This window comes from Moschus berezovskii, chromosome 8 (genome assembly GCF_049115385.1).
Source record: "Moschus berezovskii isolate FMDL1 chromosome 8, NW_MosBer_1.0, whole genome shotgun sequence".
In the NCBI taxonomy this organism is placed as follows: Eukaryota; Metazoa; Chordata; class Mammalia; order Artiodactyla; family Moschidae; genus Moschus; species Moschus berezovskii.
The window spans coordinates 2,297,359-2,874,074 of record NC_142467.1 but is presented as its reverse complement, the minus strand read 5'-3'; the positions used below and the strand labels follow the sequence as shown (position 1 = coordinate 2,874,074).

Genomic DNA, 576,716 nt, shown 5'->3' with positions numbered 1-576,716 from the left:
GAAATCATCTTCAGGCCGATAAATTACTAGTGCAGTCCTCTCGTTTATAAAGGGCCATGCTCATGGACTGTTCAGGACCTGCACTTTCTTGCATTCAGGCATTCATTCAGCAAATATGTACTGAGAAGTTACTCTGCCAGAAACTGCTAGGTATGGGGAGACGGAAGTCCCCTCCCTTAGAGGCCGATAGTCCAGGCTGAAAGGCAGACGTGCATTAAACACAAGTGCATTTCCATGTCGTGACTGCTACACTACAACCGCTGTACCATACAATACGGTCATTTAGCACAGTGGTTAACTGACACACTGCCAGGGGAGGTTTCTCACTTCTGGTACTTCTGAAAAATGACTTCACCTCTCTGAGCTTCAGTTTCCTCCTTAAGCTGTAAATAAAAATTAGTTTTTATGGCATACGTTGTTAGGAAGGTTAGCTGAGATAAAACATGGAAACATGACTGGCATATTGTAGGTGCTCTGTTAGCCGTTGTCACTGCCCTTTCTATAGTAGAAATGAAGAACCTGTTTTACTTGGCTTGTGAAGGTCTAAAGATGCTTTCCATCACTTCATGGCACATAGATGGGGAAACAGTGGAAACAGTGACAGACTTTATGTTTTTGGGCTCCAGAATCACTGCAGATAGTGACTGTAGCCATGAAATTAAAAGACTCTTGCTCCTTGGAAGAAAAGCTATGACCAACCTAGACAGCATATTAACAAGCAGAGATATTACTTTGTCAACAAAGGTCTGTCTAGTCAAAGCTATGGTTTTTCCAGTAGTCATGTATGGATGTGAGAGTTGGACTGTGAAGAAAGCTGAGCACCAAAGAATTGATGCTTTTGAACTGTGGTGTTGGAGAAGACTCTTGAGAGTCCCTTGGACTGCAAGGAGATCCAACCAGTCCATCCTAAAGGAGATAGTCCTGAACATTCATTGGAAGGACTGATGCTGAAGCTGAAACTCCAATACTTTGACCACCTGATGCGAAGAACTGACTCGTTTGAAAAGACCTTGATGCTGGGAAAGACTGAAGGCAGAAGAAGTGGACCACAGAGGACGAGATGGTTGGATGGCATCACCCACTCAATGGACATGACTTAGCAAACTCCGGGAGTTGGTGATGGACAGGGAGGCCTGGAGTGCTGCGGTCCATGGGGTCGCAAAGAGACACGACTGAGCGACTGAACTGAACTGAAAGATGCTTCATGGAAAGGCTTTCCTCTAGCTGAGTCTTGAAAATAAATTAAATTTCTGCCAGGTAATTGTGGGGAGGAATAGATTTTGGTAAAAGTCATATGAGTAGAGTGCTAATAGTGGGGCAGAGCCTGACACACTGGAGAACCCCCTGGCCACAGGGAGTAGTCAGTGTTCAGGACGCAGGATTGGCTGTCCCCACACAGGGCCCAGACAGGGACAGGGGCCCAAATGTTCTGAGGACTTAGTTCTGTCCTCCTCTCCCTCCCCTGGGCCAGCCAGTCCTTTGCCTTGGCCTTAAGTTTCTTATTTGGAAATTAAAATGATAAACGTAAATGATTGCTACCGTCGCTCCTAGCTCCAAAATGGTAAGGTTTTGTCTTAGGATCTAATAAAGTCAAACCAGAAGATTTATGTTGCATACTGGCCAAAACCAAGTGAGTGTTCTGAGTTGGGGGCTGCTTAAAAAAGATATGGGTACTTCTGTTACCAAACTAAACTTGGGTCTATTTGCCTGATGTGCAGCAAAGTCAATTGACTGACATCTGTTTTTGATGAAAGAAAGAACAGTATTTAGTGCAAGTTGTCCAAAGTGGGACCAAGCAAGGAGAACGAACAGCTCATGCGCAATCATGAACCCTCTGTGATGGCTTTTACAAGCACGCATGCTAAGTTGCTTCAGTCATGTCTGACTCTTTGTGACTCCATAGACTGTAGCCCACAAGGCTCCTCCAGGGGATCTTCCCGACCCAGGGATCGAACCCATGTCTTTGGCATCTCCTGCATTGGTAGGCAAGTGTTTTGTTTTTTTTTTTTTAACATTAGCACCACCTGAGAAGCCCGATGGCTTTGGGGGAATGGTTTTTAAAGACAAAGTGAGGGAGAGGGTCACAGCTTGATCAGTTTATGCATGATTCTCTGACTGATTGACGGTGAGGTCTCAGTCCCATCATTATCAGTTCTCAGGTGCCAGCTGGTCTGGGGGCTGCGTGCTCATGGTCATTACACAGTTAGCTTCTTCCACCTGGTGGGGGGTTTAGTGTCTACAAAACACCTTGAGGATATGGCTCAGGACATTATCTATAGTCCTTGAGGAGGAACCAGAGATCCTTGACTTCGTCTTTTGTCTTCGGTTCAGTTGCTCAGCCGTGTCCGACTCTTTGCAGCCCCATGGACTGCAGCACGCTAGGCCTCCCTGTCCACCACCTACTCCTGGAGCTTGCTCAAACTCATGTCCATCGACTTGGTGATGCCATCCAACCATCTCATCCTCTGTCATCCCCTTCTCCTCCCGCCTTCAATCTTTCCTACCAACAGGGTCCTTTCAAATGAGTCAGTCAGTTCTTTGCATCAAGTGGCCAAAGTATTGGAGCTTCAGCTTCAACATCAGTCCTTCCAATGAATATTCAGGACTGATATCCTTTAGGATGGACTGGTTGGATCTCCTTGCAGTCCAAGGGACTCTCAAGAGTCTTCTCCAGCACCACAGTTCAAAAGCATCAATTCTTTAGTGCTCAGCTTTCTTTATGGTCCAACTCTCACATCCATACATGACCACTGGAAGAACCATAGCCTTGACTAGACGGAACTTTGTTGGCAAAGTAATATCTCTGCTTTTTAATATGCTGTCTAGGTTGGTCATGATTTTTTTCCAAGGAGTAAGCGTCTTTTAATTTCATGGCTGCAATCATCATCTGCAGTGATTCTGGAGTCCAAAAAAATAAAGTCTGACACTGTTTCCACTGTTTCCCCATCTATTTCCCATGAAGTGATGGGACCAGATGCCATGATCTTTGTTTTCTGAATGTTGAGCTTCAAGCCAACCTTTTTACTCTCCTCTTTCAGTTTCATCAAGAGGCTCTTTAGTTCCTCTTCACTTTCTGCCATAAGGGTGGTGTCATCTGCATATCTGAGGTTATTGATATTTCTCCCAGCAATCTTGGTTCCAGCTTGTGCTTCCTCCAGCCCAGGATTTCTCATGATGTACTCTGCATCTAAGTTAAATAAGCAGGGTGACTATTATTATTTTTTGTCTTGATTGGCTGTTTCCCTCTGTTTCTGCATTTTCTCACTTCTCTGATTAAATTTGCTCTCTGGCACTTGGGGAAGGCCTAGGAGGCTAGATGAGGGAGTCTGTCTCCAGGAAGGTGCCTCAGGAAGCTGCTCGGTTTCTTCTCAGGGAAGTTTGTGCGGGGATGCGGGTGATAGTGGAAAAGGGCGGCACAGACTCCTGAGCAGCCGCTGAAGGAGAGGATCAGCTCCCGGAAAGTGGGGGCTGACAAAAGCGAGGGCTGACACAACTCAAGGACGGGGCACTGCCACCCTTTGGACTTGTGAACTCGTTCAGTTTCCACTGCAAGGTATACACATGCTTCTGCTTTTGTCATTATGTAATTTCTCAGTCAATGGATAAGAAAGATCTGCTATTATAACGTGGGGATCAGGAAACATGTTTAATCTGTTAAGGATCTTAAGTGTGAAAACCCTGAGAATCACTAGACCCTGCTAAGTTGCTATGAATTGACTTTTAGCTAAAAGCTAATCCACACAACCTGAAACATTATATAAATATATATATATAAAGAAAGTAAAATGATGTCGAGGCAAATACGATGATATTAAGGGAAAGTGAAATAAGACAGAAAGGGAGAAATCCTCTGAAGAATGAATGCAGTCTTTCCTGGAGCTTTTCTGTATCAGAAATCTGGTACTGAAGATACTGATAATGTGGGAGGGATCATGGACTTTCTGTAACCAACCCCCAACTCCCCTGAGTTTGAAAGTTCCCAACAAGAGAGTATACGTAAAAGATATCTGCATGGCAGAAACCACCACCAGACCAGGTTAGTCCTCACTGGTGCTGACTGGTGTGTTGGTGAGAGCTTTCCATGTTTTCAAAAGCCCAGATGAGCTCCATGTTTGAAGCCAGGGTTCATTCATCATGGAAGCTACCCCAGGAAGGGTGTTAGACATAGCCAAAGACAGTTCTCCACTCTGATGCAGGGGTATTGTCTCCTGTCCATTAGGCACATCTCAGAATATTCGCATCGATGGTGTTTTAGGAAGTTGAGGCTCCAACCTAAGGGAATGTTCCACTAAGTTCCACAGTGCAGTAGTGTGGAACTGGGGTCTGGAAGGGACAAATGTGTGAAACTTCTTACAGCTGTAGCTGGCACGGAGATCACACGCACCCTTCAGTCTATCCGTAGGGTTCAAACCATTACTTGATATGTGGTCTGTATTTACAAAGGGCATGGTCCTCCCCCAACACTCTTGCTCATCACTGCTCCTCTCACAGGTCCCTTCAACACTCTCAAGGTTAAGTCAATAGAAACTTTCTCACTTCTACTTGTATGAATAATTCAAGAGCTCTTATTTAAAAAAAATTTTTTGGTCTTTTTTGGTTTTCCTTTCTTAGAAGAATCTTCCATTTATGTTAGGAGCACTGGGGAAAGCTAATTGTTTATGGTTCTGGCTGTATCAAAATCCTAAACCAAAAATTTGGTGGTGTTCTTCCCTTGAAGTTGTCACAGCTTCCATATTTGGTTATCTACAGCGTCTCAGAAACAAATTTTGCCTTATTTTTAATGTCACTTAGATGCTTCAAGGGTAACAGGAAGCAAGTGGATGCAAAGTCTGTTGCCTTGTGGACTTTGTACTTGCTAAGATGAAAAGACAGCAAAGGTGAGATGAGAGAGAAAAGCAGAGCTCCCTACGATGACCAGCACTATTACATATAATACTGCAATACAAGGTCGCTGCACCACTACCCTCCAGAGTCCTGGAGAAAATGTTCCAGAAAAAAGGAGATGGGCCCATGTAGGACACACACAATTTGCATATATTATTTCGTTTAATCTTCACAGTAACCCCCACTGATTTGTAAATGAGAAATCTTGTGTTTCAAGAGATGAAGCAACTTGTTCAAAGAGCTAAGAAGTGACAGTGCCAAGATTAAAATCTTGCTATAATTTCAGGCTCAGAAGAGAGGACTTATTGAGAGTAAAAATTTATTACCCTTGCTGGTACAGGAAGTTTTGTTGTTAAAATTAATTTTGTGCAGTGGTTTTCCAAATACATTCTTAGAAAAACTACTGCTCTGAAGTTTTAGTGGTTCTTCAGTGGTTCTAGAATATTTTAACTTCATTCATGAAATAGAGTTCTATTTTAGTAAAATACATGTGTTATATACCAACACCTAGGAAACCATGAAATTATTCATTTGAATTCTTATTGGTTAACTTCATAAGTGAATGTTACAAATTAGGACTTGCAAAAACAAGGGGATTCTATTAAGAAAAAAATTGTTTTTCTACAGTTGGAATTTTGTCACCATCCCATTTCTCTGTTTCTCTTTTCAGCAATATCTATTGAAAGAATTACTATTTGTTCTTACATCTCCTAAACCTCCATGTTCCCTTCAACCCACTCCAGTTTGGGTTCAATCCCATCCACTTGACAGACGCCTACCCTAGCCTGTGCCAACACTGCCTTGGCCAAATTAAGCCAGACAAATTTGGGGTCTTTTTTTTTTTTTAACTCTGATTTTATGTGACCGCTCAGAAACATTCAATATAGATGACAGCTCCATTCTCCAAACCTCTTCCACCTTCCCTCATGTCTTCCAGGATGCCACATTTGTCTGGTTTCCCTTCTTCCCTGACATCCCTCACCATGCCCAGCACTGCATCTTCTACCTTAATTTGGCCTCTAAATATTGGGGAGATCAGCACTCTACCCTCTGCCCCTCCCAGTAACCCTCTCTTCTTAGGCTATCTAATCCACTCTCAAGGGTTTACATACTACCTACATGCTGGTAACCATTAACTGGCAGCACAAGCTGGAATCAAGACTGCCAGGAGAAATATCAACAACCTCAGATATGCAGATGACTCCACCCTTGTGGCAGAAAGCAAAGAAGAACTAAAGAGCCTCTTGATGAAAGTGAAAGAGGAGAGTGAAAAAGTTGGCTTAAAACTCAACTTTAAAAAAACTAAGATTATGGCATCTGGTCCCATCACTTCATGGCAAATAGATGGGAAACAATGGAAACAGTGACCGACTGTATTTTCTTGGGCTTCAGCGTCACTGCAAATGGTGATTGCAGCCATGAAATTAAAATATGCTTGCTCCTTGGAAGAAAAGCTATGACCAACCTAGACAGCATATTAAAAAGCAGAGACATTACTTTGTCAACAAACGTCCATCTAGTCAAAGCTATGGTTCCACTAGTCATGTATGGATGTGAGAGTTGGACTATAAAGAAAGCTGAGCACCGAAGAATTGATGCCTTTGAACTGTGGTGCTGGAGAAGACTCTTGAGAGTCACTTGGACTGCAAGGAGATCCAACCAGTCCATCCTAAAGGAACTCAGTCCTGCATATTCATTGGAAGGACTGATGCTGAAGTTGAAACTCCGATACTTTGGCCACCTGATGCGAAGAACTGACTCATTGGAAAATACCTTGATGCTGGGAAAGACTGAAGGCAGGAGGAGAAGGGGATGACAGAGGATGAGATGGTTGGATGGCATCACCGACTCAATGGACATGAGTTTGAGTAAACTCCGGAAGTTGGTGATGAACAGGGAGGCCTGGCGTGCTGCAGTTCATGGGGTCACAAAGAGTCGGACACAAATGAGCAACTGAACTGAACTGTTAACTAGTTTCACTTTGCCAAAGCCCTGACATGCTGAAATTTGCAGCAAAGAGAGGATATATTTGCAAGGCGGTCAAGGAAGGGGAGTGGAGAGGTCTCAGATCTGCTTCTCCAAAAGCAATGGGCTGAGAGTAATTACAGGATAAAGAATAAAGAAGCAGGCGTGGGGAACATGGGGGAAAGGTGATTGGAAAAGGCGTGGTGATTATCCTGCACAGGCATAACTAGCTCCAGGTCTCTGCAGGCACTCAGCACGCTCTGAGGGTGGAGCTTTGGCCCTCTGACGTCACAAAAACCACCGGGTGGACACTTGCAGACCTAGTTGGAGCATTGGCGGTTCTAACTGGTCTTAACCAGCTCAGCTGGAACGAGACACAGCTGACTACAAATACCTTATTGTTTAGTTACCTGCAGCTTGGGGGACATGCAAGTCTTTTGAAGACAACCTTGATTAGTGAAGTCAGGGGAAATGGATTTGACTAATGATCACCCGTGACCTCATTCCTAACCCTGACATTGCGTTTCAGATTCACATTCAGTTGCTCACGCCATCTCTCCACGGTCTAACAGACATCACATTTAAGATGTCCAGAGCAGAACTCTTGAACTTTCCCTTCTCAATCTAGTTCTGATCTATTCTTCCCCACCTTGGAAAATGACTTCACCATCTATCCGGTTGCTCAGACTAGAAACGGGGGAGTCACCCTTGACTCCCTTCCTTAACGTGCTGCAGCCAACTTATCCAGCTTACCCTGAATCCCTCCACCTCTCCAGCTTTGTTGCTGCCATTGTAGTCCAAATAGCTGTCATTTCTCCTGGGTTCCTGCCCCAGCCTTCTACTTCCACCCTTCCCTCCTTCCTAAAATATCACATCTTTATACCAAAGCTCAGAGTTTCTCCACTAGAGCAGTACTGACACTTTAGGCTGTCGGTGTGTTTGTTGTGGGGCTATCCCAGGTGCCACAGGGTGTTTAGCGGTACCCCTGGCCTCTGCCCACTGGGTGTCAGTAGCACTTTCCAGTTGTGACAACCAGGAATGCCTCCAGACCGTGATAAAGGTCCCCTGGGGGGCAAAATCGTCCCCTGTTAAGAATTACTGCCATAGCCAAAGCAATTTTTATTAAAAACAAAAACGAAGCACAGATAATGATAAGATAAAATAAAAAACAATGTCACCTCCCTACTTCAAACCCTCCGGTCACTCCCCAAGTCTTCCGCACGTCCAGGAAGGCTCTGCATAATCTAGCTCTGCCAATTTCTCTCACTCTGAAGCTCCCAGTGGCTTTACTGCTATTCCTCCTATAGATTAAGCTCATTCTCACACAGAACACTGCCCTTGGTATTCTTTCTGTTTAGGCTACTTCCCCCCTAACTTCCTGACTTCTGCATGACTTCTTTCTGCACATAATGGACCTAGGTTCTCTGCACTTATCCCACTCTGCTGCCTTCCTGTCCAGCTTTACGTTTCCATATCGCCTTTCTTCACAGCATCTCCAGGCACCTGAAATTACCTTCTGTCCATGTTTGCTTGTCTGTCTCGGTGAAGGGAGAGCCCCTAGTCTGTGACACAGCGTCACCGCATCTCCAGTGCCTGGAATAGCACTGGGCACACAGTAGACGCTTGAGAAATATTCATTGATTTTTAAAAGCCCTCCTGTCTTGACTTCACATCCTGAAAAGATTACACGTGAAACTTCACAGTGTAAACATTAAAAAAAAAAAAAGGTGTTTTTTTTTTTTTACTAGACCAGGATATCCATCACACAGAGCTCAAATGAATTCCTGTGTCAATGCCATGTGTTTTAGGTGACAAACGTGGGAAATGCCCCTTTTGTAAGGAAAGGCTGCTAGCGTGATCAGATTGTGACTGGAGCCCTAGTGCCAATAAACAAAGTTTGGCAAAGTCCACACCGCGAAACTCTTCCTCAGTGACCTAAGCTGTGCGGAAACTGTCCCCAGAGGTGAAGTCCTAATGAATCTATCTCCTGTGCCAAAGAACCTTCTGCTTGGTATAAGCCTTGTCAGGGGAATGAGGTCTTCACATTTTAATGTCTGCGGACTATGGTAATGTGCTTAACTATATCGATCTGTTCAGCAGTCTGTACTTGCTTTGGCCACCAGCCAAGAAACTCCAAGAGAAGGAAGTGTCCAGATGGTCATAACACAGGCTGTGAAAAGGGATCAAAGCAGCAGCACGTCAGTGTTATTCATAAAACGTTAGACACCACATTCTGACACCTCACTTAAGCCGCAAGCCTAATGGGAAGGTGCTTCACAGGCTGCATTAATCGCGCCGCTGGCAGAAACCGGGTATGTGACCTGAAGGAGCACTCCTCAGCTGGCCTGCCGTCTGGAGGGACGGAGCAGTGGCTCTCCATGGGGGAGCCCTTGGACTCGGCCATCCGGGCAAGGACCTCAGAAGTAGTGCAGGTGGGGGTCACACAGATGGGGGAGCAGAGAACCCTCGGGGTCCGGGAAGGGCTGGCCGAAGGCCCAGAGCAAAAAGCAGTGGAGTGGGGAGCACTCGGGCTGGGAAGCTGGGTGGTTGGGGCTCAGTGCCCGCTCTGCTGCTTACTGGTAAATCTTCCTGTGTATGCCTGCCTGCGGGTTACTTTATTTCCCTATGTTGTTATTTTTTCACCTCTAAAATGAGGAGAAGAACGTTTCTCCTCTCATAAGATGGAAAGAGCGTAAAACGTGCTAATGTAAACTCCCTGCGCCTGGAAGGGCGAGTCAGAATTCCTCCTCCTCCATCCTTCCAGGCTCGGCGCATCTCCTCTGATCCAGACTCCACGTGCCTTCACTACCTGACCTTGAAACCAGCAAAGCCCTTCAAAGACAAGCCCACACTCACCCTCTGTTCTCAACGGCTTCTGCCAGCTGCCTCGGAGGAAAGATGAGCCTGTGTGAGCTGCTGACATTGAGCCGCCCTCTCTTCTGTGAAGGTGATCGAAGACTTGGCAGGATGGAGCACTTGGGGGAGTGTCTGCGCCCACCACCCCAAATTGCCAGCCAGCAGGGGACAGCAGACCCCTGTCCTGCTAGGCTGCTCGTCACAGAAGCCCCTGACACTTCATAGCTATTAGGATAAAAGCGGAGTCTGCCAGCCCTGGCTTCATACGATGGGGGAATAAACAATAGCTTGCAGATTAAATAGCATAGGATATTTTATATTCGAGTTTGAGAGTTTAGCAGAACTGAGAGCATGATAAATAAAAGGGACTGTGCTCGCCTTTAATAAAGCAAACAGACCAAGGAGCCATTCATTTACCGTGTGAAGGATTTGTTTTCCAGGGCAATCATGCAAAAAGGCTTAGCCTATCTTGCAGATGAAAAACTGGCCTGACCCTATCCTGCCCAGCTGACTGAACTTTGCAAACAGGGTTTTCAAAGTGCTCTTTTTCAATTAATGTTTTAATATTTTGAGGCTTTTCATGGAAATTATAGCTCTAGCTGTTCAAGATGACTTCAGCGACTGCCTGATTTACAAATGCACCCAAGCAATGCCAATGGCCTTTGCAAATTAGATTTTTTAAATAATTCACACGGTGGCTTTTTAATGTACTCAAGTGCTTCCCATATGCCGCCTTCTAGCCTCATTCTGAAGCACAGAGATTTCAGAGCATAGTGCACATTTCAACTCTTTTTCATACCTTTCCCTTTTAGATGGCTTCAACGCTGCTTTCATTTATCAGAATAATGAGAAGAGAACCACAGGGCTCAAGATGAGATGTCAGTCATCAAGGCTGCTTTCATGTTGAGTCCCAGACCGTCAGCAGACCGTCAACCCTCTCTTACCCTCCAGCGTCTGTTTAGTTGCCACACCTCCTTGCTGTTTTGATCCACTCCATACATGTGGCCAAGGTCTTCTTAAGACATTGCTCTTATCACTTTATTCCCTGCTCAAGAAATAAAAGCACCTTGCTGCCTCCAGTCGAAACTTTCCATTCCCCATACTGACTTTTTGGCCCCCATTTTAAACAAAACAGACTTTCTTTTTAGAGTACTTTTTAAGATCAGAGCAAAGCTGAGCAGACAATGAAGAGTTCCCAAATATTCCTTCCCCCGACGCCACCCTAAGACACACAGCTTCCCTCATTATCAGCCTCCTGGACTAGAGTGGTACGTTTGTTACAATCGCTGGGCCTGCACTGATACACCACTATATCCAAAGTCCTTAGCTTACGTTAGGCTTAACTCTTGGTGTGCTATGTTGGGTTTTGACAGATGTACAATGGCCTGTCGCCACCCCTGTGGTCCATGCAGAATGGTTTCACTCGTCTAACTCCTCTGTGCTCTGCCTGTCCATCCCTCTTTCTTCTCTAACCCCTGGCAGCCATCGATCTTGCTGTCTCCATAGTTTTGCCTGTTCCAGAATGCCATATCGCTGGATTCATACATTACACAGCCATTTCAGATGTGCCTTTTTCACCTAGTAATATACATTTAAGATTCCTCCGTGGCTGTCCATTCTCCTTAGCATTGAACACTATCCCACTGTCTGGATGTACCAAAGTTTGTTTTTCTCTGCACCTACTGAAGGGATTCCCATTTGCTTCCAGGTTTCAGCAATTATGAAGAAAGCTGCAATAAACATTAGAGTGCAGGCTTTTGTCTGGACACAATCGTCATCTCATTTGGGTAAATCCCAAGAAGTGCAATTGGATTGTATGGTAAGAATATATTTAATTTTGTAAGAAGCTGCTGAATTATCTTCCAAAGTGGCAGTTCCTTTTCGCATTCCCACTAGCAACGAATCAGAGTTCCTATTGCTTCACTTGCTTGCCAGCATTTGGTGTCACCAGCGTTTTGGATTTTTGCCATTTTATAAGTGCTGCGGGAGAAGGAAATGGCAACCCACTCCAGTATTCTTGCTTGGAGAATCCTGTGGACAGAGGAGCCTGGAGGGCTGCTGTCCATAGGGTCGCATAGAGTCGGACACGACTGAAGCGACCTAGCATGCATGCATGCATGCATAAGTGCTGCAGCCTGACTTTTAAATCCTGATTCTATTTACCTTGTCTCTTCAAATGTGTTTGCTGTTTTTTCAAACAAGAGCATCCTACTGTTGTCCAGCTTGTGTTCCAGCTGAGCCCCCACCAGCCTTGGTTCCAGGTCTGTGCCCTTGTTTTTCCTCACATGAAAGCCTGCCACCTTCTGGGTCAAACCATGCTGTTCTCTTCTCCGCGGGATCTTCTTGACTATACCAGACATCATGTCTCTTCTCTTGCTATGAATGTCTCTAAAGACATGCTTGGCAACCCAAGAGATACTGCAGACTAGGTCCCATCCCTAGAGATTCTGACATTACTGAACTATGAGCAAGGATCTTTAAAAGTCCTCCCAATGACTCTAGATGTGCTCCCAAGGTCAAGAATCAAACACTAGGACTTATAGTCTTCACCAGATGATACAGTACCTTGTATGATCAGGGTCTCTGGAGGAAGGACTCAGCACCAGTAATTTTTAAAGCTCCCCAAGTGATTATAACGTAGAGTTCAGACTGAGCACCACTGGCATTCTACCTTAAACTTGCTCCACATGTATTTTATCTACTCAACTAGATCCCCAGTTAATATTTGGGGTTTCAAAGACTCCCATTAATATTTGGGGTTTCTACTTTAAGATTGCTGATCCCAACCCACCCCCTATTCCTAAAATACATCATAATATAGAATAAACAACAGAAATTCAGTTCAGTTCAATCGCTCAGTCATGTCTAGCTCTTTGAGACCTCATGGACTGCAGAACGCCAGGCCTCCCTGTCCATCACCAACTCCCAGAGCTTACTCAAACTCATGTCTATTGAGTCGGTAATGCCATCCAACCGTCTCATCCTCTGTCGTCCCCTTCTCCTCCCGCCTTCAATCTATCCTAGCATCAGTGTCTTTTCCAATAAGTCAGTTCTTTGCATGAGGTGGCCAAAGTATTGGAGTTTCAGCTTCAGCATCAGTCCTTCCAATGAATATTCAGGACTGATTTCCTTTAGGATGGACTGGTTGGATCTTCTTGCAGTCCAAGGGATCCTCAAGAGTCTTCTCCAACACCACAGTTCAAAAGCATCAATTCTTCAGCACTCAGTTTTCTTTATGGTCCAACTCTCACATCCATACATGACTACTCGAGAACCATAGCTTTGACTAGACAGACCTTTGTCGGCAAAGCAATGTCTCTGCTTTTAATGTGCTGTCTAGGTTTGTCATAGCTTTTCTTCCAAGAAGCAAGCATCTTTTAATTTCATGGCTGCAACAAAAGTTATAGTAAGTAAATATCTAAGTAGGTAAATAAATAAGTCTAGGCAGCCTGTTTGATTTTATCAGTTGTTTAAGTCCAAGGATTATAGACTAGATCATATGTTTCAATATCAAATAGGTTATTTATGAAATTACTATCCCTTGACCAAAGGCTAAAATTGTACCCTTCGCTAAGTGCTTGCTAAACATACCATCTATTAGAGCACAGATAAGCTGAGTGAGTGTTGAGATTTATCCCAACAGTGGACAGTCTGTCACACCATTGAGGAAAAAAAATTGTCAATAAAAAATGAGGAAAAGAAGCATTTACTACAGATCTTTTGTGCAGAGAATTTTGCTGATTCTTGTTTCATGGTTTTTGTATGAGGTCATCATTACCACTTGCTGACTTAAAAAAAAAAAAGACTGTCAACCAGACAACAAACGTTACTTGTTGGCCCATCTGAGTTGAGCCTCTAGATTTTTCTTACCAACTTCATTGCATCCTAAAAATAAGATTCAGACCTTGAGAAATTAGTTTTCTTCATTTCTTTCCCAGGCACAAAGCATATCAGGAAAAACCCACTGATGGTCTGTCATTGCAAAGTTCCCATGGGATGAGTCCCTCCCAGACAATGATGTTCATAATTAGTCCATCGACTCAGTTGTTGGCTGGAGTGGTTGAACTTTGCCTTCCCTAAAATTCACCTCTTTTAATGTTTTCTGCTCACTATAATACTACTGTAATAAGTAAACAAGAATGTTTACAATATGTTGCTTTTAAGGATGCAAATGATGTTAAAGTGAACCCAATCACTTCATGGGAAATAGATGGGAAAACAGTGGAAACAGTGTCAGACTTTATTTTTTGGGCTCCAAAATCACTGCGGATGCTGATTGCCACCATGAAATTAAAAGACGCTTACTCCTTGGAAGGAAAGTTATGACCAACCTAGATAGTATATTAAAAAGCAGAGACATTACTTTGCCAACCAAGGTCCGTCTAGTCAAGACTATGGTTTTTCAGTGGTCATGAATGGATGTGAGAGTTGGACTGTGAAGAAAGCTGAGTGCCGAAGAATTGATGCTTTTGAACTGTGGTGTTGGAGAAGACTCTTGAGAGTCCCTTGGACTGCAAGGGGATCCAACCAGTCCATTCTAAAGGAGATCAATCCTGGTGTTCATTGGAAGGACTGATGCTAAAGCTGAAACTCCAATACCTTGGCCACCTCATGCGACGAGTTGACTCACTGATAAAGACTCTGATGCTGGGAAGGATTGGGGGTGGGAGGAGACGGGGACGACCGAGAAGGAGATGGCTGGATGGCATCACCGACTCAATGGACATGAGTTTGAGTGAACTCCGGGAGTTGGTGACGGACAGGGAGGCCTGGCGTGCTGTGATTCATGGGGTCGCGAAGAGTCGGTCACTCCTGAGCTACTGAACTGAACTGAACTGACTGAAGCCCATCAAAATGCAGAAGCCAGGTTCTGGTTCAGAAAGTTGACTGAAAACCTGTGTTTATTTTTTCCTCCTCCATATCCCAAAGAAATGACAGTCAGGATGCCCAAAGAGGGATACATAATGGTAATATGTGACACTCCTCCTTTCTTTTACCCTTTCAAAAATTTTCCTTCAAGTAGCCTTTAAACAGTTTTCTTAAATGTGTTGATAATGTCCCCTGATACTATAAGGATGTGGAAATCCTTTATTGTTTATATGCTCTTCTAGGCAATGTAGCCAGATGCATCAGTGATAAATTATGAGCTGCCTCGTCTTGGATGGGCCAAGCTTGGGAATATCTGCCATGCCCACAGCTCTTTTCAGAAGCGATCTTTCCCAAAATCTCACTGCTGCATGTGGTCTCCAGCCCAATTTAGGAGAGCCAACAGGTGAGTTTCCCCTAGAAAGACCCCTCTCAAGGGTTCTGAATTTAAGGCGTTAGAATGAACCATCCGTTTGGGGAGTTAAGTGAAATACCCAAGGAGAGAAAGTAAGACATCAAAGTCATGAACGATCAGGAGTAGTGAGCGACAATAAAGAGAAGCCGTGTGAAAGAGGGGAAGTTGGTGGGAAAGAGCAGGAGTAGGAAAAGCAGAAATAATAAGTATATGAAGGCCAGTAGACTCAGATAGGGCCTTGGGGAACCCTTTTTGAGGAGGACAGCCTTGGTCAGCATGCTTTTCTGGCTTTTAACCTTTCAGGAAAATAACAGCCCCATACACTAAAAATATCAGTGCAGGAAGGTGGGGAAAAAGCATAGACTACCTGAAGTTCCTTTTCTAAGCTACTTACTAAGGAAAACACAACCTCCCTGATTTCTTTTCTGCTAAGCTATAAAGAAGCTCTTCAAGTATATGTAGCCTATGGCAGTGAAGAAATACAGGGGGGGAAAGGTCTGGATTTCAGCCCTGGGAGTCCTTTTGAATTCAATGTCTGATTCCATAGGTTGTGTTTATATGACATCAAAGTAACTATTTTAACTTGCGGGGTGAAAAGGGAGTCTTTGACACCACATAGACAAGAGACTCAAGGATTTTTCTTGTTTAAGCTCTTCGGTTGGCATTTATAGAAAGAGCCCCTCTTCTGCCAGACTGTAGTGTCATTATTTTCCTCTTCCATAGAGGAGCCATAAATCACTTAGAGGATAAACTGGCAGGTGTTATATAAACACTGAATACAACTGAACATTCCTTTCAAATAGTGTCATGGTAAAACCCACAAGGCTCAAAGAATTTGCAGTACTCTGAAGAAGAAAGCAATACAATAGCCTCAGAAATACTGACATTGCTAGTGAAGTAAATCTACAGTATTGACTTTGAGAAGGAAAAAACCCAAACACTAAAGCACCAACAAAACAACAACAAAGTCTGTATTTAAAAGGAAGCAGCCAATATCAAAGTAAATAAAATGTCTTCTTGTAGCCAGAAGTACTGCTGCTTCCCACAGGTTTAAAGGGCTTTTGTGCTGCAAAATTATAGTTTACTGTCACTTGTGTGATTAAGGAAGTACAGTGGAAATGCCTAAGTATCTTCTGGAATAGGTAAGAAGTAGAAAGGATAAAGGTTCTTTCCTGTTGTTTTTCTTAGGACTTCAAGTCCGCTCTCTGCAACAGTGTTGGCTTCATTTTTACATGGGAAACCCTTCATTTTCCTGTTCTCTCTGGTCCAAGTCACACTAGTTTATTGAGCATCTAGTATGGGCCACTGGTGAAAGATGCCGAATCCTTAATGACAGAGAAGCCTCAGTGTGGAGAGTGGGATTCAAACGGGGGCAAGAGTCTATGTGGCCACAGGGCAGAAAAGACACGACATGGGAAGTAACATCCGAAACAGACCTGAAAAGACTGGGCGGGTGGAGATGGCAACAGGCTGTGTTCTGTGTTGAAAGAACAGCACGAGTCTGAGCATACAAGATCATTAGGCTCTGAGACAAGAGCAAATAGTCTGGCGTAATCGTACAGGGGTAGGAGGAGACATTTGAAAGGATAGATGAAGGCTATATTAGCATTCTTTAGGTTCAGGATTCTTTAAGCTCAGAAATACAAGAATTGGCCCACTTCACTGCAAAGTCAAGGGGAGCTCTGGCTGCAATCAAAGCTGGATCCAGGGACTCCCACCTTGCCCTGTAAATGTCACCTCTTTTCTCCCTGTTGGTTTCATTATCACGTTTTACTTGTTAACTCCTGGCAGCTTCAGTCTCTTAGACCAATTCTAGCAGTCTCAACAGAAAATGAGCTTCTTTTTCTCAACTGCTCAGCCAAGACTCAGAATAGAGATTCTTTGATCTGATTTAAGTCATTTCTGCCTCTCCCTGAACCAATTACTGTGTCTTATGTCCACTCCTGGAGCCAAGAAGAGGGATCAGTACCAGTCAACTCATATGGACGAGGGAATGAGTCCCCATAAGGAATCTTAAAGACACTACCACAACAAAAGCTGGCTTCTGGGATGGAAAAACAGCAGGTGTCCCCACAAGGGGCCATACTTTGGGGGCTCTGAAACCAAGCTGAAGAATATGCACTTGATTCGGCCGTGGAGACTCATCAAACATTTTAATGCAGAGAAGCAGAATGATGGAAGCTATTCCAGAATGACCTGGCCCCAAGATGAAGGAAAAAATAAGAGAGTTGAGAGAAAAGAGGCTCTCTTATCAATAATCATTTCTGAAAAAGAAAATGAGGGTCCAAACTAGAATTGTAGTCCTAAAGTGAAGGTGATGGATTAGAGGTGGAAGTTGCATCAACTTGGTTATCAGCTGAATTCTGTGGAAGAGAAAATGAGTCATCAAAGATGATTGTTGTTTGCAAACCTGGTCAACTGGAGAAACAGGGAGTTAGGAGGAGTAGTTTGGGGGTGAAATTAATTGAGCTTGGCAGTAGTGAGTTTGAGGATAGGTGATAGTCCCAGCAGAGATTTTCATCAGGCAGCTGGAAAGGGAAGTCAGTGCAATCCAGAAGCAGAGCCAGGTGCATGCAGGTAAAAGGGAAACATCAAGGTCATCCCAGGAGACAGTAACGTAGGCACAGGGCAAGAGTGATCCTGGGGCGGAGAATGACCGTTCGAGCTGGTTTCTATGTTCACACCCACTGGTTGTATGATGGTCCCAGGAGGTACTGAAGAGCAGTCAAGAGCCTGGGGTTTCGCCCAGGTGGTCTCAGTGGATAGGTACCAGAGGTAAGGACAGCGCACAGGGCAGATGGGGTAATCAGATGATTTTTTTCTTGATCTCTTCCCTAATAATTGAAGGCCCGCATTTCTTCCTTCCACTGTATTCTCGTTCCTCATGTATACTCTGACTCTCCAAAGCTGTTAGCAGTTCCGCACAATCTTTCTATTCCAAAGTCTCTAGTTAACTGTTCTCAAAATAACTCCTCTGTGGATCATCAGCTCCTCTCATCTCTGTCACATCCATTCCAACAGTTCTTGTGAAAGCAGCCATTCCAGCGCAGGACTAAGATCTTTGCTCTGGAGCAGAGTCACTGTGTGACTGGGGTCAAAGTATTGATCTTCTGAAACCTCCATTTCCTCACCTGAAAAAAAAAGTAACCGTACCTACTTTATAGGGTTGCTGTGAAGATAAGTGACATACGTGTGGTGCAGAAGCAATAACGGTGTGTTTAACATACCCAGCTGTATGTCCTAGTGAAAAGTAATTTGTGAGGCAGGAGTTTTAATCTGGACAAGAACTCCATCGTCCTGCTCTTGAACTGTTTTACTCCACTCCTCACCGTGCCCTCCTCCGTGCTCCCCTTCCAGAAGCACACAGGCAAGTTCAGTCTGAGACCCCCGCAGACAGCCCTCAGCTGCACGGGTCACAGAACCTCAACAGATGGAGGACGGTGACCCCCTTCACCTTTGCCAAGAGCACGGTGAGGCTGCTGGCATGGCAGAGACGCTCACGGCCCTGGGTGTGCAGGGGCAGGGGAAGGAAGGGAGCTTCCACGCCTCTGAGCTGCAGTCTCCTCCTTCACAAGCAAACCAGAACACTGCTGACATTTGTTCCAACCCAAGTGAGGGCCTGGGGTGAGCGGGATGTGGAGGTGTGTTGTCACCAGAGACGGTCGGCGAGAGGCTGGCACGTTCCAGTAAAGCGGAAAGGAGCAGGACGGAGTTAGAGCACTGACCGGCAGGTGAGCTGGGGAGACAGGTGATGAGAAGGCAATGGGGCCGTACGAGAGAGAGACGCAAAAGGCAAGGCAGGGTTGCCAAAGCCAAGGGTCGTGCTCTTCTCTGCGTGCCTGAGGCCAGCCTCCAACCTCTTACTGTGCAGAGGGTGGGAAAGAATCTCAAGGGTTAAGAAGCCCAGGAATAGCTAGTTTAGAAAACTAGCTTTGCGAGAGTTTCTCCTTTGTTCATTTGCTATCGATTAGAGTCAGGAGCCTGGACTTCCCTGGTGGCTCAGTGGTAATGCAGGAGACACGGGTTCGATCCCTGATCCAGGAAGATCCCACCTGCCATGGAGCAGCAAAGCCCATGTACCACAACCCTTGAGCTCTAGAGCCTGGGAACTGCAATTACTGAGCCCACCTGCCCTAGAGCCGTGCTCATCAACAACAGAAGCCATGGTGACGCGAAGCCTGGGCACTGCAGGTAGAGAGCAGCCCCCAGTCTGCAACTAGGGCAAAGCTGATGTGCGACAGTGAAGACCCAGCGCAGCGACAATCAATTTTAAAATAAATGCAATAATTTTTAAAAAGAGCCTCAGTTCAGTTCAGTCGCTCAGTCGTGTCTGACTCTTTGCAACCCCACGGTCTGCAGCACACCAGGTCGCCCTATCCATTGCCAACTCCTGGAGTTTACCCAAACTCATGTCCACTGAGTTGGTGATGCCATCCAACCATCTCATCCTCTGTCGTCCCCTTCTCCTCCTGCCTTCAATCCCTCCCAGTATCAGGGTCTTTTCAAATGAGTCAGCTCTTCACATCAGGTGGCCAAAGTATTGGAATTTTAACTTCAGCCTTAGTCCTTCCAATGAACACCCAGGACTGATCTGCTTTAGGATGGACTGGTTGGATCTCCTTGCAGTCCAGGGGACTCTCAAGAGTCTTCTCCAACACCACAGTTCAAAAGCATCAATTCTTCGGTGCTCAGCTTTCTTTATAGTCCAACTGTCACATCCATACATGACCACTGGAAAAACCATAGCCTTGACTAGATGGACCTTTGTTGACAAAGTAACGTCTCCACTTTTTAACATACACTTTCCTTATCTTTATGTATTGTGGTATCCCACCGAAAGAGTGCAGCAGGGGGACATGGAGAGCCGGTGCAGGTGGCCGCGGAGGGGACAGGAGGCCTGTGTGTGCTGCAGGCGGGGCCGTGTGTAGCACCGTGGACCCCTCGCTCCCACAGAGGGACTGGGCCTGCACCAAGAGCATATGTAGGAACGACCCTTTCATGAATCGTGCTATTTTGAAAGGGCCCTTCATCCATCAGCTGACCCAAAATAAATGCAACCGTCACATTCGGAAGCCTTGAAGAAAGCCCTTCTCTTTGGCACTAGGATTGCAGCTGGAGCTGACACGGCACGGAATGCAATGATTTATGCAGCAGGAAGATGACTGGCTCTGGGGCAACAGGGAGATTTTCTTCTGCAAGAATTTCTGTCGTGGCCTTTCCTGACCCTTCACTCTGGTGATTGAAATTTAAAAGTAAAATGAATGCCTTTTCCATGAGTTATTGAGTTTTCCTCTCCTGCACTTAGCATAACTTGCTACTTGGGGGGAAGGAAAGGATAAAGGGCTCTGTTCAGTCGAATGTCTGAATTAATGATCTCCCTGAGCATCTCGGATTTAAATGGTAGGTTTGAGGGTGCAGATAACCTGGGTGTTTCCAGTGAGACATACAGCTTTATTAGGGCTTGTAATAGAAAGAGAAGCTAATCAGCAAAATGGTGATGAAATCCCAAGGAGGATGATGGCCTCAGTTTAGAAGTGATTTTAAGCTGTTCCAGTGAACGCCAGAGGGCCTTGGTTTCTAAGCCCTCTCCGCTCATGTTGACCTGGTTTCAGGAAACTGATTCACACAAACACGAGCCCTGACCTTACAAAAGGGGAGTGGTAAGAAAGAGGGTGAAGTGTGTTTACTTTAGATCTGCCAAAATAGGTTTGGTGATTTAACTAAAAAAGAATGAGTATCAGTTAGAGCTGGGGGCAGGGAAGGCCCAAAGGAACCATGTGACGGATCTCTATTTCCCTGAAATTGCTTTAACATTTAAATCAAAAGTTTTCAAGGTATTTTTACAATAGTGTTTGACACTCCAGAAAGTCAGGGAGGAAGGATGTCTGTTGTACTACAGTGGACAAAGCGCCAGCGCCAGCCTGTGGGTTGTTGTTGTTTCCTTCCAGACAGACGTGTCCCCTAAAGGCATCAGCATCTGTAACCAGACAGCTGTGGGAGAGTGAGGCTGGAACACAGATGTCCATGTTGAACAGCTGAGACAAGCAGCGTGATGCAGAGAAACCGCCTCTGATTGGACCCAGGAACACCTTCACCCTGGCTGGCTGCTGAGATGCCCTGCACCACAGCAACCTCACGGGGAAGGACAGGAGAGGTTCTGAGAGGGAGGCCTCCTGAACGCCTTCCACCCACCAAGCCTGCCTGTCAAGGGTCAACTGCCCGGGGACTGAACACAGAGACGAGGCACTTGGCATTGGACGCATGAGAAAAACCTGCATGATGCAAAAATGCAGTGTCACACACGTGCAGAAATCTCAGTCAGCTTTCTGACAATCTCTGGGACCCACTGGGCCTATGAGGAGCTGCCTGGCAAGTCAAGATGAGGCTCCAGTATCCAACAAGCACTGATTTAGCAGCGCCCACACCCCAGGGCAGGGGGCTTTGTCTGTGCAGTACACTGCTGTCACTGTTCCGGCCGCAACAACACTAGCAGCTACACAAGCACCGTGGCGCCAAGTTCCATATATGAGCTCATCAACCTAATGAAATCGATAATATCATTCCCATTTCATGGCTGAGCAAATGGCGACTTAGAGTGGAAAACCGACTTGACTAAAGCCTGGCAGAGCGAAAGGACAGGGAAGCAAAGATGAGGCTGAAGCCAGTAGGAGGAGGACATGGGGGTGAGAAATGCAGAAACTCAAAAGCAGACAGTCAGATGAAGGGCAGAGCGAGAGGACAGGGAAGCAAAGATGACCCTGAAGCCAGTAGGAGGAGGGCATGGGGGTGACAAGGGGGCGGTGACGGTCAGATGAAAGTCAGACCGCAAGCCAGGGACTGGCAGCCGGTGACATCTGTGCCCGGGCACCGCAGACACTGACCGCTCCCGCTCGACAGCGCTGGGCCCAGGGGCTTCTCACACTTCAGTGTGTCTGTGAATCACCCGGGGATCATGCTCAAACTGCAGACTGATTCAGCCAGTCCCGAGATGCGGCAATTCTGACGGATTTCCAGGTGACGTGATGCTCCTGGTCTAAGCTCAGTTTGAGTAGTAAGAATCTAGATGGGCCCGTATGCTGGTCTAAGAACCAAGGCTCAAGGGTCTATAAGGTCCACAAAGCTCAGTGAAAACAATAAAGGTGATGGACTGAGTTTTGTCGTTTTTTTTCCGATTTACTAGACTGCTGGTTCACTATAAAAGGATGCCACTCGAAAGAGCCAGATGGAAGAGGCCCTGTCAGGACACGGTGTGGGAGAAGGGGTGCAGCTTCCAGCACCCCAATCCAGACACTCTTCAGACTCCAACTGGTGAGTGTTTGTGTAGCTAACTTCATTCAGCTTTTTGTGTTGTTCTAGTTCACTTTATTTGCAACACAGTCCTATTACAATAGACCAATTATATGAGCACCAAATTTCATCATAGACTAAAATGTCGGAAACCCTATGTCAGTCTCCACATTTATTTTTTCAAAACAGCTAAACTGCGGAAGTGACCCAACCTTTCAGTTTATAGATGGGGAGACTGAAGCCTGGAGTGGAGAAGTGCTTTACCAGTTACTAGAAGATGCAAGCTGAGCATCTCTTGGCCCTGAAAGGTAAAGATTAAGGCTACAGAGGTAGGTAGATTAGAATATGCTGCAGAGAGCATTACTTGTCACATTGAGAAACCTAGATTTTATCATACAGGCAAAGGCAAATTTTGAATATTCTGATAAGGAAAAGTGTTGAAAATTCTGAGTTAGGGTAACGAATCTGGCAAAAGAGCATAGCATTAAGTGCTGGAGGCTGGGAGATCAATTCAGAATCTAATCCCTTATTAGCTTGATGTATAGAACGTAAGATGCCATCAGTTATAAGAAGCACTTATGTTCCTCAAAGAAAGAAAATTTTCTGTCAATACAAGTATGATGAAATGATTTATCACTTTGGCGTGCTTATTTTATATGTATTGAATTGGTCTCATATACTTACTTAGACATTACTTTTTTATTATGTATTACCCTTATGCATTCATAAAAGTAAACCATGAGCCAAATGGATTGGTTAAGGTCATGGTTCCCAAAATATGCACCAGGCCACCTCAAGGAGCCAGGGAACTAATGGGGGTACAGCGGAATGGTTTGTATTTTCAGGGGAACACAATAATGTTTGACATATGTTAGACATGGTGCCAACTATGAGCTCCAAGTTATTCATAAATTCAATGTGGGGTCAGACTGCACTTCGATGATGCTATATTTTGTCAAGTTGGGTTATTGGCAATTGCCGTGGCAAAAGAAAGCCAGTGCTGAAAAAACAATGTGGGTTGGGAAGGGAAGGTGCCAGTGTCCAAGTTGATTCCATGGTTTGAAAAGTTGTATAGCGCCCCAAAGGCACACCCACTCAATTAGTGAGTATTCTAGTCCTCTAAGAGGAAAATTAAAAGAGTTTTTTTTTTAGAGCTTATTTCTTTATTTGTTTATTTCTATTTTTGGCTGTTCTGGATCTTGTTGCTGCATGTGGACCTTCTCTAGCTGTGAGTGGGGCTCCCCTCAGTCACGGGGCGCGGGCGTCTCATTGCGGTGGCCTCTCTAGTTGCAGAGCACAGGCTGTAGGCTGCACGGGCTTCCGCAGCCGCGGCACGAAGGCTCGGCTCAGGGGTTGGGGCTCGCGGGCCCTAGAACACTGACACAGCAACTGTGGTGCCTGGGCTTAGTTGTTCTGTGCGTGTGGAATCTTCTCGGACCAGGGATCAAACCGGGGTCCCCGCTCTGCAAGGTGGATTCCATCCCCTGCACCACCAGGGAGACCCTCAAAGCTATTTTCACAAATGGCTATTAAGTTGTTGGATCAAAGGATTTCAAAAATGAAACTGTTGGATATTTCTTTTAGCCTAGATGTGCTATGAAAAAGAACTCAGGCCCTAGAAATGTCACGAACCAATAGTTTGAGAATCTCCGGGTATCCCTGAAGTTTCTTCACATTCATAAGGCACCTTTCCTGGGTCCCTCTCAGTTTCAAAGCAGTCTGCACCCACGTTTCATCTGTTCAGAAACACCCTTTGCGCCACGGATGCCCTGGTGACGTGCCATGTTTTAAAGAACGCTGCACTACTGTTTCTGCAATTTTAAAGCCCCTTTCATTCTGAAAATATTGTTGCTGGAAAATATCCCAGTTTGTTCAATAGAAGGTTTTAAGGCAATAACCAAGACTCATATTCCTTCCTCGAATAGTCTGTTAGGAGCTAGCAGTTGATAACAATGAAGTCCATTTGTTTCACCAGGAAAAATATGTCAGACTGAGCTAGCATAGGCAATGACAAATACACCACTACTGATGCCTTCCTGTTAATACGGCACCGCTACTACATGGACAGCAAGTGTAAGTGGCCGTTGAGAATGAAACTTATTACAGTTTCAAAGACGTTACAATGCGAAAAAGGTTTATGTATCAAGAAACCAACAAAATACAATATCTATCTCACAATGCCGTGAGAGTCGAGGTAATAACGTGAAAAGATGTGTCGGAAGCAATATTGTTCTGATTAATGACCAGGAGATAAGGGCCTAACGACAATATTGAAAGAGGCCATAGAAAAAGGGCCGCGGCGTTAGGAGGCACTGAAGTAGAATCAACAGGGTGTCAAAGCTGGAGCATGAACGTGCGTCGTCAGCAGCTCTCAGCGGGTGAAGGTTGTGCAGAAGTGCTTGGTGAGGCACGTGCACCTCCGTGAGGACCTCCCAGGAAACGCACAGCCCACCCGGCAAGGCCCTGGCCCTCTGCCTGTCTTGTTCCAAAGTCGCAGCCCAGACAAGCCGTGTGCTCTTGACATATAGTCAGTGGTTGATTCAGAGAGAGCCCTGGTCAAGCGAAGAAATGTCCTGCATATTTACAGAAAATCACATATTGTTTCATTCTTGAAAAGAAGTATAGTTTGATGAAAGTGACAGTCACTGAGTCATGTCCGACTCTTTGTGACCCCGTGGACTTTAGAGTCCAGGGGATTCTCCAGGCCAGAATACTGGAGTGGGTAGACTTTCCCTTCTCCAGAGGATCTTCCCAACCCAGGGAGCCCAGGTCTCCCGCATTGCAGGCGGATTCTTTACCAGCTGAGCCACAAGGGAAGCCCCATATTTTGGTAGCTAGATTTTAAAACTTCTTTTGGTAGAAACAGTCCTAGATTATAGGTTCTAACTATACCTTTTAGCCTTAATTGAAGTGCAGTTTACTTACAATATTAAATTAGTTTTGGGTGTGCCACACAGTGATTTGATATTTTTATAGATGATACACCACACAGTGAAGTGAAAGTCGCTCAGTTGTGTCCGACTCTTTGGGACCCCATGGGGTCTACAGTCCATGGAATTCTCCAGGCCAGAATGCTGGGGTGGGTAGCCTTTCCCTTCTCCAGGGGATCTTCCCAACCCAGGGATGGAACCCAGGTCTCCCGCAGTGCAGGCAGATCCTTTACCAGCTGGGCCACGACACCTACAAGGTTATCATAAAGTCCCGACTGTGCTCCCTGTGCCGAACTTGCTGGTGGTGGTGCTCTGTCGTGTCTGACTCTGCGACCTCATGGACTGCAGCCCACCAGGTTCCTCCGCCTACGGGATTCCCCAGGCAAGAATACTGGAGTGGGTTGCCATTTCCTCCTCCTCCAGGGGATCGTCCGGATCCAGGGATCTCCTGCAGGGCAGGCGGATTCTTTCTGCGTGTACTTTCTGGCCGCTGTACAGAGAGCCGGAAGCAGCTCTTTGCCATCTCTAGCCTTTCCTGGCACTAAGCAGAACCTTCTATCAGTCCCATGAAGTGATCATTCTTTTTCAGACTTTCAAGGAAGCCAGCCCAGAGTGGTGAGGCAGTCACAAAGCATTTCTTGGAGTCAGAAAAATGTGCTACATTTGTAGCATAAGATCTCAGATCCACCAGCCCACTTCATGCCCAGTTCATGGGCTCAGGACTGGGGATGAGACAGAGGAGGCAGCTTGTATCCTCTCCGCTGGTCTGGCATGAACTTTTGTTGCACGAACTGTGCATATAGACATTCAGTGAAAGTGACCAATGTCATTTTTTATATTTCAGGCAAGAATGTCTTGCAAATACAACAGGCCTGCAGGTCAGTGGGGTCCTGGAGGTAAAATGCCTGGACTCCATCAGCCACCCATCTGGGGTGGTCTTCAGAACCGCTGCAGTGCCAGCTGGGAGGAAGCATTGCGCCTGGTACAGGGAGGCGTTAATGTTTTCTGGGTATCCCCTGATATGTCCATTCACAGCAGCTCGTACAGATTCTGAAGCCAGATTTTTTTCTGGGTGTGTTGAGATTGTACTCGGTGCTTGTGAGATAGTCAAGGGTGTGGTGCGTAACCGGGATACTGTTCAGACTTGTCTGGTGCAGGAATCATGCACAACTCCCCTTGGTGGAGTAGGACCCTGCTGGAACTGGTATCAGGACCCAGCCATCTAGGGAGAGAGCCAGCAGCTGCAGGTTACAGCACTGTGGCTTTATTGGATAACTGGGAGTTTGTGCCTCTTCACCCCTTCATTTATCTCACCCCTCCCCCAACCCGTCTCGCTTCTGATCACCACGCGTTTGTTCTCTGTATCTGCAGCTCTTGTTTCTGCTTTGTTATACTTGTTTGTTTTTTAGAGTCCACGTGTAAGTGAAAGCATACAATATTTGTCTTTCTCTGACTTAGGGCTTCCCCGGTGGCTCAGCTGGTAAAGAAAGAATCCACCTGCAATGCAGGAGACCCCGGTTCGATCCCTGGGTTGGGAAGATCCCCTGGAGGAGGGAAAGGCTACCCACTCCAATATTCCAGCCTGGAGAATTCTCCACGGGGTCACAAAGAGTTGGACATGACTGAGCAAATTTCACTTTCAGGTCCATTCAAGTTATCACAAATGGCAAGATTCCTTATTTTCTATGACTGGTATTTCAGTGTGTGTGTGTGCGTGTGTGTGTGTGTATACACACCCTATCTTCATTATTTTCTATGACTGGTATTTCAGTGTGTGTGTGTGTGTGTGTGTGTGTGTATACACCCTATCTTCTTTATCTGTTGGTAGACACTTAGATTTCTTTTGTATCTAGGCTATTGTTAACAATGCTGCTATAAGCATTGGGGTGCATATATATTTTCTAACTAGTGTTTTTACTTTCTTTGTATAAGTACCCAGGAATGGAATTGCTGGAGCGTATGATAGTGTTAGTTTTAATTTGGAGGGAAACCGCCATACTGTTTTCCATGGTGCCTGCACGAATTTACATTCCAAAAGGCTTTACCAAAAGGCTTCCCTTTTCTCCACATCCTTGCCAACACTTACAATTATGTTGGCTTTTTTATGATAGCCATTCTGACAGGTCTGAGGTGATACTGTAGCTTTGATTTACAGTTCCCTGATAATTAGTGATGTTGAACATCTCTCCATGTGCCTATTGGCCATCTGAATGTTTTCTTTGGAAAAATGCCTGTTTTTCAAATTATACTGTTTGTTAACTATATGCCCATTTAAAAATTGTACTGTTTGTTAACTATACTGTCTATTAGCTGTGTGACCTTGGGTCTCTGAGCCTCAGTTTGCTCATATCATAAAGTAGAAATAACTGTAATATCTCCTTCTTAGAACTGAAATGATTAAATAAGATAAGGCATAAACCACAGATCGTGACTTAGATTTAGTGTTTAAATGTCAAAAAGGCTAAGGCAGTCTAGTTCCTTTGCCACGTCTTTGACAGATTACATTAGTTTCTCATGGGAGTTTGTTCTCCTGCCTAAAATTTCATTTGGAAAAGTTTCACGAGCAGCTAATAAACAGGTGCGAATCGTCCACAGGGTATTTTCCCTCGTCCCGTCTTTGCTAGTGTTTCCCTGGTCTGTGCCACCATCGTGTTTTTCCTGATGGAGAACTGCACCTTCTCATTAGAAACCTCGCGACCACTCTCAGCGCCCTGGGATCTGTTCTCTGCACACATTTCTAGATGTTCTTTGGAGTCTGTCACTGCTCAGGTTAAAATCCCCCGGCAGCTTCCCACTGCACTGAGTAAAGTCCAAACCCAGCACCTAGACCTCCCGTCTGCTGTGTCAGCCCACCCCCACCGTCCACTATCTCCTCTCTCCACCCACGGTGACCTGCCTTCCGTTCTTGCAGCACACCGACCCCAGTCCCACTGTAGAGATTTTAATGCTCCCCTATGCTTATCACATTTCACTCTGATATTTTTCTTGTTCATTAATTTATTTGACAACCATATTTTCTCCACCTACCCCCAGCCCCAGCCTTCAGAAGCTAAACTCTGTGAGAGCAGACATTATTTTGCTCTTTGCTATTTTCCCAGTGCCTGAAGCACTACCTGGCATTTATGAGGTATCCTATAAATAATTGCCTCATCATAAATAAATACAGACTCATCAGATATCAGCAAAATACCATTACCGGTGTACCCTTCTGGGTACACACTTCTTGGGAGACTGTATCCTGTAAGCATATAGTAGAATCCATATCTGACAGTGAAGACTGAGAATCTTGTCGGTCAGTACAAAGGTGCTGACAGACAGTTTGCACAAAGCCAAGGAAATGATGTTTCATTGTCACCTCCCTTTGTCTGAAACTGTTTTGTAACCGAAAGCTCACTGTAGGATTTTTTTCCTCTTGTATCTAGGAAGTCTTCGGGTTCTGGCTCCTGAAAGATTTTCTTGTCAGTCTTTACAGACAATACATCTCAAAGATTGACGTTCTATAGCAATCTGAACACTTGCAATTATTTGATTCTCCTAGCATATAACATGGAGAAGGAAATGGCAACCCACTCCAGTGTTCTTGCCTGGAGAATCCCAGGGACGGGGGAGCCTGGTGGGCTTCCATCTATGGGGTCACACAGAGTCGGACACGACTGCAGTGACTTAGCAGCAGCAGCAGCAGCATATAACAAGTAAGCTATTCCAAAATTCCAGGCTAGGCTATGAATAGCTACCAAAGGAGGAAACTTTATCTCCTCATGTTCATAAACACATAGGAATCTCCCTTTCTCTCCCTCTCATTATCTCTATGTTATTGGTGGACAAAATGTCAATTTACAGTTGAGATTTATTTCTTGAAATTCTTTACTCATGAATCGGGCACAAACTGCAAGCCAAACACATTTATTCCATTCTGAAGGACTAGTCTCTTTTAAGCCATCAGCAATAACAGCATATAAATCTGTCAGCATAATAGTAGTTGTTCAAGGCAAATCTGTGACTTAATTACCAAGAAGGTGCAACAGAAGAAAATGGTCCTCAGACTCTGAATCGATGTAGAAAAGGTTGTTCAATTTATTTAAATTAAAATGTTCACTGAGCAACCACTGTTACTCTCCAAGTACAATGCAGTCAGCAAGCTGGACACTCGAAGGAAGAGCTTTGGGAACAACGTATGAAATGTCAAGTGCAAGGCTAGGCACACAGAAGGTGCTCAGCAAACACTGGATTTCCCCTAAGTATCTTGATTTCTCCTGTGAATCTGGGCATGTGTCTTCAAAAATACCACGACTCAACTCAACTCAGATATGTCCCCAAACAGGCCACACAGAGGGGAGCAGCCCAACTTGACAGCCTGGTCTGTGCCTTGCATGGCGCAGAGCTCTCGTGTACAGAAAATCTCCTTTCTGTCTCCATAGGTTGGTCTTTTGTTCCCGTTTGCCAAAATAGGAAACGGGAGCACTCAGAGATTAAATAAATTGCTCAATAATGTGTGATACATACAGAATGCAAATTAAGTTGTGTTCATCCATAGCCATATTCATCTCATTCAGAACACATTTATTGATCACCTGGAATCCCTGAGGCTGAGGATTCAAACAGGACGTGCTCCAAATACCCAAAGAGCTTTCACTTAATGTGGGATGATACATATAAAACAAGGACCTTTTTGAAAGTGGAAATATCATCGTGGAGGTACACTTGGTAGGCCTCCTGAGTGGTTCATACTGTAAAGAATCTGCCTGCAATGTAGGAGACCCAGGTTCAATCCCTGGGTTGGGAAGATATCCTGGAGGAGGGCATGGCTACCCACTCCAGTTTTCTTGCCTGGACAGAATCCCATGGACAGAGAAGCCTGGTGGGCTACAGTCCACGGGGTTGCAAAGAGTCGGGCACGACTGAGCGAGTAACACTTTTACTTTTCACTTTTCTCACACTTGGTAGGACAGAAGAGAAAATGGCTCATTCTACCAACGTGGGATAGTGAAGACTTTACCAGAAGGAAAATTATGACCAATCTAGATAACATATTAAAAAGCAGAGACATTATTTTGCCAACAGAGGTCCGTCTAGTCAAGGCTATGGTTTTTCTAGTAGTCATGTATGGATGTGAGAGTTGGACTGTGAAGGAAGCTGATTGCCAAAGAATTGATGCTTTCGAACTGTGGTGCTGGAGAAGACTCTTGAGAGTCCCTTGGACTGCAAGGAGATCCAACCAGTCTATCCTAAAGGAACTCAGTCCTGCATATTCATTGGAAGGACTGATGCTGAAGCTGAAACTCCAATACTTTGGCCACCTCATGTGAAGAGTTGACTCATTGGAAAAGACCCTGATGCTGGGAGGGATTGGGGGCAGGAGGAGATGGGGACGACAGAGGGTGAGATGGCTGGATGACATCACCGACTCGATGGACATGAGTTTGGGTAAACTCCGGGAGTTGGTGATGGACAGGGAGGCCTGGCGTGCTGCGGTTCATGGGGTCTCAAAGAGCTAGACACGACTGAGCGGCTGAACTGAACTGAGTAATAGATGAGTTCTGAAACAATTAGTAGGAGCTCACGGGGCCATCTATGGAGGAAGAGAGAGAGAGACGGGGGTGGTATGGGAGTGCTGTGGTGTGGGTGTGGGGACTGCAAACACCAGGTCCCCGGGACTCGAGGAACAGCAAGTCGTTCGGTTGGCCTGGGACGTGGGTGGTGTGACGAGGGCGGCAGTAACTGACCCTGGGGGAGGGTGCAGAGGGGCCAGCAGGAGGGGGTGTCAGACTAAAGAGTTCAGGCTTGACCCGAAGGTCATAGGGACCCAGCAACCGGTTTTAAGCAAGAGGATGACATCCTTAGAAAGGTATAGTCTAAAGTCCCTCACTGGTGGTTTGGGAAAAGGTTAGAGAGAGACTTATTCAAGGCAGGAAGCCCTGAGAAGGGGCTTCTCCACCAGTCCTGGCAAGAAAGGCCCAGATTCACGCAGGGACTCAGAAACACCCCCTGAAGCAGCTCCGTGCCCCTAGCGTTGAGAACTGACTTCAGGGAGCAGGAGAGCCCTGCTCTCAGCCTCACGCTCCTGTTCAGCCCTCTGGCTGGATTTTGTGAAAGCTGGCGTTCCAGTGATGCTGACCTTGCAAGGGCCCTGAAATGAGCCCATCAGTCACTCCTTTGCATCAAGTTAAGGAGATCCCTATTAAAGTGAACGGCAGTCACCCCAGGAGGAATGCAGCATTACCAGCCACTGATGCCCTGCCCTTAATTGCTTCACCAGATTAATTAGGTGGCTCCCCAGCAAGGCCCTAATCAAATGGGGACAGAACAGGTTAATGTTGACGTGGTGAGGGAATAAACGAGATTCAAAGCACTGGGCACAGCCTGGGAAAAATGGGGCTCCGGAATCTGGGCAGAAATGGGGCCCCGACTACAAAGGAGAAGAGTCAGGAGAGAAGGCGGGGCAAGGAGCTTTAACGACCAGAGGAGGCCCGCAGGCTTGTCAGGCCCGCAGGCCGCCTGGAAGATGCCGTTCACCACCTGAGACAGGTCTCTGTCCCAGAGAGATCCTCACCTGGGACGGGAATGGGGACCAATCAGTGTCACCTTTGCATCCAGCCACGCCTGTAGCGCTCTAAGCAGAGCAGTGGACGCTTTCCATGCATTCCTGTCAACCCACACGACCATGCTATGAGATACACTTACAGTTTCCAGGTTTCCCAGGAGACTGAGGCTCAGAGAGCTTGGGTAAAGTGCCCACAGCCATACCACTGAGCCGCGGAGTCAGGGTTTGAGTGTAGACCCGTTTGGCTCCTGTATCTTAACTAAGTCAGCCTCGCACCTCTCAGCACCCACTCCAGCAGTCACTGCCTTGACTCTTCTGACTGGTGTAGGGTTCCCATGGCCTGCGGAGGTGGTTTGACATTTAGAAATCCTTGGATGCGTTTAAAACATGCCAGCCCAGCTCCATTTGCACCCCACATGGGCAGACTTTACTGCACCCTCACCATTGCCTGGAGCTGCACTCTGCAGTGCACCAGGAGACTCATCCTCCCCGCTGTCTGAGCACCAGCAGAGAGTTACTTACCAGGCAAAAGCTGCTGGATTCTTGCAGCAGGAAGTGATAAAACTGGAATTACAACCCAAGTCTGTTTGACCTTAAAGCAAAAGAATGTCTACTCCATGACCTTCTCAGATGATGCTTGATCTGAATTTGACCGATGGGTCAGAGAGGTGCAGACAAATGGAAACTGTAGGCAGAGGTAATACCACAGGCAAAGTCGTGTAGTGTAGGCACTACGTGGCAAAAACAAAAATGCCTAGAGAATGGTGAGGAACTTAATATGCTGGTGGGAGAAGAGGGATGGCAGGAGATGAGACTGGAAAAGGAGTTTGGAATGATTTGGGAAAGCGATGATCTGGGAGGCATCCGGGGAGGGACATGCCCTCATGGTTGATGGGATGATGATCTGGGAGGCATCCGGGGAGGGACATGCCCTCATGGTTGATGGGATGATGATCTGGGAGGCATCCGGGGAGGGACATGCCCTCATGGTTGATGAGATGATGATCTGGGAGGCATCCGGGGAGGGACATGCCCTCATGGTTGATGGGATGATGATCTGGGAGGCATCCAGGGGAGGGACATGCCCTCATGGTTGATGAGATGATGATCTGGGAGGCATCCGGGGAGGGACATGCCCTCATGGTTGATGAGATGATGATCTGGGAGGCATCCGGGGAGGGACATGCCCTCATGGTTGATGAGATGATGATCTGGGAGGCATCCGGGGAGGGACATGCCCTCATGGTTGATGGGATGATGCAGGCATCTGAGCACTATGCGGAGAACACGGCCTGCGGTGTTGTTGGCTGGTTGCTACGAAGTTACACTGAAGCCTCACAGAGGGATAATCAGAAACCAAGGCTCAAGGTGAGCGCGTAGCTGGTTTACAAAGAGGCCCTTATGGCCTGCAGAGGGAGAGCATCAAGATCTGGTTGCTGACGTTGCTGAACATGAGTGATATTTAAGTATTCAACCAAAGGAGGTCTGTGTGATAAGAGAAGGACTGGAACTGGGGAAACCTGGGACATGGAAATGGGGAATGGGAAAGTCTGGCTGGTGCTGCTTTGCGGAGCCCCCTGAATTACCAGAGCTTGGAGAAGTGGCGCGCCTCCCTGGAGGAAGAACTCGCAGCTCCAAGAAGGAAGATTCTGCTGAGTTCTTTTTCCCACAAAGCACCAGATAACCCCCTCAGGAACTAATTCTACCTGCATGTCTGACTGCCAAGCTAATTACTAGGATTAACCCCACATAACCTGACTGAAGACTTGCTGTACCTGAGAAGGAAGGAAACCGATTTCCGTTGAAGAAGCTGCAAGAATTAGCATTTGTTATATTAATACATGAACTGGAGATTGCCTCTGGGATTGAATTCTGGGGATATAGCACTTGATCAAGGGAGTTACAAAATAAAACTGGATAAGAAAAAATTCAGTAACCTGAGACAACTTTCTCAGGACATGGGATTTACTACCCTGGCAAGGACCCAAGGGGATGGGACAAACCTTCAGCTATGATGGCTCTTAGAAACCTGGAAAAAAACAATGTCCTAGGCTGAACAAAGTGGAAATGCCCAAGTTACCCTTCATACAATATGCTGCTGCTGCTGAGTCACTTCAGTCGTGTCCGACTCTGTGTGACCCCATAGACGGAAGCCCACCAGGCTCCCCCTTCCCTGGGATTCTCCAGGCAAGAACACTGGAGTGGGTTGCCATTTCCTTCTCCAATGTGTGAAAGTGAAAAGTGAGTGAAGTCGCTCAGTCGTGTCCGACCCTTAGCGACCCCACGGACTGCAGCCTACCAGGCTCCTCCATCCATGGGATTTTCTAGGCAAGAGTCCTGGAGTGGCTTGCCAGATGCTGGAGTAGCTGTATTATTGAAGCTAGGAGGCCTCCTGCGGGATTATATATTCCATGAGGGGCCCAGAAGATTTCAAAGCCACTGGGAATGTGCTGGTGAGAGGGGCACAGGCAACACTCAGGAGTTCAGGGGTGGGCTTGTCTGCAGGCCAGGCAGTTCACAGAACTGCACTCAGGATGGGAAGTAAGAGAGGTGGGTCGGTGGAGCTCAGCCACTAACAGCCAGAAGGCCACAGCTGTCATAACAACCAGCAAGGACACGGCGGCGGCCAAGGATGCTTGACCCAGGAAGTTGTAGAGAAAATTAAGAGAGTATGGTATCCCAAGGGGCAAAATTGACCAGTGCTGCTTAACCTTCATAAGAAAGACCAGAGGGCATGAATCAGCTTCATGAACAGTTAGCCTAGTCCTCAACCACAGGTGTACCAAAACCTTTGTCCCAGATCACATCTATGACTATCTGTGGGGCCCTTTATGACCAGCTATAGGAGGAAAAAAACACCTAAGCTTGGTGTGCCTATGGATCAGGTCAATACGTGGGTGGAAACTAAACGTGGATGCTAAGTGTATATAGCTATATTCAGAAATGGCCTTGTAACACAGTGGAGAGCAGAAATCTCCCCAAAGAGCAAGTGATGTGTCTCATCATTAATTTTGTGTGTAACAAAAAGAGACCCTAGGCAAGAATATATATATAGGTCCCTGGGCAGTGACTGATGAGCTACCCAGGCCATTAACCAGGAACCTAGAAGGTAAATCACTGGAAGATTAGGGACAAGAAGTTCTGGGATAGAAGCAAATAGATAGCAAGTTGTTATGGGCACAAAATATGAGGATTTTTTATTTTCCACAGTATGCCCGGTAGAAAGTATCTACTGTGGAAGAGACAGTGAACAATCAAGTCAACAAAAATGACAGTTGACGTGAGCCAGCTTCCATTACTGTCACGGCAGAGTGGAAATACTGCCCCGGGGCGGAGATGAGCGCTGCACGTGAACCTACGACGTGCGCCTCTGTCCGCTGAGGCCGGTCTACTGCCGCTGCCTCTGAACGTTTAGCCTGTGAGCCACAGACACAAACTGGTGTTGATGCCATGCCCTGGCATCACTCATTGAGCAAACCAAGCCGTCTGCTTGGCGGCAGGCAAACAACACTGAGCCCCTTCTACTTTAGAAGGGCCGGTAGTCTGCCCTCGGAGGAACAATCCCTATTCTGGATACGCATTTGCCTTTCCTTTTCACAGATGCTCAGGCAGTGTCCCTGTCTGGAGTCTTACAGAATGCTTGAGCCCCAGGACAGAGTCCATGTAACATGGCGTCCAATCAGGGGAACCACTTCCTGGCCAAGAACACAGGTGGTATCACCCACTGCCCCCTCCAGAGTTGGCCAGCCTCACAGAATACTGGGACAACCTACTGAAGACACATCTGAAGCACCATCTTTAGGCCCAGCAGGCCACCAGCAATGGGCTGGCATCAGAGGACCTCTAAATGTCTCAGTAGGAAGAGTACGTGGGGCTTCCCAGGTGGCGCTTGTGGTAAAGAACCTGCCTGCTGATGCAGGAGATGTAAGAAATATGGGTTCAACCCCCCTGGGTCAGAAAGATCCCCTGGAGGAGGGCACGGTAACCCACTGCACTATTCCTGCCTGGAGAACCCCATGGACAAAGGAGGCTGCTTGGCTGCAGTCCATGGGGGTCACAGAAAGTCAGACACGACTGAGGCACGCACCACGCAGGAAGAGTGTGTACACCTGGGAACCAGGAGTAGGCACAGAAGTAGCCCCACTTATCACCACTCTCAGTGACCTCTCGGGGCGCTCCGGGCATCTCCTTCCTTCAGTTCTGGACTCTGCAGGGCAGGGGGGCCTGGTCAACGGGGTCACACTCTTGTGTGGAAGGATGGCAAGAGTCCCTTGAACTACAAGCTAGGAGTGCTGCCCAACCACTCGGACCCCTCCAATCCAAGGGCCAGCAAGTGAGAAGGAGTCGGCATCTTGGCAGAGATCGTTTGCCCCAACCAACAGAAGGAAGGAGGGGCCGTCTGGACAAGACGAGGGCAGGAGAGAAGGCCGGACAGTTGGGTGCTCCTTGGCACTCCTTACCCAGCCGTAACTGTGAATGGATGCACACAGCAACCCTGGCCTGAGAAGGCTGTGATTTCCAACGTGTCAGACCCCTCGGGTAGGAGGTTTGGGTTATACCGCTAGGTAAGCCAGCAAAGGAGGTGTCTGGGAGTGAGCAGAACCGAGAGTGCAAGGAGGCCGTGAGACCGAAGGTAGCCACGGGAGGCACAGTTCACCCCACACACCTCCCTCCTCCAAGCTTCCCGCCAGGAACAAAGGCACGTGGTCCCCTGCCGCTCGGAGGAGTACTGAGACACGCTTCCCTCAGGCTGCTTGCCCTCACTGGCTGAGCGCAGCGCGGGTGGGAGAGACATCCAGCCCTGCTCCACGGTTTCTCCAACAGGAAACCTCTGCTCGGTGAGGTCCCATCAACGCAGCTGAGATTTTCTCGGGGCTTCGCTCCAGCCTGTGACTTCTCCCATCCAACCCTTCCTTCCTCTTCTCTGATGCTGTTCAGGAGCTCTCCCCGCCTATGCCAGCTCCTGACCCTGCACGGGCACTTCCCCCAAGGGATCTCTTGCGTGTCTAATCCTGTCTCGGCGACCATTTTTTCAGAAGTCCTAAAAGATGCACCCACCATACTTTATCTTCCACGAAGGCGGGAATCATACCTGCCTTGTTTGCTACTGTATCCCTGGTAACCTGCACCATTCCTAGGAACTGAGTTAGTCAGTGCACTCCTTAATCACAGCAGCAGCGACAGCACGGTAGGAGTGGAACCCAGACTGGATGGAAGAGAAGACAGTAAGGCCGGGATCCTCTTTCCGAAATGCTGACAGTGAAAGAGAAATATTAGCAAGGTCGGGGGGTGAAGGCAACTTAGGGGAAAGCACGACCGACAGCAGTTCTTTTGGAGCTGGAGAGGCCTGGCCACGTTTACATGCTGAGGAGAAGTCAATGAAGAGGGCAAGACTGAAGGTACTCGACGTGGAAGAGCGTTAGAGAAGTGAGGGGCAGAGCCTGGGCGGAGGCTCGGAGGAGGAGCCGAGGCACTGAGCGCTGCCTTGGAGTCTCTCAGGGTTAGTGTCATGGGAGGAAAGGCCGACTGCCGAGAGAGAGCGGGTGGTGAGGGATGGGAGAGACCATGAGGGCAGTGAGGGAGCTGGCCCCGTGGTGAACGGACGCAGAGCACGGTGGGCCGGGCGCAAGGCTGACAGGAGGGATTGTCCTGAGGCCACGACAAGGCGTCTGGAATTCCAGCCAGGGGATGTCTTCAGCCTCCCTGAGGAGGCCCTGTGAAGAACTGGAGACGTTAGACCGCTGTGGTGATACAGAAGGGGAAAGCAGTCTCTGAGGAGCGCTGTGGGGCGGAAGCCAGTGAGTGAGAGGAGGCAGCCATGACCAATTTTAAACAGCGATACCAAGGCCAGGCTTGGAGGAAGGAACTCACACTGTATACTTCCTGTATCTTGCCTAATTCTCCCACAGGAAAGTATTTTCTGCCCACAGATGAAGTCCTGGAGGCTCAGAGAGGTTTGTAGAACATGCCCAATATTTTCCCTCAAAGTTCTGTGTATTGAAAACCTCACCCAAGATGTGGACTTGACTAGGTCAAGAAGATATCTCTTCAACGGAGTGGAGATAATTGCACTGGCTGTGTTCAAAATGGGCTCTGGCAAGAATTTTAAGAAGTTGTGCAAATGAGGTGGCTTGTAAAAACTTGTTCACTCATTATGAGGCCCCCTCATCCATTATCTGATAAAGATAATTTGAGTCAAGTAAAGAGTGAAGTTCAAAATGAAAGCAATAAAGGATTTATTTTCAGATCTGGTGATGACTATCTTCCCATAAGCATTCTAGTGAATTTAGATTTATGGGCATATATGACTCTGCAATGGGTCTTAAAATTATAGTGCATTCCCCACGGTGCCATCTTTGACAGCTGGTCCCATGCAAATATGAGACTGGACTATTAACCACACAACATCACAGATGAATGTGGGGAAATGGTTCAGGCTGTCATTTGGTTTAATTTTTTTAAGGAATTAAGTAGAAGAAACATGAAAAGATTCATTATATACAGAAGGGGAAATGAAATTATTTTCCTGGTGTTTTCTTACTGGAGCTGAAAGAGATAATGCACTGAATTATGTATAGTGTATAACCACTTCATTAAGGAGAAATTTTATTAAAATAGTATTTTAAAAATCCAAAATGAATCAGATCTTTGGAAAGTTTATGAATTGTTTAAAAACAACAACAAAAACAAAAAGTCAGTAGGAGTGCCAGAAAGAATCTGTGCTACAAGTTGATTCCGAATCACTGTTAATGTGCTAAGACCCTTGCTCATTGCAAGTAATACCCAGATTACAATGGATTTGTTTCTAATTTTTCATAAGTGAGTAGTTCAGAGCTTGAGACATCTTGCTAAAGAAATAAAAAATACTGCTACAGAACCAATATGGGTCAGACTCATATCATGGTAGGGAGTTTTAGATACCCAATCCTTTAGACAGCTGATCCAGCAAGGCTGTTCATTCCATAAATGAAAGAATGGAGGCCCAGAGGTAACCCGCGTGGAGCTAGTCTACCCTGGCAGTGTCAGTCTGTGCTCTGCATCGTGTGAGGGGGCCATGGCATTTGAGAGGAAAGACACAAAGCTTAGAGAAAGTGAAAGTCGCTCAGTCGTGTCCGACTGTTTGTGACCCCATGGACTATACAGTCCATGGAATTCTCCAGGCCAGAATACTGGAGTGGGTAGCTGTTCCCTTCTCCAGGGGATCTTCCCAACTCAGGGGTCAATAACCCAGGTCTCCCACATTGCAGGCAGATTTTTACCAGCTGAGCCACAAGGAAAGCCCAAGAATACTGGAGTAGGTAGCCTATCCCTTTCCAGGGCATCTTCCCGACCCGAGAATCAAACTGGGGTCACCTGCATTGTAGGCGGATTCTTTACCAACTGAGCTATGAGGGAAGAGGCTTAGAGAAATTCTACGTAACTCTTAGTTACAGAGCAGGGCAATGAAGAGCGCAAGTGCTCAAAAGAGTAATATCCTGATGGTCTAGAGCCTTACTTGCCCAGGGGAAGGTTAATGACTTTTTATTTCAAAGTCTTGATTTTTTAACAGCAAGTTTGTATAGAGTGTGAGGCCTCTGCTAATTGAATAAGAGGGGGAGAACCAGCTCTAAGTACTGAATACAGTTGCCTTCTGGAACCTATAAGAAGTGGAGAGGCGGTGGGGTTGGCAGTTGTGCCCAATGGCTGACTTGGGTGCAGAGGCAGTGGTTACAAGGATCAGCAGAAAACCAGATAATCACAAATCGTGAGTATCTCAGTTCAATTCGGATGAGCTCAGCACCAGGCCCATCAGAATTCTTGCCATTCTGGCCACCTGGGATCTTACATAGTACCAGAGAGACTCAGTTGCTCAGTCATGTCCAACTCTTTGCAACCCCATGAACCGTAGTCTACCAGGCTCCTCGGCCCATGGGATTTCCCAGACAAGAATACTGGAGTGGTTCAATCCAGGGGTTGAACCCAAGGTTCCTACACTGCAGGCAGATTCTTTACCATCTGAGCCCCCATGGAAGCCCATACCAGAGAGGAAGGTCTCCTAAACAGGACTTATACTTAATTTCCTCGCATGCAATACGGTTTTGAAATTTAAACAAAATACCCTTTCTTGTCCCAAAGATTTTTTAAAGCATTGTACTCTTGCCTAGAAAATCCCATGGATGGAGGAGCCTGGTAGGCTGCAGTCCGTGGGGTCGCTAAAGGTCGGACACGACTGAGCGACTTCCCTTTCACTTTTCACTTTCACACATTGGAGAAGGAAATGGCAACCCACTCCAGTGTTCTTGCCTGGAGAATCCCAGGGACGGGGGAGCCTGGTGGGCTTCCGTCTATGGGGTCACACAGAGTCGGACACGACTGAAGTGACTTAGCAGCAGCAGCAGCAGCAGCAGCAGCAGCACCCAGTTACATACAGACATTTCTGAATGACAGATATTACACTAACTATCCCAGAGGTGTTTGTGATCCTTATAAGAGGCTTTGATATTAGTTAATCAAATTAGTTTCTCACTGATGAGAATTGAAAGCAATGCAAAACAATCAAACTGTGAGGAAAAAGTCCTGGGCTCTGGGTGGTCTGTTCAGCTGCACTTTCTCCTGAGCATACCCCCAACTCCTCCATTTCTGAAGTGACACCTTTTGAAGTTCCAAGATGGTTTCAGCTCTCAAAGTTCCAAGGTGATGTTGGGTTGTTTATTTCTGCTCTCTGGTGGAGCTGTCAAACAGAGAAGTTAGTGTAATAGAAAATGCCCAGTGCACAGAGCCACTGAAGTATGTAAAGTGAAAGTCGCTCAGTCATGTCCATCTCTTTGCGAGTCCATGGACTCTACAGTCCATGGGATTCTCCAGGCCAGAATACTTGAGTGGGTAGCCTTTCCCTTCTCCAGGGGATCTTCCCAACCCAGGGATCGAACCCAGGTCTCCTGTGTCTCCTGTATTGGCAGGCGGATTTTTTACCAGCTGAGCTACCAGGGAATCCCTACATATAGCTATTGCTATGAATCAAATACTCTCTATACAAGGGAAGATCTCTCAAACCACTCTCATTTTATTTCTGAGTAGCCTTTAAAATAACCAAATGAGATCAGTCATTTGTGCTTGGAGACCCAGAAACTGATTGCTGGAAGCATTTAATCTTTAACGTTTCCTCACCCAAATAAACCAGTCATTTGTCTCTGTCCATGAAATAAAATTATATTGACTGAAGTCTCTTCTCATTATTTTTTTTCCACTCCTAAGTATGTGGTGTTGGAGAAGACTCTTGAAAGTCCCTTGTACCGCAAGGAGATCCAACCAGTCCATTCTAAAAGAGATCGATCCTGGGTGTTCATTGGAAGGACTGATGCTAAAGTTGAAACTGCAATACTTTGGCCACCTCATGCGACGAGTTGACTCACTGGAAAAGACTCTGATGCTGGGAAAGGTTGGGGGCGGGAGGAGAAGGGGACGACCGAGGATGAGATGGCTGGATGGCATCACCGACTCTGTGGACATGAGTTTGAGTGAACTCCGGGGGTTGGTGATGGACAGGGAGGCCTGGCGTGCTGTGATTCATGGGGTCGCGGAGAGTTGGACACGACTGAGCGACTGAACTGAAGTATGTATTACACTTGATCAGAGCAATTAGCTGTGATCCAATTCAGGTAGGAAGGCATTTTCAAAGGCATGACAACCAATCTGAATTCCAAATCCATTGCCAGAATGTCTTCAGTGTGTACAAATGTGTGCCCTGTTCAGAATCAAGGAGAAAAAGGATGAAGTTCTCTTAAAGGTGGCCCGAGATGACGGCACCGATACTCCTGCTCCTGAGAACCGCTGCTGAGTTCTTTTAGGGGGAGGTGTGCCCTGGCATGCAGACGGGACGTGAAGGTGTCACAGGAACTGGTGAGCAAACAGAAGGTGTGCCCAGACCTCCTGTTCGATGATCTCAGAGCAGTAGAAAGAAATCAACTCCAACTCTTTTTTTATAGATGCCAAGGTGGCTTTTTAAAGATAAGCATTCTAAATGCCAAATTGTTAATGAAGGTCAGGCAGGCAACTTTCATAATTTGTCATTATGAGTTTAGCTGTGTGCCTTTATTAGGAATTGATGGATAACTTCCTACTTGGCAATATTTTAGGGAGTATTCTTCCTGTAATATGAAAGTATATAGCATAAATGCCACTTAAAATTCTTTTTTAAAAAACAGAGCTAAGAAGGCAAATGAATTGCTTAATACCATATTTGCGCAGCCAGATGAGATTACTTGCTTGCTTTTCTTTCACCTGGAGGAGTCTTTGTGCATCTGAATCACATTTTTACTGACTTTTGAGTTCAAGAACCAAAGCTGAGGAGGATAAAGCCGAAAAAACTGCTGTTATAAAGGCCTTTGCAGTACAGATTTCAGAGGCTAGAGGGCATGATTGCTATAGCTGATCCAAAGCAAGGAAAAGCAAAATCTATTCATCTGTTTCTCACACAAGGACCTAGAGGCTTTAAATTTTGGATCATGAGTGCAGGGTTGTTTCTCATTAAAAATCCAAGTCAGTATCTGCAAGAAGGAGCAACAGAATAAAATGTGCATTTTCTGTGGTTGGTGTAGGTGTTTTTTGCAGAGGTCTTGGGCTTGTGAGAAAAGTGGAACAGACTCCAAGGGGGCCTTTGGTTCTCCATATTTTCCTGTCTTAGGTTTATCAAGCTATCTGCTTGATCTCCACTTGGACTTTTTGTCCCCTAAACAGGAGTCCTCCTATCAAAGAATATGTATATATGTATGCATGCATGTATATATAAGGTACTTGTGAAGGATCTCGATGCATTTCATTAGTAATGCATTATCATTAGGAAATGACAAGGTTAATTCCAGGTAGTGAGGTTTGACTCACATGAAAATGGTTTCTTTTTAAACTGTGCGAATTTGATCATTTTCTTCCAAAGTGGTTAGCTGATCAGTGATGTGTGGGCCTGGTGCTGTTTCTCCCTTTATCTGGCCTCTTCCTATTCAGGACTTCCTGGGTCTTCTTCCCATTTTCCCGTCTTTACTATGACTAACTTCCTTCCCTCATCACGTGTTGTATGTGAGCTCAAGGCTGAGATCACCTTCCTCTTCATTTATTCTACTCTTGTTTATGCCACCATACCCATGTGGAAGAACAGTGGAGAAAGTAACTTCCACACTCGTCAATTCTTAATTTCATGCTGTCTTTGCCTCACAAACCGCAATTCTTATGACCACATTCAATTTTTTCTTGAATGAGAGTGGTCTTTTCCCTGTTTTTGCACATAGAAAGCCCTCAGACAGGATATTTGTAGACTAATGAATGCCAGGTACTCAAGGAAATGATGGGGGCTTTTAAGAAGTTTCTAAAGAAGGGGTAAATGTCTCATGAGATAAAATAGGAAATATTTTTTGAAGCACATCTTTTCACCTGCACCTCCAAAATATATTCCAGACTCATCTATGGTGGGCAGAATTTTGGTCCCCTTGATCTTTACTTTGTGACGTCTCTCCTGTGGATATGTTACTTTACATGGTGGAATGAACTTGGCAGGTATAATTAAGGTCACTAATCAGATGACTTTAGAATAGGAAGATTACTCTGGATTATCCTGGTAGGCCCAATGAGCTCTTTAAGGAGGAGAAATGTCTCTAGCTCTTAGCAGAAGATGAAGGCAGATAGTCAAAGCATCAGAAGGATTTGACCACTGTTGACTTAAAGATGGAGGAGGCCATATCAAGGAAATGGAAGCTCAGTCCTGTAAAGCCCCAAAGAACTGAATTCTGCCAACAATCTGAGTGAGACTGAAAGCAGGATCTTCCCCAGAGTGTCCAGATAAGAGCCCAACACAGCTGATACCTTGATTTCTTGATTTCAGTTTGGGAAGGCCCTCAGTAGCAGACCCTGTTGAGAGAGGCTGTGCGCAGACTTATAGCCCATGGAACTGTGTTTGTGGTCATTATTTACAGCAGCAGTAAAACTATTAGAGCTGTCCTTCTTGTTATGTGGGATTTAAAACCTTTGTTATTTATGGCTGAAAAAAAAAAATTATATCTGCTTCTCAAGCTGTGAAAATAAATCTTGAGATTAGGACTTTCCCTTCTTGACTAAGGGACTGTTTTATGTACTGGGCTTCCCAGGTGGCGCCCCCTGCCTGCCAGTGCGGGACACACAGGAGACGCGGGTTTGATCCCTGGATTGGAAAGATCCTCTGGAGGAGGGCATGGGAACCTACTCCAGTATTCTTGCCAGGAGAACCCGATGGACAGAAGAGACTGGCGGGCTATGGTCCGTAGGGTCACAAAGAGCTGGACACAACTGAAGCAACTTACATGCGTTGTATGTATTGGCCTTTTGATGAAAGGACACAACTCTCTTTGCATTGGCGGAATGTCTATTAGGGACAAGGCTATTTAGTTTACAGATCCTACTTCCAATCTTGAGGATAACTTTTATGTTCCAGAAAAGAATATAAATGATCAAATTGGGGAAGAAATAGTAACCACCTTTGGTGGTAAGAGGAATAGGCAACATCATTCCAAAAAGGAAGCAGGTATATAAGGAAAGAGTTCATTTTTTAATCTGACTCCAATATACAAAATAACCAGGCTTTCAGCCAGCTACAGAGCAGAAATGTTTCTATTTTTAAGTCTTATGACACAAACTGAACGTACAATAAATAAAATTTAAAAATTTTTATATGACAGCTTAATTATTTACTTCTGAGTCCTATAAAAGGAATATTGTGCCAGACTAGTAAAATAGTCAGGGAAAACTTTATTCAAGATGATTGCAATAGGGGAGAGAAATTGAATTCAGTTCCACTGAAATGAAAAGTGGGAGGATTTTTAAATGCTGAGATGAGCTCGTGGAAAATCATGGGAGCGGTCTGTCAGTGTGATTAGGCTATCCATATTTACTAATTGTCAGTTACCGAAGCTAGGTTCCTAATTTCTGCCAGAGCCTAGGAGACAGGGCCTCTATCTTTCTTGATGATTAAATTTCAAAAGGATGGCTCCCTTTGTCCCGAGAAAAACATTTCTGGGCTGTATAAAATTTACATTTCAAAGAGAACAATAATTTACAACTGCAGATTTTCTAAAGTAAGTGCTCCAAGAAAGAGATGGTCAGGAGCCTATCGTCAAGGATTCTTTGCGAGCCCGTGGACTGCAGCCCGCCAGGCTCCTCTGTCCGTGGGGTTTTCCAGGCAAGAAGGCTGGAGTGGGTTGCCTTTTCTTCTCCACGGGATCTTCCCAACCTCACGTCTCCTGCCTTGCCTGCATTGGCAGGTAGATTCTTTATCTATCACTGCACCGCCTTGGAAGCCCATGGTCAAGAACAATTTCCTCTAAAGCTTTGTCAAGCTGAGGGAAATATTTAGGCCATCTTGGTCAGCCCCCATTTTGCTTACCTTCAAAAAATGTAAACATGGTCTCTTTGGAGAGCTTTTACCCCAATTCCAGGATTCGTTCCAGCCCTGGCGGCCCCTCATCAGTTGGGCTGTGGTTCCAGACAGCTCTCGGAACGTCGGTTGTCCACGAGCCCAGTTTATGGTCTGTGCTGTGCAGCACAGCTCCTGCAAGACCAGCAGCTCTCTGCTGCTCCCATACAGCCTTTGGAGCACAAGAATCGTACTTGGAAGTGGCACGTGAGCAGTCTGCCTAGACAGCCAGGACAGTTCACTCTCTGCCCCATTCCCCTTCTGATTGAAATCATACATAGCCTGATGGAGAGAAAGGCAGGAGAAGAAATGAAAAGAAAGATAATAGTTAATTTCTCAAACATACTTTCCTGCTGAGAGAGTGAAGTCGCTCAGTCGTGTCCGACTCTTTGTGACCCTGTGGACTGTAGCCCACCAGGCTCCTCCATCCATGGGATTCTCCAGGCAGGAATACTGGAGTGGGTTGTCATTTCTGCACATCCTAAATAGGCTGATTCAGTCAACAGACACGAAAGCATTAAGATGCTAATATCGTGCCTTCACATGCTAATTCAGGAAAACAAAGAAAATGCATCTCATTAGCCTAAAGTCTTTAGAGTGAGTTGAATCATGCTTTCAGTGTAGTTTCTCTAGTATTCAAAGAATTTGTCAAGATTGGAGCAGTAAATTTAAATATTAAATATATACATTTTCTTCAATAGCACCCAGTATTGGAAAACATAGCAATCATTTCTTTTAAAATGTGTTTTACTCTCATATTTTTGAAAGTTTTTGGTTGTGTGCTTTTGTTAGCTATATAAGGATTTTCACATTTTAAGATTTTTTTCTTCTTTTTTTGACCTTTCTGATAATCATATTTAGTGAAAGAAGTACAGGACAGTGTATAACATACAACACGAATGCATCTATTTGTATAATTCTGCAAAAATAAGGTGTCATTTTATACATAATCTCTGTGTATGAGAATGAAGCCTGTGATAAAATCCTCAGAGACTGTTTATGTGTTGAACATGGATCTGTTGTTCACATCAGGAAGACGCATCATAAGTCCACAGAAAGATTCCTGAAGAGACTGAGAGATAAAATATGAAGACTTTCATTTTTAGAAAACCTTGCAGTTTTAAATAGCATAGCAGACATGGACAAGCATTCAGGTTGAACTACTCAGTTCATGATGTTGCCATGACAACAGATCTCAAGAAAATGAAAAGTGAGAATAAAGTTGAATGAAAATTTGGGTTGCAGATATCATTTGATTATGATCAAATCTTTAATTTTTTAAAAAGAAATTTTCCAATGGAAGGGCTCCTACAAGAATCCCTGGGCAATTGCACTTATCCCTTTGTCTTCTAAAGGTTTTTTGATGCTGCGACTGCACCCAGCCTCCTGAGTCTTTCTGCTTCCTTTGATTGGAGGTTGAAAAGTGGCACACACACAAAAAACTCCATTACTTGGTACTGCAACAGAAACAGTTTGGAATACTCCAAAAGAGAGTTTGATAAGAAAACAGAAAAGAAAAAAAAGCAATATGAAATCTCCCCAAATTATTTTTCAACAATTCCAAGGTGTGCCTGGAACTTTTCCCCAGACCTGATTGGTCTGAGAATAATACAACTTTCTTTCCCAGTGATAGGTTCAGAAATGGTATATGGCTACTTCTAGCCAGTAAGATGTGAAGGGAAGTTCTGATGGAGAGATTTGAGGAAGTTTTCTTACATCTAAGACAGAGTCACAAGAAGTAATAGACTCTCTTCTTGAGGCCGTTGTGAATTGTGGATGGACAACCATCTTACTTTCTTCCAGCTCTGAAGGCTGCAGAAGAGATTAATGAAACCTAGTTTTCCGATGACATTTATGAACCACTGAATCACAACCCTGAAACCTACCTTGTATATGAGATACATTTCTCTTTTATTCAAGTAAGCTTATATCAGGGTTTCTGGTACTTGCAGTTAAAATTATTCTGACAAAAAGTATTTTATAAATTTTGCCGTTACAGCAAACTTGGTGTATAATCTTTGTCTGTCCCTCAGATTATTTCCTAGAATAGAATCTCTGAAGAGAAAATCCTAGGTCAAAAGGTAGAGACATGTTTGCTATTCTTCATATGTATTGCCAAATTTATTCTGAGAAAGGCCGCATCATTTTACACTCCCAGCAGCAATGTATGAGTGACTATTTCAGTGTACCTTTACTAGCATCCCCTGGAGGAGGAAATGGCAACCCACTCGAGTATTCTTGCCTGGGAACCCCTTGGACAGAGGAGCCTGGCGGGCTACAGTCCGTGGAACCGCAGAGAGTCAGACGCGACTGAGCGACTGAACACTTACAGGTATCAAATACCACCTTTTAAAAGCTTTTGTCGCCGTGATGGAAAATAACAGTGCCATGTTGTGACATCAGTCTGAGTCTTTGTTGGAGGGCGGACGTATTTTCACACGAGCAGTCTTAGTCACCCATGCTTAGCATCTGTCCCTTGTCTACCTTGTCTGCGGCTGCTTTTTCTGTGTTCTTAATTGAAGTTTGAGGACAAGCGGTCATTTTAAACATTGGTTATAAATACTTTTTGCGTGATTATCATTCTAGTTTGGATGGAAAGGCATATTAATATAGGGAAGAAACTGATTTTGGCTGGTTAGTTCATAAAACGAAAAAAAAAAACCCTCAAACTCACTAGAGACACAAAAAGCATTTCTTCTTTAAAATATGTTCATGTCTATGGGGTGTGGGTAAATTCATTAACTAGTTTAATTTTTTTAACCCAATTTCACATGGAATTAAATCTTTTAACTTTCTCTAATCAGTACTCAGACTATCTAACTACTCGTTTTAAAGCTTCATTATGACCCGTTTAGCAATGTTTAGGTTTCCCTCTACTGTTTAATAATCCATTATGACTTTCCTCATGCAGTTGCTTTCTGTCGGCGTTTAGCAAACGTGTGATCAGCTGGGGAGAAACACGGGTATGTAGAAGCAAAAATGAGCTGATACATATTCAAGACATGAGAGCCAACGCGCGTCCATTTTCACTCGGGAAGCGCCGGTCTTCAGTGTGTCTGCAACCCTGGAAAATCACGTAACGCAGTCTCCTTACTGACGTGTTCGGTCACACCTTTCTTATAGGCCAGCATTAGCTAGGTGCTCTCTTGGGAGGAAAGGGGAGATGTGATAAACGATACGCACTTCCTCACCGCCAAACTCCTCCCGTGATTTTTCCTGGATCGGAAAGAAGAATGTCGCCAAGTAGGGCGGCCTGCTTTGCCCAGGCGCTTTGTCAGGAGGAGAAGCTCCGTCAGCCCTGGGTCTGGCCTTGTGTGTATGTCGGTGTGCAGGGAGAAGGGTAGCTCCTCAGTGCACAGTCGTGGGGCTGTCCTTATCGTTAAGGGTGTTTCACCCCCTCACCCTCAAGGACCCTACAAACAACACAGCTGCATGGCTCTCATCTGGGCTGACTCTGTAACTCACTTTTTGACCAGTGGGATGCACTAGAAATGGAACTGCATAACTTCTAAGCCTAGGCAATAGAATACCTGGTAGCTTCTTCCTGGGTCCCTGAAACGACCCAGTCTTGAGAGGGCCAGACTTCATATAAAAATTCTGACTACCCTGCGACTACTATGCTGTGAGGAAGCCAAGCTAGCCAAGTGAAGGGGACACACGGAGAAAGAGACAAATGTCTGACTGGCCTCCTCACGGTTCCAACCATCCCCATCTCGGCTGAGGCAGAAGAAAATGATACTGGATGGAAATTTGAACAGAGGTAAAGAAATAAAGAGCAGTAGAAACAGTAAACATGTGCAGAAAAAAATAATATTTTTTCTTATTAAAAAAATCCTCAAGATAATTGACATTAAGCAAAAATAGTAACTGTGTTATGGAGGTTATAGAATGCACAGGAAACATTTTTGACAATATGACAATAATAGTACAAAGGAAGAGAGGAGCAAAACTGGAAAAGGACTGCAGCATCGTTCTAAAAGAACTGGCGCAATAGTATTTACAGGTATATTGTGGTAAGTTCAAGATGTATGTTGTAAACCCTAGAGCAGGCGTTAGCAAACTGTAGCCTGTGAGCCAAATCTGACCTGCCGTGCTTTATAAATAAAGTTTTATTGGACCACAGCCAAGCCCGTTTATTTTCATATCTGTGTGGTCCACAGAGCCTAACAGATTTACTCTCTGGACCTAGAGAGTAAAATCTGTCAAGCTTGCCTTAGAATAACCACTGGAAAACCAACAAAACAAGGGAGTACAGCTAATAAATCAATAGTGGAGATAAAACAGAAGCATGAAAAAATGTACTTAATTCAAAGGAAGCCAGACAAAGGGAAATAAAGTAGCGGTGCATCTGCTCCAGCTCGTGTAACCGAGCTCCTCCTGACTCTCCCCGGCCCTCCGACTGATCCTTCTCAGTCTCCTCCCCGGGTCTCTCTCCCTCTTAGACGCTGGTCCTCTCTGCCTCACTAGCTTCTCTGCCACATGCATTCTTCCTCCTCCGCAGACGCGCAGAACCAGCTACCCTCCTGAACGCTCTGGGCTGGGTCTTCGGCCAAGACTTCCCGTCTGCATGGCCCTCCTCGCTCCTTTCGTCCCTCGGTCCCTTCACAGGCTACTGCCCTCTGCCCAGGCCTCTGCTTGACTCTCGTTCAAGTGTGCGGATTTAACTTAGACAGGATCTCGTCCAGCCCCAAAGCCATCCCTCCTCCCACCCCGCCCAGGCCCAGCCTTCTTTCTGCTCTGAAGGCTCTTACTGCACCGAACGGTAATCATATGTTTACTTGGTTTTCTTCTCCATGGGACCCTAGGATCCTTAAAGCCAGTGATAATGTCTTACTTGAATATTTTTATCCCCCATACCTACACGAAGTAAGGTGTTAAATAAATAATTGTTAAATACATAAGAGTTAAATGAATACTTACAAAGATATTATAAAGTTAACTTGAATAATTATGCCAAGCACTGTCTAATGTGCTTTACATGCATTAACTTATTTGATTTTCTAGTAATCCCTATTAAAGTGAAAAGTGAAAGTGAAGTCGCTCAGTCATGTTCGACTCTTTGCGACCCTATGGATTGTAGCCTACCAGTCTTTTCCATCCATGGGATTTTCCAAGCAAGAGTACTGGAGTGGGGTGCCATTTCCTTCTCCAGGGCATCTTCCCGACCCAGGGATCAAACCCAGGTCTCCTGCATTGTAGGCAGACGCTTTACCGTCTGAGCCACCAGGGGAGTCCTGATGGACTTAGTACTAATCCATCTTGCTGCTGCTGCTAAGTTGCTTTAGTCGTGCCCAACTCTGTGCGACCACATAGATGGCAGCCCACCAGGCTCCCCCGTCCCTGGGATTCTCCAGGCAAGAGCACTGGAGTAGGTTGCCATTTCCTTCTCCAATGAATGAAAGGAAACGTGAAAGTGAAAGTGAAGTCGCTCTTAGGCAGGTATTATTATCCTCATTAATTGATAGGTTAAGTGATTTTCCTGTGGTGGTAAAGAAATATCCCAGGATTCAAACCTGGGCATTCTGATCCCACAGCCAAAGTACAGATGTTAGAATTAAAAGAAACCCTGTAGACTGTGTGTGCTACCCACTTCACTTCAGAGATGCGGAAACAGGTTCACGGGGCTGGTGTGTCTTGATCTTCAAGAGGATAACTGAACATTCAGCAACATTTGTAAATTTGTCATCTTATTTAATTTATGAACTAAGTATCTTCAAACTGTAAGCACCTCCAGAAAGTGGTGTTGTGCAATTCCAGTTGGGTTACAGGGCAGCGAGCAGTTCTCCTAGCAACCACTGTCTTAATGAACGAGTGGAGTGTGCAGAATTTAATAAACATTTTGAAATCCTTGGAAGAGAGAGAGATGCTGCTAAAGATAGAGGAAGATGGTTAATTCAAAGAGAATGTATGGACTAAAACAGGAACAAAAATATTTGTACTTAAAATTGAAAATGAAGAGCGATAACAGAAGACAGGAATACAGTAATTTTGTTATCTATAAATAGGCACTCATGGTGGGCACTGTGTGACTTTATTTGTGCTTGTGTTTGTGAAAATGTAATATCCAGAAGTCTATATGCTCAGGTTATTTTTCCATTAATATAGACATAGTACAATAAGAAATGAAGTCCTGCATTCCCACCCAGTCCATGGTAGTCAGGTTTTGTTTTCTCATTTTTGAAAACAATTAAGAAAATCTGAGACCAGCTGTTTTTACTACACTAGCATATCGTGTCTTCAGTTCAGTTCAGTCGCTCAGTCATGTCCGACTCTTTGCATCCCCATGAATCGCAGCACGCCAGGCCTCCCTGTCCATCACCAACTCCTGGAGTCCACCCAAACCCATGTCCATTGAGTCGGTGATGCCATCCAACCATCTCATCCTCTGTTGTCCCCTTCTCCTCCTGCTCTCAATCTTCCCCACCATCAGGGTCTTTTCAAATGAGTCAGTTCTTCACATCCGGTAGTCAAAGTATTGGAGTTTCAGCTTCAACATCAGTCCTTCCAATGAACACCCAGGACTGATTTCATTTAGGATGGACTGGTTGGATCTCCTTGCAGTCCAAGGGACTCTCAAGAGTCTTCTCCAACACCACAGTTCAAAAGCATCAATTCTTTGGTGCTCAGCTTTCTTTATAGTCCAACTCTCACATCCATACATGACTACTGGAAAAACCAATAGCCTTGACTAGACGGACTTTGGTTGGCAAAGTAATGTCTCTGCTTTTTAATATGCTGTCTAGTTTGGCCATAACTTTCCTTCCAAGGAGTAAGCATCTTTTAATTTCATGGCTGCAATCACCATCTGCAGTGATAAAATATTATCACTGTCTTAGAAGTGGTTATATTTTATCATTTCAAGTAAATTTTTTTTAACCTCAAATATTTATCTGTATCTGTGAGCAGATATCAATAACTAAATAATCCCATATAATAATTCTAATGGTAAGACTGGTGACAGCAGTTGCAAAGGACAGGTAATATATGTTCTGTATTCCTGGTATCCTAACACAAGTAAATTATCAATGTAAATTACAACTGAGACCTGAGAAATCATTGCAGACAAAGCAAACAGACTGAGAATTTTACAAGGGTAACTTCGTATTCATAGAGTACAAGGTCTGGCAGTTTTAGATTAAGTTTTTGCCTGCTAAACTGTAGTAAAAAAAAAATCTCCAAATTCCCAAGTTTGGCCACCTGTGAAAGTCACTCAGTCGTGTCCAACTCTTTGTGACTCCATGGAATCCATCGAATTCTCCAGGCCAGAATACTGGAGTGGGCAGCCTTTCCCTTCTCCGGGGGATCTTCCCAACACAGGGATTGAACCCAGGTCTCCTGCATTGCAGGCGGATTCTTTACCATCTGAGCCACAGGGGAAGTCCAAGAATACTGCAGTGGGTAGCCTGTCCCTTCTCCAGGGGATCTTTCCAACCTAGGGATTGAACCCAGGTCTCCCACATTGCAGGCAGATTCTTTACCAGCTTAGCCACCTAGATGGGTTTGAATACCAAATGTTAAATTAGAAATAAGACTTTGATTATGATGGAAATCATTTCATTTTTAAGTTGTTATTCGGTCTAATTATCCTTTGAAACACTTTTCTAGATTTAAAGAAAATATTGATGGTAATAGCCACATATTAAATATATTAAATAAATATAATCCCAAGCCACACTTGTATTTTTCTGCCACGCTTTATTAGAAGACCAAAAAAATTTTTTTAGAATGAATATATGTTTCCCATCAGCAAGTTTTCAGCTTTTCAAACTCCGGGGACATTGAATCCTCTGTGACCCACCTCTGGATTTTTATCAGTCTCGCTCCCTCTCTCCTTGAGGAGATGAGTTGTGGGTGCTTTCTTCCTATGAGGCAATAACTGCAGCCTCCACTAAATAAACTCAGTGGCTGAGGTATTTATAGGAAATAAACTCAAAGCTAAAAACTAGAGGGTTTTTTAGCCTAGGATTTGATGATAATTGAGTATTTCCAGGAGTACACCCTCAAGTTAGCTCTATTACAGTGAATTGGCATCTCTCTCCCCCTTTCCATTTTTCTTCAAGAACTTCTTCACTGACTCCCTCCACATTTAGAGGGTAAATCTAAAAATTCTGTAATTAATTTCTCATTTCTTCGTAACAAATGCTTTATTTTTAAACTGCCAGTGTTTAACCTTCCTGCAAACTCATCAATTACAAAGTCAACACACAGCAATCGAAATTTTAAAAGAAAACTGTTTGGGCCTCCTCTTCCTCTACTATGAGAGGCATAGGAAAAGCATTTATTGGCACTTATGATTTAGAACCAATTAAAGCAAGGAGATCCAACCAGTCCATTCTAAAGGAGATCAATCCTGGGTGTTCATTGGAAGGACTGATGCTAAAGCTGAAACTCTAATACTTTGGCCACCTCATGTGACGAGTTGACTCACTGGAAAAGACTCTGATGCTGGGAGGGATTGGGGGTGGAGGAGACGTGGACGACAGAGAATGAGATGTCTGGATGGCATCACCGACTCGATGGACGTGAGTTTGAGTGAACTCCGGGAGTTGGTGATGGACAGGAAGGCCTGGTGTGCTGTGATACATGGGGTTGCAAAGTGTCGGACACGACTGAGCGACTGAATTGAACTGAACTGAACTGATGGTCTTGGAAATGAATATCATTTACTTACTTTGTTTTTATATTACAAAACTTTCTTAAACTGAGAATTAAAGCTGAAAGTTAGTTTATTTTGTTACAATTTGACTGAAGCAGAAATTCACTTATTTATGAAGTAAGCTGTTCTAATACAATTAGTAAAATTTCTGGTGATTGTTCTGAATTAATTCATGTCCTGTAGCAGATGCTGTCAACGTCCCACTCATATCTCATGGGCCTCACCCAAAGGTCTCCCGTCTTTCACTGGTGGTTCCCACGTACACCAAAGACATCCTTGCTTAAACACCTGCACCTCTGGCTCAGCACGCGTATGCTGCAGACCGGAAATGCCTGGAAATTCATCCCTTTAGGAACCCCAGTCAGTCAATAAAGGATGAGAATTGGCAGGTAAATATGCCAGCATCCTTCCTCCTTGGTCAATCCATTTTGAGCTGTGTTCTACAGTGTCTCAAAGTTCCCAAGGGAACCGACCCCACACAGAAATGTGTTTGTTAATGCATCCTTCATCAGCCGCCCTCCTTTCTCTGCCTGACCTCCTCACCCTGGGCCTCCCGAGATCCCCTCTCAGATGACCTCACATAGATTCAAAGCCTAGTCTCAAATTCCCTCAGAGGGGAATCCAAGCTAAGATAAATTTAAAGAATTAGCAATTCCTTATTTTGGTGGCCCTATTTTTTTTTTCTTTTTTACATCTAATTAAGAGGTTGTATATTGTCACCCTGTTTATTTAACTTATATGCAGAGTACATCATGAGGAACGCTGGGCTGGAAGAAGCACAAGCTGGAATCAAGATTGCTGGGAGAAATATCAATAACTTCAGATATGCAGATGACACCACCCTTATGGCAGAAAGTGAAGAGGAACTCAAAAGCCTCTTGATGAAAGTGAAAGAGGAGAGTGAAAAGGTTGGCTTGAAGCTCAACATTCAGAAAACAAAGATCATGGCATCTGGTCCCATCACTTTATGGGAAATAGATGGGAAAACAGTGGAAACAGTGTCAGATTTTATTTTTTTGGGCTCCAAAATCACTGCAGATGCTGATTGCAGCCAGGAAATTAAAAGACGCTTACTCCTTGGAAGGAAAGTTATGACCAACCTAGATAGGATATTAAAAAGCAGAGACATTACTTTGCCAACCAAGGTCCGTCTAGTCAAGGCTATGGTTTTTCCCGTGGTCATGTATGGATGTGAGAGTTGGACTGTGAAGAAAGATGATCGCCGAAGAATTGATGCTTTTGAACTGTGGTGCTGGAGAAGACTCTTGAGAGTCCCTTGGACTGCAAGGAGATCCAACCAGTCCATTCTAAAGGAGATCAATCCTGGGTGTTCATTGGAAGGACTGATGCTAAAGCTGAAGCTGCAATACTTTGGCCACCGCATGCGACGAGTTGACTCACTGGAAAAGACTCTGATGCTGGGAGGAATTGGGGGCAGGAGGAGACGGGGACGACAGAGAATGAGATGGCTGGATGGCATCACTGACTCGATGGACATGAGTTTGAGTGAACTCCGGGAGTTGGTGATGGACTGGGAGGCCTGGCGTGCTGTGATTCTTGGGGTCGCAAAGAGTCAGACACGACTGAGCGACTGAACTGAACTGAAGAGGTTAAAATCACATGCTTTTCCACCAAGCAGGCCTAGATTTAAATCCTGACTTCTCCTCTAATTAGCTGGGTAATTTGGACAAGCTGCTTAACATTTGTGAGCTTCAGTCTTCTGTATCTATGCGTGCTAAGTCGCTTCAGTCATGTCCTACTCTTTGCGATCCCATGGACTGTAGCCCACCAGGCTCTTCTGTCCTTGGGATTCTCCAGCCGAGAATACTGGTGTGGGTTGCCATGCCCTTCTCCAGGGGACTTTCCCCACCCAGGGATCGAACCTGCTTCTCTTATGTCTCCTGCATTGGCAGGCAGGTTCTTTACCATTAGCACCACCCGGGAAGCCCTCTGTATCTATAGGGAATCAATAACTAACAGCACCTATTTTAAAGTATTGTGTCTTATGTCTATGGAATTAAATAATACTCTGTTTGTAGTGTAATACATATAGTGCCTAATGTAGACATACCTCGGAGACATTGCAGGTTTGGTTCTAGCCCAACACAATAATCCAGATAGTGCAATCAAACAGGTCACAAGAATTGGGGGGCTTCCCAGTATATAAGAGTTATGTTTATATAATACTGTATATTAAGTACGCAATAGCATTATGCCTAGAAAACAATGTACCTACCTTATTTGAAAAATATTTTATGGCTAAAAAGTGCTAAACATCAACTGAGGCTTCAGTGAGCTGTAACCTTCTCTGGTAGAAGGTCTCGCCTTGATACTGATGGCTGCTAACTGATCAGGGGGTTGGCTGCTGAAGGCTGGAGTGGTTGCAGTAATTCCTTAAGATAAGACAGCAATTAAGTTAGCCTCATCTAGGCAATTTTCCTTTAGCAGTTTCTCTGTAGCATGCACTGCTGTTTGATAGCATCTTACCCACAGTAGAACTTCCACATTTGGAGTCAATCCGCTCAAACCCTGCTGCTGTTTTATCAACTAGGTTTATGTAACATAATCCTTTGTTGCCACTTCAGCAGTCTTCACAGCATGTTTACCAGGAGTAGATTACATCTCAAGAAACTCCTTCCATAAGAAGGAAGCTCTCGTTCATTCAAGTTTTATCATAAGCTTACAGCGAGTCATTTGTAGCTTCAGGATCCACTTTTAATTCTAGTTTTCATGCTATTTCTATCACATTTGAAGTTACTTCTTCCACTGAAATCTTGAACCCTTCAATGTCATCCGAGAGGGTTGGAACTGACTTCTTCCAAACTCCTGTTAATATTGATATTTTGACCTCTTCCCAGGAATCACAAATGTTTTTCATGGCATGTAAAATGGTAAATTCTTTCCAGAAGGTTTTCAGTTTAATTTCTTAGATCCGTAAGAAGAATCACTGTTGATGGCAGCTGTCCCTTATGAAACATATTTCTTAAATAATAAGACTTGAAATTCAGAATTACTCCCTGATTCACGGGCCTCAGAATGGAAGTTGTGTTAGCAGGCATGAAAACAGAAAAAAACCTCACTGTGCATCTCCATCAGAGCTCTTGGGTGACCAGGTGACCATTGTCCACAGGCAGTCCTACTTTGAAAATAATTTTTTTTTCTGAGCAGTAGATCTCAAGTGTGGGGTTAAAATATTCAGGAAACCGCACTGTCTGCAGAGGTCTTGTCATTCAGCATTCCCGCCGCCACCGCCCCCGCCCAATTTATGGAGCACAGGCAGAGTAGCTTTAGCATAATTCTTAAGGACTCTAGAATTTGGGGAATGTAAAATGAGCATTGTCTTCAACTGCAAGTCATCAGCTGCTGTCACCCCTAATAAGAGAGTCAGCCTATCCTTGAAAACTTTGAAGTTGGGCATTAACTTCTCTCCTCTCCAACTATGAAAGCCCGAGATGGCATCTTCCTCCAAGAAAATGCTGTTTTGTCTACATGGAAAACCTATTGTTTAGTGTAGACACTTTGATTTGTTATCTTGGGCAGATCTTCTGAAGAGCCAGCTTCTGCCACCTTCAAACTTGCCTTCTGCAGCCTCCTCACCTCTGTCAGCCTTCCCGGAATGAAGACTCAGGATCTTGCTCTGGATCAGGTTTTGGCTTACAGGAATGTGGTGGTGGTTTTGATCTTCCACCCAGACCACTAAAATTTGCTCCACATCAACAATAAGACTGATTTGCTGTTTTTTGTGCCTGCCCCCCCCCCCAATACACACACATCATTTTTGTGTTTACTGGAGTAGCACTTTTCATTTCTATCAAGAATTTTTCCTTTGCATTCACAACTTGGCTAACTGCTTGGTGTCAGAGGCCTAGTTTTGAACCTATCTTGCCCTTTGACGTACCTTCCTCATCAAGCTTAACCATTTATCTGTTTTGATTTAAAGTGAAAGAGGTAGGACTCTTTCTTTCACTTGAGCACCTAGAGGCCACTGTTGGCTTCTTAATTAGCCTAATTTCAACTTATTGTGTCTTAAGGAATAGGGAGGCCCATGGAGAAGGCGAGAGATGCAGAAACAGCCCGTCAGTGGAGAAGTACGAACACATACTACAATGACAGCTAAGTTCACCGTTGTATATGGCTGCAGTTTGTGGCGCCCCAAAGCAATCACAACAGTGACATCAAAGATCAGAAGTCACCATAACAAATATAATAATAACAAAAACCTTTGAAATATTGCGAGAATTACCAAAATGGGACACAGAGAAGCAACGTGAGCAAATACTATTGAAAAAATGAACTTCTTCAAACTGGTGTTGCCAGAACCTTCCATCTGTAAAAGATGCAGTGTCTGCAAAGTGCAGTAAAGTGAAACACAATAAAATGGGCCTGCCCATACACACGATATGCGCATTCTCCGTCTCTGTCATGTCTGACTTATTGTGACCCCACGGACTCTAGCCCTCCAGGCTCCTCTGTCTGTGGGGTTCCCAGGCAAGAATACTGGAGTGGGTTGCCATTTTCATCTCCAGGGACTCTCCCTGACCCAGGGATCAAATCCTGCATTGGCAGGAGGATTCCTTAGCCAGTGAGTCAGCTGGGAAGCCTGTATATACAATATAGTATTTAATAATATAGTATAATATAGTGCCTAATACATATTTAGTAAGTATTAGTTATGGTTACTTAGTTTAATAACGTCTTGTTCTGTTACTAGAAACATATAACCTATAGGTATTTATTGAACAAAAAATAAATGTATTTTGAAAATCACAACCTTGGATGCCTAGACTGACTGACCAAAGACAACCCTTCCAGAGTCCTACTGTAGAAAGGGCTCTTACAGATTCCTTGTCCTCCTCACTGTAAAGGGTGAGTGATAAACTTAGGCTTTAAAAGGTCACACAGCAGGTGGCGAAAGGAGGGGCCCAAGCTGCCTCTGGCAGGTCTTTGAGTGCCACCTGCTTTTAAAGTAAGCAGCAGGCTGGAGTATTCTTGCCCCTGGTGTCGATAACAGAGGCCCCAGCGTGCTCTTTCAGCACCACCACCCACTACCACCTGTGTGCACACTCAATGCCCTCAAGCTCCTGCCCCAAGTTCCCCAGCCTCTTATTCCTCTGTATTCCTGATGGCAAAAAGCAACTACCGATTCTATCTGATTTAGACTGAAAGCAAACAAAATGAAGTTACTGTCAGGTTACTGGGTAGCCAGCGCATTGAGCGGGAATGTGGACTCAACAGTGGACAGGAGCCAGCAGGCCAACCCACAGTCAGAATTACACCCCAGTGATAGTCTGTGACCGGAGGATGGGTGCTCATGCCATTCTGCCAGGCTCCACCTCCGGCAGGATGGCATGAGTGCTGGCTGCCATGAAGTATCCACCACAGGCTATGCCCTGACCCTCACCCACAAAGACACAGCCAGTTGGCCAAGACTGGTTGTATACACACACACCTTCCCTCTCCAAGTGCCTTAACTGATGAGAGAGGGACTATTTGCTACTCTTCAGGTTCAGTCATAGGAGGCAAGCCTTTTCTTTCTTTCTTTTTTTTTTTTAATGATTTCTATGGGAAGTTTTTACTAATACATCTCAATAAAATCATTGACTTTGGTAGAAATTAGAACTAGGATTAAAAATACATGTAATTTCCTACTCTTGGATTGGAAGAATTAATATTATTCAAATGGCCATACTACCCAAAGCAATCTATAGATTTAATGTAATCCATATCAAAATACTCATGACGTTTTTCATAGAATTAGATCAAATAATCCTAAAATGTATATGGAACCACAAAAGATGCAGAATCGCCAAAGCAATCATGAGGAAAAAGAAAAAATTTGAGCCCAGAGTCCAGACAATACTGAGGTACAGTAATCAAAACAGAGTGGTATTGGCACGAAAACAGCCAGATGGGTCACGGGACAGAACAGAGTCCAGAAATTAACCTGCACGTTTATGGTCAATCAGTCTTCAACAAAGGAGACGAGAATATACAATAGAGAAATGCCATTCTCTTCAGCGAGTGATGTTGGGAATGCTAGAAAGCTACATGTAAATTGCTGAAGTTAGAACACTCCACACCATACACAAAAATTAACTCAAAATGGGTTAAAGTCCTAAATACAAGACAGGACACCATAACACTCTTGGAAGAGAACATAGGCAAAATGTTCTCTGCCATATATCATAGCAATACTTTCTTGGACCAGTATCCCAAGGAAAGAAAAGGAAAACTAAACAAGGGGACCCAATTAAACTTAGAAGATTTTGCACAGCAAAGGAAACCATAAACAACACAAAAAGACAACCTGTGGAATGGAAGAGAATATTTGTAAACAATCCAACTGATAAGGAGTTAATATCCAAAATTGGAACGACTGGTGCTAACACTGAAGCGCCAATACTTTGGCCACCTGATGCAAAAAGCTGACTCATTGGAAAAGATCCTGATACTGGGAAAGACTGAGGGCAGGAGGAGAAGGAGACGACAGGGGATGAGATGGTTGGATGGCATCACCTACTCAATGGACATGGGTTTGAGCAAGCTCCGGGAGACAGTGAAGGACAGGGAGGCCTGAAGCCTGGTGTGCTGCTGTTCGAGGGGTAGCAAAGAGTCAGACACTACGGAGTGACTGAACAACAGCAATCCAAAATACACGAACAGCTCATACAACTTAATATAGAAAAAGCAACCCAATCAAAGCACTGGCAGAAGACCTAAATAGACATTTCTCCTAAGAAGACATACAGATAGCCAACAGGCACATGAAAAGATTCTCAACATTGCTAACAAGTAGAGAAATGCAAATCAAAACCACAGTGAAGTATCTATCATCTTACTCCAGTCAGAGTGGCTGTCACCAAAACATCCACAAATAATAAACGCCAGAGAGTGTGGAGAAAAGTGAACCCTCCTACACTGTTGGTGGGAATAGAAATTGGTTCTGTCACCATGGAGAACGGAATGAAGGTTTCTTGAAAAACTAGACATTAACCATAGAACCCAGCAATCGCACTCCTGGGTACTTATCAGGAAAAGATGAAGAAAACTCTAATTTGAAAACATACCTGCACCACAGTGTTCATAGAAGCACCATTCGCAGTAGCCAAGACATGGAAACAAACTAAATGCCCGTCAATAGAGGAACGGATAAAGAAGATGTTGTACGCATATAGAATGGAATATTACTCAGCCATAAAAAGGGACAATAAGGTATTGCCATTTGCAGCAACATTGATGGACACGGAGAATATCATACTAAGTGAAGTAAGCTAGACAAAGGCAAATATAATACCACTTATATGTGAAGTCTAAACATTAATACAAATGTATACACAAACCAGAAACAGACTCACAGACCCAGAAAACAAATTTATAGTTACCGAAGGGAAAGGGGAGCGTGGAGGAATAACAGATACAAACTACTATACATAAAATAGATAAGCAACAAGGATTTACTAACACAGGGAACTGTATTCAGTATCTTGTAATGATATATAATGGAAAATAATTCAAAAAATGTTTATATATATATAAATATATAAATGAATCACTTTGCTGTACACCTGAAATTAACACAATATTGTAAATCAACTAGAATAAAATAAGTAAATAAAAATCTCCAGCGCCCCCCCGAAAAGTCCATGTAATTCTCATGGAGTTGGACACTGACGGGAGAAATGACGGACTGCTAAAGTTACTGCAGCTGTGTTGAAACCTTAACATATTCAGTTAGAGCCCTTAAGAGGTTTCTTTCCCTTTCGCATAACCCACAGTGGTAGGTTAATAAAGCTACAGCTGTGATTTTGATAGGATTGTATGATAGGAGCGAACTATATTTAAGATATAAACTTAAAGTATAAAATTTTTTTAATTTCTTAAGGCCGCTACAAAGATACTGTGTTGTCTTGAACTCTACTTGTTATTCCCATGTTTGGTATGTATTTATCTATTCTAATCACCAAAGTGATTGTAAATTCCTCGAGGGCATAAGGCAGCTGTACCTTGTCTTATTTTCTTGGCCCCACAGACCTCCGGTATTCTGTAAATAGCAGACAGTTAACGAAGGAATCGCTGGCTGATGGACTAAATTAATATATACATGCACTATGCATTGCTTTTCCAGTAGTAGATTTATTTTAATTTGCAGTCACTTTCTTGCTCATCATCGTAATAAGAACCGCTGGCATGAGGTGGAGTCTGCGGCTGTAGAACCCTTTGTGGGTTTTCCTGAGACTGGGATTCTACATCTTGTTTGGCTACACCGAATATTAGTTCCTTTGCCTCTGCCAGACTCATATGTCAGGAATTCCTGCTTAGTCATGAACCACAGAACAAATTCACACCCCAGGAGGGTGGCAGGGCAGCCTCTGACCTTGAGCAAGTTCTTCTACTCCTCTAAGGATCATCCTAGGAATTGAAAGAAGGAACCGTGGTCTCTGGCAAGCACTCCAAGAATGCGAGTTGTTGTTCCTTCTGCCTGTGTGTGGCGGACACACTAGTGCACTCTCGGTTCCCTCCCTGGTGGCCCGCTGGTCAGCCACACCCATTCCTGTGCTGACCTCAGGGCAGGATTGGTAAACACGGTGAATTCACTGGGGCTGGAGATTTGGTGAGAAGCAGGAACCTAGAAACCCAGCTCCACTGCAGGTTTTAAGCCGGGGGAATGACGGGGTTTCATTCATATCACAGAGTAGGAGAACAAGTGGAGGTGTGGGCTGTTCTTCTGTATGATTAAAATGTCACACGATTAGCATTTTTAAAAAATTTAGTCTATCTTTGGGGTCACAATCGAGCTGCTAATGTCATTTGTATTTCAGGCAGTGTGGAGTGAGTATTTTCCCATCTCACCACGTAGAGATGTGTACAATTTTTTCATCAGCTTTTATCGATGAAATAAAAGTTTGCAGTCTAAGGCAAAGAAAATTTAAACATGAACATTTCCCCTGCCTTTGATCTCCTCTCTCCCTTCTGCGGTGCATTGTGTAGCCTCATCATTCACTGACCAAACCTACCCACCCACAGAAATAGCTGCTCAGCCATTACGAGCAACATTCTCCTAGCATCAGCGAGGTAATTCCTTAGGAGATAACCTTTCCGCTTAATCTTGGAAGGGTCCACAGCAACACGTGACCCGCCACGTGGTTTGTACACTTAGATCGGGACTGTGCCAAATGCTGATCATACGTCATTTAGTGTACAGCCTTCTGTCTCAAAAACTCATGTGTAAGTGTGCTTTGAATTTTAACTAGCAGAACAGTTCTTAGAGCTTTCTGAGAGGCTGTTCCCAGGTTATAATCCTCAATTTGTGTTGAATGAAAATTTCAATTTCTTTCTTAGATTGACTGATTATTAGGTTTTTTTTTAAATCAACAAACCAAAGGTGGCACCGCCTATTTTAATTCTTAGAATTTACTGCAGAGTTTAGAATTAAATTCTTAAAATTTATTCTTAGAATTTCAAAGGTGCTCAGAGATATATTTAGAGTGACCTGTATTGATGCCTCGTTTGTGATAGCAGAATGCTGTGTGAACCCTACGTATCATACACACAGAACACGCACAGCTGAGGACTGGTTAGGTAATTTGCAGCGGATGGCTACCGGGGAACACTGTGCGGCTTATGGTCAGTTAGCATTTAGCATTCATTCTTGTCCAGAAGAAGAAATTATTTTTCTCAAACTCTCTTGTGGCTAGGGTTCTCAAGGAGAATTTGCTTCCACCGAGCAGTGTGTGTGTGTAAGATTTGGAAGCTGGAAGTTAGAGGAAGGCCTCCCTTGTAATGAGCTGCCAGCTCATTAGTGTTTGCAGCCAGTCTCAACATTCCAAAGTCTCGTTATCAGTCTTGTCATTATCCAGAGGCCGAAGCCCAGATGCGGCAGTCAGAGCCTGGTCACCAGCCTCAGGGGGATCTGAGGCCGCTGTGGGCTATAGCAGTAAAAAAACAGCAGCAATCGGCCGACCCCTGCCCTTGAAATTGGTATTTGGTAACACATTGCTGTCTTCTGCTCCTTGAACCAGCCTACAACTGCGTAAGTACCATATTTAAATCCCTTTCTATCTGAAGTACTTGGATTGATTTCTGTTTCATGCACTGAATCCTGACAGATAAAAATACGATATGGATGTCAAGAAGAATTAAAATCTCTATGGGCTGTAGAACAATATTCAAATTATAGCATTAGACTAAATAATAAAAGTCGAGAATAATATGTAAAGTGTATTTTCATTCATGTAAAAACTACACGTGTGTAGTTTTAATTATATTGTTGACCTGAAACAAATAGCCATATATTTCTCCAGCAAGGATGGGTTTATTTGGGGTCAGAGAGAATCACAGTTGGGTGTCTGCAACCATGGCAAGCCACTGCCTGGTAGGGGGAAAAGAAGCCTTTTACAGAGCGGGAAAGGAAGTTGGGAGGGCTGTAGTAAAAGAGAGGCCGTGGCTTTTCATTGGCCGAGTCCCCGCTGGGAGAGAAGCGTCTGCTTCCTTTTGAACTCTGTTACCTCACGAGGCGAGGTGAGAGAGCTCCCCATTCTGGTCTCCAACTCTATGTAATTTCTGTTTATTACATATTCTGTTTATTAATATTTTTTACAACATATACATATATGTTTGTTCATACATAGGGAAATTTGAGAAGTTCATATAAGAAAATGAAATCAGTAATTGCTTCTGGGAAGACATAAGTGGAGTCTGGGATCAGAAAGAGCTTTATATTTGCTTTATATATACCCCTTAACCTGTTGACTTTTTAAAATTCTTGCTATGTTCATTAGATACATTTTTTTCAATTAAAAACATTTTTTAATTATAAGAAAGTGGCAAGTTTTGTAACAGTTTTTAAACAGCAAGAAAAAAAATACTAATTAACCTGCCAACCTATTATGTTTTCTTGTGTACATTTTCTCTAAATTCATCTTTATTAAATTTTTGCAGCAAAATATACACATATACTAGTTTATAGTCTGGTTTTATTTTTGTTTGCTTGTTTTTTGTTTTGATTTTGTTTTTCTTATTATATGTAACTCAGGAAATAAATACTTTTCATATGATTAGAAATTTCCTCAAATCATATTTCATTGGAATTAAAGTGTTATTGATTTAAGATGAATCATTACCTTATATATAATTAAGGAAGAACTTTGAAAAACTGCCTGCTAAATTATTACACAAACAACACATGGACTTTCCCCTTCAAATGAACTGGGTATCTCTGGAAGTTAGGCAGCTTCTATCTAAAGGCAGTAAGACATTTCTGACACACTGATTCTACCACTCTGATGATGGTTCTACAGAAGGCATGAGTTGGTCAGAGCAACCTCTCATTACTTCGAGATTTCTTTCATCAACTTCAAGCTATTTCATGGTTTCTCTTGCCCTCTGTGGCACTGGTTGGTATAGGACAAGCTCATCTCACAGCGACAAAACATGACACAGCCTCCTCTTCAAGGCTGCATTGCATGACTATGTGGAATTGCAGTCTTTCCTTTCAGTTCAGTTCAGTTCAGTCACTCAGTCATGCCCACCTCTTTGTGACCCCATGGACTGCAGCACACCGGGCTTCCCTGTCCATCACCAACTCCCAGAGTTCACTCAAACTCATGTCCATCGAGTCGGTGATGCCATCCAGCCATCTCATCCTCTGTCGTCCCCTTCTTCTCCCGCCTTCAATCTTTCCAGCATCAGGGTCTTTTCCAGTGAGTCAGCTCTTCGCATCAGGTGGCCAAAGTAGTGGCGTTTCAGCTTCAGCATCAGTCCTTCCAGTGGATATTCAGGACCGATTTCCTTTAGGGACAAATATTTGTTTGCTGGCATCACATGTAAGTCCTGCTCTATTACTCCGCCTCGTCCATACACAATAGCTTTCATTTCCATGTTGATCATAGTGTGATTATAAGGGACTTAAAATGGCAATTAAATTCAAATTGTGTGCTACTACAATGTACGTAGTTCAGCTGCTATAACAATCATGTGAACACTGATGGCCTGGTTTACATGTGTAAGCAACAGCAACTCTGTGATTGTAAGACACCTTCACCTGTAAGTCACAGTCCAATATTACAGATGTGTGAAAAATATTCTCCTTAGAATAGATGAAGCGTTATCCCTTTGATTCTCAGAAAAGCTTTAAGTCAATTCTATTATTCCTCAACTAAGAAAGCTGGGAATCAAAAAGGTTATCAAGATATTTAGCTATTAAAAAGCAGGTGTTTTTAAAATGTACTCAATCTGGTTCAGATGCCCACTGTTTTAATCAGTAAGCCATGCTGTCTTCTTCTTCTAAAACTTTTCCTTTGTTCTTACATAATATTCATAATATGGCTGCTTAATATTTCTTCAAAAGGACAAATCAGAGTTTAATAATTATCAAATATTAGATAATTCAATTCAGTTCAGTCTCTCAGTCATGTCCGAATCTTAGCAACTCCATGGACTGTAGCCCGCCAGGCTCTTCTGTCCATGGGATTCTCCAGACAAGAACACTGGAGTGGGTTGCCACGCTGTCCTCCAGGGGATCTTCCCAACCCAGGGATCAAACCCAGGTCTCTTAATAAAGATTATAAAGTGCATGTTATACATTTGTGCAGATTAGAGATGGCATATTTTTAAAAATATTGCACAGCTAAATTATTTTAGACAGCAGATTCACCTTACAGAGAATAAGCTGGTGAGTGGACAACCAGCGACCTTGTGTATTATTTGGATGCCACCGAGCTTCATTAGCAGCACCCTGTGCTGCCTTAACACAGATGCTATTTCGCATCAACAATGAAAAGCAGTCAAACGCTTGGTGAAATATTCCCACTTGGAGGCATATATTCTCTTCCCGCTCCCGTCCCCACTGTGAAAGCACAGGCCCCTTGAGCGAGGCACGATTGTGCAGGGCACACTGAAGAGCACGTGTACAGCTTCCCCGAGGCTCGGACAGCGTCAGTGCAGGAGACCTGGGTTCGATCCCCGGGTCCGAAGATCCCCTGGAGAAAGGAACGGCTACCCCACTCCAGAATTCTTGCCTGGAGAACCCCATGGACACAGGAGCCTGGCGGGCTACCGTCCACGGGGCCACAGAGAGCTGGGTTCATCCCCGGGTTCATCCCCGGGTCAGAAGATCCCCTGGAGAAAGGAACGGTTCCCCACTCCAGAATTCTTGCCTGGAGAACCCCATGGACACAGGAGCCTGGCGGGCTACCGTCCACGGGGCCACAGAGAGCTGGGTTCATCCCCGGGTCAGAAGATCCCCTGGAGAAAGGAACGGCTACCCCACTCCAGCATTCTCGCCTGGAGAACCCCATGGACACAGGAGCCTGGCGGATTCTTGCCTGGAGAGTCCCATGGACACAGGAGCCTGGCGGGCTACCGTCCACGGGGCCACAGAGAGCTGGGTTCATCCCCGGGTCAGAAGATCCCCTGGAGAAAGGAACGGTTCCCCACTCCAGAATTCTTGCCTGGAGAACCCCATGGACACAGGAGCCTGGCGGGCTACCGTCCACGGGGCCACAGAGAGCTGGGTTCATCCCCGGGTTCATCCCCGGGTCAGAAGATCCCCTGGAGAAAGGAACGGCTACCCCACTCCAGCATTCTCGCCTGGAGAGCCCCATGGACACAGGAGCCTGGCGGATTCTCGCCTGGAGAGCCCCATGGACACAGGAGCCTGGCGGGCTGCCGTCCACGGGGCCACAGGAGCTGGAGCAACTGAGCGGCACACTTTCACTCTCCCCCTTTTCTACTTCAGCAGATGAGGTGAGTGACCCCTGACCCACAGCACACAGCTGACGTCCCTCGAGCAGCACAGCCTAATGAGCTCTAGTAATTAGTGGGCCAGCCCACAGTGCTTCAGCACTGGTGGCTCTGAAACCAGGGTGATCTTAAGATGACTTGTCAATAGAGATTTAGGTTATTCTTTCTCTTATTATAAAATGAAATTATAATCCTGTTATAGTAAAGGTCTTTGGATTTATTTAAGTTATTGTGTGTTGCTTTAAATTTACAAAACGCTGTAGCATTTTTAAGTGTCTATGAAATGGCGCAGTGGTAAAGAATCTGCCTGCCCGTGCAGGAGACGCAGGAGAGCTGGGTCCTATCCCTGGGTTGCGATGATCCCCTGAGTAGGAAATGCGACTCCCTCCAGCGTTCTTGCCCGGAAAATTCCGTAGACAGAGGAGCCTGGTGAGCTGCAGAGCGTGGGGTCACGAAGCCAGGCACGACTGAGGGACCGAGCGCCTGCACCCGGCTCTCTCGGGAAGCAAACCAAGAAGCTCTTCGGCGAGAAGAAACCCCTGAGGACCTTGACGGCCGCCGGGGTCACGGGCTTCCTGAGGAACGGTGGGGACGGAGCTTCAGAAACGAGAGATCACTGCCTCGGAGTCGTGAGCTTTGAGGGGCAGAACTACTGTCATGTGTTCATTCCTTCCACAGCACTGTACGGCTGGGCCAGAGTCAGCGCTCCACAAATGTTTGTTGATCGACTTATGCGGAGAAGCGGTGTTTTCCATCGCGGTGGGGCACCGCTCTTTACGGAGAGCTTCGCACACAGCCTGCTGAAGCAGTGATCTTCCAGTACTTGCCTCTCTGTTCACCGGTCCGCTTCCTTCGTCCTCTCCTTGTGTGACACTGGTTCACCAGACAAACAGGGAAGCACACGAAACTGATAATTAACCTTTCCTGCTGACATGTAATTAGCTAGGATTTATAAGATGCCAAAGGCTGTGATGGCTGAGGACGGGAGCATTTATAGGGCTGGTTGCGCTTTACTAAGCTTGGAATAATAGTCATTTATTTTCATTGATTCATTATGTATCTGATATATTTTTATTTCAAAACGGCTGATGATCTTCTAAAAACTTAGATGTATTATTCTACTCCTATTCTGGAATAGCGATCTGATTTCAACTTTTTTCCCACCATAATTTTGGGGATCATACCAGTTGAAGTTCACATGAAGTTTTACAAAGTATGGATTTACTTTCCTCTTTATTTTGTTGAGATAATTTTACTATCGTGCTACTATTCAAAATTATACTGTCAAAAGAATAACATTTTAAATGAACTAAATGAATCTTATACAAAATATATATTAAACTTTATATTAAACTAGAACTTAAAACTATTTGTACTGCTTTACAATGCATTGCAAGCAAACTTTTATCAAATAATAGTTATTTTGCATAAGATGGAATTTGATTTTTAAGATTACCTCTCCTTTATATAGGAAGAAATATTTTCCCACTAAATTTAGTAGGCTACCTTTGAGAGCAAAAACTGCCTATGGTAAGGAAATAGATTACAAAGTAACTAATTTTTCAGTTATTTGGAAAAAAATCTAATTGACTTACCAAATGAAATATGAGAGATTTTTAAGTTTTCTTCTAAACTTAAAAGTGTCTCTCAATTTCTGTGTTACAAAGAACATAGACATCCAACCTCTCCCTGAACTGTCTCCTGTCTTATACTTCTTGGGCTTCTGTGCCTTGTGAAAAACCTAGCAGCATTTAGATCAGATATTTTCCTGAAGTCCTATATTTTATCATGTAAGCCAGTTAAGGTTAAAATGAGCATCTGGAACTCTTATTCAAAGCGTCACTTTTCCTCATCTGTACTGTAGTAAAGCACTCTTTTTCTACCTTTTTAATTCACTCTCTAAAGTTTAAACCAGAAATAGTAGATATTTGCTCCATACTTAGCAATTTTCCTTGACTTCCAGTTTAATTAAGTTTTCAAATTGAAGCTTTACCTGTAATTATCATCATTATTAATGCTATTGTTAGTCTTTTGTAAGTACAGCTTGTGTTGGGCTGACCCCCTTCCCTCCAGGCTAGTTAGATGGATTTGATCTTTGACTAAGAGGATTGTGCTGTAGCCTTTACCACCTTCTTTCCCACATTTACTTGACCTAATTATTTGAAGAGCATTTATTGTGTTCTATGATATAGTAATGGTGAGTTTTATAATAAAGGGTTTTTTAAGAAACACACTTTAATAGCATAAAATATGTGAGTTGACGGAAGTAAAAAGGCAATATGAAAGACATGTGAAAAGAAGCAAAGTTTAAGTTAGCTGAACGGTGGGTGGTCTTCTGTTTAGGAAATTCCATATCTTTCTTATGAGACCTGAGATAAATCTTCTTGATTTTTGCTTATGATGGGGAGGAAAAATGGCTTTTAGTTACCTATTCCATTACCTATTCACCAGGAATCTGGGCATTAGTTTTCATTCTATATTTTCACTACTATCCTCAGAGAAATTCTTTTGTTTCCAGTGATTGCAATGGTCCCTGTCTTTGGAGAGTTGCTGATCCAAGGTTAAACTTTACATTCCCTCAACCTTCTTACAAATGTTTTATTAAATGGCACCTGTCTGTGCTTAAATAATAGGTAGCAAAGCTATTAGGAAGAAAAGCTAGGAGGATAGCAGACATAAATATCTTTCTCTGTGCTGTGGAGACAAGGTGACCTGGAAGATAGTCACAGGCTTGTTAATGAGGATAAACAAGCCCTACAGGAAGACTCAGACTGTAGAACCCAGATCACAATGTTTGGTTCAAAGCGCACCGGGCTTTGTGGTCGGAATGCAGAAACAAATGAGACGCTTTGCTTGCGAAACTTGTCTAAGAGCCTTTTTCCTGTGAGGACAGGAAAGGCCTCTGGAATCGAGGCGTCACCACTGGAGTAATGTAGTGGACGCACCTCATAATGAGAAAGGTCAGACTGTGAGACACAGGAAACAATAAAACAAAAATTTATCCATCAGTACTACTCATCTCCAAGCTGGTACTGCTAGACTTATCAAATAGCTGGTATGCCACTGCCATCTTTATATCCTTTTATATATATATCCTCTATATCCTTTATATATATATCCTATATATCCTTTATATCTTTATATCCTTGCCTCGACATCATCCAGCTTCATCACTCCTCTGAAACTATAATACATTCTGATCTCTTAACTGAAACTACATTCTAAGAGGATGTAATCTGATTGTTCATGGTAAAATATTGACAGAACAGCCAGGGAGTTAGCACAATGAGCTTTGAAATCAGTGTTAGCTGCTCATTCATGTCCCACTCTTTGAGACCCCATGGACTGTAGCCCACCAGGCTCCTCTGTTCATGGGATTCTCCAGGCAAGAATAATGGAGTGGGTTGCAGTTCTCCTCTTTAGGGGATCTTCCCAAAACAGGGATTGAACCCAGGTCTACCTGCATTGCAGGAAGATTCTTTACCATCTGGACCACCAGGGAAGCCATGTAAACTACATTCTAAGAGAACATAATTCCCTGATTGTTAATTTAATGGTAAAATGTAGACAGAATAGCATGGCAGTTAGTAGGATGAGCTTTGAAGTCAGAAAACCTGGATTAAACTTCTGATTCCATTGCATACTAACTAGGCCTGTGACTTTGAGGAAGCCTTTTTTAGAACATTATCTGAGAAATCAGGATAATAAAATTTATCTCATAAGATTACCACAAGGATTGAGAGAAAATGTCTAAAGAACCTATCATAGGCAAAACACAGAAGTGATACTCAACACCCTCATGATTATTTTTTTAAAGGCTTTTTACACTGTTTCACCTGACGTTTCTATTTGCTGTTGTTCAGTCACTAAGTCGTGTCTGACTCTTTGTGACCCCATGAACTATATAGCATGTCAGGCTTCCCTGTCCTTCACTATCTCCCAGAGTTTGCTAAAACTCATGTCTGTTGAGTCAGTGATGCCAACCAGCCATCTCATCCTCTGTCGTCCCCTTCTCTTCCTGCTTTCAATCCTTCCCAGCATCAGGGTCTTTTCCAATGAGTCAGCTCTTTGAATCAGGTGGCCAAAGTACTTAGCATCAGCATCAGTCCTTTCAATGAATATTCAGGGTTTCCAAGGGACTCTCAAGAGTCTCCTCCAACACCACAGTTCAAAAGCATCAATTCTTTGGTGCTCGCTCAGCCTTTTTTATTGTCCAGCTCTCACATCCTTACATGACTACTGGAAAAACCATAGCTTTGATTATATGGACCTTTGTTGGCAAAGTAATGTCTCTGCTTTTTAATATCCTTTCTAGGCTTGTCATAGCTTTTCTTCCAAAGAGCAAGCTTTTTTTTTTTTTTTTTATTTCATGGCTGCAGTCATTTTCTGCAGTGATTTTGGAGCCCAAAAAGATAAAATCTGTCACTGTTTCCACTTTTTCCCCTTGTATTTGCCATGAAAGTGATGGGACTGGATACCATGATCTTAGTTTTCTGAATGTTGAGCTTTAAGCCAACTTTTTCACTTTCCTCTTTCACTTTCATCCAGAGGCTGTTTAGTTCTTCTTCACTTTCTCCCATAAAGGTGGTGTCATCTGCATATCTGAGGCTATTGATATTTCTCCCGGCAATCTTGATTCCAGCTTGTGCTTCATCCATCCTTGCATTCCTCATGATGTACTCTGCATACAAATTAAATAAGCAGGTGACAATATACAGCCTTGATGTACTCTTTTCCCAATTTGGAAGCAGTCTGTTGTTCCATGTCCAGTTCTAACTTTGCTGTGATCCACACAGGCAAAAGCTTTAGCATAATCAATGAAGCAGATGTCTTTCTGGAATTCTCTTGCTTTCTCTATGATCCAATAGATGTTGGCAATTTGTTCTCTGGTTCCTGTGCCTTTTCTAAATCCAGCTTGTACATCTAGAAGTTCTCATACTGCTGAAGCCTAGCTTGAAGGATTTTGAGCATGACTTTACTAGCGTGTGAGATGAGTGCAATTGTGTGGTAGTTTGAGCATTCTTTGGCATTGCCTTTCTTTGGGATTGGAATGAAGACTGACCTTTTCCAGTCCTGTGGCCACTGCCGAGTTTCCAGATTCGCTGGCATATTGAGTGTAGCACTTTCACAGTATCATCTTTCAGGATTTGAAATAGCACAGCTGGAGTTCTATCACCTCCACTAGCTTTGTATGTAGTGATGCTTCCTAAGGCCCACTTGACTTAACAGTCCAGGATGTCTGGCTCTAGGTGAGTGATCACACCATCATGGTTATCCTACATACTAAAAATGTTTTCTTTCTTCTTCTAGGGCACAAACCTTATACAGTCCTTAATGTTTAATCCTTGTGGTATTCTTTATTCCGTAAGAAGCTATTATCACTCTTTACCCAAAGGGATGCAGGGAGTGGCTTGTAAAGAGCGTGTACCACTATGAGAAAAGAAGTAACTCTCAGCCAACCCAGGACAACCTTGCAGTAGCTAGAGTGGTCGATATCACCCTGCTCCCACTCTCCTCCTTCTCCCTGATCTTCTGCTGGGCCCCTTATTGACTAAGAGAGCCTGAAATCATGGGAAGCCATGGATGTAGTGTGTCTAGTCCATACTTCAACATACATTCCATAGGAATACTGACAAGTTTTCAAATTGGTTTGATGCAAATTAATTATTCTACTGAGGCTGTCTTTGATATGTTCTGTGGGAAACACAGCTTTGATTTTCTGAGTGCCTGAGCCTTGTACACAGAACATATGCAATTAGAAAAAAGTACAGCTAGAACGAATGAATGATCACATTAAAGAATCTGTTATTTTACAAAATCTCACTCTTCTATTTCTCACTGATGAAGTTTGTTGGATATATACATTCCCAGGCTTGTGCACAAACAGGCCTGGTTTTGCCCACAAGGGACATTTGGCACCATCTGGGGATGTGTTTATTTGCCGTGTGGGTGGATGAGGTGGGTGCTACAGCAGTGAGTGTGTTTGATGCTCAGAGAAGCCCAGGCTGTCTCTAAACAGCCCACAGTGCACAGGTCCTGCCCCACAGTGAAGAATGACCTGACCCCGGACCAAACAATTAATAGTACCAGGGCTGAGATACTCCTCTAGGGGAAACTGAAGATACCAACAGCTCTAATGACCCTACTAAAGGCTTTCGTCTCTATACGTTTAGTATATGAAAAAAGGTAAATGCTTCCTTTAAAACATACATATGGATATAATTTATACTGAATATACACATATGACACATGCTTATAAAGTAATGAAACCACTCTGATAGCATGTGAAATTAATCACCAACATTTCAACAATGATTTACCATTTACAAAATTCTTTCTCAGCGCCCTCTCCCTGGCAGTATTATCTATTCCCACAGCCTCAAGTTTAATCTCTATTATCATGACTTTCAAATATTTATCTCTAGCTCAGGCTGCAATATGTTCCCGCATCCTGACTTTCTGTCCTCAGTATCTCCTCTGTCACTCTCACTGCCCTCAGACCACTGCATTAATTTGGCCTTATCCTTGTTTCCCGGATTACTATGTGACCTCATTGTCCAAGATCACACCATCCTGAGGCTATAGAAGAAGGAAATACCTTTTTCTTAGTACACAAACTGTAATAGTCTAAATTCTGACTCACCCCCAGAAATCATCTCGCCAAATTATCTGACAGCTGCTTCTGAGACCTCCCAGGGTTCTGCCCTGTGGTCTCCTGAGCAGGTCCACAGAATTCTCACCCTTGCTAAGGTTTGAATGCTGCTGTGTCTTCCTTAAAATCACACTGATGACTCGGTTGGGCATGGCTTACTGCAGACTGGTCTCAAGGAGGAGGTATACTGTTCACCCCTTTGGGTCTCTTTCTGTGGCACTGGAAGAGCATTTCCTGAATCCCCCATGGTGTAAAGTCCAGACTGTCAGTTTTGACAAATTTTTATGCATACTTAGGGATTTTAAAAAGGACATAGAATGAGGTAGTTACAAGTTGCTCAGGGCCAGAATTGCTTTCAATTCAATTAAATCAGTCCATTCCAAACTGATTCGGCTACCAGGAAAAGGATAGTTTTCCCCTCATTTGAATTTAAATTCCTTCTAGACAAAACTTCACCACACCCCTTACATGGAAGGATATGACCCAGTCCCCCAAAATAATACTATCAGAATAGTGCAATTTCAGTCCATTTGTCAGAGCCTGGATAATTCAATCGTAAAATAATCTCTCATGGGCCCTCATCAGCCCAGTGAAGTTCTTTAGCTGCACCACCCTTATTCTAGTTGATTTCCAGTCTCATGAAACATTTAAAATCTCGAAATCAGTCTCATGAAGAATCACCTGATTATGACCAAGATGACTTTCCAGCTAATCTCCTTCTTCTGGCCCAGTCTCACTGAGTTCCCTCCTTCCCTGCTGCCTGTGTTCCTCAGAAATGCAGATCTGGTCGCGTCTCCACCTGAGACGCCATAGTGACCCCACACAGGCCTCAGGACTCCCTCTGCTTGTCTCCGCAGCTAGCTCCATCCCTTCTCCTTTCCCCACCTAACTGCTAAGCTCGAGTTTGGACATTCAGAGCTCCTACAAATCCCTGACCTTGGGTTCTCTCTCGGGCCTCTGCCTTTGCTGTTTTCTGGGCCAGGAATGCTTTGCACCCCGTCATCAGGAGGCCCTATCTTATTCATCCTCCATGAAGCAACCCAGTTGCCACTCTTCCAGGAATCCTCTCTTTGCCCCATCCCCAGGTGTGGAGCGCACTGTTCTGTCTGACATAGCTCTCATCGCACTGTACTGAAATGGTTTGTGTCTCCCATAGACATGGAGTGCCCTAAAGGCAGGGGAGACAGGGCTGCCGTCTGTATTTTCAGGCGCCTGGCACAGGGCATGTAAACCCTCAGTTAAGTTTAATGGCTGTTGACTCAGTATTTTCACTTGATCTTCTTAACAAGACTGGGGAGCTAGTAATATTTCCAACAGTGCTGGAGGAAAGCAGTGAATCCATTTAATTTAAGATGAAAACAACCATGACAACTACGGTTACGGAATATAATGAAAAGTTCATGAATTGTGACAATGTAGAAATAATACAATTAAAAAAGAGCAAAGGAGAAGTGGGTGTACAGATGGGATGTGTGTAAGCTGTTGATCTGCTGTGTTACAGATGAAGTTGTAAAGACAGGTTTTAAAGCTGACAGATTAAGTAATCATTGTACAACCACATTTCAAGATATAAAAGCAAACGTTAGGAAAAATAATGCAGTTAATTGAAATTAGGTTTTAGAGGGTAGGAAGTAGAAACTGGATACTATTCATGGTGGTGATATAAATATATATATATATATTTTAAAAGTTTTTATTATGTATATTAATATCTATTTTTTAAAAAGAAATAGAGAATAAAGTATGTTGTATAAAGTTATGGTAACTTTGAGCTTAAAGCAACTGAGAGTACTAATTTTTTTTACATATTCAGGAAAAACACATGTACAAAATATAAAATACAAATATAAAATATATGGAACATATTAGTAAAAAATAAGAGCTAGTAAACAGAAGGGATATCTATCATATCAATAAATTTACCTATGAAAACAAAATGACTCTCAAAACAATTGTAAAACAAAATCAATTAAAGGCTATACATGATATATCCCTAATACAAGCTATCTTAAAATATTAAGCATTAAAAAGCACAGAAGCAAGCCACAGAGTGGAACATAAATAAGACAGAGAAAGCGCTTGCCATAAAACATTACAGAGAAGACCGAAGGGAAACCGTAGACGGGCAGGCCGGAAGCTTGAGCAGACCGGGAGAGCTCACATTTCTCCTGAACACATGGAGAGGTGCTCTGCCTCGCTGCGGCTCAGGAATGAAAGCTGCTGAGGGAGGCGGCAGCGGGTTATCAGGATACAGGATAGAGTTCCCTGCGCTGTATGGTAGGTCCTTGTTAATCCATTTTGTGTATAGCAGTGTGTATCTGTTAGTCTCAAAGTCCTAATTTATCCCTCCCTCACCTTTCTGTTTTTTAACCATAAGTTTATTTACTGTGTCTGTTTTATAAATAAGTTTATTTGTATCATTTTTTAAAGAATCCACATGTAAATGATATTTGTAATATTTGGCTTTGTCTGACTTACTTCAAGAAATGTGATATTCTTCAAGTAAAAAAAAGAAAAGAAATTAATACTGCAAATGGCAACCCACTCCAGTACTCTTGCCTGGAAAATCCTATGGACGGAGAAGCCTGGTGGGTACAGTTCATGGGGTCGCAAAGAGTCGGACAGGACTTCACAAACCCACGAGAATGGCTAAATATTAAAAAGACTAAAAAAAACCCAAGTGTCAGCGAGGATATAAAGAATTGGGAAGTCTCATACACTGCTGGTGGGGGTACAAACTGATAGAACTACTTTGGAAGACAACTTGTTATGCCATTAGGTTGAAGAATGTGTTCTCATGAAGCAGCCATTCAATTTCTAGATATATACTCATTAGAAATGTGGACATACATGTTCCAGCAGACATGTATAAGAATGCTCATTGGCCAAAACCCAAAAACAATTAAATGTTTGTCAAGGGTAATGATAAATTTACACCGTGTAAAACAATACAGCCACTCCAGTACTCTTGCCTAGAAAATCCCATGAATGGAGGAGCCTGGTAGGCTGCAGTCCGTGGGGTCGCTAAGGGTCGGACACGACTGAGCGACTTCACTTTCACTTTTCACTTTCACACATTGGAGAAGGAAATGGCAACCCACTCCAGTGTTCTTGCCTGGAGAATCCCAGGGACAGGGGAGCCTGGTGGGCTTCCATCTATGGGGTCACACAGAGTCGGACACGACTGAAGTGACTTAGCAGCAGCAGCAGCAGCAAAACAATACACAATGCAAATAAATGCATTATAGTGTAAGCAATGACACAGATATATCTCATGAATATAACGCCGTTCTAAAAAGGCTACACACTGAAGGATTCCTGTGTGTTTATGTAACTTCAAAAACAAGCAAAGCTAAACTCTAATGCAAACAAATTCATACTTACATAGTAAAAGAGTGACAAGAAGTAACTTTCCGTGATGCTTCCATAAAAATCAGGAACAGACTACTCTTAAGGAGAGGAAGCTGGCTGGGAATGGGCATGGAAGTTGGGATGCTCCTTGAGTTTTGCAAGTGATCTGTCTCTTTACCTGAATTGATTACACAATGTTCAAATTGTAGTCATTCATTAAACTGTATGTTTATATTTTATGCAATGTTCTATATATGCTTAACAATAACAAACTTTTAAACTATGTAACAGATTACTAAACTTCCCTTGAATTTTTTAAATTTTCTTTGAGAGATGTTAATAAATTTTTAGTGTAAGAATGCTTTTATTTTAAAAATCTTTTGAAAAGGAAAATTATAGGAGGTTACAATGACAATAATGATCAAATGCATTATATCTGTGCATGAAAACTTTATCAAGATCACTCATTTGGCAATTCATTCCTCTCAAAGGCTATTAAGTTCTAATGCTTTTCTCACAATGCTACTATAGCTTTGCTTTGAGATAACTTTGGCTTTAGTCATTCAAAGTCACCTTTTAAATTTTGAACAATAACAAACTTGAGAGTTATAAAGAAGGCATATTTTAAGATGAGAAAAAATTCCTGAGTCTGGTGGCGTTACTGCAGAGTTTAATAAAGAATTAAAAACATCTAATGCATTACTTTGCCAACCAAGGTCCGTCTAGTCAAGGCTATGGTTTTTCCAGTGGTCATGTATGGATGTGAGAGTTGGACTGTGAAGAAAGCTGATCGCCGAAGAATTGATGCTTTCGAACTGTGGTGTTGGAGAAGACTCTTGAGAGATCCCTGGAGATCCAACCAGTCCATTCTAAAGGAGATCAGTCCTGGGTGTTCATTGGAAGGACTGATGCTAAAGTTGAAACTCCAATACTTTGGCCAACTCATGCGAAGAGTTGACTCACTGGAAAAGACTCTGATGCTGGGAGGGATTAGGGGCAGGAGAAGGGGACGACAGAGGATGAGATGGCTGGATGGCATCACCAACTCCATGGACATGAGTGTGAGTGAACTCCGGGAGTTGGTGATGGACAGGGAGGCCTGGCATGCTGAGATTCATGGGGTTGCAAAGAGTCGGACAGGACTGAGCGACTGAACTGAACTGAATGTTTTAAAAATTTCTAGTATTCATTTGATGTTAACTATTTCTAAAGCAAACTATAAAAAGCAAAAAGAAAAGCATTTATAGGAATTTCCTGGTGGTCCAGTGGTTAGGACTTAGGGCTTTCACTGTCGGAGCCTGGGTTCAATCCCTGGGCAGGGAATTAAGATCCCCTCAAGCCATAAGGTCCAGGAAAAAAAAAATTGAAAAGTATTTACTATTGATTTCTAATAGTTGGTAGACAGGTGTAAAGAAAAATGATTAACATTATATTATATGCTATAACATATAATTTTATAAATTAACTGATTTTGTCCCCCTAGGGATATGTGGCGGTGTCTGGAGACATTTTTGCTAGTCACGCCAAAGTGAGAAACGGTACTAAAGGCATCTAGTGGGTAAAAGTGATGCTCCAATACCTTAAAATAGAGAAGCCCTGCCTTCCCTTCTCTCCCCAAACAAAGAATTACCTGGCCTAAGCATCAATAACTCTGAGGCTGAAAAACACCCTTGAAAAAGTGAACCAAGAGAAAAAAGCTATCACATATTGTTAAGCAAAAAGGAAGACTACAAAAGGCTAAACTTGTGTGATTCCATTTTTATTAAGAAAAAGGGTGATCGTCTCTGTGTATGTAACGTGTGTGCAGTATATTTACATGGTGCATAAAACTGTCGGCCCTGAATGATGAAATCATGGATGAATTTTATTTCCTTCTGCTTTGTTTTGCTTTGCATACCTGGAGTTTCTAATTTTTTCTATTGGTCATTATACTTGAACAAGAAGAAAAATACAAATTTTGGTTTCTACCAAAGAAAGACTCAGTCTCTTTGTCAGTAGAGAAGTTTAATTAGTGAGTGGAGAATAATACAAAAACTAGTCATAATGTGATAATCCTGTCTTGGACATATTCACTGGATACTGTGGAAACAAAGAGGAGGAACAGTTAGCTACTATAGCTTATACCACCTAGTATTAACATCCTATAGTATTATGACTATGCTATCTTACGGTTAGATCTCTTTTAGTCCACAAATAAAACAATAAATTTTCTAGTATCAACAGAAAAGACCAAAAAAAGCAATGGTTATGACCACCGAGAAGATACCTAAAGTAGAATTATGGTACTGTGAGCAGCAATAAGCAAATGAAATTAAAGAATAAGTGTATACACAACATCCAGTGAGGCTGGAACGTAGATGGTGGGATGAGGTGAGTCAGCCTCCGTCATGGAAGTCTCACATGGTTCTGGAACTCCTGGCTGGCCTCTGGGGTGGAGGACTTGGAGGTGAAAGGTTCCAGAATGGGGAAAAAAGTAATCCAGGCACAGTGAACAATTTATATGTTGGACTTGGATAGAATTCTTACATATAAAGTGTGCCTACATTCAATAATTGCAACTATATAAAATAGTATTGTTCTATTGTGCTTGCAAACAGTGGTTAAAGGATAAACATTTTCTGGAGTTAAGGCAAGATTTCAGATACCAGGAATCAGTGTCCTAATAAGAACACAACTGCTTCATAGTGTGCCATGCTTTGAACAGCTTTGAGATTAGAAAAATTTGAGATAGAGACTCGACTCCAAAAAGAAGTCAACATCAAGTAAACAGTGAAAGATGAAGCAGGGCAAAAGTTGGAATTGAAAGGGTTCTTTTAACACAGAATTAGGTAAGCACGTTGGCTGATGGAATTTGACTTTGAAGGCAATGAGAAACCACAGATGATAGGATACTGTTTTATTTAGCTTTTCAAAAACATCTTGATCCAACAGGAGACAGAAACCGCGTGGTGCTTTAGTATAAGTAAAAACCGATCAGGACCAAAATTAGCTGCCAGCGTCACCGTCTTTTACCACGGGGAGGGGAAAGGCATAGAGGAGGAAGTGAAAACAGGAGAAGAGCCCACTGTTGGTGCTTTGCAAGTCCTTCCAGCGTCAGTCCTCACGGGTACTCGTCCCTCGGCGTGCAATACTAGCAGAATCGGGCTGATTCTTCCTCATCTTTCAGGTCTCTTCCCCATCTCCACCTCCTTCCCATAGGAATCTCCCTATGAAGCCTCAACGCTGTAATTAAAATTGTGTTTTGGGGGTTAATTATTTAGAATCTGTTTCCGTTTCCTCTTTCATATGGAGAAGGGCACGGCAACCCGCTCCAGTATTCTTGCCTGGAGAACTTCATGGACAGAGGAGCCTTGTGGGCTACAGTCCACAGGGTCGCAGAGTTGGGACACGACTGAGTGACTAACACACTTCCTCTTTCATATTCCAACCAACCGCTCATCTTCAAATACGCTTCAGAAGGGCGCGGGCGCTGACAGTTTTCCTCACCAAGGGGAGCGTGTGCTCACCTCGCAGCACTGCAGGCGCCTCGCAGTAGTGGCTGCTGCACAGCGCGCAATCGCCAAGCATTCACTCAAAGAAGTGCGTTTCCGTGTTTCTGTTCAGTTCAGTCGCTCAGTCGTGTCCGACTCTCCGCGACCCCATGAATCACAGCACGCCAGGCCTCCCTGTCCATCACCAGCTCCCGGAGTTCACTCATCATGTCCATCGAGTCGGTGATGCCATCCAGCCATCTCATCCTCTGTCGTCCCCTTCTCCTCCCGCCCGCGATCCCTCCCAGCATCAGACTCGTTTCCAGTGAGTCAACTCGACGCATGAGGTGGCCAAAGTATCGGAGCTTCAGCTTCGGCATCAGTCCTTCCAATGAACACCCAGGACCGAGCTCCTTTAGGATGGACTGGTTGGTTAACAACACCAGGCCCACAGGAGGCGCTCGAGAAATAAACAGCACCGACTCACGTCCACATCTATTCTCTCAGTTCTTTTTCACAGAGCCCGCTAAGTATGGAACCCCGTACTGAGGGGTCTAGAAAGCTCGAGAAGCTCAGCAGGCCGCCCGAAGTCAGGCGACACGAGCGGGAGCGCGCCCGGCCCGGGCGCCCGCCCTCCCGGGGCCTCGGTTACGCGCGCGGCGGCGCACAGGCGCGCCCTCCGCCCGCCGCAAACAGGCTCGTCTCCGCGCCCTGCGGAGGCTCGAGGCGGAGGCCGTGGGGGCCTAGCAGGCGGAACCCGACTCCTCAGAGGGCGCCTCCCCGCCCGGGCGTCGCCACCTGACGAGGGGACTCGGGGCCAGCGCCCCCGAGCGGAAGCCGGCCGGCGTCCTCCAGGACCGGAAGCGGGCGGCGCCGCTCGGGACCCGCGAGACTAGCCCCAGGGCCCCGGCCCAGCGACGGCGGCCCGCGGCCGCTCTAGGACGCCGGAGGCGCCGCCTCTCTGTGGTTGGGGCCGGGCCGGCCCTCGCCGGGACCGCCCACTTTCGGGCGTGTGCCGACCCGGGTCGTGCGTGAGACGCAGGCCCGGGGCCAATGCTCCTGAGATTGCGCGGGGATAGGAATTGGAGGAAGGCTGAAAGAGCGGAAGGCCCCGGCCAGTGCTCTGCTTCCACGGGCTGGCTGTCTCTGGAAAATCTCTGATTTCTAAACATCTCAGAGAACAACCGTGGTCAATTTTAGCCCAAATTCCACCTCTCTCTGCTGCGTGGGGGAAAAAAATCCTAGTGTTTCTTAGCTTGTCTTTATTACTTTCAAATGACTTCTTGTGCACTTCTTAGTTTCTAATTCTGCTAAAGAAGCGGATGAAAGGAGCCCCTCACAGCGGTAGCCTAAGCATCGGGCAGAGAATGGCATCAGGACTTTCCCCCGCCCGCCCCCCCCATAGAACTAACAACGTTCTTTGTTATAAGTACCAAGGAAAGTGGAGGGAGGAATGATATTATTAGACCCTCAAACATTAAAGATGAGACGTTCACAGAGCCGAAAGTACTGAAAGCGTGCCTTAGATCCCATTTGAAACTTGGCTTACTCTGTATGAGATAAAAGGAAAAAGGGGAAATGAAGTGGTTGGTATATGTATTTATAAATGTAGGCTTATCAACCAAAAATAAGTCTTTTATGCCGGCTTGTTGAAGAAACATGCACCAATTTCTAAATATTCTGCAATTAGAAGACTTTCTACCTTATGAAGGCAGTTTAGAGGATTATAGCAAGATGGTGTGGAGAAGGCAATGGCACCCCACTCCAGTACTCTTGCCTGGAAAATCCCATGGACGGAGGATCCTGGTGGGCTGCAGTTCATGGGGTCGCTAAGAGTCGGACACGACTGAGCGACTTCACTTTCCCTTTTCACTTTCATGCATTGGAGAAGGAAATGGCAACCCACTCCAGTGTTCTTGCCTGGAGAATCCCAGGGATGGGGGAGCCTGGTGGGCTTCCGTCTGTGGGGTCGCACAGATTCGGACACGACTGAAGCGACTTAGCAGCAGCAGCAGCAGCAAGATGGTGAGGAGTGACTCCTTTCATACCCTTATTCTTCATTCAAAAGGCTTTTGTCAGTAACCCAGGTCTTTAAAAATAAGCCTAATTCCACTTATTTTCACATGAGTACTCTAATAAATACCAATCCCGAAGAAAAATGTTTCTTCATGTTTAGATACATACAGGTAGATACATTCTTACCTGGATCAGCAAAAAGGTATAGATGATTTAACTAAACAGAAAAAAATAACAATAAAGTTGATTCCTTTGACTAGTTAAGAACTCTAAGGAATTCAGTTTCATTTGGAAAATCTTAGAGCTTTTCAGAATACTTATTAACGAGCTTATTGTAGTATCCATTTTAAGAAACTGTCTTGGTAATCTTTTATTTTTAGTGGCTCCCTCTGATAACCTCATTTTATTGCTGTGTGCATAATGATGTTCTTTAGTATATCCAAGAGAGTTTTTGATGTTGGAATATACAATGACTCAAGTTTCACTCTAGCAGCTTGAAAGAGTGATAATGAGGTGATCTCTTTTTTTACATTTGTACTCCCCTTCCAGGTGTATAATTTCATTTAAAAGTTGATATTGTCCTTCTAGATTTTTGATTCAGTAATGAAATGCAAAGCAATGATTGTTCCCCTAAGAACAACTTTAAGTTTTCTGAGAATTATGATAAGGACTTTGCTGTGAACTCTGAAGGTACCATTTGGGAATTTAACACAATATGCTTCAAAGCCAGATAAAAAGGAAGGTTCTGCATTAAAATGTGTGGATGAAAATCTATAATCTGGCACTAAATCAGTTGAGACATAGTGGGTGGCAAATAAAATTGCAAGAAGAAAGTGAAGATTCTGATTGCCTGGAGCTTTTATGGGTAGGGGTCAACTCCTGCTTAAATTGTAAGAAGAATGACTCAGACTACAAAGACAGAAGGAAAAGGGGTGTTTGAAGATGAGAAACTCAAGTAAGTAAAATACTGAAAATAACAGTACCAGTAGCTAACAGTTGTAAAGCATTTATTAAATACCAGGCGCCATGATAAACATTTTATGTGTGTAATGCCATTTAATCCTCACAACAATACTGTGAAGTTGGCCCTATTGCTGTCCTCATTTTGACAAGTGAGAGAATTAGGTTTAGGTAAATAATTTACCTAAGGCCACAAAGCTGGGAAATAATGGAGCAGGTTCTCAAACTTAGGTTTATTGTGCTTTTAGAGCAATAAAGAGATTTTTAAAAAAATTTTATTTTGTGTTGGGTTATAGCTGATTAACAAACAATGTTGAGATAGTTTCAAGTGAAGAGTGAAGGGGCTCAGCTCTACATATACATGTATCCATTGTCCCCCCAAAGTCTTCTCCCATCCAGGCTGCCACGTAACCTGGAGCACAGTTCCATGTGTATACAGAAAGTCATTGTTGGTTATCCATTTTAAATAAGGCAGTATGTATGTGTCCATCCCAAATTCTCTGACTATTCCTTTCCCCCAAACTACCCGCCCCCCAGCAACCATAAGCTTGTTTCTGAAGACTTTGATCTCTTTCTGTTTGTTAATTTCTTTTTAGACTCCACATTTAAGGGGTGTCATAAGATATTTCTCCTTCTCTGAATTTCTTCACTCAATATGACACTCTCCAGGTCCATCCATATTGCTGAAATCCCATTATTTCATTCTTTTTCATGGCCGAGTAATATTCCATTGTATATATGTACCACTTCTTTATCCATTACCCTGTTGATGGACATTTAGATTGCTTCCATGTCTTGGCTATTGTAAACAGTGCTACTATGAACATTGAAGTGCATGTATCTTTACAGATCATGTTTTTCTCCAGATACATGCCCAGGAATATGGCTTTCCTGATGGCTCAGATGGCAAAGAATCTACCTGCAATGCAGGACACCCAGGTTTGATCTGTGGGTTGAGAGGATTCCCTGGAAAAGGGAATGGCTACCTACTCCACTATTCTTGCCTGCAGAATCCCATACACAGGGAACCCTGGCAGACTGGGGGTCTGAAAGAGTCAGACACAACTGAGAGACTAATTTACTTTTCATGCCCAGACGTGGAATTGCAGGGTCATATGGTAGCTCTATTTTTAGATTTTTAAGGAAGCTCCATACTGCTCTCCATAGTGACTGTACCAGTTTACATTCCTACCAACCATGTAGGAGAGTTTGCTTCTCTCAGCACCTTCTCCAGCATTTATTGTTTGTGGAATTTTTGATGATAGCCATTCTGGCTGATGTAAGGTGATAACTTATTGTAACTTTGATTTGCGTTTCTCTAATAATTAGTGACGTTAAACATCTTTTCATGTTCTTATTTGCCATCCATATGTCTTTTTTGGAGAACTGTCTATTTAGGTCTTCTGCCCATTTTTTTTAGTGTGGGTCATTTGTTTTGATGCTGTTAAATGTCATGAGCTATTTGTAAGTTTTGGAGACTAATCCCTTATTTGGCTTCCCTGGTAGCTCAGCTGGTAAAGAATCCTCCCGCAATGCAGGAGACCCCGATTTGATTCCCTGGAGAAGCGTAGGGATAGGCTACCCATTCCAGGATTCTTGGGCTTCCCTGGTGGTTCAGTTGGTAAAGAATCCACCTGCAATGTGGGGGACCCAGGTTCGATCCCTAAATTGGAAAGATCCCCTGGAGAAGGGCATGGCAACCCACTCCAGTATTCTTGCCTGGAAAATCCCATGAACAGAGGAGACTGGTGCTCTACAGCCCATGGGGTCACAAAGAGTCAGATATGACTGAGCAACTAACACACACACACGTTTTTCTCAAGGAGTTTTATAGTGTTCAGTGTCACATTTAACTCTTTAATCCACTTGGAGCTTATTTTTGTGTATGGAGTGAAAGAATGATCTAATTTCAGTTTTTTACTTGTATCTGTCCAGTTTTTCCAACACCACTTATTAAAAAGACTGTCTTTTCAACATTGTGTAATCTTGCCTCCTTTGTCATAGATTAATTTACCATGGGTGCATGGGCTTATTTTTTGGTTTTCTATCCTGTTCCATTGGTCAATATTTCTATTTTTGTGCCAGTACCATACTCTTTTGATCACTGTAGCTTTGTAGTATAGTCTGAAGTCAGGAAACCTGATTTCTCTAGCTCTGTTTTTTCTTTATCAAGATTGCTTTGGCTATTCGAGGTCTTTTGTGTCTGTCTCCATTCAAATTTTGAGAACTTTTTGTTCTAGTTCTGTGAAAAATGCCATTGATAATATGATAGCAATTGCATTGAATTTGTAGACTACCTTATAGTTAGTAGTATAGTTATTCTGACAATACTGATTCTTCCAGTCCATGAACATGGTATATTTTCCCACCTGTTTTATGCCTTCTTCGATTTCTTTCATCAGCATCCTATAGCTTTCAGAGTACAGGTCTTTTGTCTCCTTATGTAGGTTTATTCCTAGGTATTTTATTTAAAGAGATTTTCATATTAGCTGTGCTATTAAAAAAATAGCATGCTATTTAAAAATCTGATCTCCCCTACCATTGTGCCATTTTGCTTGGATGTTGATCATCCTTCTTTACTCTCAAAATCACTGCCCCACTTCTGAATCAATAGACTTGACTGGCAAAGCAGCATAGAGAACAGTTAAATGGCTCTTGCATCAGGTTTTCTGGATTCAAATCACAGTATCTATACTAACAAGTTGTGAGACTACTGCTAAGTCACTTCAGTCGTGTCCGACTCTGTGTGACCCCATAGACGGAAGCCCACCAAGCTCCCCTGTCCCTGGGATTCTCCAGGCAAGAACACTGGAGTGGGTTGCCATTTCCTTCTCCAATGTGTGAAAGTGAAGTCGCTCAGTCATGTCCGACCCCTAGCGACCCCATGGACTGCAGCCTACCAGGCTCCTCCATCCATGGGACCTTCTAGGCAATAGTACTGGAGTGGCTTGCCATTGCCTTCTCCGAGTTGTGAGACTACAAATCATATATTTAACTCTCTTTTCTTCTTCTTTTTTTAGCCTCTGAAATTGGGATAATATTAGTGCCTATCCCATGGGGTTTTTATAAAACTTAAGATGATACAATGAGTATAAAAGCACTTGGTACATATCTAAGCATATAACAAATACTCAGTTTGTTATTTTTATTGGAACCCAATACTGCATCCAAAAACATTCTCTAACCTTATGATTATACAGTGGAAGTGACAAATAGATTCAAGGCATTAGATCTCATAGACAGAGTGCCTGAAGAAGTATGGACGGAGGTTCATGACATTATATAGGAGGCAGTGATCAAAACCACCCCCAAGAAAAATAAATGAAAAATGGTTGTCTGAGGAGGTCTTACAAATGGCTGAGAAAATAAGAGAAGTGAAAGGCAAAGGAGAAAAGGAAAAATACACCCATCTGAATGCAGAGTTCCAAGGAATAGCAAGGAGAGAGAAGAAAGCCTTCCTCAGCGACCAGTGCAAAGATGTAGACTAAAACAATAGAATGGGAAAGACTAGAGATCTCGTCAAGAAAATTGGAGATACCAAGGGAACATTTCATGCAAAGATGGGCTTGATAAAGGACAGAAATGGTATGGACCTAACAGAAGCAGAAGAGATTAAGAAGAGGTGGCAAGAATACACAGGAGAACTGTACAAAAAAGATCTTCAGTACCTGGATATTCACGATGATGTGATCACTCCTCTAGAGCCAGACATCCTGGAATGTGAAGTCAAGTGGGCTTTAGGAAGCATCACTAGGAACAAAGCTAGTGGAGGTGATGAAATTGCAGCTCAGCTGTTTGAAATCCTAAAAGGTGATGCTGTGAACATGCTGCACTCTATATGCCAGCAAATTTGGAAAACGCAGCAGTGGCCACAGGACTGGAAAAGTTCAGTTTTCATTCCAGTCTCAGGACTTCCCTTGTGGCTCAGCTAGTAAAGAATCCACCTGCAATGCGGGAGACCTGGGTTCAATCCCTGGGTTGGGAAGATCCCCTGGAGAAGGGAAAGGATACCAACTCCAGTATTCTGGCCTAGAGAATTCCAGACTGTATAGTCCATGGGTTCACAAAGAGTTAGACACGACTGAGCGACTTAAAATCATTCCAATTTCAAAGAAGGACAATACCAATGTTGTTAATAGTATGAACTATGAATGTTCATCAGTTCAGTTCAGTTCAGTTCAGTCGCTCAGTCGTGTCCAGCTCTTTGCAACCCCATGAATCACAGCACGCCAGGCCTCCCTGTCCATCACCAACTCCCGGAGTTCACTCAAACTCATGTCCATCGAGTCGGTGATGCCATCCAGCCATCTCATCCTCTGTTGTCCCCTTCTCCTCCCGGCCCCAATCCTTCCCAGCATCAGGCTCTTTTCCAGTGAGTCAACTCATCGCATGAGGTGGCCAAAGTATTGGAGTTTCAGCTTTAGCATCAGTCCTTCCAATGAACACCCAGGATTGATCTCCTTTAGAATGGACTGGTTGGATTTCCTTGCAGTCCAAGGGACTCTCAAGAGTCTTCTCCAGCACCACAGCTCAAAAGCATCAATTCTTCGGCGATCAGCTTTCTTCATGTTCATGCTGCTGCTGCTAAGTCACTTCAGTCGTGTCCGACTCTATGTGACGCCACAGATGGAAGCCCACCAGGCTCCCCTTTCCCTGGGATTCTCCAGGCAAGAACACTGGAGTGGGTCTTCATGTTCATAGTACTGTACAATTGCACTCATTTCACATGCTAGCAAGGTAATGCTCAAAATCCTTCAAGTTAGGCTTCAGCAATATGAGAACAGCAGAACTTCCAGATGTTCAAGCTGGATTTAGAAAAGGCAGAGGAACCAGAGATCAAATTGCCAACAGTTGTTGGATCATCGAAAAAGCAAGAGAGTTCCAGAAAAACATCTACTTCTGCTTGATTGACTTCACTAGAGCCTTTGACTGTGGATCACAACACACTGGAAAATTCTGAAAGGGAGGGGAATACCAGACCACCTGACCTGCCTCTTGAGAAACCTGTATGCAGGTCAAGAAGCAACAGTTAGAACTGGACATGGAACAACAGACTGGTTCCAAATCGGGAAAAGAGTACATCAAGGCTGTATATTGTCCTCCTGCTTATTTAACTTATATGCAGAGTACATCATCAAAATGCTGGGCTGGATGAAGCACAAGCTGAAATCAAGATTGCCGGAGAAATATCAATAACCTCAGATGTGCAGATGACACCACTTTTATGGCAGAAAATGAAGAAGAACTAAAGAGCCTCTGGATGAAAGTGAAAGAGGAGAGTGAAAAAGTTGGCCTAAAGCTCAACACATGGCATGTGGTCCCATCAGTTCATGCCAAATAGATGGGGAAAGAAGGGAAACAGTGAAAGACTTTATTTTTGGGGGCTCCAGAATCACTGCAGATGGTGACTGCAGCCATGAAATTAAAAGACACTGCTCTTTGGAAGGAAAGCTATGACAAACCCAGGCAGTGTATTAAAAAGCAGAGACATTACTTTGTTGATAAAGGTCCATCTAGTCAAGGCTATGCTTTTTCCAGTAGTCATGTACGGATGTGAGAGCTGGACAGTAAAAAAAGGCTGAGCAGTGAAGAACTGATGATTTTGAACTGTGGTGTTGGAGAAGACTCTTGAGAGTCCCTTGGACTGCAAGGAAATCAAAGCCGTCAATCCTAAAGGAGTCAACCCTGACTATTCATTGGAAGGACTGATGCTGAAGCTGATGCTCCAATACTTTGGCCACCTGATGAGAAGAGCTGATTCATTGGAAAAGACCCTGATGCTGGAAAGATTGAAGGCAGGAGGAGAAGGGGACAACATAGGACAAGATGATTGTATGGCATCAGTGACTCAACGGACGTGAGTTTGAGCAAACTTTGGGAAATAGTAGACAGGGAAACCTGGTGTGCTGCAGTCCATGGGGTCGCAAAGAGTTGGACCGAGTGACTGAACAACAACATTTGATATTCAGAGGCCCAGCTGATAGAAGAGGACAGTAAAACCTTTACCTTTAGGCCCCTTTGGGCTTGTAAGTAGTTCACTCAGGGTTGGGGAAAAGGAGATGGAATATAGATTTATCAGTGAGTAAATGCAATCTATAACTGCTACAAGAAAAACAATTTCTGTGTATTTTGTGCTACTGGTAATGGACTAAGTATTAAAGAGTTCTTACTAAATTTGGACATTGATTAATATCATTAAATAGGCAACAAACTCTCAGGCTCACTCTGCAAGGAAAGGCTTTTTTTAAGAATACCTTTTTATATCAATCAAACTGCTCATTAAAGCAGGGAAGAAATGTTAAAGGTGCTAAAATAGAAGGCTTTTCCCCACCTTTCTTCTGCAGCCTCTTTTTCTTTCTCTGTCTCTATTGAGATAGGATTTTTATTTGCCACTAGATAGAATCTTTAATTTTAAATTATTTTACCATTCATGTTTCTATGATGTGTCAGCAATTTTAAATGCAAATATAAGAGTATTTAACTTGTATAATCACCAAAAACTACAGAATTCATATTACATAGTTCATATATGAGTATGTATTTCATTCTTACCAGAACAGTGTAAACTACACAAAACTCAGTTTTTTTTCTAACTCAGGTTTTAAAAGTTCACTTTTTGATGTTTGCACATCTATCGACTCTCTCTCGCTTTAGCTTACGAATGAGTAAGAAAGGACAAAAAGGAAACCTGTCCTCACGTTATGCCATCTGTTCTCACGTAGCATGTGTCCTCGTAAGCCATCATTTTAATGTGAGTGGTTGGCCAATACAGGCAGGCGCACAAATAAGAAAGCATATGATAGGATTCCTTACAGGTTCACGTTTCCGAGGATGCCATTGCCTTCCTCCTATGTTGGAAGCATGTTCTGATTTGGATGGAAAGCTCAGCCTGTCAGGGTTGTCGGCGGCCCTGGGAGCTCAGTCAGAGACGGAACACCCTGAGCTTGTGCACACTTCGGGCTGGCGGAACCCTCCTGCACCGTGGGTCCCAGGGAGGCGGGACGCCCGAGGCACTGGGAATACCACTGAGGACAGCGGCGAGGAACAGTATCTTCTCTGTTCACGTGCACACGCCGTTGTTCCTTCAGACTCGACTTACAAAGTCAAAGTGAAGGTGCTCAGTCGTGTCCGACTCTTTGCGACCCCGTGGACTGTAGCCCACCAGGCTTCTCTGTCCATGGCATTCTCCAGGCAAGAGTACTGGAGTGGGTTGCCATTTCCTTCTCCAGGGGATCTTACCAACCCAGGGATTGAACCCGGGTCTCCCCCATTGTAGGCAGATGCTTTACTGTCTGAGCCACCAGGGAAGTCAAAGTCGACTTACAAAGCACAAGTTCAAAGATAAAATTACTAAGCATTCCAAGACTGCCACAGGGGAGCATTCAATGAAGGACAGGGTCTCCCGAGTGTGGGCACCTGTGCCAGCATTCACCTGTGTTCTCTTTGCTGGATGTGCCCACCCTTCCCTTAATTACTATATATTTGGAAAGCCCTGTTTATCATAAGCCTCTGGTCTTAAAATATTTGCGGGAAATATCAACTCTATGTACTTTTCTGGATTCCTAGGATAGTGCTGCCTGGGATACTAATTTGTTTTGGGCTCCTTGTTTGGTTCTTAGCACTAATTCTAGGCCTAGCAAAGAGGCTGAATTTACATTTAGCAAATCATGACCTTTTGACAAATGCAGTTAGGCTACATGGCCTCTAAAAGAGACCAAAGCTTCTGATTTTTAAAGAAAATAATAATACAGCAGTATATTTGGCAAAAACCAAAACTGAAGGGAATTGCTATTTCAACAAAATAGATAATATATATAACTTAGAGTTTTTCCACTTTCTTAACTTTCTGTAACTATATAGACAAATACATATTCACGAATCCATGTAAGACTATATATACTTACAGAATATACTTTGCCAGACCTGCCATCCTTAGATATAACCTCCCTAAGGCTAATATATACTGTGACCAATCTGAATTCTGTAAGATGATGCCATCCATCCATCATAGTACTTGTTATTTCAGTCAATAAAGTTTCATTTCATTCCATGGAAACATATTTCAGTATATCAAGTGTCTGGCAAATACATTTAAAAAGAGACCAGAATATAAAAGTATATTTAATACTGTATACTGTTTTACAGAAAAGTAATAATGGCTGAGAAATGTTCATTCATTCATCCACTAGTGGTCCAGACATATGAATTCTAGTTCATCTGGTCTTTGAATTTTTCACAGAGATGAGATTTGAGTTGCGCCTGAAAAAATGAAAAGCATTTCTTTAAAATCAGAGAGTTACATGCTGCCTACATGCCCTTCATCAGATGTGTGATTTGAAAATACTCTCTGTGGCTTGTCTTTTCATTCTCCTGCCCATAGCTTTCATAGATCAGTTTTTCCCTAATTTTAATCAAGCCCAACTTACCAGTTTTTTCCTTCCACGTGTAGTGCTTTTGGTGTTTTATCGAAACACTCTTTTCTTAACTGATGATTTTCTCCTGCTTTTTTTTTTGTTTTTCATTTTATATTTAGGTCTTTGGTTCATTTTGAGTTAGTTTTTTGTGTAAGATGAGAGATATGGGTAAAAATAAGCCATCAGAAAAACTCCTGCAGGTCAGTGTCCAAGTGTTTCAGCTTTTCTTGTTGAAAAGACAATCCTTTCTCTACTGAATTGTCTTTGCATGTTTGCCAGTGGTCAGCTAATCATATTTACATGGATATATTTTTGGTTTCTTTATCCATTCCATTGATCTGTATATCTGTGTTTTCACTGATACCTCACTCTCTTGTTTATAATAAGTCTTACAGTCAGGTCATAATAGTCCTTTGACTTTGTTTTTTCTTTTCAAAACAACAATCCAGTTTCAAATGGGCAAAAGCTTTGAACAGATACTTCACCAAGGAAGATATGTGGATGGCAAATAAGCACATGAAAAGATGCTCAACATTATTAGTCCACAGGGAAATGTAAATTAAATCCACAAGATACCACTATAGACCTGTCAGCATGAGAAAACAAACCACCTCATCCCCCTCTTCAAAAAAACACTTGACAATACCAAGTGAGGGTGGAGATGAGGAAAAAGTGGAACTGTCGTGCATTACCGGTGGGAATGTAAATCCGTGTGGCCAGATTGGAAAAAGTCTGGCAGTTTTCTGCACTTGGCACAGGGCACAGCAATCTCGCTCTTATCTATTCTCCCAAGTGAAATAAATCTTTGTGTTCACACCGTAAAACCTCTATGTGAATGTTTATGGAAACTTTTTTCATAATAGCTGAAAACTGCAAAACAAACCCCAAATATCCCTCAACTGGGAAACTGATGAACAATGTCACACCACGCTGCAATAGAATGGAAAACGCTCCAGAGGCATGCTGTAACACAGATGGTTCTCAAGTGCATTGTTCCGAGGGAAGATGCCGGACTCAAATGCTGCATGTTCTTCGACTGCAGTTAAGTGACATTTCGGAAAAGGCGAAACTATAGAGATGGAGACCAGATGAGGGGCTGTGTGAGGCAGAAGACTGCCCAGGGGTGACATAAAGAGACTGTGTGGTGGGGTGGGTGCGAGGGCAGGAGAGGTTCGGAGCTGCTCCGCGTCTTGATCCAGGCAGAGGTTCCATGGCTGTGCCATGCTCAGAACTCAGGGACTGTGCACCAAAACAGTGACTATAACTGCACATAAGTTAAAACAAATTAAGCTACATGTGGAGGCCTGACGCATCCTATGGTGGAGGTGAATGGGGAGAGCCAACAGTGAGGTGGAGAGGTGTGGGTAGTCACGTTGCTTGTAGGTTTGCCAAGGCTGGAGTCGAGGTCGGGAGACCAGATCTGCGTGCAAGCTAAAGCATTTGAAAGTGGAAGCATCAAAATGAAAAGGATGGTTAGGTGGCTTAATCTGCTGACACTGTGTGCTGGAGAACACTAGGGAAGCAGACCGAGAAACCAATTAAGAACTGATAAGGGCTCTCCAAGGGTAAAAAAACTTACATCTGAATAGGAATTTATTTATTGAAAATCCATTCATTTACTCCGTCTCAATTATCATAAGAATCAGTGAAGACAGAATTACTATGTGCAATCAATAGGTATAGAAATGGAGGCTCGGAATGGCTAAGGATTTTGTTTGCATTCAGAGTATACTGTGAAGTATAGATCTGAAGCTAAGACCGAATCTTAGCTGTTTCTTTCCAGTTCTCTTTGTTTTCTCACGTTTTATTCATTCCCTTCCTAGCCTTATCTCTTTAGATGGTCTGCAGGTTTTCTGGCTTATTGTCTGTATCTCCGACTTGCATTCAGGTGAAGAGGCTTGTCCCTGCAGTTTCCTGTCATATCCTCAGAGCTTCTCACAGGGTGTGACGTGCTAGGTGCTCAGGAAATATCTGAGTGAATAGCCATCTGAGTTAGAAAGCAGATTATGTCTGGCATGATTCTTTTAACTATGTCTGCTATATGCAGCGGAGAAGGCAATGGCACCCCACTCCAGTACTCTTGCCTGGAAAATCCCATGGACGGAGGAGCCTGGTAGGCTGCAGTCCATGGGGTCGCTGAGAGTCAGACACGACTGAGCGACTTCACTTTCACTTTTCACTTCCATGCATTGGAGAAGGACATGGCAGCCCACTCCAGTGTTCTTGCCTGGAGAATCCCACGGATGGGGGAGCCTGGTGGGCTGCTGTCTATGGGGTTGCACAGAGAGGGTCAGACACTACTGAAGCGACTTAGCCGCAGCAGCAGCTATATGCAGTGATAGAGACAGGTGTTCCTTGTCCTGTTCTTTATCCTGAAAGTGTTTCTCCCTCACTCATGTCCGACTCTTTGTGACTCCAAAGACTGTAGCCCACCAGGCTCCTCTGTTCATGGGATTCTCCAGGCAATAATACTGGAGTTGCCATTCCCTTCTCTAGGGGATCTTCCCGACCCAGGGATCGAACCCGAGTCTCCCGCATTACAGACAGATTCTTTACTATCTGAGCTAGCAGTTCTTCATCCTAGTAGTTCTTAAACCTGGCTGTGCGACAGATTCACCGACATATTCTTCTTAATGTTTATGTTTATCAAAGCAATGCAAGTGAAACGATGGCCCAAGATTCATAACATAAAGGAGACTCTGTCCCTGACCACTGTTACTCTTCAGTTCCCATCCTTATCCCCATACCTGAACTCTGCTTCTTAACACTGGACTTTATCCTTGCAAGCGTGAGGCAGACTTTCAATACCCCGTCCTGATTTTTCATAATTAGCAAATATATGCTGACTTCCTACTATTAAAGAAGATTTAGTTCTCTCAAATTATTTCCACTCCAGAGTTTCCTTCACTCTATTCCTACAGTATTGTAGGAATTACAATATTGTAATTTTTTGTTAAATCAGCATTCAGTGTTTAGAGTAGGATGCTTATGTAGTTATCTTTTTAGGCTGAGTCACATGTACACTGTGGTTACGTTTTTTAACATAAAGTTTTTTAATAAAGTTATGTTCCTGGGGCTCATAATCGCTTCATTTTTCATTTGCTTCGTATCTTATACGCCGACTCTTTAAGTCGTCTCCAAATTGCGTCATTGTGCTAGTACGTCTCTTCTCGCAGGAAAGCGCACCACGTTCTGCACTGACCGCGTCCTTGTCCCCGTCTGGAGACACCCGTTCCCGAGACTTCCATTCTCTGCCTCGGCCTGTACTGGGTGCTGCTTGGGCCTCTCATACGGTTATTATCCGGGAAATTTCCTCATCATTATTCTGGGAGTTTTCTTTTTCTTTCTCCAGTATTGATTCACGTTTTCCTCTCTTTTTCAGTCCCTCTTTCTGGAGGAAAACAGTTTCAAGTGTCTTCCTAATAAAACATTCCTTTCGAAGAAAACTTTCTGAGATCATGCATATCTGAGGATGCCTTTATTATGTTCTTACACGTGACGATTGAGTTTACAGGAAATTGTAAGTTGTAAGTAAGGGCCCTTTGGAATCTGAAGAGATTGCTCTATTTTCTTCTAGCTTCCAGTTTTATTGCTGAAAAGCCCAAAGTCATCCTCTATTATCATGTCTGATCTTTTGTCTGCAATCTGTTTGTTATTCTATTTGAAGCATTTGGGGAATTCTCTTTATCTCTGCTGTCCTCATATTTTCGGATGAAGTGCTTTTCTATTAATCTTTTTCATTTATTTTTCAGGCACTCAGTAGACCCGTTTCAATTTGGAAACATACTTCGTTTAGTTCGGGGAAATGCCTTTCTTTGATAATCCCACACTTCCTGCTCCCCTTCTCTTTTTGTAACTGCTACCGTTTACCCACACAACTTCCTGGATTTTCTCTTATCTCATATTTTCCGAAGGTCTTTTTGCTTTTCTCTTGAAACTTCTCAACTTCATTTTATCACTTACTACAAAATTAAGGCTTTTTATTTCTTAAATTTCCAGAAGTTCATTTCTCTCCTCTGAATATTTCTGTTTAAAAAAGCACCCTCTTTTTATTCATGGAATTTCTTTCTTTAATGGTATTGCTCATAGTTCTGAAACTTTCTTCTGTACTTACCTTTGGTTTTGTTCAAATCCTCCTCGCCTCTTCTGGTAATTTTTTTTGTCTTAGTGTCTTATTTTCATGACTGTGGTTTCCTCAAAAGTGTGGTAATTCCCAACGTCTCCTCATATTTAAGAGTGAGAGAGGTTAATTGCATTACCGGAAATTGTGGGTTGACAGACTTCACTTTTGGTGTGATTAGGCAATGAATCAGAGTGCTGGAAGATTCTCCCCTCCCTAGAGTATTCTGTAAAAGTATTTCTCCATGGACAAGTCAGTTTCCCTAGAAAGTGTTGACTTAAAAAACAAAACAGCCAGCTATATTACTAGCAAAATAAGTTTATTTGGGAATAGTTGTGGTGGTGGTTTAGCTGCTAAGTCATGTTTGACTCTTGCAATCCCATGGACTCTAACCCTCTGAGGAGGCTCCTCTGTCCATGGGATTTCCTAGGCAAGAATACTGTACTGGGTTGCCATTCCCTTCTCCAGGGCACCTTCCCAACCTAGAGATATAACCCGAGTCTCCTGCTTGCAGGCAGATTCCTTATCACCGAGCCCCCTAGGAAGCACCTATTTGGGAATAGTGAGAGAGTGCTCAATCGCTCAGTCACTTCTGACTCTTTTGCACCCCCATGGACTGGAGCATGCCAGGCTTCGCTCGGCTTCACTATCTCCCAGAGTTTGCTCAAATTAATGTCCATTGAGTCAGTGATGCTATCTGACCATCTCATTCTCTGCTGCCTGCTTCTCCTTTTGCCTTCAATCTTTCCCAGCATCAGAGTTTTTTCCAATGACTTGGCTCCTTGCATCAGATCGTCAAAGTATTGGAGCTTCAGCTTCAGCATCAGTCCTTCCAATGAATATCGAGTGTTGATTTCCTTTGGGATTAACTGCTTTGATCTCCTGGCAGTCCAAGGGACTCAGAAGAGTCTTCTCCAGCACCACAACTGAAAAGTATCAATTCTTTGGCGCTCAGACTTCTTCATGGTCCAGTTCTCACAGCATACATGATTGCTTTGTCTATATGGACCTTTGTCAACAAAATGATGTCTCTGCTTTTTAATATGCCATCTAGGTTGGTCATAACTTTCCTTCCAAGGAGCAAGAGTCTTTTAATTTCACGAGTGCAGTCAACATCCAGAGTGATTTTTGAGCCCAAGGGCAGAACAATCTCACTGCTTCCACTTTTTCCCCTTCTATTTGTCATGAAGTGATGGGACCAGATACCAAGATCTTTGTTCTTTTTTTACTGTTGAGTTTCAAGCCAGCTTTTGCACTCTCCTCTTTCACCCTCATCAAGAGGCTCTTTAGTTCTTCATTTTCTGCCATTAGGATGGTGTCACCTGCATGTCTGAGGTTATTGATTTTCCTCCTGGCAATCTAGAGTCCAGCTTGTGCTTCAGCCCAGCATTTATCATGATGTACTCTGCATATAAGTTAAATAAGCAGGGTGACAATATACAGCCTTGACATATTCCTTTCCTGATTTGGAACCAGTCCGTTGAACCAGTCTGTCTAGTTCTAGCTGTTGCTTCTTGACTTGCATACACGTTTCTCAGGAGGCAGGTAAGGTAGTCTGGTATTCCTATCCCCTTTAGAATTTTCCACAGTTTCTTGTCATCTATACAAAGGCTTTAGCATAGCCAGTGAAGCAGATGTTTTTCTGAAACTCCCTTGCTTTCTCCATGACCCAACAAATATTGGCAATTTGATCTCTGCTTCCTCTGCCTCTCTGAAACCCAGCTTGCATATCTAGTTCTTGGTTCACATACTGCTGAACTCTGCTTGAAGGATTTTGAGCATTACCCTCCTAGTATTTGAGATGAGCACAATTGTAAGGCAGTTAGAACATTCTTTGGTATTGTCCTTCTTTGGGATTGGAATGAAAACTGACCTTTTCCAGTCCTGTGGCCACTGCTGAGTTTTCTGACTTTGCTGACATATTGAATGTAATGCTTTAACAACATGATCTTTTTGGATTTTAAATAGCTCAACTGGAATTCTGTCAGTTCCACCAGCTTTGTTTGTAGTGATGCTTCCTAAGGCCCACTTGACACTCCAGACTGTCTGGCTCTAGGTGAGTGACCACACCATGGTTATTATCTGGGTCATTAAGACCTTTTTTGTATAGTTGTTCTGTGCATTCTTGCCACCTCTCCTGCTTCTATTAGGTCCTTGCTGTTTCTATCCTTTATCATGCTTATGCTTGCATGAAATGGTCCCTTGGTACCTCAGATTTTCTGAAGAGATCTCTAGTTTTTCCCATTCTATTGTTTTCCTCTATTTCTTTGCACTGTTCATTGAAGAAGGCCTTCTTTCTCTCTTTCCTGTTCTCTGGAACTCTGCTTTCAGTTGGGTATATCTTCCCTTTTCTCCCTTGCCTTTCACTTCTCTTCTTTTCTCAGCTATTTTGTAAAACCTCCTCGGACATCCACTTTGCCTTCTTGCATCTCTTTCTGTTTGGGATAATTTTGGTCACTGCCTCGTGTACAATGTTACAAACTTCTGTCCATAGCTCTTCAGGCGCTCTGTCTACCAGATCTTATCCCTTGAATTTATTCGTTACCTCCAATACATAGGAGATTTGACTTAGGCCATACCTGAATGGCCTACTGGTTTTCCCTACTTTCTTCAGTTTAAGCCTGAATTTTGCAACGAGGAGATCAGGATCTCAGCCACATTCAGCTCCAGGCCTTATTTTTGCTGTCTGTATAGAGCGTCTCCATCTTTGGCTGCAAAGAACACTGCTGTTATTGTTGTTTTTCAGTCGCTCAGTCATGTCAAACTCTTTGCAACCCCATGGACTGCAGCACGCCAGGTTCTCTTGTCATTCACCATCTCCCAGAGCCTGCTCAAACTCATGTCCATCAAGTCGGTGATGACATGCAACCATCTCATCCTCTGTCATCCCCTTCTCCTCCCGCCTTCAATCTTACCCAGCATCAGGGTCTTTTCCAATGAGTCAGTTCTTCACATCAGGTGGCCAAAGTATTGGAACTTCAACTTTAGCATCACTCCTTCCAATGAACACCCAGGACTGATTTCCTTTAGGATGGACTGGTTGGATCTCCTTGCAGTCCAAGGGACTCTCAAGAGTCTTCTCCAGCACCACAGTTCAAAAGCATCAATTCTTTGGTGATCAGCTTTCTTTATAGTCCAACTGTCACATCCATACATGACCACTGGAAAAACCATAGCCTTGACTAGATGGACCTTTGTCAGCAAAGTAGTGGCTCTGCTTTTTAATATGCTGTCTGGGTTGGTCATAGCTTTCCTTCCAAGGAGCAAGCATCTTTTAATTTCATGGCTGCAGTCACCATCGGCAGTGAATTTGGAGCCCCCAAAATAAAGTCTGTCAGTATTTCCATTGTTTCCCCATGTATTTTCGTGAAGTGATGGGGCTGGATGCCATGATCTTCATTTTTTGAATGTTGAGTTTTAAGCCAACTTTTTCACTCTCCTCTTTCACTTTCATGAAGAGGCTCTTCAGTTCTCTTCACTTTCTGCCAAAAAGGTGATGTCATCTGCATATCTGAGGTTATTGATATTTGTCCTGGCAACCTCAATTCCAGCTTCTGCTTCATCCAGCCTAGCATTTCACACTGAGAAAACATAGTCCACTGGAGAAGGGAATGGCAAACCACTTCAGTATTCTTGCCTTGAGAACCCCATGAACAATATGAAACGGCAAAAAGATACGGCATGAAAGATGAACTCCCCAAGTTGGTTGGTGCCCAGTATGCTACTGGAGAAGAGTGAAGAAATAGCTCCAGCAGGAATGAAGAGGCTGAACTAAAGTGGAAACAACACCCAGTTGTGGATGTGACTGGTGATAGAAGCAAGGTCTGATGCTGGAAAGAGCAATATTGTGTAGGAACCTGGAATGTTAGGTCCATGAATCCAGGTAAATTGGAAGTGGTCAAAGAGGAGATGGCAAGAGTGAACATCGACATTCTAGGAATCAGTGAACTAAAATGGTCTGGAACAGATGAATTTAATTCAGATGGCCACTATATCTACTACTGTGGGCAAGAATCCCTTAGAAGAAATGGACTAGCCATCATAGTCAACAAAAGAGTCAGGCTAGATGAAACAAAGAAAATAATCAATCTGATTTTCGTAATGAGCATCCGGTGATTTCTATGTTGAGTCTGTCATCTCTTTGGTTGTTTGAAAGGGATGTTTACTGTAATCAGCTTGCTTTCTTGACAGAACTGTTAAACTTTGCCCTGCTTCATTTTGTACTCCAAGGTAAAACTTTCCTGTTATTCTGGGTATCTCTTGACTTCCTACTTTTACATTCCAATCCTTTGTGAGGAAGAGGAGATCTTTTTCGGTGTGAGTTCTAGAATGTGTTTAGGTCTTCACAGAACCGGTCAACTTCAGCTTCTTCAGCTTAGTGGTTGGGGTATAGACTTGGATTACTCTGAGGTTAAATGGTTTGCCTTGGAAATGAACTGAGATCTTTCTGTCATTTTTGAGGTTGCACCCAAGTACTGCATTTTGGACTCTTTTGTTGACTATGAAGGCTACTCCATTTCTTCTAAGGGATTCTTGCCCACAGTAGTAGGTATAATGGTTATTTGAATTAAATTCTCCCATTCCCATCCATTTTATTTTACTGATCCTTAAGTTGTTGATGTTCAATTTTTCCATCTCCTGGAAGATTATTCCATCTCCTCTCCACATCCAATTTACCTTGGTTCATAGACCTAACATTCCAGGTTCCTATACGACGTTTTTATAGCATTGGACTTTTCTTTCACCACCAGACACCTCCACAACTGAGGGTTGTTTCTGCTCTGGCCCAATCACTTCCTTCTTTCTGGAGCTATTAGTAATTGCCCTCTGCTCTTCCCCAGTAGCATGTTGTACACCTTCTGACCTAGGGTGCTAATCCTCCGGTGTAATATCTTTTTGCCTTTTCATACTGTTCATGGGGTTTTCATGGTAGATTTGTAAAACAAAACCACATAGACATTTTAAAAGAAACTGAAATTTAGAAAGCAAAAACAAAAATAAAAAATATTAAAAGAAAGTGTCACAGAGACATGACCTGTTGTGATAGTATTCGTTCAAGAGAGCAATTGAAAAATCAAAGAAATTCATATGCACTGAAAACAGACACTGAATCACGTATAGCATAAAGGTAGGTGTGAGTTCCTTGTTTCATGCCTCAGTCTCTTCATTTCAGGAGTGGTACGCGCAAGCTCTTCGGTATGAATTGTGGATTACAGAAAGTGCAAAGCAAAGGAGCTGGTGAACAGGAGGAAAGGAGGAGGTGTAGACTCGGGGAAAAGAGGGAAGGATAGACGTGGAGGCCACCGAAGTAAGATGACACAGGGCTAAGAGTTCTCTTAAAGGCTGTTATGAGAAACGATCACACAAGCAAATGGGAGTCGGGGAGAGGCGACACAGGGTGAGGAAAAAAATTTAAATCATTTTTTACTACCTAAGGTTCAACCTCAATGTTATTGTATTCATTTGTTCAGGTAAGTAATGTTACTAGAACGGTAAAAAATTAGTACTTGGGAAAATGGACTATACAGCAAAAACTTACCTATAGCTAGGAAAGACTGTGGCATTTCTAAAGGCACTGGAGTACCTGGTGTCAGGGAAGGCAATGGCAACCCACTCCAGTACTCTTGCCTGGAGAATCCCATGGACGGAGGAGCCTGGTGGGCTATAGTCCATGGGGTCAAAAAGAGTCGGACACGACTGAGCGACTTCCCTTTCTTTCTTTCTATAATTTATTTTGGAGAAGGCAATGGCAACCCACTCCAGTGTTCTTGCCTGGAGAATCCCATGAACAGAGGGGCCTGGTGAGCTGCGGTCTATGGAAAGAAGAAAAGAAAGTGTTAATTGCTCAATTGCATCCTACTCTTAGTAACTCCATGGACTGTAGCCTGCCAGGTTCCTCTGTTTATGGAATTCTTTAGGCACGAATACTGGAATGGGTAGCCAGGTTGATTAATATAATCATCTGTTGTTAAGGTACTTAGGTTGTTGCCATGCCTGGTATTTTGACAAACTTTTAATTTCAACAGTACTTATGTTTCATTATGTCAGATTTAAGATAAAATCAAGACCTTTAGGTACTTTAAAACCTTGTACTGTTAGTAATTTGTGCTGATTATATTAAGAAGATGTGGTATATAGGGGCTTCCCTGGTGGCTCAGACAATAAGAATCTGCCTGCAATGCAGGAGACATGGGTTCGATCCCTGGGTTGGAAAGATCCTCTGGAGAAGGGAATGGCCACCCATTATTCATTTTATGTCTAGAAGTTTGTACCTTTTGACCACTTTCACACATTTCACCCACCTCTCACCCCTTGCCTCTGCCAACCACCCATTCTGTCCTCTGTATCTGTGATCTATGAGTTATTTTACTTTTTAACTCCGCGTGTAAGGGGGATAACATGGCTTTTGTACTTCTCTGTCTGACTTATTTCACTAAGCATAATGCCCTCAAGGGCTGTCCGTGTTGTTGAAATGGCAAGATTTCATTTTTTTAGGCTGAATAATATTCTATCCTGTATATGTATGTATACCACAACATCTTTACCCATTCATGGGCACTGTTTTTATCGATATTTGCATTTCAAAGAGACAGTTCCCCGGTCCTAAGAAAGACATTTCTGGGATATAAAGCTAACAAAACAAAATGACTAAGACCTATCCAGTCTTCAAAATAATTTGTATACTTTTCAAAGTGATGAAAAAGCATGCAACAACTACCAATTTTCTAAGGCAAATACTCTAAGAAAGGGAAATACCTTCTAGCTTCAGTAGCGTGAATTAAGCTACTTTTTAAAAGTTTCTGTCTTCACATTTTGATTCTAATTGATTAATTATATGTGTGGCCTTTGTAATTTTGCTTAACCTTTCTCAAATATAGAATAATTTATGAATAAAAGCCTTTTTAGTCTTAAAAAAATACAAATAAACAAAACCCCCAAGACAATAGGGAAAAAAATTTTTTTTTTTGTCTTCATAGCACATTTTGGTTTCTTAACAGAATACACATGTAAAGTCTAAAATTTGTTTTTCTATGTGTTGGGTTGTTTATTACAGTAAAATAAGGAACTATTTAGAAGTGATCAACTATGAATCAATTATTCACTGTTTTCTGGTTCCCATGAAATACACAAAGTTTGGAGGGGGAGGTGGAGTCTGGGTTGACCTTAAATTTTGCTCCAGAAAAAGAATGTGGTTCAGCCAATGCAGTGTACTATACAATGCCTTAAAGAGTCGGTTACAGAAACACAGCCCGGAACGGTGACTAATGACAACTCCCACACAGTTACAGATCACCCAGCTGTCTTTGTTCAGCTTCAGTTACGCATTTTTCACCAAGTTCTTTAGGGGAAGGGTGTCTCAGAGGTGGAGCAAACCAGCTTCAGTTCTTCCCTCATTCCAGATTCTGGAAGAGGTGAGAACTTACCAAATGGAACTACTCACAGAACTGCTGTACGCTTGTTAACAGCATCCATCACATTCACTATCACAGTAATCCAAGTCTATGCCCTGACCAGTGTGCTGAAGAAGCTGAGGTTGAACGGGTCTGTGAAGACCTTCTAGATCTACCACCCAAAAAAGATGTCATTTTCATTATAGGGGACTGGATTGCAAAAGTAGGAAGTCAAGAGTTAACCTGGAGTAACAGGGAAATTTGGCCTTAGAGTACAGAATGAAGCAGGGCAAAGGCTAACAGAGTTTTGCCAAGAGATCGCACTGGTCATAGTAAACACCCTCTTCCAACAACACAAGAGAAGACTCTACACATGGACATCACCAGATGGTCAACACCAAAATCAGATTGATTATATTCTTTGCAGCCAAAGATGGAGAAGCTCTATATAGTCAGTAAAAACAAGACCAGGAGCTGACTGTGGCTCAGATCATGAACTCCTTATTGCCAAATTCAGACTTAAATTGAAGAAAGTAGGGAAAACCACTAGACCATTCAGGTATGACCTAAATCAAATCCCTTATGATTATATAGTGGAAGTGAGAAATAGATTTAAAGGACTAGATCTGATAGATAGAGTGCCTGATGAACTATGGTGGGAGGTTCATGACATTGAACAGGAGGCAGGGACCAAGACCATCCCCAAGAAAAAGAAATGCAAAAAAGCAAAATGGCTGTCTGAGGAGGCCTTAAAAATAGCTATGAAAAGAAGAGAAGTGGAAGGCAAAGGAGAAAAGGAAAGATATACCCATCTGAATGCAGAGTTCCAAAGAATAGCAAGGAGAGATAAGAAAGCCTTTCTCAGCGATCAGTGCAAAGAAATAAGAGGAAAAAATACAATGGGGAAGACTAGAGATCTTTTCTGGAGAAGGCAATGGCACCCCACTCCAGTACTCTTGCCTGGAAAATCCCATGGACGGAGGAGCCTGCAAGGCTGCAGTCCATGGGGTCGCGAAGAGTTGGACAAGACTGAGCGACTTCACTTTCCACTTTTCACTTTCATGCATTGGGGAAGGAAATGGCAACCCACTCCACTGTTCTTGCCTGGAGAATCCCAGGGACGGAGGAGCCTGGTGGGCTGCCATCTATGGGGTTGCACAGAGTCGGACACGACTGAAGTGACTTAGCAGCAGCAGCAGCAGAGATCTCTTCAAGAAAATTAGAGATACCAAGGGAACTTTTGATGCAAAGAACTAGGCTCGATAAAGGCCAGAAATGGTATGGACCTAACAGAAGCAGAAGATATTAAGAAGAGGTGATAAGGATACACAAAAGAACTATACAAAAAAGGTCTTTACAACCCAGATAATCACAATGGTGTGATCACTTACCTAGAGCCAGACATCCTGGAATGTGAGGTCAAGTGGGCCTTAGAAAGCATAACTACGAACAAAGCTAGTGGAGGTGATGGAATCCAGTTGAGGTATTTCAAATCCTAAAAGATGATGCTGTGAAAGTGCTGCACTCAGTATGCCAGCAAATTTGGAAAACTCAGCAGTGGCCACAGGACTGGAAAAGGTCAGTTTTCATTCCAATCTCAAGGAAATGCAATGCCAAAGAATGCTCAAACTACCGCACAATTTCAGTCATCTCACATGTTAGCAAAGTAATGCTCAAGATCTCCAGGCCAGGCCTCAACAGTACATGAACAGTGAAATTTCAGATGTTCAAACTGGATTTAGAAAAGGCAGAGGAACCAGAGATCAAATTGCCAACATCCACTGGACTATACAAAAAGCGAGAGAGTTCCAGAAAAACATCTCTTTCGGCTTTATTGACTATGCCACAGCCTTTGAATGTGTGCATCACAACTGTGGAAAATTCTTCAAGAGATGGGAATACTAGACCACCTGACCTGCCTCCTGACAAATCTGTATGCAGGTCAAGAAGCAACAGTTAGAACTGGACGCGGCACAACAGACTGGCTCCAAATTGGGAAAGGAGTACCTCAAGGCTGTATTTTGTTACCCTGCTTATTTAACTTATATGCGGAGTATATCATGCGAAATTCTGGGCTGGATGAAGCACAAACTGGAATCAAGATTGTCAGGAGAAATACCAATAACCTCAGATATGCAGATGACACCACCCTATGGCAGAAAGTGAAGAACTAAAGAGCCTCTTGATGAAAGTGAAAGTGGAGAGTGAAAAAGTTGGCTTAAAGCTCAATATTCAGAAAACTAAGATCATGGCATCTGGTCCCATCACTGCATGGCAAATAGATGGGGAAAGAGTGGAAACAGTGGCTGACTTTATTTTTCTGGGCTCCAAAATCACTGCATATGGTGATTGCAGCCATGAATTAAAAGATGCTTGCTCCTTGGAAGAAAAGTTATGACCAACCTAGATGGCATATTAGAAAGCAGAGACATTACTTTGCCAACAAAGGTCCATCTAGTCAAGGCTGCGGTTTTTCCAGTGGTCATGTATGGATGTGAGAGTTGGACCGTGAAGAAAGCTGAGCCCGCAAGAATGGATGCTTTTGAACTGTGGTGTTGGAGAAGACTCTTGAGAGTCCCTTTGCCTGCAAGGAGATCCAACCAGTCCATCCTAAAGGAGACCAGTCCTGGGTGTTCATTGGAAGGACTGATGTTGAAGCTGAAGCTCCAGTCCTTTGGCCACCTGATGGGAAGAGTTGACTCACTGGAAAAGACCCTGATGCTGGGAAAGATTAAAGGCGGGAGGAGAAGGGGACAACAGAGGATGAGATGGTTGGATGGCAACACCGACTCAATGCCTTGAGTTTGGGTAAACTCTGGGAGTTGATGGACAGGGCGGCCTGGCGTGCTGCTGTTCACGGGGTCGTAAAGAGTCGCACACGACTGAGCGACTGAACTGAGCTGAACTGACTGAATCGAACTGATCACAACTATAGCACCTCGTGTCTTGCCTTTTTAAAAAGAGGTGTCAGGTCCTGGGAATTACAGGAGTGAGAAGCTCCCGTCTTTGTGGCAATTCCAGCCGAAAACTAGTTGAAGAGAAAGAAGTCTACAACAGCTGCAAGATACACGAAGAAATGAAGGAGTGCTGCGCGCGCACTGCGGGTGGAGGGTCCGCGCCCCCACAGCAGCCTTCGGCCCCCGGCGTCGCCCGCGGGCGCGCTTAGCGTTTTAGTCAGGGCCGCCCCCCCACGCCCCGAATTCCCGCCCGGCCCCCGAGCCGTCGGGGAGGCCCTGCCAGGCGGCCCCGGCTTATCGCCCCGGCCCTGCCGCTTCCGGGCCGCAGGCGGGCGAGCCTCCCAAGCTTCCTGTGACGACTCCGCCGCCGGCCGCCGTCCGCAGATGGCCGGGCGCGCCCGCAGCCCAGGCCGCGCCCCGCCCCCCGGGAGCTGGTGGGGGAGGGCCGGGTCCGGCGGCAGCGCCCGCCCCCGCCCGGCGCCCATTGGCCGGCCGCTCGCGGGCGCCCGGAGACCGGAGCGCCGCCGGATTGGCCGCGAGGGCCCGTGACGGCGGCGCCCATTGGCTGGGGCGGCCCCGTGACGCGGGGCGGTGCCGGGCTCCCGCGTCCGAGGGGCTCCCGCTTGTCAGGTTCTAGGTAGGTGAGTTCCGCGCCGCCCGCGGCGGGCGCTGTTGCCCAGGGCAACGCGGGGCGGTGGCGGGGAGCTGGGGAGGCCGGCCGAGAGCCTGGGCCACGCTCCGCGCCCGCCGAGCGGCGCCCGGGGCTCCGTCCCCGCCCTCAGCCGGCGCCGCCTGCTCCCGCTCCCGCGGCGGGGTCTCCGCGGCGTCCTGCGCCCGCGGCGGCGCGCCCTGCTCGGGGCTCGGGCCGGCCGGCCGCCTGACTGGGCGCGGCCCGCGCTCCTCCCCGCCCGCGTCTGGACGCTGAGGGGCGCGCCGGCGCCGCGGGGCTGAGGCGGGCCCGCCCGCGCGCGGTGCGGGCTGCCGGGTGCGGGGCGGGGCCGGGCCGCGCGGCGCCCGCTCCCCCTGCTCTCCGCGGAGCCCTCGGCCCGTCCTGGCGCCGCGGCCTCTGCCCCGGCGCGCCCCTGCCGCCCCTGAGCCCCAGCGTCCCCGCCCCTCGCGCCGCGGCCCGCGGTGACCCTCGAGGGGGCGAGCAGTGAAGCTGGCTCCGCGGCTCTGCTCCCTGCTTGCCGTCTAAGGCCGGCGAGGTGTCTGGAGGCGCCTCGGGGCCCCCTGAATGTCTCCCACATTCAGGATCCACCTTCCGAAACCCACTACCTGCGTGGGTGTTGGTAGGGTGGTACGTTTTGCACAAATCAACTGTGAAGTCGTCGCTTTTAACTTTTGTGCGTTTATGATTTTGATAGGCAGTGCAGTGCAGCCCACCGTGTATTAGTTTCATAAGGGTGGCACTTTCATTTTCGTTTACCTTGGGGTTAAAAAGCCTTAATCTTGTAAATTCGTAAGCCACTGTATATATATTCGTAGCAGTCCCACTCTCAGTTTGACATCAATTACTCTAAAGGTGTGGTGCTGTTTTTTTTTTCTCCTCCAGATGTTTCAAAACACTAAATTGTCAAATGGAGTCAGCGATGTAAAAAGTCTAATAGAAAACTCAGTAAGAATAGACCAAAACTGTTTCAGTGATTAAATACTAGAAAGTATGTTTCAGCTTATGGAATGGGCACTTTAATTTTGCCAAGTGTAATTCTTGCACTGAGCAGTGTTGTAGTCCTGCTGTATCTACCTATGTGGGCTTTAGGAAAACATACATGTGAAGGGCCAAGCGTTTTGTCAGTCAATGCAAAGGAAGACTCTGTGTGTTTTGTCATCTGGGTAGTCTTTTCTGTTAGTTCTCGAGCCAAGAGAACCTTTTTCAAAGGGAGTACATAGACATACTTGGAAACCTTTTTCCAGTTTCTTCCATGAAAGACCTTTGGAGAAGATTTGTTTCTCTTCATTAAATATATACCATGTAAAATTATTTAGGGTCGGGTTAATGCAGCTTCTGCACTATTTCAGAGTTTGATGACAGTAGTTGAAATAAGTCAGGCCTTTTGGTAGACCTGTCCTTTTCATCTTCAGCTATAAATGTAGCTATAACTCTGGTCTGAACATTTCACATTTGCCTTTTTCCCCCTCCAGTATTTCACGGTGAAAAATTTCAAACAGTACAGGCAAGTTCAGTTGCTGGTGAATACTCACCACTTACACAGCAATAATAGGAACAGCTGTTACATGGTATATACGAAGGAACAGAAGAACTGCAATGATCAACTTTGAAAACCAGAATAAATATGTATTATACCAAAATAACGGAGAGGGCAATGGCAGCCCACTCCAGTACTCTTGCCTGGAGAATCCCATGGACAGAGGAGCCTGGTAGGCTGCAGTCCATGGGGTCGCTAAGAGTCGGACACGACTGAGCGACTTCAGTTTCACTTTTCACTTTCATGCATTGGAGAAGGAAATGGCAACCCACTCCAGTGTTCTTGCCTGGAGAATCCCAGGGATGGGGAAGCCTGGTGGGCTTCCGTCTATGGGATCACACAGAGTCGGACACGACTGAAGTGACTTAGCAGCAGTAGCAGCATACCAAAATATTGTAAAGTGCTTATGTTCGTTTGTAGATGGAGATAGTGTTTATAAAAAGTATAGTAATTGAATTCCGTGAGACTATTATAAAGCAGTCATCATCTTTGTAAATGAAGGCCTTAAGTTAACTGTGTTTTGGTAATCAGAAAAAAAAGGAAATCTAATGAACTTGTTATACAAATAAAAGCTTTGTTTTGAAATTGGACTTGTGTTAATAGATTATACTTTTGTACTTGATTTTTAAATGAGCATGTTTTGCAGACGAGTCGAAGGGACTATCAATTATGCGCTGTTTTGGTAACATAATAAATTGAATCAGCCTTATGTATGTTGTTTTGGAATAAGAATGTTTTTGTAGTGGAAAACGCTTACAAACATGAACTTTTTTAATGTAACTTTTCCATGGAAAAGAAAGTAATTTAGAGAGATTGAAGTTAATTTTGGTAGGACTCAAAGCTATCTTGTGTGTTATTTCGTGGTGTTGCTAAAGGAATATTTTAATACAAAACTTCAATTTATGGTAAGAAATGGGTATAAATTCACATATGTGTATATTATATCTATAATTTCCCATACTTAGGAAATTCCTGCCCTTCTTTAAGTATGTGAATCCTGTTTTCAGTTTTTGTTGTTAAGTCACTGAGTCGCGCCTGACCCCTCTTTTGACCCCAAGAACTGCAGCACACCAGGCTTTCCTGTCCCTCACTGTCTCCTGGAGTTTGCTGAAGTTTGTGATCATTGAATTGGTGATGCTAACCAGACATCTCATCCTCTGCAACCTTCTCCTTTTGCCTTCAGTCTTTCCCAGCAACAGGGTCTTTTCCAGTGACTCAGCTGTTCACATCATATGGCTGGAGTATTTCAATTTTAGTATGCCCAAAATCTGTTTTTCATACTTACAATATTTCATTCTTAAATATTGAAATTGAGCTGTGCCTCAGAATGTATAGATCTTTAGATTGCCTCATTATTATTTTTCCATATCTCATTTGACTTTGGCATGCTTATGTATGGTTAATTTTCCATGCCATGCCATTGGGAAATGAAAGGGAACAAGCAGGTCATAGTTATGGAACTTTGGAAAGAATAAAATATTGAGATGTGTTTTAATCAAAGCTCCAAGTTTTCCCTTCCATCTCCCTCAACTATTTTTTTATTACAAAAGTTAAATGCTTTAAAATCAATTCAGAAAACTACAGGAGAAAAGTAGTTCCATGATAGTTAATGTTTTGGAAAATAACTGAAGCTCTTGTTTCTTCTGTAACACTCTACCAGTCTTTGCAGTCTTATGGTCTTCATTGCAGTGTATCAGCACTTACGTCTAAACTTGGAGGAGTTCCTAAACTTGAGACTCAGTTAGCCTAAATTAGAAGAGGACTCCAAGATCTGGAGGAAAAAGGGAAAAGAATCAATAGAGAACAGAATAGAGTCAGAACAAAAGAATCAGACCCAAGCAGTTACCCACTTTTTCTTTTTTCTTAAATATATAGTCCTAGTTAACCATATGCTGCTGCTGCTGCTGCTAAGTCACTTCAGTCGTGTCCGACTCTGTGTGACCCCATAGATGGAAGCCCACCAGGCTCCCCTGTCCCTGGGATTCTCCAGGCAAGAACACTGGAGTGGGTTGCCATTTCCTTCTCCAATGTGTGAAAGTGAAAAGTGAAAGTGAAGTCGCTCAGTCGGGTCCAACCCTTAGCGACCCCATGGACTGCAGCCTACCAGGCTCCTCCATCCATGGGATTTTCTAGGCAAGAGTACTGGAGTGGCTTGCCATTGCCTTCTCCGAGTTAACCATATGAGACTGCTGTATAACTGACAAAATATGAAGCCTTTCAAGTTTTCTCTCTGGAATTCAGAATGTCTAAGAAAGATGATGTTTACTTACTGCCTGTCTACAGAAATTTTTGAATTTTTCTATTTTGGAGAGATACTTCATGTTCAGCTTTAAAGAATTTAATGTCATACTTAACTTGGAATTATTTCCTAAATATTAATTTATACTTATCAAACTATGACTAATTTTTAGCCTTGTAAGTTACCACTGCTCACTATAAGCTTAATATTGCCTCCTCCTCCCAAAGGTTTTGATGAAAACACTGTAGAGTTCAATGTATGTGTTTCTTGTGAGATTGCAGGGTATAGTGAAAAGAAAATTCTTTTTATTTTGGAGTCAGATAATCTGGGTTTCAGTCAGAAATTAGGATATTCTTTTGTGGGATCTTGAGCAAGTTTTTAAAAATCTCTAAACCAGAGTTTCTTTCTTTTTATTTTTTAAAACATTTTAGTTTTGTTTTGGGATATAGCTGATCAACAGTGTTGTAATAGTTTCAAGTGAACCTGGAGGAACTCAGCCATGTATGTACATGTATCCATTCTCCCCCAAACTCCCCTTCCATCTAGGCTGTGCTTAACAGTGAACAGAGTTCCATGTACTATACAATACGTCCTTGTTGTAAATCATAGTTTCTCCATCTGTAAAATGGGGATGATATTAATAAAATTGCCTCATAAGGTTGCTATGAAGAAGAAATGAGACAATCGAGGTAAAATGCCTAAATTTAGGGAGCACTCGGCTTTTACATTCAGTTTCTTTCATGGCAGTTTTATTTTATCTCTTCAGGTATTACTGTGTTTATTGACCATCCTAAAAGGCTGTAAGTTTTAGACTTTGGAAATTAAAATAATGTACATTAAATTGATTGAAATTGAAAGACATTTACATTTGTACCAACCAAAAAATAGAAGTATCTCAGATTAGCTGTTTGGTTTTTTTTTGTAATAGTTCTTGGCTTATTGTATCTCAGTAGTGATAATCGGAAATTGACCTTAAATGATTTTTACCTCAAAATATGTCCAGTTCGTCTGAATTCCTGAATTATTTTTCTTTCACATTAGATTATCATCTGTTGTTGGATGGTTTCCCTACATTCCTTTCAACCACAAATATTTGCCTAAAAGTGGTACAGAAAAACTAAATGTTACCTTCTTAAATCTCTAACTAATGCACCCCACCACTTTAAACTACGTTTACTTAATCTGTTTAAAACTACTCTTGTTTTCTGTCTCCTACAGAAATGTTTCCTCCAATCTCCTATAGTATTATTTTTTAGGGAGCAATATTTTACAGGTACCCCTGTATCAAAATGTGTGTTCAAAGTGTGGGATTTTGATTCTTAAAGAATGCAATTATAATTAAATACACTGAACATCCTGTATTTTTTGGGTGTTGTGACAAACTCTGAATTGAGTAGAGAGATAAGATTGGAACTGAATAGTCCTTACTGCCTCATCAGCAGGAAAGCAAAGATTTTGTGATTTAAGTCAGTGATTCTCAGTGTTTCCCCCACCCCAGTATAAGATATGCACATGTGTGACATAGTCTAACATGTAGTTTGCTAGTACGCGCTCTGCAATTCCATCCTGCGATTGAGAATGACACTGCTATTGGGAGAAACTTGACTCTACTCTTACTGAGGAAAGCGGGTCATTAAAAAAGCTAAATAGCTGTTATTAGTAACAAATAATATCAGTCTTTAATGCTGCAGAAGAAGAGATTACTAAGTTTATATAATTGATACTGAAGAGCCTTACATTTATTTTTAAGAGTGACTGATGATGGACATTAAAAAATATATGACTAATAGCACCATGGTCTTTATAGTAAATAATATTACTGCAGAAAAAATTGAAATTAGTTTTCCAGGATAAGTTATTTTGCTTACAGAAAATGTATTTCCATAGTGGGACAAATGGTTTTAGGAAAAGGGGAAACTCTTAATAATAGAATATTTATATTCTAGGCGTTTAGTATAAATGATGTTCTTTACATTCGCTTAATCAGAAAAAATTTCTTTAGAATTACATTTTGTGAATGAAATTGCTCTTAAATAGTTCATCGTACATAGAAGTGTATGTATAATATATAAGTTGAAGTAAAGATTTAGAAAAATTATATTCATTAGACCCTTGGCATTAGCAAGTGGTATTTGTTGAAATCTTTGCGGACCTAGGATATAATTACCTTCATAAAATGCAGTCAGGTTTAATTGAAAGATTCAGGTGATCCCTTCAGACCCTTAATAATTCTGTAAATAGAACTCCAGTCCTCAAAGTCGTTAAACAGTTTCTTTTTGCTTTTAAAATGAAGGCTGGATGACTTTACACTGCGTTATTAGTGTACATGCAAAGTTTCTTCTGCTTGGCTCTTTTCGTCTGTGGGTGTGCTTCTGGCCGAATCGCAAAGCTTGCTGCACTGTCACAGAGTTGAAGAGCTCGTCCTCGGTCAGTGTAGTGCTTGCTGCTGTTTCTTGGTGGTATTTGACAGCAGTCAGACCCTCAGGAGTCTGTGCCCCTTCTACTCTCTGAGTGTCTTCAGCTTGGGAGGGTTTCCCGAGCTTGTCTCGTCAGGCGTTCAGGCTTTTTGCTAATTTCACATTCTGCAAACAAAAATGCTTTTGACTCTTCTACCAATATTCAGTTTTGGCAACAGATGTGTTGGTAGCCACCCTAGCAGCCACACTATTACTTCATGAGAATGTTTATACAGTATTCTGACTTTCTCTTGAATTATATTTCCTTCAGAATCACATGCTTTCTGTATACATGCTTATACAGATTAGCCAGCATTTTAACTTTCATTGATGATTGAAAATTTTGCTTTGGTAGGAGCAAAAGAAGCATTTTAAGCATTACATTTTTGTCTGTTTTAGTGTAGAGTTTGTGGTGTCTGGTGGAATTTCTAATGATTCTAATCCAGTAACTGTTGTGTTTTTTTTAATCCATTCTGAATTTGTTCCAAATTCATATATTCTGACTAAGTACCATCACTTTGTCAAGCCTCTTTGCTTTCTATATATTGAATAAATTGGCAGTAGAAGGGTAAAGGGAACTGAAAATGCAGTCGTCTCAGATAATTTTTAATGATAAATAACTTGATAAATCATTATCCCAGTTATTTGTAAATGATTATGTTAGACAAAGTATAGGAATTGTCATCTAGACTTACATATAATATAGCTTTTTACAAAGCAGGAGGCTGATTTCTTTCTATTACCAATAGTTATGTACATGTATGTATGTATATATATGTATGTATGTGGGCTTCCCAGGTGGCTCAGTGGGTAAAGAATCTGCCTGCAATGCAGGAGATGCAGGAGACATGAGTTTGATCTCTGGGTCAGGAAGATCCCCTAGAAGAGGAAATGGCAGCCCACTCTGTTATTCCTGCCTGGAGTATTCTTTCCTTGTTCATGGACCAAGGAGCCTGCCTGGTGGGCTACAGTCCATAGGGTTATGAAGAGTTGGACATGACTGAAGCAACTGAGTATGCATGCACGCACATATATATTGTATTATAATTATTTTTATGCGTAACCTTTTATCCCCTCCTCAACATTTTAACCTCAAAGTAAGAAGCAATTTCTGTCTGTAAAAGTTTTGGAGTACATTGCATGGATTCAGATATTGTTGTGAGCGAGGGGGATTGGCATTTCTTTAGTACTTGCTAAGAATGTTAGACTTTCCTATGCACTTGTTTTGATTTTCATCACAACCTTGTAGATTGGATAACTTGTATTTTCATTTTGTGATCTGGAACCAATCTTAGGTCATATCCAAGGAGAATTTGCAATATGATACCTGGGATTTGAAATTAGGTCTTTTATATAAATGATAAAAGTAAAAATGTAGTGAACCATTAGCAGTCCTGGATTTAACAGCAATTTCATCCACTTGGGAGTGACTCAGAGTTCATGTTGAAATAGCTGAAGTGTTACTGAAATAATTTCCTCTTATTGGAAGTGAGATCCTGAGATATGCGTGATCCCACACAGCTGCCCAGTGTCCACATGTCACCTTGACTGTGTTCTCAGTTTGAAGTTATCCTGTATAATAACTTTTGTCAAGTGATAGAATGTTGCTTCTTTGTAAAAAAATTTATTGAAAAGGAAAGCAACTGCTAGGAGTGAAGGAAAAGTAGAGGCATAAGAAAGTGGTAGATCACAGCCAGAGAACAGACATTTTCCAGTATGTTTAAAAACGGATTGGTGAATCCAGTGAATCTGGATGTGAATCAGTGTACTTCTAGGGAAACAAACGTTGACGTGCGAAACACCATTATTTAATGTTCCAGCTCTGTCAAAGATTCTCATAGTTTTTAGATTTTTTGAAAATGTCAGGGGTCTTATATTCATAAAGTCTATCCCATTTTCTTCTCTCTCACACTCAACATTAATATTGAAAGAGATTTGACTAAGTAGCTGCTCCTTTTTACTAGTTAATGTCGTTCTGACAAATATCTTAAAATACTAACATAAATAATAATATTCTCAGTTATAAGATGATTTGGGTGTCCTTTTCTGAGTTTTATAATTAATTATAACAGAATAGTCACTAGTCTGTGGTGATGGCCTTTTTCTAAGGTTCTGATGTTCTGTTATTATTTTGGATCTGATTTACCCTAAGATTGAAGTGGCTTTTCTTAGAGACACTTGCTATTACATGTCCTTACAGTAGCGTACATTATAAAAATAATGCAGAAATGTTCTAAATTATTCAGGAGGCAAGTTGTTGCAAGAATGGGACAGAAAGCAGGAAGTTGTGGGATTCTTCCTTTTTTAGTTGTTTAACAAATGCTATATTCACTTCAGGTAAGGTCTTACTTTTTGGCTACAGGGGATTTTAAAGCACAGACAAGTTTCACACTGTTTTCTTAAGGAAGAGTAGATGTTGTGCAAAGAGCATTTAGAGCTAGACCCACTGAGGGTTGAATCTGTGCTACCAGTGATTAGTTGTATGAATTTAGGGAAATAATTTTAATTCTTGGACAGCAAGGAGATCCAACCAGTCCATCCTAAAGGAAATCAATCCTGAATATTCATTGGAAGGACTGATGCTGAAGCTGAAGCTCCAGTCCTTTGGCCACCTGATGCGAAGAGTTGACTCACTGGAAAAGACCCTGATGCTGGGAAAGATTGAAGGCAGGAGGAGAAGGGGACGACAGAGGATGAGATGGTTGAATGGCATCACCGACTCAATGGACATGAGTTTGAGTAAACTCTGGGAGTTGGTGATGGACAGGGAGGCCTGACGTGCTGCCGTCCATGGGGTCCAAAAGAGTCGGACACGACTGAGCGACTGAACTGAACTGAATTTAATTCATATCGCTTCAGGTTGTTTTATTTTTGGTTTGGAAACTAACACTACTTTTATCTGATAACTGGCAACTGATATTAGATTTTTTAATACCTTTCAGTTGCATGAGACCGAAACCCCATTCACAGTATCTCAGGGTGCTGGGACCCAGGGCGGTGCACTCTTCTCGGGTATGGATGGACTGAGGGGCTCAGACGATGACCTCAGCGGACTTGGTGGCTCTCTCTCGTGTTAGATATGTTTTCGGGTAGAATATTTCTTTGTGGCGCTCCCTGTTGGCTTAACACTGTTTCAGTTTAGCAAGCCCAGCCTAGACAGCCCTTTTCCTACTCGTAATTTTACAAAGGCCCTGGGATTGCATTTCGTTGAGGAGTTGGGTCATTTTTTCATCCTTGATCTGTGGTCCAGGCAATTAGCATGTGATGATAGCCCAGATCTGAATCAGGTATGAACTGCTGGAGCTGAGACTAGGAAGCGTGCTCAGTCCCGTGGTGGGAGCCAGGTGGGTGGAGAGTCCAGGTGGGAGGTTCACTGAAGCAGGAGAAAGGTCCTGTGACGGTGGGGAGAGGGAGTGGATGCTAGACCAGCGTGATGAAAAGGCTTTCACCGCAATCTTCGCAGCGCGCCTCTGTGTCCTCCCTTACATAGAAACCCTTCAAAAAATGCCCTCCCCTAACGAGATGCATCTTTTTTTTGGGTGTTAGTTCTAAAAGGTCTTGTAGATCTTCATAGAACCGTTCAACTTCGGCTTCTTCAGCGTTACTGGTTGGGGCATAGGCCTGGATTACTGTAATATTGAATGGTTTGCCTTGGAAACGAACAGAAATCATTCTGTTGTTTTTAAGATTGCATCCAAGTACTGCATTTCGGACTCTCTTGTTGACCATGATGGCTACTCCATTTCTTCTAAGGGATTCCTGCCCACAGTATAGATATAATGGTCATCTGAGTTAAATTCACCTATTCCAGTCCATTTTAATTCACTGATTCCTAGAATGTCTATGTTCACTCTTGCCATCTCCTGTTTGACCACTTCCAATTTGCCTTGATTCATGGACCTAACATTCCAGGTTCCTATGCAATATTGCTCTTTACAGCACCGGACCTTGCCTCTATCACTGGTCACATCCACCACTGGGTATTGGTTTTGCTTTTGCTCCATCCCTTCATTCCTTCTAGAGTTACTTCTCCACTGAGCTCCAGTAGCATACTGGGCACCTACCGACCTGGGGAATTCCTCATTCAGTATCCTATCATTTTGCCCTTTGTTACTGTTCATGGGGTTCTCAAGGCAAGTATACTGAAGTGGTTTGCCATTCCCTTCTCCAGTGGACCACATTCGGCTGTGGTCCATGTGATCAGATCAACTAGTTTCCTGTGATTATGATTTCAGTGTGTCTGCCCTCTGATGCCCCCTCCCAATACCTACCGTCTTATTTGGGTTTCTCTTACCTTGGTCGTGGAAAATCTCTTCACAGCCGCTCCAGCAAAGTGCAGCCACTGTACCTTACCTTGGACGAGGGGTATCTCCTCAAGGCCGCCCCTCCTGGGAGAAATATCAATAATCTCAGAAATGCTGATGACACTACCCTTATGGCAGAAAGTGAAGAGGAACTCAAAAGCCTCTTGATGAACGTGAAAGAGGAGACTGAAAAGGTTGGCTTGAAGTTCAACATTCAGAAAACAAAGATCATGGCATCTGGTCCCATCACTTCATGGGAAATAGATGGAAAAACAGTGGAAACAGTGTCAGACTTTATTTTTTTGGGCTCCAAAATCACTGATTGCAGCCATGAAATTAAAAGACACTTACTCCTTGGAAGGAAAGTTATGACCAACCTTGATAATATATTAAAAAGCAGAGACATTACTTTGCCAACAAAGGTCCATCTAGTCAAGGCTATGGTTTTTCCCGTGGTCATGTATGGATGTGAGAGTTGGACTGTGAAGAAAGCTGATCACCTAAGAATTGATGCTTTTGAACTGTGGTGCTGGAGAAGACTCTTGAGAGTCCCTTGTACCGCAAGGAGATCGAACCAGTCCATTCTAAAGGAGATCAATCCTGTGTGTTCATTGGAAGGACTGATGCTAAAGCTGAAACTGCAATACTTTGGCCACCTCATGCGACGAGTTGACTCACTGGAAAAGACTCTGATGCTGGGAAAGGTTGGGGGCGGGAGGAGAAGGGGACGACCGAGAATGAGATGGCTGGATGGCATCACCGACTCTGTGGACATGAGTTTGAGTGAACTCCGGGAGTTGGTGATGGACAGAGAGGCCTGGCGTGCTGTGATTGATGGGGTCGCGGAGAGTCGGACACGACTGAGCGACTGAACTGAACTGAACGAGATGCAGTGTTTCACTTACAACTTCCAAAGCGTCTACCACTTGAGCCCCAACAGAGGAAGACAGCTCAAAGACTTGTTTAATTACTGCGTAAGTCTAGGATCACTGGGATTTCTCTCAATTCTGTTTGAAAAGACAGCCTTATGGTCAAGGAACTTATGGTTAAGTCATAATATAGCTGATTATAATAAAGCCAGCGTTCAGTGATAGAAGAAGAATAACGTAAGGACAAGAACAACTCTGAATCGGAAAAGAGAAAAAGGTGAAGTAACCCACAGAGATTTTCCAGTTCATGCTGTGTACATATTTCGTTGGTCAGGGGTGGCACGAACTCTGCCTTGGCAATGGAATAAGATTTTTGGTTAGCCGATGTGTCTGTCCGTTTTTCTCCCCCCGCCCCGGGAAGGTTGTTGTCTCGTTTCCTCCTAGTCATGGCCAAGATAGGTGTTGAGAAGAATGCCCTTACTGGGGACTGCGTGACCTCAGGAGCCATTTCGCTGTTGGTGAGAGGTTGGAGTCCAGGGAGACATTTTGAGGGTTGGGCAGCAACAAATCTTTTTTGGGAGTTTCTTTGGCAATGCAGCTTTATTATGAACTTAGTAAGTTTTTGATTTATTTGTATTTGATCAACTTCTCCCAAGTTCCCAAAGCCCGAATCCTGGTCTTTGGATCAAACTGTTGCCTAGTACGTCTTTGAACAACTTTGCCATCCTAACCCAGTGAATGGGTCTCCAAAAGGTGGCCTTTTTTTTTTTTTTAACCCTCCAAGGACCTTTAGCGCCTGCAGACATTATTGTCACAATAAGGGGTTGTGGGGTGAGTAGGCAGGTATTGCTGGTGTGGAGAGGTAGTGCCCCAGGGTATTGATAAACATCCTGCAATGCATAGAACGGCTTCCCACAACAAATAATTTTCCAGTTCAGTATGTCAACAGTAATGAGATTTGAAATCGAACAAATCCTAGGCGTCTCAATCTTCTTGGCCTCGATCTCTAGGCCATTCTGAGCAACTTCTTGAAATAACAGTGCACAACTCATTTGTCCCTGCTCCCAGGTTGTTCGCATATCTTTCGCTAGGATGCTTGGGGAACACGAGTTTTAGCTTAGGGATATTTGATTTTCAGCATTGTACACTGCAGGATTATCAGCCATCTTGGATTTGCGATGAAAGACTGAGAAGGTTTTCCTTTTATTAAGACTTCACTCAAAGTGCGCTGCGTTTTAGAAGGGCCTTACTGAAGACTTGGCATAGTAGGTGATCTACCAGCACCCTGGCATTTTTACTAAGTGTCCTCTGCTCCGTCCTCAGTAGGCAAGCAGTCTGATTTTCACAAGCTGTGAGTTTCCTAGGTGTTTTGCTGATTATGGATCAGTCACTACTTACCCTGTGTTAGAGGGGTACCCCTCTGTTTTCTGTGTGTGTGTAGAAAAATGCATGACACACAGCTTAGGAGCCTCCCAGAAAATATTTGTTGAATAAAATGATAAGTAAGCCTTGTAGCTCAGTTGGTAAAGAATCTGCCTACAATGAAGGAGAAGGAAATGGCCACCCACTCCAGTTTTCTTGCCTGGAGAATCCCATGGACTGTAGCCTGCCAGGCTCCTCAGTCCATGGGGTCGCAAGAGTCAGACACGACTTAGCGACTCAACCACCAGAAGTAGGTTATTACCTTGTGTTACTAAGTGTAAAACACTCATGGGGCTGAGAACACCCTGCAGATTGAGAGAGATTACTCGCTGAGCAGATCTGTAGGGCAGAGAGGGAAAGTGTCTTCAGATTTATTAACCTAGAATATTGGTCAGTAGGAGTAAAAAATATGATGTAGCATAAGAAATATGTTAAGAAAAGAATGTAAGTAAATGTCTTCCAGGGAAGAGAAGGAAAGGGCTTTATTTCTCTAAAGCTCGTTGGAGGTCCCTATCTTTAGGGAGTTACTATTTCTATTTCTGAGTCTATCTGTTATGCAGGTATCCTTGTACTATTTCAAGTGGAAAATATGACTTTTTCATGGAATAATATTGAATTTTTATTGAATAATAAAGATTATAGAAAAGAGTTGAGAGAGTGATGCATAAGTAACAAACGGGTACTTACGCTAACTTCCTTAAGCAAGACGTTTGCCTCTTCACAATGTCAGATATGAAGTCCCAGTTGAATAGTTGTCTTTCGCATTCTTAGGTCTTTGAAAGTCATATTTCTTTATCACAGTTAGAGACTAGAATATGGAACTCTAGACAGTTCTCAAGTTCCTTTGCTGATCGAGAAGCGGAAAAAATTTTAAAATTAAATGAATTGTCCAGTAATTTTGAAGTCTGTGTTTGAAGTGGAGTTAGATGACATAAGTGATGGTACACATTCACTACAGTTTTGTTTCTTGGAAATCTATAAGTAATACTGTTTACTATAATATTGAAGGTTAGACTGAAGATACTCTATTGAAAGCAGTTTAAGAGAGAAGTCATGATTAAAATTTTTATACTTAAATACCATTTTAATCAATACCAAGTATTGATTTTATCATTTAATGTTACAAGTCTTGTTAAAGCCTTACTTTACACCAAGTGTACAAATCAGAGCAATTCATAATTCACCTTGGAATTTCATCCATTCGGTAGTCACTTATTTGGTGGCTGTAAAGTTATAGGTATTGTGTGGGATGCTGACTGTATGTGTGGGATGCTGAGTGTGTGTGTGCGATGCTGACTGTGTGTGTGGGATGCTGACTGTGTGTGTGGGATGCTGACCATATGTGTGGGGTGCTGACTGTATGTGTGGGGTGCTGACTGTGTGTGTACGGTGCTGACTGTGTGTATGGTGCTGACTGTATGTGTGGGATGCTGACTATATGTGTGGGGTGCTGACTGTGTAGGGTGCTGACTGTGTAGGGTGCTGACTGTGTGGGATGCTGACTGTGTGTATGGTGCTGACTGTGTGTGTGGGATGCTGACTGTGTGTGTGGGATGCTGACTGTGTGTGTTCGGTTCTGACTGTGTGTGTACGGTGCTGCCTCTGTGTGTACGGTGCTGACTGTGTACGGTGCTGACTGTATGTGTGGGATGCTGACTGTATATGTGGAGTGCTGACTGTGTGTGTATGGTGCTGACTGTGTATAGGGTGTTGACTGTGTGTACGGTGCTGACTGTATGTGTGGGATGCTGACTGTATGTGTGGGGTGCTGACTGTGTGTGTATGGTGCTGACTGTGTGTAGGGTGCTTACTGTGTGTAGGGTGCTGACTGTGTGGGGTGCTGACTGTGTGTAGGGTGCTATGTGTGGGGTGCTGACTGTGTGGGGTGCTGACTGTGTGTAAGGTACTGACTGTGTGTAGGGTGCTGACTGTATGTGTGGGGTGCTGACTGTGTGTAGGGTGCTGACTGTGTGTGTGGGATGCTGACTCTATGTGTGGGATGCTGACTGTGTGTAGGATGCTGACTGTGTGGGATGCTGACTGTATGTGTAGGGTGCTGACTGAATGTGTGGGGTGCTGACTGTAAGGTACTGACTGTGTATAGGGTGCTGACTGTATATGTGGGGTGCTGACTGTATGTGTGGAATGCTGACTGTATGTGTGGGATGCTGAATATGTGTACGGTGCTGACTGTATGTGTAGGGTGCTGACTGTGTGTGTGGGATGCTGACTGTGTGTGTGGGATGCTGACTGTATGTGTGGGATGCTGACTGTGTGTGGGATGCTGACTGTGTGTGGGATGCTGACTGTATGTGTGGGGTGCTGACTGAATGTGTGGGGTGCTGACTGTAAGGTACTGACTGTGTATAGGGTGCTGACTGTATATGTGGGGTGCTGACTGTATGTGTGGAATGCTGACTGTATGTGTGGGATGCTGAATATGTGTACGGGGCTGACTATGTGTAGGGTGCTGACTGTGTGTAGGATGCTGACTGTATGTGTGGGATGCTGACTGTATGTGTTTTGTGTGTGGGATGCTGACTATGTGTGGGATGCTGACTGTGTGGGATGCTGACTGTGTATGTCAGGTGCTGACTGTGTGTGTACGGTGGTGACTGTGTGTGTACGGTGGTGACTGTGTGTAGGGTGCTGACTGTGTGTGGGATGCTAACTGTATGTGTGGGGTGCTGACTGTGTAAGGTACTGACTGTGTGTATAGGGTGCTGACTGTATATGTGGGGTGCTAACTGTATGTGTGGGATGCCGTGTGTGGGATGCTGACTGTGTGTGTACAGTGGTGACTGTGTGTATGGTGGTGACTGTGTGTGTACGGTGGTGACTGTGTGGGACGCTGACTGTGTGTGTGGGACACTGGCTATATGTGTGCAATGCTGATAATAATCCCCATCCTTAATTATGTCACAGTTTAGTGGAAGAAGAGGAATATAATAATACTTTCATTGTGTGTAGATGTCCAACCCATTCTAGCATTGAGCACCTTGCCACATCTGGGAGTAAAATGCTTATCTAGGGGCAAAGAAGGAATGCTTTTGGAAATGGGTAAAGAGCTTAGATGAGAAGACTTGGAAGATATTCCTGATATACTGTGTTTGGTTAGTTTCCTGACCAGGAAGAAAGGAGTAATGTTACTTTTCGGTTGAAGTACATATGTTAGTCGATCAGTTGTGTCTGACTCTGCCACCTCATGGACTGTTGCTCACCAGACTCCTCTGTCCATGGGATGCTCCAGGCAAGGATACTGGAGTGGGTTGCCATTTCCTTCTCCAGGGGATCTTTCTGATCCAGCGATTGAACCCAGGTCTCTACTGAGGCAGACTCTTTACCATCTGAGCCAAGGTTGGAGACGTTTATTGGTAACATCTGTGTGTTTCATGTGATTCATGTGAAGGTGAAGGAAGCAGGGGAGATGACAGGAGATAGAACAGGCAAACAAAGAAGAGAAGCTTGAAAGAAAACAGTTGATTATAAACCAAGAAGTCAAGGTTAGAAATACAGAGGCATGAGACAAAAAGTGAGACAGTGTGATGGGGGTGTAAACCTCAGATTTCAGCATCAGTGATAGAGAAGAGAGTCCGTGGCCAAGGAACATCTTAGAGATTCTCCTAGCTTCAAGGATTGAGAGAACAGCCAATGCCGGATCCTTGCTTTGGCATACTGAGTCATGTTAGACAGGGAAAGTAAGTGTCTGCCAGGAGCATCCTTCCCAAACCTTCTCAGCCTTTGACTAAGTTTTTCTTAAATAGTTATTTCTTAGGCTGTAATATCTTATTACATATAAAATTTTAAAATTTTGCTTCTCTAATATGTTTCAAAGTTGAAACTGGTTTTATGCTGTGAAAATGGAGGAAAAACATGAATTACCTTTTCCAAACTGACGATACAGGTTGGGGAGGAGATAAAATGCTTTCCTCATGGGGAAAGTTGTGGAAAGAAAGCTAAGAGAGGAAGCAGAGAATGGACAAGCTAGGTAAGCGTAAGATCCTGGTTTTCAGTGTGGTGAGTGTGGTGAACTGTAGGAGCCCACCATACTCCGTGTGTCCGTTTTTTAGCTTTCTGTCCGTAGGGAACAGTTCTGGCTCATTGAATCTCTTCTTGCAGCTCGTTTTCTGCGCAGACCTATGGTCGTTCCCCGTGAGACGTCACTGCACATTTTCTCAAGCGTCTTTCTCACCCCTAATGCATTGTCCTTCCGCATGGGTCTCCTGCTTTAGCTAAGATATGACCAGCAACGAACAGTAGCAAGGTAGGATTACTTTACTCTTCTTAGTAAATTACTAAATATATATACATATATACAGACGTGTATATACATATAAATATAAAATTATTTTTTCTCTCTCAAACTGAAGCAGTTTTGGCTTGTCTTAATTTCATAGTGTTCTTTATGTTATTCTCCTGCCTAGGCAAGCTGAGATCATATTATATTTGTGTTACTAATTTTTTTGCTTGGCATTTATCCTGAATCCTATTAATATCTGTGATGTAATTACTCTTTTTTTTCCAGCTAACACAATCAGCGGAAGCCCAATCTGTATCTCTTCCCTGACCTGGGTGCTCACCAGTCCGTTATTTTCAACTACGTGGCACCAAACTCCATGTATTTTGTTTTTCTTCTCAAAGACTTATTTCTCCTTCTAGTCTTTGTGTTTCTACTAACAGCATTAGTAGTCCATTATTTTAATATAGACCTATATTCACTTACTATTTTATTCATGCATTTAATTCACTGCGGATGCTGATTGCAGCCATGAAATTAAAAGACGCTCACTCCTTGGAAGGAAAGTTATGACCAGCCTAGATAGCATATTAAAAAGCAGAGACATTACTTTGCCAACCAAGGTCCATCTGTTAAGGCTATGGTTTTTCCTGTGGTCATGTATGGATGTGAGAGTTGGACTGTGAAAAAAGCTGATCACCTAAGAATTGATGCTTTTGAACTGTGGTGCTGGAGAAGACTCTTGAGAGTCCCTTGGACTGCAAGGAGATCCAACCAGTCCATTCTAAAGGAGATCAATCCTGGGTGTTCATTGGAAGGACTGATGCTAAAGCTGAAACTGCAATACTTTGGCCACCTCATGCAACGAGTTGACTCACTGGAAAAGACTCTGATGCTGGGAGGGATTGGGGGCAGGAGGAGAAGGGGACAACAGAGAATGAGATGTCTGGATGGCATCACCGACTCTGTGGACATGAGTTTGAGTGAACTCCGGGAGTTGGTGATGGACAGGGAGGCCTAGCATGCTGTGGTTCATGGGGTCGCAAAGAGTCGGACACGACTAAGCGACTGAACTGAACTGAACTGAACTGAACAGACTTATATTTAAGGATCAGAGAATTTCTTGATTCTGGGGATATAATGATGGATAAATTGCATAGCTTATATTCTTGAGGTTACTGTTGGTGGTGGTGGTAGTTTAGTCACTGAGTCATGTCAGACTCTTGCTACCCCATGTGCTGTAGCCTGCCAGGCTCCTCTGTGCATGGGATTCTCCAGACAAGAATACTGGAGTGGGTTGCCATGCCCTCCTCCAGGGGATCTTCCCAACCCAGGGATCAAACCCAGGTCTCCTGCATTGCAGGCAGATTCTTTGCCGCTGAGACACCAGGAAAGCCCATATTCTAGAAATTGGGACAGGTAAAAAATAAACTGGCATAATAATTATGAATCGCAGTAAATGTTTTTTGAAGGGAAGCAAATGACTTCGAGATACAGTCTCAGGAGCCACTTCAGATAGCGGGGTCACAAAAAGCTCCTCTGAGGAGTTGGTATTGAAGGGGAAACCTGTATATGAGAAGGAGCTGTTTCAGGGAGGCTTTGTGGGAGAGCGGCGGTGGCGATAGCTTCGGTGGTGGAAGCGTTCTCATTAGGAGTAGAGGGTGAAGTAAGTCAGCCAGAGAGATGCTGTGTGCTCTCGCTTTTTTATGTGGAATCTTAAAACGCCAAGTGCGTAGAGATAGAGTGGAATTGTACTTGCCAGAGGCTGAGAAGTGGGGGAAGTAGGGAGATGCTGGTCAGAGTACAGACTGCTGGTTATCAGATGAGTGAGTTCTGGGGATCTCATGCAGAACATGGCGACTTTAATTAAAAGTGTTGTATGCCTGAAAATTTTTAAGAGAGTAGATTTGAAATATTATGACCCCTGCTACACAAACACAGTTGTAATTATGTGAAGGTATCTCCATGTTAACCAACCTTGTGACAGTCATCACTGTATATACGTGCATCTAATTGTCACATTGTATAAGTTAAACTTGCATATGTTGTATGCCAATGATATTTCAATAAAGCTGAGTGGAAAAAAAGGAATAGCGGGAACAACAACTTTGAAGGAGAAAAGACGTTCGTGGCTTTGAGGAACAGAAAAAACTTCAGTGTGGCTGACACAGTGGGGCAGACCAAGACAGGTAGGAAGCAATTACAGAAATACTCAGAGTTTTGAAGGGTTTGGCACGTCGTTTGTTTTGTCCTTAAATGATACCATCATTCTAGCTGCTGTGTGGGGAAGGGACTGAGTGGGCTGAAGGTAAAAGCTGACAGTTTTGGGAACTAAGGTGAGAGAGAGCCGTGCGCTGGTAAGATGCTGGCGACAGAGGGAGATGGATGAATGTGAGATTCCTTTTTAAAAAAATCTATGGGTATTTTTGGTGTGGAAAGAGCACACTCAAGGATGATTTTTGGGTTTTGAGCAACTGTGTGGATGCTAGCATCAGGTACAGAATCTTTTTAGTTTATTATCTTTCCCATTACCTCAAGGATTGGCTGTTTTTCCAAAAGAGAAACTAATTATAATGCTACAGATAGCATTAGTGCTGGAAATAAAAGCATCTGACAGATTTGTCACATGTACTAGTTAATACCTTGTTTTGCTTTACTTGTGGCTCAAACTGACAGTTTTTAATTCAGTAGAAATTGAATAGATATTAAAGTAGATCTTTCCAATTTTGTGTTACTTATTTTTATAAGTTAATTAGTCATATGTCTTTTTTTTTTTTTTTTTGCTGAAGAAGTTTTACAATATTTTCAAAAGAGAGAAGTTAATATTTATTGTTTTGTGTTCTGTGTGCCAAGCATTTGGCTCGCTGTTTTAAATGTTTTTTTGACAGTCCTGTGTCTTCATATCTGGTTCTCTCTTGAATTTTAGACCTGAGAAGTAGTGGAATAATGGGATTTTTAGCTGGAAGGTTGCCTTAGAGATCACCCACTTCCTCTTGTTTTAGCTCAGCGGAGACCTCAGGAGGGCCCGTGACCTGCCCGGGGTCGCAGGCTGGTCTTAGCGTCTGCTGACGCGAGTGCTGCCTTTGCCTCTGACGCTTCGGTCCAGCCGCAGCCTCTCCTGCTCTCTCACCCCTGCAGACGAAGCTGAGAGTGCTGGCCGCTGAGCAGCCTCACTGCCCTTCATCTGTGTCTGCTCCCGCCAGCTTTGCGCTACTTTTCTCTCTTTATATATATAGTGTACACACCGTTTGAGAATATAGCAAATACATACCTTATACTACAGTATATAAAGTGAAGCATGGATTTCCTAAGAATACGGATAATTTTTTGCATGATTATGATGTCAGTATTTATTTAAGAAAATTAACGTTAGTTTAAGAATATGTTTAATGTAACATTTCATATACATATCTCCCTAGTTGTCCGTGAACATTTTTTTTTTTTTTGAGTTTTTTGGATTCAAGATTCAATTGGGTTTCATGCATTGCATTTGAGTCTTATCTCTTTATTCTCTTAATCTTGGACAGCCCCAACCTTTTTTGTTTTTCGTGATTTATCTGTATTTTCTTTTACAATATGGAGTTTATGTATATTTCATATCTTTCTTGAGACTTCCCTGGTTTCATGGAACATTATTCATTCACAGTGTATTTGCAGTTTACTTTCTCCTTCCAGTTCTCTAAGGTGGCTGGAGATAAAATAGTTTATTCTGAGTTTTTATTTTTTTAATCATTCCAGTTTTAAATATACATTTGCCGAGGTTTTTACATTTGGTTGCATTAAATTACAGATTAAAAAAAAGAGCGAGGAGATTTATGTTGCGTTCAGCCCACTGGCGTTCATGTGTGTGCGCTAAGTAGCTTCAGTCGTGTCCGACTCACTGTGGCCCCGCTGACTGTAGCTCGGCAGGCTCCTTTGTCCGTATGATTTCCCAGACAGGAATACTGGAGTGGGTTGCCATGCCCTCCTCCAGGGGATCTTCTGGACCCAGGGATCAAACCTGTGTCTCTTACATCTCCTGCATTGGCAGGTGGGCACCAGCTGGCGATTCAGGTTCACTTAAGACAGCAGATATCTGCAGGAATTTCTCCCCCACCCACCACAGCCCACTCTCTTGTTTTTCCTTAGGAATGTGTGTGTGATCGCTGTGGACATTGGAAGGCTGTAGCAGCCTGCGTGTTCATCTTTGAAAGATGCACAGTTTCGAGGGGGAAGTAGACTGAAACTCCGGTGATGCATGGGCAAGCGCGTAGAGGCCGCCAGAGCTGAGCACGAGAAGAGGCCTCGTACCTGCTCCCTCTGGTGCTTGGGTAGGACTGGCCTTCAGTCGGCGTTGTCTTCCTTCCCTGCTGGCTTTTGAGTTTCACAGATTTGGTTGGTTTTCTTTAAGAATTACATGGCATTTAGGAATAAGTGGAGATTTGCGGGGAGAAAGTAGGAGGTAAGATTTTAGCAATATTTTCCAGGTGGGGAGAGTCATATTTTGGTTGGGAGGAAAGGAAGAAAGTGCCAGTGAGGAAAGCACTACTCTGAACGTTCTGGGGCTGTCTGAAGGCTTTTCCTTCCTTGTACTTCAGCCGGGACTCCGTGATGTGTCTGTGTTATTGCGTTGGTACAGGGATTCCTTAGAGCAGTCACTGATGTTAGAGCTCTGACTTTATTCTCGTAAACTTCCCGAGGCTGCGGCCAGAACTTTTCTTATCTCTGTGCTCAGGACCTCACTCAGTGTCTGGCGTATTGTAGATTTTTTAAAAGTATATTGGATGAATAAGTGAATGGATGAAAGTCTTTGATTGAGACCCTGAGCAAAAAGACAGATTCCTTCCCTAGGCAACCACTGTAACGATTCGACCTGCAGTTTAGACCAATTTATTGTTGAGGTGCTGAAATTAGAGCTAGAATTGGTTCAGATAAAACCTGAAAAAAATAAGGGACCAGAGAAGGGTGAGACTTTTGGTTCAAGAGCCTGGGATATGGAACAGGGATGAAATTGTTCAGTGGAAACATTCTGTGAGAGAAATTATTTTTTATTTCTCCCTACATTGTAACTCTCTTTGAAAGGAAAAAAAAAGTGGCTTTAATTTGAAAATTGAACTCTTATAATAATTGATCATATCGGAAGAGTTGAAAGTCAAGAGGTACCTAGATAACTAGTCAAGGCTATGGTTTTTCCAGTAGTCATGTATGGATGTGAGAGTTGGACCATAAAGAAAGCTGAGCACCAAAGAATTGATACTTTTGAACTGTGGTGCTGGAGAAGACTCTTAAGAGTCCCTTGGACTGGAAGGAGATCCAACCAGTCAGTTCTAAAGGAGATCAGTCCTGGGTGTTCATTGGAGGGACTGATGATGAAGCTGAAACTCCAATACTTTGGCCATCTGATGAGAAGAGCTGACTCATTGCAAAAAACCCTGATGCTGGGAAAGATTGAAGGCTGGAGGAGAAGGGGACAATAGAGGATGAGATGGTTGGATGGCATCACCTACTCAATGGACGTGGGTTTGAGTAAACTCAGGCAGTTGGTGATGGACAGGGAGACCTGGTGTGCTGTGGTTCATTGGGTTGCAAGGAGTCGGACACGACTGAGTGATTGAACTGAACTGAAGCTGGATAACTTATATTTTTAGAAGTTAGGACATACAGACTTGTATGCTGTGTGGTCACACTTGATCCTTTTAACCTTGTATTTCCCTGTTTTCCTTCAGATTAATTGTGGTTCACATACATGGTCTCCACTTTCCCGCCTGCTGTCTTTGCTTGTGTTCAAACTTGTGTTTAGAAGGGAACCCTCTTCCATCACTTGCTCTTCCATTTTCTGTCTTGTTAGCACTCTCTCTCATGACTTCTTAGCAATGACTGCTTTTTAATGTCTCTCCAAAGCCTTACATATTAAATGCTTTATCTCTTCTAATGTTCACAACAACCCTGCAAACTCAGTATTACTGTCCCTATTTTAAAGATAAAATCTTTTAGGAGGTTAATTAAAATGCACAGTTACCCAGCTATGACATGTTAGAGTTAGGATTTCAACCCAGGAGTGTTTCCAAAGCCGCCTCCTACGCACACCTTTGCAGAGAGACGTGCGTGTACATGCGCTCCTTTCATGACTTTTCCTCAAGGCTTGCCAGGGATTTTCTTTTCTTTTTTTTAATTCACGGTAGTTTTTCTAGCTTTACTGAGATACGATTGATATGCAGCATTGTGTGAGTTTGGGTGTGCAGCGTGACACACACGTGGTTGTGAAATGGTGTTTTCTTCTTAGTAAAGTGCTCTGCTCAGCTGTACTCTTCCCTTTCTCTTGTCTGTAACACTTTGTGTCTCAGGCTTTCATATTCTGTGACGGCCTCGCTGATGGTCTCTGGATGTATCGCCGCTGAGCTTATAACCGATCTGTATTTGTGAACCGCTTTAACCATGTGGCGTTTGTTTGTTTCCCTGTCTGTTACCCCTAGTAGCTGGTGAGCCTCTTGAGACCAGGGGCTATAATTTTATGCATTTTGATATTCCCAGCACTGAGGAATATGCTGGCAAATAGGTCCAGCTCTTTTTCGACCCCTTGGACTGTAGCCCTCCAGCTTCCTCTGTCCATGGGATTTCCCAGGCAAGAATACTGGCGTGGGTTTCCATTTCGTTCTCCAGTGGATCTTCCCAACCCAGGGATCGAACCTGCGTCCTGCCTGGTGGGTGGATTCTTTACCACAGAGCCAGGCTTCCTTGCATTTGTTCTTAATACATCATAACTTGTTTGAAGGCAGTAATTCAGGATTTTATTTATCTTTGCATGCCTAACAGCATCACTCCCATGATAACTCAATAAATACCTGTTGGTTTGGCTTAAAACACAAAAAAATCTGTTAATAATCCTGCTCTGCCCAAATAATTTTAAATATCAGTATTTAAAATACATTTTTAAAATTAAAAAAAAATAGTTAATTTCAAAGCGAACATGTTGTTCATTTGTTTATAACCTCACACAGAATTTATTCAGTATTCTCTCCTAATGAAACATCATTGTCTATTAACGCTGTTCCAGTAGGCGGTCTGCTAATCTAGTGCAGTTTCAGTTGGAGGCACTGACATACATACACTACAGTGTGTGAACTAGATAGCTAGTGGAAAGCTGCTGTGTAACACGGGGAGCTCAACTCCTGCTCTGTGGGGACCTAAGGGTTGGGTGGAGTGGGAGGAGGCTCAGAAGGGAGGGGCGATATATAGTTGATTCACCTTGTACAGCAGAAACTAGCAACATTGTAAAGCAGTTATATTGCAATTTAAAAAACCAGGGAACAATTAGACAAGTTTAAAAGCCAGCCAAAAAAAACACCTTTTATTTTGAATTAATCTAAAGCTTCACTTTGTGTAGGAGGTGCATTAGGATCCATATCTGAAAGGCAGTCAAGGTCAGTATATATTAACTGGTAATGAATGATGCTGTCTTTGTAGTTAAACTCTGGTGACATTCATTTCTGCCTGCTTAGCTGCTTCTGAAAAAGCACCCCGTTTTGTATTCATGTGGGGTCAGTTTTTTGGTTTGTAACTGTGGTTATTACTTGCACACTCGGTGGCTTTTTGTGACCCTTTTTTCTGTCTTCCTGCAAGCAGCTTAAAATTCTGCTCAGATAGTCACTGTTTCTTGACTTCTGTCAGTATTGAAGCATATAAAAGGTAAGAAATACTGTTAAGTAATTATTTTTTTTCTTTGGTTAATGGTTTTATAGCCTTTATCAATGAGCAAACATATTCTGATAAAGTAACTTGAACCATAAACTGATTTGATGGGTTTTATTAATTAAGGATTATAGATTTAAACGTTAAATTTCTTCTAGCTTGTGAACATCTGTCTTGGGGGGAGAATGAAAGACTTCCTGATTCTTTACACAGCTTTTATTCACTTATCTTTGGATTTTTCTAAATAAGCATATCTTCCATGGTATATTTGAATTTTTTTCAGTGTTAAGAAAAGAAATATGTAAGGAAATATTTTTGACTACAATATACCATCTGTGTTAAAATAAATTCCCCTTACTTGAAAGGAAGTATTAAATACAGATTAAAGTTTCCTTATGCTATATAAAAACGTTATTTTCATCTGTGTATTTGGAGGATGTAAAAAAAAATTGCCAGTTGTGAAGCCAAAAGTTGAAAATCAGGAGGCATTTTAGAACAGGTACTTACACACGTCCTTATAAAATATGCCACTGGAATTCCATTGTCCTGCCAAAGAAACTCTGTATCTGTTTCATAGTTTGTTGTTTAATAATGTCAGTTTTTGTCTAAGCAGTATGTATTTATAGATGTACTTTATATGGAATGAAATTCTAATTTTTGAAAATATGGCAACTTTTAATGGTTCTTTTAAAGTCTTTAATCACTATTTATGGTGAATTGAAAATTTGAGATAACTTACTCGATCCTACGGAGAAGGCAACGGAAAGCCACTCCAGTACTCTTGCCTAGCAAATCCCATGGACGGAGGAGCCTGGTAGGCTGCAGTCCATGCGGTCGCTACGAGTCAGACATGACTGAGCGACTTCACTTTCCCTTTTCACTTTCACACATTGGAGAAGGAAATGGAAACCCACTCCAGTGTTCTTGCCTGGAGAATCCCAGGGACGGGGGAGCCTGATGGGCTGCCGTCTATGGGGTCACACAGAGTCGGACACGACTGAAGTGACTTAGCAGCAGCAGCACTCGATCCTAAATACCAAACTGAATACCGTTATATAAGAAAGATTTAAATAAATCTAAAAGTCAGTAGTTTTTTAGGATTTCTATTAGTTTTGTCTTTTAAGAAGATGGTGTCTTAAAATGAACATCTTTGCTGATAACATACATGTCCTTTTGTATGTTGCTCTGTTTCTGCCTGACTTGTCCTTGGTGGTGGTTTAGTCACTAAGTCGTGTCTGACTCTTGTGACACCCTGCCTGTAGTCCACCAGCTCCACTGTCCATGAGATTCTCCAGGCATGAATACTGGAGTGGGTTGCCATTCCCTTCCTCATGGGATCTTCCCAACCCAGGTATGGAACCTGAGTCTTCTGCCTTGCAGGTAGATTCTTTCATGACTGAACTACCCAGGAAGCCCTGATTTGTGCTTCAGTTCAGTTCAGTTCAGTCGCTCAGTCATGTCCGACTCTTTGCAACCCCATGAATCACAGCACGCCAGGCCTCCCTGTCCATCACCAACTCCTGGAGTTCACTCAAATTCATGTCCATTAAGTCGGTGATGCCATCCAGCTATCTCATTCTCTGTCGTCCCCTTCTCCTCCCGCCCCCAGTCCTTCCCAGCATCAGAGTCTTTTCCAGTGAGTTAACTTGTTGCATGAGGTGGCCAAAGTATTGGAGTTTCATCTGTAGCATCAGTCCTTCCAATGAACACCCAGGATTGATCTCCTTTAGAATGGACTGGTTGGATCTCCTTGCAGTCCAAGGGACTCTCAAGAGTCTTCTCTAGCACCACAGTTCAAAAGCATTAATTCTTCGGTGATCAGCTTTCTTCACAGTCCAACTACATGACCACTGGAAAAACCATAGCCTTGACTAGACGGACCTTGGTTGGCAAAGTAATGTCTCTACTTTTTAATGTACTATCTAGGTTGGTCATAACTTTCCTTCCAAGGAGTAAGCGTCTTTTAATTTCCTGGCTGCAGTCAGCATCTGCAGTGATTTTGGAGCCCCCAAAAATAAAGTCTGACACTGTTTCCACTGTTTCCCCATCTATTTCCCATGAAGTGATGGGACCAGATGCCATGATCTTTGTTTTCTGAATGTTGAGCTTCAAGCCAACCTTTTCACTCTCCTCTTTCACTTTCCTCAAGAGGCTTTTGAGTTCCTCTTCACTTTCTGCCATAAGGGTGATGCCATCTGCATATCTGAGGTTATTGATATTTCTCCCAGCAATCTTGATTCCAGCTTGTGCTTCTTCCAGCCCAGCGTTCCTCATGATGTACTCTGCATATAAGTTAAATAAGCAGGGTGACAATATACAGCCTTGATGTACTCCTTTTCCTATTTGGAACCAGTCTGTTGTTCCATGTACAGTTCTGACTGTTGCTTCCTGACCTGCATACAGGTTCCTCAAGAGGCAGGTCAGGTGGTCTGGTATTCCCGTCTCTTTCAGAATTTTCCACAGTTTATTGTGATCCACACAGTCAAAGGCTTTGGCATAGTCAATGAAGCAGAAATAGATGTTTTTCTGGAACTCTCTTGCTTTCTCCATGATCCAGCGGATGTTGGCAATTTGATCTCTGGTGCCTCTGCCATTTCTAAAACCTGCTTGAACATCTGGAAGTTCACGGTTCACATATTGCCGAAGCCTGGCTTGGAGAGTTATGAGCATGACTTTACTAGCGTGTGAGATGAGTGCAATTGTGCGGTAGTTTGAGCGTTCTTTGGCATTGCCTTTCTTTGGGATTGGAATGAAGACTGACCTCTTCCAGTCCTGTGGCCACTGCTGAGTTTTCCAAATTTGCTGGCATATAGAGTGCAGCACTTTCACAGCATCATCTTTCAAGATTTGAAATAGCTCAACTGGAATTCCATCACCACCACTAGCTTTGTTCGTAGTGATGCTCTCTAAGGCCCACTTGACTTCACATTCCAAGATGTCTGGCTCTAGGTCAGTGATCACGTTATCATGATTATCTTGGTCATGAAGATCTTTTTTGTACAGTTCTTCTGTGTATTCTTGCCATCTCTTCTTAATATCTTCTGCTTCTGTTAGGTCCATACCATTTCTGTCCTTTATTGAGCCTATCTTTGCATGAAATGTTCCCTTGCAATCTCTAATTTTCTTGAAGAGATCTCTTGTTTTTCCTATTCTGTTGTTTTCCTCTATTTCTTTGCACTGATCGCTGAGGAAGGCTTTCTTATCCCTCCTTGCTATTCTCTGGAACTCTGCATTCAGATGCTTATATCTTTCCTTTTCTCCTTTGCTTTTCGCTTCTCTTCTTTTCACAGCTATTTGTAAGGCCTCCTCAGACAGCCATTTTGCTTTTTTGCATTTCTTTTCCATGGGAATGGTCTTGGTCCCTGTCTCCTGTACAATGTCACGAACCTCTGTCTAGAGTTCATCAGGCACTCTATCTATCAGATCTAGTCCCTTAAATCTATTTCTCACTTCCACTGTATAATCATAAGGGATTTGATTTAGCTCATATCTGAATGGTCTAGTGGTTTTCCCTACTTTCTTCAATTTGAGTCTGAATTTGGCAATAAGGAGTTCATGATCTGAGCCACAGTCAGCTCCTGGTCTTGTTTTTGCTAACTGTATAGAGCTTCTCTATCTTTGGCTGCAAAGAATATAATCAATCTGATTTTGGTGTTGACCATCTGGTGATGTCCATGTGTAGAGTCTTCTCTTGTGTTGTTGGAAGAGGGTGTTTGCTATGACCAGTGCGTTCTCTTGGCAAAACTCTATTAGCCTTTGCCCTGCTTCATTCTGTGCTCCAAGGCCAAATTTGCCTGTTACTTAGTATCCACTAAATTATAGAAAGTTTTGTTTTAAAATCTCATTTATAAATCTTTTTAAAAAATGAATTCGCTCTTGCAATTTTTTGTTAAATTGAATGCCTATTGCATATGGGTAGTAATATTAGCCCCTGTGATAGAAAGATGAAGATCTGTGATATTCTTATTTTCATGTAGATCATAGTATGATGGGAAAGATACACCTGAACAAATAGTTATCCTGTGAGAAGTGGTGTATTAATCACATGTGCATACATGGTCCCTGAGAGCTGAGAAAAAGGAACACCAAAGTTGTCCTGGGTACCGATGGTTGTACGGATGGTCAGAGAAGGTTTCACAGAGAAAATGGCTTTACAATTTAGTTGTTGGTAATTCTCCAGGCGGACAAGGGACAAAAACATTTAGTCTGAAGGAATAACATCTCCAAAGGCAGAGAGGTATGATCGTGAGACATTCAGGGACCACAGGTAGTAAGTTGTGGTGCTTTTCTTGAGGGTGGAAGGCGATCTGAGACCATCTTGGATTACCAGGCAAAGGGGTTTGAATTCTAACCTATAGATCAGGGTTGTAAATGTAATGCTTAGTATTACAAGTAATGACAGAATTAATATCTAGAGTCACTGAGTATCCTAAAGAATTAGGAGGGCTAAGTGTGGATTGTAGGACGTGCGGTGATGCATGTGTAAGGCGGGGAAGGCTCAGCCAGTTAGTTCATGTGCCAGCTTTTTGTTGTGTACTATGCACGGCAGAGCTTCAGGCAGTGAAGAGCTTAGTGGGGGAAGAGGACAGAGTCATTCCTTGCCCAGTCGGAACTTAGGTTACAAACAAGTCTGTGTTATGCCCCCACCTGCGCTCTGTCTCTCTTTGTAATTTTTGTCTGCAACTTGACTGTATAATTTCCTTATATTTCTCTTTTTCCGCCTGCTCTGTGGTTGACGTGGGCAGCTCTGCCCTGTGACTTGTGGAAGAAAGAACCTAAGTTTGTGACATGCTCTGCACGTTATTGTTCTTCCTCCAGCCAGTAGTTTGAGGTCCAGGCATTACTTTTTTTAAAACTGAAATTTATTTGGAGGTAATTGTAGATTAATATGCAATCGTATGAAATAATAATCCCTTTACATTTGGTCCCATTTCCCCTCTTAGTAAAACTATGACAACCAGCATATTAACATTGACATAATCCGCTGATCTTATTCATATATTTCTCCACTTTTAATTGTACTCCTTTGCTGTGTGTATATTAAGCGCTGTGGTATTTTATTACCAGTCTAGATGGACGTATCCACCACTGCCATCAAGACACTGAACACACTACTTCTGGTGTCCTTGGTATTCTCCTTCTATAACCACGCTTAACCTTTTCTACTCCGCAGACCCTCAACCCTGGCAACCCTTAATCTGTCCTTTTCCCAAGATTTTTCACTTCAAGAATGTTATATAAATGGAATCATAGAGTATATAACTGTCGGGTTGACTTTTTGTTCATCAGGCTTCCTAGCGATTCAACCAAGTTGCTGCCTGTATCAATAGATTGTTCCCCTTTAACGTGGATAGTAATCCACGGTACACATTCACCCGTTGAAGGATCTCTGCTGATTCCAGCTTTTGGCTTTTACAGATAAAGACACTGTGCACATTTGGGAACAGGTCTTTGTGTGAATGTGTGTTTTCATTTCTGTGCGTTGATGTCCAAGAGTGCAATGGCTGGGTCACACGGTGTTGAATTAAAGTTTAGTTTTATCAAACGCTGGGTGGCTGTACCGCTTCTTGTCTGCTGGACAGTAGCAAATGAATGACCCACTGTCTCCGTATCCATACGAGCATTTGGTCTCGTCATAGCTTACTTTTGGCATTCCCATAGGCACGTCGTGGCGTCTTGTTTCCCCAACGGCTAGTTTATGTTGAGCGTCCTTTCATGTGTCCGTTTGCCATTTTTATGTCCTCTTCTCTGAAACGTCTGTTGCTGTCTCTTTTCTGGTGGGACTGTTGTGTTTAAATGTTGAAGTTTGAGAGACACTATGCATTCTGCGCACTAGTTCTCTTCTGGTGGGACTGTTGTGTTTAAATGTCAAAGTTTGAGAGACACTGTGCATTCTGCGCGCTACTTCTCTTTTCTGGTGAGATTGTCGTATTTAAATGTTAAAGTTTGAGAGACACTGCATTCTGCGCGCTAGTTCTCTTTTCTGGTGGGACTGTTGTGTTTAAATGTTGAAGTTTGAGAGACACTATGCATTCTGTGCACTAGTTCTCTTCTGGTGGGACTGTTGTGTTTAAATGTCAAAGTTTGAGAGACACTGTGCATTCTGCGCACTAGTTCTCTTTTCTGGTGGGACTGTTGTGTTTAAATGTTGAAGTTTGAGAGACACTGTGAATTCTGCACGCTAGTTCTCTTTTCTGGTGGGACTGTTGTGTTTAAATGTTGAAGTTTGAGAGACACTGAATTCTGCGCACTAGTTCTCTTTTCTGGTTGGATTGCTGTGTTTAAATGTTGAAGTTTGAGAGACACTATGCATTCTGCGCGCTAGTTCTCTTTTCTGGTGGGACTGTTGTGTTTAAATGTCAAAGTTTGAGAGACACTGTGCATTCTGCGCACTACTTCTCTTTTCTGGTTGGATTGCTGTGTTTAAATGTCGAAGTTTGAGAGGCACTGTGCATTCTGCGCGCTAGTTCTCTTTTCTGGTGGGACTGTTGTGTTTAAATGTCGAAGTTTGAGAGACACTGTGCATTCTGCGCGCTAGTTCTCTTTTCTGGTGGGACTGTTGTGTTTAAATGTTGAAGTTTGAGAGACACTGTGCATTCTGCGCGCTAGTTCTCTTTTCTGGTGGGACTGTTGTGTTTAAATGTTGAAGTTTGAGAGACACTGTGCATTCTGCACGCTAGTTCTCTGTCAGATGTGTGGTTTCCAGTTCTCTCCCAGTCTGTCGCTTGTCTTCTTCTTATCTTCACTTGTACTCTCACAGGCGACCTTTCTACGTGTGATGTGCCCAGTTTACCAGTTGTTTCCTGTTGTGGATTCTGTGTTTTGTTTGAAGTCTGAGAACTCTGCCTAGGTTGAGATCCTGAAGACTTTGCTTCCGTTTGTTTTTTTCTAGTAGGTTTGCAGTTTTATGTTTAAGTTTATGGTTCTTTTGAATTAATATTTGTGTATGGTGTTAGGTCAGGGTTCATTTTCCCCCTATTATTTAGCCTACAGTTACCTAATTGCTTCAGTATCGTTTGTTAGAAAGGCTAGTTTTCTTTTGCTGACTTGCTTCTGGACCTTTGTCACAAGACAGTTGAGCATGTTTGTGTGGGTCTGCTTCCGGGTTCTCTGTTCTCTTCTATTGATCTGTTGTCTGTCCTCTACTGACACCACACTCTTGTGGTTTCTGACTCGTGAAGCACGCATTTCTCTGAATACTCTTTCAGCCCTGCTTTCTCCTCTTCTTTTGGAACTCAAGATGATACAAATGTTGGGTCATTTTTTTAAGACTTGAGAATATTGCTTATTTTTTGGCTGCATGGCATATGGGATCTTGTTCTCCTGCCAGAGGTAGAACCCTCACACCCTGTGGTGGAAGTGTGGAGTCTTAGCCACTGGAGTGCTAGGGAAGGTCCCAAATGCTGGGTCTTTGTTTTGTCCTACGGGTCCCCAAGGCTTTATTATTATTGTTTTCTGTGTCTCTCTGTTTGGATTGGTTGGACTCTGTTCCTGAATTCTCACATTCGCTGCATCCTCTGTTGTCTACTCTTGAGCCCATCTACTGAAGTTTTTATTCCCATTATTGCATTTTTAATTTCTATAATGTCCATGTATTTAAAATTTTTCTTCTATTTTTTTGCTTAGATTTCCTGTTTTTACAGTTCTTTTAAAGGAATTTATAACTGTTGTTTTACATTTGTTTTAAGAGAATTTGTAACTGATTGTGGAAGAGTTTCTTATGGTGTTTGATTTAAAAATCCTCTTCTGATAAAACCAACACCTGATTCATCTTGATGTTGGTATTAGTTGTTCGTCTTGTTTCAACTGTGATTTTTTTTCTTTTTCTTGGTTCTTGATACGACATGTGAGTTTCAACTGAAGCCTCAGTGTTTTGTCTGTTAGGTTAGGAGGCTCTGGGGCCTGTTTCAATCTTTTATTTTTACAGGCAGTCCATGACTGTTTAGATTTAGCATGCAGTCTTTGGCCTGTTCTCGTGGGCTGTGGTTCCAGCGACAGTTCCATTTTCAGGGTCTTGGTGCTGTTACTTCGGTTTGCTTGATCTGGGGTTGCTAGGGCTCCCGCTGGTCCTTGCTGGTGCTGCTTGAGGGAGTAGAAGACGTTTTTCTTGGGCTGAGCTGCTGGCTGTTGGTTAGTTAGAGAAGGGGTGAGATTGGGTTTCCTCCCCGTGCTCCCCCGCTGCCCTGCCATCTCTAGGCGGGAGAGGAGCACCCTAGACTTACAGGGAGCAGCGGCTTCCTGGATGGGACCTCCTGCTGCAGCTTAGCCCCTCTGGCCAGTTCTGTGCGCCGGCTGTGGAGTTTCTGGGGGCAGGAGAGCCTGGGGCCTGCGGGGCGCCGAGGCCTGCTGCGGGCTCTTGCTGTGGCCGGGCCCCTCTCGCTGGTTCTTCAGCCGTGTTCCATTTCTCATGGCGGAAAGGGGGTTCTCGGGCCCTGATGGGAAGGAGACTGCTTCCCCTGGCTGTTTGTCTTTGGGGAGGCTCACCGTCTGTCTCCCTTGCTGGTGGTGCTGGCTGGCCCCATGTTGCCAGAGGGAGCCCCGTGGGATCCCAGGGGAGCTGGCCTTCACCGATGGCCTTTTGGTCCCAGACTAGCGGGTGGGCAGCCAGGAATGGACCACCTTCTCCTGTTGGGTGAGGGGAGACCAGGATACCCTGCCTCTGCTGTTCTCCCAGTCCTGGGGCCAAAGGACTTTACCTCCTTTCCCCTGACTTTTCAGAGTTCTTCTTTGGTTGTCCCTTTTGCTATTTCCAGTGTTGACAGCTGTGTTTTGTGGGGCGGGCCTGGGAAAAATGGCCTCTGCCGTGTTACCTGGATCAGAAGCTAGGTTTTCCTTTTGCGTGCTAGTCGCCCAGTTGTATTCAACTCTGCAGCGTGTGCACTGTAGCCCACTGCACTCCTCTGTCCATGGGATTAAAAGGTCTTACTTTTAATTTTGGCTTATTTGTCATCTGAGCATGCTGATCGAGGGGTGGGGAGGTATTGGCTGGGACTGAGTCTGGCCTTGCCTGGAGCTCTGAGAGACTGTCTCCTGAGAGCCCACTAACCATCCTGCGCCCCTAGGTTCCATTTCATCAGCCAGGTCCTCACAGGGCCCTGGGGATGGCCAGGAAAGGCTGCCCCTGCGTTTTCTGCGGTCCTGTCTTAGTCCAGAGAAGTTTCCTTCTTTGTTTCGTTGGTTTCCCTGGTGGGCCTGTTCGGTCTCTGCTGCCCCTTTTCATGTTGGGGTATCCCGTGTGACTTCTCAGGATTTTGTTACTCCTTCCTCCCCAGGATATCTTCTGGAAGTTGGGGTAGTTTTGGGCACATTTGCATGCTGTCTAGAGTGCCAGAACTTTCTCTTTTTTTCCCTTTGAAACTGTGTAGTGAAACGTGTGGCATGAAGTTGTACTCCTTTACTTTCTGATGGTGTGTTTAAATTTTTGTTTTTTTCCTTAACAATTTTTTGTTCTTCTGTTAGTTATTGGTGGTAGGAGCTTCCGAGGTACTTCTTTTACTATGATGGCTTTACCTGAAAATTCTAATAATGACTTTCTGCAGCTTTCGTGTCTCTGTCTGACATTTGACATTGCTAACAACTTCTTCTTGTCAAACCTCTTTTACTCTTCTGCTTACCTGATTTCTACCTTGACTTTTTCCTCCAGCTCCTCCACTGACAGATCTCATGGGCTTCATCCTCAGTGCGCTGCTTTTCTGTCAACGTTCGGTCCTCGTTTTATCACTTTTAAGCAACTGACTCTCAGATTTCTATCTTTTAGCCTTGAAGCTTTACCCAAGCATTTATTTCCTGCTGAAATGAATGTCTTCTTTAAAGTAGCTCCATATTCTCATTCTTCCATTTGTATTGATATTACCTTCATTTCTTACAAAAGCCTTAAACTTGTCCTGTATCATCTCGCTGACATTGTCAGTGATAGAGCCTCATTTCTCAAGCTGTATAGCTGTAATGACTTATTAATTTTCCTTATGTCTTTTTTTATATTTTTGCTCTCATCAATCTATTTTATACCTAGCTTCCATATTAAAATCTATATTTCTCTCTTTTAATGAACTGTACTGTATAGAAAAGTACACAAATCACAGATGCTCAGCTTTATGAAATTTTTCAAACTGAACACACTTGTATAACTAGCACCAGCAAGTTAATCATTTAATCCATCCCATTCATGATTTTGTCATTTTGCCTTAACACCAATTGACTAAAGGAGTGTGAGCCTTATTAGTTTCCTTAACTTTAGGATAGCAAGAGGTAAATTGGCATGCCACTGTCTGCCACATATAGCTTGATTTTGGAGACATTTCTTTTTTGCTTCACCCCTATTCACTTATTTTCTCTATATTGCTTCCTGAAATACATTTCTTTTTCAGTCTTTTGTACGCTACATCGTGGTTATCAAGTCTCCGCTCATATCTCATCATTTCTAAGAAGCTTCCCTGGGCTACCTCAGCTTTCATTAGTGTTTTCTTTTCTCATCAATCATCTTTTGACGTTGTTCAGTCGCTCAGTCGTGTCCGACTCTGCCACCCCATGACCGCAGCATGCCAGGCCTCCCTGTCCTTCACTGTCCCCCGCATTTTGCTCACACTCATGTCCATTGAGTTGATGATGCCATCCAACCATCTCATTCTCTGTCGTCCCCTTCTCCTCCTGCCCTAAAGCTTTCTTGGCATCAGGGTCTTTTCAGATGAGTCAGTTCTTCGCATCAGGTGGCCAAAGTATTGGAGTTTCAGCTTTAGCATCTGGCCTTCCAGTGAACACCCAGGACTGACCTCCTTTAGGATGGACTGGTTGGGTCTCCTTGCAATCCAAGGGACTCTCAAGAGTCTTCTCCAACACCACAGTTCAAAAGCATCAATGCTTCGGTGCTCAGCTTTCTTTATAGTCCAACTCACATCCATCCATGACTATTGGAAACACCACAGCTTTGACTGGACGGACCTTTGTTGGCAAAATAATGTCTCTACTTTAGTATGCTGTCTAGGTTTGTCATGGGCTTCCCTAGTGGCTCAGCTGGTAAAGAATCCGCCTGCAGTGTGGGAGACCCGGGTTCAACCCTTGGGTTGGGAAGATCCCCTGGAGGAGGGAACAGCTACCCACTCCAGTATTCTGGCCTGGAGAATTCCATGGATGGATAGTCCAAGGGGCCGAAAGGAATTGGACACGACTGAGCGACTTTCACTTTCACTAGGTTTGTCATAGCTTTTTATCCAAGGAGCAAGCATCTTTTAATTTCATGACTGGTCACCCTCTGTAGTGATTTTGGATCCCACAGTATAAAGTCTGTCACTATATTTTTTCCCCATCTATTTGCCATGAAGTGATGGGACCAGTTGCCATAATCTTAGTTTTTTCAATGTTGAGTTTTAAGCCAAGTTTTTCACTCTCCTCTTTCACCCTTGTCAAGAGACTCTTTAGTTCCTCTTTGCCTTTTGCCTTTAGGGTGGTGTTATCTGCATATCTGAGGTTACTGGTATTACTCCCAGCAGTCTTGATTCCAGCTTGTGCTTCTTCCAGCCCAGCGTTCCTCATGATGTACTCTGCATATAAGTTAAATAAGCAGGGTGACAATATACAGCCTTGATGTACTCCTTTCCAATTTTGAACCAACCCATTATTGTATGCCCATTTCTAACTGTTGCTTCTTGACCTGCATACAGGTTTCTCAGGAGGCATGTAAGGGGGCCTGGTATTCCCATCTCTTTTAAGAATTCTTTACAGTCTGTTGTGATTCACGCAAAGGCTTTAGTGTAGTCAGTGAAGCGGAAGTAGACGTTTTTCTGGGCTTCCCTTTTCTGTGATCTGCTGGATTTTGGCAGTTTGATCTCTGTTTCCTCTGCCGTTTCTAAACCCACCTTGTACATCTGGAAGTTCATGGTTCTTGTACTGTTGGCACCTAGCTTGAAGGATTCTTGAAAAAATTCTTTAACTCATTAATTTTTGAATGTCATTATGTTCACTTAAAAACAAAATTCAAATGTTCAAAAGGGTGTATAATGAAAAGTCTCCCTTCATTCCCGTGTCCCAGCCACTGTATGTTCCTCTAGAAACATTTTGTGCACGTACAAGTGAATTTAATTTCTGCTTTCTTTCTACGCAGTGTAAACGGACCTAGTTCTGTATCTCACTTTTTTCTAGAAATGGCTCTTGATGATAGTTCCAGATCCGCACGCAGTCCTCATTTTTTGTGTTAGGGCTGAATAGTGCTCCACTGAATGCATGTAGCACGATCACGTCCACCACATATAGCTGTGAAGAATGAATCCTGAACAAATTCGCATGGACTAGATTTGAATGGTACTCCCTAGGATTTCTCAGTTACAATCAAATGTAGCAGCTTTGATTGTAATTTATGTAGTCAATTCCTTTTAATTAATATTTCCAGTTTTTAAAAAAATTCTAAACACTGCTGAATTGAATAGTCTTACATACATTGTTTGACATCTGCGGAATAATTATCTGTTGGATGCTGTCACGCGTGTGTATGTTCCTTGGTTCTTTGTCTCGTCACAACAAAAGTTTGGAGTGATGGACATTAAAGCCCCCTCAGGGTGTCACAGCTCTCGGGTCTTGGACAGACCGTGTTATAGCTCTCAGGTCTCGAATGGACCATGTTATAGCTCTTAGACAAATCAGTGTTACAGCTCAATTTTATTTAGAAGATAGCAGGAAAATACATCTTCGAGGCCTGAGGACACGACGATCAAAAGACGAGAAGAGCAGAGCGGCCCAGTACGTGGGAGAGAGAGAGAGGGCTAGCTTTGGCACCTCTTTTTATATGCTTTTCTTTTTCTCCTGGGCCTGCCTTCTGTAAATTGGGCCAGCCAAGAGTGTTGTTTGTTTTACCTGAGGTCCTCACTCCGGTCCTCGGACCTTCCTTTGTTCTATTTTCACGGGCTTTTCCCTTCCTTGTCTTTTGGCCACCGCCATTTTGGACTCCTTTTCCCTATTCTACCTACCTAACAATACCCCCTCAAGAGATGGGAGGCCCAATTCTTTGGGAATAGGGGCGTCGAGGTCTTTCTGGCTACTTCCTGCTGAACTGGGACGGCGAGGGGTATTGGGCCTCCCCCTCTTGCTAGTCTGAGGCCTCAGAGTCCTCATAGCGGTGTCCATCTAAGGGTGAGTGATATTTTCCGTGGTCGGCTGTAGTTTTACATCTTTGTTGAACTGGCACTGCATGTTGTAGTTTATTGACCTGGGCAGAGATAAAGCAGGTTAGACAATTTATACTGTATGGAACAATCATAAGCAGCATCAGTATGGTGTAACAAGGACTAGTAGGGGCATTAGCCAATTCCAAATTCTCATCGCCAGGATGGCTCAAGTCCCTCCTTGTTCAGGGATCAGAAGCTCTATCTCCTGTCTGTTTTGGAGTACAGTCTCTGTAAAGCTGTGTTGGCTCTTTAGCACTATTTAGAGAAATGTTATCCCTAGAAACCAGATTTTGGGGGTGTTCATTAGAATGGCATGCATTTGTAGTCCTGAATAGGTATCTGAGATCTCCCAGGGGCTCACAGGTGTATTGAGTGTCCTCTTCTGTTTTATTCCATGGCTTGACTCGTGAGTAGTGGATCCAGGAGTCATGTCCCGGTACCTTGACTGCTGTGGGGGTAGAAAGTATTACAGGGTAGGGGCCCTTCCATGTGGGCTGGAGTTGATCCTTTGGGGACCCATCTTTCCAGACTTTAATTAGGACTTGAGTCCCTGGAGCATATAGTGGTGACTCCTGAGAATCTTTTGGGTCATGGTTCATACCCCACAAGCGTATATCCTGTTGGAATTGGCCAATGGCCATGGTATAAGACTGGAGGGTCTGAACCTCTGGATCTAGGAAGAGGTCATTGACATAAACAAAAGGTCTTCTGTATAGCATCTCATAAGGACTAAGACCAACCTGCCCTTAGGGGCAATTCGGGTGCGGAGGAGGGCTCTTGGTAAAGCCTCCTTCCATCCCAGGGAGGTCTCCTGGGTTATCTTTTTTTATTGCTGATTTTAAGAATTGGTTGGCGCTTTCTACTTTTCCTGAAGACTGAGGCCTCCAGGCACAATGGAGATAATAAGTAAAGCCCAATGCTTTAGAGACCCCTTGGAGAAGGAAATGGCAACCCACTCCAGTATTCTTGCCTGGAGAATCCCATGGACAGAGGAACCTTGTGGGCTACAGTCCATGGGGTCACAAGAGTCGGACACGACTGAGTGACTTTCACTTCACTCACTCACTGGGTGACCTTAGAAGTAAATGATGTCCCATTGTCACTTTGTAATGACCTGGGCAGACCAAATCTTGGAATGATTTCATGGAGCAGTTTTTACCACCTCCTCAGCCTTCTCAGATCGGAGAAGGCAATGGCAAGCCACTCCAGTACTCTTGCCTGGAAAATCCCATGGATGGAGGAGCCTGGTGGGCTGCAGTCCATGGGGTTGCTAGGAGTTGGACACGACTGAGCGACTTCACTTTCACACATTGGAGAAGGAAATGGCAACCCACTCCAGTGTTCTTGCCTGGAGAATCCCAGGGACGGAGGAGCCTGGTGGGCTTCCGTCTATGGGGTCACACAGAGTCGGACACGACTGAAGTGACTTAGCAGCAGCAGCAGCAGCCTTCTCAGTCCGGGTGGGAAAGCCTTCAATCCATCCTGTGAATGTATCTATCATGACTAATAGGTATTTATACCCTTGAGAAACTGGCATCTGGGTGAAGTCCATCTGCCAGTCCTCTCCTGGGTAGGCCCCATGTCTTCGAACTCCTTGGGGGTTGTTTAATTGACAAGTGGAACAAGAGGAGACCACTTGCCTTATAGTTGTTTGGAAGCCAGTTCCTCTGAAGGACCTTTCTAGTAATCTTTGGAGGGCCTTTTCCCCTAAATGAGTGGTGGCATGTAAGGAGTTAACCAACTTCCATTGGAGGTTCCCAGGCAGAAAAAGAAGTCCCTCCTTTTGGAACCACCCCATATGATCTTCTTGAAAGCTCTCACTCTTAGCTTTAAGAGTCTCACCTTCAGTATATGAGGGAGTTTTTGGCAAATTAGTCTGTGGAACTAGGGTGGCAACCCCTATTAGGTCATTGTTCTGTAATGCTCCTCTCTTAGCTGCCTGATCTGCTGCTTGGTTACCTCGTGCCACTTCTGTGCTCCCTTTTTGGTGTCCTTTACAGTGGGAGACTGAAACCTCAGTGGGCAGATGAACTGCCTCCAAGAGTCTTAAGAATTTGATCACCATATTTGATTGGGGAACCTCGGGTTGTCAAGTGGCCCCTTTCTTTCCAAATAGCCGCATATGCATGTAGCACCAGAAAGGCATACTTGGAGTCAGTGTAAATGGCTGCTCTTTTTCCTTTTCCCAGCTCTAAAGCTCAGGTCAGGGCTATGAGCTCAGCTAATTGGGCTGAAGTACCTGGTGGTAGAGGCTTAGCCTCTATGGTCTCAAAGTTGGAGACTCCTGCATACCCGACTTTTCTTTTTCCATCCAAGTCAAAGCTGCTTCCATCAGTGTACCAGATGTCCTCAGGATTGGTCAGAGGATCTTCTGATAATCCCTCTCAGGGTTTTGTCCAGTGGTCCAAAGTTTCTAGACAAGAGTGAAAGGGGAGAGAGCCCTCGTGGGTAGGCAGGAGGGTGGCTGGGTTAAGAACCTCACAAGGGGATATAGTGAGGTCTGGATTTTCCATCAGCATTACTTGATATCTGAGGATTCTTTGATTAGACATCCATAAATAGCCTCTCCCATTTAGGAGTTGTTTTACTTGGTGGCTGGTAAAAATAGTTTGCCTCCAAAGGAGAATTTTAAAGCATCTTCTATCATGATTGCAATAGCTGCAAGATTTCGAAGGCAGGGGGGCCAGCCTCGGGCGGTTGGATTGAACCTCTTGGATAAGTAAGCTACAGGCTGGGGCTCAGATCCCAACCTTTGAGTTAATACTCCCAAGGCTATTCCCTCTCTTTCATGGACAAAAAGTTGGAATGCTTTTTCTGGGTCTGGCAACCTCAAGGCAGGTGCCTGAGTTAAGGCCTGTTTTAGTGTAGCCTCTGCCTTCTTTTGAAGACTTCCCCACATCAGTGGGATTGAATCATCCTGTCCCTTTAAGCTTTCATATAAGGGCTGGGCAATTAGACCGTAGTTGGGTATCCAGATTCTACAATACCCAGTTAGCCCCAGGAAAGCTCTCAATTGTTTTCGAGCTGTGGGGGAGGGCAACTGGAGGATTCCTTGTACCCGATCAGAGGACAGCCTCCTGGACCCGTGTGTAATCTGAACTCCCAGGTAAGTGACCTCTGTCTCGACCATCTGTGCCTTAGCACAGGAGACTTTATATCCCCTTTCTGCTAAAAAGTTTAGAACCTGAATTGCATGTTGTTGGGCATTTTCCTCATCGGGAGAGCAGATTAGTAGGTCATCTACATATTGTAATATTTTCCCATTAGGTCCCAGGTTCAGATCTAGGAGATCCTGGCTAAGGGCCTGTCCAAACAGGTGGGGGCTATCTCTGAACCCCTGAGGTAATACTGTCCAAGTCATCTGTTGGTGTTTTTCTCCTGGGCCTCCCACTCAAAGGCAAAAAGATAGATTCTTTAGCCAATTGTTTGCAAAAAAATGAATCTTTGAGATCCAAGACTGTAAACCACTTGGCACTGGGTGGGATTTCTCCCAAGATTACATAGGGATTGGGTGCTGTGGGATGGAGGGCGACTACAGCTTCATTTATGATCCGGAGATCTTGAACCATTTGCCAGGTTCCATCCTTTTTCTTTACTGAGAGGATTGCGGTGTTACATGGCAAACTGGTGGGGACCAGCAGCCCACAAGCAAGGAATTTATTAAAGGCAGTAGTCCCTCCCCAGCCTCTCTTTTGAGGGGATATTGTTTCCGGTCAGGAAACCGAGTGGGATCTCGGAGGACGATAATGATCGGTTCAGCTTGGCGGGCTCGTCCAGGAATCCCCTGGTCCCACACCTGGGGGTTAATTCTGTCCTCCCATAGTTTTTGGTCCCTCTCTATTGGAGAAGATGTAATGGGTACTTCAGTAGTAACCAGGAGCTGCAGGGCTCTAGGGGCTGAAAAGCTTCCCATCACGAGGGTGGTCCCCAGTTTAGTGAGTATATCTCTTCCCAATAAGGCAGTAGGACACTTAGGGACCACCAGAAACTGGTGGGAAAATATTTGTCCATCCCAGCAACAAAGAAGTGCTCGGGTGAATCTTTTAGTAGTTGCTTTTCCTGTAGCACCCAAAATGGTACAAGTTTGGGAGGAGAAGGCTCCAGAGTAGGAGATCAAGACAGAGTAGGTAGCCCCCGAGTCAACCAAGAAATTCTCATACCTGCCTGCCACATCCATTTGCACCCTTGGCTCCAGCTCCGTGATGGTTATCTGTGACAGGCGGGCTGGCTGGAGCGGGTCGCTTCAGTCCTCTTAAACCATTGTGAGGGTGGGCTTGGCGCTTGACCTTGAGGCTCTTGGGTCCCGAGGGCAGAGTGCCGCCCAGTGTCCCAGTTGATGGCATTTGTGGCAAGCTGTTTTAGGAGACTTGTCACGGTTTGGACACTCTTTGGCCCAGTGCCCCGTCTGTCTACAGATCGGGCATTGGTCTCGCGCCTTGTCCTTCAAGGACTTGGGGTTTGCCATAGGGCTTCCCTGGAGGGTGGCCAGCATCGGGGCCTGCCTTGTCTCTTTCCTCCTCTCCCTCTCCTGGGCTTGGCCTCCTTCTCCTGTTCTCTGTTATAAAAGGTATTAGTGGCTGTCGGGATCATCTCATCTAAAGAGGCAGCAGGGTCCTGCTGCTGGAGCTGTTGTAACTTAATTCTGATATCTGATGCACATTGGGACAGGAATTTGTCCTTTAAAATCACCTGTCCCTCGTAAGAGTCTAAGTCCAGATTGGTAAACTTTTGGAGGGCCTCCTTTAGCCTGTCCAGAAAGGCAGTGGGGTTCTCACTGGGCTCCTGAGTTATTGCTGAGACCCGGGCATAGCTAATTACTTTTTGTTGGGCTGCTTTTAGTCCTGCCTTCACACAGATTAGAACATGATCCCTTTTCCAGATGTGCTCAGGATCATTATAATTCCAATTAGGATCGGAGGAGGGGACTGCAGTTTCCCCAACTGGGTATTTATCACTGGACATGTGAAGCCCCGTTGCATACTTCAGGCTTCCTGTAAGACCCTCGTATATTCAGGGTCAGATAAAGTTTGACTAAATATGACCATGATGTCCTTCCACGTCAAGTCAAAGGCCAAGGTGACATGTTGGAACATATCTGTATATTTGCCTGGGTCATCTGTATAGCTTCCCAGGTCTTGTTTGATCTGTCTTAGTTCTAAGAGGGAGAAGGGCTTATGGACCTGGGTTGGTCCGAATTCTCTTCCAGTTTCGACTAAGGGACATACTTGAGCTGGCTTTTGTGGAGGGGGTGCTCCCGGATATGGGGGCACTTTTGGATACAAGAAAGGAACACCAGGCAACTCGGGAGCTGTGGGAGGTGAGCCTTCACGGGGAGGGGGGGTTTCTTTTTCTTGGTTGCCTGTGCCTTACACCATTTGCCTAGTGGGCTCACTTTTAGGGCATACAACAATCCCATACTTAAGACAGAGTTCCTTCATATCTCTTAGTCGGAAGAAAATTTGGACATAGGGGATCTCTGTCCATTTCCCTTGTCTTTTGCAGAATAATTCTAATTGCAGGATGGTATTGTAATTTAAAGTCCCATCCTCAGGCCAGAGTTCCTCGTCCCCCAGTGGATATTGTGGCCATGCAGTGGCACAAAAGAATTTCAAGCGACTTTTCCTTAGAACTAGAGGGTCAAACAGCTTCCAGTTATCAAGGATGCATCTCAAGGGCGTCTGCCGGGAAGTGAATTTGTTATTTCCCATCTGAAAGACAGTCATGACAGGGAGAAAAGAAAAATAATAATAAAAAAAAAACAACTAATAGGCCGCCTTCGATTTCCATGGGTGGACTTCCTTAGGGGTGAGTCTTTCTGAAGCTTATCCTACCCAGAACTGTCGCAACCTGAGAGCCAGGCGTCCCCGGGTCAGGGTGCAGATCCCCAGGCAGGCTGAGGCCTGACAGCCTCCTGGAGATCGAATCCCCGGGCAGGTCGAGGCATGACGGCCTCCCGAGAATTGGGTCTCTGGGCAGGTTGAGGTGTGACGACCTCCTGGGACCCCTGGGGCTGGTGGATCCCCAAGCAGGTTGAGGTGTGACCTGTGATCCGTTCGAGGAACAGATCCCTAGGCAGGTCAAGGCGTGATGACCTGCTGGGACCCCCAGACTGGAGTTTGGACGTCCCCAAGGTCTCCAGTATGACCAGTAGTGGGTAGGACTAGGGGGTTGGATATTATATAGCATTTCCCTTCCAAAGCCAGCTATTTTCTGGTTGTGCCTCCAGAAGATTGTAGAGGCAACACTGTAGGCCCGGATGGGGCTGAGTAAAAGAGCATGAAACAGGAGGGAAGGGGGCAGAGCGCAACCTTTGAAAGAATGACATAGCACAAGGGCATAACGTAAACCGATTAAAATCAATTGAGTCCAATATGACAAGTCAAATTCAAGTAAACCTTAATCCCCAATCTGTAAACCAGCAGACACACCCAGAGGTGGCAGGACAGCTCTAAGGCACTGTCAAAAGAGGGAGGAGTGGGTGGTTTCCCAGTGGCAGGGATGATCCTCCCACTCATTAGCATATGAATTCACCCCACTCGAAAAACCTCCTTGGCCTGTATCCTGTAAGAGTACCGCACTTCTCTCTGAATCCTAACTAGCTTACCTTTTACTATCGCTTTGGCTCTCACTGAATTTTTTCAATGAGACATCAGAGCCTGAGCTTCATCTGGTCCTGAACTCAGGCATCCTGAGTTTTGGTTGGGCTTAAGTCCCGGGAAAGAGAGCTGAAGGGCAGGAGGAAAAAGCAGTGGGAAAAACGTGCCAAGGAATCCGCTTTGTAGCCAACCGGGAAATTTGCTAAATATCTGACCGGTGCTCACAGTTTTCATTGGTCTGATCCTTGGCACAAAGAATAAGGACAGATGAACCCCCACTGGCTTGGGTAGCAGCTACTGGGGCCCAGCAGATAGTGCCTTTGGGACATACTGAAGAGTAGCCTCTCCAGAGTCCCTCAGTTGTGCCCACTGCCACCCGCCTGTTCGCAGGGGGTTTGAGGAAACAAGAAATGACAGATTGTTAAGGAATTAAGATTTCGTGAGGTATATGGCCCTCCAGCTATAGGAGCGAGGATCTCCTACCTTAACCGGAGGTCTTCTGGAATCTTTGGGCCGCGGGAGCTTTCGGCTGAGTTCATTTTTCGCTGTCCCGGTTACCAGCACGATGGGCCTTCCCCTGCGCTGGGTTTTGTTTGTGCACCGCTTCTACCGTGGGAGCTTCGCTGAGTTGGGCTCTTGCTGTGCTTGGCCTCTTCTGCGTGGAGGTTGTTTCAGCCAGGTTAAACCCGAGTCACGGCACCATAGATGTCATGCGTGTGTATGTTCCTTGGTTCTTTGTCTCGTCACAACAAAAATTTGGAGTGATGGACATTAAAGCCCCATCAGCGTGCCACAGCTCTCAGGTCTTGGACAGACTGTGTTATAGCTCTCAGGTCTCGAATGGAATGTATTGTAGCTCTTAGACAAATCAGTGTTACAGCTCTATTTTATTTAGAAGATAGCAGGAAAATCCATCTTCAAGGCCTGAGGACACGACGATCCAAAGACGCGAAGAGAAGACCGGCCCAGCGCGCGGGAGAGAGCGAGCTAGTTTTGGCTCGCCTTTTTATATGCTCTTTTTTCTCCTGGGCCTGCCCTATGTGAATTGGGCCAGCCAGGAGTGTTGTTTGTTTTACCTGAGGTCTTCACTCTGGTTCTCGGACCTTCCTTTGTTCTATTTTCGCAGGCTTTTCCCTTCCTTGTCTTTTGGCCACCGCCATTTTGGACTCCATTTCCCTATTTTACCTAGAGTCCCTTGGACTGCAAGGAGATCCAACCAGTCCATTCTAAAGGAGATCAGTCCTGGGTGTTCATTGGAGCGACTGATGCTAAAGCTGAAACTCCAGTACGTTGGCCACCTCATGCGAAGAGTTGACTCACTGGAAAAGAGTCTGATGCTAGGAGAGATTGAGGGCGGGAGGAGATGGGGACGACAGAGAATGAGATGGCTGGATGGCATCACCGACTCGATGGACATGAGTTTGAGTGAACTCTGGGATTTGGTGATGGACAGGGAGGCCTGGCTTGCTGTGATTCATGGGGTCGCGGAGAGTCGGACACGACTGAGCGACTGAACTGAGCTGAACTGAACAATGAAGTGAAAGTGAAGAGAAGTCGCTCAGTCGTGTCCGACCCTCAGCGACCCCACGGACTGCAGCCCACAGGCTCCTCCATCCATGGGATTTTCCAGGCAAGGACACTGGAGTGGGTTGCCGTTTCCTTCTCCAATGTGTGAAAGTGAAAAGTGAAAGCTCAGTCGTGTCCGACCCTTAGCGACCCCACGGACTGCAGCCCACCAGGCTCCTCCATCCATGGGATTTTCTAGGCAATAGTACTGGAGTAGCTTGCCATTGCCTTCTCCGGAGCTGAACAATACCATTCCCTTAATTCCTAAACTGTTTATCATCTCTACTAATTTAATAATTGGACATAATCAGTTAATTATGGAGTCGTTTAAAATTTTTTTTATTTGTCATTCTTCAAGGAATGGTACCATATATTAAATTATTTTATATTTGCTCTGACCTAGAATATTGGTGTACATAAGCAAGCCCTTAGAGTGGGCTGGAGTGTTTCACAGCTGCCAGATTCTGTTTCCGTTTTTATTCATCTAAGCTCTTCATCTTTCTTTTGAAATTCCCTAGTAATGAGAGAAAAAAAATTATTGCCAAAGCTTAGAGCACAGGTAGATGCATTTAGAAGCAGAAGTGATATTTATTCTAAGTTACAGAATAAAATGAACCACAGTCTCAGAAATAGTTTCTTAAAAAAGCAAAATGTTTCACCTTTCTTTGTCTGGAAAAAAATGTTCCTTGTTCTTCCATTGACAACATAGTATGAGATAGAGTGTATCTTCAGGAGACTTAGTTGAGCTATAGGTAAAATAACAAAAATTTTATCAAAATTTTCTTTTGATACAGTTTATCAAAGTACATTTTTTAAGCTACTGCCTACAAAGTGAAAAGACTGGAATTATCCTGTGCTGTGCTTAGTCACACAGTCATGTCCGACTCTTTGTGACCCTATGGACTGTAGCCTGCCAGGCTCCTCTGTCCATGGGGATTCTCCAGGCAAGAATACTGGACTGGGTTGCCATGCCCTCCTCCAGGGGATCTTCCAAACCCAGGGATTGAACCCATGTCTCCCGCATTGCAAAGGGATTCTTTACTGTCTGAGCCACCAGGGAAGCCCGTGAATACTGAATTGGGTAGCCTATCCCTTCTCCAGGAGATCTTCCCAACCCAGGAATTGAACCAGGGTCTCCTGCATTTCAGATGAGTTCTTTACCAACTGAGCTACCAGGAAAGCCCCTGGAATTATCCTGCTGCTGCTGCTAAGTCACTTCAGTCGATCCTACTTGATATTAAAGTGAATAAGTCAGTTACTTGTATTGACTTATTTATGTTAAGGTCCATTTACTGTCCTGGTTGCTACTTTGGAAACCTTGATGAAGTATATTTTCCCACCATCTTTCCCTCCTACCCCCAACTTGTTTGATCATAAAACTGAACAGTTTCCAGTTGGGAAGAAATTGAAATTTGCTTCCTATTTGGAAAACTCACAGTTTTATCATCATTTTAAATGGTGTCACTGAGGTTAGAGAGATAAATCTCATTTTTCTGATTAGCCTAGAGGATTTTAGCTCAATTGAATTCTGATATGAGCTAGACCTAAAAATCAAAGATGTGTTTTCTTTATTTATTTTAATTGACCCTGAAACATTCACTGCTTGAAATTCTAGAAGGCTGGAGGGGAAAATAAATTCTATCATAGTTTTTGGGATTTATATCAAACAAGCAGGAATAGATTTGGGGTAATTTTCTGATAATTGACTTTTGGGCTTAGTCACTCAGTCGTGTCCGACTCTTTGTGACCCCATGGACTGTAACCTGTCAGACCCCTCTGTCCATGGGGATTCTCCAGGCAAGAATACTGGAGTGGGTTGCCATGCCCTACTGCAGGGGATCTTCCTAACCCAGGGATTGAACCCAGGCCTCCCACACTGCGGGCGGATTCTTTACCGTCTGGACACCAGGGAAGCCCAAGTATACTGGAGTGAGTAGCCTATCTCTTCTCCAGGGGATCTTCCTGACCCGGGAATTGAAGTGGGGTCTCCTGCATTGCAGGTGGATTCTTTACTACCTGAGCTACCAGGGAAGCCCATTAACTATTCTACATTTCCTAATTAATGGTGGTGTTAACCAAAATACAGACTCCTCAGTGGTGATGGCTTCTGTGGAAGAGCGTCCTTAAGGAGTGTCCTTAAGCCATCAGGGAAGCCCCACTGACCTTTAGATGATTATAAGTTATGCTCTAGTGATTTTTTTTTTTCCATCAAAAGATGGGAACTGCTTTTGTTAATTCATATATATATATATATAAAACTGTATCACTTTGCTATACACCTGAAACAAATACAACACTGTAAATGAAATATAGTACAATATAAAATAAAAATAAGTAACAGACCTTTGGGGTTTACACAGAGTTAGAGTTCCTATCAGAGTTATGCTCTAGTGATTTTTTAAACAACTTTGAGATATAACTCACATGCTGAATAATTCACCCATTTAAATTGTACAATTTAGTGGCTTTTATTGTTCACACAGTTGTGCAACCTTGCCACAATCGATTTTGGAGCACTCTCCTCACCCCAAAAGGAAATCCATTACCCATTAGCAGTCACCCTTCATTTCTTCCCAAATTTGCCAGCTTTAGTCAGATACTGATCTGATTTATGTCTCGAAAGGTAGATTTTGGGCATTTCATACAAGAAGAGAGGACAACATGTCAGTCTTTTGTGTCTGACTTCTTCGCATAGAATGTTTGCGAGGTTTATGCATGCCGTACGTTGCATCAATTCCTTTCCATTGTCAAAGAATGTTTCCTTGTACGGTTATATTATGTTTCATTTATCTATTCATCACTTGAGGACCATTTGGCAGATATTCATACACAAGTTTTTCTGTGGGCATATGTTTTTATTTCTCTTGAGTGTATGCCGAAGAGTGGAATTTCTTGGTCATATATGATAACTCTGTTTAATTTTTGAGGAACTGCCTATTTTAAGTTTATACCACCGATATATGTTGGTTCTGATTTCTTCACAGTCTCCAACATTCGATATTATCTGTCTTTTTGTTATAGACATCTTAGTGATACGAAATGATATCTCATTGTGGTTTTGGTTGGCATTTTCCTAATGGCAAGTGAAACAGAACATCTTTTCGTGTGCTTAGTGGACATCTGTAAATTTTATTTGGAGAAATGTCTGGTCATATCTATCTTTTGCCCATTTTAATTAGTTTGTCATGTTGTTATGGCATTTGAGAAGTCTTTGTGTAATCCAGATAGATACTCCTTATCAGGTACATAATTTGTAAATATTTTCTCCCATTTTATGGCATTATCACTTACTTGATGTTGGCCTTTAAAGTATAGAAGTTTTAAATTTTGATGAAACCAAATTTATATATTTTTATTTCATTTCTTGTACTTTTGGTGTCATATCTAGAAGCCATTGTGTGAGCCAGCGTCACGGATTTACTCCGTTATTTTCTTCTGAGAGTTTGACAGTTTTAGCTCTATTTGAATCTGTGATTTCTTTTGAGTTAATTTTTTTGTATATGGCCTAAGGAGGCATCTTGCTGAAGTCTTTTGCATGTGGAATTCAATCGTCCCATCATCTGTAGTAGAGAAGACTTTTTTTTCCCTCCGTCGAATAGATATGGCACTGAATTCTGAGTCCTCCAACTTTGTTCTTTTCTTCATGGTGTTTGGTTTTTTGTTTGGTCAACTGTTCTGCCTCCCTTGCATTTCTAAGTAAATTTTAGGATTAGTTTATCAATTTCTGCCAAAAAAAAAAAAAAGCTAGCTTAGATTTTACTGTGGATTGAGTTAAATTGGTAGATCAAATTGAACAGGATTGCCTCTTTAACAATATTAAGTCTTTTGGATCCATTAACATGAGTCTTTCCATTTATTTAGGTTTTCTTTGCATTTTTCAACAGTGTTTTATAATTTTAAGAGTAAAGTTTTGTGTTTATTTTGCAAAATTTATTCCTAAATATTTTATTATTTTTGATGCTGTTGTAAATGGAATTGTTTTTAAATTTTATTTTCAGATTGGTCATTGCTAGAGTATAGAAATACAGTTGCTGTTTGTATATTGATCTTGTACCCTGTAATATTACTGAGCTCACTTATTAGTCCTAACACTGGTAAAATTGTACTTCTTAGGATTTTCTAGATAGAGTGCCATATCATCTGCAAATAAGTATAGTTTTGTTTCTTCCTTCCCAACTTCAGTGGAAGTCGCTTCATCCCCTTCCTTGTGCTGAGCAGAGCGGCTGAATCGCGGCGCTGAGACGGGGCGTTCTCCTCTTGTTCCTGTTCTTCGGGGGCAGACTTTCAGTTACAGTGATTTGTTTTTCACTCTGAAAAATGGGCTATAACCTTGCTTTGAAGCTTAATTTCCTTTTGATTGAAGGTTCTTTCCCTTCTGTTTACATACACAGATATGTGCTGACTAGAAGGCTCAGTTGTGCAGTGAGGAGGAGAAGACAGCGCCTTACAAAGATGGGGTTTGGGACTGACCTGAAGAATTCACACGAAGCCGTGTTAAAATTGCAAGACTGGGAATTACGGTTACTGGAGACGGTGAAGAAATTCATGGCCCTGAGGATAAAAAGTGATAAAGAATATGCATCTACTTTACAGAACCTTTGTAATCAAGTTGATAAGGAAAGTACTATCCAAATGAATTACGTCAGCAATGTATCCAAGGTAAGAAGAATAATTTCATCATTTATCGTCCATAGCATCATAATTGTCCTTAAAGCAAATCGATCATACTGTTGAATAAGCACACCTAAGTCAGCATCCTGAAGCAGTGGTTCCAAAATCCTGCTGACTATGAGAATCGCATGGGGAAAGTGTCAGAAACTGTAAGATTTGGGTCCACCTCCCAATATTCCGGGTCATTAGCTCTGAAATTTTTGAGCTTTGAAATCTTTTTTTCCCCAATAGATGTCCAGATTATTCTAATGATTAGTCAGCTTTAAGAACCCTTCTTAAACAAATTTTATTTTCTTAAGTACCCTACTTCCTTGGGTCCCTTGAGCCCTGCTATTTTATGATTTTGGCACCAACTTTCTTTATAACCCACCTTCCCTGAATTCTTCCGTGAGTCATTAGTATAGTCACATGGAATATTTTAACTTGTAGGTGTTCTTTGCTGTCATTTCATTACTAAAATGCTAATATACTGATGGTTTAATGACACATAAAATTCTTTGACTAAACACTATGGTTTTTTAACTTAAAGATTATATTATTATTATTATTCATTTTATAAAATATGTAAAATTAAAAATTAAGGGCTATAAAAATAAAGGTCACTATTGTACTGCTCATTATCCTTTGAAGGCATTAAAGATGAAATATTACACACCTTAATAGTTCTTGGATTTTTGTTCTGTTTCTTTCCATTGTCTTACTTCACATTTCACTGTATTTATTCAAAGTTAAGAAAATTTTATTTTACTTCATAAAGTTGGAATTAGTGTGTTTCTTGCACTGATGGGTGTTAAGGTTTGAGTAAATTGTAGAGGAAACTGTTTCTTATGGGGAATGTGTGTGTGTGGTGTGTGCGATCTGGTACGGGTCTCTGATTTTGCTGAGAACTAATGTGAATATCCTTAACTTCCTTTCCTGGGCCCGTGAGTTTCCCCAAAGAACGTTTCTATCGGTTCTAGTCTGAAGGCAGGGCTGCCGGATGTAGCGAATCAAAATGCACATCACCAGTTAAATCTGCACGCAGTAACGAGAAACGCACACCCTGTGTGTGCTCAGTCGTGCCCGACTCTTCGCGACCCCATGGACTGTTGCCCGCCAGGCCCCTCTGTCCATGGGATTCTCCAGGCAAGAGCACTGGACTGGGCTGCCATTTCCTCCTCCAGGGATGCCTACACTAAAGACTATTTTTTATCTGATATTCGGGTTTAACTGGTGTCCTGTATTTTGTTTGACCACTCTGTAATGGGAATATGTAGAGAAAGTAGATTGAGTGTTCAGAGTCATGTTTTAGTGAATCCTCCTGGTTTGGTAAGTTGCCTGGTGTCTCTGCACCCAGAGGCTCTCTGGTTAATTTTTTCTGCTTGTTTTTGTCTGCTCCGAGGGAGGAATGGTTGCCTGTCTGTGGGCTGAGCAATAGGCCCTAGAATTCTGGCTTTTCCTTATGTAGCCGGAACCGATCCTCCTGTTTCAGCACCCTCTTCTTTTCCTTCATTTAGCTTTCTCCAGTTCCCGGGCTTTCCTGGAGTTATCTGGCCCTGTAGGTTGGTCTTTTCTTCTCCCTACCCCCCAGAGTCTTATTGAGATATAATTGGCATACTTCGATGTATAGATTTAAGGTATATAGCGTGATGGTTTATGTATGTTGTAAAATGATTACTGCAATAGATTGTAACTGTTTGCAACCCCATGAACTAATACAGCTCCATGGAGTTCTCCAGGCCAGAATACTGGAGTGGGGAGCCTTTCCCTTCTCCAGGGGATCTTCCCCAGCCAGGGATAGAACCCAGGTCTCCCACATTGCAGGCGGATTCTTTACCTGCTGAGCCACGAGGAAAGCCCCATTAAAAAGGAGAGACAACATCTCTCCTTTGGATGAGAACTCTCAGAATGGACTCACCTCACAGCTCTCCCATCTCATACGCCAGTGTGAGCCGTGGTCACCGTGCTGTACCATCCCTAGTGCTTACTTGCTTATTACTGGAAGTTTGTCCTCTCTGAGCATTTTCCTCCAGCTCCCCCTCCTATCACATGGCCTTTTCTTCTTGACCTCTACTTTGTAGAACACTTGTGTTTCAGCTTTTCCTGATGCTAATCAGTTACCCCTTACCTGCTTTTTATAATATTTTCTAACATTTTTATTGGCATGTCTTATCTGTGATTGTTGCCTTTTCTATCTTCTTTGTGATTGTAGATTTATACTTTAACTATCTTGTATTTCAGTGGGACTTTGGAAAGGACTGGAAAAATAGCCATATGTTTTATTGACTATGTTTAACTGGAATTATACGCTTTAGGAAAGTAAGGTGCTGGAAGGAACAAGAGATAGCATTAATGGGTAAGAAGATGCAGGGTTTGTGAGGTCAGGACAAAGGAGCAGTCATCAACGTGTGTATTGAAGTGTCAAGTATTTAGGTGAGGGGTCAGTTCAGCTCAGTCGCTCAGTCGTGTCGGACTCTTTGCAACCCCATGAACCGCAGCATGCCAGGGCTCCCTGTCCATCACCAACTCCCCTCCAGGAGTCCATAGATGGAGACGAATGCTAAGATGATTAAGAAAGGCAGGAGAATGGGCACAGGAAAGGGGGCTAGGGAAGGGTGACATTGAGAAGAAGTGGTTTAAGTGGGTAGTGTTGCCTTTCAAAGAGGAAACCTTGAGATATAATGGCTGAACAATGGTTGGAAACCCAAAGAAAAACAAGGAGTATGTCAGCTTTTCCTCTTAATGCTGAAAATGCATCATTTATTCTTCCTAAAAGTAAAGTTCAATATATCAATTTTTTCTTTAGCGCATTAGGTTTTTCGTGTTATATCAAAAAAAAATTTTTCCTGATCCAAAGGTGTTTTCTCCTGTGTTTGCATCTGGAAGTTTTATACTTTCATGCATTTATATTTATGTCTATGACCCATTTTTAGTTAACTTTTGTATATGGGACAAGTTATAGATTAAAGTCAGGGTTTTTTTTTTTTGTTAATGGATATCCATTTATTCCATCAACATTTTTAGAAAGGATTAAGCTTTCTTTACTGAATTACTCTTTTATTTTGTTGAAAATCAGTTGACCGTAATGAGTGAGTCTATTTCTACACACTTGATCTGTTCTACTCGTTTCTTTATCTACCATGACACCAGTAACACTATTTGGTTACCGTGACTTTCTAGTAATCTCAAAGATAGATAGGATAATTTGTCTCTGTGTTTTTTCCCCCAAAATTGTTTTGACTATTTTAATTCCTGTGCATTTCCATATGTATTTTAGAACAACTCATCAATTTTTTAAAAAGAGGCTACTGAATTTTTATTGGAATGCATTAAATATATATATATAGGTAAGTTTCGGGAAAATGTATATCTTAACAGTATTGGAGCTTTACAATACACCATATACATCATAAACATGGTGTATCTTCTTTTTCTGAATAATCGTACAGTTTTCAGTGTATAGACCTTTCAGATTTATGTGTATTTCATATTTTTGGATGTTCTTATAAGTAGCATTTTCTCTAATTTTCCATTTTCCACTGTTGATTGTTATTATATATGTCAATCTCATAATGTAAACTTTGCAAAACGTTCTTATTTGCCCTTTCCTCGTAGATTCTTTTGACTTTTCTACATAGATGATATCTGTAAATAAAGAGAATTTTAGTTCTTCTTTTCCAATTTGGATGCCTTTTATTTATTTTTCTTGCCTTCTAACGATAGCTAAAACCCCAGTGCAAAATTCAATAGAAGTATTGACAGCAGACAACTGTGTCTTGTTCCTGATTTTAGGGGAGAAGCATTGTCTCTCAGTATTAGTTATGATGTTAACTTTGGTAGATATCTTCTATATGCTTGTGAAAATTCCCTTCTATTCCTGCTTAGCTAAGACTTTGTTCATTAACATTGGATTTTGTCAACTGGTCTGTCTTCTGCTTAGATGATTATGTTGTTTTTTCCTCTCAGTTTGATAATATGTTGAAATGTATTCATTGATTTTCAGGTGTTTGAAACATTTGATGATTGCTAAAAAAAAAAAGAAGAACAAAATGCGACTTGTATTCTTACATTAAATCCCACTTCATCTTTTTTTGTATTATCCCTTTTTTATATTACTGGATTCAATTTGCTAAAAATTAATTTTTGGAGACTTTTTTTTATCAGTGTTGCTGAGGGATTTTGATCTAGAGTCCCTTTTGTTTTAGTATTGTCTGGTTTTGCTATCAGTAATGCTGGCTTCATTATACAAGTTGGGAAGTATTTTCTCTTCTTCAGTTTTCTGAAGAAGTTTATGTAGAATTGGTTTTATTTCTTACTTAGATGTTTGATAGAATTCACCAGTGAAATAATCTTGGTCTAGAGTTTTCTTTAGGAAAAGGTTTTTAGTTATAAATTTAATTTTTAAGGTAGAGAGCTATTCAGATTATCTTTTTCTTCCTGAGTGAACGAACTTTGGTGCCTTTTGGGAATTTGTTCATTTTTTTCTACGTTGTCCATTAATTTTTAGTGTTGTTTATTATTTTTCCTTATTGTCTTTTCCTATTTGGAAAATCTGTAGTGGTCTTATCTCTTTCATGCCTGACATTGGTAATTTATGTCTTTTTTTTCCCCCCTGATCAGACTGGTTAGAGATTTCTCATTTTTACTGATGTTGTCTGGGAACCAGTTTTTGATTTCATTCATTGTCTCTATTGATATTGTTTTCTATTGCATTGATTTCTGCTCTGAAATCTGTTAATTTTTTCCCACTTAACCTGGGCTTCATTTACTTTTTCTTCTCTGAGTTAATAAAGCAGAAGTTGGGATTAAGACCGTCTTCTTCTGTCGTGTTCTCAGTTTTCTCAGTAGTGTTTTAGCTGCCTTTCCAAAATTTTTTTTTTCAGTTCGGAATACATTTTAGTTTCACTTTTGATTTCTCCCTTGACCCATGTAGTCTTTTAAAGTCTATTATTTAGTTTCCAAGAAGTTTTTTCTTTTAAGAGATATTTTTGTTATTAATTTCAAATTTAGTTCCACTGTTTTCCAAGATCTAATTTTATATGACTCAAATCCTTGTAAATTTATGGATGCTTGTTTCATGGCCCAGAGTATGGTCTGCCTTGGTGACTCTTTGATGTGTACTTGATGTTCTGCTCTTGTTGTTTGCAGAATTCTGTAAATGAGAGGTCAAGATGGTTGATACTAGTTTCTTTACTCATTTCTGTGTTCCTGTCATATCAATATTGAGAGGGGGCGTTGAAACCTCTGATTATGGTTGTGACTGTCTGTTTCTCCCTGCAGTTGGGTCAGTTTTTATTTAATGTCTTTTGAATCTCTGTTACAAAGTACATAGTTATTTAGAGTTGTTCCCTTTTTTGACAAATGAATTAATCTTTTCCCCTTCCTCCCTCCCTTCCCTCCTGCCCCTTTTTCTTGTTAGGATAGTTTTTTGTTTGTTTGTTTTAATTGCAGTGACACCGGTGCACCGTGATCATCACCGTGTCTCGTATCATCTGCTGGCGTGTAACTGACCCCTCACCCTTTTCACTGACACCCGAACCTTCTTTCCGTTTGACACCTCCAGTCTGTTACTGCGAGTCTTGTTTCCTTTGTTCGTTTGTTTTGTTTTTTCAGATTCCACATTTAAGTGAAATCATAGGGTGTTGGTCTTTCTCTGAGTGACTGACTTCAGTTTGCATAATAGCCCCACAGCCCATCCATGCTGGCATAGATGGCAGCATTTCCTTCCCTTCTGTGACTGAGAAGTACTCTGTCGTGCATAAGTACACATCTCCTTTATCTCTTCATCCCCTGACGGACACTTCGGTGATTTCCATGTCTGACTGTTTTAAACAGTGTTACAGTGAACATGAGGAGGCTTCTATCTCTTTAGGTGTTTTTGTTTACTTTAGATAAATATCCCAAAGTGGAATAACTAGATCATATGGTTCTAGTACCATATGAAGTGTGTTATTAATTACTTGAGGAACGTTCGTATTATTTTACATAGTGGCTACACTAAATTACATTTTCACTCACAGTGTATAAGAGTTCCCTTTTCTCTTAAACATTTCCAATACTTGTTATTTCTTGTCTTTTTCATAATAGCCAGTCTGACAAATATGTGATTCTGACAAAATTGTAGTTTTGATTTGCATTTTCCTAATAGTTGGTGATGATGAGCATCTCTTTATGTACCTCTTCCTACTTTAGAGTTGGATTTTGTTGTTGTTTAGTTGTATAAATTCTTTATATGTTCTAGATATTAGGGCCTTATTGGATGTATGATTTGCAAATATTTTCTCCTATTCTGTAGGTTGACTTTTTGTTCGGTTTATGGTTTCCTTTGCTGTACCGAAGCTTTTTGATGTAGTCTTGTTTATTTTTGCTTTTGTTGCCATTACCTTTGAATCAGATCCAAAAATATCTCTGAGAGTGATGAAAAGGAACATAGTTACTATGTGTTTCTCTAGGAGTTCTATGATTTCTGATTTTACGTTCAAAATGAAATGTTTAATCCATTTTGAGTTGATTTTTATGTATGGTGTGAGATAGTAATCCAGTTTTATTATCTTGCATGTGACTGTTGGGTTTTCCCAGTACTCTTTATTGAAGAGATTGCCCTTTCCCATTGCATATTCTTGCCTCCTTTGTTGTAAATTCAGTTTAGTTCAGTTGCTCAGTTGTGTCCGACTCTTTGCAACCCCATGGACTGCACCACTCCAGGCCTGTGTGTCTATCGCCAACTCCTGGAGTTTACTCAAACTCATATCCATTGAGTCAGTGATGCCACGCAGCCATCTCATCCTCTGTCGTCCCCTTCTCCTCCTGCCCTCAATCTTTCCCAGAATCAGGGTCTTTTCAAATGAGATAGTTCTTCCCATCAGGTGACCAAAGTATTGGAGTTTCAGCTTCAGCATCAGTCCTTCCAATGAACATTCAGGACTGATTTCCTTTAGGATGGACTGGTTGGATCTCCTTGCAGTCCAGGGGATTCTCAAGAGTCTTCTCCAACACCACAGTTCAAAGGCATCAATTCTTCGGCGCTCAGCTTTCTCTATAGTCCAGCTCTCACATCCATACATGACTATTGGAAAAACCATAGTTTTGACTAAATGTATCTTTGTTGACAAAGTAAGGTCTCTGATTTTTAATATGCTGTCTAGGTTGGTCATAACTTTCCTTTCAAGGAGCAAGAGTCTTTTAATTTCATGGCTGCAGTCACCATCCGCAGTGATTTTGGAGCCCAGAAAAATAAAGTCAGCCACTGTTCCCACTGTTTCCCCATCTATTTGCCATGAAGTGATGGGACCGGATGCCATGATCTTAGTTTTCTGAATGTTGAGTTTTAAGCCAACTTTTCACTCTCCTCTTTCACTTTCATCAAGAGGCTCTTTAGTTCTTCTTCGCTTCCTGCCATAAGGGTGGTGTCATCTGCATATCTGATGTTGTTGCTCTCTCTCCCGGCAGTCTTGTTGTAAATTAGTTGTCCATTTACCTGTGGGTTTATTCCTGGGCTCTCTGTTCTGTTCCATCGATCCATGTGTCTTATGCCAGCATCATATTTTCACTGGTATGGTTTGAAATCAGGGAGCATGATGCCCACAGCTTTGTTTGTTCATTCCTCCCTCCCTTCCTTCCTCGAGATTGCTTTGGCTATTTGGGGACTTTGATCCCATACAAATTTTAGAATTATTTATTCTAGTCTGTGCACAGTGCTGTTAGCATTTTGGTAGAAATTGCTTGATATTATTTCAAGCAACTTATTGAGACTTGTTTTGTGGTCCAGCATGTGGCCAGATCTTGAGAGTGTTCTACGTGCCCTTGAGGAGAATGTGTGTTCTGCTGCTTTGCGGTGGAGTGTTCTGTGTATTTCTCTCAAACCAGTCAGGTCTAATGCTTCGTTTCAAGCTGTTATTTCATTATTGATTTTCTGTGTGAATATCTATCCATTGATGTAAATGGGGTAGTCTCGAACAATCATTGTATTGCTGTCAAATTTTCCATTTGGGTCTGTTAATAGTTGCCTTATATATTTAAGTGTCCCTATGCTAGTCCATGGGGTCACAAAGAGTCGGGCACGACTGAGTGACTAACACACACACATGCTAGGTGTGTAATATTTACAAATGTTACATCCTCTGTTGAACTGACCCCTTTATATTATATAGTGCTTTTCTTTGTCTTCTGTTATGTTTTGTTTTAAAATCTGTTGTGTCTAATGTTGAGTATAGCTGTATGAGCCTCTTTTCATCTCTCTTTGCATGGAATATCTTCTTCCATCCCTCTGCTTTCCGTCTTCGTGTCCTTAAAGCTGAAATAAGTCTCTTCTTGGTGACATATAAGTTAGTCTTTTATTTTTTAATTTTTAAAAATTTATCCATTCAGCCAGCCCCTATCTTTTAACCGGATAATTTAGTCCAATTACATTGAAAATAAATATTAATAGGTATGTATTTATGTCATTCTGTTGTTTGTTTTCTGGCTGTTTTTGTAATTTCTCTCTGTTCCTTTCTTCATCTCTTGCTCATTTCTCTTGTGGTTTGATGAATATCTTTAGTGTTATGTTTAGATTCCATTCTCATCTTTTGTGTATCTACTATATTTTTTTGTGGTTACCATGAGGTTTATATATAATGATCTATATATATATAGTGGTCTAGTTTAACTTGGTAGCAACTTAAATTTGAACTCATTCTGAAAACTTGCATTTTTATTCCCCCCAGTCATGTTTTATGTTTTTGATGTCATCTTTACATCTTTTTGTGTGTCCTTTAACTAATTCTGTGGTTTTATTTAATTTTGCTACTTTATCGTGTAACCTTCTTACCAGTAGTTGTGGTTAATCTGCTGCTTTTGCCGTGTATTTGCTCTTACCAGTGAGGGTTTTGCTCTCATGTTTTTCTTTGGTTAGTGCCGGTTCTGTTCAGCTTAAAGAAGACCCATTAATGTTTCTTATGAGCTTTGTTAAGTGGGGATGAACTCTTTTTCACTGTTGTTTGGTCACTAAGTCATCTCCGACTCTTTTGCAACCCTGTGGACTGCAGCCTGTCAGGCTCCTCTGTCAATGGAATTTCCCGGGCAAGAATGCTGGAGTGGGTTGCCATTTCCTCCTCCAGAGGACCTTCCTGACCCTTTTCAAACCTGCACCTCCTGCACTGGCGATGAGTTCTTTACCACTGAGCCACCAGGGAAGCCGGATGAACTCCTTTAGCTTTTGCTTATTTAGAAGACTTTTTTTTTTTAATCTCCCCTTCAGTTCTGAATGATAGAGTGTTCTTGGTTGTAGGTTTTCCCCTGTCATCACTTTAAATATGTTCTGTTATTCCCTTTTGACTTGCAGAGTTCCTTCTGGAACATCAGCAGGTGGTCTTGTGGGAGTTCCTGTTTATACAGAAAGTTGTTTTTCTCTTGCAGCTTTTAAGATTCTCTGTTTATCTTTACCTTTGTTGATGTTTTGATTTATTGTGTTCATCTTGTTTGGCACTTTCTTTGCTTCCTGGATCTGAATGTTTTCTTCCCCAGGTTGTGGGATTTTATGGTCGCTATTTTTCAAATAATTTTTCTGCCCCTTAGTCTCCTCCCTCTGGGGCTCCCGATGATGTGGATGTTATTCTGCTTGAAGTAGTCTCGTAGGTCTTGCTCTCTTCACTTTCTAAAATTCTTGTTTCTTTTCGTTGCTTGTCTGGGTGAGTTCAGCTGCCCTTCCAGGTTGCTGTTCTGTTGTTCTGGTTTATCTCGTCAGCTCTTGAACCCCTCTCGTGTATTTTTCAGTTCAGTTATTGTGTTCTTTGGTTCTGTGGCATCCGTGTAATGTTTTAAAATACTTTCTGTCTATCCATTGTAGCTCTCCCCATGTTCCTCCATTCTTTTTTGGAGTTCAGTAAGCATCTCTTTAACTCTGTATCACACATCCTGCTTATATCTGTTATGTTAAAGTCTTTCTCTGAGGTTTTATCTTACTCTTTTGGTTGGAATATATTCCTGTTTTTGTTTTTTTTTCCTTCTTTTGCTTGACTCTGTGTAACTGTTTTATGTATTAGATAGAAAAGCTCCCTCTCCGTCTTGAAGAACCAGGCCTTATGTAAGAGAGGGCTGTCCTCATTCAGCCATGCTCCAGCTCTTGATTGTCTCTGCGTCCTATGTGCTTGTCTAAGTGTCTGATTTATTCTTGATAACTCTCACTTGTCTAGGGTGTGCCAAGACCTGTCAGTGTTCTAAAGGGAGTGATGTCAGTCAGCGCCTAGATTCAGGCTGATAGGAAGCCTATTTCTCAGACAATAGCTTTTGAAGTAATCAGATAGATACATAAAGTCTTACAGGACAAGGACTGTATACCCTGCCGACCTCCAGACCAAGTCCCAGAGGTGTCCCCTTGGAGGCAGTTGGAAGAACTGGGGTTTCAGATGAGTGCACGTGCTTCTTTCTGGGAGGTACCAGCATGCTGTCGTGAGGATGCGACAGTGCGCAGATGCTGTTTCCTTGCTTATGCTCCTAAGGAGAACCTATACAGCCTTTAGGTGTATTGCAGACATGAAACCTCCCGTTCAGGTTGAAGTCCGGGATGATTAATGGGGTCTTTTTCATGTGCAGACCGGGGGTGTTTACCTTTGCTCTTTATGTAGTGTCCTGGGTGTAGTATTTTGCCCAGAACTGTCTTTCTGACCATTCGAGTCCTGTGGGGCCAGGAGCGAAAGCTCCTCTGGCCCCCAGAACCGAGCAGTCAGGAGGGCTCCTTCGAGAGTGTTAGTGCGGCTGTGCGAGAGTGCTGGGCAGGGGCTTGCCCCCAATTTAGGGAGGCTGGGAAGGAGAGAGTGCTGGGGCAAGGGCACGCCTGTGGTTTTCCCCATCACGGGGGGTGGGTGGGATAAATGGTGGAACAGGGCATGCCCCCTGCTTTAGGGAGGCCCGTGGTGAGCTCTGTGGGTGGGGCGGGCTCTTGGCTTTAGACAGATGGTTTGCTCGCCCCCTTGCAGCAGCAAGGTGGAGTCAGAGTGCAGAAACCCAGGAGGAAAAACCCCAGGTAATCTGACCCTCCAGCAGAGGAGCAGCCACATCTCCTTGAGGTATAATCGTCACTTTTCAAACTGGCCTCTGTGCTGGTTCCTGGAACCAGTGAGTCCGCACCTGAACCCCTTTATAGGAGGATCCCAGATCCACACAGCCCCTCCCCATCCATGTAAGCCCCGTTGGTTTCTAAAGCCAGGTATTTGGGGGCCTTGTCTCTCTGGCGCAGGTCCCAAGGGTTGGGGTGCGCAATGTGGGACCCTTATTGTGGAACAACCCATTCAGCTAGTTTACAGTTCTTTTTACTTGGAATTATTACATGTGTTATATGTTGCCAAATTCAGACTTCAATTGAAGAAAGTGGGGAAAACCACTAGGCCACTTAGATATGGTGGCCTAGTAATCAAATCCCTTATGATTATACAGTAGAAGCGACAGATAGATTCAAGGGAATAGATCTGGTGGACAGAGTGCCTGCTGAACTATGGACGGAGGTTCGTGACATTGTACAGGAGGCAGTGATCATTCCATCCCCACGGAAAAGAAATGCAAAAAGGCAAAATGGTTGTCTGAGGAGGCCTTATAAAAAGCTTTGAAAAGAAGAGAAGTGAAAGGCAAAGGAGAAAAGGAAAGATATACCCATTGGAATGCAGAGTTCCAGAGAATAGCTCGGAGAGAAAAGAAAGCCTTCCTCAGTGTTCAGTGCAAAGAAATAGAGGAAAACAATAGAATGGGAAAGACTAGAGATCTCTTCAGGAAAAATAGAGATAGCAAGGGAACATTTCATGCAAAGATGGGCTCGATAAAGGACAGAAATGGTATGGACCTAACAGAAGCAGAAGATATTAAGAAGAGGTGGCAAGAATACACAGAAGAATTATATAAAATAGATCATCACGACACAGATAATCACGATGGTATGATCCCTCACCTAGAGCCAGATGTCCTGGAATGTGAAGTCAAGTGGGCCTTAGGAAGCATCACTACAAACAAAGCTAGTGGAGGTGATGGAATTCCAGTTGAGCTATTTGAGATCCCAAAAGATGATGCTGTGAAAGTGCTGCACTCAATATGCCAGCAAATTTGGAAAACTTAACAGTGGCCACAGGACTGGAAAAGGTCAGTTTTCATTCCTATCCCAGACAAATGCCAAAGAATGCTCAAACTACTGCACAATTGCACTCATCTCACATGCTAGCAAAGTAATGCTCAAAGTCTTCCAGCCCAGTCTTCAACAGTACATGAACCGTGAACTTCCAGATTTAGAAAAGGATTTAGAAGCTGGATTTAGAGAAGGCAGAGGAACTGGAGATCAAATTGCCAATTTTGTTGGATCATTGAAAAAGTGAGAGTTCCATAAAAGCATCTACTTCTCTTTATTGACTATGCCAAAGCCTTTGAGTGTGTGGATCACCACAAACTGTGGAAAAGTTTTCAAGAGATGGGAATACCAGACCACCTGACCTGCCTCCTGAGAAATCTGTATGCAGGTCAAGAAGCAACAGTTAGAACTGGACATGGATGAACAGACTGGTTCCAAATCGGGAAGGAGTATGTCAAGGCTGTATATTGTCACCCCGCTTATTTAACTTATATGCAGAGCACATCATGAGAAACGCTGGGCTGGATGAAGCACAGCTGGAATCAAGATTGCCTGGAGAAATATCAGTAATCTCAGATATGCAGATGACACCACCCTTATGGCAGAAATTGAAGAAAAACTAAAGAGCCTCTTGGTGAAAATAAAAGAGGAGAGTGAAAAAGTTGGCCTAAAACTCAACATTTGGAAAACTAAGATCATGTCATCTGGTCCATCACTTCATGGCAAATAGATGGGGAAACAGTGGAAACAGTGACAGACTTTATTTTTTTGGGGCTCCAAAATCACTGCAGATGGTGACTGCAGCCATGAAATTAAAAGACCCTTACTCCTTGGAAGGAAAGTTATGACCAACCTAGACATCGTCTTAAAGAGCAGAGACATTACTTTGCCAACAAAGGTCCGTTTAGTCAAAGCTATGGTTTTTTCAGTGGTCATGTATGGATGTGAGAATTGGACTATAAAGAAGGCTGAGCACCAAAGAATTGATGCTTTTGAACTGTGGTATTGGAGAAGACTCTTGAGAGTCCCTTGGACTGCAAGGAGATCCAACCAATTCATCCTAAAGGAAATCTGTCCTGAATATTCATTGGAAGGACTGATGCTGAAACTGAAACTCCAATCCTTTGGCCACCTGATGCGAAGAGCTGACTCATTGGAAAAGACCCTGATACTGGGAAAGATTGAAGGCAGGAGGAGACCGGGACAACAGATGATGAGTTGGTTGGATGGCATCACCGCCTCAATGGATATGAGTTTGGGTGAACTCCGGAAGTTGGTGATGGACAGGAATGCCTGGCGTGCTGCAGTCCATGGGGTCGCAAGGAGTCGGACACGACTGAGCGATTGAACTGAACATGTGTGGTTGTAGATTTGGCATATCAAGGGGGAAGTGTGTTAAGGGTCTTCCTGTGCCACTGTTTTGGACCGACCTCCCCCTCTAGCTCTTTAATAACTGTATCAGTGAGTTAACTCACCCTCTCCTGGAGCTCTTTTGTTCCAGTGATATCATTGCCTCCTTCCTTCTTCCTCTGGCAGTGCCACTTCCTGTGTCACCAGTGTTTCAATTTAAATATGCCCGTGTATGCCAATTTTTCATCTTTTCATACTTTTCAAAACTCATATCTTGCTTTTACCCCCCACACCTGTGCTTAAGATGGAAGATTTGGAGAGAGAAAAGAGAGGAAGTACTTGAGTCAACTGCATGTTGAAAATGAGCAAGTCAACCATGAATCATCTGTCGTCGTTCAGTTTGAACCCTTTAAAATATTTTCCATGTCTGTACTTATGTATGTATTCTTTCTTTTAATTTTATGAGCCTGTGGAATGCCATCACAGTGACTTTTATTTTCCCTGTCTTCTATTATTTGCTGTTATTTCTGGACCAGCTGATTGACTGATTTCTCTCCTCATTTTGGGTTGTATTTTCCTGCATCTGCATACCCTTGATATCGGGCATGATGAATTTTACCTTGTTAGGTACTGAATAGTTTTACCTTTAAATATTCTTGAGCTTTGGGATGTGATGCGGTTGCTTGGACTCAGCTTGATCTTTTTGGCTCTTGGTTTTTACGTTTGTGTGGTGGACCAGCAGTGTGTGTGTAATCTTGGGTGGATTTGTCTCCTCTACTGGGGCAAGATTATTCTTAATATGCGAAGGATACTCCCTATATTATGAGGTTTTAAATTCTGGCTCTTAGGACCTGGTACCATTCCACTGAGCCCTGCACAGTGTTTCCTGTCGTGATCCTGTGGGCGGATTATTTCCCTGGCATAGAGTCCTTTCCTCACGCCCTGACCTGGTCAGTGGTCAGCTGACACCGGTGGCGGCGGGCCTCTGCAGATCTCCGGAGTCTCTCTTCGTGCCACGCTCTTCTCCAGTCCTCCATCCTTGTCTCTTTACCAGTTCGCTGCCTGCACTGGTGTCTCTGTGCTCGGGGCAGTCTGACTCGTGGAGACCGCTGAGTTCTGCCTGGCTCTTCTCCCTCGAGCCATGTCCTGGACGTTTTCAGCACTCAGTAGACTCGGCTAATCCTCGTGTCCTGGACATTTTCAGCACTCCGTAAACTAGGGTAATCTTGAGGTTCAGTTCATTTATTTATTGTTCACTGCCCTTACTCGCTTGGTGCCCAATGACTTAATGCTATTTCTTATACTTTTGTCCAACTTTTAGTTGTTTTATGCAAGAGGATAAGTTCCTCTTATTCCCCTTGCTTGTTCCCCTATCTTGACAGAAGCAGAAATCTTGTAGCTTTACTTTTTGTCTTTACTTGAAAACATTAAAATGTGCAACAGCATTTCAAGAATAGAACAAAGATTCCCCTATGAACTGTACTGTTTATTAATTGTTAGCATTTTGCCATGTTTGCTCTGTAGTTCCCTTTCTCTCTGTATATAATTTGTGTTTTATATATATATATATGTATATATGTACATTTTTCTGAATGATTGGCAGGTTGGTTGAAGACATCGTGTCTCTTCATTTTTAAATACTTAAACATTTTTTTCTAAGCGCACATTCACAATGTAATGATTGGGGTCTGGGAAGTATAGCATTATTTCCATGCTGTTATCAGAATTATATTGCATGTCTAGCTTTTGTCGACTTTTCCAGGAAGGTCCCTTTTCGGCAGAGAATTTTTTTTATTCTGATTCAGGATCTGATCGAGAGTCACTCATTGCATTTAGTTGTTAGGTTTCCTCAGTTCCTTTAATCTGGAACATGTCGGTGAGAAGTCACACTCTGTGCTTTGGTACTTTTTCTTAAATTTATTTTGAAGTGTGTACATTCTCTCTTTAATCCTGAGGGCATGGTTTTGTGTGTGTGTTTTTTTTTTTTATGTTTTCACTGTATTGCTTTTGGAAAAATACTGGGTGATAGAAGCCTAGGTAGGCATGTTTGCTTTCAGTTACCTGGAGTGTTTTCCTAAGATTCTTTGAATACTCTCTATTTCCTGGCATACTAAAATGTTCCATGCTCATCTTTTGAATGTTCCTTTTCCAGTCCTTCAGTAAACCCTTTCCCCAAGGGATCCCGATTCCTTTTTAAAGAATATTTGTTGTTGCTATTCAGTCAGTAAGTCGTGTCTGACTCTTTCGTGACCCCACGTACCGTAGCTCACCAGACTCCCCTATCCTTCACTGTCTCCTGGAGTTTGCACAGATTCATGTCCATTGAGTCGATGGTGCTATCTAACCGTCTTATCTCCTGCTGCCTGCTCCTCCTCCTGCCTTCATCTTGCCCAGCATCAGGGTCTTTTCCAATGAATTGACTCTTCCCATCAGGTGGCAAAAGTATTGGAGTTTCAGGTTCAGCATCAGTCCTTCCAAAGCATTGATTTCCTTTGGGATTCACTAATTTGATCTCCTTGCAGTCCAAAGGACTCTCAGGAATCTTATCCAGCACTGTAATTCAAAAGTATCAATTCTTCAGCACTCAGCCTTCTTTATGGTCCAACTTTCACATCCTTACCTGACTGCTAGAATAAACCATAACTTTTGGTGTTGGAGAAGACACTTGAGAGTCCCTTGTATAGCAAGGAGATCCAACCAGTCCATCCTAAAGGATATCAGTCCTGAATATTCATTGAAAGGACTGATGCTAAAACTGAAACTCCAATACTTTGGCCACCTGATGTGAAGAGCTGACTCACTGGAAAAGACCCTCATGCTGGGAAAGATTGAAGGCAGGAGGAGAAGGGGACAACAGAGGATGAGATGGTTGGATGGTATCACTGACTCAGTTGACATGAGTTTGAGTAAACTTTGGGAGTTGGTGATGGACAGGGAGGCCTGGTGTGCTGCCCTGCATTGGGTGGCAAAGAGTTGGACATGACTGAGTGACTTAACTGAACTAGAATGGGACATGATCCAGTTGTCTGGTGGTTAGCACAGCCCTTCTTGGGAATTGGGATGAGGGTTGACCTCATCCCAGTTCTTTAAGACACATTCCTGGAAATTTCTAGGTCATTTCTAGGTCAAAGTGTAAATATCTTTGCAGTGTTGTTATATATTGTCACCGTAAATATAAATTTCCTCTGTAGCCGTTGTACCATTTTGTGTATCTAGCAGGAATACATGAAACTACCAGCTTCTACTTGATCTAGGCAAGAGAGGAATTTTTATTAATCTGGTAGGTAGAAATGATAGCTAGTATAGCTTAAATTTTTATTTCTCTAATTATGCATGAAATTGAACATCTCTCTTTATTTTGACAGCTGTTTTAGTTTGAATACCTGTTTTATTTTATGCTAATGTGAATTTTACTTTTGTGTTTCTTTATTTATGTAAAATTACACCTGCCAGAAATAAAAGGCATCCAAATGGGGAAGGAGAAAGTCAAGTTGCCTCTGTTTGTGGAGGACATGATATTATATATAGAGAATAATAAAAATAATACCAAGAAACTAATAGAACTAATAGGCAAATTCAGTAAAATATATTTTGCTTCTGTATACTAATGATGAAGTATTTGAAAAAGAAAGACAGGAATCCCATGTACAATGTCATAAAAGTTAAAATCCTTAGTAACAAATTGGACCAAAAAGGGAAAGGCCTGTGCACTGAAAGTTATAAGACTCTGAAGAAAGAAACTGAAGGAGATGCAAAAGTGGAAAGACGTTCTGTGCCAATGAGATGGGATAGTTGGTACTTTCAACACGTCCTTACTGCCAAAAGCCAGCTACTGATTTAATGCAACTTCTATCAAAATTCCAATGGCATTTTTCACACAGAAAAACAGTCCTAAAATTCATATGGAATCACAAAGACCCCAAACAGCCAAAATAATTCTGAGAAAGTAGAATAAATCTAGATACATTACTCTTCCTAATTTTAAAATTTATTGCAAAGGTGTGATAATGAAAACAGTGTGGTACTGGCTTAGAACCAGAGACCTAGATCAATGGAACAGAATTGATAGCCCAGAAAGAAACCCATTCCTTGTCAACTCAAATTTGACAAGGAAGCCAAGAATGGTCTTTTGCAAAAGGATGAAGTATGTCTCACACCACCCATAATAATTTAACTGGAATGGACAAAAAGCTTAAATGTAAGACGTGAAACTGCAAAACTGCTAGAAAAAAAAAGGAATAAAAAAAACCTTGACATTGTTCTTGGCAGAAGTTTTTGAAAAAGACACAAAAACTCAAGCAGCAAAAGCAAAAAATAAATCAGCAACAAAAGCATTTATGAAAACCTTCTATGTAGCAAGAAATTATCAGCAGAATGAATAGGATGCCAATTGAATGGGAGAAAATATTTACAAAATGTCTGTTTGATAAGGAGTTAATATATAAGGAACTCATTTTACTCGAGCAAAAATCAAGTCATCCAATTAAAAAATCATCATGTCCACATGAGATACTCCCTTTGTCTCCCTTTTAATCCACAACAAGTTGAAAAAATCTGTAACTCAGCAAATGTGCCTCTGTCCAAAGCACTTTGATGCTGGAGAATCCCTCATGTCTGTCCATCTCAAGGTGGGCGTCTGGGAACACACAGAGACGGTGGCGGGAGAACGCGGTAGGCAGTGCTGTGACCCCAGAGCCCTGGCCACCGTCTGAGCCACAGCCCCAGAGAGCCTGGTGGCGTCGGGCTCAGCAGAGAAGGCAGCAGCTCCCTGGCTGCAGAGCTGTCCCCAGCTCCCAGCGGCAGCAGCAGGGACCGTGGAGCCCGCAGCCTCATCTGTGCAGCTTTAAAAGTGCCCACCATTCCGCCTCTGCCCCCTGTGCCCACAGTGGCAGGACCTGGGCACCCTACAGCCCGGTCACAGTAGACCCTGGCTTCCCTCCACACATACCCTCCCCACCAATGGCAGCAGAACCTACCACTCAAGACACTCTGAAGGCGCTGGAGGCACCTGACACCCTGGTTTCCCAGGGGGTGATCCTGTTGACCCCGGCAGTGGTAAGGCATCAGCAGCCGTGCAGGCACAAACAGTGACATCTAGCGGACTGGGTGGTACCTGTCAGCGGGCGGTGGCAAGTGGAGAGCGCCAACTCTCAGATACACCAGGGGCAGCTCAGGTGGGACAAGCCGGAAACTTGCGCTCTTGTGCCCCCTACTGTAAAGCAGCTGTCATGAAGAAACGCGGGGAGCTACAAGGAAATGCAGAGAGGCAGTTCTGGGAGCTCAGGAATAAAATGGAAGAACACAGGCAATACGTTAGCAGAGAGATTGAAACTCTAAAAGGAACCAAGCAAATTCTGAAGTGAAATCAATAAAGGAGATGAAGAACTCTCTCGAAAGAATTGGAAGTTGAACAGACTATAGGGAAGAGAGAACTACCAAGTCCAAAGACAGAAATCTAGAAATGATACAGTTAGCAGAGGAGAGAGCATTAAGATCTTAAAAGAAATTCTGTGAGAAATACCCATTTCTATTAGAAAGGGAAACATTAGAATACTAGGTATCCCAGAGGGAGATGAGAGGGGAATGGGAGCAGAGATTTTAATTAGAGAAATAACAACTGAGAACTCCTAAACTTGGGGAAGGAGCTGGTTACATGACACAAAGAGAACTTATAGCCTCAATGCAAAATGACCTTCTCCAAGACAACTGTGTGAACTGTGGTGTTGGAGAAGACTCTTGAGAGTCCCTTGGACTGCAAGGAGATCCAGCCAGTCATCCTAAAGGAAATCAGCCCTGAATATTCATTGGAAGGACTGATGCTGAAGCTGAAACTCTAATATTTTGACCACCTGATGAGAACTGGCTCATTGGGAAAGACCCTGATGTTGGGAAAGATTGAGGGCAGGAGGAGAAGGGGATGACAGAGGATGAGATGGTTGGATGGCATCACCGCCTCAATGGACATGAGTTTGGGTAAACTCCAGGAGTTGGTCATGGACAGGGAGACCTGGCGTGCTGCAGTCCATGGGGTTGTAAAGAGTCAGACACGACTAAACTGAACTGAAGACCCATTAAAATTCTCCAAAGTAAATGCAAAAGAACCCCCCCAAAAACCCACTACCAACAACAATGTTAAAGGTTTCCAGGGAAAAAAAGGATGTTAACCTTCAAAGGAGCACACATTTGACCATCAACAGATTTCTCAGCAGAAACTCTACATGCTTGGAGAGAATGGGATGACATACTCAGAATACTGAAATATGAAAGGTGTCAGCCAACAATACTACATTCAGCAGAGTTTTTCTTCAGATATGAAGGAGAAATAAAGTCTTTCCTAGAGTTCATTACCACTGCTGGGAGAAATATCAATAATCTCAGATATGCAGATGACACTACCCTTTTGGCAGAAAGTGAAGAGGAACTCAAAAGCCTCTTGATGAAAGTGAAAGAGGAGAGTGAAAAGATTGGCTGGAAGCTCAACATTCAGAAAACAAAGATCATGGCATCTGGTCCCATCACTTCATGGGAAATAGATGGAAAAACAGTGGAAACAGTGTCTGACTTTATTTTTGTGGGCTCCAAAATCACTACAGATGCTGGTTGCAGCCATGAAATTAAAAGACGCTTACTCCTTGGAAGGAAAGTTATGACCAACCGTGATAATATATTAAAAAGCAGAGACATTACTTTGCCAACAAGGGTCCGTCTAGTCAAGGCTATGGTTTTTCCCGTGGTCATGTATGGATGTGAGAGTTGGACTGTGAAGAAAGCTGATCGCCGAAGAATTGATGCTTTTGAACTGTGGTGTTGGAGAAGACTCTTGAGAGTCCCTTGGACTGCAAGGAGATCCAACCAGTCCATTCTAAGGGAGATCAATCCTGGGTGTTCATTGGAAGGACTGATGCTAAAGCTGAAACTGCAATACTTTGGCCACCTCATACGACGAGTTGACTCACTGGAAAAGACTCTGATGCTGGGAAAGGTTGGGGGCGGGAGGAGAAGGGGACGACCGAGAATGAGATGGCTGGATGGCATCACCGATTTGATGGACATGAGTTTGAGTGACCTCCGGGAGTTGGTGATGGACAGAGAGGCCTGGTGTGCTGTGATTCATGGGGTTGCGGAGAGTCGGACACGACTGAGCGACTGAACTGAACTGAACTGAAGTGAAACCTGCTTTATAAGAAATGTTGAAAGGAGCTCTTCCCCTGAAACAAAAAGGCAGAATGCATGAAAGTATGACTAAGGTGATAAATAGAATCAGGAAATTGCAACCCTATCAAAATAGGTTGTTAAACATTTAATTACTAGATAAAGGTTGGGGGGAGAAACAGTAAGAAATAACAATAAATCTATGGCTACCTCAATTTAGTAATAAACTCACAACATGAAATGGGTAATTTGAGACAACAAAATACAAAAGTGGAAGAAGGGAAGGAAGGAACCCATGTAAGCAAATGAAAACTATCCAGCAGAAAAAGGACTGTTTTATCTATGAGATGTTTTATGCAAATCTCATGGTAAACAGAAAACAAATCTAGAGCAGAGACATGAAAAACGAACTTTTTTTTTTAAAGGAAACTGAGAAAAATTTCATGGAAAGTCACCAAACTAAAATGGCAGACAGAAAAGCTTGGAAAAAGAAACATTGGAGATACAGAACAACCAGAAATCAAAAGATGGCAGTACTAAGTATTGACAAACCTTCAGCTAGACTCACTAGGGAAAAAAAGAAAACTCTGGTAATAAAAATTGGAAATGAAAGAGGAGAAATAGCAGTGGATACCACAGAAATACAATGGACTATAAGAAAATTTTGTGAACTGCTATCCACTAACAAATTGGACAACCTAGAAGCAGTGCACAGTTTTTTCAATCATACCATACACTCTTCCAAGGTTGAATCACAAAGAAAAAGCAAATTGGAATAAACAGATCAACAGGAAGAAGATTGAGACAGTAATAAAAAGTATTTGAAAAAACAAAGTCCAGAACCAGACTGCTTCACTGTTAATTCTACCAAACATTCAAATTCTCCTCAAATTCTCCCAAAAAATTGAAGAGGAGAGAATGCCTCAACTCATTTTATGAGGCTGACATTACTTGAATCTGCAAATCAGACAGGAAACACCAAGAAAATTACAGGATATATCTCTGATGAGCATAGATGCAGAAGTCATCAACAAAATATTAGTCAACCAAATGAACAATACAGCTGACCCTTGAAAGCACAGGTTTTGAACTTCATGGATCCACTTATACATGGCTTTTTTCCCTGTCGTACAGACAACACTATGTGGTGTACAGTTGGTTGAATCCACTGGTGTGGAAGCGTGGATATGGAGGGCCAGCTATGGGAATCGAGTATCTAGCAGGTTTTGGTGTCTGTGGCAAATCCTAGAACCAATCCCCCAATCCCTTTTGGATACTACAGTTGTACGTTAAGAGAAGGATCATGTACCATAATCAAGTGTGATTTATTCCAGGGATGCAAAGATGGTTTGACACCACAAATCAATCAATGTGATTCATCCCATTAACAAAATAATGGATTAAAATCGTATGATCATCTCAATTGATGCAACAGAACATTTGACAAGACTCAGAACCCATTTATGATAAAAACTCTCAATAAAATGTGTATAGAAGGAATGTACCTCAGTATAGTAAAGGGCATGTATGACAAATCCACAGCTTCCCTGGTGGCTCAGCTGGTAAAGAATCCACCTGCAATGTGGAAGACCTGGGTTTGATCCCTGTGTTGTGAAAATCCCTTGGAGAAGGGAAAGGCTACCCACTCCAGTATTCTGGCCTGGAGAATTCCATGGGTTTGCAAAGAGTTAGACACAACTGCGGAGAAGGCAATGGCAAGCCACTCCAGTACTCTTGCCTGGAAAATCCCATGGACGGAGGAGCCTGGTGGGCTGCAGTCCGTGGGGTTGCTACGAGTCAGACACAACTGAGCGACTTCACTTTCACTTTTCACTTGCACACATTGGAGAAGGAAATGGCAACCCACTCCAGTGTTCTTGCCTGGAGAATCCCAGGGACGGGGGAGCCTGGTGGGCTGCCGTCTATGGGGTCACACAGAGTCGGACACGACTGAAGTGACTTAGCAGCAACAGCAGACACAGCTGAGTGACTTTCACTTTCACAGCAAATCCACAGCTTATATTCACAGGTGAAAAAGATCTCTAAGATCAGGAACAAGGTGATGATGCTCACTTTCACACTTTTATTCAACAAAGTATCAGAAGTCCAAACCACAGCAATCAATCAAAAGCAAGAAATAAAAAGCATCCAAATTAGAAATGAAGACATAAATCCATCACTGTTTGTGAATTCTATGCTGTTATATATAGAAAACCCTAAAGACTCCATAAAAAAACCTTAGAAATAATTAATGAATACAATAAAGTTTCTGGGTACAAAGTCAGTGAAAAGCAAATTTTTTTGTGTGTTCCTATATGCTAACGACCAACTCGCAGGATAAGAAGTTGAGAGTCCCATTTACAATTGAAACAAACAGAATACTGAGGAGTAAATTTATTCTAGGATGTGAAACATGTACAGTGAAAACTGGTAGATGTTATGGGAAAAGATTTAAGATGACACAAAGAAATGGAAAGATATTCTACGCTCATGGACTGGAAAAATTAAGATTGTTAAAATGTTCCTGTTACATAAAATGATGTATGGATTCAGTGTAATGCCTATCAAAGTCCAAGGGTTTCCTGGTGGCTCAGTGGTAGAGAACCCACCTGCTGGTGCAGGAGACATGGGTTCAACCCCTGACTGGGAAGATCCCCTGGAGAAGGAAGTGACAATCTACTCCAGAATTCCGGCCTGGAAATCCCACGAACAGAGGCACCTGGTGGGCTGCAGTCCGTGGGGTCACAAAAGAGTTGGACTTGGCTTAGCAACTAAACAACAACAACAAATCAAGTTCCCAAGGATATTTTTCACAGAAATAGAACAAAAAATCTTATAATTTGTATGGAACCAAAAAGACCACCCTGAATAACTAGAATAATCCTGAGAAGAGAGGGCAAAACTGGAGGTATAACACTCCCTGACTTCAAGTTATATCAGAAAGCTGTTATAATTAATTCAGCATCGTATTGGCAGAAGAGTGGACACGTAGATCAGTGCAAAGAGTTGTGAGCCCAGAAATCCACACAAATATATATATATATATATATATATATATAATTAATTTATGACAGAGGAGCAAAGAACATAAAATGGAGAAAGAATATTCTCCATAAATTGTGTTGGGAAAATGGATAGTCACATGCAAAAGAATGAAACTAGATCACTGTCCTATGTCATATAAAAGAATCAACTCAAACTCTGTTAAAGACTTGAATATAAGACCTGAAACCGTAAAATTCATAGAAGACATAGTATACTTTTTATCAGTCGCAGCAATATCTTTCAAAAACCCAGACCAACAAACAAAACCCACATGAGACTATATCAAATTAAACGCTTTCTGTCCCCATCAGCAAAATGAAGACAGCCTACCAACTGGGAGAAGATGTTAGCAAATCATGTATGCAAATCATGTATCTGTTGAGAGACTAATATCCAAAATATATGAAGCACTCATCAACTCAACAGCAAGTGAAATGAATCAGTTGAAGAAAAATAAACGATTTTACTCTTAAGTGGAGTACTTTTAAAAATAAAAAAAGAAAAACCCCAACTAAATGCGGAAGCTCAGTGTAACAAGCAAATAAATACGGAGCCAGAGTCGGGGTTACAGAGGGGAGGGGCGGGGCGGGGCTGGAACGGGTAAAGGGGACCGACCGTGCGCCGACAGACGGAAAGTGAGCCTCTGTTGGTGAGCTCGCTGCAGAGACTGTAGACATGGAGTACTGTATGAAGTGAAAGTGAAAGTCACTCAGTTGTGTCCAGCCTTTTGCAGCCCCATGGACGGTAGAGTCCATGGAATTCTCCAGGCCAGAATACTGGAGTGGGCAGCCTTTCCCTTCTCCAGGGGATCTTCCCAACCCAGGGATCGAACTCAGGTCTCCTGCATTGCAGGCGGATTCTTTACCATCTGAGCCTCGAGAGAAGCCCAGAATATTGTATACACGAAACTTATATAATGTTATAAAGCAGCAAAAAAAAAAAAAAAGGGAATTTAAAACTCAAGAGCAGATAATCAAACAGTTCATCCAAGAAATGGGCACAGGATTTGAATAAACATTTTTCTAAAGAAGACATACAGAAGTTGTAAACTGGTCCTGTTGCTTTGGAAAACTGTGCAGGTTCCTCAAAAAATTAAAACTACCATATAATCCAGCAATTCTACTTCTGGGTATATGTCCGAGAGAAATGAAATTACTGTCTTGAAGAGACGTGTGTGCCCTCAGGTTCATTGCGTTCTTAATAATATCCAAGATATAGAAGTAACTTCAGCATCCATCAGTGGATGAACGGATGAAGAAAATACGGTATCTGTACTATATACACACAATGAAGTACTATTCAATCATAGAAAAGAAGGAAATCCGGCCTTTTGTGACAACGTATTTCTTGAGGTCGTTACACTAAGTGAGATAAGTCAGATAAAGACACATAATACGTGTTCTCAGTTACACGTGAAAACTAAAACCCACAGTCTTGGAAACAGAGAACAGAACGGTAGTTGCCGTGAGCTGGGGTGGCTGCAGAAGAATGCGCAGATGTTGATCAAAGACTGTAAACTCCCAGCTCTAGGGTATGTACAGCGTGCTGACTGTAATTAACAGTGTTGTATTGCTTGAAAGTTGTTTAAAGAGTTGATCTTAAATTATCACTGCAGGAAAAAAAGTAATTATGTGAGAGGACAGACATATTTAACTGGCCTTATTGTGGTAATCAGTTTACAATATGTGTGTGTAACTAATTATCATGTTTTCTACCTAAAAGTTGCATATGGTATAGGTTACTAATAAAGCTGAAAAAATAAGTAAAAATAAAAGTGTATCTGTATAGTCAACTTTCTTATGAAAAAGTGTAGCAATACAGATAAATTATCAAATAACATATTTGAAGGGAGATATTAAACTTACCTTTTTAAACATGAAATGGCTTGAAATATTGACAATGTTCCATGTACTATGTGAGTGTTAAAAGTAATTTAAAATTCTCTTTGACGAGCCAGTGATAAGCCAGCCTTATTACTCAGTAGGCACACTTACATGCAGACGCCTGCTACAGCACTACGCTCTCTGAGGTTGGTTAAATTTGAGGATTCGGAGCTGCACACAGTGAGGGCCAACTGTAAAGTTATATGAAAGTTTTCTGCTCTGTGGTGGGTTGGTGCCGTCAACCTCCAAGTTGTTCAGGAATCCAAGTAACTTATATAACTAGAGTTCCAACTTTCTTTGTATCTTAAGTCAGTAATTCTTAAGCCTAAGTGTAGAGTCAGTTCTGCTGTAACACTGGATTTAAGAACATGAATTTGTTCCTGTGCAATGGACATATCAGGGAGCAATTTGAGCATAATGGGTTTTACAGTTGCTTATGCTCTTCATGGGAAATAGATGGGAAAACAGTGGAAACAGTGTCAGACTTTATTTTTCGGGGCTCCAAAATCACTGCAGACGCTGATTGCAGCCATGAAATTAAAAGACGCTTACTCCTTGGAAGGAAAGTTATGACCAACCTAGACAGCATATTAAAAAGCAGAGACATTACTTTGCCAACAAAGGTCCGTCTAGTCAAGGCTGTGGTTTTTCCCGTGGTCATGTATGGATGTGAGAGTTGGACTGTGAAGAAAGCTGATCGCCGAAGAATCGATGCTTTTGAACTGTGGTGCTGGAGAAGACTCTTGAGAGTCCCTTGGACTGCAAGGAGATCCAACCAGTCCATTCTAAAGGAGATCAATCCTGGGTGTTCATTGGAAGGACTGATGCTAAAGCTGTAACTCCAATGATTTGGCCACCTCATGAGACGAGTTGACTCACTGGAAAAGACTGATGCTGGGAGGGATTGGGGGCTGGAGGAGACGGGGACGACAAGGAATGAGATGGCTGGATGGCATCACCGACTCGATGGACATGAGTTTGAGTGAACTCCGGGAGTTGGTGATGGACAGGGAGGCCTGGCGTGCTGTGATTCATGGGGTCACAAAGAGTCGGACATAACTGAGCGACTGAACGGAATTGAACTGATGCACAAACCTGGAAGAAACTGGGGGACTGCTGAAAATTGCATCTCTGAACTGAGCTGCTTCAGTTCAGTTCAGTCTCTCAGTCGTGTCCAACTCTTTGCGACCCCATGGACTGCAGCACGCCAGGCCTCCCTGTCCATCACCAACTCCCAGAGTTTACCCAAACTCATGTCCATTGAGTCAGTGATGCCATCCAACCATCTGATCCTCTGTCGTCCCCTTCTCCTCCTGCCCTCAATCTTTCCCAGCATCAGGGTCTTTTCAAATGAATCAGCTCTTTGCATGAGGTAGCCAAAGTATTGGAGTTTCACACACACACACACACATGGACTGGTTGGACTGAGCTGCTTAGGAATATATAAAACACACACACACAGACACACACACACACACACACACACTTCCCTCATTTATAGGCTACCTTGTCTACCCCTTGTGTTATGAGGAATATCCACTTAAATGTGATATTTCAATTTTCTGTCAAATCAGATAACTCTATCACTTTACAATAACTGACAAGCTGTACCCCTTGTGACACCTGCTTTGATGAGCAAGCTTCTTTTCAAGGTAATGTCATGTCATAGGACGCCCCCACCCTCGAGGCTGGAGCTTCCCTGGTAGCTCAGTTGGTAAAGAATCCATCTGCAATGCAGGAGACCCCAGTTTGAATCCTGAGTTGGGACGATCCCCTGGAGAAGGGAAAGGCTACCCACTCCAGTATTGTTGGGCTTCCTTGGTAGCTCAGACAGTAAAGAAGCTGCCTGTAATGTGGGAGACCTGGGTTCGATCCCTGGGTTGGAAAGATCCCCTGGAGGAGGGCGTGGCAACCCACTCCAATATCCTTGCCTGGAGAATTCCTGTGGACAGAGAAGCCAGCGGACTACAGTCCATGGGGTCGCAAAGAGTGGGACATGACTAAGCATACAGCACAGCCACCCTTGAGGAGACCAAAATCCAAGGAGATCCAAGTTCTTTTATAAAATGGTACAGTGTTTGTATATAACCTACTGTGTATCCTCCTGTTCACTTTAAATCATTTCCAGATTACTTATAATGCCTAATATACTGTAAATGCTGTTTAAATAGTTGCTGGTGTACATTAAATTGGAGTTTTGTCTTTTGGGACTTTGTGGAACTTTCGTTTTTCTGAGTACTTTTGATCTGAGATTGATTGAATCTGTGGATGTGGAACCCGCCATTATGGAGTACCGACTTTACATCTCAATTATTTAGTGCAAGTAATTGCCTAGAAAATCCCATGGATGGAGGAGCCTGGTAGGCTGCAGTCCGTGGGGTCGCTAAGGGTCGGACACGGCTGAGCGACTTCACTTTCACTTTTCACTTTCACACATTGGAGAAGGAAATGGCAACCCACTCCAGTGTTCTTGCCTGGAGAATCCCAGGGACGGGGGAGCCTGGTGGGCTTCCGTCTATGGGGTCACACAGAGTCGGACACGACTGAAGTGACTTAGCAGCAGCAAGATCATGTAAAGTTTTTATTGTTCTATCTTTTTTTTTGTTTTTAATCTTAAAAAAGTTATAGTCAGTTTATACCCCTGAAGACCTTTTGGAGCATTGTGCCTTTAACACTGGCTTCCCATAAGGTCTTTGGTTTTTACTGTGTGATTTTGCGTGTCACAGTGATCTAGAGACACAAATGTTTGTCACAGCAGAACTTGTACATTAGTGTTACTTGGAGAGCTTTAAAATACTGACGCCAAGACCCCATCCCAGACCTATTAAATCAGAGGCTCTGGTCATGGGATTCAATAATTGGTATTTTTAAAAGGCTGTTGCATGATTCTAATTGTAGAGCTTATTGCAAAGCTGGCCTGGAAAACTGGGAAACGTAAAAAAAAAATTGCACAAAGGTAAGCTCTTCAGGATGGAAACTGCCTAAGGTTTCCCTTGTACTTGCAGTTCAGTCTTTGAAAAGCTCAGTTTTAGGGAGATTTAATGGCTTGTCTCCTAAATTTCTGTATCACACAATAATTCAGAGATTTCAAAAACATCCTTGTTTTGTAATGGGCAAGATTCATGTCAATGTATGGCAAAACCAACCAATATAATATTGTAAAATAATTAGCCTCCAATAAAAATAAATAAATCTTTAATAAAAAAGTGTTGTTTGAGAGAAACATTTACTTTGAATTACTGTGTGCAGAAACTGTACTTTCCTCTTTATGTATTTTTATAGAGTCCGAAATGCAGTACTTGGATGCAGTCTTAAAAACGACAGAATGATTTCTGTTCGTTTCCAAGGCAAACCATTCAATATTACAGTAATCCAGGCCTATGCCCCAACCAGTAACGCTGAAGAAGCCGAAGTTGAACAGTTCTATGAAGACCTACAAGACCTTTTATAACTAACACCCAAAAAAGATGTCCTTTTCATTATAGGGAACTGGAATGCAAAAGTAGGAAGTCAGGAAACACCTGGAGTAACAGGCAAATTTGGCCTTGGAGCACGGAACGAAGCAGGGCAAAGGCTAATAGAGTTTTGTCAAGAGAACGCGCTGGTCATAGCAAACACCCTCTTCCAGCAACACAAGAGAAGACTCTACACATGGACATCACCAGATGGTCAACACTGAAATCAGATTGATTATATTCTTTGCAGCAAAAGATGGAGAAGCTGTATACAGTTAGCAAAAACAAGACCAGGAGCTGACTGTGGCTCAGATCATGAACTCCTTATTGCCAAATTCAGACTTAAATTGAAGAAAGTAGGGAAAACCACTAGACCATTCAGGTATGACCTAAATCAAATCCCTTATGATTATACAGTGGAAGTGAGGAATAGATTTAAGGGACTAGATCTGATAGATAGAGTGCCTGATGAACTCTGGACGGAGGTTCGTGACATTGTACAGGAGACAGGGACCAAGACCATCCCGACCATCCCCATGGAAAAAAAATGCAAAAAAGCAAAATGGCTGTCTGAGGAGGCCTTATAAATAGCTGTGAAAAGAAGAGAAGCGAAAAGCAAAGGAGAAAAGGAAAGATATAAGCATCTGAATGCAGAGTTCCAAAGAATAGCAAGGAGAGATAAGAAAGCCTTCCTCAGTGATCAATGCAAAGAAATAGAGGAAAACAACAGAATAGGAAAAACAAGAGATCTCTTCAAGAAAATTAGAGATTCCAAGGGAATATTTCATGCAAAGATAGGCTCAATAAAGGACAGAAATGGTATGGACCTAACAGAAGCAGAAGATATTAAGAAGAGGTGGCAAGAATACACAGAAGAACTGTACAAAAAAGATCTTCACGACCAAGATAGTCACGATAACGTGATCACTGACCTAGAGCCAGACATCTTGGAAAGTGAAGTCAAGTGGGCCTTAGAGAGCATCACTACGAACAAAGCTAGTGGTGGTGATGGAATTCCAGTTGAGCTATTTCAAATCTTGAAAGATGATGCTGTGAAAGTGCTGCACTCAATATGCCAGCAAATTTGGAAAACTCAGCAGTGGCCACAGGACTGGAAAAGGTCAGTCTTCATTCCAATCCCAAAGAAAGGCAATGCCAAAGAATGCTCAAACTACCGCACAATTGCACTCATCTCACACGCTAGTAAGGTCATGCTCAAAATTCTCCAAGCCAGGCTTCAGCAATATGTGAACCGTGAACTCCCAGATGTTCAAGCAGGTTTTAGAAATGGCAGAGGCACCAGAGATCAAATTGCCAACATCCGCTGGATCATGGAGAAAGCAAGAGAGTTCCAGAAAAACATCTATTTCTGCTTCATTGACTATGCCAAAGCCTTTGACTGTGTGGATCACGGTAAACTGTGGAAAATTCTGAAAGAGATGGGAATACCAGACCACCTGACCTGCCTCTTGAGAAACCTGTATGCAGGTCAGGAAGCAACAGTCAGAACTGTACATGGAACAACAGACTGGTTCCAAATAGGAAAAGGAGTACGTCAAGGCTGTATATTGTCACCTTGCTTATTTAACTTATATGCAGAGTACATCATGAGGAACGCTGGGCTGGAAGAAGCACAGGCTGGAATCAAGATTGCCGGGAGAAATATCAATAACCTCAGATATGCAGATGACACTACCCTTATGGCAGAAAGTGAAGAGGAACTCAAAAGCCTCTTGATGAAAGTGAAAGAGGAGAGTGAAAAGGTTGGCTTGAAGCTCAACATTCAGAAAACGAAGATCATGGCATCTGGTCCCATCACTTCATGGGAAATAGATGGGGAAACAGTGGAAACAGTGTCAGACTTTGTTTTTTTGGGCTCCAAAATCACTGCAGATGCTGATTGCAGCCATGAAATTAAAAGACGCTTACTCCTTGGAAGGAAAGTTATGATCAACCTTGATAATATATTAAAAAGCAGAGACATTACTTTGCCAACCAAGGTCCGTCTAGTCAAGGCTATGGTTTTTCCCGTGGTCATGTATGGATGTGAGAGTTGGACTGTGAAGAAAGCTGATCGCCGAAGAACTGATGCTTTTGAACTGTGGTGTTGGAGAAGACTCTTGAGAGTCCCTTGTAGTGCAAGGAGATCCAACCAGTCCATTCTAAGGGAGATCGATCCTGGGTGTTCATTGGAAGGACTGATGCTGAAGCTGAAACTCCAATACTTTGGCCACCTCATGCGACGAGTTGACTCACTGGAAAAGACTCTGATGCTGGGAAAGGTTGGGGGTGGAGGAGAAGGGGACGACCGAGCATGAGATGGCTGGATGGCATCACCGACTCTGTGGACATGAGTTTGAGTGAACTCCGGGAGTTGGTGATGGACAGGGAGACCTGGCGTGCTGTGATTCATGGGGTCGCGGAGAGTTGGACATGACTGAGCGACTGAACTGAACTGAACTGAACTGATGTTGAATTTAAAAGTATTTACGCAAGAAGAGGGCAACCAAGTAGTTGGAAGATATACTTTGTAGAGAAAAGCTATTTACGACAACTGTTATTTAGGTATTTTTCAAGCTTGAGTCATTTTGTTGATTATTTCATGCTTTACTGTAATTATAGCTCTCACAGTAGTTTGTTCTTTGACTCAGTGTCCCAGAATAAGTGTTTTTTGGTATAATGAACTCAGAACACTGAAATTACTACCTGTTTGTGGAATACTCATTCCTCTCACCACGCATCTCTTAGTTTATATGTGGAAAGCATGCTTTTCTAAAAGAAAAAATTTCCCTATATGTAGTTTTCTATTTTCAAAAAATTGAGTACAGTGTTTACTTTTTTTTATATTGTGCATTCATTCTAGTATTACCGATAATGTTTACCTCTGTTGACTTCCTAAGAGTAAAACGGGCATTTTAGGAGTTGTGCTCATTGATTTAGAAAGCTGGCATGATATCTAATGTATGCAACTGGTCTCCTTTTGGGAGGGGAGGGGATGTAGAGGAGATTAAAATTTCTGTAAATTGAATCTATGTCTTTTTTACTGTGAAATAAGAGATGCATTTATTTCTAGGAATTATTTTTGATCACAAAACAATGTGACCAAATATAAATAGAAAATAAAATATAAAATAATCACATTTAGAAATTCAGAAAATCTTTTGAAATAATGCATTTCCCAAGTGGTGCTAGTGGTAAAGAACCTGCCTGTCAGTGCAGGAGACATAATAGACTCGGGTTCAATCCCTGGGTTGGGAAGATCCCCTGGAGGAGGGCGTGATAACCCATCCCAGGATTCTTGCCTGGAGAATCCCATGGACAGAAGGGCCTGGTGAGCTGTGGTCAATAGGGTCACAAAGAGTTGGACACGACTGAAGTGACCTAGCATGCATGCATGTAAAAACAATATTTTATGAGATAATATTAGTATTCTTTGATATATGAATTGATACTCTGAAAAATGTTCTAGAAATTGAAAGTCCCAAACCAGTCATTTTGTTTTCCTGGAGCATAAAGAAGTGTATACTACGAGTATGTCCATCTTAAACTGGTGCTGTTTCTTTTTTTTTTTTTTTAAGTTCCCTGAAATATTTCAATATTTCTGCAGGTTTAGTAACATCGTAAAATACATTTCAACTAAAATTCACAAATCTAAAAACCTGTTAGGCATTTTTAGGCGTTTTAAGATGGAAATGAAGACCAATGTTACATCGTAATATGCCAATTACAAATAGTACTTCAAATAGCAAATACTACAGTTTGTCCCAAACTTTAAAAACTATTCATGAACTCAATACTGAACTATTGATGGCTATGAGAATTGTTTCCTAGCCTTTTTGAAAATTTCAACCCATTTACGTTTAAGGTAATTATTGATAAGTACGATCCCGTAGCCATTTTCTTTATTGCTTTGGGTTCAAGGTTATACACTCTTTCTGTGTATCCTGTCTATAGAAGATCCTTTAGCATTTGTTGGAGAGCTGGTTTGGTGATGCTGAATTCCCTCAGCTTTTGCTTGTCTGTAAAGCTTTTGATTTCTCCTTCATATTTGAATGAGATCCTTGCTGGGTATAGTAATCTGGGCTGTAGGGTATTTTCTTTCATCACTTTAAGTATGTCTTGCCACTCCCTTCTGGCCTGAAGAGTTTCTGTTGAAAGATCAGCTGTTATCCTTATGGGAATCCCCTTATGTGTTATTTGCTGCTTTTCCCTTGCTGCTTTTAATATTTGTTCTTTGTGTTTGATCTTTGTTAATTTGATTAATATGTGTCTTGGAGTATTTCGCCTTGGGTTTATCCTGTTGGGGACTCTCTGGGTTTCTTGGACTTGGGTGATTATTTCTTTCCCCATTTTAGGGAAGTTTTCACCTATTATCTCCTCAAGTATTCTCTCATGGTCTTTCTTTTTGTCTTCTTCTTCTGGGACTCCTATGATTCGAATGTTGGAGCGTTTAACATTGTCCCAGAGGTCTCTAATATTGTCCTCATTTCTTTTAATTCGTTTTTCTTTTTTCCTCTCTGTTTCATTTATTTCTACAATTCTATCTTCTAGTTCGCTTATCCTGTCTTCTGCCTCTGTTATTCTACTGTTTCTTCCTTCCAGAGTGTTTCTGATCTCATCTATTGCATTATTCATTGTATATTGACTCTTTTTTATTTCTTCTAAGTCCTTATTAAATCTTTCTTCCATCTTCTCAATCCTTTTCTCCAGGTTATTTATCTGTAACTCCATTTTGCTTTCAAGATTTTGAATCATTTTCACCATCAAAATTTGAAATTCTTTATCAGGTAAATTCCCTATATCTTGTTCTTTTGTTTGTGTTGGTGGGCAATTATCTTGTTCCTTTACTTGCTGGGTATTTCTCTGCCTCTTCATCTTGCTTATATTGCTTTGCTTGGGGTGGCCTTTCCCTCTTCTTGCAGTTTGTGGAGTTCTCTTTATTACGTAGTTTCTTCGCTGTGTGTGGGGTTGGACGGGTGACTTGTCCGGGTTCCCTGGTTAGGGAAGCATGTGTCGGTGTTCTGGTGGGTGGAGCTGGATTTCTTCTCTCTCCTTTAGAAGACAATGGACTGCTTTTCTGGGAGCCTGATGTCCTCTGCCAGTATTCGGAAGTTGTTTTGTGGACTTTACTCCGCGTTCAAATGTTCTTTTGATGAATTTGTGGGGGAGAAAGTGGTCTTGCCATCTTATCCCTCCGCCATCTTGTTCCTTCCTCCCCAGAACACTGGATTCTTATATTCCACTTGGTTGTGGAGTATCTCTTCCCAGCTGCTCCAGCAAGGCTTAGCCGCTGTACCTTACCTTGGACGAGGGGTATCTCCTCAAGGCCGCGCCTCCTGCTTTGAATGTAGATCAGCTCCTCTTGGCCCTCCGGTGCCCAAGCAGCCACCGCCTCCTGAACGTGGTACAGCTCCTCTCGGCCACCGCCCTAACCCTGGGCGCGGGGTAGCTCATCTCAGCCACAATTCTGCATGTGTGGTGCTGTTTCTAATTATTCAGTGTGCTGTTGGGGTTGGTTAGGTAAAATAATTATTTCTTAATTATTTTGCATAGGGAGATTTGAAGTGTGGTTCGTTATTCTTAAATACGTTCTTTAGAAACTTAAATACAGTGAGAGTCCTCTTCTGTTTTCATCTTCGTTTCTTCTAACGGACTGTGTCACACCAGGAATGACTCAGTAATCTTGGCCTGCAAGGACTTCTTCACTTTAGCTGTTTGTGACTCATGCTCCAAAGCAGGTGGTCTGCAGGGAGTTGGGCTTTTCCCTGTGGCTCTTAAGCTTGTAACTTAAAGTGCTAAATACAGATTAATGTAATATGTAACCAGTTTGTAAGGTCCTCTCATCAGTGTATCGTAGGTAATTATTCTTAAAGTAATTTTTATTACTTTGTTGCCAGAGTCCTTTGGGTCCCATCCTTCTGTATCCTGCAGACATCTTAGGTTGTATTAGGTCCAGTCATGAAGAAGGGGATTGGGGTTGAAGTTGAACTCCTCCATTCGTTAGCTGTATGACCTTAAGTAATTAAGATTACTTAATCTCTCTGATACCACTTATAAGATGAAGATATGTGTTTCAGATTACTGATATAAGGGGTAAGTAACAGACAATCTATGGATATATCAGAGGTAGGTAATGTTAAAGAGGAGGAGGAAAAGGCTGTCCAGACAAGCAAGGTCAGCTTTAATAGGGGTGCAGTTGGGGAGAAGTAATGGAGGGCATAAAACTCACCGCTTGGATCTTTATTACAGAGACTGCAAGAAAAGAAAACAGCATTCGTTTGATAGAGCTTCAGAGAAAGGGAGTATCCTAAGTATACAGCCTGATTCATGCCATCTGGGAACAAATGCAGGGCTTTCATATTTTTCTTTAACCCCTCTATTTCAGGGGTTTTAAAAAAGATTAGATTGAGCAGTAGCTGGAAGAACTGGTTGGACTGAGGAAGTAAAGAGTTGTTTCTGGAAAATATTTTGAACTGAAAGAGCCATTCGAGGAAATTTTGAGGATGCAGGGACTAGGGAATGACAGAACTACTTCTCTTGGACATGGCTGGGGAGCAGGGACTGGGAGTGGGGTGCAGCGGGGTGGAGGACAGGAATATTAACACCGAAACTGGAGGGGAGTAGGCATGCATCTCCGTACTGTAACTTACTGCTTTCTCTAAAATTTCCCAACAGGCCGTCCCTGTGTTAACAAAGATCCGCTAGAGCTGGGTCAGTAAAGGAGTCCTGTGGCTGTGAGCTGCAGTGAGTTTGTAAGGATGACTAGGGCAGTAGCTAAGCAGAGAACGTCCACTGGGTATTGGAGCTGGGGGGACTGCGGGGATCTGGAATCCAGCCCCTAACTTTTGGTAGGACAGACTGCCGAGCTGATGCGATTTGCTTCTGAAGGACACAGGAGACTGGCCAGTTACCTCTGTTCCTCAGAAGAACAAGGGTGACCTTTAAGTTCAAGAAGAACAAAAGCAATTGAGGAGTGCTGAATCTAGAAAACTGGAAGAAGTATTAGAAAAGAAAAGGTAACGTGGTTTCCTTTGTAGCCTGCGTCTGTGCTTAGACGCTTTTGTTTTTTGTAAGCTGCACCACTGGCATGCGGGATCTTAGTTCCCTGAACCCCTACCCTCTGCGTTGGGAGCTCGGAGTCTTAATCACTGGGCTCAGGGAAGCCCCTGCTTAGACATTTAGACTTGCTCTTTTTCAATAGTAGAAGCAGTATTCTAGTAGTCCCATGGTTTCCGGAAATGGCTGTCTTCCTGCTGAGGTTGGGTGATGAGTGAGCTGACGTGGGTCAGCATATTTGGGACCAGTCTTTAGAACCCAGATACTGACTTTGATTGTGTTGATTATTTTGATTCTATTTTATTTTAAAGTGTTTAATAATTTTTTTGCCTACCTAGTATTTTTATTCAGGATTTGTTTTAATTATGTTAACAGTTTGATAATCTGAGAATTTATGTTACTTGAATAACAGGGTCTTCAAAGTTTCAGCCCTTCCGTTGTTGTAAAGGTGGCCTTCCCTTTGAAGCTCAGTCGGTAAAGAATCTGCCTACAGTGCAGGAGACCCTGGTTCGATCCCTGGGTCGGGAAGATCCCCTGGAGAAGGAAATGACAACCCACTCCAGCATTCTTGCCTGGAGAATCCCTTGGACGGAGGAGCCTGGCAAGCTACAGTCCAGAGTCAGACATGACTTAGCGACTAAACCACCACCTATTAAACAGAGAAACTGAAATTCTCCTGATGTTAAAGGATGTATTTAACTCAGATGACCCATTTCTTGCTGACTCACTAAGTAAACTCAGTCCTTTGGTTCTTTGAAAATATCCACCAGATGAGATCATATCTGTAGACATTTCTGGATACTGGGATATAAGCCATGCAGAGGAGGAGACTAGTCAATACCTGCTCTGTTTACAGGGAAAGAAATTTTAAATGCTGTAAGAAAAAGATATCCAGAAACTCTTCAAAATAAATTACACAATTGATGGTTTCATATATGTAATCAGTTTATGAAAATTATTATATTGTCATTATAAAACATTTGAATGTCCCAAGGCTGCTGACTCAGATATGGTTCTGATTGTTGTTCAGTCACTAAGTGGCGTTTGACTCTTTGTCACCCCATGGACTGCAGCACACTGGGCTGGACAGGGGTCCTTCCTGTCCAAGCTCCTACCCTGGAGCGTGCTCAGACTCATGTCATTGACTCAGTGATGCCATCCAACCATCTCATCCTCTGTCGTCCCCTTCTCCTGCCCTCAATCTTTCCCAGCATCAGGATCTTTTTCAGTGAGTGAGTTCTTGGAATCAGGTGGCCAAAGTATTGGAGCTTCAGCTCCAGCATAAGTCCTTTCAGTGAATATTCAAGGTTGATTTCCTTTAGGATGGACTGGTTGGATCTCCTTGCTGTCCAGGGGACTCTCAAGAGTCTTCTCCAACACCAGAGTTCAAAAGCATCAATTTTTCGGCATTCGGCTTTCTTTAGAGTCCAGCTCTCACATCCATACATGACCACTGGAAACACCATCAGCTCAGTTCAGTTCAGTAGCTCAGTTGTGTCCAACCCTTTGTGACTCTGTGGATTGCAGCACTCCAGGCCTCCCTGTCCATCACCAACTCCCGGAGTTTACTCAAACTGATGTCTATTGAGTTTTAGATGATGATGCCATCTAACCATCTCATCCTCCGTTGTCCCCTTCTCCTCCCGCTTTGACTGCATGGACCTTTGTCGGCAAAGTGATGTTTCTGCTTTTTAATACACTGTATAGGTTTGTCATAGCTTTAAGGAGCAAGCATATTTTAATTTCAAGGCTGCAGTCACTGTCCACAGTGATTTTTGAGCCCAAGAAAATAAAATCTGTCACAGTTTCTATTGTTTCCCCATCTGTTTGCCTTGAAATGATGGGACAGGATGCCATGATCTTAGCTTTTTCAGTGCTGAGTTTTATGCCAGCCTTTTCACTCTCCTCTTTTACCCTCATCAAGAAGTTTTAATTCCTCTTCACTGTCATTAGAGTGGTATCATCTGCATATCTGAGGTTGTTGATATTTCTCTCTGCAGTCTTGATTCTAGCTTGTGCTTCATGCAGCCTGGCATTTCACATGATGTACTCTGCATATAAATTAAATCAGCAGGGTGACAGTATATAGCCTTGACATACTCCTTTCCCTATTTTGAACCAGTCCATTGTTCCTTGTCCAGTTCTAACTGTTGCTTCATGACCCGCATACAAGTTTCTCAGGAGACAGGGAAGTTGGCCTGGTATTCCCATCTCTTTAATAATTTTCCACAGTTTATTTTGATCCAAAGCGTAGTCAATGAAGCAGATGTTTTTGGAATTCCCTTGCTTTTTCTATGATCCAGTGGATGTTGGCAATTTGATCTGCAGTTCCTCTGCCTTTCCTTAACCCAGCTTGTACATCTGGATGTTCTCAGTTCACATACTGTTAAAGCCTAGCTAGAAGAATTTTGAGCATAATCTTGCTAGCATGTGAAGTCAATGCAATTGTACAGTAGTTTGAACATTCTTTGGCATTGCCTTTCTTTGGGATTGGAATGCAAACTGACGTTTCCAGTCCTGTGGCCACTGCTGAATTTTTCAAATTTGCTGCCATATTGAGTGCAACACTTTAACAGCATCATCTTTTAGGATTTGAAATAGCTCAACTGGAATTCCATCAGCTCCACTAGCTTGGTTTGTAGTAATGCTTCCTAAGACCCACTTGACTTCCCACTCCAGGATATATGGCTCCAGGTGAGTGATCACACCATCATGGTTATCTGGGTCGTTAAAACCTCTTTTGTAGAGTTCTCCTTTGTAGTCTTGCCGCCTCTTCCTGGTGTCTTCAGCTTCTCTCAGGTCTTTGCCATTTCTGTCCTTTATTGTGCCCGTCTTTGCATGATATCCCCTGGTACCCACAGTTTTCTTGAAGAGATCTCTAGTCTTTCCCATTCTGTTGTGTTCCTCTTTCTTTGCATTGTTCACTTAAGTGGACTTTCTTATCTCTCCTTGCTGTTCTCTGGAACTCTGAGTTCAGTTGAGTATATGTTTCCCTTTCCCCTTTCCCTTTCACTTCCCTTCTTTTCTTAACTATTTGTAAGGCCTCCTCAGACAACCACTTGCATTTCTTTTTCTTTCGGAGTTTTAATCACTGCCCCCTGTACAATGTTGCGAACCTCTGTCCATAGTTCTTCAGGTACTGTCTACCTGATCCAATCCGTTGAATCCATTTGTCACATCCACTTTATCATCATAAGGGATTTGATTTGGGTCATACCTGAATGGCCTAGTGGTTTTCCCTACTTTTTTTGATTTGAGCCTGAATTTTGCAATAAATTGCTCATGATATGAGCCACAGTCAGCTTCTGGTTGGGTTATCCATTTAAATAAATTTTTTTTTAACATTTTCTGTAGGTGAGAGTTGTTAATATTTTAACATCTAACATTAGGTGAATACTTAGTGCTGTTCAGTGCTTTATTTAAGGCCTTGTAACAACCTATGTGGTGATAGATGTTTTTCCCCATTTCATAGTTAAAGAAACTGATACTCAGATTAAATTACTTAAGTTCACACAGTGAATAAAATGATTGAAATCCAGAACTCTCTGACTCCAAAGAATTTGATTTCATTTTGGCAAAACGTTGCTTTTTAAGCTTTAAATTTTATAATGGAGTATAAGCATTTCACAATGTTGTGATAGTTTCAGGTGGACAGCAAAGGCACTCAGCCATACCTCTACGTGTATCTATTCCCCCCAGCTCTATTTTTAGTTTTTTATGGAACTTCCATACTGTTCTCCACAGTGGCTATACCAGTTTACATTCCTACCACTAGTATAGAGGGTTTCTTTCTCCACATTTCTCCGACATTTTTTTTTTTTTTTATACATATGCTCTCATACAAGGTTTATTTATCTTCCGGAAATAACTTTGTGTTCTTATAAATTGTTCTGAAGTTTGGCTTTTTTTACTTAGTTATGTATTTTGGGCTTTCTCTGTATCATTTCACTTGCAGTTACTTTACTTTTTTAATGACTGCATATCATTTTATAATTCACTTCTTTAATTTTTTATTGCATGTTTTTCTCTTAAAACTGTGCTAAATATCCTTGTAAATAAAATCTGAATTTTTGTGCAGATATTTTTGTGAGCTAAATTCTAAGAAGTAGAATTTCTGGGTATAAAGTTTGGCTACTTAGAATTTTAATATCTTGTTGCCAGATTTGTTTTTCAGTAATTTAACATTTCTACTAACAGCATTAGAGAACCTGTTACCCTACACTCTTACGTATAGAATGTGGTTGTTTAATTTTGTCATCCTGATACCTGAGAAGTAATAATTTCAAATGGCTTCATTTATATTTTCTGTTATTAGAAAGGGAAACCTTTTCCTTTCAAATCATTATCTTCTTCAGAGGCATCTGAGAAACAGTGTTAAATAGCATTGTTGATATTAAACAGCCTGGTTTGTGTTTGACCTATGCGGGAATACTTCTATATTTCACTATTAAATACTCATTTTTGAAATTTCCAAAACTGATTATAAGATCAGTTGATTTCGTTGCTCAGTCGTGTCTGACTCTGTGACTGCATGAACTACAGCATGCCAGGCCTCCCTGTCCATCACCAACTCCTGGAGCTTGCTAAAACTCCTGTCCATTGAGTCAGTGATGCCATCCAACCATCTCATCCTCTGTCGTCCCCTTCTCCTCCCGCCTTCAATCTTTCCCACCATCAGGGTCTTTTCCAATGAGTCAACTCTTCCCATCATGTGGCCAAAGTATTGGAGCTTCATCTTCCGTATCAGTCCTTCCAATGAATATTCAGGACTGATTTCCTTTAGGGTTGACTGGTTGGATCTCCTTGCTGTCCAAGGGACTCTTGAGAGTCTTCTCCAGCACCACAGTTCAAAAGCATCAGTTCTTCGGTGCTCAGCTTTCTTTGGGACTTCCTTTGTAGCTCAGTCTTAAAGCATATGCCTGCAGTATGAGAGACCTGGGTTCAATTCCTGGGTCGGGAAGGTCCCCTGGGGAAGGAAATGGTAACCCGTTCCAGGATTCTTGCCCAGAGAACCCCATGGACAGAGGAGCCATGGGATCGCAAAGAGCTAGACACGACTTAGCGTTATCTTTCTTCTTTCTCACATCCATATATGACTACTGGTAAAACCATAGCTTTGACTAGACGGACCTTTGTAAGCAAAGTGATGTGTGTGTGTTTTATAATGCTGTCTAGGTTGGTCATAGCTTTCCTTCCAGGAGGCAAGCATCTTTTAATTTCATGGCTGCAGCTACCATCTCCCGTGTTTTTGGAGCCCAAGAAAGTAAAATCTGTCACTGCTTCCTCTTTTTCACCTTCTATTTGCCATGGAGTGATGGGACCAGATGCCATGATCTTAGTTTTCTGAAGGTTGAGTTTTAAACCAGCTCTTTTACTCTCTTCTTTCACTCTCATCAAGAGGCTCTTTAGTTCCTCTTTTCTTCTTTTCTTTCTGCCATTAGAGTGGTATCTCTGCATCTCTGAGGTTATTGATATTTCTCCCGGCCATCTTGATTCCAACTAATGATTCATCCAGCCCAGCATTTCGCATGATGTACTCTGCATAGAAGTTAAATGAGCATGGCCAGAATATTGGAGTGGATAGCCTTTCCCTTCTCCAGGGGATCTTTCCAACTCAGGGATTGAACCCAGATCTCCCACATTGCAGGCAGATTCTTTACCAGCTGAGCCACAAGGGAAGCCCGAGAATACTGGCGTGGGTAGCCTATCCCTTCTCCAGCGGATCTTCCTGACCCAGGGATTGAACCGGGCTCTCCTAAATTGCAGGCGGACTTTTTATCAGCTGAGCTATGAGGGAAGGCCCCACACTTCATTAGAGGTATTTTATTGATAATTGTCTAATAATAACCATGTATTACATGGTTATTGGCCTCTTTGAATTTTCTATCTGTAAAATTTAGGATTCAGTCAGGAAAACAAAACTTATACCAGGTACTTCAGTAAATAGGATTTAATTGGGGGAAATATGTTCAAAGGTTTTTGAAGGTCTAGGAGCGAACAGCGGAAGGTGAGGCAACTCAGAGATTAGTAACTCCATGGAGCCTCTGCCATCTGGAAGCCCCACAGGGCTGAGGAAGGCTCATTGCATTCTGCAAGAGAGACAGACAGAGGAAGAAGTCTGAGCCGAGAGAGGCACACGTCCAGATTTCTCCCTTCTTCCCGCCTCTCCGTCTTGTGCCAGGACCTCCCATTGCACAACAAAACCAAAAGCCAGTTAGCAGGAGCATGCCCGGAAAATACAGTTTGCAGAGATCAGGTTCTAGCCTGTAAAGGACTGAGAATGTGCCTGTGAGCAGAAAGTGGGATGATCTGTGTGCTGTCTCTTGAAATGTCAGTTTTATTAATTTGCGTTTATCTTTAAAAGAAATAAAGGAGCCACTTCATTTATTTTCAGATTCTTCTCATAGTTTTTGTAATTTCATCTTAGCTTATGGTGATTTCTCTTTTCTAATTATAGATCTTATGTACTTTATTTCTTTTATTATTTGTCATTGCTAAGCTCTCCTTTTTAATGCTGTCAACATTATTTCTTCGATTTTTAATTTATCTGATTCATAAATATTTTAAATTTTTTCTTTTCAATTTCCCCTTTGTACTTTCCTTAGTTTTACATTGTTCTCCCTTTTCTAACTTCTAAACTTGAATTTTAATAAATTAAAAAAAAATTTTTTTACTTAGAAGTAAATTTTTGAGCAAAGTAAATCTTTGAGCAAATTGAGCTATATATCATGGATCTTGATAGTGTTTTACTTACTGTTATTTCCAGGATTTCTTTTAGATTAAAAATTTTTTTTGGCCTGTGCATTTTGTAGAAATGACTTGATTTTTTTCCTTTAAATAATTCTGATTTTTTTTCTTTAATTGAAAGAAGCTAGATAGTGGAGTTAGTATGCCCTGTATCTATTTTTGAGAAAATTTATACAAATTTTTATAGCCCAGTATTATCTAATTTTAAAAAATATTCTTCTAAAAATAGATATTTTCTAGATCTCCAGTGTATAGAGTTTTATATATGATGATAGATCAAACATATTAATCAGTAAATTTCTTGTTCAGATACTCTATTATTTATTTTTTTGGTTTAGTCTATCATAGGTAGAGATGAGTATATTTAATTCTCCCACCACTTTTGATGTATTATTGCATCCCCTCATTTTTTCTTTTTGTTTGGATGCACTGATTTCTAGAATGAAAATAATCACAACGGTTATATATCGTGAGTGATATTCTTTGGCATCATACTTTGCCCTTCCTTGTTTTATATTTTGTGTCTAAAATTCAGTTTTCAATCATTTGAATATAATGACTGTGGAATTTTATTGTTCATATTTTCATGGAGTGATTTCTCCTACCATTTTTTGTTGTTGTTACATGTTTTTTTACTTTACTGATATTTCTTATTTATCGTGTACAATGAAGTCTTTCCCCTTCTGATTTGATAATAATTTTCCTTCTTGTAGATGTTTAACAGGTAATATTTTTATGTACTGCTTAACAGATGTTGTTATTTTTATTTTGAATCACTTAAAATTGTAAAATTTTCTTTCCTTTTTTAGTGGACAATGTTATCTTTCTTTAAAAATTATTTTTGTGATAGAGGAAGCCTGCAAAGTCTGCCTTTTTAAACATTCATTTGTTTAATTTTTGAAGCTTAAGAATTATAAGCTTAAATCTGTATCTCTTTATTTATAAACTTTTTAGTTAATGCTGTCTATTGACTTATATATGAAAGGTTAAGCAATGAGTATACTTTTTATCAATCTCTCACTCTTGATTTTTGTTCATATTCTTTGGGATTTTTGTCTAGTTTATTATAGTTAAATTATTCCTACTTTCATATTTTGTAGCTCTTCTCTGAAAAGTTAATATACTTATATTCTGTTTTGTAAACTTAACCACAGTGGTTTTATTTTCAAGTTCTATTATTCTTTGCCTGTGATTAAATTTTTGTAAAATTAAACCAGATATTTTTACTTTTTTTATTTCTTACTCTATCTGTAGCCTTCAGCATCAGTGACTCTGACTGCTGGTAAAATTCCATTATGAGGAACATTATTAATCATTTAAACAGGATTCTGTATAATAAAGCCATTTGAATGTCTACAGATGGCTTGCAGATGAGATGTTATTTTGTTTATTAGGTTATAAGGAATTATCTTCCAGAAATTATCCTAATCAACAGATATTTTATGCTTTGGCCAGTGCTATGCCAGAACTAAAAAGCCATATCTTCAAAGTGCTATATAAGTTTTATTATAAATGTCGAAATGCATCCTTTTTTGTTTGTTTCTTTATCAAGCATCTGTTAACATTTTACTCATATCTCTATATAACAAACATTCCAGCAATGTGTCTAATTCTCGTTATACACCACCCAGACATTTTCTTGCCCACTCACTCATTCCTTTCAGGCAAGTGCTTCTTACTGCATTGTGTACGGCTCTGATCCTTCTCTTGTTTTATCAGTTGAAGATAGACCTGTTTAGTTTTCCTTCCCCGTCGTAATTGGCATTGCTTCATGCTGTCTAACCCAGGGATCGAACGCAGGTCTCCCGCCCCACTCCAGTATCCTGGCCTGGAGAATTCCATGGACTCTATAGTCCATGGAGCCGCAGAGCAGGACACGGCTGGGCGACTGTCACTCGCTCACTCATGCTATCTGATTCCAGTTTGAAACAATTTTAAAACATCTTTCAGTGGCATATTTTCACTTCATGGTTTTATATCACCATTAATACATAAAATAGTGAACAAGGAGACACAGTACTAACCCTCATGGAGCTTCCATTGTAGTTGAGATCTTAAAAAAAAAAGAAACCAAATATACACGCAAATAAATAATTATTTTAAGTGCTCAGAGAATAGCAAGGATGAGACCTGCATGAGATTTAGCTGGATCCTAATGGAAGAGATGGGTCTTACCATGTGAAAGAGAGGATCAGCTCCCAGGAAGAGAGAATGTTCAGGAGACTAAAGACCAACACTCCTAGAATTTGTTCAGCTGGACAGAAGATGGCAAACAGAAGCTGAATGGATAGACAGAGGATACGTAGTTTGAGACACTTTGGGTCTCAGAAGGAAGTTTGGGTTTTCCTTTAATGAAAAGCCTGTATCCTGTTTTATGCAGGCGATGGCAGTTTCTTTTGCTACTTTAAGGAGAACGGAAAGGAGCATCAGTAGGAGAGGACACCACTTAGGTCTAAACCGGAGACAGTCAGAACTTCCACAGGGTGGCAGTGACTGTGAAGAGAAGGGGTAGATCTTGGCAGACTTCCGAGGGAGAGTCAGAAGGACTTGCTCATTGTTCATGTTCGGCGGTTGCTTCAGCTTCAGAAGAGCAGAGATTTTTTACGAAGAGAGGGGGTATTTAGTAGCCTTATTAGGTTGTTAGTAGTGGGATGGAGCAGATTTTTGTTAAAGATACAAGATAAATGGAAAGTTCTGATAGAAAGCATAAGGAGTTTTCTAATCACAGAGCAGGAGTTCTTGACAGTACAGGATTTTACAGATTGTGCCCTGGGTCAAAATGGAAACTACTGAGGTCACTCTGGCTTTGACAGTTGGGGTGATAAGGTATTCCTCAGGAGGTTTTGACTTTCTACAGTAACTACAGTGAACAGGGCTATTAGACAGGATGAGGTGTGCTGTCCTGCGAGGTGGAGGGTAATCTGACCTACTTGTGTGACTTTTTTTTGTGTGTGTGTGACCTTTAACGTTAGCTTCTAAGAAGATTTCTCCCTAGGCTGCAAGGACTCCTACATAGAAACACAAAAATGTATTGCTACAAAGCACTTAGAGAATATTTATTTTTTGAAGATAGAGGATATTTGTTTTTTTGGGAAGGAAATTGATTCTTCTCACTTTATTTTTGGTAGCCTTAACATTCTGCACATTCTATATAGAATGTTTTCCTAACACTGTATTTCTGAGAGTGAAAATATCAAATGAAAAAGACAGAGCTACAACAGTTACTAGGGCAGCTTAGATTATATTTTAAACCCACGTTTGTATAGTTTTTTGTTTTTGTCTTTCTTAAATTTTATATTTTAATGAAAGAGCTACATCAGTTTTAAATGGCTTTATGATATCAAGAGCATCTTAGTACTCAAGGTTTTGAATTTGAAAGTAAATATGATGAGTTCATAGGCCACCTGTCTTATTTTGTGTTTGTAAAAGCAACTGAAATTTTACAACTAGAAATGACCTTTTTCCCTAAAGAAATGTCCTCAAAGATTACTTTTTTTAAAGAACATATACTGCAGTGTATCAAACAGAAGAATACCCAGTTAGACCCTGGAGAGTTCTGAGTGTGACTAAGAATTCGCTTCCTTTAGATTATCCTTGTGATTTAGGTACTTATTAGATTTTGTTTTAGGATTACCTTGGAATACTAACAGTAACGAAATTAATGCTGTTCATTCACAGATCAAAAGTAATAGTGTACAGAAATTACTTTTGAGAAATAGCTGAACATACCTTATCTGTTTTTGTTTTTTTTTTTTTGTATCTTTAATATGGATCCTCTCTGACCAAGAAACTGAACTTGTTTCTGAATGGGATTTTGAAGACCTATAGGGAAGAGCATTCTTCTGTTGCTTTTTCCCCCAGTACTTATATGCTGGAAAGTCTAATAGGGAAGAGCATTCTTCTGTTGCTTTTCCCCCAGTACTTATATGCTGGAAAGTCTAATAGGGAAGAGCATTCTTCTGTTGCTTTTCCCCCAGTACTTATATGCTGGAAAGTCTAATAGGGAAGAGCATTCTTCTGTTGCTTTTCCCCCAGTACTTATATGCTGGAAAGTCTAATAGCAAATGACTTGTTCTTCCAGCTGTGTCTCTATGCCCGCTTGTCCCAAATCCAGCTTTATGTGTGTCTGCTGTGGAAGCAATGCATAAGCTAGAAAAACCATGGAAAACTGATGGTGTATAACTGATTTATTAAGAGAAGAGAAAAGGTAGAAACCTAGGGAATTCAAGTATATAAGACGTAGGCAGCAAAAGGAGAGCAGGTATAAAGACTGCGAAGGAATTTGTAGGAAGGGAGGAAGGAAGATCAGTATGTTCGAAGAAAAGAAGCCATAGAAACCAAAGAGGAGAGTTTTGGGAAGTAGTGAGCCAGCGGGTCAGATGCCGCAGAGAAACAGGTTAGAATGAGGATGGTAAGTTTCTGTCGCATTTGACTGTTAGGAAGTGGTTACCTTACTGAGACAATAGAAAAGTGTGGGCAGAAGCAGTGTATCAGTGTTGGGAAACAGACAGGAAGTGGTAAAATGAAGACCGCAAGAGTGGATTCTCTGTCAGTCCCTTTATCCTGTCCTGGTGTTCTGCACACTCTCTGCTTAACTGAATTCTGAAGCGTTTGTACTTGAATTTAAAGATGTTATATACAAAACATTCATATAACTTATTGCATAATTGCCAGAAACCTGTTATTTTTATATTAATGTAATAATTTGTGTAAAACTAAATGTTTAAAGTTCCTGAACACAACTAAATGGAAACCTCTAATACAAATGCTAATTTTATTTCTTATTTTTCAAAAAGTCTTGGCTACTTATGATTCAGCAGACGGAACAGCTCAGCAGGATCATGAAGACGCATGCAGAGGACCTGAATTCTGGGCCCTTACACAGGCTCACCATGATGATCAAAGATAAGCAGCAGGTGAAGAAGAGTTACACAGGTGTCCATCAGCAGATAGAGGCAGAGATGATCAAGGTTTGTCTTTCCACTCTGGGCTTCTTTCTTTAGTGTGAGTTTAAATTCACTGAGATGCTGTATCCTGTTTGACTTTAAAAAGTGTTTAGTCACTATTTCCTGGTAAGAAATAGATTTCAATGTCTCTGGTAAGTAGTATCTTATTTTTATTGAATATAAAACATTATTGATTATAAGATATGTGATTATATATTCCCACGAAAGAAAAAAAATACTGCCAAAATAAATTAGTTGGGATACTTCTAAATTTTCTTCACAACCAGTGTCTATCCCTTCTGCCTAACTTTTTACAGTGGTTTTAATTGTGAAAATTTGCAACTGTACAGAAGAAGAGAGAATAATTAAATGAACTCCCATTGACCTATCCCAGAGAAGGCAATGGCAAGCCACTCCAGTACTCTTGCCTAGAAAATCCCATGGATAGAGGAGCCTGGTAGGCTGCAGTCCGTGGGGTCACTAAGGGTTGGACACGACTGAGCAACTTCACTTTCACACATTGGAGAAGGAAATGGCAACCCACTCCAGTGTTCTTGCCTGGAGAATCCCAGGGATGGGGGAGCCTCGTGGGCTTCCGTCCGTGGGGTCACACAGAGTCGGACACGACTGAAGTGACTCAGCAGCAGCAGCAGCAGCAGCAGCATTGACCTATCCGTCCATCTAGTCAGTGTTTTGGTTTGTTTTTTTCATCTGTACTCTCACCTACCTTTCTTCTACATTGGATAATTTTATGGAAAATTCCAGTTTTTTAAATTTTATCTAAATATTATTTATTGATAAATAATTACTGTTTAAGAAAACTATGTTATCATTAACTCACCTAAAAATAAAGATAATTCCTTAATATTATTAATTATCCTGATTGTGCTCAAATAATTGTTAAATGTTATTTTTGCAGTTGGTTCATTTGAATCATGATCCAAACCTGGCTTATACATTGCCTTTGAATAATCTCTTTTAATCAGTAGGTTCCCCTTGCCACCCCACTTTAAAAATGCTATGCATTTAAAGAAATGGGGTAATTTACTCAATAGCATTGAATTCTTTCATTTTGGGTTTTGCTGTTAGCATCTTGTAATGCAGTTGCATGTATTGCTTTATCCTTCAGTTTTCCAGCAAACTGGAAGTTAGAACTGGAGGCTTGGTAACACTCTTGCTGTCTGTTCCGGGCTGGTATAGATTTCCTGCTTTATCCTTCAGTTTTCCAGCAAACTGGAAGTTAGAACTAGAGGCTTGGTAACACTCTTGCTGTCTGTTCCGGGCTGGTATAGGTTTCCTGCTTTATCCTCCAGTTTTCCAGCAAACTGGAAGTTAGAACTGGAGGCTTGGTAACACTCTTGCTATCTGTTCCGGGCTGGTATAGATTTCCTGCTTTATCCTCCAGTTTTCCAGCAAACTGGAAGTTAGAACTAGAGGCTTGGTAACACTCTTGCTGTCTGCTCCGGGCTGGTATAGATTTCCTGCTTTATCCTCCAGTTTTCCAGCAAACTGGAAGTTAGAACTAGAGGCTTGGTAACACTCTTGCTGTCTGCTCCGGGCTGGTATAGATTTCCTGCTTTATCCTCCAGTTTTCCAGCAAACTGGAAGTTAGAACTAGAGGCTTGGTAACACTCTTGCTGTCTGTTCCGGCCTGGTATAGATTTCCTGCTGCTTCATAACAAGAGGTATTTATATCTGCTAATCGGTTCCAGTGTTGCCAGCCTGGTCAACCTATTAAAAATTTTCTCTTCAGCCTTTCACCTAATGAAGCACTTGATGTCCACTGCTTAGATCCATTAGTTCAGTGGAGGCTGTAAAATGACAATATTTTACTTCTGTCATTCCTAATGCAATTATTAGCAGGGATTTTCAGTAGAAATTTTTCCGGTATCAGCTATTTGGTTGCCAGGAGATATAGATCATGGAAGAAAAGTAGGATAAATACTTGCTTCTAGACATTAATTTGCCAGTTTACCAACAGTGAATTGGTTCTTTAGTAACTTCAGAAGTGAAGATTTCCATTTTCCAATCCAGCATGTAAGAACCTCGGAAGTTGTCACTCCATCCTAACAGCAAATAAATATCTGAACAAACTGAAAAATCAGCAACTCTTCTTAGATCCATTAGAGAAGATAGGTCACAGAGCAAAATCAGTTCCCCAAACTGGACAAGTGAATATAGAGAATCACAGCTAATCAGAGCAACGTCAGACTTGAGAACAAGTGTTAGTGCAGTGACAAATCCTGGATGCTCTGATGGTTGAAAACTCCAGGAGGACCTACTCGTTGAGAGGTCTTCACACTTGTGAATTTTACCTCCCGAATCTCCGCCAGGTTCTCATGATGAATATAGGGGAAAAAAAACAAACAACTCATGATCTTGGCAGTGGAAGAGGAAGGGAACAATTTTGACATAGGTTAGAACATTCTGTTTGGAGAAGGAAATGGCAACCCACTCCAGTGTTCTTGCCTGGAGAGTCCCAGGGACGGGGGAGCCTGATGGGCTGCTGTCTATGGGGTCACACAGAGTCGGACACGACTGAAGTGACTCAGCAGCAGCAGCAGCAGAGCATTCTGTTCTTAACAAGGTCTGTCCTCAGAAGAAGCTGTTGAACTAGAGCCTAACTGACCTGAGGAAAGGGCAACAACTGTATGTTGTCTATAAGAAACCCGCTTTATATATAAAGACAGACAGATTAAAAGTAAATGGATGGAGAAAGATATATCATCCTGACCCTAATCCAAAGAAAGTGGGAGTAGCTGTATTAATTTCAGATAAGACTGACTTCAAAGCAAGGACGTTTATCAGGGATAAAGAGGAGAGTTACACAATGTTGAAGGAGTCAGTTCTCCAGGAAGACAGTACAGTCCTTAATGTACATGTGCTTAACAGCATGGCATCAAAATATTGGTAGGACTGCAAAAACTGTTAAAATTGTAGGGAGAAATGGGTGGACCTCCATTGCAGTTGGAGATTTTGGTACCTTTTCCCCACCCCCATCAGAAATGGACAGATGCCGCAGACAGAAAGTGAGTAAGGATGGAGTGAACTCAATAATGTCCTTAATCAGCTAGATACGGTGATATTTCACGCAAAGCTAGGTACTTCACGCAAAAACAGGGGAATACACATTCTTCTCAAGCTTATATTGTGCAATTCAGCAAGATATTCCACATTCAAGGTCATAAGCTACATCAAAATATATTTACAAGAATGAAATTGACACAGTAGCTGCTCCTGCTAAGTCGCTTCAGTTGTGTCCGACTCTGTGTGACCCCATAGACGGCAGCCCACCAGGCTATCCCATCTCTGGGATTCTCCTGGCAAGAACACTTGAGTGGGTTACCATTTCCTTCTCCAATGTGTGAAAGTGAAAAGTAAAAGTGAAGTCGCTCAGTCGTGTCCAACTCTTCGTGACCCCATGGACTGCAGCCCACCAGGCTCCTCCGTCCATGGGATTTTACAGGCAAGAGTACTGGAATGGGGTGCCATTGCCTTCTCCAATTAGAGTAGAACTCAGTGAAAATGAAAGCATGAGACTAATTGAGAAAAGTCAACAAAACCAAAATAAGAGAAGGTGAATAAAATCAACAAGCCTCTAGCCACACTAACCAAAAAAACCAGTGTGGGTACAAATTACTAATATCAGAAGTGAAAGAGGAGACAGCACTATATATCCCATGGATATTAAAAGGATAATGAAGGAATAGTCTTTAATCAACTCTGTATCCATAAATTTGATAAGCTGGGAGAAATGGGAGTGTGCCTTGAAAGACACAATTTGCTAAAACTCGTATAAGATGAGATGGACAGTCTGAACAGGCATGTATCTGTTAAAGTAATTGAATTGATCATTAATGACCTTCCAAAACAGAAGGCACTAGGCCCAGATGGCTTCAGGCTCAGATGCCTTCACTGGAGAACTCTGTCAAACATTTAAGGAAGAAATTGCACCACTTTTCTATAAACTTAGCTCAGAAAAAGAAACAGAGAGAAACTTACTAATTCCATTCTACAATGCTAGTGTTATCAAACACCAAAAGCAGACAAAGATACTAGGAAACTATAGGCCAATGTCTCTCATGAGCGTCGATGCAAAAATCCTTGACTATTAAGAAATAAAATCCAACAGTGTAGAAAAAGAATTTACACACCTTGACTAAGTGGAATTTATTTCAGGTGAGAAAGTTTGGTTCAATATTTGAAAATCAATTAATGGAATCCATTATATCAGCAAACTAGAAAGAAAAATTACGTGAGCATATAAACAGATGCAGAGAGAGCATTTGACAAAATCTACCACCGATTCGTGATTGAAAACTCTCAGTAAATTAGGGATAAAGGTGAACCTCCTCAACTTGATAAAGGATATTTACAAAAAACTTCCAGCTAACATCATACATAAATATGAGAAATGTTTAACTTTCCTGCTAAGATCAGAGCAAGACATGAATGTCCCCCCCTTGCCCCTGCTTGTTAAAAAAATCCTGTCAATCTGAACTAATGAAACAAGACCAGGACAAGAAATAAAATGTATACAGATTGGGAATGAATGTCATTGTTTACAAATGACATGATTGTTTATGTAGATAATCTAAGAGAATCAACCAAAAACTCTTGAAACGATCAGTTATAGCAAGTTTGCAGGAAGTGGCAACCCACTCCAGTATTCATGCCTGGAAAATCCCATGGACAGAGCCTGGAGGGCTACAGTCCACGGGGTCACAAAGGGTCAGACACAACTGAGCGACTTCACTTTGTAGGATACAGTGTCAGCATTCAAAAGTCAGCCACTTCCCTATGTATTAACAGTGAACAAGTGGAATATGAAATTAAAGGCACAATACCATCTACATTAGAACCTCAAAAAATGAAATACTTGGGTATAAATCTAACAAAGTATGTACACGCTCTATAGGAGAACAATGACAGAGGTCTGATGAGAGAAATCAAAGGGGAAATAATTGTTATCCTGTGTCCTCAGTATTGTCAAGATATCAGTTTTTCCCATTTTTCACTATAGATTTAATACACATCCCAATCAAAATCCCAGCAAAAGCCGAACTGATTGTAAAATTCATATGAAATAGCAGAAGACCCAGAATAGGCAACAGAATATGGAGAACAAAATTGGAAGACCAGCATTATGTGACTTCCAGATTTATTATAAAGACACAGCAATCAAGAGAGTTTGGCCTTTGTGAAAGAAAATAAACAGATAAACAAATAGATCAGTGAAACAGAATATAAAGTCCAGAAGTAGATTCACATAAATATAGTTGACTGATCTTTGAAAAAAAAGGGCAAAGTCAGTGGAGGGGAGATCAGTTAATATTCTCAACAGATGGCATGGGAACAGGGACGAAAAAAATGCGCAAATAGTGAATCTACACACAGACTGTACAGCAGTCACAAAAGTTAACTCAGAATGGACCACAGACCTAAATGTAAATTCTCAAACTGTGAAACACCTAGAAGATAAATAGAAAACCTAGATAGCCTTGTCGGAGAAGGCAATGGCAACCCACTCCAGTGTTCTTGCCTGGAGAATCCCATGGATGGAGGAGCCTGGTAGTAGGCTGCAGTCTGTGGGGTCGCTAAGGGTTGGACACGACTGAGCAACTTCACTTTCACTTTTCACTTTGACACATTGGAGAAGGAAATGGCAACCCACTCCAGTGTTCTTGCCTGGAGAATCCCAGGGACGGGGGAGCCTGGTGGGTTTCCGTCTGTGGGGTCACACAGAGTCGGACACGACTGAAGTGACTTAGCAGCAGCAGCAGATAGCCTTTGGTTTGGAGATGATTGTTTTAGATAGAACACCAAAGGCATGATCCATGAAGAAATAATTGATAAGCTGGAATTCATAAAAATTTAAGACTTCTGGTCTCTTTTCTGTCCTTCCTTTTTGTCTCTCTTTCTTAAAAAAAAAAAAAAAAAAAGTGTTTATTTTTGGCTGTACCTTACGGCTTGTGGGATGTTAGTTCCCCAACCAGGGATTGAACCCAGACCCTCAGCAGTGAGAGCACAGAGTCCTAACCATAGGACTGCCAGGGAATTCCCTCTTTTCTTTCTTTTTTAAAAAAATTATAATTCTACAGAAATGTGTGTGACATGTGTGGCATACAGCAAAGGAACAACATGAGTTTTCATTCAGAGAAATTTTACTTACTTTTACTTGCTTTGATGCCAGTCAAAGTATGAAACTGTGACTCTAGTCTCCAAGGGTGTGGCATCTTCTTTAATACAGAATTAAGGGGAAAGGAAGAGCATTGAAAGTGAAACTCAGTCGGGTCTCATGCACAATCTGGGTAGTCTATAAGCAAGCAGTCATGCAGGTGGAAGTGTCTGTATTTCTTGCCTGCTACACACACACACACACACACACACACTCACACACACACACTCACTCCTCAAAACCTCCCCCCCCCAAACCACACTTCTACAAAATACAATAGCAGTAAACTGCAATGGGCAGTCATGCAGATGGAAGTGTCTGTATTTCTTGCCTGCTACACACACACACACACACACACACACACTCCTCAAAACCTCCCCCCCCCAAACCACACTTCTACAAAATACAATATCAGAGGAATGAGCTGATCTGTAAACCGGGAGAAAAAGTTTGCAAAGACATTTGATAAAGGGCTGTTATCTAAAATGGACGAAGAACTTCAGTAAGTCTACTAAGAAAAGAAGCAACCTTAGGAAAAAATAAACACATCACCAAAGAAGATATAAAAATTTGCTCAGATTTAACGCCATCAGGGAAACGCAAACTAAAGGAACAATGAGATACCGCTGCACATCTATTAGAACGCCCCAAATCCGGAACACTGACGACACCAAATACTGGTGAGGTTATGGAGCAACCGGAACTCTCATTCATTGCTTGTGGGATTGCAAAATAATTCAGCCACTTTGGAAGACAGTTTGGTTGTGTTTTATAAAAATAGTCTCACCGTAGGTTCCAAAAATTGAGCTCCTTGGTATTTATCCAAAGGAGTTGAGAACATATGTCTATGCTGAAGCCCACACATAGTTTGTAACAGCTTTATTCATAATTGGCAAAACTTAGATGCCACCAAGATGTCTCTTAGTAATGAATGGATAAACCGTGGTGCATCCAGACAATGGAATATTATTCAGTGCTCAAAGGAAATGAGCTACCAAGAAAGATATGGAGGAACCTTAAATGTATATTACCAAATGAAAGAACGTGAAAGTGTTCATTGCTTAGTTGTGTCTGACTGTCTGCAATGCTATGAACTGTAGCCTGACAGGCTCCTCTGTCCATGGGATTCTCCAGGCAGGAATACTGGAGTGCACTGCCTTTCCCTTCTCCAGGGCATCTTCCCAACCCAGGGATTGAACCCAGGCCTCCCACAATGTAGGCAGATTCTTTACCATCTGAGCCACCAGGGAAGCCCACTAGGTGAAAGAAGCCAATCTGAAAATATATATGATTCTACCTGTATTGTATTCTCGAAAAGTCAGAACTGTGAAGGTAGTAAAAAGATCGTTGGTTCCTAGGGGTTCGTGAACAAGTGGAGCGCCGAGGGTTTTATGACAGTGAAACAACTGTGCGTGGCCCTGTAGCGGTGGGATACATGTCATTGTATGTTTGTTCAAAATCCTAAGGTATACACCACGAGTGGAACTTAATGCAAACTGTGTACTTGTGCAATAATGGTATGTTCTCATAGGTTCATCAGTTGGCGTACAAACAAACTCGAGTGGGGTATGTTGATGATCAGTGAGGCTGTCCACGAGTAGGGATAAGGGACAAATGGGAAATCTCTGTACTTTGTGCTTTGTTTTGCTGTGATACTAAAACTGCTGTAAAAGGTAGAGTCCTTTAAAATGTTAACCAGTGAGGTTTTCTTTTAAAAGGAAATGATTTGAAGTCATTTCTGTCTATATCTGTATCATGAGCTTCCCTGGTGGCTCAGTCTGTAAAGAATCCACCTGCAACGCAGAAGATGCAGGTTCGATCCCTGGGTTGGGAAGATCCCCTGGAAGAGGGCATGGCAACCCCCTCTGATACTGTTGCCTGGAGAGTCCCGTGGACAGAGGCGCCTGGTGGTCTGCAATTCATAGAGTCGCAGAGAGGCGGACACGACTGAAGCGACCTATCATGTGTCTATCATAGCTGTTGACATTTTTGTTCACTTACACAGTGCCGTCCTCCATGCTGTCCAGAACCTTGGTGATGCAGAACTTGTTTAAAGTAGGCTCTGGGACCTTCTTCCAAGTTGCTTATATCCCTTTAGCAAGTTTTTAATGCTGCTGATTTCTTAACTCTTCTCAAAAATCTTATTACATGTTTTTCAGATACCATCTAAGATTCTCAATTTTTTCTTGAATGCTTTTTATGGCTGACTGCAGAGTCCAGGACTTGGATTTGTCAAGCCTTTCTGCAGAAATAATAATCAAGTTAATGTGTGCGTGCCGTGACCACTGTCATGAGTGCTGCCTGGCCAACATTCATTAGACGCATCTTTTCAGAGATGTTACAGTGTAAAAAAAACTCATATTAGAACTGATGAATTATGACCACTCGGAGTTATTCTGTATGATTAAAATGAGTTTTTTAAATTCGCATTTTTGTTAGAGAAAATATTTCTGTACATAGCAATAAATTATTGGCCTTTAAATTTTAGGTAATGACAGCACTAGTTTATGATTTGCTCTTCTTTTTAAGAAATGTTTTTCTTTTTTTATATGCTTTTGAATTTATCACCAATTTCTAAGCTAATTTTAGTTTATTGTTTATAATTAAAGAGCACTCTGACTCATAAGCAGTGAAAGATGCATCAGTTAATGCTTTGAAATTTAAGTTCTTGACAGATGTAAATTTAAGCATTTAAAAATCTTTTTGCATTTCTTTTTTTTGACAGGTTACAAAGACAGAATTAGAGAAATTAAAAACCAGCTATAGACAATTAATAAAAGAAATGAATTCCGCCAAAGAGAAATATAAAGAAGCTGTAGCTAAAGGTATGGCGCAATTAGGAATAATGTTTATTGTAGTGACTTTTATTTTTATCATTTGAAAGTTATCTTTATAAGTGGTGAAATAAATCCACTTAGACCGATTTGCATATAGGTATATTAAAATAAACCTAAATAGACAAATTATCAAACTGAATTCTTTTTTCTTTTTGAGGTGGAAACTATTTTTGAGTAGTTCATACTAAATAGAATTATGTAGTACTTCTGATAGGGTGCAAAGAATGTTTAAAATTCTCCCTCAGCCTTCAGATATACTTATTGAATTAAAAATTAAATAAGAAAAATAAAGTCATATTTGTTTAGAAGCCTTTATTGATCCTCTTTTTACCTGTATTTAAGTACCATTAAAATCACAAGTCATTTTATAGCTTAGTTTTGCTTTTATAGCTAGATTTTATTGTCCTAAAATTTTCATAATACGCTTTGGAAGTAAATGGAAAGAGAAATGTTATGTTTTTGACAGTGATTTCTGGTCATAGTTGTAAATGTGACTAAATAGTCTTCATATTTCGATTTTTTTAATTATAAAAGTTTTTTTTTCTAGTACTATATAAACATTATTAGCAACTCTTGTGGGGATGGAAATGGGCACCGACTCCAGCGTCTTGCCTGGATGATTCTATGGACAGAGGAGCCTGGGGGCCACAGTCCTTGTGTGCCCCAGTCACACGTAGCTGAGCTGCTGAGCGACAAGCGGCTCTGCAAAAGTTTTATTAGTTAACTTATCTTTCTCTCCTGTTACTGTACTCTCTCTTTGTCTTCTGCTTGTGTATTCTTCTGTTGTGTTGTTGAGGTACATGAGACAAACAGCTCCCGTGTTTGGATATACTTTGCACAATGAGAGTGCAGTGTTCTTGTTGTTAGTCCCAGTAGACTAGAAGAGAGAGGGATTTCGAAGCAGTGTCCCGCTCTCCCTTCTCTGTTTCCGGCCTCTCTGCCTCCCTTCCCCTCCTCCTGCTGCTGCTGTTCCCTGCCCTCCTCCCCGCCCGCCCCGCCCCCCCTGCTCCCTCCCCGCCCGCCCCGCCCCCCCTGCTCCCTCCCCGCCCGCCCCGCCCCCCCTGCTCCCTCCCCGCCCCGCCCTCCCTGCTCCCTGCCCTCCCTGCTCTCCTCCCCCTCCCCCTCCCTACTCCCTGCCCTCCCTGCTCTCCTCCCCTCCTCCCCGCCCGCCCTCCCTGCTCCCTGCCCTCCCCGCCCTCCCCCCCCCCGCTCTCCTCCCCTCCCCCCTCCCTGCTCCCTCCCCTCCCCACCTCCCTGCTCCCTGCCCTCCCGCCCCGCTCCCTCTCTCTGAAGCGCCTCCTTGGCGGCTCTCTCACCGCGTCTCTGTCCCTCCCACACTGTTTTTCATGTTCTGTTTCTTGCAGGGTTTCTGCTGCTCTTTTAGGGAAGATGAATTAATCACAGTTTGCTTATTTTTACTTATTTTTTCTTGTGCCTCAACTGATGTTTTGAGACCCTGATCTCTTTTTAATGCAGATTTATCTTTTAAAATGCCTTTGTAGTTAGGTTACATAAGTTATTTAAGTGCAGAAAAGAAGTGCAATAGTGGAAAAATCAGTCAGACTTTGGAGTCAGTCTTGGATGTATGTTCCAATGTTGTATGATTATTTCATAATTTTAAAATTTCATGTTCAGTTCAGTCGCTCAGTCGTGTCCGACTCTTTGCGACCCCATGAACCACAGCACGCCAGGCCTCCCTGTCCATCACCAACTCCCGGAGTTCACTCAAACTCATGTCCATCGAGTCAGTGGTGCCACCCAGCCATCTTACTCTCTGTTGTCCCCGTCACTTCCCACCCCCAATCCCTCCCAGCATCAGAGTCTTTTCCAGTGAGTCAACTCGTCGCAAGAATTATTCCTTTTTTGTTTTAAAGATTGCGTTATATAATCAAGAAATATCTGCTGAGTATTATTTGCAATCTTTAAGTTGTTGAGATTCAAACATTCAAGGAACTTACCCGTTGCTAGTTGATGTTCTAACTTGGGAACTTCAAGTCTTCTTTTTCAAAATTAGCCTTTGCTAAGCCATCAAGAGTAATGTAAAAATAGTTTTGTATGTTGAGCATTACCACACACTCTGTCAAAAGATAAGTTTTATAAAGTTCATTACATAATGCTTGAATAGCATTCTCAAATTTCTTATAGTATAAATATCCATATTTGAATTCACCCAGAGCAAGTGATGACTTAATTCATTTATATTGTAATCCATCTATGTGAAGTATTTCACACTAGGTCTGTTTATACTAGTATCTGTTGGAGAATGATTAATTAGGAAAAGAAATACATTATTACTCCCAAGTATTTGGTACCTACTTTTAATGATACTTTATTTTTGTTTAAAACATTGAATCTAATTCTGGTATCATAAATTTTAAATAGTTCTTGTACCTAATGTTTATATTATCAAAGATTACTCACAGGTAATAATTGTTCTTTATTACTTTTGGTAGAGATAAAACACCATTTATTGCTGTGTTAGTAATAAGAAGGAAACTAGAAAATCTGAAGACCATAGCTTTAATTGATCTTAAGAAGTGTATTATTTGACTGAGTCTCCTGTTAAAATATGTGAGCTTATTTATTAATATATTTCCTTTCTAAAGGTGTTAGTGATAGTGTGTTCCTATTTTCAAAAATTTGATTGCTCTCATTAAATCAATTTATAATGTGTAGAGGAGGTACATTTAAAATAAGTTCTTATGTAACTATGTAAATGCATGAGACATACGTAAATTTCCCTTTTATCATCATAGCTAACTTTATACTCATATTTATATGAAAAAGTATAAAACTATACTTTTGAAAACCTGGTTTTCAAACTGCTTCTACATTTATCATGGAAATAGGGGTTGTTTATGGGAATACCAGACTACCCGACCTGCCTCTTGAGAAACCTATATGCAGGTCAGGAAGCAGCAGTTAGAACTGGACATGGAACAATAGACTGGTTCCAAATAGGAAAAGGAGTACATCAAGGCTGTATATTGTCACCCTGATTATTTAACTTATATGCAGAGTACATCATGAGAAACGCTAGGCTGGAAGAAGCAGAAGCTGGAATCAGGATTGCCGGGAGAAATATCAATAACCTCAGATATGCAGATGGCACCACCCTTATGGCAGAAAGTGAAGAGGAACTAAAAAGCCTCTTGATGAAAGTGAAAGAAGAGAGTGAAAAAGTTGGCTTAAAGCTCAACATTCAGAAAACTAAGATCATGACATGTGGTCCCATCACTTCATGGGAAATAGATGGGGAAACAGTGGAAACAGTGTCAGACTTTATATTTTTGGGCTCCAAAATCACTGCAGATGCTGATTGCAGCCATGAAATTAAAAGACGCTTACTCCTTGGAAGGAAAGTTATGACCAACCTAGACAGCATATTAAAAAGCAGAGACATTACTTTGCCAACAAAGGTCCGTCTAGTCAGTTCAGTTCAGTTCAGTCGCTCAGTCGTGTCCGACTCTCCGCGACCCCATGAATCACAGCACGCCAGGCCTCCCTGTCCATCACCAACTCCCAGAGTTCACTCAAACTCATGTCCACAGAGTCGGTGATGCCATCCAGCCATCTCATTCTCCGTTGTCCCCTTCTCCTCCCGCCCCCAACCTTTCCCAGCATCAGAGTCAGGCTGTGGTTTTTCCCGTGGTCATGTATGGATGTGAGAGTTGGACTGTGAAGAAAGCTGATCGCCGAAGAATTGATGCTTTTGAACTGTGGTGTTGGAGAAGACTCTTGAGAGTCCCTTGGACTGCAAGGAGATCCAACCAGTCCATTCTAAAGGAGATCAGTCCTGGGTGTTCAATGGAAGGACTGATGCTGAGTCTGAAACTCCAATACTTTGACCACCTGATGTGAAGAGCTGACTCACTGGAAAAGACTCTGATGCTGGGAAAGATTGAAGGCAGGAGGAGAAGGGGACAACAGAGGATGAGATGGCTGGATGGCATCACCGACTCAATGGACATGAGTTTGAGTGAACTCTGGGAGCTGGTGCTGGACAGGGAGGCCTGGCGTGCTGTGATTCATGGGGTTGCAAAGAGTCGGACATGACTGAGCGACTGAACTGAACTAAACTGAACTGTGTGTGTGTGTGAGGTGGTTTACTCTTTATAAGCACGACGTGTGGGCAGATTCTTGCAGCATTTACAGGTTTTATGTCAGAACCATAGTTTATCTGGGGAGGCCCCACCAGGCCATTTCTGGAATGGGCTCTAGGAGCTGCTGGGGCACTGGCGGTGGAGAGCCAAACCATGGCTCTGGTTTCAGAGTCCTTACTTTAGGAATTGGGAGGTCTTGGGAAAGCTATTTGAAAACTCAGTCCAACACATAGGATCCACCCTGAGAAGACAAGGCTCTGGAGGAGATAGCACCTGGCAGTAGTTCCTGTAGTGAGTCAGGGCTAAATTCTGGATTTGATGGAGAATTGGTTTAGAATCCGGGGTTCAGTGACTGCAACTGGAGGTTCAGCCACAGTAGTGGATCAGCAGGCAGCCTGGGTTCATACTGACATTCCAGACTCCTGACCCCTGCTGTATGGATTACACAAAATACTCTGAGTTTTCAGTGTTGGAACTTATATCGAAGGAACACTGGTTTATGTTATCTAATGTAAAGTGTAGCATTCATTTGTAATATTAGTAGAGCATCATTTTTGTTGGGCTTCCTTGATAGCTCAGCTGGTAAAGAATCCGCCTGCAATGAGGGAGACCTGGGTTCGATCCCTGGGTTGGGAAGATCCCCTGGAGAAGGGAAAGGCTACCCACTCCAGTATTCTGGCCTAGAGAATTCCAGTATTCTGGCCATGGAGTTGCAAAGAGTCGGACACAACTGAGCAACTTTCACTTTCATTTTAGTTAAATTTATTTTTCTTTTGCAATATATCCTAAATATCAAACTCATTTTGTTCTCTTCTATGTTGCGGGAACAAATATTTGTCTTAAAATAACCCATAATTTGAAAACCCAGAGAATCAAGACAGAAAGCAATAAGAGACTTTGTCCAAGCAGTGCAGATCCACAGATCCTGGTGCAAGACCCCCTTCTTATGTCAGAAGACATCAGTTCTTATGTGTTTCTTCTTAGCCCAGTGTAAGGGTTCTCTGCTATGTGGCTAAGTACCACACAGTAGACAATTAGTTAGGACTTACAATGAGCCAAGAGCTGTACTGGGCTAAGCCCGTGAACATATTTACATGACGCATGTGGCAGATCAAGGAGGACTATCGCATCTCGGTACTTCCCAGAGCCTTATCAGCCAGATAGCTTGCAGCTGAAATCTCACAGTCTGTGGCATGTCCTCTCTTGTCTAAAAAAAAAAAAAAAAAAAAAAAAAACTTGGATTAATTTGGACAGTAGTCTGTTGGTTTTTATTTATAACATGTATGCTGAGAAAAACCAAACTAATTTTAGCTTATTGAACTGAAATTAATAATTTAGAATGTTTCTTGATAGCATGGGATAGTAAGTTCTTGAATGCAAAACACACAGGTTTTCCTTTCCTATTGCATATTTTTCTGAATACTTTTAGTTGATAAAACACATGGTTAGGTTTGCCATAAAACAATTTTGTGAGTCCATAAAGCTTGTATCCAAACTAAGGTTCTGACATAATGGTTGTAAGTAGAAAAATTTGCTGTCGTATTCTCTCTTTTTAAGATATTTTTTAATATTAATCTTTTTTAATATTTTGAACTTCTTTTTTATATTGGAGTAGAGCCAGTTATCAACATAATGATCTTTTCAGGTGGTCACATCATCCTTATAAAGAGTCAGTAACCACTCAGGAGGACTCCCAGAGGATCGTATTAGCTGTGAACAAAGACGGTTTTCCTTTTCAATCTAGAGGGTTTTTTTTTTTTCTTTTTCCTTGCCTAACTTCCCTAGCTAGAGTCTCCAGTATAGTGTAGAATAGAAGAAGAAAGAGCAAACATGTTTGCCTTGCTGCTGATCTTAGCGGGGAAGACTTTCATCATAAGGATTAAGTTAACTCTAGTTTCTCAAAGATTTTTCTTTCTGTTGGCTTGAAAAATTTCATTTTTATTCCTGCTTAGTAATGGAAGTTAGATGTTGTCAAATGATTTTTTGGTGTCTGTGGAGATGTGTATTGCTTCTTCTTCTAGTTTGATATAGTGAGTTGTTTTGATTGATTTTCACATTTTTCAAATATTATACCAACCTCACATCCAGGGGATAAACTCCTCTTGGCTGTGAAGTATTATTATTTTTGATGTTTGATATGACTGGCTAAGTTTTTATGAATTTCCATCTCTGTCTTTCTTTCTTTTAATAGCTAGTCTCATTTTGGTACAACTTTAACACTTGTCCTCTGCCTGATTTCCCCCTTTTCAGTGTTGTAGAAATCCTTGTGTTCAATTCATAATATTTCTTAAATATTGGTAGAATTCACTTGTGAAGCTATGTGGGTCTGCTTGCTTAATTTTTTTCTTATAAATTCAGTTTCTTTAGGTGATATCAGCTATTTGCTTATCTTTTTCTTTTAGTTTTAGTAGGTTGTATCTTCAAGGAGTTGTGCATTTCGCTTGTTAAATTTAATGGTGCTAAGTTGTTCGGAATACTTCCTTTTCCGCCCTTTTGCAGAATCTGCAGTGATGCTTTCTCTCATTTTTGTTGTTGACCCCGTGTCTCTCTTACGTACTCGTTCTGGCTGGAGGTTTACTGGTTTCGCGGGTCTTCTCACGGGTCAGCTTTCGGCTTTGTTTTGGCTCTGTTTTTCTGCTTCTGTCTCATTGGTTTCTCCTCTGATCCTTGTTTCTTTTCTCCTTTGTGCTTTAGGCTTTGTTTACACCAGTTTGTCCAAGTTTTTTTTTTAAACGTGGAACTAAGATCATTGATTCGAGAACTGTCTTCTTTTCTAATATAGGCATTTAGTGCTATGAATTTCCCTAAGTACTGTTTTAGCAACATTCCATAAATTTGTATGTATTATGCCATCATTTTTCTGTAGTTCAAAATACTTCAAGTATTTTCTTTTCCCTTTGATCCGCAGGTTATTTAGAAATGAAAGGTTTGACATTTAAAAATGTCTCTATTTTTGATTTATAATTTAATTTCACTTGTTCTGAGATTTTTTTTTATGATTTTATTCCTTTTACACTTATGAATATATAAGGTCCATAGTTGTTTTATCTTGGTAAATGCTTCCTGTGCAACTTGTAAGAATATGTATTCTGCTGTTGTTGGTTGCATTGGTCTGTATTGTTGGCTTGGGCCAGTTGGTTGAGAGTATTTTCAAAGCTTCTGTGTTCTTACTGATATTCTGTTTACTTGCTCTCTCTTACTGAGAGAGGGCAGTTGAAAACTCCCAGTGTGACTGTATTTGTCTCTTCTCATAGTTTTGTCAGTTTTCTGCTTAATGTATTTTGAAACTCTTGCTATTGAGTGTAAAAAGCAGTCATGATTGTTGCTTCCTCCTAATGCTCTGACCTTTCTCTCATATGAAATGACCTTTATAATCCCTGGTATTATTCTTTTCTGTGTTATCTGTTCTGATGTTAATATTAGATATTTTGATCAATGTTTACATGGTATTTTTTTTAGTCCTTTCACTTCAACATTGCTGATAAGCAGCATATAACTAGGTCTTGCTATTTTATCTTGATAATCTCTACCTTTTAATTCGGATAGTTAGACTATAATGTGATTGATTTTGACAGTGTTAGGTTTAAATTTGTCATCTTGCAATTTTTCCCCCCTTGTTCCATTGTTCTTTATTGTACTTTTCCTTGTTTCTTCCTTCTGTTGAATTAATTGAAAAAATTTCTTAAGATTCTCTTTGTTGTCATATCTCCTTTGTTGTCTTATAGCTATAACTGTTTGTTATGGCATTTTATCTTTATTTTACCATAGTCCACCTTCAAGTGACATTGTATCACCTTGTGTATAACAAGGAATCCTGACACTGGTGTGGCTCCTGTATTTGTGTTATTGTTGTGATATATTTTACTTTTGCATATGTTTTTAACTTTATACTATATTGTTAATATTTTTGTTTTTGTTTAGTCAGATATCTTTAAAATTATATTAAAGCATCTTATATATTTATCCATGTAGTCATCTTTCATAGAATTCTTTATTCCATCTGGTATCATTTTACTTGTTCATTTAAGAAGGCCTTCTTTTCTCTCCTTGCTTTTCTCTGGAACTCTACATTCAGTTGAGAATATCTTTCCCTTACTCTCTTGCCTTTTGCTTCTCTTCTTTTCTCAGCTATTTGTAAAGCCTTCTCAGATAAACCAGTTTGCCTTCTTGCATTTTGTTTTCTTTGGGATAGTTTTGGTTACTGCCTCCTCTGCAGTGTTACGAATCTCTGTCCATAGTTTGCCAGACACTCTTGTCTGCCAGATCTAAACCCTTAAATCTATTCATCACCTCCACTCTATAATCCTAAGAGATTTGATTCAGGTCACGCCTGAATGGGCTAGTGGTTTTCTCTACTTCAATTTAGTCTGAATTTGGCAATAAGGAGTTCATGATCTGGGCCACAGTCAGCTCCAGGTCTTGTTTGCACTGACTGTACAGAGCTTCTCCATCTTAGGCTGCAAAGAATAATCGATCGATTATACCCAACTGAATGCAGAGTTCCGGAGAAAGGAAAGATAAGAAGGCCTTCTTAAATGAACATTGCAAAGAAGTACAGGAAAACAGTAGAATGGGAAAGACTAGAGATCTCTTCAAGAAAATTGGAGATAGTAAGGGAACAGTTCATTCAAAGATGGGCACGAGAAAGGACAGAACAGCAAGGACCTAACAGAAGCTGGAGAGATTAAGAGGAGGTGGCAAGAATACGCAGAGCTATACAAAAAAAAGTCTTACTGACTGAGACAACCACCATGGTGTGGTCACTCACCAAGAGCCAGACATCCTAGAACGTGAAGTCAAGTGGGCCTTGGGAAGCATTACTGCCCACAAAGCTAGTGGAGGTGATAACATTACAGCTGAGCTATTTCAAATCCTAAATGATGATGCTGTTAAAGTGCTGCACTCAGTGTGTCATCAAATTTGGAAAACTCAGCAGTGGCCACCGGATTGGAAAAGGTCAGTTTTCATTACAATTTCAAAGAAAAACAATGCCAAAGAATGCTCAAACTACCACAAACTGTGCTCTTTTCACACGCTAGCAAGTTAATGCTCAAAATCCTTCAAGCTAGGCTTCAGCAGTATGTGAACCGAGAACTTCCAGATGTACAAGCTGAGATCAAATTGCAGACATTCATTGGATCATAGAGAAAGCAAGGCAATTCCAGAAAAATATCTGCTTGATTGACTACACTTAAACTTTTGACCGTGTGGATCATGACAAACTGTGGAATATTCTTAAAAAGATGGGAGTACCAGATCATCTTCCCTGTCTCTTGAGAAACCTGTATGTGGGTCAAGAAGCAACAGTTAGAACCGGACATAGAACAGTTGACTGGTTCCAAATTGGAAAAAAAGTATGTTGAGGCTGTATATTGTCACCTTGTCCATTTAACTTCTATACAGAGTTCAACATGTGAAGTGCCGGGCTGGATGAAACACAGTTGGAATCAAGATTGCTGGGAGAACTGTCAACCTCAGATATGCAGATGATGCCACTATATTGGCAGAAAGCAAAGAGTAACTAAAGAGCCTCTTGATGAAGGTGAAAGAGGAAAGTCACAAAGCTGGCTTGAAACTCAGCATTCAGAAACTGAAGATCATGGCAACTGGTCCCATCACTCTGTGGCAAATAGATGGGAGAAAAGTAGAAACGGTGGCAGATTTTATTTTCTCGGGCTCCAAAATCACTGTGGATGGTGACTGCAGCCTTGAAATTATAAGACACTTCCTTCTTGGCAGAAAAACTATGACCAACCTAGACAATGTATTAAAAAGCAGACATCACTTTGCCAACAAAGATCTGTATAGTCAAAGTTGTGGTTTTTCCAGTAGTCATGTATAGATGTGAGAGTTGGACCGTAAAAAAAGCTGAGAGCCAAAGAAGTGATGCTTTCGAACTGTGGTGTTGGAGAAGACTCTTGAGAGTCCCTTGGACTGCAAGGCAATCCAACCAGTCCATTCTAAAGGAAAACAACATTGAATATTCATTGGAAGGACTGATAGTGAAGCTGAAACTTCGATACTTTGGCCACCTGATGCAAAGTACCAGCTCATTGGAAAACACGTTGTTGGGAAAGATTGAGGACAGAAGGAGAAGGGGGCGAGAGAGGATGAGGTGGTTGGATGGCATCACCAACTCAATGAACATTAGCTGAGCCAGACTCTGGGAGATAGTGAAGGACAGAAAAGCCCGGCATGCTGCAGTTCATAGGGTTGCAGAGAGTTAGATATTACTTAGCAACTGAACAACAACAAAGTCTACAGGTGGTAAATTCAGCTTTTGTACATCTAAAAAAGATTTTATTTCACCTTTTTTTTTTTGGAAATGTATTTTGTTGGGTATAGAATTTTTTTTGGCAGGTTTTTTTTTTTTTTTCTTGTTAGGTCTTTAAAGATGTTGCCCTTTGGTGTTCTGAAGGAGAAATGTGTTCTAATCATTTTCTTTGTGGCTGTACATGGTTTGTATTTCTTTGGCAGCTTTTAGAATTTCCTTTTATTTATTATTGATTTTGAGGAATTTTATTCTGATATTCCTTTATGTAATTTTTTGGTCTGCTTGTGTTTATGGGTTTTGAGAGTATACACTTCTTATATCTGGAAGTGTATACTTTTTGTCAAATTTGGAACGCTTTCAGCCATTATTCTTCATGTACATTTTCTGTCTACGTCTCTCTCTCTTTCCTTTGGAGACTCCAGTACATGTGCGTTATGCTGTCTGTATTTGCTTACAGCCCTCCGATGGTCTGTTTACTTCCCCCCTTGTCCTGTTTTATTTCTGTTCCATTTTGGTTAGTTTGTATGGTTATGTCTACAGTTCTGCTAATCTTATCTTCTGCAGTGTCTAACCTGCTTTTAATTTCACGCACTGTATTTTTCATCTCAGGTATTGCAGATGTGCCTGAATAGTTATGACTTGGGTCTTTTCTTCAGTCTTCCATGTATCTACTTGGCATACTCACCTAAAGTTTAGAGTCTTAGTGGGCTTTATCAGTCCTTCTCATTTTGTTGGTAAAGTTGTACGAGTTCATTCATCCCCAGAGTTCGTTTGTTTGTTTCACCATCATCATGTTTACATTGTAGAAAATATGCATCATCTCTGTCTTTATACTTGTATGCACAGCCTTGTTTGGATGCCATGTTGGTACCTTGTTCAAAGTTAAAAAATGCTCTTAAAGAGTAAACGCATGCTCATTTTATAAAATATAGGGAATGCTATATAGTATTGAATTAAGTGAATTTAAATATGATTTTCCTTTGAAGTTCTATAGTTTGCTCGAAGATATACTGAAATATCAGAGAAGATATTCAAAACAAATGCTTCACAGCTGTGTATTCTGATAGCTAGGATTACACTAATGGTTTTATATTTACTAAGCCTCAAAATACCCACAAAGACATTTGTGGGGCTTCTCTTACATGGGTGGGAGTCTCAACGCGTCTGCTTTAGGCACAGCATATTCAGAAAAGACAGGATGAACTCTTCCACACTATACCAGTTAGTCTAGAGAAGCTTGCCAGGAACAGTCTTCATCAACTTTTATAACAAGAGAGAGGAAACAAACTCTTTTTCAAATTCTTTTCTTCTCTTTGAGAAACAGAAACGAAAACTAAAGGATTGGTAAAATGCCTGATTATCTACAAGCCCTCACTTACCCAAAGCAGACAGAGTATGAGTGTGTCTACTGCTTGAGCTGTGGGGGATTAGTTGGAAGTCTCACTCAAAAGTAAAATTTTCTATAATGGGAAAGTAGATTTTCTTAAATTGCCTCTTCATGCGTTATGAATGGTTCTGTGATATATTATAGCCAATTAAAAGTGATTAGATCCCATTGAGTTGTCTCTTTGGAGTACTTTAATTATGAAAACCAGTTTGAAATGAATCCAGATTTGAGACAGATGGTTGAATTTGTGTTTAAATAAATCTAAATCTTAAAAATGAATGAAACTTAGGAAAAACTCTTTTAGTTGATTTCCTTGAGTCCACTAAGAATGGCAGCTGGCTGTCTTATTTGATAACCCCTAAATATTGGGGATTTAAAAAATTCAGAATCATGTATGAATGATATATGGAGGTCCTCTAGGAAAATACTCTGAAATTCAAATTAGCTCTCAGTTCAACATATGGAAGAAATGTGTTTTGAATACAGAATTTACTAAAGACCAAAATGGAGTTCAGTCTATGTTTGTTGGTTGTTGGTCTATTGAAATGAGCTGAAAGTAGGAGGTTTTTCTCTTTTATTGGATCTACTTATTTATATATATCAGCAGCTTACTTATGGCATGAATGCTTTTCAGTGTATGGAACTTAATATGATAGGACTTTTACAAAGTCATAAGGAATAATGACACTCTTAATTATTAATCTAATTTACATTGGGTTAAAGCTGTATAAATTGGAATGACAGTTATAATATTTGCATCAGAAGCTGAGATATTGTGTAGGATAGGATATGCTACATGATTCATTTATATTCTGCAGATAACTTCCTAAATATAATATGAAAGTACAATAATTTGATTTGTCCCTACTTTGCTTAGTTTTATTAAGTAAATAAAGCTAAGTTTCGTATACAACAGGATTAAGAGAAGTTATATTCTTTTGCTGATTTTCCTCTATATTTTGTAGGTGAGCTCCTTAATATATTAGTTTTGGACTTGATTACTAGAAAGATGATATAAACAGATGCAGAAGGTTAAATTGTAATCTTTCTCTAACTTTTAATTTTAAAACAATTATTTAAGTTTACTTAAAAAAAATAAGAACTGTATCAATTTGTGCATTTTCTTGTTATATACCAGGCACTGTTATTTATCTAAGTGATACTGTAGATAACGGAACACAGAAAATCCCTGCCTCTTGGAGCTTACGTTCTAGAGCAGAGGCTAACTGATTAGTAAAATAAGGAAATTAAACATACAGTGTGTTAGGTGATAAAAGGTGTGATGGAGGAAACCTGGTAGGTAGATAGGGTGTAGAGGATGATCAAGTTAGGTGTCACAGATAAAAACACTTAAATGAAGGGTGAAATGTGAGGGAGTGAGCATGCGGTTATCTGTACTCCAGAGAGAGGGAAAGTGGAAGCAAAGCTCCTGAGATGGGATCGTGTCTGGAGCCTTTGAAGAGTGGCATGGATGCCTGTGTGGCTGGAACTGAAGGGTTGGTAAAGGATGGTGTGGAGGTACGCGATGAGAACGGACAGGAAGAACGATGGTAGCTGAAAGGGAGGCACAGAGGTTTTGCTAGGGCTTCCCTGAGAGCTCAGCTGGTAAAGAACCCCCCTGCAATGCAGGAGACCCCAGTTCAATTCCTGGGTCAGGAAGATCCACTGAAGAAGGGTTAGGCTACCCTCCAGTGTTCTTGGGCTTCCCTGGTGGCTCAGCTGGTAAAGAATCTGCCTGCAATGTGGGAGGCCTGGATTGGGAAGGTCTCCTGGAGAAGGGAAAGGCTACCCACCCCAGTATTCTGGCCTGGAGAATTCCGTGGACTGTATAGTCCATGGGGTCACAAGGAGTCGCACACGACTGAGTGACTTTCACTTTTGTTTTGCTAGTGGAATTGGAGGGTTTGAGCAAAGGAATGACATGAACTTAAGTTTTAAGAGTAGAGTTCTGGTAGCTTTGTTGAGAATAATATGCATGGTTGGGGAGGATGGAAGTACTGTTACTTCTAGGCTACTGGAGTAATCCAGGCAAGCGCTCATTCTATCTTGGACCTGGCTGGCAGCAGCACAGGTGATGAGAAGTCGTCAAATTCTGGGTATATATACACCATTGATTCTTGTTATTTGTGGTAGTTATATTCTATGAAGTCAGTGTGAATACTAAATTCAGTTCAGTTCAGTCGCTTAGTTGTGTCCGACTCTTTCCGACCCCATGAATCGCAGCATGCCAGGCCTCCCTGTCCATCACCAACTCCAGGAGTTCATTCAAACTCATGTACTAAATTAGCATTAGCTAATTACTGAATCATTGCCCTGGGTGAGGATGACATAAGAAATTGGATCCCTTTAAGCAGGGTTACAGCGTTTTTGACAGTTGATCAATACATCACTTTATTTTGTGTGTGCTTCTGTGTTTTTTTTTTTTTTTTTTACTGAGTTAACACTTTATTTTTTTTTTTTTTGAACAGAGGAAAATTTATGCGTCGAACCTGGACTGGTCACTTATGATAATATACATGCTACAATTCCATTCTCCCCAATCATTCCACCTTCACCCTCTCCCACAGAGTCCCAAAGACTGTTCTAAATGCCTATGTCTCTTTTGCAGTGTAAAGACACCTTCTTTAATGTATACTGTTGACTCATTGATATCAAACTCACAGCTGGTAGTGTTGTAATTCATGACTCAACAGAGGAATCTAACACATATTTGCTCCATAAGGCACATCACAGGCTTCTTGAGCAGCAGGCGGCACCTCGGCACAGTGCTTGGGGATCATTTTAAAACAGCAGAATTATCAACAAAAGGATCATTAAAAAAAAAAAAAATTGCTGTCTTTATTAATTTTTCTTATTGTGTAAGTATACCTGCTTTGAAACATACATATTAAAACCAAGTTTTTGTTTTCTGTCAGTGAGACTTTTTATCTTAGATTAAATAACTGAATTTTTAGATGTAATGAACATTTAGATACTTTTGAGCTTTAATGAGTTTTTACAACTTTCTATTTGTAATTTTGACATTATTTCATAACAACAGAAATTTTGAAAGACTGATACAAAGAATTCTCATATACTTAAGCTGTACTCTATAGATAATGTTTTATCAACTTTATCCTTTTCTCTGTACATGAGAAGGAAGCTGAAAACTGGTTCCCCTGTCTTTTTGACATGTTCCTGTTATTGAACACTTATTTTCTGGCTCATCTTATACTTTTCCTTTTCTGGGTTTTGCTTAATTTCTCTAAAAATCCGTAGCTTTCACTTAGTGGAAAGTGATAGTTAAAAACCAATCTTTGGCACTGGGTGTGCTCATTGCTACTGGGACGTCGTGGTCCTTTCAGTCAGCAGAGATAGAAGATAAGCAAGTGCACACACGCATACACGCATACATGTGTGCCTACTTCTGTATCTGCTGCTCTATCTATATTGAAACTGAAGTATTCATACTGATAATTTTAATTATACTCAAACACCAAACAGGTCATTCTGTCTTTTCCTATTTACATATTTGTAATTTCCTTCTTTGACAGTGAGAAACCTGGCTGCTATTATTCACAGTCTGCTTATATGTTCAGTTCTAAAAGGTGATTTCAGAGTTGCTAACTTGTGCCTCTGAAAAAAAGAAACCTACGTACTGTAGTTCAGTGTTTATTTAGAGCTCGTTTTGCCTTTTGTCTCCCACTGTTGTCAGATATTGTTTGCCAGATTACTTGGATTAATTTTTTCTCCCCACTCTTTACATTACAAACTGGGAAAACAGTTTGGTTCTTGTTTCTTGTTGTTCACTTGCTAAGTCTTTCTGACTCTGCAACCCTGTGGACCGCAGCTCGCCAGGCCTCCCTGTCCTTCAGTACTCCTGAAGCCTGCTCACACTCATGTCCTTGGAGTCGGTGATGCCATCCAGCCATCTCATCCTCTGTCGTCCCCTTCTCCTCCTGCTTTCAGTCTTTCTCAGTATCGGGGTCCTTTTCCAAAGAGTTGGCCCTTCATATCAGGTGGCTGAAGATTAGAGCTTCAGCTTCAGGATCTGTCCCTCCAAAGATTTCCTTTAGGATTGATTGGTTTGATCTTCTTGCAGGCCAAGGGACTCTCAAGAGTCTTCTCCAGCACCGCTTTTGTTTCTGTTGTATTCCATTTTGAGTTACATTTCCTCTCTTACCCTAGTTGATGGTTAGACATTCAGTTTAGTTCAGTTCAGTTGTTCAGTCGTATCCGACTCTTTGCAACCCCATGGACTGCAGCACGCCAGACCTCCCTGTCCATCACCAACTCCCGGAGTTCACTCAAACTCATGTCCATTGAGTCGGTGATGCCATCCAGCCATCTCATCCTCTGTCGTCTCCTTCTCCTGCTGCCTTCCATCTTTCCCAACATCAGGGTCTTTTCAGATGAGTCAGTTCTTCACATAAGGTGGCCAAAGGATTGGAGTTTCAGCTTCAGCATCAGTCCTTCAAGTGAATATTCAGAACTGATTTCATTTAGGATGGACTGGTTGGATCTCCTTGCAGTCCAAGGGACTCTCAGGAGTCTTCTCCAACACCACAGTTCAAAAGCATCCATTCTTCAGCTCAGCTTTCTTTATAGTCCAACTCTCACATCCATACATGACTACAGGAAAAAAACATAGCCTTGACTAGACAGACTTCTGTTGGCAAAGTAATGTCTCTGCTTTTTAATATGCTGTCTAGATTGGTCTAGATTTTCTTCCAAGGAGTAAGCGTCTTTTAATTTCATGGCTGCAATCACCATCTGCAGTGATTTTGGAGCCCAAAAAAATAAAGTCAGCCACTGTTTCCCTATCTATTTCCCATGAAGTGATGGGACCAGATGCCGTGATCTTAGTTTTCTGAATGTTGAGCTTTAAGCCAACTTTTTCACTCTCCTCTTTTACTTTCATCAAGCGGCTCTTTAGTTCTTCTTCAGTTTATGCCATAAGGGTCGTGTCATCTGCATATCTCTGGTTATTGATATTTCTCCCTGCAATCTTGATTCTAGCTTGTGCTTCATCCAGCTCAACGTTTCTCATGATGTACTCTGCATATAAGTTAAATAAGCAGGGTGACAATATACAGCCTTGATGTACTCCTTTTCCTATTTGTGACTAGTCTGTTGTTCCATGGTTAGACATTAATGGTTCCAAAAGTCAGAACTGTATAGAACTAATTTTTAGAGAATACCTCCCTCATTTCTCTTTTTTTCTTATACAAAAATTGTAATATTATGATTTGTTTTTCTACCTGACATTGTGTCCTGAAAGATCACAATATTTCAGTTTGTAGATTTCTTTGTTATTCTTTTTAAGCTGCATAGCACTTCATTATAAGTTATTTAAGCACTTTTTTATGTATGGGCATGTTTCAGTTTTTTTCAATTATTTACACTAGTACCATGAATAAGCTTGTACATAAAGTTTTTTTTTTAATTGTTGAAGCAATATCTTTATTTTTGAAGCAATATCTTAAGTATAAACTTCTAGAAGTGTGAATGTAGGGTAACAGTATAAATGTGTGTGTAGTTTTGTTAGATATTGCCAGATTTCCTTCTATAAAAATTATACCAATTTACATTCCCACCAACTACATATAAGAGTATTGGTTTCTCCACATCGGTGTCAGAACAGTGTTTGTTAATTTGGTAGGTAATTTTAATTTATATTTCTTCTACTATGAGTGAGGTTGACCATCTTTTCATATCTTTAAAGGCCATTTAAAAGTTATTTTTAGTGAATTCTTTTGCCCATTTTTTAAATTTGAAGTTTGATTTTTTTCCCTATAATTTAAAGAATTTAAATCACTGTGGATGCTGGTTGCAGCCATGAAATTAAAAGACACTTACTCCTCGGAAGGAAAGTTATGACCAACCTAGCCCAGAGACATTACTTTGCCAACAAAGGTCCGTCTAGTCAAGGCTATGGTTTTTCCAGTGGTCACGTATGGATGTGAGAGTTGGACTGTGAAGAAAGCTGAGCACCGAAGAATTGATGCTTTTGAACTGTGGTGCTGGAGAAGACTCTTGAGAGTCCCTTGGACTGCAAGGAGATCCAACCAGTCCATCCTAAAGGAGATCAGTCCTGGGTGTTCATTGGAAGGACTGATGCTAAAGCTGAAACTCCAATACTTTGGCCACCTGATGCGAAGAACTAACTCATTGGAAAAGACCCTGATGCTGGGAAAGATTGAAGGCGGGAGGAGAAGGGGACAACAGAGAATGAGATGGCTGGATGGCATCACTGACTTGATGGACATGAGTTTGAGTGAACTCCAGAAGTTGGTGATGGACAGGGAGGCCTGGCGTGCTGTGATTCATGGGGTCGCAAAGAGTGGGTCACGACTGCGCAACTGAACTGAACTCAACTGAACTGAAAGATATATTATAGTGAATAGTCACTTTTCTGTTATACGTGGGACACACATTTTCTGTGAGTTTGTTGGTTTTTGTTTGACTTTGTTTATAGTCTTTTTTCCACAAATGACGGTATTCTAGCTACTCATTGTCCCAAGAGTCTTGTGTCTTTTGCTCGCATCCATTTAATTGAGGCAACCCAACTTTTTAGCTTACTGAGTAGGGTACAATCTCATGCCTTTCATTTTTGTGACAGAAATATGCGTCCTTATATTTTTATTTGTTTTTCTGTAGGATTTTTTCTTTTTTCCCTTTTCAGAGTTCTTTCATCTTATCATTTCTTCCTCTGAAGAATCATCTTTCTAAGACTGCCTCCCTTGTCTTTCACGTGCATTTTAAAGTCCCTTTCTCGAGGTCAGTTCTGTGATCACCCATTACACTTCTTCAGTATTTTCACATGTAGGGTAGACCCCCATATTCTGATGGTGGTTTTAGATGAGTCTCAGGCATACTGCTGGCTCTTGTATGCCTCTCTTTTCTCTTCAGCGCATTTCTCTATTTCCCTTTCCCCCGACCCGGAACAGTCTTTGGTGACCATGAAGGCTTGCAGTGGGAGGATGCAAGATCATTTTCAAAGATTTGATGTTTATTTTTCTACTCACTGCAAATTTAAACTTTGAACATTCTTTGTTATACTGAGGGTACAGGTTTTGTTTTTCTTTTTGTTGTTTATTATATTTTTAGATAATATGTGGGAGATTCAGAATTATGCTGCTGCCCCTATTTTAGCTACTCAGAATCCCCCCATTCATAGCGTTGTTATTAGGAATATAGATTTGACCATGAAATATCATTCAGTTTGTAGGTTATTAAAAGACTGTGGGTCAGTTGAATCTAGCAGTCACTGTGTACAAGGAAATGATATTGCACAGAGTTAGGGAGCTTGCTTTTTAAAGGTACTTTATATTGAATTTTAAAATATCACTATTTTGGTTCTTGGAACAGTCTAAAACCTGTAATGCGTTTCAATAAATATTTCTTGATTGATACTTAAAATTTTGTTATACTAGTATGGATCCATCTCTTATATGTTTTAATACTTTATAGGAGCATATAATCAAAAAGGTTGTTTTCCGCTCTCTGAATTCTGTCTTCTTTGTTATTAACTGTGCGTTTGACAGTTTTATGCCGTTTAATCTCCATCACAGCCCAGCGGATTGAGTAGGGCAGAGAATTTAACTCCCAGGATTGAAAATTAGAAGCTGAAATTTATATTAAATGACTTGGTTGGATTGTACAGCTAATCAAAGGAGAAACTGAGATGAAAAGTGACTTCTTAACTTGGTTATTGTTGGAGCATCACCGAGTGAGATAGATAGCTTATTCCTTGTTCCCACACAGCATACTTGTTCCCCCTTTAGCTTCCATGAGAAAAAGACACACGCAGACATTTGGGCCAAGTAACTTGTAAGTTAAGATGAATTTTTGTTCATGTTCTTCTTACTCAGAGTAATAAGTATTGTATAGTTGAGGAGGAATGTTTTGAAAGAAAGGAAAAATGTAAGGTGATAAAACATTTATTTATCCACATTAAAGCAGAGACTACTTGCAGGCACTTTTCTTTTGGAAAATAATCACTTCTCATTTGTTACCAGAGACCTTTCACCATAATATTTAACAAATGGTAAATGCTTCAGAGGTTTTTAATAAAAAATACTTGACTTTCTAGACTAACTTAATGACTAGTCTAGCCTGTCTCCTGTAAATGTCAAACATCCATAATTGAGTTTTGCTAGCTTCATAATATTGTTTGTGGCATGACATGTTGTATACACACTCTGTTATTACAAACATTAAATGGATTTGTCAACAAGTGGAGGAAAAAGAATTGTAATTTAGTCTCTTTGTGAATTTTGTTATGTGGAGGAGGAAAAATTGGATGTTTTTCTCCCTGTTAATTGACACATAGAATGACTCCATGCCCTGCTTCATTGCTTCTTGTCATTAAAAAATGCAAAGCATACATCACCAGAGGTATGATTCTGTGTCTGTCACTAGAATTTATTTATTGTGTGTAGTTCAGATTAATTTTAAGCTGAGGTATGGTTATTTAAAAGTTTGGAAAGTATAATATTGATCTGCGATATTCTGAACTAAAATGCTGTGCAGCAGGAATCATGGTGCATGGCTTTTGTAATATATTTTGTTAAGTGAATAGAATTAAAAAAATTTAGTTATAATTGTTTTTCACGCAGTAAAAACTTGATTTACATAGTCTCTTTGGAACCCTAAATATTTTTAAAAACAAATCAGGTAAAAGTACATTAGACTCTCTTTTCAAATCATGGCATGTTTCTGATGTTTTTGAAACTTTTTATTAATATCTACAAGGGAGAAAGTACAGGGTGCACGCATAAGCATAACCAAATGCACGAGTGTCCATGAGCTCCGAGGACAGTAAACTAACCGAAACGCCCTACTGAGACATTCCCCTGACTTATTCCAGTTTTAGACCCAAAGCTATTTTAAAAGAAAATTTCATGTTATGTATTATTATTATTATTTTAATATAATGGATTCTGCCTTGGATGTTTTCAACGGCTTTTAATTGTTTTCTAAGTTTGCAGACAACTACTGGTAAGCTGTTTAAAGACTTTGGCTATGATAGCCTTCTTCAGATTGTTGGTCATACACTGTATCTGATAAAACGTGTCGTCGCTCAGTTATGTCCGACTCTTTGCGACCCCATGGACTGTAGAGGACCAGGCTCCTCTGTCCATGGGATTTTCCAGGCAAGAGTACTGGAATGGGTTGCCATTTCCTTCTCCAGGGATATCTGATAAAGAGAAAAAAAATTAGCTGGGAAGTTCTTAAGTATTCTAATATTATTTTGGATTATAAAATCTTAGTGAGCCAAGTGTGGCATATTTTGTGAATCATTTCTACACCAGCTAGAAAGACAGATGGGTCGTGTACAGCTTAAAAATCTGTGCAAATAGGAAGACAGATGGGTGGTTTAAATGTCTCTATGAAAATGTTTGTGTGGAAAGCTTAACTCCTGAAGTTACACTAAAAAATCTAAGTAATTAATTGGGAATAATAGAGTTTATACAAAAAAAGCAGTATTTTTTAAGGATGGGGAGAAATGTGGAATTCATTGAATTTGCTAGTTATAATTTTAAGCTTACAATAAAAATCAACAAATTAGAATACAGTTAGAATGCAGTTAGAATACAGTCCTCAAATAGTGCTGCCTTGTTTTCTGATTATGGGCATGTGGACTCTAAAAGACTTCTTTATTACTTGGAGTTGATTTAACTGCCTAATTGTACGTGAAATTTTGACATGTCTGTTTTCAGAATTTGTTGAATATTAAGCAAGAGCACCATAAACCTGCTTAAATATGATGAAACCAAACCAAACCCAAACAGAACCAACTCGAAGAAAAGGACCTTAGAAAGGGCTGCTTTGGCAATTTCTGTAGCAAATTTTCATGGACTTTGACTGCAGCAGGTGTTCAGGCATAAGTGTGACTTAGCTCCCAGCTGAAAGATTGTTCCGGTTTGACTGGGTGTACAGTTTGGATCTCAGGTGACAGCTTCGTATGGGAGTCTCTGCTTGAGTTGTGTGGTTGGTAGAAAAGGGGATTGTTATTTTAGAGGAAGGCTGCAGGACTGATCATAGATGTATCAATTGTACTGGCGTTTGGAGACTTTTTTGGAAATGTATTTCTGCAAGAAGGATGTTAAGTTGCAATGTTTATGGGCAAATTATTTATACAGAGTATTCGGTGAAGAAATGATTAAAGTAACTGAACATGTAAGCAGATGTGTTCCTGAGAATGTTTAAAATCATTTGTGATTATTATTATTGAAGTGTCTTATTAATTTCTAAGTTAAAAAATTAAACTTCATGTCATGCAGGGTAAGTTACAGCCACTTTAGGAATTTATATTAACAGAGGACAAAAATATATTGGTTTCTGAATGAGCATTTTTAAAAATTAAAAATTCAGATGATAGAATTTTTTTTAAAAAAATCACAGCATCCTTCTTAATAAGGGTAAGAATTTTTTTAATGAATTTCTTATTTCAGTTATATATTTAAAAATTTATATGATTATTTACTAGCTCATGGCATATAATATATTATCCTGTGTGTTGTAATCAAAAAGCAAGAAAACCTACTTCTTTGATAGCTAGTGTTATCTTTTTCTGATCCCTTCAGATCAGAACTGAATTAATATATTTGCTCCTGTACTCCTACTGTAATATTAGGACCTCTTTCCAGTCAGCTATGAAAGGGCTTAGGAAAGACACTCTAGTGATTCAATTATTTTCTCATCAACGAGTTCTTTATGTTATAAAGTGAAATAGGTTATCCAGGGCAATATTTTGTGAGTAATTTGGATAATTATTAAAATATCCTCATGTGCATGAACAAGCTAGTGTCTGTGACTGGAGCAGTCAGGCTGCATTGTATGCAGCTTCCCTGGAGGAGTCAGTGGTGGTTCTAGTATTTGGAAACACTAGAATTTGTTGGTAATAGAGACATGCCAGTTTGCTGGAAGGATTTGTTCACTTACCAGCTGAATGTGGTTCCTTTCCTTCCGAGTTAGTAGAGTGATGAGAAAGACAGAATTGTTCCAGTTCTGTTTGTCTGCCTGAGGAGGTCTGATGTCTCCTCTCTCTGCAAAATCTCTGGGTTGTTCTCTGCTTTTGGCCCTGGACTGGGGACTTTCTCCAACAGGAGACTTTTCAGGCTCCCCTGTAGGGAATACCCAAGTGGGTGCTGAGCCTAAACAGAGTGGAAGCAGAGAAAAGCCTCTGGCGTCAAAAATTCTCAACATAAGATTTATTTTGGGGGAAGGATTCATTTGGTGAGCTCTTCTTGGATAGAGGGCAAAAACATTTATGAAGTCTAGATAATTGACAAGAAATATTTGTTCTGCTTGCTTCAAAAATTGAAGATCTGCTTAAAAATTTTATTTGTTTATATCATCTAAAGGAGATCAATCCTGGGTGTTCATTGGAAGGACTGATGTTAAAGCTGAAACTCCAATACTTTGGCCACCTCATGTGAAGAGTTGACTCAATGGAAAAGAGTCTGATTCTGGGAGGGATTGGGGGCAGGAGGAGAAGGGGACGACAGAGGATGAGATGGCTGGATGGCATCACCGACTCTGTGGACATGAGTTTGAGTGAACTCCGGGAGTTGGTGATGGACAGGGAGGCCTGGCGTGCTGTGATTCATGGGGTTGCAAAGAGCTGGACACGACTGAGCGACTGAACTGAACTGAACTGATATCATCATTCATTTATATTGTCAACCTGTAAATATTTTCTGAATGATTTTAGTAAGGGAATCATAGAAAATTTTAATATTACTTTGTCATCTTCTAGACTTATTCTGTATCCAGTCTAAATTTCTCTGCTTGATTTTCAAGTCATTCACAACCTAAAACTGTCTTAGCTATACAGCTTATTTCCTTCATTTCCTCAAAACTTGCTATCTTTGAGCTATTTATTTGCTTGCCTATATAACACTGCTTATTCGCTCCATGTTTTCACTAAATATTCCAAATCACAGACCATGGGCTGTTGTCAAAGACTCTGTTGCCAAATGCTGAATTCGCAATGTCTAGCACAGTTCCTGGGGAAGGGCAGTTAATAATATTTATTGACTGGAACGAAGGAGGAAGTGGAGAAAGAGAGTGACGTGAGGGAACTGTTGTCTCGCCTGTCTTTCTTATTCCTTCCCAGACTCGCCTTGTCTTGTAAGGTTGTCTTCGGCACAGAGTCTCCCCTGACTTCCCTGGTCTTTATTGACATCTCAAAAGTGGACCTTCAAATTTAACGTCATTTACAAACTTTCTTGTTGCCTTGGTTACGCGGTTTCACGTGCACTGTCATTCCAGTTTGGTGTAAGCTCCTTGAAGATGAGAAGGAGTGTATATCTGTACAGTTTTTCAAAAACATTGTGTATTGACCTTTATTCATCAGACATCTCCTGCAGGGCACGCTTGCTTCAGAGCATCCTTTGTACAAAGTACTGACAAATAAACATAATATGTGTTCAGTAGCCTTTTGATTATTCCTAAAATGTATGAGATAACATGAATTAGTGGTAACTTAGTTTGCATATAGTGAAGATAAAACTTTTAAAATAATCTCTGAAACTTTATTCAACTTTTTTTTTTTTTTTAGGAAAAGAAACTGAAAAGGCTAAGGAACGTTACGACAAAGCCACAATGAAACTCCATATGTTGCATAATCAGTATGTTTTGGCATTGAAAGGGGCACAGCTTCATCAGAATCAGTATTATGACACTACACTTCCTCTGCTTCTCGATTCCTTACAGAAGATGCAAGAAGAAATGATAAAAGCACTGTAAGCTTCATTTCCCATTTGATATAAGAGTCCTTCCTAAAGTGATTGTAACATTGCTTTTTCCTCCTAGTTAAAAGTTTTGTGTAAAGTTTGTCTTTGTAAACTGTGTCACTGGACTAGCTCAGAGGGCGTTTCAGACCTTTTCTCCCTCGGGCCTTCTTGATTTTCCTGTCTGGGATCCCTTTATCTTATGCTCACTCACTCTTCTTTTTGTATGTTTTTGTTTTGCTCCAGTTAGCTGGAAATTTAAATGAAAAAAAAAATCATAATTTTGCTAAGCATTAAGAAGTGGATATCTATCTGTAGACCACTGAATGTTTAAATCTTGAGCATCTGATAAGCCCAAAGTAAATAATTTATTTATTTATTTATTTATTTGCCTGCTTCTAGTTGTATGAGATTACAGTGAACAAATGTTTATTGAAATTGTCTGTATGCAAAGCATACTGGTGCTTGGGGATGTAGAGATGAGTAGGGGACAATTTTTGCCTTCAAGGAACTAACAGTGTTGGTTAGTAATTCAAATGCATCCATGTTTACCATACATATCAATGCAGTATACCACCCTCTGGTAGACTTCATCTCATTATTAATGCTGGTGAGTCCCCGTTTTCCAATAAAGGATAAAGTGATTTTAGTCAACTTGAATATGTCAGTGTTTAAGGGTATTGATAAAATAGTGAAATGCCTACTTAAAATATTTAATTAGTTATGTCTTCTTTAAATTACCTATTATTGACTTATAAACATTTCCTTTCCTACTTTCATTTTATGAATCAATGTATCTTTACCGTCATGAGAACATCCTTTAGAGACATTTAATAATTTCACAAGTGTATCATCTTTATTGTTTAGTAAATGTTTTTAGATCGAGCATTTAAAAATATCACTAAAATTGAATCCTTTGTCAAAAGTACTCATTCATGTAACATTAGGAGACTTCTTCCTTTTTTTCCCCAATTTGTCTTAAAGATGAGTGTTAACATCATAACCACTTACTCTATCGCTTTATCAGTATCTAGAGAGGCTCATTTACATTCATATCATCCAGTACTTTCAACTGTGAGGCCCCAAGGATATTTACTAAATCTGAATTAAATTTTTCTAACTCACACTTTTCTTTCAGTTGTTTCTAACAGGTGATTTCTGTAATCATTCAAAATTAGCCTTGCCTGAAGCAGTTTGAATTTAATTTTTTTGTTAGTATTTCACATATTATTTCACTATTCAAAATAAAGTAAAAGAATTCTTCAAAATAAGAGATTTTGTAAGGATTCCTTTTTGTGAGTGATGACTTTTAAAAGAAAAACAGGGTCTTATATTTATTTGGGTATATGCAGGATAAACATGTCTATCCACAACTTTTTAAGGCTACTAATGAGCAGTTGTGTATTTTTACAGCATAGCATTATCTAGTTGAGGATTAGGGTCTTTACAACAGAATAGTTTTCTTTTTGCACTTATTACATTAGTGTAATAACTGTTACGATCATTTTTGCTACTGACTGGAGGTCAGAAGAGGTTGAAAGGTCATTGGAGACAGAAGCCAGATAAACTCTGAGTATAATATGGAAAAGAACAGAGGCCCAGGAGCAAGAGAAGACCCGGGAGGTAGGGCTGTGAGGGAGCTGCAGACAGGGAAAGGAGCTTTGCGGAGACAGGGCCTGAGCCGCAGTTCATGTGACGGGATCAACCTGTCTGAGGCGCTCTTTAGAAGCAGAAAGTGATCAGTGCAGGCTTACCTTTCTGTATGTTAGCTAGATGTTGAAAAATGTAATGTTGTAGATTATTTGCAATTATTCTGTTACATCAAATGTAAATTGTTAATGCATACATTTTTATAATCCATTTACTTCACTATCCAGGTAAATGAAATAAGGTGGTGCTTGGAGCCACCAACTGTAAAAACTGGAGTTACATTTTTCATTTTTATTGTTCTAAATCCTTTCTGGGCCTGTGTTTCCCTGATAAAACTTTAAAATGTTGTAAAACTTTCTTCTTCTTTTCAGAAAAGGTATATTTGATGAATACAGCCAGATAACTAGTCTTGTTACAGAGGAAATAGTGAACGTTCATAAAGAGATTCAAATGTCGGTTGAACAGATAGACCCTAGCACAGAATACAACAATTTCATAGATGTTCATAGGTACGTATAGACTTTCATTCTTCTTTCAGTAGTTTTGACAGTGTTAGTTTTTGCCATGTATTATTTAATGAATTAAAATAAATACTGATGAACTTTGTTAGGACAGGCTGTTTCATATTAATTTGTCTGTTTTTAATTATTTTCAGTCCTTTCTCAGTGATTATAACTATTGATATTTAATTTATGTAATGATCTTTAAAAGTTTTTCAGTTGTTACTACATCATTGCTTAAACCCATATTTAATCCATGAAGTAATATTTTCTTTTTAACAATTATGTAATAATAATAAACCTATTGTTTTCTGTTTGTGTTAAACTTTATAGTGATACTACATTTATTATGTTTTCATGTATGCATCATCTTATTTTATATTAATTATCATTGAGGAAGGAATAAAGCAGCTTAATATCTGTATTCTGCAAATGAGGAAACTAAACTGAAATTACTTGACTAAGTCTTTGAGACCTAAGGTTAAGTTTGATTTGTACTATTTATTTTTGCTTTATTTTGTTAACATAATTTTAAATAAGAACAAATATTCTGCCTTTATTATATACTAAGACATATTATGATAGGGTATTCATATTGATCAAAATTATTTGGCATGTTTTACTAGAACAACGGCTGCTAAGGAGCATGAAATTGAGTTTGATACTTCCTTACTAGAAGAAAATGAAAATCTACAGGCAAATGAGATTATGTGGAATAATTTAACAGCAGAAAGTTTGCAAGTAATGTAAGTATTTAGAAAATCTGAGGCTTAAATATGTGTTATGATTTATAGTTTATCAGATTTAAATTTCCAATTTTTGTTTTCTTGAAAGTAATGAAAAGCAATTAAAAATGAACTGATTTTTGTTTGGTCAAAGTGAAATGTTTTGAGAAATATGATAATTTTACCCATTATCATCACTAATGGTGGTAATTCTGAAAATAAAAATTCTGTATGATGTAACATTCATTTGCCCAGTTATTAATGACATGAGAGTATTAGAAAAATGTTATATTTTTTCCAAAATTTATGTAATTTTTTAATCCCATTTCATCCTCTAAATGGCAGAGATATTTGGAAATGAGGACAATGAGATTTAGAGATAAAAAGAGACTTGCTGCTGCTACTGCTGCTAAGTCACTTCAGTCGTGTCCGACTCTGTGTGACCCCATAGACGGAAACTCACCAGGCTCTCCCGTCCCTGGGATTCTCCAGGCAAGAACACTGGAGTGGGTTGCCATTTCCTTCTCCAGTGTGTGAAAGTGAAAAGTGAAAGTGAAGTCGCTCAGTCGTGTCCGACCCTTAGCGACCCCACAGACTGCAGCCTACCAGGCTCCTCCATCTATGGGATTTTCTAGGCAACAGTACTGGAGTGGCTTGCCATTGCCTTCTCCGAAAAAAAAGAGACTTAGATATGTCAAAAGCATTTAGTATAAAAATTTGACTTTTGAGTTTTCTCTTTAAGCAGAAATGTCTTCTGTTATAGACTGTAATAACACTTATAGACTATTATAGACTGTTACAAACTGTTATAACTCTTATAGACTATTATTTGGCCTTGGAGTACAGAATGAAGCAGGGCAAAAGCTCATAAGAATTTTGCCAAGAGAATGCACTGGTCATAAAAAACACCCTCCTCCAACAACATAACAGAAGACTCTACACATGGGCATCACCAGATGGTCAGTACCAAAGTCAGATTGATTATATTCTTTGTAGCCACAGATGGAGAAATGCTATGCAATCAGCAAAAACAAGACCAGGAGCTTATGTGTGTGGCTGAGTGTGGCTCTGATCATGAACTCTGTATTGCCAAATGCAGACTTAAATGGAAGAAAGTAGGGAAAACCATGAGACCATTCAGGTATGACCTAAATCGAATCCCTTACAATTCAACAGTGGAATTGACAAATAGATTCAAGGGATTAGATCTGATAGAGTGCATGATGAACTATGGACGGGGGTTCATGACCTTGTTCAGGATCCAGGAATCAAGACCATTTCCAAGGAAAAGAAATGCAAAAAGGCAAAATGGTTGTCTGAGGAGGCCTTACAAATAGCTGAGAAAAGAAGAAAAGCTAAAAGGGCACAGGAGAAAAGGAAAGATACATCCATTTGAATGCAGAATTCCAAAGAATAGCAAGGAGAGATAAGAAAGCCTTTCTCAGCAATCAGTGCAAAGAAATAGAGGAAAACAATAGAATGGGAAAGACTAGAGAGCTCTTCAAGAAAATTAGAGATACCAGGGGAACATTTCATGCAAAGACAGGCACAATAAAGGACAGAAATGGTATGGACCTAACAGAAGCAGAAGAGATTAAGAGGAGGTGGGAAGAATACCATCTGAGCTACCAGGAAAGATCTGCCGGAGGAGGGCATGGCTTCAGTATTCTTGCCTGGAGAATCCCATGGGCAGAGGAGCCTGGTGGGCTACTGTTCAAAGGGTTGCAAAGTGTTGGACATGACTGAAGGGACTTAGCATGGCAAGAATACACAGAAGAACTATACAAAAAAGATCTTAATGACCAGGACAACCATGACGGTGTGGTCATTCACCTAGAGCCAGACATCCTGGGGTGGAAAGTCAGGTGGGCCTTAGGAAGCATCACTAAGAACAAAGCCAGTGGAGGTGATGGAATTCCAGCTGAGCTATTTCAAATCTAAAAAAATGATGCTGTTAAAGTGCTACAGTCAGTATATCAGCAGAATTCTAAAATTTGGAAAACTCATTAGTGGCCACAGGACTGGAAAAGGTCAATTTTCATTTCCGATCCCAAGGAAAGACAATGCCAAAGAATGTTCAAACTATTGTACAATTGCACTTATTTCACATGTTAGCAAGATAATGCTCAAAATGCTTCAAGCTAGGCTTTGACAGTGCGTGAAACAAGAACTTCCAAAAGTACAGGCTGGGTTTAGAAAAGACAGAGGAACCTGAGATCAAATTTCCAACCTCCACTGGATCACAGAACAAGCAAGGAATTCCAGAAAAAGATCTACTTCTACTTCATTGATTACAATGAAATAAAGCCTTGACTGTGTGGATCACAACAAACTGTTGAAAATTCTTAAAGAGATGAGACTTTACCTGTCTCCTGAGAAACCTGTATGCAGGTGAAGAAGCAACAGTTAGAATCAGACATGGAACAACAGACTAGTTCAAAATTGGGAAAGGAGTTTGTCAAGGCTGTACATTGTCACCCTGCTTGTTTAACTTCTATGTAGAATACACCATGTGAAATGCCAGGTTGGATGATTTGCAAGCTGGAATCAAGATTGCAGGGAGAAATATCAACAACCTCAGATATGCAGATGATACCACTCTCATGGCAGAAAGTGGAAAGGAACCAAAGAACCTCTTGATGAGGGTGAAAGCAGAGAGTGAAAAAGCTGGCTTAAAACTTAGCATTCAAAAATGGGGATAATGACATCCAGTCCCAATACTTCATGGCAAATAGATGGGTAAAAGGTGGAAACAGTGGCAGATTTTATTTTCTTGGTTTCCAAAATCACTGAGGACAGTGACTGCAGCCATGAAACTAAAAGATTCTTGCTCCTTGGAAGGAAGGCTATGACAAACCCAGAGTGCATATTATAAAGTAGAGATACCACTTAGTGGACAAAGGTCCGTATATTCAATGCTATGATTTTTCTGGTAATCATGTGAGAGTTGGATCATAAAAAAGGCTGAGCACTGAGGAATTGATGCTTTTGAGTTGTGGTGCTGAAGAAGACTCTTGAGAGTCCCTTGGACTGCAAGGAAATCCAACCAGTCCATCCTAAAGGAGATCAGTCCTGGGTATTCATTGGAAGGACTGATGCTGAAGCTGAAGCTCCAATACTTTGACCACCTGATGCGAAGAACTGACTCGTTTGAAAAGACCCTGATGCTGGGAAAGATTGAGGGCAGGAGGAGAAGGGAATGACAGAGGATGAGATGGTTGGATGGCATCATCAACTCAATGGACATGAGTTTGAACAAATTACAGGCGATGGTGAAGGACAGGGAAGCCTAGCATGCTGCAGTCTGTGGGATTGAAAGAGTCAGCTAGGACTTAGCGACTGAACAACAATCTTTAAATACAACTAAATCTTTAAAAATCATCTATATATAACCTGCATCTACTAGAATGTTTTTCTCTTAATCCATTCTACTGCAAGTGGAAAAAAGGAAAAATGCTTTCCCTATATAATTCTATTCTTCTAAATCATTTGTCTTTTCTACTTTGAATTTACAGCCATGGATCTATCGAGACCGAGAAATATTAAGAAGTTTTGACTTCAAAGGGTTATCTTTGTTCGATTTTTTTTTTTTTATTTAAGAAGATTTTGCATAAAGCTTGGCCATGTTTTGTTTGTGCCAAGGCTGTAAAAGATTTAAGACCTCAAGAAGTGCCACTATTTTCTTTACATGATCAAGAGCTAGAAAAAGGAAAGTTAGCTAATATTATCATTCCTTTTCCTCTGATCTCCCTTTTCTTATTCTTATCTCCTTTCTTTTTCCAACCTTCATTGCTTAGTGAAACAGGTAGTAAATTCTAGGTAACATAACAGATCTGCCAGAGAACAGAAGTATTGTTAGCTCTTCTAGGGCTTTGTTTAACTTCTAGAGTTTCCAACTGTTTAGAGAATCTAATAAGCTGGTGGTAGGACTCTTTCGAACTCTGGTGTTGGAGAAGACTCTTGAGAGTCCCTTGGACAGCAGGGAATTCAAACCAGTCCATCCTAAAGGAAATCAGTCCTGAATATTCGTTGGAAGGACTGATGTTGAAGCTGAAACTCCAATACTTTGACTACCGGATGTGAAGAACTGACTCATTGGAAAAGACCCTGATGCTGGGAAAGATTGAGGGCAGGAGGAGAAGTGGGAGACAGAGGATGATATGGTTGGATGGCATCACCGACTCGCTGGACATGAACTTGGGCAGAGTCCGGGAGATAGTGAGGGACAGGGAGGTTGGCACGGTGCAGTCCATGGGGTTGCAAAGACTTGGCGACTGAACAGCAACAGCAGCACCAGTTTTCTTTCTCTTTCTGGGTTAAAGTTTTAGCACAGATCAGAAAAGAGAAATAATCATGAGTAGCACCTCATTCTTCTCACACATGAGTGTACATGTGTACTCTAAAAGTTGAGCATATATAACACTTCAAATCTAATTCCTCATTCCTAAGGGATATTTTTCAGAAGGCTGAATGATTGCTAAAGGAAGTGAGAATATTAGCAGATTTGGATTTTAATATCCTTTGTTAGAATTCACACGTGCCAGTGGCCTCTGGTAAATAGAATCAGGCGGTATCAGGTGGTTTAAACAGTGGGTCAGGACTCTCTGGCGCTCACCTCCTTCCTCCCTTCTTACCTCGTTTCAGAGTAAAACGAGGCTGTACTCCAGTTAGCTAGGGTAAACACGATGTCTGCCACAATAGATGTCTTCCCCTGAATTTTTCTAAATCATGTACGTGAAGAAATCAGTAACGAAATTCCTCAGTTTTTGACTTGTTATGATATTGTTACCGTTATGTCACGTTAAATCAGGATGTATGTGTGTGTATGTGTGAGTAGAGATTTTTTATTGTTTTGTGTCAAGGATAGCTATGACATGCAAGCTTACATTAATTTCTCTTGAACTGAAAATTTTCACATTTCCAAAAAGTGAATGTTATTGGAAATGACATTGTTGTAAAGGGAAAAATAACTTTGAATTATAAGTAACTCATGTACTTTTAATATAGAATTTTTATAATATTTCACTTGTCCTTAACTGGGAAAAATGTATAAATATTATAACCTTTTCTTAAGTTTTATTTAAAATACATTCAGTCTGACCCCTGCCTTGGGAGCAGTGTTTATTTTTGCGTGAAATGTTAATAAAACATACTTTAAAAAAGGTAGAAGACAAAATTTAGTTACTTTTCAGAAAAATATTTCTTGATATCAGTAGTAAAATTGGTTAATAATATATAGTTACATTTATAGGGAATATACTATGCTTAAAAATCCATACTAGAAACTTTAAAAATATGTATCATAGTTACATGAACCCTTTAAGTTAGATATTAAATTAATTTCCATTTTATTAGAGAAGAAAACGGAAGTCTAGAAAAGCCAAGTAAATACTGAACCTGAAGGTGTCTGCTTCTAGACCTGGTTTGTCTTTTACCAGAGTAAGGAGCTTTACAAAATGCAGCAGAGACGTTGCAAACACAAATAATTTTCTTACTCTGAGGTGGAAGGTAAAGTGTTTAGCTTGATGACAAAATGTTTACGTGAAGAGTATCAGTCCTGGATTAATGATGTCTGTGTAGAGAACTGAAACTTCCTTCACTGCAGTGTGGTTCATGTATCAGTTTAGCTGTCGTGGTGGGGGACAGTCGTAAACTGTGCTGTTCCCACATTGAGGTAGCTCTTTGGTTTCTCTTTCTAGATAATTCAGAACAATAGGAATCAGGAGAGCCTTGGGAGTTACTAGGAAATTGCAGAAAAAGCTTAATGTGTGAGATTCTAGTGAGAGAAACAGGATGTGCAGAACGGAGTTGGGCACCTTCTGTGTGAAAGACACAGAGCTCGGTGTGAGGGCTGGGCAGTGAAGAGGAGGCCGTGCTGCCTGCGTCCTACAGATCGGTGGGGTTGTGTGTTTATTTCAGGGTGGAGCAGAGAATGTGGTACAGTGAGAGCTGAGAAAAAGCTAGGACAGAAACAGGGACAGTCAGAGAGGAGAGGAGGAGAAGAAAAGAGAGGGTCGGAGGGAAAAAGGGTCTGCTAGCATCGAAGTTTCCTGAAGCCGAACTTGTTTACTGTCATATCCCTAGTGTCTAACAGTGTGCCTGTCACAGGGAAGGGCTTCGTAAACACCTGGTTTAAATGAATGAGTGAGGAACTGAAAAGAGGGGTGAGTGGAAAACAGCAGGAGGAGCATCGGGAAGGGTGTCGGAGAGGGACGTGAACGGACACAGGGGAGGAGGGTGCTCAGAGAGGGAGAGCTTGCTTTCCAGTTCACCTCCGGTGCAGCACGGCCAGGGCAGTGCGGGAGAAGCTGGTCCTTACTCCCTCCAGACTGGGGTGGGACAGGCACAGAGGTGGGGCCTGTGTTCCAGACTCCCATGAGGATGAAATGAGATCATATATACGGTGGAATTTTATAAAGAGCAAAGCCTTATGCGTGTTATTAATTTATATTATTTGTAGTTGTTAATAAGTAACTTGAAGCCAGAAGTTAAAGTGTAGATTTCTTGAGAATGACCTCAGATTTTAATATAGCTTCCTGTGTCTAGTAGTCAGGGTATGACCTATTCCACAGAAGTGCATTTTCCAGTTAACCCAACCTTGTATTGCTATCGTGTTCAACAAAATAATTTTACTAGATATGATGTATGTCTCTTATAAATATATGTATATTCTTAAAGAAAAATACTTTAATTTTTCTCTTACGATTCTGGATCATTATTATAAGCACCATTGATAATGTTTTGTATAATAATACCCTCAGAAACCTGTTGAGGTTTATTATGTTGCTTAACTCTAAACATGGATGAGATAACCTGGATTACTATATTTTGAGTTCTTATCATGTTTCATGGTTTTTCTTGCCTTTTCTGTCTCCATTCTGTTCAGTTCAGTTCAGTCGCTCAGTCGTGTCTGACTCTTTGTGACCCCATGAATCACAGCACACCAGGCCTCCCTGTTCATCACCAACTCCCAGAGTTCACTCAAACTCATGTCTATGGAGTCGGTGATGCCATGCAGCCATCTCATTCTCTGTCGTCCCCGTCTCCTCCCGCCCCCAATCCTTCCCAGCATCAGAGTCTTTTCCAGTGAGTCAACTCGTTGCGTGAGGTGGCCAAAGTATTGGAGTTTCAGCTTTAGCATCAGTCCTTCCAATGAACACCCAGGATTGATCTCCTTTAGGATAGACTGGTTGGATCTCCTTGCAGTCCAAGGGACTCTCAAGAGTCTTCTCCAGCACCACAGTTCAAAAGCATCAATTCTTCGGCGAATCAGCTTTCTTCACAGTCCAACTCTCACATCCATACATGACCACTGGAAAAACCATAGCCTTGACTAGACGGACCTTGGTTGGCAAAGTAATGTCTCTGCTTTTTAATGTACTATCTAGGTTGGTTATAACTTTCCTTCCAAGGAGTAAGCGTCTTTTAATTTCCTGGCTGAAATCAGCATCCGCAGTGATTTTGGAGCCCCAAAAAATAAAGTCTGACACTGTTTCCACTGTTTTTCTATCTATTTCCCATGAAGTGATGGGACCAGATGCCATGATCTTTGTTTTCTGAATGTTGAGCTTCAAGCCAACCTTTTCACTCTCCTCTTTCACTTTCATCAAGAGACTTTTGAGCTCCTCTTCACTTTCTGCCATAAGGGTGGTGTTATCTGCATATCTGAGATTATTGATATTTCTCCCAGTAATCTTGATTCCAGCTTGTGCTTCTTCCAGCCCAGCGTTCCTCATGATGTACTCTGCATATAAGTTAAATAAGCAAGGTGACAGTATACAGCCTAGACGTACTCCTTTTCCTATTTGGAAGCAGTCTGTTGTTCCATGTCCAGTTCTGACTGTTGCTTCCTGACCTGCATACAGGTTTCTCAAGAGGCAGGTCAGGTGGTCCCATCTCTTTCAGAATGTTCCACAGTTTATTGTGGTCCACACAATCAAAGGCTTTGGCCTAGTCAATGAAGCAGAAATAGATGTTTTTGAGTTCTTATCATGTTTCATGGTTTTTCTTGCCTTTTCTGTCTCCATTACCTATTATTTAATAGCTTAAATTCAAATTCATTTTTGTTATGAGATTTAAATATAATATAGCTAAATACAGAGTAAAATATGAGAGACTTTTTTGTCCAAAAGTGAAAGTCACTCAGTCGTTTCTGACTCTTTGTGACCCCATAGCAATATAGTTCATGGAATTCTCCAGGCCAGAATACAGGAATGGGTTACCTTTCCCTTCTCCAGGTTATCTTCCTAATCCAGGGATCGAACCTATGTCTCCTGCATTGCAGGCTGATTCTTTATCAGTTGAGCCACCAGGGATGCTCAAGAAAACTGGAGTGGGTAGCCTGTCCCTTCTCTAGGGGATCTACTCAACCCAGGAATCAAACTCAGGTCTCCTGCATTGCAGGCGGATTCTTTACCAGTTGAGCTACTAGGAAAACCCTTTTGTCCTTAAATCACCCCCTATTCTAATCCCATACCCGTCAGAGTGATGATGAAAGTTTGATTTGTAGTAATCTGGTTCTTCTCTACACATAAATATAATAGTGTATTACTATGCTATGGCCGCCATGATAAAATCCCATGAATGAGTGGATTAAACAATAGCACTTTATTCCTCATTGTTCTGGGTGTTACAAGTTCCAGATCAAGGTGACGACCAGTTTGAGTCCTGGCGAGAGCCTTTTCCTGCTTGTAGACTGCTGCCTTCTTGTGCACTCACGTGACCTCTGCTTCATCTAGGCCTGGGGAGAGAGAGCAAAACTCTCCGTGTCTTCTCTGAGGACCTTAATCCCACGGTGAGGGTGCACCTTCACGAGCTCATCTATCCCTAGTTCCCTCCTGAAGTCCCCCTCTCCAAATATCATCACTTTGGGGGTTAGAATGTGAAGATATGAATTTTGAGGGAATGCAGTTCAGTCAGTAGCATGTGTATACACACACATTGATTTCAGTATAAATGGAGCCAGGCTACGTGCACTTTTCTGCCTCATACCTTTAATTTAAGTGACGCACCTTTTATGTGCGTACCTCTTTCTTTTAATGACTATTCTGTTTCTTTAAAATTCTTTATTATACCTTTAGTTGGAGGATAATTGCATCAGCACGAATCAGCCTCGTGTGTGCACAGGCCCCTCCCCCTGAAGCCTCCCTCCCACCTGCCCCTCCCTTCCAGCCGCCCCTCGAGGCTGGCCCGGGGCCCCAGCTTGGGCGTCTCTGTGGCATGCGGCAGATGCTCACTGGCTGGCTGTTTTACAGATGGCAGTGTGTATACGTCATCGTTACTCCCTCAGATCGGACCAAAATTTAGTCAGCCATTCCCCTGTTGATGAACAATTAAATATTTTCTAGTTGTTTTATAAACGTTGTAGTACAACCATCTTCATATGGACTAATTGTGAGCACGTGTAAAGTATATTGGAGAAGGAGATGGCAACCCACTCCAGTACCCTTGCCGGGAAAACCCCATGGACAGAGAAGCCTGGTAGGCTACAGTCCATGGGGTTGCAAAGAGTCGGACACGACTGAGCGACGTGATAAGACAGATTTTTAGATGGTCAAAGGAGATTCTAATTTGAGGTTTGAGAGACAGTTCCAAGTTGACCTCTAAAAAATTCGAGTCAGTTTTGTCACATCAACAGAGTATGTTTCTTCCTTCCTCTCTCCTTTCCTTCCTTCCCCTCTCATTCTTTCTACAGTTTTGAGAATACTATCATCACTTGTTTTCATGCTTGTCAATTTTAGTGGGTGAAAATTAATATACTGTTTATTTAATCTGAAGATTTTAAATTGTGATTCAGGTTGTAAATATCTCCGTGTACTTACTGATCATTCGAAGTTTTCTTGAACTTCCAGTTGTGTTTTTTGTTCATTTTCATTGTAGATTGGCTTTTTTCTAAGAGTTTTTCTGCATGAGCTTTTGCTTGTAATTTCCATTGCAAATATTTCTTCATGGTTTGACTTTTTACTTTTGACTTTATCATCTCTTTAAATTAAATTCAAATTTTCATATACTTGGATTATTTAGTATTTTGTTTAGTTTGGGTTTCCTGTCTTGCTTTAAAAGGCTGAAAGAGAATAAGAATTTTAATGTGATATGATAGCTGTGTGTGTATATTTTATGATTATAGTGATTTTATTTTTTGCTTTTTAAATTAAGCTATAGTTGATTCAAGATACTGTGTTAGTTTCAGGTACATAGCAAAGTGATTTGGTTATACATATGTATTTATCCTTTTTCAGATTTCTTTCCAATGTATATTATTATAGGATATTAAATACAATTGCCTGTGTCATACAGGAAATCCTGTTGTCTATCTGTTTTACATACAATGATATGTGTCTGTTAATGCTATACTCCTAATTTGTTTCTCCCCTCTCTATCACTTTTGACAATCATAAATTCGTTTTCTATGTCTGTCAGTCTATTTCTGTATTGAAAATAAGTTCATTTGTATTATTTTTTAGATTCCAGTTGTGTGTTTTTTGTGGTAGAAATATTTCTATTCAGGACCAGATGCATTTTATGTAACCAAAAAATGTCTGATCTGTGGGTACATACTAATTTTATACATACTAATTTCAAATTTATATAGACAGTACCTCCAAAACATTATTGCAACATGTGAAAACAGAAATAGCTTATATTAATTTAAATCACCGTGTGACTGAGCCTTACTTTCTTTAAGGATAACAATATGTATCTCATAGCTTTTTGTGAGAATTAAATGAGATAACATATGCAGATAATATTAGATGTTATTTATTCAAATGCCTTTTAAGTACCATTCATTATTTACACATAAGTGTATTTCATCTTCAAAACAATGCACTGAAGCAGGTGTTACAGTACCTAAAATAGGAATGAGCAAATAGATTCAGTGAGTTGAAGCAAGTTTCATAGGATCTCAGATAAAAAATGGTAAAGCCAGAATGTAAATACATGTTAATCTGAAACAAAAATCATATTTATTTCACCATACACTCTTCTTGGGAGAATTACAGGTATTTTTTTCTTTAGTTCTTTTCTCTTTCTCCATTTCCTGTTTCTTTTTTGCTGTTTGATGAATAAAACCCTCTAAAACAGACTGCCCAAGAGTACTCACTGTGATTATTGAAATGTTCTTTTCTCTGTCCAGAGAGGTAGCCATTAGCCACATGTGTCTGTTTAGTCCTTGAAATGTGGCTAATGCAGCTGAGGAATTGAAGTTTTACTCTTATTTAATTGCAGTTAAACTGCTTGTGGCTACTGTTTTGGACATTGCAGACTTAGGTGTATGATTCATTTTTTTGGTATGTATAAAGTGACCATAATTAATGTGTTGACTGATAATGAGGAAACTTCGTTCTAGGTTGCGAACTTTAGCAGAGGAACTAATGCAGACACAGCAGATGCTTTTAAACAAGGAGGAGGCTGTCCTGGAGCTAGAGAAGAGGATTGAGGAGTCTTCTAAGACCTACGAAAAGAAGTCTGAGTGAGTAAAAAAGGAGTAATTTGAAGAAAGAAAGTTTAATTGATGTAATTTTACAGAAATACTTCCTTTTACATGGAATTAGAGACATAAAATTTCCGGAAGTTGAAATTTCATGTAAAAATGTATGAAACTGTGTATGGTTGAGTTACTTTCGTAGACTCTAGAGGAATGATTTTGTGTTTTTATCTGTATGATGTTACCTATCATTTGTCTCAATGTTTTAGTGGTTTGAATTATTTTCTGAAAAGCCCTGTTAAAACCTGTCTTTATTCCGCCTTAAATGGTGACCCACTCCAGTATTCTGGGCTGGAGAATCCCATAGACAGAGCAGCCTGGCAGGCTACTGTCCATAGGGTCACAAAGAGTTGGATATGACTGAAGCGACTTAGCACAGCAGAAACCAAAGTCCAGCATATTCACTGTGAATTCCTTGTCTTTACCATCTGAGCTACCAAGGAAGCCCCTAAAAAAGTGTTAGACCAGCATAATCAGGAAGCTGGCTTCTGCTGTGTTGGGAGGAGGCAAGTAAACATTAAAAGGAGGCGTCTGCCTCATCTGCCCTTCAGAGATTCGCCGTTGCGTTGTCTTACTTTTGCTTTTTGCGCTGGTGTCTCAATTGGCAAACATGGTCATGGATCCTCTGACTCGTGTTGCTGTACTCTTGTGTTTACTGATTTCAGTACTTATGTTTTCTCTCGTTTTCAGGTTTAAGTTTTGATCTGAAATTTAAACTTTGCAGTCTGACTTTGGTCGTTGTTTGCACCCTCCACGAGGGTTACTCTTGTGTGATTTCTCTAACCCTGACTGGAACATGTATGTTCCTTGCTGGCATACTTTTACGACCCCCGGAAACTGTGATGTGTAGCGCTGCTCTGGTCCCCGCTGCATGCTCCTGCTCTCTGCGCAGCGCTTCAGGCAGTCTCCGCGCCTCTCACATCTCCGATCCTCTGACATGCCTGATCAGAGTCAGCAAATGGGTGTCTCCTACCTTACAGAGACAGTTAACATCAGCAGGCGGCAGATGCCTCATGTTTTGCCATTCCATGTCTAAATCCACATTTGTACTCACTCTCTTTCCTTACCTTCATAAAGGGTCTCTTCCTTGCCCTGCTGTCTCTTGTCCCTATTTTACAGCTTATCGTTCCTTACTTTCCCTGAAATTCTCCGTGGTTTTATATGTTTCCTTTTCCCCTCACCTGTGTCCCGCGCTCCCGTTTTGAGTGTTCGTAAGCCCCGACTCCTGACAGTGGCCTCTCCCCCTCTGCCCACCCTCGATGGCCCTTCTTTAATCTTGGTCTTCTCTCTCAGTTACTGCCTTTGCCTTCTGTTTTCTCAGGCAAACTTGCTCTGAGTGCTAACGTGCACTCATTTCCTCGACTCTCACTTAGTACTTAACCCGCAAATCCCTGGTTTCTGCCCCAGCATCATTGAAGTAGATATCTGTAAGATTCTCAATGACTTTTTTGTTGTTCAGTTGCTCAGTTGTGTTCAGCTCTTTGCAACCCCATGGACTGTAGCACGCCAGGCTTCCCTGTCCGTCAGCATCTCCCAGAGTTTGCTCAAATGCATGTCCTTTAGGTCGGTGATGCCATCCAACTATCTCATCTTCTGTCATCCCCTTCTCCTCCTGCCTTCAATCGTTCCCAGCATCAGGGTCTTTTCCAGTGTGTTGGCTCTTTGCATCAGGTGGCCAAAGTAGAGCTTTGGCTTCAGCATCAGTCCTTCCAACAAATATTCAGGGTTGATCTCCTTTAGGATTGACTGGTTTAATCTCCTTGATATTCCTTCTCCATCAAGAGGCTCTTTAGGTCCTCTTCGTTTTCTGCCATAAGGATGTTGTCATCTGCATATCGGAGATTATTGATATTTCTCCTGGCAGTCTTGATTCTGGCTTGTGCTTCATCCAGACCGGCATTTTGCATGATATATTCTGCATATAAGTTGATAAAGCAGGGTGATAATACACAGCCTTGACTTACTCCTTTCCCAATTTTGAACCAGTCTGTTGTTCTGTGTATGGTTCTGTTTCTTCTTGACCTATATACAGATTTTTCTGGAGGCAGGCAGGGTGGTCTGGAATTCCTTTTTCTTTAAGAATTTTCCACAGTTTGTTGTGATCTACACAGTCAGAGGCTTTGGTGTAGTCAATGATGGAGAAGTAGATGTTTTTCTGGAACTCTCTAGCTTTTTTATGATCCAACAGATGTTGGCAATTTGATCTCTGGTTCTTCTGGCTTTTCTAAATCAGCTTGTACATCTGAAAGGTCTTGGTTCACATACTGTAGAAGCCTAGCTTGAAGGAATTTGAGCATTACTTTGCTAGGATGTGAAATGAGTGCAATAGTGTGGTAGTTTGAGCATTCTTTGTCATTGCCTTTCTTTGGGATTGGAATGAAAACTGACCTTTTCCAGTCCTGTGACCACTGCTGAGTTCTCCAAATTTGCCAGCATATTGAGTGGCAATATTAACAACATATTAACAGCATTATCTTTTAGAATTTTAAATAATTTAACTGGAATTCTATCACCTCCACTGGCTTTGTTCATAGTAATGCTTCCTAAGGCCCACTTGACTTCACATTCTAAGATGTCTGGCTCTAGGTGAATGAAGAGTTTCAGGGAATAGCAAGGAGAGATAAGAAAGCCTTCCTCAGTGATCAGTGCAAAGAAATAGAGGGAAATAATAGGATGGGAAAGACTAGAGATCACTTCAAGAAAATTAGAGCTATCAAGGGAACATTCTATGCAAAGATAGGGATATTGAAGGACAGAAATGGTATGGACCTAACAGAAGCAGAAGATATTAAGAAGAGGTGGCAAGAATACACAGAAGAACTGTACAAAAAGGATCAATGACCTTTCAGCTAAATTCAGTTCAGTTGCTCAGTTGTGTCCTACTCTTTGTGACCCCATGAGCTGCAGCATGCCAGACCTCCCTGTCCATCACCAGCTCCCAGAGCTTACTCACACTCATGCCCACTGAGTCCGTGATGCCATCCGACCATCTCATCTGTCATCCCCTTCTCCTCCTGCCTTCAGTCTTTCCCAGTATCAGGGTCTTTTCCAATGAGGCAGTTCTTTGCATCCGGTAGCCAGAGTATTAGAGTTTCAGGTTCAGCATCAGTCCTTCTAATGAATATTCAGGACTGATTTCCTTTAGGATTGACTGGTTTGGTCTCCTTGCAGTCCAAGGGACTCTCAAGAGTCTTTTCTAGCACCATGGTTCAAAAGCATCAGTCCTTCCAAACTCAGCCATCTTTATGGTCCAGCTCTCACATCCATACATGACTACTGGAAAAACCACAGCTTTGACTAGATGGACCTTTGTTGGCAAAGTAATGCTGTCCAGGTTGGTCATAGCTTTTCTTCCAAGGAGCAAGCATCTTTTAATTTCATGACTGCAGACACCATCTACAGTGCTTTTGTAGCCCAAGAAAGTAAAGTCTGTCACTGTTTCCGTTGTTTCTCCATCTATTTGCCATGAAGTGATGGGACCAGATGCCACGATCTTCGTTTTTTGAATGTTTTTTAAGCCAGCTTTTTCACTGTCCTCTAAAAGAGGACAAAAGCATAGCTCCTCTACGCTTTTGGCTAAAGAGTGGTGTCATCTGCATATCTAAGGTTATTGGTATTTCTCCCAGCAATCTTGAATTCAGCTGTGCTTCCTCCAGCACAGAGTTTCTCATGATGTACTCTGCATATAAATTAAATAAGCAAGGTTATTAAGTTAAATAAGTTAAATATACAGCCTTTCCAGCATACAATGTAAAGGTGGAAAATACTCAATGACAATATATATACGCTGCTGAATTTTGCAACTATCTTACTTGACCTCCTGAAAGTACCTTTGTTGACTTCCTTTCCCTTAGCCTTTGTGAACCAAGATACCAGATCTTACTTCTCCCTATCTGACCACTCCTTCTTTGTAAACTCATTCTTCCCCACTTGGCCAGTATGTTTTGGAGTTACTCACGGTGTGGTCCTGGGCTGTGCCAGTCTCCTTCCTGCACTGTGTCCCTGGGTGATCCCCTGAAGATGACGCATGCTTATTACCCTAGCTCAGATTTCCTCTGGGAACTCTATGCCCATGTAATTGCTTACTTGACAGGCCTCCTTGGATGTCTTAGTAGTACACTGCATTTCTCATGTCTAAGACTGAATTAAAAAGGTGAACCTAGTTCACTTAGTATTTTTTTTTTTCTCAATTTCAGTGAATGGCAACACCACCTATTCTATTATGCAACTCAGGTTAGTAGGAGCCTACCTCTCCCACTTAATGAAAGTGAAAGTGAAGTTGCTCAGTCGTGTCCGACTCTTTGCAACGCCATGGACTGTAGCCCACCAGGCTCATCCGTCCGTAGATTTTCCAGGCAAGAGTGCCAGAGTGGGTTGTCATTTCCTTCTCCACTCCCACTTAGTACTACGGTTCTTATTACAACTTGGTATTAAATGTCATATTGAAATTGATGAGCCTTTTAAAGGTGAGAACAGGAAAATATGAGTTACTCTGGATATTCCTTTAATAAATCTGAAAATTTTCAGTATTGAATCAGAATCAGATTTTCTTTGGATTATAAAAATAAATTTTATCAACCATTGTACATATACAATTAAAAATATAATTATCCTTTGTTTTTCTTTATTTGCAACTAAATCTCTGCACATGTCTACAGGTGACTAAATAGTTCTACTTTTTACAGTTTTGTAAATGTACACATTGTAAATGACTTTTGTTTTAAAATTTGTTAGATATAAAGAAATACAGTAGGACCCTCTCACCAGCACGTCTGGTTATATATTGTTAGAGGAGACAATCTTTAAGGGTTATCTTAACCTAGAATTTGTGAGAGTCTTTGATTTGTTTGGCATGTTTTCTTGACTCATGTCTTCAGTTCTCTCTTCGTCTGCGTATAATCAGTGTGATCCACATTCTCCACCTGTTTATATTTATCAGGAGGTGAGAATGGGGCGAGAGGAGAGGAGGCGTAAAGGGTGATGGGTGCATGGGAAACAGCACCTCTTGAGTTCTTACTCTACTCCACATGTCATGCTGGGTGTTTTATATATAGTAACTCACTTTAATGTTATCTTCACTACGCTTTCCGTGTAATTATGTGCATTTTACCTTTAAGACCTAGATAATTTAGATGACTTAAAATCACACACCTAGGAAGGGATAGAAAACTCATGAGTTCTTGACTCCAAAGTTTCTGTCTGATCACAGCAATTGCTTGCCTCATGATTTTAGTAGTGTTCTTTGGAGAGTAAGTTAGAAGGGATAAGTATGTCTGGCAGTTCAGCAGATGAGTCTGGTTTAACCCAAGTTCTGTTTGCGCTCTGTTATCATGGAGTTTTTATTGTTAACTTCAGGGCATAATCTTGAAAATGTTAAGTATATTTATATAACTAAGAAGTCATTGTGAAATCTCATTAGTTTAGACATTGGTAGGGTTGAAGTTTGTCTTTGAACTATATGTTAAAATAATTTGCAAAACAAACAGTCTGAAATGAATTCTAGGGTAAATGTTTGCATTTCATCTTCTGAATATTTCTTAAACATTTCTATATATGTGTGTGTATATATATATATAAAATCTGTTGCTGTTTAGTCACTAAGTCGTGTCAGATTGTTTTGTGACCCCCATGGACTGTACCTGCCAGGTTCCTCTATCCATGGAAATTTCCAGGAAACAATACTGGAGTGGATTGTCATTTCCTTCTCCAGGGGATCTTTTAGACTCAAGACTCAAACCTGCCTCTCCTGCATTGCAGGCGGATTCTTTACCGCTGAACCACCAGGGAAGCCCTGTATATATGTCTACAGATACTTATTTAAATATATGATTAAAAGCAATCTTCATCTAATTTCAAAGATTTATTTTTACTCCAGAACATTTTTAGCTTCAAATATCATGTTAGTTAAAAGTAATAAAACAATGAAACAAAGCTGCTGCTGCTGCTAAGTCACTTCAGTCGTGTCCGACTCTGTGTGACCCCTTGGATGGCAGCCCACTAGGCTCCCCCGTCCCTGGGATTCTCCAGGCAAGAATACTGGAGTGGGTTGCCAAAGAAACAAAGCTACATTTCCCCAAATACTAAAAATATCCTATATATTTTCCTTCTTAAATTATCTCTAAATTAATGAAATTATGTGAATTTTTGCTTATTATAAATAGCACTCAACGCTCTTATGAAAGTATAACGTATAAGAGACTAATGTTAAAACCCTGAATTTTAGATTTGGCATAAGTTTCTCCAAAACATAATACAGTGAAAAAATAAACTACATGAAAAATCATTTGATAACTTTGATTCTTATAATTGAATTATATAAAGTGAAAAATGAACTTAAAGAATTTTTTTTATGTAACATTAAATTCACACTAAGGAACACAGATTTTTGGCCTATATAAATAATGCAGGTCTTAGTTGAAATATAGCTATTGCAAATTTTTATTTAAAGAAATAAGGTGAAAAAAATAAAACCAACTTTTTGAAATGGTATAATTTAATACAACACAGAGTGTCACTCTATTATACATATCTTTACTTATTACTTCCAAAACATATTTATTCAAGTGGAAGTAATATCCATTTTTTCCTGATTTATGCTCCTTGACTACTGTATTAGAAAATAGTTTATGGGAAAATATACCAAGCATATGTCATTTATGACTCATTGGCATAAAGAACTGGTAATGTTGCTACTCGTTTTAATGCTTGATTTGACTCCAGAAAGTGAATGATAATTCAGTTTTGTGTAATTATGTACCATTATCACCTGGTACTTAAAAATACTTTACATATTATAAAATCATAACTTTTAGAGCCATGTAGAATCTAGAGAGATCAATTTGATCATCTAATCTTGCAAATTATGTGATATCTGAGGGCCAGAAATTTTCAGAGACTTGCAAAGCTTCACATCCAGATTATAGTGAAGGTAATGCTTGAACCATCTGGAGTATTGTTCTGGTTTGCAAATTCAGGTATCTGTTTTGTATTTTTGTCTCAATGTTTCAGTTATATCTACTGGGGGCTATGAATGCAGTGAAATGTCGGACACATATGGGCACATGGCTCATGAAGCTTATGCTTTTGTAGAGTTGACCAGTACAAAATGAGAAATTTACAATTGTGTTAATTGCTATGAAACAAGGAGTTCGGGTGGAAGAGTGACAGAGGAGCACTCACTTAACATAAGTGATCAGGGGTCTTCTAGGAAATGGCATTTTTGCTGAGGCCTAAGGGTAGAAGATCATGGCATCTGGTCCTATCACTTCATGGGAAATAGATGGAGGAACAGTGGAAACAGTGTCCGACTTTATTTTTTTGGGCTCCAAAATCACTGCAGATGCTGATTGCAGCCATGAAATTAAAAGACGCTTACTCCTTGGAAGGAAAGTTATGACCAACCTAGATAGTACGTTAAAAAGCAGAGGCATTATTTTGCCAACAAAGGTCTGTCTAGTCAAGGCTATGGTTTTTCCAGTGGTGATGTGTGGATGTGAGAGTTGGACTGTGAAGAAAGCTGATCGCCGAAGAATTGATGCTTTTGAGCTGTGGTGCTGGAGAAGACTCTTGAGAGTCCCTTGGACTGCAGGGAGATACAACCAGTCCATTCTAAGGGAGATCAATCCTGGGTGTTCATTGGAAGGACTGATGGTAAAGCTGAAACTGCAATACTTTGGCCACCTCATGCGACGAGTTGACTCACTGGAAAATACTGATGCTGGGAGGGATTGGGGGCGGGAGGAGACGGGGAAGACAGAGAATGAGATGGCTGGATGGCACCACCGACTCGATGGAGGTGAGTTTGAGTGAACTCCGGGAGTTGGTGATGGACAGGGAGGCCTGGCGTGCTGTGATTCATGGGGTTGTAAAGAATCGGACACGACTGAGTGACTGAACTGAACTGAACTGAAGGGTAGAAGGGCTTCCCTGGTGGCTCAGATGGTGAAGAATCTGCCCGCAGTGTGGGAGACCTGGGTTTGATTTCTGGCTCAGGAAGATCCCCTGGAGAAGGAAATGGCTACCCACTCCAGTATTCTTGCCTGGGAAATCCCATGGACAGAGGAGCCTTGTGGGCTACAGTCCATGGGATCACAAAGAGTTGGACACTACTGAGCATCTAACACTTTCACTTTAAGGATGGAAGGTGTCCTCCAAGTGAAGAGTGCATGGAAAGAATAGTCAGAAATGGAGAGTAAATAGCACATGCATAAGTCCTGATCCTTTTCATGTTTCAGATTTATTTATAGCTTCCTGTGCATCTTGTTTTATACAGTCATGCATTTATTATAATTAATTTATTGAAATATGTAAAGCTTTTTTGCAGAGTGGTGTTGTAAGCATATAAAATAATTATATAGTGATTACAGCAATAATTTTTAAAAAGTAATTATTAAACAATAATAAGATGATAATGTGTTTGAAATGGTCATTAAACATAAAGCTCAGTGAACTTAATTGGATGAAGGTAATATTGTTCCTTAATTTCCTGATCAGATGTATTAACTAAAAAAGTTTGGACTAGAGCTATATAGTAGGGCATATACCTCCCCCAAATCTCATTGTTCTTAGAAACAACTAAATTAAAAGCCAGGATACTTATCTATTTACTTACTTATTTATTAAATTAAAATTTTATTTTATATTGGAATATAGTTGATTTATAATGTATTAGTCTCAGGTGTTGGCACCCCACTCCAGTACTCTTGCCTGGAGAATCCCAGGGGCGGAGGAGCCTGGTAGGCTGCAGTCCATGGGGTCGTGAAGAGTCGGACACGACTGAGCGACTTCACTTTCCCTTTTCACTTTCATGCGTTGGAGAAGGAAATGGCAACCCACTCCAGTGTTCTTGCCTGGAGAATCCCAGGGGCGGAGGAGCCTGGTGGGCTGCATACAGTCCATAGGTTTTCAGAAAGTCAGTTATGACTGAGCGACTGTCACTCACTCATGTGGTTGGGAGAATTAATGCAGAAAGATCCCATAAACCCTGTGCCAGTGCAGGAGACATAAGAGATGCAGCTTTGATGCATGGGTCGGGAAGACCCCCTGGAGGAGCAACCCACTTCAGCATTCTTGCCTGGAGAACCCCATGGCCAGGGGAGTCTGGCGGGCTACAGTCCCTAGGGTCACAAAGAGGAGACACGACTGCAGCGACTTAGTGTGCATGCACACACCATTATACACTCCCACTTGCTGTGTTAGTGGGATTCTCTCCTCATCTTCACCAGCATGTGATATTGTCATGACTTTTGATCTGAGCCATTCTAGTAAATCTGTACTGATATATAATAAATTAGACTTTTTTAGAGGAGTTTAAATTTCACAGCAACACTGAGGGGAAGGTACAGAGATTTCCGATACACTTCTCCCATAGTACACAGTCTCCCACGTTATCAGCACCGCCTACCAGAGCGTCGCATTTGTTTCAGTTGATGAGTCTAGAAGGGCCATCATTGTCATTCTACGTCCGCAGTCTGCGTTCGGTTTGTCTCGATGCTGTGTGTTCTGTGGGTTTGAATTAATGCATGATGACCTATGCCCATCATTATGGCGTCATATAGGGCATTTTTTGTAAGATATTTTGTGCTCCACACATTCATCCATCCCCCATCCCCAACTGTTGGTAGCCGTGATCCTTTTACTGTCTCTTTATATAGTTTTGCCTTGTGCAGAATGTCATAGTTGGAATCATGCATTATGTAGCCTTTCAGATTGGCTTCCTTCACTTAATAATGTACTTTTAAGGGTCTTCCATGTCTTCAGTGGTCTAGTAGCTTCTTTTGAGTCGTGAAAAGTATTCCCTTGTGCAGTTATCCTTTCTTCTGATAACTGGCATGTTGTTTGCTTCCCAGTTTGGGCAATTATGAATAAAGCTGTTGTAAATATCCATGTGTGGGCTTTTATGTGAGCATAAGTTTTCAACTCCTTTGGGTAAATACCAAGGAATAGGATTGCTGGATCACATGGTAAAAGTATGTCTAGTTTGCAAGAAACTGCCAGTCTGTCTTCCAGAGTGGCTGTACTATTGTGCATTCCAGTCAGTAATTCCAATCCACTTCTTCACCAGCATTTGGTGTTGTCAGTGTTCTGGGGGCTGGCCTTTCTCATAAATGTCTAATACTGTCTCATTGCTGTTTCAGTGTCCATTTTCCTGATGGCATGTAATGTAAAGCACTTACTCATATGCTTATTTGTCATCTGTATTTCTTCTTTGGTAAGGTATCTGTTAAGGTCTTTGGCTCATTTTTTAAGAAGTTTGCTTGTTTTCTTATAATTGATATTTAAGAGATCTTCATATATGTTGGATAACAGTCCTTTATCAGATATGTCTTTTGTAAATCTTTTCTCCTAGTCTGTAGCTTATATTATGTGTTTGATCAATTTTTTAAATTGACATGTAATTGATTTACAATTGTATTAATTTCTCCTGTAACAGCAAAGTGCGTTAGTTGTACACGAATATACTTTTAAAAAGTGTTCTTTTCCATGACGGTTTGTCAGAGTATTGAATATAGTTTTCTATGTTATGCAGTAGGGCCATGTTGCCTATGATCACATCTATGATTTTTAGGCTTCTTGTTTTACATTTAAGTCTTCAGGCCATTTTCAGTTTGTGTGTGGTGAGCATGTTGTAACTTCATCGATTTACATGCACTGTCCAGCTTTCCCAGCAGCATTTCCTGAAGATATTGTCTTTTTCCAAACTGTCTGTAATCTATTATTAACTTGCTTTCAGCAGTGCATGGCGCAGTTCTTTCAGATACTAATATACTAAATATGACAGCATTTTCAAGATGTTTCTCACCACTGCTGCCTGTTTTCTTGTGGCTTTAAGATGGGCAAATTAATCTGAAATTCCTATTAGGGACAGCTTTTGAAGGGTAAAAAAATCACAGTAAGGTAACATGTGGCCTCTGTAGTGCTCTAAGGGAGGAATGAAGAGGTCTGCTGTCTTTATAATGGTGTATATTCTAAAGATTTGAGGACTTACACTTATTCGTTTAGTCCTTGTCAGAAAACCTTTCCCCAGCTCTAAGCACACAATCCTCACAATAGGCCACAGCTTGCTTCCAACTGTCACCTTGATTTGGTTTATTCTCTAGGCACAGATCTGATTTTACCTATATTCCATTTGAGATTTGAACTAAATTAAGATTCTGCTTCAGTCATATTAATTCATTTTAGGCTTTACATTTCTGGACCAAAATGTCTGTACTTTGTGAGGTAGACGGTTTAGCTGTGAAGTAAAATGAGTGCCATAGATTGTAATAATTTGAAAGCATTTTGAATTTGGTTTTTGCTTCCAAACACTTCCTTCAATTTTGTTAATGATAACATTTAACAACTACTGTGATGACTCAAAATCTGTTTAGTTTCATAATTCCAAAGGAACATAATCTACATATATACAGTATATGATTTCCTTCAAAGTCTTTATTTCTTAAAGTAGTTGAAATAACTTACATTAAATGTGTTCTCTTTTAGTATTGTACTTCTGCTAAGCCAAAAACAGACACTTGAAGAGCTGAAACAGTCAGTCCAGCAGCTGAGGTGCACCGAGGCAAAGTTTACAGCACAGAAGGAATTGCTGGAGCAGAAAGTGCAGGAAAACGATGGGAAAGAACCACCTCCCGTAGTCAATTATGAAGAAGATGCACGATCAGTTACATCTATGGTAAGCCAAAGAGTAAGCAAATGAGAAAGTTGAAAGAGTTGTACATAGGTAATGAGTGAATACAAAAGTTAACTTTGGTTACTATAACAAGTTATTGCTCTTGTTAATACGCAGGTCCTATTAAACTTGTGTGTAAATGCAAAGTAAACTTGTTGGTCACCTCAGGTCACCTGGAGATCACTTTCAGAAACCACCTGTAGAGTCAGAGGAAAAAGCTCTTCTCTTGCCTTTAAATCTGAAAACAAAGACTGCAGTTGTTTTTATTCCTGAGATACAGCAGGAAGGTAGGGTGTTATTCTTAAGGTTCAGTTCAGTTCAGTCGCTCAGTTGTGTCCGACTCTTTGCGACCCCATGAACCACAGCACGCCAGGCCTCCCTGTCCATCACCAACTCCCGGAGTTCACTCAAACTCATGTCCACAGAGTCGGTGATGCCATCCAGCCATCTCATTCTCTGTCATCCCCTTCTCCTCCTACCCGCAATCCCTCCCAGCATCAGACTCTTCCAGTGAGTCAACTCGTCGCATGAGGTGGCCAAAGTATTGGAGTTTCAGCTTTAGCATCAGTCCTTCCAATGAACACCCAGGACTGATCTCCTTTAGAATGGACTGGTTGGATCTCCTTGCAGTCCAAGGGACTCTCAAGAGTCTTCTCCAGCACCACAGTTCAAAAGCATCAATTCTTCGGCGATCGGCTTTCTTCACAGTCCAACTCTCAGATCCATACATGACCACGGGAAAATCCATAGCCTTGACTAGACGGACCTTGATTGGCAAAGTAATGTCTCTGCTTTTTAATATGCTGTCTAGGTTGGTCATAACTTTCCTTCCAAGGAGCAAGCGTCTTTTAATTTCATGGCTGCAATCAGCATCTGAAGTGATTTTGGAGCCCAAAAAAATAAAGTCTGACACTGTTTCCACTGTTTCCCCATCTATTTCCCATGAAGTGATGGGACCAGATGCCATGATCTTCGTTTTCTGAATGTTGAGCTTCAAGCCAACCTTTTCACTCTCCTCTTCACTGTCATCAAAAGGCCTTTGAGTTCCTCTTCACTTTCTGCCATAAGGGTGGTGTCATCTGCATATCTGAGGTTATTGATATTTCTCCCGGCAATCTTGATTCCAGCTTGTGCTTCTTCCAGCCCAGCGTTCCTCATGATGTACTCTGCATATAAGTTAAATAAGCAGGGTGACAATATACAACCTTGACGTACTCCTTTTCCTATTTGTTTAATGTGTTTAATGTGTTGTAAACAACAACAACCAGTCTGTTGTTCCATGTCCAGTTGTGACTGTTGCTTCCTGACCTGCATACAGGTTTCTCAAGGGGCAGGTCAGGTGGTGTGGGATTCCCATCTCTCTCAGAATGTTCCACAGTTTATTGTGATCCACACAGTCAAAGGCTTTGGCATAGTCAATGAAGCAGAAATAGATGTTTTTCTGGAACTCTCTTGCTTTCATGCAAAGATGGGCTCGATAAAGGACAGAAATGGTATGGACCTAACAGAAGCAGAAGATGTTAAGAAGAGGTGGCAAGAATACACAGAAAAACTGTACAAAAAAGATCTTCATGACCAAGATAGTCACGATGGCGTGATCACTCACCTGGAACCAGACATCTTGGAATGTGAAGTCAAGTGGGCCTTAGAGAGCATCACTACGAACAAAGCAAGTGGAGGTGATGGAATTCCAATTGAGCTATTTCACATCCTGAAAGATGATGCTGTGAAGTGCTGCACTCAATATGCCAGCAAATTTGGAAAGCTCAGCAGTGGCCACAGGACTGGAAAAGGTCAGTCTTCATTCCAATCCCAAAGAAAGGCAATGCCAAAGAATGCTCAAACTACCGCACAATTGCACTCATCTCACACGCTAGTAAAGTCATGCTCAAAATTCTCCAAGCTAGGCTTCAGCAATATGTGAACCGTAAACTTCCAGATGTTCAAGCAGGTTTTAGAAAAGGCAGAGGCACCGGAGATCAAATTGCCAACATCCGCTGGATAATGGAGAAAGCAAGAGAGTTCCAGAAAAACATCTATTTCTGCTTCATTCTTAGGTAGAAATAAGAAAAAGATATTTATTAATTTTTTCTTATAAAGAACAGTAGAAGTTTATTTGAGATTGATGATGTTTTTGTTGTTTTCACAGTATAAAACCTTGATTTTGCTTATAAAGATTTTTTCTTATAAATATCTTTTAACTACAGTAAACACGTTAAATCTAGCAACTAGTAATTCAACCCTATTTATATAGGTTTATTAACCGTTTAAGATGCTCAGTGTAAATACTTCTTCTCTCTTCCCCTTCCTTTCCTCCTTCTTTCATCTTTTGTTGGTGGTTTCTATCAAGGGACAATTTTGACATCCGCGAGTCATTTGGAAATATCTCCAGACATGTTTGATTTTCCCAGCCGGTGGATGCTCTTGGTATCTAGTTGATGGAGGCCAGTGATGCTGCTAAATATCACACAGTGCCCGTCACAGCTCCTGTCTTCTTATTCACAGCAAAAAAATACTCAACCTCAAATATTAACAGTGCCAGGGTTGAAAAAGCCTGAGCTGTGTCCTTGGTTTTTTCTGTGAGTAACTGGATCCAGTCCATAAGTAGAACTGTTATAGTTAATGATACTATAGATAATATTTGAATCATTTTTAGTTTATGTCATTCTAAATAGTACAATTTGATTGTTAAATGAATTCATAGGAAATGTCTCCATAGGAAAAAAGATTGCATTTGATATTTCCAATTCCAATCTGGATATGAATATGAAGTGCTTAAATTATCGTGATTATTACAGTTTTTTTAATTGAGCCATAGTGATCTATGCAATGCATTGTGAATTATAATTCTTTGCTCTCCTTTAGTGTCCTACCAAATAAGGATCTTATATAAACCAAGGACCCTGCTGCTGCTAAGTCACTTCAGTCATGTCCAACTCTCTGCGATCCCATAGACGGAAGCCCATCAGGCTCCCCCGTCCGTGGGATTCTCCATGCAGGAACACTGGAGTGGGTTGCCATTTCCTTCTCCAATGTGTGAAAGTGAAAAGGGAAAGTGAAGTCACTCAGTCATGTCTGACTCTTAGCGACCCCATGGACTGCAGCCTACCAGGCTCCTCCATCCATGGGATTTTCTAGGCAAGAGTACTGGAGTGGCTTGCCATTGCCTTCTCCTAGGACCCATAAACCAAGGACCCTAGTAGGTTAATTTTCTTATTTCATGATTTTTGGTAACTATCTGGTATATGCCTTATTTTTTTTTCAGAGAAACTTCTGAAGGTCATTCTTTTGCTTGACTTTCAAACTTTAGTACAGCTTTTATTCTCTGAGTATGGTTTATAGTATTTCCTTGTCCCCATGTGGCTGTGGAAGTGGTTACTTCATAGCCTGACTTAGTGGTAGATTGTCACTAAATGATAACATATCCCCATTTTATAAGTACAACTAAAATCTAGAGTTTGAGATTTAAAATATAATAGTTCATTGAGTATTTCATTAAGAAATACTCATAATCCTTTAGAGTTTTATCTTTGATAATCATTTAAGAAGAGGTTTTTCAATAAATGAATAAATAGTGTTTTAGAAAGTATATGTAATACAGTTTGTGATCCCATGTGGCACTAGTGGTAAAAACCCTCCAGCCAGTGCAGGAGAAACGAGATGTGGTTGGGAAGGTCCCCTAGAGGAGGGCGTGGAAAGCCACTCCAGTATTCCTGCCTGGAGAATCCCATGGACAGAGGAGCCTGACTGGCAATGGCCCATAGGGTCGCAAGGAGCTGGACACAACTGAAACACAACATAATACAGTTTAAGAGACTAAACTGCTTCCTGGTACTTTCAGAGCTTCTCTTGTTCCAATTTATTAAATGATGATAGTATCTTATGAACTTTTAGAAAATGATATCAGGTGTTTCATTTTATTCAGTTTATTTCAAATAGCTGAAATGCTGTTTGTCTCTATACATCTTGTCTGTTCATTGAAGCAGTGCCTTTAGTAAGTCTTTAAGGAATTTACACAGAAATGCTGTGTGTAGTTTAAAGTAATAAAGTAACATTTTATAAATCAAGCAAGACATTCCACCAAGTGATGCCAATTAATGAGGTTCTACAGTATGTTTTATAAAACAAGTAAAAGCTATTTTCAGTTCGTAGTTCTTACAACTAAATAATACTCCCACATACATCAGTGAAATTTTTGCATAATTCAACCTTTCAGTAATAATTAGAATATAAGTTTTCATTTTATTCAAAAAGTCAAAATATTAAAACTATAAATGGTTTTTCCCCAAATGTCTGTTTAAGCATTATGAGTAATTTTACAAAAATACTTGAAATTCAGGTAAGCAGACCCATTGGTTTTTCCTCTTTATAAATTCTATCTTTATAAATGATATCTTTGTATTTCAATAGGGAAATTTAGTTGAGTATTGGAAGAATTTCAACAAGGAAAATTTAGTTGACTATTGGAAGAATTGGAAGAACTAAAAATTAAATCATAATATAGTGAAAAATAGTAAAGCTTGGCCTAAATATTATTTAAGAGTAAGTATTTACTATTCTGTGCTGATCTTAGTCTCTCAGTCGTGTCCGACTGTTTGAGACCCCATGGACTGTAACCTGCCAGGCTCCTCGGTCCATGGGATTCTCCAGGCAAAAAAACTGGAGTGGGTTGCCATGCCCTCCTGCGGGAAATCTTCTCAACCCAGGGATCAAACCCAGGTCTCCCGCATCACAGGTGGATTCTTTACCATCTGAGTCACCAGGGAAGCCCAAGAATTTTGGAGTGAATAGCCTGTCCCTTCTCCAGAGGATCTTTCCAACCCGGGATTGAACTGGGGTCTCCTGCATTGCAGGTGGATTCTTTACTAACTGAGCTACCAGGGAAGCCCATTAACTATTCTACATTTCCTAATTAATGGTGGTGTTAACCAAAATACAGACTCCTCAGTGGTGATGGCTTCTGTGGAAGAGCGTCCTTAAGGAACTGTACTGCTGAGATGGGCCATGGATTGTATATTCTTACAAAAATTCTAAGATAATTCAGATATGGTTAGAATTCTTGTTAGACTGTTAGATGTATTGATGTTTATTTCAACTTTGTAATTTTATGAGAATTAAGGCCCGTCTGTTAATTTACAGAAATCTAAAAAATTGTGTAGGCAAGTAATGTAAACATCTTTGCCAGGAAAGCAAGAGTGAAGGTTGCTCAGTTGTGTCCAGCTCTTTGTGACCCCATGGACTGTAGTCCACCAGGCTCCTCTGTCCATGTAATTTTCCAGGCAAGAATACTGGAGTGGGTAGCCATTCCCTTCTCTCAGGGATCTTCCTGACCCAGGGATTGAACCTGATTCTCCTTCATCACAGGCAGATTCTTTACGTCCGAGTCAGTAGGGAAGTCGATTGTCTAATATTGTCTTTTTCACCTAATTTTGGCCATAATACCAAGGAGAAAATGATAAATATCAAGTATTGAACAGTAAGGGCTTCTAGCTCAGACAGTAGAGACTGCCTGCAAAGCAGGAGATGTGAGTTCGATTCCTGGAAAAAGAAATAGCTACCCACTCCAATATTCTTGCCTAGAGAATTTCGTGGACAGAGGAGACTTGCAGGCTACAGTCCATGGAGTCACAGTGTCTGACACGACTGAGCAACTAACACACAACAAAAGCAATCTTGCACAGTAATTCTCTGTTATTTGTGGACAAGTACGTTTCATTCATACATTTAAAGCAATATTTATTGATCACCTACTGTGTGTCAAAGATAGTTTTAGATGCTTGTAATATATCAGTGAGTAAAACTAATGAAGACTGTTTCTTAGGAGTTATATTCTGTGGTGAGTGGCACTTAATAAATAAACTATATATTATGTTGTAATTGTAATTGAATGAACGCTCAGTCGTGTCCCACTCTTTGCAACCCCGTGGAGTGTAGCCTACAAGGCTCCTCTGTCCATGGGATTTTCCAGGCAATAGTACTGGAGTGGGTTGCCATTTCCTTCTCCAGGGGATCTTCCCTATCCAGGGATTGAACCTGGGTCTGCCGAATTGTAGATAGATGGTTTACCGTCTGAGCCACCAGAGAAGTCTGTATATTATATTGGAAGATGCTAAATGCCAGGGCATAAAAACAAAGCAGGATAGGGGGTCGGGGGCCTAGTGGATCAGAGGTTGGGATACAATTTTGTTTTTTGGGATACAATTTTATATGGAAAGAAAGATAAGCATTTTTGAGAAAGTGACATTTTAATATTGACAATGTTCTTTTTAATGAAAAAATGAAATAATAGGTAAATAGTCATCACAGAATCTCTGCTTGGTGGAAATTTTTTTCTGTATTATTTTTCTTAATTTTCAAGTTTTCTGAAAACAACATATGCTGCTTTAATAACTACAATACAAATGAGTGAGTGTTATTAAATAAAAACAGTATATTCCTACTGCATAAAATAAAAATAGTAGATAAAATAAAATACCTGATAGTTCTGCTTAGCATTCAAAGGCATCCACTGATCAATTTTTTACACAAGAAAGTGACATTTGAACAAAACCTTGAACTGGGAAGCTAGTAAACCGCTTAGTTTCCAGGGAGAGAACATTCTAGTCGGAGAATGTGTTTATTTTGAAGACAAAGGCAGGGACCTGTCTGGACTGTCCAGGGCAAGGTGAGCGGGCAGGGAATGAGAGTGAGCAGCCGTGAGAGCAGGTCTCAGGTCCCGGGAACGGAGTGAAGATGCTGCTGCTGCTGAGTCGCTTCAGTCGCGTCCGACTCTGTGCGACCCCATGGACGGTAGCCCACCAGGCTCCCCCGTCCATGGGATTCTCCAGGCAGGAGTACTGGAGTGGGGTGCCATTGCCTTCTCCAACATAATGAAGGGTCACGCATTTTCTCTGAATGAAAGGGGGAGCAACTGGATGAGGAGGTTAGAACAGAAGATTGACATGCTCTGACTTGTGATGCAATGATCGCTGTGTCGATAATACACTTAAAGGTAATAAGGTTGGAAGAATAGGGTTTTTACCACAACCCAGGTGACAAGATGACAGTTAGAGTGAGGATGGTGTCACGGGAGGCAGCGAGAAGTGATTCGTTTCTGAGTATGTTTTGATGGGTGAAAGTGAAAGTGAAGTTGCTCAGTCATGTCTGACTCTTTGCGACCCCATGGATTTTATTATAGCCCACCAGGCTCCTCCGTCCATGGGATTTTCCAAGCAAGAGTACTAGAGTGGGGTGCCATTTCCTTCTCCAGGGGATCTTCCCAGACCAGGGATCAAACCTGGGTCCTCCTGCATTCCAGGCAGATGCTTTCACTGTCTGAGCCACCAGGGAAGCCCATGAGATTTCCTGTGGATTAAGTCTGGGGTATGAGAGAGGGGAGTCAAGGACAATTTTAAGGTTTTGAGGAGGAGCTCTAGAGGAATAGAATTTGTTTCAAGTGCATGGAAAGACTACACACAGTGCAGCCTTGATGAGGAAGGGCAAGGGTTCCGTTTGTCTTTCCAAAAAAGAAAGAAAAATAAAAAAACACCCAATCAGTGTAGAAATTTGGTAGTTCTAGAGCATGTTTTGAACTGGAGATATACATTTGAGAGTTGCAGGCATCAAATGGTGTTGAAAAGTACTTGACCATTGAAGCTCACCAAATGAAAGAAGGCAGAGAAGAACAGGGAAGCGAGGGCTGCACTCTGGGGCTCTGCAGGCTAGATCTGCGCAAGGAGGGGTCGGCAAGAAACTGAGGAGGTGGCAGAAAGCCAAGAGAGTTTGGTGTCCCTGGAATACGTTCCAAGGAGAAATGAGTTGTGTACTTTGGGACCTGCCAGGTCAGGGCACTTCCCGATTTGACTGCAGGACTTCGCTGAACTTGCTGTATCAAGTGCCCAAGAGGAGAACTGTAGCAGAGAATGCTCTCTCTCTGGAAATACTGGTCCCGTCCTTTCTCAGCCCTTTTTCAGAGTGTCCTGAAGGGGCCACTGTGCAATGGAAACTGTACTTTGGGGAGTGAATCAGAAAACAAATCCTTTCTTATCTAATTGAGTTATTGACTGATTAAATGTGCTGTTAATGCTAAAGGCATTCAGCATTGTTTAAATGCTCTGTGGACTCAAGGATTGTTTTATCTTGTTCTTCAATTTTAGCTCTGCAGGCAGAAGAATCTGCCTTTTGGGGCAGAGTAGAGGGGTCAGCTCTTTGTTGGCTGCCCTTGGATAATGATGGCAATACCAAGATTTCTAGTCCCTGACTAAACATTGCCTGACTTTACTCTCTCGCTGTCTCTCTCAATTTGTTAAAAAGTATTACATGTTTGTTTTTAGCGATCTAGTTGTAGAACATAATAAGTTTTCAACCAGTGTCTGTTGAATTGAGGAATTGCACTTCCTTTTTATTCCAGAGTAATCTAATTATTTTACTTTATAGCAGAGTGTGCATTAAGTCAAATATAATAATTTTTGTTCAGTCTCCTTTATATGTCAAATATATCTAGAATTGATGGCACCATGGAATGAGTTCTTTTTAAATGTTTTTTTAGCTATGCTGTAAGATAATTGCCTTTACTTTGATGTTTCTGAAGTTGTACATTTTAAGCCCTTTTACTAGAGTAATGCACAATATAAATTTATCTTCTCTATGTATTTTACTGATTTCTGCTTAATTGAACAGCACTGTCAATAAAATCCTATTTTGTTACATTTCAACCACAAAATATCTTGTTTGTTGACTAAATATTGTCTGGCATTATGATTCAGTGGTAGTTCGTTTTGCCATAGTGTTCAGTGTATTTTCAGTTTTATTGTTAGTCACTAAATTGGAATGCTATCAATTGAGATGTCATGTTGACAACATGAAGCTTTATCTGTTTTCATCATCAGGTACATTTTCTTTCGTTACACAGATAAGGTATGTTAATTCCAAGCCTTGCTATCAAATGTGCTGAGGAAAGAGCCAGACTAAGGACAGGAGACCTGAGTCGAGCTTTGCCGCTGTTGTGGAGATCTTGTGAGGTTACTTAACCTTTCTGAGTTTGGGTTTTTTTCCATAAAAGGTGCAAATGTGTACCCAGCTTGTCTGCCAGAATTGCTGTGACACTGAAATGAGATTATGTAAAGTACTTTATGTTTTATGAAATACTGTTAAAACACGTTTCTATTTCATTTTTTTCCTAATAATGTACCTTAGTTCACATTTAAATTAATTTGTTAGATACTTACTGAGTTCTTAATTATGAATTGTGGATATTTCTGTTGGATTATCTTTTGTATTTCTTATTATGGAGGCAAAAATCATAATTGAGTTCTCTGAATATGTAGAACAGACGCACGCACGGGGTCTAAGTGTCTGTTTGTTAGTCCTCAGTTCCCTGCCTGGGAGGCAACTTTCCAGAAGCACTGCATGCAAATATAAACACGAATTTATATTACATGTCCTCTGTTCTTTGTACATAAATGGTAAAGCATATAACAATACTGTTTACTTTTCTGCTTAATATATTTTAAGTATCATTTACAACAGTGAATATACACTTCTTTTTTTCATTTATTTGTTCAACAAATAAGTATTTATGTCAGCTATCAGGTACCATTTTAAGTTCTGAGGATGCAGTAGTGAGCAAAATAAACTTTTTTTTTTGTTCTCATGGACCTTGCACTCTTAAATGAAGCAGACAGACAGTAAATTTATATGTCTGTGTGTGTGTATATATATACTACATATATATATGTAGTCAGGTGGTGGTAAGTTCTTTGGAGAAAATAAAATGATGCAAAAAGAGGATAAGAAGGAGACAGACAGTAAATTTATATGTCTGTATGTGTGTGTGTATATATATATATATGTATATATACACACATATATATATGTAGTCAGGTGGTGGTAAGTTCTTTGGAGAAAATAAAATGATGCAAAAAGAGGGTAAGAAGGAGACAGTAAATTTATATATATATATATATATTTATACAGTGTCAGGTGGTGGTAAGTTCTTTGGAGAAGAATGAAACAGGAAGGAAGAAGAGGGTGCTGGGAGGTGTTTTATATGGATGGCGGTCGAATAAGGCTTCACTGATGAAGTGGTGTTTGTACAGAGATCTGAAATAACTAAGGAGCAAACGGTGGGATTGCCTGGGGTGAGACTATTTCAGGCAGTGGGGAAAGCAGCGGGAAGGCTCTGATGCGGGGGTTTATTTCTTGTGTTGGTGGAACACCAAGGAGGGCAGTGTGGTTGGAACAGAATGGAGGAGTAGGTGTGGGGTCGGAGAAGTAGCAGCATTTAGATCACACTGTCGTGCAGACCGTCGTGAGCACTGTGATGCTGACTTGAAGAAGTCAGATTCTGAGCAAAGAATGGCGTGTTTACATGGTTTACAACATTCTGTTATTATTAAGACTGCTTTGGTGAAGCCCTATACTTTTTCTGTGTATATAAATGGAGCTTATATGTAAGATCCATTTTAGAGGGTTTCGTGCAGTTTATATAGGTTTAGATTTTGCTCTAAAAATAATTTAAAAGTTTCTTAATCTGAGAACAATCTAAGTTATGGATAGTAATTACTGTATTAATATTGGCATTAGTATTTCAGTCTTATAGATTAATAAATTCTTGCTTTCAGCTTTCCTTTGGCATAGGTTTTTGTCATGCTGAACTTTTAGTAGCTCTCTAGTTTATTAAACTATTAAATTCTCCAGTGGATCTGATGCTTAAAGTGTATTTAGAGATACGTGCTTTGTGTTTATTTGATCGAGAGATTTTTAATTGATAAAACAAAGATGTTAGGAGGTGATAATGATTACATTATAAAAAATTTGTTGATTTTTCCAAATGATTCGTCCTAACCATAGGGAAACCACCAATCAAAACCACAATGAGATATCACCTTACTCTGATCAGAATGGCCGTTATGGAAAGAACAGTAGCTAACAGTTTTTGGCAAGGATGTGAATGGGCAGGAATGCTTCGGCACTGTTGGTGGGGATATTAATCGGCTCAGCCCCTGTGGAAAACGGTATGGAGGTTCCTCAGAAAATTAGAAATAGAACTGCCACACAATTCAGTAATTCCATTTCTGTGTATTTATTCCAAAGGAAATGAGAACGCTAACTTGAAAAGGTAGTCTGCACCCCACGTTCCTAAGCAGCTTCCCAGGTGGCACTAGTGGTAAAGAACCCGCCTGCCACTGCAGGAGACAGAGGATCGATCGCTGGGTCGGTAAGATCCCCTGGAGGAGGGCATGGCAGCCCACTCCAGTGTTCTTGCCTGGAGAATCCCATGCGCAGAGGAGCCTGGCGGGCTGCAGTCCATGGCGTCGCGCAGAGTCGGCCATGACTGAGCGACTTTCCATGTAGCACAAAGGGTGGAGAAAGAGTGGAAACTTGAGTCAAACTGTCATGACTTCCACTGTGTTTCGGTAGATTTCTGCCTCCCCCACCTTAGCTCAATTTCTGCATCTGTAGAGCGCGGTCAGTACTCCGCGCCTCGTAGGACTGTCCCCAGGACTAAGCGAGTGTCGCAGGCACCTTGTGGCGCTCTGGCTGGAGTTGCGCAGGAGGTGTTTCCTGTGCGGTCGGTGTTTATCCCCTTTCGTTTCTTCTCTCCCTTTCTCGTTTTCCTCTGTTCTTCTGTGTCTTGCACTTTTGTCCCTGTTTCTCCTCTTTCTTCCTTGGCCTTCTTAGTAAACACAGTCAAACAACTTGCATGAATATTTATTGTGAGCCATGGATGGAGACATCCTAAAGTAAAACAGTCTCTGTACTGAAAAATCTACATTCAGCGGGCAGAAAGTTGTAATGAATAATTGACTAACAAGAAAACATCAGAGTTAAGGGCTATGATGAGATTGATCATTAATATTCCTCAGATTTTCGCCTTCACCCCAAGGCTTTCTTTTCTTTATAATTATGTTATCTGTGGGCTTTGTTACCTTCTGTCATGATTTAAATGTTAACTTATGACCCACATATCTACATGTCCAAGGAAATTAGGAATACTGAAATATTACTCAAGATAAACATAAAAAATGAAAGCAGAGAAGTTAAGTGCGTTATGCAGATTCACACTAAAAGGTTAAATTAATACAGATTTTAAAGTATTGACAATTTCATTATTATTCATACATTAATTAGATTTCATTTTTGTGTATTTTTTTTGTACTGTTTACTTATAGACGTAGTATTAACTGACATTCTCTGTTATTTAAAATTAAAAAAACACTAGACTATCTTATGGTAGTTTAATGCAGATACATTATTTGAAAAGACAGAGGCGAGATCTCATATGAAGAACAAAAAAGACTTTTAAGTACATGACTAATTTGTTATAATAATTGTGAATAATGAAATTGCTAACAGTTTCTATTGGTAATGAATACAGTTCTTCCTTTTCTTCCATAATACATTAATAGTCTTTTTTTTTTTTTTTGCACCCATTAAATATAGGTCAGTCAAAAGCAACTACTTCACATATAAACTTTTGCATATCATGTTTAGGACATTCTTTTAAATTTTAAAAATTATCTAATTTCCTTCTACCTGAAAAAAGTTATTTCAATCTCTACAACTTATTTGCTAATTTCTGTATTAAGTTGAATAGTATTTGTCTTAAAATTCATGTGAGAATATATCATCTTTTGATTTGAATTGTAGGCAGACAGTTGACCGTGCATGTGGTAAGGAATTAATATATTTTTATCTCCAAAGCCTTTCATCTTAAATTTAAAAAATTATTTTATGACATATTAATTTCTTTAATTGAAAGGTTTAATAAAGAGGATATGTGAATATTATGATTGATTGCTTCATTTGATACCTAATGATAGAATTTTAAATCCTAATACATTTTCTATTTTGTTATAGTATTCTGTAGAAAATTATTTCTCAATATTTGAAAGATTAAGACTCAAGTGTTAATTTTAAAAATCATTGTTTTATTGCAGATTTCAGGCAAATGATAAGATCTTGAACTAAAGAAGATTTTCTCTGTCAGAATATATCTAGAGTTCTTTTAGAGTAGAGGCTAATTCTTGCAGATGCATTCTCAGAATTGCTTAAAAATCATTTAATCCTTGCAAGGAGAGATAACTCTATCAGAAAGAAATCATTTATACTCCTGCTGTGTATTTACTATGCGGTAGATGTTACAGGGGCTACAAGGCAAGATAAACAAATTCAGATCCTTTCGTCTGCCTTCATTTTGAAACTTGAGTGTTTCTTCCATGGACAACATTTCTCCCTTCCTTTCTCTTTTGCAAACAAGCCATACTTAGCTATAGTTCTTGCTGTGAGAGTGTTGCATCCTTCAGGTGTTTTGGGGTTGAAAAAAGTTTGAGGACTATTGGGCAAATAATTTTGTCTTATAGAGCTCTTTTAAAGTTCTGAATGCCTCTTGTGAAAGTAGCATATTAAGCATTGTGAGATAATAAAATGTACCTCAAATCACTACCCTTATGGCAGAAAGTGAAGAGGAACTCAAAAGCCCCTTGATGAAAGTGAAAGAGGAGAGTGAAAAGGTTGGCTTGAAGCTCAACATTCAGAAAACAAAGATCATGGCATCTGGTCCCATCACTTCATGGGAAATAGATGGAAAAACAGTGGAAACAGTGTCAGACTTTATTTTTTGGGCTCCAAAATCACTGCAGATGCTGATTGGAGCCATGAAATTAAAAGACGCTTACTCCTTGGAAGGAAAGTTATGACCAACCTTGATAGTATATTAAAAGGCAGAGACATTACTTTGCCAACCAAGGTCCGTCTAGTCAAGGCTATGGTTTTTCCCGTGGTCATGTATGGATGTGAGAGTTGGACTGTGAAGAAAGCTGATCGCCGAAGAATTGATGCTTTTGAACTGTGGTGTTGGAGAAGACTCTTGAGAGTCCCTTGTAGTGCAAGGAGATCCAACCAGTCCATTCTAAGGGAGATCAGTCCTGGGTGTTCATTGGAAGGACTGATGCTAAAGTTGAAAGTGCAGTACTTTGGCCACCTCATGCGACGAGTTGACTCACTGGAAGAGTCTGATGCTGGGAAAGGTTGGGGGCGGGAGGAGAAGGGGACAACGGAGAATGAGATGGCTGGATGGCATCACCCACTCTGTGGACATGAGTGTGAGTGAACTCCGGGAGTTGGTGTTAGACAGGGAGGCCTGGCGTGCTGTGGTTCATGGGGTCGCGGAGAGTCGGACATGACTGAGCGACTGAACTGAACCTCAAATGAAGGCTTGGGGGACTAAACAGAGTGGCAGTTACCCTGAACGTGAGTAGTGCTAGCATGTGAAAAGACCCTTTGAATGAAGTCCTAATATAGATAGGTAAGCTAGAGAGTAGGTGTTGGTGTTAGCAAGGAAACTCAGAAATTGTTGGAGATGAATTTAGTTTCTTTCATAATTTTGTCTTTAAGCCTGTCCCTTTCCTTTTTCAGATGTAGTTTAGGTTGAGAGAGGTGGGGAAAACATTAGGATAGAGGAGAAAGCTAAAGGGAAAGGTCTTAACATTTTGGAAAGGAGAACTGACCTCTGTTTCTGTGATATAGCCAGAAATGGTAGAGGGCGACAGGTGGAAACACATGGGCTTAGCAAGAGCGAGGAGAATGTGGGGTCAGAAAGGCGAGAGGTGGCTGGTTCAGAGGTCAGTGAGCAAAGGACCAAGAACAGGGTTGGTCAAATGGGATCGGGTTGGTGAGGGAAGGAAGATAAGAAAGGGAAAGAAGATGGCGGGTAGAGAACAGGAGGGAGAAATACAGAAATAAGAGGTAAGGAAAGGAAAGAGTAGAAGGGGGCTCGGAAAAAGGAGATGGCAGAGGACCGTGCACTAATTTAAAATAAAATAAAAATATTTATTGAACCAAGCTAAGGATGCTAAAGCTGGAACTCCAATACTTTGGCCACCTCATGTGAAGAGTTGACTCAGTGGAAAAGACCCTGATGCTGGGAGGGATTGGGGGCAGGAGGAGAAGGGGACGACAGAGAATGAGAAGGCTGGATGGCATCACCGACTCAATGGACATGAGTTTGAGTGAACTCCGGGAGTTGGTGATGGACAGGGAGGCCTGGCGTGCTGTGATTCATGGGGTCGCAAAGAGTCAGACACAACTGAGCGACTGAACTGAACTGAACTGAACTGAAGGGTGTCAAAATTTTTACTTTGTAGTTCAGAAATATCTAATATATGGATACGATTTGTGGTTCCAATACTTAGTAAGCTTCATTCTTATATTTTCAAGTTTTACGTCAAGAGCCAAATTATAGTGATTGATTCCCAAAGGTTTTTATTGGATGGTTATTAAGAAAAAATAAAATGGAAAATTTTAATGTTTATCCACAAACAGAAATAATTTAGTTCCAAATAGTTAGTTCCCCCAAAGAGAAATCTGTAATTTATTGGTGCAGGGCTTGAGTGAGAATAGACTTACATTATACCTATAGCTACTTTGATTTGCTATTACTCATATCATGGGTATTTGAGATAGCTTATGTTGCTGCTGCTGCTAAGTCACTTCATTTGTGTCCAGGTTAACAGTGTTTAATTGTCACAGATATCTATACTCTTGATATTGTGAGCCTTTTTCAGTTTTGTTATTTATAAAAATATTTATAGTCTTTGCACGTATTAGTCTCCAATACAGGTAAATTATTAGCAAAGAAGACTGTTAGATAACTCTTTATGTTCACTCATGGTTGAATGACATAAGATGAAATTCAGATCAGCATGGAAATTCTTACTGAGATCCTTTGTTGTCCTCCCTTTGTGCATAATAGAAAATACATAGACGTTTTTTGTAGCCATAATTAGTTTATATCACATTTGATCATGCTTTCAATAATTTAATTCCTGAGTTTGCAACTAATAAAAACTAATTGAACATGGACTCCTACATTTTGATCGGGTAGTATTTTCTAGTATGATGCAGTGAGTATTTTATATCATCTTTTATTGGTCTAATTGTCTTAGTATATTAAAACTGTATTTAATCAGAGAGGTTCTTTGCCAGTCTCTGGATAATAATGGAGACCCTTGAGGTCTCTTGTTTTTATTGGTGTACCTAGTGATGCAGATATGCTGTCGGTACAAGCGTGTTGATTCTTACTCGTCAGTGTTTCTTTAACTCACCAAGAGAAAGTACCTTTGTACTTTCTAGCGTTTCATGGCAGCATTCAATCTAGAGGTCTCATTTTAATTTATTGGTTGCATGTTATAATTTGAAAACTTGTATCTATTATATCTATTTTGAAAGATAGACCGTGCTTTTAAAATGATGAAATAGTTTGTGTAGATATTTAAGATATTTGGTACGTGAGGAGTAAAACAAGCATGGACTAGCCATGCTATGAAGAGAACGCTGGTCTGTTGTTTTCCATATGAATTGAAAGCCTAATTTAGTTTTTGTTTGCCATTCCTTATAGCACTTCTTGGATGATTTTTAGGGATGCTGCCTCTTTCCTGTCTCCCAGTGTTAGAGTCAGAGACAGCTTGACTTCTTGCTCGGTGGCTGTACAATGGACTGGGGATTAGAATGCTAAAAGCAAAGAACACAAGGAAATCTTCTTGTGTCCTCTCCTGTTTCCGCAGAGTTCCTCAGCTGATTGACAGGAAGTGAAAAAGAGCTGTTGGTGGAAGCTCCAGCTGTATCACTTCTAAAAACGGCAGCCTAGTAGAATGACCAAGTCTAGGGGTCTGAAAATTGCAGAGACAATAATGTCACCAACATTAGATAATCAGGTTTTGTTTTAAATTGTTTGCCAAAAAGACCGTTACCTTTGGGAATTTATAATCTTCACATTACAAGGCTTTTTGTATACATTTCAAATTTACTCATTTATATACTTGTGTCATTCTCTCATTCAATTCCTGCCTTAGCCCTCAGAGTATTTGAGGTAGCGGAACGGCACGCCAGGCCTCCCTGTCCATCACCAACTCCCGGAGTTCACTCAAACTCATGTCCCTTGAGTCAGTGATGCCATCCAGCCATCTCATTCTCTGTCGTCCCCGTCTCCTCCCGCCCCCAATCCCTCCCAGCATCAGAGTCTTTTCCAGTGAGTCAACTCTTCACTTGAGGTGGCCAAAGTATTGGAGTTTCAGCTTTAGCATCAGTCCTTCCAATGAACACCCAGGATTGATCTCCTTTAGAATGGACTGGTTGGATCTCCTTGCAGTCCAAGGGACTCTCAAGAGTTTTCTCCAACATCACAGTTCAAAAGCATCAATTCTTGAGCCATCATCTTTCTTCACAGTCCAACTCTCACATCCATACATGACCACGGGAAAAACCATAGCCTTGACTAGATGACCTTTGTTGGCAAAGTAATGTCTCTGCTTTTTAATATATTATCAAGGTTGGTCATAACTTTCCTTCCAAGGAGTAAGCGTCTTTTAATTTCATGGCTGCAAACAGCATCCGTAATGATCTCCAGTTCAGTCGCTCAGTCGTGTGCGACTCCCCGCGACCCCATGAATCATAGCACGCCAGGCCTCCCTGTCCATCACCAACTCCCGGAGTTCACTCAAACTCGTCCACAGAGTGGGTGGTGCCATCCAGCCATCTCATTCTGGGTCGTCCCCTTCTCTTCCTGCCCCCAGCCTTTCCCAGCATCAGAGTCTTTTCCAGTGAGTCAACTCATCGCATGTGGTGGCCAAAGTATTGCAGTTTCAGCTTTAGCATCAGTCCTGGAGCCCAAAAAAACAAAGTCTGACACTGTTTCCACTGTTTTTCCATCTGTTTCCCATGAAGTGATGGGACCAGATGCCATGATCTTTGTTTTCTGAATGTTGAGCTTCAAGCCAACCTTTTCACTCTCCTTTTTCACTTTCAAGAGGCTTTTTAGTTCCTCTTCACTTTCTGCCAAATGGGGTTGCAAAGAGTCGGTCACGACTGACCGACTGAACTGAACTGAACTGAATGATAATGATATTCAGAAAAATGTAAATAAAAAATAAATCAGAACCATAAAAAAGGGAGGTTGTAACGGGTATTAAGACTGGAGGAAAGACTATGTAGATTATAACATGCTTAGTTACTACAGTAGAGCTATTACTTTGTCCCTAAGCTTCCCAAAGACCAAAATGAAAAGAAGATAAAGTTAGTAGTTACTGTGAAATCAAAGAAAGCATGTCACATTGCAGGGGAAGCAGAGCTTTCTGCTGTATTTAGCTCTAATAGCATTTCTTACTGGAGGCTTTAACACTGACTTCTGCAGTGACAGTGCCCTTGACGATATCACTACAGCTCACGCTGGAAGGAGACTCATAAGGCCATTTCTTTCAGAATCTAGAATCCCTCTATGGAAGTGGAGGCCATAACATCAGAATCAGTCCATGGATGTCTAAAAATACAGCTGTCTATAAATTGAGTCTATCTAGGAATATAATCTCGATTTAGAATAATTCATGATCTGTATGTACTTCTGATGATTCTTAGTACCATTTTCTCAGCTGCAGTTAGGTTATGCAGTGAATGATTATTTTCCCTGGAAAAAGTTTTCGACTGCAGGTATCCTATACTTGTCTGCAGGTAGATCTGTAAGGTTAGAAGGATTTACTAGTAAATTAGCTTATGTTTAAAAATTGTTGAAGACCTATATATTCTTTGAAAGTTATTAGAAATATTTTATATGTTTAAAATAATTTTGATATGTTTGTGAAAACAAAGCTCCCATAAAATTATCTAAAGTTTGTCCTTTGTTAGGGCTAGAAACTATTACTGATGATTTAAAAGGAAATTGTCAACGTTAAACTTCAATTTTTACTTGCAATGTTCAGGATAAATTGATGTCTCACTGTTTATCTCACTGTTTACAAGGTGCTCGTTCTTAATTTAACTGGGTAGATTTTTTTTTTAATTGGCTTTATGTATAATCACTCTACAGACTTTAAAGATGAATAAAGAGTTCTGAAAATCTTGCTGTTATTTGAAATGTTCCATCTTGGAGGATTTTTCTGAACAGATTATTTTTACTGTCTATTACAATTCAAACTTTAAAATTTCCTGAAAGATTATTCTTTTAGAGACAGTGGATTTGATTCATTGACATTTGGCCAATTAAAGCCTCGTACATTAGGTTGCTCTAATATGTTCCTTTAGGAAAATTACCACAAGAAACTAACTGACTGCATGGCTAGACATAAAATATTATCACTGGTGAGCAACCCTCCAAAGAAGGCATGATTCCTGCCTTACAGATGAGAACATTGTAACTTGGAGAGATTAAGGAATTTGATCAGAATCAAAGTGGCAGATTTAAGCTCAGAATTTTCTGTCTAAATTCTCAGTATCGTCGCCGGTTTACAAAGCCAGCAGACTTGAAGTCAGAGAGATTTTAGTTCAGATCCTCTCTATGCTATTAAAGATATGACCATATGTGAAGTTACACAGCCTTTCTGAGGTAAATATCCTTACTTGTAAAATGTACTAAGTCATAGAAATCTCATAGAATTATTTTGAAAGTTAATGAGGTAATGTTTTAAAAAATGTTTAGCACAGTACCTTGCATATGGCTAATAAAATGTAGCTATGAAGAAAGAAAAAGATATCATGATGTATTCTAAATGTGATTTTTCAGTATATTCATGTTGGTAGCTATATTGCACATAAACATATTTTAAATTTTTTTCATAGTGTAATACCTAAAGATAAGAAATTACCAGCAGGTGGAGCTCAGTGTCAGAGAAACCAAATTTCTGAAATTGAGCTATTTTTTAACCTTACGTTTTAAAAATAATATAAATGCACACAGTTTTGAAATTTATAGGTGAAGGTTTTCTATTTTTAGCATGCCTACCAAAAGTCATCACCTTGCCAGCTGGCTCTTGAATATGTAAAAATAGTGCTTTGGTTATTCATATCATTTAAAATTCTTTGTTATTTCTGGTATTATATAATGGGTGACAGTTATTTGCATAAAGAAGATGTACTTAAAGTGAACTTTGTTTAAGAGACACTTAGAATTTGATCATTTCATTCATGTTTGGACTGATAATCTCCTATTTTATTGGTCAAAACCCTCAAGCCTGCCACTCTCACTCTTCTTCATTAATGGTATCACCTTTCATCAGCTGCTGAAGCCAAACATCGTGGGCATCACCCTTGTGTTCACACTGTCGGAAATCTCACATCCACTCTGTCTCTAAGTTCTCATGGTGCTGCCTCCAGAATGCACCCCAGATGCGACGTCTTGTCCGCTTCTTCACGGTGAGCACCCTAAGGAAGCACCCGTCAGTTGCAGCCTGGCCTGCTTCTGTGCCCTTGCCTTCCGTGCTTCTATTTTCCAAAATACATCCCGGATCCAACGCCTTGTCCGCTTCTTCACCATGAGCACCCTAGAAAGCACCCGTCAGTCGCAGCCTGGCCTGCTTCTGTGCCCTTGCCCTCCACGCTTCTATTTTCCGTGTTGTGGCTGAGTGACTCGCTGTGGTCATGTGTCTCTCCTGCTTATGTGCTCCAGGGGCATCCAGTTTAATTAGAATGAGGCTTCTCAGCACAGGTAAACTGCAAGCGTGTCCCTGCCTACCTCCTGTGAGCAGAGCCGCCCACCCCTTCTCATCCCCTGCTGTCTGGCCTTTCTGGTTTTATTTGTCCTTTGATCAGGTCACGCTGCTTCCCGTCTCAGGGTCTTTCTGTTTCCTCCCTCTTTAGAGGAAGAACTCTTTTCATCATTTCAACTCAAATGTCATTCTTTTGAGCTACCTCTGTGACTACTCTAGATAGAATAGGCTCTTTGGCTACCTCTCTGCACCTTGCCACGATTATTCATCTTATCGTGCTTTTCCATTTCTTACATAGCACTTCTAGTATCTTTGCTGCCACTACTACGATTCTGTTGGCTAATGTTTACTATATGGCAGGTTTGTTCTAGGGCTTTCCAGGTGACACTGTGTGAAAGTCATTCAGTCGTGTCCAACTCTTTGGGACCCCATGGACTTTACAGTCCATGGAATTCTCCAGGCCAGAATACTGGAATGGGTTGCCTTTCCCTTCTCCAGGGGATCTTTGCATCTCAGGGATCAAATCCAGGTCTCCCACCTTGCAGGCGGATTCTTTACCAGCCTGAGCCACCAGGGAAGCCCCCAGATGGCACTAGTGGTAAAGAAACCACCTACCAGTGCAGGAGACATAAGAGACTCAGGTTCAGTTCCTGGGTCAGGAAAATCCCCTGGAGAAGGGCATGGCGATCCACTCCAGTATTCTTGCCTGGAGAATCTCATGGACAGAAGAGCCTGGTGGGTTATGGTCCTTAGGATCACAAAGAGTCAGACGTGACTGAAATGATTTAGCATGCACACACAGGTTTCTTCTACGTGTTTCTATTCATTAAATACTTTAAAATGTATATTTATATGTTACTAATTCATTTAGTTATGGAATTTTATTACATACATATCTATGATTTTGTTGTCTATTTTCTTCCCTATAGTCCCTGCTAGACCCCCAAACTGTAGCTTCACAAACATTGGCACTTTCATTTTGTTTACTGTGAATTCCATGGCCTTGAGCAGTACTTGGCAAATAGAGGAGATTTAGTAAATATTTTTTGAATATTGGGCAGTCTGTTGGAATTCATAATAAAAAATAGAATCATCAAATATTTAAGTAAAAAAATATTCTAGGGGAAAGGGAATAGTTTCTAAGGAAGGAATCATGCCTAACTGATGATTCTTAGAGTTCTGTTTTTATGAAAGTAATAGAGAACAGAAAATCATCTACTTAGGTTTTAGGAAAGACTTGGCAATGTTCTTTACTAAAGATTACTACATATTAAGTCACCACTGGGTGGGAAATATACTTTTAGCATTGGCCCAAGAAAAGGTTTAAGCTCAGAAATCAGAAGGTAGGAATAAATAGGCATTTCTTTAACTGGAAAATGTAAAAAGCAAGGTGGTGGTGTTCAGTTGCTCAGTCATGTCCAAGTCTTTGTGACGCTATGGGCTGCAGCACACAGGCTTCCGTGTCCTTCACTGTCTCCCAGGGTTTGCTCAAATTCATGTCCATTTAGTTCAGTTCAGTTCAGTTCAGTCGCTCAGTCCTGTCCGACTCTCCGCGACCCCATGAATCACAGCACGCCAGGCCTCCCTGTGCATCACCAACTCCCGGAGTTCACTCACTCATGTCCACAGAGTCGGTGATGCCATCCATCCATCTCATTCTCTGCCGTACCCTTCTCCTCCCGCCCCCAACCTTTCCCAGCATCAGAGTCTTTTCCAGTGAGTCAACTCGTCGCATTTAGTTGGTGATGCTATTTAACTGTCTCATCCTCTGCTGCCCCCTTTTCCTCCTGCTTTCGTCTTTCTCAGCATCAGAGTCTTTTTCCAGTGAGTCAGCTCTTTGCATCAGTTAGCCAAAAGTATTGGAGCTTCAGCTTTAGCATCAAGCCTTCCAGTGAATATTCAGGGTTGATTTCCGTTAAGATTGACTGGTTGGATCTTCTTGCAGTCCAAGGGACTCTCAAGAGTCTTCTCCAGCACCACAGTTCAAAAGCATCAACTCTTCAGCTTCAACTGAAGAATTATGGTCCAACTCTCACATCCATACATGACCACTGGAAAAACTGTGGCTTTGACCATACAGACCTTTGTCGGCAAAGTGATGTCTCTGTTTTTCAAATACGCTGTCTAGGTTTGTCATAGATTTTCTTCCATGGAGCAAGTGTCTTTTAATTTCCTGGCTGAAGTCACCATCTGCAGTGATTTTGGAGCCCAGGAAAATAAAGTCTGTCATTGCTTCCATTTTCCCCCTTCTGTTTGCCATGAAGTGATGGGACTGGCTGCCATGATCTTAGTTTTTTGAATGTTGAGTTTTAAGCCAGCTTTTTCACTCTCATCTTTCACCCTCATCAGGAAGCTCTTTAGTTCCTCTTCACTTCCTGCCATTAGAATGGTATCAACATACCTAACTATTAATAATCCTACCTGTTACAGGTTGAATTGTTTCCTCACAAAGATATGTTGAAATCCCAATTCCCGGTTATTGTGAATATGGCTTTAACTGGAAATAGTGTCTGTAGATGTAATCAAGTTAAGATGAGGTTATTAGAGCAGGCTCTGGTTCAGTATGACTGGTGCCCTTGAGAGCAGATAGGCTGGCATACAGGGCATATCGCCACGTGAAGATGGAGGCAGAGGTAGGCATCATGCTCCTGCAAGCAGAGGATTGACTGGGGCGCCCAGAAGCCGCACGAGCAAGGAAGGTTACGTCCTTAGAGGTTTTGAGGAGCATGACCTTGTCAGAACCTTGATTTCAGACTTACAGCCTCTAGAATGGTGAGAAAATAGAGTTCTTTTCCTTTAAGCCACCCAGTTTGTGGTGTTTTGTTAACAGCAGACCTCGGACACTAAAGAATATAACATCCATTGTGCTTATTGTCTTTAGAAGTGACCTGGAAGACTACCTAGTGAGGTTTCTTGTTGTTGTTGTTTAGTCGCTCAGTCGTGTCTGACTCTGTGACCCCGTGGACTGTAGCCCACCAGGCTCCTCTGTCCATGGGATTTCCCAGGCAAGAATACTGGAGTGGGTTGCCTTTTCCTTCTCCAGGGGATCTTCCTGACCCAGGGGTCGAACCCACATCTCCTGTGTCTCCTGAATTGAAGGTGGGAATTCTTTACTGCTGAGCCATCAGGGATGCCCAGTGAAGTATCTAGATGACATAAAATTTGTCTTCATTGTGAAGATGAAAAGTAATGGGTACAGACGATCACAGGAGAAATAACTGAATTAGATTTTTTTCTGTGCTAGACCAAGAGGCAAGAAATCTAGCTTCTCTAGATTTTATATTCCTTGACTGTGAACATTAATTTTGATTTATTTTATCTCCAAGATTGTTTTAAGATTTAAAGTTTTCTGATTTTATGAGCCTGTGAATTTATATGCCAAGCATCTTGTAAATGCTCAGTGAATATTGAAATAATAAATAAATCCTACAGGAAATAAAGAAAGGTAGGAAAATACAAGTAAATCTTTATAGGAGTAAAACTACAAATTATATTTTTAAAATGGTCTAGGGAAAAGGTGAGGCAAAGGAAAGAAAATTGAGAATCAAAATTCATTGTTTCTTGAGTGTGTCAGCATATAGCAAAAAGAAAATTAATAAATTGCTAATACACCCTTTGAGGCTCTGTTTTGGCAACAGAATACTTTCAGTGAGATGGAGCAGAAATTTAACCTGAGAAGTGTAGTATAAGTTAATTGTATAGGTTTTTGGAGTAGAGTGGCTGGGACTTGAATTCTGAGTTAACTGCATATTGGCTGTGTGACTTAGGGCAAGTCAGTTAACCTTCCTGTGCCTCAGTTTCCTCTTCTATGACCTGAGGTTTGCGATAGAACCTGTCTCATAATGTTATCGTGGGGCATTAAGTGAGATTTCTGTTCAGTTCAGTTAATCTTCCTGTTTCCTCTTCTATAACCTGAGGTTTGCGATAGAACCTGTCTCATAATGTTATCGTGGGGTATTAAGTGAGATTTCTGTTCAGTCGCTCAGTCGTGTCTGACTCTTTGCGACCCCAGGGAGTGCAGCACACCAGGCCTCCCTGTCCATCACCAATTCCCGGAGTTTACCCAAATCCATGTTCATTGAGTCGGTGATGCCATCCAACCATCTCATCCTCTGTTGTCCCCTTCTCCTCCTGCCTTCTATCTCCCTCAGCATCAGGGTCTTTTCAAATGAGTCAGCTCTTTGCATCAGGTGGCCAAAGTATTGGAGTTTCAGCTTCAGCATCAGTCCTTCCAATGACCACCCAGGATTGACCTACTTTAGGATGGACTGGTTGAATCTCCTTGCAGTCCAAGAGACTCTCAAGAGTCTTCTCCAACACCACAGTTCAAAGGCATCAATTCTTTGGCGCTCAGCTTTCTTCACAGTCCAACTCTCACATCCATACACAACCACTGGAAAAACCATAGCTTTGACTAGACTGACCTTTGTTGGCAAAGTAATGCCTCTGCTTTTTAATATGCTGTCTAGGTTGGTCATAGCTTTTCTTCCAAGGAGCAAGCGTCTTTTAAATTCCTGGCTGCAGTCACCATCTGCAGTGATTTTGGAGCCAAGAAAATAAAATCTGTCACTGTTTCCCCATCTATTTGCCATGAAGTGATGGGAGTGGATGCTATGATCTTAGTTTTTTGAATACTGAGTTTTAAGCCAGCTTTTTCTTTCTTCCTGTTTCACTTTCATCAAGAGGCTCTTCAGTTCCTCTTTGCTTTCTGCCATAAGAGTGGTGTCATCTGTGTATCTGAGGTTACTGATGTTTCTCCTGGCAATCTTGATTCCAGCTTGTGCTGAGATAATCTACCTAGAATGTTTCAAAGAAGGTCTGGCTCATAGAAGGCTTCCCATCTAAGTTGTCTATTATTATTATTCATTAATTGTAACATTTTATTAAGTTATTCTCAAAATATAAAATGAGGCTTTTCCCTAATGGACATGATATAAAAATGAATGATTGTTGTAACAGCAAAATCAAAATGTATATGTGTTTAGACTAGAGAAATAGAGGAAATTATACAGGAGATACCTCTTATTTATTTTTTTTAAGTGCATGGAATTGAAAAAGGAAGCAAAAGATTTAAAGAAAGAGACTTTATGTCAGAATTGTGAGCTAGGAAAGTTTTATTGAGTAAGACTTTTGTATAATTGGTTTCTCTTGCTTTTTTCCTGTTTTTTCTTATTTGTTTAAAAAAAAGTTTCTTGAACTTTGGCCCATTTTAAAGAGTGTTCTGCACAGTATCTGAATATGGTATCTGGCATCTAGTAGAAGCACAGTGCCTTCTTTTAAAGAAATGAATAGAACAAGGGCTTATGTAGCAATGAACAAATTATTATAAAACAGATTAACAAAATAGGAGCCTTATTTTCAAATTAAACTCTTATGGTGTTAAGTATCCTGAACATGATATTGCTTCTCCAGCCCTCTCACCTCATTGTACATTGTTAAGCTCAACACATTTCTGTACCGATATCTTTAGTTTTTATTTAGACCTTAAAGATTATTTTTGTGTGTAATTTAGATTCTTTCTCTTTGAATCAGATGAATTATAAAGCATTGGAGAATTATCCCTTCTTGAAATCAATTCAAATATACTGGGTTGCGAAAGGCTTTTTAAGAAGGCTTTTTGCAAGACTTCTGTTTCAAGAAGTGCTTGAAAGTTTGGTCTGTTCTCGGAGATCTCAAAATCCAAGTTTCTAAAGCGGATGACTTCTACCGGTTGAACAGAGAGGAGACAAGGTATTTTTATTTGGAAAGGCCAGTTGCAGCGCGGGCTTCTTTTTGAGGCAGTGGGTCCTCGCCGTCTGTGGCCCAGCGCACCCGTTCCTTCGTGGCGCGTGTGCGGCCCTCTCCTCCGGGAGCTGAGCGCCAGGCTTCCGTGCCGACAGGGGGAGACGGCGCCCGGCGGCAGAGCCCGTGTGCCCCGGCGGCCGGCCCCGGGGAGCCCGAGGGAAGGCGCCTCCCGCCAGCCGTCCCGGCGTCGGCGAGGCCCGCCATGGAGAGCAGCCCTCCGCGCTCGCAGCCGGAGGGCGCGCCGGCGGCCGCCAGTGACCCGCAGCCCAGTGAGTCCTCCAGCGCGTCCACCTCGGAGGCCCGGAGGGAGCAGGTCAGGCGACCCGGGCGTCCGCCCGACCGGGGGCGCGGACGGCAGAGGCGGGCGGCGCGGGAGGGCCTGCCGGCCGCGTGCCAGGCTGCCCGTGGGCCTGCGGCCGTCTCCCCTCAGCCGCCTCTCAGGCCCGGGGACACGTGCCCTCTGCGCTCCCGCAGCCTGGCGGGGAGGGCCGCGCGTCAGCCGCCTGAGGGAAGCAGCGCGGAGGGCGGAGGCGGGCGCCCTGTCAGCGTCTGAGGAGAATAAGCGCGGAGGGCAGGGGCGGGCGCCGTCAGCCGTCCGAGGGAAGCAGCGCGGAGGGCGGAGGCGGGCGCCCTGTCAGCCGTCTGAGGAGAATCAGCGCGGAGGGCAGGGGCGGGCGCCGTCAGCCGTCCGAGGGAAGCAGCGCGGAGGGCGGAGGCGGGCGCCCTGTCAGCCGTCTGAGGAGAATCAGCGCGCCCTGTCAGCCGTCTGAGGGAAGCAGCGCGCCCTGTCAGCCGCCTGAGGGAAGCAGCGCGGAGGGCGGAGGCAGGCGCCCTGTCAGCCGTCTGAAGAGAGGCAGTGCGGAGGGCAGATTTGGCGCCCGGGGAAGGAGAGGGCCGCCCTGTCAGCCGACTGAGGGGAAGCAGCGCGTCTGAGGGGAAGCAGCGCGTCTGAGGGGAAGCAGCGCGTCTGAGGGGAAGCAGCGCGTCTGAGGAAGCAGCGCGGAGGGCAGAGGCGGGCGCCCGGGACGGGGAGAGGGCCGCGGGGCCGCGCCACAGCCGTCTGAGGAGAAGCAGCGCGCGGTTTAACCTCTGTGGCGGCCTTACGGTTTCTTTATCTCCAGATTTTAGTTTCTTTACTGGCTGGTGAGCCCAGTTTGACCCTCTTAGTTTCAATTTCTGTCAGTAAAGGGAAATAATGTTTTTCTCGGATGGTATTAAGTGTTCAGTAATGATGCCTGGCAAAGCTTTTCACTGTGATATATAACTGTTTAGTTCGGTAATACTTTTATCGTCAATTCTTTTGTTTTAATTCAGTTATCTGGAGCACACTAATATTTTAGGATTTTAGTGCCTACCATTTCTGCATAAGAATGGAGTCCCATCTTAAATTTGTTAGTTAACGCTTATGTTTACATGCTCTTTTGCATTTTAAATTTAATTGCTTGACTCCCGCAAGTCGCTCAGTTAATGACTCTCTATTTTAGGCTGTCATTCTTCTAGATTCGCTACATTCAGTTCAGTTCAGTCGCTCAGTCGTGTCCGACTCTCCGCGACCCCATGAACCACAGCACGCCAGGCCTCCCTGTCCATCACCAACTCCCGGAGTTCACTCAAACTCATGTCCATCGAGTCGGTGATGCCATCCAGCCATCTCATCCTCGGTCGTCCCCGTCTCCTCCCGCCCCCAACCTTTCCCAGCATCAGAGTCTTTAAGAAAAGTAAATCTGGCCTTCAGATAAGAATGGTAAATGTCCAAAAAGAACATTCGATGATTATGTAGCTTCATATATTTTTTCTTCTATATTTGAAGAGAATTTAATAGACATATAATTCCTGTTTTAATATTACAAAATTCATAGTTAAATTATAGTATTCTAAATACTAGTATCTTAGAGTCATTGGGTAAGTACCATTCATAAGAATAATTTCTTATATTTGTAAGTTTTATGTTACCTTGATTTAAGGAGTCATAAAAATGTTAGAAATGTAGAATCTATTGGTGTCATCCTGTCTAATCTATCATTTTATATATAACAGTGTCTCTGAAGACTGAGGTAATTAGTGACTCATGTAGCTAGCTAGTGACTTGTACAACTGTAATTTTCTGTAGCTTTAAAATAAAGTCTTGCTTCCTTTTCATTTTTCTCTTCCTGATATATTTTATGATCCTTATTTGATATTTTTCTGTACTTCTACTTTTTGTGTATCTCATTACTGTTTTTGCAAAACAGACTTATGCTCTGTATTTCTTGTTCTCTCAATCTTTTTTTTTCTTTTGTGTCAGCTCTGCTGCATATTTTCAAAATAAAGTGGGAAGGATTAAAGTTTTATTATTAGCTATTTTGTACATTTCTCCATCATTCTGCATTACTCCTACATTATCCTAAGGTGTATAGAATAAGAGTTTTTGTGTTGATAGCTATCATGCACCATCCTCAGGTAGATTTTATGTATAGGTATGCACAGTGTCTTCATATAGATATTTATTGAGCTCTCATACATATAAGATGTGTACTGAGTGATGAGGGCTAATTTTCGGCAGGAGCCATTCTTTCTACTGGAAACTCAGATTCTGGTGGAAAGTGCAAGCCTACTTCATAGTCATTTGCTAGGTTTGCCCCCATGTTGCCTTCTCCAGCCACCTTCTCCCTCTGTCAGTTGGTGTGTCGTATTAACTCTGTGTTGTACATGGCACGTTCATTCTTTACCTTACTTTCACTTGCCTAAAGCATCCTCATACAACTCTGCGTTTTCTAACACTTCTTTACTGTGCCCTCTGGAATCTCGTTCTGGTAAGTGCGCTTCCTTTTCAAGCAATTCATCCTCTCATATCAGTATAACTCAGTGTTAAGAAATGTTCACAAGTACTGCCTTTTTTATTATTTCACTTTATGTAAAAGTCTCTGTGCTGTCAAGGCTTTTGGGGTTTGGTTGTACTATATATTTACTTGTTCGCTAAAGTAATTTTTTCATGAATTACTGAATTCTTTTCTGTTTCTGGTCATTCCTATTCATTTATCAAAGAATAAGTGTTCTGTGGTTCATTGTCTCTTTTTCTCCCCATAGCCATTTGGGATGACTTAGCATTCATGTGTAAGTTCCATCCAAAGTCGTAGTTTCTGTGTTCATCGATCTAAAACTAGTACTGATTGAGGTCTGATAGCTGGTAAGCAAGTTTAGGTCAAGAGTTTTTCTTAAAGATGGAAGAGGGCTCCTTGACCCTTGTTCCTCTCGAGTTTCTGGCATCAACTCTGGTCTGCTTACTTTATAGACTTCTTGTTTTATAAGAAACACGAAACCTGATTTGGTTAGCTCTAGATGGGTTTTTGAATGCAGTTCTGAGTGGAAGATTAAGTAAAATTTTAGTGAAAATAGAAAATGTAACAGCATAAAGCTGGTATTATTTGTTTATGTATTTGTATGTTTGAGAAGGTGCTAGCTTCCACAGGAGCTTTTGTGGCACTGAGATTATTAAAGTAGAAGAATTTTAATGCATCAATAGATGTTATTGATTCTAATATTAAAGAATCTGGCTGTCACATTTTGTTTTTGTGAATACCTCTATTTTGAAAGCATGGTAATTTACCTCACCCCGACATCCCTAGTTTTTGGTTGAATTATTAAGAAGACTTAATTGCCTTTGTAGCTTTACAGCATATTACATGATGTTTTAAAGTTATATACATGTTTCAGTGTTTGGTGATATGATAATATGAATGAAAGTAGTTAATTTGTTGAATTCTTGAGATTTATTGTAGGACTTAACCTTTTTCATGAGGACAAAAGCAAAGATTTAAAGATTTTATGGGCTTTTACATATATTAAGGGAAAACAGGGTAATTGTACATATTTCAGAGTGTCCTTGCTAATTTTATAGTTTTAGGTTATTGCTTTATATGCTCAATTTTTAATTAATTTCTGAACAAGATTTATTCTAGGCATGAATGATGTGATTTTTATGGCATCTGCCTTGAAAGTATACGTCTATTAATACTGGTTTTGCTTGTTTCTTAAGAGGATGAGAGACAGTGACAATGGTAGCAAGTATGGTCAAAATTGTAAAACAAACCCAAAGGAAGAATGATAAGATGAATACGTTAGACTCTGTAGCTAGTCATTTAGCCAAATAATCCCTAGAACCTTTACAGTTTACTCTTTGTAATGCTTTTCTATGTATTAAAAATATTATTTATATAAAACTTTATTCTGATTAAGAAGCATACCTATAGATATCTGAGAACATTGGATATATGTTGAAAATTCATCCCAAAGTACTCTAGTACCCCTGAGGTTACAGATGAAAGAGAAATGACATGAGATGTTTTTTAGCTTTTTTTACTCAATCACAGCAGGTTAAGTATTTCTAATTTTATAAAGCTATATATCCTTCAGTAATTAGCAAAGTCCACGTCTGTTGTTTTGTTTGTGGTAGCAAGAAAGCATTGGCTACCTTAAAGCTTCTTCCTCTCCCTGTAACGCACCCTCCCCCCAATCTTGAATTAAGAAAGCATACAAAAGTAGATTGCTCTGTTCTGGGATATGGTGTGCTGATCAATCTAAGTGGTGATGGGACCAAGAGAAAATATTTCATCAAATAAAGCTAAATCTTATAAGTCAATTCTTGTCATAACCAGAAGTTTCTAGGTAGAATTTACACATCATTTGAACTGCTATTCACTGGAATTTCAGAAATCCGTGGTTACATGGTTTATCTATTGTGTTATTCACCAATGGGAGGTTAGCTTTTGTGTTTCATTTATATTAACAGAAATAAGGTACACAGGCATCTTATGCAATTGAGCTTGTAAAGATTATAGCTGCTTTAAAAAAAAAAAAAACTAAAGGGAAGGTTGCCAAGAATGGCTGCCCAGAGAGAAATGAAGACTTTTTTTTTTTTTTATCTTACATTAATATATTGGTTGGTTTTGCCATACATTGACATGAATCCGCCCTGAGTGTCCCCTTTCTTGAACCCCCCTCCCACCTCCCTCTTCCCCATATCCTCCCTCCAGGTCATCCCCGTGCACCAGCCCCAATCATCCTGTATCATGTGTCGAACCTGGACTGGTCACTTATGATAATATACATGCTACAATGCCGTTCTCCCCAATCATCCCACCTTCACCCTCTCCCACAGAGTCCCAAAGACTGTTCTATATGCCTATGTCTTTTTTGCAGTCTCGTATACAGGGTTCAGGTTACCATCTTTCTAAATTCCATATACATGCGTTAGTATACTGTATTGATGTTTTTCTTTTTGGCTTACTTCACTCTGTATAATTGGCTCCCATTTCATCCACCTCATTAAAACTGATTCAAATGCATTCTTTTTGATGGTTGAAAAATACTCCATTGTGTATATGTTCCAAAGCTTTCTTATCCATTCATCTGCAGATGGACATCTAGGTTGCTTCCATGTCCTGGCTATTATAAACAGTGCTGCAATGAACATTGGAGTACATGTGTCTCTTTCAATTCTGGTTTCCTCGGTGTGTATGCCCAGGAGTGCGATTCTGGATCATATGGCAGTTCTATTTCCAGTTTTTTGAGGAATCTCCACACTGTTCTCCATAGTGGCTGTACTAGTTTGCATTCCCACCAACAGTGTAAGAGGGTTCCCTTCTCTTCACACCCTCTCCAGCATTTATTGCATGTAGACTTTTGGATAGCAGCCATTCTGACTGGTGTGAAGTGGTATCTCATTGTGGTTTTGATTTGCATGTCTCTGATTATGAGGGATGTTGAGCATTTTTTCATGTGTTTGTTAGCCATCTTTATGTCTTCTTTGGAGAAATGTCTGTTTAGTTCTTTGGCCCATTTTTTGATTGGGTCATTTATTTTTCTGGAATTGAGCTGCAGGAGCTGCTTGTATATTTTGGAGAGTAATCCTTTATTAGTTGCTTCATTTGTTATTATTTTCTCCCATTCTGAAGGCTGTCTTTTGACCTTGCTTAGAGTTTCCTTTGCTGTGCAGAAGCTTTTGATTTTAATTAGGTCCCATTTGTTTATTTTTGCTTTTATTTCCAATATTCTGGGAGGTGGGTCTTGGAGGATCCTGCTGTGATTTATGTCAGAGAGTGTTTTGCCTACGTTCTCCTCTAGAAGTTTTATAGTATCTGGTCTTACATTTAGCTCTCTAATCCATTTTGAGTTTATTTTGGTGTATGGTGTTAGGAAGTGTTCTAGTTTCATTCTTTTACAAGTGGCTGACCAGTTTTCCCAGCACCACTTGTTAAAGAGACTGTCTTTTGTCCATTTTATATTCTTGCCTCCTTTGTCGAAGATAAGGTGTCCATAGGTGCGTGGATTTATCTCTGGGCTTTCTATTTTGTTCCATTGATCTATATTTCTGTCTTTATGCCAGTACCATACTGTCTTGATGACTGTGGCTTTGTAGTAGAGCCTGAAGTCTGGCAGGTTAATTCCTCCAGTTCCATTCTTCTTCTTCAAGATTGCTTTGGCTATTCGAGGTTTTTTGTATTTCCATACAAATTGAAATTTATTGTTCTAGTTCTGTGAAAAATATCGTTGGTAGCTTGATAGGGATTGCATTGAATGTATAAATTACTTTGGGTAGTATACTCATTTTCACAGTATTTATTCTTCCAATCCACGAACACGGTATATTTCTCCATCTATTAGTGTCCTCTTTGATTACTTTCACTAGTGTTTTATAGTTTTCTATGTACAAGTCTTTTGTTTCCTTAGGTAGATATATTCCTAAGTATTTAATTCTTTTCGTTGCAACAGTGAATGGAATAGTTTCCTTAATTTCTCTTTCTATTTTCTCATTATTAGTGTATAGGAATGCAAGGGATTTCTCTGTGTTGATTTTATATCCTGCAACTTTACTGTATTCATTGATTAGCTCTAGTAGTTTTCTGGTAGAGTCTCTAGGGTTTTCTGTGTAGAGGATCATGTCATCAGCGAACAGTGAAAGTTTTACTTCTTCTTTTCCAATTTGTATTCCTTTTGTGTCTTTTTCTGCTCTGATTGCTGTAGCCGAAACTTCCAGCACTATGTTGAATAGTAGTGGGGAGAGTGGGCACCCTTGTCTTGTTCCTGACTTTAGGGGACATGCTTTCAGTTTTTCACCATTGAGGATAATGTTTGCTGTGGGTTTGTCATATATGGCTTTTATTATGTTGAGATAAGTCCCTTCCCACTTTCTGGAGAGTTTTTATCATAAATGGATGTTGTATTTTGTTAAAGGCTTTCTCTGCATCTATTGAGATAATCATATGATTTTTATTTTTCAGTTTGTTAATGTGGTGTATTATGTTGATTGATTTGCGGATATTGAAGAATCCTTGCATTCCTGGGATAAAGCCCACTTGGTCATGATGTATGATCTTCTTAATGTGTTGTTGGATTCTGATTGCTAGAATTTTGTTAAGGATATTTGCATCTATGTTCATCAGTGATATTGGCCTGTTTTTTGTGGGATCTTTACCAGGTTTTGGGATTAGGGTGATGGTGGCCTCATAGAATGAGTTTGGAAGTTTTCCTTCCTCAGCAATTTTCTGGAAAAGTTTGAGTAGAATAGGTGTTAGCTCTTCTCTAAATTTTTGGTAGAATTCAGCTGTGAAGCTGTCTGGACCTGGGCTTTTGTTTGCTGGAAGCTTTCTAATTATTTCCTCTATTTCCGTGCTTGTGATGGGTCTGTTCAGATTTTCTATTTCTTCCTGGTTCAGTTTTGGAAAGTTGTACTTTTCTAGGAATTTGTCCATTTCTTCCAGGTTATTCATTTTATTGCCATATAATTGCTGATAGTATTCTCTAATAATCCTTTGTATTTCTGTGTTGTCAGTTGTGATCTCTCAATTTTCATTTCTAATTTTATTGATTTGGTTCTCCTCCCTTTGTTTCTTGATGAGTCTGGCTAGTGGTTTGTCAATTTTATTTACCTTCTCAAAGAACCAGCTTTTGGCTTTGTTGATTTTTGCTATGGTCTCTTTTGTTTCTTTTGCATTTATCTCTGCCCTAATTTTTACGATTTCTTTCCTTCTACTAACCCTGGGGTTCTTCATTTCTTCCTTTTCTAGTTTCTTTAGATGTAGGGTTAGGTTATTTAGTTGACTTTTTTCTTGAGGTGTGCCTGTATTGCTATGAACTTCCCCCTTAGCACTGCTTTTACAGTGTCCCAGAGGTTCTGGGTTGTTGTGTTTTCATTTTCATTCATTTCTATGCATATTTTGATTTCTTTTTTGATTTCTTCTATGATTTGTTCATTATTCAGCAGTGTGTTGTTCAGCCTCCATATGTTGGCATTTTTAATAGTTTTTCTCCCGTAATTGAGATCTAATCTTACTGCATTGTGGTCAGAAAAGATGCTTGGAATGATTTCAATTTTTTGAATTTACCAAGGCTAGATTTATGGCCCAGGATGTGATCTATCCTGGAAAAGGCTCTGTGTGCTCTTGAGAAAAAGGTGAAATTCATTGTTTTGGGGTGAAATGTCCTATAGATATCTATTAGGTCTAACTGGTCTATTATATCATTTAAAGTTTGTGTTTCCTTGTTAATTTTCTGTTTAGTTGATCTATCCATAGATGTAAGTGGGGTATTAAAGTCTTTATTGTTAATTTCCCCTTTCATACTTGTTAGTAATTGTCTTACATATTGCGGTGCTCCTATGTTGGGTGCATAAATATTTATAATTGTTATATCTTCTTCTTGGATTGATCCTTTGATCATTATGTAGTTTCCTTCTTTGTCTCTTTTCATGGCCTTTGTTTTAAAATCTATTTTATCTGATATGAGTATTGCTACTCGGGACTGATTTCCTTTAGGATGGACTGGTTGGATCTCCTTGCAGTCCAAGGGACTCTCAAGAGTCTTCTCCAACACCACAGTTCAAAAGCATCAATTCTTCAGCACTCAGCTTTCTTCACAGTCCAACTCTCACATCCATACATGACCACTGGAAAAACCATAGCCTTGAATAGACGGACCTTTGTTGGCAAAGTAATGTCTCTGCTTTTTATTATGCTGTCTAGGTTGGTCATAACTTTCCTTCCAAGGAGTGAGTAAGTATGAACTGTTACCACATAATAATAATGCTTAACCAGATATTTGATGAGGGGGTGCATTTTTTTATAAAAGTATTCCAGCTAATAAATGGGAAATGAATGATAGGATTTGAACACCCATTTACCATACCCTGTGAACTGGTAGATGTAAATGCTGAGCATCAGTCCCTGCTGACATCACAACAAGAGAGAACCAGACCTTATTTCCTGGTACATGCCACCACGCTCTCACTGAAGATGTTGAATCCAAGTCTGACCCAGCCTCTGATCCCAGCTGCTAATTTGTAGAAAAGAGGACAGAGGACATGTCGGACTGCCCCTGGAGTGTGGAATCATGCAAACGCATGCTGTGGAGCCCTGAATCCTATGTCTGGGTCTTTAAACAGCTAAATTGTAAGTAAATTATAGGGATAGAGAGGGAACTTATTGGTTAAAAGGTGCTTAAAGATACCTTAAATAAAATTTAAAAAGTGCCCCAAACTGAAACTATCTTGTCTAGGGATGCACACCAAAGACTAAAAATAACGCAAGTGAGAGATTTATTAAGGCCAGCAGGATAGTGGGGACTGTGGAGGGACCACACAGCTGGCTGTGACTGGGGCGTGTCACCTGGAAGCCTTCTGCAGTATTTAGCAAGGTTCTATTTCTTGACTTGGGTGGTGATTACAAGGGCATATATATGTCTTGTGTTTGATTTTCAGTTTTTTAATGGTAAAAAAAGCTGAGATAGTTTAATTGTCCTAATTAAAATACGTGGACATTCTCTCCTCTATCCGCCAAATCTAACTTGCGTAGTAAAATTGATAGAGAATATATTTACTGATTCACCAGATTTTATGTGTGTGTGTGACTGTGTGTTGTGCATGTGTAAACTCGTGTGTGTGTGTGTGTGTGTGTGTTCTCTGACAGGCACTGTTCTGATTTTCTATTCCTATGTAACAGATCACTGCAAAGCTTAAAGGCTTAAAACACCCAGTCATTTTATTTGTTCATGAATCTCTGTTTGGGAAGAATTCAGTGCGGAAGGCTTATCTCTCTTCCATGTGCCATAACTGGAACACTTGGACTAGAAGCCTTCAGATCCACCTCCTAAGTGGTTCACGCCCGTGATTTGCAGTTTGGGTGCTGCTGGCTCCAGGCTCAACTGAGCTCTGTTTATCTCCTTGTGGGTCTGTCTCTGGGTCGCTTGAGTTTTGTTACAGCTTGAGGTGGCCATGTTCCAGAGTATGTGTTCCGAGAAAACCAGAAGGAAGCTGGTAGTGGGACCTGGGCTCAGAAGTCACGTAGTGTCCCCTCACCATAGTCACGCATTCACCCAGAAGCTCAAGAGGAGAGGACCTAGGCCCCACTTCTCAAAGAAAGTGGGATCAGAGTCTTCATGTTAAGAAGGGCACGGTGATGGAGGTACTGTTGAGGCCATTTTGGGGAGTTCATATGCCACACACACTGTCTCACCTCTGAATGCAAAGCTGAGTGAGATTAAGTCCTTGTCTGCAAGGAGCTCAGAGTTGAGCGAAAGACAAGTTAGCAGATCATTATGACAAGAGTATGGTGAGTTCAATGAGGGTTAAGCCTGGGTCCCATCAGGAAACATAAATGTAGATGCCCTAGATGTAGAGCGCCAGACCTCAAGGTGAAGGTCTGCTTTGTGTCTGAAGAAGACAAAGGGGATGGACAGGCCAGAGACAGAAAATTGGAATAGTTTTTCACGAAAAGGGAGAAGCATCATGTATTACTCGGGTAAGAGAAAATATGGTACGTTCTAAATCTTCAGCATTTATGTATGACCATATTATGGATATGAAAAGTTAAGTGGAGAGAAGTGAGAGTCAGTAAGTATGTTGGAACTTATACTATGGAAAAACCTTTGTGTGTGAACTGGGATTTTACTGTGATCGCCGTGCAGGAGCCATTGAAGACAGTAAGCTGCAGAGTGAATCGATCTGGCTTACCTTTTCACAAAGAGGACTCTGGTGGTTTTGTAGCGAACAGAAGCAAAGAACTATGTAGGCCAGGAAGGTGCCGAACTAAATCGTATCAGGGAGTGCCTGAAGAAAGGGGCAGATGTTTAAATCTGTCTTTGTTTTTGTCTGTGCTGTGCCATGTGCAGGATCTTAGTTCCTCGACCAGGAATGGAACTTGTGTCCCCTGCAGTGGAGGCGTGGAATTGTAACCCCTGGACTGCCAGGGAGTCCCTGGGGCCAGTTTTGGAGGTATTTTATAGATACAAACTTTGGAATTTGGTAACTGATTGGAGATGGATTTGAGGGAGGAGTACTAAGATTGCCCTCCAGAGTTCTGCCTTGGGAATTCTGTCGTTGGGGGCTCGCCGCAAAAGATGAGGATCTTCGGAACAGAAGTGCAACAGATTGGACTGGGTGAAGGATGGTGAGTGCTAGTTGGAGGTCAGCCTGCAAACGTGGCTTTTGGGAATCCTCAGCATGCAGTTGATAAGTGAAGTGTAGATGACTGTTTGATTGTAGGGCAGGAGAGGAGGGCCACAGAGGGCAGTGTTGAGTGCCTGGTGTGGAGGGCCAGGCGGAGACAAGGGAGGGGTAATAAGGGCTTTCCGGGTGGCGCTGGGGAAGAACCTGCCTGCCGGTGCAGGAGACACATTAGGGAGGGCTGGGAAGATCCCTTCTGTAGGGAATAGCGAGCCACTCCAGTGTAAGTGCGTGGGAAACTGCAAGAACCAAGGATCCTGGCAGGCTACCATCCATGGGGTTGCAAGGAGTCAGACGTGACTGAGTACACACACAGACACACACACGAGAATGAGGTGCATCAACCAGATGAACAGAGTAACCTGGCGGGCTACAGTCCATGGGTCACAGGGAGTCAGACGTGACTGAGCACATGTCAGACACACACAGACGCACACACACAGACGCACAGATGCACACACACAGAGACACACGAGAATGAGGTGCATCAACCAGATGAACAGAGTAACCTGGCGGGCTATAGTCCGTGGGTCACAGGGAGTCAGACGTGACTGAGCACATGTCAGACACACACAGACGCACACACACAGATGCACACACACAGACGCACACACACACGAGAATGAGGTGCTTCAACCAGATGAACAGAGTAACCTGGCGGGCTACAGTCCGTGGGGTCGCAGGGAGTCAGACGTGACTGAACATGTCAGACACACACACACACACACACAGACACAGACACACACACACACACACGAGAATGAGTGCATCAACCTGACAGCCAGGGAGAAGACCAAGAGATGGTGGTGTTACTGAACCTAGGGAAGAGACGGGCGTCGTCAGAAGGGAGTCACAGTGCCCAGAGGTCTGGCAGCACTGAGGTCGTATGGGGGGCGAGTCAAAGTTCAGTGAGGTGTGGGGCAGGTAGATAGCAAGCGACCTGGGGGAATGGGCGTGTGGCTGACTTTTTTCCTTTCCCACCCACGCTTTCAGAGGGAAGGAAGGCGTAGCAGAGTGGTCTGTGGAAAAGGAGAGCATTTTAGCTGTGCCGCTGTCCCAGTGTTGAGGTTGATCTTTGTGGCTGTCGTTGGTCTTTCATCCATTGATAGAGTACTTCCTAATTATCTGCTGTCCTTATATAATTTTCCTCCATTAACTCATTGTTTTATATTATCACATGAAGCAAAAAGAACGTAGGCTAAGGTACTTTTCATAATGCTTTCATATTGCTTCTGGTGGGTTATTTCATTGTATTTTATTTTTTAATGAGAGGAAAATTCCAAACTCCGTTTTAGAATTTTAAAAAAAACTTTTTAGTGAGATAATCTTTTTCCTTTATCCTTTGATAAAGAGGATTATTGTTTAATTAAGATTCATCCTTTATTGAGTTATTTCTGTTGGTATTATTTCAAATGAAAATATTATGTTTCTGTCAGTCAGTTCTATAGATATTATTGAGTAGCACTGATAAAAATTGGGTTTTTGATTGGAATAAAGTATAGCTATGCAGAAGTATTCTGAATTTGAAATACTGCAAATTAATTGTGCAATTTCAGTTACTTCTATGGCCAAGGAAATCTTTGCTATTTTACTCTTATATTGAAGATTAGAAAAAGCAATACCTGTCTTCTTTCAGCTTCATATCTGTTAGAGATAAAGTTCTTTATGCTCTTTGAATTTTAAATGTGAATTGTGAGCTTATCATGAACTATCTCTGAGGGATGGATTTTGTCTTCTGAGAAGCTTGTTTGAATATGGCTAAATGGCATTTTGAGGTTCTGGAAAAATTTTTGCTGTGTCTAAGGCCATGAAAATATGATTAAAATCAAACACACCTATAAAGTATTATTCTTGTTCTCTTGAGTGTATACACACACACACACACACACACACATATATACACATATATATATATTTCTGCTGAGCTTGCTATGTGCCTTTGAGCATAGCTATTCATGTTAAATTAGACCTAGATAGACTGTAAACAAATGCCTCTTTTTCTTACCCATCCTAAGAAGTTGTGAATTTATCTGAGTGCTACCAGACTTTATATATATTTGTATCAGCTTTCCTCCCCTTTTATAGGAAAATTTTCTTCTCTATAAACTATTTTGAATCTCAGATAAAACACATTGAAGCTACTTATAAGGTAGGAAGTTAATGCTTGGCAAGGGGAAAATATTTCAAATATATATCTTGAAATAGAAATGCCAGTTTGACTAAAAAATGAAAATAGTGTAGAACAATCAAGGTGCCTTTAAAAGCTGTGCTTTCTAAGATATGTAGGTCATGCAAACCTAGGGAAGTTTAGTCAAGACAGTTGACATTCACTTTGGCCGTTATTTTAATAAAATACAGCCTCTCAACTTTTAGGGCCGCCACTTCCAATTGAACCAGTCACTTTTGCTTCTAGTTGTATATTGAGATAGAATATAATCAGAGCCAAAAGAGTGTTGTGGGGTGAGAAATTCATCAGGAATAAAAATTTAAACACCATTCATAACATTTCAGGTACTTTTATTAGAATCTTCATGAAGTTTTGCTCTGAATGAGGTAACTACAGGAAACCTTCCTGGAGAGGCTTTTATTTTGAGGGCTTCATCAACTCTGTATTCAGCGTTATAGAGTTTTTTCCTCAAGCTGCTAGTATTTCTGGACTATACTTTCTTTGTCATAATCTTGTCTATGAGCATTTCCAATAGGTATAAATTAAGGTATCCTCTATAAAGACAAAGATAGACAATGCTAGTTATAAAATCCATGGAGAACTCAGTGGGAATAAGGGGATTTACAGGATGTTCAGATTCTCATATCTCTAAACTTTTTCTCCAGTGTAATAATTTTGCTTAATAAAAATATAATTTTAATTATTTAGAATTATTGTACCATCATGTACATTGTGTTCATATACACCATTATGTATGTACTTTAATAACTTTGTGAGACCATTGGTACAGTTAGTTGAATACCCACTGTTATTTTTCAAATGAGAAATGGTGGCTTGTATGGTGATCCCTAATCAGAGTTCCTCCTGATTTACAAGTATGATATTTGGAGCTGCACAGTGAGTATTCTAGGCTAGTAGTTTGGTGTCTCTTTTTTCTTACATATTCTGCTTTGCCTGTTACCTGGTGGTAAAACAGTGAATGAATTTCTGAAAATACCAGTAAATATAATGAGTGCTTTATTAATTTGAACAGATTAATACCTGTTACTTAGAAATAGAGACTTGGTCCCGAGATTTCTAGCTGATGTAGATAACTCTTTTAGGGAATTGTTTTTTTTTTTTTTCTTTTGTGAGGAGCACGCAGTGAATGGAGCAGAGTGTGTGGTTAAGGGCAAGGTTCATCCTCTCCTCTTCATTGCTTTCTTCTTCCTCCTTTCTCCCCTCCTAACTCTTCTTGTTTCCCTATGAGAGCAACTCAAATATGGAAGTTGATGGGGAAGTACATCACAGAGTGGTCTGTTAGGATTTTAAAGGTGTAAAGTCCTTGGGAGGGCAGAAAGGCAGGAAGCACAAGTAGAGTGGTCATCCTTGGTGGGAGAGAGACAGCTCCATGTGTCCACACGGGGACGGGATTGGAATGGGAGGGGAAGGAATACGTTTGTGGGTGTGAGAAGGGACACTGAAGGGGTTTCTGCCTTGTAGTTTCTTTCTAAAGAAGCCAGGGAGGGTAGATCAAGGTGGTTTTACACACGGAAAGTAGGAAAGGGTTGACAGTGAAAGTGGGAGAGTTAAGGAGTGAGTTAACCAGCGAAATGTCATCGTATGTCAGATATTTAGGACCCATTTGAAGTAATCATCATGTGATTCTCTCAGCAGTGGTGGGTTGCCAAATGTTAGCTCAGAAAGAGCAGACAGTTAGATCTGTCCATGGTTGGGGTTTGCTGTGTGGGGACAACTAAGAGACAGGAGAGCAAGGGAGTTTAGAATATGGCAAGTGTCAGTGGAATGATGTGTCATGGTAATCTCAGTTAGGAAAAGAGAAGAAAAGAGAAGGTGATGGATTGGAAGAAATTAGGAGACTCAAAGCCTTAGGGCTTCAGTGAAGTTGAAAAATGGTTTTAGTGGAACTAGTTAAAAGCACACCAGTGGGGTAGGTGCTTGTGACCAGAAAGAGACAAACTGGAATTAGTTAATTTGAACCTGTTGTATGCAAGGATAATGTCCAGGAAAAAGTTGTGACTGATGTAAAGTGGAAGAGAATGTTTTCTCTCCTACTGCCTTTAATGAAATCTTCATGACATCATTTCTTGAGGTGAATTTTGTAGACTATTTCCTCCAAAAAAAGTACATTACTGAGGCTCTGAGACATGTTGCATTGAAGAAATCTGCTTAACTGAGCAGTTCTAAAATCTGTGCAATTACTAAACCTTTTGCAATATAATATCTGTTAATAACCATCTACACTGGGGTTTTCACCAACATGGTGGGCAGGCATTTTGGGTGTCATGTGCTGAAACTGTCCAACTAATGGGAATCAGTAAGAAGGATCACCACAGCATCAGTTCAGTTCAGTCGCTCAGTCGTGGCCGACTCTTTGCGACCCCATGAATCACAGCACACCAGGCCTCCCTGTCCATCACCAACTCCCGGAGTTCACTCAGACTCATGTCCATCGAGTCAGTGATGCCATCCAGCCATCTCATCCTCTGTCGTCCCCTTCTCATCCTGCCCCCAATCCCTCCCAGCATCAGGGTCTTTTCCAATGAGTCAGCTCTTCACATGAGGTGGCCAAAGTATTGGAGTTTCAGCTTTAGCATCAGTCCTTCCAATGAACACCCAGGACTGATCTCCTTTAGAATGGACTGGTTGGATCTCCTTGCGGTACAAGGGACCCTCAAGAGTCTTCTCCAGCACCACAGTTCAAAAGCATCAATTCTTCGGCGCTCAGCTTTTTTCACAGTCCAACTCTCACATGCATACATGACCACAGGAAAAACCATAGCCTTTTACTTCTTTGTGATTCCCAGTTGGATTTTATTTGCTGATAATGGAAGTGTGACATTATACATACCACATTCCTTTCTTTAAAATTTATAATTTTCTCTTTTTTAAGTCAGGATTTTCTTTTGAGTCCTGCTGTTTCTGATTCCATTCTAATAAAGTCTTGACTGAGGCCTTGAAACTTGAAATGTTCTCAGTTCCAGTTACAAAAGGAGCTCTGAACAGATGAGAGGATCATTGATACATGTGCATTATGAGACTATCAAACAGTATGTTTCCATTCATGAAAGTTCTCAGATAAAGTTGGAAACTTAAAACAGTTAACAAAAATGAAATATGTTACATAGTAGTCTTTATAGTATCCTTGTGAGGTTTGCAGCAAATACAAGACCAATAAACTTCATCTCCCTTACCTCCCAAAAGCAATCAACAAAAGAAAACCAAAACAGAATAGCAATCAAAATTTTTGAGAAGTCTGGAGGTTAACCCTTTAAATAATTTTCTGAGAAATGTTGTCTTTAAAGGCCTTTTGTGATAATTGACTGCTTTAGAAAATAGTTAAATTCAGGTCTGTAACTTTTGATAAATTAATGACTTCTTTGTCATACTGAAGACCCTTAAAGTATGTCTTTTTATTTTCTTGGTTTGTGAATAAAGATAAATAAAATGATGACAAGTAGATTGCAATGGCACCCCACTCCAGTACTCTTGCCTGGAGAATCCCATAGGCGGAGGAGCCTGGTGGGCTGCCGTCTATGGCATCGCACAGAGTCGGACACAACTGAAGCTACTTAGCAGCAGCAGCAGGTTACTTATCAGAGAATAAGGTACAAAATAATAGTTTAAAAAAAGATTCATCAGAGATCTGAGGACAGAAAGAAACCTAAATGAACCAAAACCCAGAAAGTGACAAGCTTTCTTAGGAAAAAAAAAAAAAAGACCTATGATTTCCTCCATCCTTGGTGGAGCTGTGTGATAAGAAGAAAGTTCCACTGAAAGGAATAAGGAGAAATCAACTGAACAAGCTTTAACCAAACTGGTGATAGCAGTGTGTAGGCTGGCGGGACAGATTAGAATCTGGGGGAGCCCTCCCTGCAGAGTAAGGCCGCTTCTGGTCTGCTCACGTCTTTGCTGAGTTCAGCAGGGATTCAGAGATGGGCGCTTGAGAAAGATATTCTGGGTGACATCCTCCTCCTGGGTTAGCAGTAGTGCAGTCTTGTCTGAGGACAGGGTGGGGGGGCTGTTTGAGGTTAGGGGCAGGAGGACTGAACCCTCTGAGATTTCACCGACAAAAGAACGTAAGCGCCCTCTCTCAGATGGATCCTCTGCACGGACTTGTGGGTCTTCACAGAGTTGGGAGCAGTGGCCTTCTGAAGGCTAGCGAAGAAGGTAGAAAGTTCCTCAGATATAAAGTAGCGGGTGAGCCTGGGGAGGAAAGAGAGCTCCCTAGGGCCCGCCTTCTGCCCCCTCAGCCCTGCCAAAGAGCCTGCTAGAATCTTGCAACAGTTCAGATTCCATCCGTAGCTGAAGAAAAACTTCATCTAGCCCTAAATATTTGAAGCTGGTGATGGATTGATTCAGACCCAAGCAGTAGCAGAAGACAAGCCTAGCTTATTAACTGCAGCCCCGATTCTAGCATCCTGAAAGAAAAAAAGGAGTATGTGTGCCTCTTTCTTGAGGTAAACATATAGAATTCAGATTCTACATTTTTTAAAATAGAAGCCATCTGTTAAACATTGTATGGCCACTAAAAAGTAAGAAATGTGACCTACAGCTCAGAAAATAAGCAGACTTGGAGACGGCCCTGGTATTATTAGTGTCTTTAGTATAGTTTATGAAAATGCTTAGGGGTCTAAGAAAAGATATACAATGTGTGGGAAAAGATATACAGTGTGTATGGAGCAGTTCAGCAGCAATGTGGCTGCTATAAACATGGAAATTCTAGAATGAAAAATTTATCAGAACTGAGAAATTCATTAGCCGGACTTGTCAGTAGACTGGACACAGGGAAATTACAGTGAGCTGTGAAGGCAGGTGATAGAGAGTATTTAGAATGAAGTAAAAATAGACAACTGAGTTTTTGAGATCATGAGGTAATATCAAAAGAACTAACATACATGTTTAATAATTAGAATTTAAGAAAGGAGAGAGATATGGGAGTAAAAACGTATTTGAACAGACAGCGGTTGTGTTTTCCAACACTTTCAATCCATGCTGCTGCTGCTAAGTCACTTCAGTCATGTTCGACTCTGTGCGACCCCATAGACGGCAGCCCACCAGGCTCCCCCGTTCCTGGGATTCTCCAGGCAAGAACACTGGAGTGGGTTGCCATTTCCTTCTCCAATGCGTGAAAGTGAAGTCGCTCAGTCGTGTCCGACTCTTCGCGACCCCATGAACTACAGCCCACCAGGCTCCTCCACCCATGGGATTTTCCAGGCAAGAGTACTGGAGTGGGTTGCCATTGCCTTCTCCCCTTTCAATCCATACGTCCAGTATATTTAACAGACCCCAAAAAGAATAGTTAAAAGAAAAATTTACATGTACTCATATCCTAGTTGATTGAACACAATCAGATAAAAAAGAAGCATTATGTACAGGGGAATAATGACATGAATTCTTGCTGACTCCATCCCAGGAACAATGGATACTAGAATGCAAAGTGCTGGAAGAAAAGAAAAAAAAAGCCTCAACTTCGACTTCTATCTTCGGTGAAAGTATCCTTAAAAAAATGATGGCAAGCAGCACTTTACAATCCCTGGGATGTTTATAATCAGAAAAACAGAAATAACCAGTATTGGCGAGGATGTGAGAAATTTAGAAACCTCATACATGGTTGGTGGGAATGTAAAATGGGTCAACCAGTTGGGCAGTTCCTTTGAAAGTTAAATATAGAATTGCCGTCAGTTCAGTCTCTCAGTCGTGTCTGACTCTTTGCGACCCCATGGACAGCAGCACGCCAGGCCTCCCTGTCCATCACCAACTCCCGGAGCTTACTCAAACTCATGCCATTGAGTGGCTGATGCCATCCACTATCTCATCCTCTGTCGTCCCCTTCTCCTGCCTTCAATCCTTCCCAGCATCAGGGTCTTTTCAAAGGAGCCAGTTCTTCACATCAGGTGGCCAAAGTATTGGAGTTTCAGCTTCAGCATCAGTCCTTCCAATGAACACCCAGGACTGAAAAACCCAGATAATGATAGCTAAAGTTTATAAGCTCTCACTGTGACCCGGGAGAGAGAGGGAGGAGAGAAGGGAAACAGGAGGCAGAGAGGGAAGAGGAAGAGAGGGAAGGAAGCCGCTGGGAGAGGCGCGTGCCGCTTACACAGCTGATGACAAAGCGATGGTTTTGGCCTGATCAAAGCAGTGTGTTAAATATACTAATGAGCTTGGGAGTTAGTGAGGGTGAGGCTGAAGTTGGTAAAGTGCCTTGATTACTAGACCTAGGGACCTCTAATGAAGTAGCACTTACTTTCTTTATATATTCTATACATTATACATATATGTTTTATAATTTGTTAGTTTAAGCAAAGGGGATATAAATTTATGGTCTTATTATTATGTCCCTTAGTTATTTTAATAGCAGAATTTCAGTTAAGATGTCTTAATAATTTAATTCATAATAGTGTACTTTTTTAAGTTACTGAAATGCACAGTTGCTTACTGAGCAAAATCTGTCAGTATGTAAATTGAGTCAGCGAGGTCCTCAAAAGGAAACTGGTTGGTGTGCATCTTCCACTTCTGGATACTTTATTAAAAGAATGATAATACATATTTGTTCCTACATTTGAGAAAAGCCTCTGGAACACAACTTACGTTTAGATATTGAACAGGAATGGAGCTGATTGTAGCCTGACGCTTGGGATTTTTTTTCCCATGAGGAGGAGAAGTCTTATTTAAGAAGATACAGAGTCAGGAAAGCAGGCAGTATGATAGGGAGCTTTACAGCCTGGGTTTCATTGAACTCCATTCTATTACACCATAAATTTCTTTAGCATTGTTATTTTAAGACAAAATCTTAATCATTCAAGCATTCCTTTTGTGCATTTAGTTTCCTATTTCATTATCTCAAAATGTGAAAATGCTTGACTTAGCCTGGGGGTTGTCTTTCTTTTTTTTGGGCTTGCCTTGTGGCTCAACTGGTAAGGAATCCACCTGCAATGCGGGAGACCTGAGTTGGATCCCTGCATTGGGAAGATCCCCTGGAGAAGGGAAAGGCTACCCACTCCAGTATTCTTGGGTCTTCCTGATGGCTCAGCTGATAAAGAATCCGCCTGCAATATAGGAGACCTGGGTTTGATGCCTGGGTTGGGAAGATCCCTTGGAGAAGGGAAAGGCTACCCACTCCAGTAATCTGGCCTGGAGAATTCCATGGACTGTATAGTCCATGGGGTTGCGAAGAGTCAGACACAACTGAACAAATTTCACTATCACTGTCTTTCCTTTAATAAATATTCTTAATATGCAAACATCTAAGAAAAACAGTATGACGAATGAGTTTCCCAGGCAGTGACTACTTCTAAAATAATTTGTCTTCTGTAAGAACCCAGTTGCTAGAATGAATCATTTAGAAACTGTTTTAATGCTTAAATTCTGTACTGTGATGGGAGTAGAAGCTGTGTATCCTTCATTGTCACCAGCAGATCAACATCTGCAAAAGACTAAGGTATTTGTTTATTTATAAATGCACTCCTTTTATGAGGGACTTATTGATATTTGCAGTGTTTCATTTACATTATGGAGTTATCAACAGTTTAGAATTTTTTTTCGAGACAATCTTCTCTAGCATTGTAATTTCCCTGCAGCTATTCCTCACAAAATCACTCTAAATTTCATGGCTGCTTTGCATAAGAAGTCCGAAAGATATTTGGCACACAGCCTGGAGGTTGAGAATGAATATTGTGAATATTATCTTTTCTTGAGTCTTACTGCCTGCTGATTTGAATAAACATCTGACTGTTCCTACAGGGACAAATAATCACTTTCATTGTTCCGTCTAAGAATGTTATTTGATTGAGTTTATTTACAGAAGTCTATGAGAAATAATATATGGTTACAGCTTCAATGAGCTATTATTAACCGAGAAGTGTTCTGGTGTCACCTCTCTGCACAGTTCTTTCCCCCTTCCTGTCTGGGGACAATTTCTGAGGGCACCATCAGGCAGGGTGTGACTGAATCCCCCAGGGGGAGTAACTCTGGTTGCCAGGCTGATGCAGTGGAACTCTTCTGTGAGAGCGTCCGTAGTGATCGGTGCAGTGCAGATGACTGGGGAGTTGAGCAATGGTCACAGAATTTTCGAGATGAAAATTTTTGTCTAGTCCAGTGTTCTCCTGTTTGCTGATATGGAGACCTAAGACCCAGAGTAGTTAAGTGGTTTGCCCAAATTTACACTCTTTCTCTTCTGACATCAAGAATCTATTCTTTCTTCCTTAGTGCCTCCTTTAAGAGCCTTGCTTTGAGACCTGTTACGTGCTTTTTGGTTCAAGTCGTTAATTTGTAATTTACTTCGACATCTATGGACTGTCATTTGGAAGAGCTGTTAATTTTTGTTGGTCACTCTGGTTAGCAAAACCTCAATACTTTCTTTTTATATCTTTGCCTTTAGGTAGGAGATGAAGGTAACTTGAGAGCCTATTTTACTATAATTTGAGAGTTTCAGTGAAGAGTGGTTTGGAAACTGGATAGGTTTGATTTTACTTGAACTGTAATTAAGATATTATTTCTTTCAGAATATTTTGAAAGATTTATCATAGATAGGCTTTTAATTATTATGGAAGTCTCTTAGTTATTATATATATATGTATATATTTTGAGAGAGAGTGAGAAGCTCTGCTTTAATTTTAATGTAATGAAAAGCTATTCTTAAATGGGATGTGAAACTGATACTGCAGCTATTCTTTCAAGATAGCTTTACAGCTGTACTATAGAATTTTTATAGGCTACTCATCATAATATTATTTCATAACATCATACATTACTTCATCACATTGCCTCTCCTTTCCCTCCTTCACTGGCCCATAGCTGTCTCCACTCTGAAGGACTTTTAGCCAGAACTGATCCCTGTTTATCTGGAGAAATCTCTTTACCTTGTTAAATCATCACCAGCCTTGGCAGGCCTACAGGCAAAATTAGACCGCTTTGTCCATGGTAATTGAACAGAAGCTTTTAAATTTTAATTGTTAAAGTAGCCATTTAATTCATTGATACAGTAATGAGCATAATTTGATGTATTGTTAGATGGATTGTTTACTTGATATGTAATGCTACACTGACCAGAAATTCTTTTGGTAAAAGAATTTCATGTTTTATTTGTGGAAATCTGGGTACCAAGTGAGCTGACACTGGTTAAAATGTTTTATAAACTCTATTCGTGTTTGATTATTCCTGTATAAAACTTAAAATCTAGTTACTGCTTCTAATAATACAGTTTTTTAAGATCACGTTATTTGAAGAGTGTCTTTAAATGAAAGGGTTCTTTCACTGATCGTATTCCTTTGAATACAGACAATATTATGCTTTGTAACTTGATATAAGGGAAGCGATTTTTTTATTCCACACCTAGACCTATTTACTAGTCTTACCTAGTTAGTAATAGCTTTTTAAGAAAATGTTTCTCTTTAGTATTATTAAGGGGCTTAGGGAGAAATTATTCTCTTTAGTTTTGTAGGGTTTGATGCCCAGGATGCAGCTTGAGGAGAGTTATTGTTACCATGACAGTGAATATTGCTGTAGTAAAGTCGCTCAGTCGTGTCCAACTCTTTGCGACCCCATGGATGGTAGCCTTCCAGGCTTCTCCGTCCATGGGATTCTCCAGGCAAGAATACTGGAGTGGGTTACCATTTCCTTCTCCAGGGGATCTTCCCGACCCAGGGATCGAACCTGGGTCTCCCGCATTGGAGGCAGATGCTTTAACCTCTGAGCCACCAGGGAAGCCCGAATATTGCTGTAAACATATACAAATAAAATACTTTCTAATACTTAAATCTCTCCATTGAATTTTCTACTTTTCTGCATAACCTCCCATGTAATTTTCGGTTCTGTTCTCATAGTACTCCTACATTGGGATTCTAGTCTCTTTAATATTTTAAGAGCATTGACTCAGTTGATCTCCTAAGATTATTTTAAAGCATTAGCAGGCATATGTTTGTAGAATAATAAAAACTAATAGTACCACAACTCGTAGAATGACAGCAAATAACCTGGCAATAAGCAAGTGGAGAGACAAAGGTTAAATTTCAGGAAATACGATGTATACCAGGTAGCACGTGGCGAAAATAGTTACTATATAAAGAGACGTACTATACTGTAGGTATTGGAGACAAAGTGTCAATTGAAAAAAAAAAACACACGACCTAAAGCTTGGGAATTAAGTTTTATCGATGGGCTTGTCGAGGACTTACGCCCAGGACACAGCCCCTCAGATAGGTCTCGAGAGATTGCGCTGAAGAGGTGAGGAAGGAGTCATAACAGATAGGAATTTTTGCAACCAGCCAAGTAGTCGGAACATCATCAGATGACTGCTGATTAAGGTAAACCAGACGTCTCATGTTAATGAACATGGGACTTTCTGCGTGTGGGAAGATGCGGGAGCCTGGCCCACTGAAACCGTCCCTTTGACGTGCACCTTAAGTGTCGAGGGCCAGTGTCCACTTTCTTCTCCATCCTGAGTCCTCTCAGGGTGGACAGTTGAGGCAGCTGCAGGGACTGATGGCGCGATGCCACGACATCCTCTCTTTACTGATGTGGCAGGAAACAGTGTTTATCTATGAGAGGAAACAGAAGATGTTTGTGGCCTGCTCTCGTTATTTTTCCAGACAAGCAGAAGCGAGCGCCACTGCTGTGGGAAGACATGGAAATACAGAGCTTGGCGCTGTGACACCTCGTTCTTTGTCTGCTGCCTGCAGTAGCACTGTAGTCATTATTGGAACATTAGTGCTTTTATTACCCGCACAGGCGCGCGTTGCTGTCGTTCTTCTTACCTACAGGCTCTCAGTGTTGTTTTCCTTCCTTCTCTTCTTTGCTGACCTCTCTTACCTCTCCCATCACCTGTGTTTGTAGCACGGATCTAAGGATTTGAAATTTTCAGGAAGAGTTTCCTTCCATTGTGGTATGTGACCCGCAGAAATGCATCCCGTAGCAAATAGTAGCCTGGATGTGCTCCCCTTAGGAGCAGAACTGCCGCCCGGCTGCTTGGCTTGCCTTCTTCTGTTCTGTTGCCATCATCCTCGTCATTGTGTCAGTCTCTGGGAAGCCTCCGCGCTGCTCAAGTTAAATTCGCTGTTTAGAAATACGTTCCGATTCTCCTCCTGCCCTCTCCACTCCCGTTTTTTCCTTGAGAATCCCTCACAGCCATCAGGAATTTTCTATTAGACTGATTCCTTCTAGTTTGTGTCTTTTTTTTCTTGCCCTGTGTGCTAATGCTTGTGTTTTTGTGGGTTTTCTTTGCATTTCTTTTCTCTTATCTCATGAATTTCTATTTCTTATTTTTTCCCAAATCATGATATTTATTGAGCGAATAGGCAAATAAAATGCTGCAGAGTTCATGTGCATTTGATTACTTATCACTTGTAATGTTAGGAAACTTGCATTTTATTTACTTGAAAGACAGGGTGAATGGATTTAAACTGCAGATAAATGCCTGATTGCCTAGTGTAGCTGTGTCTGTACCTGATAGTTTATTATTGCTAATGGTTTCTTTCTGTATCTCTCCAGGAAAGGAAGGAGAGGCTGTCCAGATTTGAGTCTATTCGTCACTCAATTGCTGGAATCATTAGGTCTCCAAAATCTGCACTGGGCTCTTCAGTAAGTACGATGAACTCTATACATTACTGAAAATAGTCATTGTCTAGCTTTTTTCTGATATATCACTGAATGTCATGTAAATTTGTATCTATCAATGGAAAGGTCGGTAGACAGTTTAACTTTATGTGTGCCTGTGAATATGTGTGTATATTAATGATGTATGTATAGTAAGACCCATGTAACAGTGATATAGGGAGGAAAGAAATAAATTTGATTTGTGGATTTTCTGTACTACATATAAGTACTTAAAGTATTTTATGTACTTTGTAGCACTATTTGAGGAAGTATAAATATAATTCTTTTACAGCAAAACATTTTTATAATAGGGATTATTATATATGTATTTTAAACATGTATCAGTTTATATGTGTTCATATTTTTTTAGAATGTTTTAATTGGAAAATTAAAGTCCATTTGAAATTTTGGCTTGGCACATCATGATAATGTATAGAATATTCACTACTCCTAGTAATAGCAGCTATAGCCAAGCACGATAAAAAAAATTTCTTACTCGATTTATATATAGAAGTGTAAAGTAGTTTTTTGCTTCATTAGCTATGAAACTAAGTCATCAAGCTTTCTCTTCTAACCATGCCTCACTCACAGTATAGAGCTTTATGGTATTTTATTGAATGAAGGTTGAAACAATGTTCCCGTCCCGTTCAGTCGCTCAGTCGTGTCCGACTCTTTGCGACCCCGTGGACTGTAGCCTACCAGGCTTCTCCGTCCATGGGATTCTCCAGGCAAGAATACTGGAGTGGGTTACCATTTCCTTCTCCAGGGGATCTTCCCGACCCAGGGATCGAACCCGGGTTTCCCGCACTGGAGGCAGACGCGTTAACCTCTGAGCCACCAGTACAAACTAATTACATGCATTCCCCCCATCTTGCCAAGTTTCTACAACAGAATATCTTAATAGTATTCCTTGTTCTTTAAAAGTTTAGCTACTCATATATTAAAAAAAAAAAATGTGCTTCCTGGTTGGGAAGATCCCCTGGAGAAGGAAATGGTAACCCACTCCAGTATTCTTGCCTGAAGAATCCCCTGGACGGAGAAGCCTGGTAGGCTACAGTCCATGGGGTCGCAAAGAGTTAGACACGCGACTTCACATCACATCATCATCATCAACCTTAGATTAGTTCAATGTTCATTCACATTTTGGATATATTTACTATAGTTCCTTTTCAATATGTGGCTTTTCCTGGTGCCTCAGTGGTAAAGAATCCACCTGCCAAGCAGGAGACACAGGTTTGATCCCTGGGTTGGGAAGATCCCCTGGAGGAGGAAATGGCAACCCACTCCAGTATTCCTGCCTGGGAAATCCCATGGACAGAGGAGCCTGGTGGGCTACAGTCCATGGGGTCACAAAAGATTCGGACACGACTTAGCAACTAAACAACAACAACAAAACAAATGTAGACACTAGGTAATGGGCAGAATTATTTAACATCATTTTCCACACCAAAGGGAAAACTCTACATTGTTTGGGGTCGCAAAGAGTTGGGCACGATATAATGATTGAGCATGCACGCTTTTTAATATATTAGACATATTCCCATATTTATTCCACTCAAGCAGCAATCTTTTATACACAACTGTGGCAAGGCATCAGGTATTTTAATTTAAAAAAAGGAAGAAAAGTATATTTTGCATAAAAGAGATTTTCAACTTATCTTTTAACCTTTGATACTGCCATTGTCACTTTCAGCGTTCAGAAGTATCCACAGGAGAAAACTAATGCAGACCATCTCATGTGGCATTAAGTAGCAAATGAAAATAAAAATTATGTGCAAGAGCCACATGACAGAGTACGTCTCTTTCAAGTCTTATCTCCTAGTCTTATTTTCGTAAATTTACAACTTTACAGATAAATAGTAGTTCATAAGACTTGGTTTATTATGATTTGATGGTCAAAGTAAAGTGTAGGAGACTTGATTAAGAATTTATGAGAAGTTTCAGAGACTCTATGAGGAGAGTTTTTTGGATAATTTTTATTAGAAGAAAAGGGCTTCCTTGGTGGCTCAGATGATAAAGAATCCACTTGCAATGCAGGAGACCTCGATTCAGTCCGTGGGTTGGGAAGATCCTCTGGAAGAGGGCATGGCAACCCACTCCAGGATTCTTGCCTGGAGAATCCCATGGATAAAGGAGCCTGGTAGGCTACAGTCCGTGGGGTCACAGAGAGTTGGGCATGACTGAGCGACTGAACACAGCACATTAGAAGAAAAAGAGACAGTTCTTACAAGAACATATTTACAGTGTTTTGTAAACAGAGGATGAAATAAGTTTCTCTTTTCTTTTAAGACACATTGATTTACATCTGGAAACAAGGGAGAAATCCTGTTTGTTCATTAAGAATAAGTTGTATGGGGTTAGCACTCCTAAAAGTACGTCAGATATAGTGTACACAGTCTTCATAATTAATTGATTGATATAAATCGTAGCTTTTTAAATGCTTTAAGATATTTACATGCTTTGTCTCCACTTAAAAGTGGTATTTACCTTATTCTTAAGTAAAATTACTAAGTTGGCAGTGATTGATATAGGTTAAAATTTGGTGTTTACTAACTCCAGTACTTCGGCCACCTCATGTGACGAGTTGACTCACTGGAAAAGACTCTGATGCTGGGAAGGATTGGGGGCAGGAGGAGAAGGGGACGACAGAGAATGAGATGGCATCACCGACTCGATGGACATGAGTTTGGGTGAACTCTGGGAGTTGGTGATGGACAGGGAGGCCTGGCGTGCTGTGGTTCATGGGGTCACAAAGAATCGGAGACGACTGAGCGACTGAACTGAACTGAACTGCTTTTATCTGAAATGAAGTGCCTTTCCCACAAAGCATGTACCTCATTCATATATACATTTTAATAAAATGATAAGTTAGTAAACTTATCAACATCCTTGAAGCTATGAAATGCCCGTTTCATTTAAGAAAATTTCCCTCTGTAATTGAGAATTCTAGGGAATCTGCACTTCCTCTTGAATTTGATCACATTTTTATCTTCATGATTAAGGCAGTCATTATATCCATCAGTTAAGTGCTGTTTGGCATTTCCTGGTTTATTCAGAAATCTCATGAACTAAAAAGACTGAGATAGTCTGTACTTTATGACGCTGTGGTACACTATGAGTAAAGGTACAGAACTATTTCTGTAAGGTGTTGAATATCCTGTTTACTTGAAGATCTTCCCCTCAACTATACAGGTAACTGAGGTCTTGAGTCTTATTGTGAATGTGAAGTTTTCAGGTAGTACGATAATGTGAGATAAATAAACTTTAGAGCCTATTTAATTGTAATTAAAATTTTTTTCGGACATAGTTTAGTATTTTTGAGTATTCTAGTTTGGTAAAGGTAGTGTAGAAGAAGGAAAAATTTTAATTACTGTGAACGATTTTTTCTTTAAAACTTTTTAAGAACCCTGCCAAAATGGCAAACTGAAGCCAGTTACTTTACTTTATTGTGATATTCTTCATACAGTGCAAAACTCCGCATTACAGTGTGCACATGCAGTGGCTTTACTGCGTTCATTGCTGTACAACCGTCACCATTAGATAAATACAGAGCCCTCCAGTCTCCCTCATTAGGAATCCATGCCTATTAGCAGTTGGTCTTAATTTCCCCCCTTTTCAAGTTTCTGGTAATCACTCATCTATTCTTGATCCTGTGGATTTGCCTTTTCTGGACATTTCACATAAATAGTTATACAATATGTGACCTTTTTCTGTCTGGTTTCTTTTACTTAGTGTAATATTTTCTTGATTCATCCACGTTGTAGCATTTATTGGAACTTCATTACTTTTTATGAGTGAATAATGTTCCCTTATGTGGATTTATCTGACATTGTTTACCTATTCATCAGTTGATGGACATTTGGGTTGTTGTACTTTTGGGCTATTATGAATAAAGCTGCAATGAACATTCAAATACAAGTTTTTATGTGAATGTATGTTTTCAGTTCTTTTAGTTATATACCAAGGAATTGCTGGGTCATGTGGTAATTCTATATTTAATTTTTGAGGAACTACCAAACTGTTTTCCACAGTGTCTGCAACATTTTGCATTCACACCAGCAAAGCATATTATTTGAGTGTTCCAATTTCTCTACAATCTCAACACTTTATTTTTCCAGTTTTTAAAAATTATGGGCATCCTAGTGGATATGAAATGGTATCTCATTATAGTTTTATTTGCATTTTCCTGACAGTTGATGATGTTGAGGATCTTTTAATGTGATTGTGGTGACTTGTATGTATTCTTTGGAGATAAGACTATTCATATCCACTGTGTATGTTTTAATTGGTGACTTTCCTTCATTGTTGAGTTATGAGTTCTTTATATCTTCTGAATACAAACCCCTTATCAGATACATAATTTGAAATTTTTTTCCCCTATTTTTGGACTTGTCTTGACGCACAAAAGTTTTTAATTTTGAGAAAGTCCATTTTCTTTCATTGCACGTACTTTTGGTGCTGTATCTAAAAAAAAAATGTCTAGTGCAAAGTCATGCAAACTTTCACCTGTGTTTTCTTCTAGAGTTCTATAGTTTTACATGTAGGTCTTTGATCCATTGCAAGTTAATATTTGTATATGGTGTGAGGTATATGTTCAAGTTATTTTTTAATGTGTGGAAGCATATTTAATTTAAAATCTAAAAGCAGCAACTATGAAATCGCTGGTGTTTTACTCAAACATATAACAATTGGGAGCTTAGAGCATAATTTTAGATACAATAAAACTGTTAATTGCATTATACAAAGGGAAATGGATTAATCATGATATTATTCCCATTGAACTTCTCATAGCTACTTATTTTGCCATTTTTTACACTGTGGCTAAAATGTAGATCTCTCTGTGAAGACAGTCTGATGGAGCACTTTAATCAGAAGTGTTGCTGGAAGGAAGAATGTCAGATAATTAGCTCATAGGTGAATTTGACTTTAACAGACTATAGTATCTGATGATAGATGTTTAATATTTACTGTTATGGTGAGATTAATATTTTAATATGCTGTATCAGCTCTAAGCACATGTTCCTTTTTTTCCACTGCACTAAAGGAGTTAAATAGCCTATCCTGAGTCCCTCCAGGCACTGAGGTCTGCTTCATATCCTGCATCTTTTGTACTTCAGGAGGTTATGAATTTGCATTGAGGGCTATTTCTCATAGACTGCTTCTGAAATCAAGGCCAGGGGTGTTAGACAGGGTTCGTTGTATAATATGAAAGCTTACAGGCAATCATGAGGGTCCGTTTCCATTGAAAGTCTTTCAAACCACATTATATTCGATGAGATCTGTTCTAGTCATATCAAGAATACTGCTCTTTCTCCAGAGCCATTTTTTTACTGCAGAGTTTTTGTTATGAGTGGCTGAACAATCTCTTCTGTCTTACAGCCCTTTTTGAGTACTAGTTACTCACTGATGAATGGAGTACAGAACACATTTATAATAGTAGCACTCTTTGAAAAATGTTCTTTAAAATAAAAATAAAGCACACTTTGGTCCAGATAATTGTTCTTTATTTATTTATTTTTTTAATATAGTTAACTATTTTAATTAATTTTTAATTAAAACTATTAGTTAATAGTTAATTGTTCTTTAGATGATTGTTCTTTAGATGTCAGAAGAATTATTAAATTATTCTTCTGTCACCTTAAAATTAACATTTTTCTGGATTCTGTTGACATCTAGGTTTTTTAAATTTTTGAATTAGTTTGAACTTGATTGAAAATAAAAATATTGAAAAATAATGATGTGCATCCATAATATATAATAATATACTAAGTAAGATTTGCTTGTTTGCTTCTGTTTAGAAAATAAGCAAATTATGGTTCAGTTGTGTTTGTTGTACATTAGTTATCATGTTGGTATTATAATGCTGGGCTTTCACCATTGGCATAAGGGAATATAGTTATTTTCATTCATAATATAATAAGCTGCTTATGGTTTTTAGTGTTTTTCTTCAAGTCCAACAGAACAACCTTGTACTTCCTCTGACTAGGGATGTTGTTAAGTTCAACTTAGATATTATGTATTTTAAACTTTGGTTGTCTTCCTTTATCCTTAAGGACTTAATATTTATTTATTTAACCCAGACAGTAACATGTAGAAAAATGAGAAGTAGGAAAAATAAAAATTAAACATCTTATATCATATCACTGCCATAAATAGATTGAATTCTCCAATGTAGTTAGTCATGTCTAAGAAAACTAAATAATATTCTCAGAATTACAAGTTTTGAATCACTGGTATTGTACATAATTTTCAAGAAGAGCTTATCAAGCTCTATTTTCTATAATTTCAGTACATAGAGAGTGTGTGCTAAGTCACTTCAGTCATGTCCCATTCTTTGCGATCCTATGGACTGTGGCCCACCAGGCTCTTCTGTCCATGGGTTTCTCCAGGCCAGAACACTGGAGTGGGCTGCCATGCCTGCCTCCAGGGGAGCTTTCCTGAGCTAGGGATTGGACCCAAGTCTCTTCTATCACCTGTACTGGCAGGTGGATTCTTCACCACTAGTGCCACTTAGGAAGCCACACAGAGAGTAAGCCTCTGCTTTTATGTGTTTGCTCAGATGCTTACAACATTTGACCCAGACCATGTCAGAATGACACTATGTTCTGTACAGGCAGTCCCAACTTGATGATATAGTTTCAAATTTACTGAGCTGTGATTTCATACTGATTCATTAGAATGATCTGGTAATAAGTGTTAGTTGAGATGTGTAGTATAGCATTTGCACTGAAGACAGTTAATGCACTAAAATGTTGCTATTGATGCAGTGGTACATTTTCTCTGCAGTATTGTGTGAGCTTCAGGTGAGGATGTTTGGTTTTGAAAAAAGAAAGCCGTAGAAAAAATGGCAGCAATGTGATGAGATGAAAGAGAGTGAATGAGAGTCACGAGCTCAGCGGGAAAAGCAAATGGATAAAATAATAATGGGAGAAAAGAATGGTCACTAATGAAGAGGAGCTGAGTAAAGGAACTAGCGGAGAAGGCAATGGCACCCCACTCCAGTGCTCTCGCCTGGAAAACCCCAGGGACGGAGCAGCCTGGTGGGCTGCAGTCCGTGGGGTCGCTGAGGGTCGGACACGACTGAGCGACTTCACTTTAACTTTTCATTTGCACACATTGGAGAAGGAAATGGCAACCCACTCCAGTGTTCTTGCCTGGAGAATCCCAGGGACGGGGGAGCCTGGTGGGCTTCCGTCTATGGGGTCACACAGAGTCGGACACGACTGAAGTGACTTAGCAGCAGCAAAGGAACTAAAGAAGCAGGGAAGAAAGCAAAGTCAGGAGAAATCAGAAGGCGTTGGAGAAGCGTGAGACCAAAATGAATGACCTTTAAAAAATATGTTTTGCTAGAGATAGGGTCTCATTAGAGATCTTGGAAGGTGCACAAATAGGCAGTCAAGGAAGTGGACAGTCATGGAAGTAAGGTAATATTCAAGTTTGATTAAGTTGTATGTCTCTGGGGAAGAGTAACCTTAATATTGTTTGGGGAAGAATTGTATAAGAATGTGAATCTGATCAGCATGTAATTCTGCCTAATCATTTTGATAATCGTAGTTGTATTATTATCTAAAGACTGAATAAACTCAAAGTCTTAAAAAGTGTAAAAATTGTTAATTAAGGAATTTGTTAATAAGAGTTTTGCTTCTAGTTTCATAGTGGAAAGTGAACATTAGGTAAAGTATGCTTTTAATAAAAATAACATATCAATGCATGAAAAAAAGATCAGTTCTACTTTATTGCTAAAAAAATAGAATTTGTCAATTTACAGATAGGCCTTGGTGCCTGTTAAAGATGGAAACACTGTTTTACATCCTGTTTGTCTAGCATGAATGCAATCGTGAAGATGAAATATCCAGACCATTTACATTGCCACTTCCCTGGTGGCTCAGACGGTAAAGCGTCTGCCTACAGTACCGGAGACCTGGGTTCGATCCCTGGGTCGGGAAGATCCCCTGGAGAAGGAAATGGCAACCCACTCCAGTACTCTTGCCTAGAAAATCCCATGGACGGAGGAGCCTGCTAGGCTACAGTCCGTGGGGTCGCAGAGTCGAACATGACTGAGCAACTTCACTTTCATAGAAAGTAGCTTTTACTGCCATCAGTCAGATTCTTATTCAGTAGGCCGGTATTTCCCACCTTTTGCAAATGTTTGGTGATTCTCTTCTGTTTGTATGACATTGGATTCTTAATTGCCCCTAAAATCTCCCGGTGATATATAGCTTTAAGATTAAAGGAGTCATTATGGCATTTTTTAGAAATGTTTAAAATCCTATGAGTTACTTGTAGACATTGTAGTATATTATTACAGTCTGTTTGAAATAATTCTTTACGTAAGTTGTTAAACTAATAGCTAAATTTATATAAGGATGTAGAAGAGAATTATGTTCACTTTTATGTTTATTAAAAATTCATAAAAACTTATATGTTAGTGTTTAAATTTTAGTTTGTTCCAAACTCATTGAGAGATTTACTTGCATATTTTCCATGCTGTTATATTTTAGTGTTTTTTTTCTTTAAAGGTTTCTTATTTGGGTGCTTAATTTGAGTAAAATCCAGACATTGATTTTTTTAAAAAACATTGTTATGTTTGCCTCTCATAAGGAGCTAATCTTGTGCTCAAATGTTTGAGATAGAAGCATACACACATTCATTAAATTCTTGGTTCAGTTCAGTTCAGTTCAGTTGCTCAGTCGTGTCCGACTCTTTGCAGTCCCATGAATCACAGCACGCCAGGCCTCCCTGTCCATCACCAACTCCCAGAGTTCACTCAAACTCATGTCCATCGAGTCGGTGATGCCATCCAGCCATCTCATTCTCTGTTGTCCCCTTCTCCTCCCGCTCCCAATCCCTCCCAGCATCAGAGTCTTTTCCAGTGAGTCAACTCTTCGCATGAGGTGGCCAAAGTATTGGAGTTTTAGTCTTAATTAAAAAAATAGCTTCTTATTCCTAAGTCTGGAAAAAAATTTTTCATTTTCTTGGGCTGACTCTTCATTGCATCTTCATTTAAACCAATCTTTTTATTACACTTAAGTTCAGTATGTTTTTGCTGGAATATTCTTTAAGGTCTGGGGAAAATAGGTAAATAGCTAGTCTAGCCAATCAGGAAAGCTTGTCTTATTATGTATAACTTGTTAATTGTGTTATATTACTGCACATATGAAAACGGAAACTTCATCTTCCCCATGTCTTTGACAAAAATCTTAGATGACTGCATAAGGAAAAGCCTTTCCCCGCTTGGGCTGAGAACGTTGTGGTGTCTGAAGTGGCAGCCGCCTCTCATCTCTGCCGTCACTAAGACAGCCTTTGGAGGCTTCACAGCTGGCACGGCCCTCATTCCCTTACGGTCAAGCCTGCGAAGCTGCGTTACAATTTAGTTGAAAGCACGTTAATAGAAACGTTTTTTCGCAATGTTTCCAGGGAAATTCCTGAAGACCTCGATGACGCAGTCAGGGGCTCTGTACAGCCTCTTCCTGTGCACGCATGTCTCATATGCACACACCCACAGTGACTGCAGCCTGCATTCCATGGCAGCATTGTCTAGGGCCAGGAACGGCAGATGGCTGTTTTCCTTCCTACCCAAAAGACCTTATGACTCAAGAAACTGAAGTATAATCCCTATGAAATAGCATTTTAGGTTCCTTCCCATTTATTTCTCTTTTTAAAACAAACAAGCAAACTTAGATGTTTCAGAATGATTCCCCCCCCAAATGTATTCCTCACCTTCAAATCCTTAAATGAATTTCTGTGTGAGCTGAGCTTTTGTATTTCAAATGCCCTTCTGACTTAATGAATTCCCCAGGCTCTTTGTTGTCCCAGTTCTAAATAAATCAACCTTTTGGAGGATAGCTTGATAGGAGAGGAAATCAAACACATGATATCCTTGTTTGTGATGCTTTTCTATTATGTAGACCTTTTCAAAAAGAGATAGTAATAAAAGCAAGTTTGTTTGGTTTTTTTGGCCTAGAAGTGACACTGAATTTCTTACTATATTGATTCTTTTCAGAGGAAAAAATCAATAAAACACTCGTCATTGGTGAGACTTGAAAATATTTCTATAACAATAAAAATTTTAGTGTTTTCTATATTGAAATCCATTGTGACAAAATTTTAGAGAAGAAATATTTAATCATTCTGACCATCTACTTTAAGAATTAGAAACTGTTAGTATACACAAAAATTAATTTTATATGGATTATGCATTTGTTTTAAAAAATATTTATTTTTATCTCCTAGTTGTGGCTAGTTCTTTATATAATTCAATCGTAAACCCATTTTGGGAATACAATTTAAATTGTTTTGAAAGTGAAGTATTTGTCATAATTAATACTAAAAAAAGAAAAGGCTTATTCAGCTTATAAACAATTTCCGTGTACAGATGCATCATATATGTGTTTAAAGAATTAATATCACAGTGGCAGGGCTCCCCTGGTGGTTCAGATGGTAAAGACTCTGCCCACAATGCGGAAGACCTGGGTTCGGTCCTGGAGTCGGGAAGATCCCCTGGAGAAGGAAATGGCAACCTGCTCCAGTGTTCTTGCCCAGAGAATCCCATGGACAGAGGAGCCTTGTGGGCTGCTGTCCACGGGGTCACAAAGAGTTGGACAGGACTGAGTGACTGAACTGAACTGAAATGATTCTTGCCTGGAAAATCCCATGGACAGAGGAACCTGGTGGGCTACAGTTCGTGGGGTCACAAGAGTCGGACACGACTTAGCGAGTAAACCACCAAGTGATAGAAACAGTGCAGGCTTTCTTCAAACTAGTTCTCATTTACCCGAAGGGTGCCTATGCCTTATCTATGAAGAATTATGACCTGGGGCAATTTAGTTTCTGTGGATGATAAATATAAACAAACAAACAACTTTTTACTTGTAACCAGAAGATGTATGGTTTCATCTATCATTCATTAGAAACATTTCAAGGAAACATAACCAGCCCTGAGTTATCTCTGTTTGTTGTTAGCGTTTGGCTCCTAAAATAACAGATAGCTTGCTTCCTGCTGTGCTCCTGGCTTACATCCCGCCTTGTTCCTGTTGTGTGTTTGTCACTGCACCTTGGTGGTTTCAGAGATGCTGTTTCAGCTGAGCCTTTGTCTGCCGTTGCTGTGTAGGATCAGGACCAGCCATGTGGCAGAGGTAATGGTAAAGGAATTCGGAGGAGCAAGGGTGAGCAGGCATAGCAAGAAGGCCACACCAGATGAAACCTTAGTGTTCCTGGAACCCATGACGTGGGCACCCCGTGTGATCAGAGTTAATTCCATAAAAACATATAATTCAACTTTTAATTCCTTAAGAATGAAGTTGTTTGTGATGTCTCTCTGATAATACTCTCATTTCGTCATAATCCTCCGATTGAAGATTTTTAAATGTATGTGTTTTATGATATGGCGACTAAGACTGTAAGTGCTAACTCTAAACGCTAACATTGTACGTACCCATGTCTGATAGAAAAAACATAATCTTGCAGGATTTAAGGATATGTACTAAGCTTCAGCATCAGTGCTCCAGGAGGTATTAAAAAATTATGAACATTTCAGATTTTTCAGATAACTTTTAATTGGTCAATTAAAGGGAGGAACATAGGTAAGAAGTAGTTATAATTGCTATTAGTTCTACCAGAAAAAAATTACTATCTTCTCTAATTTAATGCCTTTTTTTTTTTCAATATTTGCTCAAGTTCTGTGACACGATCCCCATACTTGAGAAACCTCTGGCAGAACAGGACTGGTACCATGGTGCAATTCCCAGAATAGAAGCGCAAGACCTGTTAAAACAGCAAGGAGACTTCTTGGTGCGAGAGAGTCATGGGAAACCTGGTGAATATGTCCTTTCTGTATTTTCTGATGGACAAAGGAGACACTTTATCATACAATATGTTGATGTACGTTTCCACCTTAGTTTATATGTATATTTTGATGTAGTTAATTGAGGTATACTTGTAATAAAATGATGAATGATTTGTGGTAAATGCCTATAACAGTAACTTTAGCACTTAATGTTTTTTTAAATTCTTTAAATTTGGTGCTCTGAAATGCATTGAAATGTTCATTTTTTAAAGGAAATATGCATTTTAAAATATTAAGTTAAAAATAGTTACAATTTGCATTAAATTTAAGTGCATTAATATTTAATATTTTAAGTTAACTTTGTTTATGCTCCTTTAAATTAAAAATGAAATATGTGATTATTACAGTTTTTTTTCTAGAGAAACTTAATTATGATGTTTATGCTCTTAAAATTGGACCTTTAAATTGGACAAAAATGTTGCCACAAGATTTTTAAGAAATATTTATTAAATAATAATAATGAAATACCTTAATGAATGAGTCGGTGATAGTTGAATTGGTTTTACGACTCATTGAGGATTAAGGGTTTTTTTCCATTTAAGTATTAAGCTTTTATTTGTTGGTGTTAATGAACAGTAAATAGAAATTTAGGAAGAATTTTAAAAGTGATCAAGTCACATTGTTATACTGATTTATTTATTGAAGTTTAAGTATTATAAGCTGTTTCCTTTTTTGTTGCATTCTTTACTAAGAACTAAACAGATGAAGAGTGATTTCAAAAATTTTTAACTTTATCCACTGAGAAATTTTAAACTTTTTGGCATAGGAAGGAATTAATGCTTCTGTTTGTAATTTTTTAACCTCATCATTTCAAACAGCATGCATTTTCAAGCTGGCTGCCTACAGGATTTCAGTAAATGTCCAGGCACTATAGTGACACTAAGTACTTACAAGAAGGTTGAACCATTATCATTAGATGAATTTCAGAGGGTTTTAGGAACATATATGTTCAAGTTCATACATAGTTCATATACATATAAATTCATCTAATGATAATACATTACATTTTATCTGTGTGTTCAGTTCAGTTCAGTCGCTCAGTGGTGTCCGACTCTTTGCGACCCCATGAATCACAGCACGCCAGGCCTCCCTGTCCATCACCAACTCCCGGAGTTCACTCAAACTCATGTCCATCGAGTCAGTGATGCCATCCAGCCATCTCATTCTCTGTCGTCCCCGTCTCCTCCCACCCCACATAGATATAATTCTGAGGTGAAATTCACATATTATAAGAATAACCATTTAAAAGTGGCATTTATTATAGTCACATCTAACAATTATATTTAAAGGAAAATAGATGCTGTTCAGATGGGTTAAGATAAGTCTTTTAAAGTGTATATTCTGTTCATTTTGTATAGTATTCAGATCTTAACTTGATGATTATAATTGCCTACTCTCATACATCAAACTTACTGTTTCTAATAGTATGTCCTTCCTTATTTCCTTGGCAATTTATAATTTACATCTACCTTTTAATTATGCGTGTATTGATAGATACCCTTCCTTATTACAACCTATGACCATGTTGGCAATATTTGTAAAATGGTGTGAGAATTTAGAAGCAAAGAGGGTAGGTAAAGTATGAACTAACTACAACTTATATAAATATTTCCTTCTATTTTCTAAGCTCTAAAAGTTACTATTTTGAAATGTTTCATACCTTAAGACTGAAATATTTCTTTTATTACCTATTATAGTTCAAAATGTAACCACAGGAATTTAAATTAGTTTTTTTTAGAAACAAAATGGAAAGGGTCTACTTGGAAATTTTCGCTTGTCTTTAATATTTCCATTTTAAGTCACTAAAGTGAACAGCATTATATATTCTAAAAATGAGACACTGTTACAAGTTCACATTTAAAGATTTTATTTGGCTTCCTCTGACATTGCAATTTTGCAGAGATCTCTATTAAAGAAGAGAGTACCTGTGCTTCTGTAAATGCCTCCAATTTTCCACTGCCTAATTTTATTTAATTTTCCCTCCGTATATAATGTTGAGTTCATAAGAGTTTTGAGGTGAAATAGACTACTGGGAGAAATTTTAATTCTTTTTCTTTTTATGTAGGTGATCCTCACTTGGTCTAAAATTACTCCATTTCCTTCCTCATATACCTGTTGTCTGGAAGGGGTTTATAAATGGGGGAAGTCATTAGCAGATATTTATTTTATTGCCTATTGGAATTTTATTCCAATCAATGACTTTATAATCCATTACTAGATTATAAAAGCTGTACATAAGTGAGGGGACAGGTGCCCTCAGAGAGGAAGATATAAAGGATTTTAGAAAATAGAAAAGCTGTCAAGTAGAAGAGCAATGGAAACTTGGGTTTCAAGCCCAGATATGTACTTAATAAGCTCTGTGGTTTGGGATGTAATGAGGGTAATAGCTGATATAGTGCTTGTGAGAGTCAGAGAGTAAATATATTCTTATTAAGTGCTGTGCAGATCATTAGGCATTTTTACCATTGTTTGAACACTTTATTTGAGAAAACATACAAACGTACTTTTTATGGAATATCAATGTAATTGGAAAAGTTAATTTTAAAATTCTTTCTGGTTCCTGTTGAGATTTATTTGTGAAATTTAAATAATAGTGGAATGTTATTTAGAAATCATATATTTAAGTTTGAGGCATTCATTGATCACAAATAATGTTATTTTTAGTAGCATTGTCTCTGCCAACTAGAGTCTAGTTTGGCAGTTAGTTTGAAGGTTTATTTTTGTATGCCTATCAGTTATTTTACAGCATGGTGTGAAACTGTGTGCTGTGAACATTATGTCTGACCTACATGAATGCAGATACTTTCACTTTTTACCTTTTTTACTATGCTAGCAGAGAATATCTGTTGTTTTAGCTAGTTCAAGCAGGGACAACTGTACTTGTTATTGGACGTTAATATATTAAGCGTATCTAAGTATCTGAATCATTGTAATTCTCGTGTTACTTACTGACCTATTCCAGAGTTATTAACCTGTTCTGTGGTGCATATTGTAAAGTCACAGTTAGAGTTTATACCTAAAACTATTTATCTTGTCATTGGTAGATTTTCATAGATTCAAATAGCGTTGTTACATTTCATGTGTTAATGTATAATCAAATCCTTGCTTTTGTATAAGATAAACAAAAATATGTGATAAAGTATTTCAGAAGAAACTTTTATGCTGTTATTAATAGGAAAGTACCAATTCCTATTTCTCTGATTTATTTATCTGACACATTTGCTAAAAACACATTTTGGTAACATATCACGTTGTTCATGTTGGGAGGGTAGGACATATCATGTTGGCAAGGTAAGAAGGCGAAATTAAACATGTATGGCCTACTGCTTGGCGAGCTTAATGCCTGGTAGTTGAGACATTAGTAGAATTTATGAACAGAGAAACATTAAAGATGCAGAATTAGAGATGACTGAACCAAACATTTGAATTAACATCTGATGATGAATTGAAAAATAGCAACATAGTAAATATTTTAAAATAAAACTTGGGGGGAAGTCCTCTGTGTAATTGCATATCATCATTTTTTATTTCTTCATTCATTTCAATCAAGAAGTACCAGTTAAGCAAGTATTCTGTAGGACCCTGGGATGTGGGCCAGTCAAACAAAAATAACACAAAAATGGAGGCCGGGAGTAGTAACCATGTGAAATTAGGTATCTCAGCATGTTGTATCATCAGTTCATTTAACAGGTACTTACTGGATGTCTATCATGTGCTCAGTTCCGCTTTGAACTGATGGATTAGTCTCTGAATGTACCAGACAGGTTTGCTTTGTTTTGTTGCCACAGTCTCTGGGCTCTTTGAACTATCTTTTAAATCCATACTATGGGTCTTCAAATAGACTGCTGCTGCTGCTGCTAAGTCACTTCAGTCGTGTCCAACTCTGTGTGACCCCATAGACGGAAGCCCACCAGGCTCCCCCATCCCTGGGATTCTCCAGGCAAGAACACTGGAGCGGGTTGCCATTTCCTTCTCCAATGTGTGAAAGTGAAAAGTGAAAGTGAAGTCGCTCAGTTGTGTCCGACCCTTTGCGACCCCACGGACTGCAGCCTACCAGGCTCCTCCATCCATGGGATTTTCTAGGCAAGAGTACTGGAGTGGCTTGCCATTGCCTTCTCCGATAGACTACGTGAAAGTAAATACAGATCCACAGTTTGTTTGGATGACAGTCAATTCCAAGTTTGTAGCCTTGTGCTTGTATGCTTAAGATTCTTTTTACTGTTTCACTACCCAACCATTCAAGAATTCAAGAGAAGGCAGTATATACCTTATGAAACCATCATAAGATACCATTTTCTGTGCCCCAGGCACACAAATAGGGACTTAGGAGGCTTCCTCCTTAACAATAAAACAAAGCCATTCCAAACCCTGATTAATTAATTTCCAGGAAATACTAATTGAGTGACTGCTTTTAAGGCCCAGACATATTATAAATATGATGGAGCTTACATGATGGGGAGAAGTCATGGTCCTTGTAAATCGCATACAATATATGTATTTATAAACCATAGTAAATGCTATAAAGATACACGGTGCTCTGAAAGCTTTTAATTGGAAAACTTAAGGAAGTTAACGTTTGAGACAATATCTGAGGAATGAATAAAAGTTAATTAGGAAATGCCATGCCAGGATCATTTTAATATTATTCCTCAGGTTCCCCAACAACTTTTCCTGTTTACTGGTTTAACTGGTAATATGTTACAACTAGTCAATGTGCTGTTTTTATTTGAGAAAGCTAAAATTTATGTTTTACATTTTTAGATTTGGGTATTACCCCAGAAAGGAGTGTTTTAGCATTTTGCTTTTATTCAGCTTATTCATCTTGGCCTGTTTCAGAAATGATTTTCCTTTTTATTTTTTTCTGAAGCATGCTTATCCTCAACTTTTTTTCCCAGATCTCCTCAGGCATAATATTTCAAATTAACATTCATTGAATCCTCTTCTCATTTTTATATGCTTATGCTGTTCTGTCTGACTTTCTTGCATATTAATAGACTTCTGGAAATATGTGTTGCAACAAAACCTGATTCTGCTTTTTATGTGTTTTTCATCAGTATGCATGATTGATTCTTAAGTTGCACAGTGATAAATCAGGAATGGATTCTGGATATTGTGAATGTTTTAAAAGCAAAAGTAATGCATATTCTTAGTGAAAATTCAGAAATATGTATCATGGAATGCGTGCTTCACAGTAATGCCCCCTTATAGACTCAGGGAATATTCTTTGAGATTTAAAAAATATCTAATTATATGTATATCTACGTAATTCTTATTTTATAAAATTGAGTCATAGGACATTTTTATTTATACTTATTTTTTATTGATATATTACTTGATTTTTAAAATTAATACAAATGAGAATCAAAACAATTTTGTCAGAATGTGTGAAAATTTATTCTCTATTGTTTTTATTGCTTCTTTTGAAATTCACATAGAGATCATTGCTGCTAAGTCACTTCAGTCGTGTCCGACTCTGTGTGACCCCATAGACGGAAGCCCACCAGGCTCCCCCGTCCCTGGGATTCTCCAGGCAAGAACACTGGAGTGGTTTGCCATTTCCTTCTCCAATGTGTGAAAGTGAAAAGTGAAAGTGAAGTCGCTCAGTCATGTCCGACCCTTAGCGACCCCACGGACTGCAGCCTACCAGGCTCCTCCATCCGTGGGATTTTCTAGGCAAGAGTACTGGAGTGGCTTGCCATTGCCTTCTCCGATAGAGATCATTAGTAGCTCCAAAAAGAAATCTCTTATTTAAAAAAAATGAATATGAATTCTCTCAGTCACATTATCGTTAAAGCCACATAAACAGTCACATTATTATTAGAGAAACTTTAAAAAGAGCCTATCTATATGTGAACCAACCTGTTAGTTGAATTATAATACACCTGCACAGATTTGTACAAGGTCAAATGTAATATTTGAAATTTTGAGTGTATCAAGAAACAAGTCTTCAACATTTTTTGAACGTACTTTTCAGTTTTTTTTAATAGAAGTATAAATCGTCTTCCAATATTACAATTGTTTCAGGTGTACATCATAGTGATTTGATATTTTTACACGCTACAAAGTGATCACCATGCAAAGTCTAGTTGTGATCTGTCACTATAAAGTTATCACAATCTATTGACTACATTCCCTGTGCTATGCAATGTGTCCCATGGCTTCTTTGTTGTATAGCTAGAAATTTGTGCCTCTTAATCTCCCTTGCCTGTTTCTTTCATCCCTCAACTTCTTCCCCTCTGCAAAGACCACTTTGTTCTCTGTATCTATAAGTCTGTTTCCATTTTGTTATTTTTGTTTTTTAGATTCCATACATAATATTTGTCTTCCCCTGACTTATTTCACTTAGCATGAAATCTTCTAGGTTCATCCATGTTGTCACAAGTGGTAAGGTTTCATTCTTCTTTATGTCCAATTAATATTCCAATGTGTGTGTGTGTGTATATCTTCTTTCTTATCCATTCATCTATTGATGGATACTTAGGTTGACTTGATATCTTGGCTATTGTAAATAATGCTGTCATAAACATAGGGATGCATATATCTTTTCAAGTAGTGTTTTTATTTTCTTTGGAAAAATACCACATTGTGGGATTGCTGGATCATATTATACTTCTTCCCAGGTGGCACTAGTGGTAAAGAATGCGCCTACCAATGCAGGAGACAGACAAGGGTTCAATCCCTGGGTCGGGAAGATCCCTGGAGGAGGGCATGGCAACCCGCTCCAGTATTCTTGCCTGGAGAATCCCATGGCCAGAGGAGTCTGGCAGACGATAGTCCATGGGATCACACAAAGCCAGATATTCCTGAGCACACACATATTGTACTTCTAGTTTTAGTCTTTTGAGGAAGTGTTATACTGTTTTCTATAGTGACTGCACCAGTTTACATTCCCACTGACAGCACATGAGGGTTCTGTGAATGTACTGTTCTTCACCATAGTTGCTTAGATGGACTTTGTGAGCAACCGGCCTTGGCATTATTTTTAGATTCTTTATCTTCATCTTTAAGAAAGGGAGTTAATTGGTTTTGCACTGTGTTAGGACTCAGGACGTCCCTGATGTCAGAAGGATTGCTTTAAACAAGTAATTGCCAGGAATCAGTTTCACCTTTCAGCCCATGAAGGAGGTACTGCTGCTTGTGTTACCCTCTGTATTACTCCATCATGATTGCTGTGTCAGTGGCCGAAAGCTACCTTTAGATTAAAAACTAGATATGTTCTTTAGAATGGGAAACTGAAAATTCCCATTATTTTATTCACAATTTCTCTAGTTATAAGAGATATATTAGAAATTTATAAAAGATCTTATGACACAAGTGGCTAATTTGAAATTTCGTTTTCTCTGTCAGCTTCATCTCATTATTACATTTTATTAAATGCTCTCCTGTAGGACTATGTCCAGTTCACCTTGATTCATGGACCTAACATTCCAGGTTTCTATGAAATATTGTTCTTTACAGCATCAGACTTTACTTTCACCACCAGATACTTCCACAACTGAGCGTCGTTCCTGCTTTGGCCCAGCCACTTGGTTCTTTCTGGAGCCATTAGTAATTGCCCTCTGCTCTGCCCCAGCATATTGGACACCTTCCGACTTGGGGGCTCATCTTCTGGTGTCACATCTTTACTGAACATTGACGTCTTAGGAATCAGTGAACTAAAATGGATGGAAATGAGCCATTTAATTCAGATGGCCACTGTGGGCAAGAGTTCCTTAGGAGAAATGGAGTAGCCTTCATAGTAAACAGGAGTCCAAAATGCAGTGTCTAGGTGCAATCTCAGACACCACAGAATGATCTCAGTTTGCTTCCAAGGCAAACCATCCAACATCTCATTAGTCAAAGGCCCCAACCACTGACGCTGAAGAGGCTGAAGTTGACCAGTTCTAAGAAGACCGCTTTCTAGAACTAACCAAAAAAAAAACAGATGTCCTTTTCATCATAGGGGACTGGATTGCAAAAGTAGGAAGTCAAGAGACACCTGGAGTAACAGGCAAGTTTGGCCTTGGAGTACAAAATGAAGCAGGTCAATGGTTAACAGAGTTTTGCAGGAGAACGCACTGGTCATAGCAAAGACCCTCTTCCAAAAACACTAGAGACAACGCTACACATGGACATCAGTGGATGGTCAATATGGAAATCAGGATGATTATATTCTTTGTAGCCGAAGATGGAGAAGCTCCATACAGCAGGAGAAACAAGACCTGGAGCTGAGTGTGGCTGTGATCATGATCTCCTTATTGCACAATCAGACTTAAGTTGAAGAAAATAGGGAAACGATAGGCCATTCAGGTATGACCTAAATCCAGTCCCTTATGGTTATACAGTGGAAGTGACAAGTAGATTCAAGGGGCTAGATCTGATTGACAGAGCGCCTGAAGAACTATGAATGGAAGCTCATAACATTGTATAGGAGGCAGTGATCAAAACCATCCCCAAGAAAAAAGAAATGCAAGAGGGCAAAGTGGTTGTCTGAGCAGGCCTTACAAATAGCTGAGAAAAGAAGAGAAGCGAAAGGCAAGGAAGAAAGGGAAAGATATACCCATTTGAATGCAGAGTTCCAGAGATAGCAAGGAGAAATAAGAAGACCTTTTAAATGAACAATGTAAAGAAGGAAAACAACAGAATGGAAAAGATTGGAGATCTTTTCAAGAAAAGATTGGAGATATTGGAGATATCAAGGGAACATTTCACGCAAGGATGGACATGATAAAGAACAAAAATGGTAAGGATCAAACAGAAGCAGAAGAGATTAAGAAGATGTGGCGAAAATACACAGAACTATAGAAGAAAGGTCTTCAATGACCCAGATAACCAATATGGTGTAGTCACTTACCTAGAGCCAGACATCCTGGAGTGTGAAGTCAAGTGGCCTTAGGAAGCACTACTATGAACAAAGCCAGGTGATGGAAGTCATGTTGAGTGACTTGAAATCCTAAAAGATGATGGCGTTAAAGTGCTGCACCTACTACATTATCAAATTTGGAAAGCTTAGCAATGACCACAGCCCTGGAAGTCGTGAGTTTTCATTCCAATCCCAAAGAAGGGAAATGCCAAACAATGTTCAGACTACCATATAATTGTGCTCATTTCACATTGTAGTAAGGTTATGCACCAAATCCTTCAAGATAGGCTTCACTAGTGCATGAAACGAGAACTTTCAGATGTAGAAGCTGCATTTACAAAAGGCAGAGGAACCAGAGATCAAATTGCCAACATTCTTTGGATTATATAGAAAACAAGGGAATTCCAGAAAAACATCTACTTTTGCTTCACTCACAAGAAAGGCTTTGACTGTGTGGATCACAACAAACTGTGGAAGACTCTTAAAGAGATGGGAATACCAGACCCCGTTACCTGCCTCCTGCGAAACCTGTTTGCAGGTCAAGAAGCAACAGTTAGAACCGGACATGGAACAACAGACTGGTTCCAGATTGGGAACAGAGTATGTCAAGGCTGCATATTGTTACCCTGCTTATTTAACTTCTGTGCAGAGCACATCATGAGAAATGCCAGGCTGGATGAATCAGAAATTGGAATCAAGATTGCTGGAAAAATATCAACAACTTCAGATATGTAGATGATACCACTCTAATGGCAGATAGTGAAGAGGAACTAAAGAGCCTCTTGATGAGGGTGAAAGAGGAGAGTGAAAAGCTGACTTAAATCTTAACTTTCACAAAATTTATATCTTGACATCTTGTTTGACAGCTTCTAATTTGCCTTGATTCATGGACCTAACATTCCACGTTCCTATGCAATATTGCTCTTTACAGCATCACACCTTACTTCTATCATCAGTCACATCCACAACTGGGTGTTGCTTTTATTTTGGCTGCGTCTCTTCATTCTTTCTGGAGTTGTTTCTCAACTGATCTCCAGTAGCATACTGGGCACCCACCGACCTGGGTAGTTCGTCTTTCAGTGTCCTATCTTTTTGCCATATTGTTCATGGGGTTCTCAAAGCAAGAATGCTAAAGTGGTTTGCCATTCCCTTCTCCAGTGGACCACGTTTTGTCAGAACTCTGCACATAACCTGCAGTGTTCGGTCCATGAATCAAGGCAAATTGGAAGTGGTCAAACAGGAGACGGCAAGATATGTCGACATTTTAGGAATCAGCGAACTAAAATGGAATGGGTGAATTTAACTCAGATGACCATCATATCTACTACAAGAATCCCTTAGAAGAAATGGAGTAGCCATCATGGTCAACAAAAGAGTTTGAAATGCAGTACTTGGATGCAATATCAAAAACAACAGAATGATCTGTGTTCATTTCCAAGGCAAACCATTCACTATCACAGTAATCCAAGTCTGTGCCCCGACTAGTAACGTAAGTTGAATGGTTCTATGAAGACCTACAAGACCTTCTAGAACTAACACCCAAAAAAGATGTCCTTTTCATTATAGGGGACTGGAATGTAAAAGTAGGAAGTCAAGAAACACCTGGAGTAACAGGCAAATTTGGCCTTGGAGCACGGAATGAAGCAGGGCAAAGCTAATAAAGTTTTGCCAAGAGTATGCGCTGGTCATAGCAAACACCCTCTTCCAACAACACAAGAGAAGACTCTACACATGGACATCACCAGGTAGTCAACACCGAAATCAGATTGATTATAATCTTTGCAGCCAAAGATGGAGAAGCTGTATACAGTCAGCAAAAACAAGACCAGGAGCTCACTGTGGCTCAGATCATGAACTCCTTATTGCCAAATCAGACTGAAATTGAAGAAAGTAGGGAAAACCACTAGACCATTCAGTTCAGTTCAGTCGCTCAGTCGTGTCCGACTCTCTGCGACCCCATGAATCACAGCACGCCAGGCCTCCCTGTCCATCACCAACTCCCGGAGTTCACTCAAACTCATGTCCATCGAGTCGGTGATGCCATCCAGCCATCTCATTCTCTGTCGTCCCCTTCTCCTCCCGCCCCCAACCTTTCCTAGCATTAGAGTCTTTTCCAGTGAGTCAACTCGTCGCATGAGGTGGCCAAAGTATTGGAGTTTCAGCTTTAGCATCAGTCCTTCCAATGAACACCCAGGATTGATCTCCTTTAGAATAGACTGGTTGGATCTCCTTGCAGTCCAAGGGACTCTCAAGAGTCTTCTCCAAGACCATTCAGGTATGTCCTTAATCAAATCCCTTAGATTATAGAGTAGAAGTGAAAAATAGATTCAAGAGATTAGATCTGATAGACAGAGGGCCTAAAGAACTATGGATGGAGATTCGTGACATTGTACAGGAGGAAGTGATCACGACCATCCTCAAAAAAATGAAATGCAAAAAGGCAAAATGGCTGTCTGAGGAGGCCTTACAAATAGCTGTGAAAAGAAGAGAAGCATAAGGCAAAGGGGAAAAGGAAAGGTATACCCATTTGAATGCAGAGTTTCAAAGAATAGAAAGGAGAGATAAGAAGGCCTTCGGTGATCAGTGCAAAGAAATAGAGGAAAACAATAGAATGGAAAAGACAAGAGATCGCTTCAAGAAAATTAGAGATACCAAGGGAACATTTCATGCAAAGATGGGATCGATAAAGCACAGAAATCATATGGACCTAAAAGAAGCAGAAGATACTAAGAAGAGGTGGCAAGAATACACAGAAAAACTATACAAGAAAAATCTTCACAACCCAGATAATCACGATGGTGTGATCACTCACCTAGAGCCAGACATCCTGGAATACGAAGTCAAGTGGGCCTTAGGAAGCATCACTACAAACAAAGCTAGTGGAGGTGATGGAATTCCAGTTGAGCTATTTCAAATCCTAAAAGATGATGCTGTGAAAGTGCTGCACTCAATAGGCCAGCAAATTTGGAAAACTCAGCAGTGGCCACAGGACTGGAAAAGGTCAGTCTTCATTCCAGTCCCAAAGAAAGGGAATGCCAAAGAATGCTCAAGCTACCGCACAATTGCACTCATCTCACACACTAGTAAAATCATGCTCAAAATTCTCCAAGCCAGGCTTCAGCAATATGTGAACTGTGAACTCCCAGATGTTCAAGCTGGTTTTAGAAAAGGCAGAGGCACCAGAGATCAAATTGCCAACATCCGCTGGATCGTGGAGAAAGCAAGAAAGTTCCAGAAAAACATCTATTTCTGCTTCATTGACTATGCCAAAGCCTTTGACTGTGTGGATCACAACAAACTGTGGAAAATTCTTCAAGAGATGGGAATTCCAGACCACCTGACCTGCCTCTTGAGAAACCTGTATGCAGGTCAGGAAGCAACACTCAGAACTGGACATGGAACAACAGACTGGTTCCAAATAGGGAAAGGAGTACGTCAAGGCTGTGTAGTGTCACCCTGCTTATTTAACTTATATACAGAGTATATCATGAGAAACACTGGGCTGGAAGAAGCACAAGCTGGAATCAAGATTGCCGGGAGAAATATCAATAACTTCAGATATGCAGATAACACCACCTTTAATGGCAGAAAGTGAAGAAGAACTAAAGAGCCGCTTGATGAAAGTGAAAGAGGAGAGTGAAAAAGTTGGCTTAAAGCTCAACATTCAGAAAACTATGATCATGGCATCCAGTCCCATCACTTCATGGCAGATAAATGGGGATACAGTGACATACTTTATTTTGGGGGCTCTAAAATCACTGCAGATGGCTACTGCAGCCGTGAAATTAAAAGACACTTTCTCCTTGGTAGAAAAGTTATGACCAACTTGGACACCATAGTAAAAAGCAGAGACATTACTTGCCAACAAAGGTCCATCTAGTCAAAGCTATGGTTTTTCCTGTAGTCATGTATGGATGTGAGAGTTGGAGTATAAAGAAAGCTGTGCATGGAAGAATTGATGCTTTTGAACTGTGGTACTGTAGAAGACTCTTGAGAGTCCTTTGGACTGCAAGGTGATCCAACCAGTCCATCCTAAAGAAAATCGGTCCTGAATATTCTTTGGAAAGACTGATGCTGAAGCTGAAACGCCAATAGTTTGGCCACCAGATGAGAAGAACTGACTCTTTGGAAAAGACCCTGATGGTGGGAAAGATTGAAGGAGGGAGAGGAACGGCATGTCAGAGAGGATGAGATGGTTGGATGGCATCACCAACTCAATGGACACGAGTTTGTGTAAAGTCCAGGAGTTGGTGTTGGACAGGGAGGCCTGGAGTGCTGCAGTTTGTGGGATCGCAAAGAGTCGGACACGACTCAGTGACTGAACTGACTGAATTTTATATTGTACAAATGGAGTTTGAGTTTTTTTTATCCTTTAACTGGGAAAATTCCTTCCAGTAATGTAAATAATACCTACATTTGGAGAGTTCTGAAATTTCTTATTTCTTCCCATAGGATTTTCTTAAAATGGGGCACATTTGTATATGTATTTATACTGTGTACATGTGAGTTCTTTGTGAATAATCAGATGGGACCCTTTGTTACACGACTCTGTATCGTAATACTCCTTTCATTGAAAAATAGGCCCAATAAGATGTTTTTTCTTTGCTAAATTGATTGCCATCAGTTCATTCATAAGATTACCAATGGATGTGCCTTTTTGAAGTCAGAGGAAAGAGGTCTTGACAGAGTTTGGGAAAATGTTACTAACGGTGTGTTGAAATCACAAGTGTGAAGATTTGATTATGCTGCTACGTACAGATTCGTCTCTGCTGCATTTTCCCTATCAAGTGTATGTGAATGTATAGTTTTGTTTTGTTTTTTTTTTTTTGGACTGTGTGGTTTGATGAACGAATAATACATGAATAATCCAAGTACAGAAAAATCAATTCATACTGTATTGATCAAAGGGAAATAAATGGTCATCAGAGGTATCCTTAAAATATTATTATATTGGATATACTTCCGCAGACTTTTGACATTATTTTTGATCTTGAAAGCTTTATCAAATGAAACCCATATGCAGACATAGGTACACGTATTTCTTGTTCCTTAAATGTATCCTGTGTTTTATTTCCTTTGGTTATTATTTTAGGAAAATGCATTCCAGGTCTGTAAATTTTTCTTTTCTTCTGTGTTTTTTTTTTTTAACTTTTTTAACAATCTGAATTACATTAGTCATTTTATGAAAATTAGTTTCTTGATGCAAAGATTAGTTTTTAGCATGTTGCAATATCATTTATCTTTATTTTTACCGTCTTAACCATTTTTAAGTGTATTATAATTCAGTAGTGTTAAGTATCTTCACATGGTTGTACAGCAGTAGATTTTCTTAAATGGAACTTTATTGATGAATGTAATGTTGCTTAAGCAATGTCTTCATGATTATTCTACTTTATTGTTCTTTCTCCAGAATATGTATCGTTTTGAAGGCACTGGGTTTTCAAATATTCCTCAGCTTATAGACCATCACTATACAACAAAACAGGTCATCACTAAGAAGTCAGGTGTAATTCTGCTGAATCCTATTCCTAAGGTAGGTGCTTACATTCACTTTTTTTTTTAACAAAAGAAAAAAGAAAAGACTGCTTTGTGAGTTATGTCCCACACTAAATAAAGTTCTTAGGTTATTTATAAATTTGGAAACAAGTATAGTTAAAGCATGGCATTTCCTTGGTTTTACTTAGATGGCAGATGGGTTGTCTTTTTATTCAGTGTTTGCTAGGTTACAAATGGCCTGTCTTTTTTCTTTTTCCTTTCCAGTGTTTTCTTGAAAGACTTGAGGCTTTCTTTCACACTGTAAGGTTCAGACTTTAAAAGGTTTAGCTTGTAAAAGATTCTGAGATGTAGATATTGAAGAAAATGTCCAGCAATTAAGAGTTAATTAGAGTTTTACTTTTTGGTGTTAAGTGTATGATATATTGTAAGACATAGGAATTTTTAAAAGCTGCACTACTCTTCTCAAGGACAGTAAATCATCTTCACTGCAGAGTCAGGTAGCTGGGTGAGAGATTGTTCTAGGTCACTGTTACCTCTAAGATCTATCACAGAGCAGATGGCTCTTACGTGCTTTAAGTGGTCTGTGAGGTAGTGAGTGTGTATGGGGAAGGCTTGTGTTTTTAGGTGAAGCCTGTGGCCCCTGGACTGGGGGAGCAATGGAGCTGGCCTAGCTTCTGGGCACTTTCAGTGGTCCAGGGATTGAGCTGGGGTCAACAGGAGCCCCTTTCCTTGGGGGCCATCTCCTATGAGGAGCAGTGTAGATACAGGGAAGGTTAATGTTTACTGATTTGAGGTTTACATATCCAGGGATGACTTGTAATATGAAGCAAGTGTTATTCCCAAGAATGCTAGTATGTAATCTAAATTCACCTAAAATTTTAAAAATTTAAAAGACAGTTGTTATATTTCCCTTTGTTAGCCTGGAGCATAGTGTCTGTGTTTGTATTATATTTATAGTACTCACTGTATTATATTTATTACTCACTCTTTACTTTAACATTCCACCCACAGAAGATTTCAACAGTCAGTTGCTAAACATTAATTCGGTGGCTAAAGAATTGTCCTTTTTGCATAATTTTCTAGAATTTTGAGTTTGGTTCATTCTTTGTTAGTGTTTCTCCATTCACTTTTGTTTTACACTTTAAAAATTCTCTTTTAGTTAGGGACAGGTTGTCATATTTTTTCTCTAGTTAAAAAAAGGTCTATTAATGTTTCATGTTTCATCGATGAATAACTGCTGTCTGTTCTCATGGCTTTATTTACTATTAATATATCAGTGACTTGCAAATCTATGTTTCTAGCTCAGATATATATCTTTCACAAATCTAAAATATTTCTACTTTTCACCTAAAACTGAACTTATCACACTTAACTACAAAGTTTTTTCTTCATTTATAGTAAATGGTATCACCAAATACCCAGCTGCTTAAACAATATATCTAGGGGTCCTTTGACAGCTCTTCACCACTGCCCTGCACCAGCACTTTAAGTGCCAGGAGTTTTGTATACTTAATTGTACATGTGAAAGTATGAACTCAATTCCAGTATATCCTAATATGAAGTAAAATTCAATGCGGTGAAGATACCACAGTTTGACCATGTTAGGTTAATGAGAGATACTTGGATTTTCAGAGATACTGATATTGTCAGATGATTTTGACTCATTTCATAAGCCAACCTAGTGTCTACATGGTCTACTTGCTTAGCCAAGTCTAAATTGAGAGACCAGAGCCCTAAAAGAGGCACAAAAAGGTGCTTATCAGGCCTTGGGTAGGAATATATAAGTAAAGCTATATCCCTCATAATATGAAATATTCCATGAAACGATCTTAGAGAAATGGAGTAGATTCTCTGGACTGTTAACATGGCCAATTATTCTGTTCCTCTCAAACCCCCAGCTTTGGCTGTGGAGCCGATTATCCCAGCATTTTATAGCCTTAGTTATGAAAATAACTACACTGAAAGCTATAAAAGATTAAGGGACTACATATGATTGTTTTATGAGGTAGAAATTTGAAGTTAATCTAGTTGACCGTTAACCTGATCTAAAGTGCTGATATTTGAAATATGCAAGTTATTATCTCAATTTATGGTAAATATTATTATGCACTTGACTTAAAGAATCATATCACTTTTAAAAGAAAATCACAAAACAGGGTTATGAGAGCAGGTAATTTTCAATCATGAGTGGGAGCAAATTGATAAGGATTTTGTTATGCTGGTCTTATCTGTTATGTATCTTCTCTTAGAAAGTTATTTGTCGTCTTATAAAGGAATCTCTTTCCTGATTTAATTTGTGTGAGAAGTTAATGTCTTTGACCATATAATGTGCTATAAAGCATCTGATTTCCATCTTGCCAGACTTCACTTTTAGCCTGCATAGAGAATGCTCTTTTGGTCTCAGTTTAATCTCTGTTTATAGTACCTCATGCCTCTCTCCGTTTGTTTCCCTCTTACTCATGAGAATACGCGTGTGCATCATATGCCTGCTTAGAGGACACAGTGACTAGGGTCATTTCTCTCTTTTCCCAGAGGCACACAAAACTAGACAGGCTGAGTTAGAGAAATTAACTTCCTCGTGATGATGAAGCGAACCGATGTTCCACCCACCCATCCCTCACTCTGCCCTGGCTGACATTTCCTCCTCTGCCTCCCAAAGCCTGTGCGAAGGTATGGGAGTGAGGGAGGCATCCCACACAGGTTACTGATGATAGTCATCATCACTGTATTAGCAGCACGGTGGGACGCACAGGGCCTGTTCTTTCCTCAGCTCAGACTCTGTTCAAATGTCACCTAATCAGGAAGGTCTTTTCTGACTGCTGCCTGTGAAATAACACCTAACCCCCTTATATCTCTCTCGTCCTCAACTTCTCTGTTACCGTTCTGTGTATCTGACATCATACCATAGGATGTATTTTTGGTTGTCTGTCTTCCGCTAGAGAAATGGAAGCTCTATCAGGGCCAGGGTTGCGTTTAATAATCAGTACAGCCAGTACCTAAGACAGTGCTAGCTAGTGTGTGCCCAGTCGCTCAATCGTGTCCGACTCTACGACCCCGTGGATGGCAGCCCACCGGGCTCTGTCCCTGGGACTCTCCAGGCATGGATGCTGGAGTGGGCTGCCATTCCCTCCTCCAGCTAGCTGGTAGGTGTTCAGTAACTATCTGTTGAAGAATCAAATTCACTGGGCAATTGCTAGAAGCCAGGTGCTTCCAAGCTTTTTATATGCCTTAACTGTATATATTCCCACGAAATAAATATTGTTATTAACCCCATACAATTATGAATCTGGAACTGAAGCTTACAATGGTAAATTACTTTCACAAAACAGCACAGCTGTTGGCAGATTTGATATATTCAACCCATTTTCTTAACTGCTATCTGTCTAGAGTCTAAATTTTAGAGGCTGTAGGGAATAAAATGTTTATTTTATGGGACATGGGTATGAGTTTAATGGAAAGGAAATATCTTTGGTTGCACAAAACAGTAAATTGGAAAAATCTTTACCATAGCAATAACTATAGGTCTCTTTAAAAGGAAAGATATTAGACAGTCATATTGGGCGACAGAGTTGGAATTTAAGATATAGCAGACGATGTTGTAAGATGTAGGTAAGGAAGACATCTAGGTCACCTTTAACATGTGAAAGTCTGGCTTATGAAGCTTAATATTTCTTTAGATTTAGCTCTTAAAATTTTTTTTCTTTCTGAATGGAAGTTAAAGTCCATGATTTAAATTCAGGCAAGTTAGGCAGCGAGCCGTTAAGTTGAACCTTTTAGGTAAATGACTTGCCTGCCAACTTAAATCAAGTAATTCTGGCTTTTTAATCAGAATTTTGTACAGTATGCCAGAATATTAGAAGCAGATTTTTGTGGAGAGAGTAAACCTGTGACTGAAATTAACATGTTGTGAGGTGACCGGTTTCTGGTGACGGCTTCTCCGACAGACACATGCACACGAAGAGCAGAGAGGAGAGCATGGCTTTTCATTTAGGTGCTCTATTCATGCTGTGAGGTCTCAGACCACTGAGGACTATTCACTTCACCTTATGCTCGAGTCACTTGGTTACTTCTGATACTTACCAGACGCCTTGTTTATGATAAAAGGACATAACTCAAGAAAAGTCAATTTTTCTCTGTAGATTTTGGAAACTATAAAATACCATATACTTTCCTGTTCAAAAACTTTCTTTAACAGGACAAATAGAACAGAAGGAAAATTTGGAAGATTTTAAATTGTGAAGGAAAAAATGTATTCATAGAGTGTATAATCAGTTGATAACACTCCAGTTCTATTACTTTATTAAATATTTTCAACAACTGTGAACTGAGTGTTAGTATTATCCCCATTATTAGGTGAGGAAACTCAGAAATTATAATTAATCTAAACCAAATTTCTCATAAATTTCAGAGTGGTAACATGAAAATGATTCTGTTCTATTCATCATTTTTTACTACAACCCTAGCTAGCATAAATTATAATCTATAGTCTTTGTAACATCCATAGTTAAAGAAGAAATTCTTTCTGTAGTTCAGTATTCTAACAGTAGTATGTACCAGTGAACTTGACAGTTAAGAGTCCCACCTCATATGAAAATTAGTCTAACAGGAACTATAATAGCATGTTGCACTCAGGGAAATACAGGTAAAATCTCAATGTTTACCCTTCATTTTGCATACTTTGGAAAGTCAAATTAAGCTTGGATTTTAGGTTTGTTCAATTTAATGAAATAACATAACCTTGTCATAGAACATATAACACATAGACTGACTTTCAGCTTTTTATCTCAAAATTTACCAGCAGGTATTGTGAGGAAGAGCAACGCTGGACTCAAAAAACTAATAGACATTGGAGGCCACTAATGATTCTTATGTGATGTCTCAAAGGAATTTCATGCATGTGTCTACCTCAGACTTTCTTAAATATCATATTTTTTAGTCTGCAGAGCAAGGTTTTTTGGTAGATAAGAATATTCTTTTTATCTTCCATATAAATAGATAGAAGGGTGATGAAATAGTCAGATGGGGCTGAGAGGTTAAAAGAAAAGTCATTAAAGTTTTTTTAATGTAGATTAAAGGGTAAGATTTGGTATTTATAGCACAAACGTTGCCTGGAGTGTGTCATTTCATCATTTTAAAATATTCACGAAATCTGTGCATGTGGACCCTGGGAAAGGAAAGGTGTTAGTTGCTCAGTCGTGTCTGACTCTTTGTGACCCCGTGGACTGTAGCCCACCAGGCTCCTTTATCCATGGAATTGTCCAGGCAAGAGTACTGGGGTGGGTAGCCATTCCTTTCTCCAGGGGATCTTCCTGATCCAAAGATCGAAACCAGGGCTCCTGCAGTGCATGGATTCTTTACTATTTGAGCCACCAGAGAAGCCCAAGAAGCATGGAGAAATGTACACAGAAAATGTATAAAAGGATTTCTAGTATGTACATGGTTACGTAACAACATTTTGTCCCTGTTACTTGTGGAAACCATAGGAAAATAACAAAATTAAAAAATACAAACTGCATTTTTCACAAAACTAGGAGCTATATATTATCCACAGACTTTAAAAAGTACGTGTTTAGGTAGCTAAAAGCTCCTTTGCTTAGGCAAAAGTTGTATAGCACAAAGGTAAGAAAAGAGATGATCAAAGAACCAAGTTGCTCTAGGTCTTATTAAGCTCTAGCAAAAATACCTGTTGAAAGGAAAGAACTCTAAATTTCTGTACTCTTTGCTTGCATCAATGAATGCAAGACATGTGTGGGGAAAATAAAAATTTTCATATAGCTAAATGATAGAGACAAAACTGCACTTGGAGGAAAATTCAGTACCTTAAAAACTTAACACTGATAAAACAAAAAGAATGAAATGAATGAGTTAAACATCTAATTCAAAAAATTAAGAGGGAAAAACACCACAATTAAAAGGAAAGCAAAAGAAAGAAATTTTGAAAGGTAAAAGCATAAAAGAATAAGTTAAAACAACATATAAAAAATAAATATAATAACTGCTTTCTATAAGATCAAAAGAAAATTAAAATACTTGCTAATTTATTCAAGAAAACACATACCACACGGGGCTAATACCTAACATATAAAGAACCTCTAGAAATTAATGCTGCCCTGGTTGCTCAGACAGTAAAGAATCTGCCTGGTATGCAGGATACCTGAGTTTGATCTCTGGATTGGGACGATCCCCTGGAAAAGGAAATGGCAACCCACTCCAATATTCTTGTCTGGAGAATTCCATGGACAGAGAAGACTGGCGGGCTGCAGTCTGTCGGATAAAGACAATCAAAAAGTAAAATTAGCAATGGGCATGAATGGATAGTTCAAAAAATGAAAATACAAATGGCTTTTAAAATATGACATGATTATATTACTCAGAATAAAGGAGTATTAAAACTAGAATGAGATATCATGTTTTTACCTAGCAGATTGGCATAAACTCAGTTTGATAATTTACTTTCTTGGCAAAGATGTACAGATAAAAACCCTTAGATAATTTGGTGATGGGGATATAAATTAGAAAAACCTGTGTTGGGCTTCCCTGTTAGCTCAGGTGGTAAAGAATCCGCCTGCAATGCGGGAGACCTGGGTTTGATCCCTGGGTTGGGAAGATCCCCTGGAGAAGGGAAAGGCTACCCACTCCAGTATTCTGGCTTGGAGAGTGCTCATGGACAGAGGAGGCTGGTGGGCTACAGTCCATGGGGTCCCAAAGAGTTGGATAGGACCAAGCACACACATTTTCTGGGAGTTGGTGATGGACAGGGAGGCCTGGCGTGCTGTGATTCATGGGGTCGCAAAGAGTGGGACATGACAGAGCGACTGAACTGACTGACTGAAGCGCACACATTGTAGAAGGCAGTGTGGCACAATCTATGAAAATTATGAAATGTATCTAACTTTGACTTAGCAATATGACTTCTGCAACTTATCCTTTAGTTATATATGTATATGTATGAAATGATACAAGTATAAGGTTATTCACTGCAGCATTTATAATATCAGGAAGTTGGAAATAATTCAAGTGTTCTCTAGCGGGAGTCTGGTTAAATCATCCATCCATCCAGTGTAATACCGTGAATGAGAAAGCACCTGTATACTGGTTGCAGAGAGTTCCAAGACACAGAAGCAGTGTTCCTAAAGCGCTTTTTTCCCATAATGCATAGAAATTGCACGTTATATTGAGATCCAGGACATACTGAGTTGGAAATGTTGGTATGGATGTGTGTTCATAATTGAGAGAGATCTTATGAAACTTTTTATATTTCTTAATGTGATGCATTCTATAAAGAATGCATCCAAAAAGTCGACATCCAAAAAGTCGATTTTATGAATCTCAGTTTGAAAAATATTTGTATAAAGGATTTTTAAAGTAACAATATGTGAATTTAGAAGAAGAGCATATGGCCTAGGAATGATTCACAGAGAAATGTGGACTTGAAGTGGGTCTTGCGGATAGGCCAAAAGACTAGGGAAATTGTTTGGGGGAATGGTAAGGGACTGGAGGGAGGTGTGGCATCCCACTCCAGGGTTCTTTCCTGGAGCACCCTGTGGACAGAGGAGCCTGGTGAGCCGTAGTCCGTGGGGTCACACAGAGTAGGGCACGACTGAAGCAGCTGAGCACACACGCACGCACTCGTGGTAAGGGACCTATCTAAAGCATGAGAAATTCCCAGACTTATTTTAAGGAAGGCAAGATCAGTTGCCTTGACAGAAGCAGATTTAAAAAGATGAGTAATCTGAAAAGTTCAGTTTTGAGAGCTTTGAATACCACAGTTAGGATTTATCTATGGAAAATGCCATTCCATTGCAGGTTTATAAGCAAGGGTGGGATCTGAACTAAACACATCTGAAGTGTAGCTAGTGATACCTTACGAAAATACTGCAGCCCGTCTAGCCTTTTGGAGAAGGAAATGGCAACCCACTCCAGTAATCTTGCCTGGAGAATTCCATGGATAGAGGAGCCTGGCGGGCTACAGTCCGTGGTGTCGCAAAGAGTCAGGCATGACTGAGCAACTATCACTTATCCAGCCTTTTAAATTATTTATTGGCACATTTAAAAAACAGAAAGAAATAAAAATTGATTTTACTATGTTTCACAAAGAACTTGTGTAGCCATATCCAAATTTTATTTCGGTGAATAATGTCAAAATATATTTAGAAAAAATATCAATATCAGGAAAAATAATTAATAGTGGAAATTTAACAATAGTAAATAAATAAAAAATGCAGTTTTATTTTGTTATTAAATATAAAAGCCCAGAGACTCTTGTTAGAGTAGTCCACTAAAATCAAAGAGTAAAAGAACTAGCTGATATTTCAGGATTATGCAGTCCATCCCCTGTTATTTTACAAGTGAGGTAACAATCTCTAAGGCAAGTAGCTCATGCTCACACAGAATAACTAAATGTTAAAGTCAAATTTCTGGGTTCCTTTCAGTGAAAATATATTTCTGATTAAATTGCATGTTGTTGGTCTCATCATGTACTATTTATTTGAAAGAACATATAGTTTAGCTTGTATCGAGCTCACAGAAAGACTGGCATATGTAACCACGAATTTAAATTTTCAAAATAAGATTGATTACATAACCAAAATAACAGTTATAGGTCTCTTGAAGAACAAATGTTTGGAACAGACATGATTAATGAAATTATTAACAGGATGGTCAATCGAGGAAGAAAATTACTTGTTCACCAAATTATTATATGAAAGGATGAGAGGGATTAACTTCATATTTACTGATCTATTTTACTGTACACAGAGCATATCACCTAAGCTGTACAATAAAACTTTATCTTCATTTTACAAAATACCAACAATTAATTGTCTGTATTTGTTTTAAATTGTTAAGGTTTACATATGTTATGCTGCTTGCTCAAATCAAGCATCTAGTAAATAATAGGTGATTTGAATGTGGTTTTGTCTGACTAGAAGTTTAATCTTAAATTGTTATAGTTGTTGATGCTTGAGATAAAATAACTTGAATTAAGAAAAGATGATATTTTATGTATTTTAATAAAATGTATGGTATTTAACTAACAGGCAAAATGTAGCTTCTTAAAGACCTGTAATAATTTCCATGTTGAGCTTGAAATTTAGCTCTAAGTCATTGTAGAAGAAGTTAACTAGTGTCACGGTTAGAGAGGAGGACGGATATTAATTTGTTTAAAGCAAAGCTTTACTACCAGTAAGCTCTAGAGGAGATTTCTCCCTTTGGATTTTAGATATAACAATGTCCTTAAAAACGTTTCTGCAAAAGTGTAAGGACAGATTTCATAGATTGTTGCTTTTAGTGTCCTTTCATAATAGCCAAGGGCATAATATTAAGTTGTATTTTATACAATGTAATGAAACACATTCTGCATCGGAATTGTTTGTCTGTTTTTAATTTTTGCTGGATAAAATAATAGAATTCTAGGATCTAGATTTATAGTCAAAAGAGTAATAAAATGATCATTAAATACAGTAGAAATTTAAACAAGTACCAGAATTCCAAAAGGTCACACATATGATATTTAAAAATATCTTAATTATATACCTAAAGAATTTAAATTTAGCCAAGTTGGTAGAAGATCCACACACTGGGTGCAAAATATCTTAATATGGAATGAGGTATTGTTGAAGTGTTGTTTCCATTCATACTTTGCCCTTAATGGGGGAAAAAAAAGCCCTCAATATGTTGCCAATAATGGATCAGTCAAAATTTTGTAAATTACCTTTCCAGATAATTTAATGGAGGTTACCCTGTCTTTTACTGTCTTACTTTTCAAATCTTGAACTTAGACATTGAGAATATATTTAATTGTTCTGAAACCCCAGAATACAATGGCTTTAAGTTAGTGAGATCTGGAAAGCAAGGTATGTCTGTACCAAGAAGGAGACAAAGGCATTCTGATGCAGAGTAGTTTTTTAATTAATTATGTTAATTGGAGGACAGTTACTTTGCCGTGTTGTGATGGTCTTTGCCATGTGTCAGCATGAATCGGCCACAGGTATGCACTGTCCCTCTCCACCTCCCTTCTCACCCCATCCCTGGGTTGTCCCCGAGCACCAGCTTTGGGTGCCCTGCTTCTTGGTGGGACTTGCACTGGTCATCTCTTTTACGTATGGTAATATACATGTTTCAACGCTATTGTCTCAAACCGTCCCACCCTCGCCTTCTCCCACCAAGTCCCAAAGTCTGTTCTTTACATCCGCGCCTCCGTCGCTGCCCTCGATACAGCCTGTTCTTAACGTTGGAACTTGTCTGATTCGAAGCTGTAGAGACGTGGTTGGCAGGGTAGGAGGGACGGATGAGGTGGTCACGAGTGAGTGAGGTGAGCTGGTAAGCAGACCGTGGCAGAGGGAACAGATGGGGCCTGCTCTCCTCTGAGCCGGGTTAGTCTCTTGAGTCACGTATTCCCTTTTCCCTGTGACCTCTCTGCCCTGTCCCTGTGCCCCTGGAGCCTGCAGCCCACAGAAACTTCTGCAGTGGAGAACGTCCGATGAAGCTCTGTTATTTCCATTTTACTGTTAGTCAGTTTTAGTTAATATATGTATTTACTATGCCACCCAGAACTGCTCCCTCATAAGTAAACTGAGGGCTTCCCTGGTGACTCAGCTGGGAAAGAATCCACCTGCGATGCAGGAGGCATGTGTTCGATCCCTGGGTTGGGAAGATCCCCGGGAGGAGGGAAAGGCTGCCCACTCCAGTGCTCTGGCCTGGAGAATCCCATGGACTGGATAGGCCATGGGGTTGCAGAGTCGGACGCGCCTGAGTGAATCTCCCTTGCCTTCGCTGGTCCATGAACATGTCCGCTCCTCCTCCGGGCTTGCCCCTCGCTGGGCGGCAGTCCATCTGCTGTCCCTGCCCGTCTGCAGTCTGGTGTCCCCACGCGATAGGAAGCTCCCTGAGAGCAGGGAGGATGGTTTCACTCGTCCTTTATGTATCTTACGCCATCTGATGCATCATTCACTGAATATCTGTTGTTATTTTTGAGACAATCTGGACACTTAGTAAATACTTGATAAATATTTGAAAAAATCTTGTAACTTAAAGATATTAATATTCTGTTTTTATAGTAAATATAAAAATGTTAACATGGTTTAGATTTATGAGTGAGATGGCCTTGGAAATGACACTTCATTTCAGTTCTTTTCATGTAATAACTTTTTCGTTATATTTTTCATTTCCATCTTATATTGCTTTATATTAGAAGTTGCTTTTTCATGTAGTTATTTTTCTCTTGTAAATTTCATAAATACTTTCAAGTACATATAGGAACTATTTTAAATGTTCTCTTATTTAGCTTATATGTATTTTATACTACTGTGAACTGTATATGATTGGTTCCATAAAATTCATTTGACACCTTAATGAGATTTCTCTCTGATATTAACTTTAAAATAGTGAAGCAATCTTGTATAATATTTAGTATTTCTTATTTGCAAATTATTGTCTTGTATTAACCCATTTCAGAAGTGAAATGAAATACAAGAATTGACATTGCTTATTTTCACTTTTTTAAAGAACCACTTATCATTCTTTACCGTATTAGCTAAATTAGTGCTCCCTTCTGCTACACTGTCCTTGAGGGGAACAATTTAATTGTGCCACAAAAGACTTGTCCCACATCCTACTTTACAGTGACTAAATATGCATGCCAAGAATTTTAATGACTTCAAAATAATAGGATTTAAATTAGAAAGACCAAGGACATTAAAAAGATACCTTCAAGTGATTTTTTAAAATGGAAAACCTTGTTCATATATAAGCCTTAGAGAAAAGGAAACTTTAAGGTTTTCTTTCTGTTACTTACATAACAACTGGCATACATTAAAACTATACCAAAAATTAAGGTCTTATAAGAGAAATACCCGTACTGGGAAATAATAATCTAGTGGACATCCTTGAATCTTGACTGATAACTATTTAATGAAAAATAGACTTAAGATCAACAAAAATCAGTTATAATTTTTAAGTTATAACTTATAAGATCATATAATATGTATAATATTACAAATATATACAAAATATAATGCAAAGATCAGTTATAACTTATAAGTTATAACAAAGATCAGTTATAATATCTACCTCTCTTTGTAATAAAAGACCGTCATGTTCAATTCATGGCCCTCACTATTTTGTGGTTTTATCATTGGAAATATTTTGTAATGGTGAATTCAAGAGGTATGCTTTTACTAATACTTTCTAGTAAGGCTGTGTTCTCTTTTAAATAATAAATCTGTGTCTTTTTTTGCCCCTAGCATCATTCCAGTTGGTGACTAAAAGAGTAGTTTTTTAATGTCTGTAACACTGGACTGTGAGAGAGTCAACAGAGTTTTAAAAGTCTTCTCTAGAAATAACTTCTAAAAAAAACTCCTCCATTCCTCTTGCGAGCTTGAATGTAGGGTTTCTGGAAAGTCATCAGTGTTCATCTAAGGTAAATAGGTCAAACTTTTCTAGGAATTCACAGCTTTTAAGCATGTCTCTATCTCTTTTAATTAGCATTCAGCACCTCATGCGACGAGTTGACTCACTGGAAAAGACTGATGCTGGGAAGGATTGGGGGCGGGAGGAGACGGGGACGACAGAGAATGAGATCGCTGGATGGCATCACCGACTCTGTGGACATGGGTTTGAGTGAACTCCGGGAGTTGGTGATGGACAGGGAGGCCTGGCGTGCTGTGACTCATGGGGTCGCGGAGAGTCAGACACGACAGAGCGACTGAACCGAACTGAAATGTGTATTGCGTCTATCTTATAATAGAAAGTATATTCAGTTCAGTTCAGTTCAGTCGCTCAGTCGTGTCCGACTCTCCGTGACCCCATGAATCACAGCACGCCAGGCCTCCCTGTCCATCACGAACTCCTGGAGTTCACCCAAACTCATGTCCACAGAGTCGGTGATGCCATCCAGCCATCTCATTCTCTGTCGTCCCCTTCTCCTCCCGCCCCCAACCCTTCCCAGCATCACAGTCTTTTCCAGTGAGTCAACTCGTCGCATGAGGTGGCCAAAGTATTGCAGTTTCAGCTTTAGCATCAGTCCTTCCAATGAACACCCAGGATCGATCTCCCTTAGAATGGACTGGTTGGATCTCCTTGCGGTACAAAGGACTCTCAAGAGTCTTCTCCAACACCACAGTTCAAAAGCATCAATTCTTCGGCGATCAGCTTTCTTCACAGTCCAACTCTCACATCCATACATGACCACGGGAAAAACCATAGCCTTGACTAGACGGACCTTTGTTTGCAAAGTAATGTCTCTGCTTTTTAATATATTATCAAGGTCGGTCATAACTTTCCTTCCAAGGAGTAAGCGTCTTTTAATTTCATGGCTGCAATCAGCATCTGCAGTGATTTTGGAGCCCAAAAATATAAAGTCTGACACTGTTTCCACTGTTTTTCCATCTATTTCCCATGAAGTGATGGGACCAGATGCCATGATCTTTGTTTTCTGAATGTTGAGCTTCAAGCCAACCTTTTCACTCTCCTCTTTCACTTTCATCAAGAGGCTTTTGAGTTCCTCTTCACTTTCTGCCAGAAGGGTGGTGTCATCTGCATATCTGAGATTATTGATATTTCTCCCAGCAATCTTGATTCCAGCTTGTGCGTCTTCCAGCCCAGCGTTCCTCATGATGTACTCTGCATATAAGTTAAATAAGCAAGGTGACAATATACAACCTTGACGTACACCTTTTCCTATTTGGAACCAGTCTGTTGTTCCATGTACAGTTCTGACTGTTGCTTCCTGACCTGCATACAGGTTTCTCAAGAGGCAGGTCAGGTGGTCTGGGATTCCCATCTCTTTCAGAAATTATATTAGGTACTGGTTTATCCCCAAAGAAATTAGATCTGGTTGGGAAGACAGACAAGTAAGTAAGAATTATGATAGAGGTGCTAAACCTTATTCTAGAGGAAATTTATGGTCTTTTTAGAGGACATAAGAAGGGCCTCTTACCTTGACAGTCCAGGGAACGCTTCCACGAGTTGTGTAGGATGACAGAGTGTGCTGTGAGGAGCCTGCGGAGCAGTGTTTGAAACAAAGCAGCTGATCTTGGGGTGAGAGATTCTGTGCAGTAGCTGAAGATACAAGAATTCCACTTTATACACCTGGAGTGGAGAATATACACCAGTCAGGGAGGAGGGGAGAATAAATATGGTAGGCAAAGTAATGCCTCCCCATGTGTATCTGTGTCCTGGTCCTCAGAACCAGTGGCTGTGTTCTGTCACAGAGCAGAAGGGACTTTGCAGATGTGATGATGTCCAGCATCTTGAGATGAAGAAATTATTGTGTTTTACCCAGGTGGGCCCAATGTAATCACAAAGATTCTTCTAAGGGAGAGAGGGAGCAGGAGAGTCAGAGACAGACAGAGAAGGACACCAGTCCTTCACGTGTCTGGAGTCCCCGTCACTTCTCAGAACGGGATGTGCTGCTTCCCACCTTTCCATCTTTGTACCTGGCACACATTTTCTTTTGAAGCCTTTCTTCACCCCACCAGTTCAAATTAGGTTCTCCTTTCCTTGTGCTTCCATAGAATTCTGCACGAGCCATGATGACAGCACTGATTTTGTAATATTTCAATTGTTTTAATTTTTACATACTTCAAGTAGTGGATCTGTGAAGTCATGGACTATATTGATTCCTTTTTGTCTTCCTGAGCCTTGTTTAATGGTGGCTTATAAAAGGCCTTAAAAAATATGAACTGAAAGAATGCATTAAAGAGCATAGGATAGCATGAACTCACAGATGCTGTTGTGTACAAGATGTCCAAAAATATCTCGACTTTGATAGGAATGTTATCATTAATAAACTGGGTGGTAAGTCTGGTCCCGATTCAGTGTCTGTAGTAGTGCCGAGGTGACTTAGACTATAATCCTAGTGGCCGCCTTCGAGAAAGAGGCATGAAACTAGAAAAGAGCCAGACTGGGAGAATTGCTGGGATTACTACAGTGTCGGAAATGTTATACAACTACCAGTAATGAAGGAAACAGTTACTGTTCAGTGTTCCAATGTGTGTCATCCTCTCAGGACACATTCATAGACAATGGAGTAAATAGGCTGTTAAAAGAGTGTGCAAATTATTCCCAGCTACCACAGATGATGTCAATCAAAGTGTTTTCTTAGATATTTTGGAGAAGCCCACATCACTGATTTAATTGATGGCAAGTTGTATTTTCTTGTTAACCCTTGGAGTTAGAGGCAGTAAAGCAGTGTTCTTCCCTTTAAGATTTTTCCTGATTATTTCCTGGAGCTGATTAGGCAAGAAAGGCTGTTCAGAGGCTGATTCAGGTTGACACCTGCTCCATCAAATATATGTTCACTGATTCTTTTTCTTAAAATACTTGAGACAACACACTTGATCTCTTTGCGACCCAATTTATGTTTCTGTACCTACTGTGCAGTGCAGTTGTAAAGACACAGTGGTGAAAGCACTTTGTAAATTCTCAAGTACTTTAAAAAGTCACATATTAAGATTATCATATAGTATGCAATGAAATTATGGCTAACTAGGTTGGAAGGTTTACTATCCATAGACTTGGGAAAATGTACTATCCATTAAGCTTTGAGAGCTTTTAAAAAATCAAGATATCTGGCTACTGGTAATCATTTTCATTATAATGTACACTTCCTTAATATTCATTAGGTTGCTATTACAGAAATGTAAGTTTGACCTAGATATATTAAACAGATATCCTTGCAATCTGGGACAAAAGACAGGGAAGACTATATCATTGTGTGGGTAATAGATTGAAATAATGAGTTATACTGAATGCATTCTGAAAATAGAAAAGAAACTGGGTATATTTCAATGGTGAGGTCTCTCATTTAATAACCTAAAAGACACTAGTGGAGAAAAGTTAAAAAGTTATTAACATGGAAGTCAAAGTTATTAAAATGGAAAGGTGGAACAGTAATTGGAAAACAAAGGATTTAGAAAGCCTGTGTTTAATATATAGGTGGTATATTTCATATTTATGTGTTAAGGCATATTTCACATATGTATTTAGTCAAATATTATATATTGTCAAATATTGAAGAGTTCAAGAAATATATTATATTACGTTGAGTGAAGAGGACATAATTTTTAAAAATTATTTTAAAAAGTAATCCATGTTGTAATATCCCTTTCTTATCTAAATATATCACTGTGGTGTAAAAATCCTAATTCTGTTAATACTGGATATTATGCAGTATTACTTCCCTCCATTACTTTTAAAAAATAATTCATACTACAGGCTAATTTTGCTATGTCAACTAAGTGGCCATGAAAACTATTATGTCCTGTTTTGATAACGTCTCTGTTCCAATTCCTCTGTCTAATAGAAACCATTCAAGCCAAAATAATTTTAATACTGTTTCTCTAATGTTTCACCTGAAATATATAAAAGTGTGAAACTTCATCCCAGATTCCTGTGTCAAGAGCTAATGTATTTGAAGTTGTTTTCAAATTGGTTGATTATTTAGGCATTGTGGCAAGAACATGGGATATACCTGGAAGTTACAGTGAAAAAACTGTGCCTGAGGGTCTGTTCAAGCAGGTTTTAGGAAAGGCAGAGGCACCAGAGATCAAATTGCCAACATCCGCTGGATCATGGAGAAAGCAAGAGAGTTCCAGAAGAGCATCTATTTCTGCTTCATTGACTATGCCAAAGCCTTTGACTGTGTGGATCACAATAAACTGTGGAAAATTCTGAAAGAGATGGGAATCCCAGACCACCTGACCTGCCTCTTGAGAAACTTGTATGCAGGTCAGGAAGCAACAGTCAGAACTGTACATGGAACAACAGACTGGTTCCAAATAGGAAAAGGAGTGCGTCAAGGCTGTATACTGTCACCTTGCTTATTTAACTTATATGCAGAGTACATCATGAGGAACGCTGGGCTGGAAGAAGCACAAGCTGGAATCAAGATTGCTGGGAGAAATATCAATAATCTCAGATATGCAGATGACACCACCCTTCTGGCAGAAAGTGAAGAGGAACTCAAAAGCCTCTTGATGAAAGTGAAAGAGGAGAGTGAAAAGGTTGGCTTGAAGCTCAACATTCAGAAAACAAAGATCATGGCATCTGGTCCCATCACTTCATGGGAAATAGATGGAAAAACAGTGGAAACAGTGTCAGACTTTATATTTTTGGGCTCCAAAATCACTGCAGATGCTGATTGCAGCCATGAAATTAAAAGACGCTTACTCCTTGGAAGGAAAGTTATGACCGACCTTGATAATATATTAAAAAGCAGAGACATTACTTTGCGAACAAAGGTCCGTCTAGTCAAGGCTATGGTTTTTCCCGTGGTCATGTATGGATGTGAGAGTTGGACTGTGAAGAAAGCTGAGCGCCGAAGAATTGATGCTTTTGAACTGTGGTGTTGGAGAAGACTCTTGAGAGTCCCTTGTACCGCAAGGAGATCCAACCAGTCCATTCTAAGGGAGATCGATCCTGGGTGTTCATTGGAAGGACTGATGCTAAAGCTGAAACTGCAATACTTTGGCCACCTCATGCGACGAGTTGACTCACTGGAAAAGACTGTGATGCTGGGAAGGGTTGGGGGCGGGAGGAGAAGGGAACGACCGAGAATGAGATGGCTGGATGGCATCACCGACTCTGTGGACATGAGTTTGAGTGTACTCCGGGAGTTGGTGATGGACAGGGAGGCCTGGTGTGCTGTGATTCATGGGGTCGCGGAGAGTCGGACACGACTGAGCGACTGAACTGAACTGAACTGAGGGTTTGGACCAATAAGAAAACGTGAATTTTCAGACACCCAAGTTGAGCATACTTATTGTTGTCAGCAGATTCCCTTAGTCCTCAGGTGGTCTTTAAATATAAGCTGTGGGTCTTACTGAATGATATGAAGAGGCAAAGAAACCAGTGAATACTGGCCTCACATTTTGTTGCACAAACATGCACCCTAATAAAGTGTCTTTCCGTTTGTTCACACTTTAGTGAAAATTGGATGTTTGTTTCTATTGTAGGGTTTTTTAGAGAAGTTTTTCTAAAAGGGATTTAGGTGATTATTTGAACTAAATAGATAGAATGGCCTGTTATACTTCATCATTTTGTCAAAGGCAATAAAGAGTAGCTGAAGTAGTTTTTTTGTTCAAAATTGAGGCTTAATTTGTTTTAGTTTACTTCCATTGTTTAATGATTATGGTAAACATTAAAAAGAGCTATAATATTTATTGGTTTATTTATGCATAGTATACTTCATTTGGAGACTCTTGAAAATATATGGTTAATAAAACAGACGAAAAATTAGCTGATGATCACACTAGAGTGAAGAGAAAAAAAGCGTAATTAACATGTTTAATCAGGAAATAATTGTCATATAGAAATGTTTATGAGACTTTGTGAGTCAATAAACAGCAAAAGTAGGAAAAAAGGAAGCTACTCAGAAGAAAACTCTGTAGTTGTGAAATCTGAGAAAAGCACCTGGGAAGTCTTTCCTGAGGAAGCGTCGTTCAGTCTCAGGCATGTCTGACACTGTGAGCCCGTGGCCTGCAGCGCGCCAGGCTCCTCTGTCCCTCACCATCTCCCAGAGTCTGCTCACACTCGTGTCCGTTGTGTCGGGTGCTGTCTCACCATCTCATCCTCCGCCTCCCCCTTCTCCTCCTGCCCTCAGTCTCTCCCAGCATTGGGGTCTCTTCCAATGAGTTAGCGCTTCATATTGATATATACTTCGTATTAACACTTATGTGTAGTCTGAGTCAGGTATTGGTCTAAGTGCTTTCCTCATTTAAATATCAGAAAACCCCTTAGAGGCGGTATTATTATTTTCCCACTTCTGTAGAAGAGGAAAGCGAAGCCCTGAGAAGTTAGGTAATTTTCTCAAGCATAGTTAGGTGTTAAGTGGATTCCAGTGCAAGCAGTTTGCGCTCTGAGCATTTGCTCCTAAACACTATGCTATACTGCCTTTCCAAGTGCGTACAGAGGACAGTGCCTGTAATGGCATCTTTGTAGTGAGAATACTGACTTTTGGGTGATTGTTCTCATTTCAGCTGTCAGTGATGCTAATTAAGGACCAGTGAAACTGAGTTACTTTAAGGAATGTCTGTACTTTTCACTGTTAGTTTTAGAGCTCCCTGAAGTTTACCCCCTAGACCTGTGGTTTTGAAAGTGCATTCTCTGGATCAGTATCATCAACGTTCCCTGGGAACTTGTTACAAATGCAAATTTCCTGGCCTCGTCCCAGACCTACAGACTCAAAAAGTCTGGAGTGGGGCCAGGCTCTGTTTTAACAGGGTTTCCCAGGTTGCTCAGATGGTAAAAAATCTGCCTGCAGTGCAGGAGACTTGGATTTGATCCCTTGGTCGGGAAGATCCCCTGGCGAAGGGAATGGCAACCCACTCCAGTATTCTTGCCTGGAGAATTCCATGGACAGAGGATCCTGGTGAGCTATAGTCCATGGGAGCGCAAATAGTCAGACATGATAGAGCTACTAACACTTTGACTTTCACTTTAGGTGATTCTGATGCTCCCTAAAGTATAAGCACCATTAATTTAGATGAGTAAGAAAGAGCTGTCCTGAACCTAGAAATTCTCTTAATTACCTTATGTTGGTAACTTAGACAGGGAGAATATAGGAGGAATTTGAAATAATGATATGTGTATTCTACCTTTGGAAATAAGAGAAGAAATCACATTTATGAAGTAATAGGCTGATAGTTATTTGAGGTATAAGCAATGACCTCTTTAAACTTTAATCATGTTAAAATATCCTAATGATCAAGAGTCAGTGAAGCAGAAATGCCTATTTTATGACTTTTTGGAGAAGTTGATGTTCCAAAATTGATTTTCGCAGTCTCATCAGAATTCACAAGAAAGATATCTAAAATGATATTCTGCATCAACACTGTATTTTTTTGGTCTTCTTTTTATGAGCTGTATATTCACTGTAATTATGAAATGATTCTAAGACAGAAAATTATAAAGTTCATCTACTTAAATGATAATTTTTAACCCTGTGTTTGGTTAATTGTAATGTGGTGAAGAAAGCTAAACTGTAACAGTTATTTTTTCAGAGAAATGTCCTTTGACCTCTAGGCAAAATCAGATACCTGCTACACATTTTAAATTTCCTCCTCAACATTTTCAATTTTTGTAATTATACATGTACTAGGGTGACCCTGTTTAAGCCTCATTCACTTACCCATAAATTGGCAATATTCTACCATAATAGAACCTTACTTGTTCTATTATCTCAAATGAGATAACTTGCTTGGAAAACTTGTAGTTGTTTTGTAGTCATTAGGAGATCCAACCAGTCCATTCTAAGGGAGATCAGTCCTGGGTGTTCATTGGAACAACTGATGCTAAAGCTGAAACTCCAATACTTTGGCCACATCATGGGAAGAGTTGACTCGCTGGAAAAGACTCTGACGCTGGGAGGGATTGGGGGTGGGAGGAGAAGGGGACGACAGAGAATGAGATGGCTGGATGGCATCACCGACTCTGTGGACATGAGTTTGAGTGAACTCCGGGAGTTGGTGATGGACAGGGAGGCCTGGCGTGCTGTGATTCACGTGGTCGCAAAGAGTCGGACACAACTGAGCGACTGAACTGAACTGAACTGAATATAATACTACTACTACCCAGTAAGCCCCATGAGGGAATGTGCTACTGTGTCCTGTAGCGCTTTGTAATTATCAGGTGTTCGTGGAATGGCTTGATGGACTGAGTGACTCTGACTTTATGAGAGGCTGTGGCAGTGTGAGGTTATGCACAGCACCAGTAACAGTTTTAGAGATTGTTGAGCCTCATGCTCAGCATTTCTGGTGAAGGAGTCATGGGCACAAAATTTTAAGACTGATAGCATCTTTAACCAAGAGTTATAGGTAGACGATGACATAGCACGTTCTCCTGGTCGTACTGCCTTTCTGCTTCCTCAAAATCCCTATTCTCTTCCTTTATTCTCTGCTTGCTTAAAATATCTTGGTGCTTTTAGTCTAAACCAAGTTGAAATCTAATGATGTTTTGAAATTGAGTTGATTTTTGGAAGAAATCTGGACAGCTGATTCATAGTATTCTTGATATTTTCATCATATTTTTATCATATCTACTTTATTCATAAATATGAAATATATGCAAAGTAGTAAATTAACTTTTGGCCTCTCATGACAGAAATTTCTGACAGGGCAGTCATGGTTAGCAGTTTCATAGGCACGTGGGGCAGATGAATGGTGTTTCTAAGCCATGTGTAACTCCTAGGATCAGAGCAGAGGAAACAGTGGCGTTATTCATCAGGAGACCATCTGTAAAATTTGATTTTAGGCACTTCAGAATTTTATTTGTAGCATCGAGGCCACAGAGGAGCAAAAGAATCAGCAGAATTTAAGAACAGTCAGAAGATCAACGGTGGTTTAAAAAATTGCAAGTCCTAGATGAGTTAGAGTGTCTTACCCAGGTCCTTCTTCCAAGAAAGGAGAGAATTGTGAGACAGTTCGAGAATCCTGCTCAAGGCTTGCTAACCCAGGTGCACACGCACGCTCGTGTGTCCTCTCCCCCTTTCTCTGTCGCCTCTGTTCTTCCTTCCTCTGCTCTCCCGGTCTCTCTCATGAAACCAGCATGGTTTACTGAGCGCCCGCTGTGCACCTGGTGCTGGCGTTGCAGTGGAGAGCACAAGAGACATGGCGCCTGCTCTCTTGAAGCGTGTGCTCTCTGTTACATGATTTTTCAAGAAGATCCTGTTAATTGGGTCACTTATTTTTCTGAAAGAAGACATAAAGATGGCTAACAAACACATGAAAAAATGCTCAACATCCCTCATAATCAGAGAGATGCAAATCAAAACCACAATGAGATACCATTTCACACCAGTCAGAATGGCTGCTATCCAGAAGTCTACATGCAATAAATGCTGGAGAGGGTGTGGAGAGAAGGGAACCCTCTTACACTGTTGGTGGATTGCAAACTAGTACAGCCACTATGGAGAACAGTGTGGAGATTCCTCAAAAAACTGGAAATAGAACTGCCATATGATCCAGCAATCGCACTCCTGGGCATACACACTGAGGAAACCAGAATTGAAAGAGACACATGTACTCCAATGTTCATTGCAGCATTGTTTATAACAGCCAGGACATGGAAGCAACCTAGATGTCCATCTGCAGGTGAATGGATAAGAAAGCTTTGGTACATATACCCAGTGGAGTATTTTTCAGCCATCAAAAAGAATGCATTTGAATCAGTTCTAATGAGGTGGATGAAATTGGAGCCTATTATACAGAGTGAAGTAAGCCAGAAAGAAAAACACCAATACAGTATACTAACGCATATATATGGAATTTAGAAAGATGGTAACCTTAACCCCGTATGCTGCTGCTGCTAAGTCACTTCAGTCGTGTCCAACTCTGTGTGACCCCATAGATGGAAGCCCACCAGGCTCCCCCGTCCGTGGGATTCTCCAGGCAAGAACACTGGAGTGGGTTGCCATTTCCTTCTCCAATGTGTGAAAGTGAAGTCGCTCAGTCGTGTCCGACCCTTAGCGACCCCACGGACTGGAGCCTACCAGGCTCCTCCATCCATGGGATTTTTCCAGGCAAGAGTATACAAGACTGCAAAAGAGACATAGGTATATAGAACAGTCTTTGGGACTCTGTGGGAGAGGGTGAAGGTGGGATGACTGGGGAGAACAGCCTTGTAGCATGTATTTTATCATATGTGAAATGAATCACCAGTCTAGGTTCGATGCATGATACAGGATGCTTGGGATTGGTGCATGGGGATGACCTGGAGGGAGGATATGAGGAAGAGGGAGGTGGGAGGGGGGTTCAAGAAAGGGAACACATGTACACCCGGGGCGGATTCATGTCAATGTATGGCAAAACCAACCAATATATTAATGTAAGGTAATTTGCCTCCAATAAAATAAATTAAAAAAAAAAAAGATCCTGTTAAGCCACCTAATCTTACTGGTACTTTTCCATCTTCTCCTTTGCTTGCTTTCCTTTCTGAATACTTTTGCAGAAGTGAAAAACTCCTAAAAGACTTCCTAGAACTCTGTATCTTACCTTTCTTATGTCTTAAACTTCTCTTTGTGGAGAATTAAAGTTAATGAAGGGAAAAATCTAGAGGCATGTGAGAAAAGGAATTGGGAATATACTCACCAGGTTTCCAGTAACTACTCAATTAGTCAAATTAAAAATAACTTGGTTGTTGTTGTTCAGTTGCTAAGTCAAATCTGACTACACATCCCCATGAACTGCAGCATGCCAAGCTTCCCTGTCCTTCACTATCTCCCGGAATTTGCTCAAACTCGTAGAAATAAAAAAATTGAATAAAATGTCCCACCCAAACCAGCTAATGATATGCACAAGTGTAAGGATTTTTAGGGTCTAAAATGAAAAATATAAAATTAAATGTCCATTGACAGAGAAATGGATAAGGAAGATGTGTATACATATATATACACACACACAATGGAATATTAATCTTCCAGAAAAAAGAATGTGATAATACCATTTGCAACAACATGGATGGACTTAGAGATTGTCATACTGAGTGAAGTAAGTCAGACAGAGAAAGGCAATTATCATATGATATCCTTTACATGTGAAAAAAAATGGTATAAATGAACTTATTTTTAAAAGAAACAGAATCACAAATGTAGAAAACAAACTTACGATTACCAGGAAGGATGGGATAAATTGGGAGGTTGGGATTGACATAGCTACACTACTATATATAAAACAGGTAAGTAAGAAGGACCTACCGTTTGGCACAGGAAACTCTACTCAATATTCTGTAATGACCTATATGTGAAATGAATCTAACGAGTAGGTATATGTATAACTGATCCACTTTGCTGTAGCTGAACACCAGCACAACATTGCATATCAACTATCCTTCAATAAAAATTTAAAAATCAAAATAAAATTTTTATTGAGATACTTAATATAACATTTATAGGTATTCAATGAGTCAACTTTTTAAGTGCTATACTCCATTTATAGGTTTATAAAATATTGGCTGTATTCACTGTTGTACAATGTATCTTTGTAGCTTATTTTTCTAATAGTTTGTACCTCTTAACACCCCACCTGTGTCTTGCCCCTTCTCCCTTGCTGCCCCTTACTGATAACCACCAGTTTGTTCTCAACATCTGTATGTGTGTTTCTTTTTTTCTATGTTCAGTAGTTTGCTGTATCTTTTAAAGTCCATGTAGGAGTGATACCATACAGCATTTGTTTTTCTCTCTTTGATTTATTTCACAGTATAATACCCTCCAAGTCCAACCATGTTGTTGCAAATGGTGAAATTTCCTTCTTCTATTTTTTTTTTTATGACTGAGTAGTATTGCCTTGTGTGTGTACATACATCTTCTTTATCCATTTATGTGTTAATGGACACTTAGGTTGCTTCCATATCTTGAGAATTGTAAATCATGCTGCTGTGAACATCACAGTGCATGTGTGTTTTCAAATTACTGTTTTTCTTTCATATATATATATACTCAGGAGTGGAATTGCTGAGTCATATGGTCATTCTGCTCTTTGTTTGGCTGCACCAGATCTTAGTTGCAGCAAATGGGATCTTTAGTTGAGGCATGTGGGATATAGTTCCCTGACCAGCAAGTGAACTCAGGCCCCCTGCATTGGGAATTTGGAGTCTTAGCCACTGCACCACCAGTGAAGTCCCTGCTTTTAGTTTTCAGTTTTTGGGAAACCTGCATTTTATTTTCCACAGAGGGTGCAGCAGCTGACATTCCCACTAATAGTGTCCCAGGGTTTCCTTTTCCCCACATCCTTGCCAACGTAGTTATTTATGTTCTTTTTGATAACAGACATTATGACAGGTGTGAGGTGTTACCTCATTGTGGTTTTGATTTGTATTTCCCTGATGATTAGTAATGTTGAACACATTTTCAAGTGCCTGTTGCCATCTGAATGTCCTCTTTGGAAAATTATCTACTCAGGTCTTCTGCCCAATTATTTTTTTTTTGATGTTGAATTATATGAGCTGTTTATATATTTTGGATATTAACCCCTTGTTAGTCAATCTTTTGCAAACATTTTCTATCATAGACAGCAGGTTGTCTTTTCATTTTGCTGATAGTTTTTGTTTGTATGCAAAAGCTTTTGCTGCTGCTGCTGCTGCTAAGTCGCTTCAGTCGTGTCCGACTCTGTGCGACCCCATAGATGGCAGCCCACCAGGCTCCCCCGTCCCTGGGATTCTCCAGGCAAGAACTCTGGAGTGGGTTGCCATTTCCTTCTCCAGTGCGTGAAAGTGAAAAGTGAAAGTGAGGTCGCTCAGTCGTGTCCAACTGAGTGACCCCATGGACTGCAGCCTACCAGGCTCCTCCATCCATAGGATTTTCCGGGCAAGAGTACTGGAGTGGCTTGCATTGCCTTCTCAGTTCTATTAAATCTGTTTTGTTTTTTTTTTTTTTTTTTGCTTTTATTTTCTTTGTTCTAGGGTACAGCTCAAAAACATATTGCTGTGATTTATGTCAAAGAGTGTTCTACCTATTATGGTTTTGTCTAGGAGTTTTATGTTTTCCAGTCTTATTGCATTTAGGTATTTAATCTATTTTGAGTTTATTTTTGTAATGTTTATTTTGTAATATTTATTTTGTAATGTTCTAATTTCATTCTTCTTCCTGTAGTGATCCAGTTTTCCCAGCACTGCTTATTGAAGAAACTGCATTTTCTCTGTTGTATATTATTCCCTCCTTTGTCATAGATTAATTGACCTAAAGTGCATTGGTTTGTTTCTGGGCTCTCTATTCTGTTTTATTGGTCTGTGTGTGTGTTTGTGCCAGTACTGTATTGTTTTGACAGTACTGTGTTGTTTTGACAGTACTGTATTGTTTTGATGACTGTAGGTTTGCAGTAGTCTGAAGCCAAGGAGCATGAGTCTTCCAGCTCTGTTCTTTTTTTTTCAAGGTTGTTTTGGCAGTTGGGTTTTTTGAGTTTTCAGACACATTTTAAAATTATTTGTTCTAGTTCTGTGAAAAATACCATTTACAGATTCCAGTGATAGGGACTGCATTTGAATCTGTGAATTGCCTTTGGTCTTTATAGCAATATTTATAGTTCTAATCCAAGAACATGGTATATCTTTCCTTCAGTTTCTTTCATCAGTGTCTTAAAAAGTATAAAATTTGAATGAACGATTAACTAAGTATATTTGAAAATATAGGGAAAAAATCCAGGAGATGAAATTGTTCTTAAATGAAGACATTACGTGGTACAGTGAGTAAATGCCAGTCAGTGGTTATTTCTCTACATTCTTCGTAGTTAGATTTCATTGAGTATTATGCTCATGTCTTTTCCTTACACTTAAAAACCACAGATGTAACCAGTTACTCTTATGTAAAAGTGTATGAGAAAATATGATAAAGAATGTGTCTAAAATCAGTTGGAAAGGGGATATTCTCTCAATCAATGGCAGTGTGATAGACTAGTTAGTTTAGTAAAGCAGCAAGTTAGACACTGCTAGTTACAATGTTATAGATTTAGAATTAGAATTACCTTTAGGCCTTCCCATGTAGTGCCAGTGGTAAAGAACCTGCCTGCCAATGCACGAGACGCAAGAGACGCAGGTTCAGTTCTTGCCTTGGGAAGATCATCTGGAGAAGGAAATGGCAACGCACTCCAGGATTCTAGCCTGGGAAATCCCATGGACAGAGGAGCCTGGTGGGCTACTGTCCACGGGCTGGCAGAGTCAGACACGACTGAGCGTGCACATGCAGGCAGAATTACATATGAAAATTAAATCATGATAAAAGAGAAAATAGAATTTAATATTTATAAACCTCTGGAGATAGAGACGAAACCTGCAAAGGTTAGAAAACATATAGAAAATTAATAAGGATGATGTGACCAATTTTGATTATCTAACAATATACTAATCTTAAATTTTAAAAGAAGAAAGTCTCAGATAAAAGAACAAATCACAAACTTAACTAAGCTGCATGTGTGTATTTTTCTTTACTTGATCAGATTAGGATTTTTACATTTTTTTTCATTCTTTTATATGACTATTTCTTTCACTGTGATGATTAGTATAAGCCTTTGAAAAATGTTCAAGAAAAATTTATGTAAATATAATTATTATATTAGTAGTATTTCCATTATTAAATTGTATGTGGGATAAGATGGGAATGCAAAACTATTCATATGAAGGAGTTTAATATGATATAGGGAGACATTTGGGCTTCTCTGATGGCGCTAGCAATGGCTGCCAGCGCAGACGACATAAGAGAAGTGGGTTGGATCCCTGGGTCGGGAAGATCCCCTGGAGAAGGGAATGGCAACCCACTCCAGTATTCCTGCCTGGAGAATCCTATGGACGGTGGAGCCTGGTGGGCTGCAGTCCCTGGGTTTGCACAGAGTTGGACACGACTGAAGCGACTTAGCATGCACGTGACAGGTAGACATTTAATACATTTCTGTTCGTTTGAATAAGAACATTTATAATCTATTCACCAATGTTTGTTTCAGTTATTTGCAAACACTCATATTGTCCTTGTAGTCAGCCTAGGACAAGATGTATATCGTAGTAATTTTGTATTCTTAAAGTGCCTTGTACTTGCTAAGGGATCAATACATGTGTTTTTAAGAATTCATTAGGTAATTTGGGCCACACCACAGATAGAATCCACTTAATTTTTTTCTACTGAAAACATACAAAGTAAGCTGCTTCTTAACAGTAATCTATGTCAGTAAAAACCAAAAAAACATTTTTTTTTTAAAAAATTAGCTAAGTCATGAAATAAAACATTGGTGAATCTGAAACCACACTAATGCTTATACGATTGTTTTTGTGGTTAGTCAAGTCAAGCAATATTAGAAGAAAAGCTTATGATTTTACTAGCCTACTTTAATCTGGTACTTCTCATTTATATTCCACTTGTGTAGATAAATATTGTAATCGTAATGTAAAAAGCATGGCTGATAAATGATTTGATGAAGTTTCAAAATGCCAAAATTACATTCTGTAAAATGTATTATGAATGGCATATTGATTTATACATAGTAATGTATTTCAACTTAACTTTAGAAAATCGTGGTGACGCTTGTTTCGGTATTAGGGTACGCATGTGTGTAGGTGTAGGTGCCTGCATCCTACGTGTCCACTTAGAGCAACAAACAAAAAGGGATGGAGGTTTGAAAAAATATTGCAAATGAAGAGAGGATGAAAGAAATGGAGGCGAGGATAACAGAAAGTAAGTTAATACTTTATGAGCGTTTTAGAGGCATCAGTATTTTTGGTGTTTGAAAGAGATAACGTGGGTACTAGTGTCAGTAGAGCCATGGAAAATGCATCTTTATAAGGCCGGAAACAAGGGAGAAAATGACAAGAGTTATTACTCAGTGACGTAGAGAGCTGAGTCATTTTCTTTAGTGTCTGTGAAATAAAGCTTCAATAAAACCGGGCAGTACGGAAATCCTTTACCCAAGTATACTGCAGAACTGTTCCTTTTAGAAAGACATTCATGATTTGTCATACTGATAACTACTAAAACAGTCTCAGTATGCTACACTTAACATTAAAATATGTACCAAATTTATGTGGCATGAAATAAAGCTTTTTGAAAATGTATTCACACATGCATAGGTATATACATATATACAAAAAAATACATTTGTACAATGGTACTCTTATTATAATGAGACAGAAGGATTGTTATTAGCAATACAGTGTATTGGTGAAAATGTCACTGTTGACACTCAGTACCCAGGTTGCACTCCCATGTGCACACTCATACACACTCACCTATCTTTCACCTGGATTCTAGTTTATCGTGAAGGAGTTGATTGCATTATTACATAGTTTAATTGTTCTAGTTACTAGCAAGGTAAATGAAAAAAGTATAGGCATATTTTTTAATCTTCAATGATTATAAATAATGAGTTATCATGTTTCCTACAAAATAAAAAACTCAAATTGATGAAAAATTATTGATTTTGTTACCTATTCCGTTCCATTCCATTCAGTTGCTCATATATGACTATAAAATTTACTGAAAAGATATAGATTTAATCGAAATAAAACACTTTTCAAATAGATGGACCAACTTTGATATCTTGTTTTTTAAGAGATATATATGGTTTTTAGGATTGTCATTTATGCCACATTTGTGCAAAATTTGTCATCTCAAACAGATGAACAGTTTTTTTGTACCTCGAGATCTCCTTTACTCATTTTTATTCAATATTTTTATTAAGTGCTGATTTCTCTCTTTTTTTTTAAGAACTTGCTATTTTACTGAGGAAAAGCTCTCTCTAAGCAGTTTCAAGCCCTCAAGCTATATGGCTCAGCCACAGAAATACTTTAAATCATCTCAAAGTTTTCTCTTCCTTTGGCTTGTCTAGTTCCTTTTCTCCACCATGTATCTCAAATTCAAGATGAGGATGTTCTTCTGATAGTGAATAGTTGAATGATATATATTGTCTTGCCAGTTCATCCTTATCTGTCTTTGTATTGAAAGCTTAATGTCAAACTTGAGACCAGTTTTGAAGGTGAAGGAAAGGATAGGAACTTTGAGCTTATATTTAACATTTATTTATTTTTTTTTTATTTTTTATTTATTTTATTTTATTTTATTTATTTTTTTTTATTAATTTTATTTATTTATTTTTTTGCATTACAATAGTTTAATATGAACAATCAGAACTAATTAACAGTATAACAATATTTTACAACTGAAATAATTAAAATAAACTATAAAATTACTACATAAAACAGGTCTCTGATCTAGCTTATTTACTTTCTATAATTTCTTCGGTGCTGCAAAACCATTTATTTCTTTTTTTTTTTTCATGTTTTAATAAACACTTCGTCTTTTTGTATTGCTTTTTTTTTATCACAATAATAGAAATATAACATCATATATCACTGTAAAACACATTTCCACATAAATGCTGATAAGCACAAAATATTTTGCATCATTTACATTTTAACTGTAATAATATATGGCAGAATTAAAGCTGCATCCATCATGTGTCTAACTCACCTTGCTGTAATGAATTTTTAAATGTAATGGTTTCTGTCGCAAAGTAAAATCGTACATAATGTCTAGTGACACAGTATGCTGGTGGATGGGTGGATTTGGAAAATGGAAATGCAACTTCATTTTTAATTAGATTTATAAACTTCACCACCTCCACCTCCAGCCAGCTTCCCAACCCTCCCTCCCACCACCATTATTTATTTATTTATTTATTTTTTTAAAATGAGGCTTTTAATTAATGTTTGACAGAGCTGATTCAGGTTGAATAGACTAAATTTCTTTAAACAAACTTACTTATACTCCAGAGTCCTTTAAAAACTTAATAGCATTTATACATTGAAGGTATTTGATTTTCTTGTAACTAGCACTTCAAATGCAACAAGCATTTGAAGCAACAAGCATTTGACCCAACAAGTAAAACTTTCTACAGTTCATAACTTTTATAAATAAAATAAATTAAATGTACAGTGAATAAGTTCTCTGAAATATTTCAATATTTCTGCAGGTTTAGTAACATCGTAAAATACATTTCAACTAAAATTCACAAATCTAAAAATCTGTTAGGCATTTTTAGGCGTTTTAAGTTGGAAATGAAGACCAATGTTACATCGTAATATGCCAATTACAAATAGTACTTCAAATAGCAAATACTACAGTTTGTCCCAAACTTTAAAAACTATTCATGAACTCAACACTGAACTATTGATGGCTATGAGAATTGTTTCCTAGCCTTTTTGAAAATTTCAACCTATTTACGTTTAAGGTAATTATTGATAAGTACGATCCCGTAGCCATTTTCTTTATTACTTTGGGTTCAAGTTTATACACTCTTTCTGTGTATCCTGTCTAGAGAAGATCCTTTAGCATTTGTTGGAGAGCTGGTTTGGTGATGCTGAATTCCCTCAGCTTTTGCTTGTCTGTAAAGCTTTTGATTTCTCCTTCATATTTGAATGAGATTCTTGCTGGGTATAGTAATCTGGGCTGTAGGGTATTTTCTTTCATCACTTTAAGTATGTCTTGCCACTCCCTTCTGGCCTGAAGAGTTTCTGTTGAAAGATCAGCTGTTATATCATCATTCTGTGCCCTCTGCATGCTGGGGATGCTTGATGAATGTTGATCAATAATGATCACAAATAAGATGAATAAGATGAATTGAGGTAAAGCTATACCCAGAAAGAAGCTTACAGATCTGCAGCAGATACCAGAATCCTCAAGAAGTAGAATATAGTCTTTGTTAAAATAAAAGCAACAGAGTTAGTGAAAGGTCCCCTGGCCATAAAGGCAGGGTTTCTCTCTCTTTCTCATTTTTTTTTGGTCCCTTTTCCTATTAACACATTTTCTCTGTGAATTCCCTTATGGGTCCAAGTCAGGGCACACACACACACAGAATTAACCAGGAAACGCTACGAGTTTTTATGTTTTGCATCTCCTCCCGGTCTGCCTGCCATTGGTAACTCTTCAGTATCCTCAGATAATCGGTTTATATATTTGGTCCAGAGTTTTCGTTGTAGGTGGTGGAAGAAATAGATGGTAGTGAGATTGCTTTATCTTATTTGTTATTGGAAGTCTCTACTCAGATTGCTTTTTAATTGATTTATATACATTTTATTTTTGAAAAAGATTCTAGAGAATTCTTTGTAGGTTCTATTTTTTATTAGTTTGGTAATATGAATTATTTCAAACATGAAAAACTACAGAGAATAAAATAGTATGTACCCATCCAAACTCATTTAAAATTTTTTCTGACATTTTACCATACTTACTGAATTTTTAAGAAGTAAGAATGGAAACAATATGGATAAATGTGAAGCCCTCCTTGATTCTGCTACTTTTTAGTCTCCTTGCTCCCTAATCTATCTTTCCTTATATTTTTTATGCTATAATTATTCTATGCTTTGTGTACTAGCCAAGTACAATACTTTTTTTGTTTTGCATTTGTTGCATGTTTTTCAATATTTATAAAGCTGTATCATTCTGCAACTTGCTTTCTATACTAAACATTTTAAAAAGTTATGTGTGCCCATATTAACACTGTTGCTGTTTAGTCACTAAGCCATGTCCAGCTCTTTTGTGACCCCATGTACTATAGCGTGCCAGGCTCCTCTGTCCGTGAGATCTCCAGGCAGGAACACCGAAGTGGGTGCCATTTCCTCCTCCAGGGGATCTTCCCGACCCAGAGATCTAGTCCACGTTTCCTGCATTGGCAAGTGGGTTCTTTACCTCTAACCCACCTGGGAAGCCCATTAGTAGTTTAGCTCAGGTTTATTTATTTTAACTGGTTTTAATTTTTTAATCATTTCAAAATTTTAGGGCTATAACACAATTCATATATTTTTTGTTAATAAATATTCTATTTTTTAAAATTTGTTTTTAGTTACCACTGACACAAATAATGAATAAAGAACATCCTTTATGCAGATGTGAGGTATGTGTGTGAGTTTCTCTTGTTCAGTTCAGTTCAGTCGCTCAGTTGTGTCTGACTCTCTGCGATCCCATGAACTGCAGCACGCTAGGCCTCCCTGTCCATCACCAACTCCTGGAGTTTACTCAAACTCATGCCCATTGAGTCGGTGATGCCATTCAACAGTCTCATCCTCTGTCATCTGCTTCTCCTCCTGCTTTCAATCTTTCCCAGCATCATGGTCTCTTCAGATGAGTCTGTTATTCGCAGCAGATGGCCAAAGTATTGGAGTTTCAGCTTCAGCATCAGTCCTTCCAATGAACACCCAGGACTGATTTCCTTTAGGATATACTGGTTGGATCTCCTTGCAGTCCAAGGGACTCTCAAGAGTCTTCTCCAACACCTGAGTTCAAAAGCATCAATTTTTCTTCTCTTATTATTTATACCTAAAAAGTGGAGTAGCAAGATGAAAGGGTATGCACGTCTCTAATTTTGTTTTATGTTGCTGAATTGCTTCCTGATGTATTTGTACCGATTTATACTCCTGTCAATAGAGTAAAAATGTTTCCATTTCCCTACATCTCTGCCATGCTTATTATTTTTTGGTATTCTGATAGATATATTCTTATATATATATTTTGCTATTCTCCGGGAGTTGATGATGGACCAGGAAGGCTGGCTTGCTGCAGTCCATGGGGTCGCAAAGAGTTGGACATGACTAAGCAACTGAACTGATTCTGATAGATATAATTTCAATTATATCCCACCATCACTAGAGAGATTAAAAATCTTTTTCTGTATGTATTGTATAAATTGTATATTTGCTATTTCAAGCTGAGAGTCCGAATCTATTTTTAGTTCTTTTCACTAAGGAGAAGGAAGTTTACTTAAGTATAACTATCTAATTCCAGACACATAACAGAAATACAGCAGGTGCAGCATTAAATCCACTTACTGCTTTGTGTCTGTGTTCATTGAAAGTATTTATTTTGTTTCTGAGTCCAGCGCAGCCTTTTTGACTGTTTTTATATTTTACCTGTCATTTGTGTGTGATTGCGGAGAAGGCAATGGCAAGCCACTCCAGTACTATTGCCTAGAAAATCCCATGGATGGAGGAGCCTGGTAGGCTGCAGTCCGTGGGGTCACTAAGGGTCGGACACGACTGAGCGACTTCACTTTCACTTTTCACTTTCCATTTTCACACATTGGAGAAGGAAATGGCAACCCACTCCAGTGTTCTTGCCTGGAGAATCCCAGGGACGGGGGAGCCTGGTGGGCTTCCGTCTATGGGGTCACACAGAGTCGGACACGACTGAAGTGACTTAGCAGCAGCAGTGTGTGATTGAGGCAGGGGTCATGTTTTAAAATATGAATTCCCTGTTTCATCTTGACCCTTTTTATTTTCACAAAAGTGGTGAATAAACTGTATAAGTTGACATTTTATCTAAATTGGCTTGAGATGAAAACACAAGCATAAGATCAATAAATGTAAATTAAAATATAATACTTCTGTGTATCAAAAAGCATCATAATAGAATTGGAAAATTATTTGAAACAGATATGAGCAAGAATTCATTTATTTAATATAAGAGACCATTTATTCCAAGAAAAGCAAATTCTCCCTGTAGTAGAAAAATTGACAAAGGAAAAGAGCAGTTCACACACACTCACACAAGAAACTGAAAATGTGAAAAATGTTTAACGCAGGCGTTTAAAGAAAGATACATTAAGAAACAAGCCCCTCTGTCTTTGCCTAGCAAATTGACAAATAACAGAAAATAGAAGATGTCGTAGCTAATGAATGTATGAGGAAATGAACACTCGTTCTCTGCTGATGAGAATGTGAATCGTGCTTTTCCTGGATGACATTCGGACATTCTGTATCTGACGCTGTGCTGCTCAGTACTGCACAGCCAGTAGCCACTATGGCTGTTTAAGTCAAGTATTTATTTCTTCAGTCTAACTCACCAAATTTCAAGTGCTTAATAGACTTACAACTTGTTGTTGTTTAGTCGATAAGTCATGTCCAAGTCTTACAACCCCCATGGACTGTCGTCCACCAGACTTCCCTGTCCATGGGATTTCCCAGGCAAGAAGACTAGAGTGGGTTACTATTTCCTTCTCCAGGGGATCTTCCTGAGCCAGGAGTGAACCGGTGTCTGCTCCCTTGGCAGGCGGCTTCTTTACCCGTGAGCCACCAGGAAAGCTCAGGCACACTGTGAGTGGCTTCATATTGCGCTTAGCAGACACAGAATTTCCATAATCACAGGATGTTTTATTGGGTGTCACTTATCATTACTTTCAGAATATTTACATCCTTTTACCGCAGTAGCCCTACTCCTACTTCTAGGGATGTAGTCTAAAGAATTATTAGAAGTTTAAGGATCATCATCAAAGCACTGAAAAACAGTAGTGAAATTTTGGAAATAATTCAAATGTCTGCAAAAAAGAACAGATAAATGATTATAAATTCATGTATGAGGATATTATAAAGCCTATTAAAATACGTTTTTGCATTTATTAAATGTCATGGAAATGTGCTCATAATATACTGTTAACTGAACAAACAGGCAACAGACATTGTTTATAGCAATAGCTTGGTAGTGTTGCAAACTTTTGTTAATATTTTCTATCAGACACACAATCCCACTCATATATTACTTTCATCATTACAAAAATTAAAAAATCAAAAGTATGTTGGTTTGGGATATGTCTGGTTTTGAGCCTTCTGAAGCAGTTGGTAATAGTGGTCATTTTAAGTGGTTAGTTTCATTTGAAATTTAGTGTTAGTTGGTATATTTATATGTTTAAGTATCACACTATATGTGTAGGTGATATATCTTTGTAAAGATGAGTAAAAAATTGTGATTTTAAGTTTCTTCTTGAATAAATCTACTTTTATATTATTTTCTAATAATTATATAGCCTAAATAAAGTGATTGTTATGTTCTATATGGTGGCAAAATCTTATCTATCTCACCTTACTTATTAAGATTATTAAAGCAGTGTATTAATTCTGAGAGTAAATTTGTAGAGAAAAAACTTTGGTAAAAAGTTTTTTCAGTTATTTGTTTTAAAAGTTTACTTAGGTACTGAATAAAATTAAAATTCTATGGAATCTATGCTTTGTATATTCTGATTTGCTGAGCAGATGTCATTATTGGAAAAGGTATAGTTAACAGTTTTGTTTTCTGTAATAGTTATTTGGAAAATTGAGAAATGATATTTAATTTCTCTTTATTTAGCATTTTAAAGGTGGTTTTAATTACATGGTCTACTGATATTCGTTCAATGGAGTTGTGAAGTAACACTTCACATTCTAAAATGCTTGAGCTGTTATTGACATTATATTAGTATAGTAATCCCTTTGTGTTTTCATTCAAAATAGTAAGAGACAGCAGTCTTTGCAGTGTCATTTCATCTTACAAAGACCCTTTACACTGTTTTAATCATACCTATGAAGAGATACTTTATAAACAGAGAAATTAATCCTTTTTAGCATGCATTCTAATGATTTAGGCAAATGCATAGTTATATAACTTCACCCACAATCAAATTCCAACACCCTCCAGAGTTCTCCTGTGTTCTTTTCTAGTCAACCTAGCCCTTTAAAATTTATTAAGAATATCAAATGAAAGAAATCATCCAGTGTATAACCTTCTAAGTCTGACCTTCACTGAGCAAAGGGCGAATGCTTTTATCCACATTGTCACACAGACTGGAGGTTTTCTCCTTTTTGTAACTGAGCAGCAGTCTGTCCTGTGGCTATACCACAGTCTGTTTTTCCATTCTTCAGTTGAACGGTATTTCCAGTATTTTGATTATTATTAACCTAATTGCTGTAAGCGTTGATATTCAGGTTTTTGTGTGAACATAAGTTTTCATTTCTTGAGTATATGCCTGTGAATGGGACTGGTGGTTTTTCTGATAAATGTATGTTTATAAGAAATTGCCAATCTGTTTTCCAAAGTGACTGTGCCATTTTGCATTCCCACTAATGATACTGGAGAATTTTGGTCACTCTACCTTCTTGTCAGTACTTGGTTTTATCACTTAAAAAAAATTATTTTTGGTCAGTCTCATAGGTATTTCTGAGAAGGTGATGGCTCCCTACTCCAGTACTCTTGCCTGGAAAATCCCATGGATGGAGGAGCCTGGTGGACTGCAGTCCATGGGGTCGCTAAGAGTCAGACACGACTGAGCGACTTCACTTTCACTTTTCACTTTCATGCATTGGAGAAGGCCATGGCAACCCACTCCAGTGTTCTTGCCTGGAGAATCCCAGGGACGGGGGAGCCTGGTGGGCTGCCGTCTATGGGGTCGCACAGAGTTGGACACGACTGAAGCGACTTAGCAGCAGCAACAGCAGCATAGGTATATAGTTGTCTTATTTTGTTGTTAATTTGCATTTCCTTAATTGGCTCAGTGGTAATGAATCTGCCTGCAATGCAGGAGACTTTGGTTCTGTCCCTGGATCAGGAAGATTCCTGCTGGAGGAGGGCATGGCAACCCACTCCGATATTCTTGTCTGAGAATCCCATGGACAGAGGAGCCTGGCGGGCTACATACAGTCCATGGGGGTCACACAGAGTTGGACGTGACTTAGCAACTAAACAACAACAACAGTGATAAGGATGTCAAGTGTAACTTCAAGTGCTGCTCTGATGCACGTGTCATCTCTGGTGGGAACTGACAGCCATGCAACACAGAAACCCGTGTGTTAAAGTGATAACCCCGCACTCGTGGGGGAAGTAAAGTGTGCTCCTCTTTAACGCTGCTGTGCCTACTCATGCATGGGACTGAGTAAAAGTACTAACATAGTGATTCTTCTCCCCAACAACCGTCCTCACAGATGTTCACCAGGTTGCTTGTCAGTATATCAACTGCTTTGCTTGATGTAACAGTGCCCATGTCTAATTGCTTCTTCTCCCCATTCCCCATGGCTGTTTCCAAACGTGACTGTTTTTCTCATGCTCTTGAAATGGTTTCTGCTGCTTCAGTCTTAGCAAGTGATCCTGCTTCTTCTTTTTTTCTAAGAACCTGGGTACGAAAATCCTGCGCACTCTACCAAGGATTATTTTCAGCCATCCTAACCTGGCTTGCTCTCTTATCCCAGCTGTTACCAGTTCACGGAACTTTTTTTCTTTTCACTTTCCTCTGGTTAACTCAGTTGTTCTGCACTGCATGTTCCTGCCTCCCCTCCCACAATTCACAAGCTGAAACCCTGTTGCCCCATGGGGAGGATATTAAGAGGTGAGGGTCTCTGGGGGGAGGGAGGGTTAGATGAAGTCATGAGGGTGGAGCCTCTGCGATGGGATCAGTGTCTTCATAAAGAGAGGAGCCGGGAGAAGAGGTTTGTCTGCAAACCAGGAGGGTGTTCTGTACCTGCTGGTGCCTCGATCTTCCAACTTCTCAGCCTCCAAAATGGTGAGAAAGAAATAGCTGCTTGCTGTTTAAACCACCTAGTCTATGGTATATTGTTAGAGCAACCTGAACTAAGATACTGCTCACCTTTGTTCTGAGTCTTTGCACCTCCTTTGGGCCTTTGATATATTGGTTTTCTCTATTTAAAAAAGAAAACAAAAAACACAGCATTTTTCATTTCTCATTTTCATTTTTAATTTCATTTCTTGAAGCCTTTTCCTCAGCTGCTGCATCCTTATCTTAAACCATCGTGGACACCAGCTTCCGTTCAACCAGTCTTGCTCATCAGTCTTATAAAATAGCTCCTGTCTTTCTTATAAAGTAACTTACAAGAGTAATCCAATTTTCCGTCAGTCTTTCTCTTCAGCTGCTCATTTGGAGCCTCCTGAGAGGCTCTACCCTATCCACCCAACTGACACTGAGTTCTCAAGTATCTGAGATGAGTTCTCTTCACTTGCTCCAGTGACCTCCTCTTAGCCCCCAGCCTGTTTAAAGATCTCTGCTACTTCGTGAAAATTCTGTCTTTTAGTAGAAACTGTCTTCTGCCTTTGCTTTTTGCTTCTTCCTGGATGCAGCCCCCTGTTGGTCCTCATTTCAGTTAATTATATAAAACACTGTCCCCAAACTTAGCATCTTAAAATCATGTTTTGTTGTTTCTCATGCCTCTGGACAGTTCTGCTTGTTTAAGCTGGGTGCACTTGTTTGTCTGCTCTCAGCTGACAAGGTAAGGGCTAGGCCCAGTTGACAGCTTCAGGGACTGGTCTTTAATGTCAGGCTTCTTCCTATAATATCATCACGATCTTGGCATACTGTTTGAAGATAGTAAAAACAAAAACTTCAAGGCTTCTTGAGGTCTAGACTTTGTAATTTGCCCAGAACCACTTCTGTCACAGTCTGTTGTTCTAAGTACGTAATAAAGCAGGCCAGGATTCAAGGTGAGGAAGAAACTCCGTGTCTGGAGGGGAGAAAAAGTAGTTGCCCTTCAGAATGGCATATGTACGTGTGAGTGGATGTGAAGCAGTCCCCTACAATTCTCGACTTTTGAGACTTGCTCTGTTTGCTCTTTAACTCTCCTTTTCTGTTCCTCTTGAGATGTTTTGTGCTGCTGCTCTCTTACGAGTCTCGTGAACTTTTGACCAGTAGTTAGAATTGTCTACAAGGAGGAGCACCTGAATTTGGGTGTCCCAGATTAAAATGGTACAAAAGAGAATTCATTATCTTCACTCCTGATCCTATGCTTTTGTCTCTTTTCCTGATTTTATGTCATCACCGTGACCCATGGAGTTACCATCTGTGCAGATAAGCATTCTAGGTTTGGGGGCTGTCTCCCCTTATCTCCCAAGCAGAGCTGCTCATGTAGTTTTCTGCTCACTGTAAGTTTAAACAGCTGATTACTTACAACAAGCTGTTATTAAGATTCATGTATTAAGAGAATATACAGTACTCCCTTTACTTGACTATGATTTTTACAGTGTTGGAGTTTTGAACATTTGGGTTTTGGTGCAAATGAAATGAATTTATTTTGAAAAATGAAAGAGATGGACATGCGAAAATACAAAAAAAAGTTAATCTTTCTCTTTTTTTATGTTCTTGACACTTGGTTCATAATATTAATATTATACTTTCTTGACTTTATTGTGATGATGTCTGCGATGGTGAGCTTCTTGAATGTGGAGATCATATGTTAACATATGCCTGTCATGTTATGTTGTTGTTTAGTTGCTAAGTCGTGCCTAACTGTTTGCGACCCTATAACTGTAGCCCACCAGGCTTCCCTGTCCGTGGATTTCCCAGGCAAGAATACTGGAATCGGTTGCCAGTTCCTTCTCCAGGAGATCATCTCAACCCAGAGATCGAGCCTATGTCTCCTGAGTCTCCTGCTTTAGCAGGTGGATTTGATGCATTCATATATTGCAGTATGATTACCACTGTAGCACTGGATGCCTATCACATTACATAATTATAACTCCCTTTTTTGCAGTGGAAACTATTAAGGTCTAGTTTCTTAGCAACTTTGGCATTTATATGAAACATTTACATGGCATTTATATTGTTCATTTATATGAAACAGTATAGTCCCTGTTCTGTGCGTAGCTCCCCAGGACTGATTTATCTGCTAGTTCCAGTTTTTCACCCTTTTTTTTTTCATTTGTTTCAAAGTAAGAGCTTTTTTTTAAAAGCAATAACTTTGCTTCATGTAATATGATTTCCAGAAAGTGATTCCAAAATTTGCCTTCTTTGAGAGCTGTGTGGTGTTTCTGTGTGATGTTAGCAGTTTGCATAGAGCTTGAAATTGGAAAGATTCTTTCAAAGAGATATTTATATCTCGTGGTACATTAAATGTAAATGTGTGGATGATAATAAATGCAACAATTTCCTTTAAATTATGAGTTATTTTCTTCCTTTGCTTTTGTCAGAATGGGAAGGGAAAAAATAAAGGCAAATGCTCTAATGTCTAGGAGAATATGATAAATAATAAAGAAAAGTGGAAACTACCCGAGTCTTGTTTCACAGATGTAAGATGAGAAAAGCAGAGGACAGCAGGAGTAGACGCTCTCTTTTGTGCTCTTAGCTCACTGATTTCTCACGTTGCTGAACACGGGAAGTGGAATTACCTGTTATTAGAAACGGTGAAGTCTTAGATGCATTTTCTGACTTTAATGTTATCCTTGTTTTTAAAGTAATCTTTTTAAATGTTGATTTTTAAAGAACATTTTGTTCTAAATGTCTCTGTAGGTGTTAACGTGAAAGTGTGATATTTATGTTTCCAGAAATAATGTCAGACTCAATCTAGTCATCAGAAAAAGTTGTTCTTGTGTTTGACAGTTTCGTGAATTTTGACTCGTGTGTGTGTGTGATTTCATAAGCTCCCTGGTTCTAACATGGAGCAAGGCAGCATTTTTATCAAAGCAACATCTGCTGGCCCCTTTGCAGTCATCAGAGTGGAATTATTATTTCCATTTAAAGTTTTTGCTATTCAAGCCTCTTAAAACTGGGCTGAATCAGTTTCCTGTGATTGCTGATACAAAGGACATAGTAAGATTTTCATGCTGTATTAATAAATATATATTCACACATACTATTACTCATTTCTGGATCCTCTGCAATAGCAATTCACATGAAAATATAACACTTATTTCCATACAATATCCATTTTAATTCTTTTAGCTTGGTCCAAAAAAAATTCATTTATCTTTTATTCTGTTGACTAATTCTGGAGGAATACATTATATTACTGACCTTAACTTTATTATGGTTATTTTATTTAAGTTAAAATATGTCCTTTTTTGCAATGGATAGATCTTTTAATTGAGATGTAATGGACATGTGACATTGTGAAAGTTTTAGGTGTGCAGTGTGCTGATTTGATGCATTCATATGTTGCAGTGTGATTACCATTGTAGCATTGGATGCCTGTCATATCACATAATTATAACTCCCTTTTTTTGTGGTGGAAACAATTAAGGTCTAGTGTCTTAGCAGCTTTGGCACTTATATGAAAGAGTATTGTTGACTATAGTCACTGTTCTGTGCATAGCGCCCCAGAACTGATTGATCTGCTAGTTCCAGTATTTACCCTTAAACAAGGCACCCTCGGTTCTTCCAAACACCAGCCTCTGGTGACCACCATTCGCTGTCTGTCTTTTTGAGTTTGGCTTTTTTAGATTTCATATATAGATGACAACAAACAGTATTTGTCATTGTTTAGTATTTGTCTTTCTCTAACTTGTCTCAGAGTCCACTTATCTTGTTGGCAAATGGGAAGATTTCCTTCTTTATTGTGACTGAACAGTATTCCATTGTATAAATATACATGACAACTTCTTTATCCATTCACCCTCAAAGGCTGCCTGAGTTGTTTTAATGAGTTGTAAATAATGCTACTGTCAACAATGGGTCACTTGTATCTTCTCGAGATAGTGATTTTATTTCCTTCAGGTAGATGCACCAAGAAGTAGGATTGCTGGGTTGTATCATGTTCTGTTTTTAATTTGGGGAACCTCCATTCTGCTTTCCATAGTAGCTGAATCAGTTTACATTTCTGCTAACAATATATAAGAGTTTCCTTGTCTCTGCATCCTACCCACACTTGTTATGTCTTGTCTTCTTTATGATGGCCATTCTAATGGGTGTGAAGTGATAGCTCTGTGGTTTTGTTTGCATTTCCCTGGTGACTAGAAATACTGAGGATCAGTTTCATGTACCTGTGGGCTACATGGATATCTTCTTTGGGAAAAAGTCCTCTTAGCTTCTCTGCCCATTTTTTAAAATTGAAATTCTTTGTTTTTTTTGTGACTGAGTTTTAGTAATTCTTTATATATTTTGGATATTAAACCCCTTATCTAATATATGGTCTGCAATTTTTTCCCCCATTTCACAGGTTGCCTTTTTATTTTCTTATTTTGTTGTGAAGAAGAATTTTAGTTTGATGTAGCCCATTGTTGTTTTGGCTTTTACTACCTGTGCTTTTGGTTTTTACTACCTGTCTTATCCAAAAACTCAGAGGACCCACAGAAATTACTTGCACTGACTAGAAAGCGTCAGTAAGAATCATTAAAGGTAATACTTTTGCTTTATCCTGCCCATTTAAAAGCATCCTTGTCTTCATATTGAGCATCTAAAGATGCTTGAAGTTGGCTTGAAGCTCAACGTTCAGAAAACAAAGATCATGGCATCCGGTCCCATCACTTCGTGGGAAATAGATGGGGTAACAGTGGAAACAGTGTCAGACTTTATTTTTTTGGGCTCCAAAATCACTGCGGATGCTGATTGCAGCCATGAAATTAAAAGGCGCTTACTCCTTGGAAGGAAAGTTATGACCAACCTAGATAGTATATTAAAAAGCAGAGACATTACTTTGCCAACCAGGGTCCGTCTAGTCAAGGCTATGGTTTTTCCAGTGGTCATGTATGGATGTGAGAGTTGGACTGTGAAGAAAGCTGATCGCCGAAGAATTGATGCTTTTGAACTGTGGTGCTGGAGAAGACTCTTGAGAGTCCCTTGGACTGCAAGGAGATCCAACCAGTCCATTCTAAAGGAGATCAATCCTGGGTGTTCATTGGAAGGACTGATGCTAAAGCTGAAACTCCAATACTTTGGCCACCTCATGCGACGAGCTGACTCGTTGGAAAAGAGTCTGATGCTGGGAGGGATTGGGGGTGGGAAGAGAACGGGACGACAGAGAATAAGATGGCTGGATGGCATCACCGACTTGATGGACATGAGTTTGAGTGAACTCCGGGATTTGGTGATGGACAGGGAGGCCTGGCGTGCTGTGATTCGTGGGGTCGGAAAGAGTCGGACACGACTGAGCAACTGAACTGAACTGAACTGAAAGATTTAGAACTGATAATCAGTTTTAACTTTTTATTTTGTTTTGGGGTTGAGCCTATTGCCAATGTTGTGCTAGCTTCAGGTAAACAGCAAAGGGACTCAGCCATACATGTACCTATATCCAGATAATCAATTTTTTATGATGATGTGGAGTTAAAATAATACCATATCATTGGAATTATACATACAGAGAACTCTAGATAACCAAGGTTTTTATACCACTTTTCCCCATTATCTTTTTGCCTTTTTACAATTTTCAGTGTAGTTTGACAGTGAAGAATATAGATGTGAGTATCCAATACCTGAATCCTGATGTTGAAGGTATGTAGGATGGGTCAATTTATTATAATGAAAACTTAAGTTTCCTCATCTATAAACGGAATTTATGACTGCTTGTTAGGTTTTGCAGATTTAAATAGATGCCATATGTGTATAGTCATATAAATCATATACATGTAAAAAGTACAGTGTTTGGCATAAAGTAATCTTTTAAAATGTCAGCTAATTCCCACAACATTTTAAAGGATTTACTATGTTCTCTAAGCGAAATACGAGCTTTTTGAAGGGCTCAAGTTGAAGAGTTGCATTTCCCTCACACTACTTTCTGATTATCTTTACCAACCCCTTGGTTGGATAAACAGTAAGGAAAAATGCAAAACAAAAATGTGAAAGTTTGATAACTAGTTGGGTAATACCACTGTTAAATCATGGGCTTCCCAGGTGGTGCTAGTGGTAAAGAACCTGCCTGCCAGTGTCGGGAGACTAAGAGATGAGGATTCAATCCCTGGGTTGGGAAGATCCCCTGGAGGAGTGTACAGCAACCGACTCTAGTATTCCCGCCTGAAGAATCCCATGGACAGAGGAGCCTGGTGGGCTACAGTATATACTGTTGGGGCTGGTTGGACACGACTGAAGCAACTTAGCATGCACGCACTTTAAACCATGTGACTTTAAGAAACTGCTTATCTTAACACAAAAGACTGAAATGGCATAGCTGGTTCATGCAAATCACTGCTGTCATCCAACACCAAAGTATTATAATAATTCAAAAGATAATGCAGAGAGTGAAAGTGTTAGACACTCGGTCATGTCTGACTCTTTTGCAACCCCATGGACTGTAGCCTGCCAGTCTCCTCCGTCCATGAAACGTTGCAGGCAAGAATACTAGAGTAGGTATCCATTCCCTTCTCCAGAGGATCTTCCCAACACAGGGATCAAATCCAGGTCTCCTGCATTGCAGGTGAGTTCTTTACCATCGGAGCCACCAAGAAACCCCAAAGCAGAAATCAGGCACAAATGTAGTGTTCTTTCTCCCCTTGGGGCTTGTGTCCATGATGTACAGCTTTCAAAAGCTTCCCTTTCATCACAGGAGGGTAAGTTTTGGATTAACAGAATCAAAAGTTTCAGGCAGTGTATGGTTTGGGGATTGTATTTTTTCAGTCCATTAATTCTACACACAAAAATACTTAAATAACTACTTCCTATTCTCTAGTCATGCACTCATAATTATTGGTTATTATAGATAAATCTATTTAGAAGACCAGGTAAAGACCTTAACTTTATAGGTAAGCCCTTCCTGGTAACTTTTTCCTAGGTTTATCAGTTCAGTTCAGTTGCTCAGTCATGTCCCACTTCTTGTGATCCCCCAGAATGCAGCACGCCAGGCCTCCCTGTCCATCATCAACTCCCAGAGTTTACACAAACTCATGTCCATCGCGTCAGTGATGCCATCCAACCATCTCATCCTCTGTCATCCTAGATTTATACCAAAGTATTATTATTAATAGTGTCAAAGTGAGATGAATAGACCAGCAGCATCAACTCCACCTGGAAACTTAGTAGATATACACATTCTTGGGTCCTTTGCCAGATCTACTGATGAGAAAGTCTTGGGATGAGACCTGTCAATCTTAGCAAGTCCTCCACATGATTCTGATGCAGGCTGAGGTTTGAAAACCAATCTGTCCATAACTTTACCAGGAAGTCTGGTGGAGGTCATTTATTCCTCCTGGCTTTCTTCCTGTAGTGCCGGGGAAGATGTGAGTCACAAAGCTGATAACTCTTTCCTTCCCAAGCTTAACTTATACCTATATATATAAATACAGCTATAAAGCTGCTTCTGTAGATTTCTGAGACCAGTGTAAAGAATTCTGATAATGATTTACACTTACCATCAAGATAATTTTGGAGAACAAACAATTCTAGCTGCTGTGCTGCTCTCCTGAAAATGCTTTTAGGTTTATTTCTTTTGGGGACTTCCCTGGTGGTCCAGTGGCTGCGCCTCTGTGCTCCCAGTGCAGAGCACCTGGGTTCTATCCCTGGTCGGGGAATAGATTCCACATGCTGCAACTAAGACTCGGCACAGCCAGATAAATAAATATTTAAAAAATTATTTCTTCTGGGTGTAACTTAAGGGTAACTTTTCCACCAATACAAAATAGGTCTCACTACTTGGCAGTCCAAGTTGTTTTTCAGCAGGTTTGGCCTACCTACTACCTACCACGTCCACCAGATTTGGCTCTTAATTACTGTCTTTACAAATTCCATTTCCATAGGTTGATATCTGCTAACATTGGAAATATTCTTGAGTTCTGAAGGCAGTTTTTAAAATGGATTGCCAGAGTTGATTTTAGCAAGAGCAGCATTTGTGGAGTAAGTTTGTTGAGAAATTGTGTTTTAAGAATCAGTGATATTGCTTTATAGTCATAAATAATGTAGCAGATATGTGGTCATGTCTCTAGTCTCTACCACAGTGTAGAAATACTCTGAGTCTAATGGCATTTTTAAATGGCAGCCCACTCCAGTGTTCTTGCCTAGAGAATCCCACAGACAGAGGAGCCTGGTAGGCTGCCGTCTGTGGGGTCGCACAGAGTCGGACATGACTGATGTGACTTAGCAGCAGCAGCAGCAGCAGTACCTTCATAACATAAAGACCGTCGTGGTCTTAGTATACCTGTAGCCTGGAACTAACGAGTCATTCTACTTTTATTCTCCTTTTTTTCTTTCCCATAAATTTATTCAGTTTATTCAAAGAAATTAATATAATTTGTACTACATTAATTCCAACTACCTGTTTCATTCACTGTATTTCTTTCATAAGAAATCATTTGATTTTCTGATTGTTAATATAGGCAGTCTATAGTCAAAGTGAAATTTAAAGAAGAAAATTATTATTACTCAAACCCTAGCTGCTGCTGCTGCTGCTAAGTCACTTCAGTCGTATCCGACTTTGTGCAACCCCATAGACGGCAGCCAACAGGCTCCGCCATCCCTGGGATTCTCCAGGCAAGGACACTGGAGTGGGTTGCCATTTCTTTCTCCAATGCATGAAAGTGAAAAGTGAAAGTGAAGTCGCTTAGTCATGTCCAACTCTTAGCGACCCCATGGACTGCAGCCTACCAGGTTCCTCCACCCATGGGATTTTCCAGGCAAGAGTACTGGAGTGGGTTGCCATTGCCTTCTCCACGCAAACCCTAGAGATAGCTTCTATTGATTAGCTTCTTTCCTTTCAATCTGTTGTTTTTTTTAATTTGAATTACTTTCAGTGTTTTGCTTCATATATTGAGTAAAATGATTGTAGTGTAGCTACTTTAATATGTCTGTGTCATACATGCTGAAATATTTCACACCCACCTCATGACTAGATTCAAAGAAACAAATGACTTTTTGTTCTACCTGGTGCTATTTATTACGATTATAATTAACAAACTTAGGTTTTTAGCTCGTATGCAGGAGCATTGTAAAATTAAATTTTGGCAAACCATCTGCCTTTTTAAAGTTTTCTTTGATGTGAATAACAGTAATATCAGGGGCTTTAATATTGGATTCTCTGTTGTGGAATTTTCTCGAATCTTTCATCTTGAAATCAAGTAACTTAGTTTCTGTGAAGATATACTGCTGCTGCTGCTTGCTGCTAAGTCGCTTCAGTCATATCCGACTTTGTGTGATTCCGTAGACAGCAGCCCTCCAGGCTCCTCTGTCCCTGGGATTCTCCAGGCAAGAACACTGGAGTGGGTTGCCATTTCCTTTTCCAATGCATGAAAGTGAAAAGTGAAAGTGAAGTCGCTCAGTCATGTCCAACTCTTTGGGACTCCATGGACTGCAGCCTACCAGGTTCCTCTGCCCATGGGATTTTCCAGGCAAGAGTACTGGAGTGGGGTGCCATCGCCTTCTCCGATGAAGATATACAATTTAATAAAAAAATGCATAGTATAATGCTATGTTTAAATAATTAACAAGTCATTTAATGAAAATTTGACTCATAAGCAGAAATTGCTTTTCATTTTTATTTTCTAATAATTTACTGGAAGAATCTCTGATATGGTATTCTGCATATGCTGAGTATAAAATATATTAGAATATTTTCTTAAAGTAAACTTTTTTATTGGCCAGTTTCTTCCTACCTATTGTTGTTGTTCAGTTGCTAAGTCGTGTTCGCTGCTTTTCGACCCCATGAACTGCAGCACTCCAGGCTTCCCTGTCCTTTATCATCTTGCAGAGTCTGCTCAGACTCATGCCATTGAGTCACTGATGCCATCCAACCATCTCATTCTCTGTCATCCCCCTCTCCATTAGTCTTTAGTGTATAATGAGAGGTTTCTCAGTATTTATCTAAATTTTTTATAAAATTCCTAAGGCTTTAGGATAACATATGTGCCATCTTATAAAATAGTAATAGATAACTTTTACTAAACTGTAAATCTTACACAGATAAGATTAGAGGAAATGCAGTGCTTACTTTTCTTAGATTTGGTAGGTTGTTTGTAGCTGTTGTTTAGTCACTAAGTTGTGTGTGACTCTTTGCAACCCCATGGACTGTAGCCCACAGGCTCCTCTGTCCATGGGATTCCCAGCAAGAATACTGGGGTGGGTTACTATTTCCTTCTTCCCAGCCCAGGGATCAAACCCACGTTTCTTGAATTGGCAGGCAGATTCTTTACCGCTCTGCCACCAGGGAAGTCCAGGTTTGGTCGGTGTTTATTTGCAAACATGACCTTTTGAAACATTTTTTCTAAAGGTTGTTGTATTTTCCTGTTATCATTGTAAGAACTATAATCCAGCAAATACTTGTGAAATAGCAGTGATGTATGTGTCAGACATTACCAGCCAGACAAAGCTCCTATGAGCAGGCAGCTTACCCTTAGAGGGAGGAGACGTAGAAAGTAGGCTTCCCAAGGGGGCGCCGTTTTAGGTTGGATGGTCAGATAGTTTATTTGAGAAGTTTGACTCAGAGACCTGGAGCATGAAATGCGTTAACTGTGGTTAAAGTTACAGAGATGAGTAAGTTCTCGGCAGGGTGACTTTGCAGTACAAATGTACAGAGTTCAAAATCAACAATAACCAGAGACATAGGCTGTGTGAAGAAGCTAAGAAAGCCCTCAGCAGGGGTCGTGGGATAAGATCAGTATCCAGGACTGTGGCGCCCAGGTCTCGTCCCGCTGTGCTGTGGGAGAGAGTCTGCATTTCATCCTAAGACCAGTGCGACGTTATTGGAGATTTTTAATAAAAGGGAAGGCAGTTCTTAATTACATTTTTTAAAAGATTATTTGCAACTCTCTCCTGCATTCAGAATATTTATGAGGTAAGGATGGAAGCAAGAAATCAGGCTTAAGGACTCTTACAGTGCTCGCGGGGAGAAATGATGTTTACTTGGTCTTCAGTGGTGGGACTCGAGATGGACAGAAGGTAGATGTGTTACCTTTTGGAAGTAGACGCGCCATGTCCTGGTGGGTTGTCTATGGGAGACGGGGCAGAGAAAAGACTCCAGAACAACTCTTAAGACTTTGGGTTTGAGGAACTGGTTAGCTTGCCAACACTGAAATGGGGAACGCTGTGAGAACACAGTTGGAGAGAAGAGTCCTGTTACGAACGTGGTTAGTTTGAGATAGGATCACACTTGACATATGCAGATGTCAAGTATATAATTGTATGTCCACGTGGAGAACCCAAAGGGTCAACATGGACTCTGTTTCTTGGATATGCCACACGCTCCCCATGACTTAGAACCTTTGTTCTAACATGGTTAGTTTGAGATAGGATCACACTTGACATTGCAGATGTCAAGTATATAATTGTGTGTCCACGTGGAGAACCCAGAGGGTCAACATGGACTCTGTTTCTTGGACATGCCACGCGCTCCCCTTGACTTAGAACCTTTGTTCCAGCTGTGCCTTCTGTCTGGAATATCGTTTCCTTGTCTCTGCCTGGTCTCAGTTTAAATGCCAGGCTATTTAAATAGCTGTCTCTGCTTTATTCATTATCTCAGTACTGTTGGTGCTTTTTAATTTACTTTGTAATTTGCAAACGTATTTTCACTTCTTCCTGCTCTCAAGAAGAGGGGCTGGCTTCTGTCACCTTCTTTAGCCAACGCCCAGCACAGTGATGGTCACTCAACACATACTCGATAAATACTCCTTAGGGAACGAAGGTCCAAACAGGATCATGGTTTGCCTCAGAGGGGAGTCGAGGTGCTGGAGGTAGATGAGTGTGCGAGATGATGGACTGCCCTTTTCCCAGATGTTTGAAGGATTCTGAGCAGGGAGAATGCTTAGTTCGTTAAATGCTTCCTGTGAGTCAGGCGCTGTGCTGAGCTCTTTAAAAATCTCATTCAGTATCTGGAGCCACTCTCTGCGGTGGCTGCTGTCCTTGCCTTCACCATGAGGTAGGAGCTGGGGCTCCAGGGGGGAGGTCGCGGGCCTAGTACCGCACAGGCATGGTTAAAGCCCACGCAGTTTGGCTCCACAGCCTCCTGACTCTACCACCGCAGAGCACAGGGGGCTCGGGCTGCAGTGACTTAGATTGCCACGTTTCTGGAGACTTTGGACCCGTTGAGGAAGGTTCTGATCAATCCCATGGAATTGTCCTCAGCCCCACTCAGCCACCCTTGACCAGCATTTGGATCAGAAGTGACTCCACTGACCCCCACCCCCATCTCCCTGAGAAGAGGGTGAGAGGCACCCCTTGCGCGTCTCTTGCCCGTGAGGCTGCCGCCCTCCACGCAGACTGGACACGGGGCCCAGAGGGCAGGCTCTGACCCACTGTCTCAGACATGCCTCCTCCTGCTCAGGGGGCACTGGGGAGCGAGCCAGACCCTCCTGAGAGGGACTCCTCTCAATGGCCAGGGTGTGGGGTAGGAAGGAGCACGGGTCGGGGCTAAGACTAGACTGAAAAAGCTAGAAGTTCTCTCTTTTGTTCTCTGGGGATAAAGGTGCCGCACAGTCTGTTTCTTCTGTTCTCACTGGATCACAGACTCCAAGAGCAGAATCTATGCTCTGCTGTCGTTTTAACGAACCCCTGTCCCTTTCACAGTGCGTTTGCTAAACTCAGTTCTGTCAGCAAAAGGGATAATTATCCATGACATAATGATGGTGTTAATGGGTGAATAAGGTGTGTCTTGCAGGAATTTGATGGACCACATTGAACCTGCATATTGTTCTAGCTGGCTATTTTTGGTCATTTAGTTTCCAGAACGTGGAAAGGGTCTGTATTAGCATTTTTCTTTACTTGTTCCATCCAGCTGCACATCTCCCTTTGGAGGGTGACTTTGGCTATCAGGGTTTTCGTCAAGAAAAATGAGGTGTTCTAAGGTTCAGATGAAAAATGAATTGGAAAATATTAATGTGTACAGAAAGTTATACAACCTTTTTTCAATTAATAGTGTACTAATAGGAACAAAAGTTTCTAAGTAGGGAATTTGAGTAGACATGAATTAAAAATAAGAATTAAGTTTCCCTTTGAAAGTGTACCATACACGTAGAGAAAGTATTTTATGAAACTTGCAGATACAATAATGAAATATTTGCTAAGGTGATAAATAGAAGTCTTTCCCAAACAAGAACCATTTGGGAGCAAAGAACTTTTGAATTATTTAGCATTAATTTGTAGAGTATTTAAACAGGTATTCAATTACTAAATCTACTCAAGCGGAGTCCATAGTGGCAGACTTCTTTGCATACTTGTCAATGAGGATTTTTATTCTAAAGCAACCCTGATAACTTTAATGACAAAGCTGATCAAATTCTGAGTAATCCTTGGACTCTAAAAATATGCCGTGGCTGTGACTTTAAGTGGAACAAATGTGCTAAGCAGGCTGAGCAGGTAATGAAGCAGACTGACTGAAAAGCTGTGTCGAAGAGAAAAGTAGAGAGAGCAATCACTTCTCAGTGTGAACAGCAGAGAAATTACAGACTCTGACAATCAATTTATGTTCTGTATTGTGGCATTTTGTTAATTATTCCTCCTAAAGTTTATAGTTGGGCTTGTGGCTTCAAAATAAAAGCTCTGAAGTGTCATGTTGTCAGTATGTTCAGAAATTTGTCTGCTTTAGGTGTTCAGTTGTAAATTGTGAATCTAAATTGTAGTTAGTTTTCTTTTTAGCGTCTGTGTCTTTCGCCTTTAAAAAAATGCATTATCCTGGATGATTACTTCCATCCACTTGACCATGGGATGGATAAAGTTTATGTTTTCACTATTCTGGGTAACTAAATTCTTAAGTTGGACATTTTGGCTCTTGCTTAGGAATAGGTTGTATTACTCTATTAGTGAATTGCCCTGTAATTGGTTAAGGTAGAAGTCATTACTTAAAATGTAAAAGTGAAAATATAGCTTTAAAATTTATCTCTTCTCCACCCTTATGGAAGAACTCCTTTTATTGAATTTTGAATATGGGAAGGATATGGGAATAGCTAAGATTGTTTGAAGAGGAAATAAAAAAGCCTCTGATGAAAGTGAAAGAGGAGAGTGAAAAAGTTGGCTTAAAGCTCAGCATTCAGAAAACTAAGATCATGGCATCTGGGCCCATCACTTCATGCGAAATAGATGGGGAAACAGTGGAAACAGTGTCAGACTTTGGTTTTTTGGGCTCCAAAATCACTGCAGATGGTGATTGCAGCCACGAAATTAAAAGACGCTTACTCCTTGGAAGGAAAGTTATGACCAACCTAGACAGCACATTAAAGAGCAGAGACATTACTTTGCCACCAAAGTCTGTCTAGTCAAGGCTATGGTTTTTCACGTGGTCATGTATGGATGTGAGAGTTGGACTGTGAAGAAAGCTGAACGCTGAAGAATTGATGCTTTTGAACTGTGGTGCTGGAGAAGACTCTTGAGAATCCCTTAGACTGCAAGGAGATCCAACCAATCCATCCTAAAGGAGACCAGTCCTGGGTGTTCATTGGAAGGAGTGATGCTGAGGCTGAAACTCCAATACTTTGACCACATCATGTGAGGAGTTGACTCATTGGAAAAGACTCTGATGCTGGGAAGGACTGGGGGCGGGAGGAGAAGGGGACGACAGAGGATGAGATGGCTGGATGGCATCACCAACTCGATGCACATGAGTTTGGGTGAACTCTGGGAGTTGGTGATGGACAGGGAGGCCTGGCGTGCTGCGATTCATGGGGTTGCAAAGAGTCGGATGCAACTGAACTGAACTGAAGATTGTAGTATCCCTGGTTGTATTTTAGGTGGGTTTTCATCCTGCAGAACTGACTATTCATTTAAAGCATGCTGTTAATCACTGAGTTATCTGCTTAATCTAATTTCAAATAGGTCCCTGTATCCCTGTACAGCTCTTTAGAAGGATAACTGTGGGAAGAAATGTACAGCCATCGCAGAGCAGTTTGGTGGGGATTAATTGGCATAGCAAGGAACGACCATCTGCAGCCTGTGGCAGGCCACCAGGAAGCCTGATTAGGCCCCCGCGGCCCAGGCAGGTGGTGGCTGGTGGTCTTCCACAGGAGGGCACAGGGGAAGTTGTTTATTCGCTACCTTGCTCAGGTCATTTAAAACAGCTACTTTGTGAAGCCACAGTAATTCTCTCCAGTTCAGGTTTTAATGTTTTCAAGCTGTGATCGTTTCTTATTTGCAGCTATTTTTATAGCTTATGCCTTCTATTATACCTATTCATGCGCAAAGATGAAGGATTGCAAAAGCCTAGTGTTTTCCTGAAAGGGGAAAATATTAACGGTATGAATTAATTTGTTCTTGTTTTTTATTTCTTTAAGCGTTATAGAAAAATTGATAGAGTTACTATGAGAAAATGGAACTTTTGTCATATCTCGTCGGAATAAGTGGTGTGAAGCCTGAAATCATTATTATAGGTTATATAAAAATTTTACAAAATTGATTCATAATTTTGCCAGCTGTGTGGTGTCATTTTACTTAATTGCAACTTAAAATTTTTGTCATGGCTTTAGTTTTTGATCCCCAAACTGTGAATGTGCAAAATGTAAGGCTTTAAATTAGATTATACTGTAGTCAATTCAGTGAATGAAGAGCAATCTATGATTGGACTATATAGCCATTGTTTGCTGAAAACAAGTATATGAAATGTAAGTCAGAAATCTTCTTTCAGATCTAGAATTTGAAATAGAACATACAACCCATTTTGTTTCAGTTAATTAAAACTGACAATTGCATGATGGGCTTCCCTGGTAGCTCAGCTGGTAAAGAATCTGCCTTCAGGGATACTGGATTCGATCCCTGGGTTGGGAAGATCCCCTGAAGAAGGGAACAGCTATGCACTCCAATATTCTGGCCTGGAGAATTCCATGGACGTTCATGGGGTCACAAAGAGTCGAACACAACTGAGTGACTTATGTTGCATGATAGTCAATCTCTGAAGTTTAAAGAGTCTGTGCATTGCTTTCAATGTATTCCTGTATCTTGGGTGGCAGCATGGTTTGTTAGAAAGGACATAGCCTGCAGAGTCAGAAAGCTGTGGGCTCCAACAGTGTTTCTGCCACTTGCTGCCTGAGGAATCTAGCTCTCAGAACCTGCCAGCCCCCAGAGTGTCTCGATAGCTCGGCTACCACCCACTAGTTCACGCTTGACTGGAAAGTCTTACATGACTTATCAGGGGATTATACTCAAGGCCAAGATTTACTATAGCAGAGTGTATAAGTGAGACGGCAGGAATGGCAAAGGAGCGAGCGGTCAAGCTCGGGATTTCTTGCTCTATTTATGGGCATGTCTTTCCACCTACAAACTGCAGAGATATACTCAGGAAAAGACATACTCAGAGATATACTCTTGAGTCTTGGAGTCCAGAATTCTCTGAGGGAGTGGACCACATACCTGCTCCATGACCAGCCATGGTGAGGACCTCAAGCCAGACACCAGATGCATAGAACGACTCTAGGTTTATTTTAAACAAGCCTAATGGACTAACATTACTAGGTAACATCTGAACGTTGCAGAAGTTCTCAGCTTTGACTAAGAGTATGCTATCCAGATAAGCAGGAGCCAGGTGAAGCTGACGTGCTTAGAGTGTTAACTCTTTCCTCGCATGGAGTAAAAGGAAAATTGAAGGGGAATTGTCCCATGAGTTACTTTTCCTATGTCCCGCCTATCCTAACTAACATTCTGCTGTCTGTAGTCTCTGGGGTACACAAAACGATTCATTGAGGAGTAGAGAGAAAATATTATGACTCTGTTTATATTTATTCTTGATCACATCCTTTTAGTTTTCCTTCATCCAAGAATGTCTTTATTTCTTTTTTCTTTTTTTTTTATTACCATTGATCAGATTTTATATTAATCTTTTTTCTTGTAGTATAATTCTTTACAATGTTGTGTTTCTGCTGTACAACAAAGTGAATCAGCTATATGTACACATATATCCCCTCCCTCTTGAACCTCCCTCCCCTTAATCAACTTTTGATTGGACACATAGTCTTTGATTCTCATTTTTTGTCACCTGTAGTGGCAATGGACAGTTCTTTTCTTTCAACATTTGAAAATCTGTGCTACCTCCTGAACTCCATAGCTTCAGAGGGAGAAATCTGCCTTTGAAGCCAGACTTTTTCTTTGTCCTTAATTTTCAGAAGTGTAATTTTATGTCTTAGTTGAACTGATTTCTTTGGGTTTATCCTATGTAAGTTTGTTTCAGCTTCTTGAATTTGTAGATTTGTGTCTTTGATCTGATTTGGGAAATTTTCAACCATTATTTGTTTCAGTAGTTTGCAGCATGACAGACTCTTTGTCTCTCCCTTCCTTCTGAGACTCTCTGATACAAAGCTTGGGCCTTTTGTATTGTCCCATGCATCTCCAAGGCACTGTTCCTTTTAAAAAACTTTTTTCTTTGTTTAAAGTGAGTAAATTCTATTGGTCTGTGGCCAAGTCCAGTGATTCTATCTTCTGTCATCTTCATTTTACCATCGGCTCATTCAGTCGATTTATTTTTCCTCCTGAGTTATTTTTTTATTCCAATTAGTTTAAACGCGTTTTATTTTTAGACAACCTACTTGGTGAGGGACAGGGAGGCCTGGCGTGCTGTGATTCATGGGGTCGCGGAGAGTCGGACATGACTGAGCGACTGAACTGAACTGAACTGAACTGAACAGGACATGTTTTCTCAAAAACAATGCCTCCGCTCCAAATAAATCAACGTTTTCGGGTTTGTAACTTCTGTTTCCATTGCTGAGTTAATCTGTTTTTATTTTGAGCGTTTGATTGTTGAGGTATTCTTTTAGCTGCTTTGAAATTCTTGAGAGATGATCCCAACATCTGATCTGTCCCAGTTTTGATGTCAGTTGACTGTCTTTTCTCATTCGGGTTGTGATTTCCTTGGCTGTGGGTTTGATGGATGATTCTGTTTGTACTCTGAACATTTTATTTTGTTAGGAGACTCTGCTGCTGCTGTTGCTGCTAAGTCACTTCAGCTGTGTCCGACTCTGTATGACCCCATAGACAGCAGCCCACCAGGCTCCCCCATCCCTGGGATTCTCCAGGCAAGAACACTGGAGTGGGTTGCCATTTCCTTCTGCAATGTGTGAAAATGAAAAGTGAAAGTGAAGTTGCTCAGTCATGTCTGACTCGTACCGACCCCATGGATTGCAGCCTACCAGGCTTCTCCATCCATGGGGTTTTCTAGGCAAGAGTACTGGAGTGGCTTGCTATTGCCTTCTCCGACTAGGAGACTCTGGGTCCTATTTATTTATTTATTTTTTAATTTTTATTGGAGACTAATTATTTTACAATATTATATTGGTTGGTTTTGCCATACATTGACATGAATCCACCCCGGGTGTACATGAGTTCCCCCTCCTGAACCCTCCTTCTACTTCCCTCCTCCCCTTATCCTCCCTCTGGGTCATCCCCACATACCAGCCCCGAGCATCCTGTAACATGCATCAACCCTGAACTGGCAATTCATTTCACTTATGATAATATACATGTTGCAATGCCATTCTCCCAAACCATCCCACCCTCACCCTCTCCCACAGAGTCCCAAAGACTGTTCTATACATCTGTGTCTCTTTTGCTGTCTCGTATACAGGGTTATCATTTGCATCTTTCTAAATTCCATATATATGTGTTAGTATATTGTATTGGTGTTTTCTTTCTGGCTTACTTCACTCTGTATAATAGGCTCTAGTTTCATCCACCTCATTAGAACTGGTTCAAATGCATTCTTTTTAGTGGCTGAGTAATACTCCATTGTGTATATGTACCAAAGCTTTCTTATCCATTCGTCTGCAGATGGACATCTAGGTTGCTTCCATGTCCTGGCTATTATAAACAGTGCTGCGATGAACATTGTAGTACATGTGTCTCTTTCAATTCTGGTTTCCTCGGTGTGTATGCCCAGGAGTGCAATTGCTGGATCATATGGCAGTTCTATTTCCAGTTTTTTGAGGAATCTCCACACTGTTCTCCATAGTGGCTGTACTAGTTTGCATTCCCACCAACAGTGTAAGAGGCTTCCCTTCTCTCCACACCCTCTCCAGTATTTATTGCATGTAGACTTTTGGATAGCAGCCATTCTGACTGGTGTGAAATGGTATCTCATTGTGGTTTTGATTTGCATTTCTCTGATTATGAGGGGTGTTGAGCATTTTTTCATGTGTTTGTTAGCCATCTTTATGTCTTCTTTGGAGAAATGTCTTTAGTTCTTTGGCCCATTTTTTGATTGGGTCATTTATTTTTCTGGAATTGAGCTGCAGGAGCTGCTTGTATATTTTGGAGATTAATCCTTTATCAGTTGCTTCATTTGCTGTTATTTTCTCCCATTCTGAAGGCTGTCTTTTCACCTTGCTTATAGTCTCCTTTGCTGTGCAGAAGCTTTTGATTTTAATTAGGTCCCATTTGTTTATTTTTGCTTTTATTTCCAATATTCTGGGAGGTGGGTCTTGGAGGATCCTGCTGTGATTTATGTCAGAGAGTGTTTTGCCTACGTTCTCCTCTAAATCTTCTGTTTTTACAGGTGGGCAGTCACCTGGTTTAGGTTTGGCATGTAAGACCTGGCTTGCTTTTGCGGGCTGTGGTTTAAGCGACCGTTCACTTCTCGGAGCCTTTGTGATGTGACTTTGCTTTGCTGGTTTACCTGATTTCCACCTGCTCCTCTCCCTGTGGTGGACCGCAGTGTTGGGCACATAGGCTGCCTGGTGCTTGTTTGGCGAAACTCCGCTGCCCGTAAGGAGCAGAGAGCCCTTCACGGGCTGGGTGCCTGTGGTCGGGTTCTGTCAGTTCCCTTCCAATTCTAGCTGCCCATGTCTGGGAAGGAGATGGGAAGTCTTAGATCTGTGGGGAAAGAGGTTTCCCAGGCAAGGCTGATTTTGTCTGGCAGCATTTCCCTCACCAGCAGCCTAACTGCTTTGGTAACTCTTGGTCTGGGAGAGAAGTATCAGGTCTCTGGGACCAAGGACTTCCCAGTCTTGGCTGCTGTTGTTCTGGGGTCCCTCCTGCCCTTGCTTTCTGAGCCGCCCCCATACTTCTTGGCAGGGCAGGGAGTCTCATTCCCGGAGGGAAAGAGAGGGTTGCCCCTGACTGCTTGTATCCCCCGAACTCCACACCGGCCCCTCTCAGCTGGTGCTGGGTTTACCTCATGCTGGGCAGGACAGACGTGTGACCCGGAGAGCAGTGGGCCCCTCTGCACTGTCTTCTGTAGTCACTCTGAGAGTCAAGCCTCCTTTGTTGTTTGGGGGACATCCTGCCACGACCGTGTCCCCGTCCCTGGGGTTCAGTGCGGTTCACCTTCCTCATACCTCCGTTCAGGGTTCTCTCATCGTCTCTTCCTTATTTCCTGGTTTATAGCAGGGACAACTGTATTTACACCAGTTTGCCCAGTGACTACATCACGTTAAAAAAAAAAAAAAGAGTGATAAAAGTGTAGAGACAGCTGGGTATAAGATTCAGTGACTGACCACTAGATTACTTGGTACTTGAACTCTCCGTAGTTTGGTCAGAAAGTGTATCTCTAGTTTTCCTACCCAGTCAGTTCAGTTCATCGCTCAGTCGTGTCTGACTCTTTGCGACCCCGTGAACCCCAGCATACCAGGCCTCCCTGTCCATCACCAGCTCCCGAAGTTTACCCAGACTCATGTCCATTGAGTCGGTGGTGCCATCCAACCATCTCATCCTCTGTCCTCCCCTTCTTCTCCTGCCCTCAGTCTTTCCCAGCATCAGAGTCTTTTTCACATGAATCAGTTCTTCGAATCAGGGGGCCAAAGTATTGGAGTTTCAGCTTCAGCATCAGTCCCTCCAATGAACACCCAGGACTGATTTCCTTTAGGATGGACTGGTTGCATCTCCTTGCAGTCCGAGGTACTCTCAGGAGTCTTCTCCAATGCCACAGTTGAAAAGCATCAATTCTTCGGTGCTCAGCTTTCTTTATGGTCCAACTCTCACATGCATGTATGACTACTGGAAAATCTATAGCCTTGACTAGATGGACCTTTGTTGACAAAGTAATGTCTCTGCTTTTTAATGTGCTGGCTAGGTTGGTCATAACTTTCCTTCCAAGGCATAAGCATCTTTTAATTTCATGGCTGCAATCACTATGTGCAGTGATTTTGGAGCCCCCAAAAATGAAGTCTCTCACTGTTTCCACTGTTTCCCCATCTATTTGCCATACCCAGTACTACTGCCTTTAAAAACTTAGGGGTGCACAATATTGGCGTGAGGGCTTCCCTGGTGGCTCAGTGGTAAAGAACCTTCCTACCAGGAAACATGGGTCAGGAAGATCCCCTGGAGAAGGAAACGGCAACCCATTCCAGTATTTTTTCTTCGAAGATCCGATGGACAGAGGAGCCTCGTGGGCTATAGTCCAGGGGTTCTCAAAAGGGTTGAACAGGACTTAGTGACTAAACAACACAATGTTGGTGTATTTACTCTTTTTAGACAGTCTGTGCTTTTCCCTGTGTATTTATTGAAGTTACTTTCTCCTTATAGTGTATCAGAATTATAACCCTGTTCAAGACTCTTTTTTTTACTTCTTTCATGAGGAAAAGAGTCTGATGCTAGGAGAGATTGGGGGTGGGAGGAGATGGGGCCGACAGAGAATGAGATGGCTGGATGGCATCACTGACTCGATGGACATGAGTTTGAGTGAACTCCGGGAGTTGGTGATGGACAGGGAGGCCTGGTGTGCTGTGATTCATGGGGTTGCAAAGAGTCGGGCACGACTGAGCGACTGAACTGAACTGAAGTTCTCAAATGCAATATGGATTACTTTCTCTGACTTTTAACATCTGTTACTCATGTGACACTTTAACATTTTGAACAGTGTGTACTCTGAAAGTTTATTCTTTGGAGAGGAACTTTCCCAGAGAAGCAGTGCTTGCAATGACATTTGGATTCTTAAATTTATTGGTCATGTATTTAATGTTTGGGTTGTCACCACCTTGTCATAAGGGTCTAATAGAATATACCCTTATGTTTTGAGTCTGTCTTGAAATTCCAGGACTATATATCTCCCTAGCTTTTCATCTCTTCCCCTCCAGTACTGAGTTCCATAGGAGTGGTGACTTTTATGGCTTATGTCCGAGACTACTGCCTGGTATACTAGGAGAAATATTTTTGGGAATGGAATTAGAAAAACAGACCATCTAGTTTCTAGAAGAAGAAAGTATCAGTGGAATGATGACAATCATTAGCTACAGATAAAGAAACTTCGGGATCCCTGACCAACCCCTGTGTTTCACTCCTGCACAGGTACGCTTACCTCCTGTGCTTTTTTTTTTTCCCCCAGCAAAATAAGCTTCCATTTAACCTTTATGCTTTCAAGGACTGTAGGGAGTAGCAAGCGCTGTAAGCAACTTCTGAACACCTAAAGCAAGAACTTTATGGTTTTCATAGTTTTGTAGCTTGTAGGAGGTTAAGGAAAAGTTACTCTGAGAAATCTGAGAAAGCTTTATGCCTCCTCTGTGAAGCCTTTTTATGCGTCTTTATATAGACCACGTGTGTCTTATTAGTGTTCTAGCTCTAGACTGTTCATGATTCTGACTCTTTATTCTCCATATGCTTATATTAAAGCGTTTGAGAACAAGAACTGTGTTTAACTGCCCTTTGAACTCATATATCTTTGAATTTCTAGTACAACTCAGTGTGTGTTTCTGTGTATGTGCATAAATATAAAATTAGGATGGATTCAGAGCCAGGCTGAGTTGTATCTCAGCTTCCATTGTTTCCGCAACATGCTATTTCACTGTTTTGGCTTTGTTTTAATAAGTTGCCATCAGTTCAGTTCAGTTCAGTTGCTCAGTCGTGTCCGACTCTTTGCAACCCCATGAATCACAGCACGCCAGGCCTCCCTGTCCATCACCAATTCCCAGAGTTCACTCAAACTCATGTCCATCGAGTTGGCGATGCCATCCAGCCATCTCATTCTCTGTCATCCCCATCTCCTCCCGCCCCCAATGCTTCCCAGCATCAGAGTCTTTTCCAGTGAGTCAACTCGTCACATGAGGTGGCCAAAGTATTGGAGTTTCAGTTTTAGCATCAGTCCTTCCAATGAACACCCAGGATTGATCTCCTCTAGAATGGACTGGTTGGATCTCCTTGCAGTCCAAGGGACTCTCAAGAGTCTTCTCCAGCACCACAGTTCAAAAGCATCAATTCTTCGGCACTCAGCTTTCTTCACAGTCCAACTCTCACATCCATACATGACCACGGGAAAAACCATAGCCTTGACTAGACGGACCTTGGTTGGCAAAGTAATGTCTCTGCTTTTTAATATGCTATCTAGGTTGGTCATAACTTTCCTTCCAAGGAGTAAGCGTCTTTTAATTTCATGGCTGCAATCAGCATCTGCAGTGATTTTGGAGCCCCAAAAAATAAAGTCTGACACTGTTTCCACTGTTTCCCCATCTATTTCCCATGAAGTGATGGGACCAGATGCCATGATCTTTGTTTTCTGAATGTTGAGCTTCAGACCATCCTTTTCACTCTCCTCTTTCACTTTCATCAAGAGGCTTTTTAGTCCCTCTTCACTTTCTGCCATAAGGGTGGTGTCATCTGCATATCTGAGGTTATTGATATTTCTCCCAGCAATCTTGATTCCAGCTTGTGCTTCTTCCAGTCCATGGCCTGGTGTATTCCAGACTGTTCTGTATCTTCTTGTGTATTATATGTGTCTCAGGGTGAGTTCTGGAAAAATCTTTCCTCGTAGTCTCTCTGGGAGAAGGCAATGGCACCCCACTTCAGTATTCTTGCCTGGAAAATCCCACGGATAGAGGAGCCTGGTGGGCTGCAGTCCCTGGGGTCGCACAGAGTCGGACACGACTGAAGTGACTCAGCAGCAGCAGCAGCCACAGTAGTCTCTCTGACTGTTTCGAGTCCATCATGTGTATTATATGTGAAGTGGACCAGACCTTCTGACTGCTCAGCTTAGAGGCCCTGCTCTCTTCCAGACGAGTGTCACTGCCTCCACTGTACTCTGCCTCAGCAGTGCCAGGCGGGTCCCGCTGTTCACTCTTCTGTGCCTCGTTTATTTGCATTCCTTTCAGAAAAGGAAAGGAAAGCAAAGGAATGGATCTCAAGACGGTTAATTTTTTTGCAATTCTGGGACTAGAATGGATGAAGTTAGAAGTTATAGTCTATAATGAATCTATTGAATAAACTTCCACATTTCTTTTATACGAATTTCTGTGATTTAAATCCTTTCTCTGATATTTATTATGAAATGTTTCATTGTAAGAAAGATTGACATATAAAAATTCACTCTAATATAAGGAATAAATTTAGAAATTACCTGATGGCTTAGCTATGAATTTTAACCTTGTTTCAGACAAAAAATTTACCTTTAATTCACTCTGTGAAGCATTTTAATCAATATTGCTATTTAATGTTTCAGCATCTGCTTCTACTTTTGTCTGTATTTACTAATTTATTTCTGAAAGCCAAAGGTTTTCCGAGAAATAAGAAATAAGGTCTGAGTTACCAAATAGAATGGTCATGGTATTCTGCTTTTAGATTATGGTGCTAAAATTGGATTAACTCTTAATGGACCTTTTAATCTCTGTTGCTTTACTTACATTTTATTCTTATATTTACTTTGAAATATTGTGTAAAACACAGACAGTAAGCCTGGTTAGTTAAATTCATTTCTTACAACTGATTTTACACATGAATTATTCACATTTTCTTACAGAATTACCATTTTCCCTAGAAGTATGTGATTAACAAGGGTTGAACACATTCACAGATAAGAAATTTGGCCTCAAGATACATCACTCCTAAGAATATGACATTAGAATACTTAGTTTTTCAAATTTCAGTTTATTTTTAGGGAACTGTAAGTGTCCTAAGTATTTAAACAATTCAGCGTTAAAAATTATTCTTGAAAGATTTTTTTAGATATCAGGAGTGTTTCTAGCAATGTTTGTCACTGTAATTACTGTGTCTCTTTGATAAAACTTACGGTAAAAAGTGAAGTCGCTTAGTCGTGTCCGACTCTTTGTGACCCCATGGACTGTAGCCCACCAGGCTCCTCTGTCCATGGAATTTTCCAGGCAACAGTACGGGAGTGGGTTGCCATTTCCTTTTCCAGGGGATCTTCCCAACCCAGGGATCGAACCCAGGTCTCCCGCATTGCAGGCAGACTCTTTACCATCTAAGCCACCAGGGAAGCCCTAGACTTAAATTATCTATTTAGAAATACAGAAGTATTCGGTGCATTCCAATGGCTTTTTGGGGGAAAAAGTAATTTTATGCTGATTGTACTAATCTTAAAGAATATAAAGAGTACGGGTATTACTGCCAGAGCCCATTGGAATATTTTCTTCTCCCAAGTAATGAAACACCTCCTCTCTTAGTAATGAGGGTGAATTCCAGATGCACATTGTGTCATAAATCTCCTAGTGAAAGATCTCCTAGTGTCCTAAGTCTAGTGGAGGCCGTGGAAGCACAGGTATGTACTATATTACAAAACGGTTCAGTCTGAAGTCACTAAAAAGACACTAAATATTATATTAATGTAATAACTAAATATTAAGATAAAACCCCAATGTTAATAATCTGTTAACTATATTGAATATTTGTCTAGCCTCCCTCAGTCATCTAGTTGTTTATCTTAGCTGTTAACTTATAATTGCCCATTTCTTTTTTGTCTTTAATAAAGAGGGTATAACTGGTGTTACCTTTTGAAATGTAAACAAATGTGTTTTTACATTCAATGAGTAGTTTAGACTTTGTGAACAAATATATATATGGGGAAGATTTAAATACAGAAAGAGTAACAGCTCTGTACTCTGTTAAAGATGGGATTTGGCGTGGATAGGAGGGTAGGAAGTTCTGGAGGAGAGGCATCCTTTAGGATGGTGAGTCTCTGGGAAGATCAGGACATGTGGATGATACAGAGCTGCCAGTGCTGTGCTTGTCTTGTGCGAACCTTATTCACATGAGCCTTGAAATTCACGGCAGGACTTTTTCTCTTAGTTGCCTTCTGTTCAAGGGTATGAAAACTGGGGAGTTTGTGAAATATTAAAATCCCAATATGTAGTGCTGGAAAAGCTGGACAGTTATGTGTAAAACAATGAAGTTAGACTATTCACTAACAATGGTCACAAAATTTTTGTGAAGACAAAAGTAAAGACCTAAAGGTAAGACATGGCACCACAGAACTCCTAGAAGAGAACAGAGACCAAATACTCTTTGACACAAATTGTAGGAATATTTAGTTCATTCTATCAAGGTGAAAAATAAAAGCAAAACCAAATAGATGGAACCTAATGAAACTCACTGGAAAAGAGTCTGATGCTAGGAAGGATTGGGGGTGGGAGGAGACGGGGACAACAGAGAATGAGATGGCCGGATGGCATCACCGACTCAATGGACATGAGTTTGAGTGAACTCCGGGAGTTGGTGATGGACGGGGAGGCCTGGCGTGCTGTGATTCATGGGGTCGCAAAGAGTCGGACACGACTGAGCAACTGAACTGAACTGAACTGAATGAAACTTAAAAGCTTTTGCTCAACAAAGGAAATCATTAACAAATCCAAAAGACAGCCTATGGAATGGGAGACATTACTTGTAAATGATTCCACCCACAGAAGATTAATATCTAAAATATAGATCACTCATAAACTCACTATCAAAAAGGCAAGCAGGCCAATCAAAAAATGGGCAGGAAAGCTAAATAGACTTTTTTTTCCCAACGAAGACACAGGCACATGAAAAGATCCTTGACTACTCTAGTTATTCAGTTCAGTTCAGTCACTCAGTCATGTCCGACTCTTTGCGACCCCATGAATCACAGCACGCCAGGCCTCCCTAGCCATCACCAACTCCCAGAGTTCACTCAAACTCATGTCCATCGAGTCAGTGATGCCATCCAGCCATGTCATCCTCTGTCGTCCCCTTCTCCCGCCCCCAATCTTTCCCAGAATTAGAGTCTTTTCCAGTGAATCAACTCGTCACATGAGGTGGCCAAAATATTGCAGTTTCAGCTTTAGCATCAGTCCTTCCAATGAACACCCAGGATCGATCTCCTTTAGAATGGACTGGTTGGATCTCCTTGCGGTACAAGGGACTCTCAAGAGTCTTCTCCAACACCACAGTTCAAAAGCATTGATTCTTTGGTGATCAGCTTTCTTCACAGTCCAACTCTCACATCCATACATGACCACGGGAAAAACCATAGCCTTGACTAGATGGACCTTGGTTGGCAAAGTAATGTCTCTGCTTTTTAATATATTATCAAGGTTGGTCATAACTTTCCTTCCAAGGAGTAAGGATTGCTTTTCTTCTTTTCAGAGATATTTGTAAGGCCTCCTCAGACAGCCATTTTGCTTTTTTGCATTTCTTTTCCATGGGGATGATCTTGACCCTTGTCTCCTGTACAATGTCACGAATCTCCGTCCATAGTTCATGAAGCACTCTTTCTACCAGATCTGGTCCCTTAAATCTATTTCTCACTTCCACTGTATAATCATAAGGGATTTGATTTAGGTCATACCTGAATGGTCTAGTGGTTTTCCCTACTTTCTTCAGTGTCAGTATGATTTTGGCAATGAGGAGTTCATGATCTGAGCCACAGTCAGCTCCCAGTTTTGTTTTTGCTGACTGTATAGAGCTTCTCCATCTTTGGCTGCAAAGAATATAATCAGTCTGCTCTTAGGCAGTTTTAAAGAATATTCTGATCAGTTGACAAAACCTAGAAATTCTTTTTGTGTGTGTGGATGGGAAGCATGCTACAAGGCTTGTGGGATCTTAGTTTCTGACAGGGGATCGAAGCTGGGACCTTGAGAGTGAAATCACCAAGTCCTGACCACAAGATCACCAGGGAATTCCGCAGAAATTCGCAGTTTAGAAAATGTATTAAGGTTTTAGAGTTTCCTTCCATTTCCCGCTTTCAAAATGAGTTGTCCAATTTAGACCAAATAATTTGATGTTTCAAAAATTTTATTTTTCATTTTCACAGGTAACTGATAAATGGAGAAAGTATAAGTTTCTTTCATCATAGTATTGAAATGTTAGTACTTATGAATTAAAGCATAAAACCCTAATGTCAAGAATATTTGAACAGTCTAAATCAAGTATTTTATAGCTTTTGCATCAGGGAAATTTAATCATTAGTTTTTAATGTAGGTTTGTAGATATAATGGTGATAAATCACTAGCAAGCAGATGAAACAAAACTGTTAACTCTATTCATTACAATCTTGATTCATAGTTTTATGTCTTTTATTTCTGTTGACTTATACTTTGGTGCAGCTTTCGTTTTCATTCAGTACTAGGAAATCTGTGAAACCGGGGGAGACACTGCCGCTCGTGTTTCTTGCAGGCAGTCTGCATCCATTCCTCTTGATTGTTCTCCACATTCAAGAAGGTTGCACAGATCTACTTGCCCCTCTATAGAAAGCAGAGGGGCAGATAAAGATAAAGAATAGATAAAGATAAGAATATGTGGTATAATCTCCATGTGGGCTCAGTTGTATCTGGCTCTTTACAGTCCCATAGATTGTGGCCCACCAGGCTCCTCTGTCCATGGGCTTTTTCCAGAAAGAAGACTGGAGTGGATGCCATGCCTTTCTCCAGGACATCATCCCAACCCAGGGATCGAACCCACATCCCCGCACTGCAGGCGGATTCTTTGCCTTTCGGCCACCAGGGAAGCCTTGTAATCTCTGTAGAACACACCAGGTCTGGGACAGTTGTTGAGGAGTGAGCTGCAGCTGTTTCTGACAGTCCTTCTGAGTGTGGCTTTTCTTTCCTGTGGAGCTAAGGGGAGAAGAAGAGAGGCCAGTAACAGCGATGGGCAAGTCACGGGTCCAGTCTCTTTCAGCACCTCTCCATGCTCCAAACTCCGTGTGACTCAGGGTCTCTGTTCCCTGCCTTACCTTGGAATTCTCTTCTGATGGAGTTTCTGCCTGTTGACTCTCTGTTTTCCCCAGCGATAAAGTTATAGAAAACCTTCTTTGTTACCATATTCATCATCGCCCGGGTCAGAGGCGTAGTGTTCGGTGAAGCTTTAGTGTCATCGTGTACCTCAAGTTGCTTGCCTTTCTCAACCATTCAGCAGCCCCAGTAGGAGTATTCCATGTATTTTGTAAGGGAGGAGTTGGATCGTTCCCCTCTTCAGGGATGTGTCAAGTGCTTCTCCCTTTTCCCAGTTTGATAGATTGGAGTTTGCCCCTCTGTCCATATTTCTGCGAAATTGCAGCTATCAAATTGTCACTGGATTCTCTTTGGGTATTTTGTGCCTTCCTCTTACAGACAGACTCACAAATCTAAATTCTGAGGCTCTAGGCTCTTTTCTTTTGATCTTCGTTTTTAGCTAAAACAGATTTAAGAGCAATCTTACTCTTAACAGACTCCTCCTCAATTGCAGTGATTTGATTATCCAGTTAGTCTTCTCCCCAACTAAGGTGCTTTTCTGCCCATCAGTAGAAGGGTTATTTTCGTGACGTCAAACCAGTAGTGACCCTCTAGATAACAGCCATTCTGGCAATAATAAGCATTCCAGATCCCCTTTCTGCTGTCACAGCCCTAAAGATGGCAGTAGCACCCATCATCTTTAACCCCGCAGCAGTAGCAACACCATAGCCATTATTTAAGTTACAGAGTTAGGGACCCTTTCCCAGATGGAGGCTCTTCAAGGCATTTCTGTTTTCTGGTTGATGTATAGTTAATTTACAATGTTGTGTTGGTTTCTGTGTATAGCAAATTAATTCTGTATGTATACAATAAGACTTTATTTATCTATTATATATATATGATAATTTATATTTGCTGATTCTATACTCCTAATAATTTATCCCTCCCTACCTCTTTGCCTCTTTGGTAACCATAAATTTGTTTTCTATATCTGTGAATCTGTTTCTGTTTTGTAAATGAGTTCATTTGCATCATTTTTTAAGATTCCACATATAGTGATGTCATATGGTATTTGTCTTTCTCTGTTTGACTTACTTCACTTCATATGATAATTTCTTGGCTTATCTATGTTGCAGCAAATGGCTTTATTTCACTCTTTTTTATGGCTGAGTGATAATCCATTGAGAGTGTGTATGTGTGTTGATAATCCATTGAGAGTCTGTATGTTTGTTGATAATCTATTGAGCGTGTGTGTGTGTGTGAGTGTGTGTGAGTGTGTGTGTGTGCACACACCACATCACCTTTGTCCATTCATCTGCCCATGGGCGTGTCCGTTGTTTCTGTGTCTTGGCCGTTGTAAATAGAAGGTTCTTCATTGTGATGATATGAAGTGGCATCTTATTGTGGTTTGGTTTTGTATGTTACTGACTGATGATGTTAAACATCTTTTGATGTGCTTATTGTCTATTTGTCCATCCTCTTTTGTTAAGTATTCTACCTAATTTCTTAAAATTGGGTTATTTGTCATCTTGTTTTTGAGGTATGCGTTCTCTGTGTTGCATAGAAATGATTTGTCATTTATATGTGTTTCAAAAATGTTCTTCTAGATTGTAGTTGGACTTTTTATGAGATCTTCCGGAAACACATGTTTTTAATTTGATGAATTCAAGTTTTTTTTTTTAATGTGCTTTTTGTCTCCTAAGAAATCTTTGCTTACACGCTTGGTCATGAAGATATTCTCCTGTGTTTTCTTCCAGGACCTTTATAGTTCTGGTTTTATACTTGGGTTGAAAGACTTGTCATGGAGGCAGAAAACTTTCCTCTATCCTTCTAGATTCTCTGGCTAGTCTAAGATTTAAATTGACACAAGACAGATTAATAGGAGAAAAAAAATCAAATCCTAATTTTGTATGTATAAATAGACATGAGAAGTTTAGAGTTAGGAATCTAAAAGATATATATGCCATCCTGAGCTAAGGAACGTATAGGAGCCGAAGGCTTCAGAGAAGAGGAGGGTAATTCTCAGAAAAGAAGAGCAGGTGTTTAGTAATTGGATGTTTGCCCTGTCATTCATATAGGTCATGAAAAGTTATTTCTGGTAATGACTGTTACTGTGGGCAAATCACCATATTCAATTCTTAGGAGGGAGGTCAAGTTTTCCCTTGAGTCCTCAGGGTCTCCATTGCCTTTCAGTTCAATTCAGTTCAGTTCAGTCGCTCAGTCGTGACCGACTCTTTGCGACCCCATGAATCACAGCATGCCGGGCCTCCCTGTCCATCACCAACTCCCGGAGTTCACTCAAACTCATGTCCATCGAGTCGGTGATGCCATCCAGCCATCTCATTCTCCGTCATCCCCTTCTCCTTCTGCCCCCAATCCTTCCCAGCATCAGTCTTTTCCAGTGAGTCAACTCGTCGCATGAGGTGGCCAAAGTATTGGAGTTTCAGCTTCACCATCAGTCCTTCCAGTGAACACTCAGGACTGATCTCCTTTAGAATGGACTGGTTGGATCTTCTTGCAGTCCGAGGGACTCTCAAGCGTCTTCTCCAACACCACAGTTCAAAAGCATCAATTCTTCGGCGATCAGCTTTCTTCACAGTCCAACTCTCACATCCATACATGACCACTGGAAAATAGCCTTGACTAGACGGACCTTGGTTGGCAAAGTAATGTCTCTGCTTTTTAATATGCTATCTAGGTTGGTCATAACTTTCCTTCCAAGGAGTGAGCGTCTTTTAATTTCATGGCTGCAATCAGCATCCGCAGTGATGTTGGAGCCCAAAAAAATATCCAAATGCCAACGTAGCACGTCTTGAGGAGGCCTGTAAGGAACCCCTGCAGATCATACGTGTAAAGTGTTCTTTCAAAACAATCATTGTTGTTCCTTCTCTTGACCTGTCAGAGGGTGGTGGCTGGGTACAGAGTGTTTCGGAAGGTAGACTACTTCACAATGGCTGTCCAGGACATTTTAAAGCCATGGGGTAAGTTTTTGCTTGAAGATGTTTGACTTCGTGTTGCAGTTGGTCCTATAGGTCAGTTATATTTCAGTCTATGTGTCAGGGGAATGCTGTGCTTTAATGCACATTTTTTGAAATAAAGAATGAAGCGTATCACTCCAGACTTTCCCTTTCTTCGCCTCATCCTCCCTCCCCTCCTGTCTCCAGTCCGTCTCCTCTGTCGTCTCCTCCTGTTTCACTTACACGTCTTTCTGCCTTTGCAGCGTTGTGTTCTCCCATAGCTGAGACTGCTTAGATGATAAAAATAAAAATAAAAAAAATGAAGTCGCTCAGTCATGTCTGACTTTTGCAACCCTATGGACTGTAGCCTACCACGCTCCTCTGATGATAAAATACTCCGTAAGCAGTGATTAGTTCTTGAGGTCAGATAATGGGGCGTTCTTTAGTGATGACACGTTTGCATCGTTGGTCTTGTGTACCTTGATGACACTGTAATTGGTGTTTGTTGCTTTATTATGTTATAGGAAATTACTTGGGAAAGATGTGGGACTATATTCACTCTAATATGCAGCCATAACTCATGACCAGCTGTGGAAAAATTAGATCTTAGGAATGTGGTTTGGGTAGAAAAATAATTCTGTACGATGAAGTGAGGATTGGAAACTTAACATTGCAAAATGAATTTCCTCATGTACTGATGACACAACATTCTGAAATGACAAATAACAGCATATCCTAAGCTTTATGGTGGGAGGAAAGTGTATGCTGTGTTCTGGTTACATCATTTTGAAGTCTGAGAACTCTAATAAAAGTTTGCTATAATGTAGATCTTAAAGTTCTATTGTGTAGTAACGTTTCTTAAATCTGTTTTGTAACCTCTTGAGGTTACAACTTCATGTGCCATTGATTGAATGCTATGAATGAGATATCCCTTAGGTTTGTTTGCCACAGCCTCAAATGCATCTTGCAGCAATTGCATTTCTCACTTAAGCTAAAAAGCCGTTCTTTCTTTTTGCCATAGGATAAGAAGTGGGTTCTCAATCACGAAGATGTCACATTAGGAGAATTACTGGGCAAGGTATGTAATCCACTGAGCTGAATGACCAAATGTCTTTATAGTGATTGTGAGCTCCGTGGTTCTTCGTTTCTTCAAAGCCTTTCTAATGTTCCTGCACACAGCAAGGTATATCCGCCCGTGAGCCTAGAAGAGCACAGTGCTGTATCTGTCACAAATACTGTGGTGTTCATGGAGAAAGAAGTGTGAAAATCTTTGAGATGTTTAATGATCACCTTGACTTTTAAAAAAATAGTATATTGTGAATTTTCCTCTGAAAGGATTAAAAGTCACAATAATTTTTATTACATTGTAGTAAAACCAAAACTAGTGAGCTGAAATTTGGAAAGAAACTGTGAGGTAATAAAAATGTATACACCTGATAGTCTTATTCCATTTGTGTCTGGTTATGCATGATAGTTCAGAAAACATGCAGTACTGCTCCTTGTGATCTCAGCACATAAGTAAACTCACAGTATGTGACAACGCGGGCCATGTATTTCAATCTGAAAATGATGTGGACAGGACACATGTTTCAATACATCCGTCTGTGTCTGGTTACACATGATAGTTTAGAAAACATGCAATACTGCTCCTTGGGATCTCAGGACGTATATAAATCACAGTATGTGACAATGTGGGCCCTGTTATTTCAATCTGAAAATGATGTGGACAGGACACATGTTTCAATACATCTGTTCCATAGCTAGCTCTCTCTGATAGTGGTCAGAGGAAGTAACTATAAATGGTAAAAGTCACTTTCTTTCAAACTAGTTGGGAATTTCTTCCAACTCATAGGCAATATGAAAGTATATTATATCTAATAATCAAATGGGTTATTCGGACATTGATTGTTCATTTATAATTGAGTTCCAATAGACAAGCATTAATTTCTTTATCGATGGCTTAATTAGTGAAGTTTGGATTGAGTTGGGGTTCATAATACAATGGAAAAAATAGTATAAAATCCAGATAGAGAAAACTGTTACTCATATACTTCTGAGTGATCAGTACTAGAATTTAAGGCTCAGAATTTCAAGTAAAGAAATAAATGATTATCCATTACTTTTCTTGATTCAAATGTAAACTTGATGAACTGACAGATTTCCCCTATTTTTTAGCCTTGCTGTGTGTTAAGAAAGTGAATCCCTGTTGAAACAATCTACTTTGCAGAATTCTTATTATTTTAAAAATATTTTTCCAAGTAGAAGCATTAAATTGCCATTAGAAAACAGTTTCTGTTGATTGCTAATACTTATTTAGTAAGTAAATTCTAAAGAATTTCAAGCTACAGTGGCTATTATATTTATTTCCTCTATTGGAACCATAATTCTTAAGGAAATATTCTACTTTTTATTTAAGTAACTTAGTATCAGTGATTGGGCTAAAAATTATTACAAAGAAAATAAAGTAATTTCCATGAAAATACAATTAAATATAAAGTTATAAGATTAAAACAGTTACTGAAAAAGTGTATTGTGAAGGGCAGATTTTTCAGTACTAAGGAACAAAAATGTTTTTAGTTAAAGAGAGATATTTCAGTTATTTTTATGTTTAGTTTAATATATGATACATGATACTTCACATATTAGGAATTTTATCCATTAGGTCCTTACTTCGTAAGGTTATTTGAAAGAATAATTATTTTCAATGACAAGGCAGTAGCATATACCAGTTTTAATAAATTTAATCATTTTAATAAAACAGACACTTCAACTTTAGAGACATGTATGGCTTAATTTTGGGCTTCCTGGTGGCTCAGATGGCAAAGAATCTGCCAGCAATGCTGGAGACCCAGGTTCGATTCCTGGTTTGGGAAGATCCCGTGAAGGAGGGTAGGACAACCCACTTCAGTATTATTGCCTGGAGAATCCCCATGGACAGAGGAGCCTGGTGGGCTACAGTTTGTGGTGTTGCAAAGAGTTGGACACGACTGAGTGACTAAGCACATAGCTTAGTTTCAGCAGATATTTCTGAATTGAAAATTGTCATTTAATATTTTCATTACCTGTTCTGAGTATTTATTATATATTTATTATATACTGCTTGAAAATGCATGAGAAAAAAGAGAATTAGCCTATACTTACATACTTTGGGATTTAGTAGTAACATAAGGCTATGATTCATGGGGTCGCAAAGAGTCGGTCACGACTGAGCGACTGAACTGAACTGAAGGTTGATATGGTAACTGTAACTTTTGCTGAGCACCATATTTCTTTATATTGTGCTTGATAGCTAGTAATCAAAAATAGTAATTCCTCAAATACTTATTGAATGCCTACTGTATGCCAGGCACTCCTCAAGGAACTCGGGATACATCCATGAACAAAGTAGACAAATGTCCTTGCCCTTATGAAGCTTATATTCTATCTAGCAGGGAAAGAGACAAACAATAAATAAGAAATAGGTAAACTTCATAATGTTAAAGGTGCTAATCCTGTGAAAACATAAGGAATTTAGAGTGCTGTTGGTTGGAATTGCGATTTTTAATAGGGGAATCCAGGTAAGCCTTATCAAAATTGTTACTTTCCAATAAAAACATGGCAGGAAGGGATTTAGCCATGTGGTCAAATGAGGAAAAGGATTTTAGGCAGAGGGAGTGTCAATGCAAATTACATTTGATGAGCGGGAGAGGTCCCATCACTTCATGGGAAATAGATGGAAAAAGAGTGGAAACAGTGTCAGACTTTATTTTTTGGGGGCTCCCAAATCACTGCAGATGCTGATTGCAGCCATGAAATTAAAAGATGCTTACTCCTTGGAAGGAAAGTTATGACCAACCTTGATAATATATTAAAAAGCAGAGATATTACTTTGCCAACAAAGGTCCGTTCTAGTCAAGGCTATGGTTTTTCCCGTGGTCATGTATGGATGTGAGAGTTGGACTGTGAAGAAAGCTGATGGCTCAAGAATTGATGCTTTTGAACTGTGGTGTTGGAGAAGATTCTTAAGAGTCCCTTGTACCACAAGGAGATCCAACCAGTCTATTCTAAGGGAGATCGATCCTGGGTGTTCATTGGAAGGACTGATGCTAAAGCTGAAACTGCAGTACTTTGGCCACCTCATGCGACGAGTTGACTCACTGGAAAAGACTCTGATGCTGGGAAAGGTTGGGGGCAGGAGGAGAAGGGGACGACCGAGAATGAGATGGCTGGATGGCATCACCGACTCGATGGACATGAGTTTGAGTGAACTCCGGGAGTTGGTGATGGACAGGGAGGCCTGGCATGCTGTGATTCATGGGGTTGCAGAGAGTCAGACACGACTGAGCGACTGAACTGAACTGAACTGAGTGGGAGAGGCAGTTTGTTGTAGCTAGGCAGGCAAGAAAGAACAGACTCAGACAACAAGCGGCTGAGGTGGTACAGATCATGTAGAGCCATGCTGGTCAGTGTAATTACTTTGGCTTTGAATATGTGTGAAAGGGTAAGCTAGGGGATGACTTTGCCTGGAGGAGTGAGATGATCATACCCTCTACAGTTAACTCAGGCTCCCGTGCTGAGAATAGGCTGGGAAGGTTAGGAAGCTTTTGTCCTTACCTAACTAAAGATGATGGTTGCTGGTCAGATCAGAGAAGTGACAGTGGAGATGGGGGAATGTGGTGGGTTCTGCATTCGTTCAGTGTTCTTGCCTGGGGAATCCCAGGGACGGGGGAGCCTGGTGGGCTGCCGTCGGTGGGGTTGCACAGAGTCGGACACGACTGAAGTGACTTAGCAGCAGCAGCAGCAGCAACTGCATATCCTGGTGGACTCTATGTGGGGCGTGAGACACAGAGGGCATCGGCTTAGGTATAGCAGGTTTTGGGACTGAGATTAGGGGTTTTGCATGTAAATAGTAAGGGTTGCCTGTTAGACTTCCCAGTGGAGACGTTGAGAAAACAGTTGGGTATTACGTGTGAAGGTTAGAAAAGAGGTGTGGACCAAATTACAGACTCGGTAGTTGTCACTTACTTGGTGGTTTCCTTCGATTAGGCCAACAGTGGAGTGAGACTTGGTAAAGGAGAGAAAGCTTGAGCACATGTCACTTCAAAGTCAAGAGGCTGCAGAGAAGAGAAGCCAGAAGATTGAGGCTGAGAAAGAGAAATCTCCAGGAAGGCAGAAAACCGGGAGACAGGATGCCCTAGACGCCAAGAGAAAAAAGTGTTTGAAGGAGGAGTGATCGGTGGTGGCATCTGCTGATGAGAGGTCAGATGAGACGACGACTGAGAGTCACTGAATTTAGCAAGTGGAGCGATTCCTGGTGACGTGACTGAGCACTTTCTTTAGTGTGTTTTATGTGAAAGCCAAGCTGGAACGTATGTAAGGGAGAATGGAGGAGAGGAGATAGGGATGGCAGGAATGCAACTCTGAAGCTTTGCTGTGAAAGGAAGCAGAGACAGTGGAGAAGAAATGATTTATGTGCTGTTGGTTAACCTGAGAAAAGCAGCATGCTGCTTTGAAGCTGGGAATGATGTGAAAAATTCATGATTTTTGAAGATGAGAATTGCTGAAATACTGTCATTGAGTAGACAAGAGGGAATGGAATTTAGTTTACAATGGAGGGTTGACTGTAATAGAAGCACAGTTCGTCTTGTAACAGCAAGGAAGATTGGTCGGAGTGTCAGTGTGGGCCTGAGAGTTGGATGGTGCTTCAGTTTTCTCAGTAAATCAGGAAGCGAGATTATTAGCTGAGAATGAGTATGTAGGGGAGGTACAGGATCTTTAAGAAGGGAGTCAAAGGGCGAGGAGAAGTTAATTAGAATGAGAGTGTTCATGGTCTGGGGAACTGTATAATAATTACTGAGCAGTTTTAAGGACCCCTAGAGTTATGTGTTCTTAAAGTGAAACTAGTCAACATCAGTGTGGATTTTCTCCATCCACACTGAACTGTATCAGCCCAGAGTAGGCCATGCCACATTTGGTCTGGGTTGTGGATTTGACAAGGGGGTTCTGTAAATTAAGAGGAATAAAGAAGCTGGGAGTGTATGGTAGACAGTAATTATGAGCAATGGAATTTAAGCTGAATAAGGAAGAAACCGAGGATGTTAAGGGGGTTATGGACAATAGGAAGTAATAGGATCTAAAGATTTGGAGGTTCCTATCATGAGAAACGCTGGGCTGGATGAAGCACAAGCTGGAATCAAGATTGCTGGGAGAAGTATCAATAACCTCAGATACACAGATACACTTTCTGGCAGAAAGTGAAGAACTCAAGAGCCTCTTGATGAAAGTAAAGAGGAGAGTGAAAAAGTTTGCTTAAAGCTCAGTGTTCAGAAAACTAAGATCGTGGCATCTGGTCCCATCACTTCATGGCAAATACATGGGGAAACAGTGGAAACAGTGTCAGACTTTATTTTTGGGGGCTCCAAAATCACTGCAGATGGTGACTGTAGCCATGAAATTAAAAGACACTCCTTGGAAGGAAAGTTATGACCAACCTAGACAGCATATTAAAAAGCAGAGACATTACTTTGCCAACAAAGGTCCACTAGTCAAGGCTGTGGTTTTTCCAGTGGTCATATATGGATGTGACAGTTGGACTGTGAAGAAAACTGAGTGCCGAAGAATTGATGCTTTTGAGCTGTGGTGTTGGAGAAGCCTCTTGAGAGTCCCTTGGACTGCAAGGAGATCCAACCAGTCCATTCTAAAGGAAATCAGTCCTGGGTGTTCATTGGAAGGACTGATATTGAAGTTGAAACTCCAGTACTTTGGCCACCTGATGCAAAGAGCTGACTCTTTTGAAAAGACCCTGATGCTGGGAACTATTGAGGGCAGGAGGAGAAGGGACGACAGAGGATGAGATGGCTGGATGGCATCACCGACTCGATGAACATGAGTTTGAGTGAACTCCGGGAGTTGGTGATGGACAGGAGGCCTGGTGTGCTGTGGTTCATGGGGTCACAAAGAGTCGGACATGACTGAGCGACTGAACTGAACTGAACTAATAGGGTCAAAGAATTTTGAGTCTGGATGCTAGAGGAAGTAAGCCAGAAAAATAAAAGCCAGCCAGAAGATGAGATAAATGAAATAGATGCTATCGAGGCGTGGCATTGTTGGTGCTGGCAAAGTTTAAGATCTGAACCTAGAAAATAGGTTGGAACGCAGATCGTCGGAGGAGAGATGGTCACAAAACAGAGTTTGAAGTGTTGGAAGGATCCTTAATTGTCTATTGAAATTTCCAAGTATTAAGACAGTAGTGGCACCTGGTGCAGTGATTCAGGAGCTCAAATAGTCAGAAAATGAGGGAAAATATTTTCAAATGCAGTAGCTGCTAGCCAGGGTATTGGGTACATAATCAAATTATTAAGTTTCAAAGCTAGGGGTTTTTAGGAAAGCAGTAGAGAAAACGTTTTAAAAGCAGTGACAGACAGCTAGTGGAATCCTTTATTCTGTCTCCAGGGCATTGGGAGAAGGCCTGGTGTGTGTGTATAGGGGACTGAAAGGAAATCACAACTTTAGAAGCCAAAAGAAACTGACCCACCATTTGAGTGTTCTCAAGTGAGAGTGAGGTTTCTATTAGAGCAAGAAGGTGAAGAGCATGACCAAAGAATAGATCAAGATAAAATTTTAATGATGGACCAGAAGTTCCCGAAGATACAGTGGAGGCTGGGGATAGAAGAGAAATAGTTGGAGATAGCAGGAGTCCGCATAGCCTAATCAGAATCAGAGAGGGGGAGGTGAGGACCACCCGGACCTTCTGTGAGGATGGACGTAAACAAAGATGAGAGAAATCATTAAGGTTAGCCTCACGGACTTGGAGCCAGCAATGGAGATGAAGTTGTGCCTGCTAGGTGGTAGGGAGCAGTGGGTGTCCTATCCTTTTTCCTGACCTCTTTGGATGAAGAAGAGGTGGTCTGTGAAGCAGAATCTTTTTCTCCATATTTGAGATTCCTCCCTTGAATAGAGTTGAAGTCTTCTGAGTGAAGATTGTTAAATGAATGTTTAAAGTTTTCAAATGCTTCCTATGAGCCAGGACCTATGGGTCCATATAGGGCAGAGACCAGTAGAAATGCACCAAGGAGCCCAAGGGATGACAAGTGTTCAGTAAGGACAGAAATAATCTGGGGAAGATCGGAAGCTCTTCATTCAGGAGGGGCAGAAGAAATGCACTTCCAGATTAGTTAGCTTGTTCTTTGATTGAAGTAGAGGGGAAGTGTGTAGAAGGCAGAGCACACATTTTGAAATCCCTCCCTGAATTTAGGATACATGGAGCAGTCAAAAGCTGTGAGAGGGAGCTGGACAGAGGCTGAGAGTAATGGCCGTGGAAGGCTAGATGTTGAAGAAGGCAGGAGTGTTTCTTGCAGCGACTAATCTGGCAGTGCTGTGGTGGGTGGGTTGAAGGGCTGAAGAACTGGTGGTGAGATCAGCTGAGGTGCGAAAAATGAGAGCAGGCTGTCTGAGCTGTGAGGAGGAAGACAGCAGTTTCTAGAGGGAGAATCTGAACGCTTGTAGAGAGAAAATGGTCCTGCTAATTTAGTCAGCAAGTGTCTTATAATGAGTTAAATGTTAAAGAATTTTAAGTGCTTCAGAATCATTCAGGTAAATAAAGGCCTAGCAGTAATCATGTATACTAATACCTTCTGCTGGGTCTATTTTTGATATAATAAATGATGCCATGATTGTGGGAAGGGAAAAAAACCTTGAATAACACGGAAGAATATAAAGTTCAACTTTTTCTGTTTCTAGCTAATGATGAATGTGTACTGTGTTGATTTATTGGATGTTTACTTTTCATGTAAGGGTAATCAGTCATTGTTTTCAATAAATATTTGAGTTGACTATAAGATTTAATAGTAATACTATTCATTACTTAAATACTGAAGTATGCTTAACATTAAGTAAAATCAATGTTATTTTAAGCAAAGAGCAATTAGCTAATAAATAATGAGTTTATTAAAATCAGTATTTTAGTAATTTTCAATGATTAGGAGCATTTAAAATTTATATACCGTGGACCGTTAAGAGTTGTGTTGATCTTAGAACTCGTGCTCATTGATTTGCAGACCCCTCGTTGAGCTCCTTCTTGCTCAACAGCGTCGCGTTACAGCCGTCTGCGACGCTTGCTTCTTGCAGGTACAGCGGTGGGAACAGCGCACACGCACGCAGAGGAAGACCTAAGAGAGCGCCTGAAGCCAGCTGTCATGACGGCTTCATGGAGCTTCTCTGTCTTGTTTTTGTTTTTCGTGCTTATCATAAAAGCAGCTTCAAACTAGAAATAAGGCATTTTAACTCTGAGTATGTTCAAGCCATAGAGTAAGGCTCGGAGCTCAGGCATCTGGCAGAGGTGAGCTCGCCGTGGTGCTTGCGTTTGGGCAAGCCCCCGCTTCCCTGGCGCCTTTCAGGGACCGCGGAGCCTCAGGGCGCTGTGGACGACCCTTCCTCTGCCTCGGTTCCAGCGCCTGCCCTGGCCTCTGCCTCCCACACTCTTCTCCACTGAGCCCTGGCCGTGTGGATCGGTGCCACCAGTCACCCCACAGCACCGTGGCTTTACCTTTCAGCCTTAACGGGGACTTTTTAAATCTCCTGACGCGGAAATGTAGAGCCTGAGGGTAAAGGGGACCAGGCGGAGTGAGGCTTAGGCACTTGGGACCGTGTTAGTCTTTCCTTTTTCACTGTCTCAGTTTCTTCCCCTTTCCCCTCAAACCTCAGTCTCCGAGTGGCTGGAGTGCTGGGTAGTATGCTTAAACTTGGAGAATTGGAAAGAGCAGCGTGCCCAGTGTTTGTTTCTGCTTGAAACTGAAGAAAGCTAACAGAGTATTCTGACTCAAAACTCATCATTACATGCTTGCCTGGAATTTTGCAAAGACTTATGTGACTGTCTCACACACCAAACAATATATATGTTTGTATTTTCAGGGAAATTTTGGTGAAGTATTTAAGGGCATATTAAAGGATAAAACTGCTGTTGCTGTTAAAACGTGTAAAGAAGATCTTCCTCAGGAACTGAAAATAAAATTCTTACAAGAAGCCAAGTGAGTTCTTTAAAATAATGTTAATATGTACTACTTAAAAGTGATTCATTAAAATGTAAGTTTGAAGATATCTTAAATTATGATTTGATGAATTAGAAGTAGGTACTTTCAGAGTCTTCAAAAGTAGGCAGTCTGAAAACAGAAAGATTCTCTTTTGAAGTGAGACTCTAGGTCATTTAGCAGTTACAGTCAAAAGAGCCAGATGCTAAGAACAGTGAATATTCTTCAAGTCTTTAAAAAAAATTACAGTATTTCTTGCTTCTATCACATATGCATATACACATATGTATGTATGTAGTGTTGTGATTGACCTTAGAAATAGTCTGCATTCTCCGAATAAAATACTTAATGTACCTTCAGCATTCAATGACGCCTTCCTCACTCCCCTTAGATGTTATGGCTGGACTGTCTGTCCTAGCTGTCAGTGCTCTTCTCAGAGAGTCTCAGATTTCTTCTTCGGCTCAGTGTCTGACAGCGTTGCTTCTTTGCTATTTTATCTCCTAGGATGATTGTCTTCCCCTTTTTATGTTTTAGCTAAAATTAAGCGTTGCAACTTCCCCACTCTGTATTGCAAATAGTTAAAACTGTTAGTGGTAAAATCTAGTACATACAACAAAACACAAAACAAATGGAAAGGGGCTTTGGACAGACAATGGACTTATGAATGGGAGATGTACGGATGAGTGGATGGACAGTTGGGACGGAGAGAAGAAGGGTGTATAGATCATAGATTGGTGGTGTAAAGGGCAGGAGGAAAAGAGGTGTGTGTGTGGGCGTGTTACCTGCTTCATGGCATTGTATATAAAAGCAAAGCTTTCCTAGTGTGTGTGTGGGGGGTGCGTGTTGCCTCCTTCATGGCATTGTATATAAAAGCAAAGCTTTGTAAAGTGTGTGTGTGGCGGGGGGGGGGGGGTTGTTACCTCCTTCTCAGCATTGTATATAAAAGCAAAGTTTCATAAAGTGCCCTGGAATAACAGAGGACATGCAGTGAGGGAACTAAATCCCGTGGAGTGGAGCATCTTGATGTCATTGCTCCATGTAAACAATAGATATTTATAGTGATGTATTAAGCTAGTTGGGTACATTTATTAAATATTACCTATTGAATAAAGTTGCAAGCATTTTTCGTATATATTACCAGCAATTCAGAAAAAATATTCTATAATGAATTTAAAACCATCCTGTTGCAACTGAAATTCATGGGCTCATCGTTTTAGTTATTCGTAGTTATCTTAAAGTATCTTGCTTTCTAATTTGTGAATGTTTTATTGAAGAATAGTTTAATTTCTCCTTCTAATGTGAGACTATGAAATTTTCTGTTAAAAATGACCGTTATATCCTTTCAAGCTCTCAAGTATCTTTTAATTAGAAGATAGATCTATATATTTAAATATTTACTGTTATTTGGGTTCATCCTGCCTGTTTTGTAGAATTTCTTTATTAAGCAGTTTTCAACCTAAGAAATGACATTTTGGATTAAAGTCAATCATTCTAAAACTCCCTTTCTAATTCATCAGAGAAACTGCAAACTCAGTTATTAACAGTATTTTTTTTATCTCTAGAATTCTTCCTAGTCTGTCTTCATTTGTTAATAAACATTGTACATTTTCAGTTTATGACATTTTTCTTAGAGCTGTCTCTGCTTAAGTTGTACATGTACTGCACATATATAAACTATGTCATCTTTCTCCAAATGAAGTTGTTTTTTTCATTCTCCTAGGAAGGAACCTGTGTTTTTTCAAATATGAGTGAATTTGTAACTGTGTCAACAGGATAATACGGAATGTCATTTGATAGCAGGAATCATCAGGGCAGACAGGCCTGTGAGGGCATCTAGTCTATTTTGAACTAGGAAGGAGTTCAAACTTGGAGTCCTGTAGATGAGTCTTTGCTACTTTTATAGCCCTCTGAAATTCTGCCTTTATCCAAACTGAAACTTCCTTGCTTTGACTTAAATCTAATATTACTCATTGTTTAACTTTCTGCCAGGCTTCTCAAAACTTTTGAGTTTATACTATTTGAAATTGACCATGATTGTCAAGTAGGTATTATGAAATCTAAGTATGAAGTGATTACTCTATAGCATTTACCAATATGAATTGTTCTTAAATTTATCTATTTTAAATGAATTGTGTACATAAAACAAAACTAAACAAAAAGATGCTGCCCTAACAGCTTACAGCTTTTGGTCCACTAATACTCTTCAGCTTTTGTGAGGGCATCGAAAAGCAGATGCTTGAAAGGAGTTCCACATATTTTGGACTGAGTAAGTTATTCAGATTTAGCATGGTTGTTAGTTATTCAGAATGGATACTAGTTTTTAAATGAATATTTAATTAAAAGCTGACTCATTTATATCTCTTTTTCAAGATTTATCAAAACTTATATACATCCCATTTATCATAATTTGTGTTCGTACTTACATTTTAACAGTTGTGTATTCTACTTGTGCACACTGTACCTGATCATAAATTAATGCTTACTACTTAAACGGTGACTCTTCTTATATTTCTCTCATCCAGAATTCTCAAGCAGTATGATCACCCCAATATTGTCAAACTTATAGGAGTCTGCACACAGAGACAGCCTATCTACATCATTATGGAACTGGTTCCAGGTAATACCATTTTAGTGGTTTCCTCGATGACATTTTAATGTCGTTCTATTGCTTTTATATATTGTCTCTTTGATTTCTCCTTGTGAAGTTTCCAGTGATTTCTTTAACATTTTCCTCATGATGAAGATCTTGTACATTTACTCATTGTTTTTATAGTCTCTAATACTTGCTGTTTTCTAGAAAATGTCAACCAACCTTTTTAAGAGGAGATGTATTATTACATTGCAGTTACCCATGGAGTTTAGTTATATATAATGTTTCTGTGAGAAAGACTATTTAGAAAAGTTGTCTACTTAGATCAACTTTATAGTAATGATAGTACTAAGAGTTTAGTTCATTTATGTCATTTTGCAAGTAAATTGCCACACCTCCTCTTGTTAAGTTGTACATGATAATCCCATAATTCTTTGGGTCACAGACTTTGAACTTCTTTAATATGTGGACAGAAAAAGGTAATCTGTTTTGCAATTTATCCTTGCATTTCTTTCTGGTGACTTTTACAACTGCCAGGTATTTTGGTTAACTACTTTTGCCAACAAATAAAGATAGCATCAAACTGATATAGTATATCTTTATTTTTATTATATTGATGCATCTTTCTGTTGTAGAAAATATAATCAGAGGCAAAATATGATCTTTATAAGATTTACAAATACAGTATTTAATAACTGATAAGGATTTGCTTTGTTACCTTAACTGTTTACTCATTTTAAAAGAAGAAACTTAAAGGAATATAAAAAATATTTCTAACTTTGAATAAACCTGGTATTGTTGATTGCCCACTGAAAATTTTCACATAATCCTTTCATAATTTAAGGACAGTTGGTCCAGTTTTACCACCTGGTTTGATTGCTATTGGAATATTTCTTTATCACCATGTAACTGCAAGATTCCTAGATTATAATCATTTTCATTCTCAAGATGGCAATATATATTTGCATGATTTATACTACTTGTGATTAAATCTCAAAGTAGCTTTCACACAGTTATGAAAAATAGACTATAGACTGAAATTTTAAAAACAGTTGAATAGCCTATAATTTTACCTAAAATAGTATGTTTAAGTATTTGAGTACATAAAACATTTACGTAATGCAGATGATGCCCCCAGATAACAAGGGATGTCACTGGAAAAGTTAGGTTTGAGAGGTGGGGCAACCTTGATGAGGAAGAGTCATCTTGGTGTTACTGTGACTGACTAAAGGGGCCTGGTGACAAACCCTGGCGGCGGTCCAAACTGAGTAAAACAGAAGACAGCTTTGGAGGAGAGCCGGACATTGAATGGTAACCTGTACTGATGGTTCTTAGATGATTAGGAATAGTAAACTTCATTAGAAAATTCAAACTGTAATAAACGCAGAAAATTAAAAACAAAAGCCTCCTCAACAATCTAATCTTAATCCAAAGCAAACTGTTTAGTTTTTTGTGGTTTTCCCCCAGAAAATATTTAATATAGAATACCGTGATTTTATGCAAATCTTTTAATTATTTAAAATCATAGAAGTTTCTTCTTTCTCTAATATTACATGGTTTCATTGTTTCCTATTCATCCATATCGCTCTACCTTTTCTTTATAATGGCTACAGAATATTCCATTATTTGGTTTTATATAATTTAAATGGGCCTTGTATTTATGGACACTTCAGTTGTTTCCAATTTTATTACTTTTTTTTTTCTTTTTTAAACAGTGTTCAACTTGGGTCTGAGTTTATGTGCATTTTGATTTATGGAAATGTATTAGCTTTCTGTTTGTGCACAACAAATGATCATAACTTAGCAGCTTTACATAACATCTGTTTATCACCTCACAGTTGTGTAGGTTAGAAGTCCAGGCAGGCTTCTGAGTTCTCTTCTCATGATCTCACCAAGCCAAAAATCAGGGTATCTAACTGAGTTCTTGTCTGGAGGCACTGGGGAAGAATCACTACCAAACTCCTTCTGGGTGGTGGCAGAATCTCATCTCTTGCAGTTGAGAAGTGGCCCGAGGGTCTCTTTCTTTTCTTGCTGTGAGCCAAGGGCATCTCCCAGCTCTTCATGGGTTTCTACACTCTTTGATCTTCAGACGCAGTGTGTCACATCTTTCAGATGCTCTGAATTTCTCTAACTTGCTCTTATGTTTTTTGTTTTATTCTATTTTGTTTTTCAAAAAAGCTGAGAGAATACTCTGCTGTTTTGAAAGGTTCTGTGGTTAGAACAGGTTCACCTGGCCCAGCTGCATAACTTTACGGCAGCTGCGCCCCATGACAGAGTGAAATCATGGGAGTGGCATCTACCCATGTTCCAGGGATTAGGGTGGGACATTACTGGGACGCTGTCGTCACACTCCACCTCCCACAGCAGACTCTGATGAATTTTCTTAAAGGCTTATTGCAGTGTCGGGTGTGAAACCACACTGAGCTTTTCATACTCTGTTACGTTAATTCAGTTGGTTGACCTTTTAAGGTGAATGCATGATTTTTGTAGCATCATGCTTTGTCATTTCTCACTTGGAAAATATCAAATAATTCATTATGCAGTATCAAAAGATCACATTCATTAATGCCATCCCTAATCTCACTGGAAAAGTAATAGGAAGTGTCAATTTCTTGACAGCAAGTATTTGTTTTCCAAAATTTTCATTTGCATTGGAAAACTGGAATGTTGTCCCTGGCAGCAAAAACTGTCAGTTTTTTTGTCTTGAAGTATCAGACTTAACTTCACTCAGTCTTGAGAGAATGTCAAATGTCTAATATTTAACAGCCATAATTTTTCAATCTTTTTGAAAACATATTTATTGATATGTACTTAACATATACTACATATATGTGCGTGTATATATATAAAATACTAACATATATATACACTTGTGCAACAGTCACCGCAATCAAAGTCGTGAACACACCTCTCGTCCTGAGATTTTTCTCATGCCGTTTTAGTCCCTTCCTCCTCCCGCTCTCACCTCAGGTCCCAGTCCAGAACAATCTACTTTCTCTGACTGTATATTAGTTGGCGCTTCTTAGAATTTAATATAAATGGAACCATACAGTCTGTACTTCGCTTTTCTTGTTTGGGTCTAGTTTGTTTCATTCAGCATAATTTTGAGATCTGTCCATGTTGTAATGGTTTTCAGAAGTTCACCTTTTTATTGTAATATGAATATATCACATTTGTTATCAACTATTGATAGACTTTTGGATTGTTTCCTGTTTAGGGCTACTGCAAAGTAAGCTGCTATGAACATTTATGTACAAGTCTTTGTACTGACATGTGCTTTCATTTTGGAGAATCCCCTAGGACAGAGGAGCCTGGCGAGCTATAGTCTGTGAGGTCACGAAAGAGTGGGACACGACTTAGCGACTAAACAATGACAACAAAGAGTCAGACACGATTGGAACACGGTTTAGCACGCTGAAGTGATTTAGCATGCAAGCACATTGCAGTTGAGCCTTGGTCCTTTATATCTTCTGGATACAAGTCCTTTGTCAGATATATAATTATCAAATAGTTTCTTTCAGTCTGACTTGTTTTTTCATTCTCTTAACAGTGTCTTTTAAAAAGCTGAATTTTTTTTTAATTTCAAAGTTTAAATTATTTTTTTTCTTTACAGATCATGTTTTTAATGGTAAATGTAAGACATCTTTGAATCCCAGATTACAAACTTTTTCTCCTATGTTCACTTACACAGTTTTTATAGTTTAGAACTTGGAGCTTGTAGTTCAGTTTGTGGCTTGTTTCATACAGTCATGAGGAATGGTTTGAACTTCACTTACACAGTTTTCATAGTTTAGAACTTAGAGCTTGTAGTTCAGTTTGTGGCTTGTTTCATACAGTCGTGAGGGATGGTTTGAACTTCACTTACACAGTTTTCATAGTTTAGAACTTAGAGCTTGTAGTTCAGTTTGTGGCTTGTTTCATACAGTCGTGAGGGATGGTTTGAACTTCACTTACACAGTTTTCATAGTTTAGAACTTAGAGCTTGTAGTTCAGTTTGTGGCTTGTTTCATACAGTCATGAGGAATGGTTTGAACTTCACTTACAGTTTTCATAGTTTAGAACTTAGAGCTTGTAGTTCAGTTTGTGGCTTGTTTCATACAGTTGTGAGGAATGGTTTGAACTTCACTTACACAGTTTTTATAGTTTTAGAACTTAGAGCTTGTAGTTCAGTTTGTGGCTTGTTTCATACGGTTGTGAGGGATGGTTTGAAGTTCGTACTTTTGGCATATAGATATCCAGTTGTCCCAGCATCGTGGCTCTTCTTTCTCTCTTGATTCTCTACCTTCCTTTTAAAATATATTTATGTGTAATTATGCTCTGGATTCTGGGCTTCCCTGGTGGCTCAGACTGTGAAGAATCTGCCTGCAGTGCAGGAAGCACGGGTTCAGTCCCTGGGTCAGGAAGATCCCCTGGAGATGGGAATGGCAGCCCACTCCGGAATTCTTGCCTGGAGAATTCCATGGACAGAGGAGCCGGGCGGGCTACAGTCCATGGGGTCCCAAACAGTGAGACATAGGACTGAGCGACTAACATGCATGCATATTTCTGGACTCTAATTTCTGTCAGTTTTTCTGTTTGTTGTAATGCCAATACTACAGGTGATGTTAGTTGTCTAACTTTGTTCTTTTTTAGAATTGTTTTGGCTGTTAAACGGCTTTTGCATTTCACTATCAATTTTATGGTTAGTTTTTCAGTTTCTATATAAAGGGTTGCTAAGATTTAGTTTAGGGTTAAATTAAATCTATAGATCAGTTTGGGAGGAATAGGCTTCTTAACAATATTGAGTCTTCTGACCCCTCTACATGGTATATCTTTCTAGTAAGATAGATCTTTAATTTCCCCCTGAAAGTTTCTGTAGAGTTTAGTTATATAGGACTTTCCATCTTTTGTCAGACTTCTCTCTGAGTATTTGGTTTTCTGAAATGCTATTGTAAGTGATATTTTAAAAAATAAATATATCCACTGTGGAAGTCATAATATATATGTGAATGACACTGGCAGTCAGTTTGATGTATTGACCTTTATAGGACACTATGCAACATCACCAAGATATACATTCTTTTCAACTCTATAGAGAATGTTTACCAGATAGACCATATCCTGGTGAAACAAAACTCAGTAAATTTATATGAACTTAAGTTCTGTTGGCTTCCCAGGTGGTGCTGGTGTTACCCACCTGCCAGTGTAAGGGACGTAAGAGGTGCAGATTTGATGCCTGGGCTGGGGAGATCCCTTGGAGAAGGGAATGGCAACCCACTCCAGTATTGCCTGAAGAGAACCCCATGGACAGCGGAGTCTGGCGAGCCACAGTCCCTGGGGATACAAAGAGTCGGACACCACTGAGCAACTAACACACACACACACACACACACAAGTTCTATGAACACAACAGAAATAAAGTAGAACTCAAGGACAGAACAATTTCTGAAAAATGTCTAAATATCTGGAAAGTAAGCAATGCATAGCTGAGTGACCAGTGAGTCAGAGGGGAGCTTAGAAAGTACTTTGAACTAAATGAGAAAAAAAAATCTCAGTATTTATATGGTTTATATGATGCCTATTAAGCAATGCTTAGGGACGTAAATCTAGCACTAAATACATGTATTAGAAAAGAAGGAAGAACTGAAAATTATGATCTTGACTTCTACCTTACATACAAATTAACTCAAAATGTTTATATAAAAGAAAGGAAAAAATATAATAGGAAAAGGAATCAATAGAATCCCTTGAGATTAATAAAATTAATAAAACCTCTACATAAACTCTTCAGAAAATAGACACAAATTACCAATATCAAGAATGAGAGAGGTGACCTCATTACAGATTCTACATAATTAAAAAGATATCCATAATATTTTCTTAATCACTATATAAAGAAATTCAACAGCTTAGATAAAATGGAAAAATTTTCTGAGAGACAAAAACTGCCAAATCTTATTCAACCTTCATAACCCCGTTTCTTTTATAGAATTGATCACTAAGAAACCATCCTTCTAAGAAAACTCCAGTCCTATATCACTTTACTGGTGAATTATACCAAAGTTTTAAGAAGAAGCACCAGCTCTACACAAATTCTTAGAAATGAAAAGGAGAGACTACTTCTCAACTCATTGAGGTCATTGATATCTGATTCTGTAACTAGACAAAAATATTACAGGAAAAGAAAACCACAGGCTGTATGTCATTATTACATATTTTAAATTCTGAGCACAATTTTAATGAAGCAAATTAAGTCATAGACAAATACATCATGATCAAGTGGAGTTTATCCTAGGACTAGCAGCTGATTTAACCTTCAAATAGCAATCAATATAATTCAGATTAATATCATTTAAAATTACACCATCATTTCAGTAAATGAAGAAAAATCACTTGAGAAAATCCATCAATCATTCCTGATAATAAAAGAGAACGTCTTCACCGTGAGTGACTTCTGAGAAAGACCTACAGATAACATTGTCCTTAATGGCAAATGTCTGAATGCTTTGCTCATTTATATCAGAAATAAGACAGATTTGTCTACATTTACCACTTAAACATTGTATTCTCAGGGTTCTAGCTTCCAGGACAGTACAGCAAAAAATAAAGCAAGAAAAAGTAAAAATCATCTTTTAATATGTTCATGGTATTTTTCACCTCTGCCACAATTTTTCTCTGTCAGTGTTTGAAATTAAAATGCTGCCTTCAGTTCAGTTCAGTTCAGTCGCTCAGTTGTGTCCGACTCTCTGCAACCCCATGAATCACAGCACGCCAGGCCTCCCTGTCCATCACCAACTCCCGGAGTTCACTCAAACTCATGTCCACAGAGTCGGTGATGCCATCCAGCCATCTCATTTTCGGTCGTCCCCTTCTTCTCCCGCCCCCAACCTTTCCCAGCATCAGAGTCTTTTCCAGTGAGTCAACTCGTCGCATGAGGTGGCCAAAGTATTGCAGTTTCAGCTTCAGCATCAGTCCCTCCAATGAACACCCAGGATCGATCTCCCTTAGAATGGACTGGTTGGATCTCCTTGCGGTACAAGGGACTCTCAAGAGTCTTCTCCAACACCACAGTTCAAAAGCATCAATTCTTCGGCGATCAGCTTTCTTCACAGTCCAACTCTCACATCCATACATGACCACGGGAAAAACCATAGCCTTGATTAGATGGACCTTTGTCGGCAAATTAAGTCTCTGCTTTTTAATATACTATCTAGGTTGGTCATAACTTTCCTTCCAAGGAGTAAGCGTCTTTTAATTTCATGGCTGCAATCAGCATCTGCAGTGATTTTGGAGCCCAAAAAAATAGTCTGACACTGTTTCCACTGTTTTTCCATCTATTTCCCATGAAGTGATGGGACCAGATGCCATGATCTTCGTTTTCTGAATGTTGAGCTTCAAGCCAACCTTTTCACTCTCCTCTTTCACTTTCATCAAGAGGCTTTTGAATTCCTCTTCACTTTCTGCCATAAGGGTAGTGTCATCTGCATATCTGAGATTATTGATATTTCTCCCGGCAATCTTGATTCCAGCTTGTGCTTCTTCCAGCCCAGCGTTCCTCATGATGTACTCTGCATATAAGTTAAATAAGCAAGGTGACAATATACAGCCTTGACGCACTCCTTTTCCTACTTGGAACCAGTCTGTTGTTCCATGTACAGTTCTGACTGTTGCTTCCTGACCTGCATACAGGTTTCTCAAGAGGCAGGTCAGGTGGTCTGGTATTCCCATCTCTTGAAGAATTTTCCACAGTTTATTGTGATCCACACAGTCAAAGGCTTTGGCATAGTCAATGAAGCAGAAATAGATAAAATGCTGCCTACTATACTAATATAAAAGACATTATAGCATTCTATGGTAAAACCACTACAGCTCTTAAAAATAAATTATTTTTTGTGTGTTTTAAACATTTTTAAAAGTAATATAAATCATTTTCAGTGGTTTTTCTCTTTAGACATGGCTTTGAAATCTCTTGTATTGAGCCAGTTATAATCTAACATTATAATGTCATGAAACCTGGGCCAGAGTAGCAAGTTCAAAACAATAAGCTCATAATTTTGACATGTTCAAGCTTCAAGTTAAAGCTTGGTAAGAAACTTCATGCTGTCTCTATACATTGTTGTTTAAGTCTTAGGCATCTTTTCCTTACTCATCAGTGAACACATTTACATACAGAATATAAAGGCAAATACCATAAGATTCCTTTTAAAAAATATTTCCACATAAGATGAAAAGCTGATAAATACATGGTTATAAAAAGCTTAGGAAAGATTTATCCCAGGTATGCAAGCCAGTTTCAACATTTGAGAATTCATTAAAGTAATTCATCATAGTAGGCTAGAAGAAAAATCAAGTGATCATATAGATAGAGGTGGACAAAGCTTTTAACAAAATTTAACACTCATTTATGATAAAGATTTTAAAGTCAGTAAACTTAAGGATCTTGCTCAGTTTGTTTTTTTTTTTTAAATCTATAAAAACCCCCTACATCTAACATTATACTTAATGGTGAGAGACTTGAAGCTCTCCTACTAAGATCAGAAAGCCAGGCACGGATGCCTCTCTGACCATTCCTTTCCAACATCTTACTCAAACTCCTGGCTAATATAAGACAAAAGGACTCACCAGGGGCTCTGTATCAACCTAGAGGGATGGGATGGAAAGGGGAGCTGGAAGGGAGGTTCAAAAGGGAGGGGATATATGTGTACCTATGAGATCCACCAGTCTATTCTGAAGGAGATCAATCCTGGGTGTTCATTGAAAGGACTGATGCTAAAGCTGAAACTCCAATACTTTGGCCACCTCATGCGAAGAGTTGATTCACTGGCAAAGACTCTGATGCTGGGAAGGATTGGGGGCGGGAGGAGAAGGGGATGACAGAGAATGAGATGGCTGCATGGCATCACCGACTCGATGGACATGAGTTTGAGTGAACTCTGGGAGTTGGTGATGGACAGGGAGGCTTGGCGTGCTGTGATTCATGGGGTCGCAAAGAGTCGGTCACAACTGAGCGACTGAACTGAACTGAACTGATGGCTGATTCATGTTGAGGTTTGACAGAAACCAGCAAACTTCTGTAAAACAATTATCCCTCAGTAAAAGAAAAAGAAAGACAAAAGGAAAGAAAATTTATACTGATGGGGAAGGAAGAAATAAAAGTTTGTTTGCAGAAGACAGTTTGGTGGTTTCTTATAAAAGTGAACATACTTTTACCATGCAGTCCATGAATCACATTCTTTAGAATTCACATAAAGGAGTTTAAAACTTATATCCACACAAAAACCTGCACAAAGATGTTCATAGTAGTTTCGTTCATAATGTCAAAACTTGGAAGCAGCCAAGATGCTCTGCACCAGGTGAGTGGGTAACCTACGGAACATCCAAACAATGGAATATAAACCAGAGCATGAAAGAAATAAAATAGCAAGCAATGAAAATTCCTAGAGGGAACTTATACATTACTGCATAAAGGAAGCCAGTCTGAAAAGGCTATATACTTTATGATTCCAACTCTTTGGCATTTTGCAAAAGGGAGAACTATGGAGAGTGTTGAAACAAATTTCAGCTGAGGATTGCAGAAGAGAGAGATATGAACAGGCATAGCACTGAGGATTTTTGTAGGCTATTTAAGCTACCACCTATGACATAATAGTAGATACATGTCACTTTATATTTCTCCAAATGGAAAGGAGATACGTTACCAAGAATGAACCCTGATGTAAACTATGTACTTTGGGTGATAATGATGTCAGTATAGGTCCATCAGTTGTAACAAACATAACAAATTCTAGAAAGGGGTTTGATAATACAGGAGGCACTCTCTTGTTCAGTTCAGTCAGTCAAGTCCAGCTCTTTGTGAGTCCGTGGACCGCAGCACGCCAGGCCTCCCTGTCCATCACCAACTCACGGAACCTACTCAAACTCACGTCCATTGAGTTGGTGATGCCATCCAACCATCTCATCCTCTGTTGTCCCCTTATCCTCCCTCCTTCAGTCTTTCCCAGCATCAGGGTCTCTTCAAATGAATCAGTTCCTCGCATCAGGTGGCCCAAAGTATTGGAGTTTCAGCTTCAACATCAGTCCTTCCAGTGAATATTCAGGACTGATTTCCTTTAGGAGGGACTGGTTGGATCTCCTTGCAGTCCCAGGGACTCTCAACAGTCTTCTCCAACACCACAGTTCAAAAGCATCAATTCTCTGGTGCTCAGTTTTCTTTATGGTCCAACTCTCACATCCATACATGACTACTGGAAAAACCAAAGCTTTGACAAGACGGACCTTTGTCGGCAAAGTAATGTCTCTGCTTTTTAATATGCTGTCTAGGTTGATCATAGCTTTTCTTCCAAGGAGCAAGCGTCTTTTAATTTTATGGCTGTAATCACCATCTGCAATGATTTTGAAGCCCAAAAAAATAAAGTCTCTCACTGTTTCCATTGTTTGCGCGTCTATTTGCCATGAAGTGATGGAACCAGATGCCATGATCTTAGTTTTCTGAATGTTGAGCTTTAAGCCAACTCTTTCACTCTCCTCTTTTACTTTCATCAAGAGACTCTTTAGTTCTTCTTTGCTTACTGCCAGATGGGTGGTGTCATCTGCATATCTGAGGTTATTGATATTTCTCTTGGCAGTCTTGATTCCAGCTTGTGCTTCATCCAGCCTTGCATTTCTCATGATGTACTCTGCATGTCAGTTAAATAAGTGGGATGACAATATACAGCCTTGACATACTCCTTTTCCAGAAACATTTGCTGAAATTAAGCTATATGCTTAGTCACTCAGTCGTGTCCAACTCTTTGCAACCCCACAAACCGTAGCCCACCAGGTTCCTCTGTCCGTGGGATTCTCCAGGCAAGAACACTGGAGTGGGTTGCCATTTCCTCCTCCAGGGCATCTTCCCCGATGCAAGGATTAAACCTGCGTCTCCTGGCTGCATCTGCTGCACTGGTAGGCAGATTCTTGACCACTTGTGCCACCTGGGAAGCCCTTATGTACATATGTGTGTGTGTGTGTGTGTGTGTGTGTGTATACATATACATGATTTATATTTATATATATGTAATCTTGAGACATTTACTCCATGGTTCAGGGCTCTCTGGGTGGCTTAAATGATGAAGAATCTGCCTGCAATGTGGGAGACCTGAGTTTGATCCCTGGGTTGGGTAGATCCCCTAGAAAAGCCCATGGCAACCCGTGGACGGGGAGCCTGGTAGACTACAGTCTGTGGAGTTGCAAAGAGTCGGACATGACTGAGGGACTAACACTGCTACTATCTGGTCTTAGAATGGTTGTGTTGCTTAGTCATATCTGACTCTTCGTGACTCCGTGGACTGCAGCCCACCAGGCTCCTCTGTCCATGGGATTCTCCTGGCAAGAATATTGGAGTGGGTTGCTTAACCATTATAACTACTCTGCGTATTATCATCATCATGTTATAATTTTTATTATTATTTTATAATTGGCCAATGAAAGAAAGTGACCAATTAAAATGACTCCTATAATCTGGCAGAACTTTAACCCAACCTTGGAACTTGCCCTGCCCTGCCCTCTAACCCTAACCCTAGATTTCTTCAGCCAAGTGTGATGTGACAGCAAATTGGGAAACATAACGTTTGTGTTTAATTCTCCCCTTTCCACCACCGTAAGTGACTTTCCACCACAACGTAAGTGTGTATGTTTTTAGTATTTACCTTCGTGGGTCTTTCTTTCCTTATATCTAAAACTAAAGTTGCTGGGTTAAATGGCTTCTAAATTTTAGCTCTGATCTATATTTTATTTAAGAAATTTTTTCTTTGAGACTTCTCATAACAAACAATTATTCAAAACAGCGTCTTTCTGTCCTATCCTTATTTTACAAAAGGCATGATGAGGAAATAACCAACTCATTTTCATTCTTATTAAAGTAGCATAACAACACACAGTATTTCATATTTACATAATATTTATAGCTGTCAAAGCACTTAATTAACATCATGTCATTTGCTCTACCAGGCAGTACTGTTATCTCCATTTACACATAAACTGAGTGAGGTTCGGAGGGCTCAGAGTGGCCTGTTGGCATCAGTAAATAGCAAGTGAGAAAACAGTGCTCTGTTCTCTCTCATGTCATTCAACTATAAGAGGGCCAAAGTAGATAATCTTTTTATGAACTGAAAATGTAAATGAAAAGCAAAATGTCTATGCAAGATACTCTGTGGGCAAATACATGGATCCCTGTTCCATAATTTCTCAGGCTTGTGCACAGATAAGTAAATAGCTTATTACAGTAAACAGGAAGATTTCTGTTTGAGTTACTTTTTTCTCTCCTGGGAATCAAGCTGTGGAGAGAAGGTTTAGAGGACTGCTGGGTTGCAAGCCATCTCAGAAATGTATTATGCAGAGATTTAATATGCTCCTGTTCTCGTCAGATAACTGAGCCCTTTGGAAACATAAATCTGAAATGCATTTCAGCCAAAGTAATGTTTGAGGAGATTATTAGCATTTGAAAATTCAGGTTTAGAGTGAATACTCCAAGATTATCCTGTCTTCATTTGAATCATCTCTTGAATTACAAATGCTATATTTCTTGCTTGCTTATAGGTTGCTGGATAAATAAAATCAAACAAAAGACAATTCTAAATGGTGCTGGGAAATACTGAAAACAAAACAAACTCTAATATGCTAAAAGATGATCCGACTTTATTTTGCAAGCAAGGTGTTTTTTTTACTTAGTGACCCAAGTGAAGAAAAGGATGAGAGGACTTTTTTTAATGACAAGTCACAACTTAAAGGAATGTTTGTGGTCTAGGCAGCTGTCATTTATTTTCACATCCGTAGTTATATTAGGGCTGCCGTAAGATACCTTGATGAATAAGAAACCAAGTACTTTAACCTCTAATTACAATGTTAGGTACATATCCTGGGTGGAGGTAATTAATTTTAGCAAGACTTAACCATCAGTCTCTAGTCTTGTACTAGATCTTGCTAACTGCTCCTTCTTTTGGGGATATTCTCGCTGAGTTGAGAAGTTCCTGGAACTAATTGAGTGTTAAATTTTCTGGTCCATTTCTCAGGTCATACAGATCCATGCCCTTTGGCCGTTCTCAAACTTATCTGTATTTTAAAATGATTTATGGCTTTGGAGTTTTTAGAATTACTGAGGGATTTTTACCGAGTTTTATGCATCGGTAAACATCTCACCTCTATAACAAGTTTGAAAAAAAATTGAGCTCATATAGTTTATATTGTCTAGAGATTCTAGCTTAGAAATTTGGACGTTATTATTTCCGTTGTTCTCATAAGCCTTTCATTGGAAATCTTTCCATTATCATAATTTTTTCTATTAATTACTCATTTCATTTGTAATTTCTAGGGTAAGTTTGCTAATTTTAGCCAGAAGGTTAACTTCTTTTAAAAAATAATTCTTTTTCCTTCCAATTTATATTGAAATTTTATAAATATTTTTATGTGATTCTAAGAATCAGTTTGATACATGACATCACAACTATAGAAGATTATTATGGTAATCACTGGAAACAACAGTTCCTTTGATAACGAGTCCCAATGTTTTGGCTCTGCATCTTTGTCTGACGTTTGTTTCTTTCCCTCATTATAAATACAGGAAGGGTACATTCTGCCAACAAAAAATTAAGAAGAGTTCAGTTCAGTCACTCAGTCATGTCCGACTCTTTGTGACCCCATGAACTGCAGCATGCCAGGCCTCCCTGTCTATCACCAACTCCCAGAGTCCACCCAAACCCATGTCCCTTGAGTCGGTGATGCCATCCAGCCATCTCATCCTCTGTCATCCCCTTCTCCTTCTGCCCTCAATCTTTCCCAGCATCAGAGTCTTTTCTAATGAGTCAGCTCTTTGCATGAGGTGGCCAAAGTATTGGAGTTTCAGCTTCAACATCATCCAGTCATGCTCCCAATGAACACCCATGGCTGATCTCCTTTAGGATGGACTGGTTGGATCTTCTTGCAGTCCAAGCAACTCTCAAGCGTCTTCTCCAATACCACAGTTCAAACACATCAGTTCTTTGGCGCTCAGCTTTCTTTATAGTCAAACTCTCACATCCATACATGACTACTGGAATAACCATAGCCTTGACTAGTCGGACTTTTGTTGACAAAGTAATGTCTCTGCTTTTTAACATGCTGTCTAGGTTGGTCATAACTTTCCTTCCAAGGAGTAAGCATCTTTTAATTTCACGGCTGCAGTCACCATCTGCAGTGATTTTGGAGCCCAGAAAAATAGTCAGCCACTGTTTCCATTTAGTAAAAGAGCCCTCAAAATCTGAACTGGCACCTAAACTTGCATAGACTTAACCTATCCCCCACCATACAGTCCATTGCCAGTTATATAACAATATCACTTCATAGCAGTAAATTTGAGTTCAAGGAAAAGGACAAACAGTAATTCTCAGATTAATATTTTGTGCTAAAAATGATAAGATATGTCAACTCAGTGGCTGTCTTTTATGTTGCCAATAAATTACTAACTTTATGGGTTTTATTACTTTGTTGTTTGGAGATGTTTATAGAAAACCATTTTAAAACAGATTTTGTATGATTCTAAGTGAGTTATTATAAATTATCATGTTGTAAATCTCCATTTTGAAGAATGGGTAACTTTTCTATGTTAACCAATATTATAACGTCTAAACTGAGATTTTGGTCTTTATTATATAATTCAAGTCTATTGCATTAATGAAAAGCAAAATAAATGCACTTAACTGACATTTTCTATCACAGATAATATTTTTGGTATAATGTAAAATATTTCCAAAACAACATTTTAAAAAGATAGCATCTTTAAATTGATATTTCTTTCTCAGCCAAATGATATATTGGGTTGCTCTAATGTTTCATTTGCTGCCTAATATCCCAAAGCAAATGCAGATGGACTAGTTTAAACTGGCCATTGCTCCAGACACTAAAGACACTAATATATTTTGAAGTTAGTTACTTTATTTAATTTATGCACAATTTAAATTGATAAGCTGGTGGTACTCCATACACGTGATATTAGCGTTTTTCTGGTTGTTTTTTTTGTGGGGTAGACCACGCCCTTCTAACAGTGCATATTCTCTCTCAGAGGTTGAACCAAGCACTGGAAACATTAACCCAAAGGAAAGCTATGAGAAATGAAATCTTAAATATAACAGTTGTTGCTGTGTTTCCTCTTGAGGGATTGTCTTTTCTATAATGAGCAAAGGGTGGTGCGTTGTAGCAAATACTAAGTTTCCATGGTGCATTTGAGCCACTGATGCATTGTCTATATCTGAGCAGTATGACTCAGTTTTTTTATGTTCTGAGTATCTGAAGCCACTTATACCTGTAAAGTATCTCCTGCACGGAGGCAGAAAGCTTAGTGAGCAGGACAAAGCATGTTCTGAACTGTATTTTCACTTTTAGATCTTGTTTTGAAAATGTCTTTATGATAATTGAAGTTCCATAATGAATTAAAGGAAAATAAGAGTTATGAACATATATGCATCCTTCCACATGTATAAAATACTGATGAGTTTTAGTTTTGTTATTGTTTCTAAGTTTTTGTTACTGTACGTGGAAAAGTCTTTAAAAACTTGCTAAGAAAGTTTAAAGTAATATTATACGTGATAAAATTTTCTTTATTGCTGAAAGCTTACTGTAATTGTTGCAAATCTAGAAGTATGAACAGGGCTAGTTCAACTGTAGTGAATTTAGCTGAAATAAAAAATTTTACATATAATGTTTTGGGTTTTGATAAATAAATAGGTTTTCCTCAGTTTTCTACCCAGGTTTATGACTCTGACAGTGCCTGTGAGCTTGGAATTTTCGTATTATCAGAATTATAAGGAGAATAGATATTAAAACAATGGGGAACACAGAATATTTCCAAGATTAAAAAACAACTGAAAATCAATAGAATCAAAGTTCTTAAAAATACTTATTTTACTTATGATAGAAGTTGAAAAGTTAGTATGTTGGAATTTTTCTGTTTGTATTGCAGTGCCATAAATGTTCAAGTTATTTTATGTAAAAGCTAAACTTCTCTTGTCAACATTAGCCAAAGATATTGTAATGTTCACTCTTTTTTTATGTATAAAGTTTACCCCTTTCTAGTTGTAAGTTATTTATATTCCTATTTAGTTGTAAATTACATGTGTATTCAGAAATTATGCACAAACTCTGGACTCTTCCTACAGTTGGGGATGAAATGAAAACTTTATCCATTCATACTTGAGAAGGTGTGCCACGCTACTCAGATATACCAGTTTTTTTTTAGTAGAATATTACTTAAAAAGTACTTAAGGCTGGATATTCTGTTAGATTATTCAGTCATTTGCTCAAACAGCTACTGAGTGCCTCCCATGTGTGCCTCATACAAAAGACCCCACAAAAAACAAAACTTCCAGCTTTTCTGCACCCTGTGTTCTGGAGGGGGAAGAAATGTGTTATATGAGTAAAGCATATATAGTGTGTTAAATGGTGTGTAAAAACAAAACATAGAGGGAAGAGGATAAAACTTGGTACCGGCATAGGTTGAGTGTTTGGCCAGGGAAGGCCTCAACAGGAGTAGAATAAAATGAGTGAAGTGCCTGGTGGAAGTGAGGGAGCACGCTGTGTGGACGCCTGGAAGATGAGCCTCCAGGCTTCACGGAGATGCGGAAAGAGCAGGGTGGATGAAGTCAGGGCGAGGGGGTGTAATAGGAGATGAGGTGAGGGAAGGGACGGAGTTCAAGCTGTGCAGGGCCTGGTAGACGAGAAGAATGAGTTATTTCATCTCAAGGAGCCACCGTGAGTGATACATGCTCTGTGTTCTTGCTGTCCTTCCAGCTTTCAAGGGAAATAACATAAAGAGAGCTTCGTCTTTATGGCCAGTTCCTTGGAAGACACTGTCTTCTAGGCTCTCGATACCTAAGAGTCAGGGTTATGTTGTCTCCAGTGGATAAGAATGTGTATCATTTGCCTTTTCCTCTCATTTCCTTCATAAGTTCGGGTAAATTTCTGAGGATTTAAATCAACCTTCTACTTGCTAAATGCTGATTTTATGACCAGCCATGTTAATTACTTATGAAAAGTCTATTATGCATTTAAAATTTTTTTTCATTTCTTCACTAGTCTGCTGGTCACATTTAATATCTCTCTTTTCATTTAGATACTCTTTTTTCTGTTTTTAGGTTTTCAGTTGCTATATAAGATAACACTTTTTCACAGATTCATCTTGAGGGATTGCACGTTATATTAAGTGTTGCATAGCTTCTTCTTATTTAAAATGTGAAAGTAATATTAGGAGCTGTCATTATAATCAGGTTCTGTGTTTATGGGACTTTTCTGCTCTTTACTTGGCTTCATTTGTCCTTTTCTGTAAAACTGAAGTTGATTGTCATTGGTGCCTCTTTATGGGCATGAATTTCAATTCCAGAAAGAATATTTTTCAGTACCTGACACAGCTGTGCCTCAGACTGAGCACTTAATAAATACAGGTAGAAAATGTAACCTTTGCTAGAAAAAAAATTTGCCTAAATTCTGTGTCAAACTTGAAAAAACAGTATCACATTTGACATTATCTGCATTCAAAATGAAAGGCTTTATATAGCAACCTGGGAGAGATTTAGAAAATGACTTTATACCATCTTTAATAATTCTGTTTCTGACAGGAGTACATGTATTCCATATTTTCTGTTTTTTAAGATATGTTTTGTTTTTTTTTTCCCCTTCTCTTGCATGTTAGTCTGTGGATTAGTATTCAGAGCATTGTTTAAGATCTTTGATAAGACTTTCAAATGAATTTATCTTCTAAGATATTACTTGCTACCAGCAAGTGGTATTCATTATTTCCCATGGTGGCTATTAAAATTAAGAAAAAAATCCTTTCTATGTTTAACATCTGTCATTTGTTGAATAAAATAAAAGTCTTGGATAGGTATCTTTGCCTTTTTTAAAACATTTTTTAAAAGTGTTTTTTAAAAATAAAGGATAAATAATCATATATTAAAATTTTGTAAGTGTTGAAGAATTGATATTACTTCTGTCATATTTATATTATTAATTTTTTTTAGAGTGGAATTTATAAGCTAATGAGGCTATAATTTGAAGGAGTTTTATTATTCTGTCAAAAATATTCTAACCAGTCAATTTTGATAAAAAATAAATACAGAAATAACTATTTTTTTGAAACACATATCACCCTGTTCTTAAGTGACTTCAAACTTAGAAATACACCCCTTTTTAAAAGAGGTATATTTCTTTCTTTGCATTCTTTTTAAACTTATCGTTGTGAGATTTGGGTTAATTGCTTTATTTGATTAATACTTAGCATCAGTTGCGTTCCATATACCATATACATTGGTGGAAAATATAACTATGATCTCTTCCGTCATGAAATTCAGTGTAGTGGGAGAGACATACGTTTAAACAGAAATCTCAAATAAATTTATTATTGCAAACTTTACTATTAAGAGTGTTGCTCAGTGTGATAGTCACAGGTAGCACCTAATTTATTTTAGAGTCTTAGGAAACATCTCCAGAACGTGACTTTTGTGTTTAGATGAAAGATTAAAAATAATCTCGCTTTGCTAAGGGCCGGGAAAAAGCACAGAGAACTGCCAATGCAGAGCTGTGGGTAGGCGTGGCTTTTGTGTTTGAGGCAGGGGAAGGAGCGCCATGAGCTGGGGATGTGGCCTTGGAGAGACGCTTAAGATGAGGTTGAAAGAGACGAGAGAGGAAATGACGAAGGGTCTCACGGTCAGGGGTCAGTTCTTATTTCCAACATAATTATGATTCAGGCATTCGACTTTTTAAAAAAGTTTTACTTTCAAAGAGTACATCAATTCAGTTCAGTTGCTCAGTCGTGTCTGACTCTTTGCGACCCCATGAATCACAGCACGCCAGGCCTCCCTGTCCATCACCAACTCCCAGAGTTCACTCAAACTGACCTCCATCTAGTCGGTGATGCCATCCAGCCATCTCATTCTCTGTCATCCCCTTCTCCTCCTGCCCTCAATCCCTCCCAGCATCAGAGTCTTTTCCAGTGAGTCAACTCTTCGCATGAGGTGGCCAAAGGATTGGAGTTTCAGCTTTAGCATCAGTCCTTCCATTGAACACCCAGGACTGATCTCCTTTAGAATGGACTGGTTGGATCTCCTTGCAGTCCACGGGACTCTCAAGAGCATTCTCCAATAAAAAACCATTTTTCTGTCCCTGATTGCCCTTTCCCTTTGGAATTCTTACACGTGGAATCTGGAAAAATGACGCAGACGTAAAGAACAAACGTACAGCTAGCCCCTGGGGGACGGAGGATGGACCGAGTCGGGAGAGTAGTGTCGACTTACAGACGCTGCTTGCAGGAGATGAGTGAGTAACCAGAACCTGCTGCACAGCACAGGGCACCCTACTCAGTGCTCTGCGGTGAGCTAAGTGGGAAGGAAAGCCAACAAGAGGAGATGTGTGTGTATCACTGACTCACGTTGCTGCACAGCAGAAACGAACGCAGCATCGTAAAGCAACTATAATAAAAGTTAATCTTAAAAAAGAACATGGCACCGTTCTTAACACATCCTGAGTGTTTCATAAATACTCAGTTCACTTCAGTCGCTTAGTCGTGTCTGACTCTGTGACCCCATGGACTGCAGCAGGTCAGGCCTCCCTGTCCATCACAAACTGCATCTCATCCCCTGTTGTCCCCTCCTCCTCCTGCCTTCACTCTTTCCCAGCGTCAGGGTCTTTTTCTAGCAAGTCAGTTCTTTCCATCAGGTGGCCAAAGTATTGGAGTTTCAGCTTCAGCATCAGTCCTTCCAGTGAATATTCAGGACTGACTTCCTTTAGGATTTACTGGTTTGATCTCCTTGCAGTCTAAGGAGTCCAAGCTGATAATAAATATTAGTTGCTACTAAAGTAATCTGAGATGAGGAGCAACATGAAGTATAGATTAGATTTTCAGTTCAGTGAGCTCTCAGATTACTATCAGGCCCCGCTACTCAGAATAAACAATATCCAGCCTTAGGAAACAGTCAGTAGTTTTAAAACATGAGTAGTTATCTATTTTGGCCTAGATTGTTTAATCAAAATGTTAATTAAAAATTAATCTGAGGCATGCGTTTCTTTGTCTTCCTACTAGAGTGTTCCCTGATGGCTTAGCAGTAAAGAGTCTGCCTGCAGTGCAGGAGACATGGATTTAATCCTTTCGTTAGGAAGATCCCCTGGAGAAGGGAATGGCAACCCACGCCAGTATTCTTGCCTGGGAAGTCCCATGGCCGGAGGAGCCTGGCGGGCTGCAGCGCACAGGGTCACACAGAGTAGAACACGACTGAGCGACTGAACCGCCACCTCCCCCCGGGTGTGATGTGTATGGTCTGGAAGCGGGAACCGGAGGGGGAGCGACTGAATTCTAATTTAATAGAAAAGAGTGCTCTCAGTGTGTAGGGCAGTAAGTTCTTTCTTGATTTTTAACACGTAAAGCCTTTAGATTTTTGGAAAACATGCAAACAGAATTTCAAATAGCAGTAGACCAAACATTTTGTCTAAAGTCACCCATAAATAAAGAAGGAAATAAGAATTCTGAGATAAAATATGAAGCATTTGTCACAGGAAACAGTTTTAGATGCAGTTCAAGCAGAGTCACAGTTCAGAGACTCAGAAATTCATAACGAGAGATAGACTAATCAAGGTTGGAAGACTAGTGGATACTCAGGATGTGGTTTGGAGGACAAGTAACCTCTGGAGAGCTCAAAATCTGTCAGAGGTGGATAGCAGTGAGCAGAGTAACAATTTCTCAGATGTGCTGGATGTATAGAAAACCAGAGTATATAAGACAAGGTTACATGATAAGATAATTTGGCTGAACTGTCTACACCCCCTGAGTGTACTGGAGATAGATTTATGAAGAGTGTAATTTTAATAGTTGAGGTGGGAAATGATTCAGCTATGAAGAGCAGTTTTTAAGTCCAAGTTAAGATATGTTCTGGCAGTATCCCAGGGCAAATGACAAGGTTTTTGCCAAAAGGAAAGATGATGTTGATGTCAAAGATCTTGCAAAATGTTCTTGGATTTCCAAAGCAGTGTTGAGGAATGCGTGATATCCATCTCATAAACATGAGCCGTATGGTTTTTTCTATTTGAATAACAATCTAGGTTGCTAAGGAAATAAGAAATTTTTACTATGATGAATTAAATATTTGACCTATTTTTCTTCACTTTTTAGGCAACTAAAATTTTCATTGTTGAAGTTATTTTATATAATCCATAGGCAGGTATAAACTATTGAACAAGTTCAAGAACATGCTTCTAAAACTTTTTAACAGTAAAGTTGACCATAAATATTAATAAACCTTGGGGTTCGTGTGCTCTCCTGTTGAGTGTCAATTGGACTCATTGACAAACTATTTTTCAGATCTATTACGTGACAGATTAAATGAAATGCCATGCGTGCATGCTCAGTCGTGTCCGATTCTCTGTGACCCCATGGACTGTAGCCTTCCAGACTCCTCTATCCATGGAATTTTCCAGGCATTAACACTGGGGTGGGTAGCCTTTTCCTTCTCCAGGGGATCTTCCTGACCCAGGGATCGAACCCAGGTCTCTTGCATTGCAAGCAGATTCTTTCCCTTCTTTTTTCTGTGATCCAGTGTATGATGGCAATTTGATCTCTGGTTCCTCTGTCTGTTCTAAATCCAGCTCGAACATCTGAAAATTCTCGGTTCACGTACTGTTGAAGCCTAGCTTAGAGAATTTTGAGCATTACTTTGCTGGTGTGTGAGATGAGTGCAATTGTGTGGTAGTTTGAGCATTCTTAGGTATTACCTTTCTTTTCTTTTTAAAATTATTTTATTTATTTTAATTGGAACCTAATTACTTTACAATATTTTGGTGGTTTTTGCCATACACTGACATGAATTAGTCTTGGCAATGCCTTTCTTTGGAGTTGGAATGAAAACCAACTTTTTCCAGTCCTGTGGCCACTGCTGAGTTTTCAAAAATTTGCTGGCATATTGAGTGCAGCACTTGTACAACATCATCTTTTAGGATTTGAAATAGCTCAACTGGAATTCCATCACCTCCACTGGCTTTGTTCATAGTGATGCTTTCTAAGGCCCACTTGAGTTCACATTCCAGGATGTCTGGCTCTAGGTGAGTGATCACACCATTGTGGTTATCTGGGTCATGAAGATCTTTTTGGTATATTTCTTTGTATTCTTGCCACCTCTTCTTAATATCTTCTGCTTCTGTTAGGTCCATACCATTTCTGTCCTTTATCGAGCCCATCTTTGCATGAAATGTTCCCTTGGTATCTCTAATTTTCTTGAAGAGATCTCTAGTCTTTCCCATTCTATTGTTTTCCTCTATTTCTTTGCACTGAACACTGAGGAAGGCTTTCTTATGTCTCCTTGCTATTCTTTGGAACTCTGCATTCAGATGGATATATTTTTCCTTTTCTCCTTTGCTTTTCGCTTCTCTTCTTTTCTCAGCTATTTAAGGCCTCCTCAGACAGCCGTTTTGCTTTTTTGCATTTCTTTTTCTTGGGATGGTTTTGATCATGGCCTTCTGTGCAATAGCTCAGCCACTGGCAGCTGGACAGCCCCCTCTGTCCTCCTGAGCCCACTCCTGGACTCAGTGCCAGCCTGTGCTCTTGAAGCTGTTTCTGGCAATTCGTTTCCTTTTGTCAGTGTATCTACATTATTTGGATTACGATCTCACTGTGGTCACGTTTATGGCTATGCACTTGGTAGTTTAATAAACCTGTCTTTGTTGATAAATAGCCATTGTGTTTTGCTCTCAAATACATTGATAAGAGTATAAACCAAAGTGAAAAAGAAACCCCCAGTTGTACATGGCATTTTCCCTCTGCCATGTGCATAAAATGTCATTAAATGAAAATAGTATCCAATAAGAAATGACCAGCAGTAACTGGAAGAAAACACCCATGTATCTGAATCTTTTGTTGGTTCCTCTGTGACATTTAACCTATCACTTTAATGAAAATAGTTTTAATTGCCTGTTGCACACCATGTTGTACTAAGTGTACTAAGTGAGTTACCTACTGGGATGTGCCTTCTGGGAGTTGATGATAAAAGACCTGGAAAACTTCCCGTGAGTAGTTGCGAAAAGGTCGCATAGATAATAACTTAAAAAGATCTATTTAAAATTAATGAAATATTTGCTGTTTGTAAAAGTGAAGTTATATGGATTACGAAGGAATAGAGGCTGTGTTATTCATTTTAAACTGGTGACACTGGTAAAGGTCAACTTTTGTTGAATAAGGAAGATGCTTAAGGATTTTACATCTGAATCATGTGAGTGAATTAGCTGTGAAAGAATACGGCAGGCAGATTCCATTTTCTTGCCAAAATTCGATATCACTGAAACCAAAGTTCTCACTAATTCCAGAGTGAACAACTAAGTGCTTGTGTGAAAGTGCTGACGCTTGAGGCTAAGTGACAGAGGCGAGGGGGCAGGTTATACATTGGGTGTGCAGAGTGAAGTGTGCAAGCAAGGAAGCACTTACCCTGGGTGCTTGGGCCGGATTTCAGAGAAGCGGTGGCACCGATGCCTGGGATGGGGAGTGTCAGGACTGGGAGAGCGTCTTGAGAGCTCCAGCCTCGTCGGCAGGCCACACACACAGGTGACGGGGCCCCAGCCCTGGCCCAGCGGGGAGAGTGGATGGCTGCTGTGCAAGGAAGATAGGACTGCAGGCAGCGTGTCCAGAGCAGAGCGGCTTAAGACAGGGAACCCAGAGGTGGTGCCTGAATATCCCTGCTTTCTCTTGCACTGAACTTCAGGGTCCAGATTGGAATTTTGAGGTCCATCTAACCCAAAGCCCTTTATGTAATAGATGGAACCCAAAGAAATCAAGCAGTTTGCCTAAGTTCCTACAACTAATACAAAGTTGGAATGAGAAGACTGTCTGCAAACTTATGTAGTAAAACTCTATTAAAGTTAATCTTAAAAATGTATAGCAGCTGTTTTCCTTTTCCTTTAGATGACTAGAATTTTACTGCATGCATGGTTCTTATCACCTTCCTGAAAGTACTTATCCTAAGAGAAACATATAAGTCAAATAACTTTAATGTATCTTTTTTTACCCACTTAGATTTGAGAACATTCAGTGTAATCGAGAACCTATTTCATGATGATCTGAATTAAGAGGAGTATAGGTTTATGGCCAAACATCCTTGTGCTTCTAGAGAATGATAATTATTTCTAGCACAGAGTAACATTCTACTAGAAAAACTCCAAAGAAGGAATTAGTGTTTATTTTATATCCAAAATCAAGCTTAAAGAAAAAAGATGATCAATATTTTTGACATTAGAGTGAACCCAATTTAGTTTTTCCCCCTCAGCAGTTACCCAGGAGAAAGCTTCAATTATTCATCATTGGTCGTGCCAGTTTAGTGCAAAATATTCAGCAACATGAAAATAGAAATGAACTCATACAGAAATGGGTGTCTTGGTTCTGTGGCTGTTTACTTCCCATGAGCCCTTGGTTTCAATTTCTGTCTTTCCCTTTCAACATAAGTTCAGCTGGTTCTTCTGTGTTTTCCCCTCCTTGGAACCGTACTCCATTTTTCACAGCAATATGGACTTTCTGAATCTCTATCTGGTCCCACAAGTCAGATTTCACTGTGCGTTTTGGAACCATTATCACATATTACTTGTGTATATATTTAACTGCTGTTTCACCATGTCTTTTATTTTCCCTTTTGGCCTGCTCCGGGTCTTAGCTGCCACACGCTGGATCTTAAATCTTTCTTGCCCGCAGGATCTGGTTGTGGAATGATAACTCTGGGTTGGTAATTGTGGCATGTAGAATCTAGCTCCCAGACCAGGGATCAAACGCAGGCTCCCTGCATTGAGAACGCAGAGTCTTAGCCACTGGACCACCAGAGAAGTCCCAACTGTGTCTTTTAATATAGTTTTTTTCCCCTAATTACTTTATCTTCCTTATTAGATTGAGAACTGCTGGAAGAAGGAGTATCCATTAATCTTTCAGTTCAGTTCAGCCGCTCAGTCGTGTCCGACTCTTTGCGACCCCATGAATCACAGCACGCCAGGCCTCCCTGTCCATCACCAAGTCCCGGAGTTCACTTAAACTCATGTCCACAGAGTTGGTGATGCCATCCAGCCATCTCATTCTCTGTCGTCCCCTTCTCCTCCCGCCCCCAATCCCTCCCAGCCTCAGAGTCTTTTCCAGTGAGTCAACTCGTCGCATGAGGTGGCCAAAGTATTGGAGTTTCAGCTTTAGCATCAGTCCTTCCAATGAACACCCAGGATTGATCTCCTTTAGAATGGACTGGTTGGATCTCCTTGTAGTCCAAGGGACTCTCAAGAGTCTTCTCCAGCACCACAGTTCAAAAGCATCAATTCTTCGGTGATTAATCTTTAGTAGACCTTAAAGTTCTTTGAACCCTCGTCTCCCCTGTATCCTTTCCTGGTGTGTCATGAGACCTTCTGTGGGGTAGCTGCACAAGTCCTTGTCTGTGTCTTGAGAGGTGGTACCCTGTGTGGCCCGCCAGTAAGCCCCCACTGCCCCTTCACCTGCGGAAGCCGGACAGCAAGGAGATCTAACCAGTCCATCCTAAAGGAGCTCTACTGTGAGTATGCATTAGAAGGACTGATGCTGAAGCTCCAATCCTTTGGCCACCTACTTTGCAGAGCCAACTCACTGGAAAAGACCCTCGTGCTGGGAGAGATGGAAGGCAGGAGGAGAAGCAGGTGAGAGAGGGTGGGATGGTTGGATGGCATCACTGTCTCAATGGACATCAGTTTGAGCGAACTCTGGGAGATGGAGGACCAAGGAGCCTGGTGTGCTGAAGTCCATAGGGTTGCAAAGAGTCGGACACAGCTTAGCCACTGAACAACAACACTAGAATGTCAACAGTCTTATTCTGTATGTTTACCTAAGATAGATCAAGTTAAGCCAACTTAATCTGCTAGAAAGTCATCCATCCTAGGAAGCTTTGATGCCTCTAAAATCTCTTGTCCAATATGAGTAATCATCTTTTTTTATCATTGACTACTCATCATTGTAGAAGTATGTCACACTCATCACAGGTACTCACTTTGTATTTTTTTAAATCCTAAATGGTAAGCAACATAGCTTTTCTGCTCTAAGCAAAAAGGGAGATAAATTTTCCTGATGCAGATATTTGAAGGTGGAAAAGACAGTGTTAGCTCACACAGGAGCATTTCTCTTACTATTTTTGAAGAAATAATTTAGACGTGATATCCCGACACACAAAATAGCACCCTTACTTGAAACCTGAAGTTTGAGAAATAAGGTTCTTATTTCTTTTTTTTAAAAAAAAAAAAAAAAAAAGGCTCTTTATATATTTGAAATCAGCTTTGACATCACCTTGGGTCACAAAGAGTCAGACACGACCCACTGACTTTCCCTTCACTTTTTTGATATCACCTCAAAATGTTTTTGTCAGATTAGTAGAACAAATTCAATTCCCTTTTTTGTGCTGCATGTAGCATGTTCTTTTTGTCTTCATCCAAATTTTTGCCAAAAATTTTGAAAAATGAGAGGATTAAGCATAGAATTCCAAGTCATACTTGATCACTTGCTAAAACATTTCCATCATATCTTAAATCTAGATTCCATGGGTATCATTGTTCAGCCTACAAATCCATTTAGTTATAATTCCGTCTAGTTCATTTCAACCTAGTGATTATAATGATGAGTTAAATGGCTTGCTGAAATATTGTTGCATTATATTTATGACCTTCCTCTGATCTACTTTTTTACAGTATTAGAAATCTAGTAAGCTTATTACTAAGGTGTGTTACAAGATGCTCTTGCATTGATCTCTTGCATTCCTACTCACCTTACTGGGTATGCCAAGAATACAGGGCCCTGACTGATCGTTACTGGGCCGTTTCTCTGGGGTGTGTTTGTAGTGAACAGCTTCTCGGGACAAGGTAATGTCTCCCTCTCAGACAAAGAGCAGTCTTGCTTTGTCATTGTTACCGTGCAATCACTCAGTCATGTCCGACTCTTTCTGGCCCCATGGACTGCAGCACATCAGGCTCCTCTGTCCTTCATTATCTCCCGGAGTTTGCGTAAATTCCTATCTGTTGAATTGGTGATGCTATCTAACTATCTCACCCTCCGTTGTCCCTTTCTCCTCCCGCCTTTGATATTTTATCATCTGTGTGCATGCTAAGTCATTTCAGTTCTGTCTGACTCTTTGTGAGCGCTTGCACTGTAGCTTGTGCATCTCCTGTGTCCTTGGGATTCTCCAGGCAAGAATGAATGAGTTGCCATTTCCTACTTCAGGGGTTTCTCCTGACCCAAGGATCAAACCTGCATCTCTTACATCACCTGCATTGGCACGCAGGTTCTTTACCACTTGCGCCACCTGTGAACCCCCAAATACCATTTGTTATTGTTAAGTCACTAAGTCATGTCTGACTCTGTGACCCCATGGACTGCAGCAGCCAGGCTTCCTGTCCTTCACTGTCTCTGAGTTTGCCCAAGCTCACGTCCATTGAGTCGGTGATGCCGTCCAACCACCTCATCCTGTGTCACCTCCTCCTCCAGTCTTTCCCATCCACGGAGTCTTTGCCAGTGAGTTGGCTGTTTGCATCTGGTGGTCAGAGTATTGGAGCTTTAGCATCAGCATCAGTGCTTTCAATGAATAATCAGATTTTATTTCCTTTGGAATTGACTGGTATGATCTCCTTGCTCTCCAAAGGACTCTCAAGAGTCCTTCCAACACCACAGTTCAAGAGCATCAGTTATTCAGTGCACAGCTTTATCTATAGTCCAACTCTCACATCCATACATGACTACTGAGAAAACCATAGCCTTCACTAGATGGAACTTTGTCGGCAAAGGAATGTCTCTGCTTTTTACTATGCTGTCTAGGTTTGCATAGCTTTTCTTCCAGAGAACAAGCATCTTTTAATTTCATGGCTGCAGTCACCATCCACGGTCATTTTTGGGGCCCAAGAAAAGAAGGTCTGTCACTGTTTCCACTGTTTCCTCATCTATTTGCCTTGAAGTGATGGGACCGGATGCCATGATCTTAGTTTTGTGAGTGTTTAGTTTAAGCCATCTTTTGCACTCTCCTCTCTCACCCTCATCAAGAGGCTCTTAGTTCCTCTTTGGTTTCTGCCTTTAGGGTGGCATCATCTTCTTATCTGAGATGGAAGTCTTGGTTCCAGCTGGTGATTCATCCAGCCTGGCATTTCCCATGATATGCTCTGTAGGCTTGCTTCAGTTCAGTTTAGTTCAGTTCAGTCGCTCAGTTGTGTCCGACTCTTTGCGACCCCCTGAAGCACAGCACACCAGGCCTCCCTGTCCATCACCAACTCCCGGAGTTCACGCAAACTCATGTCCATCGAGTTGGTGAGGCCATCCAGCCATCTCATTCTCTGTCGTCCCCTTCTCCTCCCGCCGCCAATCCCTCCCAGCATCAGGGTCTTTTCCAGTGAGTCAACTCGTCGCATGAGGTGGCCAAAGTATTGGAGTTTCAGCTTCACCATCAGTCCTTCCAATGAACACCCAGGGCTGATCTCCTTTAGAATGGACTGGTTGGATCTCCTTGCAGTCCAAGGGACTCTCAAGAGTCTTCTCCAGCACCACAGTTCAAAAGCATCAATTCTTCGGCGATCAGCTTTCTTCACAGTCCAACTCTCACATCCATACATGACCACGGGAAAAACCATAGCCTTGACTAGATGGACCTTTGTTGGCAAACTAATGTCTCTGCTTTTCAATATACTATCTAGGTTGGTCATAACTTTCCTTCCAAGGAGTGAGCGTCTTTTAATTTCATGGTTGCAATCAGCATCTTCAGTGATTTTGGAGCCCAAAAAAATAAAGTCTGATACTGTTTCCACTGTTTCTCCATCTATTTCCCATGAAGTGATGGGACCAGATGCCATGATCTTTGTTTTCTGAATGTTGAGCTTCAAGCCAACTTTTTCACTCTCCTCTTTCACTTTCATCAAGAGGCTTTTGAGTTCCTCTTCACTTTCTGCCATAAGGGTGGTGTCATCTGCATATCTGAGGTTATTGATATTTCTCCCGGCAATCTTGATTCCAGCTTGTGCTTCTTCCAGCCCAGTGTTCCTCATGATGTACTCTGCATAGAAGTTAAATAATCAGGATGACAATATACAGCCTTGACATACTCCTTTTCCTGTTTCGAACCAGTCTGTTGTTCCATGTCCAGTTCTAACTGTTGCTTCCTGACCTGCATACAGGTTTCTCAAGAGGCAGGTCAGGTGGTCTGGGATTCCCATCTCTTGAAGAATTTTCCACAGTTTATTGTGATCCAAACAGTCAAAGGCTTTGGCATAGTCCATGAAGCAGAAATAGATGTTTTCCTGGAACTCTCTTGCTTTCTCCATGATCCAGCGGATGTTGGCAATTTGATCTCTGGTGCCTCTGCCTTTTCTAAAACCTGCTTGAACATCTGGAAGTTCACGGTTCACATACTGCTGAAGCCTGGCTTAGAGAATTTTGAGCATGACTTTACTAGCGTGTGAGATGAGTGCAACTGTGCAGTAGTTTGAGCATTCTTTGGCATTGCCTTGCTTTGGGATTGGAATGAAGACTGACCTTTTCCAGTCCTGTGGCCACCGCTGAGTTTTCCAAATTTGCTGGCATATTGAGTGCAGCACTTTCACAGCATCATCTTTCAGGATGTGAAGTAGCTCAACTGGAATTCCATCACCTCCACTAGCTTTGTTCGTAGTGATGCTTTCTAAAGGCCACTTGACTTCACATTCCAGGATGTCTGACTCTAGGTGAGTGATCACACCATCATGATTATCTGGGTCATGAAGATCTATTTTGTACAGTTCTTCTGTGTATTCCTGTCACCTCTTCTGAATCTCTTCTGCTTCTGTTAGGTCCATGCCACTTCTGTCCTTTATCGAGCCCGTCTTGTAGTAGCAGGCTTGCTTGAGTGAGTGACGCTGACTCTTTGCGACCCCAGGGACAAGAGTACTGGAGTGGGTTGCCATTTCCTTCTCCAGACAGTAGCCTTGCTTACTGCCTGCTAAAAACAGCAGCTTTTGGAACTTCTGGTTCCTCTCCCAAAACACATCCTGCTTTGTGTTCAAGGATCCGTGTGTGCTTAACCCACAACAGCCCCCTGCTGTGCTGTGACCACTAAAGCTATTTATCTCTGACCCATGAAAAAAATAATAATTTAACTTATTAGTTTATATACAGGGTGAAATACAGATCAAACAAACTATAACACATACAGAAGAGTACACCAATTGTAAGTATAGATTATCAAAAAGTATACACACCTGTGGTTACCATTTTCCGGACTTATAAAATAGATTCGTTTGGGGTGGTTTTGGACTTTGTATACATGGAATCAAACCTTTATCTCAGAGGGAGACACTACTGAACTATATACTTAAAAATAGTAAAGATGCTAAAATTTATGCATTTTTTTTACCATAATGAAAATGGTTTCTAAGTTAAAGAAAAAGTCAATTCTGTGGCTCACCTGGATCGCTTGTACAACATTGTCAATATAATTAACAGTATTACACTTAAAATTAAGAGGATAAATTTATAAGTGTTTTTACCACAGCTTTTTAAAAAGTGAAAAAAGATGCTCCTGTTTTTTTGTGATTTTTTTTCTCAACACTGACATTCCAAGCTCTCTGCTGCACTGTGTTCTTTAAAATTATAAAGTAATGCTTTTTAATTAATTTTGATAGAAAGTTTCATAGTTTGTAAATGTGTTTGTGATTAAAACCTTTGCATAAATTAAATTCTGACCATATCCAATAGAAATGGGTAAACATGAAGATACAAATATGTTTCTCATTACTTTAGAGAATAAGATTATATAATAATTTTTATAAAATAGTCACTGATTTTATTACTTTCAGGGACTTAATGTCTGTAAAATATGTAGCCTATGATAAATTCAATTTCTAAAAATATTGTTAGCTTTTATAAACAATTTTTCTCTTATGAAATTTAAATGTACTTTTGAGTTGGTCTTTTCATCCCACATCTCTTTAAAAATCTAAGGAAACTTTAATTGATGCCTCTTTCTTTTTTTCTCTGCAGGTTTTCCTATAGTATATACATACATCAAAATAAGCATTCTTTTGAATTTTTTATTTAGAAAAAAATGTAGCATCTAAGTATTTAAAGGGTATTCCAGGAGCTAACCTCTTTCAACACCTGATCGTCCATTCTTATCTTTATATCAAAGGCAGCTTTCAGGGGCATAACAGGCCACGAAATTGAAAAGTAGGTTGTTTGGCATGAAAGCAGGGAGAAAGAATGTAATTTCTTTGTCCTGGTGGCAGATGGTGGGTTGTGGATTGGGAGGATACCAGGGATTTATGATCTCACTCTTCATATGATTTTTCTGTGTAAATATGTGTGTCAGCTTTAGGACTTAAAATTAATTGGTGAATTTACCTTTCCAGCTTCCTCCTTGAACATTAAAAAATGGCACTATTGAGCCCTCATACAAAAGAGAAAACACAGTGAATAGTAAAATCTTGGTTGAAAGTAACCAAGGCAATCATGAGAAGCTTTAAATACGAGGGACGCTTGCTCTATGAAATAGTGACTGATACCTTAAAGCAAGGGTCAGCGTGCTTTCCCTGTGAAGGGCCAGGTGTGAGATGTTTAGGTGTTGAGGGCTGTCCAGTGTCTGGCCACCCTTAGCTCCACCGTCAGAGATTGAAGCATCTGTAGACAGCATGTGAAGGAATGAGTGTGGTGTTTTTCCAGTGAAACTTTACTTACAAAAGCAGGTATGGGGCTGATTTTGGCCTCTTCAGGCCATAGTTTGCAGGCACGTGCCTTAGAATTTCAGTTATATCACCAAAATTACCACCTTAAAAGTAAAAATCCAGTCAGTTCAGCTCTCTCCTCCACAGTGTAATAAAGCGGATTATCTCCAGAGTGCCTTCTGGAAGCCAGCGTTCTGAAGGTCTGTGAAACCTGACTCTCCATCTGTCTTAGCAGGCCACACAATGTCTAGCAAGATTATAGCTGCCGCCCCTTGAACCGGCAAGTTAAAAAGTACTGTGAAAGGCACTCTTTTATTTCAGAGAACTGTTTTTACGACCATTAGAGAGTTATGTTGTCAGAGATCATCTGCAAAGGAGAAATGCCAAAGGCCCCGGTACCCTGCAATGCTGGCAGAGCGTGGTTATTAAGGAACCTCATCTGAAAAGATGCATATCATGCGTTAATCTAAACTGGGAAAACTACACTCTCAGCGCTGCCTCTGGCTCAGCTGAACTGCACAGGGAGCAAGTTCTTCTGCAGGTGCTGCTTTAGAAAGAGGAGCGTGGTATCAGAAAGGCCAGTGTGTCCTTGGAGTCGTTTTCAGCGTTTCAGTGTTGCGTGTTTCCCATCTTCCCTCACAGACTGACCCATGTCCAGTTTATTACTGAGTCTTTCAGGTCTAGTGCTGTAGTCTGTGTGTGTGTGTGACAGTTTTTGGAAGAAGCCCTCTTCACCTTGATTAACAGCCCGCGCATTCTCCGGCCTAACCTCCCTCTCTGTGAAAGCCGCCGTTCCTGCGTGTGCCCTGCATGAAGTCAGTGTCGGCAGCTTCAGCGTCTGCGTCAGTCCTTTTCTTCAGGAACGCGTTTTAACTTACCTCCTATTATACAAAATCTATTCTGTGTCTCACAGAGCACAGATTAAGTCAGCACTCATTGTTAATGATTGTCATATAAATTTGTACCCGCATGAGTTTTGATGGGCTGGCCCACAGCCAGAGTCTAATTAAAGAGAAGAAAAGATGAAAAGTTTATTTTTTAATAACAACTCTGAACAATGACATAAATGGGTCCTCTATAATAGCTCTCTATAATTTAATACTTGCTTTGATTATGAGCCTATTTTAAATGTGTATGTGAACACAACTAAACCAAACTTCTCTGGAGTAAATTGATGTCCTAAAAAACAAGGGTAATGAATTATGCATTTTATATATCACTAGGGACTGGTATCTCTTAATTTAATAACGTTTAAATTTATTTGAAGATAAATTAAGATCTCTACATGATTCAGTGACAGAAAGTCATTAGTGGAATAGCCTTGATGATCCCTTTCCCTAAAGACAAATTGATAAATTAGTATTCTTGTTTACATAATAATCTCTATGAGTTTGTTTAATATGATCAGCTCCTCAGAGTCCCATTAATACTGAAAGAACAGGTAGGATCAGATTTTCATAGCACAGAGTAAGAAACCTTTGCGAAAGAGTTGTTATGAATAAAACAGTCTTCTATTCTCATACTAAATGTTGGCTGTAAACAAAGCACTTCTATTTTTTTCTTCTTGTTCTAGACATTTAATATATCAATAAATAGTATCCTTTTAATTCTCAGTATCTTCTAATACAGTTATTATTTTATCCATAAAGAATCTTTGAATGGCTAGTATTGGAGACAGATCAAACAAAAATTATAGAGCTTTTATTTGTTCACTCAATTCAAAAATCTAGAAGAAAGGCATTCTTGAGGCAGCATTTGATCCAGTGGTTCAAAGATGCCACCAAAACCTATTCTCTTTCCCTCACTCTTCCTGCTGTCCATGGTGACAGCTTCATCCCAAGGCTGCCAGCCTGTGCGGTACCACATGCTGTCCTGTACACTTCCACTTGCAGAGAAGCTCCTTTCCTGGTACTTGTCTTAAAAAGTTTCTTTCATTCATCCTTTAAAAGTTATCTCCTGTATCTCAGTGGCCTGAATTAAACAGTGTACCTACCCCTGAGTCTGGCTTCCCTGGTGGCTCAGATGGTAAAGAATCTGCCTCCTGTGTGGGAGACCTGGGTTTAATCCCTGGGTCGGGAAGATCCCCTGGAGAAGGGCATGGTAACCCACTCCGGTATTCTTGCCTGGAGAATTCCATGGACAGAGGAGCCTGACCACCTACGTTCCTTGAGGTCCCAGAGTTGGACATGACGGAGCAACCAAGCGCACATGCCTGAATCAGCCACTTGGCAACAGGACTCCATTGATACTGGGTTAAACAAATCTAGGGTTGCCTTAAGTGCCAAGATGAGATACATGCTCTCCACAATGGGAGGGAGGCAGTGAGGTGAGTGAGGAAAAACTGTTGTGTGATAGGGGGTCCTTGTTGCAACTGTTGCTGGCTTTATATGCAAAATAACCGCAGCAACATAGCTGCTGCTGCTGCTGCTGAGTCACTTCAGTCGTGTCCGACTCTGTGTGACCCCATAGACGGAAGCCCACCAGGCTCCCCCGTCCCTGGGATTCTCCAGGCAAGAACACCGGAGTGGGCTGCCATTTCCTTCTCCAATGTGTGAAAGTGAAAAGTGAAAGTGAAGTCGCTCAGTCGTGTCCGACCCTTAGCGATCCCACGGACTGCAGCCTACCAGGCTCCTCCATCCATGGGATTTTCTAGGCAAGAGTACCGGAGTGGCTTGCCATTGCCTAAGTTATGCTAACGTTTACTGTGTGTACCATGTGCTCGGCAGACATTTGCCTTGTGGTTTAGATACATTTTAGTACTCAAAACCACCTTGAGAAATAAAAGGAATTAATCCTTATGTTTGATTTAGGTCATATCTGAATGGTCTAGTGGTTTTCCCTACTTTCTTCAATTTAAGTCTGAATTTGGCAATAAGGAGTTCATGATCTGAGCCACAGTCAGCTCCTGGTCTTGTTTTTGCTAACTGTATACAGCTTCTCCATCTTTGGCTGCAAGGAATATAATCAGTCTGATTTCGGTGTTGACCATCTGGTGATGTCCATGTGTAGAGTCTTGTCTTGTGTTGTTGGAAGAGGGTGTTTGCTTTGGCCACCTCATGCGACGAGTTGACTCACTGAAAAAGACTCTGATGCTGGGAAAGGTTGGGGGCGGGAGGAGAAGGGGACGACATAGAATGAGATGGCTGGATGGCATCACCGACTCTGTGGACATGAGTTTGAGTGTACTCCGGGAGTTGGTGATGGACAGGGAGGCCTGGCGTGCTGTGATTCATGAGGTCGCGGAGAGTCGAACACGACTGAGCGACTGAACTGAACTGAACTGAATCCTTATGTTGTAAGGAAGGTTAGAGAGATTGAACAGTTTACCCCAGATTGCAAAGCTAATCAGACCTAGGTTGGTATGGCCTAACTATCCATGCTCTTTTCACCGTGTGATGTGTATCATTAGAATTGTCCTAGAAATTCATCACTGAAGAAATCTAGAAGATAATCCATTCTGTCTTGGCTTAGTATGCGGTATATCCATACAGAAATAAGCCTTGGTAAGACAGAGTTACAAAAGAGGAGTTATTATCTCGTTTTACACGTTTTTGAGCATCACCATCTTACTGCAGTGTCAGGTGGGCTACTCTAGGCTACATTCATGTATACATAAGCAAGCATGTACACATATGTGCTGCATGTATGATTATTGGATAGATCACACATTCTAAGAGGTTCTTTAAAGTGGCACAGTGAAAATGACAAAAGATTCTCCAGGCAAGAATACTGAAGGGGGTTGCCATGCATTCCTCCAAGGGATCTTCCCAACCCAGGGATCCAACCTGCGTCTCTTATGCTCCTGCACTGGCAGGCATGTTCTTTACCACTGGCACCACCTGAGAAGCCTCTGTTGGTCTACAGTCTTACCTATTACGAATTGTTCCTTTGCAAATTATTGTTTAAAATGATGCAGTTTGTAAGGCAGTGGTGTTACGGAAGCATCTTATCAAGGTGAACTCAGAGTCTTAAATGTACTAAGTTTTATTTTGGAATCTAAAGAATTTTATGGCCTCTGTCAGGTGCCATTCATAAGAGATTCAATGTTATCCTTTTCTAAACATTAATTTTTAGCAAGTACTTGAACAGCATAGTTCCCACCATTGGAGAGGAGCTAAGGAAGAAATGACTAAAATTAATAAAAAATTTCATATGTAGATAGTCTTCATGGGTAACTTATAAGCTACATGGAGGAGATTGTTTTTTACATTATTTACTCATTCATCCAAGAATGCTTATTGAAGTGTTATGACATGATAGACATCCTGTGCTGTTTGCTGAAATTAGCCTACTGACTAGAGAGGTGCATTTCTCTTCACTGGGTTTACAGGCTGGGCTGAGAGTTAAGGAGGATTAGGTGAAAGTCTAAATTTAAAAAGAGCAGGAGGCAGAAGGAAAAGTGCTGAATGTGAGCTAATTTTGGAAAGAAGAAATATTAGGATTCCACAGAACACTGAGGTTATGTCATATGCTGCTTTAATCAAATTCCAGGAAAGATTTCTTTCATTTGAAAGTTATTCCATAGCTTAAACAAAAGGCTGTGTGGTTTCAAAATTAGAAGGGTGCACTTCTTCCAAAGTAGGCCAGTGTATCAATAAATGTGTCTAACAGTATATGAGAATATTGGCCCAGGAAGTAACTTAAACTAAACATTGATTTCAAGTCCATTTTAACAGACATTTTTTGCCTATTAAAGTTGAAAAATTAGTGGCAAATTTTGCTGTTTACTGTTGCATTTAGGTTTGTTTGTTTGTTTTTTAAAGAAAACTAAGTCAAGCTTGATAGAAGCTATTTCAGTAATGTTCTTAGTAATAAGTTTGATATTCTTTTTGGAAGAACAGAAAAAAGTAAATAATCTGACACCATTAAGATTACTTTTGAAGCATATAGCTTATTGATTTTGTAAATAGTCCACCTAAATTTGTGTAATGCTTGATTTATGAATAGGGGAAATAGATTAGAAAAAGAACTTTCTAAGGAGAGTTAGGCCGGTGTTTGTTTTCTTGAGACTCTCATTAAAGAAAAAGCCATTTAATCTTCACCTCTAGAGTTGTTCTATTTAAGGAGGCTAGCTCCCTGGTGAAGAGTATCAAAAACATCAGGAAATGACAATTAAAATGCGAATCCCTCTTGCAGAACTCTGGCTTCATGTCTGAGGTTCTAATAGAAAAAGTAGGAACGACTGTTTTCAGAGAACGTTTATTCAGTGCATTTTGACTGGTTTTGTTTTACTTTGTTTACTCATGCAATGCGTTATAATGTACATCAGCAAGGAAAATCAAGCTTTAACCTTTAACGCCATGGTGTTAGTGACTGTGGTCTGAGGCTGCCCTGCTTAGTCTGGTAGTTACTGGCCGTATGTAGCTCCTGAGCTCTTGACTTTTGACATGTGTGCTTCTAAAAGATGAACTTTGAGTTTCACTCAATTTTACATGATTTAAATTTAAAAATTTCATTTCCAGTACTATGATTCAGTTATTGGAAAAATTTAAGTATAATATTTTTGGAACAACCTAGCTATGTGAATCTATGTTTTTTAACCATGAATTTGATGAAATCTAAATACAGACCAAATATTTCTGATGGAAATTTGCATCTAAATTGAGATGTCCCATATATGTAAAATACACAAGATGTTTTTTAAAGAGTTAAAATGATAAAATGTTAAATATTTTCACCATAATTTTATAATAGTGCATGTTGATTTAATAATATTTTATATATAATGGAGCTAAATAAAAAATGTATTACTTCAGTCACTTTCACCTTTTCATTGTTTTTACTTTGTAAAATGTGGCTACCAGTATATTTGAAATTACTAAGTGGCTTGCATTACACTTCTTTTGGAACATGCTGGTTTGAGGAGTTTCTCTCAGATATCACTGGAATCCATTTGATGCATGAAAATGCAGTCTGGCTCAGCAGCTAAATCTTATCAAACTCAGAGCCTTTTTTCTCTTTCTGACTCTGTTTATCATGGTGTTCAGTTCAGTCGCTCAGTCGTGTCCAACTCTTTGCGACCCCATGAATCGCAGCACGCCAGGCCTCCCTGTCCATCACCAACTCCCAGAGTTCACTCAAACTCATGTCCATCAAGTCGGTGATGCCATCCAGCCATCTCATTCTCTGTCGTCCCCTTCTCCTCCCGCCCCCAATCCCTCCCAGCATCAGAGTCTTTTCCAGTGAGTCAACTCTTCACATAAGGTGGCCAAAGTATTGGAGTTTCAGCTTTAGCTTTAGTCCTTCCAATGAACACCCAGGGCTGATCTCCTTTAGAATGGACTGGTTGGATCTCCTTGCAGTCCAAGGGACCCTCAAGAGTCTTCTCCAACATCATGGTGTCAATAATCTCAATATTTTAAGCAATCACTGAATCTGGTAACTAATTCAATATCATTTACTTTTTTATTTAACTCATAATAATTATTACATTTTTTCTGGTATTAGAGACAAAAAGATATCTTAGAAAATTTTAGCCAGGCAGACTGGTGGAGAAATTATGACCGAGGAAAAAGTATGACTGAATATTATTATGTGTTGAGTGTGAAGCCCTTAAAGTACTTAAACTGCATCTAAGAAAATTCACAGTGTCTGCTTTCTAATCAGATGTGTTCTTTCCATATTTTCTTTTCTCCTATTCTTAACTGAGCAGAAAGTATGGTTACATGTGTAATGCTTTTTGTTCTGGAAGGTGTATCTAATAGGTGATAAATATAACTTCCATCATGATCTTCTCTTGTTGTCGATTCTTCTAGGAGGTGATTTCCTCACGTTTCTGAGAAAGAGGAAGGATGATATAAAACTCAAACAATTAGTGAAATTTTCATTAGATGTTGCTTCTGGTATGTCCTATCTCGAGAGTAAAAACTGTATACACAGGTAAGGAGAATATTTTTTAAACATTTTCCAGTTCTATTAATATGATGTTAGAAAACTGATGTATTTGCTATCATAAAGCAATGAATTTTCTTTCACAACATGTATTTCTTGTTGGTTTTCATATTGTGTGTGAAAGCATTCTTTAACGTTTTATAGAAACACTTGTTTTCTGTCTTCCTGAGGTAACTCCTTATTAGACAATTATTTACTAATTAAAAATTTATTATAATCATGAATAGCATAGTGATAAGATGTGCCTCAAGCTAATCATATAAGCAGCTATAATCTTATAACTGAATAGTATTGTTCATATGTTCTTCCCTCTTTTTAAAGAAATTATTTACACAGTTATGGAAAATCTTCATAGTAAAATAATTCATGACTATATGTGGCCACGGGTAAAAAGATTTTAGCACACTAGTTATTTGAAAGGAGATTTTACAAAAACTTGCTGTAATTATATTAAGACCAGCAACTTGGTCTTAATGCTTTATAGATTGTGGTTTTAGTTGCTTATAGCTGAAAGTATTTTTTTTTTTGCTAAATGTGAATAAAAATTGAGATCTCTTGCAGGATTCATGTCAGAGCCTAAACATGGCTGTGTATATAAATGAAATAAGGTTTAAGCTTTGATGCAGTTTTTATCTGCTGGAAGCAGCACATGGTCCTGTTTAGTGTGGGGAGGGTTCGTGTCAGATGCAACCGTTGTGCACCTTAAGCTGGCTCGTTACTGAGATGTGTTTCCCTCCTCTGTTTCGCTTGTAGCCTTTGACCCAATATTCTGGTGAGGTTGTGCAACGTAGAATTGCAGCAGAACAAGGCTGTATTCACCTGAAATATACATTTATTTGATCTCAATGAACATTTTTTACTTAATGCCCACCCCAGTTTTGCTTAGTATTCAGTTTTATTCTGAAACTAAAATTATAGCTTATGTTTCATACATGGTTCAGCAATCACATGTGTTTTAAAATGCATTTCAATAGGGATATTCAGTTCAGTTCAGTCACTCAGTCGTGTCCGACTCTTTGCGACCCCATGGACGGCAGCGTGCCAGGCCTCCCTGTCCATCACCAACTCCCGGAATTTACTCAAACTCATGTCCATTGAGTCGGTGATGCCATCCAGCCATCTCATAGGGATATTATATTTCTGGAAATTAAGACAACGAAAACTAAGCCACCATCATATTCCTGTTTTACTTTCTATGAAGAGTGACAGTGTTTACTTTCGATAAATGTAGATTGAATCACAACATGATAGATATTTGAAAAGACTTTGAAGAGTTGGTTTTGGACAGGAATTGTGTGGCCATTCTGTTACTCTGTGGTGAACGTGACGGGAGACGACTGCCTTCCGTTCAGAGCACGCCTGTCATTTGATTGCGCGGGCATTACAGTTACTTTGGGCGTCAGATGCTCTACTGCAGTCTTTCATCCTCTCTCAGATTTTAAAAACTGCTAGACTGCCAACGACGTTAGACCATAATGGACACCCGTTCTTGAAACTGTCGTATTGTCAGTTACCAGTGACACTCTTTAGTTGCTGGTGTGTTGTGGTTGAGGGAATGGCTGATTCAATTTCTTGCTGCTTTTTCGTGATGGCTTTTCTTGCAGATGGATGACGGTATTTTTTTAAAGTGCTTCTGTCATCAGAATTGAAATCATTTTAAATTGCTGATGGCAGATAACTTTTAAAAATTTATCCCGCTTACAAAATCACAACATTGTCTGCTATAATTTTTATTTTCTCCTTTTGCTTAAAAATGTTCATGCATTTACAAATTTTTGAAAGTCAGCCCACGCTTGAACACCTAGCTTAGAAGACTGTACCTAGTCCTGTGCAGCTTGCCTGTGAGGAAGGCTCCTGACTGCACATCTTGAGTGATGGTCCTGAGAGCAGGTTTGACAAATAGGCCTCAGCAATTGGTCGCAGCTGTCCGTGTGGCGCGTTGAGGATTCCAGGGTCAGTGACGGAGCCCCGTGATTGATGAGTCACATCTGTTAGGGTGCTCACCAGCATTAACACAAAACCCCATATTTGTCATCTCTCACATAGAATGTCTTTGTCTTTAGATTCATAAATACATTTTGGATATGATATTTTACTAGCTGTATTATAGCAACATGTAATATTTTCTATACTCACTTTCACTGATAACCTTCTAAACTATCTACTGTTCTTTTCTTGTTAATCATGATTACTAGATGAATTTTATAATATCTCTAGCCAGTGGTCTTTTGTTCCTCTTCACACTTATGTCAATGATCTTTTGGATGAATTCAGTTTTTTTTTTTTTCATTTTAGTATCTCACCAATACATGACGCTATATTGAGAAAGTAACTCATTCTTTCTGCTGAATTTTTCATGGAAGTGACTTGTGCTATGGAACCGTGTTCCTCTATGTCTAATTCTATGATAGTCATAATTGCTTTGGAGTTTTAACTGATTTACTCAAGGCATGCATTTTTTTCTCCTAAGAAATAAAAAGTATATATATTTATGTAATACAGCATGAATATATAAATACAACAAATATAGTATATACTACAGTGAAGAGTATTTTTCCTCATTGGAGAAATTTTAGTGAGGTATTTCAAAATTCAGTTGAAGTTTCTAAAATGTAATTGGCATCACCGACTCGATGGACATGAGTTTGAGTGAACTCCGGGAGTGATGGACAGGGAGGCCTGGCGTGCTGTGATTCATGGAGTCGCAAAGAGTCGGACACGACTGAGCAACTGAACTGAACTGAACTGAACTGAAAGTGTAATTGAAAGTTTCCTTTCTGTTTTTCAAGAAGTAAAGAAAGACACCAAGCTCCATTCTTGACATCCCCAAATATATATAATACATGTCCATGAATTCTAAAGTGTTTGTCCTACAAATCAAAGCAAAATATTAAATATGCTTTAAATTATACATGAAGCTATAAATTTATAACTGTTCACTGATTAGAGGTCACTGGAATTCAGAACCTGAAAATATTTTTAATTGTGTTTCCCCAAAATAATATCTTCACTTTGGTGGGGGATGCATTTATTTACTTTTTTTTTTTAATAAATGATTATCGATTTATTAAAAAGGTTGATACGGAGCTCCGCTACAGCAGCAACTGCGTCTTCCTCAAAGAGCACATTTATTTACTTTTAGTTTTGTTTTGATTACCATGAGAAAAGCAGAGCAGTGTTTCAATATAGATAAAAAAACTGTGACCTATAAAATGGAAACAAGTAATTGCATAAAGAAATGGCCTGCTATTGGAAAATGTTCTTGCAATTTCCATTTCACTTCCAGAAGTGTTCTCTTGATACACTAAGTTTCTAATTGAAACCATTTCTGTTTATAGTTAGAATGTTGGATATTTTGTGTTTCAGTTTAGGTGAAATTAACCCCATTTACTTTATAATTATTCAGTAAGCCAATGTGAATTTTTTTTCTCCCTTTTACTTCATACAGATGTTTGAAGTACACTGGCAAACTTTGAGAATGGATGTTACTTACAATGGCATTAGATTGCTAGGTGTCACTCTATAAAAAATATTAAACCTGATTATTCTGAGTGTTAAGTGGGTTGAGGGTTGACCTTATACTAGATTTAAATGGTAATGGCATTTATGGTTTTATTGCTGATGTGTTCTACTGCAAGATTTATTTTTATTTGGGTTTATTTTTAAAAACTAGTTTTGTGCTGGGTTCTTTGTAATAAAGGAGGATAAATTCTTGAATGCCATGTATTTGAGTAAAAGACCGTACTCTGTTGGGAGTGTTGGAAGCATTTCTTAATTTCATGATATTGTATGTCATTGTCAACACCAGAAAAGGTGTTTTGGGAGACATACTGTAGAATATGATTTCTTTTTCTATTTTAAATCTTCCTCTTCGTTTTTGATTACTCTACCACAATGATGTTTTTTTGTTATGAAGTAAGATTAACAACTCTACAAATTAAAGTATATAATAATGCAAATGTTTTATTGTTTAGTAAAGGTTTTCCTTGTCCATTGAGAACAGTGATGTTTCCGGTACTTCATAAACATGGACGGTAGCCTGTTCTGTACCAGGGTGATAACAGCATGAGAATCGTGGTCCCTGCCTTCGGATGGACGTGACAGAAAATAATGCAAAGAGACACTCAGTTTAGTGACAACATGTACAAAATACCATAGGAGTAACATCAAGAAGGTCTAATATGATGTGTCATTGTGGGAGCTATGGTGGGGAGTAATTGGAAAGTTTTGTGGAGGTTATTGTTGAGTGATACTTGACGGATGGGTTTATCACTGTATACAAGGGGAAAGAATATTCTCGCTGAAGGAAAGTTGAAAACAAACTTTTGTATTTCATGAGAAGGCATGATTTAATCCTGAAGTACAGAGAGTTCGATATTATCAAAATGGGACGTCCAGGGAGCGTTGGGCTGGGCCAGATAAACAGGGCCTTTCTTACCCAGGGCCGGGTGATGCCATTTAATTTGGCTAAACCTGGGAATGTCTAGCCTTGTGTTCAGATAATTTTAAGATGGTTAAAAGTCTACGTGTTTTGACTGAAAAAGGACAGTAATTTCAAAGGAATTTACAAAACCTTGAAAAACGTAAAATCTTGTGAAAAGGTGTGGTTATGAGACCAAATTTATTTTTAAGTTTCAGTGGAAAAACAAAATAAGGAAAGCTAAGATTGACTGCAAGGACTGATGCTAAAGCTGAAACTGCAATACTTTGGCCACCTCATGCAACGAGTTGACTCACTGGAAAAGACTCTGATGCTGGGAAAGATTGGGGGCAGGAGGAGAAGGGGATGACAGAGAATGAGGTGGCTGGATGGCATCACCGACTCTATGGACATGAGTTTGCGTGAACTCTGGGAGTTGGTGATGGACAGGGAGGCCTGGCATGCTGTGATTCATGGGGTCGCAAAGAGTCGGACACGACTGAGCGAGTGAACTGAACTGAACTGAAGATTTCCAGAAAGGAATATATTACATTTCTCTTAAATATGTTCTGGAAGAAGAATATTTCATCTAATGATTTCTGATAAAGATATAAGCATCTGAATGCAGAGTTCCAAAGAATAACAAGGAGAGATAAAAAAAGCCTCCCTCAGCGATCAATGCAAAGAAATACCGGAAAACAACAGAATAGGAAAGACAAGAGATCTCTTCAAGAAAATTAGAGATATCAAGGGAACATTTCATGCAAAGATGGGCTCGATAAAGTACAGAAATAGTATGGACCTAACAGAAGCAGAAGAGACTCAGAAGAGGTGGCAAGAATACACAGAAGAACTGTACAAAAAAGATCTTCACAACCAAGATAATCATGATGGCGTGATCACTCACCTACAGCCAGACATCTTGGAATGTGAAGTCAAGTGGGCCTTAGAAAGCATCACTACGAACAAAGCTAGTGGAGGTGATGGAATTCCAGTTGAGCTATTTCAAATCCTGAAAGATGATGCTGTGAAAGTGCTGCACTCACTATGCCAGCAAATTTGGAAAACTCAGCAGTGGCCACAGGACTGGAAAAGGTCAGTCTTCATTCCAATCCCAAAGGAAGGCAATGCCAAAGAATGCTCAAACTACTGCACAATTGCACTCATCTCACATGCTGGTAAAGTCATGCTCAAAATTCTCCAAGCCAGGCTTCAGCAGTATGTGAACCGTGAACTTCCAGATGTTCAAGCTGGTTTTAGAAAAGGCAGAGGCACCAGAGATCAAATTGCCAACATCCGCTGGATCATGGAGAAAGCAAGAGAGTTCCAGAAAAACATCTATTTCTGCTTCATGGACTATGCCAAAGCCTTTGACTGTTTGGATCACAATAAACTGTGGAAAATTCTTCAAGAGATGGGACTACCAGACCACCTGACCTGCCTCTTGAGAAACCTCTATGCAGGTCAGGAAGCAACAGTTGGAACTGGACATGGAACAACAGACTGGTTCCAAATAGGAAAAGGAGTACATCAAGGCTGTATATTGTCACCCTGCTTATTTAACTTATATGCAGAGTACATCATGAGGAACGCTGGGCTGGAAGAAGCACAAGCTGGAATCAAGATTGCTGGGAGAAATATCAATAACCTCAGATACGCAGATGACATCACCCTTATGGCAGAAAGTGAAGAGGAACTCAAAAGCCTCTTGATGAAAGTGAAAGAGGAGAGTGAAAAAGTTGGCTTGAAGCTCAAGATTCAGAAAACAAAGATCATGGCATCTGGTCCCATCACTTCATGGGAAATAGATGGGGAAACAGTGGAAACAGTGTCAGACTTTATTTTTTTGGCTCCAAAATCACTGCAGATGCTGAGTGCAGCCATGAAATTAAAAGACACTTACTCCTTGGAAGGAAAGTTATGACCAACCTAGATAGTATATTAAAAAGCAGAGACATTACTTTGCCAACGAAGGTCCGTCTAGTCAAGGATATGGTTTTTCCAGTGGTCACATATGTATGTGACAGTTGGACTGTGAAGAAAGCTGATCGCTGAAGAATTGATGCTTTTGAACTGTGGTGCTGGAGAAGACTCTTGAGAGTCCCTTGGACTGCAAGGAGATCCAACCAGTCCATTCTAGAGGAGATCAATCCTGGGTGTTCATTGGAAAGACTGATGCTAAAGCTGAAACTGCAATACTTTGGCCACCTCATGTGACAAGCTGACTCACTGGAAAAGAGTCTGATGCTGGGAGGGATTGGGGGCGGGAGGAGACGGGGACGACAGAGAATGAGATGGCTGGATGGCATCACCGACTCGATGGACATGAGTTTGAGTGAACTCCGGGAGTTGGTGATGGACAGGGAGGCCTGGCGTGCTGTGATTCATGGGGTCGCAAAGACTCGGACACGACTGAGCGACTGAACTGAACTGAACTGAACTGAGGCTTGTATACTTTTTAAGATAAATGTAAGATGTCACTTCTTATTTTTGGTTTTTGTGATTTCATGTTTTATGAAGATTTGGTATGGTAGTGATCATTTATGTTTTTCCCTTTCTTGAGAGTTTTTGTTTTTTTAAATCCAACTGATTACCTGAAATGGTTCTTTCTGAGGTTTTAATGCACTGGAAAAGCATTCTTGTGTATAATGCATCTCCATGTTTTCTTTACTCTCTTCTGTGTCTCATGATCTGCCATGTATTTAATAGGAACAGTCTTAAGATCACTTTACAGATTAAGGAATTGAGGCTCAGAAAGATTAAACAAATGTGTGACTTCATCCTGACTCTTTGCTATTCCAGTGTTCTGTCTCAGTCAGCTATTCACAATCCTAACAGCTGACATTTATTGATTACTGAATTCTAGGTATTATGCTAATCAAGTGCTTTAGATGCAATATGTAGAACATAAACTTCAGGAGGGCAGTAATTTTCAGTTATATTATTTGCTCTTGGGTTCCAAAAGGCTAGAACAGTGCTTGGCACTTAAAGGAGAATGAGTGAGTCCTCAAGGCAACAGTAGGTACTGTGTTGGGCCCGTTGTAACATGAGAACTGTGGTTAGGAAGGTTGAGTATCTTGCCTGAGATCATATGAGAAGAACATGGTGGATCCAGGATGTGGACCCTGGGAGTCGGGTTTGAGAGCCCCAGCTCTGAATCCACCCTGGACTTGCCTACTCTGCACAACCCATGGGTCTTCTGACCAATCAGGAAATTCAGGGCAGAAGGTGGTGTTTGCTGTGATGGCTCAGCGTATGATCAACATCTGGTTTCTTTATGATCACGAGTAAAAACAGAAGAGGATGCTGAAGCCTGTGAAACATAATTTTAGAAAGACATAACAAGATTTTTCTGTTGTTTTTTAATGAACAGTTCCTGGAATGCAGCAGTATTTTGTTATTGCTTCTCCATTTAATTAGAGCTTGAAATTTTGTTTTTTTCATTTTTATACACTACTGTTTAGATACCCTCTTCTGCTTTATCTGTTAATTAAAAACACAAGATTAGCATAGAAATGTGATAATCTCAGTTGACTAAGCATTTATGACTGATTTTCTTGTTCTAACATCTGATTACAATTTTGAATATATTAAGCTGTACTTTTATTTTTAGCTTCTAAACTATTTTGCTGCAGTACAAAAAAGAATGCTCAGTAATTTTAAATGTCTCAAAAATATATAGTCCTCTCTACTTTAACTTTTTTTTTAATCTAGTGTGGCTTGGTATTCACAGGAACACCTTTCTAAAGATTACTTATCCTGCTACTTTATTCAGTGTCAGAATTTCCTATTGCTAGTTTCACTCATTTTCATTAAAGGATTTTTTTAACCTTAAGTCACATGTATGTTTCCAGGAAAGAAAAAGACGTTCTCTTATACTGGAATCAATTAACAAATTGGCTTGAGTTAATGTACCAGGGTATCCATCTGCCTTCTGGAAAAACAGAAATGGAGGATTGGGGATAGCAGGTCACAGGAAAAATGAGTTTTGATTTATGGTTACTAGCACCCCACTTCAGTACTCTTGCCTGGAAAATCCCATGGGTAGAGGAGCCTGGTGGGCTGCAGTCCATGGGGTCGCTAAGAGTCAGACACGACTGAGCGACTTCACTTTCCCTTTTCACTTTCATGCATTGGAGAAGGAAATGGCAACCCACTCCAGTGTTCTTGCCTGGAGAATCCCAGGGATGGGGGAGCCTGGTGGGCTGCCGTCTATGGGGTCACACAGAATCAGGCACGACTGAAGTGACTTAGCAGCAGCAGCAGCAGTAGGAAAGATGTACCATATGTAGGATACTAGTCAGGAATTCTGCTCAATCCAATAAACAGAATAAAAGTCCTTGAGAGGAAGCAGAGGAGTACGTGAGTGGTTTCCTGGTTTAGTGAGGGCTAGCCTTGTCTTGAGTGAACTCTGGGAGTTGGTGATGGACAGGGAGGCCTGGTGTGCTGTGATTCATGGGGTCGCAAAGAATCGGACATGACTGAGCGACTGAACTGAACTGAACTGAGCCTTGTCTTGTTGGAGAAGGCAATAGCACCCCACTCCAGTACTCTTGCCTGGAAAATCCCATGGGTGGAGGAGCCTGGTGGGCTGCAGTCCATCGGGTGGTCGTGAAGAGTCGGATACGACTGAGCGACTTCACTTTCCCTTTTCACTTTCATGCATTGGAGAAGGAAATGGCAACCCACTCCAGTGTTCTTGCCTGGAGAATCCCAGGGATGGGGGAGCCTGGTGGGCTGCCATCTATGGGGTCGCACAGAGTCAGACACGACTGAAGCGACTTAGGGTCAGCAGCAGCAGCAGTCTTGTCTTGTGTTACATAGAAATGGTAGAAGAAAATTGGCCTATACCTCATTCTCTATTATTTCTGATTTTTATTCACTTAATTGCATTAAGTACATTCCTGGTTCAGAATGTCTAAAGTGATCTTTTACTTTCAGTTCAGTTGAGTTGCTTAGTCATGTCCAGCTCTTTGTGACCCCGTGGACTGCAGCACGCCAGGCCTCCCTGTCCATCACCAGCTCCCGGAGTTCACTCAAACTCACATCCATCAAGTCTGTGATGCCATCCAACCATCTCATCCTGTGTTGTCCCCTTCTCCTCCTGCCTTCATCTTTCCCAGCATCAGGGTCCTTTACTTTAAACAAATGCAAATAGGTAGGTCACCGTTTTCTCTGATGGCCTTTTTGACTATGAAGAACAGAAACTGCTGAAGTTAGGTTAAGCACTAGGAAGTGCATCCGAGGAAAATAGTTACCGCATGAAACTGAAGCGACAGGGAGTTCAGCCAGCTCTGGGCGTCACTGCACCTGGGACCTGGGGAGCAGTCCAGAGCCGAGCACGCTCCCTCTCTGCTCCTGCTCTCTGTTAACTCGGCCTTCCGTTGTTTCTTCGTGCTGTGTTGCTGCTGCTTTTCCCTCTTGCTCTGAAGACTGCATTCCTCCGTACCGTCCTCAGAGGTCATTCCGGTGACATCCAAGTTACCACCTTCCAAGCCCCACCTCTGCGGATAATGAATTAGTCTTTGAGGTCTGGTTTCAGATTCTTGGCAGTAAGAATTGACAGACCCAGCTTATATTAAGTGTTTGTGCTGTGCTTAGTCACTCAGTCATGTCCGACTCTTCCCAACCCCATGAACTGTAGCCCACCAGGCTCCTCTGTCCATGGAGAGTCTCCAGGCAAGAACCCTGGAGTGGGTTCTCATGCCCTCCTCCAGGGGATCTTCCCAACCCAGGGATCGAACCCAGGTCTCCCACATTGCAGGCGGATTCTTTACCGTCTGAGCCACCAGGGAAGCCTATATTTAATTTTTATCCATTTTTAATCAATAACATGGCTAGACAGAGAAAAGTAGGCAGGATGATGTTTACATAGATTTGCAGGAGCCAATTACTGTGTTGTTCTTTGTCCATGGAATTTTCCAGGCAAGAATTCTGGAGCTGGTAGCTGTTTCCTTCTCCTGGGGATCTTCCCAGCCCAGGAAGTGAACCTGGTTCTCCCACATTGCAGGTGGATTATTTACCGTCTGAGCCACTTAGGATGGTATAATACTCAGAGAATGGAGCCTGGACTAATCAGGCTTCCAAAAAGAATGGCTGCCATGCATTCATTGAGTGCTTCTTACCTGGCAAGCACATTCATTATCTCATTTAGTCCTCATACTTCTATGGCCATTTATCTCTACTTTAGAGGAGAAAAAATTGAGGCATCAAAGTATAATACGTATCTTGTCCAGTGTCGTACAACTGATGAGTGGAAGATCTGAGTCTAGATCAAGTGAATGACAAAGCCTAGGAAACTGAGCAGAACACTTCAACTATGTGTTAGCTGTAATTTCCTGTTTCTTCCCTTTTGTGACTATGATTAGCCATGTGGGCACCTCTCACGAGGAAACCATTTAATAAACGGTGATTTAGAGAAAGCCTGGCTGTAGGGATGAGAGACTCCTTTATAAGTCTTCGCTCTGTCTTTTCCTGGGATGGTTCATCCCCACACAGTTCCATGATGCAGGGCTGGTGGGCTCACTCCTTCCTGGCAGAAGGTCCATGTAGTCTCCTTGAGTTCTAGCTCACAACACATCCATACAACAGACAGGAATTTGGGTAACCATTGGTTGAATTAATGTTCTGAAATTAAACCTTGTTTACACTAGAGTAGCTAGCTTTTCCTAATTATTCTGGTCAAGTAGAAATTCTGACCTTTGAGGAATACATTAGAACACAGATGACATAGAAACAAGCTTAACCTTCTTGCTTGCTTTTTTGTTCTTGTTTTCGTGGTTTTTTGGGGTTTGTGTCCTATTCTCTGGCCTCCAAGGCAGGATCAGAGCAATCAACATACGGGACTGGAGAACTCAAGCCTGAGCCATGCATTGGGCATGACTCACTTCACTAATACTGAGAATTACTAGGGGCTTTGTCCAATTACTATCGTTAATTTTTTTAATTTGATAAAATACAGAAGCACAATGAGAGGCCCTTTTCATTCCCAGATTTCCTTTTCAAGTGTCGCTGTGCCAGTCTGATTGTCTCCTTCTGCATTGCCAACTAGTCTGCAAGCTTTCAGAGCCATTTAACAGCTTCAGCACAGTGCTTAAGACCACAGGTTTGCCACTGGGATGCTCGGAGTTCGAATCCTGGCTCTACAGCACATCAGCTGTGGGACTTTGGGCCCCTACCCTGCCCTCACCCTCGCATTCCCTGTAACCTTTGCCCTGCTTTGTTTTGCATCAGTCCTTCTATGGCCTGACAGTTACCTGTATCTACATATGCAGCAACACGTGTGTAAGTATATGAACAAGTGTCACAGGGGCACCATAGGCGTGTGTGTGTAAGTATATGAACAAGTGTCACAGGGGCACCATAGGCGTATGTGTGTAAGTATATGAACAAGTGTCACAGGGGCACCATAGGCGTATGTGTGTAAGTATATGAACAAGTGTCACAGGGGCACCACAGGCGTATGTGTGTAAGTATATGAACAAGTGTCACAGGGGCACCATAGGCGTGTGTGTGTAAGTATATGAACAAGTGTCACAGGGGCACCATAGGCGTATGTGTGTAAGTATATGAACAAGTGTCACAGGGGCACCATAGGCGTACGTGTGTAAGTATATGAACAAGTGTCACAGGGGCACCATAGGCGTATGTGTGTAAGTATATGAACAAGTGTCACAGGGGCACCATAGGCGTACGTGTGTAAGTATAGGAACAAGTATCACAGGGGCACCACAGGCGTATGTGTGTAAGTATATGAACAAGTGTCACGGGGCACCATAGGCGTACGTGTGTAAGTATATGAACAAGTGTCACAGGGGCACCATAGGCGTACGTGTGTAAGTATATGAACAAGTGTCACAGGGGCACCATAGGCGTACGTGTCTAAGTATATGAACAAGTGTCACAGGGGCACCATAGGCGTACGTGTGTAAGTATATGAACAAGTGTCACAGGGGCACCATAGGCGTACGTGTGTAAGTATAGGAACAAGTGTCACAGGGGCACCATAGGCGTACGTGTGTAAGTATAGGAACAAGTGTCACAGGGGCACCATAGGCGTACGTGTGTAAGTATATGAACAAGTGTCACAGGGGCACCATAGGCGTACGTGTCTAAGTATATGAACAAGTGTCACAGGGGCACCATAGGCGTACGTGTCTAAGTATATGAACAAGTGTCACGGGGCACCATAGGCGTATGTGTGTAAGTATATGAACAAGTGTCACAGGGGCACCATAGGCGTACGTGTGTAAGTATATGAACAAGTGTCACAGGGGCACCATAGGCGTACGTGTCTAAGTATATGAACAAGTGTCACAGGGGCACCATAGGCGTACGTGTCTAAGTATATGAACAAGTGTCACGGGGCACCATAGGCGTATGTGTGTAAGTATATGAACAAGTGTCACAGGGGCACCATAGGCGTATGTGTGTAAGTATATGAACAAGTGTCACAGGGGCACCATAGGCGTACGTGTCTAAGTATATGAACAAGTGTCACGGGGCACCATAGGCGTATGTGTGTAAGTATATGAACAAGTGTCACAGGGGCACCACAGGCGTATGTGTGTAAGTATATGAACAAGTGTCACAGGGGCACCACAGGCGTATGTGTGTAAGTATATGAACAAGTGTCACAGGGGCACCATAGGCGTGTGTGTGTAAGTATATGAACAAGTGTCACAGGGGCACCACAGGCGTATGTGTGTAAGTATATGAACAAGTGTCACGGGGCACCATAGGCGTACGTGTGTAAGTATATGAACAAGTGTCACAGGGGCACCATAGGCGTATGTGTGTAAGTATATGAACAAGTGTCACAGGGGCACCATAGGCGTATGTGTGTAAGTATATGAACAAGTGTCACAGGGGCACCATAGGCGTACGTGTGTAAGTATAGGAACAAGTGTCACAGGGGCACCACAGGCGTATGTGTGTAAGTATATGAACAAGTGTCACAGGGGCACCACAGGCGTATGTGTGTAAGTATATGAACAAGTGTCACAGGGGCACCATAGGCGTACGTGTGTAACTATATGAACAAGTGTCACAGGGGCACCACGGGCGTATGTGTGTAAGTATATGAACAAGTGTCACAGGGGCACCATGGGCGTATGTGTGTAAGTATATGAACAAGTGTCACAGGGGCACCATAGGCGTATGTGTGTAAGTATATGAACAAGTGTCACAGGGGCACCACAGGCGTATGTGTGTAAGTATATGAACAAGTGTCACAGGGGCACCATAGGCGTATGTGTGTAAGTATATGAACAAGTGTCACAGGGGCACCATAGGCGTATGTGTCTGTGTGTGCTCAGTCTCTCAGTCACGTCCAACTCTATGTGACCCCATGTAGCCCGCTGGCTCCCCTGTCCACGCGATTTCCCAGGCAGCAATACTGGAGTGGGTGGCCATTTCCTTCTCTAGGGGATCTTCACGACCCAGGGATCCAACCCATGTCTCCTGAGTCTCCTGCATTGGCAAGTGGATTCTTTACCACTGAGCCACCAGGGAAGCCCACATAGACATATATAAATAAAGTGAATACTTGTTTACTTTTTATTTTCTACCTCAACTAGAGCGTAAGCTCCATGAGGATAGAGGCTGTTACCTTGTTCATTCCTTGATGCAGAGAAGAGTTACCAGCATCTAGTTTTGGTGTTCAGTAAAAGTTTGTTGAATGGATAATGGTTAAAGTTACTGTACTTTTGTCTCTTCTGATATAAAATGAAGACGATATTATTCTACATGACATATTGGTTAGTGTTAGGGCAAGGCTACTTGAGTAGGAAAGGGGTCTCTCTAGGACCTCCAATAAGAAACATCCCCCAGACTTCCCAGAGATCACAATTTAGTGGAAAGAGACCACCATATCTACACCATTGGATGGACATGCCGATTAGATTCGGTTGTCTATTTAGCCAAGGGTACAGAACCTTTGGAAAAGGGTGGCCATGTAAAGCAAAGCAAATGCAGAATATCTCAATTCACCTCACCATGGTTTCCAGAGTTTCTAATGATGACACAATCTGCACAGGATAGGACCTTATTGAACCTGAGCAGCTCATTTTCTTGCTAATGCCGTGATGTGGAGCTTATGACACTGTTCACGGAGTACTTACACAACTGTGTGATTTTGCTTAATGTGATGTTTTAAACATTGGGCTCTATTGGTTCTTGTTGTTGTCAACAGGCTACATCCTCACCCTGAGGAAAAAACGAAATGAAAGCCTAGGTATCTCCAGTCAGGTGCCTCTATCTCCAGCCCGGTGCCTCTATCTCCAGCCCTTCTCTCCACAGTTTGCTGCCTTACTCTCATTACCCTTTTAGCTATGTGTTTCCAACCTGGATGTATTTCTGCCAGACACTCGTCTAGATACTGTGGCTAGTGCAGTACAGGGGAGGACGATAATTTTCCCTCCCCCCTCCTGGATACTGGACTGAGACCTCCCTGTAATGGAAGACACATTAACAGGAGAACAACTGAAGTCTAATAACAAGTCCACCTCCTGTATGTGTGGGAAATATCCAGGAAAACTGAGTTCAGTTCAGTTGCTTAGTCGTGTCCGACTCTTTGTGACCCCATGGACCGCAGCACGCCAGGCCACCCTGTCCATCACCAACTCCCGGAGTTCACTCAAACTCAGGTCCATCGAGTCGGTGATGCCATCCAGCCATCTCATCCTCTGTCGTCCCCTTCTCCTCCTGCCCCCAGTCCCTCCCAACACCAGAGTCTTTTCCAATGAGTCAACTCGTCGCATGAGGTGGCCAAAATATTGGAGTTTCAGCTTTAGCATCAGTCCTTCCAATGAACACCCAGGACTGATCTCCTTTAGAATGGACTGGTTGGATCTCCTTGCAGTCCAAGGGACTCTCAAGAGTCTTCCTCCAATACCACAGTTCAAAAGCGTCAGTTCTTCAGTACTCAGCTTTATAGTCCAACTCTCACATCCATACATGACCATGGGAAAAACCAAAGCCTTGACTAGACAGACCTTTGTTGGCAAAGTAATGTCTCTGCTTTTAATATGCTATCTAGGTTGGTCATAACTTTCTTTCCAAGGAGTAAGCGTCTTTTAATTTCATGGCTGCAGTCACCATCTGCAGTGATTTTGGAGCCCAGAAAAATAAAGTCCAACACCGTTTCCACTGTTTCCCCATCTATTTCCCTGAAGTGATGGGACCAGATGCCATGATCTTAGTTTTCTGAATGTTGAGCTTCAAGCCAACTTTTTCACTCTCCTCTTTCACTTTCATCAAGAGGCTTTTTAGTTCCTCTTCACTTTCCGCCATAAGGGTGGTATCATCTGCATATCTGAGGTTATTGATATTTCTCCCAGCAATCTTGATTCCAGCTTGTGCTTCTTCCAGCCCAGCGTTCCTCATGATGTACTCTGCATATAAGTTAAATAAGCAGGGTGACAATAGACAACCTTGACGTACTCCTTTTCCTATTTGGAACCAGTCTGTTGTTCCATGTAACTCCCCCACATAGCACAAGCCACCACCTTAAATACCTTCACCAGTTAAAGACAAAAGGAAGATGTTGGAATGAAAGGAGACCAGTTATGTAAAGTTACCAGGAAAAGCACAGTCAACAAGGGTAAGGCAGTTATGAAGACTTTTTAAAATCCGTCAGTTTTCAGAGATTTAGTTGTTCCTTTCTTCCTGGTACAGACAGGGATAAGTGAAGTGAAGTGAACGTTCCTTGGTCATGTCTGACTCTTTGTGACCCCGTGAACTATACAGTCCATGATATTCTCCAGGCCAGAATACTGGAGTGGGTAGCTGTTCCCTTCTGCTGGGGATCTTCCCAACCCAGGGATCAAACCCAGGTCTCCCACATTTCAGGTGGATTCTTTATCAGCTGAGCCACCAGGGAAGCCAAGAGGAACCCTTACAAATGGAAATTTCCCTTCTAAATGTAAATGCCTCTTACAAAATGGTAACTAACTTAGTTTTCAGAGCTGCTTCTGTGTCTGCTCAAATAATCAGCTCAAAATAATCTTAAATTGTCAAAGGCATATTTTGGGGTGGCAAATTTTTCTCCCTTCAGTGGTGAATAAATAAAACTCTCCCTTTATGGAGCTCACAGAAGTGAGGCAAAGCAGATAATAGACACATCTGAAAAAGAATAAGCAAGAGAATATACAATATTCCACACACTGATAAATGTTATAGGGAGTCATAAAATAGTATAAAAGGGAATGGGGAGGTGGGGCAGGCACTGTTTCATAGTCTGTAAGAGAAGACCCAGAAGAGGGAGAGGGGTGAGCCCTGTGAATAGCAGTGAGAACTTCCCTAGCCATGGGTGTAGCAAGTACAAACGGCCCTGAGACAGGCGCGTGTCAGGTGTGTCCAAAGAAGTCCAGCAAGGGAGACAGAGGTTAGAAGTTACTGCAGCCCGATCAAGCAGCTCTTGTAAATCACTGAAACGCTTTGCTTTTCGTCTGCATGAGATGGGGGCTGTTGAGGACTGACTTGGTTTGTCCCAGGTTTTGGAAAGATTAGTTAGAATTCTGTTTCAGAAATAAACTCTCAGGGGACAAGTGCAGAAACGAGAAGACAAATGAGAGAGCTGTTGCAGTGTTGGAGATTAGAGACACTGGGGGAGGTAGTGGTGGAGAGCAAGCGGCGTGGCCCGTTCCAGGGGATGGTGAAGGCAGTCGGCAGGGTTTGCTGCTTTTTTATTAGACTTCGGCTTCCCTGGTAGCTCAGCTGGTAAAGAATTTGTCTGCAATGCAGGAGACCCAGTTCAGTTCCTGGGTTGGGAAGATCCCCTGAATAGGGGATAGGCTACCCACTCCAGTTTACTTGGCCTTTCCTGGTGGTTCAGACGGTGAAGAATCCACCTCCAATGCGGGAGACCTGGGTTCGATCCCTGGGTGGGGGAGATCCCCTGGAGGAGGGCATGGACACCCACTCCAGTATTCTTGCCAGGAGAATCCCCGTGGACAGAGGAGCCTGGAGGGCTACAGTCCATGGGATCGCAGAGTCAGACACAACTAAGCACACAGCACATATTAGACATTACATGTAAGTGAAATAAAGAGTTGAAAGATGACTTCATGTCTTTACAGACATCAAACGATGACCCACCTGTATTATTTTCCTCATAAATTCAGGTGCCTTTGACACTCTCCAGTGTTTTATTTCCTGTAATTCCAGAAATTCAAATATGAATCCTTCAAACTATAATGAGCCTAGTAAACACACAGCTCGTAGTTTTTTTTCTACTGGAAGCTTCCTAAATACTGAGAACTGTGCCAGTGACGGAGCCAAGAGGATTCTGAGTGCCACTCCTGGTATCGTCACTTTCCCACACTGACTTTATATTTCTTCTGATGAAAGAAAAGAAAGGAACGTAACCTCAAGAGCTCATCTGCAGTTTTTCCATTTAATTGGACATATGTTTTCCAAATAAGATGCAGATCTTTTAGAAGGGTGTCCTACGTCAGATAGTATCCTACGTCACAGACCCACTGGCTTAAAGAGATAATTAAAATTAAATGTATGCAAACTTTATAGAGGGTTACATTTTCACCCAGGTTTCTGATTTTATGACTTGTAAATGAAAATAATCGCTATTTCCGTTCCGTTCCGTTCAGTCGCTCAGTCGTGTCCGCCTAATACCTCGGTAATGTTGCTCATTAACGACGCCAGTGGTTTATGTCTGATTTTTGGAGGTTTGATGTCATCTGTGGAACTACAGTGACACACGGGCAAAGTTGTCATTCACTTGCTATTTCTTTAGTAAACAGAGGTCATTTCCTTCTAATGCAAGGTTATGACTTCTGTTGGAATTAATATTACATTTTTATGAAATAGCTTAGAGATAGTAGTATCTGTTTGTGGCCTATGGACAGAGAAGCCCGGCGGGTTGCAGTCCATAGGGTCACAAAGAATCGGACACGACTGACGTGACTTAACAGACACACTCACACACTTATACTTCATGTGAATAGATATTCTTATTACTATAGAAAATAAACACTTGCCTATTTTGTGTTCTCAAACCAACTCTCTAATGCTGGACATTTTTTATTGAGTAGTTTGATTTCCCTTTTTTGTAGGGAAGGAAACAGTGCAGATTTTCTGTGCACATTTTTCACAGGGTGCTTTTCAAATGGTAGAAGTGTAATAAATATCTGCTGTATGAATGAATGAATGTGTGGATAAATTAATGAATAAGTGAAATAGGCCTCTAATTGTCTGTACAAAGTACCGATCAAATGCCATTAGATGACTAAGGACTTTCTGGGAAAATAATCCTGAATTGTTTCATCCTTAAATGTTAATCTTCTATTTTTATTTTCCACTGATTGATTTCTTTAAATGGCATAAATGAAGAAGTAATTATTGTGATATGAACCAGTATGTGTCATGCAAACAGACCAGAATTCCTTTTCTGCTGTGAGTCAGAATGGTTTTAGGATGCTGAGAGCATTTTCTTGAATTGTGTGAATGTGAACGTCTCAGAAATTTAGTGAGACAGTGTCAGTGCTCTTCTCCGGATATTGTCATCCTCCAAGAGTCACAGAAGGTGACTGCTCTCCTGTTTCAATCCCTTTTCCTCTAACAGTGGTTATTTGTTATATTGACTCTGTCCTGTTGCAGATAATGATCAGGACTCAAGAAAGCAGCAGTAGTTTATAACATGCTGGAAAGTATTAATTTTTAACAGTGTGCTTCAGAATAATTGGGCAGCAAACATCAGATGTGTTGTTCTGGTTTAGAGAGTCATTAGGCATGTATCTCTTTTAGCCTCTCTCCCTTAGGCGCCCTCTGCCCATTCACCGTGTAAATCACTAGAGAATGTGAACGGTCCGGCTAGAATAGTGCTGAGGTCGGTAGTTCCTTGCCATTTAAGACTTTTTATAATGAGTAACTTTAATTCTCAGGGAGCAGTATTTCTCCCTTCATTCTTAAAATTCCCATTATGCTGCTTTAAAATTAGGAGTCTATTTACACATAAAGTAACGAAGGAATAAAATTGAAATAATTATGTCTGCTATTTGAGATGTTTTAAAACCCAAGGCAGGACATAAACATATGGCATGATACACAAAGAATCTGTAAACCTCTTTGTAACCAAATGAAAGCATAATTGGTATGTAATTTAAAAATTTATTTTTTACCACATTGTGCCATATTATAAATATTTAAGACTGTTTTTTCAAATATATATTATCTAAAGGAAAGAAAATTATAATTTTCATATCATATTTATACTTAAATGTGTGTCCTAGTAGAAACAATTATTGGGGTTTCTATATTTTTTCTTTATGATATCATGTAAACATGCCAGGTGAAATTCCTCAATTTATTCATAATTTCTAAAGCCTCTCCATATCCACACACTAAATTAATCAGAAACCCTGTATTGACTACCTTTCTTTGTATAAGTTTTCTGTTTAATCATGCTCCCTCCTCTGAAGGAAAATGAGAAAATTAAAGATATTTGATAATTTGATAAGAGTACATTGGGGGAAGGGAGTGGACAAGACACAATAATAGGATTTCCAAAGACCTTTTATAGTAGGGATTTTAAAAATAGCATACAGCGGTGTAAATTGCAAGAGCCACCCAACAAATATTGGGGTAAATTATTGGATTTCTTTTATGTGACCAGGTGTATTACAAATAAGCTTAATTCCCAAGAGATTTGCAAACTGACTTTTGATCATATTTAGCAGAACTTAGAAATGTTTTACTCCCCCCTTCCCAAATTAATTGAAGGATACTTTATCCACTTACTTTGTAAGTATCTGGGTACTGAACAGCAGGTACGGGCATGGGTTCCACAGTGGCAGTTCAACTGCAGTCACCACACGGTCACTGAAGCGCCTTCTGTGTGTGAGCGCATGTTGGTGTTTGGGAGACATCAGCTGAGCAAGTCAGACAGGGTGTTTGTCCTCCAGGAACTTAGAGTCTAGTGAATGGCTGGACAGTCATGGGAGAGCACAGTTAGGTAACAGATGGCCATGTGAGAATGCATTTTCTAGTGGGATACGACCCTATCCTGGGGCCATGGAAGGCCTCTTGGAAGAAATGACGTTTGGCCCGAAAGGTAATAACTAAAGGAAGATGGGAGAGAAGAGAAGAAACAGTCAATTGGGAGTGGGTGGCTTGGAGGCTGGAAGCAGAATGGTCTTTCAGGGCAGTGAGAGAGGCAGCCAGACTGTGAGTAGGTGAAATGCCAGGTTGAGATGAGACTGGAGAGGTGGCAGGGCCAGACCCTGTGAGGCGGGCCCTCACAGGGAGGTTTGTGCAGAGTCGGAGAGCCGGGAAAGCCACCGTGAGGTTTTCAGTAGGAGAGATCCCACGCATGTTCCACGCAGGGTACTGTGGCTGTGGTTGGAGAGTCAGTGGAGGGAAGGGAGGCTTTCAAGGAATCCAGCATCAGGGCGTCTTCCATGTTTCTTGCTTGTCCAGGTGGATGACAGGACTCTCTTCTCGAAATCCTGGAAGATGAACAGGGTTCCTTGGTTTGCCTGTTTGGGGGTTGGGGGAGGAGGGATGGGCCAGGATTGTGGATGACAAAGGGAGTTGGCTTTGAGGCTTGTGAAGCTGACCTGCCTGTGAGGTATTTGTGAAGCCGCTGAAAAGGCCGGTGAGTGTTTAAAAGTAGAACTGAAAAGGCGCTAACAACGTCTGATGTGGCGCTAACAGTGCGGAAATGATGAGAGCAAGATGAATGAATTAAGTGGATTTGTGAAGCAGTGAAACTTTGAGTCACTCATGAATGAGTGAAAGACGCATTTGAGTGTAAGAAAAGAACATATCTGACTTTTTAAACTATGTATTTGTAGTAAATATATAAGCTATCAGGTCATTTTGCCTCTGGGTTTTTTAAGTTCAGTGATAATTTTATTTATTTCTGGCCAGGCGGGGTCCTTGTTGCTGTGCAGGGGCTGTCTCTGGTTGCGGTGAGTGGGCCCCCCTCCGATGCCATGGCGGGCCTCTCGTGGCGGCCTCTCTTACTGTGGGGCGCGGGCTCTGGGCTGCCATAGCTGTGGCGAATGTGCTCAGCTGCTCCACAGCACATGGAATCTTCCCAGACCAGGGATCAAACCCATGTCCCCTGCATTGGCAGGAGGATTCTTATCCGTTGTACCGACAGGAAAGTCCCCCTAGCTTTTTTATTATTAAATGAGGAGGCAATTTCAATATTACTTTTGACTTTTGATGGTAGTATCCAATGTTTGTCGTTTCCAGTACTATTAATCTAGTTTGACAATAAAAATAATTCTAGAATAATGTTTATTTATTTAGCTTATTTGCTTACTTAAAGATTCACTTTGAGAGTTAAGTGTTTCTTTTAAAAATCTTAATATGCATTATTTCATCTTTGATAACTTCATACTACTGCCAATAACAGTGACAACTGGAAAAGTGAAATGGGAAACATATTTTCATTGTATTCAGAAATGTCCCTAATGCTGTACAAATAAACTATCAGTCAAAAGATTTTTATAAAAGCACCATTCATAGAAAGAAACCTATTTCCTTTGGAGAGTATTTTCCTCTGGGAAGAAAACCAGGAGCATCACTGACTTTGCTTCTTGGGAGCCCTGCTATCTGGCCAGTGGAGCTCACTGCAGCGTTTGGAATAATGCAACAGTGAGCAATGGGAACACAGATTACAGCTTTGTGAAAGTGAAAGTAGCTCAGTCCTGTCCAACTCTTAGTGACCCCACGGGCTCTACAGTCCATGGGATTCTCCAGGCCAGAATACTGGAGTGGGTAGCCTTTCCCTTCTCCAGGGGATCTTCCCAACCCGGGGATCGAACCCAGGTCCCACATTGCAGGCAGATTCTTTTCCAGCTGAGCCACCAGGGAAGCTTTGTACTATTCTTAAATGACTTGGACTTAACAAAGGCAACACAGAAGCTGTCTCTTGTATTTTCACATCTCAAGGCATGTATATTGGCTTACCTGAAATAAAGACATTTCCCTAGTTTGTCTATGACTAAAAAAGAAAAATAAATTTAAAGAGAAATTATCTTGTGAAAAAAATGTATTATATCTAGATTTTCTCCCCCTGTTAAGGGAGGGTTAATACCTACTTAACAGTCAGCACCATAAGGTTAAATTAAACTGAGAGATAAGAAAGCCTTTGAGTAAATGAAGTGACAATTCCAATGATACATAGTGGTAAATGACTGTCCAGTTAGAGGAAGTCGGAGTTGTTCACCAAGTCTCTTTAGAAAATGAAAGAAAACAAAGATGGATGAAACAATAGATGGGTTAAAAGTGTTAGTGTCAAAGGTTTGAATGAAGTAAGAGCAGACGGGGGTCGTTACTCTGCGTTTGGAGCGGGTCTCTGTGTAGCCACAGTGAAGGGCAGAGATGCAGTCCTCAGCCGTAGCGGTCAGAGGTCAAGTTTCCTGCTGGCGGTGGCCTTCTCAGCGGGCCTCCCGCGAGCTGCTCCAAACTGACTGCTGAGCGAGGTCACTGCTCAGAGCTCTTTGACTGTAGATTTTCATATTTACTTTTTTCAAGGCTTTATTTATTTAGAAGAAAAATACTAAAACAGGGGAAAAAAAGGTTTTATGTGATAACTGTTAGTTTTCATTACAAAAGAGAGGAACTAGCTTTTCCCCCATTATGTTGCATAGCTCCCTGTTTTAGAGCTGAATTGAAGCCGTTCCAATCCTAATATCCAGTATATGGGTATTGCTTCAAAAGGACCGATCCCTGCAGCAGGGCCCGGTGCTTCCTCCTGTCTGTCCCCGCGCCCTCTGTGCCCGGCCAGGAGGAGCAGACAGGCAGCTCTCTGATCTGACGTCTCAGATACGCTGCTTCCACTCCACAGCATGAAACCTGCACATTTTCGCAGAGATCTGTGCCCATCTCATTCATCTGCCTGTCTTTCTCGATCCATCTGCCTGTCCAACTGTCTTTTCCACTGCCAGAAAACATGGTCGTGCTCAAGAATCCCCTAGATTTTGAAAAGAGATAAGAATAGAATTCTGTTGCTGCTGAACCGAAAGCCAGCCCGGTGGCAGTGGAACGCACTGCGTCTCCCGCAATCCTTGTTCACAGTTGCAGAGTTAATCCTGGGCCGGGGGCGGGGTCGGGTCTTTTATGTCATTGCTGGAAGGAAAAGTGGTTTACTCCTGCCTGCCAGAGCTTGGTCTTCTCTAGCTTCTTCTGCCTGTGTACCTATGACTTAGATGTACCAGGAGTCCTCAACTGCAAGAGGAAAGGGAACCAAAAAAAGGTGTATTTTATATCTTTTTCTCACATAACGTGAGAAACAGGAAATTTCAGGAAGTTTTCTTTTAAAGACTTCTGATGTAATGCCGGGAGAAATATCAATAACCTCGGATATGCAGATGACACCACCCTTATGGCAGAAAGTGAAGAGGAACTCAAAAGCCTCTAGATGAAAGTGAAAGAGGAGAGCAAAAAAGTTGGCTTGAAGCTCAACATTCAGAAAACAAAGATCATGGCATCTGGTCCCATCACTTCATGGGAAATAGATGGGGAAACAGTGGAAACCTTGTCAGACTTTATTTTTGGGGGCTCCAAAATCACTGCGGATGCTGATTGCAGCCATGAAATTAAAAGACGCTTGCTCCTTGGAAGGAAAGTTATGACCAACCTAGATAGCATATTAAAAGCAGAGACATTACTTTGCCAACAAAGGTCCGTCTAGTCAAGGATATGGTTTTTCCCGTGGTCATGTATGGATGTGAGAGTTGGACTGTGAAGAAAGCTGATCGCCGAAGAATTGATGCTTTTGAACTGTGGTGCTGGAGAAGACTCTTGAGAGTCCCTTGGACTGCAAGGAGATCCAACCAGTCCATTCTAAAGGAGATCAATCCTGGGTGTTCATTGGAAGGACTGATGCTAAAGCTGAAACTCCCAATACTTTGGCCACCTCATGTGATGAGTTGACTCACTGGCAAAGAGTCTGATGCTGGGAGGGATTGAGGGCAGGAGGAGAAGGGGACAACAGAGAATGAGATGGCTGGATGGCATCACTGACTCAATGGACCTGAGTTTGAGTGAACTCCGGGAGTTGGTGATGGACAGGGAGGCCTGGCGTGCTGTGATTCATGGGGATACAAAGAGTCGGACATGACTGAGCGACTGAACTGAATGTGATTTTTATTGAGTTAGTTATTTTGAGCTGTACTGGGTCTTCATTGTTGAAGAGGAAAAGCGCGGGCCCTTTTTCCAGTTGCTGAGAGCGAGTGCTGCTCTAGTTGTGGTGTGCAGGCCTCCCACTGCAGTGCCTTCTCTAGTTGGAGAGCGCAGGCCCTAGGGCACAAGGCCCTCAGTAGCTGCGGCCCCAGGCTCTAGAGCAATGGCTCAGTAATTGTGGTGCAGGGTTTAGTTGCTTCAAGACACCTGGGATCTTCCTGGACCAGGGATTGAACGCTTGTCTCCTGCATTGACTTCCCCAGGGGGCTTCCCTGGTAGCTCAGCTGGTGAAGAATCTGCCTGCAATGCAGGAGATCCTGGTTGGATTCCTGGGTCTACAAGATCCGCTGGAGAAGGGATAGGCTACCCTCTCCAGTATTCTTGGGCTTCCTTGGTGGCTCAGATGGTAAAGAATCTGCCTGCAATGCGGGAGACCTGGGTTTGATCCCTGGGTTAGGACTATCCCCTGGAGAAGCGAAAGGCTACCCACTCCAGTATACTGGCCTGGAGAGTTCTATGGACAGAGGAGCCTGCCAGGTACAATCCACAGGGTCGCAAAGAGTCGGACACGACTGAGCGACTTTCACTTCACTCCTGCATTGGCAGGTGGATTCTTTACCACTGAGCCACCAGGGAAGTCCCAGGAAACTTCTATTACAAGATGAGAGGGTTTGAGAACCACTGCTTCCAAACAGTGTCTGTTGAAGGAAATCTCTTTTTACCTATTGGGGCATCAGAAGTTCACTTAAATTTTTTATTTTGAAGCTCTTCTCTTGGAATTACTCACTTCTTCATCTGAAGTTGTTTAAATATGGTTGCTTTAAACTTATGCACACGCACAGCAAACTGTGACTGTCTTGAGGGGTGAAACTGTACTTCATTCATGTTAAGGCCTTACTCCCAACAGTAGCACAGAGCCTGGCACATAGGATAGCTGAGTAATGTGTGTATTAAAGAATCTAATGTAGATTATTAGTTAAGAATCTTAAAATTTTTGTACCACAAAATATATTCAATTTTTTAAAATACTATTTTATAATGATAAAAAAGTAAATTTCCCTCAAAGTATACTCAAAATGTTATCTATGCTAATTATTTAATATGCAAGAGAAAAGCTATGGGAAATAAATAATGGGTAAAGCGAGACATCCGCTTAGAAAAGGATATAATCAGAGTCATAAGAATGGCACATCTAAGGCAGTGTTGCCCTTACGCTGTCTCAGTGCATGAGATAATGATACTTGGTGCTAAAGGACATTCTTCAAATGAAAGACTTTGTGCACACAGGCATTGAGAGGCAGTGATGAGTGCTTGTTTCCCTGCCCACTGCTTTCACGTTCCTCCCTTGTAGGGACAAGGACTTGATATAGGATAGATCCATAAGCCATGGCTTTCGTAACTTACCATGAATACAGATGGTGACCATGGCTCACCCAGGACTAAGTTCAATATCACCAATTTCTCTCAAGGTTCCCAATAACAGTCAGTTATTAATTTTTTCATTTGCCACTTTCAAATTGTACAATACAGTGCTTTTCATGTCGCTCAGTCATGTCCGGCTTTTTATGAACCCATGGACAGTAGCCCACCAGGCTCCTGTGTCCATGGGATTCTCCAGGCAAGAATACTGGGGTGGGTGGCCATGCCCTCCACCAGGGGATGTTCCCAACCTAGTGATCAGACCCAGGGCTCCTGCATTGCAGGCGGATTCTTTACCAGCCGAGCCACCAAGGAAGCCCACAGAAATAAGCTAAGCTTTGTGAAAGTGATTTTCTGTGACTGATCTAACCTTTCTCGTTTTTTATATACTGATATCCAGACCTCATTGCCTATAAAAGTGTCTCTAGTACTGTCCACAGGATTTTAGCTTGAAATTTTGGGGAAAATAACAGGATTAGACAGGCATGTATGAATCCTCGCTCTGGAACTGTTTCTTTAGGTCGGATTGTACTCTAAGCCTTCCGGGTCATCTCCACACCAGCTGCTCAGCTCTGCCGTCAGAGTGCAAAAGCAGCTATAGAAAATACATAGACAAAACGGTGTGACAGTTTCAGTAAAACTTGGGCTTGTGGATGAAACACTTAAACAGGGCTTCATCCCTCTTCTCAGCCTTTCTCTTCGTTCCCTGTGAGGCCAGCCGCAAATCCTCCTCCCCCTTCAGCTTCTCCTGCTTCACTTTGTCCCTGGTGGCTACTCTGCGTGCTGTTGTCTTCCAAAATGAACTGCTTGCCTCTCCAGCCACATTGTTAGCTATTTGGTTGCTCCCTTCCTTCCTTCTTGACTCCTTCCCTTCTTGCCATCCTTTTTCCTTCTGCCACCTCAGTTCTTAATAGATGAGCCAGTAGATATTTGTTGCGAAAAGTGAGTTTAACTGGGCGCTACCATTATAAAAGATACTACAAAAGTAATTATTTTATTTTAATGTCTCAGGCCCTAACATAATAAACATTCAGTGCTTGTTTGTTGCTAATGAAGGTCTTAACTTTTTCTGTAACAGATTCAGTAAATTATACTGTTAACATATAATATTAGGGAGACCAGTTAGTCAAAATATTAGAAAGGCCTAAACTGTTGGGGCCTCCCTGGTGGATCAGAAAGAATCCACCTGCAATGCAGGAGACCCGGGTTCAATCCCTGGGTTGAGAAGATCCCCCGCAGAAGGGAATAGCAACCCACTCCAGTATTCTTGCATGGAAAATTCCATGGACAGAGGAGCCTGGCAGGCTACAGTCTGTGGGGTCTCAAAGAGTCAGACACGGCTGAGCCAGTAACACTTTGACTTTCAAACTGTAGTAGATATGGAAAAAATGAAAAATTAAAGATGATTTATTGACAAGAGTCAGTGATCTCATTCCCAAATTGAACAGATGTTTTCCAAATAATACTATCATGATACTAACTAACCTGGGCAGTCGTAAGTAGAAAATGCCTTACACACGCATAGCAGAATAAGTGGCACAGTATCTTTACATCTTGTAGCTCAGCCAGTAAAGAATCCACTTGCAATGGGGGAGACCTGGGTTCGATCCCTGGGTTGGGAAGATCCCCTGGAGAAGGGAAAGGCTGCCCACTCCAGTATTCTGACCAGTATTCTGACCAGTATTCTGTATAGTCCATGGCGTCACGAAGAGTCGGACACGACTGAGCGACTTTCACTTCACTATCTCCACAACTTGGAGTTTTGTGAGATTCACTTATAATAATGGTTTTCTTATCTTCAGGTTTTTCACACTAAGATTATGAAAACACTCCAAGTTATTTTTAGACCCCTCAATAAGTAAGGCTTGTTAGTACTCCACCAGACAGATTTTACAGGGGCTTTTGCCAGGAAAGACTCCACTGTTCTTCTGAAAGGATTATTATTTTCAGCTTCTTCTGACTTCTTGCACTTTGTGATGTTTTTATTCTTAGATTTTGTAGTTGGAGGCTTTTTCTGTATGCCTCAAAATGCTAAGACTATACCATGTAAAAATATGACTATCAATTCTTCTCTTTTTCTTTCTCCTCCTCCTTCCTTTTTCAAGCCATGTTGGTGTACTTACTCTGTACAAATCATACTCTGTTAGTTCTGTTAGGGAATTCTAGAATGAATAAGAAAGTCTCTTAGAAGGAGTTTTTCACATTAAAGAACATACAAGATATACATATACAACCAGACAATGACATGGAAAATGATGAGCTACAAAAGTCAGATAAAGGACTCTGAACTGGGGAAACGTGACTTTCGTTAGGTCAGATGACTGAGCAGGAGAGAATGTGTGCGGGCCCTGTGTGTTACTGGTCTCAGACTGATGGTACTGATGTCCTGAAGAGGACCACCACACTCCCAGAAATGCTTAGCCTTCACTTAGAGAGATGGGAACCTCTGAAATATGGGTTTTTACCAGTTTTCTTTGCTGATAGGTGTTGACAAACAACGTAATACTGCCGACTATAGATATCAGCTATAATGGAATTGTACTTTTAGCTTTGGTAGAAGCATTGACTGCTCCTGTCTCTTCATTGCTGTGAAAGTCTCTCAGTCATGTCCAGCCCTTTGCAACCCCATAGACTTTACAGTCCATGGAATTCTCCAGGCCAGAATACTGGAGTGGGTAGCCTTTCCCTTCTCCAGGAGATCTCCCAACCCAGGGACCTAACCCAGGTCTCCCGCATTGCAGGTGGATTCTTTACCAGCTGAGCTACAAGGGAGGCCCAAGAATGCTGGAGTGGGTAGTCTATACCTTCTCTAGGGGATCTCCCAACCCAGGGATCGAACCCGGGCCTCCCTCCCTGCAGGCAGATTCTTTACCCACTGAGCCACCAGGGGAGCCCCGTTTCTTTGTAGGTTTTCTCTTTTCCGTTTGCAAGGAGAATGCTCTGTCAGGTGATCAGAAAAAAAACAACAGTGTCAACAGCAAATGACTTTATTTCTGTTCGCAAGTGCAATTTGACAATTCATTTGGGTAAAATTGGAGGAAATTAAATCACTCTTCCGGTTCTATGGCATGTGCGATGAATTAAATCAAATCCGAACCAGGTTATTTGTTTAAAGTGTTGCAGCTCTGCCTTATTCTGAGAAACAAACGGGTACTCACACTGTCCTTGAGCCGGTGTCCTTGATTGCAGGCTGCCCCCGTGTCTCATGACGGTTATTGCTGATGCAGCCCGTCTGCATTCACACAAAGCATTTGCATTGCATTGTGTCTTTGGGATATAACTCTTTGTAAGTAAAGACAGACACGTAGTTTGAGTGAAGATAAATGGCATTTTAAGCATGATATCGTGTTCCACGTCTTCTTTTCTATGAATGAAAATTATCTAGCAGTTTAGAGGAAGGGTTTAAGTGAAGTAAATAATGAAAAAGTACATCTGTTTGTGATCATGCATTTAAAAAATGTCAGAACAGAAGATGAATGGAATTTTCAGGTTTATGATAAAAGATTTAGCTACCTTTGCCAGTATATGTTAGAACTCTTGGATGAGAACCTACAGTGAGACGGCCTGTCCAAGCGTTTAGGTTTCCATTTCATCTGCCATATGGGATTTTACTTTTATTTTAAGGAACTTTGTTGATAGTATTGATTCTTTCTCAGGTGTAATGTGTTACCTCCATTATGCTTATAATGTTACAAATACAGAGAAGTTTTTCGCTCCAGGATAACTTCCTAGAATGGTGAAGGTCATCCATTAAATGCTAAGCTCGTTTCTCTGTACACAGATGAGATCACTGTATGAAATTCTACATGCTTTTAATGTATACCTTATAATGCCACAAGTTCATGCCAAGCAAAGAAATATCAAACTCTTATAAATCATGTGGCTATTGTTATATACTCAGGTAGGAAATGGCAGCCCACTCCAGTGTTCTTGCCTGGAGAATCCCAGGGACAGGGGAGCCTGGTGGGCTGCCATCTGTGGGGTCACACAGAGTCGGACACGACTGAAGCGACTTAGCAGCAGCAGGGGTAACTTACTTTACGTTGATCATTTTGTGCGTTTAAAATGTCAGTGATGGTAAACCATATGTAAGATGGGGTTCCCAGGAGTAGGGTGCCTGAATTTCTGTGGTAATTAGCTACAAATTTTTCTGATGTCCTTCCTCAGTAGTGAAATGTAATGATAGCTCTGCCTCCCAGTCGCTTAGCAAGGGACTTTGCATCAAGTCGTACTCACCAAATGTTTATTGACTAAATGATAATGTGATCATGTAAATAAAAGTTATTTATAGATGGTAAACTATACAAATAGGTAGTGTTATTATTTTTATTGTATAGGATCAGACCTAGAAGCTATTTTGTTGAAATAAAAATAAAGTATTATGTACTCCTTATGGAGTATATATACCCAAGTATACCTGACATAGTTCTTAAACCCATGAGAAATATCTTTTAAATATGTTCTCATTTTATTTGCTTAATAACATTGCATTCACATTTACTTTTTAAATTAAAAGCTGATCCAACCAGTTCATTCTAAAGGAGATCAATCCTGGGTGTTCATTGGAGGGACTGATGCTAAAGCTGAAACTCCAGTACTTTGACCACCTCATGCGAAGAGTTGACTCACTGGAAAAGACTCTGATGCTGGGAGGGATTGGGGGCAGAAGGAGAAGGGGATGACAGAGAATGAGATGGCTGGATGGCATCACCGACTCGATGGACTTGAGTTTGGGTGAACTCCGGGAGTTGGTGATGGACAGGGAGGCCTGGTGTGCTGTGATTCATGGGGTCGCAAAGAGTCGGACACGACTGGCGACTGAACTGAACTGAACTGAATCATTTTGGAGCATATGTAAAAATTGAAGTTTTAATACTTGGGTCAGTGAATGCTAGGCAGAAGAAGGTTAATCTACATATTTATCATTGCTTCTTTTAGCTGCAGAATATTTTAATTTTCCAGTCATCTCAGACTATCTCAGTCAGCATCTCTTTAAATCTATGAATTACTCTTGCGGGCTTATGTTAGCAGTGATACTGACCAGAAACATTTCAAAGGAACAGAAAACTAGGTGCTTGGCAGTTTCCTTTATCCTTGTTACAATAACCAGTTTGAAAGCTTTGAGAAACAAAATGCAGGGGAAATTATGAGCAGTACTTTTCCACTCAGTGGCTAGTACAAAGACCAGTAATTCATACAGAGTATGAGCACTCTGTGCTCTGGTGAAGTGGAAGACATTTTTCATTAGAAGCCTGTGTAAGTTCCTAGAAACCACTGTGTTGGATTCTCCTCCCTCCTCTGTGTTCAGAAAGGCATCGTCTGTCCTGGGAAGTGTAACGCCTGTCAGCTGTAAGATCTGGTCTGTCCTTTCTTACAGACATTTTTGTTAGTAGTGTTTCTTCACTGCCTTCCTTGATGGACAGCAGCCCTCAACCGACATCTCACAACTGTGACTCTGATCCAATTACTTAACCTCTTGTGAGAGAAAAGCACTTAATAGAAAGAAAACATAAGACAAGAAATGTGAGTTTTCCTTTTAAGACAAGTTGACTACCACTCACTAGGGAAGGTCTTAAAGCAATTTTTTTTTCTCTCAGTAAACTGACTGTTCTCAACATCCTGATAATTCAGTAGATAAATATTTAGAATTATTGACTATATTTCCCCCTTATATACATTAGAACCATGTATATAATACAGTGGATTCGAATGATTTGTGAATCACTGTTTGGATAAATATATAACCATAAAGTAACAGTCACTGTGAAAACAGGGATTTAAACATAAGTTTATATAAATTATTTTATGGAAGAAGTTTACCAAGTTTTTCTTAGAGGTGAATTATATTCAAAGATTGTAAAAACATCTGCAGTTAAGTTATCTCCGCCTACCACAGACATATCTTTTAAATAGCATAACACACCCTACCCCAAACTTGTTTGTAGTCTGTAAAATTGGGATAATCATAGTACTTAAAAGATTTTGGTGAAACTTGTGTTTAGCACAGTGCCTGGAATATTCTAATCACTCCATCAATGCGAGTTAGTAGTAACAGTATTGTTTTTGAAACGTTAAAGTAGCAGACAGGAAGAACTGTATTTTGCTTTTACCTCTTGATGTGCTGCTTCTAAAACTCTGATGTTCCCATTTCTTTTGTATTATGAACTGTCTCACAGGCAGCATGTCACTTGAGAGGTAGGCGTTTCAGGGAGCAGCACCCCCACATGGTCCTTCATGTGCCTGTTCCTAAGCTGGAAAGTCTTTCCAGGCAGCATCTGCAGGACTTCTTGTTCTTCCGGCGTGCCAGAAAGGATGAGACAGTGAGGGCTCAGACTGCTCCCTCCCAGGGGGCTCATTCATTTCTTAGTGCTCAGAGACTCATATCTGCAGCTGTTGTTTTTATCCTGATGCAGCCAGTAATTTAGTCAGTTCCAGAAACCATACTTTCAGTCTGAGAGACTCCCTGACCTTTATTGAATTCTCTATGGACAACTACAGTTACGTGCCTGGAAATAATTGCTGTTCTTACCCTTAAAACAGAAAAATACCTCTAAAGAGCCACTGTGTGGTCTCGGACAGCTAGTGCAGTCCAGAGGGGGCTTGCTGTCCCCTGCCTTGCACCCGGTTGTCTAGTCGTCTGGGCCTCACTCCATGTGCGCTCTGGGGTCAGGGCCATGCAGGTCCCCATGCTGCGGAGATCTTGAGGAAGTGTAGCCTCCATTCCTCTTGGAAGGGCTGGGCAACAGCAGGGGAGCTCCGTTGCTTTTATCCTCTGCTTACTTACCTCATTCCTTATATATGGAGCTACCACACAGGCTTTATTGACTATGCCAAAGCCTTTGACTATGTGGATCACAATAAACTGTGGGAAATTCTGAAAGAGATGGGAATACCAGACCACTTGACCTGCCTCTTGAGAAACCTGCGTGCAGGTCAGGAAGTAACAGGTACAACTGGACATGGACTGGTTCCAAATAGGAAAAGGAGTATGTCAAGGTTGTATATTGTCACCCTGCTCATTTAACTTATATGCAGAGTACATCATGAGGAACGCTGGGCTGGAAGAAGGACAAGCTGGAATCAAGATTGCCGGTAGAAATATCAATAACCTCAGATATGCAGATGACACCACCCTTATGGCAGAAAGTGAAGAAGAACTAAAGAGCCTCTTGAGGAAAGTGAAAGAGGAGAGTGAAAAAGTTGGCTTAAAGCTCAACATTCAGAAAACAAAGATCATGGCATCTGGTCCCATCACTTCATGGGAAATAGATGGGGAAACAGTGGAAACAGTGTCAGGCTTTATTTTTTTGGGCTCCAAAATCACTGCAGATGGTGACTGCAGCCATGAAATTAAAAGACGCTTACTCCTTGGAAGGAAACTTATGACCAACCTAGATAGCATATTGAAAATCAGAGACATTACTTTGCCAAAAAAGGTCTGTCTAGTCAAGGCTATTGGTTTTCCAGTGGTCATGTATGAATGTAAAAGTTGGACTGTGAAGAAAGCTGAGCGCCGAAGAATTGATGCTTTTGAACTGTGGTGCTGGAGAAGACTCTTGAGAGTCCCTTGGACTGCAAGGAGGTCCAACCAGTCTATTCTAAAGGAGATCAATCCTGGGTGTTCATTGGAAGGACTGATGGTGAAGCTGAAACCCCAATACTTTGGCCACCTCATGTGAAGAGTTGACTCATTGGAAAAGACTCTGATGCTGGGAGGGATTGGGGGCAGGAGGAGAAGGGGACGGCAGAGAATGAGATGGCTGGATGGCATCACCAGCTCAATGGACATGGGTTTGGGTGAACTCTGGGAGTTGGTGATGGACAGGGAGGCCTGGCATGCTGCGCTTCATGGAGTCGCAAAGAGTCGGACACAACTGAGCAACTGAACTGAACTGAACCGAACCACATAGAAGGTGCTTGAAAAAAAGAGGTTGAGATCTTAATTTCAATAGTGTACCCATCAAAACCGAAGCATGGTCCAGGAAAATTTTCTGAGTCAACATAATTGGATAATTTTTGTTTTCAATAAAAGGATTGATTATGAATAAGTATTTATTGCCTATTCACAGCTATGAACTTACAGCGACTAGAGCAAACCTCCTCAGGTCTAATCTCTACTTTCTTTCATTTTGCAAACATTTACTGGAATATTTATTTTGTGCAAAGCATTGTATTAAGTACCAGCTGTATAACTCCTTGGAATTATGTCGTTTATAATCAGGTAGGGATGGCAGTAAAAAGGTAAACACATAATTAGGTATTCACTAGTTGTGACAGAAGCTGTGATGGAAGTAAACAGGGTGCAGTGATGAGAATAAATTGTAGGAAGTGGGATGGGAAATCAGGAAAGACTACTGAGAATCCTTTACTCTGGTGAAAACCGAAGGAGTTAGCAGTGTGAAGACTCAGGGAACCAGTTCCCAGGCTGTGTCTTGGAAGGGCACTGGGGGGTCCACCAGCCAGCAGAGAAGACTGCAGCAGCCTGTAACCCTTGCACACACTTTTAACACATAGAAACCTGTTAACAACCCCTGAATTCTCAACCGGCAAAATTCCAAGATTATTTTTCACCATGTTTTAAATGTTTGTTGGCATGTATTATATGCAGTTCCATCTAATCTTGATTTATCTTTCAATATAATCACTTTGGGGAAATAAGGAAGGCTCTGTCATTCATCTGTATTGAGTACCAGTACAAAATTTCAGATATAGATCATTTTAAGATTATCTGCCTTTGGGGATTATCTCTGCTACTATTTTATTACAATACACAATGAAGAGTTGTGTATATACTGTGTGTTCATTGTACCTAAAATAATAATAAATTATTAATATTAATAAAAAGGTATTAGTATTAATCCATACAAAGTATGCTGTTAAAAATGAAAACTAAAGTTTTTGTTTGTAAAGACTGCTGTTTTAAGAAAGATATTCCTAATTAGCTATATTGGAAGTCATAAAAAGTGAAAATATCCTTCATGTTTTTATGTTCAAAGTTAATTTTTACATTTCACTAGGGACCCAGAATCAGCGAGTACTTTCAGAATTAGGCCCCTGAAATCAATACATATATTCTATAAATAGCAATTATTATTTTGTAATAGTATTAAAATGCTAATTTAAGTTCTTGATAATTTTTTTCTCCTCCTCTGATTTTCAACATTTGCTCTTTACCTGTAGTATACAGAAACTATTAAATGTCATGTTAGTCATTCATTATTCATTGAATAAATAAGTCTCTACTGTGTAAAAGGAACTGTGCTACATGCCAAAGGAATAGCTGGGTACTGAAATAATTCATGCATGATACCAGTGTATTGGGGTTATTTCCCTGAGTACACTGAATATATATACTCACATTAGGTAACTGCAAAACAAGCAGATTGTTCATGCATTGACTGTTGCCATAAATTTTTAATCACTTTATAACTTATATGTCACTATGTTATGAAGGGTCATTGCCAGCAGGAAGAAATAACAGTTCTTACGCATACCAGGCATTTTATCTCTCTCTCTCTTTTTTTTTCCTGTACCGCTTCATCCATGTTTGGTTTTAACTTTTGCCAGTTTTATTGAAAGCTGTAAATTAGAAATTATATAAGCCTCTGATTTAGCATTTAAATTGATGTTTAAAATATAAAAGTGGGCTTCTCAGCTGCAGGCAGCAGTGCTGAAGTTTATTCTAGCATGGACACAGGACATATATTTCCTCAGCTCCTCCTTCTCTACCTGATTATTGAACACACACATCTTTGTCGTACCCTTTTGAGATATACAAGTCTTTTCATGAGAGAAATAAAAACTATTTCTTAATTATGAAGTAGCATATTTTAAGTTTCTAGATCCTCAAGGTACATTTTTTTACATGTAATCATGAACTTTGGCATGTCTACGACATTGTAAATATCTGTGACCACTTTGAGTGGTCAGTTTTGTGGGCATAAAATAATGGTCTTCATATTAACAAAGCATTCATAGAAAGCACTTTTAGTATCAACAGGTGATTTTGGACTGTTGTCTTTGGCCTAGGTAATAATTTGATGATATTTCTAGTTCATATTTGGGAGTTCCTTAGTAGAAAGCAGGAAGGTGCACTTAGGATGGCTGGTCATCATTTGGGTGTTCCTGCGTGTGGTCTGCAGTGGAGCAACATAGAGCGATGGCCACAGGGACTATGACGCCCACGCTACACGCAGCAGTGCCTGAGGCGAGTCAGGCACACGGGCCTGAAGCATGTGGGCAGCAATCTGTTACAATAATAAAGTCACCCATTATGCAAATGGGTTGTAATTTTTATCTTCATAGCTGGAACATGCATTTAATATGCTTCATATTAAAATTGAGTGTTTTGGTTTGGAAACTTTATATAAAATGACTCTAAAGTATATATAGAAATGTAAATATGCCAAAGTAATGAAGAAAGCATTGTAAAAGCAAAAAGGATGAAGGAGTGTCCCACTTGCATGTTAAAGTACCTTATAAACCTATAATAATTAAAACAGTAAGTGTGGGCGTAAGTATATATAAAATATTGGTGAAAATAATGTAATGTCAAGAATTAGACTACAGTATAAAGTACAGAGATTTAGAGTACAATAAAAGTGATATTGTAAATTATAGAAAAGCATTTATTTGCATAAATGGACCTGGACCAATTAGCTAACCATCAGTGCTAGGGCTATGATGATAGCAGAGGATTAAGGTTAAATACTTACACTTTATTTTATTACAAAATCAGCTCCAGATGTAGAATCTGAATAGTCTGCTAAGGTTAAATAATTATAATTGGAAATACAGAAAATTTGTAACTTAAAAACTGAATGCTCCAAATATGTACTTTAATATTCTCATTAATTCCTCTAAAACCTTGCATAACTATATATACTAACTTGTTTATTTTTTGCTTGTTCTATTTAATGCTAAAAAAGGATATATTAAAGTTCTGTATTATTTACTAATTTTATCAAGACCTCCTTGAATTTCAAGACTCTCTGCCCTTCATCCCTCTGCTATGTACTTCCACATAGCAACCAACCAATCACTGTTACATGGAAACCTGGAAGACAAGGTTTGAAATAGGTGTGTTTCAACTAAATGTAGAAAGAGATCTTAAAAAGTAATAAAGAAGCAAATAGACAACTGAGGAGAGGGCATGAACAGGCAATTAATTTAGAATATGAACAAGTTCATTAATTTCTAATAAACATTTGAAAATGAAATATAAATTTAAAACAATGAAATACTCTTTCTGCTATCGGATTGGTAAAGATTTTTTAAATCTTTAATTCCTATTCTAAATTAGTAGAGAAAAACACATCCTCATATGTTCTTGGAAGAGGTATACATTTATGCAAGTTTTTTTAGATTCAAATTATTAAAATGTAGTAAACATCTGTAAAAATGCATACCCTTTGACGCAGCTTTTCACTTCTTAATAGTTTACCTCAAGGCAGTAGTCAAAGAAGACATTAAAAAGGTTTGAAAACTATGATGTTTGGGTTGACTTTCATGTCATTGTATGTAACAGCAAATTTTAGGAAACACCCTAAATCTCAGCATAAATGAGATCCTACTTTTACTACTAATACTCACAATACAAAATAAAGTATGATTTAATTTTATAAAAATAAATTTGTATTTCCGTATGTTTGCATATCCTTGCCTGGAAAATTCCATGGATAGAGGAGCCTGGCAGGCTACAGTCCTTGGGGTCACAGAGAGTCGGAAATGACTGAGGACTCATGCTCACACACACACGTTTATATCCAAGTACTTGAGGACGTGTAGCCGTGTGTTAATAATTGTGGATAACTGTTCTTTTTTTACACTTTAACTCAGATTTTCAAAATGATTGAGTGGACATACTTTACAGTAAAAGAAAACAAGCCATCTTCATATTTTAAAGATGATAAAGAAGATGACTAAAGATTTTTTACCTTAGTAAATAACACAGTTAAAATATATTTGCTCATTTAAAAATTTGACATTTAATATGAACGTATATTTGGTGATCTTTAATTGATTTTCTTTTCACATTTTGTTGCTTAAGAGAGATCAGTTTTCTCCTGAGAAGATTTTCTTATATTCCTTCCTCTCTCTACTGTACTATCCTAGCACTTATCAAAGATGACAACCTATAGTCCTCTGTTAACTTATCTGTTTCTTTTATTAAGCGTGTCCAATAAGTATGTAATATGAACCACTATGTTATTTAAAATATTCTAGTAGCAACCCTAAAAATGTAAAAAGAAAAAGGTGAAATTGATTTCAGTAGTATAGCTTACTAACCTCACATATTAAAACATTTCATTTTAACATTTAATTAATATGAAGCTTGTCATTGAGTTATTTTACATTCTTCTGCTGTGCAGAGTTTCAGAATCCTGTGTGTATTTTATGGTGAAAGCACATCTCCATTTGGACTGTTTGAGATGTCACGTGTGGCTAGTGGCCGCCTTACTGACCAGCACAGCATTAGACTCTACCTTAGACTGTCAGGCTCTCCAAGGGTCAAATATCTCTCTTATTATTGTATCTCCAGTGCCTAATAACTGTCTAGAACTTAGTAAGCACTTTTAATATTTGAGTTAGCTTCTGCAGAGTTTTTTTGCTTTTTGGGTGTTTCCCCCCCCCCCACCCCGCTATTCCTGCCTCCGTTGTGGGGCTTCCCTGGTGGCTCAGACGGTAAAGAGTCTGCCGGCAATGCAGGAGACCCCAGGTTGGATCCCTGGGTCGGGAAGATCCCCTGGAGCTCTGTCGTGCTTTTCTCTTCCATGCCCATCTCCTGCATCTAAGCGTGTGCTCCTCAAGAAAGCAGCCATGTTTTATTCAGCGTTATATACCTGACATAGTAGATGTTCCATTTATGGTTATCAGAAGGAAACTGGAGAAGAGAGAAGACTAATTTTTTATTTCAAAGAACTTTTTTTTCTGGTAATTCACTCTCTTGAAATATATGTTAAATCTCACAAGGTCAAATAGAATTATATAGCACTTAGCAGTAAAAGTAAAGTAAAGTGGAAGTCACTCAGTCATGTCTAACTCTTTGCGACCCCATGGACTGCAACATGCCAGGCTTCTTTGTCCATGGAATTCTCCAGGCAAGAGTACTGTGTTGCTGCCAGTGTGTTGCCATTCCCTTCTCCAGGGGATCTTCCCGACCCAGGGATTGAACCCAGGTCTCCTGCATTGCAGGGGGATTCTTTACCATCTGAGCCACCAGGGAAACCCAAGCACTTAGCACTAGAAATTGAACAACCTCAACTGTTCATTTGTTGGGTCTTTAGATGACTAAGCCATCAAAATGGCTGATTGCTGATTTTCTTTTTTAAGATCCCTATCGGTTAGAGCTTCAGTAACCTTCCTTAATATAACTGTCCTGTATTTGACTAAATTTTATAGCAGCAGGGTGCTGCCCTGTCAATCCTGATAATCTCTTGCAGTAACTTAAGACTTCCTTCTGCGAGCCTAAGTGGAGATGGACAGCAGCTGGTCAGCATTAACCATATAGTGAACTTTCACACTAGTAATATTACTTATTGTATTTTCCTTCAGCTTTTTCCCAGTTATCAAACACTAATTTTTAAAAGTTTACATCATAGAATTTTTAAGGAGTATTTTTGGAGATCATAATGTGTTTATTTATTGGGTCTGTGAGAGGTCTTCCCCCACATAAATAATGTTATCAGTGACACTGGTGAATACTTTTAGTTAGTAATAACTGAGCAGCCATCAAATGCCAGTGTGGTGTTAGTTGCTAAGAGCAAGAAAAACATTTAAATTTGTTTTCTGACATGCTCTTTGATAATTGTTTTATTTTAGGTAGGAGTCTGGGAATCATTGTGAAGCCATGTCAGCATCAACATATAATAATCAATTGCTATTATAATTATCACTAATATTGTTATTGTTTTCTTTGAAGAATCAACAAACCATGCTGTTGTCATTATTCAAAAACAAATGCTGTTTATCTTTAGAAACTTAAAAAGTACCAATAACCTGAAAATGAAACCAAAATATGCAGCTGGTGGTGAGCCAGATGGCACATTTGCAATATGGACTTTGACCTCTCTGCTGCTGCTGCTGCTAAGTCGCTTCAGTCATGTCTGACTCTGTGCGACCCCATAGATGGCAGCCCACTAGGCTCACCCATCCATGGGATTCTCCAGGCAAGAACACTGGAGTGGGTTGCCATTTCCTTCTCCAATGTGTGAAAGTGAAAAGTGAAGTCACTCAGTCGTGCCTGACTCTTAGTGACCACATGGACTGCAGCCTACCAGGCTCCTCCGTCCATGGGATTTTCTAGGCAAGCGTACTGGAGTGGCTTGCCATTGCCTTCTCCGTTTGACCTCTCAGTCGTTCCTTATAGGAAAGATGCAACAAGCTAAGGGAATTCCTGAGAGAAAGGACAACTAAAATAAGTGCTGTGCAGACAAACTGCCACCTCAGGGAGGCACTCATTTGTTCATTTAGTCCAGTGAGTGCTTTATTATGTCTCAGGCGCCATTCTAGGAGCGTGGGATGTGTCAGAGAACCAAATGAACGTGCCCGCCTTCCAGTGTTTCCAGTGGAATTCATGCTTTAATCTTAACCCTAACAGGCTCTGCTATAAGGCCACGCTGAGAGGAGAGTAAAGCTGGAAAGAGGCGGGCCTGGGAAAGGAGGTCGCCTCTTACAGTGTCCCAAGGAAGAAGGCATCAGGCCAAAGTCCAGAACCTGTGTCTGAGGACGCTAGCGCCCTGAAGTCCAGTTCAGGTTGAAATGGATACGCGAGAGCCCAGTGGGTCTGTGAGGAGCGCCAGGCTGTGGGGAATCCAGTGCGAGCAGGGAGGTGGAGAGGGGCTGGGCTATCCTTCCTGGCAAAGAGCGCTGACCGCCCAGAGGCAAGCCCAGACGGCAGTTCTGGTTGCGGGGAGGACTGCCAGGGGCCCCGAGCCGCAGCTGGTGGGAGTCAGATCAACGCCAGGCTCCTCTGAGTAGGGAGCGGAAATGGAAACACAAGCAGGAGTGGAGCCTGACTGTGCGGTGTCTGCCGGAAAGGCCGGGAAAGCAGAGTGGAGCCTGTGTGCAAGGAAGCCTGCTGCTGCCTCGCCAGAGCGCGTTTGCCCCTGTGCGGTTTCTAAATGATTCTTATCTACCGTGTGTGAGTGATTGCAGAAGATGTTTGCGGTATATGAGTTGGAAATCATTCATACTGGAAGTTTCAGTTTTATTAAAAAGAAAAGATCAGTGTGTTTTGAGGGGAAGGATTGCCCAGCTTGATACAATTCATTCTGCCGCAGTAGCAAAAAGGATGGAAGTACCAGCCAAGACTGTTGTTAGTGGTTCCAAGAATTACTTACTTCTAAATATGCATAAATGATGATAGTTTGGTCACTTTGGCTGTTTTACTGGAAAACTTCTTAAAGAATAGTAAAGGCAACATTTTAAAAAAATGTGTTTACAGATAGTTTTCAACTGGGGAAGTTTTGATACTGTATAATGATCAAGGTCTTTAAAATGGTTACTAATGTATCTTGGATTAAAAGAAGATGCATGTTATCTTCAGTTTGACTGTCTGAAAAACTGAAGCACTGTCTGGTCAAGGAAGAATGACACCGTCTCTGTCTTCTCCACTTGTGTAACGATCATTCCTTGATCCAGGTTTGTGCGCCCAAACTGCGTTCAGTTGCTCCCATCAGTCAGCTAGTTTCTCTATGCTGTCTGCTCTTTGCAGCACTTTTGTAAGGGCTATAAACAAAATTTAGTATAAAAAGTTGCATCAAAGGTAGCCCATAGTCACTCTTAAAAATATATTTCAACTCTGAAACTTGTCTTTAAAGACTAGTACTTTAATCAAAGATGCTGTTTTTACCTCTGATTAATAATTAAACCCTTAATTAACAATAATAGCTAAAAGATTGGTGTTGGAGAAGACTCTTGAGAGTCCCTTGGACTGCAAGATCCAACCAGTCCATCCTAAAGGAGATCAGTCCTGGGTGTTCACTGGAAGGACAGATGCTGAGGCTGAAACTCCAATACTTTGGCCACCTCATGCAATGAGTTGACTCACTGGAAAAGACTCTGATGCTGGGAGAGATTGGGGGCAGGAGGGAAAGGGGACGACAGAGAATGAGATGGCTGGATGGCATCACCGACTCGATGGAGGTGAGTGTGAGTGAACTCCGGGAGTTGGTGATGAACAGGGAGGCCTGGTGTGCTGTGATTCATGGGCAAAGAGTCAGACACGACTGAGCGACTGAACTGAACTGGACTGAAGACATCAGAAATAATTTTTCCCTTCCTAAGTTGTTATGGTAAATAAATAATTTTTCTATTTTTAAGGAAGTGCATTAGCTCATGAGTATCTCTTTTCTGTCATTTGGAAAAATAAATTTTTCCTGTAGTTTGTCTTCTTGGGAAATTGAAACATTATTTCAAATGGTTAACCTGTCATGCAGAAGAATTCGGATATTAAAATTATAGATGGAATGTCTGAGGGGCTTTGAGCAAGGGAAATAAGATGAAATTTATTGGGGACACTGAACTACAGACTCTCTGGTTCATCATACGCTTATAGGTAGGACACAACAGAAGTATTCTCCAGAATTATCCACAGCCCTCTCACTCCAGCCCTGACTCACCCCCATCTGTTTGTAAATTGGGCTGATCCCTCACCTTTTGGCCTTCACTGTCCCTTGGACGTTTGCTGACACCTTGCTGCTTCTGATGACTTCTGCCACTCCTGGCTGGAGTTCTAATAACCAACACTCAAAAGTAGAGAAGAAAGCAAAGAGACTTGGTAAAACTGTCCTTCAAAGCCATGCTCTCTTTCCCTTGGCCTGAGCCACCTCAGATTTATCTATGAGGCACGTTGATATAAGACGGTATGAGCTATCTTGAGAAGCACAGGGATGGAAAAGATACATATATTCAGTTCAGTTCAGTTGCTCAGTCGTGTCCGACTCTTTGTGACCCCATGAATCACAGCATGCCAGGCCTCCCTGTCCATCACTAACTCCCGGAGTTCATTCAAACTCACCTCCATCAAGTTGGTGATGCCATCCAGCCATCTCATTCTCTGTCTTCCCCTTCTCCTCCTGCCCCCAATCCCTCCCAGCATCAGTCTTTTCCAGTGAGTCAACTCTTCGCATGAGGTGGCCAAAGTGTTGGAATTTCAGCATTAGCACCAGTCCTTCCAATGAACACCCAGGACTGATCTCCTCTAGAATGGACTGGTTGGATCTCCTTGCAGTCCAAGGGACTCTCAAGAGTCCTCTCCAACACCACAGTTCAAAAGCATCAATACTTCGGCGCTCAGCTTTCTTCACAGTCCAACTCTCACATCCATACATGACCACTGGAAAAACCATAGCCTTGACTAGACAGACCTTTGTTGGCAAAGTAATGTCTGCTTTTTAATATGCTATCTAGATTGGTCATACCTTTCCTTCCAAGGAGTAAGCGTCTTTTAATTTCATGGCTGCAGTCACCATCTGCAGTGATTTTGGAGCCCAAAAAAATAAAGCCTGACACTGTTTCCACTGTTTCCTCATCTATTTCCCATAAAGTGATGGGACAAGATGCCATGATCTTTGTTTTCTGAATGTTGAGCTTCAAGCCAACTTTTTCACTCTCCTCTTTCACTTTCATCAAGCGGCTCTTTAGTTCCTTTTCACTTTCTGCCATAAGGGTGGTGTCATCTGCGTATCTGAGGTTATTGATATTTCTCCCAGCAGTCTTAATTCCAGCTTGTTCTTCTTCCAGCCCAGCGTTCCTCATGATGTACTCTGCATATAAGTTAAATAAGCAGGGTGACAATATACAGCCTTGACGTACTCCTTTTCCTATTTGGAACCAGTCTGTTGTTCCATGTCCAGTTCTAACTGTTGCTTCCTGACCTGCATATAGGTTTCTCAAGAGGCAGGTCAGGTGGTCTGGGATTCCCATCTCTTTCAGAATGTTCCACAGTTTATTGTGATCCACACAGTCAAAGGCTTTGGCATAGTCCATGAAGCAAAAATAGATGTTTTTTGGAACTCTCTTGCTTTCTCCATGATCCAGCGGATGTTGGCAATTTGATCTCTGGTGCCTCTGCCTTTTCTAAAACCAGCTTGAACATCTGGAAGTTCACAGTTCAAGTATTGCTGAAGCCTGGCTTGGAGAATTTTGAGCATGACTTTACTAGCGTGTGAGATGAGTGCAGTTGTGCGGTAGTTCAAGCATTCTTTGGCATTGCCTTTCTTTGGGATTGGAATGAAGACTGACCTTTTCCAGTCCTGTGGCCACTGCTGAGTTTTCCAAATTTGCTGGCATATTGAGTGCAGCACTTTCACAGCATCATCTTGCCTTTACATATATTAGAGGCGTGTTTTCACTTGCTGTCTTTCGGCTCTGTGTTTCTCTGCTGTAAATCTTTGTTTGTCTGGTGGCTCTGGGTCTTCCCTGTGGGTGAGGGCTTCCTCCAGTTGCAGCGAGCGGGTGCTGCTCTTCAAGGCAGCTTGCCGGCTTCTCGCTGTGGCGGCTCTCATGTTGCGGAGAGGCCGCAGCACGTGGGCGTTAGGAACTGCAGCACGCAGGCGCAGTAGTTGTGGCGCCTGGGCGTGGTTGCCCCGCCGTCTGTGGAATCCTACTGGGCCAGGTGTCAAACCCATGTCCCCTGCATTGGCAGGCGGCTTCTTATCCACCCTCCCCCGAGGGAAGACCCGTTGTGTGTTTTTGAAGTGTCCTCAAGTATGAATGGGCTTCCGAGGTGGCTCAGTGGTAGAGAATCGGCCTGTCAGTTCAGGAGATGGAGGAGTCCTGAGTTCAGTCCCTAGGTCAAGAAGATCTCCTGGAGGAGGAAATGGCAACCCACTCCAGTATTCTTGCCTGGAGAATCCCATGGACAGAGGAGCCTGGCGGGCTACAGTCCATAGGGTCTCAGAGAGTCAGACATGACTTAGTGACTGAGCATGCAAGTGTGAATAGCACATGCATACCACATACAAAATAATTTTGAAATGTTTCTCACAGTTGTTCTCTAAGTCATACTCTTTTGAAAGACAATCTTGAGAGTAATGATAGCAATTACATTTATTTAGACTGTTATAGCTTCCAAATTACTCTCATAAACAGATTCTCATTTGATCCTCTTAGAAACCAAGGGACGTAATTATCACCATTTTATAGGTGAAAGAACAGAGGTTTAATGAGGATGCGTATCTTTCAGAGCTTCCATCTAGGATTCCTAACCTTCATATCTGTCCTTTTATCCCTATTTACATCGATAAATTTAGTAAATCTAAAGAGTTTACCTCAATAAATTTAATAAATCTAAATCTAAAACTGGATAATAGTTCCAACACATGACTCTCCAGTCCAAGCGTTAACTTACTTTTGTTGTGTTTATAAAAAGCAAATAGCCTCTCAACTCTGATTATTACTAAGGCAACCTATACTATTTTTATGGTCATAAAAGTAATTTTGATGTTGTCAATATGAAGTGAAGAAGCCTCATCCTCACATAACAGTCAGGTAATAGAGGCTTTGCAATTTATCTGTACAATCTCATGCTGTAGCTTAAATTTTCCAAAGTCTGTTGGTTTCTTTGAGAGGAAGTATTTTTGAATTGTGTCTTAATTGAAACAGTTTTTCTGGGCTCCAAAATCACTGTGGATGCTGATTGCAGTCATGAAATTAAAAGACGCTTGGTCCTTCGAAGGAAAGTTATGACCAACCTAGACAGCATATTAAAAAGCAGAGACATTACTTTGCCAACAAAGGTCTGTCTAGTCAAGGCTATGGTTTTTCTAGTAATCATGTATGGATGTGAGAGTTGGAATATAAAGAAGGCTGCGCGCTGAAGAATTGATGCTTTTGAACTGTGGTGTTGGAGAAGACTCTTGAGACTCCCTTGGACTGCAAGGAGATCCAACCAGTCCATCCTAAAGGAGATCAGTCCTGGGTGTTCATTGGAAGGACTGATGTTGAAGCTGAAACTCCAATACTTTGGGTACCTCATGTGAAGAGTTGACTCACCGGAAAAGACCCTGATGCTGGGAAAGATTGAGGGCTGGAGAAGGGGATGACAGAAAATGAGATGGTTGGATGGTATCACCAACTCAATGGACATGGGTTTGGGTAGACTCTGGGAGTTGGTGATGGACAGGGAGTCCTGGCGTGCTGCAGTCCATGGGGTCACAAAGAGTTGGACACGACTAAGCGACTGAACTGAACTGAAACAGTAGTTTTTATAAACTGCCTGGTCTGTTCAGTCGGCTCTGTGAGAGAGGGAGCTTAGAGAAGGAAGCCTCCAACCTAGAGCCTGTCCCGAGGGCGTCAGAGCTCTGCTCACGTCTTCCGGGGAAGAGCATTGGGGGTGGCATCAGAGGCCCCGGTTCTCCTCGATGGTGGCCAGTCGGGGTGCCTGCCCCACACCCTTGCTGACCCCCCGAGGGTGAGCCGAGGCTGGGTAGTTCTGCTGTGCTTGTTCCTGGCCTGCTCTCACACCGGGCCTCTGTTTCTCTGCTCAAGTGTCCCTGGAGCCTCTGCGAAGTCACCAACCTTGGTCTGACCTATAGGAATTCGGGAAAACAGAAGAGTAGGGTAAGGCTAGCTTCCAATGAAAGGTAACAGAGCCATGGGGGAACCCAAGACAGTGTTCCATCTCATTAGTCTCTATATCCATCTCGTTAGTCACATGCTGATCTAACAAGCCTTCCACCCGGAGGTACCATAAGCAGAAGTGCCCACCCCTGACATCAAGAAGCCATCGACAGGGGTAGGAAAATCAGAGGTGGTGAGAGGCCGAGCTTGCTGAAGGGTGCTCCTGATAGCGCCCTAGGCGTCAGCCCTGTGAGCAAAGAAGCAAATACGGACACCAGAACCGATTTTCGAGTCCACTCCAGTCTTTAGGGCCTAAGGTTTCCGTCAGGTCCAATCCTCCTCTTCTCCTCGGGAACTCGGCCCCCACCTGCGTAACTTGGGACGGACGTCCTGCCCATCGAAGACTTTCCGCCCAGCCCAGCCCCGGACTGAGGCACCAATATCCTCCCTTGGTCCCTGCAGACCACCTCAGGCAGGAGGTTCCCTTCCACACTGAAACCGGAGGGACTTCCGCCTTGGGAGTGTAGGAGAGGATGTGCAAAGGGTATTCGAGAAGAGGAGGGTAGGGAACAGAACAGCTGCTCTTGGTTTAACGAAAGAGGGAAAGACTTCGTCTCCTTAAATTGCCCATGGGATACTTGCAGGTCTTCAGGAGGTTTCATAAGTCATACTATTCATTATGAATTTTCTTGCATGTTTCTTGTAGTGGGCATCTCTTGTAGAGACAGTAAATGGAAGAGAGATTCTGTGAGACCATGTTAACTAAAAGCCTTATTAAACTTAGCTACTGTCTCCAGAACTTCCGTTTTTCTTGTTTGAAGCAGTACTGCTACCTCAAAAATTCCTCGTTTCTCCAGTTTCTCCAAGTCTTTTAGGATACAGTTAGCTCTCCCTGAGTCTCCATCTGATGTTTCACAGATTGGGGGCTGTGAAGTCACTTCCCCTCTCTGAACAGTTAGGAGACTATTCTGGTTGTCTCAGCAAGCAATGAGGGCATGTCCTATGCCACATGCAGTGTGATTGCCAAGGGAGGGTTGAATTCAAGAATTTTTTCCAGATGTAGAATAATTATAAATTATTGATGTGTAGAGTGAAGGAAAGGGAAGCGTCAAAGAAGATTTCGAGTGTATGTTTCTAATGTGAGTAGGGGGCCCGTGGCAATCCATCAAGCAAGATGGGGACCGAGAGTCGGAGCAGCCTGGGGGGAGGGTGGTCAAGACTGACGTTTTTTGAGATTGAAGTATCTGGAGGCCGTCTAGGAACAGGAATCTTGAAGAGCCCTGCTGAAGTAGTGGAGTGGGAGATACGAAACTGGGATGCTGGCATCGGCCTCCACGGATGCCTCTGTGTGATCGTTAACGCCATGAAAGAGAATAAGAGTCGCCCAGTCAGGCAGAGCCGGGAAGGAGGATGAAATAGCCCAAGGGGGAGAAGAGAGGCAGGCCTGGGCCCGAGCCCCGTTTGGAATAGGAGGAGGGGCCATTGAAAGACTCCAGAAGAGTACAGGGCCCGGAAGGGTCAAGGGGGGTACAGATGGGCCTTGGGTCTTTTCTGTAATAGTCAGCACCTTCCCCATCTCCCACAGCCACCTTCCTGAATCTCTGTCTTGCTGCCAAGAATGCAAACGATTCCCTCTCCCACCCTGTACCCCAAAAGGACAGGGCCCCTGTCTTCTCATAATTTAGGGACCCTGGTAAAGGACAGGAAAATTGTTCCTGTTGAACAACCGAATGCTCCTTTACCAAGGGAGCATTTTTAAGGAAACAAAGTTTGACCATCACTTCAGATGTCAGAAGTGTTTGTTGTTTTTTTTTTTTCCCATTTCTTCCCAGTAAGATTCAGAGGTTTTCTGGTTAAATCGGTGTAAAAATTGAAGTAACATATGCCCTGGTATGAAAGCAAGCCCTCCCCCTTTCATTTTTTTCTGGCTAGGATGTGTAGATATGGGAACACACATTTTGCTGACATGTTCTGAAGCTTGGTATTTTGATAAATGGACCTGGGAACAAGAATTGATGGAAAACTTCTCACTTTTACAGTGGCGAGGTAAGTATCAGTTAGAAGGATGGGCAGCCAGGTAGCTGACAGGGTCTGCACAGAGCTGGATGGATTGCCATAAAAGCATGAATCACGGAGAGAACACTGCCATCAGTTACCCGCTGACTGGCGATTGTGTTATTGAAAAATAGCAGAAATAAGGACAAAACTTTTTTCTCTGACTCCCTGAAAAAGCTCAAATTGCAAATACCTTTAGTAAGCAAAACAGTGCTGCCTTATGTAATGTGAAGTATTACTGTAGACAGTGAAAGCGCTTAGTTTTTGTTTTTGCTGTTAGCAGATTAAGCCTATTTTTATCCTGTTCAAAAACACAGTTTTGAACACAGAAACTGTATTCCCGTTGCATAAAAAAGGAAGGCATTGTTTTAGTGGCTCTTAATAATGATTCATATAAACCCTTACATAGAAAACAGATGGGATGAAGTAGAGCAGAATTATACCTGTAAGAAAATCACATTTCCCTTTCCACTGTATTGGATAATTACACAGACACAAATGAAGAAATAGTGCAAAACATATCCTTTCTGAAACAATATTAAAGGCTTCTTGAACTGGCAGCTTGCCACACATTAATCATAAGGTTGGTTCATTTCATGCTCATATTGGCCAAATTTTTCACATAAATCCCATGGGAAAGAGTCTGGATGTCATTTGTAAGATGCATATCATCACTGGTATTGTTACTTGGGGCACAGAAATATTGAAAAACAGTGTTATGAACTAGAAAATGCATCTTTTTAAAAATTATCATCAGAAAGCTATTGACGATTTTTTTTGAGAGAGCAGGGGAGAAAAATGACTAAATGCTAAACCCACTGAAATTATTTTGGTGTTTGATATTGCTCCTTATGAAAGTTTCATACCTCAAATGCATTTTCCTTTAACACCCCTGTTAATGTTAGAAAAAGATTAAAGCCTTCTATCTTATGACTGGAGACATTAAGAGTACATAGAAAGCGCCTTTCATCATCTGAGTCATCTGATCACAGAGATGGCCTGGGGGGACACAGTTCCGTGGTGGAGGTAGCCTTCTTGTCGTTCATGCTGTGAAGAACCCATCTGATCACAGGGGTGGACTGGGGGACAGAGTGTTCCGTGGTGGAGGTAGACCATCTTATTGCTTATCCCGTGGAGAACCCATCTGATCACAGGCGTGGACTGGGGGACAGAGTGCTCCGTGGTGGAGGTAGCCTTCTTGTCACCCATCCCGTGGAGAACCCATCTGATCACAGGTGTGGACTGGGGGACAGAGTGCTCCGTGGTGGAGGTAGCCTTCTTGTCGCCCATCCGTGGAGAACCCATGTGATCACAGGGGTGGACTGGGGGACAGAGTGCTCCGTGGTGGAGGTGGCCTTCTTGTCGCCCATCCCGTGGAGAACTTGAGAGCACAGCGTCCTCATAACTCGTTTCTGTGCTTCAGCTCGCGTCAGCATCCGCTGGTCCCACGCTCTGTGACAGCGCCTCTGCTCCCACGTCTCTTGAGCATGTTGTTTTTAGGGACTTGGGAAAGTCTGTGGGAGCTGGCAGCTGCCTCCCCGTGGGTCCCTGTGACGGCCTGCACTGAATGGAGGCCTCGCTGGGTCAGCATCTCCAGAGGGCACAGGTGCCTCTCCTGTCTTGTGTTCCCAACAGATGAGTTCTCCGTGGCACTGCCGAGGACCTAGTTCATGTGTATTAAAAAGCAAAGAGGACTTCTCATATTCTGAAAGTATAAACTTCCTTTCTCAAGTTTCACACAAGCCATGTTGATGATATCCTGTTTCATCATGAGTATCTGAAGTATTCATCAGGAATAAGAAAAATTCACAGAAGTTTCAGGTCATAATTGCAGATAAAGATAACATTGTTTTCCTCTGCATTGGACTTGATAGACGCTTCACTAACCTGGAAAGCCACCAGAAGTACTGCAGATTGACTGCAAATATCACCCATACTCCAGTCATCACAAAGGACAGGAAAGTTTTACCTTCTCTATCAGTTAGGGCAAGCTAGGCTATGCTGCAATAACAATCAGCATGAGAATATTAGGAACTTAAAACAGCTGAATGTATTTCTCACTGCAGTCCATCACGGATCAGAAAAGGAGCTCTGCTCACAGTCGTCACCCAGAGACAGAGCAAGAGTCTATTGGTTCTACCGTCACAGGAGCAGGTAATTTGCGAAGTCTTGAACTGGCTCTTAAAGTTGTTGCTAGACAGAACAGTCTTCACTTCTCAAGTTTACTAACCAGATCGAGTTCCATGACAATGCATGAGCTCCACATGGTGAGCATGTTTAATTCCCCTGCTGGGAGAGACACTATACATTTGTACACAGTAATGCAGCCTCCGCACTGGCAGTTCTGCCTGCTATGCCAGAGGACTGCAGGTTCCTGAAAAGTTTGCTTGGTTTATTGTGGTTTGAAAGCCACCAGCTTAGGAGTCTAGACACACATCAAGTGGACGAAGCCTTGGACTTCATGGAATGCTCTCTCCAGTATGGCTACCAGAGCATAGATTCCAAGGTTTTTTTGGTCCTAATTTGTTAGCACCAGTAAAATTTCCATGAAAAGTATCTCTTCGACCATGGATTTCATATAGTAGCCTTAGGCCGAGGGAATAAAAGCAGTAATGAGCATCTCTGATAGGAGACTGAAAATAGAAGGAAAGGGAACAAGAGGCGGGTAAAATAGAAGGCGGGTACAAGAGCCTACTATATAAACCTGTTTACTTTCTGTTAGAGACTTAGTGGGATTTTTTTCACTAGAAACATTTTTTTACATGTATTTTTGAAAACGTTAAATGAGTTGTGAGTAAACCGCAGTAGAGCATTTGAAAACTCAGTTCCACTTCTTTGTTTGCTTGACTCGTAATAATCTGACCCCAACTCCCTTCTCTGTTGTTTTTATTATTTAGATGATATGCATGGCAAGTGTGGGTGTCTTGTTTGATGGTGAGTCACTGAGCAGGTGTGGGAATTAGACAAATAAGGAGGCTTCAGTCCGGGACGTTTTCATAAAAGAGGTACATCTTTAGGGACTACAAAAGCGTTTGGAACTTTTAAATGACAAGAACTATACTTAAGGGAAATAAAAAGAATGGCATGGCTTCGTGGAGCGTCTATTAAACAACTGCTATAGTACAGACTGTGCAAGGTGTCGGGGATCCAAAGAGTGAGAAATGATCTTCCCTTGAAAAGCATTCAAAAGCATACCGAGTGTACGGTATCGATGGGGGAACTGAGCTGGGGGAGATTTATTCAAAGGCTTCAGAAGGCAAATTCAGCTAATAAAAGTTGTCAGCTGAATATGGACTAGGAATACAGAGAAATTAAGCAGCATACTTCTAAGTGACTGTTCAGTATATATTAGCTCTGAGCTGCTTTTGCACTTCATTTTGGCCTCTTCTGTGAAATCTAGTGTTTTGTGTGAAAATGTGGGAAGCATAGAGCATTAGAATTGCAGAATGTGTTCTAGCAGTGAGTACTAAGGAAGCCTCTTCAGTGTTAGAGAGACTGATGGGCAGATAGAGCCAAAGGGGGTGTTTGTTGTTGTTGCTGTTCTGCCGCTAAAGATGGGCTGTGATTACTTGAGGACAGAGCCGCACTTGGGCATCACTTCGGGCCTCTCTGATTTAGGCAAGAGCCCAACTATGCTGAGTGATCTGCTCCTGTTTCATTGGGAAGGAGTTCAGGGCCAGTGAGAAGCGCCAGCAGCCTGTCATCCGGTTAAGTGTCTTGGACCATTTGCGTCTGCATCTGCAGCACTCGGGCGCATCGGGAAGGGCTGCATCAGAACCGCACTGCTCAGACCGCGTCCACTGGGTAGGCGCAGAGGAAAGAGCTTGTTCTTTGCAGTAACATGCTTGACTGTGGACACATAAATTCAGTTGTCTTCTTGCCAACCTGAAAGATAGATTGCCTCATCAGTCTTCCGAGTATTGAGTGAAAGAAAGAACCAGCAAAAATCTTTGGGGAAAAGCAGAGCCCTAACTAAGGTCCAGTGTGAGTAAATTTTCCTTTACCTTATTTCATTTAACTTCCCTTTAACTTCTTTTATTTAACTTCCTTTAACTTCCCTTTCCTTTAACTTACTTCTCATCTCAGACCTTTCTACCAGCCTGACTGCTTCAGAATTCCCAGATCTCCTCCGCTTCTCAGCCATCACCTCCTCAGAGGCCTTGCTGTCAACCCTTTAAAATCACCTCCTCCTCCCCCTTATACTCTGTGTTCCTACCAGCTCCTTTTCCCTAATAACAGAGACAGTCATCGGCGTATTACTTGCTTATTGTCTGTGTGTCAGACTAATCTGTAAGCTCCATGAGGAAAGGAATGCATCCTATTTGCCGTTGTATCTCAATAAATATTTGTTGAATTTTCAAAGCCGTTGCACACCGTAAATGCCTGATATAGGAAAACATAGTTTTCTTGGGGAAGGCAGTTCGTATAGATGAAGTAGAGAGCTGTCGAAGCCTTGAGTCTCTTCTCTGCCCTTTTTTTCCCCTGATACTTTTCCTTCTACCATTTTTTACTGATAATTGTATTTATGAGAGTAAGTAGTATTAAAATATTGCTAATTTTAGAATTGAACATCAGAATAGTTCCGTGGGTCTCAGAGGCTGTGGGGGGTCCTTTGTGAAATGGAAAGGGTAAATATTCCTCCTCTGCTAGTGGGGCCTCTGACTAGCCGTGGGCTTCCTCAGAGACTCAAGCCTTCTGTGTGCAGTGAGGAACTCGGAGGGAATTCTTCAGGGCCTTCCGCCCTGTAGCATCCTTTGTGATCATCTACATCTGGGTGATCTTTTCTCTCCTCAGTTATATCCCTAAAAGTGGGAGTATCTGAGAAACGGGATTTGTTTGTATGTTTATTATTTGGGGGGGTTGTTTTAGTTTCCTTTGTTTTTCCTGCTGAGCTAGCCAGAACAGGAGAGTTGTTTATCGGTGGGGTTTTTTGGAGGGGAGGAGTACTGCATGGCTTAAAAGATCTTGGTTTCCAGGGATCAAACCCAGGCCCCAGCAGTGCAGGTGCCAAGTCCTAACTGCTGGGCCATCAGGGAATTTCCCAGGAAAGCCTTTTAAGGGCCTGGTCCATTTCCCTTCATTCCTGGAATCACAAAGGCCAGAAAGCTGCTGCTACTTGTTTGGGCCTGACAAGGACACAGAGCTTACTACATCCGGAGAGCAAGAGAGGAAGTATAAGGAATACGGAAACAAGTGTGAATACCTTTTGTATTCGTTCTAATTCCACATTAAGAAAACTGGAGAACAGGAGAATAAGTATATTGAATTTGTAACAGTGTCTCTTTAATTCTTTGATGAGTAATCATCAAGTTGTGAAGAGACAAGTCTTTTGTTTTTATTCATCAAATCTCCTTTTCCTGGTTTATTTTTTCAGGAATCTCAAATAATCTGAGTAGGATTGTTTGTTGAGTGAACACCTAACTGAACTTTTGTTGTTATGTTTCTTACACATTTGTGTTGATAGTGTGCAGCAAACAGCAACAGAAAGCTCTGCCCAGCAGCAGTCGGTTTTTCCCTTCGTTGTAAATGTTCTAACAGCCCCAGGGCTGCACGTGCACATAATGTCGCTCTGTCCAGTGCTTCCCGGAGAGCAAGGCACAAGCTCGCAGTCAAAACAGAAACTGGACTCTCTCCCCAAAGGAACAGTTCTCTTTGAAACCTACAGCAGACATTGCCTTGTAGAGCTTTACTGCAGTGACATAGAGATGGAAAAGTGAAAGTGTTAGTAGCTCAGCTGTGTCCTGCCCTGCATTCCCATGGACCTTAGCTCGCCAGACTCCTCTGTCCATGGAATTTTCCAGGCAGCAATCCTCTAGTGGGTTGCCATGCCCTTCTCCAAGGCATCTTTCCAAACCAGGGATTGAACCCAGGTCTCCCACACTGCAGGAAGATTTTTTTACCATCTGAGTCACTATATGAAAAAAAAATTTATTAACATCCTGATAAGGAAACAAGATGTGTAAAATTATTTTTCATATGATTTTATGAAGCTAAGTTTACCTTCAAATAATGTGCTTCAGTGCTTTGTGTTTGCTTTACAAATACGTTCTTGCCTGGGTTGTAAAGCCTCCTCCTCACCCCTTCTTGAATCACTCATTTATGCTTTGCAGTACATGGCGTCAACCAGTGCTTGGTATCTTTCCATGGAGGCAGACCCAGGGGCCATCCTGAGGGCTGGCAACATCTAACATTCGTAGCAAAATAGTGTTTTCCAGGGAACCTTTATTCAAGTGAGGTAGAACATTTTCTGAGATTATTCTGAGGTTGGTTTTTTTTTTTTTTTCTTTTGAGATTTGTAGACAAGGGAGGCTGTGTACATAGGGAATGTTGTTCCTGGGACTTTATTGTTGTCACATTGATACTGCATTTCTCAGGAAATGTATGTTAATGTGTTTCTGCCTGCTTTTTTTTTAAGGCCTTGAGTAAATGGGCTGAAGTTATTTGGCTGCCTGCAAAATAGGCCTTACAGTTTGTAAACTGTATATTGTTATGTTTAAAAAAGCAATAATAGTCTCTCAGAACTTTGTATAAATAACAGAAATAGAGAAACGTAGGTGATTTACATCTCAGTATTTACTTTTTAATATATGTACAGGTAACATACCGGGAAAGCAGTGACGAACTATATGGTATGTTCCTCAGGAAAATTAAGAGCACTTTTTCATCATAATTATATGACAATAAACAACCAAAGAGGGAGTCTGGTATATATTTGCAGCAAAAATATCTTTAGTTTTCAGCATTTTTCTAGGAATTTTAAAATATTTTTTAGCCATGAAGTAGAGACTTAGGTCCAGCCCCTTCCCATCTCAGAAACCAAAGTAGAAAACTCCTGTTGTAATCCAACTGGCAGTAAAGAGATTAAATATCTGTATTTCAAGGCTGCTGACATGAGTAGTATCATTGACTACTAATCTTTTCATGCTTATAGCATATCTATCTATATATATCTCTTCTTTCACTTTCATAATTGTTTTACCTGGCTTGTTTTTTTTTTTTTTTCACCTTTCCACATGCAGTAACATTTACTTACATGTCAGAATTTCTAAACTATGCCTCTGTGACATTTACCCATGTATTCAACCTGTACAAAGTACCTATGATTTGTAAGACATCGTATATGATTATGTATGCTTCAAAAAGACACAAGGTCCTTTCCAACCCACATGTCACAGATGAAGCAGTGACAGAGCGAATGGCAGCGTTTAAAGTGTGCTCCATATGGCGGCTGTGGCATTGGCACAGCTCTGCTCACCACGTTGCATGCGTCATTATCTCAGAACTGACGGGCTGGGAAGAAGTGCAAAGGAGACTTTTAAAAAGCAGAGAGAAGTCTTAGAAAATGTATCAAAGGATTCAGTGATGTGATAATGGAGCAATTAAGAGACAATTGATGTTTTGTTTTAAACACTAAGAATATAATTGAGACCAAAATGTTGGGAAGATATATATGAGACAGATGACAGCTTTTACTCATAAAGACTATTTATAAATGAATAAAAAGTAAACAACTCAATGGAAACATTGGTAACTCAATGGAAAGGCAATTGAAAATGACGAAAAGGTTATTCACAGAAAAATGATGATACAAATGCCCCTCCAAAATAGGAGAATTTAACACATGTATATATTTAAAGTTGTAACATATTTGAAAAAATGTTAAAGTCCCATAGTCATAAAAAATGCAAGTTAAAAATGAATATCATTTTTCTCTTGCACATTGGAAAGAATTGAAAAGAACGCTGAGAATCCATGTGAATGAGGATATGGAAAAGCAGACATGCATATGGCTCTGGTGGGAGTGCAATTGCACAGCCTGTTTGGGTCATAACTTTAGAATATGTCCCTGAAGTTATGCAGGTTTGTTTGCTTTATCCCAGATATTTCACTTCCAAGAATATATTCTGTGAAACCAACTACAGAAGAGCAAGAGGATGTGTGTGACCACAAGTTGCTTGCAACCTTATTCATGATAGCCCAAAAAGGAAGGAAAAGATCTGGAAAAATAAACTAAAATGCCCAATGATCTAGTGTTAGTTATACGAATTATGCCCATTAATGGGACACAAATGCTGACATTAGATTTTCTTCATGTTGTACACCTTTATATGGTTAAGCATAGTAGAGCGCCAGAATCTGTAATAGCTCATTTACCTAACATGCGATTAATCAGCAACTCCGGCTATCCAGAGCACAGTTAAGAATGGGAAATAAAAAGAAAGATGAAAGATCTCTGAAGTCTCAATAAATTCCATAAAATCGCCAGCATAGAAACTGCCACACTTTTGAAATGGGAGTTTTCCTTTGGAGCATCTTTACTTTTAACTTTAAACATGAACCTCTTAAGTTTGTTTTTCAAGTTCTCACAGAGTTGAATTAGCAAACTAGAAAAGGCCATGGCAAGAGTGTAGACCAGGGAGAGAAGAAATAGGTGCTTTGAGAAAACAGACAAGACAGAACAAGAAGGAATCAATATTCTCAAAGCAGCAGATAGCAAGTGAGAAGAAACCTTCTTTCTTTTTAACAGTTTTTTTAAAAACATTATTTTATGTTGGAGTACAGTTGTGTTACTTTCAGCAAAGTGACTTGAAAAACTACTTACTTTTCAAGTCTCACTCAAGCATCACTCTCTTTTTACCAGTACGTCATGGACGCCAGAGAGAGGTTCTTTTTAGTCTGCATGGGAGTGTAAGAGTGTGTACCTCGTTTCAGAAGATGCTTCATTAAAAGTGGTTAAAACTGTTTAAAGAGTTTTCTCAAAGGATTATTAACCCTTAGTTATCTGGCTATTTCCCTTATGTTAAAGACTTGTTTCCTTGGCCAGGCCACTCAAAATGAGGCTTTGCTGTGTGTATATTCTCACAAAGCAGGAGACCGCTTACAACATGATTTGATGGTTGGGGTCATATATACTAGAGTAGCAGTGAGTATGCAAAATAGTCTTGAGGATGCTGAGAATTAGAAATATAAAAATAAGGTATTTTAGAGACTTGCATTTTAATCTGTAAGTAAATTATACTATTATTTGGAGAATAAAATATTGTCAGATTGTATCTACTTTACCCCTTGAGATAAATTAGCACCTAACCAAGTTCAATCAGAACCTCATGTCAAAATGGTTACTCTGGTCACCCTCCTTTTTTCTGTTACATTAAAAAATACAGAAATGCAAAATCAGGTTGTAAAAATGGTGACATTGTTTTAGTATCCAGACTGTCTCTGTGATCATATATGTAACCTCATTTAGATAATGAAAAAGTCAAATTTGAGGCCTCCTAAATGTAGGGGTTTCACCAAGAGCTCTCCTGTTCCTCCCACTGACCCCCAGCCCAAAGCACAAACAAGATGTGACGTGTGTGTGTGTGCATGTGTGCTCAGGCATGTCTGACTCTTTGAGACCCCATGGACTGCAGCACGCCAGGCTCCTCTGTCCATGGGGTTTCCAGGCAAGAATACTGGAGTGGGCTGTCATTTTTACTCCACGGGATCTTCCGAAACCAGGTTTTGAACCCACCTCTCCAGCAGCCCCAGCATTGACAGGAGGATTCTTTATGACAGCCACCTGGGAAGTCCTAAGGTGTGACGGAGATCACTTGTGATGGGGGTAAGGAGGAAGAGGGGATGGAGGAAAGGCCTGGGCGTGAGAACCCCCAGATCTGAGTGTCCACAGTCTCATCCCTGAGACCGAGTATCTGAGAACAGAGCTGAGATCAGCTGGTGCGCCAGGTCCTGTCACTTAGGGCACCTTCCTGGTCAGCTTCTCTGGCGTCCCGTTGGCTCCAGATATACTTTCGCTTCCCCTGGAGCGTCCTTCACCCACCCCACCTTGTTACTTCTTTCAGACTCCAGGTAGACCTTGTGTCGCTTAGCAAGGACTATTTCTCTACCAAATCTTGGTTACTTACCCTTCTTTTTACCCTATCACAGCACTCACTAAGCTAAATTATGATTGTTTATTTAGTTGTTATCTTTCTCCCCAATAAGCTTTAAGGACAACGCTCTAGAATGCAAACTACTACCTGCAGTTATCTAGGAAGTAGAAAACTAGCAAACGAATTCATCGAATGCCACAGAGGTCAGCTCCCTGCTTCTTTCTGTTCTGTTTGTTTTGTTTCTGGCCACACCAGGTGGCTTGCAAGGTCTTAGTTCCCCGACCAGGGATGGAACCCATGTGCCCTGTAGTGGAAGCAGGGAGTCCTAACCACTGGACCCCCAGGGAATTCCCAGTCAGCTCGCTGGGGTTCCTCAGAGAAAGAAGAGAACAATAAAGTCCATTTTCAGGCCCTAGAATTCAATATATCTGTGAAGTGATACTGTTTTAATCACTGTCCTTAGCACTCTCCCTGCATATGAATTCACCTAGAAGCCAGTAAAAATGTTCCAGCTGTCTTTGCTCTTTTGTTATTATTAGAACAATCTGTAACGTATTTGTGACATGTTAATCATTACACCTTCAAGTAGAGCCCACTGCAAATTTCTCATACTTATCTCTGAGTCATCTAACAGAGTATTATAATGAAAAGATTTCAAGATAATCAAAATGACAGAATTGCTATTATACTGGAAATAAGTGATGGACTCTATAAAATAATGAGTTATAGACAAGTATTTGGAAAAGCTAGTATCTTCAACTATTTGTTTTTTCTCTTTGAAAATGGAAAAATAGTCTAAAATGTCCCTGCTGGACAGAAAATTATTATAATTCATTGAATAATGCTTCCCTGCTGTGCTGTACATTTTTGATGGAGGTTTCAAAAATTTTTTAAAGAACTTTGTCTATATTTGTCTTTTCTATTTTTGCGTGTTAGCAGATCCATGGACCGGAGAAGGCAATGGCAAGCCACTCCAGTACTCTTGCCTAGAAAATCCCATGGATGGAGGAGCCTGGTAGGCTGCAGTCCATGGGGTCGCTACTAGTCAGACACGACTGAGCGACTTCACTTTCACTTTTCACTTTCACACATTGGAGAAGGAAATGGCAACCCACTCCAGTGTTCTTGCCTGGAGAATCCCAGGGACGGCAGAGCCTGGTCGGCTGCCGTCTATGGGGTCGCACAGAGTCGGACATGACTGAAGCGACTTAGCAGCAGCAGCAGCAGATCCATGGACAAAGGAGCCTGGTGGGCTGCAGTCCATAGGGTCACAAAGAGTTGGACATGACTGAGCGTCTAAGCTTTAGTGGTCATATTTTTTTCATAGACCACGTTGAGACATAAGAACTAGAATCTTAAGTTTCAATTCAGTCAAACTGAATATATTGTAAGACTGTTGAGTTCAACTTTAAAATTAGGTTGTCTGTTTTATAGAATATACCAAATTATCACTTCGAAGACCATAATAAGGACTCTTGCTTAACAGAAGAAAAAAGTGTAGATTGGTAAATTTACAAACTGGTACAAAAGCTATTTGTTGTTTTTCAGTCACCAGGTCGTGTCCGACTCTGCAACCCCATGGACTGCAGCATGCCAGGCTCCTCTGTCCTCCACTATTTCCTGGAGTCAAACTCAGGTCCATTGAGCCAGTGAAGCTATCTAACCATCTCATCCTCTGTCACCACCTTCTGCTGCCTTCAGTCTTTCCGTCTTTCCCATCATCAGGATCTTTTCCAATGAGTTGGCTCTCCACATCAGGTGGTCAAAGTGTTGGAGCTTCAGCATCAGTCCTTCCAATGAATATTCAGGGTTGATTTCCTTTAGGATGGACTGGTTTGATCTCCTTGCAGTCCAGGGGATTCTCAAGAGATTTCTTCAGCACCACAGTTTGAAAGCATCAATTCTTTGGCACTCAGCCTTCTTTATGGTCCAACTCTCACATCCATACATGACTACTGGAAAAACCATAGCTTTGACTAGACAGACCTTTTTCGACAAGGAGATGTCTCTGCTTTTCAATATGCTATCTAGTTTCCTCATAGCTTTTCTTCTAAGGAAAGCATCTTTTAATTTGATGGCTGCAGTCAGATCCGCAGTGATTTTGGAGCCTGAGAAGATAAGATCTGTCACAGTTTTCATTGGCCATAGAGTGATGGGAGCTGGATACCATGATCTTAGTTTTTTGAATGTTCAGTTTTAACCCAGCTTTTCACTCTCCTCTTTCACCTTCATCAAGAGGCTCTTTAGAGCCTCCTCATTTTCTGCCACTAGAGAGGTACCATCAGCATGACTGAGGTGGTTGATACTTCTCCTGTGACCTTGGTTCTAGCTCGTGATCCATCCAGCCCGACATTTGCATGATATAGTCTGTGTAGAAGTTAAATAAGCAGGGTGATAATATACAGCTTTGACTTAACTCCTTTCCCAGGTTTGAACCAGTCTGTTGTTCCATGTCCACTTCTAACTGTTGCTTCTTGACCTGCATACAGGTTTCTCAGGAGGTAGGTCAGGTGGTCTGGTATTCCCATCTCTTTCAGAATTTTCCAGGTTGTTGTGATCCACACAGTCAAAGGCTTTCTTGTAGTGAATGAAGCAGAAGTAGATGTTTTTCTGGAATTCCCTTGCTTTCTCTATGATCCAGTGAATGTTTTCAATTTGATCACTGGTTCCCCTGCCTTTTCTAAATCCATCTTTACATCTGTAAGTTCTTGGTTCATGTATTGTTGAAGCTTAGGTTGAAGGATTTTGAGCATTACCTTGCTAGCTTGTGAAATAAGTGCAATTGCATGGTAGTTTGAACATTATTTAACACTGCCTTTCTTTGGGATTGGAGGAAAAAATGACCTTTTCCAGTCCTGTGGCCATTGCTGAGTTTTCCAAATTTGCTGGCATATTGAGTACAGCACTTTAACAGCATCATCTTTTAGGATTTGAAATAGCACAGCTGGAATTCCAGCACCTCCACTAGCTTTGTTCATAGTAATGCTTCCTAAGGCCCACTTGACTTCCCATTCCAGGATGTCTGACTCTAGGTGAGTGATCACAACATTATGATTATCTGGGTGGTGAAGATCTTTTTTGTACAGTTCTTCTTTGTATTCTTGCCAACTCTTCTTAATCTGTTCTGCTTCTGTTAGGTCCTTGCTGTTTCTGTCCTTTATTGTGCCCACTCATTGAAATATTCCCTTGTTATCTCTAATTTTCTTGAAGAGATCTCTTGTCTTTCCCATTCTGTTGTTTTCCCCTGTTTCTTTGCATTGATCACTGAGAAGGGCTTCCTTATCTCTCCTTGCTATTCTCTGGAACTCTTCATTCAGTTGGGTATTCTTTCCCTTTCTCCTTTGCCTTTGACTTCTTTTCTCAGCTATTTGTAAGGCCTCCTCAGACAACCATTTTGCCTTCTCGTGTTTTTTTTTTCCTTTGGAATGGTTTTGGTCACTTGTACAGTGTTACAAACCTCCATCCACAGTTCTTCAGGCGCTCTGTCCACCAGGTCTGTCACCTGCAGTGTTTAATCATACGAGATTTCATTTAGATCATACCTTCATGGCATAGTGGTTTTCCGTGCTTTCTTCAACGTAAGCCTGAATTTTGCCATATGGAGCTCATGATCTGAGCCACAGTCAGCTCCTGGTCCTGTTTTTGCTGACTGTATAGAGCTTCCCCATCTTTGGCTGCAAAGAATATAATCAATCTGATTTCATTACCTACCATCTGGTGATGGCCATGTGTAGAGTCGTCTCTTCTGCTGTTGAAGAGGATGTTTGCTATGACCAGTGCGTTTTCAAGGCCAAACTTTACTGTTCCTCCAGATATCCCTTGTCTTTTACCTTCCAATTCCCTATGATGAAAAGGGCATCTTTTTTTGGTGTTAGTTCTAGAAGGTCTTGTAAGTCTTCATCAGTTCAGTTCAGTCGCTCAGTCGTGTCCGACTCTTTGAGACCCCATGAACCACAGCACGTCAGGCCTCCCTGTCCATCACCAACTCCCGGCATTCACTCAAACTCATGTCCATCCAGTCGGTGATGCCACCCAGCCATCTCATTCTCTGTCGTCCCCGACTCCTCCCGCCCCCAGTCCCTCCCAGCATCAGAGTCTTTTCCAGTGAGGCAACTCGTTGCAAGAGGTGGCCAAAGTATTGGAGTTTCAGCTTTAGCATCAGTCCTTCCAATGAACACCCAGGATAGAACCCGTCAATTTCAGCTTCTTCGGCATTAGTGGTGAGGGACGTAGACTTGGATTATATTGAATGGTTTGCCTTGGAAATAAACCAAGATTGTTCTATCATTTTTGAGAATGCACCCAAGTACTAAATTTCACACTCTTGTTGACTATGAGGGCTACTCCATTTCTTCTAAGGAATTCTTGCCCGTAGTAGTAGACATAATGGTCATCTGAATTAAGTTTACCCATTCATGTTCATTTTAGTTCACTGATTCCTGAGATGTCGATGTTCACTCTTGGCATATCCTGCTTGACCACATCCAGTTTACCTTGATTCATGGACCTGACATTCCAGGTTCCTATGCAGTCCTGTTCTTTACAGCATCAGACTTTACTTTCACCACCAGACACACCCACAACTGGGCTTGGTTTCCACTTTGTCCCAGCCTCTTCGTTCTTTCTGGAGCCATTTCTCTGCTCTTCCCCAGTAGCATATCGGACACCTACTGACCTGACTGACCTGGGGGTCTCGTCTTCCAGTGTCATATTGTTTTGCCTTTCATACTGTTCGTGGGGTTCTCGAGGCAAGAATGTGAAAGCTACAGACAGACATTTACCCAGGGTAAAAGATGAAAAAATATGCAAAGTTAGAAAGCATGTCACGGTATGTAATTTCTGTTTTGCTTTAACTAGTAGGAGATACTTTCCTTCACTGATGGATTAAGGCATTTCGGTAGCAAAAAGTAGTGAACTTGACCCCAGAAGAAATTTCTCCAGCAAAGAAACCTTTATAAATTCGTGTTGTCATTACTTTCATAGCTGTCATCTTCTGTCAGAAAGTTATAATAACTGTGGTCAATGCATAAACTGACATCAGCTCAAAGCATGTTTCATATTTCTGATGTTTCAGAGACAGTCCAATGGACATGTTTACAGACATTCGAAAAGACTTTCCAGGCCTCATCCCAAACTGATTTCTAAAATCAGAAAGCAAGTGATTGTATTATTTTAGCTCCTTATAAAATGTCTTCAGAGTTATGGTTTACTGTGATGTCTCCTGTTCTGAGGGAAGAACAATATAAGAACTGTCAGTTAGTAGAGCTTTTCTGAAATTTAGGGCAACCATAGTTGAAGATAGTCAAGATCGTTTATCCTAGGAGAGCTAAACACATGAGTTTAGTTCCAGTGTGCTATCTTTCACCTTAGAAAAGCCTCTTCAGCTATCAGAGCCTCAAAAATTAAGGTCTCAGCCCCAAAGTATTATGTACAGTTTGACTGGAAGCAGCAGAAAGCGTCAGCTAGCAGAAGGGTAGTGAATGAGTCTCTTCTCAGTGATCTTCCTTGCTGACTTCAACAGATGTTTCCCGTAGTCACGGTCTTATATTTAAGTGTCTCTAGGTTTACAGAAACTAGCGAGGGTACTGACACTTAGATTTTCACAAAGTGGAAAAATCACAGACTCTTGGAACGTTAGGTAGGTCCAGCCTGCTTAAGAGTTTAGTTCTTAGAAGTCTCCCACTTTGAACCAGAAAACAGGTGTAACAGATGTTTGGTCATCATACATTTTCTCATCGGGTGTCAGGGATGTCTGTATAACATTTCTGAACCTTTACTAGAGGTATGAAAACTGAAGAAAGAGGAAAAAACCTCCAAAGATTGTGCCATATTTGTCTTGTTGCTGGAGGGCATCATCATGCTTGCGTGTTGGAGGAGACTGTTACATGCAAGGTGGTCTTTACAGTATATAAGGTGAGGGTTTGTTAATTGATTTCTATGTTCCATATGCCTGGGGAAGATAGAATAAACAATTCAAAAACGGAAGGAGGAGAGAAATCTGTTTATAGTAAATAAAAAATAAGCAAAACCCATGTCCGTAAGACGAAAATGGTAAAATGAGTAGGTTTATGAATACAGGGAATAGAAACTCATATCCAGTAGCAACTACTGTTCATATTTAGGGCTTCCCTGATAGCACAGACAGTAAAGAATCTGCCTGCAATGCAGGAGATCTGGGTTCAATACCTGGGTCGGGAAGATACCCTGGAGGAGGAAATGGCAACCCACTGCAGTACTCTTGCCTTGAGAATCCCCACAGACAGAGGAACCTGGTGGGCTATAGTCATGGAGGTGAAAGAGTCGGACATGACTGAGTGACTAACACACACTATTCGTATTTAGAAAAGAAAGGAAAGAATAGTTTAAGGCATCGTTCTTACTTAGATATGTTTATGTCAGACTTTAGAACGTCATTTTTACAGTTTTCAGAGACAGGGAAAGTACTATTCAACATCTGTATTACTTCCAGTTGCTGTCATAGCATCACCACAGACTTATTGACTTAATGCAGCATGGATGTATTCTCGTAGAGTTCTGAAGGTTAGCAGTTCAAAGTGGGTCTCATGGGGCTGCACTCCTCCTGGGGCATTCCAGGGGAGAGTCTGTTTCCTTGCCTTTGCCAGATTTCTGAGGCCACCTGCATTAAGAGTTCATGGCCCTTCTTTCAGTCTTCAAAGTGCATCACTCCAACTCTGCTTTTAGTATTTTATCACATTCCCTTTTTCTGAATGGCCTTACTGCCTCCTTCTCATAAGGCTGTGATTACACTGCGCCTGACCAGATAATCTGGGATAATGTCCCCAGCTCAAAATCTCAAATCCCTTTGCCACGAAAGGTAACATATTCATAGGTTTCAGGGTTTAGGACAAAGATATCTTTGGGAATAAGAGATAACTAAATTATTCAACCTATTTTAGTATCTTAAAATCCAAAGGGGGAAAAAAATGACTCAAATGGATCGGGAGCCCTTCAAAACTAAAATTTGGAAATAATAGTGAAAAATGCTATATTAGCAAGGAAATGTTAAACTATGCTGCAGTAATATAGAAATACTACATCTAAAGGGCTTACTGCCTAAAAGAGTCTTTCTTGCTAATGGGACATCTGTCACAAGTCCTGTACCTGTAGAGCAGCTCCCTTCCCAGCAGTGACCTGGGGATCAGGGTGGTTTCAGCTTATGCCTCCACCACTGCAGGGTGCGCCGTGGTCACCAGGGCGAGAGGAGAGCTGGGTGGCCGGAGGGGAGCTTTTCACCCCTGAGCCCAAAGGTGGCACATGCCACACATTCCTTTGCCATGTGGCCCACCTCGCTGTAAGAGGCGAAGAAGGCAGTCTTCCACATGTTCGGGAATGAAAGAACCAGATACTGATGTATTAATATCTTAAGGAATTGATCTGTTACTGCCTAAGATGCTTTCTAGTGAGAAACTCTGTAAAAACAGCATCCGCTGGTTAAAAATTAAAGTGAGCTGAAGCTGTGAAAATATGAAACATAATCTAAATGAAAACCTGGATTTTTTGTGGAGAGCAATGCTCAAACTAGGGAGAATAGAGCCAGTTCTTCTTGGGTAAGATGTGATCATTTTAGCAATTGACCAGGCAAGTCAGGAGAGAACAGAAAAGGGACCAGCATTGCTAAGAGGTCCTCCCAGTTCAGCAGTGATAAGAAAGTTATCAACACAACTGCTTAGAATGAATTTTCTGGCTGAGGCGAATTGCAGCCCAGGGTCCAAAAAAAACCCAATAACGAGATAACAAAATTGGAAGGAGTGATGCTGAAGCAAAACTCCAATACTTTGGCCACCTGATGCGAAGAGCTGACTCATTTGAAAAGACCCTGCACCCTGATGCTGGGAAAGATTGAGGGCAGGAGGAGAAGGGGACGACAGAGGATGAGATGGTTGGATGGCATCACTGACTCAATGGACATGAGGTTGAGTGAACTCCAGGAGTTGGTGATGGTCAGGGAGGCCTGGCGTGCCGCGGTTCATGGATTCGCAACGAGTCGGACACGACTGAGCGACTGAACTGAACTGAGCTGAAGCCGTCGGTGGTGGTGTGAAAACTCGTGGAGAACAGACAGTGAGCTGAAACAGTACAGAACCTGCAAAGACTGTCTTGATTATTCACATGAATGAAAACTTAGATTGACTTTGTACCAGTGACCTCAGCGATGCCCTCTTGAAAATCCTCAAACGGGTCCTGAAATAGATTGTGAGAGCACGGAAGGGAGAGTGATGGTGGAGGAACAGCATGGACTCGTCAAGAACATGCCTTTTTGTTCATGTTTGTTCCATACGCCAGTAGACTAAGGGCACTGTGGTTGTAAATGGATCTCATCAGGGTGTCTGACAGAATTTCTCATGATATTCCTGTGGAGCAGATAAGGAAAAGAGTGCTCATTGACCGTGTAGTTAAGATTTGTAACAAGTGAGTAACAGGAGAAAGTAAAAAAATAATAATAATCCAGAGAAATAAACTAGAGCCAAATCACGAAAATCCATGTAAGCTGTTTTAAGGGATTCGGACTTTTTCTTGAGGGCAGTTTGGGTTCATGAAATAAGGTTTGCCTCACAGAAATATCACTCTCTGCAGTGTAGAGAACAGACTGAAAGAAACTGATACTAGCGACGAGCCAGAAGGCGGGCTGAGCTAAGGGAATTGCAGAGTGGATAGCTGATGAGTTTAAGAGGCCTTAAGTTGGCAAGACGGGCAGGGTGTGTTCGTTAGTAGAATGTAAGGGCAGAAACCCAGTGAAACATCAAACATGGCGCTCTCGAATATGGCTGCCGTGTCTTGCATGGGTGTGGGCACCACTCTTGGTCAGAGGGACCCAGAAGGGACCCGCTTGCGTCCTGATGAACTTTAGGTTTCTGAAGGGTGGTAAGATGGCGATGTCTGCAGGCCTGTGGGGAAGCTCTGGAACGGAGGAGGCTCCAGGTGGAGACCCGGGCTTAGGAGCCAGGAGTCTGGAGGTGGTGGTCAGAGGTGGAGCAGTGGAGACCATCCAGAGGGGGCCTCTGGGCTCGAAGGGAAGCTCCTGGGGCCACTCATGGGGGACACTAATGCGGAAGGCGTTGAGGGAAGAAGAGGTCGAGAGGGTCTCGTTGAAGGTGTCTGGTGTCTTAGAAGCTGAAGGGCGAGCTTCCAAGAGAGGAGCACGTGCGGGGAGAGGGCAGCCTGCGAGTGTGCAGCACGCGTGCGTGCAGTAAGGCGAATGCCAGTCATCACGGGCCCAGGGAGGGGTGAGGGCGGGGAGACGGGGCGAACGGGGTGGGACTGCAGCGGGCTGAGGGGCCGGGGCCCAGTTCTACTCCAGGTGCTAATGGAAAGAGTCAGACAGGAGGAGGCAGAGCAGACTAGTAATACGTCAATGTGCTAAACAGACCCAGCCACTTATTTCTCAGAGGCCATTTAACCCAAAATATCATGCTGTCTGTTGAAAACTGCTGAGTTACCTGGATTTCACACTGGTGACATTGTTTGGAAGCCGGGTGTAGCTGTTTACTTTCTCCACAAGCCGCTCGGGCCTGTGGACTTAATATTTTTCAGTGAATTGAGAATATATACACAATTAGATTGAATCAAGTCTTTATTATCTTCCGAAAGACACTGTTGTTTTTAAATCTGTGGCGATTCAGTGTCATACCCGATTTTCTTAGTGACTTTTCTGTGAAAATGCTTTAAAGTGTAGTTTACTGCTGTCAGCAGCCACAGGGGAAGGCTGTAACATCTCCACTGTTCCAAATTCTGTTCCCCTCCATCTCTCAAGCAAGGACTATGTATTTTTTTAAAACCATTTATCTTCTTGTTGGACTTTTCTGCAGGAGTATACGCTGCTAGTGGTCTTATTAGATCACTGGCAATGAGTTCTGACTTTTTTTTTGGTATTGAGCATTAAAAGCGGTTCCCTAGTGAGACGGCCTCTGCACTCCAGTGCTGTTAACTTTGATAGACTTCCTGTTACGAGAATAAGCTCCGAAAATAATCAGCTTACTTTCCTTAGTGATTCTTCATTTTGTGAAATTTCATTGTTTGTAAAGTTGTAGATTTTAGTTTGCCTACCCAGAACATCTAGTTTAAATTTAGCTTCCGAATTTAAGTAACATCTGAATATTGGGGATTTGGGAATCTTTTTGCATTCGTTCAGCAGACGTGCATTGAGGATGACTCTGTGGCGTGTACCTGAGTGTTGAGGTGCCAGGCTCTCACGAGAGGCTCTGCACAGAGCTGACATTACGGCAGAGTCAGACGAGTAAATCTGTGGTTAGCGTTCAGCGAGACACGCAGTGAACTGTGCAGTGGTACACAGTCAGCAAAGACTTCTCAAAGGTAACGGTCCTTGCCTACATTTTGAAGAATGAGTAGGATTTAGCTAGGTGAAGAAAGCAGGGAAGAAAAAAATCTTGTTTTAAAAAATACTGTATTTTGTGGGAAGAATCTGAGAGTCTGTGGAATAAATGAAGTGGAAAATGGTGGCAGGGAGTAGGCTTCACTTTAGAATTAATCTCCTCCCAGAGGTATGGCCTCTCTTCTGTCTGCCAGTCCACCATCTAGTTTTGCTTCAGTATCCTCATAAGATCCAGCTCTTTCCATGATACCACTCGAGGAAATCTTTAGTGGCTCAACACTGCCTTCGGATAATGTTCAGAGTTGAGAACTAGTCTTCATGGGCTTCGGGCCTCCTGATCCTCCTCAGAAACCCCAGTGCTCCCTGTCCCCTGAAGCCACCGCACTCTTCCACTTCTACGTCCTTGTTTAGAATGTTCCTTCTGCTTAGAATAATCTTCGTTTCCTTCCCTGTCCATCCCCTTTAGAAGCCTTTTCATCCTAAAAAGTTAAAATAGCTCAAAAATGATATGTCCATGCAGTATAGTCATTAACAATAATCCTGTGGGACGAATATTATGAAAAGGTTATTTAATATATTAATGGATAAAACAAACAGGATACACTGCAGTGTGTTTAATCACAGTTTTAAGAAATGAACATGCAAAACAAGGGACTTCAGTGTATCAACATGCTGTGAATAGTCGCTGCCTCTGGCTTGTTGGATAATGGCTGCTTTTTTCCCCCTTTTCAGTCTAGTCTGTATTTTCCATTTTTTTCCTAAAAGTATATATGGTGCTTTTACAGTAGGAAACAAAGTGATAGGTGGTATTTTCAACTTTTTAAATAGTTTTTTTTAAACCCTACTCTTTCCTCAAGAGTTTCAACTCAGTATTTCCGTCTTAGATTCTTCTATGGCCGCCAATCAGAGGTAATATTCACCTTCTCTCCACTACCATTTGGCCTTCTGCCATAATAAGACACCTTGCTCTGTGTTGTTTTAATTATGTGCTGCAGGCCCCATAGTCACCAACTGGCATTATGAGCAGAGACCACTACTCGCCGAATGAATGCATGATGCGCGTGGGAAACCAGAGAAGGACCATTAATTTCTCTACAGAACGTACAGTCTCACTGGGGAGATGATACCCATAGTCAGGAAAAGTAGAAGTTAGTTTATAACACTAAGGACGGAAACTGTCAAGAAGCATATGTGTGGAATGTGGGGTGGAGTCAGTGATGGAGGGGTTTTTATAAGGTGTCAAAAGAGTCCTGTTTGCCAAAGTGAGATTCAGGGGTTATAGCTGAGATAGGTGCCAGAAGAAAGCACTTTTATTTGGAAACATACTTTGGTGGCATTTCAAGGTGAAATTATGAATGCAGAGTCACGGACTGGAGTCTGTGAAGAGCCCCAGCCCACCCTCCCTAAGCCTGTCCTGCTGGCTCTGAGCAAAAATAGAATGTGACTGCAGTAATCTACAAAGCAGATCATCTGCACTGATAACAGGCCATTGACTAGTTTTAATTTACCTGCCTGTTGAAATTCTATTTTGCTAGCAATGGTTATTAAAGTGACAAAGAAAAGGACTGCATCTTTTTTTTTGGTCCCAATTTGAATCTTATAAGACCATCTGCTGAAGAGGAAAGAAAATTAACTCAAGGCATCTTTCTGTCTCAAATATTTGGTGATACGTTGGAATGCTATTCATGCTTACTATTTTCAGGTATCCTACAGTAAGAAATAAGGTATCTCATATAGCTTTCTCCCCCTACAATTAAAAGTTAGCCTGTGGAGCTGACAGGTGTCTCTTAGGGATTCAGTCAGAAACCAGACTCAGAGATACTGATGGTTCTGTCTTCAGACCACACGGGAGGAGGCGGTGAGGAACCCGATGACAGGGCTGAGAAGAGATTCCTGCGGAATCCTGGCCTCCAGGTAGCCCTGCTGCTTTCTGAATGCAGAGCTGGTTCAGTCAGTCTTCCCTCATATCCTCTCCGCGTTGCTGTCCTAATAACTTTCCTAGAAGGAAGATTGCAGACATAATTGCAAAGAGCCTTTGTAAATGGTTCATGAGAAAGAAAATCCTATTATGGAAGCTTCCAGTCATAACTGGCTGTGCAGGACACTAGTCTATCATATACATCTTCCTTACTTCAGGTATTCATAACCGATAGCTGTTAGATTTCAGTTCCCTGTCCTAAGTAAATTAATTCATCAAAATCCTATTTCACACTGCCTCCTTCTCTCTGTCTTGGTATTTGGTTTTCATTTCTGTTGTGTTTACTTTGTCTCATTCTAAAATGAAGAGTAGGCTTAGCTTGGCAGCCCTTGACAGCCTCCCACATGCTTTTCTGTGTCTCCTTTTGGAAGCAGGGTGTCAACCCTTTGGGTCACAGATGAAGGGAGGGAAACCTTTGGGGCCACACCAGTTGTGTGACTTGGTAAAAACACCGTGAGAATTTTTCTATCTAGATTCTGAATTTAAGCTGAAAGTAGACCTCAGCACCTTAACTCTCTTGGGAATCTCATAGGCTGATGAATACAGCATATGGGAATTTGGGGGGAAACCACACCTTGATGTATTATTTTGTTTTTCTCCCACTCTTGGCATGATTACCTTTTTCAAATTCTTTCTCTTCAGCCTACACGAAAGGCTCTGGGGGGACTATCATCCATAAACATCAAGTGCAAAAGTCAGGAGCAAATAAATGCAGAAGAGTAAAAATAGGACTAATAGCTTAATGTAAAGTGTGACACCGATACCGTGAATGTGTTCCTCTTTCAGCGTCACTGTTTGCAAAATGTTCATTATTTGTTTAATTATCATTTACTAGTACTTTCTCTAGGATGCTTTTCTAAAACTTTTTAATTTTGAGGCCATAACAATGTTAAAAGAATTTATTAAATGTTTTCAACGGTCTAAAAAAAGAGTATGTACTTTTTCAGGAATGCCTTGCTCTCAAGTTGTTTTTGTACTGTTAGTATCTTTTGAAAAATATGAAGTAATAAAAAATACGTAAATGATGAGTTATGTTACATAGTATAACAATATCTGAGCTGTAAGAGTTCTAGTTTTTAGCTTATTTGGTAAGAATTTGGCATTTTAAGCTCTTAAAGGAAAGTAAAGGGCTTTCATTTGGGTATTAATGTAGACAACACCATTTCTGTGAGGTAATATCCTTAAAATAGGCTACGCTGCTGGCTCAACAGTAAAGGAGATGCAATACAGGAGATGCAGTTTCGGTCCTTGGGTTGGAAAGATCCCTTGGAAGAGGAAATGACAACCCACTCCAGTATTTTGCCTGAAAAATCCCATGGACAGAGGAGCCTGGTAGGCTACAGTCCATTGGGTTGCAAAACAGTCAGACATGAGTAGTGACTAAACAACAATCCTTAAAGTAATACAGAGATAGTTTATTGAATTTTCATTTGACTGTTTTACCAAAAAAAGATCTGTAAGAAAAGTTCTTCTTACAAAAGAAACTGTAAGTGCCATAAAGACTAGTTAGCTGCTCAGCATTAGAAAAAGTCATTTAAGAGCCACAAAACTCTCCTCCAAGCCTTACTCCTTCACTAACAAATACTGGGCAAACACTGATGCTGTTCCTGTGAAAATGACTGAACAAAAATCTCACCAAGATAGTCAAGAAAGCAGAACACTTACCCTCAGAAGCGTTTTCACAGATTAAGGAGAGACGTTTTAATACATTTATTTGCTTGGTTTAACTTAAAAATAAATTATTTGACTGTATGGTCCCTTAATTATTTTGAAATCCTGTATAAAGACATCCCAAAGTAACATGCTATCCCAAGTTCTTTATTGATAATAACACCCACCATTAACTTTAAGATGATGAAATACGCCTGTAAGTATCTTAAGATGCCCTGCATATTTTTAATTGTCTTTATGGTGATATAAAGACAAGAAAAAGCACCAATTTTGAGGGTACAGTTTGGCGAGTCTCCCCCAGTGTGTACAGACCAGCTGCCAGCAGAGTGCACCCATCACCGTGAGGTCCTCTGTGCCCCTTGGGCTCAGCCCCTCCTCCTGCCCCAGTCTGAGAGCCACTCATCCTGTCTTTCCCTGTGGCTGATCCTTTCCTAGAACTTCAGGTAGATGAGACTATTTAATATATACTTTGGCCACCTGATGCGAAAAGCTGACTCATTTGAAAAGATGCTGATGCTGGGAAAGATTGAGCTCAGGAGAAGGGGACAAGAGAGGATGAGATGGCTGGATGGCATCACCGACTCAATGGACATGGGTTTGGGTGAACTCTGGGAGTTGGTGATGGACAGGGAAGCCTGGCTTGCTGCAGTTTATTTGGTCTCAATGAGTCGGACACGACTGAGCAATTGAACTGAACTGAATATATACTAGTCTTTTGTCCTAGCTTTTTTCACTAAAAACATAACGCTGTTGATGGAGAAGGCAATGGCACCCGACTCCAGCACTCTTACCTGGAAAATCCCATGGATGGAAGAACATGGTAGGCTGCCGTCCATGGGGTCGCACAGAGTCAGACATGGCTGAAGTGGCTTAGCAGCAGCAGCAGTATTCCATTTTATGTTATTGTTTGTTTTTCCAGTTACCAGTTTGATGGACATATGGATTATTTCTACTTGGGGGCTGTTATAAACAAAGGTGCTATGAATATTCATCTACGTCTTTGTGTGAATATGTTTTTGTTTTTCTTGGGTAAATATCTAGAAGCTAAATGACTGGGTTGCATGGAAAAAGTTCTGAGAAACTGTCAAACTGTGTTTCAAGTTCCGTTCTACTTTTGCATGCTCACCAACTATGCTCGGCAGTTGCACTTTACCCCTACAGTAAGTGACACTTGTTACCATTAGTCTTTTTATCGTTTTTCTGGTAGGAATGCAGTGCTATCTCGTTATGAGTTTAATTTTTATTTTACTTTCCTAAGGACTGATGATACTGAGTCTCTTTTCTTGTGCTTATTTGCCATTCATATGTCTTCTGTGAAGCGGCTGTTCAAATCTCTTGCCCATTTTTTTATTAATCAAGCTTTTGTCTTTAAGTTACAAGCATTTGTTATTTTTTGGAAAGAAATTCCTTTATCAGACGGAAATTTTACAATTTTTTTTCTCTCAATCTGTGACTTGCTCTTTCCTTGGTCTTATTTTCAAGAGATATTTCTAATTTTAATGAAATCTAGCCCATCAATTTCTGCTTTTATGGATCACGCTTATGGTGGCATATCTAAGAACTCCTTTGTAACAGGAGTTGCAAAGGTTTTCTCCTGTTTTTTTTTTTTTTAATTTTGCGGTTTAATTCTTGCTTTCGGATCTGAGGCCTGCACGATTCCTGCCTCCTGTCCGTGCTTTCTCACCCTTCTCCTTGTGTTCTTTACCTGCCTGTTTCTGGCTCTGCACACCTTCTGGTCAGAACGTATCCTGCTGTCTTCTGGGGACTCCCAGTTCCAGTTCTATCCCTTCCTGGAGGTCAAAATACAATGGAAATCCCTTTTTAATTGTCTGCCTTTTCCCGTTCCTCTGACTTTTCAGTACCAAGAATATTTCTTTAGGTGTCCTATACATAGATCTTTCAAGCCATCTTTTAGAAAAAGATATCTCAAAACATTTTTATTTGCCTGGTGAAATGCAAAGGTTCAGATGTAAAGGCTTGAAATAACCCTTTAAAGTTTTTAGCCAGCAAATACTTTAATTTGACTAGCACTCAGTGAGAAGTTCAGAAAACCCCATCATGCTGACTTGATAGCACTGAAAGAGTGACTCAGTTGACCCTGTGTGAGGATAAGGTTGTGAGATGTTTGTCCCAGCTTGCAGCAAGCATACTTTTTGTGTCTGGATAGTCTCCCTGGCAAGTCTGCAGCCCCTCAGCGAGGCTCTCTTCAAGCCTGCAGCGTTTCAGGGTGCCCCATCTTCTCGTCTGTGCCCACCCTGCCCTCCAGCCCTCTGCCATCTCTCCAACAGCATAGCTTGTTACTGATAAGCTCCTTGAGGACAGAACCTGTTTTTTCCTAACACTGCACAGTACTTGCCATATATTTGGCGCCAGGAAATGCTTGCTGCGTCAGTCATCTGCCCCTTTAACATTCCCAGATAACAAATCATATCATCTCCCTTTATGCTAACATCCTAAAAATCCCTGTGCGCAGAAACACTGCCATTTCATCCGTTAAATAATTTGGACCCACTTTCTCCAGGCTTGTCTTATTTTCTTAGTAACACAGTCAACTGAAATGTTTACCCACTGACTGGCACTCTCTGGTACACCACTGGCATTTTATTAAACCACATAGATACTTCTGAGTTTTTAGTAAATAACATCCTTTCTTTGAGTGCGGCCTTTATCTTTATGCCACATATCCTTTGGACCAGGAAGACTTTATCTTTGAATCATCTTCCTGAACCATTATTAGTTCAGCATGCTGCTGCTGCTGCTGTTAAGTCGCTTCATTTGTGTCCAGCTCTGTGCGACCCAGTAGACGGCAGCCCACCAGGCTCCCCCATCCCTGGGATTCTCCAGGCAAGAACACTGGAGTGGGTTGCCATTTCCTTCTCCAATGCATGAAAGGGAAAAGTGAAAGTGAAGTCGCTCAGTTGTGCCCGACTCTTAGAGACCCCACGGACTGCAGCCCGCCAGGTTCCTCTGTCCATGGGACTCTCCAGGCAAGAGTACTGGAGTGGGTTGCCAGTGCATTCTCCATGTTCAGCATGAGAGGAATTCTTTTGTTATTGCTGGAGAGAACTTTGGTATGGCAAATTTTGCAGAAAAAAAGTTTGGGATATCGGTATAAAAATAAACATCTGCTCTTCCACTACCATCAGAAAAAAGAACAAAATTATTTTTAGTATATAAAATTCAGTTTTAAAGAAAATATTATTTTGAAAACATAGCTGCCACTTAGTATATTCTTTGATAATCTGGCATAAATATAATCAAGAATATGGATAATAAAACCTTTATAGAATAGTTTGGTTGCCTGGTATGATTTTAGATAATCACTTTATTGTTTAGCACATGGCAATTTAATGAAATTTACGTGTCTATTTTACAGCTAATGTAATGGATTATAGAAACATTAAGAAAATAAAACCATCTGCATAATAGTTGAGATTTGCCTGTTATTATATTAATAGAATCAGTCACCAAAAGAACTAAACTGCAGAAAACCTAAGCTATTTATTATAGCTTTGACAATAATTGTGATAATTGGTTCTGAGATTCCAGCTATGAAGGCCTCGTGAAGGTTTGCCGGTTCTTCCTCAGAGACAGGCTTGCTCCTGATAAGGTGCCCCCAGAGGCCCTGATCAGCCAGCTTCAGGAAGCTAAGAGTGAGACAGACACAGCTTCTGCACAGAATGACATCACTCCTGGTTAATAGTCAGACCACACCCCAGTACAGCATGGGATTCCATAATCACTCCAGTTGTTTCCGCATGGACTGGATCTGAATGCCCCCTCTCCCATCAGTGAGAGAATCATTAAAATGCTCAGAGGCGGCCTCCGTCTCCTTTGCCCGTGTTTCAGGGCTCCCTGTCTGATGGTTGCTCCTGCTCCCGCCTCCCTCCCTCTGTGCGGATTCCCACTGGCGCTTCACCTGCCGCAGGCTTAGACATCGCCCCTTCTAAGCCAGGTCTGTGTTCATGGTGAATTGTGCTGCATTTGTTTTGTACCTTTGCTCATAATGTGCCTGGATTTCCTGTTGTTTTCACTCTTGATGCATTTCCCCTTTAGGATCAGTAGTGTATCATTTTGGTGAATTCTACTTTTTTAGAAATGCAGTTCTTTTTATTCTTATTGCTGCTCTTTTTCTGCTTTCTGGTGGCAGTGTTGTCACAGCTGCCTATGGCTCAGCTGGTAGAGAATCCGCCTGCAGTGGAGGAGACCCCGGTTCGATCCTTGGGTTGGGAAGGTCCCCTGGAGAGGGGAAAGGCTGCCCACTCCAGGATTCTGGCCTGGAGAGTTCCGTGGACCGTGTACTCTGTGGGGTCGGAAAGAGTCGGACACGGCTGAGCGACGGCTGCTTCAGTCCACTCTCACGCGCACTTCTTTCCCCTGAGCGTTTTATACTGTAGTCGTCCTCTCCTCTCGTGGGGGCAGGCCAGTGCCTTGAGCGCCAGTCATCCTAGCCACCCCACCCCCTCCCTTCCACTTAGCATGTTGGAGAGGCCTAGGACTCTTCTTTAACAGAATGGATCAGCAGTTATGTTGACGTAATTGTCTCACTCATGTCTTTGCTCCTGCTGTTTTTTGCACACTGCATCTTCCTCTTTTATGGATCCCTTTTTTACATTATGTCAAATATGTCCTTGAGTAATTCTTTTCAGTTCAGTTCAGTTCAGTTCAGTCGCTCAGTCGTGTCCGACTCTTTGCGACCCCATGAACCACAGCACGCCAGGCCTCCCTGTCCATCACCAGCTCCCGGAGTTCACTCAAACTCATGTCCATCGAGTCAGTGATGCCATCTGTATCCTATTTGATAATGCATCATTTATCTAGTTTGTGCCAAAGGAACATAAGTTTCATAAGAACATAAATTTGTGTTTCTTGTCACTGTTTTGCCTAGAAGAGTGCCTGGCAAATAGGAAGTGCAAGTTACATACTTTTTGAGGGAAGCAAATCAGTTTGTTTTATCACTTGGCCTTCTTGTCAGTCTTAAATCTTTCATGGAAATAGAAAGTGCCTGTCTCATTTTCCTGCTTTCTGATACCAAGTTTTCCCCATAGTTACTCCGCTTCATTGATGACTCAGGGGCATCATTACTGTATCACTCATTGTGACTTGTTCTAATCTAAGAGCGAAACTCCCTCAAAGTATCTCAGGGAAGTGTGTCTCTAAGTGAACTAGCTTCCACCTGCCAGATACTCTTATTTTTCTTCTCTTATACCCGGTTGGAAGTGACTGGTTATAAAGAGATGGGACAAGGTGGAGCCCTCTGGCAGTGTCATTTTCTGGACACACAGCAGCCGCATCTGGAAGAGACACTCGTCAAAGAGCCTGGTGGTCATAAGCGCAAAGAGAAAGCTTGAAAAGGGAAAAATTCAGCCCATAAAAGCTCTGTGGCCCATAAAACAGCTAGATGAGAAAACAAGTTCAAAGCAGAGGATCAGGAGCCAAGCCTGGAGAAACAGCTGCCCCAGTAAGAAGGTGCCTGCGGTGCTCCGTTAGGTGTGGATGAGGAGCTGCAGGGAGCAGCTGTAGGCCTTCCCTCAACAGCGAGCGTCGTTCTCTGCTCTCCTGCACTCACCTCTTCCCTTGCTGTTGAGCTCTCCTCACTCTCAGTGCTAATAAATGCTTAATAAAGCTGCTGTTCCCATTGTCTAATGCTTCATCAAATACTATCACCAACAGAGTGGCTTAAAACAGCATTTCTTACATTTTTGTTTCACCAGTTTGGGTCAGTAGTCTGGGCTGGCTCAGCCGAATGGTTTTCTGCGTTTCTCCCCTGGGGCCACACATATGGCCTCAGACACCTAACAGTTTGACTGGGACTGAGGGGTTAACATGGCCCCACTCACACGGCCGGGGCCTCCTTGCCCACTGGAGGCTGTGCCCTCTCTCTTTAGATGGTGTCTTGCCCAGGCTTTTTTCCACAGTGTCAGAAGTGTTCCAGGAAAGCTAGAGTGGATGCTGCAAGGTCTCGTAAGGCTTCCACTCTAGAACTTCATACTACTATTTCTGCACGTTCCACTCATCACAGTCACAAGTTAGCCTAGATACAAGGGATGGAGAAGAAAAAAATATTATGGCCCTGATTTCACACCACATCTGAGAGCCCCACTCCTGATTTTCAGACTTGTCACCTCCAGTATTGCAATGTGTGTACTTGCATAGCTGTTTCTTATAACATTGAGCTTCCTGAGAGAAGGAATCGGGCTATCTTTGCCTGTAGCACACAGCAGAAGACAGGGTACCTATTCAGTTCAGTTCAGTCACTCAGTCGTGTTCGACTCTTTGCGACCCCATGAGCTGCAGCACCAGGCCTCCCTGCCCATCACCAAATCCTGGAGTTCACCCAGACCCATGTCTATCAAGTTGGTGATGCCATCCAGCCATTTCATCCTCTGTTGTCCCCTTCTCCTCCTGCCCTCAATCTTTCCCAGCATCAGGGTCTTTTCAAATGAATCAGCTCTTCGCGTGAGGTGGCCAAAGTATTGGAGTTTCAGCTTCAACATCAGTCCTTCCAATGAACACCCGGGACTGATTGCCTTTAGAATAGACTGGTTGGATCTCCTTTCAGTCCAAGGGACTCTCAAGAGTCTTCTCCAATACCACACTTCAAAAGCATCAATTCTTCGGCGCTCAGCTTTCTTCACAGTCCAACTCTCACATCCATACATGACCACTGGAAAAACCATAGCCTTGACTAGATGGACCCTTGTTGGCAAAGTAATGTCTCTGCTTTTTAACATGCTGTCTAGGTTGGTCATAACTTTCCTTCCAAGGAGCAAGCGTCTTTTAATTTCATGGCTGCAATCAGCATCTGCAGTGATTTTGGATCCCAAAAAAATAAACTCTGACACTGTTTCCCCATCTATTTCCCATGAAGTGATGGGACCAGATGCCATGATCTTTGTTTTCTGAATGTTGAGCTTTAAGCCAACTTTTTCACTCTCCTCTTTCACTTTCATCAAGAGGCTCTTTAGTTCCTCTTCACATTCTGCCATAAGGGTGGTGTCATCTGCGTATCTGAGGTTAGTGATATTTCTCCCGGCAATCTTGGTTCCAGCTTGTGCTTCATCCAGCCCAGCGTTCCTCATGGTGTACTCTGCATATAAGTTAAATAAGCAGGGTGACAATATACAGCCTTGACGCACTCCTTTTCCTATTTGGAACCAGTCGGTTGTTCCATGTCCAATTCTAATTGTAGCTTCCTGACCTGCTACACTTTGTCCACTTTGAGTTTTTGAGACACTTTTTTTTTAACTGAGGTGTGCAAGTTGGTAAATGCAGATTTCATTAAGAGACCAAAAGGACACATGTGTATGCAAAGCTAATATCTGCTAGACAAGTAATCCTTCATGAATCCAAAATGCAGATTTTGTGTGGATTACTGCAAAGAATCATGGAACGAATAATAACTAATCATAGGAGGACATTTAGTGAATATTTTAAAAACCTTTTACCTTGTAGAAGTATACGAGAAAAACAGTTACACATATGAAACAAGTCAATATAATACCATAAAAATGAAATCTTATCAAACATAATACAGAATTAAAAATGAGCTAAGATAAAGCAAGCTCTTCTGACTATGAAAAGAAAATACAGAGAGACAGAAAAGAAATTGAATTTCAGATCTTTGTTTCAAGATAAAAATGAATTATTATAAAATAGACCTTATTCATAAGTTTGGCTCTCCTTATTTGGATTTCATATACTGAAAGCAATCATAGGACTGAAGGAAAGTTTATAATAAAAGTCACCTGGGATATCACTTCATAAACCTAGACAACAGTATTAGAAATTGAAATGGGAATAATGAAAGCGGCATTTGAAAGGCCTGTAAATGGGAGGCAAGGAAAGAATTGTTGAGACACATGAAAGGAAGTCATTACTTCTCTTGAGTGCCTATAAATACTGAAACGTGTTCTCCGTTAACGGGGCTGGTGCCACAGCGAACGAGATGGGATCTTGCCCCTCTGCACACCCGCGCGGGCTGTGGGTAGGCCACTCCGTGTTCCTCCGCCAGGTGTGGCTGTCCGCCTGCTCGACTGAGGGTGCTGCCTGAGAGGCTCCCACGCATCGCCGGGCCGGAGCAGCTGTGCGGCCTGACCGACAGGTGCGTCTCAGTTGAAGCAGTGGGAACAGGGCACTGGGGGACACGGTCCATGTGGCCTGTCTCGGCCATGTGCAAAGACTGTGGCCCTCCCTGCACGGAGAAGGTAGTCCTGCAAAGCGCTGACCATCCGCGGATGGGTCGGTATCTGCGAGGTGCGTTACACCGTGGTTAGTGTGTGCGAGTTCATTAGTATGTGGACATGTCGCAGACTGTAAAAAATCAAATGGGATTGACGCACATTGTGCGTCACAGATTATACACAGTTGTTCTCCTTCTTTCCGTGCCTTGGTGTCTGAATTTAGGTGCCAGTGTGAGTCCGTGTGTCACACAGTGAAAGTGTAAACAGTAACAAATGGTTTGGGAGGAATTGTTCTGTGTCTTTATAATTGTCATGTGCCATTATACAGGACAGAAAAATAGAATAGCAAAGATAACGCATATTTTAGTCCTCTCAATATAGTCGATATTCTGGAGCCTAAGCACTGAGCAGGGGCTCTGTTTCATCGTCTCAGGAACAAGATGGCAGAAACTGTCTGCTCAGGGACTGCCAAGTTTAAGTTTTCTCAAGATAAAAACAGTCATTCAAAAGAACCGAAAGGATACTCAGCATTGTAGATTACTGGAAGCACACAAACTTTGGAGCAAGACAGATTCCACACTCAGCTACTTGTCCACTGTATCTCCTTGAGCAAGTTATTTAATCACTGTGCCTCAGTTTCTTTATCGGTACAATAGCGTCAGTCATGTCCGACTCTGTGTGACCCTGTGGACTGCAGCCCCCGAGGTTCCTCTGTCCATGGGCTTCTCCAGGCAAGAATACTGGAGTGGGTTGCCAAGCCCTTCTCCAGGGAGTCTTCCCAACTCAGGGATTGAACCCAGGTCTCCTGCATTGCAGGTGGATTCTTTACCACCTGAGCCACCAGGAAGTCCTGGCAATGCCTACATTTAAGATAGAGACACCTACAAGGAGATCCCACCAGTCCATCCTGAAGGAGATCAGTCCTGGGTGTTCATTGGAAGGACTGATGGTGAAGCTGAAACTCCAGTACTTTGGCCACCTGATGTGGAGAGCTGACTCATTGGAAAAGACCCTGATGCTGGGAAAGATTGAAGGCAGGAGGATAAGGGGATGACAGAGGATGAGAGGGTTGGATGGCATCACCGACTCAATGGACATGGGTTTGGGTGGATTCTGGGAGTTGGTGATGAACAGGGAGGCCTGGCGTGCTGCCAGGGGGGTTTCTAAGAGTCAAACACCACTGAGTAGCTGGACTGAACTGAACTACCTACGTTTAGATAGCAGTTAGGGATAATAGATTAAGCTCCTTGCATCATGACTGTCACATACTAGGTGCTAAATAAGTGGTCACTCTTATTCTTACCAGCTCAGTCGTGTCCAACTCTTTGCGACCCCATGGAATGTAGCCTACCAGGCTCCTCTGTCCATGGGATTTTCCAGGCAAGAGTACTGGAGTGGGTTGCCATTTCCTTCTCCATCTTACCAGGTCAGGAAGTGTGTTTTCTTGATTCAAGCTTGTAACTTATAACTAGCCCTGCCAGATTTACTTCCATTCATCAATGTTGGTGTTCATGTTTGTGATGGAAAGGTAGGAAACCCTTCACCAGGACCGTCGAGCATCCCTGTGTGGCAAGTTCATCCAGCTGGTTACAAGGGGACAGTGCCTTTAACCAGAGCTTACAGAACGTTAGAGTGGAAAGGGCCATACGCTGGCTACCAAGTGCTGGACCATGGACCACCGGCTCCTCCAAGCTACTGCAAGTGTCCAAGGGCACATCAAGCTTTGTTTGAGACAGAATAATGTATCTGTCCATATGCAGTACTATTTTACTGTTGTGACTACTGGAATAGAAATTTGTTTCAAAACATCTTTGAATCCTTAGGAGCTTTTTTCATTATATTGTATCTTCTCTGTCAGCCATTGTAAAAATATAACTGTCACATCAGGGTAAATGTGGTACAAATGAGTCATAAAATTGTTGCATATTATGTGGAAGACCTTATGCTCAAGGAAGTCCCGAGGCCCAGGAAAATGATGCATGGGGTACTCATTTACATGGCTTGTTAAGGAAAACCCTGGTGATAACCCAGGTCTCCAACTCCTGGTCCAGAACTCCCAACAGAGGAGGTGTTCTCACCGTTCCTCCTGGAAAAATCTGAAATGTATTTCATGTTCAGATCAGTACTCACAAAGGTGAGTATTGAGAGAAAATGAATTGTTTGAAAAAGATTTAAAACAGTACCTGACAAATATAAAACATTCAACAAATGGTTGCTATTATCTTGGTGACTGTTCAGTGAGGAGTGCTTCTGTCACTTTTTTCTATCTGTTGCTCAGCGGAATTAGTTGCATCCAAGTGTAGCACTGTAGGTTTTATCATTAGTCACTCCAGCAAGTGGCTTCTTTCTCCTACTGTCAGAACAGGAGTGGGTGGGCGTCTTTAACATCTCTCTTCCAGAAGTCTTTTAGGAGCAGAGGCTCGGCCATTAGTGCTGAGACTAAGTGTGGAGGGCAGGTGTCTCTTGGCCTTTACTGTGCATGCTTAGGGTAGCTGTTTCATTGTTGAATTCCCCACTGGGATTTGGTATGTTTCTGTGAACTAAAGAGATTTTCAGTCTTTCAGTTCAGTTCAGTTCAGTCGCTCAGTCGTGTCCGACTCTCCGCGACCCCATGAATCACAGCCCGCCAGGCCTCCCTGTCCATCACCAACTCCTGGAGTTCACTCAAACTCATGTCCATCGAGTTGGTGATGCCATCCAGCCATCTCATTCTCTGTCGTCCCCTTCTCCTCCCGCCCCAATCCTTCCCAGCATCAGAGTCTTTTCCAGTGAGTCAGCTCGTTGCATGAGGTGGCTTCCATCAATGTGTTTTCATTTGTCTTCCCCACTACCCACCATGCCCCAGTTCTTCTTGACCAGACTCTGTTTAGTAATATGTTCACTTTTAGATCAGTATTTATTTATAATTCGTAGTTGTCTTGAGAGATTTGGTATCTAACATCATAATATGGCCCTCAAGTGACAGCAGAAAGTGGTGAATAAGAGATGCTTACTTCTGACTATACAGAGGTTCATAAAACGATAAACCATCCAGATTAGTCACAGTACTTAAAGACAAAGGAAGTTCCCCTTGGGTTTTTCGGGTACATTGAGGTCTAAAGCAGGTGTTATCACTGCATATTTGTGGTTCTGGATTTTTTTCAATATCCGTATTTGTGGTATGAGTTCCCTTTCTAACTATCTAGGAGTTATCTATAAGCTAAATGGAAGAATATGCGGAGTCCATACTTGCGCATATCCAGCTAGGAGTCTCTTACAGGGAAGTTGCTGACGGAAAGGAGATGAAAGAGCCAGAGTAGGCGCGGGTATGTGCGCCGCCCCCGCCCCCCTCCATTTTGGTGCAGGCAGGTGGCTTCCGGGCCTCCGGAGCGGCTCTCCCGCAGGCAGCTCTCAGGGAGCAGTTTCAGGGCCCAGCAGCGCCTCTGTCTCTCCACGGACAGCCCAGGGCCGCGCTTCTCCAGCACACGCAGACTCTGGCAGAGGCAGCTCAGCCTGCAGGGCTGACCCTCCTCTGCTGTTAAAGAGAAGGTCACCTGGTTTAGAAGGAACGCCCTAGACCGAGCCCTGGACAGCTTTTTTGAAGCTGCGCCTGCACTCCCAGGGGCGCATGCAAAGAAGCCGCCTGCCAGCGCAGGCTCCTTCCCTGGCTGGGAAGGTCCCCTGGAGGAGGCCTGGCCACCCACTCCAGTGCTCCTGCTGGAGAAGCCGCGGACAGAGGAGCCCGGCGGGCTGCAGTCCACGGGGTCCCGCAGCGGCAGGCTGCTGTGCCCCGCGCACGCAGCTCACCAGCGCCGGGCCGCGCGCCCCGCTTCTTTAGGAACTAAGTGCCCCGTTAGTGATAGGGCACAGAAAGCACCGAGGCGGAGGTGGGAAGTGTGGTGCCCGAAGCTGCGAGGGAAGGACGCGTGAGGGACAGGTGGCGAGTGGAGGCCGCGAGTGAAGTCACGGGCGCTCCTGAAAATGAGGCATGGAGAGCGCTTCACCTTCCCTGGCTTTTATTCAGGGGAAGAGAAGGTGCCTCAGTGGCGCACCGTGGGACCCGCAGGAGGGTCTGGCTGGCCACCTCTTTTTTGCCCCATCTCTGGCCCCATGGCTGTCGGCTCAACAAGCTGCCCGAGGGGCCGCCCCGTGCCGCCCCGCCTCCCTCCCCCGGTGGGCTCGCTCAGTGAAGAGGGCTGTCTCTGTTGTCGTGTGCCGAGCTTTGTAACAAAACCAGGCCATCCCACTTTCCTTCCATCAGGACACGCGTGTGTTGCTTCAGACCATTTGCTGACATTCGGCTTCTTCCGAAAACAGGTTTTTCAGGGTTTTTTTCGCCCCCCACTTTTCAGAGGGGAGAGTGGAGTGTCACTTCCTTTCTTAAAGGTAATCGACTTTTAACTCTTTCAGTTGTTTAAAATTTGGAAGTTGTAGCCACTGGCTGCAGATTACGGGGTGTGTAATGGGATTGCATTCTGGAAGAGAAGCGCAAGGTGTGTTGAGAGGCACGATGCTGGGGGCCAGCGTGGCAGGCTCTGAGGCCGGACTTCAGTAGCCCCCCACTGACTGTGCAGCCCTAGGCAGGTCACTTCACCCTCCAGCCTTCAGGTTCATCTCCTGTATAAAGACAGAGTTCATCAGTACCGTAACTAGAAGAATTAAGTGGCTTTTATGAAAGGAGCTTAATATAGTCCCTGACATTTAGCAAATGCCACATAAATTGTTGCTGTTAGGAGAACTAAATTGAATGGCTTCTGTGTTTATATAAATAGAAAGGTGGTCAGAGTTATTCCAATTAGAAGGGAGAAGGCAGTTATTCTCCAATACACAGTTTCTGTGACTAAAATTCAAGTTTTACTGCTGTTTTCCAATTGCTGTACTAAACAGTTTACATAATTTTCACAACAATCTTTGGCAGATGCTATTATCCTTCCTACTTTACAGATGAGAAAACTGAGGCTAAGCGTAAGTAAATTTCTAAAGGTCCAAGAGCTAGTGAATCATCGATGCAATGTTTCAGAATTGCTGCTTTCAACTTCCCCTCTATAATGCTCCCCAAGTCTGCTTGCAGCCATCACTTACACATATGCTGTGCAGTAATAAGGTAGGAGAATTCTGTTCTTTAGCAGAGCATAATAAGGCAAATGAAGTCGGCTTCAGTTATCCACCACCCCTGGGTTATTGGCTTTCTGCCATGTGTTAGAATGAAGAGATCTCAGATATTCTTCTCCTAAGTGCTGAGAGTTATTTGTGACTCAGTTTTATCCAGACCGGGGACTTCCCTGGTGGTTCAGTGGTAAAAAATCTACCAGCCAATGCAAGAGGTGTGGGTTCAGTCCCTGGGTCAGGAAGATCCTCTGGAGAAGGAAATGGCAACCTACTCCAAAATTCTTGCCTGGGAAATCCTGTGGACAGAGGAGCCTGGCAGGCTGTAGTCCCTAGGGTCACAAAAAGTTGGACACGACTTAGCAACTAAACAGTAACAATTATCCAGACCCAGTGGGAAAAGAAGCAAATATTTCTTAACTCCTTTCCTACTGAGGGATTAATTTTAGCTGCAAGCAGTGAATGACATTTGGGATTAAGCAGCCGGCAAAGGAGAACACTGGCCCAGCCTCCTGGTTGTCCCTGGTTCGTCAGAGTATTTGCTCTGAGAGCCAGCATCGCTCCAGAGCAAGCTGCTCACTGTTGCAATTTCCAGAGAGAGCAAAGAAAATGTGCTGGTCTGCAGTGCCTGCTGGCATTGGATCTCCCTAAATGTTCTTTGTGCTCGTTTCATCCTTAATTAGCCTGTCTCAGACTGTGTACAGCTTGTGAGAGACCCTTGGCATACAGTTAAAAGTTTGAATCTTCAGATAAGATTACACAGCAGACCTAAGTGGAACATCTCCATGTCCTTTTGGTAGCCAGCAGCACTCACGGCGCTGTTCCTCTGCACCTGGCAAGATCAAGTTATCTCCCATCAGTTCACTTCAGTTCAATCATTCAGTCGTGTCCGACTCTTTGTGACCCCATGGACTGCAGCACGCCAGGTCTCCCTGTCCATCGCCAACTCCTGGAGCCCACCCAAACCCATGTCCATCGAGTCGGTGATGCCATCCAGCCATCTCATCCTCTGTCGTCCCCTTTTCCTCCCGCCTTCAGTCTTTCCCAGCATCACGGTTACCTTCTGTGAACACCACGCCAGCCTGTTAGGAGATTCCCCATCTCTGAATTCCTGTAGGATTTGCAGTCGGTAACACACTGGCTCACGCTGACTTGTTCTCCGGCAGTTTCCTGTGGGGATAGGCAGGGAGCCTGAGTCTCCTGCCGTGTCTGACTCGGGGCGAGGCAGCTGGGAGCTAAATAAAGAAATGAACAGAGAGGAGAGAAGGGGCGGAGGTGTGTGTCTGCCTTATCTCCCAAATGAGATTGTCAGCTTCTCAGCCCAGAATCTCCCTTAATACTTTTTAGACTATTAGGCAAAGGGTGAGTGCGAAGTGCATGCTTATTGCCTGAAGGCCTGAGGTTTTATTTTAATTCATAGAGTATGCCCGAAGATATACCATTTCCATGCACTTGAACTTCATGCAACCCCCAACACTGAGCTGAAGGTATCTCTGAATCAGCTTGAGCTTCGTCCCTCATCTCAGAGGACGAGCCCCACGCTGGTGCTGCAGTGAAGACAGCGTATGTCGTTGTACAGCCCAGGCCTTATTCTGAGGAGAGGCCTAACCCCGAAATCCTGTAAATGACTAAACAGCTACACTGAATAACAGCTCATTCTGACCAAGAGAAATAGCGTTTGGCCCTGAGGGGGCGTCACCTGGTCCCCTGGCCAGGACTGGGAGGTGCACCCTGCGGTCCATCGTACCTCTGTCCAGTCAGGTGACCACACGTCTGTGATCCATGCCAGGACCCGCCATTCTGCTCCAGTGATCTGTTATATATCTGTTCTACTTAACTGCATTGATGATGATATCTTTCTAGTGATATTTAGAATCAGGTTAGGTAAGTCCTTCAACTTCATGCTTCTTAAAATTGCTTTGATTATTCTAGAACTTTGCATTTCCAGATCCACTTTTTTAAAAAATTTTACTGTAGTATAGTTGATTTATAATGTTGTGTAAGTTTCAGGTTTACAGAAAAGTGATTCAGTTATACATATACATATATCTACTCTTTTTTAGATTCTTTTCCCAAGGACACTCAAATAAGTCACAGAGCTGTTAATCATTCAGGCCATCTAGGCCATAGGTAGGACGTGGCATTCCACAGCACACAGAATGTACCTTTATAGAAAAGTTCCTTCCTACAGATTAGAAAGAACCAGCATTTCACTACCACTCACTTTGTCTAACAACAAACCAGAGTCCCTCACCCTTCCACAGAACTGGGAAGTGAATCAGTGATTTAATTTTAACCTTGGGCTTCTAATCTTCTCCCCTGTAAAACTAGAGCTAATGAATAAAGTTAATCTTACCAAGTTAGTAAGGGAGAAGATGTCACATCCCTTTCTGAAAGTCTTTAGGTGCTATTGCCCAAGTTTCCTACAAAGATGTGCAAGGCTAATTTAACTCCCCGAGGAAATACCGTATTACCAGTCAGCTGTTGCTAAAGTCAGTGCTCAAGGTACTTCCTATGTTACAAGACCAGTTGTATAAATTAGACTACAGTTTTTCAGAAATCTTGAATCCTGTTGGATATGTAGAAGTGCATTCCAAAGATAAATATATAAAGCCATCTCGGCTGAAAGAGAATGCGAAAGGAAAGAGAAGCAGGTCGTTGATTGTTCCTTGAGAGAGAAGAACTGCACAGGGAAGCACAGAGCAGACCACCTGCCCTCAGCAGGGATCTCTCCTCGGATAGACAGTGTGCACTCAGCAGACATTTATTGAGCATCTGCTAGTGCCTGGTGCTGCTCTGGGCTCGGGGGATCGCCCCGCACAGAGGCTTCACACCTGCAGTGTCTGCCTTCCCCTCCCTGCATTATAGCGTAACAGGGTAAACTACCCTCTGTACACTAGTATTGCTGTCTGCGTAAGTTAGAGGGAAAACCCCTTTGGCCTGAAAGGCTCTCTAGTCGCCTCCTCATTTCTCGATAGGCCTTTATAGAAAACTTACTCAAGAGTGGCTAAACCTCGCTGTCTCCACTTCTTTCTTTCATTCTCTTTGAACATGCCCCAGTCTTACCATCGTACCCACCGCTCCTCTGAGACTCTGCTTGTCAGTCTCAGTAAATCCCACGTTGCTGAATCTAATGGTCAGCTCATCGTCCTCATCTTGCTTGTCTTCTTAGTAGTAGCTGACAGTAACTGTCTGATTCCTCCTCGAAAAGCCTTCTGCACTTGGCTTCCAGGACACCAGCTCCTCTGTTGGTTCCCTCCCTGTCTCACTTGCTCCTCCTCAGCCTTCTTTCTTCAGTCCTTCTCTAAGTCACGGAATGCTCTGGAGCGTAGCCCTTGACTCCTCCTTCCTCTCTACACGCACTCTAGGTGAAAGCATTCTCTAATCCCATAACCTCAAATGTCACCTAAGAGTGGACAACTCCGAGACCTCTCTTCTGACCTCCAGACTAATACACCCAACTGCCTACCCAACATCTCAGACTCAGTATGTCCAAAAGCAGACTCCCTACCTGCAGTTAGTTTGACTGCATGTATTGGAAGTACTGATGCTGAAGCTGAAACTGCAATACTTTGGCCACCTCATGCGACGAGTTGACTCACTGGAAAAGACTCTGATGCTGGGAAAGGTTGGGGGCGGGAGGAGAAGGGGACAACAGAGAATGAGATGGCTGGATGGCATCACCGACTCTGTGGACATGAGTTTGAGTGTACTCCGGGAGTTGGTGATAGACAGGGAAGCCCGGCGTGCTGTGATTCATGGGGTCGCGGAGAATCAGACACGACTGAGCAACTGAACTGAACACAAACACACACATATCCAAAAAAGGAAAAATCTAAGAAGCAAAAATTGCTTAAATGACATAGGAATTTCTCTCACACATTTAAAAGAAAAAATCTAGACATACAAAGGTAGGTAGTCCAGATCGTGTATGGCAGGCACACTTGTCGTTAGGGACATGGGCCCCTTGTCTCTTGTTAGTTCTCCAACTTTGGTGTGTGTCCTCTTTTCGTTGGTGGGAGAGACAAATGTAATGGTCCTTCCCCGCTAAAAGAAACTTACTAGAAATCCTAGACAACTCTTCTGCTTGCAGCTCATTGGCCAGAACTTACATCATGGCCAGATCCCGCTGCAGGGGAGGTTGGGACGAATAGCAGTTTTTAGCTGAACGACAGTATATTCAGCTAAAATCGTGGTGGGGGGGGGGGCTCAAAAAGAGGATTAAACGGACAGCAGGGAGCAACTCGCTGTGTCTGCCACACTCTGTGAATCTGGTTCTCCCCAGTTCCCCGTTCCCTTGTCAGCCGCGTTCTCCCAGTTGCCAAATGCCTTGCGTCAGCCACGGCTCTTTTCCTCTCCCAGTCTACATCCAGTCCACCAGCAAATCCCTCCTGACTGTACTTGCAGAATAGATCCTGCATCTGATAGCTCTGGTCACCTCCACCACTTGCATCTTCGTGCAGGCTGTCATCGCCTCTTCTAGACTTCGCAGATAAGCTGCTTACTAGGCTCTCTGGTTCTGCCAGTCCACTCTCCACACAGCAACTTCAGTTCAGTTCAGTTCAGTTCAGTCGCTCAGTCATGTCCGACTCTCCGCGACCCCATGAATCACAGCACGCCAGGCCTCCCTGTCCATCACCAGCTCCCGGAGTTCACTCAAACTCATGTCCACAGAGTCGGTGATGCCATCCAGCCATCTGATTCTCTGTCGTCCCCTTCTCCTCCTGCCCCCAACCTTTCCCAGCATCAGACTCTTTTCCAGTGAGTCAACTTGTCGCATGAGGTGGCCAAAGTATTGCAGTTTCAGCTTTAGCATCAGTCCTTCCAATGAACACCCAGGATCAATCTCCTCCAGAATGGACTGGTTCGATCTCCTTGCGGTACAAGGGACTCTCAAGAGTCTTCTCCAACACCACAGTTCAAAAGCATCAATTCTTTGGCGATCAGCTTTCTTCACAGTCCAACTCTCACATCCATACATGACCACGGGAAAAACCATAGCCTTGACTAGACGGACCTTGGTTGGCAAAGTAGTGTCTCTGCTTTTCAATATATTATCAAGGTTGGTCATAACTTTCCTTCCAAGGAGTAAGCGTCTTTTAATTTCATGGCTGCAATCAGCATCTGCAGTGATTTTGGAGCCCAAAAAAATAAAGTCTGACACTGTTTCCACTGTTTTTCCATCTATTTCCCATGAAGTGATGGGACCAGATGCCATGATCTTTGTTTTCTGAATGTTGAGCTTCAAGCCAACCTTTTCACTCTCCTCTTTCACTTTCATCAAGAGGCTTTTGAGTTCCTCTTCACTTTCTGCCATAAGGGTAGTGTCATCGGCATATCTGAGATTATTGATATTTCTCCCGGCAATCTTGATTCCAGCTGGTGCTTCTTCCAGCCCAGCGTTCCTCATGATGTACCTGCATATAAGTTAAATAAGCAAGGTGACAATATACAGCCTTGACATACTCCTTTTCCTATTTGGAACCAGTCGGTTGTTCCATGTACAGTTCTGACTGTTGCTTCCTGACCTGCATACAGGTTTCTCAAGAGGCAAGTCAGTTTTATGTGTGGCACAGAGTTGAAGTCAGCCCACACATATACAGCAAGTTAACAACAATATATTTTCCCTCTAATCAGGCTTTCACTTTTTTATTGGAATAGCCTTTGGAGGTAGGAGGATTGAAAAGCACTAGGGTTCAAATAAATTTTTTTTTTTAATCAAAGGAAAAAGATTCTTGAAGAATACAATGATGGTAATGCTCTTACAGCACAAATCCACTCTGTGCCACACATAAAAGTGAAGTTTCTAAATCAGTGAATAAGAGGCCTTTGACATAAGGAGTAATGATCTATGATCTTAATATATTAATTACTAACACATTTGCTTATAGAATGATAAATGTACAAAGTAATCTATGAGATATACTTAAATTTTCCTTTTAAGTAGTTTCATATAAAGGAAAAAACTTGAAATGTAATACCCATAGGACAAAGTTTATACTGCTACCAAGAATAGCTTATGTTTCATTGAGGCACATTTGACTTTGGTTCTGGTGTTAAAACTTTGACAGAGATAGTTTAAATAAAGCTTATTTATAACCTGGTGCCATAAATATCAATTTCTCTGATATTTTCATTTAATTAGATAAATATCGGGCTTAAATGGCATTCTGTAAATGTTTAAATTGACTTTAAACGTAATCATTTTAACATCTATGATAAATAGTAAATAAACAAGATCCTGCACACCTTAAAAAAAAAAAAAAAAAAGGCAGGTCAGGTGGTCTGGTATTCCCATCTTTTTCAGAATTTCCCACAGTTTATTGTGATCCACACAGTCAAAGGCTTTGGCATAGTCAATGAAGCAGAAATAGATGCTCTTCTGGAACTCTCTTGCTTTCTCCATGATTCAGCGGATGTTGGCAATTTGATCTCTTGATGCCTCTGCCTTTTCTAAAACCTGCTTGAACATCTGGGAGTTCACGGTTCACATATTGCTGAAGCCTGGCTTGGAGAATTTTGAGCATGACTTTACTAGCGTGTGAGATGAGTGCAATTGTGTGGTAGTTTGAGCATTCTTTGGCATTCCCTTTCTTTGGGATTGGAATGAAGACTGACCTTTTCCAGCAGCACAGCAGCATATCATCCTTCAAAACCTAAGTCACACTGTGTCAATCCTGTGTGCAGAACCCTGCCTACCCCCTAGCTGATAAAATCCAAGGGGCTTAGTATTAAAAGGCCACGCATCATTTGGTCCTGGCTCACTCTGATTAAATCTGTCTTCTCACTTACACATTCCACTCCAGCTCTGCTGGCGTCCTTGATGTTCCTTGAATATACCAAGTATGGGCCAATTTTAGGGCCTTTGTATCTATAAATACTATTCCTTCTACCCTGAATGCTCTTCACCTAGATATCCCCATGTCTTGCTCCTTAGCTTCTTTCGGGTCTTTGATCAAATATCACATTATCAAAGAGACCTTTCCTAACAACCTATCTAAAATAGGATTCCCTCTTGAAAACTTTTTCCCTTTATATAGCTCTTTCTCTTCTTAACCCTTAACATTCTTTGACCTTTCTTCTGATATTCTGTGTGTGTACATGCTCATATACTTTATTTGTATGTCTGTATATAGACATCTGTATTACATATATGAATCTGATTATTGAACGTCTTCCCCACTAGATTTAGAGTGCAGCCTGCGTCTCTTTTGTTAACCACCATCTTTCTATTAGTTAAGGGAGGTCAAGATAAGAGTTCTCTGACAGAGAAATGTAATGGGTACTTCCCCTTTCTTTTAAAGAAACTAAACTTCTTCACAATACTTTGGCCACCTCATGTGACGAGTTGACTCACTGGAAAAGACTCTGATGCTGGGAAAGGTTGGGGGTGGGAGGAGAAGGGGACGACAGAGAATGAGATGGCTGGATGGCATCACTGACTCTGTGGACATGAGTTTGAGTGAACTCCGGGAGTTGGTGATGGACAGGGAGGCCTGGCGTGCTGTGATTCATGGGGTCGCGGAGAGTCGGACATGACTGAGCGACTGAACTGAACTGAACTGAAACAGTTCTTCTGCTTATATCTCATTGGCCAGTATTTAGATTATGGCTGGAGCTAGCTGCAGGGGAGGTTTCAAGTCTCACAGAAGTCTCATTTGAGCTAAGAATGAATGAAGAGGAGCGAGCTATGCAAAAGTCTAGAAGGCGAGTACTCCAGGCAAAGGGAATAGCGAAGTGCAAAGCCCTACTGTGGAAATAAGCTTGTCATGTAGAGAGGGTTTATCCTATGTTTGGGGACAAAACGAAGTTGAGTGTGGCTGGAATAAGCAACTTTGGAGAGACCAGAACACGATAGAGGCTTCCCAGGTGGCGCTGGTAGTAAAGAACCCCCTGCCAGTGCAGGAGACGAAAGAGACTCATGTTTGATCCCTGGGTCGGGAAGATCCCCTGGATGAGGGCATGGCAACCCACTCCAGTGTTCTTGCCTGGGACATTCCGTGGACAGAGGAGCCTGGCGGGCTGCCGTCCGTGGGGGCGCAAGGAGTCAGACTTAGTCCGTCAGTGACACGCGGAACACGGGGAGAGAGGCGGGGCGGACCACCGGGGAGAGAGGAGGGGCAGACGACTGGGAGAGAGGCGGGGCGGACCACCGGGGAGCGTTTTGCACACCCCCGGTGCAAAAAGGGGGAAAGAAGGAGAGAGAGAGAGGCGGGGCGGACCACCGGGGAGGGTTTTGCACACCCCCGGTGCAAAAAGGGGGAAAGAAGGGGAGAGAGAGGCGGGGCGGACCACCGTGGAGGGTTTTGCACACCCCCAGTGCAAAAAGGGGGAAAGAAAAAAGAAAGGCACCAGCCTCTTTGGCATCTCAGCCATTCTCCAGCCTTTGGGGAATTCCAGAGATATACTGCCAAAGGCACACGCAGCTATTTAAGTAACTGAAAGTAAAGAAAATGGAAACTTTCAGTTTCCCCATCGCACCCGTCACATTGCATGAGTTGAGTAGTCACGTGGTCCGTGCTGCCTCCCAGCCAGCACACACGGGGCCCGCGGGGCCGCATACCTCCTTGTCCCAGAAAGTTCTGTTAGTGCAGCTCCGGGACAGCCAGTCAGAAGAGGAGTAATACCGAGTCTGCTCAGTCTCTCCTGTGACTTTTCTTCTAACCCTAGAATCAGTGCTCTCTGTTTACGTGGAAATGCCGCCTGTGGTGCCTAGATTAGCATGTGGCCCGTCGCATACGCACATGTTCTCGTGGCGATTTTTACCTGTGACAGAAAGACTAGTAACCTCATTATGAGCACACTGCAGATGTGAAAATGCAAAGTGTGGAAGTCATCAATGTGAACGGCGTTTTCTGTGTCTTATTGTGACCAGGGATCTTGCTGCAAGAAACTGCCTGGTAGGTGAAAATAACGTGCTGAAAATCAGTGACTTTGGAATGTCTCGTCAAGAGGACGGTGGTGTGTATTCATCTTCTGGCCTGAAGCAGATCCCCATTAAGTGGACGGCACCAGAAGCACTTAATTACGGTAAGAAGAGACCCTTCCTTTCTGGTGGTCAAAGCGGACTCCATCAGCATGAAACATTCACAGGCAGAGTCCCCGGGCAGAGCAGAGCACGAGTGAGAATCAGCTGAGGGGCAGCACACAGGGTATGTGAGTGTTCAGACTTTGCACACTTGAGTACAGGCTTAATTCAGCAATTTTATTGATCAGATTTCTGTGTGTAAGACTGCTAGATTTAAAAGATGGATAGCGTTACAAGCACTGTTGAGTATGAGTGTGCATCTGAAAGTTTCTGTTGTGGTCCAAGGACAAGATTATTTCTATTTTAATAGTCAGATTAGACCCAGAGTAAAAGTGTTGTGAGGCTCTGGACCATTTCCTCTGAATGCCTTATATTTGGTCCAGTAACCTCGTCTGATGTTAGGTCCCTAAAATACTGAGTCTGCAGTCTCTCACTCTGAGAGACTGACATGGTTTCCTAGCATCTCAGTCTCCGGGACTTGTATAGATCTTTTGGGAAGAGAGAGATGGAGTATGTGTGTATACATATCTGAGTCACTTTGCTGTTCACCTGAACCTCAGAGGACATTCTGAGTCAACTACCCTCCAGTATAAAATGAAAATCAAACTTAAAACTTGCCATAAAATTATTCTTTGTTAATTTAAAGTGAAAAGTACTTCATCATGAAAACTTAATATAAAGTACTTACAAAAGTCTGAATGCCTAAATTAAAGACAGGTAATTTAGAAAAAGCTTTGAGGTAAGATTCATGTGACATAAAACTGACCGTTGTAAAGTGAACAGTTCAGGGGCATTTAGTACCTTCACAGTGCTGCACAAATACTGCCTCTGTCTAGTTCTAAAACATCTTCCTCACTCCAGAATAAAACCTTACTCCCGTATTAAGAAGTTCCTTCCCCAGCCGCTGGCAACCACAGACCTGCTTTTGGCTGCTATGTATATACCTAATCTGCCTATTTCATATAAATGGAGTCATATAATATGTGACCATTGGTGTATGACTTCTTTCACCTAGCACAAGGTTTTCACGGTTCAACCATGTTGCAGCATGTATCATTATTTTACTCCTTTTTACAGCACAATAATATTCTACTGCAAGTATCTGCCACAGTTTGCTTATCCGTTCATCCATTGATCTGTATTTGAGCAGCGTTTACCTTTAGGCTGCTATGAATAGTGCTGCTTTAAACATCTGTATACTAGGAGTTATTTGTGTACCTGTTTTCAGTTAATTCTGAGTACACACTAGGGAATACGGTAATTCTGTGCTTAAGTGTTTGACCGAATGTTTTCCAGATCAAGCTTTGGAATATAATTGTTTTGAAAGTGAGTTGGGATGGATCCAGACGCCACAACCAGCTTTGTATTTTGCATGTCAGCAATGCTATGGAATAGATATGTGCAGGTAGTTGTCATTGTAAGAAGCTGACTAAGCTGTTCTAATTTCCAGCATTGCAGTTTTTTAACTTAATACTTCAGGGATACTAAGCCTCACCCTTAGTCTGTCTTCCCATGTGCTGGCAAGGGAAGTGATGGTAAGCTTTGAGGAATTCCACCACTTCTCAAAATCCAGAGAACATGGCAGTCCTGCTATTTTCCACAGTGATTCTTCTCTGGGGTGGTTATTACTCTGAGGCTATATTCCTAAGGAGAGCAATCACAAGATGAAAGAAAGGACTGTAATCTTTTTTTTAATGGAGACATTTTCTTAGATAATGAAACATTGCTAAGCACCTTCTTGTTGATTCTTATAGCAGCCCTATTAGGGAGTCAGTGCAGGAATAGGGAGCCTTAAATACTTATCAATAAAATCCACTCTCTAGAATGTGTTCTTAATCCTGTTTGCCAGATTCTCTATATTACATTGCCTTTAAAATCTCTCTTGCTGCTAAGCAATTATGCCAGTAAAATTCTGCCTTTTAATCAGAGCGTATTTTAGTTGAATTTCAAGCTGACAAAAGTATTTACCAAATACTTTAATTCAGAATTCTAATTCCAATATCTGTAAGAGCCAGACCTAAATTAAGCATGTCATAGAATAAAGACATGCTTCCCTGGTGGCTCAGATGGTAAAGAATCTGTGTGTAATGCTGGAGACCTGGATTTGATGCCTGTTGGGAAGATCCCCTGGAGGAGGGTCTGGCAGCCCACTCCAGTATTCTTGCCTGGAGATTCCCATGGACAGATGAGCCTGGTGGGCTGCAGGCCACAGGGTCACAGAGAGTCAGACATGACTGAGCAACTAAGCACAGCACACATGAAGATCTTCGATGGGCAGTGAGGGACTACTGTCAGCAGTCTTTCATGTTAATTTTATAGAATACTGAACAACACACCCTCTCATCACAAACTGAAAATGGCTTAAAGACGTAAACCTAAGTCTTTAAGACACCATACAACTCCTAGAAAAGATCATAGAAAAAACATCCTCTGACATGAAGCATACCAGTGTTTTCTAAAGCCAGTCTCCCAAGGCAATAGAAATAAAAACAAAAATAAGCTAATGGGCCCTAATCAAACTTACAAGCTTTTGCACAGCAAAGGAAACTAAACGCGAGAACACAACCTGCAGAATGGCAGGAAATACTTGGAAATGATGCGATTAACAGAGGCTTCATTTCAAAAGTATGCAAGCAGTTCACACAACTCAACAACAGATAAACAACCCAATAGACATTTCTCCAAAGAAGATAAACAAATGACCAGCAGGCACATGAAAAGATGCTCAGCATCACTAATTATCAGAGAAATGCAAATCAAAACTGCAGTGAGGTACCACCTCACAGCAGTCAGAATGGCCATTGTTAAGAAGTCTACAAATAAATGCGGGAGAGGGTGTGGAGAAAAGGGAAGCCACTGTTGGTGGGAATGTAATTGGGTACAGCCACTGTGGAAAACAAGATGGGGGTTCCTCAGAAAACCAAACGCAGAATTACCGTATGATCTAGCCAGGCTGCTCCTGGGCATATATCCGGACAAAATTCTAATTGAAAAAGATTCACGGACCCCTGTGTTCACAGTAGCAGTGTTTACAATAGCCGAGGCATGGAAACAACCTCAGTGTCCATCAGCAGGTGCATGGACACAGAAGATGAGGTCCACTTACGCAGCGGGCTGAGAGAGAAGGACGTGATGCCATTGCCATGACACGGGTGCGACTGGAGACGGCCACACTAGGTGAAGTAAGAAAGAGGAAGACAGGCTCCATGCGGCCCGCTCACACGTGGGGTCTCCGCCGTGACGCGAGCGAACCCGTTACACAGAGCCGCAGACGTAGAGGACCAGCTGGCAGTAGCCAAGCAGGAGGGGGTTGGGGTTAGCAGACACAGGCTTTCATGTACAGAGTGGGTAAACAGGGTCCCGCTTTATATATTTATATACAGAGAATATTCACTGTCCTATGATAAACCATAATGGAAAAGAATACTTTTTAAAAATGTATGTACATGTATAACTGAATCATCTTGCTGTACAGCAGAAATTAATACTGTAAGTCAACTATACCTCAATAAAAATATTGATAAAAAATTTTAAATGCAGAACAGTTTAGATGAGGGCGAGATTTCTAACAGGATAAGAAGGAAGTCAGGAGTGTTTATTACCCAATCCAGTGAGAGGGTTCCTGAGTGTGTGTGCATGTCACAGCAAACCTGAGAAGCGGTTTAGTTCTCCCAGAATAAAATTACTGAAGATTGGCTCTAAATCCTAGCATGTTTTAACAAGAGAAAATATATTTTGTGAAAGTTGTGTTTGTTCTACATGGAGGTGTGATGTAAAGCGTGGCTGCTGTAATTAATACTATATTGTATATCTGAAAGTTGCTAAAAGGGTAGATCCTTAAAGTTCTCATCACAAGAAAAAAAATGTGACAGTGGATTATAGTGTTAACTAGACTTACTGTGATCATTTTGCAATATATACAAATAGTGAATCATCCTGCTGTACAACTGAAACTCATATAATGTTGTATGTCAATTATACCTCAGTAAGAAACACTAATTAATTCCTTAAAATAATCCAGTTAAAACCAGGTTCAGAAGTCAGGCCACAGAGCTCGGTTTGAGCCGTCACTCCCAGAGTGTGGTCCTGGTTTACAGCCCGAGTGGCCACTCTTGGCCTCTGCCCAGATACCGTCTGACGGAGAGGCACTGGGTTCTCTGTGCCACACGCGTCCTTGAAGCGTAAGTCAGTCCTAACTTGTGGCAGGTTGAATGATTTCATAAAAAGCTTTAAATCACTGGATGTCAGCCACGGAAAGAGTGGATGCACAGACAAGGCAACTAAGCTTGGTGCTGATCCGCATAGTGAGTGTCCATAATTACTGTCGAGAGAGAAGGAGACTAACTCACAAAGCTGGAGCCGACGATCCCCCGGAACACTCCAGTCTCTGACACCAGGGCAGTTAGCGCAGCGCTGGTGTGCTATGTCCTTGTCCTGTTTGCAAGAAAGAGAAAAGGCGGCCTGCTCAAATTAACAAGACATGTTTAGAGGCTGCTAAGTCGCTTCAGTCGTGTCCAACTCTGTGTGACCCCATACACGGCAGCCCACCAGGCTCCCCGTCCCTGGGATTCTCCAGGCAAGAACACTGGAGTGGGTTGCCATTTCCTTCTCCAATGCATGAAAGTGAAAAGGGAAAGTGAAGTCGCTCAGTCGTGTCTGACTCTTAGCGACCCCATGGACTGCAGCCCACCAGGCTCCTCCGTCCATGGGATTTTCTAGGCAAGAGTACTGGAGTAGGGTGCCATTGCCTCTTTTAGAGGCTCAGTTCAGTTCAGTTCAGTCGCTCAGTCGTGTCCGACTCTTTGCAACCCCATGAATCACTAGGCATTTATAAATCTGGGAATGGCAGAAGTATGTTAGAAAATCTTGGAAATTCTTAGCCTTTTTGCTTCTGCTCCTTGATGTCACGTTAATTCCAGAAGGTATCTTTGTTTATCTTTTTTATCTCTGTGTTTGTCTAGAAGATTACCAAAGGGAAAAAACAAAACCAAGAGCATAGCTTATGTAATTCAGTAAAACAGGTGCACCAAGATATTTTGACAAAACTAAGCACCATGTAATTTAAAGAACTTGTTTTTATCAGCAAGCTATGTTAATTTCTACTCTATGCAAAACACAGAAAAATGAATTTTCCATAAATGAAACTGTCAATGGAGAAAATGAGACCTTTAGGCATGTAAGAATATCTGTAAACAGTGATGAGTAAAAAAAAACTGAAGTTAAGAAACTTTCCTTGTTGCTCTGACTTTGTAATTTCAGTAGAAAGAAATTGAATGCAGGCAGAAAACCAAATTACATAACTCCTAGCTTATTTAATCTCCTAGGCATTGATGTATACAAATTTATATCTTTTTTATATAAACCATCCAGCTCATTTAGAGGCCACAGAGAGTAAGGTTGCATACTGAGTGAGTATATGTTCTTGGTGGGGGAAATGTGATTTGGAAGGTGGTTTGGTTAAACTAACAACCTGAAGACTGTTCATTTAATTGGTATATTACTCCTCCTGGAAAGCAAAACTAGTCAAGAGAATACGATCACTAATTGTTGAGTTCCTGGTAAGTTTAAACATGTGACTGATACAGACACACACAACCAGAAATTGCCATCTGCTCACCCAGTGCGCTGGCTGTGATTTGTCCACCCTCCAGGGAGATACAGTTCTGAGAGTGACGTGTGGAGCTTCGGCATCCTGCTCTGGGAGACCTTCAGCCTGGGGGTCTGCCCCTACCCCGGAATGACAAACCAGCAGGCACGGGAACAGGTGGAAAGAGGTGAGCCCCAGACACAGGGTAGCAGTGTTCAAGGCCGACACCCGGGGCAGGCTGAGGCTGCGTCTGCATTTCCCGGGCAGAGGAAGGCGGTGCTGTTTGGGTACGTGATAGACAGAAGTGTGTATGTGTTTAGTCACTCAGATGTGTCCAACCCTGCGACCCCATGGACTGTAGCCCACCAGGCTCCTCTGTCCATGGGATTTCAAAGGCAAGAATACTGGTTGGGTTGCTGTTTCCTTCTCCAGGGGATCTTCCCAACCCAGGGATTGAAGCCAGGTCTCCTGCTTGGCAGGGGGATTCTTTATCACGAGCTATCAGCGAAGCCCAATCGAAAAGGTGTTGGTACATCTACTTTTGAACCTGAAGGATGGTGTGGATCTTACACAATTCAAAAACCAACCACCAAGACTTTGAAACATCCCAGAGCCTTAGGAATAGAAAGCTCTAGGCTCTTCTTCCACTGCCTTTGCCTAGCACAACATCTGCAAGGCTGTGCCATTCACTCTCTTCCAGGGAAACAGTTAAGAGGCTGAGGAACAGTTCCTGTTTTTTATTCTATGCCAAATAAACACTGTTAATGTCCCTACTAATTGAAAAGTAGTTAGACTTCAGGAAGAAGTCGACAGTCTTGTAAAAGTTCTAAAGAAACCCTGTGGTATTCTCAGATCAAAGGCAGGCCTGAGCATGTGATGGTGACACCCTTATGTGGACCTGTGTGTCCACAGCTTTCAACAAAAAATACTTTTAACAAATGCCAGCGCCCTAGCTTCAGGCCTCTCCATGGGGGCATGGTTGTAGGGTTGGGGGCAGGAGGGTGACTTGCCAGCATCCTTCCTAACCCTGAGGACATGCGGATAAGCACACACATCCCACCCAGCACCCTGCTGGGGCACTGCCTGGTGACTATGAATTAAAGATTCTTCTCAGCTGTAAAGAAGTATGACTTGTATTCATGCTCATTTCACTTTTGAGGTAATGTTTCTAAATCCTCATCCTCTCTTCACCGTCAGAAACCTGAGCGGAAAAGATGATTTTTTAAAAAACACTGCCCATAGCATCTAAAAGCTAATACTTAGAGCAGCTAAAGCATGCACTTGTATGGGATGTTTCTCACAGTAGGCTTTGTTCATTTGTCACAAACACAAAATGGGTTCGTGCCACTAGAAGGTAATGATATTGCTCCGTAATACTAAAACCTGCGTTACTTACAGACAAAATAAATCAGCCTGCCCTAACATGGCATTTTTGTTTCTGTTAACCGACAACATACGGTACTGAAAACTGCAAACTGCACGGTGTCCTGTGTGAACAGTGATGTCTGGTTATCCCCATCCTAAATTCTCTGTCCTTCTCTTTTGTCTTCAGGATACCGGATGTCAGCCCCTCAGCACTGTCCAGAGGACATTTTTAAAATCATGATGAAGTGTTGGGATTATAAACCTGAAAACCGCCCCAAGTTCAGTGAACTTCAGAAAGAGCTCGCGGTCATCAAGAAGAAGATCACGTCGTGACAGATCAGCGTGGACGCGGCCTCTCCTCCTGCAGAGTAATACTGTTCTCCTTGTTAACCATGAGTGTATACCATCTTGTGTGCAACCGTCTTCTAAGGTTACTTTTTTATTAACTGTTTTTTAAAATATGTGCTGTTTAAGGAAAAAAAAAAAAAAGGCAAAGGCATTGAAGCAGCAGTCCTTGCACAGGCATTCCCAGCTCAGCCCTGTGGGAGTAGACAGGCATGGGCTCTAGTGTCCGGGGAGCCCGCCTGTCTTTCCCACACGCAGAGCACTGGCGCTCCGCAGGGCTGCTTTCCTCCAGGTCCAGTTGCTACGCCAGCCGTGGACCCCGCTCCAGCCGTCTGTGGTCTGCCTGGCACGCCGTGTCTGCGAGGCACGTCCCGACCAAAGTCAGCTTTCTGCGCCACCAGGGCAGCCGTGTGTTAGTAAATAGCAACTCACACTGAGAACTGTTCAGACCTCCCAGGGGTTTTCTCACCTTTCTCTCCAGAAATAAGCATGAGCCCTGCCCCCGCGTTTCTGTCCTCCGAGTAAGGCTGTGGTTTCCCTCCTCTTGTGTTGGCGATGGTGGCTGGAGTCCCCTCACAGAGCCAGCAGTTGAGGCCATGGCTTTTAGAGACCATTTTAGACAGCTGTGACCTGTGACGGCGAGACCCAGGCTGGAACAGAGTGCTCTGGAGAAGGGGCAGCTAGAGAAGTCATCTCTGAGAAGGGAAGGAAGAAGGAACTCTGCCTTCTTACCAGAGTTATGCCTACACACACACACGTTATGATCCGAATTCATGAACAAGGTTTTGAGAAATGTTTTCAGTTCTTAGATATAGCCCTCTTGGCAACCAAAAATTGTTTAGGGAAACTCCAATGCACAAGTCCACAGAAGTCACAGCACGCTTTGAAGCACCTTCATTTGAGAGGAGACATCTCAGAATTCAATTCCTTTCATCTGTGCTAGTTTCCAGGGCTGTCAGAACTGAATGGTCCCAGTTCATAAACACGTCCCTGTGTGTGCACCCGTGGCCATGTGTGCACGCTCACCACCACCACTTACACACACACACACACACGAAGCCAGGCAGGTGTGAATGGACCGAACGGCTCTGAAGTCACACGAGCGTTATCAAGGAGAAAGCTGCAGAGGCGGCCCTGCTTTGTCCACTATCTGTTCATTTACCCTCACACCGCTGCCTGGGAACTCTTAACCGTTAGCTGACAGCTCTGTGAGCGCAGTTTGGAGATGCGTCACGGGGAGAAAACGCTGCCGAGTTTAAACTAGGATTCTCTTCGGCGGAATCTTAGCCGCATCCAGGGAACTTACCCCATGTTCTGTATATAGTTGCCTCAGGAAACGTGTGTGTGAGAGACGGCCACGCTCAGGGGTAAATGTGGCCTGGGAGCTTTTAGTGAGTGCTCCAGCCTATGTCCAGATGCACAGCAGTGATAGTTTGGTCTGCGTTCAGTGCAGGCGCTTATGGGATGGAAATGCCTCCCGCCTCATCCATCCGCTTGCTGCCTGGGAATATCAGTGCGCACGGAATAATGCTGAAGAGAAAAGGGGCTGTGTGTGCGAGTTTCATACATGTTTCATGATTACCACATCCAGACTAAAATGAAAGCATAATAAACTTGCCCTCAAAAATAATGCAATATACAAAGCAACTTCTTTTAAAAGCAGCTTTGTTTCCCTTCTGTCAAATATGATGAGTAAGTGAAACCTTCTTTTGATGGCATAAACTGTGGTAGATCACAGCACAGACTCAAGATTAAGAGCTCTGGTCTATAGTCACTTGCCAGCTTTCAAAAGCAAGAATAAAATAGGGACATTTCCGCCCTTTGCCAATGCTTCCAAGTGCACTTCTGTAGCATTCTTTATTTAAAAAAAAAAAAAAGTCTCCCATCACTTAGCAGCCCTAAAGCTTAGCTCTCAGCAAAGAGAGAGAATGGGCTTGGGCTTTAATTTTGTGAACAAGACCTGAAGCTTAATCTTTGCATTCTGGTGGAAAGAACGAACACGGCTTTGATATTTCACTCATCCAGGCCATTAGAATTTACAATTCACATCATAACTCTATGCTTAAATTAAAGAAGCTTTTCATAACATTGTGACATCTGCAGCATTTAAATTCTATCTTATTCTGTGTTCCAAAGCAGGCTGTGGTATAGTTCAGGATTAATAACTTCTTTAGGGTCATATCAGTTGTATAGAATATTCAGTTTAATATAAGTATATGCATTAAGAAAAACTTATGCAGACCATTTTTTTACCATTAATTTTGTTGTGCTTGAAGCATAATTTATTCATCCCTTCTGTCACTGATAATTATTGGAATTATGTACTTTAGGAGGCTAATCCATACCCAGAAAGCTCACATGCAAATATTCCTCTGCATTTGCAAGTTGATGTAAGGAAAGATGGCTTCAGAAACATACAAAGTAGACTTGTTTAGTAAGAAAACAGTGATAACCAAAACTGCCACTGGTCTGAATGCAGTTCAGCCAGGTCACAAAGCTTTGTGTCGTGAATGGGTTTTTCAGGTGTTGCATCGCTTCTGTTCCGTTTCTGTCGTCATTCCTTAAATTTATGACTACAGATTAGGGGGCAGGTGAGCCCAGGCAGCCGGACCCTCACCTGCATTTTTCTGTCTTGAGTCACCAAGGAACCTTTGTGAGAAATAGACAGGTAGGTCATTTTTCAAGGAAAGAAATCTTGTCGGGTAGGCATTTATTATCAACACAAGAAACCTAAAATTATTTTGTGTTCCACGTAAGCTAAGGTTACTTCCCAAAGCCAACATTCTCTTTCTCTTCCAGGAAATAATAATAAAGGGCGAATAGGTTTAGTTCAGATGCTCAAACCCGGAGGTTTCATTGCAGTCCATCCTGTCACTGGGTCCCCAGGGAAAGGTCTCATGTAAGCATTTCTCTTTTGTCTCCCAAATTTAATAGTCAATATAGCTCTTCATCCATCGTCCACCGTTTTATCACAAATACTATACTATTGAGACCTCTCACTAGCATTATCAGTGTAGAACATGAGTCTCATGGTTGCAGCCAGTTTTCATATTTCCCAACGTTTTTCATTTGAGGGTCATTTTTAAAAGAAAAGAAAATGTTCAGTCACTGAAATAGTCTTCATTTCCTTTAAACCACAGTATGATTTTCTCGTGTGTGTTAAACTCATGTTTCAGTTGTGCCATGTAGTCTTACATAAAGTTTGGCTAATACCACTAAAGTGCTATGGTTCACAACACTGGTGTGCCGTGTCATGAAGAAAGTGTTTTAATGATATGCCGCACACTCAGGACCGTATAGTGGGGTAAACGAGAAAATGGCCGCACAGAAACCATGTCACGCCCACTGTTCAGTCACCAGTCTCACCGCTTCCTAGTTTGCTCTGGGGAGTCATCGGGTGCGCTGAAAACCTTCCTGCGGTGCCTTGTGGACACTGTTCTGTGACTGCGTCCTCTGAAGTGAGATTAGTTAATATTTTCTAAAAGAAGTTGTTTGCCCTAACCTTCCTTTTACACATGCATACTCCCCCATCACAAGATTGGTATTTTAAATGTTTCTTATCCACAGAATTGACTGTCTGTAAACACTGTTCTGAGTCACATAAAGACTAATTTTTGTATTTAGGAGGTCACAGTCCTCAGTCAAACAGAATAAATGCAAAATACAAAAGACTACAAAGGGGCAGATAATTGCAAAAGACACGGTTTCTTTAGGTATTAATATGTTAGTTAAATGAAAAAGATTTTATATGAAAATGAGTTTATATTACATTTCCATTATACTATTAAGTTAGCATGAAAGTTTACCATTAAAATAAAGTGTTACCTCTTTTATTACTAACTCTGATTTGCTTATAAATACCAGAAAATTTTTTATTAAATATTTTAGTTTTATTTATTTTCTCTCTTTTGAGTTTCATATCCAGTCTGAATACTGAATTAGTTGGGAGGATCCAAAACCACATCTTAATTTCTGCCAAAGACAATACACTGATTTAGAAGTCAGGATTTCACCTACCACGATTACCTACTTGAAGGAGATACTGGTACAGCTGCAGAGTCCCGTAAAATTCTCCTTTAGAAGACGATGCTATAATACAGAAGGTGTGTAAACTATATGTCTCAGTCATAATTCAATTTAAGGAAATATTTATTACCCCTTTAAAACCATCCTACTGCCTCACGCTGATTCAAAGGTTACGTTCTGAATTGTTAAGTGTAGACATTAAAACTCACTCAGCTGCCTAGTAAGGACTGAGATTCTTAGGTGGGAGGAAAACCCTGCTGTACTAAATCCCTAATCACTTTAAATTGTGGAGAAGTGATGAGCGTAGGCTTCAGCGCCTCTGCTAATAAGGCGCCGAGGGGAGTGTGTGCAGAGAAGGAAGAGAAAGATTCCTCCGCGGCAGGAAGATAGATGCAGCCTCTACGGAGACTGTTGGGTAGTTAAAGCGGAATCACGACTCTGACGGTGTCGCTGAGGGGCCCGAGGAATGCAGGGCCAGCAGGTCAGCGCCTTCCCTATGGAAAGTTGAGCAGAAGCAGAGAGGTCACCTGCCAGCGCGGGCCTTCCTGCGGGCGAGCCAACCCCTCTCCCGTCCATGGGAGTGGTCTCCTGTCCCTCGCTCCGAGCCAATGCCGTGACGGCTGACACAAGCTCATGGTCTGGCCGGCTCGCAGGTTTGGCCACATGTGTTCAGACTCAACAGAGACCACTTAAAGTCTCTCTATGTGTGAGTTACTGATCCTCTTTGGTAAACTCAATCGCGGATTATTCACACCTTGCTAGAAATCTGGTTGCAGCGGGGCCGGTCACATAGAAGGGAGAGCGTGCTGAAATCAACGCTGCTTCACCTTGTTGCGGATGGTAACTCACGGGCTCCGAGAAGCCTCCCAGGGAGACCTTCCTGGGATGAGCTCTGCTCTGGGAAAGCGTGCAGGGCAGGAGGAAAATGACCCTTGAATAGCAGTGCTCCTTGTCTTTACACTGGTGGCATAGGAAGCAAAGCAATCGGGGCACCGTCCTGAAGCCCATCTCTGCACAGCCTGGTCAGCCAAGGTCAGACACGGAAGGCAGAGCAGAGACACCGGGAAGGAAGACGGAAGGGCAGAAAGAGCAAGCACAGAGAACCAGCGCGGTTACTCAGGGGCTCACCCGCCAGCAAGTACATGCAGCGTCAGTGAGGGAGGGCAGGCCCTCAAAGGGGAGTTTTGAGCTGCTTCCCACTGTATGTTACTAAACTCATGTACGTCTCGAGTCCCTGCGACATTTCCTAAAGGACACTGAGTCAGCCGTTGGTCTGATTTCCTCTGCGTTCCCTGTACTCTCAAGAGGAAGCCACCGTTGCCTGGTTCTTCTGGAAGACAGCAGACACCACAGAGGTTCAGCCCACCTCTTAAGCAGTGAGGAGCTGAAGGTGGCGCAGGTGTGCCTGAGGGGGTCAGCGCTGGAGGAAGACTGCAGTGAGAGCGCCCACGTTGTGTTTTATGCAAGAAAAGATCCCTCCTGGGGATCTCCTGCTTGCAATGTAAACAGATTTCCGCTTCCCTCCTTGCCAGCAGGCTTGTAGGAGCTTCCAAAGAAGAACATTTAGGAGTCACTAAAAAGATTCATATCTTGAATTCAGACACATTACCTTCCCAAACGTTATCGCTGAAGTCAGAAGATATGAGTGTTCTACGGAGGAATGAAATGTTCTCAGTAATGGTAATGACCCCAGTAGCAGCAGTTTGTAATAAGGTAGCAGCCTTATTCATTCAGGAGCTTTTTTTCAACATCTGCCACATCAGGTTCAAGGAACCGTGCTGGCTGCTAGTTTGTCTGTTTTCTTTCTTTTTTTTTCTTTCTGGTTGGTATTGATTTTTTTCTCTCATACTCAGTTTCTTAATCTTTTTTAACGAAACAGAAGAGCCTTCTCTCATCAGCTTTTATCAGACAGTGTTTTCATCAGCCTAGACTGAAGAGCTTCTCTGATGCTCAGGGTGCCTCCCAGGGAGCTCCCAGGCACCCACCCACCAGGCCGACTGCACACACTCTGTGAGAGGCCCCGGGGCAGATGCAGCTTGGAACGCCGAGAGGCCATGTCATGGTCTGGAGGACACAGGACGACTGGGTGGCATGTGCGTGACCACTGTCAGTTCTTGGGAGATGGTCCCAGGACAGAAGGACTACCGTGGGCAGACGTGCCTGGGGAAGCAGCCTGCTGACTTGGCCGAGGAAGCTCGTTAGGTGACCTAACACCTCCAGAGAAATGTCAAAACACTAAAGGCTATTTTCAACCTCTGGAGATTTTCAGTCTTCTCACTCCATTTTTCTCTGCCAATAAGTTTTATTGTTTCCTTCACCCTCCTCTTGTCAGTAAATGTCTGAAAGTATTTAAGTTGTACAATGCCAGAGAGGTTTTCGATCGTTTTAGGAAAGAGGGTAGCAAGTATGAAGACTCCAGCTTAAACTAAGGCTGAGATTCAGACCCCACAGCACCACTGTGTGGAAACCAAGCTCCGAAGGTTCTCCCAGAGCAGTACTCTTCCTCCGAAGCCAAACATCACCATCCTGTCTGTTGACAGCATCTTAGAATAAGCACCTTCCAGAATCTATCCAAAGCAGATTCTAAAATGACACACTAAGAAACCAGATTTCAACAATTAAAGTGATAACAGAAACACTATTTTCATCTCTCTGTACTCAGTTAAAACACCCATGAGAAAACTGGAACCATCCAGGCAGTTCATCTTATCAGCAGCTAGTGTCTCATTTTGAAAAAATAGGACGGATGTCAGTGGGAAATAGCAGTGTTCTGAGCAACACAGGATGACTATAAGATGGCCATTAAAAAAATAAATCCCAGTTCCCACATTAAAACAGCAGAAATCTGAGGATGAAAAACAAAGTTGTTTGCAAACTTACTAATTTTCTTCATGTCAAATTGTACAGCCTTGGTGGGGGTCATCGTTTGGGTTCCCTGAAAGATATTTACGAAGCAAAAAACTAAATCCCCCCTCTCCAACCCCTGATAGGAACTTGAATTTCCAAGTGCCCTGGATTCAGGGAATCTGGAATGTTATTACTGAGATCCCAGGCAAGAGGACCATCCTGGCAGTTTTGCAAGGTTGTTAATCCATGTTTTTGTTTTTTCAACATGGAAGACAGTGGGGTTGGGGGCAAAACACATTACCTAGAAAGTTTCCTTTTGCAAATAGTTTGACTTGGTAGAAATAAACTTGCTTGCCTGCTGTTAAGAAATGCCCAACTATTGGAAGCAAGTGCAGAGGGCATGGTGCCCAGAGCCACGCTTCACACGACTATGAATGTTTTCCCCTAACCCAAAGCGTAGCTGGTCTTATATTTAGATGACAAGACGCTATGGCGGCCCATTCCCTGCCGTTCTAATTGCTTTGTGGAAGACCAGTCCCAACAGAAATGAACTTACTCGCCATGATTTCTCCTCTGATCCTAGGCCTTTCACACTTGAAATGCACAGAAAATATACATGTTTTAATGGAATTCACTATTTTTGACTTTCGTGTCAAAGAGATTGGTTCCAGAAGGCTCACCTGATTCACTATAACAAGTATGGTTTATAATCCCCTGTGATTCTAAATCCAATCCCAGCTACAGGTTCTGAGCATCAAATCAAAATCAAAGGGGAACTGGTAGACAGGGGTTTTGGTTATTTCAGATTCATGACCCAAGTGGCCAGAAAACAGACTCCCTCTTGCTTGATGACCGTTTCACCATATGAAGTATCAGTCACCCCATGCCATCCGGCGACAGAACCAGACTCTCATCATGGACCAGTGGCCATTTTCCTTCGGCATTGATATTTCCTACTTAAACTGCTTTGCTAGTCAGAGGCGTATATATTTTGTGTTTACCTTATGCTAAATATATTAAAGCAGACAGCCTGCTTAAGTAACATGAGTCCTGCAGGGCTTTGTGGTGGTGTGAGTTCTGACTTTACGGTCTGGTTTCTTGGTGTTTTCTCTTGGTTTGGTCTGGTGGGTGCCCTGAAAGATTGGACCGCTCTGAAGTCATAGCCATACAACCACATAGGGTTAGGAAAAGCCATATAAATGCAGGAGAATCAGGTCAAGTTGTCACAGCCCCGGGAACAGCCCTGACTTCTTCAGGGAGCGCAAGCACACGGGAAGCGAAGACAAAATGTACAGATGTTTTCTGGGCCGTTGGACGGTGGCACCCTGGCCCAAGGTGGACGGGCCCTGGTGTGGGCCGCAGCCAGTGGCAGCAGAAACGCGCCTTTCTGGGTTGCTTCCGCTCCCCTTTGTTAGAAGATGAGGGCAGGATGGTGTGGTGGGAGCGGGACTGCCCTCAGCTCCCCACCATACAGACCTTCCGCCGGGAAGCCTCATTTCAAGCAGGGCACTCCGGTTTACGGTTTCCTTTTCGTGCCAATGTTGTCAGGTTAAAGCACCTGTAATCTTCTGTTGTTATTTTTAAATAATATATTTGTGAAGCAGATTAAAGAAACACTGGAAATAGGGTGCCTCTCATAAAAAGCTCAAGTGTAAGACACACAAGCAAGGCCTTTGGTGAGTTTGTCTGGCTTTGTAAAACAAGTCTGAAAATGAATGAGATGGATATCTGGGTGGGTAGCTGTCTTGTCTTTTACCGTTTTTAATGCGGATCTGTATTTAACACTTATTTATTTGTTAGTTTTACATTCAGAAGAAATACACTTTGGCTAATATTGTAGGATGTTTTTAAATTGTTTTCTACTTTTTAAAAACATAATTTCATCATTTTTGTAAGCATGAATCATTTTTGAATAGCCCCTTTTTCCTTTCCAATAGACCAGTTATCGCTTATAGATCGGTGGGACTTTTTTAAACTGTATTCTTAAAATAAATGTAAAATATTTGTAGCAAACTGTGCCTTGTCTTGCTTAATCTTCCCATCGTGTTTATGTTTCTCTTCCTACTCCGTATAAGTATTCTCTAAGCAGAAGAAAAGGGAGGAGAGATTTCCATGGTAACTGGCCTAAGGACGAATAGTGTGTAAGAAATTATTAGCTTTCAGTTTCTCTGTAATGAAGCTTATGCGTTCTACTGACAATGGGCATGTGTTGCTTCCAGTCCCATCACCGCTTCCTCTGTTTAGAAATCAAAACTGAATTGTAGTTCAAGTCCCATTTCTCTGTGCGGGCTGGCTGTTTGCCAGGGTTTCTGTGGCTGTTGCTTCATAGCAGGATTTGTTTAGACATAACAAGAGGATTCAAGGGAGAAAGGTGGCGGAGAGGGATGTTTGGGAAGAGACTCTGCAAGCCGCTGCTGCATGGCAGTTACCTGCATGCGCCCTTGACGGCTTGCATTCGGGGCTGAGCGGCTCACGGAGCCAAGAGGCTGGACTTCTGTTTCCCCTTCAGTGGGCAAATTGATAACCTTTCTAAAACGCAGGCTGTGGTATTTACACAGGTTCTGCTGCGTTACAACAGGCCCTGCCCCCTCCTCGGTCTGGCATCAGGAAGGGCAAGCACAGCCCTCTCAGAAACCCATGTTTCCCATCGGGATGGTGCGGGTGGGGGCAGCCGCCCCAGCTTCTCAGGCCTACGGAGGCCGCATGGCAGGCTCTGAGCCTCCTGCGCCCGCAGTGCTCTGCGTGTTTGCGGCCCCTGGTGAATCTTTTCACCGCAGCTCCTAGCCGTCTGTCTGCGATGGCAGTCTCATCTCCGGCGGGTTTGACTTCTGCCGCAATATCCAACAACGCTGCGCTGTCTCTGACTTCAGTTGAATAGGACCAGGTGCATCTATTGCCAGGGGATGTCGGCCGTAGGCTGGGAACCCCACTCCCCAGTTCAGATGGACAGCGTCTCTGAAATTCCCTGCACTTCTTAATGCCCTACCCTTCACCATACCTCCCCCTCTGGATAACGATTTCTTCAGATGGTGGTAATGTGCGAAAAAACACGGATGAACGGAAGAATTCATTTCTGTTAATTAAAACCATCAGTGGTGATCCCTTCCATGAGAAGCTGAGTCTCAGTGAAGTGTGTTTTTTAATTCCCCAAATCTATGATCGGACTGACCAATACACCCAGGCCCAACTCGCAAATACACCTCAACCAGGCTGCTGCTGCTCCTGCAAAGGCATCTGGAGTGAAAGCAGACCCAGGTGGGGGCTGGGAAGCCTCTGTTCTCATCCCTGGTTGGACTCTCACTAGTCTGCAAACTTGAACAAACGCATCACTATGTAGGCCATAGTCGTCTCACTTATAAAACAGGTTGGACTAAATTATTACCTTGTATTAAACTTTTTTTTTTTAATTTGGCTTCTCTGAAGGCATCCAGATTCCCCCTTCAGTATCTGCTGTGGCCCTAATGGTGGCCCCACTATGGAAGCCCCAGAGCTGATCCGTAATCTTTCTTTATTAACCCAGTTGGAGACTTTCTCCCAGACTGAGTCTTGAAGGACAGGAGGTGCTGCTGGAGGGCACTGCTCCTGGGAAAACCTTGCTTCTAGGAAACTCTCTGGCGCCCCAGAGTGCCCCGGTTTCCTCCCATTCCCAAGCTCATTCTCTACCCTCCTGTTGACCCTGGGGCCTCTGGATGGCCTTCTAGCTCATTCCCTCTTGCTAAGCTCCCCAGAGGGTACGTCTGTGGCCTGCAGCCCCGATTCTGGCTGACAGAATGGATCTCTACAGGGAGGCCCCTTGCGGCTATGAGAGCCTGTGATCTCCCAAGTCTTCGCGGGGTCACTGTAGAGTCCCAGGCCAAGTCTGCTC

The 576,716-nt window shown here is 41.3% G+C and overlaps 1 protein-coding gene across 4 annotated transcripts; it reads left to right on the top strand.

Annotated features, from left to right (window-relative positions):
• The first annotated feature begins 107,440 nt into the window (after positions 1-107,440).
• Positions 107,441-574,864, top strand: FER (FER tyrosine kinase). 4 transcript variants are annotated; one of them, XM_088838426.1, is made up of 20 exons: positions 107,504-107,522; positions 124,502-124,646; positions 157,995-158,262; positions 205,826-205,999; positions 214,879-214,978; positions 239,305-239,488; positions 241,498-241,635; positions 242,253-242,372; positions 253,699-253,821; positions 265,318-265,507; positions 316,872-316,961; positions 328,653-328,856; positions 343,074-343,196; positions 413,769-413,825; positions 422,636-422,751; positions 425,274-425,368; positions 463,765-463,888; positions 558,529-558,683; positions 564,333-564,455; positions 565,821-574,864. In XM_088838426.1, the coding sequence occupies exons 3-20, from the start codon at positions 158,056-158,058 to the stop codon at positions 565,964-565,966; spliced, it is 2,469 nt and encodes an 822-aa protein (XP_088694552.1). In that variant the 5' UTR covers positions 107,504-107,522; positions 124,502-124,646; positions 157,995-158,055; the 3' UTR covers positions 565,967-574,864. The 4 variants fall into 4 exon arrangements, with proteins under 4 accessions (XP_055286163.1, XP_088694553.1, XP_088694552.1 ...); XM_055430188.2 differs by lacking the exon at positions 124,502-124,646 and having other exon boundaries at positions 107,441-107,522; XM_055430187.2 differs by lacking the exon at positions 107,504-107,522 and having other exon boundaries at positions 121,909-124,646.
• The last annotated feature ends 1,852 nt before the right edge of the window (positions 574,865-576,716 follow it).

Excerpts from the sequence above, each read along its gene's own strand:
- FER (XM_055430188.2), top strand. The coding sequence starts at position 158,056 with ATGGGGTTTGGGACTGACCTGAAGAATTCACACGAAGCCGTGTTAAAA. Across the intron at positions 214,979-239,304 it reads TAAAGAAGCTGTAGCTAAAG|GAAAAGAAACTGAAAAGGCT; the intron begins GTATGGCGCAAT and ends TTTTTTTTTTAG. Across the intron at positions 564,456-565,820 it reads ACGGGAACAGGTGGAAAGAG|GATACCGGATGTCAGCCCCT; the intron begins GTGAGCCCCAGA and ends TTTTGTCTTCAG.